Here is a 576,716-nt window from a genome sequence, read left to right as displayed (position 1 = left end):
ATCTATGGGCTTTATATGGGCATATCGCACAAGCGACCAGGGAGCTTTGTGACCAGGGGCTGCTAACAGGGAGTTTCGCAAGGGAATTTGGAAGGGGAGTGGGAAGGGAGCGGGGGTCCCTTGTCGGTTCCATCTGCGCCCCTTTAGTCCCCTTAAAACCTATAAACCAAACTACATTCAAAACTTCTTGCTTTAAACAACCCTTTCATTAACTAGGAGACAATGCAGGCAGAAGCCCAGCAGCAGAGTGGGGGCTATCCAGTTTATTGCACTGAGTGTAGCATGTATGATCACCTGCCCTGTGGGTGGGTGGCGTATGTGTGCAGTCGGTGCAAGGAGCTCCTGGCCCTCAGAGACCACATACGGACTTTGGAGGCCAGGGTGGCGGAACTGGAGGAGCTAAGAGAGGCAGAGAGGTATGTTGATGAGGCTTTCCAGGATACTGTAGAACTGTCCCACCTCCAGTCAGACAGCCCCTGCGCTGTTGAGGAGGATGAAAGGTCCAGGGAAGCAGAGCAGTCAATGGGAGCAGAGGGAAACCTTCCCATAGTTGGGACCCTCCTTCCAGATGGTACTGGGGTTTCCTCTCGCACTGAGGTTACCTCTCTGGGGGAGGGAACTCCAGCTGCTAGGAAAAGGCAGGTGTTAGTAATGGGAAATTTGATCATTCGAAATGTAGATAGCTGGGTTTGTGATGACCAGGAGAACCGTATGGTGACTTGCCTACCTGGTGCGAAGGTTGCAGATCTCTCGAGGCATCTAGACAGACTTATGTGTAGTGCTGAGGAGGAGCCGGTGGTCGTGGTACATGTAGGTACCAGTGACATAGGGAAGGGTAGGAGAGATGTGCTGGAGGCCAAATTTAGGCTGCTAGGGAAGAGACTGAAATCCAGGACCTCTATGGTGGCACTCTCAGAAATGCTCCCAGTTCCACGCGCAGGGCCAGGTAGGCAGGCAGAGCTTCAGAGTCTCAATGCGTGGATGAGACGATGGTGTAGAGAGGAGGGGTTTACATTCATTAGGAACTGGGGAAACTTTTGGGATGGGGGGAGCCTATACAGGAGAGATGGGCTCCACCTAAACCAAAGTGGAACCAGACTGCTGGCACTAAACATTAAAAAGGTTGTAGAGCAGTTTTTAAACTAGGAGATGGGGGAAAGCCAACTGCTGCAGAGGAGCATGTGGATCGGACACAGACTTCTCTTAGGGGAGAGTCTGATGATAGAGAATCTCCAGGTTATAGTCAGGAGCAGAGGATGGAAGAGGATAATGTAAGGGCCGGGTCAGATGATAAACAGTCACATAAAAAAGAATCTGGCACATCAGAAAAGGGCAAACAAATAAACAGGGACAAGTTTTTAAAATGCTTGTACACAAATGCTAGAAGTCTAAATAATAAGATGGATGAACTAGAGTGCCTTGCGATAAAGGAGGATATTGATATAATATGCATCACAGAAACCTGGTGGACTGAGAGCAATCAATAGGACACAATCATTCCGGGGTACAAAATATATCGGAAGGACAGAACAGGTTGTGCGGGGCGGGAATGGCACTATATGTGAAAGAAAATGTAGATTCAAATGAAGTAAAAATCTTAAGCGAATCCACATGTTCCATAGAATCTCTATGGATAGAAATTTCATGCTCTAATAAAAATAAAACATTAGGGATCTATTATTGACCACCTGACCAGGACAGTAATAGTGATGATGAAATGCTAAGGGAAATTAGAGAAGCTATCAAAATTAAGAACCCAATAATAGTGGGGGATTTCAATTATCCCCATATTGACTGGGAACATTTCACTTCAGGACGAAATGCAGAGATACAATTTCTCAATACTTTAAATGACTGCTTCATGGAGCAGCTGGTATGGGAACCCACAAGGGGAGAGGCAACTCTAGATTTAATCCTGAGTGGAGCGCAGGAGCTGGTCCAAGAGGTAACTATAGCAGGACCACTTGGAAATAGTGACTATAATACAATAGCATTCAACATCTCTGTGGTGGGAAGAACATCTCAGCAGCCCAACACTGTGGCATTTAATTTCCAAAGGGGGAACTATGCAAAAATGAGAGGGTTAGCTAAACAGAAATTAAAAGGTACAGTGACTACAGTGAAATCCCTGCAAGCTGCATGGGCCCTTTTTAAAGACACCATAATAGACGCCCACTTCAATGTATACCCCAAATTAAGAAACACAGTAAAAGAACTAAAAAAGAGCCACTGTGGCTTAACAACCATGTAAAAGAAGCAGAGATAGATAAAAAGACTTCCTTTAAAAAGCAGAAGTCAAATCCTAGTGAGGCAAATAGAAAGGAGCATAAACACTGCCAAATTAAGTGCAAGAGTGTAATAAGAAAAGCCAAAGAGGAGTTTGAAGAACGTCTAGCCAAAAACTCCAAAGGTAATAACAAAATGTTTTTTAAGTACATCACAAGCAGGAAGCCTGCTAAACAACCAGTGGGGCCCCTTGATGATCAAGATACAAAAGGAGTGCTTAAAGACTATAAAGTCATTGCGGAGAAACTAAATGGATTCTTTGCTTCAGTCTTCATGGCTGAGGATGTTAGGGAGATTCCCAAACCTGAGCTGGCTTTTGTAGGTGACAAATCTGAAGAACTGTCACAGATTGAAGTGTCACTAGAGGAGGTTTTGGAATTAATTGATAAACTCATCATTAACAAGTCACCGGGACCAGATGGCATTCACCCAAGAGTTCTGAAAGAACTCAAATGTGAAGTTGCAGAACTATTAACTAAGGTTTGTAACCTGTCCTTTAAATCGGCTTCGGTACCCAATGACTGGAAGATAGCTAATGTAACGCCAATATTTAAAAAGGGCTCTAGAGGTGATCCTGGCAATTACAGACCGGTAAGTCTAACGTCAGTACCGGGCAAATTAGTCGAAACAATAGTTATAGTCAACATGATTTCTGTAAAGGGAAATCGTGTCTTACTAATCTATTAGAGTTCTTTGAAGGTGTCAACAAACATGTGGACAAGGGGGATCCAGTGGACATAGTGTACTTAGATTTCCAGAAAGCCTTTGACAAGGTCCCTCACCAAAGGCTCTTACGTAAATTAAGCTGTCATGGGATAAAAGGGAAGGTCCTTTCATGGATTGAGAACTGGTTAAAAGACAGGGAACAAAGGGTAGGAATTAATGGTAAATTCTCAGAATGGAGAGGGGTAACTAGTGGTATTCCCCAAGGGTCAGTCCTAGGACCAATCCTATTCAATTTATTCATAAATGATCTGGAGAAAGGGGTAAACAGTGGGGTGGCAAAGTTTGCAGACGATACTAAACTGCTCAAGATAGTTAAGACCAAGCAGATTGTGAAGAACTTCAAAAAGATCTCACAAAACTAAGTGATTGGGCAACAAAATGGCAAATGAAATTTAATGTGGATAAATGTAAAGTAATGCACATTGGAAAAAATAACCCCAACTATACATACAATATGATGAGGGCTAATATAGCTACAACGAGTCAGGAAAAAGATCTTGGAGTCATCGTGGACAGTTCTCTGAAGATGTCCACGCACTGTGCAGAGGCGATCAAAAAAGCAAACAGGATGTTAGGAATCATTAAAAAGGGGATAGAGAATAAGACTGAGAATATATTATTGCCCTTATATAAATCCATGGTACGCCCACATCTCGAATACTGTGTACAGATGTGGTCTTCTCACCTCAAAAAAGATATACTGGCACTAGAAAAGTTTCAGAAAAGGGCAACTAAAATGATTAGGGGTTTGGAGAGGGTCCCATATGAGGAAAGATTAAAGAGGCTAGGACTCTTCAGCTTGGAAAAGAGGAGACTAAGGGGGGATATGATAGAGGTATATAAAATCATGAGTGATGTGGAGAAAGTGGATAAGGAAAAGTTATTTACTTATTTCCATAATACAAGAACTAGGGGTCACCAAATGAAATTAATAGGCAGCAGGTTTAAAACAAATAAAAGGAAGTTCTTCTTCACGCAGCGCACAGTCAACTTGTGGAACTCCTTACCTGAGGAGGTTGTGAAGGCTAGGACTATAACAGCATTTAAAAGAGAACTGGATAAATTCATGGAGGTTAAGTCCATAAATGGCTATTAGCCAGGATGGGTAAGGATGTCCCTAGCCTCTCTTTGTCAGAGGATGGAGATGGATGGCAGGAGAGAGATCACTTGATCATTACCTGTTAGGTTCACTCCCTCTGGGGCACCTGACATTGGCCACTGTCGGTAGACAGATACTGGGCTAGATGGACCTTTGATCTGACCTGGTATGGCTGTTCTTATGTTCTATACTTCAGTTTTATGGAGCTTTGCAATTGGGGTTTTATGTTGGTATCCCAATGCCAAGATTTTAAAAAAATGGGTGCCTAAAATTAGGCTCAAATGGCCTGATCTTTCAAGGGTTGAGCACACTGACTTCTGTAGGAGCTGCTGGAAGCTCATGGCTTATAAAACTCAGACCACTTAATTAGGCATCCCAATGTGGATGCTGTGCTCCACAGAGACACTCAGAGATGGCAGGAGTAGGGGCTGGTAAGAGGTTCCATCATTATTCAGCTCCTGTGGCCAACAGCCAAATCCTAATGGATATTACACTTCCACTGGCATCCAAATAGGTTCTGGATGAGTAAGAAATACAGGATTCAACACTTGGATGCTGTGATGGGGTGCCCATCCCACACAAGCCCAGAGTGAGTTAATATGCCAATTAACCTTATATGCTGCATTGGAGAGAACCAGGGATTGATAGGGTCTAATGGCAGATAAAAACCCCAAGAGCGATGGAGGGAAGAAGCTGGGATAGGACTACAGAGCTAGGAAGTAAGAGTAGTAGGGGGCTTTAGGGAGGAGGTCTGCAGTCACTCCCTAGTGCAGGGGTGGGCAAACTGTGGCCCAGGGGCCGCATCCAACCCTTTAGACGTTTTAATCCGGCCCTGAAGCTCCAGCCAGGGAGCAGGGTCTGGGGCTTGCCCTGCTCTGTGCATGCCGGGGCTCCCAGAAGCAGCAGCATGTGCCCCTTTTGCCTCCTATGCATAGGGACAGCCAGGGGGTGCCACACATTGCCCCTGCAGTTCCCATTGGCCAGCAATCATGGCCAATGGGAGCTGCACGGGCAGTGCCTGTGGACGGGGCAGCGTGCAGAGTCACCTGGCCACGCCTCCGCATAGGAGCCAGAAAGAGGACATGCCACTGATTCTGGGAGCTGCTTGAGGTAAGTACTGCCTGGAGCCTACACCCCTGACCCCTTCCTATGCTCCTGCCATAGCCCTGATCCCTCTCCCACCCTTGGTCCCAGCCTGGGGCACCTTCTTGCACCCCCAGCCCCTCATCCCTAGCCCCAACCCAGAATCTGCACCCCCAGCTGAAGCTTTTACCCCCACCTGCACCTCAACCCCCAATTTTGTGAGTGTTCATGGCCCGCCATACAATTTCTATTTGGACCTCAGGCCAAAATGTTTGCCCACCCCTGCCACAGAGGGAAAGGGAGTTGGCTAGGGACAAGAAGGAAGCCTAGAGGAAGAGGAGGGAATTTGATAAGTGGGGTGAAGTACCCATGGAGAGTGGAGGAAGCTCTGTGGGCAAGCCCAGACGTAGGCAGGCAAATAGAGAGGTGGGGTAGGAAAGAGCCCAGGGTAACAGCACCAGGGTCTGAGACTGAGTAGACCTACATTGCTAGTTCTAGGGTCCCTGGGCTGGAACCTGGAGTGGCCAACTCAGATTCCCTTACCAGCCACAGGGAAAGTGGTGCTGGACCTAGATTTGGAACAAAAGACTACCTGAGATGGTACATGTTCAGCTTGTCCCATGTGATGATTTTTTTGTGGTTACCCTGAAAGGGGAAGACTATATAGTGACCTGGCTGAAGGGCAAAGTCACTAAGGGGGAGCATCCTGAGTCATCAGGGGGTAGATGGAGCCTCAGCCTGAGCAACTGACACAAGGGGGTGCCAGATGGGATAAGATCTATTTCTTAGACCCAGCCACCAGGAGGCACGCCTGTGGTAAGGTGGGACCCCTTCACATACACCCTCTGGTATTTTTTGTCTTGTCTGCATCAGGTTTTCTGGGGCCCCAGTTCTGCTGCGATTGAAGTAAATGGCAGACTTGCCTTTGAGGTCAGAGGAACAGGCTTGGGCCCTTCCTGTACATTTTACAGACTGCACTAATGAATTAGCACCTTTGAAAAATGTAACCTTTCCCCATTAACAAATTGTCTTACAAAGAGATGAGCAGTTAAAGGGAGTTGTTGTCCAGTTCTCAACCATTTGTCCATCCACAACAACTCCCTTTAACTGCTCATCTCTTTGTAAGACAATTTGTTAATGGGGAAAGGTTACATTTTTCAAAGGTGCTAATTCACTAGTGCAGTGGATATCTTAACTAATATTTCTGTGCAGTGAATTACCTTGTTTTAACATTGAAATAATCTTCGTTTTCTACAAAATGTCAGTATTAAATAAGTGCACAAAACTAGTTGAAACAGAGAAAGGATTAGGGTAGGGACAGGTGCTGCACACTGGAAACCTCCAGTTTACTACTCATAGCTCCGTTACTGGACTCAGATTACAGGACAGAATTTTAAATTATTTCATTTATGCTGCGGGGGGCGCTCTGCCGGTTGCCGGGAGGGTGGCAGGCGGCACCAGAGCCACCTGCTGCCCTCCCAGCGACCGGCAGAGCACCCCCAGCGGCACGCCGCCCTGCTTGGGGCAGCGAAATGTCTAGAGTCGCCCCTGAACGTTTTACACCTGTATTATAGTGATATCACATGCTGACAATCTGCATCATTGCATATGCAAAATGCTATGCACATATCATACAAATTAACTACTGTGCTTTACTATAGATGAACATATACTTTTGTATGGCTGCATAGCTGTTGTGTGATTGGTTGCTGAGATTCTATTGTGGTGTATACAACAGAATGGGGTAGAGGGTGGGGATCTTAAATCTGCTTTCCAGGTTATTCAAATCTCTATCTTAATTGTACAGTAATTTAGGCCCTGCTCTTGCAATGAGCTCGACTGAGACAGCCCTTCTGCAACTTCTTGTAATGTTCTGGCACCAAGTACTCGTTTTTTTTGTTTTGTTTTGCATTGCATGATTATTTGTAGCCAACAATCCTTTCCCTGATTGCATAATTTGGGCTAGGATTTGGAAGGACTCTTTGTGGTGACAATGCAACAAGCAGCATTCTGAGTCTCTAAGCCAGAGAGAGAAGAATCTACCCCAGCATCCAGCCACCATAAAGAATTCCTCCAGTGCTTAGTGCACTGGTGTCCTGCCTTGCCTTGATCACGAGGCATATTACATAAGAAGCAAATCAGTCAGCGGGATTAAGGCTCAGCAGACTTTACTGGTGATTTATGTGGCATCTAGTAGAAATGCATCACAGGTGACCACAGACATTTCTTCAAGGTAACTGCTTAAGAATTCAGTTAAACAGAACTAGCAAGACCACTTGCACTAGCCCCATTTGATAACTTCCAGCACTGCTGCATGCCTCAGGATTATTTTAGCAAACGTCTTTGTAACGTTATCGGATTCGTGAGTCACCAGTTGATGCTGTTGCAGATAGTTGTACAAGTTTTGTTGAACTGGACATGTAGGTAGTTTAGATCCGGAGAAATGTTTTAGTGGTGATGCGGTCTTTTTGCGTATTCCCAGTAAAAATTTTTTCTCAGAGTGAGACTCTCTGACTAAAAACTGTTACTTAGTTGCAGAGCTGCTGTCTACATGTAATATACATGCAAGCAAACAAAAAACAGATGGTGCCATCCACTAAGATTTACCGCTAACTTTAACTGCTGTAAAGTAGGAGTAATTCCATGAAATCAATGGAATTACACCATTGTAAAACCAATGCAAGTGAGAGGAGAGTCAGGTTCTTAGTTTTTTCTCATCAAAGTCATATGCTTTACTAAATGTTTTCCCACCTAGAGCAATCTCAAGCAGATCCTACTAGAGTTGGGGTCAGTGGAAAGGTAATCGCTCTTGCTTTCTCTCCAAAGCGAGATATTTTCTAGAATGATTGGTAGAAAAACTGAAATCCAAATGACTGGAAAAAACCCTCAGAATCCACGTAATTATCCTCCAGAAAATGCCCACATGAATTTCTGATTAAAGGACAACAAGCCCAAAGGAAATTCTCAGGACAGACACATTTTTAGTTTGAATTTGAAAATGTAACAGGAAATTAAAATAAGATGGGAAGTTCTATGACCAATACCCATGAAGAATCATTTGACCACTGTCTAGATCTCAGCTGTACAACAAAACTAAGCAAACCACCGAGAAATATCTATTTGTTAAGCTTTTATGTGGGGGTGTCATATTTCCCAAGCTCAAACCACTTTAAGTAAATAAAGCTGACTACAGGAAATGAGTGCATTATGATTTTCATTGATGTACTTGTAACTAAAATATATGCACTTTGTCAGCATTAAAACATTGCCTTTTCTTTGCAGTCAATCTAACAGGATACATCTGACAATAAAGGGTCCAATCCTGCTCCCAATGAAGCCAATAGCAACCCTCCTATTTTATATTAAGAGCAGGATCTGTGGTTACTGGTGATTGAATAGCTCCAGATATATTTGTGTTGATGCAAGAGATTTTAATCACAAAGGTCAGTCTTGACAGTGTCTTAATTCTGCTCCTTTATGTGTCTACACTCTATACCCCTTACTGACTTTGGTGAGCAGTTGCTCACAAAAATAGTCCCATTGATGCCAATGGGACTACTTCTTGTGAGTAACCACTTACCTGCCTGAATAAAAGGTTCACAATCCAGGCCTATAATAATTTTACGAGTCTTGATCCTACTGATCCTCTGTGTGCTGAACTCTCCTTGAGAATGTACTCTAATATATTCTCATCTGCACAGTAATACAAAATGGTGTACATGTGAGTCCATAACTGTAGAAAAAAGTGCAATGCAAACAAAAACCACTACTTTGATGTATTTACATATGCTCGTTGGAAGAGCTGTAATGCAAATAATACAATTCCAGATTTACAATATTTAATGCTTTATTATCAGAATAATATTTCCAGTTACCCAGCTGCTGTGGAAAACCCTCATTCTGAATATATTGTTCTCAGGGCATTAATATTAGTCTTACTATTGTATTAGGACAAGTAGTTTTGCATAAAATTGAACATTCTCCTCTCCTCCACCCCCCAAAAAACCTATCCAGTTCATCATTAGCTGAATCTCTAAGGGGTATTTTTTCCACCCCGTAGGCTGAGGACAAGCATGAGAAATTTCAACACAATTGTAATGCTTGTTTTTGTTTTGGAAAGGCATCAATTGTAGGACTTTAACCTAGAAGTGCCATCTGAGCCATTACTGTAACAACCAACCGTTTCCCCGCCCCTTGTGCCTTCCTGCCCCAATTAGGGTCAGCAGGGAAGCTGTGCTGAAGCCCTACTCATGTAAAAGAGGGAGGCAGCTGGCAAGGTCTTCACTTTGGAACTTTCTCCCCATATGCCACCCCCCTTGATCCTCAATTATTCTATTTTATTGTCCTTCAGGGCAGGCTAAGAGGCCCATTTGTCTTCCCTAGCTGCAATGGAATGAGAATGGGGCTCTTACAGGTCTATACACTTTGCTTTTTGCTGCTGGCTTATTATTGATGGTTGTGGATATGTTTGAAGGGGATTTGCTACAGGGTTGTGTATATCTCAGGGTTGCATATTGAAGAATTGTCAAGGTGTGCCTAGAGCAAGACTTAGTGGTTCCTTCCCTCCTCCTGCCCCCTCTCCCCCGTACATCTAAATAAATAAACTGAACAAACCAGTTATTTCATAAGTGCATCCTGCCAGGATGCAATAAAATATTCTACAGCCTGATGTGGCCAACTTGCATGGGTGGCTCTGTGTATTTTGCCGCCCCAAGCACAGCAGTCAGGCTGCTTTCGGTGGCATGCTTGTGGGAGGTCCGCTGGTAATGCGGATTCGGCGGTATGCCTGCGGGAGGTCTGCTGGTCTGACACCTTCGGCGTACCGCCGACGAATTGCCGACGAAACCGTGGGGCTAGTGGACCTCCCGCAGGCATGCCGCCGAAGGCAGCCTGACTGCCGCCCTCATGGCGACCAGCAGGCCGCCCCCTGCGGCTTGCTGCCCCAGGCACGTGCTTGGTGCACTGGTGCCTGGAGCCACCCCTGCCAACATGGTTTGGCATTCAAGGGTTTTCTGAAAAGCACTAAGGCTGGACCCTCAAAGGTATTGAGACTCCTAACTGCCATTTAGTGGAAGTTAGGTGCCTAAACACCTTTGAGAGCTGGGACAAAGCACCCTCACATCCATCCACTGAGCACTTCCCACAGCTGGGACCTAAATAAAGATTATCCTTATTTGCGAGGATGGGATTTCAACAAAAAGTGAATTGGAAATGTCTCTAGGTGCATGCTGTAGCGTTATCTACTGAACTAGAAGAGAATCTAGTCATGGTCCTGTCTGTGGTCTCTGAACTGCAGGCTGCTTCAGGAAGAGCAAGCCTGTTCTCCAGCCTTTTTTGTATGTTGGAAGTCTCTGATCTAAATACTCAACAAGCCCAGATCTGCTTAGAGCTATACAAATCTGAGGACAGCAGGTATATTTCAAACAAATAGTATATACAAACTATTGCCTGGGGCTGGTGAACTTCCCCTCCTCCCCAAAGTGTTTTAGGGGGAAACTGGTTTTCATTGAAAGAATATTTTCATTGGTGGGGTGGGGGGAATCAATCACTTTCACACTTTTCCCATGGGCTTTCAATTTCATTTCAAACTCTTTTTGGTAAAAATACTTATTTTCAAAAAAAAATCCTCATTGAAAGTGGTCTTCAAAAACTCAGTTTTGTCAAAAATAAACTTTTTTTCAGGAAATTTAGACAAAGGGGAAAACACATTAAAAACAGCCATACTGAATCAGACCAAGAGTCCATCCAGCCCAGTATCCTGTCTTCCAACAGTGGCCAATGCCAGGTTTCCCAGAGGGAATGAACAGAACAGGTAATCATCAAGTGATCCATCCCCTGTTGCTCATTCCCAGCTTCTGGTGAACAGAGTTTAGGGACACCAACCCTGCCCATCCTGGCTAATAGTCATTGATGGACCTATCCTCCATGAATTTATCTAGTTCTTTTTTGAACCCTGTTATAGTCTTGGCTTTCACAACATCCTCTGGCAAGAAGTTCCACAGGTTGACTGTGCGTTGTGTGAAAAAATACTTCCTTTTGTGTGTGTTAAACCTGCTGCCTATTAATTTCATTTGGTGGCCCCTAGTTCTTGTGTTATGAGAAGGAATAAATAACACTTCCTTCCTTACTTTCTCCACACCAGTCATGATTTTATAGACTTCTATCCTATCCCCCCTTAGTTGTCTCTTTTCCAAGCTGAAAAATCACAGGTTTATTAATCTCTCCTCATACGGCAGCCGTTCCATACCTCTAATAATTTTTGTTGCCCTTTTCTGAACCTTTTCCAAGTCCAATATATCTTTTTTGAGATGGGGCAACCACATCTGCACGCGTTATTCAAGATGTGGGTGTACCATGGATTTATATAGAGGCAATATGATATTTTCTGTCTTGTTATCTATCTCTTTCTTAATGATTCCCAGCATTCTGTTCACTTTTTTGACTGCCGCTGCACACTGAGTGGATGTTTTCAGAAAACTATCCACAATGGCTCCAAGATCTTTCTTGAGTGGTAATTTAGACCCCATTATTTTATATGTATAGTTGGGATTAAGTTTTCCAATGTGCATTACTTTGCATTTAGCAACACTGAATTTCATCTGCCATTTTGTTGCCCAGTCACTCAGTTTTGAGAGATCCTTTTGTAGCTCTTTGCAGTCTGCTTGAGACTTAAATATCTTGAGTAGTTTCGTATCGTCTGTAAATTTTGCCACCTCACTGTTTACCCCTTTTTCTAGATCATTTATGAATATATTGAATAGGACTGGTCCCAGTACAGACCCCTGGGGGACACCACTATTTACCTCTCTCCATTCTGAAAACTGACCATTTATTCCTACCCTTTGTTTCCTATCTTTTAACCAATTACCAATCCATGAGGGGACCTTCACTCTTATCTCATGACTGCTTACTTTGCTTAAGAGCCGTTGATGAGGGACCTTGTCAAAGGCTTTCTGAAAATCTAAATACACGATAGCCACTGGATCCCCTTTGTACACATGCTTTCTGACCTCCTCAAAGAATTCTAGTAGAGGCGAGTAGAGGTGAGGCATGATTTGCCTTTACAAAAACCATGTTGACTCTTCCCCAACAAATTATGTTACTATGTGTCTGACAATTTTGTTCTTCACTATAGTTTCAACCAGTTTGCCCAGTACTGAAGTCAGGCTTACTGGCCTGTAATTGCCACGGTCTCCTCCGGAGCCCTTTTTAAAAAGAGGCATCACATTAGCTATCCTCCAGTCATTTGGTATAGGAGCTTATTTAAATGATAGGTTACAGATGACAGTTAGTAGTATTGCAATTTCGGATTTGAATTCCTTCAGAACTCTTCGGTGAATACCATCTGGTCCTGGTGACTTATTACTGTTTAGTTTATCAATTTGTTCCAAAACCACCTCTAATGACACCTCATTCTGGGACAGTTCCTCAGATTTGTCACCTAAAAAAAATGGCTCAGGTTTGGGAATCTCCCTTGCATCCTCAGCTGTGAAGACCAATGCAAAGAATTCATTTAGTTTCTCTGCAATGGCCTTATCATCCTTGACTGCTCCTTTATCATCTCAATTGTTCAGTGGCCTCACTGGTTGTTTTATCAGGCTTCCTGCTTCTGATGTACTTAAATTTTTTTTGCTATTACTTTTTGAGTCTTCAGCTAGCTGTTCTTCAAATTCTCTTTTGGCCTTCCTAAGTATATTTTTACACTTCATTTGCCAGAGTTTATGCTCCTTTCTATTTTCTTCACTTACTAGTTAAATTGACCTCAAAAGAGACAAGTTCTACAATTTCCTTTTAATTTGCAGCTTTCCCTGGATCTTAATTTATTCATCCTAGAATGTACTTACACATCTGCTTCTCCAGTATATAAATTTGTCAAGCTACTTTGTTAAATGTCATTCCTTAACTTTTCCATTTGTCATCTGCTAGGTAGAAAGACATTGTTGCAGGAAAATGTTGCCAAATGACATTCACCATGTATGATAAAGTTAAAGTTTTTATGGGGCACATAAATGTCATGTGAGACTCTTCTCACAAGGAACGTTTGAACTGAATTGTCTTTTCTTTCCTGAAAAGTACAGTGTATAAAGTGTTGTGATGGGATCCACAGGGTACAACCTGGGACTGGGGTACTGCTGTGCCCCTTAACTCTCCATCCTGGGCTGTCTCTCACAATGCTTTGCTAGTGACAAGCAGCAAACCCTTCCAGGAGCCATTATCACTCAGCACAACAGCATGTAGAGTCCCACACTCAGCTAGATTGCATGAATGCTCCCTGAGCCACTCATGAATCACACAGGAAAAAGCATCAGAAAATCTCCCAAGCCTCCAGCTTTGCACCCCAGAACTGTACCTTCTTGGTCTGGTCAGAAGCCAGTATACATTTATTACCCAGTTCACCCTTCCCTCGATGTGGAGAGGACACATGCTAGTCTTTGTAAACTGAGCTGAGATTTCCCAAGTACTTTAAGCAAAACACGTTGTTTTAGGTAAAATATAGAACAAATTTATTAACTATAGAAAGATAGATTTATTTGGTAACTACCACTTAAAAATAAAAAGGTAATCACGCAGTAAACCTTATTAGACTAGGCAGTATTTAGATCAAGCAGTTTTTCCCATCACACTCGATGTTGCAGATAAGTTATAGTTCTTAACACACAGGCTTCTCCTTTAAGCCTGGGACCAGTCTCATCAGTTCAAGTCTTTGTCTTCCCCGTGTTCTTGTTGCTTCCAGCATAGGTGAGGGAGGAGAAAGGGGATAGTGGCATCATGCTTTTGCCTATTTTATATCTTCAGTCCATGTGCTTGTCTCTGCTGCTGCCTGATTGGGTACTTCCGGTTCCAAATGAGGTGTGTGATTGGCTGGTCAGTTTGTAACTCTGGTGTTCATAGCTCTGAGGTTCTACTGTAAAGCCCTCAAAGGTAAGGAAATATCATAGGTATGGTTGCCTTTGTAACTTTAATTGAGTCCCCTTGTGCATGTGTGTATGATAATATCTTTAATTACATATTATTCTTTCCCCCACAAAAACACAAACAACCCCCCCCCCGCCGCCCCGCCTATTAGTAGTACAAGGAGAATGATATTGAAACTGGCAAATAATGTGGATGAACAAATGGCTCTAAGTTACTCCTCCTTTGCTGCTGCCAATGTGGGGACAGTAAAAATATATCTGAAAGTACCAAAAACATGCTTGAAAGCTAGCAGGGTATAATTAATGCATATTCACTCTAATATTGCTATGGACAGAAGAGGGTAAGTGACCCCCAATACAATCTGAACAGCTGTTCTTGCTGCATTTAAGAATTTATATTAATCTTTTTGAGTGGGAAATGTTATAGTCACAAGGCCTATTCCTTTGTGCTCTGACTAGCAACAAACACATGAGAGATGTGGGCATACAACAAAGCCAGGCACTGGTATTGACAACTGCAGCTGCCAGACAGCCTGCAGGAATGTTCACCTCCCAATCGGTAATCTGTATATTGAGGAATCCTTTGGGTTCTCAAGTTCTTTCACGTAGTATCTTACGTGCATCAGAGTCTCAAGCCTGGTCTACACTAGGCGCACTAGGAGGCACCTTATATCGATTTTAATGGCTCGTATTAACATATCGGATTAGGTTAGTGTGGACGCTGATCGACGGGTATTGGCCTCCGAGCTATCCACAGTGCACCAGTGACCGCTCTGGACCGCAATCTGAACTCGGATGCAGTGGTCAGGTAAACAGGAAAAGCCCGCGAACTTTTGAATATTTCCTGTTTGCCCAGCGTGGAGCTCCGATCAGCACGGGTGGCGATGCAGTCCAAATCAAAATAAAAAGAGCTCCTGCATGGACCATGCGGATGTGATCGCTGTAAGGGCAGGCAAATCCGTTCTATCAGCGCAGATGAAATTCAGAATCCTTTTTAAAAATCTCCAGACAGACGCCATAACAGGGACTCAGCGCACTGCAGCGTGACAAGCGTAACGGAAAGCCAAAGAATCAAATGGATGCTCATGGACTGGAGGACTGAAGCTATCCCACAGTTCCTGCAGCCTCCGAAAAGTATTTGCATTCTTGGCTGAGCTCCAAATGCTTCTAGGGTCAAACACAGTGTCCGGGTCAGGGCATAGCTTGGCAATCTACTCACCCACCCCCACCCCAGAAGCGAAAGGTAAAACAATCCTCTGACTCTTTTACATGTCACCCTATCTTTACTGAATGCTGCAGATAGACGCGATAGTGCAGCACTCAACACCAACATCCTTGCTCCCGCCATGGGTGGCTGATGGTACAAAAAGATGGAAATCCATCCTCATCATCAGCCTCAGCTGATGGTACAAAAGGACTGGTAACCGTCCTCGGCATCAGCCTATTGGCCCTAATTATTTCTGGTGGATGGATGGTGCAATATGGCTGGTAACCATCCTCATCATAGCAACAGGGGCTGAGCTCCATCAGCCCCACCCTTCATGTGTAAAGAAAAGATTCAGTTGCCCTGGACTAGCAGTGGATGCTGGGCTTTTCTCCTACACACTGCTTAATGTCCTGTCTGAACTATCATAGCAGCTGGAGGCTGCCTTCCACTCATTTCTCACTAACAAGTCAGTGTGTCTTATTCCTGCATTCTTTATTAATTCATCACACAAGTGGGGGGACAATGCTACGGTAGCCAAGAAAGGCTGGGGGAAGAACGGAATCAACAGGTGGGGTTGTTACAGGAGCACCCCCTGTGAATAGCATACAGATCATAATTTCTGCAGGCTCTGACACACAGAGCAGCTGTGCTCTCTGGTTCTATGATACGGTGGTTCTCTAGTACACTTGCCTATATTAGGCAGCACTGATTCTATTTTTAGATACCAAAAAGGAGGGATTGACTCAGGGAGTCATTCCCAACTGGCTGATCGGCCAGGGCACTTATGACAGCAGCAAATGGTACAAAACGATGGAAGGTGCAATATGGCTAGTAACAATCTTGGCTTTTGCACCCCTGGCTGATTGGCCAGGGGCACTAGCAGCAAATGGTACAAAAGGACTGGTAGCCATGATCATCCTCAGTTCCAATTTATGGAAGGGTTTGGATGGTGCAATATGGCTAGTAACCATCTCTGCTGTCATGCAAAAGCAAAAGCATGCTTCTGTGTAGCGCTGCTGAATCGCCTCTGTGAGCGGCATCTAGTACACATACGGTGAGAGTCACAAATGGCAAAACAAGCTCCATGATTGCCATGCTATGGCATCTGCCAGGGCAATCCAGGGAAAAAAATGCTTGTCTGCCGTTGCTTTCCCAGAGGAAGGAGTGACTGACATTTACCCAGAACCACCCGCGACAATGATTTTTGCCCCATCAGGCACTGGGATCTCAAGAACTATGGGATAGCTAGGGAATAGCTACCCACAGTGCAATGCTCCAGAAATCGACGCTAGCCACGGACCATGGACGCACACCACCGATTTAATGTGCTTAGTATGGCTGCGCTCCACCCGATTTTATAAATTCTGTTTTACAAAACCGAATAATTCGGAATAATCCCGTAATGTAGACGTACCCTCAAAAATCAATGTCTAAACGCTATCCCATTCTTCTCGGCACTTCTGGTGTCATCTCCAAAAGCAGTAATACAGCAGCCCAGACCCTTAAATGTTTACCTTATGACAGATACTGCATCTTGTAGACCAACATGTTTACAGAATATTCCTTGAGCTGTAATCAAGTCCTTCAAATAATGAGGGGAGTGGAGGAGAGGTCTAAAACACTACAATGACATTGCTGCTGTTCTGGGAGCTGACAGAGCAGCCAGAGTGATATATTTCGAAGAGGTATTTTTTCATTTTAACCAGGGCCGTTGCAACCTATTGGGTGACCTAGGTGGTTGCCTAGGGCGCTAGGATTTGGGGTATGGCATTTTCTTCAGCGGCGACCATGGTGGCTGGATCTTTGGCTGCCCTGGTCGCTGCCGGCATTTAGGCGGAGGGAGCTGGGGCAGGGGGGCACGGGGAGGGCTGTCTGCAGCAAGTAAGGGGGTGGGGCGGCACGCAGGGGAACTCCCTGCCCCAGCTCACCCCTGCTCCGCCTCCTCCCTGAGCACACCGTGACTGCTTCACTTCTCCCGCCTCCCAGGCTTGCGGCGCCAATCAAGTGAAGAAGTGAAGCAGCGACGGCGTGCTCGGGGAGAAGACGGAGCAGGGGGGAGCTGGGGCGGGGACCTGCCACGGGGGGGGCACCTCAGGGTGGAGGGGGTGTGGAGCTGCCGTGGGGAGGTGCCGCAGGGCGGGGGTAGGGGGTGGGGAGTTGCTGCAGGGCTTGGGGAGGGGGTGGAGCAGAGGTGAGCTGGGGTGGGGAACTGCCATACTGCTCTTGGGGGGGGGGGCGCCGCAGGGTGGGGGGGGGAGCTACCTCGGGGGGGGGGGTGGCTCAGGGCAAGGGGGCAGGGAGCTGCCTCAGGGCTCGGGGATGGGGGAGGGCGCAAGTTGGAAGTTTCGCCTAGGGCGCAAAACATCCTTGCACTGGCCCTGATTTTAACATAACAGAAAAAACAGTTGTAAACAGTTACTTTAGGACCCAGAGTTCAAACTCTGAAATGTTTATAAAATACTAGAGCATTTGGGGTTGAATGGAATCTTTCTCCATGTTACCTCACCCTGGGGATGCTCAGGAACAAGTTATTCAATGACTGGAACACAGTGTATTCACACACATATATCCAAAGATGCCTACATATATTCCCTTTAAATGGTTGACCAAAAAAAAGCAACACCCACACATTTGGGCTACAACAGCATAAGATGTCTCAGCCCCAAAGTAGAATGTTCTGAGAAAGGTGAGAATTATAGCAAGTGAATGGGGTAAAGAATGGAAGTGCCATCTTAGTATTCACTACTGCTAAACTCTGTGTTTGGGGGAAAAAAATCCAAGAGAAACATTTGTTTCTAAGGGGCGCTTTAAACTTTCAAGCAGTCACAGCATTCTTAAGAATGCTGTAAACTCAGAGAAATGGGGCCTGCTACGATTTCTTCTGAATTTTAAACTGTTTAAAAATACAAATATTGGCTGGGGAATACTCCCTAGTTTTGTTCTAATTTTCAAGAGTTGCTCAGGATACTAACTTGTTGCTTTGAAGCTACTGGCATAAGTCAGACACAAGAATGGGCACTGGCCATATTTTTCATAGGCCTGCAAATAAACTTTATTCCCAGTTCTGAGAATCATTTTACAGTCCTTTGGCACATCATCTATAATCTGGATACCCTCACTTCACTGTAGTTAGTAAATTATTGCTCATCCTGACTTAGTCTTGGCTTTAGAGCATTTCTGGGGAAAAGTCACACCATTTATTAATTTGACCTATGCAAACATGAGAATTAACCAGTAAGTATCTAAGTTTGATTTGGTTGGAAGAGTAAGGATGACAGATTTCAGTTTACAGCTGTTCATTGACATTTCTTTTTTATTCTTTTTTAAAGACTACAGCATTTTTCTAATGAACTTTCCCACAAAAATCTACTTTTGTTTCTAGTCGGGTGGATTTACTCGGTGTGCGAAGCAAAGCAGGGAGAGGGGAAAATAATTTGGTTTGAGTGCTTTAACTGTATGCATTACAACCCATCTCTTCTGTTAGTGAAGCAGCCACTTTATAAAAGAGGGAACAGATCACAGCTCTTTAATGCAATAAAACCTTCACAGAGGCCAATATGAGGAACTCCATCCTGCACTGCTGGAAGACCGAGCAGAGAGCCAGACTGCTCGCATTGATCACTCAGGGCCTGATTAAATACCCACTGAAATCCATGGGAGTCTGAGATTTTGATTTGCCCACAGTCTCACATGGGAAATCTGTGACCAGGCTGAGAATAAATAAAATTCACAATTCCTGCTTCACCATCCTGTCTCTTAAACCTTAGAGACAACCTCCCTCCCACTGCTAGCCTGCTCTTATATTTGTCTTGCACCATATTTATTCTTTTTATTTTGTCTTTGCCTTTGCAAGACTTTCAGTAAAAACTATACCTGAAAATAAGAACAAAATACCATTACATCCTTACTGGGGCCACTTGTGTGAACAAAGGGAGACAGATTTGGTTTTATGGGCCTGATTCTATGTTCATGGAAATCAATGGGACTCTTTCCAGTAATTTCAGTAGCCTGTGAAGAGTCAGATTCATAAAAGTAATTAGCCCCCGAACTCCCATTGACTTTAATGGGAGTTAGGACCGAAGTATCTTTGAGTCCCCCACCCTAGGTGTGTTTGGGCCTGATCCTAAAACAATGGCAGGAGTAAAGATGACTTGAGTGTGTAAGAGTTTCACCCTTACCTGGCACTCATGGCAGCTGTGTAGTAGTATGTGAGTGTCAGTGTTATCATCCCTTTCCTCAGTTCTCCTGGAGGTTGCCCTACTCTTCTCTAGAAGTGATTTTTTGTCTCCTCTACTGAAGCAGAAACAATCCCAACATCTCTACTATCATGAGGCCTTCTTCCCTGTTGAATGTCCAAGAATCCCTGCTGGTCTCCCCTTTCTTCCTGGCACCAGTAGCCATGTGTGAACAGTCTGGCTGCAGTGCAACATAGCACTGTTTGCTCTAAGTCAGTGTTTCTGAAACTGGGGTCGCCGCTTGTGTAGGGAAAGCCCCTAACGGGCCAGGCTGGTTTGTTTACCTGCCCTGTCCACAGATCTGGCTGATCGCGGCTCCCACTGGCCACGGTTCGCTGCTCCAGGCCAACGGGAGCTGCTGGAAGCAGCACGGGCCGAGGGACTTACTAGCCACCGCTTCCAGCAGCCCCCATTGGCCTGCAACGGTGAACCATGGCCAGTGGGAGCTGCGATCAGCCAGACCTGCGGACGGGGCAGGTAAACAAACTGGCCTGGCCCACCAAGGGCTTTCCCTACACAAGTGGCGACCCCAGTTTCAGAAACACTGCTCTAAGTATGAACGTGGTTTATTATGGAGTGGTGACAAGTTGGTGTGCATATTTAAGCCAGATGTGATGGCTATATAACATAACAGGGACACTTGACTGTAGCGTAAGTGAGTGCCATTTTCTTTGGGTAAAAATGTCCTAATTTTATTTGATACCTCCTGTTATTACTTCTGAGGTTGGCTAAGCTCTTGTCTGTGTGTTCTGAAAATGGATGCCGGCAAGACATGTGCCTTGTTGACCAATGGGATTTGATGGTTTTTAAATGAAAATATTTTTCTACTTTATCAGTCAGAATTCATCTTGCAAAATTGTTAATTTTTGTTGAATTTCATGGATTGGAAACACTGGTGATGCAAAGCTGTTTCCATGGATGACTACACCCCTATCCGTGTATGTTGTTCTGCTGTCAGCAAAGACAAGCAGGGTTGGTGGGCAGTGTTCCTTCTAATTTTTTACATCCATATGCAGAATGAATTTTATGTGCACCAATATGGAGGTGATGTGTGGTGGGGGAGCTGAGGGCTCTGGGGTGGGGCTGGGGATGAGGGGTTTGGAGTGCAGGCTGCCCTGGGGCTGTGGCAGGGAGAGATGGGCTCCCTCCCCCACCCCACGGCCTCTCTTGGGCCGCGGCAGTTCTGCTGGACTGAGGGAGGCTCCTCTCCCCCGCAGCTCTGGTGGGCCAGTCCTGGCCTTAGGGTTGCCAGCTTTCTACTCACATAAAACTGAACATCCTTGCCCCGCCCCTTCTCTGAGGCCCCACCCCTGTTCATTCCATCCCTCTGTCACTTGCTTTCCCCACATTTTCACTGGGCTGGCTCAGGGGGCTGAGGTGTGGGAGGGGGTGAGGGCTGGGGGTGCAGACTCTGGGGTGGGGCTGGGAATGAGGGATTTGGGGTGCAGGAGGGTGCTCTGGGCTGGGACTGAGGGGCTCAGAGGGCAGGAGGGGGTCAGGGGTGCAGGTTCCAGCTGGTGCTTACCTCAAGCAGCTCCCGGAAGCAGCAACATGTTCCCCCTCTGGCGCCTACATGGAGGCGCAGCCAGAGGGCTCTGCGCACTGCCCCATCTGCAGGCGCGGCCCCCGCAGTTCCCATTGACCGCGGCTCCCAGCCAATGGGAGCTGCACGGATGGAGCTTGGGGTGGGGGCAACATGCGGAGCCCCCAGGTTGCTCCTACGCATAGGACCCGGAGGGGGGACATGCTGGCTGCTTCCCAGGAGCCATGCCGTGCGGAGGCTAGCAGGGAGCTTACCATCCCAGCTGTGCGGCGCTGCCGCCAACCAGACAGTCAATGGACCAGTCAGTGGTGCTGACCGGAGCTGCCAGGATCCCTTTTTGACCAGGTATTCTGGTAGAAAACCAGACACCTGGTAAACTTACCTGGGCTGGACCGGCCTGGGAGGAGGGGCTCCTCTTCCCGGCAGCTCCGGCGGGCTGGGCTTGGGCAGGGAATTTAGTTGGTGGGGAGCCCCCAGAAACTTTTCACATGGTACTCTTCAGGGCTTCCTGCCACTCCTTTCCTGGCCAGCTGCCCCATGTGGGCACTCACTGTAGCTCTTGGGACGATCACTGAGCAAGTCCCAGGCAAAGCAGAGGGAACACGGGTTGCAGGAAGTAGGGTGAGGGTGGGAAGACCCCTAAGGGGCAAGAGCTTGCCCCAGGAGTAGCAGCACTGGCTGTCCCAGTGGCACTGTCCACTCAGGTTTGGCCCTGTCAGGGCATGATAAGGTCAAAATTGAGTTAGTGGTGGAGTGACTTAGTGCATGGGTGTCACAGTGCTGCTCAGGTTTGGATGAAGGAGCTGCAGGGCCCAACCTGAGTAAACAGTGGCATGGCCAGCGCTGCTTCTCCTCACTGCTGCCACTGGGAGGGCCCAACACTGATGACTTTGGTGCCCCTACCAGTGGTATGCACCGTGCATAACGTGTGCGCGGCTGCAGGCACCACTGAGGGCTGGGTCAGTTCAGTGGGGGAGCTTGGGAATATTTCGAGTGCTCCAGGAAATATCATTCCAGTGTATGAGAGTCAGTACTGACCATTGTACCAGGGGTGGTGAGGTGCTGCTTTTCAGATGTAAAACAGAGGTCTTGACGGCTCAGCAAAGATTTGTAGTAGCAGGGATGTTCACACCAATGTCCTGGTCTGGTCAAATTCAGGTGGTCAGATTCTGCCTACACACATTCCCCTTGCAGTTTCAGACTGGATACAGTGTTCTTCTTGCTCTGTTCTAAATGATCATGTATGCATGCTGGTACACTCCATCTTTGAGGTGGCTGTATTGCACTGGTGGGGAACACAATCCTTATGTACCTCACAGAGGAGTTGTGAAGATTATTCTTTAATATTTGTAAAGAGCTTTGAGATCCTCAGTCGAAAGTGTGATAGAAGTGAGAATTATTATTCTTTATTTGTTAGAAAGAAGCATCATTACTGCCTAATTCTGCCTCTTGTCTCAGCTGTGTACACCTGCAGGCTCCAGGAGGGAGTTTGGGTACAGAAGGGGGTTTTGAGCTGGGGCAGGGGATTGGGGTGTGAAAGGGGGCTCTGGGCTGAGGCAGGGGGTTGAGGTGTGGGGCGCAGGCTCTGGGAGGGCATTTGGGTGTGAGAGGGGTTTTTGAGCTGAGGTGGGGGTTGGGGTGCAGGAGGAGGCACGGGGTGCAGACTCCAGGAGAGTTTGGGTATGGGAGGGGGCTCAGGACTGGGACAGAGGGTTGGGGTGTGGGAGGGGGTGCAGGAGGGGTTTCTGACCTGGAGCAGGGTGTGGGGGTGTGGGAAGGGGTTTGGGGTGTGGGCTCCAGCCAGGCAGCACTTACCTGAGATGGCTCCCGGAAGCAGCTGGCATGTCCAGCTCCAAGGTGCATGAGGTGACCAGGTGGCTCTGTGCGCTGCCCACACTTGCAGGTGCCACTCCCGCGGTTTCCATTGGCAAGGAAGGTCCTAGCAGCTTGACTGCCTCAAGTGGCCTCTTGCCCATGCCCCTGGCTTACTCTAGAACTCAAGTAGTTACTTGTCCCCGTCTCAGTGTTTCTGCTTCCATTTCTATAAACTTCCATGATACTGTTATCCATATGCACCATCTTAAAAAAACCAAAACCCAATGACCTCTAAGTTTGCATCTATGACTCATTGTGGGCAAAATCAGTTGCAGGTGCAAATTATACAATGTGGATATGAAGCTACCTGATATGTGTTAGTGGAGACAAAATTAGAGATTGCTTTGAAAATCGGGTCTGCCATTGAAGTCAGAGTGTTCTGTATGCAAAATTTTAGAAGAATGAATGTAGAAAACACAGGAGGGAAAGAGTAAGGGGTGAATTAGCACATCACTTTTCTACAGTTTCTAACTGTCATATGGGAAAATGGTAATAAGGATTGGAAGGCAAAATAGAGGGTAGTTTACTACCCACTTTTTTTTTCCCCAATGGAAATCTGGTAGCTGAATAAATTGAAGATCAGGGAAAGGGAATGGAATGAATAAATGGTTACAGTCTGAAAAATATGGAAGAAAATAATCCTATAAAATGTCCTGCTACGTGAGTCTGCCGTTCAGTCCAAGGAGTTGATGAGAACCCATGTGAATAATAGACTCATTATTTATGCTTGTTTTTCTGTGGCAAGAGCTTTAATCCTTGCTTTATGGCACAGACAGAAGTCACGGATGTCATGATTGTGTTAAATGAAATGGCTAAACAATAGGTCTGGAGTGATAACTACTTTTGGTAGACTGAAAGCTGTCCTGAAAACTCTTGGCATTGAGTCCATCTGTTTGCCCGCTAGAGATAACCAGGCATTTCCTGCAAAGAATGCAACCAAACCCTTTTAGCAATGCATGGGAAAGCCTGAGTGAACTGAAGAAACTCAAGTGGCTTATGGACACAAGTAATAAAAAAGACAAATTGCAAGGGACGGGTAATATGTTTTTTCAAAATTCCTTCTGTGAGGAAAGGCAAGATGTTGAAGTGACAGCTACAGAACAATTTTACAGAAGTTAGGGGGTTTGTAAGTAGTGTACGGGAGAGCATGTAACTTTGCAAAAGAGACGGCCTGTCAGGATATTTGAAAATGAGTGATCATTTTTGTGAGCTGAAATGGACTGGTGTCCCTCTCTGCCACTTACTTTAAAAAACTGACTCTTTGAAGGTCTCAGTGTGGGGGTTTGCCACTCCCCTTGAAATACTTAATTTCTAAACCTAACCAGAGGGGGTTGGGTTCTAAAATGGGTGTTAGACCAGAATGTGCTCTCCTCACACCCGCTCAGCTCTGTTGGCTCATGTCTTGAGCATTTTTGACTATTTTTTGACTATTTTTTACAGAAATAACATGTGAGAAACTGTCTGTGTGGGATTTTCAGCCTGAATGGAAGTTGATGGGGTGGTTGCATTGAACAAGTTGACATGTGGGTTAACATTCCTACTCTTATTTTTATATATATATATGAAAATGTTCAGTGGGATCTTTAAAGATCACAAACTCTGTCTTACAGCTGTGCAAAAGACAGCAACACAGTGCCCTGTAGCACCCTGTAATCCTTCTGACTCACAAGACAGGATGCTATCTGATGAATCACCAGCACTACATCTTCCAGCACCTGGGTTTCCCACCCCAGTACTGATCAATCCTCCCCATACTTAGCTTGTGAGCTTTGATGGGATCAGATGCAGCCAGCCAGGGCGTTTCCGAGGGAGTAGCAGTATCCGGAGCTACAGACTCTGTGGCGGATGGTGGGTGCATTTGGTCCATCTGTGGGTCGTTTGTTTGACTGTCTGTATGCAGGCTCTGTAGCTGGGCTGTGGGCCCCTGAGTAAACTTTGATCAGTGCCTTGCTAAAGGCTCCAAAGCTCTAGCCCTTGGAGTGTTGATCAGCCCAGCTGTTTGAAATCTTTCATTAATTGCTCCCTGGTTGGTTGGGGGCGGGCAGAGCTGAGCTATGCAGGGAAGACTTGATATAAAAAGTCATGTGGTAGGTGAATTTGAGAGCCAGGAATAGAGCAGCTAACACGTATTTTGGAGGTGTTAGAGGCTTTTCTTTTAGGTTCAGAACTACGTGGGAGATCAAGATGGCTGGCGATTGTACAGTGGTCGTGACCTGCAATGGATGTGCCCCATTTGTCTGTCATTCCTGAAGACATAAGAGATTTCCTGTGCATGAAGTGCAAACTGGTGGCTGGAGGAACAGATTCTTGGATTGGAGGGGCAAGTTGAAACGTACGCAACGAAGAATCAGAGAAGCTGAGCTGTTCCTAGCCAACCAGATTTGGGAAACACCAGTACCTCAGGTTCAAGGAAGAATGGAGCTGGCCACAAAGGAATCGGTAAGAGAGGAAGTTATAGAGGAGGCCTGACCATTTGTAACCACCAGAGAAAAGAGGTAAGAGTGGCATGCTACACCATTGGAGACAGATGAAGATAGACAAACTGTGTGTGGCTACCAGACAGAAGAGAAGTAGAAGGAACTCCACAGCTAAAAGTTTCAAACTGATATCAGGTCTTCACTACGAAAGATCCCTTGGACCCACTGACTCTTGAAAGGGAACGGGGAGATATACAGGACCATGTGTGGATGGTAGTTTGGCCCAACTTGTAAGAAAGTTGACCTTACCCACAAAGAGTTTTCCAATTGTCCAAGGAAGAAAGACTCTCCTTGGAGATTCAATACGCAGAAGAATTAAAAGAGCCTGCTGCAATGGACAGGCAGATAACAGGGCATTGTTCTACCTTCCTGGAGCCAAGACACAAGATGTCTCAGTGAGATTTGATAGGCTTCTGAAGTCTATGAGCAGGGATCTATTGGTGATGGTTCATATTGGCACTAATGACACTGTGTCGTGAAGTATCTTGCAGACAGTAGATGGCAGGAAACTTGGAAGTGTGCTTTGACATTCTTCTTCAGCAATCTTCTCTGAGATCCTTCTTGTTCCACAAGCAAAGGAAGATAGATGTCAGAAGGTTCTGGAAGTGAATCACTGGTTAGTAAGGGCGGAAGGCTTTGGTTTTGTGGAACATTGGTCCACCTTCATTGGGGAAAGAGGGCTTCATAGTTTGGATGGCCTCCCCCTCATTAGAAGGGGGACCAATCTCCTTGGGGACAGGCTGGCTGGAGTATTCATGAGGGGGTTAAACTAATAGCAAAAGGGAAGGGTAAAAAGAGGAAGATATGAGCACTCAGCACAAAATCAAGATGTTGAGAAGAAAATTAATCAAGGAACTGCAAGACACGAAGAGAAGAAATCCCCTAATGCTAGGAGCCTGGTAACAAATAAGAGGAATTGGAATTGCTCATTTATGAGCCTAAATTCAATCTAGTTTGTATTACTGAAACCTGGTAGGATCATACACACAATTGGAATGTTAAAATCAATGGTTACAACCTATTTAGGAAAGATCAAGTAGGCAAAGGGGAGGAGAGGGTGGCACTCTGTCAAAAATGGCATTACCTGTTTGAGTCACTGATAACTTAGAAGACAATAATCTTGAATGCTTATGGATCAATGTCCTAATAGGTAAAGTGCTACAGATCACCAAATCACACTAGGGGACAGGATGACTGCGTTCTTATACAGCAGTGTTTCTCAAACTGGGGTCGCCGCTTGTGTAAGGAAAGCCCCCGGCGGGCCGGACCGGTTTGTTTACCTGCCCCGTGCACAGGTCCGGCCGATCACGGCTCCCACTGGCCGTGGTTTGCTGCTGCAGGCCAATGGGGGCTGCTGGAAGCGGCGGCCAGTAAGTCACTCGCACCCCGCTGCTTCCAGCAGCTCCCGTTGGCCTGGAGCAGCAAATAGGGCCACTGGAGGGGATGGGGGGGCAAGTGGGATAATTTGCCCCAGGTCCTGGGCCCCGCAGGGGCCTCGCGAGACACTCTGGGTTTTCGGTGGCACTTCCACGGCAGGCCCTTCACTCGCTCTGGGTCTTCGGCGGCGGGTCCTTCAGTGCAGTGGAAGACTCGGAGCAAGTGAAGGACCCGCCACTGAAGTGCTGCTGAAGCCACCGAGCGCTGCCCAGTGATTATAGGCGGTGCGGGGGGGGGGAAAGCTATGATCGGTGGCACTTAGGCTGCTCTACCGCCGCTGCTTCATTCTTCAGCAGCAATTCAGCAGCGGGTCCCTCTTGGAGGGAAGAACCCGCTGCTGAATCGCCGCCGAAGACCCAGCCCTGCCCCAGGCCCCCTGAATCCTCTGGGTGGCCCTGGCAGCAAACTGTGTCCAGTGGGAGCTGCGATCGGCCAGACCTGCGGACGGGGCAGGTAAACAAACCGGCCTGGCCCACCAGGGGCTTTCCCTACACAAGCGGCGACCCCAGTTTTGAGAAACACTGTTATACAGCAATCTACAATGTGTAGGGGAAGAAACTGTGACCAGTGGGGACTTCAGTTTGAATGACAAATGCCGGAGATCTCATGCTGCCAATACTAAAACATCCTTGGACTTTCTAAACATTATAGATGATAATTTTCTAACTCAAAAAGTATTGAAGCCAACATGGGGGAATTCCATATTAGACCTTGTCTTTCGGTGGGAGGGATAGCTCAGCGGTTTGAGCAGTGGCCTGCTAAACCCAGGATTGTGAGTTCAATTGTTGAGGGGGCCATTTAGGGATATGAGGCAAAAATCTGTTGGATGATTTAATTGGGAATTGGTCCTGCTTTGAGCAGGGAGTTGGAGGTCTCTTCCAACCCTGATATTCTATGAACAGATAAAGAGGAACTGATCACAGAATTGACAGTTAATACTAGTTTAGTTGCAAGTGATTATGACTTGATGACATTTATAATGTGCAAGCAAAATAAAGTCCAAAACAGTTTTTTATGTATAAAAAAATGACCTGTCTCACTTGGTGCTTTAATAGGGCCAGTTTCACAAAGCTGAAAATAATTGAGCCAAATCAACTGTGACAAAACTGAATTAGAAAAATGTGAATGATCATTGGAAATAATTTAAGAACACCTTACTAGATGCCCAAAAAGCCAAAATTGAGGAAGAAGGCTGTGCTACTTAAAAAAACAAGCTGTTTTAAAGTGGAAGTGAAAGCAGCTGTAAAATAAATATATATTAAAAATGGAAGAAAGAGGAAGCTGATAGTAATGAATATAAATCAGAAGTTAGGAATTGTAGAAAATTGATAAGAGAAGCCAAGGGATACAAGGAGAAATCTATGGCCAGCAGAGTTAAGGACAATAAGAAGGATCACAACCCAACATGATACAGCTGTAGGTAAATGATCTTCCACTGAAAACTAGTAGTAGACACTGCCCAGTATATTAAAAAGTAACACAGGTATTTGGATTTTCTCTTTATTATCCTAAAACAGGGGTTCTCAACCTTTTTTCTTTTTGAACCCCCCCCCCCCCCCGAATATGCTATAAAGACTACATGGCCTGCTTTTGCCACAACAACTAGTTTTCTACATATCCAGTAGATTAAAACTCAGGGCCAGCATTAGGGGGTAGCAAGCATGGCAATTGCCTGGGGTGCCATGCCACAGGGGCCCCCGCAAACCTAAGTTGCTTGGGCTTGGGCTTCAGCCCTGGTCCCTAGTGCATCTAATGCCAGCCCTGCTCTCTGGTTTATTTTGGCAGACCACAGGGGGTCCCAGATCCCTGGTTGAGAACCACTGTCCTAAAACACCCACTATTTTATTGTAGTGCAATGGGAGGAAAATAAATGACCTTGTCTAATGGGGACAGCACCCAGTTTACATAGTTGAACTTCAGATGCCATAAAATTTTCAAAAATACCCAGTTTTTTTCCATATCTCATTTCTTAGTAGCATGAAACTTCAATCAATTTTGTTTGTTCTGTGTACAGCCGGTAAGAGACTGAAATTCATTTATTGGGTTCAGCCACATCACAAAGGGCCCAGAGTTACAAAAGATTTTACCAGTATTCTGTAGCAGAGGTTAGACTCTGGTGACTGCTGATATAGTGATGAGCACCACAGATATGTGCATACCAAATAAAGAAATCAAGTTTAGCTGAAAGGCCAAAAAGAAGCAAAGTAGCAGCCTTATTATACATTTTAAAAAAATTGGAATGTCTTCCATTTCAGTGCCATTCTGGTATTTGAGAACCATATGAAAGTACAAATAGCAATGGTAAATGTCATTTTTTTTCTTCAGTTTTTAACCAGACTTGGATTAAGTTTTGAATTATTTGTTGTTCTTAACCACTAATATTTTCCAGATCCACTCTACTGGTGAGTGTGGTGGTAACTAAGTCTTAATTTTTATTGGAAGGAAGCTACAGTGCTGTCTTTTGGCTTTCTTTATTTGCTTGCTTTTACTCTTTTATTTTTAGCCATATTTTGTATTGCATTTGTTGTTGTTTTTTAAATTGATAGTCTTCTCATATTTTGTGGCATTGATTCTTGGAAGTGGATTTAAAAGCTGGGATTGAGCAACCTATGAAATTTCTGCAGCAGCAGCACACTTTTTCTTGAAAGTCGCTGTTATGCTCTCAGTCCTACATTTGTCAGGCTTTTGTTTAACCGCTGTGAAGAATCCACACCCATATGTGTCCATTAGCTGGCTGAGAGAGAGAAAGGAAGATATTGTCAATTTCCACTGCAAGCTTCAGCCATGATTTCCCCATGGAGCTCTGGTCCAGAATTTGTCCATTGAGATGATTTGAGATGCAAGTCACTCAAAGCATTGATTCCATCTTATTGAACAAACTATGTCAGGGGGAGAAAAATCTGTTTAATACATGCTTCCTTGGCATGATTTCACTTTCAAGTCAAAGTGCAGAAGAAATGGTTCCTCCTTCTCTCCTCAAAAGTGGAATTTCCCCCTTGAGGCCCAGCATGGGCAAAACGCTGCTATGGATCAGTGACAACTTTTCTATGCATAAAAAGTCAGGATGTTAAGTCCAATATCTTGCATCTCCTCCGGGTGCTAGAGACCGGGTCTGTATGCTACTTGGGAAGGGGAGATTTCCAGCTTCCCAGTGGGACTCAGCACTCGCTTCTGGAAGGTATCAAGATAATGGATTTTAAAGCCATAATGATTATGTTTAGAAAATGTTATGGGTCATTTTAGGGGATGGGCTTTAGTGGGAGTAGCTTTTCTGTTTCTCTGAGCCCTGTACGGTTGGGACTTGTAACTAATATCTAGCTTTCTAGCGGGATGGATAGCTTGCAGTGCTTTTCTTTCAAGGTCCTGTAAAGCAGAAATTCCAAAGAGTTAATTAGGAGGAAGTTCCACTCTCCATCGTGGCTTTTTGTTTCCCACTTCAAGTGGTGAGGCCAAGTGCTCCCATTTGTCTCCTACCCCTACTGCATTTGTCTGTGGGTGTGTTTTCACCTTAGGAAAGCAAAGAATACTTGATTTGTGGCCAATAGAACCAGGAGCACTTTGACTGACAGGCATCGCAAAAGCCTCCTGTTATTCATATGCGCAGGGCGTGTATGACACAAGTAGCTTCATACAAAAGACAAATCAACAGGAGTCCTTCTCCTGCCTTATTTCCCTCCTCCCTCCCCAACTGGCCTTGTCTTCCTGCTTCCTCTCCCTCTCTGCAGTGTTGCCAGACTTCCTTCACTGACCCCCACATGACTACTTCTTAAATTCAAATGGCACCGACCTTTTTAGTCTTGGTTCTGGGAATTCTACAAATCCCAAATTAATTGTGTAGGACAACCCTGGAAACGTTTTCAGCAAAGCACTGTAGAAACCTACACAAGAGTCATTTTAGTAGTCGTAACATTGTGATTTCATAGTCCAACACTGTGTTTTGTGACCTCTCAGGGTTAGAAACAAGGGCCCTATTCCATTATGAAGAGAAGATTCACAGCTTTCCAGTGGGGATAAAGATCTCATTCCTAGCTCTGATGGCTCTAAATATTAGAGCCGGTCAAAAAATCATACTGAAACTATTTTTCCATTTGTTGTCAGTTTTTGAAACTTTCCTTTGTGCATGCACAGGTGCCTCCTCCCCTCCTGCCACAATATTTATATGATAAATAGTGGAACCGTGCAATATATTGTATTTATCTTGCATCTTTGACTACCTAACCTGGGAACTAATCCATCTGAGCTGGGACTATTTCTAAAGCTCCAAACCTACAAGCAGTTTAAAAAAACAGCAGCCACCCTTTAAAAGGGACCCACTTCCTCCAATACACCCAGTCTGCTGCAAATGTTTCTGATCTCATTTCTGCTGCAAAACTTATATATGAAATGTGTGTGGGTCCCCAGCAGAGGGAGTTAGTTTCTCCCTTTTTAAAAAATAAATTGGAGCTACGTGCAAATGGTAGAACAAGCCATTCTCCAAAACTTCTGTCAAACTTGTCATTTTCAAATGAATTATACTTTGACTATTTTCATCTGCCTCCTGATTACACAGGGGCAATGTTAATCCCTGCTTGCCAGTGCCCTGGATAAAAACCGTTGGGTGAAGAGAAGAATTATCCCATTTCCTTTCAAAATGTGAAGTGAGAACTTTTTCCAGTATGTTGGGCCCTAGGAAGGGTGGCGGAGTACAACTGACCAGAGAATACTGACACTGCAGTTGCCTGGCATAAAGTAGGTGTCATATTCAGGGTATTTTTTTATTATTAAATGAATTTACAAGGGAGTACAGCAGAAATTCTACTTCTTAACCACACTTAGAGGGGTTTAAGTTATTAATGCCAAATATAATAAAAATGTATTCTAATCTTGGTCATGTTTCTGGTTCTCATTTGCTGTCATCTCATATTTCTCTGCTCTTTCTCTTTCCCATTCCTCTGTTTATATTATGATTCTTGTGTCTCTCTGTCTCCAGACTTCCTTGGGCCCCCTCCTTTCCTAAGTTTTCCTTTACTCTTTCTGTCCTCTAGTTTCATTTTATTTTTTCTCTTCTGTATTTCTTCAATTTCTGTCACACTAGCACTTCAGGATTTTTTTTAACCTTTGCTTTTTTTAATCTGTTTCAGTTGCCTGTTTCCCCCTTCTCTTATCTCAAAGCCCTCTGAATTCAGAGGGTTTTTTGATGGACTTCAGTGGGTTTGGATCACTCCTATAGTCCCTATCATCTTGCCTCTGGCTTTATGCATAACAAAAGAATAACTTGTAACACATACTTCTTTGTGCTAAAGAGGAAGATACACAACACCCTGTTGTCTCCAGGTGCAGTCAAGCACAGGCACATGAGTATAGCATTTGCACATCTCCTGAAAAACAGGTGCTCAAATAATCCATGCTAGTGCTGCATACTTCTGCTTCTACATGTACTCTGCAAACATGAGACAGTCAAATAGAAACTGAAGCTGTCCCTCCTAGCTCTAAAGTATGCTGCAGAGTAGAAGTGGTCTCCAGAGCATTTGGAGGGGAAGATATGGGTATTAAAAAGATACATTTTGGTGAAAACAAATCTATGCACATTACAGCACAAAAGAAACCCAAATCCTTTCTTTTATTTCCAAAAGAAGATAATTTGAGATTTTTTAAAAAAAATTTTTCATAAGCTGATTGTAAAATGTGTGTGGGGGGGAATAATGGAAAAAATCTAACAATTTGCAGGAAATATTGTTTATTTTGGCAGAACTTGGGAAATGTCTTCCCTTGTTTTTGTTGCAATCACACGTTTTATCCATCTAATAGCAGCCTACACTAGCATCATACCATGTCCTTTCATCATGGCAGATTCCCCAGGCATATTTCAGACCATATATAGGGATTGTTTACCCACCTCTTGGGTGGAAGGCAGAGGCAGCATGCCATCTAACAGTGCTAACAAGACTACACAATAGACTTCAAGAGAGGATGTGAAGAATAACTTTTCCTGTTGAAACTACAATGGATATTTAAAGCCAGTTACATGAACATAAAAAATAAGTGTGTTGCACCTGTAAGAAAAACGATGATGTATTTTTTTTATACTTGGATTACTGCAAAATACTTTTCTGTTAAATCTAGTCATGTGTGTCTTTGAACAGTTACAGTCACCTGAAAAGAGAGAACTGGCCAGACCTAATACAGTGTGTCTGTTTCACATTCACTGGCATTTTCTGGCTGCTTGGCCCCACTCCTATAAAGGAAACCAGCCACCACAGCATGCCAGTAAATCTGGCCCAACACAATTGTTTTCCTGAAGTTACAGAAATAAACATAGGGGTGAATAGTTCTATGTGTGGCGGACATTTGCATCGTTTCATTAGCAATAAATGATGCAGCAAGCAGGCACAGTTATAGGAGTCTTTACTGAGCATGCTGAGAGGCCTGAGTTTGCTATCAACATATGCTGCTGCATTTCCATGCATTTTATAGACATGTCGGGCTGGAAGGGACTTTGAGAGCTCAGCCAGTCCAGCCCTCTATGCTGAGGCAGGACCTAATATACCTAGACCTTCCCTGACAGGTGTTTGACTAACCTGTTCTTACAACCCTCCAAGGATGGAGATTCCACAACCTCTCTCCTAATCTCTAACTTAAATCTCCCTTGCTGCAGATTTAGATGATTATGTATTATCCTATCTTTAGTGGACCAATTGTTTACCATCCTTTTTATAACAACCCTTAACATATTGAAAACTGTTATCAGGTCACCCCCCCAGTCTTATTTCCTCAAGAAATATCGTGCCCGTCTTTTTTAACCTCTCCTCATAGGTCAGGATTTTTTTAACACCTTTTATCATTTTTGTTGCTCTTCTCTGGAGTCTCTACAGGTTGTGCACATTATTATTATTAAAGGGATGCCCAGAACAGAACATAGTATACCAGTTTAGGTCTCACCAGTGTCAAGTAAAGCAGGACATTTACCTCCCATGTCTTACATACAACATTCCTGTTAATACACCTGTCATGGAGTTCAAGGTGCAATCCAGAGCAGTGAGGGGTTGTCATCGCTTGTATTATAAACCTGAGTGGCTCCCTGCCTGGGGTGTGCATACAGCCTGCAGCTGCCTTGCACTTTGTGTTGTGTATGCTGTCCTGCTCTGATTCAACCACTTTGAATCCAACAGCCTGCCAGCAGTTGGCACAGACACACACTTGCTTACTAGGCATGGTTAATGTCAGCAGGTAACCCCAGCACACCTCCAGTCCTGAATTTTCCCAAACCCATATGCTCTGCAATGTCCAGCTCTCTCCTGCTGTATTCAGAGAAATAGGAAGATCTGTTTGATCCTTTAAAGAGACAGAATCCACTATCTTGCCACATTAGCTGGAGTTAACACTTTAATTCAAACATAGCACTGTTGGTTTAACTTAAAGGTAAAACAGGTTTATTAACAAAAGAAGATAGGATTTTAAGGGAAAAAGTTAGAAATGGTTACAAGCAAATAAAAGTGAAAACACATTTAAAGGCAGGGCTTTGGAGCGGAGCGTAGAGCCTGGAGCTGGAGTGTGGAGCAGTTCCGGAGCAGTGGAGCTGCAGGTTTTTGCCTGCAGCTGGAGCGGAGCCGGAGCACAGCTCTAAAGCCCTGCTTAAAGGTTTAAAACTTAATCTAGCAAGGTTCAAGCTTTGTTCTTGATGGCTTTTCTCACCTACAGTCTTCCAGCAAGAGGGTGGCTGAATCCACCAGGTCAGGACCACCTCCAGAAGCCTAAAAATGCTGATTTCTTTGTCATCTTAGGTGAAAGAGAGAGCTTGGAATTTTCTGCCCCCCTTTCTTTTGAAATGGATTCTTCCGAAGGTTACCTCTAAAAGTCAAGTTCATTCAAGCTGGCAGTGAAGAAAGCTCCTTGCTTTTCCCCACTTCTAGTATTTGCTAAAATGCAAACTCTCCTGTTTTCTACAATCTCCTATCCCTGCTGTCTTGATTACTGTTTATTGCTAATAATGTAAACTGAGGTAAATCCACATTCCTTTGTTTAGGACAGACCTGTTTGCCAATTCCCCCAGACATGCCTGGTTTAAACATGCTTTACTCATAATATTCATAACTCTTAATACACATCGCATGCATATATCACGCAAGAATATTAATGATCAGTGAGTTATTACTTTTCAAATTGTACCTCACAAGTTGTATTTGGTACAAAAATTATTACAATAAGATGTAGGGTATGAATACCTGGATGCTTTGGGTCACAATACCCCAGAATTATTTTAGCCTTTTTCACAACTGCCTCCCATTGTTGATTCGTATTCAAATTGTAATCCACTAACCCCCCTTCCCCGCCCCGAACCTTTTCACTCTAGCAATGTATTCCCCATTTTGTAGTTGTGCATTTGATATTTTTCCTTCCTAAGCTTAGTACTTTAATGGAGGGTCTACCTATACACAAGACAGAGTAGCTTAATAGAGATCCAGGGCTTAATAAAGCCCGGAAGAACTTCATCTTCTGTTACAAAGGAGCAAGTTGGGCCTGTATGAAGCTAGGAACAGAAGGGGGCTTCGGGAGAAGTAGTCTGCAGTCATTCTTTGGGGGAAAGGAGGTTTGTTTAGAGCTACAGAGTCTGGCAAGAAGTATATGATCTGTATTATACACACCTTTTAATTAGAAAGGTGCTGTGTGTTTTGTTTTATTCTTAGCCTAGTGCAGTAGTTATCAACCTTTCCAGACTTTCAGGAATCTGATTTGTCTTGGATACCCCCAGATTTCACTATAGGTGCTGGAACTAAAGGTGCTGGGGGTGCTGCAGCACCCACTGACTTGAAGTGGTTTCCATCATATACAGGGTTTATAGTTTGGCTCAATGGCTCTGAGCACCCCCACTATACAAATTGTTCCCGCACCCCTGGATTTCACCTCACTTAAAAAACTACTTGCTTACAAAATCAGACATCAAAATACAAGTGTCACAGCACACAGTTACTGCAAAATTGCTTACTTTCTCATTTTTACCATATTATAAATTAAGTACAATATTTATATTTCAATTGCATTTTAGTTCATAGTATATAGAGCAGTATAACCAAGTCATTGTCTGTATGAAATGTCAGTTTGTACTGACTTTTGCTAGTGCTCTTTATGTAGCTTTTTATGAAACTAGGCAAATACCTAGATGAGTTGATGTACCTCCTGGAAGACCTTTGTGGACCCCCAGGGGTCCCTTGTTGAGAACCACTGGCCTAGTGGTGGCAGTGATCTGCAGTGATAGGTGGAAGATGTGAACTTGACTGTAGCTGCTGTTACTTTACTACATATTGTTGTAAGCTCTTTGTGGTAGGTACTGTGTCTTTGTTCTGTGTTTTGTACAGCACCTAGCACAATGGGGTTCTGGTCCAGGACTGGGGAACTTGGGTGCTACTGCAAGACAAACGGAATAATAATGATAACGTTAAAAATCACTATCCTGCAACTAGAGGACCACAAACTGCTGAAAGGTAACACATAATTAGCTTATCCTCCATACACATTAAATGATAATTGAACCAGCACTACCTCACATAGAAATGTCAAATGTTTCCTAAGGAGCTCTCGCAGGATGGGATAAATACATTGAAAAATGCAAGAGAAACAAGATCTCTTCAATATTTATATTGCTGCACTTTAAAAGCAAAATCTGGCCCCTTCTGCATGATATGTTTCCATTTCAAAGCTCTGCGTTAGTGTTTCCATTCAATGGATTCCATTCAGTAGCATTACAGCATGGGGGCAAAAAAACCCATTGTTCTCGGAATGAAATATGTGTTTGCTCTTATGTAGGAAACATAACATTTATGGCACATCAGATAGATGCATGTATCAGATTTGTCACGTAAGGATTTACTTGTTCATTTAGGGTTGCCTTTTAACTCCTAATATCTGAAACCACAGCTTTTCTTAGCCCATTTGTTAGAAAGAAGAGCAACACACTTTGAAAAAAACAAGAGAGAACAAAACAAAACAGAACTGAGAACAATACTTTTGTCAGAATAGAGACGTTTAAAAAAATGACCATCTAAAACATATTGGAAAAACCTAGTTAAATAAAGAAAGTAATGGGTGTTCATGTCCAGTTCTGCTGCTTTAAAATGACACGGACAATAGTAGCAGTAGCTCAGCAGTAGTATTTTAGGTCAGGTCACGTCATTAGGGAGCAGCTGAAACACAAGCTAAACTACAAGATAGGACCAAAATGTAGTGTGGTGCACTGGAGCATAGGTAAAGCAAACTGTCATTAAGTCTCAGTGCAGCCCTTTGCTTTATGGGGTTAGCTGTGAATTTACCTTTTAAAAAGTACAAACTGTAGCATTCAGTGCTGCTGTGGGGGATTTTTCTTGTTTTTGGCATCTGAGGCAGTAAAGAGCTTAAGGGTTAAACCCAGCACATTAGTAGCCTGATCCAAAGTCACTGGGAGTCTTTTCATGCCCTATATCCATTGAGACTACTTGCATGACACTGAGCAGGAAATGACTCTTCAGTTTTTCTGTGATGTGTGTATCTCTCGTTTTGTTGTGTGCTAGGTATGTACTGTGTACTCTTGCCTGCCTGCTAGGAGGCAGGGCTGTGAGGGGGAATGCAAGAGAGTAGATTTTGCTTCCTCTCTCATGAAAAGTTTACATTTGTTCCTTCTTTGTTTCCTTTAATCTAAATTATTTCCTCTACAATGAAATACATGTTTTTGCTCGTACGCAGGAAAGAAAACATTTATAGCACATCAGATAGATGCATGTATCAGCTTTGTCACGTAAGGATTTTCTTGTTCAGTTAGGGTTGCCTTTTAACTCCTAATATCTGAAGCCACCACTCTTCTTAGCCCATTTGTTAGAAAGAAGAGCAATAAGCTTTGAATAAAACAAGCTGGCTTCCTTTTCTTGTCGGTAACCAGGAGATCATGCCCTCTTTAGAGCTTCCAGAACAGCTAGTGGCTGAACAGGCAACTGCCTGGAAATATTACTACAAGTGGAAATCCTTTCTGACATCTAAAGAAAATGGTTTCCTCAGATCTTCACACTGGGAGGAGAACAGAACCCTCTGGGAGCATGTCAGCTGCAATTGCCCACCAAGACTTATGTGCCACATGCTAAATTTACACAAGTAAGAAACAGTTGCTAAGCCAAGGACCTTATAATCTAAATAGAAAACTCAAACAGAGGGAGAGGGAAAAGAAAGATGCACTTCCCCATTTTCCGGATGGGGAACTAAGGCAGAGCGCACGTGTAAATGAATTATGCAGGGGTGCACAGAAGTCTATGCTGTAGCAGAACTGGGAGTACAACCCAGATCGCCAAAGGCCCATCACAGCGCAGTTAACTATAACTATAACTCCTTCCTATTTTTGCTGTTAACCCAGGTTTAGTAATTTTTCAAGTAGCTTTCATACAGGAGGAGAGCTATTGAACTCTCAGTCCAGTACCTATTAGCCAGTGCAAGCTGAGGAGCAGCCAGTGAAAATGTACATAGACAAATGCATGGCCTGGGTCAGGTTCTGATCTCAGTTATTTCTGGATTTACACCAGAGAGACCAGAATTTGGGCCCTTCTGTATTGGGACTTATAAAGTGGTTATTTTAATCACATGACTAGAGTTTTAGATAAACATTCAGGAAGTAACCAAGGCATGTCCCCCCAAGTAAAGTGAATCACACACAAATAAAAGGGGAACAGCTTTCTTCCAGCTAGAGACTCATCCAAAAAGTGTTCCAGCATTTGGCTGCAGGCACCAGGAGTGGGGAATTTAGGCTTGCAAGGCTCCTCCACACACACATTAATTCCCTTGCAAAAAATTATGCAGCTTCAATCTGTACCATAATCTGCCTGGCAATGTGCTACCCTGATGGATCCTTGCAGTGTGTATGTACATATGATTTTTAAGGTAGATCCTTCCTTTCCCCCCCACCCCCTTATGCTCCAGCTCAGTAAAGCACTGAGACACATGCTTAGACTTAAGTGCATCCTTAATGTTATCCCTATTCAGCATAGTGCTTATGCATGTGTTTGTGTCCTGCTAAATCAGAGTTTTAATGAACATACCAGACTTTTCTTTATTATATGTACTATTGAATTAAAAATAACTTTTACAAAGTATGTCACGTGATTTATCATGGTACCCCAGCCATGGTGCTGATCCCGTCAATCCACTGGAGTGTGTGGAGGGGAACTTTGCTTTATCCTGCTAACTAATGTGCTTATTTCATTTCATTCCTTCCTCTTGTACTGCCTGATAATCCCCTGCCATCTCTATTGTCCTAGCGCTGGCTCTTAACATTACATTCTGGGGGAGAAGATGGGGACGTCTCAAGTATGAGAGAGTTCTGGCAATCAGAAAATGGATTTTAAATATTTTAGTGCCAAAGCTATTTCTGAACATATGCAAATCACTAGCTGTGGAACTCTTTGCCAGAAGATGTTATGAAGGCCAAGACTATAATGGGGTTCAATAAAGAAATAGATACGTTCACGGAGGATTGGTGCATCAATGGCTATTTGCCAGGATGGGCAGGGATGGTGTCCCTAGCCTCTGTTTGCCAGATGCTGGGAATGGGCAACAGGATTGGATCACTCTGATTGATTACCTGTTCTGTTCATTCCCTCTGGAGCACCTGGCATTGGCCACTGTTGGGAGACAGGATACTGGGCTAGATGGACCTTTGGTCTCACCCAGTATGGCCATTCTTATGTTCTGATCTCACATGGTCTGCTCACACCAGGTCCCAGTTGTGCGAACAATTAAGTGGCTAGTTGAGTGATTAATTTAACTTATGTACTTGTTTGAAGAGTCAGGGTGTGACTCCATAGGTTGGCACCAGAGCTTGTGTTTCCAAGTGTATTCATAGAAAGAGCCAAGCATAGTCTGCTGAAAGAAGCTGTAGAACTGTCAGAACCCTGAGTCCTGGTCTGAGCTGCCAACACTCCTTCCTCATTGCCAGGGCCGGATCTAGGTTTTTTGCTGCCATAAGCAAAAAAAATTTTGACTGTCCCCCGTCCCAGCCCTGGGCTCTCCACCCACACCCACACCCCCTGCCGCCCCAGCCCTGGGCTCTCCCCCACACACACACCTGCACCCTCCTTCCGCCACAGCCCTGGGTCACTGGTAACTCGCTCCCAGGGCAGGTCATTCAGCAGGAATTTTGGATGTGCACAAAACACAGACAGGATTGGTTCCCATATGGTTACAGAACTGCAGTGGAACAATTTTCAGCTTGTGTGATTGGAGGATATCTGGATGCATATTATAAGACTGTCCTACATAAATGAGGAAAAGTTGAGGCGCCTTTGTTATTCTTTTGTTCCATTCTTTCTTTCTATGGGGAATTTGTCAATGCAATATCACTGTCTTCCTTTCAAACAAACAAAAAGGCAATGGCTGTTGAAAATAGCAATTCCAGTCCTAATAACCACTGGGAAGCATTTCTTGCTCAATTTTATCCTACTTTTTCTACAGCAAGTTACAGTGGATCAGTATATTTGATTTGGGAGAAATGAAGTAACAGCTGCCCAAACTGAGCTTGAGCATTCCTGAATTTTGAGGTGTTCAGATCTGGAAGGCAGGTGCTTGGGGGGCGCTGTGGCTCCGCGGGGGATCACGGCAGCATGTATGCAGCAGCGTGTCTGGCGCTGCGCGGAGCCAGACATGCTGGTCTGAGTGGCACAGTAAGGGGGTTGGGGGGTTGGAGAAGGGGTAGAGGGTTCCAGGGGGCAGTCAAGGGACAGGGAGCAGAGGAGGTTGGATGGGGAGAAGGTTCGGGGGCAGTCAGGGGCAGGGAGAGGGGGTTAGATGGGTCACGGGTTCAGGGGCAGTCAGGGGACAGGCAGCAGTTGGATAGGCATGGGAGTCCCAGGGGTTTGTCAGGGGACAGGTAGGCTAAATAGGGGTGGGATCCCAAGGGGCAGTTAGGGGCAAGGGTCCCAGGAGAGGCAATCAGTGGCCAAGGCCCTGCGGCGCATAGATAGGGGGTGGGGTGCTGGGGGCAGTTAGGGGCAGGGGTACTGGGAGGGGGTGATCAGGGGACAGGGAGCAGGGGGGGTTGGATGGGTTGGGGTTTCTGTGGGGGGCAGTCGGAGGGAGTGGATGGTGGCAGGGTGGGGCTTCCCTCCCCATGGAGTGTCCTGTTTTTTTAATGTTAAAATATGGTATCCCTCCCCTTCACAGTGCAGCTCTCCATGCACAGCAAACTGCAGCATGAGGTCTCAGCTACCTCACTCCCTCCCCCTTCCTTTCCTGTTGGTAGTGGCCAAGGGAATGCTGGGAAATGTAGTTCTTTCCCTGCTCCAGGGCTGGCTCTATAGGCAGGGAGCTAACCAAGGAACTACAGCTCCCAGGGCCCGCTGTTGGTTCTCAGCTCCTATGCTGGATCCCTGACGCTCCTGCAAATGGGCTGCCCCAAGCATGTGCTTGCTTTGCTGGTGCCTACAGCCGCCCTTGCTCATTGCAGTCACAGGTTTGATATTCATGTGGTTCCAAAGCCGCAATGAAGATGAAGTATCTTTTTTTAAAGTTCTGTCTCTTTGTTATTTAGAGTGGCTCTGCTCTAGCTAAGGCTGGTTTCTGCTCTCTGTAAACCAGGAGTTACTTCATTGAATTCCAAAGAATTACACTGATGTAAATCTGGTGCAAATGAGAGCAGAATTGGTCCCATGAGAGCAGAGCTGAGGGTAGCTTGGTGGTGTCACTCTGTTGCAGTTTGGGTGAATATTTTCTTCAATGCTGATTCCCATGCATTGTACTTCAACTCTCCAAATTCCCAGGGAAAGTCTGTTAAAAGTGCCAGGTCAAGTGTTCAAGGCAGGAGAAGCCATGGGTTTTTCAGGGGTTTAGGAATGCAGTGTTAGCTACCACACGGTCACCATGAGGTGATGGCATTTCAATGGCGGATGAACTGACTGCTTAGAGATAGACTGGCAACTTGCACTGTGCCAGGAGAAAGAGAAAGTGCAGGGCCTGAATTGCAGCAGTTAGTGTCACAATTTGGGCCCGGTTTCCCATTCCTGACCCCCTTCTGCTATGCTGTCCACCCCACCCCCACTCCTACCCACCTGCTTCCTGCCCGCCTGCTCAGGAAGAAGAGGAGTGGCCCCCTGGCACCTGTTTTCCCCTTTGTTGGGGCTTGCAATAGGGGTGGCTCACATAAAGAGTTTCCTCATGCCTCTGTACTCTCCTGTGTTGTTGCATAGTCTGGTTCATGATCGAACCTTTAACAGTGTGCATCTTTGGTATCCTTTTGAGATAAAAGGTGCTGCATAAATGTTACACATCACTACTGTTGTTGTTACTGCACTTGAATTTGTTTCTAAGCAGCAGTATTTATATTGGAATTATTAAGGGACTGACTTGTCTAAGAAGGGATTTTTCCTCTGAAAATACATACTGTACTGCTATCACTACCACATGTACAGCTACACTGCAGCTAGTGTAGTCTGTTTTTCACTAAGTGCATTGGTGAGCAGCGTTTAAACAAAGGGGGAAAAAAGAACTGGCAACAAAGACATGACTTATCATTTGCAACTCTAAAAAGAAGCCTGCAGCTATACAGATCTGGAAATAATATAAACGTAACCCACAGGACTGCTGCATTGGTTTTAGAGGAGCTTACTTTAAAGCTGGTATGTGGAGTCAGTAAGAGACTGAGTGGTTGGCAAGGATGCTAACGATTTATGGAATGTGTCTTTGGAAAGGATTAAAGAAAAAACATGTTGCTTCTCACCAGCTCTGAGCTAGGAATATAGCTTTAAGGGTTGAGTGTTAAATTTTAAACATCCAGTATGTAAAGTTTTTAAGGGAATAAACTTTCAATTTTTTCAGTCCTAGTGCTCAGGATCAAATTCACCCCAGACCGGATAGACTAATAATCATTCCCATCTGACGTCCAGGAATAGGTCAGAAGTTAAAGGAGAACTGGTAATTGTGAGCCAGTTCCCAGCTTGCGTAAGTACTATTTGTGAGCCGCCCAAGATAACACAGTCAGCATTTTAGTTCTAAAATGTCCCGGGCCTTGTCTAAAGGGGCGGTGGGGGGCTACACAGAACCAGTTAAGTTCCTTTTTAAAGGAACGTTGAGATGTGAATAAAAATTGAATATTGAGAATTTGGTTAAAACATGCTGACTTTGTAGGGAAGTCCTTAATTTCCTACATTTACTGAACCTGTAAGAAAAATGTCTGTCTAGGTAGTCATGCCCTGACACACTGAGATCAGAGTACCTCCCAAGTCGTCTATGATAGAAATGCCAAAAACAATCTCTCCTTTCCCAGCTTGTAGTAGAAATGACATAATAGTTACAGGATATTTTTAACTTTGTGTATGTGCAGGGTGTGTGTGTGTGTGAGAGAGAGAGAGAGAGAGAGAAAGTGAGAGGGTTTGTTGTCTGTATTTGTGTGTCTGGAGGAAGCACTGTGGGAAAACTAGACTGAAGAAATGAGCTTGCTACTTAATTTCTGAAATCCCAAGGTCTGTGGTCATACTTATCATGTGCAGGAGTGGATTCCACAGTCTAATTTTGGTTCCTGTGGAAGTTCTGCCTCTTGTACCCCCCCACTCCCCACTTCCCGTTGGTTGATAGTTTCAATGTTCCCATGAAATGTGGCTGCTGTTGGAGAGGTGATCACTCTGATAGCCAGGGCCAATCCCATGAAGATGTTCAATATCAGGACAGATGCTGAATTTGATTCTGTATTCAGTGGGCAGTCAGTGGAAAGAGCAGATCACCAGGGCGATGTGTTCACAACAGCTTGTGTTCCTAAGCAAACAGGATCCTGCATTTTGTACCAAATTTATAAGCTGCTTTGGCTCTTTCCGAAGTATGAGTTGTAGTAGTAGAGCCTGAAGATCACAACTGCATGAAGCCCCGGTAGTCTGGTCTGTGTCTGACAGGATGGCCAGTCACCAGTGGAAATGGATATTTGTTGCTGACAAGACTACTTGGGAACCTGGTAGCCTTGTGGAGTCCAAAAGGTACACATGGCTGCAAGCTAGTTTAATGATCGGAGGGCAGGTGCCCTTGGAAATGGGAGTATCGCAAAGGACACAAATTATGGGAAGTGCTTCCCTTTACCTTCCAGCGGCTTCAGTCTTGCATGGGTTCAGCTATGGCCAGCTGCTTTCCTCCATGCTGCTGATTTTGGCTGGGCACTGAGAGAGCTGGGCAATGCTGCTGTTACATTTGACATAAAGGTGATGCAGAGCTGTATCTCACATCTGTGTGCTGCTTGAGCTTCAGCCTGACCTGTGTGATTAGTCTCCAAATGGCTTCATATAGAGGTCAGATAATACGCAAGAGAGGACTGAGCCTTCTGAGATTCCACAGCCAAAAACTGGTGTTTCTGTTCACCCGAGCAATTTCTTGGAGGACAGAGAGGAGTATTTGGGGGCTTTGCTGTAATGCTATGGGGGGGCCATCAGGATGAGCATGCGCATACATTCCTTGTGTATGGCCAGGCGGGTGTCACCCGCCAGACCATCAAGTTCTGTCTCTGGATGGTGCCCTGCCCTGAAGCCTGCCAGAGCAGAATCTGGGATGCTAGCCCCTGACAAGTAGCACAGGAAACTATTTTTTGCTCGCTTTTTGATTACCTTGCCTAGAGAAGAGAGCCCCATTAGATTTCATGATTGTTTGCTCTGCCCTGTGGCTCTTTGGAACTTCATGGCAACAGCCTTGGAACTTGGATCCTCCTGTATTTTTTTTTAAAAAGGCACAGGGTCCTACAACCTGAACTTAATAAGAATCTCCACTATAGCAGTCCAGCAGTACAACACCTATGAGACACAGCTTTCAGTTCTAATTCTGTCCAGTAGGGGGCAGCAGTACACATACACAGCTAGTTTATTATAACAGGTGACTATTACTAGCAGTTAACATTCCCCCGCAATTATTTGGAGAACTGTCCCTGAAATTTTTATGCTGACTATTATGCATGGACTCCTATACTAGTAGCTGGATCAACTTCTTTTGCAGCAGGGAAAGCTGGTGGTAGCCTAAAAATCTCTTTGCCTTTAGAAATGTCAGTTGCATTTGGGGATCTTCCAAAGGATCGTCTCTCTGGCCCTTTCCAGAGGCTTGTCCTATGCAAAGCTTGAATGCACACTGGCCAGGATGGGTTGAATGTAGGGGGGCCTAAATTAATTTTTTTTCAGATGATCACCCCCAGAGGATTAGGATGGCTTTGTCTAGGTCTAATTTTAAAAGCCTTGGTGCCCTATTATAAATGTTGGCTTTACAACTGTATAACACATGACACTTCTAATATGCTTCGCAGTTTTAAAAAACATAAATATGTTTTCATTCTTCAGAAAATATTCTGTTGTGCTTGCTGACAGTGAATGTGTATTTCAGTACAGTAAGACCAGAGTGTATATTTGTAAGGCTTCTAGAAGGGTACAGTTAGAGATGAGCAAACTAACTTTTGTTTTAAAACAACTGTCCTGAAACAAAATATTTTAGGGTCTAAATAAGATAATGCAGGTACCCATTGTGACGGGTTGGATCACAGAACCCACCTTAGGAGCTGCCACCTGATGTGCCAAGACTACCTCTACTCCTGTTTTCCCTGCCAGCTCAGGACTCCAGCACCCTGTCTTGCTGAGCCAGACACTCTCATCTGCTCCTACACAGACCCAGGGTCTGAATTACTTGCCCCAAAGCTGCAGGTTTACCTGAAAGCAGCTAACGGAAATGTGCTTGTCTTTAGCACTCAGATGCCCAACTCTCAATAGGATCTAAACCCAAATAAATCCGTTTTACCCTGTATAAAGCTTATACAGGGTAAACTCATAAATTGTTCACTCTCTATAACACTGACAGAGAGATATGCACAGTTGTTTGCTCCCCCAGGTATTAATACATACTCTGAGTTAATTAATAAGTAAAAAGTGATTTTATTAAATACAGAAAGTAGGACTGAAGTGGTTCCAAGTAGTAACAGACAGAACAAAGTAAGTTATCAAGCAAAATAAAATACGCAAATCTATGTCTAATCAAACTGAATACAGATAAGATCCACAAAAGATTCCAGAATGCTCCCTTTTACAGACTAATCTCCTTTAGCCTGGGTCCAGCAATCACTCACACCCCTTGCACACTGTCCTTTGTTCCAGTTTCTTTCAAGTATCCTGGGGGGTGGAGAGAATCTCTTTAGACAGCTGAAGACCAAATGGAGGGGTCTCCCAAGGGTTTAAATAGACTTTCTCTTGTGGGTGGAGACCCCCTCCAGGAACACTTCTGTTAGCTGCTTTCAGGTAAACCTGCAGCTTTGGGGCAAGTAATTCAGACCCTGGGTCTTTATTGGAGCAGACGGGAGTGTCTGGCTTAGCAAGACAGGGTCCTGGGGCCCCGAGCTGGCAGGGAAGGCAGGGGTAGAAGTAGTCTTGGCACATCGGGTGGCAGATCCCAAGTGGGGTTCTGTGATCCAACCCGTCAATCCCATGTCACACCACTGCAATCTGGGATTTTGCACCCTACCACTTGTGCTAATGATACCTAGAAAATTCTATGGGTGGGTTTTAGCAAATATGGTACCTTTTGCTTATTGTTTTCTACAAATCTTTGGTGCTTCCCTGAAGTCAGAGGTAGAGTGGCTGGGAACTTTTGACAAAAAGTTTTTGGCAGAAAATGCCGATTTGTCAAAACTGAAACCTTTTCCAGAAACATATCAGATTTGAGGAAATGTTCATCACGAAAGGTTTCTCAGGATCCAGGATGGAATTTTTGGTCAAAAGGAGTGAGACACGTACCTCAAAACAGCCAATAGCTTGGTGGTTAGGTCACTCACCTGGGATGTGGGAGACCCTGGTACAGGTCCCTGCTCTGAATGAGGTGTGTAAATCACTGGGTCTACAATGGTAGACTTGATTGTGCTGAAAGAGGAAGAATTGGGGCTTCGGGTCAGATCAGGGGAACCGGTAAGGGGACGAAAGTGGTTAAAGAAGGGAAAAGATCTGCTTGGGTGGAAGCAGGGAGGGTGAAAGTCAAGGAAATGAAGAAGGCCTCAGAAGGTCTGAATTAGCTTCTGACAAATGTAAGTCCTGAGGCTGGAAGCTCTAGAAGGCAGGGAGCTTGCTACTACTATTCATTGGTGAACAGGGGAAAGAGCAACCCAGAGCTGCTTCAGAATGGCAGGAGGACAGAGGCTCCATAGGGGGAGGAGCTCTCTGCTACCATCTACTGGTGAACAGTGGGTGGGGGAGAAACTGAGCCAGGCCTCATTTGCATTTTGTTATGTAAAAATGTTCCATTTTTGGTTAAAATTCATTTTAGTTTTGGGTGAAAGGATAATTAAAAATTATCCTTGTTGGGGAACAAAGAGGCCAAAAAACTGCACCAAATATGCCCTGGTTGAGGGGTTGCCCTAACCTAAACATCCGTCCGGCGTGGTGTGTGGACACAAGTCAGAGAAAGGGCCTCCTATTTTCTGGTGTGAATGCTTCTCAGGTGGTAAGAGTCCTGTTCAAGTTTGCTCTGTAGCAGTGTTTTCCCCAGGAATTGAAATGGGGTGGGGTTCAAATGTATGGGGGGCGGGAGACTCAGGGCTGATGAAGGGTGAGACCGTGATGGTGACGGTGGGCTGTATGGCACCATACTGAAAAATGTTTCATGACCATTTTATTAGATTTAATTCATGTTTTAAAATCATCACATAAATTAAAGTTGGCTACTCAAGCCTTCCATGAAGCACTACGTCTATATCCTTCTTGGTTTCTTCTTATAATTTTGTGCAGCTCTGTTAATGAACTTCTTGAATGCAATGCGTTCATCTTTGGTGGCTTCTCGTGTGTCCAGTACTTCCATTCCTTCAATTGATGTGCTCATTAGTTCATTCACATGATCAGGCAGAAGGCAACTTCTTTCAGAACACAAAATTCTATTCAATTTTGAAAAACAATGCTCAACGGTAGTTTTTGTGACTGGGAGTAGCAAGAGATGAATTCCTACTTCTTTCATCCCAGGAAACATAGCACAAAGATCAGGTCGAGCCACTAGTGACGATAAAAAAATAAGTTGAAGTCAAATCTTGATTCATCGTATGATATTCCACTCTGTGTTCAAATTCTCTATTCTGTCCTGAGCACATGGCAGCCCCATTGCTGGTAGTGCCTCACTCCACTCAACTGTTGGTGCTTTATAGGACAGGGACCTGTGAAAGCTACGTAGAGGTTGAGTTGAATCTAGAAGTCGCTGTTGTAGATTTTTAAGACTCAAGTCTGTGTACTTTTTCAGTTGTCTTAACAAACACTTCTTGTCCCCTTCACTTAAGGAGTCAATATAAATGCCTTTATTAGTCAACTTCTGGACTGAAGTCTTTGCTTCTTCCAGTACTTTTTCAATGGATAGCTCACTGATTGATCCAAATGTAGCTTCTATTACTGGACAAACATCTACTACTGTTGTAGCAGATGCCTGGATGGCATTGTTTAATGACCCAAGTGGTTTCAACAGTAGACTTACAAGAGAAAGAATGGCAATAGTCTTCTCTGAATGTAGCGGCAAAAGTAATCCACCAGCCTCACTACTTAGATCCATCCCATCTTGGTAGATACTTTCCAAAGCCAGTAATAATGGCTGGCGTAATTTTAAGACAACAGCCAAGGATTGCTCATGAGAAAGCCAGCAGGTTTTCCAAGGTTGGACTAATTTGAACTTCAGTCGCAGTGTATCTTCTATGTTTTCCAAGATATTCAGTATTTTTGGACTCTTGCTGAAAAAAGAATATAATGAAGACATTAAATTTAAAGCTTTTAAAATCTTTTGAAGAGTCTGCAGCTCATACTAGTGCTGGTTGGAGTAGATGACCTCTGCAGTGTGTATAGAAGAGACTAGGGTTACACTTTTCTCTGAGCAAAGCTTGTACTCCACCATGTCTTCCAGAGAAGTTTGCAGCTCCATCAAATGCACAAGCATCCATCTGTTTGGGTTCCAATTGACAAACATTTAACTCTTCTAAGATGTGGGATGTCACAGATGCATCTTCTATAGCTTGAACATCTAGACATGCATCTACTGGCCTACCACTGACATCAAGATAACATACACAATGACTTAATACTTGATGCCCATTGCATCAGTGCATTCATCATCCATGTATGCAAATTTTTTCAATGTGGTAAGAGAGTTCTTCACTTTTTCAACTGTTGAGTCTTTCACTGTTGCACCACATGCTTCTAGCCAGTCAGCTGAGTTTCTTGCAGAAAGATAATGAGCATTTGCTGGTCTTATTTGGAACCAGCGTTCAACTTCAGGATGAACAAGTTATAATGCACTTAACATTGGCCTCCAGTTTGTAGTGTGTGGTATCTCTTGCTTAAATAGAAAGTATGATGCCACAGCCATGTTTGTTCGCATGAACTGTGTTGTATCTCCAGCATTCTTAACAGCCTCATTAACACTCACCGGTGTTGTCCTTGGTCAGTGGAGACTCAGAGTTCAGAGGTGCTTTCACATGAGTTCACCTCCCAGGTGGGGGGCAAGAAGGCACCTTGCTCGTTCCTCCAGCTGCTCACTGTTTGCTCTGGCCATTGTTGTTTGTTGGCCACCATTCACTCTATCACTTTGTTGCCAATGGCCCTGAGCTGTCACCTTCTGCTGCCACCTGCCACTGTGACCTCTGTGGGTTGGTCTCTTGAGTTTCCACCCAGCTCTCGGAGATTTCAGCTGAGCTCTCAGTGGGGGAACCTCACTGCTAGTGCAGACTGGGCCGTCTCTTCTACAGAAATACTGTCCCATAGCAGGTCTAACCACTTAGACCTGATTATCAGTGATTTCAGCTGTAGTGGTCACTTAATGAAACAGACTATTTATGGAGCCTAATAAGCTCTGTCTTTAAACAGTGGAGAGGGGCAGTTCAAATAGTACTTATGACTCAGTCAGACCATCAAGCAAAACACCTGTCCCCACCCTCTCTCTTGATGCCCTCAATCAGCACAGGCTAAGTACAGTTCTACTGCCCTGTAGCAGGCCGGTGTGGCTCTCCTCCTCCCCGGAGAGGGTTGAGCCCCGGACACAGGAAGGGGCGGGGCTACGGCGTGGTGAGCCCGCCCCTCAGAGGTCAGACGGCGACCCGGAAGGATAAAAGCCGGGCCTTCCAGCCCACTCAGTGCCCAGCCACCGGGGAAAGCAGATCTGTCGGAGGGAGCTCCTGATGGAGGAACCGCTGGAGCCCCGGGCAGCTGCCTGGACTGGCCGGAGAGCACCCTACCCCGCTACTGGGAAGACCTGCCGGAGCTTCCCCGCGCCACCTACGACGAGGAGCCAGTAGGAGCTTCCCCGCTACCGTGCTGTTACCCCGTGGAACCCCCGGAGCACGATTGGCCAGACTTCCCCGGGGAACTACCCGATCTACCCCCCAGCCCGGGTTGTGAGGAACCCATGCAGTGGGACTTCCCGGGACCAGACGCCATGGACCAGGTAGGACAAGAGGGGGATATTGGAAGTGGCCCGGGGGCAACCGACCTCAGTCAGGCTACTGATCAGACAATACCCATGTCAGTGTGTTGCGGTCAGGATCCCCACTGACCGTCAGCGGTGACGACCGCTGCCTAGGGCCCCGGGCCGGGACACAGTGGAGTGGGTGGGCCTGTGTCCCCCCTGCCACCCCACTCACGGGTGGCAGTTCTCCCCCTCACCCTATACTGTTTATGGCTCAGCCTGCCGCAAGAGGCCTGAGCCCCTGTACTGTGCATTGCTCAGCCTGCTACCAGAGGCCTGAGCTCCTGTACTGTGCATTGCTCAGCCTGCTGCAAGAGTTCCACAAGTGTATAAACTAGGATTTTATTATAGCTTTATAGCATTGTGTGAAGAACTTCCTTTTGTTTCTTTTAAACCAGCTGCTTACAATTTCATCAGGTGACCCTTGGTTTTTGTGTTATGTGAAGTGGAGAACAACATTTCCCTATTAACTTTTTCCTCACCATTCACGATTTTCTGGACTTCTTTCATATCCCCATTTAGTCATCTCTTTTCTAAGATGAAAAGTCTCCATCTTCCCTCGTATGGAAGCTGTTTCATACTCCTAATCATTTTTGTTGCCCTTCTCTGTACTTGTTCCAATTCTAATATATCTTGTTTTGCGATGGGGTGACCAGAACTGCATGCAGTATTCAAGGGGTAGGCATACTTGGATTTATATACTGGCATTATGATATTATCTATCCCTTTCGTAATGATTCCTAACCTTCTGTTAGCTTTTTTTGACTGCCACTGTGCATATTGAGTAGATGTTTTCAGAGAACTATCCAGGATGACTCTAAGATCTCTTTCCTAACTGGAAACAGCTAATTTAGACCCCATTATTTTGTATGTATAGTTAGGATTATGTTTTCCAATGTGCAGTACTTTGCAGTTATCAACATTGAATTTCATCTGCCATTTTGTCACCGAGTATTGTGAGATCCTTTTGTAAACTCTTCATAGTCTGCTCTGGATATAACTAACTAGAGTAATTTTTATCTGCAAACTTTTGCCACCTCACTGTTTATGTCTTTTTCTGGATCACTTATGAATATGTTGAACAGCACTGGTCCCAATACAGATTCTTGGGGGACCCTGCAATTTACCTCTTCTCTTTGTGAAAACTGACCATTTATCCTATCCTTCATTTCCTGTCTTATAGCCAGTTACTGATCCCTGAGAGGACCTTCCCTCTTATGCAATGACTGTTTACTTTGCTTAAGAACATAGGCGCGGGAACTAGCGGTGCTGCAGCACCCCTGGGCTCCTGGCTGCCAGTCCTGTGCCCGGGGTCTCGGTTGCTGGCCCCGTGCCTGGGGACTTGGCTGCCGGCCTCAGGTCTGGGAGGGAGGAGAGGTAGATGGGTAATGGGGCCAGATTTCAGCACCCCCACTATTAAAAAATGTTCCAGCGCCACTGCTTAAGAGTCTTTGGTAAGGGACTTTGTCAGAGGCTTTCTGAAAGTCCAGGTACATTATATCTACCGGATCACCCTTGTGCACATGCATGTTGACATCCTGAAAGAATGCTCATAGATTGGTCAGTCATAATTTCCTTTACAAAAGCCGTGTTGGCTTTTCCTCAACATACTGTGTTAATCAATGTGCTTGATCATTTTGTTCTTTACTATAGCTTCAACCAATTTGCCTGGTACTGAAGTTAGGCTTACTGGCCTGCCAGGATTTCTTCTGGAGCCTTTTTAGAAAAATCGGTGGTACATTAGCTATCTTCCAGTCATCGTATACAGAGGCTGATTTAAAATAATAGGAGTGAGTTCAAATACAACTTGTGAGGGGAGAAGGGTGGAATGATCAAACAGCTTCAGCTATTTTTCCTCTGGACTGGTTTGCCTTACCCCCACTGCCACATTACGACTGCCAGTGAACCCTTGACTTAAAGGGTCACTTCTGTGGCATTGGCTAAATAGGAAATGGATTCACAAGATTCACTCCATGTTTTCATAAACAGAGCTCTGGTGGCATCCACACACTCCATACAAGAATGGCTGACTGCATTTGTATTAGAAGGCAAGAACGAAAATCTGCACTGGCTTCACAAGAAATGTTTTGTTTAAAACAGATAAGAATATCCCTACCTTAGTGTGATTCTGTTATGCTATCTAATCCTGACTGAGGTCTGGCAGTCTCAGTACCAGCCCCCACTTACTAAATTGAGTAAAGACCTATAATATTTAATCCACTTATAGTCGTTGTCTTCTCCTCCCATAGCTGCGTAATTAAAGATATGAAATTGGACTGGTTGGGTGATATCGTTACAGCAGGAAAGTAATACTTAGATTGTCTTGTGTAGTGTGATACGATGTGATTACAGGCACTGTGGTTTATCCTAGCAATCATCATTTGGTTTTGGAACAGTCGTGTTTTGTTTTAGGTGGAAATGATTGTGCCTATTAAACTATTTACAGCTGGTACTCTGCTATCTTGATCACTTTTATGAACCATTGGTGTGCACTTGGGTCACATTTTTGCTTTTGTCTGCAACTGTCAGGGCTAGGAACCCCCCACATCCCCCATGAAAGCTGAGATTATCATATAATCGCTTGCCTCCAGGAGCTGGAGCTTTAAGAAAAACACTGAAACACTGTTAGTCTTTAAAATCTGTTAGTCTTTAAGGTGCCACCGGACTCCTTGTTGTTTTTGTGGATACAGACTAACACAACTACCCCCTGATAAGAAAAACACCAAATATTATGAGATTCGTGATACGATTCCCAAGAGCTGGTGATGCCACGTACTTTATTGCAAAGTACTTTCACTGAAAAGTATAAAGTACAAATAAGACAGACCCCTGTAATCAATTTTAAATATAAACTGATAAAGTTCTAGTTACTTGCTATTGCATTGCCCAAACACCTCGAATTCATATTTGCCTTTAACCTCTTCTTTTTTGCAACTATTTTGGTTCTAATTAAAAAAAGATTCTTGGAAATTCAATACCCCATTTTTCTAACTATTTAAATTAAGGCTGGCACTGTAGTTTAATAAATTTAATCAAAACATTTCTTTACACACATGGTATCCAGGTGGACAGTGAATAATAACTTATACAATAATTACTACATGTGCCTAATTCTAAGACTAAAGCACCTTATTATTATTATTATTATTATTTATTTTTACTATGTAGGTAGCAGGAATACTAATATTTTCTGCAGGGAGATGCATGCAAGTGTGAATTGTTTTTATATATCTGAGTAGTAGAGGATGGTATACCAATAAAATAAAAACCAACAGGATCTTTTAAAAGGGGAGACGGCAAAATGCCACATTTATTGTGAATACAAAAAGAAGCCCAGTAAACAAGTAATCATAAATATTCTATCCCATATACCAACACAATATACCAAAAGAAGCAAAGCAAGTAGACGGTTATATTTACTACATTCCATTCACTCACTCACACATACACATACAAGTTCTGCAAAGTTGTAATAGTTACCAGCCTAGAGGTTGCTCATGCCAAGTTACTGGCCAGGTAACCTGGGCACGAGAGTGGAGCTGAGTCTTTGTCAGATGCGCATCAGATGGTCCTGGAGGGTGGTTGCAGAACCAGACTCAAAGTCCTCAGTCTTTAGGGTCTATTTTGTAGTAGTTTATTCCTATGCCAGTCTATGGAGGTGGCTTCATCATGCTGTTGCTGAATCAATCAGCAGATGGCACATCCATGATGGCTCCGTGACGGATGCCAGATGTTATCTTGTTCATTGGTTCTCCCATCCTTGGGGCTGTTGGGTGGATTCCAGTCTGCCCACCGGGGGTCATCTGGTTATCTCCACTTAGCGCATTCTTCAGCCAATTGATACTGAAGTTGTAACTCTTAGGCTGGCACTCCTAACCATTCATCTCCTATTTACACACAACATCCATTCACATGCATTCCCTAGTTTTATTTCAACATATATACTTTATCCACTCTTAGGGTGTAACGAAACTGCTTAACCCCCTTACCATATAACATACATAACAAGCAAGATAAAGAATGCGAGAAGAGTGGGAGTCTCTGTGGTGGCTTCATCATGCTGTTCCGAGGAACAGTTGTTTCTGTAAGGTCTTATCTTTTCTGAAAGCAGACTCTCTGTCCCAGGATGTGCTGACACAATTAGTAGTTTGGCTTTGTAAACTGCTCACAGGGAGAAGAAGAAAAAGGCCTTCTAATTAACACTACTTTGGGATCTTTAAACTATTGGGGGGAGGTTACATTCAATCTATCTACCATACATCATCTTATGGCATTAATACAGAAATCATACAGAATACACAAATCATACAGAAATCCTTTAGTATAGTCCAGTGGTCCCCAACCTTTTCGTCTGGCGGGTGCCAGATGAAGGACCATGGCGGCGGTCGAGCATCTGCCGAAATGCTGCCGAAATTCGGCGGCATTTCGGTCGCGATGCCTCTCGATGACGTCACTTGTCGGTGGCAAGCAATGTCATCGAGAGGCGTTGCCGCCAAAATGCCGCCAAATGCTCGACTGCCGGTCAGGACACGGGTGCATTTAGATGCCCCCGCGGGCACCATGGCGCCCGCAGGCACCGCGTTGGGGACCCCTGGTATAGTCCAACAAGGAGGGAATGAACTCCTCAGATTAACAAAGAAACTAACATGTAAAGAAGATGCAATAAGTTTTTGAAAGTACCACTGAAATAGTTGTTATAGATATTACTAGACCTGTAGTGGCAATTGTTGAAAGTTTCCTGTTTACTTCCTAGAGCCACAGTAAATCAAGGCTTATTGCAAAATACAGGAAAAAATGAGTTTCTAATATATCATGTGAAAACACTGAGACATAGCAACAAAAGCAAGGAAAATGTGTCTGGGCTGTCACTAAAACTCACCACCCTTGGACCACCTTCTTTGCAAACAGAAAGAAGGGCTACTTAAATTCTAGGTATCAAGGATCTTCCATCTAAACTGTAAAGGAACAAAATCACCGCTTCTTCTTAGCATCCGTGCAATATGCCTCAGGAGGCACGTGACCAGGATTCATTGCCGAATTTGGTTCATTGGTTGGATCATTAGCTTCCCCGGCTTGGGCTGATACTGAGGGGGAGCACTTATTTAACCAAAGAAGTTGGCTTAAGTCTTGAGTGCGACTGCTCATGTCTCTTGTAAGTACCCTTCAAGCCCGGGGTTGTTAACCTGACTGGTGAGTACACTTCTGTAATGGTTTTCAGTTTAACGCTCCTTCTGAGATTTCCCCTTTCTCATCTCAGATATCACTTAGCAACAAGAGGACTGTTCTCAGGGGCGGCTCTACAAATCACGCTGCCCCAAGCAGCGGAGCGCGCCGCCGCCCCTCTCCCCCCGCGGTCCTTCCCTCTTCCAGCGGCTCGGTTTGCCGCCCGCCGGCATGCCGCGCGCAGGTCCACCCACCAGCGCTGCTGCAGTCGCCATGCCGGGAGCTCGAGGGAGCCGCGGGAGACGGGGACGCCGCGCCGCGCCCCCCCGCAGCGGGTCCTGTTCGTTCCTCGGTGCGGTACCTGCCCCGAGCGCGACTCGCGAAGCCGGAGCTCAACCGAGCCTGCCCGCCCGCCCCGCGCCCCCCCGCCGCGCTGGGGGTGCTGCTTCGCCCTGACTGTTCTTATCTTTAGCTACAAGAGCTTGATCTTGAGCTTGCTAACTTTAGTAGATTGTTTACTTTTATCCCTTTTCTAATGAATGTAGGGAGCAGCCTCCCTTTGGTTCCCGTCACAGTTTTACTTTTGTTAGCAAGTACTATGGTCTTGAGATTGAGCCCACGGAAGTCAATGGAAAGACTCCCATTGACTTTAATGGGCTTTTTATCAGGCCCCATATGTTCTTACCAGTCTAGGAGAAACAGGTTACAAAATGGTTTCAGTGTCAGCAATTGAGACATGGTGGGTGTTGGAGCGGTAGAGTCAGGCCTAGTGGTCAATGCAGTGCAGCTGGGCCAGGAATAGAAGCCAGAGTCAAAAGCGGGTTCAGAACAAAGCATGAGTGGGGCTGGGAGCCAGGGCTGGAGCAGGCTAAGGCCTATGGCATCTGTCACCACCATCAGGCAGGGGAGAGTTCCAAGCCATGAGGTGACATTGGGCAGACTGAGCTGCTGTTTCTCCTGTGAGACTTATATACCTTCTCTGAAAGTCACCAGACCAGCTCCAGCCTAGTGCAGGAATGGCTCATCACCAGATGTGGTTTAATCAAGCTTTAGTTGAAGGATGACTCATCATGTCAGATGGTAGGTTACAGTGCTGAATATCGTGGAAAATACAAAACATTCAAAAGTTCTGCTGGTTGAAATTGTGAGGTCAGAGTTTAGAATAATGAGTCATTAGGAAGTGTAAAATGGATGTGTAAGCACCTCTTTTGAAGTAGGGATATTTTTTTCCATAGGCACGTATGAATTGTCATAGTGGATCAGACAAGTGCTTTATCTAGTCTGGTAACTTCTCTGTGACAGTGGCCAGTACCAGACACATCAGAGGAAGATGCAAGAAACCTTGAAGTTGGCAATTATGAACTAAATTTGGACTAGGCCAATGGTTTTCATATGAAAACGTCCTCTCTCCCACCACTGATGTGCAGCATCCTGTGTACTGCTGCTGTTTTATGTAGTGCATGCTGGGTTACAACATGAGAGGATTCCGTATTTCTAAAATAAACTGCCTGTTTGTTAAATGAACTGGTTAGTCTGCGGATACAGACTAACACAGCTGCTACTCTGAAACCTGGTTAGAGATTTAAAATTTTATTAAGAAATGTTTAAAAATAGATGATACAGAGTGTTGACAATTCAATTATTAGTCATCGGGGGTACCGTACAGGGTATAGGGGGATGTTAGTATTTTGATATTGGATAGCGCATAACACATACAGTCTGCAGTATCCCCAATGGGGGGGGTTTAAGGTGGATGAATCAAGGTACAGTCAGCAATCAGTGAGGGTACATCACTCATACAGGAATTACAGGCAATCATACAACCTCAGCAAGCATTGTGCCTACAGACTAAGTTTCTGGTGCCTCCTCCCGACTCTTCTCTTCCTACAGCCTGTGCTCCTCCCTCCAAGATTCATGCAAGTTGCTACAGCTGCTGTCTTCACCCACAGAAGATGCTTTAGTTCATGGTGGTATATGTGTGTTACTTACAGTATAGCTTTCTCTGAGATGAAAGGTGCTATATAAATGTAAAATATAATTCAGTGTATTCTACTTGGGGCATGATGAATTGGGATGGTTGCTTCATTGGGATGTCTCAGGGAACTGATTTAGCCTAAGGATAATGAATAATAATGACTGCTTTATTTGCCATAGTATTAGCACACAATCTGCTCAGAGAGCATGAATTTTGCTGCATAGTACAATGATGACTAACCAGATGTCAGATAAGTTTGAAATTCTAAACTCTAGCCTTTTAACATGCAATTTGAAAAATCAAAATGATCCCTGTAGCTGGCAGCTTGGGTCGGTGGTAGCTGGGTTCAGAATATAAGCCAAATGGTTCTAGTTTATGCAACATACAGTAGAAGGCCTCTTGGTAATTTGTAATGAGTAGTTTGCAAGACAAACCCAAGAAAGAAACCAACAGGACTCCACTGGCCATCACATACAGTCCCCAGCTAAAACCCCTCCAACGCATCATCAGGGATCTACAACCCATCCTTGACAATGATCCCACACTTTCACAGGCCTTGGGTGGCAGGCCAGTCCTCGCCCACAGACAACCTGCCAACCTGAAGCATATTCTCACCAGTAACTGCACGCTGCACCATAGTAAATCTAGCTCAGGAACCAATCCATGCAACAAACCTCGATGCCAACTCTGCCCACATATCTACACCAGCGACACCATCACAGGACCTAACCAGATCAGCCACACCATCACCGGTTCATTCACCTGCACATCCACCAATGTAATATACGCCATCATATGCCAGCAATGCCCTTCTGCTATGTACATCAGCCAAACTGGACAGTCTCTATGGAAAAGGATAAATGGACACAAATCAGATATTAGGAATGGCAATATACAAAAACCTGTAGGAGAACACTTCAACCTCCCTGGCCACACAATAGCAGATCTTAAGGTGGCCATCCTGCAGCAAAAAAACTTCAGGACCAGACTTCAAAGAGAAACTGCTGAGCTTCAGTTCATCTGCAAATTTGACACCATCAGCTCAGGATTAAACAAAGACTGTGAATGGCTTGCCAACTACAGAACCAGTTTCTCCTCCCTTGGTTTTCACACCTCAACTGCTAGAACAGGGCCTCATCCTCCCTGATTGAACTAACCTCGTTATCTCTAGCTTGCTTCTTGCTTGCATATACATACCTGCCCCTGGAAATGTCCACTACTTGCATCCAATGAAGTGGGTATTCACCCACGAAAGCTCATTCTGCAAAACGTCTGGTAGTCTATAAGGTGCCACAGGATTCTTTGCTGCTTTTACAGATCCAGACTAACACTGCTACCCCTCTGATACTTGTAATGAGCTGGTGGTGTTTGAAAGTCTTAGAATGGAGTGGTTTTGTTTTGTTTTTACTTAACAAAAAAAAGCTAAGAAATTAAATGCAAAACCCAGCAATGCAACCTTAAGATAATACAATTATGCACTATTGTGCCCAATCCTTCTCCACAGAAGTCAATGGGAGTTTTACAAAGGGTGCAGGATCAAACCCTCCAGAAGCAGGAAATTCTAGTTAATATATGGAATGTGCAAGCTTAGCTCTGCCCTATTTAGATCCTCTTATGAGCCATGTAGACAGTGTGAATGCTTGTTTTATGGGCGTGCAAAACAATTCCCTTGTCCCCAACCCCTTTCCAATGAAACTGATGCCATTTCTCATCATTGCGCCACTGCACAGGGCTATCCTAGGGATTTTGGATTTTAGAAAGATTGTTCATCCCAAATGTAAAGGACTCTTAACGTGAATGTGGGCGTAACCATCGGGTTCTGCTTTACTCCCTCCACTCCAGCTACAGAAGTGGAGCCTGTCTGTCTTTTCTTTCCAATCTAGTGATTGGTTTGCCACTTTGTTTTCAAGATTCTCTTCACAACAAAAAAAAGGCCAAAATAGTATGTGCGTTCACATTTCATACAGTATGAGATGTTAGATTGTGTCATAAAAATACAGTGCAAGATGAAGAAGGATGTTATGTGTGCAGAAAGCAATAGATTACAGTAGCATGTTCGTTCTATTTTATGGAGGTTTTTAATAGCGGGAGGTGCAGGGAGGGGCAAGAAATAAAGGATGATTTTGTGGCTTAAATCACAGGGTTGTGAGTCAGGAGTTCTGGGCTCTCTGTTTGGATCTGCCACAGATTTTGTGCAAGTCATTTAATTCCCTTGTGCCCCATCAGTAATGGGAGGATAATACATTCCTGTCTCACAGGTGTAAGTAGAAATCATTAACGTTTGCAAAACACGTTGAGCTCTTTGGCACAATATATTGTAAGTGCAAATACTATAACAGCTAAAACAAAATAGGGATGATCTTGTTCCATATTGTTCTCTACCACCTGCATGTATTAGTCAATTGCTGTGCATAGAAGGAAAAAAACCCATTTTGTTAGATTAACAAGAGATCGTGGCATATCCATAACTACAGGACCGGTCTGAACATATGTAAAAACATTTATCTAGGAAAAAGATTAAATGAATAACATTATTATAGGGTTAATTCACTGTGTAAGAATATGAACTGAAATTAAATGTCTCCAGTTCTCTTATGAGAATCTATAGTTTATTATTCTTAACTGCATCAATATGTTGTCAGTGTTTCAGAGAGTAAGGAGTGCCATAATGGTGTTGGATATATCAGAGAATGTGCTGTGTAAATTACTAAGGGCCTGGCTACACTAGAGCATTTACAATGGTGCAGCTGCACCATTATAAGTTCTTGAATGTAGCCGCTCTCAGGCAATGGGAGAGAGCTCTTCCATTGGCTTAACTACTCCAGGAGTGGCAGAAGCTATGTGGTGCTTATGTGGGTGTAGCTTATGTCGCTCGAGGTGTGTGTGAAATATTCACACCCTTGGGCAACGTAAGTTATTCCAACATAGGCTATGTCTACATGGCAGCTTAACTCTTCAAAAGCATAATTTGAATGTGAGGAATTCAGGAAATAGCAAATGGAAATAAGAAGATATGACCTTACATTTTTATAGCATCTTTCATTCTGAATGATCCTAAAGTGCTTAGTGGAGTGTACAGATAGGGGTCACTTTACCAGCCACTGAAATGCATCCACTTTCTGGGCTGAAACAAGGTGAATCTCAGCTGGACTTGAGAATGAGGCCCACAATATTTTGTATTCAGCTGTCCTCAGTCTCAGTGAGAACAAGAGCAAAGTGAACTGCAATACGCCCAAACAGATCTGACTTGCATCTGGCAGCAGTTTTTTTGTGAAACTGCTGTGAGGCAAGAACTTGCTCTGCTTTAACAGAAGTACACTATTAAAAATCAGGCTCAAGCATCTTTGAGCAAAGACATGATTTTCCTATAGCAGTCATCTGACAACTTGCTATGTGTGCATATGCTTGGCCAATCTGATCTGCAAAATTTCTACAACCCCATCACTGGATCCAGTCCTACAAGGGGGTCAGACTTCTCCCTCAAGGTGTATATTGCCCTTTACTCTTATTGAAGTCAATGGGCACTCTGCACATTGGCAGGATTAGGCCCATGTATCTGCCAATGTAAGGGAATAGCTCAGTGGTTTGAGCATTGGCCTGTTAAACCCAGGGTTGTGAGTTCAATCCTTGCGGGGGGCATTTCAGGATCTGGGGCAAAATTCTGTCTGGGGATTGGCCCTGCTTTGAGCAGTGGGTTGGACTAGATGACCTCCTGAGGTCCTTTCTAACTATGATTCTATGGTAATATGATGAACAAGGTGCGTGCAATTAGATAGATGGAGCAGATTAACAAAAGGCCTCATGAAAGACAATCTGTACTTTGTCCTAAGGATGTTGCCTCTTAGGAAATGAAATTTAATGCAGCACACTGTACAGAGTTTCATTTTAACTTATAAATTGTGTCCAATACCAAAGTCTCTGGCCACATCACTGTCATGCCTGGTGTAATTACCCAGAGGTCCCATTTCTGAATATGAATCATATAGATCAATGTCAAAATAGAGTCCTATAAAATAAACACTAGCCTCCTACCTCCAAACCCCCTCTAATCAACGTGTGATGGCTGAGAAAAGCGTAGATGACACACATCCAGCTACCCGCATTCACTATAGTCCTAATTCAAAGCCTCACTGAAGCCAATGTGAATCTCTTTCAATCGAGTTCAGTGGGATTTGGATCAGGGCCTTTGGCATCAGTACCATCAGCCAAAATCCTGTGCAGTCTACCTGTATTAAACCAAAGAAAATAAGAATGTGTCAAGGAAACACTCGACTCATTTGTTTGCTCTTGTCATTGATTGAAAATTCCATCCCGATAATGGTACCACCCTTCCCTTACCCCACCACTGCAAGAAAGTGCTGGCAAAATAACTTGCTTTCTTTGGCTATTCAGCCTGAACAAATGAGTTTTCTTAAGAGCAGATTTAGTTTGTATTCAGCAAGGGAACTATGTATAAATCATCTCACACATTTTCTCCCAGTTCCACTATGAGAGCTGTCCCTCTTGATGCCTGGGTGGGGCCTTCAACTGCACTGCATGGAAGCTACTCTGTTTTTGATGTATTCAGATGGTTTTGTTTTAGGCTCTGCTTTATTGAGTGGTTATAGATTATTATATAGAAACATCATAGCTCAGATTTATGCTAATGGCTGTTTATTTGCCTCGCTTTGCTCACTGAAAAAGGTAGTGTTTGGATGTTGTCTGTCTGTCTTGTTTCTATCTCTGGGTAGAAATAGGACTGAAGTTCTTAGAAAGCTCTTTTAAGAGAATAAAAACCATGAAAGGCCATCTCACAAATCCACTATTGTACCCTGAAAATGTGGTGATGGTCAGTTCTGTGGGTTTCAAAACACTCAAACCTCTAGGCCAGAGGTCACCAGCCAGTCGATCGCAATCAAGTGGTCAGTCCTGGAGCCTCTGCTAGTTGATCATGATCTCCAGCTGCTAAAAGTCCAGCAGTGTAGCGGAGCTAAGGAAGGCTCCCTGTCTGCCCTGGCCACGCACCGTTCCCAGAAGCAGCCAGCACACCCCTGAGGCCCCAGAGGAGAGGGGGGAGCAGGGTCTCTGCGCGCTGCTCCTGCATGCAAGCACCGCCCCCGCAGCTCCAATTGTCTGGGAACAGGGAACTGCAGCCAATGGGGACTGCGGGGGTGGTGCCTGCAGAGAGGGGCAGTGTGTGTAGCCATGTGCCACCCCCGCCCCAGGGGCCGCAAGGGTGTGATGGCCACTTCTGGGAGCGGCGTGGGGCCGGAGCAGGCAGGGAGCCTACCTTAGCCCTGCTGTGCTACTGCCTGGGAGCTGCCCGAGGTAAGTGCCACCCAGTGGGAGCCCGCACCCCTCCCAGCCCTGAGCCCCCTCCCAGAGCCAGCACCACAACCCCTCAGCTGTATCCCCTCCTGCACCCTGAGCCCCCTCCCAGAGCAAACACCCCATACCCACTCCTGCACCTCAAGCCCCCTCCTGCACCCAAACTCCCTCCCACATCTTGCACCCCTCACCCCCTCCTGCACTCCAACCCCCTGCCACAGGCTCTGCCTAGAGCCTGCACCCCAACCCCCTCCCCCATCCAGTGAAAGTGAGTGAGGGTGGGGGAGAGAGAGCAACGGAGGAAGGAGGGATGGAGTGGGAGGGGTGGGGCCTCGGGGAAGGGGTGGGGCCTCAGGGAAAGGGCAGGGTAGATCCTGGGTTATATTTAAATTCAGAAAGTGATCTTGTGCGCAAAAAGGTTGGAGACTACTGCTCTGAGTCTGATAGAACCTACAAATGATGTATGTCTGGGTGTGAACTCAGTTAACATATAGGAGCCAATCCTCCCTCTTATGCCCTCCTCCCCTTTACAGATGTAGAAAACCGTTGACGTTGAAGGCAATCTGACTTCTTTTGCACTATGTTTGGTGATAATCCCAATACTTCAGGCTCCATAGCCTGTTTACTTGGCCTGCACACTGTATTAGGATTTGGTTCATACTTTGCATGTATACAGTCGATTTTCTGTTAGGCTCACAAAGCTTTTTAGAACCATTAACGTTAATTCTCATGGCTCCCTTCTGAGGAATGAAAAGCAATTTAATGATACCTATTGTATAGATAAACTGAGGCACAGTGGCAGTAGCAGAGTTCGGAATAGAATCCGGGATCTTCTGTATGTAACCCACACACCTCCTGGTGGCACCGACCACTTAAAGAGAGATTAATGAGTCTGCTACAGCCTTCCAATGGTCGACTTTCCCACTCCAAACTGGTTAGCAACTGATTGGTAGCTGTTTGGAATGCCAGCTTCCAGATTGCAATAGCTACCTGCTTCTCCACCGTCAGGGCAGCTCTCAATCTCGTGTCCTTGCGCCGCAGGGTGGGGGCGAACTCCTCACACAGTCCCATGAAAGTGGCTTTTCTCATCCGAAAGTTCTGCAGCCGCTGCTCGTCATCCCAGACTTGCATGATGATGTGATCCCACCACTCAGTGCTTGTTTCCCGAGCCCAAAAGTGGCATTCCCCGGTGGTGAGCATGTCCGTGAATGCCACAAGCAAACTCGTGTTGTATGTGTTACTCGACTCGCTATCATCGTTGAAGCCCTCACTGTTACTTTGGATCCTACGGAGTAACTCGACTGCCAAACGTGACGCACTGGTGAGACTCGTCAGTATAATCCTCAGCAGTTCGGGCTCCATTCCCGCAGACCAAAAGGGAAGACAGAGCATGCAGTACAAAAAACATTGAAAGATGGCGCCAAATGTGGACGGAAGCACATGCATCACAGGGCATTGGGACAGGACCCAGAATGCCCCACTCCTCCCACCCCCTTCCCACAAGCCACAGGCCCAGAATGGGAAGAGGTGCTCTGTGGGATAGCTGCCCATAATGCACTGCCCCCAATGCTGCTGCAAGTGCTGAAAATGTGGCCACGCCAGTGCGTTTGCAGCTGTCAGTGTGGACAGACTGCAGCACTTTCCCCACTGCACTCTCCGAAGGCTGGTTTAACTCACAGTGCTCTACATCTGCAAGTGTGGCCATGCCCTAAGAGCCATGTGGCTTTTAGCTCATGCAGTTGAGGCTCATACACTAAGCACCAATAGTCCTAGGTTTGATCTCGCCCGCCACGGACCAGGATCTGTCAGTGTCAGATGCACACTAGCCTTTTTGGGCAAATCTCCCATCAGTGCAGTCATTCTTCCACATGATCACAACCAACTTCATTAGTAGCTCCCTGTGCCTACCCAGAGTTCACTGACTCTAGTGACAAAGATAAGTTTTTACTACTTTTATTCCTATTAGTTTGCAGAAGCCACCACAACTGGAAAGGGATGGGCCTTTTTCATCTTGTTAATCATGACCAGTAGCGTGTAGAGTACAGTACATCCAGCTAGCTTGGCTATAAATAACAGTGTACATGGTGAGGCACTGCCTCAATGAGTAGAGTACAATAAAGAGCCCTGTAGTGGGGTGGTGACCCACTCCAACCCTGACAGGGTTGGAACCAGCCCTGCGAGAGGCTGGCAGGCTGGGAGAATAGCCCAGGCTGAGTGGGGGAAAAGCCGCAGCTGTGGCCACGCCCCAAACGGACTCAGCTGGCCCTATAAAGGGACTGCTGGGCTGAAACAGTCATACTGTTCTCTCTCTCTGTGGTCAGAGGGAGAAGGGCCCGGCTGCAGGGAGCTTAACTAGGTACCTGCAGGGGAGCAGGGCTGGGGACAGGCCAAGGGAGCTGGGGAGGCTCTGGCCTAGGAAAGCCCCAGGCTGCAGGCCTGGTGAGGCCTATTAGGTACTGGGTTGCAGGGGCAGCCCATGGGTAGGCAGAGGCAGCAGGTCCAAACCCCTTTGCCTGTGATGAGTGGCTGATACACTGTAGTCTGCCCCAGTGAACGGGGGCTAAGAGATGACTGGAAGTAGCCAAGACTGAGGTGAAGTGGGGATAGTGGGTAGGGGTTTCCCTGGGAGGGGGAGACCCAGAACTGGGGGGGGTTACTGCCAGGGGGCAGCACCCCAGATAAAGGGGCACTGGGGTCCAGGGAGGGACACGGGGGGCCAGAGAACAGGTGGATCACTGGCCTGCAGAGGGTGCTCCGGAGCAGGGATGAGCTAATTCCCGGAAGTCACCAGCAGGAGGCGCCGCAGGGGTGAGTCCGCACCTCTACAAGCCCTATACACCTGAACCCTGCAAGGCTGTCTACATGCCCAAGCAGTGCTTCCCATGTCTACACTGCTATTTTTTAGCAGCGTTGTGTCCCTCTGCCTCCCTGATGCCAGAGTCTTTCCTCACTGCCTCCCCCCTTTCACTGCCACGTGTAGCTCCATGCGGCAGCTTGGATGCAGCATGCCTTTCACTGCAGTGTATAGCTACACATATCCTCCATGCTTCTGCCAGCATTGGCAAGTGTAGACATGCTCATAGTTACACCTGTGCAACCCCAGTGAAGACACCTGGGTAGAGGGCCTCTAAGCTGCCCTGCAGAACCTGTGTTGTTGGGGATGACGCGTGAGAGGGAAAGAACCCAGCTCGACTGTAGATCTCAAGCCAAGTTTTGCAGAGCTGGCTGGTGCGAGTGCAGGGTGGGGAAATCTTACTTTGGTAAACTGAGAGCATTTGATCAGGAGTCAAAGTCCTGTGATGCTGTTTACACAGGATAAAACCACACTTCTTGTGTGGCCAAAACTATGGCTCTGTGGGGCTTTGGACCAGGGTGGAGGGAATCTCTAGGTTGTTGGAGTAGGAAAGCATGTCTGTTGCTCCAGCAGTGGTGGAGGGATGTCTTCAGGAGAGCTGCAATATCCTGCACTGCTTCTCCAGTGCTCCTCTGCTGGTGCTGTCAGTGGCTACATTCATTTCCCGTGCTGTGCCTAAATACTCCTTCTTTGGGCTAGTAAGCATTGCCAGTGGTGCTAGCTAGCCCCCACCCTTAACGTAGCCAAGTACAGGCTTCCTGGTGTGCGTGCAAGGGGGAGGAGCTCCTTCTGAGCTCTCCCACACCCCTACTACATCATCGGAGCATAAGCCATGATTCGGCCTTTGGTGTATTATTAATTAATCCTGCCTAGTAACACAGGGTATGATACGTCTGCTAATGTCTCCTGTCTCCCTGCCCCCTGTGCTTAGACTCTCATCCTGCTATGAAAGTAACTTGCCAGGCCATTGGGGCATTGAATAAACTGTATGTAAAAACATCAGCCTCTTCCAAAGCTGACTCATTCTAGGGGAACCCAGCTCCCGGGAGTAACAAAAACTCCTTTATATGGAAGAAAGGCTTCAGCTCGCATACATTAATTAGGAAACGTACAACACGAAACAAGCAAAGAATTAAACCACTTAATTTACAAGATTGATAGACAATTTTGTCATTCTGTGTACTACTTTCTTCAAATACTTACAGTTGGTAAATTGCATTACAAAAGCATTCTCAGAGACCTATCCAAACAGTGTAACATTTCTGACTTTAACAGTTTTGCATTTTTTTTATCCGCCCACTCAGCACCTTTGCTCCTTGAAAGTTTTCAAGACCATCAGTGATGGAATGTATTGAACCACAAGGTTAGAAAAGATGCTGGAAATAGACATTTATATTGATATAAATCATTGAGAATGAAACCGAATAGGGTTTACATCACAGCATGTTTTAAAGTCAGTCCAATAACTCACATTTCTGATTTTAATCAAACTTAAAAATTCTTTGGATCTCCGGTTAAACTGTTTAGTGCGTGGATTACCTCATGCTGTTTTCATGGCTAGTTTATCAGACTAAGACAAAGCCCACCAGTCACCTCTGCCCAAATTGACTGGAACACCTAGCCCTGGTCCAGTGTTTGTATGGATGTGGCCCACCCCCAACCATTTCTACATACCTTATTGGGGGATGTACAAGGCAAAAGAGACTGCTTAGTATTCTACAAGCAGGGGTGGCTCCAGGCACCAGCATGCCAAGCGCGTGCTTGAGGCGGCAAGCCACGGGGAGCGCTCTGCCGGTCGCCGCGAGGGTGGCAGGCAGGCTGCCTTTGGCGGCATGCCTGCGGAGTGTCCGCTGGTCCCGCAGCTTTGGCGGACCTCCTGCAGGCGTGCCGCTGAATTCACGGGACCGGGGACCTCCCGCAGGCAAGCCTGCCTGCTGTGCTTGGGGCGGCAAAATGCCTAGAGCCGCCCCTGTCTACAAGGGAAGAATATAGGAGCCGGCTCAACCAGTGCCCTGCATCTTGTGTTGTCATTTAAACCAGTGCAAAGTGAGGGCCTAACAGGCCCATTTGGTTTTGGTGGCATTTTGCACCCTTGTTGCACTGTTGTAAATGACTGCACGAGGTGAACGGCAATGGTGATTTGGGTCCTTTTGAAAAGATCTCGGGAACTCTTTAAATCATTAAATGAATTTATTTGTAATCCAATATTTTTTCAGTTCTATAATAGTTTTGGGGTTTTTTTTAAAACAATTTTCAAAAATTAACAAAAATATTGGAGAGGAAAAAGTGTTTGAGACAAGTAAAATGGATCATCTTTGTACAACATATCCAGAGGTGCTTGCATACTGCTTATAGTCCAGGGCCAGACAACTGTCCGGATTATCGACTTCAACATAAATATACTCAGCCAACTCTTCTGTAACTATCTCTCCACTTTGGACATATTGCACTTGTAGGACTTCTAATCCCCTTTCCTTTTTATAACATAACCTGTCCCCATCCCTTTGCCAGACTAATTCTGTTGGGCTGCCCCCCTCTCCATAGTGTTTTCAGGCTTTAGATTCAAAAGAAGAGCTGACTTAAAAACTTTTATTTTTTTCCAGTGGGAGTGTAGGAGGGAAGGAACGTATCCTTCATGAAAACCTTTCCCATTTTTCAGAAAGCTCTGTTCAAAACTCAGAATCCCTTTTTCATGTTGAACTTCTGCATCTTTGTCACCTTTTCCAACATACTTCAATCTCTCTCTCTTTTTGTTTTAAATGATGGCATTTAGAGCTAAGATACTTTGGTGAAGAGTGTAGTATAAATACTGAGTGATATACAACAGATAGAAAAATCTATTGTCTTTAAAATAGCAGTGTTCAAATTGAACCCACCGTGGTATAGACTTATTGCTGTACTTTGAATATAAATTGGCTGAAAGACATCTAAACTGGTACATAGACGCTCATGCTATATTATGATGGAATATTACATTTTGCCATCCTGAAGAAGTTCTGCATGATCATTTGGATACGTTTTTTTTTTTCTCTTTGTCCTAAACTGTTTGTAGGGCGTGGCTGAATTGTTATAGAGCTGTCATTTCCCATCACTTGGGGGTAGGGGGATGATTCCTATTCAGAGAGAAAACATGATTTAAGTGACCTCTCTGGGTATGTCTACACAGCCGTGTAAGTGAAGCATCTGTTGGACTTGAGTGTGCAGGGGCGGTATTTCTAAGCCCATGCCTGAGTGTACACACTGATTAGTGACCCTGAGTTTACAATTCCTGGAACCAGATCTCTCACCTGTGCGCATGCGTTCATATTGCACTATGCAGATCCAAGTCAAACCAGCCTATCTCAGGCTTCCTAGCATCCTGCCCAGCTGTAACTGCTCTAGCCCTTGGTTCGTGGTGCACAGTGGGAAAACTTGACTGTGCTGACAGAGTTTGGTTGCTTAATGAGGGGGGCTTGCTAACAAAAATGGAGCATAACTGTGCTCCGTGTATCTTGGTTAGCTTCATGAGGGGAGGCTAATGAATAAGGCTTTCAATGTATCTGGGGTGCTCTGAAGAAAGGAGGCTACCTAATAGTGAAGGTGGCTTGTATGGCTTTCACTGCAGTACATAAAAGCACTTTGGCACTCTTTGGATGAAAGGTTCTGTTACAAAAACAAATTTTATGAGTTTATCATTATCGCTACAGTACTGTACTGTGTCACAGGAAACTAATTCTTGGAGTCTCAGCAATATGCCTCTTGATGGCTGTATCTTTCGGGGGGAAATGTGCCTTTGATCAACACTTTGCACATTGTGAGACAAATTCTCCTCTCGTTACACTGCAACCACTCCATTGCAGGCAGTTGGCTTGCACTTAGAATTTGGTATCTTTCTTCCAACTGCTTACACACTGAACTATATTTATCCAAGGCTGAAATTTCACTTCTCTGAACCAACCTGATCTCCTGTACCCTGTGGGGCTCACACTGAGGGAGGCTAGGTGGTATTGCCATGGTGTGGGTTCTGTTTCGGGCTCTACCAATAACTCACTGAGTGTCCCTCCTTCAGGAAGTCGCTTAATTCTCCCTATTGGTAAAACGGCGATAAGACGACTTGCCCATGTAAAGGGCTGTGAGATTTACAGATACAAAGTATTTATTATTGGCCAGATGTTCCAAATAAGGGTGCCTAAAGTTATGTACTAAATCCAAAAACTTGGTCCAGTTGTCCCAGACTCAACCAAAGGTATAATAATAGCCAATATTTTTAAAAAGTGAGTACTTAAAGTTAGGCACCTACACAGCCTGATTTTCAGAGGTGTTGAGCATCTGTGGGTCATCCCACTGCCAAATCGGTGGGAGCTGTGGTGCTCTGTTCCTTTCAAAGCCATGCCATTGAGGTGCCTAACTTTAGAGACATTTTTGAAAATACTGACTATTATCATTATTTTGGTGGAAAATAGGCTAACTGACTGGCTTCTTTCCTCCCCCAACTGTAGTTTATAACATAAGCAAGCGGATTTCCCCCTGCCCCCTGCCATGTTTTATAGATAATTTTAGAATTATTGAAATATCATCGATACCTATTTGAGATATGTACATCACATTCTGATTCCTGGAAGGGAGCAAAATGCCAGATGTTAGTCATTTGATCCAGATTCTGATGTCCTTGCTCATGTGAAGTACTATCTTACTCCATACTCAGTGCCATTGAAGTGAATGAGATTCTGTGGACTAACATGAGGAAGAGTATAAGAAATCTGGCTCTTTCTCTTTTTAGTGTAAATGGCAAAAGTAAACATGGTTGTTTTCTCATTAATACAATCATCATACAGCATTAAACAGGCTCCAATAAAGATTAATCAGCATTTTATATTATTCATTAGGCATGTGCATTCATTAGTTCTTTCTTCATACAATAAACACAGGAGTGCCCAGCATGAGGAGAAATTCTGAGAACAAGAACTCACATTATACAAAGGTACAATGATAAATGTCTCCTGTGGCATAATTCTAACTCTTACCATCTGTGATTCCCCGTTGCCAAAGCAACTTAAAGTAAATATTAAAAATAGTCCAAAACCAGGAAAAGCACAGCAGGGAACGTCTGTCCTGGAAGAAAACAAGCCCTCAACGTGACCAACCATTGGTAGGAAAAAGGGCTGATCAGTTCAGGAGCTTTAGTCTAAAGACAGATCAATATGAAGGGTGGGGTTGAGGGGGGGTGGAATCCTCAATGCAATGTTTATAACTGGTTATAGATGGGCTACCAAAACATTATCAGATGGTCTGTGCTGTACTTGTCATCTGTTTTCAACTTTGTGCTTGACAAGTAAATTTACTTATACAGATTAGCTTGTAGGATGTATATTCTACATTTTCTACAAATCTGTTTTTGATTTTTGTAGGGCTGTGGAAGAATGATGCCATATTTTCAGTATCTCTGTTTGAGCAGAGTTATAGTGATATTCATATCCTAGAAGCCTGTTTAAAACAATGTTAAATGGAGTCTTTAGTTCAAAGGGAAAGTTGAAATGGGAGGTGCAGTTTCAAACTAGACCATCAGGGGAGTTGTTTATTGTGGCTCCTGTCTTGGAAATATGAGAGTTGGGAGGGAGGCAGCAGGAAAAACTGTCCTGGGAAGAAGAAAAAAAAGAAGTGAGAGACAGGGTGTGAAGAGGGCATAAAGATGGGTAAAGACTAATGAATGTGTGGGGAGGTAGGAGGACATCTCCCTTTTAATCAGTAAATTTAGTCAGAGAATCCCAATTCAAAGGCGTTTCTGGGTAAATAAAGGCTTGGAAAAGCTCTGCATGGAGAGCCCTGCCCAGGGAAGTTAAGGACAATCCAGGAACTTTCACTCTAAGTTACTGCTTTAGTCCAACTGCAATAAAGTTCTGTTCAGCTTCCTGAGTGTTTCTGTTCCTATATAGTCCTCATAATTTCCCCCATCCATTCATATGGCAACAATTGCAAGGTTAATTTATGATACCAGATTTAAAAACAAACATAGGTTTAGTCAGAACTTAGGTCTGTATTAGGCAAGGACTGGGGACCCTAGGTTTAATCATTGCTACATAAAATTCCTCCAAATACTGCATGCAGCGCATGTTGCTGTGTAAAATATATGCCTTGTGGTTTGCTCCATAATGGTGACATACACAATACAAACCATAGAAGACAGCTAAATACAGGCACTTGACTTGTGGGCAAGTTCTGGCCAGCCAAAAATGTAGCTCTTGGGTGTTGAGTCATGGGAGCACTGATGTTTTTTGAGGCTCAGCAGTAACCCAAAAGTCTCACCCTGATCTAAGAAACAAAACTGCCTCTTCCTTATTTGTATGTTTTGACCTGCTGTGACTGAATGCATCCCTATATTCACACCCTGCACGCTATTGTAGTAATCTTTGTACAAAATATGCCTTGTGAGGGATCGTTTAAAAGCTAATAACTCGCTGTTCAATAATATCATGGTGAAGTGGGTGTCGCAACATTATATGTACAGGTATAAACCTAAACTGAAATTAGGACTGAAATATGTTTACCAGACCAGTCTGGCTAAACCAGCTTCTCAAAGACAAAGGACAAGTTGATGCCTCTAGCTAGGTGTCACCAAAGCTGATGGTCCATTACCTGCCAAGTGGCCATTCTTTGGCAAGGAAGGGGAGCAGGAACACACAGATCTTAGGCTAGCAAGCAACAGCATGGAACCTCTTTCACTGCGAGACTCCTTGTCTTCATCTTCACAGTGGGATGAACTTTATCAAGGGGTTACCATCAGGAAAATGCATTTCAAAGGGTGGGGGGAGACTGGACTATGAAAGTGAGGGACAAAACACCCCAAGGTATCTCTCCCTATTAATCATTTTCTCTTTCACATAAGAAGAAAAAAGAAACAGCCGTTGGACTTTGGGAGCAGATCCTGGATTGAGAATTTGGCCAGCAGTGTTACTGGGAACATGTGATAAGAGACTTCACCTTGAAACACGTCTAGTTTAAATTTTAGTACTAGGAGGCATTTTATCTTTCTCTTGTAACCATTTCTGACTTTAATGTCTTATATTTGTACTCACTTAAAATCTCTCTCTTTGTAGTTAAATAAACTTGTTTTATTCTTTAATCAAAACTAGCCCAGTGTTATGGTTAAACTAGGTGGTGTGGCAACTCCATTTAAAGTAGCAAACTGTTGTATATTGTTCCCTTGTAGGGGCAATGGGCCTAAAATATCTGAACTATCCACGAAAGTGCTGGACTATGCAGAACACAAGTTTTTTGGGAGAGAAATCCAGGACTGGGAGTGTGTTGGGGTTACCCTGCAAGTGGTAACCAAGACTGGTGGAAGCCAGAGTGTGATTGGAATGTTGCCAGCAGGCTGCAGCTATACATAGACACTCAGGGTGTGATCTGAATGCTGTTTGTGAGAGGCCTAGTTTGGGTGCTACAGCAGCAAAGCATTGTGAGGCACCCCAGGTTGAAGGGCTGGTGGTGACACAACCCCTCACTGGTCTGGATTGCACCCTAGAATGTCATACTTTCTCCGCACTGAGGTAGGTCCTTCTCTATTTGCTATCCCCGACCACTGGATCTAAGATGTATGCTGTAGAAATTGAAGAGCAAAAAGACCTCTAAAGTCTCAGCTAGTTCAGTCTACCCTTCCTGAGGGATGACTGTGCTCTGAAATAACATATTTGATGGTTTACCCAGGTAAATATCAAGCAAAGGGGTTCCTTAACATCCCTTGGGAGACTATTCTGCAGTCTAATAGTCTTCACTGTACCCTGCACCTACATTTTCCTTTGCTTAGGATTATTTGGGAATCTGGGTTGAAACTTAGAATTCTCCAGCATTACTAGAGGAAGGAAGAAGGGGAGCTTTTCCAGAATGACTGGCAGCAAGCCAGATGCTTAAGAGTCCTTCAGGAATCTGTACTTGGAAATGACAGAGAAAAATTAACTTTGATCAATAGAAAATTGATACTGCATATCTATCTCTCTAACCCTACCTAGCTAGATATGATAGATACATGCAAAGTGCAGTGACTGCACATTATGTAGCATAGATAGTGTGTTTGGTACTGTACAAAACACTGAAGATAACACATTCCCTGCCCGAATAAGTTTACAATCTAAATAGACAACTCAAATCAGATAGAAAATGCACTGGCAGCCTGACAGGAAAAAGTTCAGTCTAAGAGAGTGATGGCCGAATTTTTACTTGGAGGAACTGAATTTTGTGTGAGTCTGTGATTTTGTGTGTGTGTAGTACATAGTCTCTAATCAAAAAGACTGAAAGTTTGACTAGATAATAGTATTTGGAAAAACAAAAAATAATTTCACAGTGTTGCTGAATGAAAGCATGGACCTGACTGACAACATATAGCTATGCAAAGGCCCTCTAAATCCTGCGGAGAAGCAATCTGATACCTGTACAGAGCTAGTTGTGATTTCCCACCCCTCACCCTCCCCTCCATTTGGACCTAGAGGGAAACAAATGACAGCAGCAGCCAGTGTAGTTATTGCTAGAGTCACAGCTAATGTTTCATAGAGGGAGTGATCTTCGTGCCATTAGGAGTCTCCATTTGCACATAAAAAGGGAAAGGATCCCCTGTAGTGGTGTTGTGGCAAGTACGTAACTTTATGTGCCGGATATTGAAGTTTTGGGTCTATGATGAGAACCAAGTGACAACACATTAGGTTTAAGTTTTGTTATAAAGCTCTGCATGGAAAAAAAGCTTTGCAAATATGTACAGACTTTTCAGGTGCAAGATCCTGAAGCAAAACTCTGCCTTTGAACATTGCTGGATACAGTGTGGTTCTAAAACTTGTAGCTAGCTCCTAAATCCATCTATATAATAGACTAAGTGAAAACCACAGATCTGAATGTCCACTGCTCTCCAAATTTAAAGCCCATAAAGATCTGGATCAAGATTTTGAGGCTTGAACCAATTTCTGCTTTCAAGCAAACCTGAGCCCAGTTTTGTTCAAACATACATGCAGTTTTGAGCAAACCTAAACCAATATATAGTTTTGCATTCAGATCATATGGAATGTATTGTTTCATGTGTCATTGACATAAAACCATATAGAATTTAGCTGTATTGACTGAATTTTGGTTTTGGCACCCTCTTTTAGTTTTTGTCAATCTAGAGTGTACATGACCCATTAAATTAGAGATGAAAGACACTGTTGACCATTATCAAACTCCAAGCAATCTTGCCCCAGATGACATCCTTTCCTGGCCACCCCACTCCATTCTCCTCCCCCCGATCTGTCGTGTTTAGCCTACACACAGTAGTTTCACACTTACTGTTCAAAATCCCATGAATCTGGAGAGTTTATGATTGAATATCCTTTTATCCGGTTGAGAACTTTAAAAGCTATAGTGAGATTGTGTGGTAAAGTTAATAGTCTTCTGCTAATTCTCACTCTAGTAGTAAAATTACGGTGTTTGTCATGACTGCATATCCATAGGACCTTAGAAAACTAGGGATACTTTTACACTTGTTCTCTCATAATTTTTACTTTATTGGTGTTTACTAAAATGCAAAGATTTATCAGGGAGATAACCTTCTATTTGAAACCCAAGGTTCTTTAAAACAACTAAATACTGTGCTGAGTCTTTTCTGTGTCCAGAAGAAGAAAAAGGTTAAAAGGCTAAAGCAATGCATTCATGGGGGGAATATTTTTGCAAGAACGTTTAAAACTGTTTTCATTTCAGAGTGTGCTAACTTTTCACTTTTTTCAAAATGTTTTGTGATTTTTTTATACTTTAAAAATATTTTGATTGAAAACATTATTGAAATTTCTAATAGTAACCCCCCCAGTTTTGGGTAATTTTTTTTGCTGTTTTAAAATGAAAGAGGGCACAATATTTTTCATTAAAGGATGTCTACAATTTTTTGCAAAAAATTTTGCAAAAAAAACCCCAAAAACCCCAAAGGCCATTTTTGACAAACCTTTCTGTTCTGAAAATTTTGATCCTCTCTGATATATACATTTATGTCATTTACCTTGATCAGTAAATGAATTTATTTAAGTTTCCTGCTCATTGCAAGAACTGGCTGCCCCTTTTAAGGGTAGTCTGGCTCAGCCTTGCCTTTGACTTAGCCTCTATCCCCCAAGCTGATCTTGATTGGGTGACTTAATTACAATTGGTGATCCCAGCTGTGAAAGGGTCAGAGAGGAGAACTCAGTCAAGAGGGGAGACTTGAGAGGAGGGGTTGGGAGTGCTTGGTGAAGGCAGGCTGAGCGTACAGGGATTAGGTTAGGCTCCTGTAGGAGGCTCTGAAGTAGGGACTATGGAAAGTAGGGAGTTCCCTGGGAGGAACTGCTGGAGCCTCTGGGGAGAAGAGGCAGAGGGAAAACCTGCTGGGAGAAGGTCATCTGATGAATAGGCCTTGGTGGCAGTGCTTAGCTTAAGAAGCATAGAAGAACTGTGCAGGGAATAGAGGCCAAGAGCAGGGAACTACAGCATAACCGATGATGGGTGAGCCCATGATGGGTGGAAGTACCATTTGTTTGGATTTTCAGTTGGGCTTCTGTTATACTAGAAGGGGACTGAACCTGGCTATGGAATAGATGGAGACAGGCCAAGTCACTTCATACCTTTGTGTCTCAGTTTCCCCATCTATAAAATGGGGATAATGATACTGAAGTCCTTTGTAAAGTGCTTTGAGATCTACCGATGGAAAAGGATAAATAAAAGCTCCATGGTATTGTATATAGCCAACATGGTGATATTTTTCAGACATCAATCAGCGATGGACAAGCTTGGAAAGTTTCTGGTTTGGGTAAGCAATAGCTCTCAGATATTTATCACTTAATAATTAGAGGCATTGGGTTTGATTCTACATTGCCTTGTGCCTTTCATCAAATTTTTTGTGAAAAGAAGTGTGTGTAGAAGACCTCTCAGCTAGATTGGTAGCATTTTGCATAGCTGTAAGGGCCCACTGAAGTCAATGGGAATCTTTCTGAAGGTTTTGGGTTCTGTCCCAGTGATTTGTCTATGCTGCTATAGAATCGTTAGGCTGATGGCTGACTGTATTAGACTTGAACTCCAGATACACAGGACAAGTTTTATGCAGTTGAGGGCAGTGTCCTTGGCCTACAAATAAGGGCTCACTATACCAGCTAGAGTAGACTTGCCTTAGCTTATGTGGCAGATCTTGTGTTTCTGGATTTCTACTGCTGATGCTATGTGCGAGCAGTTCTGCTGATGGCTAATCTAACTATAAGTGTGCAGCATATGGATTCCTTACAGATTGGTGGATAGTACGATTGCTCTCTCATGGCTGTCCCACAGACTCGAGTCCTACCATAACCGACAAGGAAGGTGAACTTCCTTTCAGTTAAGCAGTTGATGCCTCTGGTTTTGGAACCATAAATCCTGAGTTCTGTTGCTGATGAATGCCTTCATGGATCCACTAGTCTATCCCTGTGCACGTACTCCTGCATAGCAATTTAAGATTGTCATATCCTTTTAGATCAGACTGGAGGTCCATGTAGTCTAGTGTCTTTTGTCTGACTGTGGCAACTACCAGATGTGTCAGAGGAAGGTGGCTAGTGATTGGGTTATAATAGCAGCTGCAGAGGTACTCTGTCTCCTTCTAATATTCTGTACTGTTCCCCTCAGCAGAGCTTGTGTGTTCAGGCTACCCACAGGAGGCACAATTCCTCTTTGAGTGAGAGAGAAACTGTATTCATCGTAAAGGAATTAGACTTAACGTTCCCTCCCCACAAGACAGAGACAGTGAATACACTGTGATGTGAGTGTAAGCTTTTGGACGTTAGCAACATACAATATTATAATTTAGATTAAACACTTTTGCAAAAAGTCGCAACAGCTTTCCAGTATAAACTTTTGTATTAGCATGGTTAATGTTAATGGTTCCAAAGAATTACACTCCAAAATACATGGCCTAAATAAGCTAAACAAGTCTTAGGCAAGACCATATTAAAAAAAAGTTACTGTAAATGTCCAACATTTATAGTGTCTGAACCTGATAAATTACATTTTTTTATTGGTAGTGAGTCCAGACCTGAAGTAGAGTTCTGTGTAACTCAAAAGCTTGTTCTCTTTCATCAACAGAAGTTGGTCCAAAAAACTATATTACCTCACCCACCTTGTCTCTCTCATATCCTGGGACCAACACAGCCACAACGGCTCTGGAAACTTGTAGAAAAATTATTCTCACTCATGGAAAATTTAACAAATTGGCAGGGATTGCCAACACTATGAGGGCCAGGGGACATAACCTCCTAACCACAAAGTTGTTTAGGATCTGCAGGGAATCCCAATTTCAACCTCCTGAATCTCAGAGCATCTGGCCAGAGTGTCTTCACATTTTCATACTGTCAGGGCTTTCCTCTCCTGCCTGGCAATATAGCTGGCTCAGTAACCTTTTCCCATTGGTTTCTGGTCCATCCAGTGTCCATCCACCTGCGATGGAGAAGAAGCATAGGAGTGGACATTAATATTGCAGAGGAGCAGCATTAATTACTACAGAGATTGCTGATGGAAATTGTTTTGGTTTCCTGGGAAAAGAAGCCACCCAGAGCAGCCCAAAATTATGTCTCCCTCTGCCATCTTTTTTGATCTGTATGAAATGTAATCACCAAAGGGTGAAGGGCTGCTGACCAAAGAGCATTTTACTGTTGATATAATAATCTCACATGCAAGTATTGTAGCAATTAAAATTGCAAAGGTCAGATACAGAACTGGATTTAAAGTTGTTAAAAGTTCTATAGTTCTAACATAAAGGGTTTTATTTCAGCTAGGTTATCTCCAAAATGCAGTTCAGGATGCAATCTTTCCCAAAATATAAGAATACTTGGATCAAGTGTTCTGGGGCAGGCCCATATATGATAGTAACCCATGCTTTTCACTTAAAGGAACCCTGTTTCCTAGCAGTAGGTCACAAATTTAGGTTTAACAAGAAGAAAATGAGGCCCTAAAAACTCTGATGGGCCAAATCCTGTACCAGATGTAACTTCATGGACTTTCATGGAATGTGGCTCAGTCTGTAGAAATATTTCTTGAATGCTTTTTATGGTTAATTTTGTTTAAATGTTCATATACCTAAAGTGAAACTGACTTGGGAAAACACCAGTCTATTTTAATTGTCCATATGATGTGCATGAGCTAAACAGCCTAAATAATGAGCTAGATTAGATTTGTTTTCAGTTTTAATTATCCTAAAATGACACTAATAATAGAGGTTGGGAAAATATATACTGGTCGACATACTGCATCTCAGTATGCCAGCTATGTACTGTATGCGGACTTTTTACTGACGATTTAGATCTAAAAGACATCATTTAAATAAATGAATCTGGAATGATATTAAGATCAGTTTTATGTCTCAATCCTGCAGTTGACTGTGGGGGCGTCGGTGGGTGCAGAAATCCAGCATCATAACTTCACTGAAGTCAGTATGATTCCCTGTCGGCTCAGTGTTTGCCTGTGCATAATTAATAGCAGGCTCAGGGCCTTTGGGCCTAATTCTAATGTACACTAATGCTCCTCTACCCCACGATGAAAGTAGCTAAAATGTCAGATTTTGTAGTGAAGTTCTTGTTTTGCAAAATGTCCCACAAATGGAAGTTATTAGTGGTCCAAAAATAGGCAGGATGAAATTCTGGGAAACTTCCCAAAGTGTCATGAAAAATATTCTGCAGTTTCACACATCCCTAGACAAAATGAACCACTAGCTGCTGACCTAAATGATGCTGAACCCCTCTTACGGGGCTGAATTTGGCACCCTTATTTACAGTGGATTACTTCAGGTGTAGTTCCACTGGGTGAAATCCCGACCCCGCTGAAGTTAATGAGTTTTGCTACTGATTTAAACAGTGCCAGGATTTCATCCATTGAATGTAGTGCGATTACTTCCAGAGTAACACACTACATCTCCAGAGTGAAGGGTTTCAAAATTAGGCCTTATCTGAAGAAGGTACCATTCTCTCTGGACTCTGCTGACAATGGGTGTTGAAAGGCTATACTTTCCTTGCTATGGAAGATAGCAAGCTCCTAGGAATCTGTCTTTTAGAACTTCATTAATAGGCATTTGGATCGGGTTTTTTTAGATCTGGTATGTTGGCCTTTGTAGCTAAAAATCAAACATCCACATCTTAGTAAGCAAGGACTGAAAACTTGATTCTCTTGGGTCATCCTCATCCAGCTGTGAGATACATTTGCAGCTGAAGGTATAGAGTCAGCAGCTTACTCTTGAATGGTACTGGTAGGCATCTCAGATGCAGGAGCAGATAATTGAGAAAAATAAGAGGCTTGACTGAAGTACCGTAGTATTCCCTTTGGGCCTGCTCCTGAGGGGTAACGAGCACCTGAAACTCTGAGTGTTTAGTATCGTTGAGGTCATGCTGGGAATAGTTCCTGGACAAACACCAAAAATCCTGGTTGTTTAGTAAAGGAAAATTCCTGTTACCTTGCAAGTAATTTGCAGCAATAAATGTAAAATGCAGTCTGCATTAGATCATTGTAGCAACCTATTGCAGTTCAATGTGGTTACAAAGAAGAACATTTTATCCATTTCCTCACTGCAATATTCCTGGAAAAATGTATTTTATTTATAGGCATTTCTATGGGGCTCATCACCATAGAATGGCTGCATTACACTAGCGGCACTTGTACCTTTAAAGGGATGTTTTTCTGGTTATCCTGGAATTTTGCAAATGAAGACGTTCATTGAAACTCATCTTATGTCTAAATTTTAACTCTAATTAAATCCACTTTTCAAGAATTCCTCTACTGTGCGATAACTTTCCTTCATTTCTGTTTTAGAAACTAGGCAAATGTACATATGCGTCTTCATATTTTATTAATACACTGAACATTAAACAAAAAAACTTTACACTGAAATAGGGTTCTACTAAGCATTTTATTGATTTGTAACAGCAGATGTTGATCTGAGTGCACATTTAATCTAGAGGAATGAGCACACGGTGAAGAGTAGGGCTGGTTGGAAAAAAAAATTCTGCAAAAATTTTGATGCAAGTGAAGAGAAATTCTTTGTCATTTTTCCATAGAAAATTTTGACTTTTCAGCAACTCCCCTCCCCCTCGTCCACATTTTTTCTAAAGGAAAACCAAACTATTCAGATTGAAAACAAAAAATCCTAATTTGGAAATGCCACGACAGTGTCTAGTGCCTCCATTCTCTTCTAGAGACTGGACTTCCGAGCCAGACTACATCCTACCATGATGCAGTATGGACCACACAGTATCTCCTCTTGTTCAGCCTACACAGCACATCATGGGAGTCCCTGGACATAGCACATCATGTAAAATGTATTCCAGTCAAAATTTTCAATGGAAATCACAAGCTTTTAATGAAAAATCTTGTTTAACTGAAATCCCAATTTCCATTAAATAGTTCTGATAGAAGTTTTTCAACAAGCCCTACTGGAGAATCAGGAAGGTCAGAGTTCTAATCCTGCCTCTTCCATTGGTTTTTGTCTGTGACTTATCCCTGGTCTACACTACGAGGTTAGGTCAAATTTAGCCACGTTAGGTTGATTTTATAAGCAATGTGTCTACACAACCAACCCCGTTCCGTCAACCTAAAGGGCTCTTAAAATCGACTTCTGTACTCCTCCTCAGCAAGGGGAGCAGCATTAAAATTGACCTTGCTAGGTCGAATTTGGCATAGTGCAGATACAATTGGATGGTATTGGCCTCTGGGAACTATCCCAGAGTGCTCCAATGTGACCACTCTGGACAGCACTTTCAACTCTGATACACTAGCCAGGTACACAGGAAAAGCCCCAGGAAATTTTGAATTTCATTTCCTGTTTGGCCAGCGTGGCGAGTTCAGCAGCACTGGTGACCATGCAGTCCCCCCAGAATTGCAAACGAGCTCCAGCCTGGACTGAACGGGAAACACTAGATCTAATTGCTGTATGGGGAGAAGAATCTGTGCAGGCTGAACTCCGATCAAAAAGAAGAAATGTTAATATATATGCCAAAATCACACAGGGCACAATGGACAGAGGCTACAACTGGGACACACAGCAGTGCCGCGTGAAAGATAAGGAGCTCAGGCAATCCTACCAAAAGACAAAGGAGGCAAATGGTCGCTCTGGGTCAGAGCCCCATACATGCTGCTTCTATGATCATCTGCATGGCATTCTAGAGGGGGACCCTACCACTACCCCACTACTGTCCGTGGATACCTGCAAGGTGGGAGTATCACGCAACAGGGAGGAGGATTTTGTAGATGAGGAAGAGGAGGAGGAGGAGAATGCGCATCATGCAAGCGCTGAATGTGTTGTCCCTGGCAGCCAGGACCTTTTCATCACCCTGGAGCCAATACCCTCCCAAGGGGGGTTCCCAGACCCTGAAGGTGGAGAAGGCACCTCTGGTGAGTGCACATTTGTAACTACAGTACAGGGTTTAAAAGCAATAGTGTTTAATGTTGGATTTGCCCTGAAGAATTGGGATGCATTCGTGGCCAGTACCGCTACTGGAAAAGTCTGTTAACGTGTCTGGGGATGGAGTGGGAATCCTCCAGGGACATCTCCATAAGATCTCCTGGAGGTACTCTGAAAGCCTTTGCAGAAGATTTCTGGGGAGGGCTGCCTTATTTCATCCTCCACGGTAGGACACTTTACCATGCCAAGCCAGTAGCAAGTAGTCTGGAATCATTGCAGCACAAAGCATGGCAGCAAATGCTCCTGGGTTTTGGTCGCATTCAAGCAACATTCGGTCTCTATCTTTCTGTGTTAGCCTCAGGAGAGTGATATCATTCATGGTCACTGGGTTGAAATAGGGGAATTTTTGTAAGGGAACAGTAAAAGGACCCCTTTCATGCTGAGCTGTTTGCGTTTGACTAAAAGGGATCATCCCTGAGAATAGCCACACGGTGGGGGGAGGGAGGAAGGGATCATCCCAGCGAATAGCCACACAGTGAGGTGGGGGGAGGTGTGTGCTGCACATCCACCTGAAACCCGCAGCCCTGCCTTTTAAATGGCAAACCCAACCTGCATTGCTTACTATGGGAAAGGAGGGTGCTGCAGTTTGAAACCATTCCCACATGTTATGAAGGAGGAAGAAGCCAAGCCTACGTACTCTTTGGCTTACCATGGCTGCCTGGAAACCGAATTCTGTTGCCCAGTTGTGTGTGATGTGTCACCATACCAGCAGGTGCTCAATTTAAAAGGCAAAATGAAAGCTTGTACCCGAAGCACATGTGCTGTCTGCTGTGAATTGCTTGATTCACTGTGAAAGAGTCTCCCTTTTGTTCTCAGAAACATATCATCTTAAATTTTAATCTCCCTTTTTATCCCCCTGTAGGTGCAAATGTTTTTATGCTCCCCCTATCATTGCCATCCCTGAGGTTATCACAGATTAGAAGGCGAAAAAAACGCACTCGTGATGACATGTTTTCAAAGCTCATGCAGTCCTCCCGCACTGATAGGGCACAGCTGAATGCATGGAAGCATTCAGTGGCAGAGGCCAGGAAAGCATTAAGTGAGTGCGATGAGAAGAGGCAGGAGGCAATGCTGAGGCTAATGGGGGAGCAAACGGACATTATGAGGCTTCTGATGGAGCTGCAGGAAAGCCAACAAGAGCACAGACCGCTGCTGCATCCACTGTACAACCACCTGCCCTCCTTCCCAAGTTCCATATCCTCTGCACCCAGATGCCCAAGAAGGTTGGGGTTGGGGGGAGGAAGCTCTGAGCACCCAGCCACTCCACTCCAGAGGATGGCCCAAGCAACAGAAGGCTGCCATTCAAACAGTTTCGATTTGTAGTGTGGCTACAATAAGCAATGTGGCCTTGTCCTTCCCTCCTCCCCTACCCTACCTGGGCTACTTTGTCAGTTATCTCACTTTTTTTTAATTAATAAAGAAAGAATGCATGGTTTCAAAACAATAGTGACTTTATTTCCTCTGCCAGCTGTGATCAAAGGTGGGAGGGTGGTTGGCTTACAGGGAATTAAAATCAACAAAGGTGTGGGGAGGTGTTTGCATCAAGGAGAAACATACACAATTGTCACACCGTAGCCTGGCCAGTCATGAAACTGGTTTTCAAAGCCTCTCTGATGCGCAGCGCATCTAGCTGTGCTCTTCTAATTGCCCTGGTGTCTGGCTGCTCAAAATTGGCCGACAGGCAATTTGCCTTAACATCCCACCCCGCCATAAATGTCTCCGACTTACTCTTACAGATATTATGGAGCACACAGCAAGCAGCAATAACAATAGGAATATTGTAAAAAGTGACAGAGTCCTGTGGCACCTTATAGACTAACAGAAGTATTGGAGCATGAACTTTCATGGGTGAATACCCACTTCGTCAGACGCATGAGTCTATAAGGTGCCACAGGACTCTTTGTCGCTTTTTACAGATCCAGCCTAACACGGCTACACCTCTGACAATAGGAATATTGGTTGCGTTGAGGTCTAACCTAGTCAGCAAACAACGGCAGCAAGCTTTTAAACATCCGGCACATTCTACCACCATTCTGCACTTGCTCAGCCTATAGTTGAACTGCTCCTTACTACTATCCAGGCTGCCTGTGTACGGCTTCATGAGCCATGGGAGCAAGGGGTAGGCTGGGTCCCCAAGGATAGCTATTGGGAAGTAAGTCCCTTCTTGCAGCTGCTTGAACAGCCCGTTCCTAAAGATGAGAGCGTCATGCACCTTTCCCACGCTGATGTCGGTGAAACGTTCCTTGTGATCCACCAGTGCTTGAAGCACCATTGAGAAGTACCCCTTGCGGTTTATGTACTGGTTGGCAAGGTGGTCCGGACCCAAGATAGGTATATGTGTTGAGTTCATCACCTCACCACAGTTAGGGAACCCCATTGCAGCAAAGCCATCCACTATGACCTGCACATTTCCCAGAGTCACTACCCTTGCTAGCAGAAGGTCAGTGATTGCATTGGCTACTTGGATCACAGCAGCCCCCATAGTAGATTTGCCCACTCCAAACTGATTCCCGACTGACTGGTAACAGTCAGGCATTGCAGGCTTCCACAGGGCTATCGCTGCTTCTCAAACCATTATCTTGGATTCCTGCACTTCAGAGCAGGGGAAAGCAACTCACAAAGTTCCAGGAAAGTGGCCTTACGCATGCGAAAGTTTCGCAGCCACTGGGAATCATCCCATACCTGTAACACTATGCGGTCCAACCAATCTATGCTTGTTTGCGGGCCCAGAATCAGCGTTCCACTGTATCACCCTGCCCCACTGCCGCCATGATGTCCCAATTGCCACATCCTGGGCTTTCAAGAACGTCTGTGTCCATGTCCTCCTCACAATCGTCCTCATGCTGGCGGCTCCTAGCCAGGTTCTGCACATACTGCAGGATAATGTGTGAGGTGTTTACAATGCTCACAACAGCAGCGGTGAGCTGAGCGGGCTCTGTGCTTGCCGTGCTATGGCGTCTGCCTGGGTAACCCAGGAAAAAATGTGTGAAATGATTGTCTGCCTTTGCTTTCACGGAGGGACAGAGGGAGGGAAGAGGGAGGGGACTGACGACATGTACCCAAAACCACTAGTGACAATGTTTTTGCCCCATCAGGCATTGGGAGCTTAACCCAGAATTCCAATGGGCAGCGGAGACTGCGGAAACTGTGGGATAGCTACTCACAGTGCACTGCTCCGTGAGTCGATGCTAGACACGATATTGAGGACTTAATGCACTTAGTGGGGACATACACAATCGACTGAATAAAATCACTTTCTAAAGATCGACTTCTATAAAATCGACCTAATTTCATAGTGTAGACATACCTTTAGTCAAGTCATTGCTTTTTCTGCACCAGGTTATCTATGTTAAAATGGGGCTAATATTACTGACTTGCTTTCCTCACAGAGATGCTGTGAGAATTTAAGTCTGTACAGAGCTTTGCATGTTTAAAGAGTTATTTAAATGCTAAATGTTATCTCGTTGTGTAAATTCAATGGAATACATTCATAAATCTACTAACTCCAGTTGAGACACTAGGGATAAACTTGGACACTTTCTCTTATGGAGATATTTTGCTTCTAGTCTCAGGTTCGATAGCTTATTTTAGTTACCATAACTTTGTATAAGCCCTGGAGCCTGAAACATTTTATGGAAATACAGAACAGACACAACACAGAGAGATGAAATCAAAGCTCACAGGACACTCTCCTGTGTTTGTGGCACTCCCCTGGCCTTCTACAGCAGTATACATGTGCCCCTGGAGGTATGCAGAGATCTTCCAGGGGGCACATCAACTCATCTAGATATTTGCCTAGTTTTACAACAGGCTACATAAAAAGCGCTAGCAAAGTCAGTACAAACTAACATTTCATACAATGACTTGGTTATACTGCTCTATATACTACACACTGAAATGTAAGTACAATATTTATATTCCAATTGATTTATTTTATAATTATATGGTAAAAATGAGAAAGTCAGCCATTTTCAGTAATAGTGGACTGTGACACTTTTGTATTTTTATGTCTGATTTTGAAAGCAAGTAGTTTTTCACTGAGGTGAAACTTGGCAGTATGCAAGATAAATCAGACTCCTGAAAGGGGTACAGTAGTCTGGAAAGGTTGAGAGCTGCTGTTCTACAGGACAGGCGGTTTGTGTCTGTGTGTGAAGGGGGTCTGTTTGTTCTCTATCAAATTGCTCTATTCATGAGTTACATTTCACAAACAAAATCATATTGTTGACAGTGTCACACAAAGCATTGAGCATAAAAGCAATTAAGGCATAAAGCATAACTTCCTTTTAAAACCTAGTAATATTGGTCAAATTTGGGTCCCTAAAGCTAGGCATCTAAATCCACATTTTGGCTTCTAAATAAGTGGCCTGACTTTCAAAAGTGTAGGGCACCAACTACTCCTGTTGACTTCAACAGGTGCTGCAGGTGCTCAGCATCTCTGAAAATCAGGTCACTTATTTAGGCGCTTAACTTTAGGTATCCAACTGAGTTTGACAATTTGAGCCATTGATTTTCATCCTCAGTAGAGGAAGGTTTCTTAGGAAGAATGCATTAGTGTCCTAACAGTTACCTAATTTCTGGTATGCTTTATGCCCCTCCATCTGAAGCGGCCTGTGTTCTCTCCACTGAGGAGTAGATGGGCCCAAGTGTGTTTATAGCTGTAGTGCTGCTTCTTGGTCCTGAAGGACCTCCCTATCTTCCAGCTGGTACTATGATTCTGTTGTGTCTCAAACTAAGCAGAATTGGGCTATAAGAATACTTGGATGGGAGACCTCAAAATTATAAGGTGTTGAGTTGCTGACTCACCAGGGGACATTCTCTTCTCCAACGTGGAACTGAGTCAGTGTGCTGTTAGGGAGTACAGTGATGCTGGAGATGCTGAATTCTGGATGGGGTGGGAAACTGAACTCCTGACTGGACAGTCTGTAGCACTTTTCTTTAGCACAACAGTCAGAAATCATGTCCTAGGGAAACCTGAGCTCAGTGGCTAATTCTGCCTAACTAAAATTACCCTTGCAGCTTCAGTTGCTTTGATTCAATTTACTTTGTTCAGTAGTGATGTGTCTTGTTAAATGGTTGGCATGGCTCTTTTTCAGAGGTGGTGCCATTTCAATGGTGGTTAATGGTTTTTTTCTGTATAGTGTATATAGTTTTTATGAAGCTTTCTCTCTGAGATCCTTTAGAATGAAAGGTCATGTGCACATGTAAGCTGTGCATGTGCACTTTCAATTCAACATGTAATTTACCTGAACTATTATCTAGATGCACCCACCAGAATTTCTTTCTGATCCTGTTTGAGTAACAGAACTTTTTCCTTATCCTCCAAATACACTCTCTGTTAACAGATGATGATAATACACCCTATTATTCATATTGTAGTTAAGTTTTCATGATTATTTCACTTTGGACTCCTTGCAGAGACTTCAAACAAGTCAATTGTAATATGGACATATGTCTAGTAGGAATGTTACTGAGACCACCAATTCATTCCAGCTAAGTCATTAAATAGCCTCAAAGCACTACTGCCTTTGACTGTATTTGAACCATCAACCTACAGTGGAAATATTTCATATCCCATTACTAATCCCCCGAGCCAACTGCCTTTCTTCCACCATGGTCATTAATTTAAGGAAAATCAATTAAATACAGAAAATCAACTGTTCTTTCACTTAGTACCTTTAGAATTCTGTGGTATATCAGGAAATCTCTATGAAGTCTGGCAAAAATATAAAATAATAGGAATACAGTGAAAGGGAAAAATTTGTTGCAGCTTACAAAAGGAAAGAAAATATATGCACACTAAAGTAGCGAAAGGTCTTGTAATATTTCCATTGCTCTTTACCAGACTGGTTGGACTATTGGTTTCAAAGTGTTTATATATACAAAAGAAGTATAGAATTGTACTCTGCAACTGACTGTTGAGTATAAAGCGCCATGTTAACTCCCTTTGAATTTCATAGGGAACACTTTCATCTGAGAAGTCACATTAGCACTAAAAATCTGTCAAAGGATGTGGACGTTTAATCGTTCAAGTGTAGACTTCAGTAGGAGATTGAAAACCGGGGTATTTTTTGATGAAAATTTAATTGCAGAAGAATGATTTAATGGTCAGAGTAAGTCTCCTAGTGCTGACAAGCCTCTACTGTATTTAGCAGCCCTCGGTGTTGCCATAATTCCTCTTCAGTCCAGAATGTTCCCATATACTTGCAGAAATTCCAGTGGCGGTGACTTCATTTTTGAGGATTAAGCATTTGTGCCAATCCCTGTCTCTGTCAAAGGAGATCTCTGACAAACACATTTGTGTGTAGCTTGATTGGGTCTGATTGTTGCTCCAGCTCTTTCCTCCCAACAAAGAACACTTTGAATAGAAGTTACCTTACTATTTCAGGAAGTTTATCACCTTAAGGAGCATGGAGGTACAAGTGGAACTGTAGTAGCTTATAAAACAGTGTTATTGGGAACTTGACATACTGTCTGGAAAGCGGTGGGTTTCCCTTTTGCACTCCACTCATATGCATTTGAATGGATTTGCTTTATTGCAATTCCAATAAAAATGTAAACTGTTCACATTAGCAACTTGGGATCTCTAGATTTTCTTCCTATTAGGTATCAATAGCAGTTTAGTTTTTATCTGACATTTGGTCATGGATATGATTAGCCTATAGTATGTCAGCTTTTATTGGATGAACATCTTACCAGTGATTGCTCTTCTAATCTCTTCTGCTTGGGCCCCCAGGAAGGAGACATTAAGACCTGTGGAGGAGGAGGAACGGTGGTCTTGTAGTTATGGTACAGGATTCCAAGTAGTAAATCAGTGTTTTTGTTCCCAGTTCTCCTACAGATTTTCCATGTGCCCTTGCAGAAAATCACTTAAACTATATGGACCTCAGACTCCTCATCTGAAAAATGAGATAATATCTTTACTTATCCACAGAGATGCTGTGAGGCTTAATTCAATAAAGATTGGCCTTGAGAGCCTTTGATGGAAGTGTTCTATCAGTGCAAAGTGTGAATTACTGTTAAAGGTATTTACTGCTGTATGTCAAGCTGCCCGTGCTTGCCCGTGCTTTATATTGTATGCATGTGAGCTCTCTGTAAGATGATGAAAATAACTGCATCTCAAACACCATCTGGGAAAAAGCCATGTTTCTCTGCTATTGCCCATTTACAGCACTGCACAAATGACTGAGTTTTCATTATTTATTCCCCCATCCATCAAAAGCATAAGGTATTAGCTTCAGTCAGAAGCTGAATCCAGACTACACCAACCGACAGTCTGATTTGATATGAGAAATCCGATATTTTTATCCAAACCACTGATTCAACTTTCTCCCTGTCACTCTGACCCCCTGGCATCCAGCAATGTTTGTTTATAACTTGTTACATATATGTGGTCAGCTTCACCTATATAATGACTGTCATTGCTATCCTCAGGAAATGTTGGGATATCTTGTTCTGGCCTTTTCTTTTCAGGGTAGAGGAGGAGGGCTTTGCTTGTTCTTTTTTGTGAGACAATATAGCACAGTCATGACAATAAAAGTGTGCCAAAGATCTTTGCAGCTGTCTTTATCTGAAAAAATAGTTTAAAAAGTAAATGAAATTTGGGGTAGCTAACCAATGGTACAATGGGAGGCACTTAAAGACTTGCCAATTTTACCTTGAGACAAAGTTACCGAAGTGTGGTGCAGTATACTCTAGTACTCTCAGGGCCACCCAGAGGATTCAGGGGGCCTGGGGTCTTCAGCGGTGGGGACCCCCCCGCTTCGGTGGTAATTTGGCAGCGGGGGGTCCTTCTGCTCCGGGACCTGCCGCCGAAGTGCCCCGAAGATTCACGGTGGGGGCCCCCCGCCGCCGAATTACTGTTGAAGACCCGGCACTTTGGCGGCGGGTCCCACTTTGGCGGTAATTCGGCGGCGGGGGGTCCTTCTGCCCCGGGGCGGAAGGACCCCCCGCTGCCAAAGACCCAGAGTGGAAGAAGCTCTGGGGTCCCGGGCCCCGCGAGAGTTTTCTGGGGCCTCCGGAGTGAGTGAAGGACCCCGCTCCAGGGGCCCCGAAAAAGTCTCGTGGGGGCCCCTGCGAGGCCCGGGGTCTGGGGCAAATTGCCCCACTTGCCCCTCCCCCAGGCGGCCCTGAGTACTCTTATATGCTCCATATAAGCAATATCTTCAATACTGCAAATGCAGACATATTTAACTCCAGATAGTTAGGCTCTGATCCTGCAATGAGCTCTGGGCAGGTGGATCTCTCCCCAATCCTACATAGACCCAACTAGCATTTGCTGAAGGACCAGGGCCATAGTTAAGGCAATGGGCAAACTTTTAAAGGCCACCACAGTGCTCTCTGGGATTGAAAGCTTGTATTGTGATGCCTGGCTAGACATCCTGCAAAATAAATAACCTTCAAAAGATATGTGGGGGGTTAATGTTTGTGTTTTGGTGTATTTACATATTTATGAGTACGACAGTGTAATCAATAGTCCCTGTCTATGCTGTATTTTGATATTATTTAAACGAATTATAAACACAGGATATCTCGGTATTCATCTCTCTTTGAAATGTACTGTGAATGGTGGAGGAAAAAGCAAATGGCCATATGTTAATTCGTATAGCTAAGTACTGGTGATGGACCTCCTTCAAAGTCATCCTAATTATCTTTTGTTCCTAAGTTGGAAATCCCAACTTGTCAAAGAGGATATGAAGTTGTATAAAAGATCCTTGGGCCCTGATTCTGTCATCTTAGATCCGCTTAGACTTCATCAGGGAAGTTTGAGTCGCAAGACTGAGGTCCCAGTCATGCTGGTACGCCCTGTATTTTAAATTTGAACATTGGACTATGACCTATGAACTGAATTCTAAAGGAACTCTTAGCAGTTACAAAGCTCACCATCTCTGCTATGAATCCGAACCTCAATGAATTGAACTCATGTCTGTATGTATAATGATCTTTTAACCATAATCTCTCTTTGTTTTTTAATAAATTTTAGTTTAGTTAATAAGAATTGTCTGTAGCGTGTATTTGGGTAAGATCTAAAACATTTATTAACCTGGGAGGTTGTGTGTCTGATCCTTTGGGATTGGTAGAATCTGTTTTTTTTTATGTGATGAAATAAGATTTACAGAAATCTACATCATATTTGACGTGGGTCAAATATGAATGGAGTCCTGAGGATTCACCAGTTTTATGGGGATTGTCTGCCCCATTCTTGAGTGACCACAGCTGGCTCCGCATTGGGACCCCAGTCACAGTGGCATAGTCGTGCTTTGATATACATTACCACAGGTTAATTGGGTTTTTGGATCGGAACCGCATGCTTGTGGTTTTTGATATTGGACAGTTTAAGGGTTAAACATCCGTTACAGCGAGTGACCCATGATCAAGATCCTGACAGAAAAAGCCTGGAAAAATTGTGCTTACAGAGAGGGTTGTATTTTAAGCAAAAGGCCCCAGAGCCAGGAACTGAAAAATCTGTTAATTGCCGGTGATAAGGAAGCAGACCCAGCAAAAATGCTTGCAGTGAGAAACCAGCAGCTAGAACTTGAACAAAAGCAAAAAATAGCTGCTATGGAAGGAGAAGTTGCTGAAAGAGAATGCCTGTGTTTTGAACATGAACAAAAAATAGCATATATTCGATTGCAGGAACTAGAAGCTAAGGCAAAAGTGGACAGACTTAAGCTCCAACTCAAGAGAATAAAGGAACAACAGGAACTGTATCATACTGAAAAAACAGTTCCTCTCAACAACAAAGATGGGGATAGAATCTATCCAGTTTGTAACAATGTTGGTATGTTGTTTGACTCTAAGCAGTTGTCTGTGTGTAACCAAATTTACCCCAACACTGCCACCTTTTATGTAAATACTTTTACTGTGAGCTCAGGTGAAGGTAACCCCATAATTTGTACAGAGAATGTAAAAGTCAACGGTAAACATTGTTTAGGGCCAATTACAGCTTCTAACATCACTCTTGTTAAAGCAGATCTTGTTAAAGAGGAAGATTATTTACCAAATCAGAGTGTGAATATTGTAATCCTCTATGAGTTTCCTGTAAGTGTGCCTTTAGCCAGAATCCGTCTTGAATGGAATGGTGTTAAACGTGAAGTTATAGCTGGTGTAAGAAAGTTATTGCCTAAGGATCTTTTGATTGGGGATGATATTAAAGCTTTATTCAGTCAGGTTGACATAAACCAGTCACAGGAAAAAAGTAATCCTGAACCTGAGTCTATTAGGGGCAAGGATTTGCCTATGGAGGGTTTCCCCAAATGTTTGTCTGAGGAAGATGGCTGTTTCGCATTGCTTCTTTGCACAGACAATGTGGAAAAAATTTCTGAGTGTCGGTTTGGTATCTCAGAAGTGAATCTGGCATTAAATAAGGCACAGGAAGATGTTTCTCCAGAGCAATTTAAAATTGGTGATCAGGTTAAAGCCCTAACTGAAGATGGAAGGGGTACATAAATTGTTGGCTAGTAAAGCTTGGGAAAGTAAACCTGACCGGTAAAAGTGATGTGCCTTAAAGTAACCTAGTGTAATAAGAAACTACTTGAAGTAATCTGTTAAGGGAGGGGAAGGCAAAGAAAGTTTAGATGAGCATAGGCAGGCTTCTGAGCTGATGGCTTTGTCTAATCAGCAGTTTGGGAAGGCAACGTTAGTGGAACATGAGTATCCCTGTACCTTACCTGTTACCAATGTAGAGAATTATGACAGTGAAGGAAATGTTCCTGTGTCTGTTAGGGGTAATGACTTGCCTATGAAGAGAGCTACCCCAATCTCCAAGCAATTATCTGTGAACAGCCATGTGTGCTGGAACAAGGGAAATGACATCCCAAGCTGTTTGTCTGTTAAAGGGGAAAGTTTTTCCAGCTTTTTTCTATCTCTAAAGCAGACAGAAGAAGCTTGTCGGCCTGTGATGGTTGAAAATGTATCAGTTGACCCAGAGCTGATTCTGGATACAACTAAAGCCCAGGAAGGAAGTGGTCCTAAATTTGTGTCTGCTAGGGATGATGACATTGCAACTAGGTTGCATCCAGTTAATATCACAAATAGCTCCCAGAGACCAAGTGATTCTGGTGCTTCTATTTTGCCTGTTGTTAGTGTGTTGCTGGGTAAAGGTATGACGACCTTGTCTGATCAGGATGATATAGCCAGGGCACAAGAAAAGCATGAAGGTAATTTGACTATGTTAACCACTGACAGTGTGGAAACCTGCAACAAGGAAGAGAATACTTCTTATCTTGTGATCTATGAAGTCTAGCAGTTTACCTAAAAGGGGGTTGTGTGAAAATCCTCCTGATGGGCCAGAGGTGATTCTGGATGTATGTGAAACTCAGAAGGAGTTTGGTGATTTGTCTCTTGTGCCAAAGCTGGTTCTGGACATAAATATAGCTCAGAAAGAACCTGTTGCAGTGCATGATATTGCAGAAGGAAAGGAATTTCTTGGTGAAGTCTTTGAGAAGTCTGTGAAAAGGAATTGTTTCCATTGCCTCTTAATGGGTCATTGTTGATAGTAAACAGTCTCTCTTATGAGGAAAGTGTGTTGGTGCCTAGTGGCCAAAGTCTTTTCAAATGAAAATGAATCCACTGAATTTGTTTTGAAAAAATCCATTGTGGATAGCTTTGAGGAGATTTCAGATGGAATAAAAATTGTCAGGGAATTTGAACAGCCCTATGACCAAGTGGATGTGCTTGACCAATTTGTTGGGAAGACTATGTTGTTGGGACAGGAATGTCTCCATATTGAGTCTTTGAGTAAGGAGTCTGTGACTCAGGTACTGAGGAGAGATTGGGTTACTGGTTTTTCAGAGCAGAACAACCTTATGACTGAATTCACAAGGATACAGGGGAGATCAGGCAAACTCTCACCCTTAGACATTTTGGATTTGTTTGGTATCTCTTTAAAACAGAGTCCAGTCTCTAAATTGCTGGAGGTGGTAGATTCACAAGCAAGCATGCAGGAGAGCATCTGTGTAGAAGCTCATAGCATAGAGGGTCTGCAGTTGGTGAACACACCTACCCAGCAAAGGAATTCCTGTGAGCAGGAAGTTTCAATTTTCAACCATCTAGGAAAAAGGTGTGTGTATCTATGGGGGGGAACCCAATCCTGCTCAAGGGAAGAATGAGTGTCCAGCCTTGAAATTGATAGCAGCTGAGAATTTGAAAGCTAGTGTTTGTGTTGATGCAAATTACCTGACTCACTGTGGGGGAGAAAGACTTGCCTGTAGCTGTTAGCAAAAAGGACACACCTAGCCAGCCAATGGATTCTGTTAAGCAAAAGAGTTTGTATTTTGACCCTACTGGACAGGGAGGAAGGGAAGGATTAAACCTTGCAAATAAAAGCCATAGGTTAACCCTAAAATACCAAAGCCCCAAGGAAGTGGTTAAACTGAAAGCCTATCTTAAGGAAGACCCTGAGATCAAGAAAAAGCTACAAAGATTCAAAAGGGATATTGAAGAAGCTGACCTAAAGAATGATTTGTCTAAACCAGGGGTTGGCAACCTTTCAGAAGTGGTGTGCCGAGTCTTCATTCATTCACTCTAATTTAAGGTTTCGCGTGCCAGTCATACATTTTAACATTCTTAGAAGGTCTCTTTCTTTAAGTCTATAATATATAATTAAACTATTGTTGTATGTAAAGTAAATGAGGTTTCTAAAATGTTTAAGAAGCTTCATTTAAAATTAAATAAAATGCAGAGCCTTCCGGACCAGTGGCCAGGACCCAGGCAGCATGAGTGCCACTGAAAATCAGCTCGCGTGCCACCTTCAGCACCCGTGCTATAAGTTGCCTACCCCTGGTCTAAACCAAAGGGTTGGCATGACAAAAATAATTATAAATGTACACATGTGATAGAACTGATGTTAATGTTATTGCTAATGATTGTAACTAACTTGTTGCTGATACCAAAAACTGTAAAAATGTACAATGTGCATGGTCTTTTGGAAAAGGCCTTGAACATGTTAAGAGTGGTACATAATAGAAACCCTTATGATTGCGCTGTTTGGTTCAACAAGAACACACTTTGTGTTAAAAAGCCTAATAATGTTGAGGCTTCACAGCTAATGCATAGACACATTTATAAAACTTTTCCACAGCAGAAAAAACACAACAAGCTTGAACTGCTCTGCACAAAGGGAAACTGAGGTACAACACCTCCCAGCCTTCATGGCTGAAGCCAGAGTAGGTGCTCTCTGAAGAACATTAATGGCTATGTTAAGTTAACACATAGACCAAACCCTGGAATCACTAAACTGTTTCACAAAGTATGGACTAAGTTTTTGGCTGGGGCCAAAGCATGCATCAATAATTTGGCCTCACAAAGAATTCAGTGTAAACACAGCTCATATCAATGTTGAAAGGTCCTTAAGGTGTATCCAGGAGCTCTAAATTCACCCTTCCACACCAGTCTCACATTGGAAGTGTGATGCATGGCTAGAAAGGGTTAAACACCCTGCAAAATAAATAACCCTCATAAGATATGTGGGGGGATAATGTTTGTGTTTTGGTGTATTTATATATGTATGAGTACGACAGTGTAATCAACAGTCCTTGTCTATGCTGTATTCTGATATCATTTAAATGAATTATAAACACAGGATATCTCGGTATTCATCTCTCTTTGAAATGTACTGTGAATGGTGGAGGAAAAAGCAAATGGCCCTATATTAATTCGTATAGCTAAGTACTGGTGATGGACCTCCTTCAAAGTCATCCTAATTACCTTTTGTTCCCAGAGGAAATCCCAACTTGTCAAAGAGGACATGAAATTGTATAAAAGATCCATGGGCCCTGATTCTGTCATCTCAGATCTGCTTAGACTTCATCAGGGGAAATTTGAGTCACAAGATTGAAGTCCCAGTTATGCTGGTATGCCCTGAATATGAGATTTGAACATTGGACTGTAACCTATTAACCGAATTCTAAAGGAACTCTTAGCAGAGATGGTGAGCTTTGTAGTTGCAATGAATCTGAATCTTAATGAATTGAACTCATGTCTGTATGTATAATGATCTTTTAACCATACTCTCTCTTTTGTTTTTTAATAAATTTTAGTTTTGTTAATAAGAATTGTCTGTAGTGTGTATTTGGGTAAGATCTGAAACATTCATTAACCTGGGAGGTAATGTGTCTGATCCTTTGGGATTGGTAGAACCTGATTTTGTTTATGTGATGAAATAAGATTTACAGAAATTTTCATCATATTTGACATGGGTACCTCAATGGAGGCCTGAGGCTGGATCACTTTAAGGGAACTGTGTTGTTTGGACTTCTGAGTAACCAATAAGGTAATAAAGAAGCAGTTTTATGCTGGCTTGGTGAATCGAAGTATTGGAATATCCACCAGTTTTATGAGGATTGCCTGCCCCATACTTTGCAGTTCACCCTAATTAAGTGACCATAGCTGACTCCCCATTGGGACCCCGATCACAGTTATCACTTGTTTTTTTTTACTCTGAAAGCGGCTCACTGATCTGCTTTGTACATATCCCTCTCTGTAGGAGATTACTCATAATATGTTTATCATGTTGATTTTATTCAGTCTGATAATGTTGGAGATCTTCTGTTTTCTTTCAACCTCACCTAACCAGTGATCTCAAGTAGGATCTGTTCTGCCACTTGGCCAACAATTTTTCAGTGAATACTAATGCTTCTACATTTTTGTCTTTCGTGCATAAGCATGATCACATAAGGCCTGACCCAAAATCCAGTGAAGTTATTAGGAGGCAGGTCATGATAGCCTACTCCTGGTGTTGTGCCAGCAATGGTAAAACTCCTATTTACTCCCCTGAGAGCAGGTTTTCCCTAAGAAGGTTCCTTCAGTCTGTTATGACTGGATTTCACTATCTGTTCTTAAACTAAGTACTACAGTATGTGCTGAAAGAACAAAAGGCCAAACTATATAAAGGTATTTCTTTGTTCAGTGTAGTATGTGCATGTAGCAGCATAAGTCAATAGAATAAATTTATGTCTAAGATGCAGAGTTATATTTCCAAGTAGAGTTTCTGTGGCCACCAGGCTTGGTTTGTCTGGTTTCAGCAAATCAAAATGAGGTTACTGCACACCCTCTGTTTGCATGGAGTTTCAGATTTGTGCTTTACTTAGTTTGGGGTTATAATGTCAAAGCTTTGCCTTGCACTGTTTCCAGGAGCCAATGGGAGTAGATCCAGACTTTAAGCAGGCAGACTGTATAGATATGTCTGCTGTCAACACCTTCCTTTCTCTGACGCCCCATCCCTTTCGGTCCTAGAAAGTCCTTTCTTGAATATACCATAGGGCCTGCTCCAGGGGTGGCTCTAGGAATTTGGCCGCCCCAAGCAAGGAGGCATGCCGCAGGGGGCGCGCTGCCGGTCCCGTGGCTCCGGGGGACCTCTTGCAGACGTGCCTGCGGAGGGTGCGCTGGGAAGGCGGCAGGCGGCTCCGGTGGACCTTCCGCAGTCATGCCTGCGGGAAGTCCACCCGAGCCGCGGGATCAGCGAACCCTCCGCAGTCATGCCTGCGGGAGGTCCGCTGGTCCCGCGGCTCCAGTGGACCTCCCGCAGGCATGACTGTGGAAGGTCCGCCAGAGCCGCCTGCCGCCCTGCCGGCAAAATGCCGCCCCAAGCGCGCGCTTGGCGCGCTGGGGTCTGGAGCCGGCCCTGGCCTGGCTCCCTCTCAAGTAAATAAGAGGTTAGCCGTAGACCTCAAAAGGAGTTGCTTTCTGCCCTCCATCCTATTGAAGCTGAGGATGAGAGCAGAGAGCCTCGGATGGTGTAAATTTGTTGTACTTCCACTGAAGTCAATGAAGCTCTGCCAATTACCTTTTCGCGGTGTATTGACATATCTTCCAGCATTATTTCCACCTTGTCATCTGGCAGGCTAAGCATAAATGACAGTGATAAATACTTGTCTAGTACTTCCTGCTGTTATGTGCTGACTTGACTTATTCTATTTGCTAATCTCTTCCCTGTGTGAGAATTAGCCATTGAGGTAATTTCCCTCTCCTATTAATTTGTCTCAAAGTTTCAACAACCATATTGTATAGAATATAGCATTTTTACCAGGCCTACAAAATGCTTTGACACCAATCTCCTCCCAGCCACACCCCCGTCACCCGCCCCAGTTGCTGACTCTTGTCCTACCCTCTCACCTATCCCCAAGTGACACCCCACTTTGCATTAATTTGACTAGACAACATAATCTCATTCTTAAAAAATAAAATAGTTAGCCAAGTGGCTCTGGAAGGCAGCAGCATTCTTTTCTGGGCCTGTCCCTGACAGTTTTACATAAAACAATAAAGCCTGTCAAAATACAGAAACCAATTCTGTGCAAAATGGGATTTCACTTTATTGTTAACCATACATAAGTCATTTAGGACCTAAGTAATTGCAGAGCAACTAAATGCTCTTAAATTGCTCCAATTAATTAAATTAAATTGGCTGGCTTGGAATGCACTGAGCAATACAACAAAACATTTTAGTGTCGAAGCATAGAATTCTGCAGTTTTAGTGAGGCTCTTTTCAGCCTCTTTCTAGAGACATCTGAATACTCAGATTCTCTTATGAGCAGGAAGACACTCGGAGAGGGAGGAGGGAGACATTGCTATGATTTTATACTGCAATGCTGCCACACTCTGAAGGTCAAGGTCAAAGCCCTGTGCTCTTGCTGGACTGCTTTGTGAGACAGAAGCATTGCAGGCTCTCATGACCAATGGGTGTTACTGTGCTTGAATGGAGCATGGAGAGTGAATAATTGTAGGAAATAAGAAACAAAGAACATCTGAACTCCTGATAAGCAGCCCAGCTATGCACCAAAACATAAACACTTGGCAAAACTGTCTGGCAAAAACGTTTCATATTTCAAAACTAGAGCTATAATGTTAAAAAACTTATGGGCTTTGATGTTCTCCAGTTCGTCAGAGATCCTCAGTGACTCTGCGAAAAATGGATTCTGTCTTCTAAGAACTCACAAAATGTTTTGCAGTTTTTACTTTGATCTTTGTTTAAAGCAATTTTTGTGTAAGGGGCTGAGATGTGTGAAACAGATTATACAGCTAACATCCAGGTCAAAGCATTTCCAAAGTTCCAGGGTTTTTGGTTTGAGCCTCTTTCTTTCGTGAACTAAAGAGTTTGAAGTATAAAAACTCAAAATGGACTGTACAGTTCATTTTTCCTTAGGCAAAAACTCTGCTTACAACTAATTTTTGCTGAGTAGGATATGCAAGTCCTTGGTTACTTGTAGATTAACAATATAATAGGAAGAGCTGGACAATTGTGGTCCCTCCCCTCAGGGTTCTGCAGCCTGGACTCCTGCATGAGCCCAAGGTCTATGCTCCCATTAAATAGCCCCTTAACCCAAGCCCTGTGAGTTCGAGTCAACTGGGTGTCTAACTGCAGTGTAGACATAGCCTAAAACTAAAAGACTGATGCTTTCCCAACTAAGCAATGCAATCCCTCAAAGCGAAATGGATTGTAAACACTGCTTGGATGTGTACAATGTTAGTCCATTATGCCTTTGCCAATAATCTTGTTTTTAGTTAAATGCAAATGCCATGAAGCAATTTGCCTTCTCCCCAGAATGGAAGATGACTACATCAAAACAACACTTCAATAAATACATCTCTTCCTCAGGGTCAGACCCTTACAAGAACTTGTTTTGCCTCCTTCTGTTTCTCCCCTGTGATGGAGATGGATTTAGCCAAAGACATAATAGATATCTCTGTATCTCTCCTCATCTATTTAACAATCTCATGTGAAAATAACTCTGCCATAACCCCTTAATCTTAGTGTTTCTCTCCCAGCTACCTATTTTAACTTTATCATTATCATTGCACCCCTGAAGGGTTTGGGGACATGGTTTGCATAATATGCTTGTACAGAGATATGACTGTATTCTATTTCTACAGGGTATAGATATGCCATACCATAAACATTCCCCTCCTCCTGCCCTAACTCAGCCCTTTTGGTTGCTGGTCTAGATTACAGATACTTTTCCTTTATTCTCCCCTTCATGATCCTTGCACATAGCTGGCCATCTCTGTTATATTTCTATTTATATAGCTAAGCCTTTTTTGGTAAGGTGTCAAAATCTTCAATGGAACCTGCTGGTGCTGACTCTTTCCAACACTGCATGAAGACTGAAATCGGTTTGACCCTGGGCCCAGGGTTCCCAATCCACTAGAATCCCCAAGGTGAACAGCGAGGGATTTCTACACGAGCCCATGCTGCTATAGGGCTTCCTGGGAAGAGGCCCAGCTGAATTCAAAGCAAATCTGTCACTCTCAGCATGCCAGGGTGACAGACAGTAAAAACTCCTTTCTCCTCTGAGCTGTCTGTCAACAATCACGGAGTAGACACCAATGTAAGGGCTGTCCTTACCTATACACAAAGTACTCAGCTGCATAGGGCACCAGAAAATTTAGGGCACCAAATTTCCCAGTGCCTGTGCAGCTGCGTGCTGCTGCAGCCCCTGCTCCGCATCACTCCACCCCTTCCCTAAAGCCCCCACCCCTGCTCTGCCCAGCCTCTTCCCAACCCTGCCCTGCCCCTTCCCCGCCCCCACTCCTCTGAGGAGTGCAGCAGGGCTGGGCCTGCACTCACCGGCGGTGGGAAGTGCAGCGACCCGGCCCCAGCCGCACTGCCAGTGAGGGCTGGGGGGTGGTTTCCCCCTTGTCACCCAAACCAGCCCCGCCCCCCAAGGAGGCCTGGGGCTCCACACACACCCCTGCAGAGGGGGGCTGCATAGGGCCCCAGAATAGCTAGGAACGCCCCTGACCAATGTATTACACTAACGTGTAAACTAGCAGATATTGCACCTAGACATGATTCTCCATTGTCTGGCATTTCGTGTGGCCATTTACACCAGTGCAGGGTGGGTATCAAATACTACAAAAATCAGAATGGTGGCATTTTACAATCCCTCTTGCACTAGTGTAAATGACTATTCAAGAAGCAGGCTGCCGTATATATTTCCTAGCTCTGCCACTGACTTGCTGTATGCCACTGGGTGCTTCATTTAATTTCTAGGAGTCTGTGTCCCCACCTGTAAAATGAGAGTAATAATACCAGCACGTAGCTATTTATTAAGTGAGGTAGGTGTCCTGAAGAACTGGGCATCCAGCCTGACCACAATTTGAGTGATTGGTTCAAAATCACTCTGGATTGAAGGGAGAAGCATCAAGCGTCTTGGGGGAAAGAGGGATTTCAATGTGGCTGCAAATAGAAGCAAAGCAGGAGGCCAGGAACATGTAACTAGACAAGACCACGTAAGTGTATGGGAAAAGTATCTGTAATCTGGCCCAGCAACCAATAGGGTTTCATCAGTGCAGATGGCACTACCTGGCTGGTGCGGTTAAAGCAACTCAGAACTGGCCATGCATGATCAGCAGAGGCAGGGAGTAAGAACTATGAGGATCAGAGTCCACCTGAGGTTCCAGCTGCTCAGGCAGGAGGCCTGGCTGCCTTTCTTCAGAGTCTGGATTAGACCAGACTCAGCAGGAGTGGAGGAACCAGACTATACTTTTCTCCCTATTCTTCTAAGCCTCCCTGGACAGTGAGAGTTTACAGGACAAAGCATCTGTTATACAGCATCTATATAAACTAACTGGATTATGCTGCAGTTTCCTTCAGATTAGGTAGGCGCTGTATTTTTGGTGGACTCATTATGAATATTATATATATTATGGTGGCACCTAAAGACCAGGGCCCCATTATGCTAAATACTAGTCACTAATATAGCAAGAAGAACTTAAAATGCCCAAATATGGGAGATATGGGAGGTGTGTGTGGTTTGGGGACCTGGAAATTGAATTTAAGGTTTCTAGCTCTGCCACAGACTTCCTGTGTGACCATGGGCTGGTCACTTATTCTCTTAAAGCCTTAGTTTGCCATCAATAAAAATAATACTTACCTACCTCTGTGAAATAGAGAGAATACTTACCTATACCATGATTGTGAAATGCTCAGATGCTACAGTGGGGGTACTATAAGAACCGAGATAGACCCTTTCCATGGGGACCTCCAGAAAGGATGAATTGCCTGTAATTGAAAACTGGTTGAGAACCGGTTACTATATGTCCTATTTTCCTGGACATGTCCAGCTTTTTAGTTCTTAAATCGCTGTCCGGGAGGAATTTTTAAATATCTAAAAATGTCCAGGAAAATACGGACGTGTGGTAACCCTAGATGGGAGCTGCCAGAGCCGCAGAGTGGGGCTTGCAGGCGCCGGCAGCATGCAGAGAGCTCTCTGTCCCCTCTCCCGACCTGACCCTAAGAGCCAGAGGGACCTGCCGGGGGGCGAGGTAGGGAGTCCTGGTGGTGCTTACCTGGGGCGGCTCCCAGGAAACATCCGGCAGGTTCCTCTGGCTCCTAGGGTAGGATCGGGTCGGGGAGGGGGAGGGCGTGGAGGGCTCTCTGCCCGCTGCCGGCATCTTCAAGCCTCGCCCCTGCAGCTCTGATTGGGCAGGAGGGAGCCGGTGCAGCATGTGGAGACCCCCTTCTCCGCCTCTGTGCCTAGGGGCCGCCCACACTGCAGGCTCCCATATAATGAAGGTGGCCCCTACGCACAGAGGCAGAGGGGGTCTCCAAGCGCTGCACCGACTCCCTCCTGCCCAATTAGAGCAGCGGTGCGGGGTGGGGTGAGGAGGCGGGTGGCGAGCCAGCGGCAGGTGGAGGGTGTGTGTGAAAAGGCCAGCGGTGGGCAGTGGGGGTTGAAGAGGTGAGCGGCGAGGGAGCCAGCTGCGGGTGGACAGGTGGGGGTGAGGATGCAAGAAACGGTGAGTCAGCAGCAGGCGGGGGTTTTCGGGGTGGGCATGGGGGTTTCTGGCAGGGGAGTGAGGAGGTGAATGGCAGGTAGGAGGAGGCGAGCAGTGGGTGGGGGACTGAGGAGGGACGCAGCAAGCCAGCAACGGGCCAGGGGGTGAGGAGGGGTGCAGTGGCGGGGCTGAGTGGGGAGGGGGCGTGGGAGGAGCGGGGGTGGACTGTGGGTGGGGCTGACACCCCCTGTGAAGTGTCCTCTTTTTTGAATGTTCAAATATGGTAACCCTACTCTATAGTACCAAGGGCAGGGAGAACCTGTCCCTTCATATCATTTCTAGGAACAGAGTCAAAAGCTTGATACAACTTGTGTTTTTCTCAGTAAAACTGGTTTGATTGTCACAAAAGTGTTAATTGTGTTCCTGGACCTAAGAATCACTGCTGTGTGTTAAGAGGAAGTTTGGGACAGCAGTGCAGAATTACCCTGTATATATTGTTTTATGTAAAGGGTTTCTTTTTCTTTTTCTTTCTTTTTTTTTTTTAAAATGTGCCCTTCCATTTAGAGTTAGCAAATCTCATTGTACCAGCTGGTACAGTGGAAATCCACTCTACAATCCTGTGTCAAACAGATTTTGCTGAGTGGACCTCACTGTGGAAGGAAATAATGGAATAATTCCAGAAAGATTAGGTTAGCATGTTGGTTTCCTTTGGCGTTTCAGATGTTGAATGTGAACTGAAGGAGTGCACAGTTCTCCTTTTAACTCTTTTTCAGACCACGTGGGCTCCAGTCTGCCTTCTGATCTGCATGCACTGAGTTCAATGGGAGTTGCACAGGTGTATCTGAGGTTAGAAATGAGCTCATATCAGTTTGTTTTAAAAACAGCAGCAGTTCTGGATCTAGAAACCTCTCCGGCAGCCAGACCTGCGCTGCTCAGACACACATGCTTTGTGTTCAACCAGTAGCTAACCTCATACCTGGGGCTAGATTACGGCATGTGCTGTTAGTTCAAACTGCCTTTTTACTGCTGCCAAACACAGAACAGGCTCCTCACTTATTCTCTAGCCTGAGTATAAAAAGAGTATATTGCAAAAATCAACAGTGTTAAGGTTGCACAGTTTAAATTTAAAAAAGGCAGTGAATACACATGGTGAGATTCCTGCAGCAGCAGTGCTGGCCAGGCTATGCTTATTTTCTACATCTATTCCTGCTTTTCCAGTTAAATGTGCAATTTGGAGCCTGCTCCTACTCCCATTGAAATCGATGGCAAAATTCTCATTCACTTTAATGGGAGCAGAATGGAGCCATGAATGTGGTGCTAAAAGGACGGTCTCTAAGGGCAGGTCCATACTCACCGCGCGGGTCGACGCGGTGAGTTCGACTTCACGGAGTTCGAACTATCGCGTCTGATCTAGACGCGATAGTTCGAACTCCGGAAGCGCCGCGGTCGACTCCGGTACTCCACCACTGCAAACGGCGGTGGTGGAGTCGACGAGGGAGCCACGGAGTTCGACCCCGCCGCGTCTGGATGGGTGAGTAGTTCGAATTAGGGTACTTCGAATTCAGCTACACTGTTCCCGTAGCTGAATTTGCATACCCTAATTCGAACCCCCTTTTTAGTGTGGACCAGGCCTAAGGAAGTTCAAAACCACTTCAGAATTCTAGGACTAATGAGACTGCATGGGTGTTATCTGAGTTCATGGTTGGCTGAGAGTGAGGTTTCATAGGTATAACTGAGGGCACAGTTTGAGCTGCAGGACATTATTACTGACTCTCAGAGCTCAGGGTGAGATGCAGGCCTGGAAATGCAGGAGTTACTTTTGTTTGTTTGTAAATGGAGATGTCTGATAGCCAGTGAGACACCATAAACAGGTAGCCCCAATAATGTCTTTTCCCTCCTCCCACCCCCCACCTCCCGGAGTAGAGCTACAGTTTAAGACCACCCCAAGCCCAGTTACTGGCTGGCTCTGGCAGCAAGGTTGAATTTGGGACTCTCAGGACCCTTACTGTATTGAAGAGACACTGGCTGGCTGATCAGACGGTTGACCTCCAATGGTTACAATGGAGCTTTAGTTTAACAAGGGGTTCAGTTAACTGAGTTTCACTGTGTGCACCAAAATGGCTTGGGACACTGACAAACCCTTTAAACACTTCATTTTTTATCAGTTCTTCTTTGGCCTTCGCTATCCATTAAGATGCCTCTCTGAGCCAAACTCCCTGTAAATCTGATTAGGAGTTTTGAGCTGTTAGACACATTGCAGACTTATTCATCTAAATTGCTATAAATATCACATTTTAACTAGGCCTGGCTTTGCAACCCTGTAGTTACAGCTGAAATGCTCTTGAAAGCTGGTTAAGAAGCATAAGAGCAAATAACTACATCCTGAAAACAGAGCCAAAGACTCCACTTCAGTTCTCTCATCTGTAGATTTTGTTCCAAGCTTTCTGGGTTTGTTTGAAACTCATAATTTAAGATTCCAGATTAACAGTCCAAGAAATAAAGGGTGTTTTTTTTTTCTTTTTCTTATTTGGAACAGATCTCTGTCTCCTGGGGAGCAAAAAAAAAAAAAATCTGGAAAAGGACTGTTGAGCTTGTAGACAAGCTACTGAATAGTGGCTGATACTGCAAGGCAGCTGCATAGCCAATGGTGATGTAAATGCATGCTAGAGGCCAGCAAGCCTGCATACTAGCTACCACAGCATGGCTGATACTGGAAAGGCTACTGCATGGACGATGGTGATGTAAATCCCATCTAAAGGCCAGCAGGCATGTATCGAGTGGGTACTTGCCCACAGGGCTGGCCTTATCATGAGGCGAACTGAGGTGGCCGCCTCAGGTGCCAGACTGTGGGGGGGGGTGGCGCCACTAGGACCCAGAGTGTAGAAAATTGTGTCTGCTGCTGGTGCATATCTATTCTCTCTGTTCTAGATGCACAGAGATGGTGGAGTGCTGTGCTGGAGGAAGGCAGAATTGAGACCTTTCAAAGTTTTGATCCAAGCGATGGGGCATGGGGGCATCATTTGAGCTCCCCGACTCAGGTGCCAAAATGTTGTGGGCTGGCCCTGCTTGCCCAGAACAATATAAAACAGAGAGAACAGTAAGGTAATTGGGGTAAAGATGAGGAAATTGGCATCATTAATATTAAAAAAAAATCTCCTCTGAAGAATAAGGTTGTCGTGAAATAAATGCTAAGTGAGAGTGTGTGTGTATGTGGTGGGGTTGTGGGGTGCTAAATACTGTCCTGGCTTGAGCAGGTGTGCTGTGGTGGGGGACATTAAATGGTTAAGCACACTCGCACAGAACAGGGACAGTTAGAGAACTAGAACGCTTATGTGGTTGCTGAGATGAGTCACCAGTTATTTGCTCTCATTCTTTGATTGGCTGAAGCCACCCCATGTGGTCAGGCAGCTTGGCAGAAGCCATTCTTGGCTCTCTTTCTTAGCAGGAGTGGCTATGGATGATACGCACTTCCTTCCTTTCTCTGAGCCAGTCAGGAAAAAATGCTCAGTGCAATTCGAATCTCTGGAGAATTTTCATGCCATCCTCTGCTGAATGTGTGTGGACTCCAACTTTTTTCAGAAGCTATTACTGGGTCGAAATTGGCTGAATTTTCATGGGGTTAGCCAAAGACAGATTTCTGATCCCAGCCTGGCCTCTCTACTAAATTTCAAACTCCTGCTCCAAAGCACGAAAGCACTACAGCTTCTCAACGAAGTAGTTGTAAGAATGTTTTCCCCATGTTAACAATGTATTTTTCCCTACCCTTGTTATTGGGAAACAACTGAACGATTTTTGCTGAAACTTAAAAAATAATAAGCCATCTGGAGGCAGACACCTAGCATGGAACATTTCAGCCCAAACAGTTAGTTTGGCAAAGTTATAAGCAGGGTGTTGTGATGGAAAGTATTAGGCAACCTTGAGTGAAGATGTTGCTGTCAGTGCTATCTATAATTGCATATGTGACTGTCTACTTGTTGCTCTATGCCAACCTGTCATATTTACCACCATGGCATTTTTCCATGAAATTTTAATCTAGAAGTAGATTTCCAAGATGGTCTGCAAAAATAAATCCAAAATTTTTATTTAAAATTTATATTTTTGGACCCTCCTAATCTACTGCAAAAGAAAATACTCTCTTACTACTGAAACACAAAATGAAATTGTTTAAAACTAGAAGTGCAAACTGTCCCTGTTAGGGCAACAGGGTAAACTGTACCTTAGACCCCTTTAATTCTTCTTGAGTGCACCCCTGATGTGACAAGCCTGGCTTCCTGCACCTCACTGCGGGTGGAACTCAGACTGGGTCTCTGGACTGTAGCCCCACATGCCCAACCATGTTAATGACACAGGCCCAATTTGGTTTTGATCCCTGTAGTATTTTCGCTTCAGAAGCCTGTGACCATATATGTTTTCAGAGACACACAAACAGCATCTTCAGAACAAAGCATTGCTTATTCATTCCTCAAAGGTACACAGCATGTAGAGCAAAGGGTAAAAACAACAAAAGGCCTACATGCATGTGCCCTACTTACATCTGTTTGACTTTCCTTTCTAGCTACTGTACGAGTTCCCTTCAGCCCAGCTAGCTCTGTCTCTGGCAGGGAGAAGTAGCCCATCATGCTGTAGCAGTCTATGTGTTTGTCAGCTTTCACTGGCACTCTGAGTAGCTTCTGGACACTCGCTCCACTGGTCCTTTCTTTTCTAGCATCTTTGAGTTTTAGACTTTTCTTTGATCCTAGGTTCAGTCTTGGGAAGAGTAAACCACTCGAGCCTGGAGGGAGCCAGTCACAGAGTATTCCTCAATTGATGCCCTCTCTCTTGTTTCTTCCAGGAGCCTTATCTTTACCATCACATTGTTTCCTGTGGGTTTCCTCATTTACAGCCTCCTTTTGATTTTTAACTCTCTGCATTCAGACAAGTTAAAATCCTTATAGATAACTTGTGATATTTATAGTAAATACTACATTTATCTCCCTCATTCTCCACAGTGGACAAAATGAGTGAATATATTTTGTGAATCTTATTCAAGTCACTTCCAATGGTTACTCTGATATTTGATTAGTCCTTTCTGCTTCCAGATAAAGGAGACCACCCTATGTTACACACTATTTGGCTTGGCAATCTGCATCCACATCTCACTCAGCTTCTATTAGGATCTTTCTTTTTGGCAATAGAGAATGACGTGATTTCCCTGCAAAGGGCCACAGTGGCCATTTCCTCAGAACAGTTCCATCTGGGAATTTGTAGACTTCATTGGTAATCTCATAAAGGTCTGGTGACTACTCTAATTAGGAAATAAGAAGAGGTCATTATAATGTAACCAGCATAGGACCTAACACTTTGAAGCAACTGTTTCCATGAGGGAAAACTGTCCACCAAAATTGTTAAATGAAAATGGAAGGTGATGAGAATATGTCCCAACAATTGTTTTGACATGGAAAGGAAAAAAAGCCAACAAAATTTATGAGCTCCCCTTTTGTATTAGTTCTTCTTGGCAGAATGCAAAACCTCCCAAACATCTGGAAGAATGAGGTTAGCACAGAGTGAAAGGAAGAATTTAGAGATGTGTGAAGGGTTACTTCAACTAATGGGAGATTATTCACAAAAACTGGACATGTAAAAATCCGCCGTGCATACGAATTGGGAAAGAGAGTAGTGAGAAAACAAAAGACACGAACGCAGGATTATAGGAGCTAGGGATGCAAACATTGCTTAATACCAGAGTTTTCCCAAAAATGATCAATTAATAGAATAAAAATATCTTTGGCACATCTATGAGATTAGGAAATTGAAATGTTTGCATGATGAAATGGTGACCCTCTCTTGCTTAATGCCTGGTCTATGCTGAAAAGTTATATCGGCATAGCTACACGGGTCAGGGTGATGGGAGGGAAAAACCACACCCTTGAGTGCCACAGCTATGCCAACTTAACCACCAGTGTAGATGCCACTATGTCCATGGAAGAAGGCGTCTGTTGACATACATAACTTTGTTTAGGGAGCTGGCAAAAAAAACCACCATCTGTCAGTTTAGGCTGCCCCTATACTGTAGGGCTATGTGGGCATAGTGTTGACATATCCTTAGTAGCATAGAACAGTATATGAAGAAGTAAACATCTGCACAATCCACTTAACCTTAATTTCTTCAGGTACAGGTAGTGTGTTTCCTGAGTGAAGGCTGCTTCTCTCATCCCATCCTTGTCATAGCTAAAATTATAGTGTTACTCTAATATATTTAAAATATCTAATATTTACCCCCCTTTTGACCTTCAGAGGAGTTGACTTAATCAGTCATGAATTAAATGATGCAAGGCTTGCTGTTTATCTAGAGCGCCTTGTGTGCTTCAGGAGTTGAGTGGGGAAGGAGACAAAGTTGCCGCTAGGGGTTGCACGCAGTGAAGGGGAAAGTAACGGTGCTCTACCTATCTTAGCTCCCAAACCATGTTTCACCCTCTTGAGACACAAGAATGAGAGATCACTCAGAGAAGAGGGTGCAGTTGCTCAGAATGTGTTCCTGCAGGCTCTGGTGGCTTCCTCAAGGTTGGCTCATCCTTGGTAAGGTGTCAGTGGAACTTGGTTTTCCCTTGATAAGACTCAGATGCTTTCTTGAGTCCACTCCTTGCCTCTTGCTCGTTAGCTCCATAGACTGGGGGTGGGAGTGGGGGTGGGGAATAAATGCTGGTGCTTTCCTAAGCATTACCTGTTCATGACACCAAAAAGAGACATCACCCCTGGTGGATTCTTCATTGTCCCTCTGTTTTCTTTCCTGCTTTGATCAGCAGTGAAATAGTTAACATAAATGGCAATATTTTTATCACTGGCTATTTGAATCAATGTCCCATTGATATAAACAGTTAGTTTGCAACACTCAAAGCTATTATTTCAGGCTCTCTGCAAACTCAGGCAGAAATTGCATTAATTTGGATTTAGTTCAAGCTTTGTAACACTCTTTTGCAACCATAAAGGATAGAGGTTTTGTTATTTTTCTTGTAATGAAAGCTGAGATTCTGGAGCACAGGCTTGCTTAGCCTCGAGTTGGGCAATTTTGCTCCTTGATCACTCTGAAGAGGTTAAAATCTAACAGTTTGGTTCTGCAAACACCATGGTATACACTCTCATCCACCTCAGTGGGACTATGCAAAGAGGTAAGCACAATGCTTCATGGTCAGTGTTTGGAGGATCGGGGCCTAAATTGAAAATAAGCTGGTGAGGTATGTGATAGAGCAGGAGCAAGCACAATGAGCAGATGAAGAATGGTGAATGGGATATAACAAAAGTAAATGTATTTAGAGATTTATAACCTCTATATGTATGTAGAGAACTAGAATGCAAAACTTGTTGGCACTTATGTACAGCATATGCTTACTGAAACAAAACCCTTCCTTGAAGAAGGGTAAAGGTTGAAAATGTTTGTGTGACTAACACTGAAAAATCCCACTTTATGAAAATTCGACACCTTTAAAATATCAAATATGAATGTCTTGTGATGAACAGGCCAGAGGTTCATCCAGTTCCTCAGTGACATAAAATTCTTCATCACTCATTACTGCCCACACTTGATTTATGCTATCCAACGAGAGCCAGCCACAATCTGGCCCGGTGATAACAAATTATATAACAATAAAAATCTCTTCCAAATATCATAAGACTTTTGTAGATGATGTGGCCAGCATAAACCAGTCACATGGGACCAGATCATAAATAGGTGCTTGAGGCTAAGAAATAGGCATCTGGGAAGGAAAAAAGCAAAAATCATGATACACTACACTGCACAATTCAAATACATAACAATTCTGAACTGAACCAGTGTACAAAAACTCTACAGCAGCTACTCGTGGTTCTAGCAGTGCCTAACGAATACTATAGCTGGTTGGAACACTTTCATTTTGGTGACATAGGCTGCTTGAGAGAGACTGACCATCTGAGTGGTTAGAGCATTGCCTGGTGTGACAGGTGCCATTTGGAACTGTGGTACCATTGAGCCCCACGACCCATCAGCCTGGGCTCCCTTTACACTGTACTGCTGTGACCAGCCTTCCAAGCCCTCTCGCAGGCTCCAGCCTGCACTTTACCAGCACACATACAGGAAGGGTCACACCCGGCTGCAGTTACATACACATGCTATGATCAGCTCTGCATGGGGAGGCACAGCTAGGGCACCTCTCAGTTTCTAAGTCATTCACCTCCTCTCTCTGGAGTGTAAACCTAAAATTATACCATCTTGCGCTGCACACTGTACAGCTTAAAATCTTGAAATTCACCCTCTCCCTCAATGTGGAGAGGAAATATACAACAGCTTTCTGCCCTGAGTTATGATTTCCACACACACTGGTTTTAGACAAAGCAAAAACAAGTTTATTAACTACAAAAGATAGATTTTAAGTGATTATAAGGGGTAGCAAACAGATCAAAGCAGATTACCTAGCAAATAAATGAAACACACAAACTAAGCTTAATATACTACATAGATCTGATATGAATAGAAAAGTCTCACCCTAAATTATGATGAAAGCAGGCTGCAGGCTCTTACGGGGCAAGATGCATTAACTTACATTTTGGAATACCAAGCTGTTTCATTCACAGGCTAAAAATCCCTCTACCCTGGGTCTAGCACTTCTCTCCGATTCCGTCTTTGTTCCTCAGGTGTTTCCAGGAGTCCCTTTGGATGAGGAGTCCGTGAAAAACCACGATGATGTCATTCCTCTGCCTTGTATAGCTTTTGCATATGGCAGGAACCCTTTGTTTCAAAGTTTGGTTTTCATGTCAGTCAGTGGAAAAACACTGGTACAGGTAAAAAGTCAATGGGAACCTGCAGTCTAACTTCCTGAGGTCCACAAAACCTCTCTGAAGCGCCACCATTTGGGGAAGTCTGCATTATTGTTTCACCCTTTGGGGTCTTCCTGACAATTAAAGCAAATAACACACTGGTTTTGAAAAGGCACTTCTAAACCACACACACAGACTTTACTTGTAGACATGGCACAGGAAATTTACAGATCTATGGAAAAATAATACCTGGATGCAAGACCCCGCCCCAGTTTCCTAACTCTACCTAAGTCCTTTGGATCTTAGCCCAGGTCTACACTACGAGTTTAGGTTGAATTTAGCAGTGTTAGGTCGATTTAACCCTGCACCTGTCCACACGACCAAGCCTGTTTTGTCGACTTAAAGGGCTCTTAAAATCGATTTCTGTACTCCTCCCCGGCGAGGGGTTTAGCGCTAAAATCGACCTTGCTGGGTCAAATTTGGGGTAGAGTGGATGAAATTCGACAGTATTGACCTCTGGAAGCTATCCCAGAGTGCTCCATTGTGACCGCTCTGGACCACACTCTCAACTCAGATGCACTGGCCAGGTAGACAGGAAAAACCCTGGGAACTTTTGAATTTCATTTCCTGTTTGGCCAGTGTGGCGAGCTGATCAGCACAGGTGACCATGCAGAGCTCATCAGCACAGGTGACCATGGAGTCCCAGAATCGCAAAAGAGCTCCAGCATGGACTGAACGGGAGGTACTGGATCTGATCACTGTATGGGGAGAATAATCCGTGCAGGCAGAACTCCGTTCCAAAAGACGAAATGCCAATATATTTGCCAAAATCTCCAAGGGCATGATGGACAGAGGCTACAACAGGGACACACAGCAGTGCTGCATGAAAGTTAAGTATCAGAGGGGTAGCCGTGTTAGTCTGGTTCTGTAGAAGCAGCAAAGAATCCTGTGGCACCTTATAGACTAACAGATGCTTGCATCCAAAGAAGTGGGTATTCACCCATGAAAGCTCATGCTGCAAAATGTCTGTTAGTCTATAAGGTGCCACAGGATTCTTTGCTGCTTCATGAAAGTTAAGGAGCTGAGGCAAACCTACCAAAAACCAAAAGATGCAAATGGTCGCTCTGGGTCAGAGCCCCATACATGCCGGTTCTATGATGAGCTGCATGCAATTCTCGGGGTGGCCCCTACCACTACCCCACCACTGTCCATGGACACCTGCAAGGGGGAAGTCTCATGCAACAGGGATGAGGAGTTTGAAGATGAGGAAGATGAGAAGGAGGTTGAGGATAGCGCACATCAGACAAGCAGAGAATCCCTTCTCCCCGGCAGCCAGGAACTGTTCGTCACCCTGGAGCCAATACCCTTCCAACCCTCCCAAGGCGGGCTTTCGGACCATGAAGCTGGAGAAGGAACCTCTGGTGAGTGTACCTTTGTAAATATTATACAGGGTTTAAAAGCAAGCGTGTTTAATGATTAATTTACCACACCAAGCCAGTAGCAAGTAGTCTGGAATCATTTCAGAACAAAACCTTGCAGCAAATAGGCCCAGGCTTTGGCTGTTTGCCTTTGGCTGAAAATAAATCATCCCCATTGTTAGCCACGCGGTAGGGGGAGGCCTGTTCATGGCTGACCGGGATCTTCCCTGATACTAACCACATGGTGGTGGGAGGGAGGGGTGAAGCGATCATCCCAGAGAATTGGGTGTGTGGTGGGGGGTTGGATTGTGCTGCACATTCACCCTAAATCCGCAGTCCCTCCTTTTAAATGGCCAACCCAACGGGCTTTGCTTGGTATGGGAAAGGAGGGTGCTGCTGTTTGAACCCGTTCCCACATGTTATGAAGGTTGAAGAAGCCAAAACCCTTTGCCTTACCATGGCTGCCTGCAAGCTGAATTCTGTTGCCCAGCCAAATGTGTGTGATGTCTCACACCAAACCGGCAGGCACTCAATATAAGAGGCAAAATGCGACCTTGTAGCAAAAGCACATGTGCTATGTAATGTGAATCACTTGATTCGGTATGAAATAGTCTTCCCTTTGTTCTCTAAAATGTATCTTTTTAAATACTACTCTCCCTTTTTTTCCTCCCACAGCTGTAAATGTTTCTACGCTCCCCCTATCATCTCCATCCCAGAGGCTAGCGCAGATTAGAAGGCAAAAAAAAACAAAACGCATTCACGACGAGATGTTCTCGGAGCTCATGCAGTCCTCCCACGCTGAAAGAGCTCAGCAGAATGCATGGAAGCAAACAATGGCAGAGTCCAGGAAGGCGTTAAGTGAACGTGATGAGAGGAGGGAGGAGCACGATGAGAGGAGGCAGGATGCAATGCTGAGGCTAATGGGGGAGCAAACTGACATGCTCAGACGTCTGGTGGAGCTGCAGGAAAGGCAGCAGGAGCACAGATTGCCGCTGCAGCCCCTGTGTAACCGCCCACCCTCCTCTCCAAGTTCCATATCCTCCTCACCCAGACGCCCAAGAATGGGGGAGAGGTTACGGGCACCCAGCCACTCCACCCCAGAGGATTACCCAAGCTATAGAAGACTGGCATTCAATAAGTTTTAAACTGTAGGGTGGCCTTGTCCTTCCCTCCTCCCCCATCCACCACCCCACCCGGTGCTTCCCTCCTCCACCACCCCTTCCGGACTACCTTGCGAGTTTTCCCCCTATTTGTGTGATGAATTAATAAAGAATGCATGATTTGGAAATGACTTTATTGCCTCTGAAAGTGATGATCAAAGCGGGGAGGTCGGCTGGCTTACAGGGAAGTAGAGTCAACCAAAGGGGCGAAACAAAGAGAACTGTCACACTGTAGCCTAGCCAGTCATGAAACTGGTTTTCAAAGCTTCTCTGATGCGCAGGGTGCCCAGCTGTGTTCTTCTAATCGCCCTGGTGTCTGGCTGCTCAAAATCGGCTGCCAGGCGATTTGCCTCAACCTCCCACCCCGCTATAAATGTCTCCCCCTTACTCTCACAGAGATTGTGGAGCACACAGCAGGCAGCAATAACAATGGGAATATTGGTTTCGCTGAGGTCTAACCTCAGTAAACTGTGCCAGCGAGCTTATAAACATCCAAATGCACATTCTACCACCATTCTGCGCTTGCTCAGCCTATAGTTGAACTGCTCCTTACTACTGTCCAGGGTGCCTGTGTATGGCTTCATGAGCCATGGCATTAAGGGGTAGGCTGGGTTCCCAAGGATAACTATAGGCATTTCAACATCCCCAACGGTAATTTTTTGGTCTGGGAAGTAAGTTCCTTCCTGTAGCTGTTCAAACAGACCAGAGTTCCTGAAGATGAGAGCGTCATGCACCTTTCCTGGCCATCCCACGTTGATGTCGGTGAAACATCCCTTGTGATCCACCAGTGCTTGCAGCACCATTGAAAAGTACTTCTTGCGGTTTATGTACTGGCTGCCAAGGTGGTCCGGTCCCAAGATAGGGATATGCATTCCATCTATTGCCCCAACACAGTTAGGGAACCCCATTGCAGCAAAGCCATCCAATATGACCTGCACATTTCCCAGAGTCACTACCGTTGCTAGCAGCAGCTCAGTGATTGCGTTGGCTACTTGGATCACAGCAGCCCCCATGGTAGATTTACCCACTCCAAATTGATTCCCGACTGACCGGTAGCTGTCTGGTTTTGCAAGCTTCCAGAAGGCTATCGCCACTCACTTCTCAACTGTGAGGGCTGCTCTCATCTTGGTATTCTGGCGCTTCAGGGCAGGGGAAAGCAAGTCACAATGTTCCATGAAAGTGCCCTTACACATGCAAAAGTTTTGCAGCCATTGGGAATCATTCCAGACCTGCAACACTATGCGGTCCCACCAGTCTTTGCTTGTTTCCCAGGCACAGAATCAGCGTTCCAAGGCATGAACCTGTCCCATTACCACCATGATGTCCAAATTGCTAGGGCCCATGATTTGAGAGAAGTCTGTGTCCATGTCCTCATCACTATTGTGATCGCGCTGTCGTTGCCTCTTCGCCTGCTTTTGCAGGTTCTTCACATACTGCAGGATAATGCGCGAGGTGTTTATAATGCTCACAACAGCAGCAGTGAGCTGAGTGGGCTCTATGCTTGCCGTGGTATGGCATCTGCAGGAGAGCAGAATTGCAGCCGAAACGGTGGAGGATGATGGTTAGCACATTTCCCAAGGAAGAACACACGTATCCGGGACCCCATGACAGACAACATGGAGAAATTCGCTATCGAGGCAATAGCAGCAGAGCAGAGTTGCAGCAGAAGCAGTGTATGATGATGGTTTGCAGACCTACTGCACTGCCTGCTGCCAGCAGCACCCAGGACACAATAGTGGCGGTGGCGGAGAGCTGAGCTGAGAGGGCTGCACGGTTGCCATGGTATGGCGTCTGTGTGGAAAAACGCGAAACAATTGTCTGCCGTTGCTTTCATGGAGGGAGGGGAGACTGACGACATGTACCCAAACCCACCAGCGACAATGTTTTTGCCCCATCAGGCACTGGGAGCTTAACCCAGAATTCCAGTGGGTGGCAGAGACTGAGGTAACTGGGATAGCTACCCACAGTGCACCACTCCGTGAGTCGATGCTAGCCACGGTAGTGAGGATGCACTCCGCTGACATAATGAGCTTAGTGGGGACATACACAATCGACTGTATAAAATCGATTTCTAAAAATCGACTTCTATTAAAATCGTCCTAATTTCATAGTGTAGACATACCCATAGTGTTTTTTTCAGGGAGTCCAGGATTCTTCTGTACCCACTCTTCTCCTGCCCAGTCTTATCTTCTGGTCTGCACTGTCTTGCTGTTGAGAGTCTCTTTTAACAGATTCTAACATCTTTTTTCTCTCCCTGTCCTTCCCTTGGCATTTTTCCATTCTGTCACAATCAATGTGCAATGGCCTTCCGTCTCCTCTAGGTTGTTACGGTGGATCTGAATCATTAGCATATCAAGAGACTTTTGGCCAGCAGTTTCCCCTTGGACTGGGACAAAATGACGACTGCTCTTGATAACCTATATTTTGAGGGGGTAAGTATCAATGACTGATCTATCCACACCTAGTATCTGCCTTCCTGCTGAGGAATAAACTTTTTCCCTGCTCCCCTCCACTGAGGACAAAGTTAACTCTTTGTGCCCAGGCAGCATACATTATAATTGAAGGTACATATAATATTCATAAAAATAATAGCTATCTTCCACATTCTTTTCAGGATTTTAGGGCTTTGTAGATTTCAACACCATACATGCTCATGTTCATATTAAATTTAAGCTTAACATTTATGATCACTCCACAAACTAAACAAGAATAAGGAATGGCTCAGTATGTTCAAGGGAACACTGATATTCCTGTCTCCGTAGAGAACTATTGTTTGGGAATATTTATGATTTGTAAAGTCAGTGACGGGGGGAGAGGGAAGAGACTATTAAAACTCAATTTAGAGGCTACATGTGTAAATATGTATCCTGACACAACATACCGCTTATGTTAGTTTTCCCAAACAAGGTGTAAATGGTATCTAATTTTCATCACTGGAAAGCAACACTATGTAGTTTACAGACATGATCAGGAGAAGCAATTGGTGCTTTGAGACAGTAAATGCTCCTGGGGAATCTGGGAAAAGTCAGCTATTACTTTTAGGCCAAATCCTGAGGGTCCTTACTGAGACAAATTCTGCCTCACTCATTTACCATAGGTAGCGCCGTACTCCATGGATAGCCTCACATGCATGTAGGGGGTTGGACAGCACATAGACCTGAGCTACCAAGAAAGGAGATAGCCAAGGAGCCATGTGACTTTAAACAAGAATTATGGGCCACTAGATGTCAGGAAGTGAGTTGGAGGCTGAAGTCATAATGGTTATTGCAGTTGGTTATGGGTGCGACAGCAGAAAAGTCAGCCTCTTAGCAGAAATCCTGCTGTGTACCCAAAATATTCTTGATTCTTATGACCTTTTTACTATGAACAAACAAGGAGAATGAAGTAAAATAAAAGACACGAACAGTTGAGCACTAACATAGGCAAGCTATAAAAAAGGGCACGACTACACTGCAGTTACAGGGTATGATTGCCGCTCATGTAGATATAAATGAGCTAGCTTGAATCTAGTTATCTTGGGTATCAGAGTAATGAAACTGTGGCCATATTAGCTAGCCGCACAAGCCATTTACCCATGCTCCTGGTGGGCTTATATAGCCCATGCCGAAGCCCATGCTGCCACAGCTTGGCAGCTCCAGTAACCAAGCGAGGTAGATTAAAACTAGCTCAGATATGGGCTTGGCTACACTGGAGAGTTGCAGCGCTGGTGGTGGGTTTACAGCGCTGCAACTTACTCACTGTCCACACTTGCAAGGCACATACAGCGCTGCATCTCCCTGGCTGCAGCGCTGGCTGTACTCCTGCTTTGCCTCGGGTATAACTATTGCAGCGCTGGTGATGCAGCGCTCTCCGCCAGTGTGGCCACCAAAAGCATTGTAATTGGCCTCCAGAATTTTCCCATAATGCTTTTAACTAAAGAACTCTTTGTTTTGTTATGATGCCTCTCTTTGTTTTGTTGTGAACTCGGGGCTCCCGGAGCTGCTTATCTAAAAAACAAACACAGCTCCTATTTGCTGTGAATGAGGCAGGCAGGGGAATGAATGTCTACAGCTAGCGTTTGCTTGAGGAGAGAAACAGCACAGGGGGGGTGGGTGGGAGGGGAGGAAAGGGAGTCCGTCAGAGCAGCTGCTTATCTGGTCTGCAGGCTATTTGCATTTAAGAGTGAATGAGGGGTCGGGGAAATGGTCAGAATTTGCAAGGCAGGGAGCTGACACAGGGTCGGCTCCAAAAATCCACTCTCTCTCTCTCTCCCCCACACTCCCTGTCACACTCCACTCCACCCCGCTCTTTTGAAAAGCACGTTGCAGCCACTTGAACGCTGGGATAGCTGCCCATAATGCACCGCTCCCAGTGCCGCTGCAAATGTGGCCACACAGCAGCGCTTTCCCTACACAGCTGTACGAAGACAGCTGTAACTCCCAGTGCCGCAAACCTGCAAGTGTAGCCAAGCCCTATGTCTACATGACCATCAGCTGCATTCTGTGGTTGGGGTGTATATAGATTCTGATCAAGTGATAGCAGAACCTCAACGTTCAGAGTGCCTGCTTGTCTGAGCTACCCAAGTACCCCATCAGATAACATAGTTTTCTGCCCCCAACCCACTCCTCTTGCCATGCATCCTGGGGTTTAGCGCTCCATTGAAAAACAGGAAAAAGACTGCAAAAAAGGTTCCATTTTTAGTGAAATGTTACAGAAATCATATTCTTTAACTGAAATTGTGTTGGTTTTTTTAACTAAGAAAACATAATTTGTGGTTAAAACTTTATCAAAACTTTCCATTTTTCATTGACAACTTTTTGTTAAATTTCATATTTTTTAAACATAGGCCATTTCCAACATAAAATGTTTCCTACAGAAAGGTTTTTAACCCCCTTGCTGCTGTTGTCTACTTCCACTGGAAGGTCCAGCCATCTGTGTGTGTGTATGGGGTTTTTTTTGTTTGTTTGTTTGCTTTTTACCATATCGATAATGTATTCTGGGGGCTGCCAAGCCCCCTAAAATCCTAGATGGCCTGCACATAGAACACTAAACAACCTATCTTCCATACTGTAATAAGAAGCAGTAGCCCACAGATTTTTTTTCCTGATTGGTTTAAACACAGAGACTTTATAAACTGCCACTGCTGCCTTGGAGGAAACAAGTCACAATGGCTTTTGCTAATCCTTTTGAGCACATGAGGTAGACTAAGTCACAATCATTCAGGAAACCAGAACTGATACCATGTGACTTTTGTGATCAATCACAACTAATATAGAATAAAATTTGAGAAAGTAACATGAAAATTGGTTACTAAGGGCTGGTCTTCACAGCCTGTAGTGCAGACTACAGTGGTGTTAATTGCAGTGTGCTTTAGAGCGTCGCGCTGTAACTGTCCCGTTTATCAATTTTCTATGCAAAGCACTTTGTTTCAACTGTAATATCATATCAGCACTGGGTTTATAAAACGTAATATAAATCGAAAATGAAATTTTATGGAAATTTTATTTCATGGGAACTTTCAACTTTTTGTTCTGATTTAGGACACAAATAAATTCCAAAGTGTCAGAACTTCCCATGGAATTGAAATTCTGAGTTTTGGCCAGCTCTACTTAGTATTTACTTAGCATGTCACACATTCAAAGGACGTGCCCTTGGGTATCTAGGCGATTGCACTGTTTACATCTGATGTGAAGAAATGTAGAGCAAGGTATTATCTGCATAGCGGTTGCATTTTAGTCAATGTGATTTCACAGTCTCCCCTACTGGCTTCAGGTAGATGTTGAATAGAATGGGGGCAGAGGATGGATACCTGTGGGGCTGTGGAAGGCTCTGGGAAGCATTAGGACTCTCTGGGTATGGTCTGAGGGGAATGAATGGAGCCGTTGCAGCATGACTTCGCTAGTCCCTGCCACATCTCTGAGGCAAGATGACAGCTTTCTCAAATGCTGTGGAGAGCTCCAATAATATGAGCATGGATATGTGGCCCTGAGATCATCCATCAGTGCAATCAGCCCACATTTCTGTTCTATGTCCTTGAAGTCTGGCTGGGAAGGGTACAAGATGGTGGTGGTATCTAGGTAGAGACTGGTGAACTATTTGCTTGAGATGTTCAGGAATGGGAAATATTCCAGGTATGACCAATCAGATGTTGCAGGGACTTAGTAATGTTTGTTGCTTTGACCTTGTAATTTCAGGGATTTCTGTAAGAGAACACCTAGAGACAGTGAGGAAGTGCTCACTCGCTCACAACTGCATGGAGGCCAAGTTAAACAGACTGTCAGTTTTTACAGCCAATTATGGAGCATCTGGGACTTACTCTGAATGATAAAAGATTGCAGCCAAACTGGAAAGTGTTTCTGAACTATGTTAATTTTGAAGTCTGTTAAAATACTATGGCCACTTTTTATAAAACCTCCCAACTATGATAAACCTTTGCTGGAGTGGCAGGCGCTGGAAATAGTCAAAGGAGTGTGCTATTTCTTCTAACAAATTAAAATTAGTCAGCAATGCACACAAACACTATGACAATCACAAATCACGCCATCTAGCTTGCGATATTGAAATATAGCATGTGGTAGAAGATTGCAAGGAGAGACCAGTGCTAGAAGATGGCAAAGAGAGACCAGTTGCGTTCACCTTGAGAACTTTAGCCAGCAATAAAAATAATTATGCTTGTATTTAAAGAGGATCTGTCCATAGCTTCTGGTTTGTGAACATTCCAAAAGTGTCTCTGTGGTTAAATTTATCTTAGGTACAAACCATAAAATGGTGACCATTTAAAGCTATTTATACTCTTATTAAATCAATATTTTTTTATTGCCCAACATTGCAAGCTCTTTACTACTTATGATATGGAATATCAGCAGAACATGGTCATGCTGATGGTTTAATCAAAGTTACCATATGAAGATTAGGAGAGTTTCACAGAAGAATGGGATATTTTCTTTTGTTTACATATTGGTGAGCTATCTTTGTTCTCCAAAGATTGCTGAGGGGACTCAGAAAAGTCCTCTGCTATCCAGAATATGGGAATACAGAAGGAATGCCTGGCCAAATATCGCCAGAGGTGGCTTTCAATCCTCTATAGTTAAAAAAGATCCACTTTCAATTTAACCGGGCTACTTTCTTTGGGCACTGCAGGGGGTAACACCTTCATTCTATTAAGACAGATTGTTAGAGGATCTATGGGGAAGGGAACACTCTGCAATGTGTCACATGAAGATCTCAGTGCAAAGCTATTTCTGGTGACCAGGAGTTAATAAAGATATTGAGCAGAAAGTAAAGTGCTATAGAGTTGAAAGGGTGTTAAAGAACATGCCCTTCGCCATCCATGGAAAGGTGTCATTCATACACATTATGTTCCCACGGCTTTGCTGAAAAAACCCCAATACTTTCTTATGGAAAGTAATGGTCATTCAAAGTGGCTAGAAGTGATTTTAGTGTGCACATGATGGCATAAAAGGGATTAATTGAGCCCCAAGGTGGCTGCATGGGAGGCAGCCAATAGGAAAGAGACTGAGAGGAGCACCCAGCCAGAGCTCAGCAGGCTCACATAAAAAGGGCTGCAGGGCCAGAGGTAGTCAGTTGCTGCCTGGAGCTCAAGGAGGGAGGATTGGTTTCCTAGCAGGTGGATGGAAGCAAGCACCTTGGACGGAGCAGCTGCTGGCAGGACTAGGGGAGCGAGAGGGAGCACCTGGCTGGCTGCTGGGCCTGACATGTTGAGTGCCCTGAGGTAAGGGTGAAGAAGGTGCTGCAGCCATGGGAAAGGGGTCAAGGGAAACATAGCAGTGCCAAGAGAAGTTAGAGACACAGCAGAAGGCTGCTATTTACAGGTCCTTGGGTTGGGACCGAGAGTAGTGGGTGGGGCTGGGTCCTCCCCATTTGTCACTGGGGAAGTGGCATAATTATTGGACTGAGACACTGACCCCTGGAAGGGGAAACACAGAGGATGAGCTAGCTGGAGGGCTGAGTTGAGAAGAAGGACGCTGCCATTCCTGAAGCAGAGAGAGAGTGACAGTGTGCAGACCACGGACAAGGAAGTGGCCTCAAGTTAATCCTCAGAGCCACCAGGAGGAGGCATCTGGCGGTGAGAGCTGCACCTCATGACAGTCCACAACAACTGTGACAAAAATCACAGTAGCATTATAGAGTTTACTGTCCTTATATGGATTTTCTGAGGAAATGGTATCTAATGGAGTACTATGACTTATTGCAGAAAAATACCCGACATCTAACATGATTAAACATGCTATTATCACTGCACCTTTCTTCATGGACATGGAGCTGGAGAAAGATCATTATGGATGTTGAAATATGGACTTGCAAAATAATAGCTAAGCAGGGACAGATGAAATTATCCTCATAGTTTGGCAACCTTGTTTATTTAGGTAATAATGTAGCCTATGTACTGTCACTGGATGCTCATCCTCTCTGAACTATTGCTGAAGCAACAGTGAAAAGATAATCTTACTCTTTTTGAACCTGATTTGCCCCAAACAGAAAAAACAAAGGCGTGAAACACAAGGACCTGCATGTCAAAAATCATGCTAAACTCCAGGAATTCAAAACCAGGAGTATTCAAATCATGCCAGTAGAAGAAGGGAAAATGGGAATTTGGAACCATTGTAAAGTTTGGATCCTTTAGTGTACTTAGTGCAGATTGGTTCTAGAATATTCAGCATACATATTGATCACAATTGCACGGGTAGGGTGTAGGGTTGGAGGCAATCTCTCAGGTAAGTATGATCTAGGCCATTTAGGGCTTTATAGGTCAAAACTAAAATCTTAAATTCCAGCTGGAGACCAATGGGCAGATCCAGGTGTTTTATGCACGCAATAGTACAGGATGCCGAATTCTGCACCAACCTCAGTTTCAGGATAGATTGAAGATGTACCCCATGTACAGGACATGGCAGTCATTTAATTTCTTGGTGGCAAAGGCATGGATGACAGCAGGAAGATCTGCATCTGCAAGAAACAGCCACAACCTCTCAGGCATACCTAAATGAAAAACAAACAAGCTCTCTTGGCTGTTGCTGCTCCTTGATCTTCTATAACAGCTGGAAATCTAATCAGACACCTAGACTGTAAACTCCAACAATAGATTGTAAACTCCAACAACAAAAGGCAGACACCCCCCCGCAATCAAAGGAGCAGATATTATCCTCACTGTATCTTCTCAGTCAACCAACCAACCTCAACCCGGTCCTGGTGTGACTGAGCTTCAGCCAGCTACTTCTCATAACTTTCAGCCACATTCTGAGTAACACAATCAGCTGCTTTGACTAGGTCGGATATGATAATTATAGAGCTGGGTGTCATGATCACTACAATGAATACATTGCAACATATGTCTCCTCACTAACGCTCCCAACACCCCTATATAACCTTAAACTCCAGGAAACCCTAGATGAGCATGCCCTCAGAGAGGAGGAGCACTTGCCCAACATTCCACTAAATGCTCAGCAAGAAAAGAATGGATCCACCCGAGATCAGCTCTGTTCATCTCCACTGTGGTCTGTGGGGAAGACAGACATACCTCCATATGTACCATATCACTGGCAGCTGATAGGTTTAATAATACATGCACGGTTTTCATCCATTGCCAGAAGAAGACTGTCAACTAATGCAACCAGGGCATCTCTGTGCTGTAGCTGGGTTGGTACCGAGATTGGTACAGATCAAGGAGATATGAGGCAATGAGATGCGTAGAGTTGTCTTGACTAAAATAAACACCTCAAAAATGAAATCTTCACTGTCAACATTAACTATTTCACTGCTGACCATTTTGGCAGAAACATCAAGCTAATATGCTGTCTCTCAGTCCCAAACTGTCTATCACTCCTCTGCATGTTTTCAAAGCCACAAAAGACCCTGACTACTGCCCCAAAGGGCAACTCCCCCCATGACAAATTCTACAACGCAGCTTAAGAAATCAGTCAGATGTTGAAAATGTGGGTGGAAGCATAAAATAAACTTAGGGCCTGCTGTATGGATTGTATTTATCAAATCCTTATTTAATTCATTAAAAATCTACACTTAGCAACATCATTTAAAAAAATGCTATAGAAAATTGTCTACTGGACTATATGACCCAGAACTCTTAGCAGGAAATTGAGTGTGTCTCAGCTTGGGGTGGGGGAGGTGGACCCATGATGGAGTATTAGCAGCAAACCACAAGATCTCTCTTTCCATAATAGGGCAGGAGAAGAAAAACTACATTCCACCATGTGTGTAATGTACCACACCCTCCATGGCAGCTGGTATTGAAGTTAATGCTCTCCTAGGGCTGCAGTAACTCCTGCACTCCCTGAGTAGAGAGTAAGGACGGAGTCAGATATCTGCAGGATATCTTGGATAGGTGGGACCTCATTTACCTAAGGTTTCCCCTCTCCCAGGTATCCCCACAGTGTGAGAGCAGTGCCTAGTACAGGGGTGGGCAAACTACGGCTATTCAGACATTTTAATTTGGTCCTCAAGCTCCCGCCAGGGAGCAGGGTTACGGGCTTGCCCTGCTCCATGTGTGCTGTGGCTCCCAGAAACAGCGTCATGTCCCTTCTCCAGCTCCTAGGCGTAGGGGCAGCCAGGGGTCTCCGCACACCACCCCTGCCCCAAGCGCCACCTCCGCAGCTCCGATTGGCTGGAAACTCTGGCCAATGGGAGCTGCAGGGATGGCACCTGCAGACAGGGCAGCATGCAGAGCTGCCTGGCCATGCCTCCATGTAGGAGCTGGAGAGGGGACATGCTGCTGCTTCCAGGAGCTGCTTGCGGTAAGTGCTGCCCAGATCCTGCATCCCTGACCCCCTCCCATGCCCCAATCCCCTGCCCCAGCCCTGATCCCCCTCCTGCTCTCTGAACCACTCAGTCCCAGCCCGGAGCACTCTCCTGCACACCCAACCCTCATCCCCAGCCCCACCCCAGATCCTGCACCCCTAGCCAAAGACTGCACCCCCCTGCACACCAACCCCCAAGTTTGTGAGCATTCATGGCCTGCCATACAATTTCCATACCCAGATGTGGCCCTCGGGCCAAAAAGTTTGCCCACCCCTGGCTTAGTACAATGGGGCTGTAATCCCTGACTGAGGTTCTTAGGAGCTGGTGCTTCCACAATAGAAATAATAATCCTCTCCAGGACTCATTTCACACACTCAGATTAGGCTTGCTTGACCCAGTATGTAGTCAATTTATTACTCTATGTACTTAGGGGTTTATGTACCTTTAAGTTTCTGAATAGTTATCCCCAAATTTGGTCCTTCATATTATGCACTTCTCTAATGCTTTTGCATCTGCTTCTTCCCCACTTCAGTTTATAATTCTTCTTTTCTTTTGAAATAGATATTGCAGTTCCTCCTCGCTATTTTGGATACAAATGAGGACAGCCAACATTTTTGGCTTAGCAAAGTGTCTGGGCTAGTTAAACAGTCTTGGAATGCTATTGCTATCTCTGTCCAATTTATTCCTCTTTCCTATATACTGCAGGAGCTTCCTTGGCACAGGTTAGGTCACAGAGCTGGCTTTTATGGACAAATGGCATAGATGTTGCCTATCCAGAGTAACTGGATGTCTGGAAGACTGAGGGAGGGAATACATCTTGAATGACAACGTAACCATCTTTCATAGGTCTGTGCTATAGTCAACCCGACACAGAATGGTCAGCTCTAGTTGGTTTCTAGCTTTTGCTGTGTGATTGTGTTATGTAAGCTCACACAGTGTGATGCAGCATCTTGGAGGATTTTTATTTTATTTTAAACTAGTGTTGATTCATTACAACAATAGTATTCCTCCTGAGCACGTACACAGCATTGTACATCTTCACAGCACCTTAAATAGCTAGTGCTTTCAATACTCAGGTTGAATATGGCTGGCACTGTGGGTAGGTAATGGATATGGGCAAAAAGTATATGAAAATAGGGTTTCTCCTGCCCTTGCAGTCTGTACTGTTCACTCTTCCCAGTCCTGCGTCCAGAGGCACACAGTAGTTCCTTTACACAGTACTTTTCTTCTGTGCTGTATCCCACATGCACACTGGCCACTACACTTCCTTCTCCGACTGCCACACACACTCTCTCTGAGCCCTGCCTCCAGCTCTCTAACTTCTCCCCACATTCCCTCTTTCCTCTACTGCTCTTGCCATGAATGCAATTACATGTACGCAGCCTTCTCTGAGCTGCTCACAGCCAGCAATTCAGAAAGCTGCCTCCTCCCAGGGGGGATGTCCTTTGTTGATAGGTAGTGGACTGAGACTCAGGAAATCTGGTCTCAATTCCTGTCTCTGCCATATTGCCCATGTGAATTCAGGCAAGTCACTTAATCTCTCTGTGCCTTAGATCCCTGTCAGTAAAATGGGAATAATGCTACTTGGTTTCTATCACCTTTTGTCTATTTCGATTTTCAGCCCTTCAGGGCAAGGGCTGTCTCTTCCTATGTGTGTACTGTGCCTACCACAGTGAAGCCCTGCTCTGTTGGGGCCTCTCAGGGCAAGTGTAGTAGTACGTATTCCTTATGTCACTGCTAGCAGAAGGGAGGACAGTGACTGGCTTTGAAGTTCCTCCATTTAAGCGGGTGGGGTGTGCATACGGGGTGGGGGGAGAGAGTAATAGACTCACCATCTAGATTCCCTCCTGCTCTTGTACAGCAGTGTCTCAGTTTACTGCTCCTGAACTCTGTTGCATGAGGGATGCCTCCAGCTGTGCAGGAGTGCTTGCTAGAGCTGGTTGGGATTATTTTGCTGAAGCCGTTTTTCAATTTCCATTGAAAAATGCCAACTTGTTGAAACGAAAACTTTTTGCTGAAACACAGGTTTTGTCAAAAATTTCTCAGATCTTTTCGGGGGGTGGTTGGGCGGGTGATTGACCAGAATAGCTGATAGCCCACAATTAAGACACTCACATAGGATGCAAGAGATTCAAGTTCATGTCTCTGCTCAGAATTAGGCAGACTAGGGACTTCAGCCTGGCTGTGTCATATCCTGTGCAAGTGCCCTGATGTGAGGCTATTGGCTGTTATGGGGTGGGGTGCATGTGTCTCCCCCCATTTTTCTTGATAAATTTTGAAAGGGGTGGTGGTTGTTCTCAGGGCCACCGAGAGCGGGTTCGGGCTCCGGTGAAAAATTTTTTTGGCCCCCCCCCAGCAAGGGTGGATGGGCTAAACAGGGCCAACGAAGCCAGGGAAGCTGGGCCCCAGGCCCCCTTCCGGACCACCAGGCCCCAATAATTTGTACCGGCTTCCCCCCCCCACTTCATCGGCCCTGGTTGTTCTGATGCAAAATGAAAGTAAATCTCAACCTCAGTTTTTTTCCACAAAACAGAATTCTTGTTTTCCGACCAGTCCTGCTCCTTGCTTTCATGCAGTGCTTCACCCTCAAGTAGCATCCATCCCTATTGCCGCCATCGCAGTAGAGGAGCAGAGATGAGTTCTGTTTGTGACAGTTACTTAGATCCCCACGGAAGGCCCAAGCCAAGACCAAAGGCAATGTTTGCAAAAGGCTGGTATCTGTGGAACCTAAATGCACAGGCCTGTTATCTGTAAAGTTAGGTTTTGTATTTGAGTCTGTTACAAATTAGTGACCCAGACCTAACCTTTGCTCATTGCTTGAGCCATCCTGCCAAAGCGAAATGGTTTATTTAGATACAAAGGATAAAGGGCCTGATTCTCCCCTCACCCACACCAATGTTATAGTGAGGTACATTGCATTTGTTAGAATTACTCCTGACTTAAACAGCCCTAAGCAAGAAGGGACTCAAGCCCAAGCACTCTACACCCTGCCCCCGAAATGCCTGCCCCAGCAGCTGTGAAACTTGTAATTATGCTGCAAAAGTATGTGACAGCAACACATTTTCCACAGTGAAAACAATGCTCAAAATGGGACCATTATAACTGAAAACGGTCCAATTTAACACAAATGGGACTCATTTCCATGTCTCAATGAACTGGGAATGTGTGCAAGTGCTGAACGCTTCAAATGTCGTTGTAAACATTTTGCACTTCCCCATCCCTTATGCTGCCATCAGAAAAGTTTGGAAAGTGATGCACATCTGTTGTTCATATTTTGTGCTCTCTGTGAGAAAAGTGGGCACAGCCTTCAGGAAGGGAGTCATCCCGGAGGCCAAAGTTCTCCGGCCATATGTTAGCCTGCAGAAGCAGTATAAAATGGTACGTTAGGAATGAAGTCACCTTTGCCTTGGGAGACATTGTGGTCTTGTAGGATGGCGTGGTTTCATACTGAAAATATTCAAGTATTTTGTTTTAATTAGGATGTGGGTCATTGTGCTGTTCAGTATGTTTTTAGTAAGTGTGAGGGCATTGTGCCGACGATAAATCCTTCTTCCTATAATAATTATTATTATGGGTAAAATGTCTCATATGAGTGTGCTTTCTGCTCCTTTTCTGTTTTATTTTTATTAAATGCCTTCCATTTACATAGCCAGCAATACCAAGAAAAATAAAATTCCACAGTTAACTGCAATGAACTAGCTGTCTGCACCAAAATTAATATTTCTAAATGTGAATGATATATAATTCCACAGTAACACATTTTAAATCCTAGTGAGGGAATGATCTCACTGAAAACTTCAGACTGATCCCTACTGCTACATTGTTCCTTCTCATCTGACACACGACTCCATTCCCAATATCCAATATGCTTATGCACTCAAGATGTGCTTATACGTGCCAGAGCTGATACTATCACCTGTCCTGGAGGCCGCCTTTGCCAGGCACGACTGGGATCTTTCATACCACAGCTGATTGCTATGGTTTATATGTGATGTGCTGCTATTATTTATTTGTTTCTGGTAGTGCCCAGAACCTGCTAGGCCCATTTAAAGACTTTAATGGCATTAAAGTAAATATTGTCTTTTCCCCCACTTATTGAAATCATATTTTCTTCACATTGCAAACTCTCCTAAATTTGCAGGGATACTCATGTACTTCTCCTGTAGTTCTGTTTTGTATTAATTTTTAGACCATCTTTGAATGCACTGGCATAGTTTGTTAGGGAAAGACAATACAACCCTCAGGTTGTTTTATTAAAGATTGAAGGGCCCTGCTCAATACAGAGTGTAAAAACACCTTTGTCGTCTAAAGATTAATATGGAAAATTTCCCAAAATGTTACATCTGCCTCTCTCTAACACAGGCAATATTGTCTAGAGACAGAAGGTAATAGTAAGGATGACCAAATTTGCTCATGGTGGGTGGGCTTCTCCCTCTTATTTCCAAGTGATTTTTTTCCCCCTTCCCAGACAGATCTGCCAGCTGGGTGGCTAGCTAGCAAATATAAGCTCGCTCACCTTTATGTCAAATATGCACAGCTGTGCATGCACCACCACGGTTGTTCCAACTGAGCTATATTCTCTGTGTATACCATTAGCATGACTTATGGTTATGCCATTTTCCATGGCTCGTCTTAGCATAATTCAGAACCTGTCTGTTAGGGAAAAAATGTGCTGTGCTCTTTACGTGGTGGGGACTCAAGGTAATTTCAGAGAGTTAGACTGTCTTTAGTCGCAGCCCTGAGCAAGGGATGGTATATAAGCTGTACCACTCAGGCAGCCCTTGGAGGCACTGTGCCTCACCAATATCCTTCGGAGGCACACTTCCTTCCTGCTGCTCTCATGCAGCACTGGAAGAGAGAAGTATGTTACTGCAGTCCTTGAAAGAGTGCATCTTAGTGCCTTGCATCTGGGCAGTGAGCAAGGGAGGGAGGGTGGAACCAAAGCTCCACCCAATTCCCTCTCCTGTCTGCCACTAGTGCCTACACACTTACTCACAATAGGGAGTAGGTAAGTGACAGGGGTATGCTCCTCACCAGACTCAGACCCTGTAGCTGGGTAAGGCTTACTCAGGAAAGCAGGCATGTGGAGGTCTACTTCCCCTGTGTCTTGAAATAAGACATAGGTGTTATATAGCCCATAGTTCATTGTGGGAATTCTCTCAAAACCTTGCGAGAGATGTCCTGTCTCATAGTACCTCACAATGGTTCCACTGTGGAAAACCATTATTTGTGACTGTCCGCTATTTGTATCCTTATTTAGTGTCTTTCCTTCTGGAGAGCCGCAACCCAAGAGCTGTGCAGAAGTCTCAGCTGCATTAGGGGTGTGTGTGGAGATACCCTGTGTCAGGGACAGTTCCTATAGACAGTCTGCCTGTGAAGAGATGAGGCATGCGAGACATCTTTGTTGGTGCTGATGGGAGTGGCCCTGATTTCTTTTTTGGAGCTGTGGTGTGCACTTCCCTCCAAATGCCACCAATTAGTGAGCAGGGGTAAGGCTGTGACCCCAACCCCTTTAACAATGCAGAATGTGCCATTGTGGGGTATCTTGCACCACTGCATGTGTTAACTGTGCCCCATCCCCGTGCACTCCACAACAAAGAATTGTGAACACTGGGTTAGAATTAAATGTTACACTGTACTGTTCTTGCATGAGTGACACAGAGGGAACTCAAACACGAATGGATAAAAGTATTTTTCTGGCAGGATGCGCAATATGTAGGTTTATCTGAGAATGTCTGTTGTTGGACAAAGAAGACAGGAATGCTTGATTGTAACAGTAGACACTGGAACCAATGGATAATGAACCTTACTGTGACAAGGCTATAACTTTTTTAAACCATGACCCATGTCAGCACTCCTATGTGTCACACCTTTATTATTAGTAGCAGAAGTGGGGAAATTACCACTACTTTCTTGCCAGTGTCACATCTTTATTACGGATATAGAAAAAAAGTCTGCTTGTCTGCTTCTATATGGTACCCCAGGGCATATGTTCAGTTCCTCCTAACAGAGAGCTCTCTGTTTTCTGCTAAGGTCAGCTTTGGTCATTCTTTGCATAAGTGCTGGCCATCCATTCTAGTTACAGCTATACCTATGCAGCTAATGTGTTCAAAACCCGTGCTTATCATGCATTCATCAATCAGTTTTCTTTGTTCTTTTCTGTTAGTCTCTCCATGATTTTTCATTCACCCACTTTCAATTGGTGTACATTAACAAAGGCAAAAGATTTTGATACACTGCAATTCTTTATAGCATGTAAGTGACACACAAGTCATAGAATAGCAATTCCTATGTAGATTCCTCACCAAAAAAACCCCGGTTTTACAGAGGGCGCAATTAAGCTGTACTTTGGAATCACAGCATCATAGCACCTTAGAGTTAGAAAGCACCGCAAGGGTCATCTAGTCTAACCCCTGCCAAGATGCAGGATGTGTTGTGTCTAAAGCCACATGCCACACAGTCATCCTCTCTTAGAACAAGGAGAGCGTATGTGAACCATTACCCTCCGTCCCCGTGTACTCCAGCAAAGCAATAAGATGTGGATTTTACATCAGGCCTCCAGTTGATGAGTTACACCTGAGTGGATCTGTTGAACAGCAAACATTTCACCTAAAAATAAATTTGGTCTCCCACAACGTGCGGTCCGTATCAGGATCAGTCTCTCTCTTTCAGGTACACAGTGCTCATGTGTCAAATCAGCAACATACGTGTTTCAGTGCAAAACAGGGGTGGTTGACATCATAAAAAAAATTTGCTTTTGGACTCAATGCTTCCCAGTGCACGCACGAGATTACGAAGAGGCGAAAAGACTCGTCGCAAAGCCCTTGTGCTGCAAGAGCCTTGGTGTAACTTTGCTCCTGCAGCCAGTCCTGCCATTAGTTTTGCCTGCCACCATGTATTGCAATGACTCATCCTACCTACGAACATCACCCAGCCTCTCCTCCATTCTTTAGTCCTGCAAAATGCTGTGGTGATGGATGCATAATAGATCCGCTCCCTTGGTGCAAACTTGGTGCCTGCTGATGCTTTCTGTACCGTTTCCCCACTGGATTGTGCTAGCCATGTTAGCAGCCATGCTACGCAGTCCCATCGAGAGACAGGCAGAGGTGGCCCTCACCCCACCACCTCCGGGCGGTGGAAGGGGGCTCTTACACGTCAGACACGCCACTGTAGGTCTGTCTCCACCAGTGGAGTATCAGCAAATACCTTCCTCTTCTGCTCAGACAGTGTGTATCGGACTGTGGGAACATATAAGGGTAAGGAAACAAACATTCCCCCCACCACACTACTCCTCCCACTTCCAAGTCTCTGGAGCCCAGATCAGCAGCTGTAGTGGCACTGACCCCAAGGATGGAGCTGCTCTGGGATTCTCAGTACTGCTCACCAGTGCAGAATCTAATTACAAAGTAAAAAATGATAAACTACTAAAACCCAGTAATAAAAAAGACTGTTGGATTAACTTCCCCCCACCCAAAAAATAACAAACAACCCCAAAACACAGAGCGCCAGTCTCTCTATGCCTGGAACTGACCATGGAAGGGAAGGCACTGAGGGAACTGGAACTTCACGACTTTATAAAACTGCTGCTCTGAATGCCCAGTGCTGTGAAAATATGCTCCTGTGGGCACCACTCTCTGCTGTGTTTGGATGCGCATCCCATGAATGAATTGGTACAGAAATATTACCTATCTCTCAGGAGATGATCAATAGTGCACTTTCTAAACCCCAACCCGTATCTTCTCTTTAGATTGTAAATTTTATAGGAAAACAGTGATGAATCTCTGAGAGCCATGGTCTCCACAGAGATTTCCCAGTACTTCTAATGAAAACACTGAGAAGGTGACTGCAATCACAGGAATTCCATGCTCGCAGTACTGAGATGTAGTCCCTGTAGCTGCTATCACATATAGCCAGGATATGTCTGCTCCCACCCCTGTCCTATCTCCAGCATGTATGGGAGTAAGCAGCTTACAGGGCTGCTGCTTAATAAATTGGTGTTGAAGGGACAGTTTAAGTTTTAGCTTCAATTCGTGCCCCATGCCATAAATGAAGGGATGGGGTGAGGGAGGGTCAGTCAACAGTTTCTGAATCCTGTGCCATGACAGGAAAGGGAAGCCGAAGGAAGCCTTCCCTCTATGCCATGACATCAGAGGAGAGGGGGGTGGCAGAGTCAGAGCAGAGATGGCAGGAAGGCATGGCTGAGAGGTGGGGCCCAACCTTGCTAGTAGCTGCAGGGTTTACTGTTATAGTAGCTCTGTACTAGCTAATTTATAGTATAGTGCTACTATTGATGTACCATATTATAATTACTTTATCAAAGGGTTTTGCATGATGCTTCTCACCACAGTGTGCAAAGATATTTACACTGGAAATGAAATTAAAAACCTTATTAATCTATGTCGTTGATTATTTTTTCAGAAATGTTGATGAAAATTCACTAAAACATGTACACTTTCACTTTTTTTCCTTGCTTGAGTGTCCTATTTTAGAGCAAACCCCACAGAGTATTTTTGTAGTCTTGAATCTTGGAATTCAAAGTTTCTTATGGCTGAACATCACGTCACATTGTTGAATTTTCCATCTTGTCAACTTGCATAGTTTTTCTAATGTGAAATAGCCACTTTGCAGAAATTCGCTGGAAAAATGACCTGACACGCAAATGGCCTGGAACACAACAATAGAGTTTGTGAAGAATCTCATTCAAAAAGCGCAATTGTTTCATCCAACCCTAGTTATAACATATACGTTGGCTTCCTCTTTCAGTGAACACTGAGCTCTTGCAGCAAGTCAATGACTGTGTAGGAAATAGAACCCAGGAGTCTTTCTGACTCTCAGGCCTGGTCTACACTAGGAGTTTATGTTGAATTTAGCAGCGTTAATTCGACTTAACCGTGCACCCGTCCACACCAGGAAGCTAATTAGTTCGACCTAGAGGGCTCTTTAGTTCGAATTCTGTACTCCACCCCGACGAGGGGAGTAGCACTAAATTCGACATGGCTATGTCGAATTAGGCTATGTGTGGACGGAAATCGACCTTAGTAGCTCCAGGAGCTATCCCACAGTGCACCACTCTGTTGACGCTCTGGACAGCAGTCCGAGCTTGGATGTTCTGACCAGCCACACAGGAAATGCCCAGGGAAAATTTGACACGCTCCGACGCCTTGTGGATGTTCTGCAAGACCGCAGGCAGGAGGACAGAGCCCCCCTGCACTGAATCTGCAACCGCCCTACCCTGCCACAAAGTCCCAAACCCCCCTCACCCAAAGTAACAAGAAGGAGGGGCGACAGGGGCCGTGAAAACTGTCACTGCACCCCTGCAGAGTGCACAAATACAAGAAGGCTCTCATTCCCTAAATGTTGAGAAGTCCTTCCCTTCCTGGCTCACCAAAGCCCCAATCCCAGTTTCATCCCCTAACTGTGTAGTTGATTATTAAAAGTAGTTTGCTGTTAATTACTATTTCCATCAAGTTTTTCTACAGAAGACTGTCTGTGAAGGGTGGGGGAAAGGGGGTTGTTAATTGCATAGGACAGTTACCTTTACCAGGGTACAGACACGGGGGCAGGATCAACAGCAGGTCTCACACACACAGTGCAGTCAGTAGGCACCCTGGTCGGTCTGGGAGGTGTTTTCCATGTTCTGTGTGGGTGGGGGGTACGTGACTTTGTGGCATGGGAGGGAGGTTACAGAACTTATGCAGCGGTCCTTGTCCCGGACCACAGAGCCACGCAGCAGGGGAATCTGTAACCGTCCTCCCCCACCACAAGGTCACGTAGCCTCCGCACACAGAGTCCCAAAAAGGAGGGATGGCAGGCTCCGTTGAAATAACCAGTCCGGCGCTGCAGACCGCTCTAGGAGCAGGATCCTATCATTCCTCGAGTGTAGAAGCGGTGTTAACATCACTGCACACCCTACCCACCACAGTCTGTGTCCCTGTTTCAACCCTTTAACGCGAATTCATTAATAAAGAAAACGCTGTTAATTAACAATGTTCCATTAACTTTATTTTTAAACGTGTGTTGGAAGGGGGGAAACGTGGTGAACGGGGTATGTAACCGCAGAAGAAAGTCAACAGTAACTGAAGCAGGGGCAGGTTCAGCTTCTCTGTAAAGAAACTGAACAGTCACAGGTTACCCTGCTCCCTGAGGAACCTAGCTTTCAAAGCCTCCCGGATGCACAGCGCTTCCCGCTGGGCTCTTCTAATTGAACGGCTGTCTGGCTGAGTGTAATCAGCAGCCAGGCGATTTGCCTCAACCTCCCATCCCGCCATAAAGGCCTCCCCCTTGCTCTCACAGAGATTGTGGAGCACACAGCAAGCTGCAATAACAATGGGGATATTGGTTTCGCTGAGATCCGAGCGAGTCAGTAAGCTCCTCCATCTCCCCTTGAGACGTCCGAAAGCACATTGAATGATGACAGTTACCCAAGACCACCCTCGACACATTTTTCCCCCCAGCATGCATTGTGGGGAAATCCCAGAATTCAAATGGGCAGTGGGGACTGCGGGAACTGTGGGATAGCTTCCCACAGTGCACCACTTCCAATGCCGATGCTTGCCCCGTTAGTGTGGACTCACAAAGTCGAATTAGTGTCCTTAGTGTGGACACACAAATTCGACTTTGTAAGGTCGATTCCACAAATTCGAATTAAGTTAAATCGAACTAATCTGGTAGTGTAGACATACCCTCAGTTCTCAGCTGTAACCATTAGCTCTCTCTAATCCTGCTCACACATTGGAGTGGACACTTCATATATTTAAAATCCTGGAATTAAAAATCTCTGTGGCAATTGAGGGCCACTCCCCATGTGCCATAGGCTCATGACTAGTCTAATTGATTTCAGTTGATTTTGGCTCCTTACAGCCTGAGGTTTTTAAAGCTTTTAGTACAACAGAGCTTAGACATTCTGTTCTCCCTTGTGTTAGTCAATTATAAATGGGACATCTGCTGTATCAACATACTGTGTGTGTTAGATTTTATGTTTCAAAGCCTTGCCGAGACAAAGCCTCCTCCATTAGGAAAGGCATCTGAATGTTAAAATAAAAACGTGCATTTCCAAGAGCAAATACTAATTTTTTTTACTTAATAAAAGGTAATTGTAATATTTAAAAAGGGAACTAAACAACTGATATAAGCATACATGCCGCGATTTGGAGTTTGTGTAAATTAGCATACTTTTGGAGCTATGCCACTTTGCATCAGTTGAGCATCTAGCTCTATAGCTAGAGGTGTACAGTGTTACATAAGATTAGTTTACTGTACGTGGGCCGAATCCTGCTTGTTGTACGCATGTGAGTAGATCCAAACAGGCCCTGTGATTGAAGGAAAAGATCCAGACTGGCATTAAAACAATAGACGTATGAACACATAAAATAGCCCACCCAGATGCAATGTCTTGTTATATGTATTTGCCTCTCTCACTGTGCTTTTGTATAAATTATTGTCAAATAATAAACCTGCAGAATACCTTGTGGTTTGGGCAGTTTCCTCCACTTCTCTCCAGTTCAGTCGGCCTTTTTCTTTCAGTCTTTATTGGTGTGTGTGTATATGTATGTGTCTATATACTGTGGTATATATTTACATATGTAAGAACAGTTATATTTCATCTCATTCTTTGCAAATACTTTATGTACCTCACTTTTTTCTATGCATGTGTTTTGTATTTGTTCTTTCACTTCTTTAAATTACTCGGGGTAGCTAAAACTTCCAGTAGAATTCTGCGAACAGTTTGCAATTTCTGATGCTCTACAAAAGACATTTCAAGGTAAAGATTAATCCAAACATACTTGATTAATGGAAAAAAGAAAGTTTAGTGAAAAGTGCTGTTCAGAATATATATATAGATGGACATCTATTAACGCAATGTTTACCTGAACTAGTCAACATTTTTCAGGATCAGTGATTAGCGTCAAAGATTTTAATGGCATTTTAAACTATTTTTAAGAACACGGACATTCTATATGTAACTTCTACTACACTATTTGACAGGTAACCGCCTATCTGCCAACTCCTCTTTCATGCTTCTCTCATACTATTGCTTTAACATTTTTGTTTCTGCAGGAAAAGACAAACCGTTTTTACATTCTCTTTCTACATATGGTATTTGTTAAAACAGTACAATGAAGTTGGTTGTGGTCAATGTGCTTTTTAAATTTTCTTTAAAATTGATGCAAAAAATAAATGTATTTACTGTGCCGCCTTTCCTTGCAGTATATTTCCTTTTTTAAAGCTCCATTTGTGTTCAACAAGACAGACTCTTTTCTCCAAGATTAACATTTCTTATGATTGTTCCTGACAGAGGATTTACTTTCAGAGGCCCTGCTAAGGATAACCAAAAAAGGGCATGTAGCAAGACACTTTTGGCAGCTTGCATGAATTTTCGGAGCTTTTTAGGTCTTGGTTTTCTGATGAGTGGCTTCCTGAGCATGCCTAGGGAATGACAGGCATCTCTGCAGGCAGGCTGGACCCACCTTGGCTCAAGCCTAGTCATTGGCTGCTTATTAGAATAAATTGAGAACAATGCATACCACTGGCTGCCAATTGTAAACATAAGGGATATGTAGTCACTTAGCATTGACTTTTGGGAGGGGCCAAGGAAAGTCTGTAAGTTTTATTGAATAGGGCTGTGTGTTAGGCTGCTGGTGTACCTTTCTTGCTGTGCTCCTGCCTAAACAGCCAGTTATTCGTTTCCTTCCTACTAGTTGAAAACTTTTCAGCTGCAGAGGTAAGGGATTAAGCTACTCTTTCCCCCACCCCAATGATCTGATTTGACTGCATTTGCTGTTTAATGTCTATCCACAGTGCATGTTAAATGTAACAGAGCTGTGGAAATATACTAAAAGTGCCTGCAGCTTTTCCCCTTGGCAGATGTTCATTGTGAACCACTGTTAGTGAGAGAAGATTTCATATTTTGTTCTTCACAGAGATGCATGCTTTGTGTAGTAGTGAGTGCAGAACGGAAAGGCTTCTCATGTGCAGGGTAGCCCATTGTTTGTTTGGAGGGAGGCAGAAACCCAGTTGGGCCAGCATTAATGAGTCGGTACCATGCAGTGGTATTCTTGGGAGCGCTTGCCCGTGGAATAAAAGCCTATTCATGTTTTCTTTTAAAGTGCGTTTAAAGGAGTGATTGAAATAAGATTTTGCAGGTTAACAGGCTGACTTGCTTTTCATTTTGCAACCTAAGAGCCAGGCTATTAAAGTAGCAAAAATCTAAAGGCAGAGCAGGCAGGGAAAACATTGTCACTGATTTGATATTTGCTGAAACAGATGTCTATTATGGCTGTCTTTCAGAAAAGTATTGTTGACAATAGACTGCATCCGTTTTTGTTTTGAGATTTAACATGCACAGCAGCATATTTCCAGAATGTTTCTTATGAAGCAGTCTTTCCTGTGAAAAGAAAGGGCGGCGGGGGAGAGACCCGTACTGTTCATGGGTGGGACTGGAGGGCTGTGTGTGTGTGCGTGTGCATGTGTGTGTGTGTGTGCCCTATTCCAGAAAGAGAGGAAGCAGACTTTCATTTCAAGCTACTTCTGACACACTCATACAGTTGTGTAAGCCTGATAGCTGATACTAGTGACATTTTGTGAAGCATGGAATTCCTCGTAGGAAGGAATCATGGGGGCATAAAGATAGAGAGGAGCAAGATTAACTGTAGAACGATAGGGGGGTGGGTGGGAGGAAGACCTGATAAATCCTGACCAAACCCACAGATATGTCAAAGGTGATTATTCTCCCATGCCCTGTTTCATTTATTTGTGGCAAGGATGTACAACATAATTTTTTTAAATAACTTTTTTCTACAGCATGTGGCTTCTTCTGATCACTTCATGTTTTCGGGAAGGTTTCTTCTCTCCCTTCCCTCCCCCCCCCCCCCCACTAAAAGGTTTGTTGGAGAATATTCTTATATAAATGACACACTGTTTCCCTCGGGAAACATCTGGAAGAAACAAACTATGGGGGGAGATTTTCTTTTGTAGTGTCTTTCATATACCATATTCTAAATGAATTTGCTAGTACAGCTAAGCATTAAATAAGTCTGAGATCAGCACCCTTTCTTTTTCTAATTATATTTACAGGTTGGGTGTGTGTATGTATGTGTGCCTGTACAATGTTTGTTTGTTGCAATATTTTGCATTTGGAATTGGGAGATATCAGGAGATCCTGAAATTGCTTTCTCCAAAACCAATCAAAAGGGACTTTTCTTGAGATGCATTACAAATACAGTGAAAGCTGTTTTCTGTGGTTAACAAAAATCATTTGTTAATGGAAGTGGCTTTCTGAAAAAGGGGGAGCAGAGTTGTTATCAGTATATTTGGGGAAGCTTATGGGTCTGTCTGTCTGTCTTCAGATGACTGTTTAAGGAGGATGATCATATTCAATGAAACCTATACATGTAACTGTAATGTTTGGCATTTGGTTGTCATGATGGTACTGGGAGAAATATTGGAGAGGTTGTTTGAGAACAGAAGGCAAATTGAAGTCCTGAAAACGTCTCATTGTTGCACCATGAAATGAGATTGGACCCAACCCAATCTTGCAGTCCATATTCACATGATTAGTCTTGGGTGAAATCAGTACATTCCTTAACAAATACACGATCAGACTCAAGGAGAGTAGATGTAACAGCTTGCCACATCTAAATACACTTTGACAATGAGCAATGTAAAAGTATATTGAGAAGATAAAGCATTTCCTGCAGTTGCTACTTTATACTACTGCAGCACTATCTTTCAACACTGAACAGCATAAAGGAATGGAAAACTCAGTATTCTGCACTCAGTATCATTATGAAACATTTTGAATTTTACGGGGCAGACGGTCAGTTCCCTCCCATGCAAGGTGATGCAGAGGGGAAAAGATGCACTACAATGGAGGTCTCTGTGTTCCTCAATTCCTCATTCACTGGGTCATGTGTGGAGGCCGCAATAGGTGTGTTTACCAGCAGTGTTTCATATCAGTACAAAGTGTGGAGGGCAGTATTGTGAATTCAATGAAGTTTACTGCTTTGGGGATGGTTAAAGGGCATCTGTGTATAGAGATGACATGAGAGAGGACACAGTGGCAGTGATTGAATGAACTCTCCTTATTGAGTAGCGATGGAACCAATGACTCTAAGGGTATGTCTACACTACCCGCCGATCTGATCGATCCCTGATCGCTCTCCCGTCGACTGCTGAACTCCAGCTCGGCGAAAGGCGGAAGCAAAGTCGACGGGAAGTGACGGCCATTAATCCCGCACCACTAGGATGTGAAGTAAGTGATTCTAAGTCGATCTAAGATACGTCAAATTCAGCTATGCTATTCTCGTAGCTGAAGTTGCGTATCTTAGATCGATTCCCCCCTTCCCTAGTGTAGACCAGGCCTAAGAGCTAGGAGCAGGACATGATAGGGCAATAGCACTGGGCATTCTTCTTTTTTGCAGGGTGCTGGCAGGGACAGTGATCTTCGAGACATGGGTGCCAGTTACATTATCTGAACAGGTTGCTGTAGCACACTGGTTCTCAGGCTATGAGCAGGTTTCAGGGGTCTGCCAAAAGAAACTGGGCTTCAGCCCTGAGCAGCAGGGCTCAGGGAGAGAGTGCTACCTCCATCCCCTGACTTACCTCAGCAGGCCACCAAGCTTGTCTGGGTTGGCCAGGATGGGGGGGGGGGGACATGGAAATAAAAAATTGCAGCGTCACTGCAAAAGAGAGATCCCCCCGCTACAAAAAGGGGTTGCCTCATAGCCATGTGACTTAGTGAGCAGGGAGCAGCTAGCCAAGGATACATATCATTGCTCTGCTCTGCACCTCAGGGAGCAGGGCCAAGTGGAAGGCAGAAATCTGGGGGGCATGTGACCCCTCATGCCCCCTCATGCATTGCCTGTGGTTGGGGTTCTGCAGGTTTGTCTATTTAAGTTTAGGAGTCCCTGGGTAAAAAAGGTTGAGAAACACTGCTGTATCAGGAGCCCCTCTAGCATTGCTTCCACCTCCCCCCCTACACAACTGGAGGTGCTCATCCACTGTACTGTAATAAAACGCTGGTGCATGAGTAGGTATGGAGAGCATCCATGCACAGCACTGTTTAACAGCCATGGCTGGCCTTACATGATACTGCCGTCCCGCATTTCCTTCTGATCGCTGGTGCAATGAGTAGCCCAACAGGCACCAAAGTACACTGCAAAAGATCTAACAAACTGGATATGCTCTAAAACGTGCTCTTGTCATTTCTGGTAGTTTTTTTTTAAAGTGGATTGTATAGCTGGGACAGAAACAGAGTGCCGTTCATTTTTCTTTGCCAACACTCCCCCCATCTGCTCACCTTTCTAACAATCTACAGGCTCTGTGCACGTGAGCATTGTCAGAACAGGGTGGAGTGCACTGGGCACACGAGGTGGCATAGTTTGTACTGTTTTGCATAGTGTGTGGCGTATTTTCTCCTCTTTTCTACTATAGCAAACTGCATAACAATAGGACCCTACTGTCCTAGGGCCTTAAAATTCCTCTTATCCTGCAGGAGATGGGTTGCACAACAGGGTAAATTCCATTGTATAACACTGAGTTCCTGCGGGATTTCTTTCCTATAGAACAAATGGAATTTCAATATTCCAGGACTGTATAAACACTTCTTTTTCTGTAGTTTGCATCTGACATTTTTTGTGGTTACATGGGCCATAATTCATATGGAGTCAGGTCTTCACCTGGTGTAAATTGATGTAGGCCCATTAAAGTCAATGGAACTATGCTGATTTACATCACCTGAGGATTTGACCCACTGAATTTAGTTACTATGCAAGAACAAAGAGGTGAAAGAAAAGTGTGTGTATATAAGGGTATGTCTACACTAGAGATGGAGGTGTGACTTCCAGCTCAGGTAGACAAACCTGCATTAACGGTTTACCAATAGAAGCATAGCTGTGGGGGCATGAGCAGTGGGACTGGCTAGCTGCCCCAAGTACATACTTAGGGTTTCAGATGGGATTGTAGCCCTCTCACCACTTCTGCTGCTGTGGCCATACTGCTGTTTTTAGCACACTGTCTTGATTAGAGCTAGCCAGGGTATGTCTACCTAGCAAGGAAATTATACCTCCAGCTCCAGTGAAGACATATTCTAAGAAAGAGAGCAAGAGGCTGAGAAGACAATATTAGCTGTCAATCTTCAGTACCTACATCAAATCCCATGGGAACCAGAGAAAGGGTGTGTGTGGCGGGGGAGGGGAAATACCCCCAAAGTTACTATTGTTTTCTGGGGTCAAATCCTACAAATTTTCCATTGTCTACAAGGGGAATTTCATGTATCGAGGGTTTGCAGAATTGGACTCCAGATGAGCAAAACCTGAGGCAGGCAGGATGACTACTTTAAAGAATGTTAGTAGAATGTTAGCTAATGCTATGCTACTAGTCAAAGTAGCTTTCATCCTTTAAAAAAATGCCTGTCCTTTATAATAATTTAATGGGAACTCTCATAACAAAATAGTTGTTTCCTTACTAAAATTACCGTAATCAGATATACATATGGATTTGTGTGCGCACACAGAGATAGGTTTGCTTAGATTGGTACTGAGCTTTTGGCTATTTTAGAAGGAAATTTTCTTTCACAACTGACTGTGTGGTTATTGGGTATAGCTGCATTTTAGCATCTGTGGCTTGTACATATAACATCATATACTCTCTGTGTGTGTGTGTGTGTGTGTGTGTGTGAGTGCATGTATGTAATTATAGCTCTTGCTGGCTTCAAAGAAAATGGTCAGAGAAAGATTTAACTGAAGCTGAAATTTGACTCAAAGGCATTTGAAGATCAGATTAGATGTGACCTTTTTGGATGAAACATTGAGGTCATTGAGGTCACATGACTGTTGAACTATGTAACTCTTTATTTTCAGCTTTCTTCTGAAGCTTATGTATAAATTAGCTAATCAATATCAAGTGGAAGGGAAGATTTGAGATATTTTGTTTGGCAACATTTAGACTTAAAATAAATGTGTATACCTCATACCAGTCCCAAAATATGACTTGATAAATCCAAAAGACTAGGGTACATAACTTATTTAGATAGTAAACTGAATATATATGTATAACCGGTATGATTATCATAATTTTGACCCTCACTAAAAAATATTTTTTCTTTTAACAAATGTTTTTTGGGAGTGAATCTGGTACTGGTGAATGCGGGTGGATTGGCAGCCCTTGCAACTGCAGTTTATCTGCAGGACTGGCAAAGCAGTAGCAATGCAGACCCAACAGCACTGCTTTTCCAAAGCATCTCAACCCATCCGTAAGGGAATGTGTGACAAGTTCCATCTCCAGGCTCATTCAGTCTGTCATCTCTCAGCTCACATTGCCAATGAGAATGGTATATAAACAGTAGCAGTCGTGGTGGAGTACTAGGTAGAATTCTAATCTTTTCTCTACCATCTTTCCCCCACAATGTATTTGATTGGACAGAGTTAGGGAAACCGTTTTTTAATTACTGAATGGACTGATAGTCATGCTCTTAAAATGTTAGAGTAACAATCAGGAGATCTGGGTTCTGTTCTAGGGTCTGCTATAGCCTTCTTGCAAATCATTTCAGCTTTCTGCCTCAGTTTCCATATCTTTAAAATAGATCCTTCCCCTATGAACTAGGTAAACTAAGGTTATTAAGGCTTAATTCATTCCTATTTTGTAACATGCTTTGAGGTCGTAGAATGGAAGTCCAAAGTGGTGCTGGTAATACCTATTTTTGAGAGTCTTTTAGACACTATATGCTATACAAATAACAAGGAGTCTGGTGGCACCTTAAAGTCTAACAGATTTATTTGGGCATAAGCTTTCATGGGTAAAAAAACCTCACTTCTTCAAATTCATGGAGTGAAAGTTACAGATGGAGGCATTATATAATGACACATGAAGAGAAGGGAGTTACTTCACAAGTGGAGAACCAGTGTTGACAGGGCCAATTCGATCAGAGTGGATGTAGTCCACTCCCAATAATAGATAAGGAGGTGTCAATTCCAGGAGAGGCAAAGCTACTATTGTAATGAGCCAGCCACTCCCAGTCCCTATTCAAGCCCAAATTAATGGTGTTAAATTTGCAAATGAATTTAAGTTCTGCTGTTTCTCTTTGAAATCGGTTTCTGAGATTTTTTTTGTTCAAGAATAGTTACTTTTAAATCTGTTATAGAATGTCCAGGGAGATTGAAGTGTTCATCTACTGGCTTTTGTATGCTATACACTCTGCTTAATGGAAAGTCCAGTGGACTCCATTAGATTAGAACTTCAGTTAGTCTGTTTGGGCTGCTTCTGGAGGAACCAGTGGACTAGCAGAGTAATTTTGTTCCAAAACAAAGAAGAACCAGTAGTAACCAGTTGAAAATGGTTCGCTGGAACTAGGGTCAGTGACGTAGGCTTTCAGAATTACACAGATATATGGGGTTTGCACAGTTACTGCATCTGCATGTGCAAGCATAAATGCTCATTTACAGTTGTCATGGTAAATACATGTTCTGAAAATATGGGCTGAGAGAGAAGACCCTTTTTAATATCATTGCAGAGAGGGGAGGGATAGCTCAGCAGTTTGAGCATTGGCCTGCTAAACCCAGGGTTATGAGCTCAATCCTTGAGGGGGCCACTTAGGGATCTGGGGCAAAAATCAGTACTTGGTCCTGCTAGTGAAGGCAGGAGGCTGGACTTGATGACCCTTCAGGGTCCCTTCAGCTTTGTGAGATTGGTAGATGGTCTAAATGCTTGGAAGACAAACAACTCTAAACAAACTTCTGAACATTTATCTGTTTGTCATTGCACATACAGTAGGAGCATTTGAGAGCAGAACCACAGTAGCTAGGGCAGGCTACAATGGGTAAATACCCTACTTGGAAAAGTTTCACTGAGTGGAAACTTCATTACATATTTCCACACCCTATGTCTACAGAATAGAAATAGAGTTTTCCTCAAGACGTGTTGCAGAGGGTGTGAAGCAAAAAGGAACGCTCCCGTTTGCACACCACCTTCTGGTTTATATCCTTAAATAGAAAAAAAAACCATGACAATTTAGCTCCTTTTTATAAATATATTTGTGGAGAATGTAATGTTTTACCCTAAATACTCTGCTTGGATCTATTCCAGTGGATATTTTTACAGCCTAATAAATAAAAAATGTTGGGAATATTGTTAAATGTAACAAGACAAGTTGGTTACACACACATACATATCCCCTAAACCCTCCTCCCCCTTTCAAGAAACTGGATATTCAAAGGACAGGAAAACAGATTAAAGATGATGAAGCAAATGTTTTAATGTTAGATAATTTGGGGCAATGCTGTACATTGGGAAAATTGTAGGATTCACTATTTGTATAATTCTCATAATTTTCATGGGAGTAATGAGGGATACTGGAAATATGACAGTTCTTTAACTAATGGATCTAGGAGGCAACATTCCCTGTGGGTTATTCTATAACTACCTATCACAGGGTTTCTTTGCACCTTCCTCTGAAGTAGCTGGATGTAGCCACTGTCAGTACTGGACTAGATGGACCACTGGTCTGATCCTGAGTGGCAGTTGCTGTGTTCCTTTAAATTTCAAGGTTCAGTCCTTCAGCCCAGACTCCCATTGCCTTCAAAGGGAATTTTTACCCAAGTAAGGACATTGTGATCTGTTTGTTTCTTATTTGTAGTGCTCTGATGTTGGCATTCTCCTTATGTAAAGGCCAATTCTGTAGAGCACATTACTACTCTTCCTATTTCTTTGCCTCAGATAGGGAATGGCAGAGTACCGTGGAACACGGGCTCCAGTGAAATGGTTCCCTCCCCAAAAAGTCACCGTAGTCAAACTATTCCTTTCTTTTCATCCCATAAGCAATGGCAGGACATCTCTTTACTCCTTGAAGTTTCAGGGGCTGCTAACAGCTGGTGGAGTTTCTTGGCAAGTCCATATATTCATTTCTATTAAGAGCAGCAGCAGGAACAATTTCTTTTCAATCCCCTGGGATTAGCAAGAGCTAAGAGATTCCTCTTTACTCCCCTCCTCCCCACCCCGCCCCAACTCCACAATGAGCTAGTGATACCCTCCCTTCCCCTCCTCTGCTCTGTTATGAAACCCCATTGATTTAAAAAGCAATTGTGCTCATTAGCACTCAGGCTGAATTTGGTATCTTGTTCTAACCCAGTTACAAAGGGCAGAGGTTTGTGGAAGTTTTTTGCAAACCTTGAAAAGGGATCTGGTCGAGATAGTATTGAGATATGGGGGAAGATTCTGGTCAGCTGTTATTTTATCTGAATAGCTTCTCCCATCCACTGCTGCTATCAGAAGATGCATAATGGCACATGGCAAAATTCTTCTCTTGGATCCACTCACAGCTTCAGCACTCTGATGTTCTGCCTTCATATTGCCTGTGGGTAAAGAGAAAGGAGCTGCAGATATGTGGGGATAGCAGACTATCAGAGTTTAGATTCTTTGTGTGCTTCTGAGAGCAGAATTTAACTTTAGATACATAGCCATACCCCTGCTATGAAAATGATGGGTTCCATTCAGATGTCTGATAAGCTACAGCTGTTGCTTTGCAACTTCAGTCTTTAAAATCCAGTTTTGTTTGAAGTATGTCATTTTAATTGCTATAAATATGAATGAATGTTAGTGATCCAGTTGAAATATTGCCATGCATTTTTGTGGCTGATGTACAGCACACAGATAAAAGAAGCCTAATTCAAATCCTTTTTTAAACTTAAAACATCAGTTATCCAAATTCTGCTGTTAATTACACTGGTATAAATCTTATGTTTGGTGTAAATGAGAGCAAAATTTGGTCCAGGTTTTAACTTGGACATCTTTTGGCCAGATTCTGATCTTAACTTTCACCAATTTTACACTGGTGAAACTCCATTGCCAGTGAATGATCTTTATCCTGGGCCTGATTCTGATCTAAATGATCCTGGTATAAATCTGGAGTAACTAACCTCAATGAGATTTATGATGGGATAACTGAGTTCAGAATCTGGCCCACTCTCTCTGTTTCATGTACATTATGGGTCTGCAAAAATTCGGGTCAAAATTATTCCCACATTTAATAACAACCATTCATCAGAAAACAATATTTCATATAAGATAGAGCATTGCAAAATCAAAAGCCAAGTAAAATTCCATTGCTCATTCGTTCCCCAGTGTTTAAAAGGTACTGCCATATATGGAAAGGTCTGAGCTTCATTCACTTTAACTGCATTTGTAAATGGCTTGCTCGCTGGACACTCTATACAAACAAGGGATAACCCATTGGGAGTTATGGCTTATCAGAGTAAAAAAGGAAAAGCAGCAGATAAGTAGTGTTTGCAACTTCCTCTACTAAAGATGCATTAAAACTGTTACTGGTTTTGTTCTTATATTTAGATCCCTGAGATATAAATCATTGTATATAGTGCAGGTTTAAAATACCATAGGCCACATCTTTAGCTGATCTGAATCAGCATAGAGCCATCGAAGTCAGTGGAACTGTGCGGATTTGCAGTGGCTGAGGTTCTGGCACAATGGATGAAATCCTACTCTCATCCATGGATAGAGATGCAGTAAAATGCAGTTTACAGAGGGGGAGAGGCTGTGGAGAGTCCTGTGTGGGGAGGGAGGCAGGTCTCACCCCTTGTGTGTGCTGTCTCTGTAGAAACAGAAAGAGGGCTTTTGGGGCAGAAAAAGATCAATGCACACAGATCCTCAGACCCAAACTCTCTGCTTAGTGGTTTAATAGAGGCTGTGGAATAGTTCATTTGGTGCTTCAGAGCCTACAGGAAAAGACCCTCACCCCCAAATGCCCATAGTAAAATAATGCACAGACAGGTTAATACATTAAGTCATCTGAATATATGTGTGTTTACTTTTCACCACTGTGATTTATTTTCTTTATGGGTGTGCGGGATTTTCTGGCCATCAAAGTCCTGAGACAGAAAATAACAAAACCACTATACAGTTGCATGTGTGTTTCACGGGGAGAAAGATAGGAAGGTTGCTGCAGCAATGAAATTTTATACAGGATCTGCTCCCTGCCAGAATTCTCAGGTTGTTTAAAATAAATTAGAAATAGAATTACCTGTGCCATGTTGATAGATTTGGAGACCCTGGATCAGTTTCTGATCTCGGTGACGTTGATAGGAATCCAATGCCTGATAAAGTTTAAGGCCGGAAGACCCAGTAGATCATCTAGTCTGACCTCCTGTATAACAGAGACCATTGAATTTCATCTGGTTACTCCTGTATTGAGCCCAGTTACTCCTATGAGTTCTGAGAACTTAAAATGGCATAGCTGAGATCAGAATCTGGCCTCCTATATTCTTTTTAGTCACAGAATAGGCACAGTACAGGTAGCAGTATTACACGTTTCCATCACTGCCCCTCCAAAGTGCTGTCAATCCTTCCATGAAGGGACCACAACTAAGTGAGGGAGAGTAGTTCAGCCTCCATGCTCAGACATCTCTGGGCCTCTCTATGATTTCCACCAAGCGTATGAGTTCTGGCAATTGGCTTTTCAGTATGGATATTTGTCTACTGGGAACTGGATAGACACTCAGTTCACATGGGCTGCCTGCCATCTCATAGATTCATAGACTTTAAGGTCAGAAGGGACCATAATGATAATCTAGTCTGACCTCCTGCACAATGCAGGCCACACAATCTCACCCACCCACTCCTGTAACAAACCCCTAACCTATGCCTGAGTTCTGATGGTAACTCCTTTGTCATTACCAATCTGGGCTGGATATGAACCAGCAACCTAGGCATAGTTTGGTTTCTCAGAGCCAGAGAATTTCTCTCTGAGATACGGTGCCACTTCTGTTTACAGGTTATGGAAAATAACCATTGTTGTCCAATAAGCTATTCAGCTATTTATAAAGTTTCAAATAGCTATCCTGGTGGGAAGGTTTTTTGATAGGAAGTTGACTTTCACAGCTCTTTCGAAAGTCTAGATTTGTTAAGTCAAGGCGGTGGTGTGGATGGGGTTGCTTTTAGATTGTATATTAAGTGTTTCTTGTAAATCAGTTTTTTCAGAACTACTGAGGAGGCTTCATTTGATCATTCCTAGTGTGAGGCTGAAGCCATTCCTAGTGTTGTCAACTGCGGTTCCATAAGAACATTAATAAAGTCAAAAATTGCCACTGTCAAGCATCAAATTAATAATAGTACATATACTAATGCCAAGTTGTTTTTCAGGGGGTTTCAAATGCATCAGGGAACCACTTATAAAACCAAAACAACAGAATATCTGGTCTTCTCATAGTGTTTTCTCCAAACAGGAACTGAATTACTGTGGGGAAAATCCAACCTTATTATTATTAAGTGGCTCCCTGAGACACTGGAAAAGCCGTTCAATAACAAATATATTAGGGTACAGCAGGTATTAATGCTTGATTGCAAATGTTTATTTCAACCTTATGCTTTTCAGTCTTTCAAGGCTCAAACGTAGGAGGTGAGGCTATTAAAGGAAATTAATATGGTGCATGTTTTAGAGGGAGTTCATTTGGGGAAAAAAAAAAAACCCAACAACCAGAATTTGTAGGTGAATTAGTGCCCAGGAAAGCTTGAACCTGGTATTCTGATGCTTCTATTGCAAACCTTTGCCACTGTGCCTAAGTCCTTAGCCTGGTGAGGCCCCTTCTGTTGATGTGTGGGTCTCTTAGTTGCCAACTTCATCACATTTTGCAGTGAGGTTGTTTTGATTTGCACAAACAGACGTTTTAGGTTCACACCAATTCATGTATTTTTTTCACTTGTGACCTAACTCAAAATTTGTAATCAGGCCTCCTCCCAAAGAGGCTAAAGTTTAGTGCACTACCTACCAAATCAAAACTGTTGAGAGTGCCGTTCCTCAAGTGTCTGTCCCAGCAAATCCACAGATCCTCCATGATGAATAACGATTTGTTTTTTCATTCACTGCATCTTGGATGGATGTGAAGCCAGTTTTTAGAAGCAACGTGTGGCTATCAATTAAAATGGGGTGAGGGGACGACTCCATATTTGTTTGTCTTCTGTGTCAGCACATCAGATAAGTTGTCTGTCCATGTTTAGTAAAAAATGAGGGGAATGTATTAAATGTGTGGGAAATGTGTGTTCCTTGTAAGGAACAGACTGAGCTTGGTGACAGATTGTCTGTCTGTTTCATTTACACCATGAAATACAGTTGTACCATATAGCCAGAAGTTTGGGGATCAGTGTGACCCTAAATAGGTTTGGATCCTAAATAGGGACTTTGCTGATTTTCACTGGGATGCTCCTATAGTTGAGAGCAGAACTTAGCTCTGTGTGTTCAGTGCTTTTCCATGATTTAGACTTGAACACCAAAGGTTGAGGCCATAAAAATAGACAAGGGAAAGACATTAGATCATCTCATTCATTCTCCCCAGCCAGTGTCGGATGGTTTCTATGGTATATTCACATGTGTTTTGTCCATAAACACTTCTGTTAACAAAATACAAAAGCTGTAGTTTTTTTGGATGAGAATTGGGATAGCTTGCTGCATTCTCTAGTTTTCAGCAGGAGAAAATAGCCATCACTTTCAAATGTATTTTTTGGTCTGTGGATATTGCTCATGCAAATTCAGTGCAGAAATCCTGATGAATGGAAACTCGGAGATAAGCTAATAGTGGTCATTTCATTAAGGACATGGGTCTGATGTGATCTTACACTGATTTAATACTAGTGTTACCTCACTGACTTCAATATCATTACTTTTGAGTTACATGGATGAAAGTGAGATCAGAATCAGGCCCAGAGTCCTTGTGAGACTTTCTGGGAGAGTTAATTCAAGGAATTTTTTTTTTTAAACTCAGGTATGTTAACATGTAGCAATAAATAAATGAGAGAACCTGAGAATAAGGGCCAAATTCTGCTTTAAGTTACACTTGTGTAAATCTGGACTAGCTCCTTTGAAGCCAATGGAGACTTTCCCTACAAGGTCCCAGGCAGATTGCTATCTCTGATGCCAACATGGGTCTCCTCCATATTAGAACTGCAACTGTGTCACATTCAAACATCCAGAGAACCCTTTTTTGTGCTTTTCAAGTTGTTGATTAACATTTATCCAAATCAGCCAAAAATACAGCATAAATCTCCCTATGTGCAGTCGTTTTACTTGGCAAAAATCAAAGCAAACATTTGACTAAATACTAGTTATTTTTCCAGTCAAACCGTTTTTTGAGATTGTGCAAGAATATGTAGCACATTGTGTACTTAAAGTTCTGTAAAAACAGTTTTTACCCCCAAAAGGGAGAAATACCAGAGACACCATGAAGTCCATGAGGTACTTCACTTTTGTGATTGATTTTTTTTTTTAACATGGAAGAAGCTCATATTATGGTGATGGGCAGCAGTATAAAACTAAGGTAGGTAGGTAAACTAGATAGTGGGGTCATTATTACCACTTTTCTAGCTGTGTGTTTCCCCATATGTAACGTGAATTGATCCGGACCTAAGAACACATCAGCGACAGACATGCTTTTAGAATTCCTGACACTCTCTTATGTGTGTGACGTTTCACTCCATATTCTTTATGAAAATATGCTTATGATATGGATATAACATAACTGAGATATACTTTATGCAAGATGGCTCATGTAAGATATCATTGGAAAAGTTATTGCTTACTAAATGTGATTATCCAATTTGTATGCCGGTATCATTTCTGTATCTGAAGTTAGGAATATTGACTATGTATCTGTATTTCAAATGTTTTACTTTGGGTGTCACTCCCAACTAGCCCTTCAGGTACAACAGTGGAAAAGCCAGACAGGGCTAATGGCCCATTAGCAAAGACAATGAACTGTGAAAGAGTTTAGTCTTCCTGTGGACACTCCAGACAGCCTACAAGCAATGGCTGCCACAGCCCTGCAGAGACACGAGTCTGAGTCACTTGGTACTGGACCCAGGGCCGGCTCCAGACCCCAGCGCGCCAAGCGCGTGCTTGGGGCGGCATGCTGCGGGGGGTGCGCTGCCTGTCGCCGGGAGGGTGGCAGGTGGCTCCGGTGGACCTCCCGCAGGCGTGCCTGCGGAGGGTCTGCTGGTCCCGCGGCTCCGGTGGACCTCCCGCAGGCATGCCTGCGGATGTTCCACCGGAGCCGCAGGACCAGTGGACCCTCTGCAGGCATGTCTGCAGGAGGTCCACCGGAGCCGCGGGACCGGCAACCGCCGTGCTTGGGGCGGCGAAATTACTAGAGCCGTCCCTGACTGGACCCACGCCTTGGAATGCCAGCGTTCTTCCACTGGGAGACAAAGGTTTCCCGCCATACACAAGAGCTATATAAGGCAGAGGAGTCACACTATTGTGTCTCTCCTCTGCCTCCTCACCCAAAGAGACACTGAAACACCTAGAAGCAAGAACTGAACTGAGGGGAGAAGGGTTGAACCCAAGCTGGAAGGGCATCTAGCTTGTGAGTAATAATACACTGGTCTCCAGCTTGAGACCTCAGGTATCTGCCTTTCAAGACTTTCTGTAATCTGCCTGCAACAATATCTAGGGTGAGAAATTACTATTTGTTACCAATTTTTTTAGTGAAAAAAGAGTAGTTTGCGTAGTTTGTTTTATTTGCTCAGTAATCTGTTTCGTTCTGTCTGTTATCTCTTATATTCACTTAAAATCCAACTTTTGTAGTTAATAAACTTATTTCTTGTTTACAATATAACCCCATTTGTACAATTCATAATAGGGGCGTGGGGAAGAGCCTGTGCATACCTTCCTCCACATTGAGGGAGGAGGCGGATTTCATAATATACCTTTGGGTCTGCACTCCAAGGGACGTGGACACCTGAGTGCTGGGGCAAGTCCCTTAAGCTGAGTCTTCCCAGAACTGATCTCAGTGTCTCTATCATTCTGCAGTTGGGTGTGGCCCTGCCTGTATGTGTGCTGGAGGAGGCTTAATAGCCTGGCTCAGCAAGACAGTTAAAAAGGGTGCCCAGGCTGGCATAACAGGCAGGCTCAGTGGTATCTCAGCACATCAGGTGGCATCCTAAGAGGAGGGGCAATCCGTCACAATGTGCTCTGTCCACTATTATTAATGTTGTTTATTATTTATATTTTGGGTAGCGCTAGTCATAGACCCACACCCCGATTGTGCCACTTGCTGTATAGACACAGAACCAAATTCTACATCTTTCTTAGTGAAAATCTTTTGACGTTTTCAATCAATCAAATACTTCAGCAATATCAATTTCTGAATTTATTACACCCAGGAACTGCAATACTGGAACAGACCAATGGGTCATTGAGATATGTATCCTATTTCTAAAAAGCAACCTATTTCAGGTACTCCACAGTAAGGACTAAAATATTCTTCATGCATCATTGGCCTGAGTAGGTGCATTGCCCTTTTTACTGGTTGCAATGTTAATTGATATAGCTCCACTGATTTCAACAGGACTGCTCAAAGGTGTAAAGTTAAGCACTTGATTTCAGATACTTAATTTGTACAGAGCTTTGAAACTGAAGTTTACAGGTGCTTAGTATTCTTAATCATCATTTTGTTAGGTGATGTGCTACTCTTTTCTATTCTATATACACTAACCGTAGCAGAGAGAATCTGAGGCCTTGTCTCCACTGCTACTGTACAGCGCTGCAACTTTCTTGCTCAGGGGTGTGAAAAAACACTGTGAGCACTGCAACTTTCAGTGCTGTAAAGTGCCAGTGTAGACAGTGCTACAGAGCTGGGACCCGTGCTCCCAGTGCTGGTAGCTACTCCTGTCATGGAGGTGGTTTTTTTTAACTCTCTCCCAGTGCTCTCCCAGCGCTGGTGCCGTGACTACACAGCCACGTTAAAGCATTGCCGCGGCAGTGCTTTAACGTTGCTAGTGAAAACATGCCTTAAGAGACTGAGATTATGCAGTAGTCACCTTTGGCTTTTATTAGAGCACTCGGAGGCAAGCAAATAATAAAGCATGATACAGAAACTAGAAATAAAGAGAAAGAGACGGCACAGAATGGAAACCCTCCCCAGTTGTACAAATAGAGGACAGCATGGGGATGGTTTGAAATTCTCTCTTTACAGGATAGTACAAGTCCTATAAGTGTGCAAACCAAGAATTATCATATTTGATATACTGGTTTAAACAATCTCTTTGTATTTCTTGCAACTATTAGAACTTCATCTAGAAAAATAGGGAAGAGAATATTCAACTTCTTTTTCTTTGTCTCTTGAAATTCCTTTTACAGCACAAGTTTAACATTTTGTCCCTATCACCATCTGATATGATTGATACAACACTATGTTGCTGGGGAGGGAACATCTGTTTCTGTTTAGAGATTTAAAAAGTAATTGCTAGAGAAAGGTGGTACATATAGCTCTGTCATGTGAAATTTGCTAATTATCCATGGAAAAAGTATGGTGAGAGCTAAATTCCATGCCCTATACATTGTGCCAATTAATACCCATTATGATGGTCCATTTTGAGATACAGACATTTGTCCACTCACAAATGGGACTGAGATCACCAATTCATTTCACATGGGGCATGAAGGAGTCATCAGGTGGGAATGACTTCTGTTCACTGCTGAACTCCACCAAATTCACCTAAAGGTGAAAGGCTTTGTATCTTGTTACAAATCCTCTGAGCCATTCAGCTGGAACTTCCTTTTGAGTGAATTCAGTGCTCAAGCAAGGGAAGGTTTAGTAGGCGAGCCTCAATTCGAGCACAGTGCATGATTATCTCAGGGCATGTAATCCTGATTTACCATATCCCTTCTATTTCAATGTTGTCTTCACCCTAGTAGAGAGCACCAATCTTGGAACACTTTAGAAATATTAATTGATACACCCATTACCTGTATAAAGTAGTTAAATATCATACACAATCCAGACACATATACACTGAGAGAGAGTTTGTGTCTCTGCTAAGGTCAAACACAGTCAATGAAAGACCCAGGAACAGAACCCATAAATCCTGATTTCTAGCTCTATGCAGGCAGCGCTACAACATGTTTTCATCCCAACCCTCACATTCTGTGTTTGTTTACTTCTTAAATCACCAGAATGCCTCTCGTACTAGGTAAATGCTTCCATCAGTGAATGTTGTCTAGAATTTAAGAGCTTTTAAAACATTAACAAACATTGAGAACCCATAATTATCAGGTGCAAAATAATCTGACTATGCTGGACATTTCTCATATGAGGATTTTCATATGCAAAAGACCCAAGAAGACCTTGTTAGCTGTCTGAACATTTTTGGACTCAGAGTAGGGTGACCAGACAGCAAGTGTGAAAAATCGGGACAGGGGGTGAAGGGTAATAGGAGCCCATTTTTAAAAAAAGCCCCAAATATTGGGACTGTCCCTATAAAGTCGGGACATCTGGTCATCCTAACTCAGAGCCATTAACTTCTGAGTTACAAGCCCAACTCTCAATTTTGTGGTTTTGGGTAAGTCACCCATCCCTATGGTGAAGAAACGTGAAGTTCTAGGTTGACGTGGATTGTTACAATACTTTATCCAAACCAATTTGTCCACCTTTAATTGTCTTTTGAGTAATGGAAGTTCACATAAAAAAACCCACCCCAGATTGGGCCACATCCTCAGCTAATATAAACTGACATAGCTTTCTTGATATCAGTAGAACTATATTGACCTACAGCAGCTGAAGACCAGGCCCATTATGAAAGACACTTTCAGGAAATCTTTGGCTTATCTTTTTGTGGCTTTATAAAGAAGCTGTTCGTTTGCTGAGAAGAGAGTGAAACTGCAAGGTCAGCATCAGATAGAAAAGGTGGCAGTGTGCAAAGATCATTTGCAATGGAAGAAAGAATGGCACTTGGATGCAGAACTGAAGAGACTGGGTTAAATGAAGATCTGATGGAAGGGTTTGTAACTCTCTGACACTGGAGTTGCATCCATTAGTGCCACGTCTGAATCTGGCCCCTTAGCTGAAAGCTAATGTACAAGAAATGATTGAACTTTCAAACAGAAACATGGCAAAGTCAGAGGGAGGGAGACCGTGTGGAAATAGTTAATGTTCTTCATACAACTCTGGTCCAGTCTGTTCCACATGCGGCATAAAGGTATCTCTCTGGAGTACCAGAAAGAACAGATTTATGAACCAGATGTGACTTTGCATTTATACAGGTGTGACTGGCTTTGACTGAAGGGCCATTTTGAAAAGTGATGGAGTGTCTCATTATGTAATCAGTATAAATTATACTTGACTTTTACATATGTGTTATTAAGCAAACATGCACCACTTGTGTTATACTTCTTCTAATGTGCATAAAAGGGGACCTGTCCCCCTCAGGCTTACAGAAAAAGCATATGGGTATAATGCACCTATTCAGTATTCATAAAAAAATATGGTAGTTACCCAGCTGATGATGAAGAGATGGTAATTTCAGAATTCCACTTAGTTGAAGTCACTGATTATTACAAGTGGAATTTACCTTTATGAATTTTTCTGTAATTAAAAAAAATGTAATTAGTGGCTCACAAATAGCTATATAGATAGTACGAAAGGAATCTTGTTCCCAGCCATTGCATACATTGCATTTTGTGTGCCCTTTGCCCCCCCTGCTACAAGACACATCATACAAAAATGTGACTATGTATGTCCAATGCTAAACAGAAGCTCCTGATGCAACTATGAAGTTTTGCCAAACTGCCCTAAGCTCCTTAGATGGTAATAGAATAATTAAAAAAAAAACTGAACAGACTTAAGGCTCAGTTCTGCAGCCTTGACTCAGGCCCCAATCCTGCAACTTGCATTAACATGGGTGCAGGGAACATTACTCTGGCAAAACTCTCCCAGTACTGATTGAGATAGGGCAACAGGCTTCACCTCTTAATTGTTAAAGAAGGATTCTCCATGCATGCCTAGTCACCCAAGATGCTTCGGATCCCGGGTTTATTTAGAGCCATTACAATTCTGCCACTGACTCACCATGTGATTCAGAGCAAGTCACTTCTGTCTAGGTTTCCCTGTCTGCAAAGTGGGGTAACATTGACTTCTTGTTTGTAAAGAGATTTGAGAAAGGTATGCAAAGTTATTGTTATTACATAACAAAATCCTTATTTTAAAAAGGATGATTTGTTGATACTCCCATACTCTTTACTCTAGACAAATCTGATCTTAGATGTTGAGGAGTCCAGGAGAGTCATGTTAAATTACATGTTATTGGAATTTTTTGTTGTTTCTGGAACCAAATTTTTGTACTGAAGTGATATTTAAAGGCTATTTACCTGCCCTGTCTACTTGGTCACTGATTTAATTGCCCAATGAGCTGACAGCTACTAATAATTTCTTGCATTTCTGAAGCCTCTTGAGTACTTGTACTGTGATACCGATCAGCAGGTTATTAGGAAAAATAAGTTATTCTTCTCTGAAAGTAAATAAGAACTTCTCAAGAGTAGCAAAGACCTATAACCATAATCTGTATTGCACATGTGTGAGAGAACGAGCTCTCAGCCTTTTCTTTTATGCTTTCTCCATCCCCCTTTTAGGGCAAAATTCTCCTCTCTGATCAATTTTCTGCCCTACTCTTCTCAAAATCCACTTCTCTCAATCTCTCCAACAGTGACACACACTCTCACGCTTAACCCACTACCATCCACTTAACTCAATAAATAACCATTAGGGAATCAACCCAGTATGCTAAATACAATATGAACACCCCACCCCAATTTTTTTCTGTAAACCTTATGCCTCAAATAGTCCTTTCCTGTGCCATGTCATATCTTGCTTAGGGTGCAAGCTTGTTGAGTCAGGGATGGTGATGGCCTGCTGGAAGCCTCAGGGTCCTGCCACATCCCAGCCTAAAGAGGAGCAGAAGAGAAGTCCTCCAAGTGTCTTAGAGTAGTTGCGGGGCTGCCGGAGCAGCCAATCAGGGCCCAGCAGGGCCATGTAAAAGGAGCTGCAGAACAGAGCAGCAGCAGTCAGTTGCTGCTTGGAGCTGGAAGGGAGGGGATTGGGTTACTGGCTGGCAGAAAGAGCAGCAGAATCACGGACAGTTTAGTGTGATCAGGGACCAGTGAAGCTAACAAGGAGCTCCTGGCTGGCTGCTGCGACTGAGCCCAAGACAGTTGCTGGCAGGGACTGGGAGAGCAAAGAAGGAGCTCCTGGCTAGCTGCTGGTAAGGACTGAACTCAGGGAGGGCTGCAAGAAGACAGTGTCTCCAGGGAGGAAGCCCTGGGGGTATGGTTGCATACTAGGGCCGGGACAAGTTAAGGACTGTATACAGCGGAAGGGGTCTGTTCTGATTCACACAAAGTGTGTGTGACTCAGCCGGAGGGCTGACTCCCTGAAAAACCAGCTGCGAAACCCCTGACAGGGGTCACCATAAACTGAAAGATGTCAGACACACCCAACCAGAAGGGGATGCGTGTGAGAGATGGTGCTGCTCCATTACAGAGACCATGGGTCAAATTTGAAAAGCCAGACTATGCTAATTTAAATAGATACATCAAATCATTTCTACAAGGGGCACCGTTATGAGATCAGCAATGCAGTAGCCTCTAGAAATTTTCCCATGGAACCAATTGCTCCCATGGGCAAACCTCCTCCTGAAAATGGAGGAGCATCAAGTCAAAACAAGACCAAGTTGTTTTACCCTCTGTAGTTTTTTTTTCTCTTCACTCAGCTTCACTGATAAGACGCCCACGTTTGGTTTAATAGTAGAGCTGGAATACAAAACCACTAAACAGTTAATTCAAGTGCCAGTTTGAAAATTACATTGTAATGTATTACCGCATGTTGTGTTTGAAACCATATCAATTAAAGGCCAAATTCAGCCTTACTGAAATCAATGTAGTTGTATTCACATGTGGTGTGGGAAAATTTGGCCTTAATTGTCTGGAAGCAAGAAAGAAAGTAAAATAACTGATTTTTCATAAAAAAACTTAAACTGAACTGCATGTAGTAGACAGAAACTTCTCTGAGCTTCTACTGAACTTCAGATCTAAAATTCCTCAGGAGGTTATCCAGTGACAACATATGCAGCCAGTGAAACAGCTAATGTGAAGGATTACACCAGCAGAATACATTCTCATTGGCGGATCGTGCATATCTAGCAGTTTCAGAGAGCAACCATCTCCCAATGTTGTTATGTCCCATGTAATGTACAGCAGTATCTGAATTACCCAACAAAGAACATACTTAGGGCCTGACCCCAATGCACACTGAAGAAAGGCAGAAAGACTTTCATTGACTTCAGCGGGCTTTGGATCAGATGCTTAGCTATTATCTTTCCTAAAAGAACTGTTTGTAACAGATAGTTATATACAGCAGTATTTATTCAGTTTTTTGTTTTCATATTTCTTCATCTAGGTATGCGCCCTATAGAAATACATCTTTTTGTCTCACCAAAGAAGCATCTGCCTGGTTTTGACTCTTAGGCCTGGACTACACTAGAAAATTGTCGTCTTAACTACGTCGCTCAGAGGTGCAAAAAATCCACACTTGTGAGCACTGTAGTTAAGCTGACCCACACCCCAGTGTAGACAGTGCTAGGTCTACAGAAGAAGTCTTCTGTCGGCCTAGCTACCACCTCTCAGGGAGATGTTACCTGTGCTGATGGGAGAACCCCACCTGTTGGCATAGGTAGTGTCTATATTATAGCATTTCAAGTGTAGACAAGCCCTTACCCCTACCTGCATTAATATTTGTCTGCAGTGCCAAGGTGTAGCTTAGATGATCACTGGAGAAAAGTGGAAAACAAAGCTCAAATTTAATCAAACAATATTTTGCTGTTGGGCCAATATTCAAGACACTGCTGCACTGTTACCCATGCCAGCTTCCTTGAGGAACCTTGGACACTGGCACGAGTACTCAGCCCTTCGTTGTGGATAAAGGTATGTGTATCTGAAAAGGCCCACTTAAAGAAACACAAGGCTTTAAATATTAAGCCAATTGCTATCTAATTATCTAAGCTTTGCTAATGAGAAATGAAAGAAAGAAAAATAGAGTACTTGAGCTGGAGAGTAAAAATATATAGATCCTGTAGTGTATGATAAGTGGGCTTTGTTGGATTAAATACAGTGTTACATTCTTTAAATGCATGTATGTTTAGCAGCTTTAAGCACTGGATTCTGTCTTTGATTATAACAGTGCCAAGCTTTATCTGCAAAACTGAAACCTCTGACTCTCTAGTACAGCAGTAAGTGAAACCTAAGCACATGTAATCTGTAAAAATAAATATAATTACTTTAGCAAATGCTTTACAGCTGGCCAGGTTTAATGTTAATATACCTGTTTCTTATAGCTGATTAGTGGCAGAGGACAGAGGTGGTGGTTTGTGTTGTGCCATTCAAGCAGAATGGGGGGAAAAATCATTGCCCTAAATTGTTCCGTTTTGACATTTGATAGTGAATTGAAATTGATTGGAAATGCTGGTCTTTGCAGTTTCTTCTCACTCTACATTTCCGTTAAAAATATTTTGGGGTAAAAAGTTCAAAAGCTTCTGTGGCGCTTCATCCTCTTTCAAAATTTGAGGAATTTCTAAATTTGAAAATGCTCTGAAAATGTGAAGGAAACCTGAAAGCCTTTCTTCGATACATTCCAAGGAGGTAGTGCTATCTAGGGTGTGAATCAAGAGACTGGGATTCAACATTAGTACAGGCCATTTCCAGCTCTGCTGTTGATTTGCTGTGTGACTTAGACAAGTCATTTTAATTTTTCTGTGCCTTATTTTATCCAGCTATAAAATAGGCGTACTTTTTCGAGGGGTTTCGGGACTGTTTACAGGAGAAATACATCCATGTAGTGACACCAATGTAAGTCTCTAATGTTGCACTGGCAAAACTACATTGATGTAGAACTAGATTGGGACCCACATAAAACTAAATTGACACAAACCAGAGCTTCCCCTCATATGGCTTATTCCAGTAACTTGCAGTTACACTGGTGCAAATATTTGAAAAATGTTCCTAACGTAGATAGGCCCTTAGACACACAATGCAATTAAGGGGTGGTATGTGCCTTGACTTCCCCATACTGCTATGGAAATCTTAACCAGTATACCCATCTCCCTCACTGGAGTGTTGAGATGTAATTAATGTCTACAAAGTGCTTTGAGATCCTCAGATGAAAGGCACTCAAAGCATGAAGTGCATTGTGATATTGTTGAGTGAAGTCATGCCTGTGAGTACTAGCAAATCAACATCACAGATAAGGCTATCATCAACTGCAAAGCTTTTTGAGTGCCTGCTCTTTAATCTAGCTAGTTTCTAATTCCTCCTCTTCAGTATTGTTTTGTTTCTCCTTTACAAAGAATGTGTTCATCAAGCAACACGGTCCAGCTCACTTAGGGAGGTTACACCTAAACACTTGGTGTAAATTACTAGGTTTACAATTTCATTCTCAGTTAGGGTCAGGCATTTATAGATTTACTCTGTGAGACATAATAGAGTCTAGAAAATGTACTATGTTGAGGAGCCACTGCAGGCTAAATAAAGAGACTCTTATTAAAATAATTAGTAAGCCCGCCAGTCAGCTACAGTATTTCCCTCCCCTTAAAACAAACACACAAACAAAAAAGACGAGCCTCAAACAGTTAAGTATTTCAGTGTTATAGCCAGCCTGGTAGAGAGGTATGGCAGTTATACAAAGGCCTGGTCTACACAACGGGGAAGGGGGGAGGTCGATGTAAGATACGCAACTTCAGCTAAAGTCGATGTATCTTATTTGGACTTACCTCCCGTCCTCACGGCATGGAATCGACGGCCACGGCTCCCCCGTTGACTCCGCTGCCGCCACTTGGTCTGGTGGAGTTCCGGAGTCGATGGGAGCGCGTTGAGGAATCGATATATCGCGTCTAGACGAGATGCAATATATTGATCCCCAATAAATCGATAGCTATCCGCTGATCCGGCGGGTAGTCTGGTCATACCCAAAGAGAGGACTCAAGAAGTCTTCCAGTCCATTGCACACCCATGCACAGTCTGTCGCTGGACTCCTAGGGACAGATTTATTCTCACATTGAGGCCCCTTGGCACTTGCTAGGCAGAGGTTCCTGGTGCATGATCTGTGCTGGGGGCGTTCTGGGGGCATGGGCAGAAGGAGTTGTGACTGGGGCATTTTACACCCCAGCAATGCTGCATCCTCTCCAATGGCCCATAGGAGTAATGGCAGCAGGGACATAAGTTACAACAGTACTAAGGGATGCCCTAGCTTGTGTCGGGGGGGGGGGGATGAGGAGACGGGGAGGGGGGAGTATTGGCCCTATCAGTCTCTGATTAAGGGAGGTGCAAGCTGCTTTCCCTCTATTCTGGCTATAACCTCATCACAGACACAGGCATGAATCTGGCTCCTAGCCCATTCCTCTTCTGTGCTGGTCAGTGGAGAAGAAGCAGCATGCTGGACCCTTTCAAAGGATGCCTTGCGTCTTGCTATGATATGTAGTTGCCTTTTCAAGAGTTGTTTTGTCTGACTCAGAATGTCTTCTGGAGTGCTGAGTGGAGGAGGGAGCACCACTACAGCCTGCTCCTGCCCCTCATGCTAACCCAGGGTCTGGCAATAAAAGCCACAGCAGAGCCCTCAAAACTTTATTTTTACATGCTGAATGAAGTTGCCCTGAAGTTACCAGGGGCTCAGTCCCACAGATCTTATTCAGACAAAACCCCACCGATTCGAAAGGGGAGTTTTTCCATGTATGAACTCTAAACCCAGCCATCTTGTACACTAGATTTATTTTGTTTGCTTGCAAAAGAAAATTCATACACTCTGATGGACAAAATATGGCACATAAGTAAAACTGCATAAACAATCTTGGATTTCTGTATTCTATCTGTCCATGGATGATATTTAGAAAACAAAGTCCTTCAAAAACATAAAGGAATTTTGGCTGCCTTTCAGAAATAGTAGAGTTAAATCAATAAAATGCTCAGTAGAGATTGTGTGTCCACAAACATATTTTATCTTGACAGGTTATGCATTATTGAGAGCCACAGGAGTGACTTGAAGGCAAGTTAGAAAAAGAGCACTTCTAGTACAGGACATTTTGGGATGGGGAATCTGAGGGGCTGCCTTGAGAATACCAAACCCTGGAATCATCATCTTTCTTGGCCAGATCCTAGGTGACATAACCTGGCATAGCTTCACTGAAGGTAACATTGATTGACATCAGCTGAGAATCTGGCCCTTTTGTGGTCTTTTTCAGACCTGATAGCTCTTACATCACAAAGAAAAATATAGAAGATGTTGTTCAGTGTTGATTTTTGTGTTGAATCTGCCCTAATATGTCTCTGCTGCACAACCATATAGGCGTCCCCTCATCTCCTTTAAGGGCATAATCCAGTTTTATCAATGCAAGCAGTCTCTTTGATGCCAGTGTGACTACTTAGATGAATATGGTTTGTAGGATGAAGCTGAACTGATACAGAACAACAAAAACTACTTGAGTTTGGCTTGGACTGAGGGCCACGTTTACAGGCCAGTTCTTACCCAATTTGTACACTGCTAATTGCAATGTGCCTGCCCAGTTCTTTTTCTAATTTAGCTTCTTTCCTTTGTTTTGTTAATGCACAATGCTGTTGATGAAGCTTTATGTGGTATTCATCATGCTCATGAGGCGAACAAAGACTTAAGTGAGGTGGATAAAAGCACTATCTCACTCATGCCTGTAGTGAGGTCGAGTGGCCTCCCTCTGAGCAGGAGAGAGAGGAACCACTCCACTCCTCTTGGTGGGCAGAGCCTAGTCTGCCCTGCCCCTCTCTCTGGAAGTGCCGGGGCCGGAAGCAGAAGAGGCAGGCCCTGCAGCCCAGGAGGGGAACCTACACCTGGCTGTCCCATAGCCGCAGAAGTGGGAGACCCCGACGAGGAGTGGCCTGGACTACTGGCTGCAGCGTACTCTGAGGAGCCTGAGGAGCCCTGGAAGCAAGAGGTACCAAACCCCAGGAGGCAGGAAGTGGCTCAGGGGCAGCCATGGAGCAACTGACTGCAGAGCCAGGTGTGGCTCAGTTGGTGTGTTGCGGCTGGATCCCCGCCAATGCAAGGGCAGCCAATCCTATCTCTGCCAGGGCCCTGGGCTGGGGTGTGGTGGAGTAGGGTGGGCCCGTGTCCCCCTGCCATCCTATGTCAGGGTGGCCGACTCCTTCACACTGTGCAGGGAAGCTCCTGCTCTGAAGAAGGAGCCTCCCATACCAGCTCACCTATAGACTGTTGCTTTGCTGGCTGCCTGAGCCCTGCCCAGGCTAAAGTCAGCCTTAAGACTGGGGCGGCTCTAGACATTTCGCCGCCCCAAGCAGGGCGGCATGCCGCGGGAGGCGCTCTGCCGGTCGCCGGTCCCGCGGCTCCGGTGGACCTCCCGCAGGCGTGCCTGCGGAGGGTCCGCTGGTCCCACGGCTCCACCGAAGCCGCGCGGGACCAGCGGACCCTCCACAGGCACGCCTGCGGGAGGTCCACCGGAGCCGCCTGCCGCCCTCCCGGCGACCGGCAGAGCGCCCCCCGTGGCGTGCCGCCCCAAGCACGTGCTTGGCGTGCTGGGGTCTGGAGCCGCCCCTGCTTAAGACCGTTTAATTGCTGGCAGCTTGAGCCTGGCTAAAGTCTGGCTGTGACTGTTTGGTGCCCAACCCTATTGTTGGGCTGGGAATGAGAGGACCTGGAGTGGAGACAAGGGCCCTAGACTGTTCTGCAGCTTCGTGTCTCGGCCAGACAAGCCCAAAGGCAACTGAAACGAGTGGCCTCCCTCCAAGCGGGAGAGCAAGGGACCACTACAATGCCTATATTCTCTCTCTATATCTATCCATTCTGTTACATGTGATCATAACTTGGAAGTTTACCCTCTCCACATTAGTATGAATAAAACCACTGAGTACTACAGGAAAGCAATCCATGACTAAAAGTAAATTTCCTTTGTATTGCCTTCTCAGCAAGAGATCCTTTGTTAATGTGTAGTTATTAAAATGTATGTGTTTATGAGCCCTGAACCTGCATCACATGTTGGTTGGGGAAAAGTGAATGCTGGCAGCATATAATGCTCTTGGGCACCATCCATTTTCTTTAAGGGTCAGGGATGTCTAAATTAGAAATGACCATGTGGGTTACATCAAATTCATCTCTTCTCGGCATATAATAAACAAGCTTAAGGCATGGAGTGGGACTCAGGAGATCTGGGTTCAGTTCCCAGACTTCCTATATGACTTTGAGCAAATCATTTAGCATGGGATTTTGAAAACCTCTGACTTTCAAGAGTATTTGTGCTGCTAAATCTCTTAGATGCTTTGGGAAAAGCCTCCCTTTAATATCTGTGCCTTAATTCCCTTAGATTGGAAGTTCTTTAGGGCAGTGACTATCAAAAGTATTTGTACACTAACAATGAGTTGTATGAATAAAAGCTTCTCATTTGGAGACTAGATGGCTTGGGGGCTGTTAATGGGATTGGAACCAGTCACTGATTTCAAAGTGATGTAGATCAGAACTCACTGAAAGGTTTGATGGCAGGTCAGTGGCCATTGTGAAATTGTTCCTTCTAGACAGTGTTCATCTTACATAAACCATTATGAAAACTGGCACCAGTTTTTTAAAGTCCCATAAGAGAGACCCAGGTCTGAGTGGCTACTGATGTGGCTTCTTACCCCTAGAAGGTGATCCCTCCTGATGCATTCAGAGTTTGAGGCACATTGCAGGATGCTGAATTTTCTGTACCTGTTTGATGAATGAGAGAACAACATCAGTTTCCAGGGCTGTCAGCAAGTCTCCTTTCACACATACTCTACTCCATTTTTATTTTTTATTTTCAGGTGAAGAGGGGAAGTATTGCAATTGGGTTGTAATGGCTATCTATGTAATAGCTACAAAGCAGCTTACTGTATACCTGTATGCTATGCTTGCAAAGGCCTAAATTGTAAAAAAGTGAATGGTGACTTGTGGGCTCTTCTGTTTTTGGCTGCCCAGCATGGTATACCTTAAAGGGATCTGATATTCAAAAAGTGATAAGCAACCAGTGCCTGAAAATTAGGCTCCTTTAAGATGCCTCAAGCTGGCCACCAAGAAGTTGAGGCACGGAAAACCACTAGTCATTTCTCAGAATTTAAGCCAACACGTATAATTTTCCTTAGCTATACCTTAATGTATTATTTTGTGTTGCTACTGTTGAATTAGTAAGGCTTTTCTGTTATGACCAGGGGCGGCTCTAGGCACCAGCGGGCCAAGCGCCCGCTTGGGGCGGCATCCTGGGGAGGGCGTCATTTGGCTCCGGTGGAGCTCCCGCCGGCATGCCTGCGGCAGGTCCACCGGAGCCCGGGACGAGCGGACCTGCCGCAGTCATGCCTGCGGCGGGTCCCGTCTTCCCGCGGCTCCGGTTGAGCTCCCGCAGGCATGACTGCGGCAGGTCCGCTCGTCCCGGGCTCCGGTGGACCTGCCGCAGGCATGCCGGCGGGAGCTCCACCGGAGCCAAATGACGCCCTCCCCAGAATGCCGGAGCCGCGGTAAGAGGGGACCCGCCGCGGGACTGGGGAAGGGCGGCGCAGCGCTCCGCGCTGCTTGGGGCAGCCTACTTTGTAGAGCCGCCCCTGGTTATGACTACTATTCTTTTGTGATTAAAACTGGAAGAATATTTATTATTCTCCTTGGAGATGATCTGTCCTTGAGGCCGTGAACAATATTTTAAAATTGATAAGAAATAGAGTTGAAAATGCAGCGGTTACATAGCAATATGGATGCAGCTGTTAAGAATTAAAAACAATAGAGGACCAAAGCCTCAGTTAGTATAAACTGGCGTTGGTTGCTCTGTAATATAATTATAAAATTACAAATTAGAGAGGGAGTTGGCAGAGGCCTATATATTTAGGTTGCCTATTATTTTCCATTATGAGGCTTATGACTCTTTTTGAGGGGTGCTCACTCTGCTATTTTACAGCAGGCCATTCTTTGAAATTTGACAGAAAGTCCTTGGACTGGTGCTTCTTCTTTTGCCCCATGAAATTCCATCCAGGTTTAGCTAAAATATAAGCTGTTAAAAATCAACATTTCTCTTCTGTTGCTTGTGTTCTTCAGGGAAATTGCGACAGCCTGACAAAATAACTGAACATGAATGTTCTAAAGAGCCAGGCTCATGCAGCCACAGCATCACACACTGTTCTGCAAACATCTGAGAACTGTAGCTAGGGGGAGTGGGGAAAGGGAGAGAAGGGTGTCAAGCTGAGGTGGGCCACACTCCCCCTCTTTGATCACACCCCCTGGACCCAGCACATGGCCCCACTATCCCATCCCCCAACTCTTGGGCCACCACCTGGGAATATGATAAAGGAATCTTTCAGGCCACCAGCTCAAATCCAGCTGAGGTCAAGATTTTAACTATAAGTTGTTGCCATCTGACGGCTGTTCAATGGCTTATAGTATATGAAAGAATGTGATGGTCTCAAATATCTTAGTGGTTATTAGCCTCTATTACTACAACCACTATAATAATTGTTCAGGGGTGAAGTACGTTTTTAGAGCAGTGTAACAAATCCTTAATTGTTGTGCTTGTGCTATATACTTTTATGTTTTTAAATAGGAATTCATCCCCCAGGGCTATCAGTCTAGTATCTTTCATGTACACTTAATTTGTTGTTGAAACATCTGAAGCATACATGTGCTGTGTTTTGTGGTTCATAAAAGTATGTGATTATGTAATTACTAATTGTACTGTCAGAAGACAAAGTCATGGTCTCGCAGCATACAGTTCACTTCTTAGTTCAAAAGAAAATGTCATTGTTTTTCATAATCATAGAGCACATACATTGAGAGAACACCTTCCATCTCAGGACTGAATTTTTATCCTCTATCCACAACTCTCATATTTGACAATATTTCAGGTGTTGCTGATGAAATGTCTGGTGGTTATGACTGAATCCTGACACCTTTATACTGTTCCTTACTCCTCGAGTAGCCTCACCAGTTAGGGTAGCAGCATCTGGCCCACAGAAAGTATGATGAGATGGCAAAGTTTCCCTATCTGTAAGTTGCTCCTATTCCTCAATATCACGTACAGTGGTCATTTCAGTGGTACTTCTGGAAACGATTAGTCAACATCAGTGGATTGGCATTTCTTGGTTGGAATCAACATTTTTTTTAACAATAGTCATGCCTCCTAGGAGGCACACACATTCTTTTCTTACTCACACTGGTATAAATCCAGAATAACTGAACTGAATTCAGTTCAGTTATTCTGGATTTATACCAGTGTATCAGCCTACTGGCCCAGTAGGGATGCTTTTAAGTCACCAACCCTGCCATAATGTCATTTTCCCCCTGCCTAGCTTGTTCTCTCTTTGAAACCCTAGTCAATCAGGAAAGGTTCCAAGTGCTTGAATCTGAGATATTTTATTAATACAACCCCTACAATACTATTTTGGATAACCATTTCCCCTCGTGCTTTAATTTAACTCCCTCATCAGCCACTATCCTTACTGAGATTTTTCATAGTTTGCGTTGTGACTTTTGCCATCAGGAAGCAGGAGGGCACTAATAGAGGAAGCTGGCATCACCCAGTACCTGACTATCTTTCTACACTACCTCATCCCTCACATGGCAGAGCACATCAGTAGTAAGGCACCAGACTGTCTTATAATACCATTTATAGTGGGTTCCTTTGAAAACATTATTGAATGTGAACTTGCTTGTGAAAGGTGCTGGAGTGACTGTCCTGGAACTTGAAATCCCCGTTATTCAGAGAACAGATATAGGATGGACAGCAGAAGTACAGGCTTCCCTCACCCGGCCCCAACCAACCCTGCCCTGGAAGTGAGGCCCAGCTGCTGGGAAAAGAGGATTGTTCACTGTAGTTTTCATGCCCATATAATTTTGGGCCTTTTTGTGGAGCTTGTCAACCAGGCCACTTACTTGTGCCAGCTGTGGTTTTACTGATGTGAAAAAATTGTCCCCTAGGCTCAGAACTGGGACCACCGAAATCATTTCACACAGGCCCTAAACAGTCAATAGATGGAACCAACTTTCAGTCACTGTTGCTATTGGGTGGATTTGAAGAAGGCTCCTAAATTCTTCTACAAATCTCTGCAGCCATCTGTTTCTTGCTTGTTTTTGTAAAAAGGCTAAAACATTCAAAACATACATTCTGTTAGGTTCTGTTTTCCAGAGCTGAACAACAAATAACTTGTCTACGTTTTCTTTAATGGAGAATGTTTCCAAAAGGGAGTAGAACACTTTTGGTTCTTTTCCAGCAGCTAAAAGATAGCATTAAAACAGGAAGTACATATAAATATCCTCTCAGCAAATATGCAACCTGTTTACATATTTAAGAGTCTAGAGGTTAAGAAGGTCCATTCAGCATTGAGAATGTTCCAGCATCCTTTGGTTTACATTTTCAGTACAGTGTTTGAAATCTTACACAGACATATAAGTACTTATCAAATATTTGCATTTATCCACCCACTTGGATGGAGTAAAATAGTTTGCAAGAATGATGTTTTAAGATTTTCCTGGATTTTACTCAGTGGTTGCCGAAATTATGCAAACTCCCATGTACCATAACTTACAAGTTTTAGTTTGCTTAGTTCGTTTTCTTAAGTTCCAAGAGAACATGTTAGATAACTAAAATAAATATGCAAACATACTGAAATGAAGGAAAAGACCAGCCTTCCCTACCCGCACCTCCACCCTTTTCCAAAAAGATTGAAAATTTGTTTCTGAAGTTAGTAAAATGTGGCCATGGAAGTTTTGCATACAAATAAATAGCAGGATTTAGTCTAATGTCAATAAAATACAGTGTATGCTTCTGTAACCCCTTACTTGCTATGAACAGTCTTTTCCCTTAAAATAGTATCCATAACTCCAGTGGGATTACTCGAGTGAACTAAGCTTGTAAGGCAAAACCCCACTTTACTGATAGTAGTCAGATTCCACAGTCTTAGGGTAGCTGTTCACACCAGAAACTAAAGGCGATATTTGGAAACAAGTGTGAGTCATAGTAGTCCTTCATGAGCAGATCTCAGATCATGCACCAGAGTTGAAAAGATTAGGAAATAAGAGACAAGAAACAGAAGTTTGAGATGGAAGAAACCTATTAGTTCATCTAGGACCTCTTCATCCTCTTTGCTTCAACTAAGCTTCCGAATTTACAGCCTTCTCTTGCTCTCATCTTTGTGCCTTCTTCATGAGCCCTTCCAATTCAAAAACTTCCCTTTCCTTTCCATGGTTAAGCCCTCTCCTCAGAACAGAATTCTTTCAAGAGGCCTACGAACTCTAGTCTTCCCTGCAGGGAAAGATCAATAAGTCCCACTGTAAACAAAATATGGAATCCACGCAAGAAGAGCTAAATGTCACCAATCAGTCATGATGATTTTTATTGCACTGAAGCCTCGACCCTCTATCTGTGCCTTTTCTATTTAGTGTGTGAGCTCTTCTATGCCAGGACCTTTTATTCCTACATGTCTGCAAAGTGCCCACCATGCCAACACCACATAAATTACTATTATTTATCATTTAAGGTCCAATTTTGCAACTCTTCCTCCAACTGAAGGCAATAGGATTATTTGTGTGAATATGGAAATACTTGAATGAATTAGAATATAGGATCTGATTCTATATCCATCCCCCTTCCTGCAGCACAATCTCCAGTGTTTTCTCTTGACTAGTTCTGAATGTCTGAAATGATGTACTACCCACTGATTTCCTCCAGACTACTGTAATGGACCACTCCTCACTATAACCAAGCATTTTCTGATATGCAGCTTATTATTTTTCCTTTTTAAAAAATTTCATCCAATTAATCCTCATTACTCACATGTCAGAAGAATATGCCAGTCCATTAAGGGACATTGAAGGAAGCAATAATCAATGAAAGTGAATCTAGTTTTCAAAGTAGCCTATCAAGTGTCTTAAAAACTAGAGTGACTTGTTTGTAGAGCCTTTTGCAGATAGCATGAAAGTAGTTTATTACTGCCATTGTTGCCATTAAAAAGCTGACATTCATCTACAGTTACCACTCAGTGGTATGTGAGATACTCCAGTTATTTCCTATTCCTGTTCTGCTAAAGTTTGTGATTGACACAAAGATTGGCAGAGAGATAAATAATGATGGGGACAGGAATCACGGAGCAGTCAGACACAGCAATCTGGATTGCTTGGTAAGCTGGGCCCATTCAAAGAAAATGTGTTTTAATACAGCCAAATAGAAAAATTATACCGCCAGGAAAAAGGAATGCAGGAAACATGTGGTGTTAGTTGTGAATATTCAGAGTGGCCACTAGGGAACATAGAGCAAGGACGAAAGAGTCTGTGTAAGTGGGAAATAAAAGACAGTCTTGCATTCACCCCAGCCATAGTGAGCTGGGTCTCTGTACAGCTCAGGTGTCCACATTTGAGAGGGTGCAAAAAAGAGCCACAAATATGATTCAAGGGCTGGAGAAAATGCATTACAGGGAAGGATATATAAGCTGCTAAACAGACTGACCTTTTTAAAAAATAAAATGAAATGGACAGTTGGCTGGATTACACTAATTATGCTTCTGAGATATACAAACTCATTAACCAAGTCATATTCTTCATTATTGATCACATATGCACCTCATTTGACATTGGTAGTGATATTTCTCACAGCATTGTCATTTGTGTCTAATAGAACGAAGGCATCTGCAAAATCAAGATCCTGCAATTTTCCTCTATTCCATATAATTCCTGTATCTTCCTGTGATGTTGCTTTGCACATGACATAATCTGTGACTTTGCAGAAGAGAAGAGATAATAAGATGCATCCCTGTCACACTCCAGTAACAGTATGAAACCAGCCACTCTCTACTTTTTGTCCTTATGCAGCATTTTGAACCTTCATACAGCATTTTATCCAGTGATGCTACCTATATTGTTGCAAGATCTTCCATAGTGACTCTGAATGCAATCAAAAGCTTTGGTGAAATCAGTAAGCAAGCAAGCCCTTTCTTAATCAGTCATGTCAGGGTAAAGATGTGATCTGTACACTATCTTTCTGGTAAAAAAACCGGCTTGCTCAGTACACAGTTTTTCATCTATGACCAGTCTGATTCTGTTTAATAGTACAATACAGAACACTTTTCCAGGTACCAAAAGTAGTGTTATTTCTCACTAATTGTCACATGCCTTTCTTTGTTAATTTACAAATCACACCTTTCTTCCTCTCCTCTGGGCAGAATTCTTTCTCCCAGACCATATGACAAAGTTTATATATTTCATGTACTATCACCTCGTCCTCAGCTTTAAGTAATTCAGCAGTGATCTTATCTTGACCAGTGCTTTGCTATGTTTTAACCTGCTTAGTTGCTTCTACTTCTGCTTTGGAAATTTCTAGGAGTGAGACTTAATTCTTCACCAACTTCTTCAATCCATTGACTGGAATTGTTGGTTCTGCTTGGTTGAGTACGTCATTAAAATGTTCTCACCATCATTCCTTTGGTTCTGCTTCCATGGTTAATAATGTTTCATCTTTCTCTCTGATGATGCCACTGTAACATTAGAACCATGTTAGTCTCTTACACACCTGGAACAGTTTCTTAGAGTTGCTTCTCACAAATGCTTTAGTGTGTCTCACTTTTTTTTTTGTCGTGCCAGTCCCTTATCTTTTGGTTAAAACATCTTTACTTTTTTTCTACAGATTCCCATTGCACCATGTGGTGGTGTTCTTATCATGTCACCTGTGCTTGTCTTATTTTTTTTTAAGCTTTTTTTCCCATCAGTTAATTACCATGTGTGTGGTTGTATCCATTCGTCTTTCCTTGATCCTCTTGGTCCAAGTGGAGTTCCTGGCAGCTTCCTAGCAGACATCTCTGAAGTGGGCCCATTATTCCTCTATATCATCATTCATTAGCTACTACTCTTGGAATCTAGTTGAGAGCTGGATTGTAAAGTCTGTCCTGATTCCTGGGTCAGACAGTTTCATTGCATCAAATCCCATCTCTTTTTTTATTAACTTGTCTTTTTAGCTTTACTCTAACTGTTATGATGACAAGGTAGTGGTTGCTTCCTATTTGTAAGAGATCGTGTACCCAGCAGCGATCTTCTCTGCAGTCAGTCTGCTAATGACAGGGTGATCCAATTGTTTCTCAGTAATTCTATCATTTGACTTGCATGTTAGTTTGTGTTTCCTGTGATGAGGGAAAAATGTCTCCTCCCGCACCCCCCGTGCATAGGTTATACATACTACAGAAATCTTTCACCGTTGTCCGTCCACCCCTCAGTTCCATGTTGACCCATGCAATGCTCATCTCCAAGGCTGCCATTGCCAACTTGGACATTCATGTCACCCAGAACTAGAACCATGTCATAAGCATATATCTGACTTAATACATCTTGTAACTTACTGTAGAATACATCTGGTACTTGTTTGTTAGATGTGAGTAATGGTGACCTTTTTAAAGACAACTGTTGTGAGTACACAAATAATAATGCACCTATGGTACTAACAGTAATGGGCACTCCTTATAAATCTCCGTGGAACTCCCCCACCTCTGAGAAGTGCTTTCATACTGTTTGCTCAGCAGGTTTAATGGCCTTTCTGATGGGTGCCACATTGCAACAAATTTCAATTTTTTGCATGATCCACAAAATATGCTGTGCTTAAGAGAATATGCAATGCAAAATTTTCAAATAGGGATAAGAGGCCGCCCAAGAAATACCTGGCGACGCGACCTTCAGGTTGATAGCAAAAAAATGGGCTATACCTGGAACCAGCTAGAGCGAATGGCCCAGGATAGAAGACTCTGGAGATCTGTGGTTGGCGGCCCATACCCCGGTTGGGGTGACGGGCATGAATGATGATGAATGACTGTCTAGAACTAGGAAGGCCATTAGACATATTGGAGCCTTTCTGATGCCATCTCAAATGTATGTGGGTGGGGTGCAATAAAACCCAATAGAAATGTATTTAATTAAAAATCCTATAATAATCCTATCTAATGATGCTTAATTGCTTTGCTAAAGCTTCTGCCTGGAGGAGTTGCTGTGGGAAAGTTGCTTGGAAACATCTGGAAGCTAGGCTACAAATAACTCAATGTGTGGAAGATAATACTGAGCTCGTATGGGAGAAACGCAAAGACTGATATTACTCCAACATGACTTAGGGGTTCTGTGCATTAAAAAACAGGACAAGAATTAAGCAGCAAGCTATGCAGTTAAAGGCTATTCTGAATGAGCTGTTCTTTTCTTGAAAGCTGTTAGGTCCAAGTTAATGTTGGTTGAATTATTTGTAGCAATATTTCACTGACAAATCAAAGCAAGATAAATCCATGTAACAGGAAAGTTCAGGTATAGTAGACCCAGCAGAGGAATTTGCTCCCCAAAATTGTTAGTTCCAAACTTTCTTAGACTATCATTTACTTGTCACACAACACCACTCCCTAATATTTTGGACTATAGTAGGCACTTTAGTAATGTAATAGAATATCTAGAATACTATTTTCTAAATATTTTAATGGATAGTTCATACGGGGCGGGGGGAGGTAAAACTTATTCCAAAGAGAGATTTGTGCAACCCATTTACAATTGTGTTTTTATTGCTGTGGGTATAAAGTATTGGAATGTTGTATCAATTATTTATTTTTAGACCCAATTACTTGCTGTCCTGATTTCAACTGCATTCTAGCACAATGTGTATGCAATCAAAATGTTAAGAACTCTTAAACTTTGGCATGTTTGTTGCTATAGCCTCATGCTGGAGCAAGGTGGGTACTATTGCTATATATTTCTCATGATGCTTTCAAATAGTAAGTGTCAATATTTTAATGACATTTACAATAAAAGTAATTAGCATAACTAAAGCTACACCATTGTGACAGAAAAAGTACCTCAATGAAATTGAAAGTGGAGTTAGGTTCTCTTGGAATTACTCTGCAGCACTTTTCCTGCAAAATAGTGAAGAGAAGAAATACACATTCTTAAAATATGATACTGCTAACATAATTCCTACAGAACAATTAAGAATTAAAAAGAGAAATCAGGAAATGATTATTTGAATGGTGGATGAATGGCTTAATGATTCCCCAGGCTGCTATAATCAATTTAGGTCTAGTATATGGCTCAGGAAGCCATAACCAGATCCCTTTTTGCCTCTTCCTCTGAGCAGTAACTGGTGGAAGCTCTACACCAGGGATTAGCAACCTTTGGCACGCAGCCCGTCAGGGAAAGCTGGCTGGCGGGCTGGGATAGTTTGCTTACCTGCGGTGTCCATAGGTTCAGCCGATCGCAGCCCCCATTGGCCTGGACCAGTGAACTGCGGCCTGTGGGAGCTGTGATCAGCTGAACCTGCGGACAATGCAGGTAAACAAACCATCCCGGCCTGCCAGCAGCTTTCCCTGACAGGCCGCATGCCAAAGGTTGCCGATCCCTGCTTACACAGTTGAGAATCTAGCCCTTAGTTATCTGTTCTGAACTGTTTAGCTCATGGGTTCTCAATCTCAGGGTCATGGACAGGTGACGATGTGCTGCAGCCACCTTGCCTTTCTCGTATAGGCATCCCTGATAAATGAGAGTGGATTCTGGGAGGATGTGGTAGTTTGGAACAGTGGTTCTCAACCAGGGGCCTGTGGGCCCCTGAGGAGCTGCAAGCAGATTTCAGGGGGTCTACCAAAACAAACCAGAAAGCAGAACCAGTGTTGGACTTGCTGGGGCCCAGTGGAGAAAGGGAAAGCCCAAGCTCCACTGTGTGGAGCTGAAGTGGAAGCCAAAGCAACTTAGCTTTGTGTGTGTGTGTGTGTGTGTGTGTGTGTGTAAGCTTGTCATTTTAAAAACTTCTTGTCTTTGTTGATGAGGTCATGGAGGAAATGTAAATGAAATATTAAATGATAAGAAAGAGGAAAGCAATCAACCATATTAATGCTGGTCCCCAGCCAACCCCAAATTCCACACACTGTGTTGGATGCACTGCATTCTGGGGCAGAATTTGAAATTTTGATGTTCTGGAGCCCAACAGAAATTCCATTTTGCATGCACAACTCCTTGTAATACTACCTCTAAGGTAGCAAGGGGATTCATAGAGATATATCATCAATGCCTAGACTCTAAGGTGATGAGTGTTCTAGAAACACCCAGCTAGTTTAGTTCTGTAGAGGATGGATTGCTTGAAAGATTGCAGTAAAGATATTTGAAGTCATACTTAGGGTCTCATCCCTTTTGAGATGTTGAACTATTGCAACTACATCTGAACTCAGTGGGAGTTGATGAATTGGTAGGAGTGAGTCCTCATTGAACAGATAAACTGGTAAGGGGAACTGCTCTTAGTGTGCATGTGATATACAATGGATAAGACACATTTCTCTCAGGAACTTACAGTCTAAGATAGATGGTACAATCACTAAGGGAAGGGAGGCTAGGAGAGATTATTGACAAGGTGAAGGGGAAGGATTTCAGAAGTAGGCTTTTAAATTGGAATTTAGAGGGGAAATAAGAAAGGAAGATGACTATTTCCAACAGAGGATACCCAGATAGAAATCAGCAGGGTAAGAAAGAGATTAAGACAAGATGATTGGGAGTGAAAGGGATGAGGAAGTAAGGAAAAAGTGTTTAATTCTTCTCCAGTCAGAGATAGGAAGCTGGTAAAGGGAGAGTATGATGTGATCTGAGTGTCAGGAGAGGAAGATGACTTCAGCAGTGGCATTTTGGATAGAAAGGGGTTGGGAAAGCTGAGAGGAGGAGTGGCCAGAAAAAAGGATCATTAAAGAATAGCTTGACATCCCTTTTCTGAAGATAGCCACTAGAATAATAAATTAAGAAGTCTCACACTCAAAATAGTAATATGAAGACATGGTGGAGAATGCAGGAAAAGCAGTGGGACTTAGAAAGAGACTGTTGTCAACTGGGGAGGAGAGAGAAGAACTGGAGATAACACTGAACTTGCAAGCCTTGGAGAAGGGAAGGGTAGCAGAGCTGTCAAGGGTAATAGAAAAGGGAGGCAGATGAGAGGAAAGATAAGTTCGCTTTTGGAAAGACTGAGTGTGCGATGGTGCGAGGTCATCCAAGACGAAACTTGAGAACAGCTGGATATGTGGAACTGGGCAGAGGAAGAGCAGCTGGATAGCATGATAGAAGTGGGAATAAATAACAAAGAGGTGGTAGCTGAAACCACCATAAGCTGATGAGGTCACCAAGGAATCTTATTAAACATTACAGGATCAGAACACAATGGTGTATGACAAGCAAGGAAGATGGTTCCAGGAGGAAAAAGGATGACTGAATCTCTCTCTTGTTACCTCTAACTCCTTGTAAAGAATTAGTTATGTTTAAATACAATACTGTAATTATTTTTTTACTACAACCATACGCAGGAACTTGTTTGTTCATCGAATGTATTGGGCAGGGCCAGCTCCAGGGTTTTTGCCGCCCCAAGCAGTTTCAGACTGCACTTGTTGTTGTAATTTATTGTGCAGAGGCCTGTTTGACCCCCAGCAGCTACAGGATCAGGGGAGATGAACAGGGGCTTAGTCATTTTCTGCCTCACCCCTTTCCCACTTCGTGTTTAGTCCAGTGGAGAATCTATCCCACTATTTATTTCTTATTCAGGCACAAGTTCCCATTCTCTTTGGTGGGAATTCTACAAGAATGGACCCAATCCTCAGTCCATAGAGTAACGTGTAATGATTCAACCTTGAGGAGGCCAATGTGCAAGATTGAGGGATTTGGTGACTCCGATTCAAATCTTGCTAGGGTCCTAAAATGTTACCTGTCCTGCAGGGCACTTCTTGCTCTTCAAAGTGAATTCCTTTGAATAGTATTAAGTTCCTTCTTAAAAGACACTACTTTCCTTCAGAGCAAGAGAATTGTTAATGCTCTGGGACTGTATTTCTCACTTTTGGTGGAGCAGCTCAGAAGTCAGCGGGATAAGATCAGTGTTGTCAGAAAAGCAGAAGAATAAGAAAAGTTGTAATAGTACCTTGGTATATGGAAAATTCCATTAATATCTCGGCTTCTATGCAGATAAAAGGTTTCTGTTGGCCCGATCATGAGCATCAGTAGAGCAAGGAATAAATATCTATTGAAACAGAATTCCCTCTTTAAACACAGTAAATAAAAAGGAAATAGTAATATTCTGCAGTTTCCTGAGATGTAAAGCTGTTCAGTTTCAAAATCAGAGATCTATCTTTTGATGGAGTAGTTGCTATGCTAAGGATGCATTATATTTAAAAGTTAAGAAATACAGCTGTTGAATACCCATTTAAATATCCTGAGCAGAAGTTATGACTGGCTTCACCCAAGGAGTCAACTAGCTAATTTGCTTGAGGAAACAAATCAAATACTACTTAAAAAAAAGTGTTCTGATATTGGAATAGTGAAGTGAGAACTTTTTTGATGAAATATTTGTACATAAAAAGCACTTTTTGTCTAGATCAGCAGTTCTCAAACTGAGGGTTGGGACCCCAAAGTGGGTTGGGACCCCGTTTTAATGGGGTCGCCAGGGTTGGTGTGAGACTTGCTGAGGCCTGGGGCTAAAGCTGAAGCCTGAGCCCCACTGCCTGGGGCCAAAGCCGACGACTGAGGGCTTCAGTCCTGGGTGGTGGGGCTCAGGTTACAGGCCTCCTGCCTGGGGTCATGTAGTAATTTTTGCTGTCAATAGGGGGTCACGCTGCATTGAAATTTGAGAACCCCTGGTTTAGATCTCTCAAAGCACTTTACAAAGGTTAATTAATTGTGCAATACCCTTTAAGATAGGTATCCACGTCTTTAAAAGATGGGGAAACTGAGATACAGAGGTTTACTGATTTGCCCAGAGTCACATATGGAACTGGGAAGAGAACAGTGAACGCCTAACTCTCAATCTCTTACACTAATGGCAGTCCACTTTCTTTAACTTGCTTTCAGCTGTTCTCATGAAGAAAACGAATGGATCCATCTACTGCATGTATGTAGGGTAGTTAGAAGTTAATGCATATCAAAAAAAGTTAATTTGGCTTACTTCTGATATATTTTCAGTTTTTACGAGTAAAGTCTACCAAAAACACACCTCAATGGAGCATAACTCTTTATTGGCTAGAGGCTTATAAGTTTTTCATTTTTATTGTTCACGCTTCTCATTTTTAATCTTGTATTCTAAAGTGGAACAAAATGCATTTTTTTATGATGTGAAAGTACATATTTTACTTTTATTTTCATAACGTCCCCTGAAAAGAATCCCTCCAACGGGCTGCAGTTAGTTTAATAAAGCTGAAATCTTAGACTGTATAGAGAGGGGAAGGTCATGAACTCTGTTCTATAGAACGGGCAATGCTGGCTGCATTACAAAAACAAAGATATGAGGGCATAATTGACAACATTTGTTTTTAGGTGTCTGCAGGACTAAGGGCTCGATCCAAATTTCATTGAAGTCAATGGAAGTCTTTCCACTGACTTCAGTGGGCTTTGGCTCAAGCTCTAAAATAGTTTAGGTTAAAGAGCTTAAAATAATTTTGTTTCGTTAGGGAAAAAGAGCTTTACAAACTTTAATTTGAATAAAAATGTTTGATTATATTTTAAAGAAAATCAATGAAAATAACTTTTTAAAGTAAACTTCCCCTGTAGTGTTTGCAAAACCCAAGTTAGACAGTGATGTTTGGGAACAGTGATAATTAGTGCATGAAAAATAGAGGGTGAAATCCAGGCCCCCACTGAAGTAAGTGGCAACAGTTCCATTGTGTTTAATGGGGTCAGGACTTCAGTCAGAAAGTGCAACTGATCAGTCTAATGTCACTGTACAAGATGAATGAAATGGAAAAATTAAATAGCATAAATAGTGAAAAGTACAGTAAGGCCCTGATTGTGCAAAGATGTATGCATATGCTTAACTTTAAGGTCAAACACAGTCCCACTGAATTAATATTTTACATTATTCTAGATAATAGTATGTAAAAATATATTCAGGATCATTGCATGGCTCAATATTCTATGTGCACTTTCACATCTGTCCTTCTAAAGGAAGAAAAGGACACATTTGTTGTAAAAGGGGCTAAAACAAAGGACAAGATTTTCAATTGTGACTAGTGATTTTGGGGTGCCTTAATTCTTGGGTGCCCAACTTGACTCGCCTTCAAGGCAGGTGCTTCATGCTCTCTGGAAATCAGTCCCCTTTAAGGTGTCACAAATTAGGCACTCAGAAATTGAGGCACCCAAAATCACTAGTAGTCGCTTTTGAAAATCTTGGTCAAAATGTACTTGATCAAGCATACAATAGGGCAATATACTGATTAAAAGCTTAACAGAATGATTGAAATGTACTTGTTCTTTTATAGTTCAATTTCTATCTCAAATTAAAAACGAAGGCAAGCAGTAGCTGAAGATGGGATTTCTGATACATGATGATGGGAGAGGGGAGGAGAAAGAAAGGAAAACCCCCACCAGACTTAGAAATCTAAGTCTACAGTAAAATTATTTTCTCTTTTATGTAACTATAATGTGTGACAATGGACCAAATCCATTGATCCTTACAAAGAGCTAAGTTCAAAACAGATATTAAAGTCAATGTGGGTTTTTCGTTGTAAGAACTGCAGGCTTTGGCCCAGTAATTTACAAGCACTGTAATTCTAGTCATGTTTTTCCCTCGTGAGGAAGAATACTCATTTTATGAGTGGATGTACCTTTTATACAGCGAAAATCTAGATAGTGTTGTCAGGACTCCAACTGTAATTATAAACTGCCATGAGACCGTTTGCGGCTGCTTAATGCTCTTGTTACATCATTATAACAATGATCATTGAATGATCATGAACAGCATCATTGTATTCAAAGGATGAGACTTTTGAGAGCCTATTAATGTCATCTTATGCTAGACCTCAACAAGCAACATGGGATTAATCATGATTTGCCATGTTTTCAAAAGCACTGCCCCCTTCTGAGTGTAAGGCCAAGGATAGTCAGTGATCCCTAAACATATTATTCCAAAGACATTTTGAGGCACTTTTGCAATATTATGCTTTCTTTTTTAAAACTTGGTATGAAAACATCTTAAAATCAGCGAGGGACAAATCTCCCCATTCAAAATTCTTTGTGGAGGAATTGTGGAGGAATTATTTACAATTTAGTAGCAAGTGTCCCCTCAGTCCCAAAGCCAAATAGCAACCCCTTTGTTATAAGGGATATGATGTGTTCTAGTGATTAGAAAAAGTTATTGGGAATCAGGATTCCTGTATTCTAGTCCCAGCTCTGCTGCAAATTCACTGTATGACTTTGAGCTCAGGTTTAGCCTCTGTCCTTCAGTTTGTCCACCTGTAAAAAAGGGGTAATTATTCTCATCACTCTGTGGTATTGAGGCTTAACTAACATTTGTAAAATCATTTTATAATCTTTGGTTGAAAAGGTGCTATATAATTGCAAATAGTACTAATACCTAGCTCTTATATAGCACTTTTCATCTATAGGTCTCAAAGTGCTTTACAAAAGAGATTAGTATGATTATCCCTATTTTACAGATGGGGAAATTGAGGCACAGAGAGGTGGAATGGCTTGTCCAAGGTCACCTGCAGGTCAGTGGCAGAGTCAAGAACAGCATCCAGGTCTTCTGAGTCACACCCCGGTGCCCCATCCACTAGGCCAGGCTGCAAACAGTGTCATAGATAATCTGTGAATTCAGGCATTTTTAAAAAATGTACAAAACCCATCAAAACATTGGTTGGTAGGAAGACGGAAGTGGGTGAGGATACAGAAAAACAATTGCCATGATTGTCCATTGTATCATAAATGTAGCTGTAGAAAGATAAATCCTTTGAAAAATCCCCAAAAGCCCATTAAAATCAGAGGATTAAATTAACTTTTTTAAAGACTCTAGTAATAGCATAACTTGTGCTCAGCCACATGACATTTTAGCACATACATGAGTCCAAGCCAGACAACTCTGTTGTTTTAACCCACTTTCAACATTCCTATCAGCAAATCTGCTCAGAAGGGCCCCCGTATCTATATCTTATGCAGTTTTATCATCAAATCTTTTTTTCTTTTTTTGCTACTGCCTGGAATTTCATTATGAATCATTAATGATGTAATACTAAACATATGGAATCTTAAACATGTCTTAAACTCAGAGGGCATGGACAATACTGCATCTTTTTCAAATGATTCATTTCATATTTTCCTAAATGTTTTGACTGAAAAGTCTCAAAATAAACTAGCTTCAATGTTCCAACTTTGTCTGTTTTCTAAAGAATGTTTCATTTTTTCAAAAAAGCTCCATTTTTTCCTACTTAGTAGTGTGTATATATATGAGCCACATCCTTAGCTAGTGTAAACTGGAGTAGTGCCACAGACTTAATGGAGCTATGTCAATTTATGATAGTTGAGGATCTGGCCCATACATATTTTTTTTTTCAGTTTAAATCTCTAATTTCTTTATTGGGGCTATCTATCTGCACAACCTATCTCACCACCAGCTCTAGTAAGACACCAAGATGACTTTATTCCCTGTCTAAAGCAAACATACTATACACCAGATGATTAGTCCTTGTTGACCTATAGAGGGGGAAAAAAAACCAATTAACAACTGAATAGTGATTTCAGTGCTAAAGATGGAAAATTCCCCTAAACTGCTAAATTAGGTCTTGATCCTACAAACACTTATGCATGTGCTTTACTGTAAACTTGTGAGTATTCCCACTGACTTCCATGTGGCTATAGATGTGAGCATAGTTAGTAACAATACCCAACTTTTTTCATCTGTAGATCTCAAGTTGCTGTGCAAAGGAGGAGAAGTGTTGTTATCCCCCTTGTGCATCTGGCAGTAGGGTGACCAGATCACCCAGGTCAAATATCGGGACGCGGGGGGGCGGGGCGGGGGCAGAGCAAAAAAAAAAAACCCCCCTCCTCCTCCCTCCCTCCGCCTGGCGAGGCCTGGAGGACGGAGAGGGGGGGCGGGGGCTGGGGTGGGTGGTGTGAGGCAGGGCCCCGGCAGCAGGGCAGGACTCAGGCGCGGCCTTGGGGAGGGAGGAGGGGGGGCCTGCGGCAGCAGGCAGGGCTGCTCTCAGCAGGACCCCAGCAGCAGGCAGCCAGGCAGCTGCCGCTGGCTGCGGCTGCGCTGCGGGCTGGGCTGCCGGGCCGCCTGCCTGGCGCCTGGCGCCGCGCTCTGGCGCCACCTGCCGCCGGGCCTGCTGCGGCGCCGCCCAGCGCGCTGCCCTGGCTGGCCTCCCTGGGCTGGCTGGCTGGCTGGGCCTGCTGCCCGGCTCGCGGCAGGGGGCAGGGGGGGCAGCCCCAGGCCCGGGGCACGGGCCTGGGGGCCTGCAGGCTCGGGACTGGGCCTGGCCTGCCCCGGCCAGCCGGGCAGCCGCCCAGGGCCCAGGCCAGGCAGCCAGCCAGCCAGCGCAGCGCAGCGGCCAGGCCGCAGCGGCCCGGCCCGGGCGCCCGGCCGCCGGGCCGCGCCGCCGCCCCGCGCCACGCCCACCCGCAGCCGGCGCAGGCCACTTCCTCCCCCAGCGGTGCAGCCCCAGCCCGGCCCCCCCCGGAGTCCCCCACCCAGGTGGGGCCCCCCGCCCGCCCCCCTCCTCGCTCCGCCACCCCCCCCCCTCCAGGCTGCTGAGGCCAGGCCAGACTCACCTCCCCACTCCATCCCACCCCCACCCTCTCCCCCCTCCTGGGGAGTTCCTGGGAGGGGGGGGGAGGGGAAAGGGGGGGGAGGGGGGGGGGAGGGGGGGGGGGGGGGGGGGCGGGGATGGGGGGGAGGGAGGGGAGGGGGAGGGGGGGGGGGAGGGGGGGGGCGGGGCGGGCGGGGGCCCAGTTTTGCTCCTTGGTCCAAACGCCTTTGCTTGTTTCTCACCAGGGTCCATTGGGAATCGGGGGACAACAAAGATAAAAAAAAAAAAATGACGGACGTCTCGATATCTGGCAGAATGGAAACAGAGAAGTGAAGTATCATGCCCAAGGTCACATAGCAAGGCAGTAGCAGAGCTGGTGGTAGAAACCAGGCCTCCTAACTCCCAGTCTGGTGCCCTATTAACAGGCCCACACTGCCTCAGAAGTGTGGTCTGAGACAGGGCCTGATTATTCACCCTTCAAAGTCCATCAGAACCTTTCCAGTAACTTCAGTGGGAGTTGGTAAGATTTCAGTCCTGCAAGATCCTGGGCATTCTTGGCTACCTAGGAGGCGAGGGCTCAGCACCTCACAGGATCAGATCCTTAATTTTACTGCTCTTTCTTGACAGTTCAATGGTTTTGTATTTTCATTACAAAGGGCCTTGATTCTTAGCCAGTAGTGCCCTGGTTCAGCAAACCACTTGAGTGTCTGTGTAAATTTAAGCGTGTGAGTGATCCCATTGAAGTCAATAAGACTACTTGTGTGCTTTACTGGATCAGTCTAATGCAACCCCCACCGCCAGTCACACTCTGTTTCTTGTATGGACAATGTTTGATTTGCTGCTGTTTGCTACAGGAGTGTCCCTTGGCTCCCCCCCCCTCCCAGTTGTTGGCTTCCCTGATGGTCACTTTTTCAGTCTCCTCCTTGTCTGTCTTGCTACATAGATAGGACTTTCTCTCCTCTCTTCAGTACTGTATAAGCAGATAGCATTCTTTTATCAAGGGAGAACACAGTTTGTGTACATTTTTCCTCTCCAGTGCTTGGAAATGGGTGTGCCATATAAACCCCGGGCATAATTTTTCCAGTGGTGTGCTCTGCTTTCAGAGATGCCCTGATGCTTGCATCTAGTGCACTTTAAGTAATGTGTTAATGAAACAAACATAAGGGACCAAGGTCCACCCTCAGAGACACTCCAGATTTATATCTGTGTGATCCCATTGATTTTAAGTGAGTGACTCAAGCATTCATCTTGTCACTCAGAAAAAGAATGTGGCCTAAGATCTTTCTAGTTCAGATAAAATCCATTTATAGGGTTAGATCTTGAGGTCCTAGTTCTGGAAAACTCTCTGTCTTCATTGAGAGCATGTTTAAGAACTGAGTAAAAGCTACACAGAGATGTCAGGATTTGGCCCATTTACAATCATGATGGCATCAGAAATTAAGAAACATCATTCTTGTATATATTTTATTAGGTTTAATTACCCTGAACTCTGTCTTCCCTGGCATTCCACATGTAATGTTTCTATTAACTTAGCTGCAGAGGAATGATCTGGCCCCCTGTGAGGAAGTGTCTAGTTGACACATTGTATTAGGCAAGTCCCCAAGAGGCACTTATGTGAAAATTAGAGGTAGCCTGGAAAAAGAGTAAATCTTCCTAGGCCAAACAAAGAAAAATACACTTGTTTTTCTGATTATATTCTATGTTCTAGTAGGTGTGTTGGTTTCTGGAAGCATTACAATGTGGCCCTTTGGGGAGTCTTGAGGTGTTTAGTACTGAACAAATACTGGCTACATGTGTATGCCAAGAAAGGAGGAAAACAGCAGAAATGCACTATGGATGTTAGCTTCCAAAATGCTTCCTTATATAGTCACAGAGGAATTGCTCCTCCTTCACTTACTTATGTATGGGTGTAATGGAACATAGGCCAAAGGGCCTGCAGACATATTCTACATGCATATGTGTATATGGCTACTGTGGCCAACCAATGGATCATGGGTTTGGTGCCTAGTGCAAGCAATTTCTACTTTTAGCAAGAACAGACTATACAAAAGGGAGCTAAGGACCAGGTTGGTCTCAGCCAGTGTGTGCTACCTTTGTAGTCTATTGGTGACCACACCTGCTTATGCAGCTCCTACTCTATATCTCCCTTCACATCTAACTAATTGAATATTTTGTCTAGAACTACAGCCTTGACTTGGCTCTCTTCCAACTCCATTCTTGAGTCCCCACCCCTAATCCATCTTCTGTTCTTGCCACTCCACAGAAACTGTTCTCATCAAAGTCTCTAATGACCTCCTTCTGGCTGAATCCAGGACCTCTATTCCATCGTCATTCTTGACCTGTCAGCAGCTTTTGACATTGTTCACCACTCCTCAGTTCTTGAAATTTTGTCCTTCATTGGCTTCCCTGGCTCCATCTCCACATGATTCTCCTCTTCCCATTCTGATGACTCCTTCGGCATCTCATTTATTAGATCCTTCTCTTCCCCTTTCCCCATTGCAGTGGCAATCCCTAAGTTTCTGTCATTGACCACCTTCCTCTTTTCCCTCTTTACACTTTATTTCTAGGTGTTTATTGTCTGCAAACATGGCTTTGACTACATCTTTATGCCCCTTGCAAATCTTCCTCTCTACTGATGACCTATCTCTTTCAATCCAATCCCACACTCAACCAGTCTTTCTAAATCTAGGCATGGATGCCTATCTGTCATTTTAAACTCAACATGACCAAAACTGAGCTCTTGATGTTTCTTCCTCCACCAAGCACTCATACAACTATAAATCACTCTAGCTATCTGTTAAATAGACTCAGGTTTGCTTTAAAAAGTGAGCTTTTTGATGAACCTGGGCTGATTTTTCAAGATTGTGATGAGACCTGAACCTACGAGAGTTTTCCCATGGCTTGAATTTTATTCTCAACATCTGAATAGTTCTATTCTTGCAGTCTTCTCTGAAGGGTAAAATGAAGACACAAAGAATTAAGAAAGAATTACATTTTCAGCTCTAATATAGAATGCTAATGGTAGGCTTAAATGTGGAGCCTGGACTCATTAGACTTTATAATTATGCACGAAAGCAGGGGTACTTATGCAGGGGCTGCTGGTTACATGGTAGGGTCTACAGCTTAGTATTGAATGAGTGCAATACATGCGCCAGAGAAGATGTTCTAAATAAAGTACCACCTCTGTGAACATCATGACAGATTTATCAAGAAAAGTCTTTCAGATTTTTTTAATGATTTTTTTTTCACCAGAGTTGTCATTTCTCTGAGCTATAAATTTACGGCTGATATTGGCTGGCTGCCCAATGCTGTCGTCCCACAAAAATGTACAGAATCTCTGCCTTTCAGTCCCCTGTGAAGAGAGGCATAAAACACAGACTTTAGAGAAACAACGTGTAAAATAACATACGGCCCCCCTTTGGTGTGTGCGTGCGTGCATGAGGCTCAGAGGAGCCTCAAAGGAGCAGCTGTTTCCTAAATTACAAATGTTCCCATGTTAGGGTCTTGATGCCATTACGGATAAAGGTTTCAAGATAGGCAGATGTGGAAAAGTTGGGGTTCTAACCAAAGTCTGGTGATCACACTCTCTTAGATAAACTTCTTCCAGTGCATACACTGCAATCAACAGTCTTCAGAGTTTTTATGGGCTGATGACCTTTGTGTTGCAATGCCATTGTGTAATACTATGCAATGAAATGTCACACCAGCTGTATTTGAGACTTCACCAATTTATGTCTGCTTAGTCCAAACTCTCAAATTCAGGTTCTTATTGTGGGCCGGGAAGAGATGGCAAGGTGTACAGACAGGAGTAGATTGTGATTAGCTCTGTATAGTTTCATAAAGATCAGGGAAGCTATGGAACAATCGTATTAACTGTTACTTACTTTAATTCGTTATATAGGGAAAGTGTTTCATGTCTCCTTGAAACAGAGTCAAGAAGGGGCCAACGTGATCACAAGCTATTTCTTGGTGAACATGACAAAAGATATACAAGACAAAATCATAATATACTCATATATAAATATAAATATGTGAAAATGATATATAATATATTGGGGGAGATTTTCAAAAGCACTTATGGGATATAGGAGGACAAGTCCACCCCCATTGTCCTTTTTCCTCAGTAAATGTTCTTCAGTTTGGCCACAGGCCAGATGCTTAGGTGTGGGGAGTTAGAGAATCTATGCCCAAGGCTGACTATCCTATGGAACAAACTCTACACATACAAGGGTCTGTATATAGTTCTGCAGCTAGGGATGCTGAAGGACTGCTGCTAGTTGTGACTGGCAGTAGTTGCAATGGTATCCCTTGGGATCACCGTAAACGGGAGAATTTTTGTTTTAAAATGTTCACTATCCTGACAAGCAGCAATACTTCCACCATACGCCCCATTTAAAATGTCTGCAGCCAGTACCTTGTGTTGTGATGCCATCAGATCTCATAAGCTAAACAAGGCTGGGCCAAGTCAGTCCATGCACAGGTGACCACCAGGGAACATTCAGAGCAGGAATTGCAGAAAATAGGGTTGGTGGCACACTTTACCTTAAGTCAGTATCCTTTCCCCTGAGCCAGTGCTGTAGCTTGGTGTTAGTGGGTTGCTTTGCTGCTAGAGGAACCACCTGTGTTAACAGCCTTAAAACTGAGATCCTGAACACTTAGTCATTACATCCTTTTCACAACAGTAATGGCGTTAACCTCTGTGCATTGGCCAAATTGCAAATCTAATAGTTAAACCTTGCCTACTTAAATTCCTGTGGCAATTTCAATTGAAGATGAGCTAGCATCAGCGTTTGATTCCTGCCTTAAACTGTGGCTGTTGAAATGTGACACATGTTAGCTTCAGAAGTAGCTGTAGATGAAATGATCTGATTCCACTGTAATGCTTATGAAGTATATCTGTATTTAGTATGCTTGTAAGGTGCTTTTGACATTCGTTGGGAGGAAACTGCAAGATGTTTCAATCTCTTTAAAGCTCAGCTGCTCTGATCTAGTTTTTATATCAAGGATTGTTTGGGAGAGTGGATAGGGCAAGGACCACGATGACAGTTCCCAGAGACATTCTGGCTGGCTCTGACAGAATGCCTCCAGGAGATTGGGGAATTACGCAAGAGAGAGAGAGAGCAGCACATGTCTGTTGATCTTCTCTGCTGGCTGTTATGGAAAGAGACAATGAAACTCTCTCTTTTGGGACATTTAGAACTACTGTCAGCATTAGAAATCCACAGTTATGTGCAGGGAGTAAAGAACAGATTTTAGCCCCCAAGCAGAAGGAATCTGGCGACCTCCCCTTTGCATACTCACAGAGGGCTTATCATAATGTAGGCTTAAATCTAAATGCATTTACTATATAATATAGGTGAAGTATTGCCCTGATTGTCTGTATTGTCCAGTAGACTGAAAACCCCATAATGAGAATAGCTATGGAGGCAAGAAGAGGCCACTTCTTACAGCCTTATCCTGATGAAATAGAAGTTAATGAACCCTATGGCTCACCTTCTCCAGAGCATGGGCCTGATTCACCACAGCATTACTCCAATGTTACAACTGGTTGGGAACTCTTCTGAAATCATGTGAGTTACTCTTACATAAAACTGGAATAAAGAAGCAGTGACTCAGACCTTGTGTTCACACAGATAAGTTATAAGACTCTAACCCATTAGTGAGAGAGTGGTGTGCAGCCTAAGTAGTGTTGGATAGACTCATAGGCACTCCAGATTTTCCGAACGAGCTCAGACCATCTATACTGGACCTAATTTTTTAGCATGCCATGTATTTCTTTCTGAAGTAGTAGGAGAGATACACTATACTTGCGTGCCAAGCTACACAGCCAAAGAACCATGGTGCTGTACCATGTTTACACAAAGCAGGCTATCGCTTGCCAAAATAACCCACAGAACCCAGCTTGCATATCATAGCGGTCAAGTTAAATTAAAGGAAAGGAATTTCTCAAAAATGTTAGACTAATGCATTGTGATCTAAGCCTTAATGGCTTGATTATTTTCTGAAAATGATCACTTTCCACTTCCTATGGGGAACAGAATTTCGGCTTGGACTGGAGCAATGGAAAAACAAGATTGAGATTAGTTTGCACATAAAAAAAGAAAATGATTTGGTTCTGAGTTCAGAAGTAGTAACAGTCTAGCTGTAAAATTATATACTGGCAAATTTTAGAGAATGGGAAGGGTTATAGCTCAATAAATGACTCTATTTACTATTGTTTGAATCCATCCATACATACTCCCTTGTCTGGTGGATACTGGTCCAGAATAGCTTACTAGGTACTTTAATGCTCTGGCGAGAGATGTTATAGGAATACCTTCGCTAGAGAGATGAACTCTGGCTATTTGGAGAGCACCTGAAGTAGCCAAGTAAGTCAGATTAGTTCAGCTATTTCACTCTTGGGCCTCTATTTAATTATTTTGTAGGCTGCATCATATCAAACAACATAAAAGTTAAAGCACTCTATTGTGATAAGTGGCTTGAATGATCCTTTGGTCCAGATCTTGTCTAATCAATCTCTTTCTCTCACTTCTAAAGGGTCATAGAAGGCTGTCTCAATATATTGTGCTTTAAGAGGGAACTTTTCATTGAATAGTAAGGGTACAATCTGCATCTTTTACATGTCTAGGTAGCAGATACATTGTTACCTTCTAGAATGGAGAATCTGTAGCATAAATACATCCATTGATTTTTATGGAAAAGGAGTCTTATTGAGGAATCCTTATAGTATCTGACATGCATATATTTTCCTACCTACTCTTCTAGGCTTCAGAATAAAACAAGCATGTAAGATAAAACCAAGCACTCTACCAATAGTTTGTATATTCACTTGGGCCTTGAATCAGCAAAGTACTTAAACATGTGCCTAACTTAAAGTATGTGCGTTGTCCCATTGGGCTGGTTAAGGACTTGCTTAAATACCTTGCTGAATTTGGACCTCTAACAATAGCATATGATACTGTAACATCGACACAGGGAAACAAACAAAAGAATGGCGACAAAGACTTACCTTGCATTAGCAAGGGTAAATTAGTTTATTCGAGAAAAAAAAAGAGTAAGTGAAAAATTATAAATGCCTGGATATTGTAAGAAAGCATGTCTGTGCCTAATTTACTGGAAAATAATTCATCCTTTTGACCATATTAGCTGTGTAACACTGTCCAGATAATTGAGAAGTTAGGCTGAGTGCCAGCCATGCAAGTTAAACATTCTTGGGCTCAAGCCTGACAAGAATCTAGCTTTGAAGCTGCTTTACAGATGAAATAGCAAGATCTCAGAAGTTCGGAAATTCCAAATGTTAAGGCTGCTTAACTCAGCCATACTGCGCCTTTGGTTTGTTTTGCATTCAGATTTTCTTTGTCACATGTCAACCTTTATGTGTTACCGTTTCTTATTCACATATACCATTAAAATATATAGGCTGTGCATTGTGGCTGAGTTACTCTTGTGGGACAGAGTGAGCAATTAGAATTGTCTGGTTTTTGGAATGCTTGATATTTGAACCTGAACACTGCACTAATGTTTGTGCTTTTGCATTTTATTCATGCATAATGGGTTCAGTTCTACTATCAGATAGGAACACTAACTCCCATCAATTTTAATGGGAGACATATCGATGCAGAGAATGGACTAAACTGAACCTGAGAGTCAGACCTTAGTAATGTACAGTGCGAATCTGCACTCCTTTATCTGAAGTTCCTGCAGACCATGTGTTTCAGAGAGGTACACTGCAACCTGGAGCTCCCCAGCACTCTTAAGAGGGTGTAGCATGCAAACTCTTGCATGAACAGCCTCCTCTGTTGGCCACAACCCCATCACTTCCTTTGGGCTGCCTTGTGGAATTATGAAGAGTAGTTCCTGTGCTTTGTGGAGTGCCGGGTTTGAATTGTGCCTAGTCACAGTATGGGGAGGTATACTAACAGTACAGGGAAGCTTCTCTGCATGCGTTCAGTAGTGTGGCTGGGGATACTCTGGCCTTGAATGAACCAGGCACCACTCACTCACTCACTCACTCACTCACTCACTCACACTCTCTCTCTCTCTCCCCATCCTTCTAAGCATTCCTTTCTGAAGTCTGGAGAGTTTTGTTAAGTCTCCTACTCAAACCAGATAATTGCATAGACGTTTTAAAATATAACCACTGATCATATGTAGGAGACGAGGAAAAATAAGTTGCATGTTTATCTAATTAAATAGCAGTTTACAAGAACACTCCCCTCGTCCCACCAAAATCCATGCAAATGATCTCTAGCAATTATGCAGAATAAGTCTAACATTTCACACTCATTTTTGCTTCTCACCAGCAACTGGGAAAGCAGCCATCAGTCAAGAGACCATGCTGGGTCACAGCCAAAACAAATAAAGAATACCCTCCAATGATTTTGTGACATGAATCATGGAGGCATAATTGGATTTGCAATTTCGCATTGATCATTCCAATTTGATCATCAGATTGTGGGCCCTGATCTTTTTAAACGTTTCTGATCCTACAGCTGATGGGTTCTGAGGTCTTCCGCAGCTACAGCTTAAAACATACTAAGGACTGTTCTAAATTGTGCCATTTAGTACTGGTCATTATTAGAATTGGAGAAAATATTTTGCCAAACTTTTTTTTGTCAAAAAACGTACATTTTGGTCAACTGAAACATTTCCTGAATCTGTGTTGAATTTGCTGAATTGTATTGGTTGAAAAACCCTTTTCGTTTTGACAATTTTTTGATTTGAAGTGGTTTTGTTTTGAAATTTACTTAACTTTTATTTATTTTTTTTAATTTAAAAGCCATTTACAACATTTTATAAAGCTCAAATGAAACATTGGTAGGCCCAAAACTAAACCTCTCTCTCAAAATAACATTTGGTATGGCCCATGAATCAAAAAGTCGGCTCTAGTCGTTATGGCTGCCAGGCTTCAGATGGACAGAACAGCTCCCTGGCTATCCCTCCTTTCACTTAGCCATGGTGCAAGAGCTGGGAGCCAGGATGGGTGGCATACAATCTGCTGTGTCTGCCTTTTGCCACTTAGGAATTTCCCCCTTCAGTGAGGAATCATTAAATAGCTGGGTAAACTGATTTTTGCAGTTGCTTTATGCTGCCAGAGCAGTGCAAAGTAGCTACAGCAGGGTTTTTGATCTGGTTTTCTGTGTTTGAAACACTCCCCACCATAAAGCTATTGCAATAGGAATGCTATGTTAAGTCCCACCCATGAAGATTTCTATCTTCTTAACATCTTTTAGCTATGCTTAAAATATTTGGTTACCAGTTAGGTGCCTTGGAATTCAAGATTCTCTGCATCTCCTGGGTTTAGGTCTATAGTGAGGATGGAGTATATTATTAAAACTTGTATTTGTTTTCTGCTAGTGAGTGTTTTCTATCTATCAACTCTGATGGTTACCACCATCTGGTTTCGGGTTGAGCCTACTTTTGATCAAAGTTCAGGGTGAGAAATGTGAAGAGAGGAGAAGAGAAAGATGAGACAGCCAAAAGGAAGCTTTCTGATCTCCAGCAAGCACTTTATATCACTCATAAAAAAGCACTCAGCATTATCTATCAGATGTCAGGTCACCTCATCAGATCCTCTTCAATGCCTCTTTCCTTCCTGATGTACCATAGGGTACAGAGAGGGACCTCTAAAATCAAACCCAGTTAAGAACCCCCCCTAGTTTAATGCAACACAACACAATTAGATTATTCACCCATGTGATTACTGTATCATTAAACAAGTCAGGGCATGCACCTCATTTTCCATTCATGATGAGAAATATATTCATTGTATTTCATTCACTAGAACTTCCAACTCATGTTTTTCACAAAAACAATGCGGCCAGAATCTCTCACCTCTGACACATCTCCTCTCTTACCTCCAGCATGGTCCCTGTCCCAGGAATTGTAAGGGGGCCAGTGCAGGCAGCCTATGGCTGTATCAGGCAATATCTATGCTGAGGGAATTCTCTCCACATTTGGCCAACTGACTTTTTTGGCCTCTGTATATTGCCATAATGGGAGGGAGGATCTCTCATTCTGTCCCTACATGTATGAGGATCTAATTCTTATTATTCCTTGTCCCTAAATTTGTATGTCCTCTTGCAGGAACATATATATGCACGTGCGTACACACACACTGAGGTAATTATTTCAGTTCAACTGTCACAGTTGTCTCCTCTATGAAAGGCTATGATTATGGTGACTGTTATACAGCATTACAGTAATGATATTGTTGGGCATGAAGCAAAGCCAGTGATTCTAAGTTTTCTAGGCCTTTAAGTAAGTCCCAATTTGGCAGAGTGGGAGGTGGAATGAATCCCTTCCAAAGCAACTCTGGCTGCCAGGTGGGAAAGAGTTTGCCTCATCAGTACTGACTTCCAGGAGGTTGCTGTGTCAGCACTTGAAACAACTCTCTGAGCAAAAAACACAAACAAAAAACTGTGTGTGGGGGATATGCACAAACTACTTGATGTGAGGGAACCCCATCATTACAAGTACCCACTTGAGAGATCACAGCATCAGGCATAACATTTGTATTACCACATTGATTAAAAAAATGATGGGGCATTATATAAATAACAAGACTATCCAGAGTTACAATAGTAAAGGTTAAAAGGGGGTTTAAAGCTTCAGGCTTAAGGGCATAAGCCAGTCTCTGACTCTTGGTGGTTAGGAAGAAACTTCCTGTGGGGATTTGTTATCCAACTACTGCCTACTTGCAGGTGTTCTTTCCTTCTCTTTCTTTCTGCATCATCTTCTGTAGCAGCTGGTATTTACTACTGTCAGTGATAAGCTACTGGACTAGATGAACCACTGATCTGATCCTGTATGACAATATGACCAGAGTTCGTGCTTGTTTCCATGGAAGCAAGACTGTGCCAAGGGTGGTGTGGACTTGGTACGAAGACTCAAATCCAGGTCCCACTTTTCCCCTCACCACAGATAAAGCAATGCTGATAAGGTCAATCAACGTCAAGTAAAGAGACCGGTTACAGAGAAAGCTAGGACCTGCAAAAGAAGAAAAGAGCGAAAAGAGTTAAATAAATTACATGGGCATAAGTGCTGGAACTAGGTGTGCTGGGGGAGCGGGGGCTGCTGCACCCCCCTGGCTCAAAGTGGTTTCCATTAAAGGGCTTACAGTGTGGTTCATCAGCTCTTAGAACCCTCACTCTATAAATTGTTCCAGCACCCCTGAATTTGTGGCTCTTTACAGGCACTAATAGGCCTGGCCCTAGTTCCACTGGAACCATTTGAAATGTTCCTTTGCACAGCCCTTCTTCAATCTCACACAAGTGTACATGGCAGAGCTGAGGACTGAAAGCCCAATCAGGCTCGGACAACAGGCAAAAGTTCACACCCAGTTCTGACATGGCTGTGTTATGAGCCAGGCTTGTTTTCTAGTCAGTAAAACCAATGTTTGTTTCTTTTGCTGTGACCAGAGCACCCTAAAACTTCAAGAGTTATATCATTGGCCCTCATAAGTGTCTTTTGTGCTGCTGCTTAAGGCAGCAGGGGGCAATTCCCTGAGCATTTAGGGTTCCTATGGCCAGTCCTATGACAGCTGCTCCTGTCCCCACAGCACATGGGGCTTTCTGGGCTATACTGAACGCGGGCCAGTGCTTGTATCATGCAGGTGTCATCAGAAGATGGGGTCTGAGTTTGGTGAAGGAAGGAATGGAAGGTTATAGTGAAAAGACAGGAATAGTATAAAGCTAAAAGGGCTAGTTTGTTTGGCCAGGTCGGCTTCTTTAACACATCTTACATTCAACTGAATGTTGATAAGTATAAGGCACAGATTTCTGTCTCTGTAGTGTGAGTGTCTCTTTAGGATAATACAGCAAAAGGTGCAATTACTGGGCACAAGATCACCCCCACCACAGGTAAGAGCAGAACCATTTTTGAGGGTTGTTGAATATTCTGAAGTTGCACCCTGGACTGCCAGAGAGCTATTTCGGTAAGGATAATACTTTAGGAAAATGCCAAGCCTTCAGATGCCTTCAGACATACTTGTCTATATTTGTGGTGCATGAGGTCTAAGTGTTCCTCCTTTGGGCTGTATATTTTGAGAGAATGTTAGCAGAAGGAAGCATTGTCAAGCATAATGGTCTTCTGTTGCCAGAGAAGTGCCAAAGCATCTCCAAAGTATTTAACAAACAAATGTTAAGGCCAAAGGTTTTACTGTCCGAGCAGGAGACACTAATCCTGAAACATTTATTCTATTATAATTGAGCAAACCTCAAAAGATGTGGATTCCTATCAGAGACCGTGTCAGAATTATCTTCCAAACTGGGCTGAAGAAAAGACTCTCTTTAATTTTGGATCTTGTCTGGCACCAAGCACAATGTTGTTACTAAATGAAAATAATAATAATAATGAATGCATTAATTAACAATAATGAATAATAACTCTCGGGAGAATAGCTTTCTTGTGAGATTTCCAGATCTTCTAGTTCTGACCGACTCCCAGTGCAAAAATGTGTCTTTCTAAAAACAAACAGTGGTTTGAGGCTAGAGGAATCTTACATTTAAATAAATTGCATCCCAGTCTCTAGTTACAGTGGTCCAGATTATACCCTCATTACACCTATGCAGCCTCATTAAGTTCCCCTGCATTGCAGGGAGGCAGCATGACTTGGTAATAGAGAACTAGACTGGGACCTGGGTTCTCTTCCTGGCTCTGCCACTGCTCTGCTGGGTGATCTTGGGCAACTCACATCACCTCTGTGCCTCAGTTTCTCCAATGAGGAGAAAAATATACTTTCCTTACTTTCAGGTCTATTGTTGAAAAATGCTTGATCAGAGCTATGTATTATCAGCTAAAGGAAGAATTTGGTAATGTTAATGATAGCGAATAGCTGAGTGCTGAATAGTTTAGAGAACAGAGCAGTTAGCATCACTCATTCAGAATGAAATTCAACTCTTCCACAGAGCCAGCACGTAGCTTATATGTCACTTAAGCCCTCAAAATAGGCCTATGTGGAAAATAAGTGGTGCATAAATCTTGTGCTGGCTCTCTGCACAAGGCTGAATTTCACTCTCCAAGAATGGTTCATCCCTAAGGTCCTGACCCTGCAAGTGCAGCATCTCCACAAAGCCTCATCTTCAGTGGTCCAAGGCAGACCAACCTCTGCAGGCCCACCGACAGCCATTCCGGGCTCCAGGGCAGAACAGTCAGTGGGCCCCCGCTGGTGCCCAGCAAGCTGCTGGCTGTGCTGCTGGGTGCGCTCTTCTGGCACGGCCAGGGCTTCCACATGCCTGCCCGGCTGCCTTTGCCGCCGGCGGTACCACCCCGCGAGTGCCTAGGAGCGTAGGCACCGACTTCCAGATTTCCTGGGGGAGTGCTTGACCCCCTGCTACATCCTAGACCCCTTCCCCCAATGCCCCACCCCGGTCCAGCCTCTTCCCACCCCTCCCTTGAGGACGCCCCTTATACAACTGGTGCCTTCCCATGGGGGAGGAGGGGCATGATTTAAAGGGCAGGTCGTGTGTGTGTGTTTGTGTGTGTGTCCCCATGTGCACAGTCCAGGGCTACTGTGCTCTCCCTGCCCTGTGTTATGGCACGTTCTGCCGCTCTCCCTGGTGGGCAGGAGCCCAAGCAGGAAGCAGGAGGGAGCCATTTTTAACACTGACCCCTCCCAGTCACTGCTCTGCAGCCCTGCCTGGCAGCTGCCTGTGCGAGCCTGGCAGGGGAGGAGGCAGCTTCCGCTCCCTGCCCAGCTTGGCTGCCAGGGACCCTGAGCCTGGGCAGGGAGTGGAAGTCGCCTCCCCAGCCAGGCTCTCTCAGGCAGCTGCCAGGCAGGGCTGCAGAGCAGCGTCTCAGCGGCTGGTCCCGCCCCTTCCACTCCTGGCATCTGGGTCATGTGTCGCCCAAGCCCGCCCTCGTCCTGCTTCTTCCCACCCCCTGCTTCTCCCCCTCCCCCCAGCACCTCCAGCATGCCACCAAACAGCTGATTGTGGCAGGTGAGAGGCACTGGGGGAGGAACGGGCCGTCAGTGGGTGCTCAGCACCCACTTGGCGCTTATGCCTAGGAGCCCTGTGGCCTGCCTGCACCATTTAAAGGGCCTGGGGCTCCCGGCTGCCGCCACTGCCGCTACTGCAGGTGGGCCTGAACCTCGGTGTCTGTGCAGAGCCTTTGCAGTCAGTGGGGTTCTACAGAGGGGTCCATCCAGGCTCCAGTGCATGTGTCAATCCATGCACATGAATTTGCAGGATAAAGCCAGAATGTGCAATTAAAAATAACTAAATAAAAATGCGGCTCTAAGCCTTATATGAATAGTGTGGCTGGTATGGCTGCTAATTGGCTGTATCAAGCTGCAATGGGAAAGAAAGGTCAGGAATCCAGCAATTGGACCGACTGGAGAAACAAACATTTGATGATGTATTCAGAAAAGTTCAAAATAGCTTTTAAATGGTACCAATATCATTCTAGAATGCTGCATTTGCAACATACTTTTTCCCTCTGCTAGTTATATTTTTTATCTTTTTCGCAAGATGATAGGCAAATTATATAGAATACTTTGCAGTTTAAAAAAGAAACTAATGGAGTTCCATTGTCCTGACAGCTTAAATTCCAAACATCTACTCATTTGAGGAACTAGAGCCATTGCTAGAGCTGGTTGAATAATTTGACAAATGTCACTTTTTTTCCAAATAAATTATTCAATGAATAGCTTAAAATATTTGCTGAGAAATAGCCATCACCCATAAATGTTAAATAAATAAATGCCCTAACCACCCTGAATAACTTAAAAAATAAAGACAAATATGTCAGGAGATTAAATACAAAAGGGATTTGATAATATCATGCAGGCTAAGATCATTTGAAATAAGGGCATGGGAGAATAATGGAACTGACGTACAATAGCTTCTAAAGAACAGCATGCACCTTGTTAACGTAATCCCTGAAAGGCTTCCAAACTTCCTGAAATCTGGCCCTTCTGTTCCCGAGTGTGAATATGATCTCATAGGAAATGATCTGGGAGAGGCAGACTAACCCCTCTGCACAGTCAAGGTGGCATTGTTCTTTTAATACCCTAAGATGACTTTCTTCCCTGCCATGCATTCAATTATCAACTTTGCCGTTGCAGCCAAGTCCCCGTTATCAGAAGCTGCAGTGATTTCAGTGGCGTTTCACTAGTGTGTAACTGAGATTAGAACTGATCCTAATAAATTGGTGTGGCTTAAATACTGCCCTTGATATCGTTTATTATCCATCTCCCAGCTTTCTACCAAAACTCCTTTAAAATGTAACATCCTAAAACATATGCCACCAATCATTCTTTAAAACGGAGAGAAAAATTAAGAGTACAGACGAGGGGACAAAAGTGTTTTTTGCAATCGTTCCAGATATATTGAAGAAGGTAAGCAGGATTAAAGCATACATTGAAGTCCAGGTGCTACTGAGTTGGTGTGACAAGGAGGGCTGTAAGAAAAGATACCCATCTCACACCAGGTCCTGATCCTGCAAGCCGTGCTATGTGGAAATTGGTAAGAAGTTTAGAACGTATATACCTGCATTGGGCCCCTTGTAAAATACCTCTTTCTCCAGATGTTTACCTCACCCAGAGTGCTTTAAAGGTTCTGTAATAATTTTGGGTATGCCCTGGACTTCCTTACTTTATATAGCCCAAGAAGGGAAGCACACTAAGTAGCCTCTATCGCTGAAAGCCTTGTACGGCAGCTAGTGTTTGTTAATCTTCACTGGCAGTGGAGAAAGAGCAAAGATATCTGGTTTTTGTTTAGTTAATGTGAATGGATAGTAACTGCGCTGAATTGCAATTGCTCTGAGCCTAAGCAGAGAGTTCTGTGGCACACTGCAAAGTTGTTAAGTTTGGCACTCGGCACTGGTTTCCAGTCAAACATTTTCTTAACCATATTAGGTTATATGGAAATCAGCCAACAAGCAATAAGGCTTTTGATGTACTTCTTGTTTGTGCACACATTTTATGTACCAGACAGCCACTGTTTTACATAATAACATTTAGCAGGTTTAATAAAATGGGACAAATGTAACTAAATTTACTATTACAATTTTATAATTAAAAAGAGAGCCTAGGGAAAAGGAACAAGAGTTTTCTATAATTAAACACAAAGTATTATTACATGTAGCACTTTTTATCCAAGGATCTCAAAGTGTTTATAAATATTAATTGAACACTCCAAAAAAAAACGTGGTAGGTAAATATTATGCTGTTTCCCAGGTGAGAAATGGAGGCACAGAGAGATGACGTGACTTGACCAAGGTCACCCTGTAAGTTAGTGCCACAGCTGCTCTAAACCAGTTACCTGCTCTAATCACTAGACAGATCAGCTCCCACTAATGAGGATCAATGAAGTTCAGATAAAATAACACTCCCGATGGACCTTTCAGCAAGGCTAGAACCTTCAACAAGATCCACACACCTCTAGGTACTACTTCCTGGTTTCAGTCAGGAACTGAAGAGAAGGACTAAAGTATCATGAGCGATGCTGTTCCTCTATTCTTGTAATATTGGCAGGCTATCCCAAACTAGAAAATATTGGGAATCCAAGAAAAGAGCCTAATGTCACAAGAGGGCCTCAGAATCATAGCTATTAGAGAGGGAAAGGACTTATTCAGCACGTCTGTTCGGGCTCCCTGACAATGAGGTGTTCCCTATTGAACATCTACTAGTTGTTGTGTTCTTTTTAACACATGGACGATGGTGTTTCCATGTTTCTTGGTCAACTACTCCACAGTAGGACTGGTCAAATTTTACTGTCAAAACTGGTTTTTGACAGAAAATTGAATGTTCAACTAAACAACATTTTTCTTGACATTCTTGGCTTTTTGAACAAAAAACAAAACACCAAAAACTTCAATTCCGAAATTCACCGTATCTCATGGGAGCTGTGATCTGGGCTCTTCATACCCCCATTCCCTTCTGTGGGCTGGATTCCCTGGCCAGACTACACGTACCATCTAGCATGACCACAGGAATCTCATGATGCACTGAGATGGCTCAGCAAGAGGGGAGACTATTTTACATCATGGAAGAGGTAACCCAGCCAAGGAGCCTAGCTCACAGAGAAGAATGGGGCATGAAGCACCGTGGTAGCCCAGGTAGTCAGTTTTATGTTGAGCTGAGCTGAAACAACACTTCCAATTTGGTTTCACAAATTGAAATGAAAACGTTCATTTTGGGCATTCTATTTTTAAAACACTTCATTTCAATCAAAAAATATGTCATCTTGAAAGTGTTCCGTTTTTGGCTGACAGTTCCATGGAAAATCTTATCTTTTCATCAAAGACGTTTTCCAACCAGATCTCTTTCAGAGCCTAATAGATGTCACTATTAGAAATATTTTCCTGAAATTTTCCATTCTTAATTCGGTCATATTATTCATAGCTATAAAACTTTTTTTCATTCAAAATAATTCCTTGCCCTCCTTGCTAATGCTTTCAAATACTTGTAGACAGTTGTCACATCCATTCCTTGGTATTTAGTCAATATATGCATATTTAGCTCTTTTAATCTTTCTGTGCAAGTCAGTTTCTCTTATTTCCTGATAACTTTTATTGCTCTTCTGGAGGAAGATCACAGGTTGTTATATCACTCAGGAAATGAGTTGCCTGGAACTGAATGCAGTATTCCAGGTATGATCACACCAGAGCTGTATATTACCTCTCTGCTCCATGACAACGATGCTTTTTGAATACAATCGAAAAGCACTTGGGCTTTTGTTGATGCCGTGTCCTAGTCCAACCTCCAAAGAAATTGGGATAAACATCCAAATCTTTAAACCTTTTGAGCTTTACTATAGCTAATTTTGATATTGTTCAAAGATACAATAGTGACTGAAATGCCCGTCTTTAATTTGTAGCTAAAGAGAGTCATCTCTTGAAGCTGGAACTCAAGCCTGGGAACTAGAACTTGTATGTTCTAACCCTGGTTCTACTGCTGATTTGCTATGAGACCTTAGACAGGTTACTTAAGTTCTCTGCTTCAGTTTCCCTCTCTGTGAAAGGAGGATGATACCCCAGTAACCACACTTAATGGGGTTGTGGTGAGGTTTAGCTAATATTTGTATAGTGCTTTGATAACGCTTTCGACTTTTAGTACATTACATTATTTGGGCAAGTGACAAAGCACGTTCCATATTACCTCTGAATTTACATCGTAGGGTCCCATTGATACTGAAAACTACAGTCATCAGAAATTCCACTTCAGCACAGTCATTCATCATTCTGTTTGCAAAAAGAGGAGGAGAACTAAATAAAGCAAAATGGATCAACTTCATCTTAGGTGTAATTCTAGCAAGTTCACCAGGGGTGCATTTGGGCCAATGTGCCTAAGGATTAAGCTCATTTGGACACTTGCTGATTTTGAAAAAGACCTCTACAATTAAATATGTAATCAGCTAAAGATCTTAAAGTGATTGTTCGAAGCTCATGCTGCAAAACGTCTGTTAGTCTATAAGGTGCCACAGGATTCTTTGCTGCTTTTACAGAACACAGGGCTACCCCTCTGATACTTAACAAGGTCTTGATTCTCTGTTGCCCTGCAGCTGTAAAGACATTTACACCAGAGTGAAATGAATGCAAAGTGGGTGTAAAATGCTACAAAAACAGAATGAGAAAGGGCACAGTGAATGTAAAATACTATTATACATCTACAGTGCATTGGTGTAAATGATGATACAAGCAGAGCAATGGACAATCAGGTCCCCACAGCTTAATCCTGCAAACCCTGACTCTCACAATTAATCTTTAATAGGGCCCATCCCTGCTTATATTGGTCAGGGTTTGCAGGATTGGGCCCAGACACAATATAAACTTTTATAAACGTGTTTTGATTTATATCATTATTAAACTAGATCCACTTTTTTGGCATGAACAATTTGAGGTTGCTGAAAATAAACCTGATTGGAGAAAGGAATTCTATCAGAGATGGTTCACATGTTTACTCAGTTGCTGGTATAATCTTAGCTGTAAGAGATTACAAAACCACTGGAATGAGTAGCTTCCTTATCTGAGTGTAATGCCCAAGATTAAGGCTTTTGCTATGTATTTCATAGAGACCAAGGCTAGGATGAGGCATGATGGGAAGGTAGTGATGAGTGATCTGAAGTATGCAGAGAAGAAGCTCAGGCTTGCACCACTCTTGAGGGATTAGAAATTATTTATGTTCATCCACATGTGTCAGAAGCCATTGCTCTATAAATAAAATCAAGTTAATTTAACATAAAACCGTTAGAGACTGTAACCGCAACATTGAATTCAGACAAATACGAGGGGGAGTGGGTGGAGACTCAAATACCCATACTAGAAGGACCCTAAATTCTGATTCTAGTTTAATTCTCCCAAGAACTATTTGTGTGCAATTTTGGCCCAAGATAACAGCTATTCTTGAGAGAATCTGATCTCGCCATTTTCTAGCCATTTCAGGCTAAAATCACATGGGAACAGTTTCCAAGATTTTGGCACCATCTGATCTGAACCCCCAGCCAAACTTAAATTCTGGAGCATAACCTGATCTGGACCCAAACAGTATCTCCTCCAGTGTTCATCTGCCTGAAGATGGTGGAATCTAGTGGGTTTTTTTTTTGCTTTTTTTTTAATCTCAATTATATATATGATTTTGAAAGTAAAAAGAAATCATCCACAGTTTCCCAGATTAACCAGATTAAGATTTTATGTTTCCACTCTGTTACAGATGATTATCAGCAGAGACTAATGAAACCTAAAATAAGTAGGCAAAAATGTAGTTCCAATTCTTTACCCTTCTTTTTGTTCATGTATGTATGTTATGGTGATACCTAGTGGGTTCAAGCTGGGATTGGGGCTGCATTGTGCTAGGAACTGCACAGACATCTAGGGAGTGTAAATCCCTGCCTTTAAGAATTTACAATCTAGACAAGAATCTATTTGTGCAAGATCATAAGCAGAGCTGGGACTAGAACCCTTGTCTCATGAATATCAGGGTTGGAAGGGATCTCAAGAGGTCATCTAGTCCAACCCCCCTGCACAAAGCAGGACCAATCCCCAGACAGATTTTTGCCCCAGATCCCTATATAGCTCTCTCAAGGCTTGAACTCACAACCCTGCTGACAGATACAGAGGGTATTGGAGCCTTGAACCCACCTCCTTTCCCCAACCCTGCTAGGGCACTAGCCCCAGGAAATCCTTGTGCTCATGGCAGCAGATGCATCTGTTGCAGCTGTGCACTGCACATGATATGAGTTCCCTCCATGGCAGCCCCTTCCACAACCATACATGGGCTGACCACAATCTGGGCCTAAGCTTCAGAGTTTTTCCTAAATAAAACGGTGTGTTTTTTCTAGAGATAGATCTAAGCTAGGAAGCTGGATGTGATCTGGATCCAAATGTACTTTGTGTGTGTGTATTCTGATTCCGTGTTTCATTTTGCCCCATCTCTAATTTTTCATGGGCAGAATTACAATGCTTTTTTTTGCATCTGCCTGCAGAGTACCTCGTTGTGTCATGTAAACTAGGGAGGGATCCAGAAATACTACCACATTTACCCATAATTCACACAGAAATTTATTTTTTATTGTTCTATTTTTTACTGTTCCAAAATTTTAGCTAATCAAAATCTTGGAAAAATGATTAAATAGCTTGGCCATAATATGTTATGTTATGACTATTAATAAAATGTCTAGTAATTCATGTTCAGATAAGGGCAATCAAATTTCATGCTTGAGGGCATAAGCTGATTACTATGGGATTCAGAAAGGAATTCACCTGTCTCCCGTTTACAGCATTATGCAACTAGCTAGGTGCATGATGGGTATTTTTCACCTTCCTCTGTAGCCACAGGTATTGCTACTGCTGGAGGCGGGACACCAAACTTAGTACAGAAAACCCTTAGATTCCTATGATCCAAGCAGATGACACCGAAATATATGTATAAAAAGAAGAAAATATAGAATCATAGTAAGGTAGGGCTGGAAGGGATCTTGAGAGATCATCTAGTCCAGCCCCCTGCGCTGAGCAGGACCAAGTAAACTTAAACCAACACTGACAGGTGTTTGGCCAATCTGTTCTTAAAAATCTCCAATGACGGGCGTATCACAAACAAATTAAATGAGTGTAGAGTTAAAATGAAGCCAATAGTGTGTATAGGGGGAGAGTTTCTAAGGCACTCCCTTTTAAACAGTGGTTCTCAAACTTTTGTACTGGTGACCCCTTTCACACAGCAAGCCTCTGAGTGCGACCCCCTAATCAATTAAAACACTTTTTTTTATATATTTCACACTATTATAAATGCTGGAGGCAACAGCTCATGACCCCCCATGTAATAACCTCACGACCCCCTGAGGGGTCCCAACCCCCAGGTTGAGAACCCCTGCTTTTACAAGTCACGGGAAGTTGGTCATTTTAACAGCCCTTTGTGTCTTTGAAGACCTCCCTCTTAGTTTTCTGATTACAATTTTAAATTGTAACTTTATTCAGAGGAAAAGGGATTGAGTTAACATGAAGATTAAAATGTTATGTTTTGCAAAATTCCTGCCACATCTTGATCTCATCGCTGTTTAAAGCTATCCAAGTATGTTTTTCATATATTGATTGTATTGTTGGCTTATTGAGCATAGACAACATTCATAGTCGTATTTAAAGTGTGCAGGTGATTTTGGTAAATTTGTTGTAAATCTTTGATACCCTTGGCCATGTGGTTTTATGGCTCTCCAGTTGAATCCTGTGGTGGTTTTCTCTGCAAGAGTTCCTTAAAGAGCTGGTAATAATGATGCATACTACTACTACTCTCTCTCTGGTCTTCTGGGGATTCCATTCTGGCAGTCCCTCTTTTTTAAGATGTTCATGTGGCTTATAGAGGAGATAGTGAAGTTTTGCTGCAGTGTCAGGGGTCTCCCAAATGCAGAAATTGAAGCACAAAAAGGATAGGTGACTTGGTGAAGGTCACACACATGACACTGATCTTGGATTAGAATTCAAGAGTTCCTGGCTTTGTTCCCAAGGCTCACTAGATCATTTTACCAAAATCCCATTTTATTATGGACTAAACCTACATGCATTGTGTATATGGAACTCCCCTTGAAGACAATGGAAGTTGAAGTGTAATTAAGGTAAGTTCTATGGCCTGTATGCATGTTGAACCCGACTCCAAGCCAATTGAAGTGAAAGGCTGTCTTTCCATGGTCTTCAGTAGGCTTTGGATCAGACACATCACCATTTCCCTGAGGCCTTGACCATAGGCACCGACTCCATGGATGCTCCTGGGCTGGAGCACCTATGGAAAAAAAATAGTGGGTGCGCAGCACCCCCCCAGCCACGGCTGATTGGGAACACCCCCAAACAGCTGATTGGGAACACTGCCAAACAGCTGTTTGGTGGCTTGGGGAGGGGCTTTGGAGAGGGTGGAAAACAGTGAGCAGCGGGTGGGCGGGGGCCTCGGAGTGGGGGGCAGGAAGAGGCAAAGCAAGGGCGGGGCCTTGGGGAGGTGGTGAAGCGAGGGTGGGGCCTCAGGGAAGAGGACGGGACAGGGCCTCGGGGTGGAGCACTCCTGGGGAAAAGAAAAAGTCAGCACCTATGGCCTTGACACAGCAGTTCTGTCAGATTTATTTTCTTTGAGCTATCTTAAGAGTTTTATTAACTGTGTGTTACAATGTCTACAATGAACATCTGGCTAATATTTAAATAAGACCATGACTCTCCAGGTGTCAGTCTTCTAGGCCAGATAGTTGCAGCTACGCATAACTAATCAGCCCTGCACCTAATCATCAACTCTCAACATTTCTTTGCAATTGGTAGGGCACCTTCTAATGAGAAAATATAAATGACAGACATTACAAAGATACAAAATTGGGTTTTTAATTATCCACTTTTAGTTTTAATAACCCAAATACACCTCTGTGCCTTTAGTTCCATAAATGGTTATTAAAAACATTGCTATGTAATATCAATACTAAATACAAGGGATATGGCATGAACAATTAAAATACAATCACAGAAAAGATAAATACAATTAATTACCAGTTTATATTTGTATAACACTGAGGACCTCAAAGTGGATTTCAAACATTAATGAATGGAATGTTACACGTCCCATTATTTATTTATTTTTACCGTGTTAGCACCTCTGTAACTGGTCACAGACCACGCCCCCATTGTGTTAGGTCAGTGGTGGGCAACGTGTGGCCACGGCCCACAGGCTGCAGGTTGCCCACCACTGTGCTAGGTGCTGTACAAACACAGAACAAAAAGACCATTCCTGCTCACATCTCTGGGAGGTATGGAAGTGTTGTCTTTACTTTGCATATGATTAAAATGAGGCAAAGAAAGGCAAAGTGACTTGCTTAAGGATGTCTAGGTAGAGCTGGCTTCAGATCCAGATCTCTTGGCTCCTATATATGTGCCTTAACCATAAGACTGCCATGCTTCCTGTTTATTAAAAATGTAAATAAAGTGTAAATTACTAAAATATAAAATAAATCATAAAAAGCTGAAAATGTTCAAATGGAGTATGACCTACTGGATAATGCACTGGACTGGGACTCAGGAGACTGGGTCCTCTCCCTGGTTCTGCCACTGGCCTACTGAGCGACCTTGGACAAATCACTTCACCTTTGTGCCTCAGTTTCTCTTTCTTTAAAATGAGGATAATGATACTGACCTCCTTTGTAAATCACTTTTGAGAGCTACAGATGAAAAGCACTATATAGGTAATTAAGTACAAGAAACTAGATAATTTTATTTTTAGAAGTCAGGGTGGGGTGGACTGAAGTCATGTATTAAAGGAATCCTTAAAGGATAGGTGACATTAAAGCTTAGCTACTGCCCATGATGGAGCTCTCTCATTAGATCTTGAATATATTATAATGTTAATTCCTTGGGACTCAATCCTTCAAGGCTCTTAGTATTGTATTTCTGCGAACTAGAGCACACCCCCAACTCCCACTGAAGTCAGTGGAAGTTGAGTGTTCAGTAGCTCATGAGAGTCTCTCTCAACACCAACTTCTTGGTTTCTACATAAAACTTTCCAGACAGGATGGACTGTACAGAGAAGGCCTGATTCATTCTGTAGCTATGTCCCAGTGTCCCAGTGGTTAGTTATTTTGGACTCTGCATATTCCATGACTGATGGAGCCACGTTCATAGAGCTTTCCATAAACCACATAGTTCTTAAAAGAAATTTATGGATTCAAGTTGGTAACTAGTTACATAGGACAAATAGCAACATATCTGATTACCATACAAAGGAAAATGTGGGTTTACCACTAATTGCAGATAAAAATTAATACTTGCAAAAGAGATACGTATGATCTATTTGTACGTGTCTTATGTTTCCATAATGAAATATTAAAACTTCCTTAAGTTTTAAATAGTCTTCTGAAAAAAAAAAAAGTGGTGGTGTGGGTCATTAGTCTCTGGTGGTTGTCACAAATGATTAATAGTTTGCTCTTCTGACAAAAGTAGGCTCTGGTTCAGCAAAGCACTTAAGTATGTACATAACTTTAAGCATGTACTTAAGTGCTTTGCTGAAATTGGGTCTTAGCCCGCCAAATTTCTTTCAAAGTGAGACTAGACTGAAATAATAATAAATAAATCTGTTAAGGTGCTACCTACCTTCTTTCTGGCTATGCCAAATTATTGGGCAAGTGCAAGCTAATGTCTTAGCAAAAAAAGGCACAAGTCCATTTTTTTTTCCTTAAAATGAGTAATTCATGTCCTGTCTCAACTGGAAGTTTCTCTGCTAATTGTAGAACTAGTGAAATTGTGACTACCCAAAAGCCAAGAAAACAAAAGCTGAACTATTGAGATGGAAGAGGTTTTAGTCACTATTTGATTTTTGTATGTCTTTATTAACACCTAGTTAACTTCAGTGAGTAGCATTTTAAATAAAGGAATCATTTGTTAAAGATTCAACACCCTTTTCTCTTCCTTTTAGGGATTTAAGAGCTAACAATAAACATCCCCTATTCCCTTCAGTGGTTCTCCAACAAAACTCAGGAAGACTAGCATTATGAATGAAATCCTGGCCCTACTGAAACCAATGACAGAACTCCCATTGACTTCAATATGGCCAGATTTCACCCTGCTTTCCTGATATTTCTAAGCTAAAAACAAACGGGGGGGGAATCACTTTTGTTTAAACATCCAAAAACACAGAGCAAAACAAATGCAAGCCCATTTTTTAAAAATCCACTGAAGGTGTTCTTTAAAGGTATTTCCATCTAGATAATCTTGCTTTTGTACAGTGTCTTTCACTTTCCCCACACCAGCCTCCGACAGCGTGGGGCACATCAGTTTTATACAATGCACACTAATATTAGACAAGTGAAAGGTAGAAGATAAGTGAAAGGTAGAAAGTGAAGAAGAGAAAGTGAAGAAATACAGTGAGTTTGGGGATAGGTAGAACTATCCACATTCAGATTTGCCCAAGCACCGCTACTCCTGTGAGGCGCTCTGAGATTTTTAATGACCACAAGAGGAGAAGACCTAGGGTTAGGTTCTCAGCCCAAGTTTGATCCCCTTTTTGCCATCTGAGTGGTGCAAAAGGGATGTAATCTGGCCCCAGCTAGCCAGTTGGGAATTCTCTGGGCAGAGGTGTTGCCAGCTTGATTCCTATGTAAAGTTCCACTCAGCATAGGCAGTGTAATGGGGCAGGGAGCTTCAGTTTGCTTCCTTATAACAATTCTCCGCTGGTGTATGGTCTGTTAGGGACCATAGACAGCAGTCATAAGTTAGAGCAGCCTCTAGGATTATTTGAATTATTCCAGGCAGGGTCTGGGACATCTTGAGAATCAGGGAGCCATAACGAGCTTTCTGACAACCACCTCCCCCCGCCTTTCCCACATCAAGATATGCATCATGTAGGAGAGAATGTGTTTTTTTTCATTTTCTCTCATATGAAAGATAGAACCTCCAACAGTGCAGGCCACCCACTATGCAAAGGCACTGATTCCATTGCTGACTCTGAGGAAAGAGCGCCACTTACCATCAGCACTTGCTACTAGAAATGGATTTTCTGTGGAGGTCGACTAGCCAAACACTTTGCCAGGCTCAGACTGAGGTTGTACGAAGGGAGGAAAAGGACTTCATTTATTCATATCTCCATTTTCTTTCCTTTTTTATATTTGACAGCAACAAATATATTTGATTGAGTGTCGTATAAACCCTTGCCGGGCGTATCATTGATATAACTACATACATGAAAATGAAAACATCAGAAGGCTCAGTTCTGCATGTCTGAGGCAAAGCTGCTGTCGCCCTTAATAGGAGCTTTTCTTGAACAAGGGGTGCACAGTCAATTACAGTGAGGAAAATTTGGCACACAAGGGCAAAATCTATAGGAATGACTTGAACATTTCATCAGAATTTGCCTATATCTTATAATCAGAAAAGGAAATTCAAACATTCTCCATTTTTATGTTTTAGTAGTATTTATAGGCCCTAACTGTGCTGAGGCACTGCACAAACACTTAGTGAGAGACAGTCTCCCGCCGACAAAGCTATTGCCTCTCATTGGGGGTGGATTTATTTTGTCAGCGGGAGACCTCTCTCCTACCGACAAAGAGCTGCTACACCGCGCAGCTGTGTCGCTAAAAGGTGCATTGTGTAGACATAGCCTAAGTAGACGAGAGACAAAAGTTGGGAGCGGAAACAGAAGCACACAAAAGAGAAGTGACTTCCACGAAAATCATGCACCAGGTCAGTCTGAGCATGGGGAATACAATCCATGAGTGTTGAGTCCTAGGTGAGTGCTCTGTTTGCTAGAACACGTTGCCTCTTTTCTCGCTGGCTAACCCAGTTCATTTGGAATTCTCAGATTCTCTTTATTTTACACTGTTTGAATGTTCAATGTGGGAATAGGCATCATGTCCGCAAACCTCCGCATTGAGACACTTGCGCCTGGAACGTGTCCTCCTGTGGTACAATCTAGCAAGGATGGGGATCCAAGGCTGTCTCCTTTCTGATTGTGGATTGCTTTGCCGCTTAATGTGAACCACAGTAGATGAGTTACCTCTAGCTGGGAAAGGCTGGAGACTTTTTTGGTTCTTTTTGACTTTCGTTTTGTTTGTGTGAATGCATTTGTTGTTTTTGGCACCTTGGTGGATATTGGGGAATTTGCTACGTGGCTTGAGTTCTGTTTAGTTATTTGGCCATGCTGCTTGTTTGAAATTCCTAAAGTATTTTTTAATGTGTGATATTGATTCAAAGAGCTTTAGGTTTGATCACTCTAGAGAAAAGGAAGCTTATGGGGGTGACTATTTTTAATAAACCTGCCTATTTAGTTGTTGTCAGGACAGTTATGATCCTGAAATATGCTGAGCACCCGTGACTGCCACTAATAGGAATTGAGAGTTCTTAGCACCTCAGGGGAGGTGCTCCTTAGCTTCCAGGATCAGGCTCCAAATGATGAAATAAAATGCCTCCAGCTGATTTCTGATCACAGCCATTAAGTTTTACACACACAGACACAAAAAGGGGAAGGGGGGGGGGGACGAGGAAATAGGAAGAGAGAATTGGTGGACTATATGTGATTAATGCATACTTACTCTGTTGCCTGCAAAGAAGAGTTGTACAATGATGAAGGGGATGCATGCTTTGATTTATTTGCTTCTAGTTTAAAGTTGTGGAGCCCTAAAAATGACTAATGAATCTCCTTTCAAGGTTCAGATCTATGACCTAATTCAGATGTGCAGGAATCTAGTCTTCCCTAACTGCAGCAGAAAGTTTAGGTTTGCTCATCCAAGGAGAGAGTTATAGTCAAAGGCAGAGACACTGGACAAGATCCAGCACAAATAGCTCAGTTCCAGTGAAAACAGGAATCAGATGTACTGTGCATATGATAGACTAATAGGCCAGTGCTATTTACCATATGTTAATTGCAGTTCCATTATACCAAATTTTTCTTATGTGAAATTGCTATAATTATTACCATATAATCAACATCATAAGATGTCAGGCAGGAATACTATGTCGTTAACAATGATTGCTGTGATAGAACCTTTTTTTTGGTCTGTGTATCTTTTAAATTCATTCTTTAAAGCTAAGCCATGTATGCATATATTGGGTCAGATCTTCTGCTGGTATAAGTAATCTTAGCTCCACTTAAGTCATTGGAGTTTTGCCTGCTAAGGATTCCCCCCATTGTGCTTTACCCTCTCAGCCTCAGAAAATGTTTTGTTATATTATTCTGTATATTTCAAATATTTATAATTAAATCTGGTCATGAATTTTTGACTACATATTTTTTATTTTAGAATGCTGATTTGTCAAAATCAACACTGTGTCTATAGGGAAAAAATGGTTTCTATGAATTATCTAGTTCAAAAATACTTCGGGGGGTGGGAAGTTTTGAAATTTGTTTGTTTTTTAAATTAACTTACTTTAGAGTTTAAAAGACAAAAATTAAAACAATGTTTTGAAATTATCAAAATGTTTTGATTGGATTTTGGGTTTATGAAATTTTTTGAGATTTTGACTTTTTTGTTCTGAGTCAAGATGAGAATGTTTGAGGGTTTTTTTAATCTCAAATTTTCATGAGACAAGAAAACCTTTTGCTGCCAGCTCTACTTGGAAATTATTTTTATGCAATATACATTGTTAGAGTATAATATTATAATTAGCCAATTTTACTCTCAGGAATATGGGAGTAAATCTGGATTGAGCTGATCCAGGTCAGCAGAATAACTTCAAGTACTATCTGGTGTGCTAACAATGTTGCAATTCATAGTCATTCAGAATGACTTGGGCCCAGGAAAGAAAGCAAGTATGATTCTACCACTTGGTGGGTAGGGCACTCAGAGCATGTGGAAGAGTGAAGTTCAAGTCTCTGTGCCAATGATTATTTATTTAAAAGTGGAATAACTTCAGCAGGCGAGATTGAGAGACTCCCCCGTACCCCATCAGAATATCCCATAGCCTGGTGACTAGAAGTACTCTCCTGCAATGTAGAAGACCCATGTTCAAATTGCTTTTCCTCAGGCCAATCCTGGGGATCTTGTGGCATATGTATAATTGGAGGGCCAGGAACCCTGCTGTGTTTGAAAGGCCAACTCCCCCACATGCTTAAAGATGATGGGATCCTGGAACTCCACAGGGAATATAGACACACCAATATCTAGTCATGGGCCAAATCCTGCTCCCATTGAATTCCACACGAGTTTTGCCATTGACTTCACGTGAGGTAGTAGAATCAGGTCCTACGTATGTTAACTTTAATTTATAAAGATCTATCTTTGAAGCTGTGAAACAGTTTGTTTAAATAGCTTAAGTCTGTGGAGCTATATAGGTGTAAAACCAGATTAACTGAGGACAGAATCAGACTCTCAGAAGATACCAGTTTGCATGATGCAGCACCTACAACATTGTTCCAATGTCACTGAGAACAGAATTAAATTTTTTACTTCTTGGTGCCTATCTCCAGGTTTGGCCAAGATAGGATCTGAGAGTGGTAGGGAGAAAAGGTCACCTTTGCGCTCCCCCAGTTGGTGGCCTGTTTGGTTCCCTGTACAATTTAGAGTAGCCACGGGGCTACTCTAAGTAATAGCCAGCTGCAGTCATGGTTCTTGCAGCAGCTGGGGTGACCAGAGCTCAGGTATGCTCTGGCCACACCCCATTCCCTTTGTCATGTCTCTGACATGCTCTCTATGCTGGGAACTGTGAGGGCCAAATTCAGAGGTGATATATAAAGGTGCATATTGGTAAGTGAAGGTGAGTCTTAAGGATTTATATTTTAAGTTGCTCTAATGTATGTGTTGGGTGGGGGGAGGATAGAGATGGGTGTAAATTAGGCCAATTTAGACTCCCAGTGGAGTGACTTCTCAATTTGACCCTTTACATTTTACAAAATTAAAGACCAGTGTTCTTTCTTTATCCTAGATATTATTCTGGAAAATGTACTTAAATACTCAGGCCTGGTGCATGCTTGTGGGTGTACAGTACTTGTAGTGTGTTACCACATTCCAGCTACACCAAAATGTTGCGGTCTCTCTTTTGTATTTAGTTTGGAAAGAAGCTAACTTTATCCCTGAGTTCTGCACAAAAATAATCATCCAGTACTATGTCATTATTACACAGTTCCAAGCTGTACCAGCAGAAACAATAAAAAAAAAATGGGAGAGAGGAGGTGACCGAGGCTGTTATTTCACAGAAACCACAGAAGGACTTGGGCGGGGGTGAGGGGAGAAGCATTCAGACCTTACACATAAGGTAATATAAATTAAACTCCCTTCCACTAACTTAGGGTATGTCAATACTGCAGTCGGATGTGTGATTGCAGCTTGGGTAGTTCTAATCTAGCTAGCACGGCTTAAAAATAGCAGTGAAGACAGGGTGGTGTGGATTTCAGTTGTATTAGCTTCCCTGGACTTAGGGATACATACTCACATTCCTAGTCCCATGCTGGAGTCTGTGCCACTGTTATTTTAGCCACACTAGCTAGATGAAAGATAGAGTGGGTATACCTACCTGAGCTGCAGTCACACGGTTAGTTGTAGTGTAGACATACCATAGACTCCCTTAGACTGAATTCAATTGACTTACATCCATTCTGTCAAAGTGTAAAGGACTCCAAGTTGGTGCAATTGCCATCCTGAGGAGCTGCGAAGAGTTGTAGTTAAGGCCTGGGGTACACTAGCGTGGGGGTTCGAACTAAGATACGCAACTTCAGCTACACTATTTGCATAGCTGAAGTCAAAGTATCTTAGTTCGACTTACCTGGCCATCCTCATGACGGTGAGTCGGCTGCCGCGGCTCCCCCGTCGACTCCGCTTACTCCTCCTGCCAAGGTGGAGTACAGGCGTCAATTCGGGGATCGATTTATCGTGTCTAGACGAGCCGCAATAAATCGATCCCCAATACATTGAAGAGTACCCGCTGATCCAGCGGGTAGTATAGACGTACCCTAAGGGTACAATGTGGTAGAGGCTACTTTAACTTACACCTTTCATCTCCTGTGAATTCCAGTTACTCCCTTCGACATCCTTGCCTGTTAGCGGAGTGGCTGTAAGTAGGTGTAAGAACATCTGAGTATGCATCAAGGGAAATTTGTGTACAGACCTCTAACTTGCACCACATTTCATGTTACCTCTGGATTTCCTCTTTTAAAAAAAAGGAAAATTCCAGTCCTAGTTCCCTGTTCGTGTCCTAATTAGACAAGAACTTTGATTATTGGACAGCTTTAGTAAAAGCCGATTAAAAACAATTTTTCAGCTTTCATATAGATGCCTGACTGAGCCTCTATTAAATCTGCCCCAAACTGAAACTATTGGCCAGTTTAGGAGGCTGATAGATCATGTTTTCTATGGCTAACTAAAGAGAGGCTTGACTGTTTGGTCATTACACATGTTGGGTCAAATTCTGCTCTGTTCTGAACACATGAAACCCCATTTGAATGAGATTATTCAAATCCCATTAAGATTATTATTGTTACTGTATATTACTCCTGGGGGAATTCTGCTCCAAAAACAATACAAATCTGTGCCAAAAAATTTTAATTCTGTGCACAATATTTTAAAATTCTGCATATTTTATTTGTCAAAATAACACAATATAATCATGTCAGTTTCAATTATTTTGGTAATTTATTTAAAAATACCTGTCAGCAAGTATGTCTGTAACAATACAGACAACAAAAAAGATTCAGGAAATATATTTTGACAAATAGATTCCTTACTAGGCATATTAATACAGAACTTTGAGTAATAATTCATTTAAACTACAAAACAGAAATGTATTTCCTTAAGAAGCAGTGCAAAGGCTTGGGAGAGTCAGAGTAACAGAGGAGCTGAGGGCAATGGAAGTAATCTCTTGAAAGGAACGTGGGAGTGAACCTGGAAGGCTGCTGGCTGTGGGTGGGAGAAGTATAGAACAGGTTTGTTTGGAGGGAAGGGGGTGGTTAGGGAGTTGGGAAGCCTCCCCCATGCAGACCCTGGCTGACCCTGAGCCTCTCCCATTCAGCCAGGCATATCTGCACATATCCCCATGTGTCCATGCACCCCCAATCCCCATTCAGCCAGGCATAGCTGCCCCTGTCCCCCTATGGCCCCATTCATCCCCTGGCTCAACGTTGTTACCCGACTAGCTCCTGTGCCCCCACCTCAATCTGTCCCTCCACAACCCTTCTGAACCCCAGTCTGTGTGACTGCCCAGCAGCTCCATGTGCCCTGTTCTGTCTCCTCCATATCCCATGCCTTCTCACCTGGCCCCGCAGGCCCCCCCACCACTCCAAAGCTGGCTTCTTCATTCATAAACCAGCTGCGTTCTCTTCTGGCACCACATCAAGCCTGTCAGAATCAATTATTTTGTGGGGGTGGGGGGAAGAGAATCTGGTGGACATTCATTCTGTGCTTGTGCAGTGATGCAGAATTCCCTCAGGAGTATATATTAGAGATAGGGCAACATTGGGACCCGTCTTTTTCTATTGTTTTATTTTCCTCCTGTACCCTTAATTTTAATTGTTTGGATGCAGACTTTGGTTGGCCAAACAGGTGCCTGGAGTTTTGTGTGCTGGCAGGAAAAAGCCCTATGGTGACTATTCTTCGGTTCTTGTTCAGATGGAGAACTCAGTATCGTACGAATTGCTGTTTCTGGTGAAGAGGCCATTTTGTTATTCAACAAAATCTCTTTACACCATTTGCTGACTGCCCCCTGTCTTTGCATGGTGTCCAGTCTCCTTCCCCTCTCAAAAAAAAATTAAATCAATCAATCTTGAAAATGAGATATTTGCATCCTTCAGTTAAAGACTTTTTTTCATACACATAACCAAACAAAGATACAAAATGAGAGAGAGGATGGTTTAGGGGTTAGAGCACTTGCTTATGGCTTAGGAAAGTTAGGTTTAGGTTCCTCCTCCCCAGTGGACTTTGCATGTGACCTTGAGCAAGTCATTTAGTCTCCCTTTGCCTGAGTTTCCCTTCTGCAAAATGGGGATAAAAGTACTTTCCTACCTGACAGGGGTGTTGTGAGGATAAGTACATTAAATAGATTGTGAGATGCTCAGATACCATGGTAATAGAGGTCATATTACATTACATAGAAATGAAAATTGTTATGATTTTTACTTAATGATGATTACAGATAAGGCTGCACTTACAAATGACAAGAGATTATAAAACCTTAATTTAGAAAAGAGCAGTTATTATGTGAAGGTCTATATTACATGGCATTCTTCCACACTTGTGCATGTTGAGTAATGCTTTACTTATCAACAGGCCCCGTTGATTTCAACATGAGGATGGACAGCAGAATTGGATGCTAATCACTGGTCTCAGTCCAATCACTAGTGGGCTAAATCGCAGTTTGCTAAGGGCCTGACCCTGATTTTTGGCACCCATGTTGAAAAGCTCAGAGAGGCCAAGTGTTAAATGGGAATCAAGACTGACTTTATGCTATCTCTCCAGGTTAGAGCTGAAACAGGTTGGTGGGGAAGCTTTCATGTCTGATAACAGTGCCATAGGCACCAACTCTCTGGGTGGTCCGGGGTTGGAGCACCCATGGGGAAAAATTGGTGGGTGCTCAGCGCCCACCAGCAGCTCCCCGACCCAGCTTGCCTCCACCTCCTCCCCTAAGTGCGCCGCATGCCCGCTTTCCCTCCCAGCTCTTGCGCTGTGAAAGAGTTGTTTCACGTGGCTGGGAGGGAGGGGGAGGAGGGGGCAGCGGCGTGCTCAGGGAAGAGGCGGGGCGGGGGGGGATTTGGGGAAGGGGTCCAATAGGGGCAGGGAGGGGGCAGAGTTGGGGCGGGGACTTTGGTGAAGGGGTTGGAATGGGGGCAGGGCCAGGGCCAGTGCAAGGATGTTTCGCGCCCTAGGCGAAACTTCCACCTTGCCCCCCCCCCCCCCCGCATCCCTGCCTTGAACGCCCCCCCCGCGGTAGCTCCCACCCTCCACCCTGAGGCACCCCCTTGCGGCAGCTCCCCATCCCCCGCCCTGAGGCAACCCTTCCACCCCAGCTCACCCCTGCCCCGCCTCCTCCCCGAGCACGCCGTGGCTGCTTCACTTCTCCTGCCCCCCAGGTTTGCGGTGCCTAAGCTGATTGGCGCCGCAAGCCTGGGAGGCAGGAGAAGTGAAGCAGCTCACCCCTGCCCCGCCTCCTCCCTGAGCACACCGTCACCGCTTCACTTCAGTCAGCTTAGGCGCCGCAAGCCTGGGAGGTGGGAGAAGTGAAGCAGCCACGGTGTGCTCGGGGAGGAGGCGGGGCAGGGGTGAGCTGGGGTGGGGAGTTCCCCTGTGTGCCACCCCCCCTTACTTGCTGCAGACGGCCCTCCCCGCACCCCTCTGCCCCAGTTCCCTCCACCTAAATGCCAGCGGCGACTGGGGCGGCCAAAGATCCGGCAGCCGTGGTCGCTGCCGAAGAAAATGGCACCCCCCAAATCCCAGCACTCTAGACTACCGCCTAGGTTGCCTAAATGGTTGCACCGGCCCTGGGCAGGGCAGGGGCAGGGAAAGGGTGGAGTTGGGGCGGGGCCAGGGGCAGGGGGGCACGAGCACCCACCGGTGCCGGGGAAAGTTGATGCCTATGAACAGTGCTGTACCTGATCAAAGCATAGGCGCTGACTCTGTGGGTGCTCTGGGGCTGGAGCACCCATGGGGAAAAATTGGTGGGCGCTCTGCACCCACGGGCAGCCAAGCTCCCCACCCCACCTCGCCTCCACTTCCACCTCTCCTGAGCATGCCACATCCCTGCTTCTCCTCCCAGTGCTTGCCGCTGCAAAACAGCTGTTTCGCGGTGTAACAAGCTCTGGGAAGGATGGGGGAGGAGCAGGAATGCGATGTGCTCAGGGGAGGAGGTGGGGAAGAGGCGGGGCTGGGGCCGGGATTTGGGGAAGGGGTTGGAATAGGGGCAGGGAGGGGGCGGAGTTGGGTTGGGGACTTTGGGGAAGAGCTTTGAATGGGGGTGGGACAGGGATGGAGTCGGGGCAGGGCCGGGGGCAGAAGGGGGTCGAGCACCCACTGGCGCCAGCAGAAGTTGGCGCCTATGGATCAAAGGAAGACTTCATTCTCTAAAGTTGACAATCAAACACAGCACCAACTTCACACAGAAAACATTGGTAATTACTTGGTTTCCCATTTTTAAAAATATAAAATGGAAACCAGTTAGTACTCATAAATAAATATATTAAAGGAACACAGTTGTTATTTTTCACAGTCTCACTGCTAAGTGAGTAGATTTGAGACATTGTCACACAAAGGGATTGTTTCTGCAGTTCAGAGTAAGCATTCCAGGCATTTCAAGGCAGTTTTAAAGTCTCTGGGAAAAAGTCAAAGGGGGAGTATCTGGAAGAATTGTTGGCCTTTCCAAATTCCAGCTAAGCAATCCCAAGATGATCATTATTCAGGAGGTTTCGGCACTCCAGCGCTTAAAAGTTAAAAATAGAAAAATATCTGGGAGATGATGAATGGGTTTGAGAAGAACAATGTAATTGTTTGGGTAAATGTAGTTTTGTGGATTAAACTAAAAAATATACTGCCACAGATATCTAATCTCTCAAAACTGTCTTTCTCAACTTCTCTCTAATCATCTCTTGCTCCTAAACTGTCTAAAATGAGCCTTAGATAAAAGACCTTAGTTTTACCCAGACAGCACTAACATTGAATTTAGCAATCTCTTACAATTATTGTATACAGCAGTAAATTGATGTTAATTCCCTCCCTCTTATACCCCTTAACATACAACCTCTGCATTTTGGCACAGTAGTTATAAACACATGTATAATCGATATTCATGGGACTTATAACTATAACAAATTTGGCTCTCTAGCTTTTATTATTGTTTTTTCTTAAATTAATAAATGTAATAACATTCCCTTCAGTTGTAAGCAGAGACAGGGTTCAGGATGTTCAGCACCAAAGCACAGACCTCTGTCTCTTGAGCTTAAGGCATTACTGCATTAGCTGACAGCGGTAGTAGATTCTTATCCATTACATGGATCAGCCAAGAAGGACATGGTCAGTTTAGCCATCCTGTTACATAAACAGGTGAACTTCTTTACAGCCAGGTCTGTAACATAAAGTCTGAGTGTATTAAACAGGCATGTTGTTTACATTGTATGGCTTCATGTATTGTATACTTGGGGAAATTAGGTATATTGGCATGGGTGGGGGGTGTTTATTTTTGTATGCTTATATATTTTAACTGAATATCAAGGACAACCCAATAATGGAAATAAATAACATAAATAGTAACTACCCAGTAGCAAAGTCAGTTTTCATGGATTAAAGTTGCTGAATTGGAATGGATGTCCACATGCCACTTTGAGGGGCACACTAGAAAGCCACAGATTAATAAATAAATAGCACAGAGGAGTTGATTTGAACAAATGGCACCAGGGCACAAGGTTAATAAACTAGCCCAGAGTGTTGTCAACTATTAGAGCTGTCAACATCAACTAGTTTCCCATAAGAAAAAGAGAAGTATCAAAAGGCTGTAAACAGCTTTCCCTTTCTTATGTGTGTGGCAGACAAATATGGAACACATGGATAGTTTTAAAACTTAAAATGTCACACTCGGGTAGGCACCCAATTGTGTTTTCACCAGCTGGACAGCACTTCTTTATGTCCTGTGATATAAAAGACAAAAGTGCTATTGTTCATTGCACAAGTGGAGACTCCCAGCAAGTCAAAACACAGGGATGCCACCAGAATATTCCTCAGCCATGTGACTGCTCTGCTGAATGAAAGACTTATGGCACTTCTTGATGGTAACCTTGTCATAGCTCCTTCCTCCCAACCAGAGTTCTTCTTATCCCCCATTTCCATTTTAAACCTCAGCTAAGCTTCCTTCACCTCCCTTATAACTGTATTTAACCCCACCTATTGTACACAGAAAGCGTACCTCCTTTGTGACAGGCAAACAATGCAATATGCCTCCAGAAACTGTTACCCCCTTTATATCAGGCCGCACTCACTCTTCCCCAAATCCTAAATGGAAGCAAAAAGTCCTATTTAAACTATAGTGGAATCTTGATTGGGAGATTAAATTGGGCAGTTCCCATTTTGATGTCCATAGCCAGATGATCACTGCATGAGGAGTAAGTATTTGGTGCTTATTGTCTCCAGTCAGATCATTCCTTTTCCACATAGGCTTTAGTTTAAAACAGTTATTTGCTTTCCTTCTAACCACGATATGACCATCTAACTTGATTTGAACTCTCTTTCACTCACTGAGGTAACAATTTTTATAAATCACTGTCCTGGAGTCAAAACAAATCTATTGCTTTGTCTGCTGTGGGTGGTTTTTTGGGTCAAAAATGCAAAGTATGAGAAAATTTCTTTTGCAACCCCATCAGTGCTCTCTTTCCTTCATTGTTACATTGCTGCCAACAACATGACAATGCAATACAATGTAGGGACCTGATTTTGCATTCTCACTGGAATCAATAGGAGATATAAGGGATGGAGGACTCTGGGACTGGACCCCGATTTTCTATATTGACTTTTATGCAAACTGCATCCCAAAACATTTTACTGAGTTAAACCATACAGTTACCAAGTTAAATCATAAAGCAGATGAAGAGAGAAATTAAGAGTTATACACAAGGGAGAGAAGTCTTGATCTCAGTTAAGATTTGAAATGAGAGAATGAGAGTCAATGAGGTGAAGTTAAAGTAAGGTTGTTCCAATGTGAAATTCATAGGAGAAGGTTCTCACCCCAAGATTCTATGAAAGCACAGAAGACATGGGCTAAAAGCATGGAGGACAGAAGAGAGAAAAGGTTGAATATCTCCATTGGAGGAGATGAAAAACTTGTACCAAATCTCGAGGTTCTAAAGTTTTTATACGCTCTTTAGTCAACCAAATGCCCATCGACTTCAGTTAATGTTTACATAATAAGGACTGAATAGAAACTGAATAAAGACCTATTCTTCCCAATTTGCCTAAAAGCAGGCAAATTGGGAAGCACAGGTCCTAGGTTCAGTTTCTACTCTGTCTTTATTAAGTAAACATTAACTGAAGTCAATGGGTATTTGCAGTAAAGTCTACTCTCTACAGTGGACATTATTCATATCCAGTAGTGAAAGAAACTTGCCCCAAGATTTGCCCAAAAGGAGCAATGTTGGCCTGAGAGGATTAACATCTTGCCAGATGAAACCAAAGGGCTTCTTTACACAGAGCAGCAATCTGCCCTTCTGAGGTGCGATTTTTTTTTTTAAAGTGCACTAATGTGCTGCACATTAATTGGTCCCAGTAGATCTTGCTGATGTGCGTTAAAAGTTCTGTAATGCACTTTTACGTAGTTCTATTTCAAACACTGTTAAAGTGTGCTAGGGAACTTTTAATACACTCTAGCAAGGTTTACATGGACCCATTAATGTGCAGCACATTAGTGCACATTTTTAAAAATCACACCTCCATTGTGCCCGTTGCTGCTCTGTATAGACAAGCCCTTAGTTAACATGGTGAGAGGGCCCTGATCAAACCATCAGCTGCACAGATGCAATTCCCATTGAAGTTACTAGGGGTCCCACCTACATCGCTGACAAGGTGATTAGATCCCAGCCGATGAAGAAATAATTAACAAAGAATTAAAAACAATAGTTAGACTATTAGAATGCTGTGTTGAATCAAAATATTATCATCATCCACAGGAGGGAATTAAAACGAATATAATTTTTGTATTAGAAATGTCATACATAAAATTAGATGGCTTTACAACACCATGTACTAACCCAATTTTATGACCATGGGATGTCTGCAAAATCTGTAAATACTTGATAAGAATAAAGTAAAACAAAAACAAAACAAAAAAATCAATGGAATGCTAACCAATCCCTTGGCAACAAAGTCAGTGTTTATTTTTAATTAAAAATAACATAGCTGGGTTGACTTCAGTTTTCCCAGCTGCTATTCTTCCATCATAACAGCTCTCTGGCCTGTTTTCCCTTGCTGATTTCTTTCATCATTTGCACTTAGCTTGTATGTGTTACATAGATTTTATGTAATATTTCATACCATTTGGTCACAGAGCTAACAATCCAAATGAGTAGCTTGGGCTCAGTCATCTCCAAATAGATCACTGCTGTTTCTCGTCAGACACTCACCAACAGTACATCAGCCTGTCCCTTCCATTTGAAAAGTGGTAGAGATGACATATAATTTTTCATATGAAGAATGTGCCCATTGCGTATCATTTAATTTTATTCACATGGCCCATGAGTAACAAAGTATTGAAACTGTACATTGAGTTTTCAAACGTGGCGTACTCCAGAAGGCTGGACTGACCTGATTTGGAAAAGTTCAGATAGCTCTGAACACCCAGGACATTTTTTGAGACTGCTGGCAAGTCTGGGTATTTAATCTACACAATTTACCATACTTGCAAGCTATAAACTAGATTTTGTTCCTTCCCCCTGCTGGCACCTGTTAGGTCACAAGCCATCTCAAAGGGATTGGGATAGAGTGGGAAGAAGGCAGGACCTTGCCCCTTCTTATCAGCACTGGTTAACAGAGCTGGCCATCGTTGTAGCGGAGAACATACTGCCCCTCCCTAAAGTTCAGGCTCGTTTCTGGTATGGATTGAGTTAAAGATTTAAGTGTTGATATTTAAGGTCCCTAAGTATTTTATTCAGATTCTGGTGGTCTACATACATTCTCTGAAGCTACAGAAAATTGTGGGGTTAGTGCTGGAAGCTTGTAGGGTCAGGGTTGGCAATGGCCACGTAACAAGCCATTACCACGTTCATATAGGCTGAATGACTGGCAGTGGAGATGGAACCCAGGACCTAGCATCAAAATGACAAGTCTCTACTGTTTTGAGCTAAAAGAGAGCTCCATTAGCTGGAAGGAAGTAGCAAGTTGTTTTAGTCACTGGAACCAGTTGCTAGAGGGAGACATTTTGCTGTCTGTGCAACCTTCAAACGTTAGATATACTAGAGACTTAGCCACTTTAAAAACAGGCCATTAGGATGCTTCTTTCCAAATGAGTGATGGCATCTGGGTATGTTGTACTGCTTTTAATTATTTTGTGGAATTTTAGCTGCACTGTGACAACAGTCATCTTTGTAATACCATGACGCTTCTTCCTAGTTTCAACAGATGTAGAAAGGGCAAAGGCACATGACTGCATTATTCAAGCAGGGAAGAGCCATTCACTGCTGATGGCTCCTTGATTGCCTTGTTTCAGTTTCCCGGCATACCCTGTTTTCTGCTACAAAATGGAAACTATAATCTACATTGGAAGCTACAATCATGGACAGGTTGATAAAATGAAATGGAATTCATAATTGGACACAGGCATGTTCCCTAAATGGCCACATCTCTGCCCTGTCTGAAGATGAACAGAGAAAGGGAAACTCCTCCAGTACCCCAGGGAAGTTATAACACTGACTTATGAGAGACAGCAGCTCTATTACCCTTTATTGATTTAAACATCATATATTGTATACTAAACATTCACCTTGCCAAACTGACATACAGTATTCATACCTTTCCCATTTAGATCACACTGGATGGGTACACATGGGTACTTTTCCTCTGCCTCTGCATGCTCTGTCACCCTAAAACCTCTGGGTTTGAAATTATGACCTGGGCCAGCCACTCCTGCCTCTCTTTCATCTGCTAGGGAAAGAAGAGGGCAGTCATACTACATCCCTTTATGTGCCAGCTATCCAGGCTGTGCATTAGGACCTCCCTCCCTCTACCATTGGATGGTATAAAGAGCACCCCATTGATCAGATTGGGTGGTCAGAATAGACTTGGTTCCTTGCAAGTTTGATCTTAACCTTGCAGTTTCTCCTGGACTCCAGTTACCTACTATCAGGTGGGGAAGGGATTTGGCATGCCTTCCTAGGGTATTAAACCCCACCTATGGGATGTGTGTACCTGAGAAGGGCATTTCTCTTCCCAGGGGGGAGTCTTTAAATTTTCCCCCAAGGTAAGCCAAATTCCTCTTTCTGACACCCTTCCTTGTGTGTGTGTGTGGGGGGGGGGGTCCCTAGTGGAAAATTTCAACTTTTCCTCAAAAACATGAGCATCCCCAAACTGAAAACATATTGGTTTTTAAAAGGAAAACTGCTAGGGGAAAAATTGCCCGAAAACCAAAATATTTAAGTTTACTGATGAAAGAATGAATTTTTTGAGGAAAGCGGATACTTTGTGTATACATTTTCGTTTTCTCAAAAAACAAATTTTTTACTGTAAAAAGGTTTAGATGGAAAACAGACCATTTGAGCTTTGCTTTTAAAAACACACACACACACACACACACACACACACACACACACACACACCCCTCATGATTTTTAAACCAATCTCCGAGTTTTTGGGGGGTGTCAACTCATGATATTGGAACACTTGGATTTGCAAGTGTGTGTTGAGGAATGCACAGTCCTGCCCTCTATTAACAGAGCTGTGCAAAAAGTTTATAATGAAATTTAAAACCACATAAAACATGGCTCTGACAGGTATCATTAGAAAATTGAAACAGCCCTTAATTTTTACTCACCCTGAGTTCCCCCTTACTGAGTCTTAATTCACTATGAGTTCAAAGGGGGTTTAGTCTGAGCTGGAATTTTAGGATTTGATACCTTTCAAGTAAATCTGGATCAATTTAAAGTTTTGCACCAGAACCATGGAAATGAATGTGAAGAGTTGAAATCTGGTGATTTTGGCCATGTCTCACTAAGAAAGTGTGATTTAGTTTGAATTGGAAGCTAAAATAAAACCTCATTGGGTGCAAACCTGAAATTGCCCTGAGTCTCAGAATGTAGAAGTGGAACCAGCTCTACAACTCTGCAGCATTTGAGAGCATTCATAGAATCCTAGAATCTCAGGGTTGGGAGGGACCTCAGGAGGTCATCTAGTCCAACCCCCTGCTCAAAGCAGGACCAATCCCCAACTAAATCATCCCAGCCAGAGCTTTGTCAAACCGGGCCTTAAAAACCTTCAAGGAAGGAGATTCCACCACCTCCCTAGGTAACCCATTCCAGTGCTTCACCACCCTCCTACTGAAATAGTTTTTCCTAATATCCAACCTAGACCTCCCCTACTGCAACTTGAGACCATTACTCCTTGTTCTGTCATCTGGTACCATTGAGAACAGTCTAGATCCATCCTCTTTGGAATCTCCTTTTAGGTAGTTTTAAGCAGCTATCAGATCCCCCCTCATTCTTCTCTTCTGCAGACTAAATAATCCCAGTTCCCTCAGCCTCTCCTCGTAAGTCATGTGCTCCAGCCCTCTAATCATTTTTGTTGCCCTCCGCTCGACTCTTTCCAATTTTTGTTTTCCAATTTTTTTTCTAATTCAGACCTGAGATTTCACTCTCACTCATTATGGTGATAACATAGGGGACTAACAATGAAGATCCAGATCCAAACTTCCCTGAAGTTTGAGGCTGTTCTTGTCTGGGGGTTTCCTTCAGGCCCATGTTTAGTGAAAAACCCATGTGAAATGAAACCATAGGAAAGGTTCACAAAAAAATCCTGCTGGGTGAAATCCTTCATTTTCACATGGCTCTCTATGCTAGCCCCTTTCTATTTTCATTGAAGCTGTGAACAGCAGGATTTACAAATAGTAACTTTTAATGGTGGTGCTACAATTGTCAGTCACACAGTTCTTCTTGGAAGCTTGTTCATTTAATTATTCCTTAAAAGGATATAGCTTGCCAAAGATTAATTCATGTTTGTTGCAGCTTCCACTCCCACCCGCTTCAATATCAGCTCTGTTTCCATGTCTAATGACCAAGTTTAAAACAGAAGAAAAATCACAGCCTCGCAAGAGACATTGCTAATGTTTTTACTGCTACCGACTCATCTTCTTTCAGTTGCATCTGTTTGCCCATTTTGAGTAAATTCTATTATCTGCTAATGCAGATGATTTTAACTGCTGCCAAATAATTCCTTGAATCAGTTTCCATTTGCCTCCTGTTCAAATGACTGTGTCTTGCCTCATTACGCACTAATTCTTTACGGGTATTAATATTTGGATCGCAGCTATGAGCATTCCTTAATCTTTTCCAAAAGGGACAATGAACTCCACATCCTGCTATCATTAATGCAGTCGGCAGCCGATAGTTTGGAAGGTTTGCAGTTAGCCAGCAGATTGAATATCTGGGAGATGCAGCTTTGCAAGTAATTTGGGATTTTTTTTTATTAGCCGTAAAAGGGTTTGCTCCAATAAGGTATTTAATTGGAGACATGTCTTTATCTACTGCCAAAGTTGTACAAGAGCTTATGTTCAATTTACAGCTCTGCAGAGAGAAACATGGCATGTTTTGACTTTTAATTTAAAAATGTTTATCCTTTCAGGTCCCAATCTGAGAGGGAAATTCCTTCTCTTGTTGGCTCCTCCTTGCAGCACATGTTGCTGCTTTGCTAAGAAGATATCATTCCACAGGAACACACGGCTGTTCTGGAATATGCTTGGCCTGACCTTACTCCCACTGAAGTCAAAGGGAGCTTGAACATTGACTTCCGTCAGAGCATCAGCCCTGCAGTGACCCTGCTCAGGGGCAGGTGTGGAGCACTGCACGTAGAAATTAGCCTGGGGTATAAAGTGAGCAAGATGGAAGGATCAGGGGATGATGAATTTGTATTAACGTGGGTGGTGGTGTGTGATTACAAAATGGCTCCTGCTAAGTAGCAGGAATAAGGTCAAAGAAGGAAACAAGTGCCTAATTTGCATGCTGAGGATTCCAGCCCATTTCCGCTCAGGCAGCCCCAGACATCATCCTTTTATGTGCTCTCAGGAGTGCAGGGTAACAAAGGACTTGTAACTTACTTCTGCTCAGTGTGGTGGACTATACCTAGCGCTTAATCTTACAAGAGTGGCTGTGCTTCTTAGTGTCTGGACACAGCCGGCTTGTCCTCCCTGGGGCCTGCACCATGCAAGGACTTGTAGGCTCAAGTGTAATCATCACATCAGTGATGCTCATTTCTACTGGGGAAATCCTGCCACCGCAGCCCCTGTCAGTGTGGAGGGCCCTATCTGCAAAGGAATTGGGATCAGTCTGCTGCAGAGATCAGGAGGCTACTGAAGAATCTGTGTGGGGAGTGCAGACTTTTTTACACTGTGGAGCCATGCTAGTTCAAGAAGATCGTTACGCATGCTGCCACGCCCAGGGAACTGAGAGTAGGGCAGAAGTAGGTATACCACTGGGTGGGTGAGCATGCAAGCAATTAAGCAGCTACTCCAGCCTTGAGGCTCCAAGGAGAAGCTGTTGGGGAAGGATTTCTTTCCTCTCTACTTCTGAAGAGATCCCCAGCGCCCATAGCAGATGCTCAGGCAAAGGCTTTGGGCACTGAGAATACTGTACTTTTCCCCCTCCTCTCTCTCTCCACTTCCAGCTCCTGACTACAGCTGGAGCATCATGAGGATGATCAATGAGTTCCATTTGGCAGTCTGTGTGGCCTCACAAGGTGTAGTTCATACTCGAAATACCACTGGGTGGAATGGTTTCTTCCTACACCCCAAATTCCCACAAGGCATGAATAAGTGTTGATATTTTTCTGCATCATTAAATTCCTCTTCAGACCAACTCTCCCAGAAAGACGAAGCTCTGTTGAATGGGCTGAGCACTCCATAACCCTGGTAAACTAACATTGCTAAATAAACACGTACATTTTTTAGGGGGGCGGGGGGAGTATTTCACTGAAGCCCTGTGGGCTGTGTCCTAATAATTATAGGACCACAGTAAAAGACCTGTACTTCAGCTGTGGTTGAGATGGCACTTTGACTCTAGCCCCTTGCTTCCCTCATTTGTGAAGTTCTCAGAAACTGAGCTTTTGCTCTGAAAGTTTTCATGTTTTGTCTCACATTTTCTACTGAGATTGTAAGTTCTTTGGGGCTGGGGACTCCCTTTTGGTTCTATGTTTGTAGAGCACCTGGTCCAGGATTGGGGCTGCTAAGTGCTACTGCAATACAATAATACAGAAGTTTAGATAATTAAAATGGCTGAAGTAATTTTATCTGAATGCAGGCAAAAAAGCTTTAAGAAATATGAGCCTGCTTCAGAAAAACACTTGAGCATGTTCTTAAGCTTTTCCCTATTCAGCAAACCACTCAAGCACGTGCCTAAGTTGAAGTCAATGAGACTTAAGCGTGTGCTTAAAATTAAGCATGTGCTTAATTCAAAAGGTGTCTAGCAGTGTTATTTATTTGATTTTAACCTTTGCATCTTAATAAACTGTTTGTAAGTGGTAAGAGGAACAGTTAAAGAGAATTGCTTTAAACAAAACCTAGATTGCATGAAACACAAACCATACAGACACCTGTTTGGGTAGCACTGGATGAGGACTGTGCTGCCCATATCCCTCTTTTCTATCAGCAACTCTTATTTGCCAGACATCATAATTAAAGGCTTCCTTTGTTGAAAATGATTGAACGTGTGAGGAAATCTTGGAATGCTTTATTTAAACCCTCCCTCAGTAATGTCTTCCTATATAAATAAACTACATGGCAATCCAGCCATAAAAACTGAAGGAAAAAAAAATCTGGAAGAACTGAATAAACAAAGAAATACTTTACCTAGACTGGTTATTTAAAGATGGTTTCCTGCTCCCAGTCTCACAACTCAGTGAAAAAACTGAATTTGCAAGAAAGCCAACACTGGCAGCACTACTGTAGAAGATTAAAAATTTACAGGCTAAGATGTCCAGCCTTAACTGGAATGAGATCCCAACTCAACAGCCACTCTCCGGTTTTTGTTTGTTTGTTTGTTTTTTGTGATCCAACGTAACAGTCTCCTATTCAGATCTCACTGGCATAAAACTGTTGAAGTCAATGGAGTTACTCTGTTTTTAGGATGGTGAAACTGAGCAGAATCTAACACTCAGGGCCCAGTTCTCAGCTGCTTTAAATCGGGATAGCTCTGTTAGGCTGGCAATTAGATTACTGGAATGGGACTCGGGAGACCTTCCCAGCTCTGCCACTAGCCTGCTGGGTGACCCTGGGCAAGGCACGTCACCTCTTCATGTCTCAGTTTCCCCATCTGTAAAATGAGGATAATGATACTGGCCTCCTTGGTAAGACACTTTGAGAGCTGCTGATGAAAAGTGCTGTAGTACAGCTATTATTTTTTAAGTCAGTGAAGCTACTCTGTGTTACATCAGCTGAGAATCTGGCCCACTGTGAGCCTGATTGTGATCTCAGTTACTTTGGTTTAGCAATGCTGTAACTCCCTTGCATAAATGAGCTCAGAATATGAGCCTGATACTTTGGATCAGCGAATCAAAGGAACTGGAGGGTGGCACCAATTTAGCTGAGATTATGATAGTATGGCCAAAACATAGCAATATGTAGTAGAGAAGGGTCTAAGCCATGAAGTTTGGATTCCAACCCAGTTCTGAATTTTCCTCAGATTCAGGGTGTATGGATGGGAGAACATTTTTATAACATCAATAAAACATCTGTTGACATTCAGTTGAACTTAATTCAGTCAAAGTCATTTTCAGGATGGAGTGAACACCAAGTAGACTGACGAGGCCAGGTTCTGTGACTCGAATATTGCTAACAGTGTGGGAAGGAGAAGGGAACTATTTCATGGCATTGTCCCCATATTTAAAAATCTTGAGAAGAGATTGGAAGGAGAATAGGAATGGTTGGAAGCAGAAAGTTCCCTATAGACCCAGAAACCTTTATACTCCTTGATCTGAATCTTGTCAAGACTCCAAGGAATCGTTGTAAGCAGTTCCTAGTGAGGGTTTCTGCAGTGGCCAAGTGGTGCATGCTGTGAAATTGGAAATAGGCAAATGAATTCAACATTTCAGACTGGTATACAAGTGTGAGTGAGCTCACTAGCTTGGAAAGGATTACCTTGTGTACATGAGGCAGGGTTCTGCCAAGAGAGATGGGCCTGATGCACTTCTCACTCCAGGGTGAGTCTGCAGTAATTACACTGAAGCAAACCAGTGTGAGAAAAATTAGAATCATGTCCCGGGATCCTCTCCTTAGATCTTGGTTGAGGTGATTAAGAGTGTCCTTACTCAGGTACTGTTTGATGCCCTGTATATCTAGTAATCTTTATTATGCTGCAAGTAGAGATGAGCCTGAACTAAAACAGGAAGCCTCTTACTTTGTGGAAATTCAATTCTCAGTTTTGCATCTGACCTCAGTCTCTATAATGGGTTGAATCAAAACTCTGTATCTGACTATCCCCATGCTTCAGGAAACATGAATATAAACATGAGTCTGTAAAGTCTAAGGACCAAATTCTGAAACTTTTACTCAACTTGGTGAGCAGTAATTCACATGAAGAGCCCCATGAAGTTACTTTCTGTGAGTAACTGCCTACTAGCATAAGTAAAGTTTCCACAGTCTAGCACTAAAAGAGTAACTCTAAATAATACATTTATTTGGTGCCTTGCATGGTGGGTCTTGGGATGTTGTTCTGGATATGGAGGTGCATGATTCTTAAGAGAATAGTCCAGGCTCTCTGAAGGTGCACAGTATCGTTTAACATGGCAATTTTCGATGATGCCACAGTAGTGGCAGGAAGCATAGTAGACTTATTAGTACTGCTTTGCTAGATGCTTATGTCCACAGCATTCAAGGAGGGAATTCAGATGGAAGTCAGTGTATAGAAAGACAACTTACATCCATGGTGAATTTAGTAGTCTTACACACTGATAGAAATGCAAGATGGGAAATTATTCTTGTGGGAGGAGATTTTCAAAGGCAGAAAGGGGAGTTAGGTGCATAAATGCCATTGACTTTCAATAGGCGTTGGGTGCTCACCTCTCCTTTGTGCCTTTCAACATCTTCAATCCCAGGGTAACGATGGACACTTCTGGCAGGGGGGGGACAGGAGGAGGGGAGAGGAGGGGGAGAGGAGAGGAAAGTGAAGCTCCTGGAAACATCTTCCAGGATTAAGTCTGTGAAAAATTTGGGGAGACTCTTTTGAGTGAAGAGATAGATAATATCACCTGCCTGCATCTGCATCTTCACCCAACTCCTCTAGATTATTCTTGTTTTCCTTTTGGGATAAAGAATGCAAGTGAGAACTTGCAGTGAGAACTCCTCAGTGTAACATTCATGTCTGGAGATAGTGGATACAATGCTGCCCGTGTGTAATGTTGTCATTTCTGTTGTCTACAGTGACCTTGACTGGGACTGCCCAGATGTTCAACATCACAGGGCTCAAAAAAAAGAAAAAAAAATCGAAAGAGCAAGAGGACATGCTGAAAAAAACTCTTCTCTGCTACTCTGAGAAGAGAAAAAAAGTGAAGGGGGAGAGAGAAAAAGAAAGACCAGCCCGAGAGAGAAGAGTGGCAATCCCCCCCCTGCCTTGTGCCTTTGTGCCCCAATGTCAAGCTCAAACCAAACCACCCCAGCCCAGCATCCAGGCCCACACCACTCCAACACCTGCCTGTTCCCACCCAGCCACCAGCCCTGACCCCACCACCACCCTCTGCACCCTCACCCCAATCACCATGCAGCATGAACCTATGAACCCTGAAGGATTCATTAAACACAGATCCAGACATGGCATATGCATGACTTGTGAGTGTGCACCACACACCCAACCCACACCATTGCCCGTGTTTGTGTGTCTGTTGTGTTGTGTGTCTGTCTTTCTCTTTTCAATTTTTTTTTCTTTTCAAAAAAACAATTCTTTTTTGAAAAAAGTCTTTATAATATAAGAAGAGTAAAAGAAGAAGAAGGCATGATAACTGCAAATTTAAATATATATTATTATTAATAGAATATAAGTGTGTAACCCAGTGCACAGTGCAATGCACTCCAGCAGCAAACATTAGCCTCCTCTTCCAGCCTCAAGTTCTTCCCCTATCCCCATCCCTCTGTGCTGGGCCTCTGTGCTGGCCCTCTATTAGCTCCTGTTTCTGGCTGTGTGCATTCAGCACCTCCTATATGCTGCTTTCCCAAGTCTAGCTTCCCCATACAATCCTGTGATCTTCCTGTCTGGGAAAAAGTCCTGCTGCCATCTTTCCTGACAGGCCACTGTTTCGAGAGATGTGCATGCATGCCTGCTAGGCCAGCACAAATCCATATTGATATCATCGTCGGACTCCTCACTGTCACTTTGGAGCTGAGGAATATATGGCTGCCACAAACGTGGTGTGTTGGTGACACTCATCAGCAGAGTCCTCAGCAGATCGCTCCATTTGCCACAGAATGATTCCTAGGTCATTTTCTCTCTCTCTCTTTGTCAGTATAGGATTGTTCCCTACTGTTGGTTCTCCAGCTTTGTTTTGCTCCATTCAGTTTTAAATGATTCAAATGAAGGGCTTCTGCCACCATCCTGGAAGACTAATCTACTGTTTTAATAGAGATCATTGTTATTGCATGTTCCTGCTATCCATTGTAAGTTCCCCTTGGCTCCTTTCCTTGTAGTTACATCCTCTGGGATTACCCTAAATAACTGTCCTCTTTATATTGAGTTTATCTCAATTGTTCTGCTGTCAGTGGCATTCATGTTGTTAGAGTCTAGCTGAATGTTGATAGGTGCTTTTGTCTGTCGTTTTTGGAATGTTTTGCTGTATTTTCAAAATCTCCATAGTGCTTTCTAGTAAGAATAGTTCTCTGAACAGAAAAAGTATTCCTTGAAAAGGCATTTTGTGAGCATTATCATAAAATCATCATCACTAAACATTTCTTTGCAACTCTTATTCCTTTACAGTGATCACCCACAGTGCTCCAGAGACATCATTCCAACTTCATTCCTTAGCGCTCAGCAGCTGGTGTGTGACTGACAGGCCCAGAAGCGTGCATCTGATTGCTTTCATGTGAGTATGATTAAAGTGACTACCTTTGAATTCCTTGCCAATGGCAGCTGCACTGTTTTCAGCGTGCTGCCTTAGACACTGATCCAAAGTCCATTGGAGTCAGTAGATAACTCCCTTCGAACTCAACGGGCATTGGATCAGGCCTTGGATTTGTATACTTTTGGAGACACTATAGTAGACTACTTTCTGCATTGTGGTTTATTGGTGATGTAGTAGAGATGTAAAGGATTGTATGAACTACTTGAATTTTGCGATAATTACTTCTTGGGGATGTGGAAAATGTTCTCACAGCTGTACGTATTTCTTCATTTGATCTTAGTAGTGTTTTCTTGTGTCTTTTTGGCATTCTAAAATTTCTGCTTCCTGAGTCTGCTATTACTACTAAATCATATTAAGTTATGTGAATAAGATTTTGTGGTTGTGATGTTAGACTCCTGTTTCTTTTGCTCTTTTCTCAACAAATGAACTATGAAGGAACCACACAGGCAGTGGGGTTCAAATAACAGTGTCTACTAAATAAATACAAAATGCAAAGCTGAGCTACATATACACACTGCTGTCCTGGCTGGCTTCTGGAACCCAGAACCCAGTGAACACTGCTTGAGGGCTCATAAGCTTTTTGAAAATATAGTTTCCAGTTTCTGTGCACTATAACCATGAAATATTTTCATACAGCAATTCAGGCTGGAGATATACTGCAGACTGGTATTGTACTTGACATTAATGCAGTGAGAACTTCTGTTAAACAAGTTCCTTTATTCTTAAATTTGCATCCATGTAACAACTCCAATCCAGAGGCTGCTTTAATTGCTGCAGGCAGCTTTCTGTCCTGATCAGTTTTCAGAGCCTTCATTGTTATGTGAAGTGCTTAGCTGCATTTTAGGTGCCTAAATCCCTTTAGCAATCTGACCCAAGGAGATTAAGGCCCAGATTTTCAAAGGCTCAGTACCCACAGGTAAGGCAAGATTGTCAGTGTCCTGAGCTCTTTTGAAAAAACAAAATCCTAATAACAAACAAGCAAGAATAACAGTAACACAAAAACAAACAAAAGACAGTTTTCATGTTCAGTTTTGGTTGTAGAAAACCTGAATATTTTGACATAAATAGACATATTTCTTGAGAATTTGTATTTTGTTGAAAAAGCCATTTTACATTGGAAAAAAACATTTCCATGCAAAATTGGTGACTAGCTCTTCCATTGACTCTTTGAAATTGAAGACTAGGCCATATACATTTTGGAGGATATGGATAATTTTCTTTAGGTATTGCACTTAAAATATGACCCCAATGTCAGGAGGTATTAATGGACTCCAATTGGCTAGATCCTATATACGCAATGTTGTTAAAAACAATTGACATTTACCACCCACTAAACAGTGTTATCCACAGTTATTTTCTTTACTTAGAATAGACAATAATTGCAGTATCTGTGATACCAGTTAGTAGTAACTTCTGATAAACATAAATGTGTTAATGGTGACCACCACTGTAGAAGCAAACAAGTGTATTTTTTGGATCTGCTAGGATGAGTTTATCGTTGCAAGAAAACAATTTAGAGGTGCTGTTGGGCCACTTTCATCGTTGGTGTAACTGCAATGACGTCAGGGAAGTTTCACCAGGGATGATGATGTCTCATTACAGGCTTAATCCAAAGTCTATTGAAGTCAGTGCGAGCAAAGCTGAAGGTCAGTTAGGGGCAGGAGGATCATGCTTGCACTGCTCTGTGTTATGGGAATTCTGGGCTGCATAGCAGCCATAGGCAGCCCAGCGAAGGCTGCTGTAAGTTGGAGCATTCTCTGAGTCTATCTGCCTTACAGAGGAGGTCACTGAGGCCTCCACAATCTGGGTAGTACATAATCTGGCCAGAGCCACCTTTGCCCCCTCTCTCCCTTGGCTGATCTGATGTGCTGCATTTCATAGGAGATACAGCACCAAATCTATCTCCATTTCTTCAAAACAGGGTGAGGTGGAAATTGTGGCTCACCCCCATAAACTGGTTCTTCAGCAGAATGAGCTTCCCTGTAGAATCTGCGACATTGTGTGAGCGCTAGCCTGCACCAGCGCCATATTAAAGTTCTTTGTTACAGTCTAGCCGCTGGTGGTGTTTTGTGTTGCGTGACATTTTTGGAGAGGTGCAAGTGTACGTACGGTTGGAGTTTTGTTTAGTTTAATACCAGACAGGCTAGTTCAGGAAGTGATATCATTCATCCTGCTGCAGTTGCTAGTCCTATGAAAATGTGATGACTGCCTTTCACTGGTCACTCAGCCTGATTAGTTGTGTAACTCTGCTGCTAGGAAAGGTTTTACTCGCTGCATTAATGAACCATGGAGCTAACCGGCAGCTAAAACAAAGAAAACCTGCTGTGACTCACCCAAAATTTGAGGAGAGAAACATTCTTTATTTTTTAAATTCAGGAATTATACCACCTAGGAATTGTGAAATTGACACTAATTGCCCAGAAATCTGCTTCTGATAAAAGTGTTTGGCAAGACAAAGTTTAAAACCAAAACACCCTGAATAAGCCTAGTGATCAGGTATAGGAGCAGGTTCACTGCTATGCTCCTCTGTCTTTGTGCTGCTCGTGTGATGCAAAAAGACTGGAAACTACTCAGACCTTCCCAGTGGGTGCAGAGCAGATGTAGCTGGTAGGAGAGGAGGTGGCAGCTATCCTCAGCTGACAAACAGTCCCTTAGCTGTGTCAAACAGGTCTCGGCCACAGCAGAAAATGTATTCTGTAGTCTTTTAGGTGATATTAACCTTCTAAGGCAGGAAGGCCCAGGGACCCTCAAAGATACCCTTGAGGATCTAGGCAAAGTGTCATGTAAAAGTTAGATCCATGAATTGGGAGTTGGGATTCTTGGATTTTATCCCCCAGGTCTACTACTAACTCCTGATTTCTATTCCCTAGCTCTGTCATTATAACCTGTGACTTTAAAATTGAAATAACAATACTTACCATTTGAACCTCACAGGGATGTTGTGATGCTTAAGCACTTAATGTTTCTGAAGCATTTTGAGATCCTTGGACAATGCTATATAAATATATATCCATCATCATAATCTGTAAAACTGCATTGGTAATATTTACCTAATGCACAGGATGTTTTGAGACTTTATAGGTGTTTTTAAAATATTTTAGGATCCCTGGCTGAAAGATGCTCTGTGACTGTTCTGTAATTCTAGATCAACTGGAAGCAGGAAACACCAGAAACCTCAAAAGAAAATCTCTTCTCAGGACACTTCCAAACCAGTTTTGTAGTCTCAAGTGGTTTAGATTAGAAGATAGTACCCTTCAATGTGCATGAGAACCTTTGGGTGTTTATCCAAACTTAGCGTGAGCTCTATATCGCTTGAAGTTCTCTATTTAACTGGCTTCCATTCATGGCCTGATTTTGCATCTTTTTCTCACATGAGTGAGAGCTGCCAGGCCCAACATGTTAAAGTATTTGGGTCTGATTCCCTTGTACATTAAGGTCCCTTTTATACACTTCAGGCAGTGTAAAGGGGCCATAAAATGAAAGTAAATTACATTTAGGTATAAATGAAACACAGAGTGAAATTAGGCTTCCCTGAGTTACTTAAGCTCTGACCCTGAAAAATCTTTCAGAGTCTCTGCAGGCAGTTATTTGTTTTAGAAGAGCAGATTTCCCATATTGCAAGAGATTACCTGAGGCAAATGATATTTGAGAAAAGATTCTTTTCCATCACATTTGAGATCCCTGTATCTTTATTACAAACTCCAGACACCTTCAGCATTGCTAGTTTGATTTGACTGAAGGGGAAGGGGGAGAAACTTTAATTGCAACTTCTACACGGAAAAATATAACGACAAATATGTATTATATGAAACATATGAATGCATCACACTTGTTGATTTTTGAAAATATTTTGGAGTAGGAAAAACTGTTATACATCATCCATCCTAATTTTGAAAGTTTGATACAAATTGAGACTGACTCTTATTGCAGACCTGATACAAATTTGCTGAGACTTGGATACCAGTTGTTTCTCCGACAGGGTACAAGGGCACATAACTAGAATAGCATCTTTTGTGGAAAGTAGCGTTTCCCATTGTTAAATGTGTGAGCCTGAGGCAGAAAATTGCAGTCCTTAGTTATGTGGCATGTGCAGTCTAAAACATGTCTGTGGGGCTTTGGCAGTCTTTTTGCTGTTTGTTTTTTTTTCAAAGGTTATCCTACCTATTCTGAAGCCTACTTGCTTTTTTGGTAGTTTCATCAGTGAAAGACAAATCTAAATATCTTTTCTTTTTGCCTTGCGTTAAAGCTGAAGATAAGCTACTGATTATTTGTCTTTAGAAATATTTGTGTGAATATTTGCTTTGGTTTCAATCCACTCAGTTTTCCCTGTTATTTTTATTTGCTGAAGTCCACCAGTCTTTTCTGATTTCTTACTATATTGTTTCCATTTTAAATCTTCAGGCAAATGTGTATAATTAGTAAAATAACCAAACTAAGTATAAATGTAACTGAATGAGAATTTGAAATGACCCCACCTCTGCAGCTTGCCTAAGAGATGATAAATGATAAAAGCTATGATAATGATAATAGTCACATAATAATAGTCTATGAAATTTGCAGGGTGTGAATGTTAAGGATGGAGATAAATTATTTAAAGTGCTACATTGGGGTCTAACTGGGAGTAATAAGAAAGGTAAAATTTAGGCTGAATATCAGGAACATTCTTTCAGTGAAATCTTTTTGGACCAGTGATACTTAAACTGGGGTCCATTGACCATAGAGAGCTGTCTGGTCACATGTTGCTGGCTCTTCCTCCTTTATTTCCAGATGCTAAACTGCATTAAAATATATCTAAACAAGGGATACTTTGTAAAGATTGATTTTTATAGGTGCTGCACATGTACAGTGCCTCTTAGTATGAAGTGAAGGATATTGGTTCTTTCCTGTTGGTCAGTCATGCCTGTCAAGAAGAAAGTCTAGGCTGACAGCTCCAAAGTGGAGGTGGAGTATCTTTGGTGCTGGATGTGTCCTTTATTTCAGCCAGATTTGCGATGTGAAGGTTTGAAATATGATATATTTAGGTAAGATAACTGGCAGGGGTCTCACAAAGATACTGCCAGTCCCTCTACATGAAGCATGGAAGTCTCTGGAGAAGCATCTGCCTAGGATGGTATATTGGGGAAATCAAGCTCATATTGAAGTGTTGAATATGTAGAAGAGAGATGATGTATGGATATAAGAGTGAATCAGGAATAGAGGTTGACACTGATGATGGTGAGAGAAGGGCAGAGTTAAGGTTGTGTGTAGAATTTTAACTTCTTCGTTTGAACTTTGTGGAGTATCACATTTTTAAAAAATCAGATGCCAATAAGATTTCACAGTGTAAAAATTATCTTTTTTTATTCACTGCCAACATTATAATGAAGCACAGAACTGAAGATTCCAATCACTCCTTGTGAGTGAGGCCTCAGACATTTCTTTTGTAAACATTCAAAAACAGATGTTAGATAGTAAAATTGTAATGATGTGAAGTATTTATTTAAATCTTTTTTGCCAGGAAAGTCTAAGTGGCTGAAGAACATCTTGTTTTCATGAATGTGCAGAGGGGGTATATCAACAAACAAAGGGTCCGTACACAAAATTCAAAGAACAAAAGGTGACCAGAAGACGTTCACTTACATCAGTACGAACCTGGAACAACTCCCAGAAGAGCAGAATTTGGCCCTTCCCTTTGTGCAGTTGAGGCTGGATATGCAAACTTGGTGATAGCAAGTGTTAGTTGTAGACACAAAATAAAGACGTGCATGTGGTGCTGCAGTATATATTGGTTGATCTAATAAAGCAGATAGCTGTAGCAAAAAAGTCACATCTCCATGTAGAGGCGGTGACAACTTCTAGAGAATTTTTAAGCAATAGGATTATTATATACAAATGACCTAATGACAACTGTGCAGTGATAGGCTGTGTTAGCGATGCTTACAAAAAGCTGTGTGATTTCACAATCAGGAATTACATTTTAGTGCGCTGAGATGTGGTATCTAGGAAATCTCATAGCACCTTTCACAAGAGAAGAAATGGTAGCCCTCATATCCCAACCAAATTTAGTTGTTTTTTTTATCATTCTGTCTACATAAACTCCCTCTACATTTCCAAATGTATAAGGCATTTTTCTTCATTTACTGTTTTTAAACTGTTGCATAGTCTTGCTCTCTGCTGTAAAACAGCTGCCATTTCCACCCCAGAGGTAGCTGTATTTCAACGGTAAAATGATTCTGTTTCGCTTTTCCCCCTCCATATAGGAGATAGTAGCAGGTATATATGCTGTATTCACCTTCACTGGTTCACTTGTCACCTGGATTACTTCGGGGCATTTACAGAAAGGCTGAAGTCTATTGAAATGGGAAGGGGCACTCTCACTCCACCAGCCAAAGAGGAGGGGAACTGTTGGATGGCACTGTTCACCCAGGCGAGAAAGAGGATGGGGAACTCTCTGCTTTTAACAAAGGAGGGGAAGCTGTCCCCTTAGGCTCCTGTACTTTAATATCTAGGATTAACACCCAGGAGAGGGTAGGTGATGTCACCACTAGACTGAGTGGTAGTGAGTAGTGGGGAAAGTGGGTGTGATGAGGAGGCAACCACTATGGCCAGGTTTTGGTACTTAAGTGCAATCTAATGAATCATAGAATCATAAGACTGGAAGGGACCTCGAGAGGTCATCTAGACCAGTTCCCTGCACTCAAGGCACGATTAAATATTATCCAGACCATCCCTGACAGGTGTTTGTCTAACCTGCTTTTAAAAATCTCCAGTGACGGAGATTCCACAACCTCCCTAGGCAGTTTATTCCAGTGCTTAACTACCCTGACAGGAAGTTTTTCTAATGTCCAACCTAAACCGCCTTCCTGCAATTTAAGCCCATTGCTTCTTGTCCTATCCTCAGAGGTTACCAAGAACAATTTTTCTCCCTCCTCTTTGTAACAGCCTTTTATGTACTTGAAAACTGTTATCATGTCCCCCCCTCAGTCTTCTCTTCTTCAGACTAAACAAACCCAATTTTTTCCATCTTCCCTCAGAGCTCATATTTTCTAGATCTTTAATAATTTTTGTTGCTTTTCTCTGGACTTTCTCCAATTTAGCTATAGCTTTCCTGAAATGTGGCATCCAGAACTTGATACAGTACTCCATTTGAGGCCTAATGAGCATGGAGTAGAGAGGAAGAATTACTTCTTGTGTCTTGCTTACAACATTCCTGCTAATACATCCCAGAATTATGTTAGCTTTTTTTGTAACAGTGTTACATTGTTGACTCATATTTAGCTTGTGATCCACTATGGCCCTCATATCCCTTTTCTCAGTACTCCTTCCTAGTCAGTCATTTTCCATTTTGTATGTGTGCAACTGATTGTTCCTTCCTAAGTGGCATGGCCAGCCCACAACATTTTGGCACCTGAGGTGGGGAGCTCAAGTGACACCCCCATGCCCCTTCGCTTGGGCCAAAACTTTGAAAGGTCTCAATTCTGCCTTCTTCCTGTTCTACTCCTCTCATGGTACTGCTCTGCTACCTACCCCAATAAAGGAGAACTAACAACTTAAAATGCCTTGTTCAAAATTTTTAAGTTTTTAACTTTCAAATGCCTGAACAGCAAATGTAACTTTTCTTGTCTGCATAGTAAACACTGGCATTTTTATCTGTTTGAATAATCAAAGTGGTGCTTTCCGTGCCTTCTTGGTTGCAAAGATTTGAACTGCTTCCTGAAGGTCCACAGTCTGGGCCAGCTCATGCTCTATTGAGATGGTTGCAAGGCCGACCAGCCTCTCCCATGCCATTGTGGAGCATAGATGTGTTTTTTTATTAACTTCAGCTAAGAGAAGCTGCGTTCTCCACTGGCAACTGTTACAGGAAGTGTTAGAAGTATGCACCGAGCAACACAAGCATTTGGAAAGAGGGTGGTCATCTTATTTGTGCACATATATTCCAGAACAGCCTTTGGAGTTGATCCTGCTGAAATGTATCTTGAAAGGGCTTTCAGTTCATCACCTAAATCACGCGCATGTCATCATGTGTCAACACTGTCTCTAGCACCCTGCATTGCTGACTGGTAAGACTGTAGGTATGACTTTGCTTTGTCCAGTTGTTCCATTGCTCCAGATATAACAAGGTAAACACCTTGGAGTCTCTTGCTTACAACATTTATTTCAAACAGCATGCCATGCCACAACACTAAGCCACACAGAAATTTGAAGTTATGTATGTTTCTGGTGATTCCATTTCCCTCTGCTGCTGTTCTCCCACAAACAGTTCCTGTCATAGCATTATCATCTATAATAGCAACTATGGCATCATCTGTCTTCCCAATTTGGTGTTTGATAGGCTTTATCGCCTCCACTCTACTTTCCCATCGTGTGGCACTCAGTGGTTTCAGTGTCAGAGAGGATGTTCCCAGTTGTTGCGTCAAAATTTGCCATCAATGAGTTGATGCAGAGAAAAATACATAGATGCTTTGAATTACATTAAAAATTCAGCAGCCTCACTAGAAGCTGATGTTGCATCACTGACCACCAAGTTCAGTGATTGAGAACTGCATGGGACAAAAAAAGCTTGAGGGTTTAACTCTCGGATCTGTGTCTGCACTCCTCTGTTCTTTATCATGATCGTAGTCCTGACCTCTCCTGTCAGCTACCACAACTCCCGTATCTTCCAGCTTTTTAAGAAGCACATTTGTCATACCAGCTCCTGTAGTATCATCAATGTCAATAAATTCTAGAAAATGCTCTCTGACAATCACCATTGCAGGGACATCTTCACTAGGTTCTGTTCTTGTTACAAAATGCATCATTAAAGTCATTTGTTCCATATGGCTGATGTCCGTGGTGCAGTCCAGAATAACAGAGTTATATCTTGCTGACTTCAGATCTGCCACAATCTTCTGTTTGACTTGTGTTGCCAGTAACTGTATGATCTCATTTTGAATTGTTTTTCCAAGGTAGTGGTGTGTGTACATTTCTTGGGTGGTGACTCTTCTTAGATGCTCCTGGAGTACAGCATCAAACTCAGCCATCAGCTCCACAATTTTAAGGAAGTTTCCATTGTTTGGCACATACAGCTGATCTGAAGTGCCACACAGTGCTAGGTTTTGGTTAGCAAGCATTCTCACAATGGCAACGAGCCTTTTCAGAACATTTTGCCAGTAAAGAGACTCTGATGCAATCTTCTCTTGATGCTGATCATCTATGGTGGCCTTTAACCTTAGTCTCATCTCAAGCTCTTTCCACCTATGGAATGCTCTCTATTGATTTGCTGCCTTCTCATGGCATGCCAGATTTCTAGCCAGATTTTTCCAGTCCTTTGTTCGTGTAGAAGCCAATGTGCCTGGAATATTAGACTGGAAGAGTTTGCAACAAAAACAGTAGGCAGCATTCTGGGGTTTTGAGTACATAAGCCATGGGCTGTCCACTTTGTTACCACTGGGGATTTCAGACCAGTAATGTGTTGGATGGAAACTTCTATTTTCACTGTCTTTGGGGAACATGAAGTAAGTTTTTCACTTGCTGTGGCCCATGCAGTACAAGGAAGTCCCTTAGGCTACAGCTCAAGTGGGTCCAGGAACTAAATTCAACAGCAGCTGTTTCTTGCGCCTCCACCACACTCTTCTCTGATCTACACTTTTCTTCAGGAATGTGCATGGTTACATCCATTTCAGATGGAGATATGGATGCTGCAGTAGCTGCCAGGTCACCTGCACTCTGACTAACTGGAAGATCAGGCATCTCCTCACCACTCACATCCTCACTGGGGCTGGAAGGCTCACCGTGAACACTTGTGTCTATGTATCTGAGGAGAACTCCTTCTTGCTTAGATAGAAAGAAAGCAAAGGAAGCTTTTCTTTTTCTGAATAGTGCCCCAGAGGGGTGTTTTCTTCTTTCACTCACGACTGCTGTTCTGTGCCAGCTATAGTGGCTCTCAACACTCAGTTGAAGGGGACAAATAAGCAGACTGGTAGCAGGGCCTGAGTGCGGGAAGAGATCAGTGTCTTAAGGGCCTAACTGGCTCCTACTACTTCAGTTGACTGCCTGTTCTCCTGAAGTGGGTTCAGGGAAGCAGCAAGGAACAGGAAGCTCCCTGAGAAGCTGGTGTTAATCAGTCCAGGCTCCTGGAGGTGCTAGAGAGGTACATAAAGATAATGGAGCAAATAATTAAGCAATCAATTTGCAAACACCTAGAAGATAATAAAGTGATATGTAACAGTCAGCATGGATTTGTCCAGAACAAATCATGTCAAACCAATCTAATGGCTTTCTTTTATAGGGTAACAAGCCAGGCTCCTCCTCTGCTCTCTCCCTGGAGCTCCTGCTGTTTTCTGTTATTCCCTCTCCTCTTTTCTTCTGCTTGCCTGTTATGTCTCTTGTGCCCTCCTTCCTCCAGCACAGCACTCCACCATCTCTGTGCATCTAGAGCAGAGAGAATACATATGCACCAGCAGCAGACACAATTTTCTACACTCTGGGTCCTAGTGGTGCCTCCCCACAGTCTGACACCTGAGGTGGCCGCCTGAGTTTGCCTCATGGTAAGGCCAGCCCTGCTAAGTGGAGTACTTTTCATTTGTCCTTATTGAATGTAATCCTATTTACTTCAGATCATTTGTCCAATTTGTCCTGATTATTTTTAATTTTAATCCTATCCTCCAAAGCACTTGCAACCACTCCCAGTTTATCATCTGCAAACTTAAGTGTACTCTGTATGCCATTATCTAAATCATTGATGAAGATATTGCACAGAACCGAACCCAGAACTGATTCCAACTTTACTGTGAACCACTGATATCTACTCTCTGGAAATGGTTTTCCAACCTATTATGCACCCACCTTGTAGCAGCTCCATCTAGGTTGCATTTCCCTAGTTTGTTTATGAGAAGGTGATGCGAGACAGTATCAAAAGCCTTACTAAAGTCAAGATATACCACATCTACCACTTCTCCCCTTTCCACATGGCTTGTTACCCTATAAAAGAAAGCCATTAGATTGGTTTGACATGATTTGTTCTGGACAAATCCATGCTGACTGTTACATATCACTTTATTATCTTCTAGGTGTTTGCAAATTGATTGCTTAATTATTTGCTCCATTATCTTTCTGGGTGCTGAAGTTAAGGAGATCGGTCTATAATTCCCTGGATTGTCCTTATTTCTCTTTTTATAGTTTGGCACTATATTTGCCCTTTTCTAGTCCTCTGGAATCTCTCCTATCTTCTATGACTTTTCAAAGATAATCGCTAATGGCTCTGATATCTCATCTGTCAGCTCCTTCAGTATTCTAGGATGTATTTCATCAGGCCCAGGTGACTAGAAGACTTCTAACTTGTCTAAGTAATTTTTAACTTGTTCTTTCCTTGTTTTAGCCTCTGATACTATCTCATTTTCATTGGCATTTACTATGTTAGATGTCCAATCACTGCTAAACTTTTTGGTGAAAAGTGAAACAAAAAAGTCATTTAGCCTTTCTGCCATTTCCACATTTTTCTTTGTTTTTCTTTCTCTGGGGGAATATCCTCTGGGAGTAGTGGCTCATTCAAGTATGATTGAGAATTGCTCTTAGAAGATAGTGAGAGCATGGGACATCCACAAATTCCAATCAGAGACAGAGTGATGTGTCTAAGGGTTATAACAAAACAGTATCCCTCATGTCCAGCCACTTAGTGACTCATGCCATATGCTAGTGCAATACTCTTGCCGGCCCACTATCTTGCAGTGCCTGCTGCTTTAAGATTATATCAGTTTAGTGGATGCTAATCGTTCAAAAATGTTCATTATGCCCAGCAGCCCTCCTGGTGACTTCCAGCTGTTTTCTCACAAACCCCCTTCACACCCCTGCAAGCTCAAGTCCTAAGGACCAGATTCTGCATCCCTTCTTTAGTTTGGTAGAACCATCATGTGAGTCATCCCAATCCTTTGAGAGACAACTCAGGTAGTAAGCCATTATTCAGCATGAGTAAAGATGGCAGAATATGGCCCAAAATGACTGAATACCAAGGGCTAGAGTCAAACAAATTTCATCGCACTGAGTAATAACCTACCCCTCAAATAGTCCCATTGATAGCAAGGGTGAGGTACTATTCAGTGTGAGGAACGCTGCTGGAATCTGGCATAAAGAGAAGGCTCATCTGCCCCCCTCCCCATCCCAAGAACACATTCCAGCAAGAGTGAAGCTGAGATCTGTGCATCAAAGTAGGGCTACCTAATAAAATAAAGCAGACTCTGCTTTTCTATCAGTGTTAGTCCTATCAGAGGCCTGTAAGCAATAGTCTGGTTTGTAAGAGATAAGCACGCTCAAGTACCAACCAGACCTAACCTTGCTTAACTTTTAAAGCCTTGCTTGAGGGGGCCAAAATCCCTCTACTTAAAAGACTTAATGTCTAAGCAGTATGAATTATACAGCAACCACATGAGCAACGGCTATACTACAGTGTACATATGTTTGTTCTTTAGTCTGTAAGAAGAGAATACAGAACAGGAGGTCATTTGACTTACAACCAGTAATTTTGTTTTTTGTAACGTTCCTTTTAACAAATGCAGTTTAAATGGGTTTGTTTATATGACTTGGGATTGGAAAGGCCCAAACTAACCAGATTTTACACAATGTGGCTTTCTTCCAAATTAATCTAAAATATTTTAATCCCTCTGGAGTTTCTTTATCCTCGGCATCTGTGTTATAGTGGAGACACATTTTTAACATTTCTCTGAGAAAATTACCTTTCTTTCCTTCCAACTGTACTTGGTGAGGTCAATGGAGCACTGTTATACTCTATTTAAACATCTGAGATTCATCACATATCTGCAGACCAGAGAGAATCATCATAAAAAAATCTAATGAATTGCAACTGTTAGCCAAACAACTGAGTCCCCTAACAGACATCAGGCAAAACAAAGAACTCCTGCAAAATACAGTTTTGACACTTCAACTTTGTACAGTGAAGAATTAGACTCTGCTAAAAGATGGTTAAAGGAGGGTGTAAGGCAGGGCCGTCCTTAGGATTTATGTGGCCCTATGCAATATAATTAAACTGGTGCCCCTATGCCCGACGGCAGCCCGGGCTCACATATGTATTTTAGATAAGGGTGGTCTTTTGAAGGATTTATTTAAAAAACGATATGGCTGAAGATTGGATTTTTTAGAGATGTGATTTTATACTCTGCAGCAACACTAATTAAATATCTTTAAAGCAAATTTTAAACTAAGGTCCTGTAGACTAACATGTTCTGAGTAAATATTACAGTCATGCACCACTGATTTTGTCAGTAAATTCAGAAACTGACAGTATGAGGGTGACCAGACAGCAGGTGTAAACAATTGGGATGGGGGTGGGGGGTAATAGGTGCCTATATAAGAAAAAGCCCCCAAAATCGGGACTGTTCCTATACAATCAGAACATCTGGTCACCCTAGATAGTAGATACCTGGGGGTTGGAAGATGCCTGTTAAATGGCTTCATTACCACTTGAATGGCTCTTTAGCAGTTTCATTCTTGTGTTAATAGGTCTGGCAGGCTGGAAGGCTTTTTCACTTTTAAGTACCAGCTCACTTCAGGAGGAAGACTCACCAGTCTGCAGCAGCCAGCTGTGGTGGGAGCCTGCAGAAAGGGTCAGAACAGGGATAGGAAGAGGAGGCAGGGTGGACACTAAGACCCAGGGGTGCCCCAAATTTTCAGGTGCCCTACCAGGGCCGGCTCCAGCTTTTTTGCCGCCTCAAGCGGCGAAGGAGGAAAAAAAAAGATAAAGCCGCGATCGGTGACACTTCGTCGGCAGCTCTACCGCGCGTCGCTTCTTCAGCGGCAATTTGGTGGCCGGTCCTTCCCTCCGAGAGGGACTGAGGGACCCGCTGCCGAATTGCCGCCGAAGACCCGGACGTCCCGCCCCTTTCCATTGGCCACCCCAAGCACCTGGTTCCTGTGCTGGTGCCTGGAGCCGGGCCTGTGCGCTATACAGCCCTGTATGCTGCGTATGCCTAAGGACGGCCCTGGTGTAAGGAAGCTTTGTGATCGTGAAAACAACCTGACAAATTAATTATCGTCTTTTGGCCAAACCATAATGGCCTTACTCATGGCAAGATTGTGACTTGCCCCGTGTGACTGCTATAAAAGGGAGTTAGAAGCCCACTAACCCCTGTGGGCCAGGCTGAGCCCAAGGAGGAGTCTAAGGAGGGGTTCTTACTTCCCTGTGAGGGCATGTAGTCTAAGTCACAAGCTAGCTCAAAACCTGAATAGCTCAGCACACCTCTACCCCAATATAACGTGACCCAATATACCATGAATCCGGATATAACGCAATGCTCTGGTGGGGCGGGGCATGCACTCCGGTGGAGCAAAGCAAGTGCGATATAACGCAGTTTCACCTATAATGTGGTAAGATTTTTTGGCTGGCTCCTGAGGACAGCGTTATATAGGAGTAGAGGTGTATTTGGCTGTGTGCTTGTATTTAGGGCTTTTTTTTAAAAACTCCAGTGAGCAATTTATGGGACAAGAATTATTCCGCCGCCCAGAGACTGAAATACCATGGAAAGGCCAGATCATGTGCTACTTTAGCTTTATAGAAGCCTTCTCAGGGCATTATAAAAGCCAGCGATCTCCTACAGCTGCCAAATGTGTCACTTCAATGTCCCTAGTGACTAGAGACAAGACTTTGGGTTTATAAAGTCTCATCTGAAAGACTCACTCCCACTGCAAGCTATATGGAACAAAGTTACTTTATCAGCCACAGAAAAAGATGTAGCATCCCTGGTGATGGAGAAGAGATGGGACTCTGGTTTAATAAACATAAAGGGTTCCATTTATAAATAGTTGTAAATAGTTATAAATGCTTAATATATGCTTAAGAAATGGTTTTTAATTGTTATAGAGGTCAAAAGGTGGTAATAACCATAGGTTATCTCTATCTAACACGTTCTGCTGATATCCTTATAGCCGCATAGAACACACATCACTTGTGTCTTAAAACAAGCTTATAACAGCTAGGAATAATTTATTAAACTTTATAAAAACTTATAAATGGAATCTGAATATAAAGTGTGACCAGGAATTGTTTACTGGAAATGCTGGGCACTCTGACACTCGTTGAGGCTTGTAGATTGAGGAATGCAGTCTGTGCTAAGCAATCATGGCCTGACTACATTACAAATGCCTGATTCAATATTGATAAAATTCAGACCTCTGAATGTAGCTCAAGCCTGATATTTAGATGGATCCCGCAGGCCTCCCTTTCCAGCTTCATTTAGTGGTCATATACTGTGGACCAGATTCTGCTCACAGTTGCATTGGTGTAAACTGAGAATAACTTTCATAACATTAGTAAGCCCCAAACTGCCCATTCGTTCATCAGTAGAGTTTTCCCAGGAAGGGGAACTTGTGCACTTATGCTGTGCAAAGGGATGGAAGAGTTAAGAGCCTTGGGGGTAGAGGGGCGAGTATGCATCACAGAGATCTCCACATAGAGATCTGCTCTTGGGAGTTTTGATGCAGGTGGGACATAAGCAGGCCAGGGGAAGGGCAGGGATGGAAAATGTTCCTCTTTGCAGAACCTCATTCCATTGTGTTTGTGTGGGTATGGAGGTGGGGGTGATGGGGTGAGAAGGCCATGTAAAGGGCTTCAGAGACTGCTTCTGTAACCTCTGTGGAAGTTCTGTGTTTTTCAATGGGGGAAAACCTTCTTCCGTGAACCCGCCCTGTGCGTGGCTCGGGTACTCAGGCTAGGCATGGGGCACTGGGTTTAGGATTTGCCTGTAGTCTCTTAATAAAGAAAACTTCGTAATGCAGCACAGCTGCCACTCGAGTTCATCTGTCGGTTTTGAAGCTGCTTTTTTCAGAGATGACATGCATTATATGACATGATCTATGATTCAAAAATTCTATTCATGTCTGTATATTGTATATTTATTGCATAGGACCGGCCGTTTAAAAAAATCATTGGCATTTCTGCTATAGCATTAGCTTAATCTCATGCAGCTTCTCATCAGTGGCACACCTATCAACCTGCCAAGGCCCAAATTTGGGACTCAGTACGTGACAGAGATGCCAAATGAGGAATATTTAAACATTATTCATGCAGGAGATCTAAAATGCTGAGGGGTTCCTTCCTTTGTTTGTAAATAACCCTGTTACCTCAGTTTCAGGCGTGTGCGTAGAAATTTAAATTTGGCTGCTTTTGGAGGGACGCAGAGCCAGGGCCGCCCAGAGGATTCAGGGGGTCTGGGGCAAAGCAGGGGAGCGGACATAAAAAAAGGTGCCATCCGCTGCAGTGCTTGTACTCGCCGGGTGGCGCCCCGAGTCTTCGGCGGTGGCGGGTCCTTCACTCACTCCGCATCTTCAGCAGCACTGAGGGACCTGCTGCCGAAGACCCGGAGCGAGTGAAGGGCCTGCCGCGGAAGACCAGGACCGCCGCCGGGTGAGTAAAAATTAAAAAGGTGCCTCTAACCTGTGGGGCCCAGGGCAAATTGCCCCACTTCTCCCCCTCCTCCCCCCGGGGCGGCCATGCGCAGAGCTCCCCTGGCCCCAGGGCTGCATTGGGGAGAGAGAGAGCTCCTTTGGCCCTGGGGCCAGAGGAGTTCTGTGCCCCTGCTGCAGCCCTGGGCCTAGGGTGACCAGATGTCCTGATTTTATAGGGACAGTCCTGATTTTTGGGTCTTTTTCTTATATAGGCTCCTATTACCCCCCACCCCCACCCCGATTTTTCACACTTGCTGTCTGGTCACCCTACCTGGGCCGGAGGAGCTCTCTGTCTCTCCCCTGGCCGCAGCCCTGGGGCTGGAGGAGCTCACTCTCCCTGCCGTGGCCCCAAGGACGGAGGAGATCTGTGCCTCTGCCAATTATTTGGGGGGAGGGCTACGCCCCTGCTTGCTCCCCCTTGTCCACACCCCTGCTCAGTTTCATGATTATTTTTTCTCATGTAAATAGTTTTCAATACTAAAAGTGAGGAGGCATGAAATAAGTCCAGGTTTCAACAATGATTGGAAACAGAAGAGCCATTTCTTACCTCCCTTTGTAAAGTGCTTTGAGATCTACTAATGAAAAGTGCAATATAAAATCTAAGTCGTAGAAGTATTTTTTCTAACAAGGCTTCTCCTACACATTTTTCTAGCCCACCTGGATGCAGGCAGTCCTGAAACTCTCATGAGAAAGTCTGAACTACTAAAGTTTCCAACCCAAAGGTCTGATTCTGCTTTCATTGTAGTCAACAAGGATGGGCTGCAATGTTGCTGGGTCATGAAATTCAGATAATTTTGATAACGTTTAGATAAGCATTTCAGCTTCTGGGCAAAAGGATGGTGTTGTGCTTAAAGGCACTGAGATCACTGCTGTGCCTTTTATTCCTGGTTCTGCCACAGACTTCTTGTGAGTCCTAAGGCAACTTTCTTAATCTTTCTGTGCTCAGTTTGCCCATTTGTAAAATGCAGATAATAATACTGACCTATCACATGAGGGGCTTTGGAGATTGTCATTAATGTTAGCACCATTACAATCCAAATAGTAGTGGAACAAATTCCAAGAACAGCAGGAGACCACTATGGGGAAAAACTCATTAACTGCCAAGGGTAATTCTTTTGCCTTTCATTAAATGGGACTGGAAAATATTCCCAAAATAATACATCTGTATGCAGAGGAATAAAGGTGGAAAAGAGGAAAAACTATCTTTTAAATTCAGCAGGAGTCTATTTTAATAGATTGTTTAATTTGCCAGCTGGCACTGTGTTGACTACTCGCTACATATACTTTAAGGAGACCTATGTAGTGCTTGGAACAAAGTTTATATTAAGTCAGAGAAATTTAAATATTAATAAATTGGCAGGACTAGTTTTTGGTACTGAGTAGAAACCAAGAAACTGCTTAGTCATGTCCATAGATATTTGTGTCTATTTAAATGTTTTATGTACAATGCAAGAACCATATGTGTTCACAGCAGTAAGATAGAGGATATAAATTCAGATCTGTACAGAACAGCATTTGATAGATGTGCATGTCTTTATAATTGGTGGAACCCAGATCATATTGTTTTCTAACTTGGTGTTCCCCATAAAATGGTTTGCTTATGGAAGACCCCAAATGACACCTTTTGGTCTGTTGGGACTGAGCAGAAGAGAGTTGTTACTACTTTCTGTCATTGAATCCTCGCCATGACAGCACCTAGCAGCCTCTGCCAGGATTGAAGGTGGTGCAGCCAGCTGAGTTTGGCCTAGAGTGTCTTGCTGTGCAGTGTCATTAACTGCGTGCTTTAGGGTATGTATGTGTGTGTTTGTATATATTGTGGGTATGTTTCCAAAGTGTTCATGTGTTGTTGTTTATGTGGTTTTGTGTGAAGGTATATGTGTGAGAATTAATAAGAACTTAAAGTGCGACTTTAACTGTGTAATTAGCATGCGTAACAACATGTTGTTTGTTCCTGAAAAAGCAAGGAAACCTCAAGAAATGTGTCTTATGTTTCCAGTTACTGGAGCATGACTGGGTAGCAAAGGACAAAGATTTTACTGCAGATAACCCTCTTTTTTTGCTTATGGAATCATTTAAATTAACAATATCTGACCTGACAACTGTCAGCATTTACTAATAGCAAAGAGCCAACCTCAAAGGGTTTGAAGGTTTGATTTGGTTCAGTTAAGCCCATGAAAATGTAGATGCTTCACTGAAATTTATCCAAATCTTTTGACTAAAAAGGGGATTAAGCCATGAAAATTGGGTCTGGATTTTGAGCACCCCAAAATTCAGGAGTGTTTGGATTCAGGGGTTTGGTTTTGGGCCATGTGACAGTGTGCAACTCACAACTATGGCGCCTCCTGCTGGCTGTCATGGGAATTAGTTCTTCTTGCCAGTACGCCCTCTTCTGGTGGTGCCTCGCTGCTGTCATTTCTGCTCTGGGGCGCACGTCACTCCCAGGACCACAGCATCCTCTTCAGTGATGCAGGCCTCTGGCTGTGCCGCTCTGTGTTCCCCCATCCCAGGGGAACATTGCAGTCCCTTAGTCTAGCCACTTCTGCAGTGGCAAGTGGGGGGAGGAACCCAGGCACGTCCAATACTCTGGGTCCCAACCCAGGGACCCTGTATATGGCTGCTGCTTGCATTGCCCCCTCTGACTCCTCTGTAGATCTCCCTGGGCCACTTCCCACGGCCTCAGCACCTTCTTTGCCCTTTCCTCAGCCTGCAGATCTTGGCAGCCTGCCAGGAGTTGCCTTGAGCTCCTCAGGTCTCTGCCTGCAGCACTGCTTTGTTCAGGGTGCATGCTGCCTTCAGCTTGCAAGGCAGCCAGTTCTCCTCCAGGTCCAGGGAGTGACTGAAGCTGCTCTGTACTGCAGCTTTTCTTATATAGGCCTGCCCAGCCCTGGTTGGCTGCTCCTATAAGCCCTTCTGTGATTGGCTGCCTCCTGTGCAGCCTTCCTAGGGCTCTATTAACCCATGAGAGCCCAGTGTGGGGCAGGTGCCCCATTACAGGCCATCAGAAAGATAAATGCCATTTGCAAAATTCAGATCTGTGTCTGGATTTCAAACAACCTCAATATTCACAGATGTTAGAATCTGGGGTTCTGGTTTGCCCCCCCCCTCTGTTCTTGCACCTTCCTTCTCCACTTCCCATCTTCCTTCCTCAAGCCTCTCCCAGTCAGATTTTCCCCAATTCAATCCTTCTGTTCCCATGAGCTGCTGACAGCGTCTCCCCAACAAGTCACAGGATTTTAAGGATATCGGCTGAAGGGGTATCTCTCAAATTGGACATTAACTCTGTTGGGCCAGCTGCCTTATTAAAATCTTGAGAGCTCTGGAGTTCCCATGGGCCAGAAGACTCCAGAGCACACATCCACTCCCACTCCAACATGCCACCCTTTCTCTGGGTACCCGATAAAATGCACGAGATTTGAAGGCAGAATTCAGCAGCGATTGACAGATATGCTGTAATGAAAAGATGAGTGACTAATTTTCAAGAAACAAAGTACCTGACAAACTCTTTTTTCGATTCATAGCTGCAAAGAGATTGAAATTTGTATTTGGTACATGTATACATAAACTTGACAGACTGATTGCAAATAGTTTGCTGCATGTGTTCAATACTCAGTATTCTGATCTGAGCTGTGTTGGTCAATTGGTCACACGAGTCACATGCTTCTGTTTCAGAGTAGCAGCCGTGTTAGTCTGTATCTGCAAAAAGAACAGGAGTACTTGTGGCTTCTGTTTCTTATTCTTAATTGGGTAAACCTAACACTTGTAATCATGAGGAAGCGCTTGAAGACTTTCTCAGGGAGAATTACAGTTTAGTGAAAGGTAGCAGATAATGAAAGATAAGGACATTTTTTGGAAATGTTAAACTTTTCCTTTCTGGACCACACAGGCCTTGTCCAAGACACAATTCCTAGAAAACTTAAGCAGCTGTAAGATTTATTGGCTTGATGCATACTTTAATTTTTATTTTCCCATGTAACATTCACACAAAGTAACTGCATATGTCTGTGCGCTATTAGTGATAGCTGTGCAGGGGATGGTCAGAGCCTCACCTGTCTTGTTTAACTGAATCTTGGCCAGAACTCTGGTGAGAGGTTTTGGGAACACTGCTCCCCCTGCTGCTTTAAGCAGTGTGCAATGCTGTACAAAATACACCAGGAGCATTCTGTTTACTGAATTGTAATGTTCTGACCATTGCCATTTGCCTGTGCATGTGTCGTCCTGTTTGGAAATGGTACAGTCAGATCCTTGTCACACTTCGTTAATTGCATCTCTGCAGGAGCTCTCTTGGGGAGTTTTGGAAACACTGTCATCCTGCTGCTTCAAGCAATGTGCCATGCTTTATATACCATGACAAGTATATAGTAGTGCACTTCTAGGCTATTTTCTGCCATCAACATAGCCTACTTTACATGCTTCCTCACCACTCCTGGGTTCTCTGGTGACTCTGTTACCGCAGTAGCTGTCATTCTTTGCCTTCACATTACATACTGGGACATACATAAATCATTACACATTATTAAAAGTGGCTAATGATTTTGGGTGCCTCGGTTTCTGGGAAAGAGGCCTGATTTTCATAGGGAGAGTAGGCATCACTTTCTGAAATTCAGATGCCTTTAAGGTATCTTAAGTAGGGCACCTGAAAATAGACACACCAAAATCATGTTTGAAAATTTAGGTCCACGTATCACAGTTCGAGGCAGGTTCACGTGTGCCTGCAATATGCTCTACTTTCCTGCCTAATTATATCCCCATATTCTGAGTGCATGATTGGCCTTCAGGATCCAGCTGCAAATCAAAAAGGAATGGGAGACTCCCTGGAGACTATTATATTTGATTGGCAAGAACAAAATGGGGTTAATTTACTATAGTTAGGAGCATTTGAAAATTGTGAACTGAGCATGCACAGTAGAGAATGCCATTAAGTCTACATGAGAAGACTCATCCTTTGTGGGCTTCCATAGACTTCCATGAAGTTCCATCATGGATTAATTTGACTCCAGGTGCACACTTTATATGATATGCACTGCACATGTGTTCATCTTGTGTACAGCTGGCTGAAATGCACACTGGTTTGTTCAAGGAATGTACAAGTGCAGTATGCAAAGCCACCAGCAAGTGGTAGTTCTGTCAGCTGAATTTTTGGGGTTCAAATTGGTTAAAAACTTTTTTGGCAGAGCTGGTGGTGAAATTAACAAATATACATTGAAGAAAGTGTATTAATTCATCTTTGTGGGTTAAATTGTGCAAGGTAGTAAAAACACTCAACTCTCAATAGAGTTTAGGGGGTTCAGCATAATGGAGAATTGGGATCTACAGTTGTTGTATATCTTAACAGAGAAAAAGGATGAAATGGAAAAATTAAGCCATAGAAAGTTGTCTGCATAGGACCTATGTATTATTATTATTATTTTTACAGTTACACATGTAGCTTAATAAATCACTTTTTGTGCTGTAAAATGGATTCCAGAAATCATGCAGAGTTTGCACTATGGCTGAGTTAATGTTGCTGTTGGAACTTCACCTTTTGGCATTTCCTGACTTTTTTTATTTTAAATTGTCACCTTAATGTTGTATTAACGCAGGATTTGAGAGATGAAGAGAAGGAACATGAAATGAGTGAAAAAATGTACATAAAACCTACTCACTCACAACTAACTTAGTAGTTTAGATATATTGTTAAAACATGGCAAGCAAATTTAGCATGTGTGTCAGTGAAAGACCAATAACGCCTCCATGAATTGGGTTCTGTGTGGTCAATTGCTGTGCACGTTTCCATCCTGAGCTGCAGCGCCCTCTACTAATTGCAGTTCTGGGCCGTCACTGAGCTCTGCTGATGCACATCTGTCCGTCAGTTCCTCCTGATGGTCAGTCATAAAATCATGGAAATATAGTGCCGGAAGGGACCTCGAGAGGTCGTCTAGTTCATTCCCCTCCACTGAAGCAGGACCAAGTAAACCTAGATTTTCCCTGTGTTTGAACCTACGCCTCCAGACATAGGCGTTGACTCTGTGGGTGCTCCGTGGCTGAAGCACCCATGGAAAAAAAATAGTGGGTGCTTAGCACCCACCAGCAGCCCCGGGGATCAGCGCCCTACCCTCACAGTGCCTCCCACCCACTGGCAGCCCCGCTGATCAGCTCCTTCCCCTCCCCTCCAGCACCTCCTACTTGCTGGCAGCCCCACCGATCAGCTTCTCCCCCTCCCTCCCAGCACCTCTTGCCCACCACAGATCAGGTGTTCAGCGGCATTGGGGGCTGGGGGAGGAGCGAGAGTGGGGTGCACTTGGGGGAGGGGGTAGAATGGGGTGGGATGAGGCGGGAAGAGGTGAGGGCTTGAGGAAAGAGGTAGAGTGGGGGCGAGGCCTAGGGCAAAGCGGGGGTCGAGCCCCCCCCGGCAACTTAGAAAGATGGCACCTCTGCCTTCAGAAGATGTGAAGTCAAAGTAGTTAATATTTCATATTTTGACATTCAAGCTGTAAGTAAACTTAGCTTTTTTTCACCCTCGCCATTGACTTCAAAGACCCTTTGGAGTTGAATAGGAGTAAATGTGAGCAGAATTTAGTAGACTCTTGATGATGGCAAAGTAAGATTGCGTAGCATATATGCAGCTATTCCTAACCTTAACTAGCCATGCTTTTTATTTGTAAATCCATCCTTCATTGCTCTCTCTTACGTCTTGATTCTGCTCCAATTAAAATCAATGGCAAGATGCCATCGACTTCAGTAGTGTAGGATTGGCTCTTACCCTGGAGAAAATGCATTCTCGATCCTCATGTAGGGTCTGATTCTGTGAGCTGCAGGTAGTTTTCGGTGGTTTTATTGGGAGTTGAAGCTGGTCAACACTTTCCCAGAGGCAGCCCCAGTGACTTGTGGGATCAGACTGTGAATTTGCAGCAAAGCCTCCGGTAAGGTAGAGTTTGTGTTGGCGTTCTTTAGTGCAGTACATGATACCGGTATTCCAGTGATTGGACTAACATAATATAGATGGATGGCTTTGTGGGTAAAATATGGGTAGGGTGACCAGACGTCCCGGACCATCCGGATATTTAGGTGTTTGTCCCGTGTCCCGATCGATCTTTGGTCAGGATGGAATTTGTCCCGAGATTTTGTTCCGCTGGCAGCACTCAGCTTGCTTGCTTATTTATTTATTTATTGCTGCTCCACCAGCAGCACTCGCCCTTTTTCTTTTTGTTTTTTGCTCTGCCGGCAGACACCTCCCCCCCCGCCATGTGTCCAGATATTTTCTCCCTCTCATCTGGTCACCCTAAATATGAGCATTTTTTTAAATTTACATTAAGCCGAAAGTTACTAGTGAAAGGGGAGCAATGGAGCTAACTTGTTGACAGACAGGCTTCCCTTCCCATCCCTTGAAAGCTTGGAGACAATAAATATAAAGAGGAGCTCATTTGGGGCTGAGTGTGCACAATCCTGAGCACTTCCTATAAACTGCTGTGTATCTTTAAATCCCTTTGATTTCAGGGCACTCTGCAGCTAGCAGGCTCAGTCATATATTCAACAGCTGAAATAGCCTTTACTTATGATTAAATGGGAACTAAGGGGATTCCAATTTCCAGCGCTTTCTTCTCTCAGCACCGAAGGTCGAATATTCCCTCAAAAACAACAATAATGACAATGGGAGGAAACTTAACTGACATGGTATTTCTGGTTCTGACAAAGTGTATCGAAAGAGTGGGAGAGATTCTGCCTTTAGAAGTGTATGTGCAACTCTCAGTGGCTTTGTAGGTGTGTATTTGAGGTAAAATAGTGTGTAGCGAGACCAACTCCTTAAACCCTGTGCAAGTGCAGTGACATCTTGTGGTAGATGCTACGGCAGAATTTGGCCTTTTGGGTGAAATCCAGACTGTGCTGAAGTACATGGGAGGTTTGCCAGCGACTTCATTGGGACCAGGATTTCATCCCTGGTCTTTATGTTAAGGACTATTTCAGTTTTGTCTGATCTTTGGGGACAACATATTTGGAATATTTCGGAGGACACTCAAAGGGGAGGGTCATAGGTCACTCCTTCTGACATGAGAACTGGTGTCTCTGCCAGCAGCCTCCAGCTATGTTTCTTCCTCTGTCTGCTAATGGGAAACCATCGTTAAATGTCACCACAAGCACATTTGGGTCCGGAACATGCAAATCCAAATGTTAAAAGAAAATTCTGATTTTCCTTGGACAGAGTTCCCCGAAGCCAGTGGTTCACCAGGCTGACGCGGTTGAGGCATGTCAGTTTCAGAGTCATAGGTACACAAGGGGGTGATGTGGCCAGCATCACGTCTGACCACCTTTGACTGTCCTAACCCGATGGAGCAGGTAGCTATTTTACAGCTGAGTGAATGGGAGGCAGCCTTTCAGCATGAGATTTATCGAGACGCAACCCCACGACTTTTGGAATTGTAGTTGAGTGCTTTACCCACTCAGCTACCACAACGTTAACATCTAGTTATGTACCTTTGTCTGCCTAGGATAGATAGATAAATATTTATCTAATAGGCAGAGTCTGCCTGGCCCTGATGTGGAGGGATGTGAAGAAGGGATGAAGTAAGGAACCTCCCTCTCCTTGCATGGATCACCAAAGGGCAAGGCAAAATTGTCATCCATGTGCACAGCACTCCCGAGGGAAGGAGAGGGATGGAGAGTGTGTGGATCAGTGGTTTCAGGTGGGTTTGTACTCAGCACTGTTAAGTTGTGCCTCTGTTGCCGCTATGGCTGCACTGCTGTTTGTGCTCATGGTAACTCAGTGAGAGCAAGTACATGGATGTGTATACAAGCCGGGGAATCACACCCATTGTTCACAGTGTAGATGTAACCGCAGAGTGCAATTTCCTTAATGTGATTTTATGAAGCTAAATATTGATTGTTGTTATTTAGGTAGTTTGCTTCTGATGAATGTGTTTTAAGAAGCACAGGCAGATGAAACAAGGGATGGGCTAAATTAAAACAAAACTGTATGTTCACATGACCTAATGTGTTTATTTTGCCTTGAGTCCCAGATGAGCTATTCTGTTTGGGAAGGAGCAAAGCTGCTTGATTTTTTTATTTATTTTTTTTTTTTTTAAGGTACAAAAGTTCAATATCTGCAGTCAACATGAACAGTTGGCCAAGTTTTACAGTAACGCCTGCAGATGTGTTCACATGAAAGTAACTTTGGAGATGAATTCTTAGACCCTGTTTAAATATCAGTTTTAATCTTGGTAATGTAATATTTCTAGCTGCTCCTAGTGTCTCAAAGTATAGTTGATGCTGAAATGGGATGTGACATTTGGGCAAATTCAGCTCTGGAGTAACACCTTTTTACTTCCCACTTATAACTGATCTGAATTGGGTCCAATGACTCTAGCGTATAGTTAATAAGAAAAAAAAACAATATTTCCAAACATTTTCTGACAGATTTTCATAGAAAACAGATTTTATTTGTTTTTATTGAAGATCGACTAAGGAGCTCTAATTCGCCCAGATATTACTCTAGAATACTGGTCATAGCTGCATTTCATGGGTGCCAATTTAAACAAGATGCAGTTGAACAAAGAGAATTGTTTGTTCCTCCACTTTTCAGATGAAGAAGGAGGCTTGGAAGGGCTCTGCTCTCCACCCTGGGTGGTGCTTGTGGTCCAGTAGATGCCAGACCACGTGCACAAGTAAAGCAAGGCACTCTCTACTCGCAGAGGGCAGGATGTACTGTACTGTACTGTACTGGAAAGAACCCCCTGCATTCTTAGGGTTGTCAACTCTGACTGAAGCTGTTCTGGGAGGTTTTTTTTCCAACATGACATAAAGTCATTTTCTTAAAATATCCTGTTAAAATCTATATTGCTTTCAATTGTCACCGGGAGATAAATGCCGATTCCGGGAGACTCCAGGGCAAGCCTGGAGGGTTGGCAACTCTATGCATTCTAGGCCAGGGCTATGGAAAACTGAAGGAGAGACAAATGGGACATGATGTTTTATTTAGTTCTGTGTAGACATTTGGCCTGGTAGGATGGAATCTACAAAACTGCTAATAATTTTGTTGAATGTTGAGTCTTATGGATAAATTCTGGTGCCCTCTGGCGTGGAGCCAGAGGGCACAAGGGAGCCTTGTGCATTCTCACAGGATGTCAGCATGGGTATGGTGTTACCGCCTCAGTATGAGTGAAAAGTCATCATACCAGATAGTGTACTAGTGATGCTCTGTGGACTCACGTTGTTATCATGCTGGTGAAGGGCACGCTTCCCCTCACAGACCTCAAGGATAGGACAGACAGAATGGCTCAGGCCATGTTTGCTCAGCCATTTGAGCTCTGATCCATAAATCTCCAGTGCCAGAATTTCTTCCTTTTATTGTTTATATTACACTAACACCTAGAGGCCACAACTGAGATCAGGGTCCCATTGTTCTAGGCCTTGTACAAATATATAGTGAGAGACAGTCCCTGCCCTGAAAGGTTTCAGTCTAAACAGACAAGAGGTGTGAAGGGAAACACGCAAAAAGAGTGAAAGGGAGTTGTCCAAGGTCACACAGTATCAGTATCAGAGCCAGGAACAGAACTCAGGTTTCCTCTGTTCAAGTCCACTGGACTGTACTAACACTCAAATCAGTGTCCTTAAGAACATAAGAATAGCCATACTGAGTCAGACCAATGGTCCATCTAGCTCAGTATCCTGTCATAGAATCATAGAATATCAGGGTTGGAAGGGACCTCAGGAGGTCATCTAGTCCAACCCCCTGCTCAAAGCAGGACCAATCCCCAACTAAATCATCCCAGCCAGGGCTTTGTCAAGCCTGACCTTAAAAACCTCTAAGGAAGGAGAGTCTACCACCTCCCTAGGTAACCCATTCCAGTGCTTCACCACCCTCCTAGTGAAATAGTTTTTCCTAATATCCAACCTAAACCTGCCCCACTGCAACTTGAGACCATTACTCCTTGTTCCATCATCTGGTACCACTGAGAACAGTCTAGATCCATCCTCTTTGGAACCCCCTTTCAGGTAGTTGAAAGCAACTATCAAATCCCCCCTCACTCTTCTCTTCTGCAGACTAAACAATCCCAGTTCCCTCAGCTTCTCCTCATAAGTCATGTGCTTCAGCCCCCTAATCATTTTTGTTGCCCTCTGGTGGACTCTTTCGAATTTTTCCACATTCTTCTTGTAGTGTGGGGCCTAAAACTGGACACGGTACTCCAGATGAGGCCTCAACAATGTAGAATAGAGGGGAATGATCACGTCCCTCGATCTGCTGGTAATGCCCCTACTTATACAGCCCAAAATGCCATTAGCCTTCTTGGCAACAAGGGCACACTGTCAACTCATATCTAGCTTCTCATCCACTGTAACCTCTAGGTCCTTCTCTGCATAATTGCTGCCTAGCCATTCGGTCCCTAGTCTAGCAGTGCATGGGATTCTTCCATCCTAAGTGCAGGACTCTTCTGACAGTGGCCAGTGCCAGGTGCCCCAGAGGGAATGATCAGAACAGGTAATCATCAAGTGATCCATCCTTGCTGCCCATTTCCAGCTTCTGGCAAACAGAGGCTAGGGATACTTCCTTTATTTATGTTATGTTATTTCAGTGCTCCTGGAAACATCAGCCCCATCAGTGAGAACTCGCTCTTTACAGCATTCTTGCCCCTCAATAATCAGGGAGGCAGAGATTGAGGCCAGAAATTGGGTTTCTCATTTATTTTATAATCTCCTTTCTGCTCTGGTCCCTTTATGCTGTTCTGTCGGTATAAAGGGGCCACAAAAGTTGGCCCTAGGAAATAACCCTGCATAAATGGGGTCCCTGGGCAGTGCAGAATAAGGAGAATGACACTCTGCTGCATCCCCATTGCTGCCCCTGTCATTGGGGGAATGCTGGGTGGAAGAAGGAAGAGCACGTGGCCGGAGTGTACTGCATTCTGACTCCCTAGGCTAGCTGAGCAAGTGAGTAAACTTTGCTTAAAAACAGATTGGTGTAGCAATACCTTGGAACTGGACACCCTTCCTCTCTTTTAAATCCAGGAAGCCTCCTACACTGACCTCCTCACAAACAATGGGTCAAATTCACTGCTAGGAGTAAACCAGCAAAAGAGCTTTGGCTTCAGTGGAGTTGTGGTCATTTGCACCAATGGTAATCACACCTTGCCACCTGCCCAGCCATTATCAGACTGAAGATTCCTGTATGCATTACAGAGTCACAGAGTCTAAGGACAGAAAGGACCACCAGATCATCTAGTACACAGGAGAGAGTAAGTTGCTGAAAATTCACCAGTGGTTACAAGCTTTCAGGCCTTGAAGGTCGCTGAAAGGAAATTTGCAATTGTTTCATTGTACCGAGAGAAAGCGGAATGGCATGCCTTGGCACTGTGCCGTCACCAGTGGTGGCAGCCTGAGAGTACTTTGCAATAAGTAGTAATTCTATATTAGGGAACACGCTCTGGCTCTGTGTTTCTTGGCTCCAGTAGGTTGAAAATGATGCATAAGCACACCATCACTGTCGCTTTCTGAGAGCTAATTCAGTACAATGGAAAGGTGATTGACGGCCATAGACACTATAGGAGTTTATTCATTCACAGCAAAGCAAGTTTCCACCTCCTTGCTGCCCAGATATTAGGGCCCTGATCCAGCAAAATACTTATGTGCTTAACTTCAAGCACATGCGTAGTCGCAGTGAAGTGCTTAAAGCCAAGCACATGCTTAAAGCCAAGCATGTACTTAAGTGTTTTGCTGAATTGGGGCCATGGTAGAGGTGAGAGAAAGTAAGAAATATTTTTTTCATATCGTCCCCAGACATTTGCCAGAAAGAAATTTTGTTTTTTCATGAAATTTGCAAGAAATGGGTAGTGTCACATAAAAAAGTATATGATCTTCAAAAGCGTTTGGTCAAGTATCTTCACTGGATCCAGTCCCCTTTTGGGGTTCTCTGCTGGAAGTCTCATCAGAACTTGCTAAAAACGCTTTCGGGAAAGCTACATTTCTATTGTAAAGGTCAAAACTATGCCAAGAATCCTGTTCTGTGGTGAGCGCCCTTTCAAAAAACAACCCCCCCGCCTTCACCAAAAAACCCAGCCCTTCCCCAAGCAGTTTTTATCCCCAATAGGGAGATGGGCTAGAGGTTCCCTGAGGTCCACTAAAGACTTCACTATTATTGTTGATTTGATATGGAAGATGTTCAGTTACTGCAGAGGTAAAGCTTTAAGGCAGATAAACAGATTTTTTTTAAAAAGAACTTCAAATAATGAATGCAGCTTCTCTTTGTCTCTTTTAAATGGTAAGCAGTTAATAGCTACCCTTCAAACTGAGACTGTCTGAACTCTTTCTTTTTGCAGTGTAAGTAGCTGTTCTTGTACTGAAGAGCTGGAAAATGTTTTTAAGGGAGGAAAAAAAAAAAAAACCTCCTCTGAGTGCAGAGTCTAGGCTAGGATTCCAGAGGAAGTTGAGGCCTCCAGCTCTACACAGGAAGCAATCTTAGAGCAGGCCTTAAATGCCAGATTCCAGGCAGAGTTTAACTAACCACTGACAGCTCTGTAAACAAAGCAGGGACAAAAAGAGAACAGCTTTCCCTTTTCTGGTAGTCATTTTTGGTTTGGGGGCTGCAGGGGAATTCTGTAATACTCGGCTTGATGGGATATAAACGAAGGCTGAAAAGGCTTTGTATATGAAGAACTATAAAGGGGAAATATTTCATGGACTAAATTATCAAGAAGAAGGTAGGGCATTGTTAAAATGCATAGATTAAACTATTAAAAAGTTGCTTTTGGTTCTTTAAGAAGGATTTATACACAACTTGTCTCCTTCTGGGTGGTATTTAAAAGCTCTGGCTTCTATTCTTTCTCTCTCTCCCTTTTTTTGGGGGGAGGGGAGGGGGGGTGTTAGACTTTCCAGAATTCTTGTTATCTGTTCAGCTAGAAAGAAACGAGAAATCTGTTGTGTAGCATTTTATTGCTTCCAATAAAATTTGAAGTTAAAAACAATTACAGTCCTGCTGAATTCTTGCTATTGTTTCTAGGAAAGGACCTGCGGCATTACAAATAGCTAGTCTGTGGCTAGCAGATATATACAGTACTTAGGTTAATGCATGTTGATTTAATTTTAACTTGGAAACTAAACTCAGGAATGGGCTGTGTTTATCCTACTAGGCATTTCATTAATCCTGTTTATCTCAGCAATACTGAGGAAGTTTATTGCTAGAAAAAGAAAATCGTACCAGTGGAGTTTAAAAAGCAAAAAACCACCCCTGAATTATCTCCGTTGGTTAAATGCATCCAATCGTATTCCATGTCCCTTCTAACTCACCTACCTTTTTCGGTTTAGATTCTGATCTGTTTGGAGTTTCGAAAGCTTGAACACGCACCATGGATGACTTTGAACGCCGCAGAGAACTCAGGAGGCAAAAGCGTGAGGAAATGCGCCTTGAAGCGGAGAGGTGAGGCGTTACATTGGAAAACAGAGTCCATGGCTTGATTTGTGTTAGTACTGGCTTTGAGGCTTTCTGTGTCTCAATATCCAAAGTGTGGTGCAGTTTTACTGAACAACTTTGCTATCAATATGTTTAAAAAAATGGCAGCGGGTAATGTTTCTGGGGAGAGGCCGAAAGTCAATGAGAGTTGGGTGCCTAACTTCCTTAAGCTTTTTTGAAAATCCCAGCCTGGTGTGTTGAGGAAGAATGTAAGTACTGAAGGTGGAGTAGGGCAATGTGAAATCATTTACAGGTATAATAGAAAGGAACTTGTCAAGCTGACAATGGTCAGATGTCATGTGTCTGATGCTAGTCATAGAAATCAGATTGTGGTGATGGTTCCAAAGATTGAGCTCAAATTATAGTGTGTTGAAGGAAAGCAGAGTGGAAATAAAACCCTTAGAGTACTTAATTTGTGACTATTGACCCTTAGACTGTTTAATACTCAATATGAGAACTGTCTGGTAAAATATCTACACTACTAGCACATTACATTTATGATTTGTTTGCAACGGTTTGATAAAGATTATAGAGGCAAAATTCTGCTCCTAGTTACTACAGATTGACATTGGTGTAAATAAGAATAGAATTTGACCCTAAATGTTACTGTTGTTAGCTCAAATGCAGTGACAAGACTTTATTAAAGTGAACAGCTTGAAAATTTTGGGACTGATTCTCCTCTAATTCACACCCATTTTATACCAGTGCAACTCCATTATGGTTAGTGGAGTTACTCCTGTTTTACACCAGTATAAGAGGGGAAGGAATCAAGCCCCTAATATTTAAAAGAAAAACAATTTTCCTTCTTTTTGTTACAATGATTACATTATTCATTTATTAAAACTGCAAGAATTTCAAAAAATATAATTTACCCATTGCTCGGTTTCTTTTTCTTTCTTTCTTTCTTTCTTTCTTTCTTTCATTTGGATACTGAAAATGATATAGTTAGTTTCACTTTTGTCTCTAGTCTTTTTCATGTTCAGGTTCTCATGTACTAGCATAATGCTGCAGTATTTGAATTTCAAATGCTGCAGAGGTATATTTCTTTCTTTTTGCAAAGCAGTTTTAGATGGAAACAAAAAAAATGTCAGTGGAGTATAATATAAAATACATATTTTTTGTATCTGCCTTGAACATTTTTAATATGGTCTTGCCTATTCAGGCAAGACTTTTCAAAAGGATAGTGGAAGGGACATCAAATGGATGGACATAGATGCCTTTTAATGACTATTTATTTTAGAAGGAAATCCTAGAGAACTGTGTATGTGATGGTTCAGATCAGGGTGGAAAACTGATTTTTCAGCATTGGGAAACACTAAAGTCATTTGCAGATAAATAAACCCAAATGAAAGCATGGTGGCCAATGTGAAATGAGATGGTAGCTTCCATATTTCAAAAGCCACCATCACAACTGTCAAGTTGGCTAGCAATCTTAACAAAGAGGCTGCAAAATGGGTCATGGAGAATGAGCTACCTTCGAGTGTTCGTTCCCGGTCTGCATTGATGCATTTGGTTGGACAGTTTGAGAGAAACTTGCATGGCCAGTTCCCGTGCTGGACTATTCCTCTGGGTAAACAGGCACTTCTGTCTCCAGACCTGTTGGGCTCTCATCACGAAGTAAATTTGCAAAGAATTGAATTATGAATTGAATAAAATGCTTGTCATAGTTACTGACAGGGATATGCAGTAACTCCTCACTTAAAGTCGTCCTGGTTAACGTTATTTTGTTGTTACGTTGCTGATCAATTAGAGAACATGCCTGTTTAAAGTTGTGCAATGCTCCCTTATAACGTCATTTGGCAGCCGCCTTTTTTGTCCACTGCTTGCAGAAAGAGCAGCCTGTTGGAGCTAGCTGGTGGGGGGCTTGGAACCAGGGTGGACTGGCAGCCCCCCTATCAGCTCCCCGCTCCCCTAAGCTCCCTGTGCGGCAGCTGCCTGGCAGGCTAGCAATTGCCAGCAGTTCAGCTGTCCCTCCGCTCACTGCCATGTGCTGCTTCTGCCCTCTGCCTTGGAGCTGCTCCCCGGAGCCTCCTGCTTGCTGTGCGGTGGGGGTGGGGGGGAAAGAGGAGGGCTAGTGTCTGGGTGTCCCCCTCCCCCCTGCTCCTGCACCTTGCTTACCCCATTTCCATAGAGCGGGGGGGGGGGACGGACACGACAGGGCTTAGGACAGAGGGAGCTTCCTGGCAGCAGCTGCCATCTCAACTTGCTGATCTACTTAAAAAGGCAATGTACTTAGAGTGGGGTCAGCATACTTGAAGGTGCCTTGTGCATCTCTGTCTCTCACACACACAGAGTGTGTGTCTCTGTCTCTGTCTGCTGTGCTGTCTCCCCTCCCTCCATTGGTGCTGCCTTGTAGAGTGTGAGGCTACATTAACAACAATGGATTAACCCTTGAGGGCTCAGCTGAGTACTAGTTCATCATTTAGCAGTAAGGCATTCCCTGGGAAATATCCCACCCTCTTCCACCCTCTGACTTTACCACCTCAACCAAGCTTCACAATCGTCATTGCTGTGTACCAGTCTTAAATTGTTTGTTTAAAACTTATACTCTGTGTGTGTGTGCGTGTGTGTGTGTGTGTGTGTGTGTATATATATATAGTATAGTCTTTTTTCTGGTGAAAAAAATTTCCCTGGAACCTAACCGCCCCTATTTACATTAATTCTTATGGGGAAATTGGATTCACTTAACATTGTTTCGCTTAAAGTCACATTTTTCAGGAACATAACTACAACAATAAGCGAGGAGTTACTGTAAGTGCCAGTCACATTCACTGATTGGCAGAGGTCTGCTGTTTATGTGAGGACACAGTAATGTTCAGATTTATCCCATGCTGGAGATCTGAACCAATGCTCATTTGCAATGAATATACATTTACTTCATGTAGATCCAGTTTATCAGATTATAACAGCTTGGTTTTTGCTTCTTTTTTATTTGAAAGGAAAGACAGAGACCCTTGAGGGTGGCTGTTAGCAATCCGCTCTCCCCACCCATAACCTCAACTTCCTGTAAAGAATTTTGGATAATGTAGGCGAGGAGGCATATCCTGTCTGACGGAGAATTGCGATTAGAATTTCCCCTGGAGGGTGTTCAAAACACTGTGGGACAGATCACATCCCTACTGAGTTCCCCAGTGGAGCTGACTGGACTACAGTGACCCCGCTTGACTTTGTGGATGCAGAGTGCAGTTGGAATCCTGCTCGGGGGCTTCCCCCATCAGAGGCTGCCTGGTAGCCACTGTCTGGAACCCTCACAATCAACCCTTTAAAAACATTGGCAGTGGGGAAGGGGGGTGTCACTGCAGAGTGTGGACCTTTGCAGATGAGGCCAGGGAGCCCCTGATCATGCGAAGAGACTCATGAACTCCATGGAGACAAAGGCAGGTCTGTGTAATGACCTACCAATATGCTTCAACGCTCTATAAACCTCATAAAGCCTCACTGGATGGTAGTTTGGCCACCCAGGGTGAATATGTCTTCCTGGGCAATCAGGAGTTTAGAGGAATGAGGAGAATACCCTTAAAAATCACAAGACAGCTTTACAAACAGTGAGATCTATGATTTTCTTTCTATTTTTGGAGCCTTTAGGGCTCACAACTTCAAATATTTTCTCTGCAACCACAAGGGCTAGAAATGTACTTTATGAAAATGAAAATTGAGATTCTCAAGTCATCACCTGACTCCAGGAGCTGGGGCTTCATGCAAACTCCCAAATATTGCAAGACTTAGGATAAAATTGTGAGAATTGGCAACATTGTTACTCAGCCCCATTGAAATCTTGACTTAAGGACTGCAGGACTAGGGCAATTATTAGCGACTGTCACATTTCATATTAAACCTTTCTGTGAATTATATTTTAATTTTTGTGATTTTGTTTTATTTATTTTAAAAGCATTACTGAAACATCTCTAACTATCCATCTCTCTCTCCTCTATGTTAGAGGAAAAAATAGACCTCAAAGACCTCTGTAAACATTAAGACACAGCAATATTTCTGTGTTATTCTCTTATTTTAAAAGAGATCTTTTTTTTCCATGAAGTGAACTTAGTACTCCTGAAAAGTGCCAAACTGATGGCACCAGGGACTAAATTGTTCTGTTTATTCTGAGAACTGGCACCTGATGGGCTGGGCCTTCATATTTCCCCACACTAGCCTGTCATTGTGATTTAGATGTAAGCTGAGGAAACTGTCTCTAGGTCACTGGCTCTCAAACTTTCCAGACTGAAGTACACCTTTCAGGAGTCTAATTTGACTTGTGTACCCCCACGTGACACCTTACTTAAAACCTACTTGCTTACAAAATTAGACATTAAAACCCAAAAGTGTCACAGCACACTATTACTGAAAAATTTCTTACTTTCTCATTTTTACCCTATAATTATAAATCAATTGGAATATAAATATAATATTTACATTTTAGTGTATAATATATAGAGCACTATAAACAAGTCATTGTTTGTGTGAAATTTTAGTTTGTATTGACTTTGCTAGTGATTTTTATGTAGCCTGTTGTAAAACTAGACAAATATCTAGATGAGTTGATGTACCCGCTAGAAGATCTGTGTACCCCCAGGTGTACACGTACCCCTGATTGAGAACCACTGCTCTAGGTACGCAATGTAATGCCCATTGACTAGGCAGGTTAATACACACCAGCCTCCTACAGGGTTTCTTCCACCTTCCGCCAGTGGTGCTGGAACACTTTTTATAGTCGGGGTGCTGAAAGCCAGCTAACCAAACTGTAAAGCAGACTAAGCAGTGGTCCCCAAACTTTTTACCTCACCCCTTCCTTACCCCAGTCTGCACCCCCTGCCTCCCAAGAGCTGGGACTAGGAGTAGGGACCGCGGCTCAAGGAGCAGGAGACATTGACAGGGGTAAGGAGGCCAAGGCTGGGGCCTAGGCTTTCCAGGCATCCGGCTTTTGACGGGAATACCCGGTTGAAAAGGGACCCTGGGGGCTCTGGTCGTTAGAAGGGACTGTTAAAAGTCCGGTCAGTAGTGCAACAGAGCTAAATCAGGCTCTGTGCCTGCCCTGGCTCCACGTGACTCCCCAGGAACTGCCAGCATGACCCTGCGGCATCTAAATGCAGGGGCGGCCATGGGACTCTGTGCGCTGCCCCCATCCCGAGTGCTGGCTCCACAGATCCCATTGGCTGGGAATTACAGCCAATAGGAGCTGCAGGGGCGGTGCCTGCAGATGGGGCAGTGCGCAGAGACCCCTGGCTGCCCCTGTGCCTAGGGGCCGCAGAGACATGTTGCCACTTCCTGAGAGCCACCTGAGGTCAGTGCTGCCCGGAGCCCATATCCCTCATCCCCTCCTGCACCCCACCCCTTGCTCCCAGCCCGGAGCTCCCTCCTGCAATCTGAACCCCTCAACCCTACCCCCCAACCTGGAGCCCCCTCCTGCATCCCAAACCCTTCATCCCTGGCCTCACCCTAGAACCCACACCCCCAGCTGGAGTCCTCACTCCCTCCGACACCCCAACTCTCTGACCCAGTCTGGTGAAAATGAGCGAGTGAGAGAGGGTGGGGGAGAGCGAGTGACAGAGGGAGGGGGGATGGAGGCAGGGGGGTGGGGCCTCAGGGAAGGGGCAGGGCAAGAGTGTTCAGTTTTCTGAAATCAGAAATTTGGCAACCCTACCGGGGCCACAACTGGGGGCAGGTGCAGGGCTGGCAGATGGATCCTTGGGCATGGGGGGGGCCAGCAGCCGAGGGCATGGGGGGGCGAGGAGTGGAGAACCGGGTGGGGGGCCGGCAGCCGGGACCCCGCATGCGGGACCAGGAGTGGAGCCCTGGATGCGGGCCAGGGGTGCTGCAGCACCCCACAGACACCTAGTGCCTGCGCCTATGCCTTCGTTTGGAGCATCTGGTACTGACGTCCGTCCCAGACATCACTAGTCTAGAAGTTCCTATGAATATTTGGCTTATGTACTGGGCATGTTTGTTAACTGAGCCTAATTATAAGCAGATTCATTGTGATATGGACAGCTATCCCCAAGGACACTGTGAATGGGACTGTGACCACCACATTGTTTCATACAGGCCAGCAAAGGGCTGTGATAACATTCAGACAATACCCAAGCCTGCTTGAGTCAAACAAGTGACCTGGAGGTGAAAGTATCCATAGCCCATCACAGAGCTTATGAATCAACCCGTTTCAGTGCCTCTTTTGTTGTCCGTAAAACAGTATGGAGGTGGCAGGTTGTCCGTGTGTTTGCAGCCTGACTATCTAATTAGTTTGAAGCACTTTTCATGGGGCAAATCTGGCTCCAGCTGCTTTTTTGGGATGAAGGAGACATGGGAGTTTCTTTCCCTCAGGATGGTCCTGGTGCTCAAGAGAGTGCAAGGGCCGGGGCATGGCCTGCTTGCCATGTCTGCTAAGGCCCCACAGGGGCCATGTCCCTGACCTCTAATGTGTCTATTTTAATATGCAGCATGGACTAGTTGGAGGGGTCACACAGCTTCATTTCTAAGGTGCGGCCAGCCACAAACTGTGTACCCCGGACTTCTATCCATCTGAGCTATCTTGGTCTGTGTTGGCAAACTGGTTCCAGTGAGAACCTCACATCTGACTTTCTGTCTTCAACCCCAGCTAGAGCCGGTCCAGTAGTAGGGCAGTAGTAGGGCAGACTTAGGCCTATGGTTTCTTAGAAATGTGCTTAAAAAAAAAATTGTGACTGGCTCAGTTACAGCATCTAGCTCTGACATTCGGGATACACATGCTTAGAGTTGACCCTAGGAAACCTGCCTTCCCTTTTAAAGACCAACAGCCTGATACTCCATTGGCCTGCACCTTATGTGCAAAGGGAGGGGGAAGTGGGTATAAAACGCTGAATTGATGCAGCCTTCTCATGCCAGTGCTGGCACATAGATGGAAACTGATCTCTTCCATCCTTTTCTGTCATTAGCTGCCGCTTCCATCTGCACGATGGTGCTGAGATTGACTGTTCTGCCTTCCCTGCTAAGGGTTCTTCTTAAGATTTCTCTTGGGCACCCTCGTTTCCTCATCCAAGTTGGTTTCCACTTGACAGCTTCAGGTGGGAGTCTGTGTGTTGGCATCCGGAGTACATGCCCCAGAGATGTCCAGCACTTCCGTCTGATTCTGGTGGAGAGGAGCTTCTGGTTGGTGACTTCTTGGATCTCTTCGTTGGTGATAAAATCTCTCCATCCAATGCCCAGAATCTTTCGTAGATATTTTTTTCTATCACTCCCAAATCCGAATGCTAGTATTTTACATTCACTTTACACTCTTTCATTGTGATCTGGTTGTGACCTTGCCCTTGTGTAAATGACTGCACAGGTGCAGGACCACAGAGACACAGACCCCATGCGTGTGGTAGACGTGATGTGCTATATGTCTGTCTGTATCCAGCAATGCTTTGTGAAGCAGAGTGGAGGTTGTATCATGCCCCTAAATGTTCATGGGAGGTCAGTGCATGGATTGATGGTAGGATGAGGCCCCGGGGGCTTGATCCAAAGCCTGTCAAAGTCAGTGGAAATCTTTCCATTGATTTCACTGGGCTTTGGATTAAGCCCTGAATGAGTTACCTGAACTAGACAATGTATGTAACAGTACTAATGGCAGCCTCGGAGGACCAGGAAGGACACTTTTCCTTCCCAGCCGCAGGGTACATCCTGTCCTGCAATAGTAGGGATAGCCACAAAAATAGGTTACAGGAGTACATGATAGAAAAATCACATACGTTTAATATCTGAGACACAGTAGACTGAATTCCTCTCAGAGGCTGGAGCCTGGGGCTATCCTATCAATAAACTACTACTAATAAATAATGGGCCAGATACACAGCTCATGTAAATCAGCATAATTCCATTGACCTCGATGGATTTATGCAGATTTACACCACCTAAGGATTTGATTCAATAAGTGGCCCCAAACTATGATGACTCATCAATATAGGCCATCTTAAAAATGCAGACTACTGCTTAGGGTATTATGTGCTTACTGTTGGAATGCAAGAAACATTCTCTCTCAGCAATTTTTTTTTGATTTTGGTGTAGGTGAAAATGACAGTCTAATAACTCATGCTAGAGCCAGACAGGGCTTGGGGTGTGTGCGTGTGTGCAGTCTAAGCTTGCTGCCAATGCACCCAGGTCCTGGCTTGTAGCTGTAAAACCTTTGAGTAAAGTATACTAAGCCCAAATTCTTCTCTGTGACAGTGAGGCAACTCCACTGATGCTAGCGTAAATGAGAGGAGAATTTTGCCCTTTGAACTCTCTTAGGCAGTGGGTTCCAGTCTTAGGACTTACTCTGCATAGCACTTTGCATCCCTGGATCTCAAAGCACTTTACAACAGTTGATAGGCCTCACTTTTTTCCTAGCGATGCTCACTGAAGCCATTTTACAAAACTGAAGTAATTTGTCCTATGTTACATAAGAAGCCACTGAAAGGATCAGGTCTCCTTACTCCAACCGGACTATGTAGGGCTCTATCCACTGGACCATACTCCTTTCCGAACTAGCTTTGTCATGCGGATGATGGTCCCTTTAAGGACTAGGAAGAGAATAACAAATAAACCTGGAAGGCACAGCATCAAGTATTTTTGGATGCAGATTTTACATTTTTTAAAAGGAAAGAGATTTCCTGTGCACTATTCATGTCTCGTTCCTTTTTGCATTTCACTTATCTTAGACCAGTGATTCTCAGACTAAGGCTCGGGAACCACAAGTGACTCTTTAATGTGTCTCCTGTGGCTCTTTGCAGCACACGATATTAAAACACCGTGTGATTTAATTATTAACCAATCTAAGTTATTAACCAGTCAGGATGCTTTTACTATGTCATTAACCATGATTTTGGAGTGGGGGAGGCTGATTTTTCGAGGAGTGGGACTGGCAGTGTTGCTAGCCTAAACACTGGCCTAAAGCAAGAATAGTGTACAAAGGTAGCAATACAGAACACAGAGCTGAAACAGGAATGGGTATCTTTACCCATGAGTAGCCCCAATGACCTGAAGGAGACCGCTTGCTACTTCTGTGTGTAAGGGTTTGCAGGATTCTACTGACAGACACCTCTATCTAGATAACTATCAGAGGGGTAGCCATGTTAGTCTGGATCTGTAAAAAGCGACAAAGAGTCCTGTGGCACCTTATAGACTAACAGAAGTATTGGAGCATGAGCTTTCGTGGGTGAATACCCACTTTGTCAGACTAGATAACTGTACTCTCTCTCTCTCTCTCTCTCTCTCTCAAAAGAGAAGGAGATGAAATTCTTATACTAGAATTATCTCCTTCTCAATCAGCGGCGGCTCTATGTATTTTGCCGCCCCAAGCATAGCAGTCAGGCGACTTTCAGCAGCATGCCTGTGGGAGGGCTGCTGGTAACGCGGATTCGGCGGCATGCCTGCGGGAGGTCTGCTGGTCCAGCACCTTTGGCGTACCCACTGCCAAATTGCCACAGAAGCCGCGGGACTGGCGGACCTCCCACAGGCAGGCCGTCGAAGGCAGCCTGACTGCCGCCCTCACAGCGACCGGCAGGCCGCCCCCCACGGTTTGCCGCCCCAGGCATGCGCTTGGTGCACTGGTGCCTGGAGCCGCCCCTGTTCTCAACTGAGCACACCTGGAGACTAGGACTTCTATAATGTTTCAGCCCGAATGTGAGATTTTTTTGCTTTGTTTTGTTTTTGTAGTTGACAGGTAGGGATGGATGAAATTTTCCCTTCAACTCACTGTTGTGCAATCTATTAGTCACTAGCTGCCATCCTACACCCCAGAAGTGGTTACATTTTGTGTATGGAGGGTACTTTTTAAACCTCTTTGGGATTCTTTATGTGCTGATGAAACTTTAAAGCTCAATTATGATTCGTATGAACCTGAGCTGTGCTGGGAAGGAGAAGGCAAATTGGCCAAGTGTAGTGGCTTAGAAGTATTATGCCTTTTAAATGTGGTCACCATAGTGCAAAGGTGCTGTGGAATGTGTTAACAAAATGTCTGCTGTTTATACCTGTTCAGTAGGTGTAGCCAACACTCCTTCAGTGAAACCTGCCCAGACACCCCCCCACTGAACCTTCTAGTTCTGCCCTCTTACTCTCTAGAGCCCCTGCATGACTGTCCTGGGGTGGCAAAGGACTTCTTGCACACACTGTCCCCCATGATGCATCTGTGCTCTAGTGGCAATGATTTGGCCTTCACTGCCAAAATCCAGCCATTTTTACTGTAGTGCCATTTTTTTTTAAAAAATGAGTGATTAGAATTCTTTATCATAAAATGTTGTGTTGTTTTTGTTTTGCTTTTTTTCCTAGTATTCCTTAAATTCAAAATGCGTCTAAGGCTCATCTTTCCATAAAAATATTCACCTTCTGGAAGTATCAAGGCATGGAAAATTCTGCTTAATTTGTTTTCTTTAATTTACAAGCATCACATGAAATTGAGGGCAAGATTCACTGGTATGCGCCAGCTGCTAAGTTGGCTTTACAGCTGCTTTGCATCCTGGCATTAAATATTTGGAGCTCACGGGTGAATCTGGCCCTCAGTGTCATAATGAACAGTGTTTTGCAGAGTCTACTTCAGAGTTCCCAGAACTTATGGTAAAGCTCGGCTGACAGGCATGATTTGTAGTCTCATTATAATATGTCCTTTTAGCACCATTTTGTGCGTGCATAAACAAAAAACAAACAAACAAACAAAAAAATGTTGTAATCACAAAATTTCAAAGATAACAAAGTTTCCTTTGGAGCAAAATGAACATTGGTAAAAAGGCATATGCAGTTTATTTTTTAAAGTATCAGTCAGCTTCACTGATATTTTTTAAATTGTCCTGACTGAGAAGTTTGTATAAATGGAGCTTTGTTCCCCTAAGTAGCTAGCCATGCAGAATTATAAACCTCACCAAACTGCAGTGCCTATGCTAAGTACCCAGAGCAGACAACAAAACAGACTCTTTCTTATTTCAGATATTAATCCCATCTGTATGTTAGGATCATTCTATAATCTCAGTACTGCATCTACCAAACCAATCTAGCTTTCAGTAGGAGGGAGAGCCTAAATCCAGCACTAAGACACTGCCAGATTTTCACCTCTTTTGATATAGGGGCAGGTTCTCCTGGGAGGTGCTAAGGGCTGCTGGAAAGCCTGGGAAACAAAAACAAACAACAAAGAGCATTTTACAATTGGTTGTGGAAGGGAATTAGTTGTTAGCTTTAATCAGAGAAACAAAATGTGGGTAAGTGTCATCTGGACAGTGGGCCAGGTTCTGAACTTATTTAGGACACTGTAAATCTAGAGTAAGAATAGAGTTACTTCAGAGTAGCTGGGACTGGGAGGTATCCTGTTAGCATTAGTTGCACATTAATTACGCCCATCTTTAACCTTTGATCCAGGGTTTGACAGAAAACATGCACTGAAAGTGTCCTCAGATTTAGGGAGCTGTGGACATAAAATAAACTGAGTGAAACGTACCATCTTTCATAAAATCTTCCCGTTCTCTAGAATGTCTTGATAATTAGAAATTTAGAACTAAATGATCAGTTCAGAGGAACAACAATCTTTGAAGTCTTTGAAGAGAACACCTTCTGGGCGTATAAACCACAGAGCTGTACAACTAAAATGTCTATTTTCCATAGCATAGCAAAATATTAGAATCATAGAAAATTAAGGTTGGAAGGGACCTCAGGAGATCATCTAGTCCAACCCCCTGCTCGAAGCAGGACCAATCCCCAAATGGTCCCCTCAAGGATTGAACTCACAACCTGGGTATTAGTTATGCTTCTGTTAGAGTTGAAAAGGCACTTGCATTATAAGATATTGTTTTCAGACATTTTACTTTTTGAAAGTTTACCTGTTAGGCTGAACATTTAGGCTTGTTGTCTGGGAGGCTGCGGGAGGAGGGGAAGTGCAACAGGGTGAGAGAGAGAGAACACATGAGAATGGCTGTGGGTGTAAAGTTCCTATGCACCTGTTGATCGGCTCAGGTAACTCAAGTGCCATAGAGTTTACACATAATGAGGGGAAAGTGCCTTTGGCATATTTGAAGGACTTTGATTAAGCAGGAACAACTTTATGCCCAGTTCTGCATTTGGAGGGCTCTGATCTCTGAAATCCCATTGACTTCAATGGGCAAGTCACTTCACTTCTCTGTGCCTGGGTTTCTTCATCTGTAAAAAGGGGATAATGAGACTGACCTCATCTGTAAAGCACTTCTGAGATTGACTCATGAAAAGTGCTATAGAAGAGCTAGGTATTATTATGAAGAATCATTATTATTCATTGTTATGCCTCCACAAGGGCCCCAGAAACTATAGCAGCAGATCCCAATGCACCTTGTACAGGATTGCCAAAATGTTAAAAAAAAAAAAAAAAAAAAAAAAAAAAGGATGGGGGGTGCCTTATGATGTTTTAAAATGTGCCTAAGAGAGTTAGACACCAACATTTATTTAGAATTCCAAAGGGACTTGAGCACCTTAATCTCTTTTGAAAACCCCAGGCCTACATAGTGTTTTAAACTACTAAGTGACCTAACTTTCAAAAGTGCTGAGCACTCACCATCTCTTATTGAAGTCATTATTAAATTGGAATCTATTTAGGTGCATAATAAATATGGACGTTGGATTATAACTTTAGGCACCCATTATTTAAAATCTTGGCCTATGTGTTTAAAAATTACGTATTATGAATAGTAGTAATACTATGCTATTTTAAAACATGTTGTTTAAAAAAAATAAATCTAGGTAGGGACTCCACGCACAAGCACACACGTAGTATCGGGAATACTGCATTTATGGAAATGATTACACATTTAAGTTTATGGGCATGATCACATATTTTTATTGTGCCTTGCGTGCAAATCTACAGTAATTGAAACAAGGTACAGAGTGCATCTATTGGAATCTCAGATAGCACATTCAGCACTAAACAGAGTGTGCAATCAGATTTCTCTTCTGTTATATCCTCCTTCACCCAGGAAGTTAAATGCAAATAACTTCGTTAATTCAACATTAAGATGAAGTTTTGAAGGCACAGAGGTTGGTAAATTCAATGTTAAGGTTCCCATACCAACCATAACTGGGTCATTGTGCATGAATCTCTCTCTCTATATTTAGGTATAGATTAATATAATTAGTAGAGCTGGTTGAAAACTTTCCATCAAAACTTTTTTCCAGTCAAAATGGCCTTTTTTCCTAAATAAAAAAAATTATGGCAAATTTTTGTTTCATTAATAATTTCCCATACTTTTGACCACAGAAAGAAAAAGAAAGTCAGTTTTCAAAATGCCATACAGGTGTAAATTGGCCCTAGCTCTGTTGTCTTCAGCAGAGCTATTACCATTTTCAACAGCTGAGGATCTGCCCCCTAAACTTTAAATGTCCTCACATTGATGTATGTAATATCTCAACTATCACGTTGCAATGTTTTAGTTTTGGCATGTAAGAACTTTAGCAGCTTTGTAGGCCAGACTCTGATTCCCTCACTCCCCTTTGAATCGTACTGTACTTCACAAGTAATCATGCTGAGTTTAACAGGACTAAAAATGTTGTAATTTATATTCGGTGAGAGTATGGATCATTATTGAGGTACAGTACCTTAATCAGGGCTAATTACAATCTGCCCCTTTAACATAGTTTTGAATAATCTGGGCCAGCTCCTCAACTGGACCTGTTGAGAACCTGTCCCACTGTATTCTGGGCTGTCCATAGTGTGGTCACATGGGGTCTATGAGGAGACTATGTAAGATACATTTTTTTAAAAAGTATGATTTGAAATCACTAGCCAAATGTAAATATAAAGATTTAGCTGAACTTGGTATTAAATTATTTCCCCAGCTTTCATGGAGCCATACAAGAAGATAAAAGTTATTAGGTTCTGTAGAAATTCTGATTATTTTCCAAATACGAAAAATTTGAAGAATAAATATGAAACTAGTTAGACCACTGGGCATTTAGGTATATCTGCTTCTTCTCAATACAAGTTTTAATTTTATTCACACTTTCATGCAATGCTTATGATCAAATATTGGAAATTAACCCTGATATACAGAAGATTAGATTTCCCTATAAAAAGGATAGTGGATTAAAAATGAGGTCAAATGCTAACCAATTTTACACATGAATAAGCATAGTATGTAAACACTATCAAATTGCTGATGGCATGGGCATAGTTACCCTTTAGAACTCAGTTCATCGAACCATAGAGGAAGAATGTTGTGATTTTCAAATGAAACTCCAACCCTTAAGTGCTGGAACTAAGGGTGTGAAGGATGCTGCTGCACCCCCGGGGTTGAAGTGGTTTCCATCATATACAGGGTTACAGTTTGGTTCAATGGCTCTCAGCACCCCCACTATAAAAATGATTCCAGCGCCCCTGCTCCAGCCTGATTCCAACTTGCTGAAGCATCTCATTTAATCAATTAGCTTTCATGCATTTTTGGCTGTGTTCTTTTTAAACAAGACATAGTTACTGAAGATAAATGTTTATAGGCATCTTTATTCTCTCATCACAACCCATGTAGTCTTAGGCTTTGTCTACACACCTTTTAGCGACACAGCTATGCCACTATAGCTGTGCTGCTAAAAGGCACCCAGTGTAGCTGCTGTTTGTCGGCAGGAAAGAGCTGTCCTGCCAAGAAAAAACTTCCACCCCCGAGTGGCTGCAGCTTTGTCGGCAGGAGAGCGCTCCTGCTAACAAAGCGCAATTCACACCGGCACGGGGGGCGGGGGAGGGTGTTTTTAACACCCCTGAACCACAAAAGTTTTGCCAATAAAGTTCCAGGGTAGACAAAGCCTTAGTAACTCATACTAATGAAAAAAAATCCTCCTGTTCAGTGGATTCTCCTTTTGATATCATGGCCTTTTGTAGAACAGATTGAGATGTCATAAATATGTCCTTCCTCGGGACTTTAATTCACCAGTACATGGCTCAAGCAACCTCCTCCTTAGCAGTGTGGCCACCTAACAAAGCGATCACTGGCAGGCAGTGACCAATGGGTGGAGTCTAACAAAAGAGATGCAGCTACTGATTAGAAAGAACAATAGCCTCATTAGCTTGGCAGCCTCATTAGCTTGGCAGCTGCTTTTCCGGGAGGAGGAGAGTTATTGTGAAGGGAAGTTAACATCCTGCATAGCTACTTTCCCAACACAACATTTCTTTTGGTTGATTAGAAAATGCAAACCTGTCTATAGTGTATTTGATAAATAAATGTCAGTTTCATTTTGTTGACTGTTAAAAAACTAATAAATAGTTTATGTAGCTTTGCTCTGTTTTGCCTATATGTGTTCGTTTAATTAGACAGACTTGTGTATTAAATATGGTCCTAGCTAGACAGAAGTGATAGGGCTCATGTCCAACAAATTTCTGGGTTGATAATGGCATATCAAGGCATGCACTTAATAACATCTCCTTCTGCCTCTTTTTGTTAAGACTTTTCCTATACAAGGCCCATTTCTTAGTTTATAGTCTGCTTCATTCCATTTAATAATTTTGCTACCGTTCACTAAAAAGCATGTTCTGGTTTGTAAGCCACCAGTCAAAAATGAAACCAATGCCTTAGCCTCCCCTACCAAGCCTTGCCTCTTAAGGCAAACACCATCCCTCTTATGATGGAACTAGACAGAGTGGTGTATTGGCCATGGGTTTTCAGCAATGGAGGGGTGGTGGTGGCTCTGCTGGGTAGCACTTCCCTAGAGATAGCTCCCCTCTCCATCCCTACATAGGAGGAGCATTTTAGGACTGATCTACACATATAATTGCATCAATGTAACTAATAATGTTGAAATTGATTTATTTAAACTAGTGCAGGCCTCCACCTAGACACTCTTCCTTTGTTTGGGAAATTTACTGGTGCAAGTGAAACCGATATAAACCATATATAAACCCATTTAACTTAAACCTGTGCAACTTGTGTGTGTAGACAAAAGGTTTTGAGACTAGGGGAGTGAATGAGGGTGTTGAAAACTGGGATGGTAAACTTTAAAACCAAGCAGGTGGTAACCTCACTGACCTTTGAGTGCTAGTCCATGCAAATCTTTCCCCCTCTTGTATCCAGGTGCAAAGCACACTGACAGTGGTGTCAGTGAGGGTCTCCAGCATGGAGTTTAGGGAGACAGAAACATTGCCCATTGCAAATCAGGAGGCTGTAAGTTCTGAGACTGTTACAGAATTAGAGCCGGTGTCATGGAGCAGCTCCACAGATGTTTCTTGGAGTGGAAGAAGGATTCCTTGTACCCTGAGCACTCCTAGGCTCTGGGATTTTCAGCCTGGCTGCCATGCAGCACATGGCTGTTTGCAAAGAGTGCTCTGCACAAGTAACTTGCTAGATGGCTACACTGGAATCAAAAATCTGAGCAACATCCTTTTCCCTAGGTAAGTGGAGCATTGCAGAGAAGGGAAGGGAAGGCAGAGAGTGGAAAACAGAAAACCTGATCTGCATTCACTCAGGCTGGCAGAAGGCTCACAGTCAGAATCCAGTGCCACTGCTTACGCTATGAATCATGGAAATTCCATTTGTTTCTCTCACTATCTCCATTGATTTCAACAGGTTTGCACAAGGTGTTAAAGCAGACTCTATTCCTTTGAACTCAAACAGAAATTGCAAATGCAGTCTGAAAAAAATGCTGCTTAATTCAGCTTATTCAAACCAACTCTTTTTCTAAGAGAGAGCCTATTTATACACAATCATTTTTAATATCTGTCACAACACTCACTGTCAGGAATGAAAAACACACTGGGCCAAATTCTGCTCTTGGTTACATGCATGCAACCCCAGTGAAGTCAGTGAGGCTGCATTCATGAAACTAAGAATGAAATTTAGCGTGCTGTTCTGTAAGGTTAAATTCTGTGCATTTCTGTGGCATTTTAATCTTAACACAAAGGGTTGTTTTCAAACAGAGGTGAAATGGCTGCACCAACACAAATATGTGCCTAACCTTACAGTGTCTGCAAAAATCATCATATTTGTACGCAAATGAGCACTTACATGAGCATACTAATTTCTTGTATACAATTTCCAGCTGCATGAGGGTGGAGGAAAGTAACTAGACTGGACAATATGATGGACTTTGTGAAATGCACATGATGATGATTTGTGCAAGACGCTCGTATAACATCAAGATGAACGTGGCAAAGAGTGAAATTCACCCCTAGGTAGAGGACAGCACAAGTCTTATTCAATAGTGCTGGTTAAAAAAATTCTATCAGAATGGTTTTTCAATGACAAGTGGTGTTTCAATGAAATGAAAACTTTTGCAAAAAACTAAATGAAATTTTGTTTCAGCAAAACTCCCTCGAAATTTCAAAGCATATTTCCAACCAAAACTAGCACAATTTTATCTGCACTGAAATTTTTCATGGAAAAAATAATTTTCCTGTCAACTCTACTTCCCAAATCCTGTGTAGAACATAAGAGAGAATAGAGTGGTGCATAGACCTTGTGCTGGTCCTCTGTGCATACCTGACTTTCATCCTTATACCAGATTCATCACCATATTATGGGAGCCCAAATCATCACATGCATTGTATGAGGTCCCTCTTGTGGTCTAGTCTAGTGTCTTCTTTTCTCCCCACCCAAAATGCCTGCATGAATGGAAGGGTGGAAAGATAGATGAATACTGTTAACTTGATTACCTACTTGTGCATTTTATTGCTGCAACAGGTACACAGCCATTCTCACAAGTGCATGCATTGTCCCTTGCTTTGAAAATATCCTGATCACGTAAGAAATGGTGTAATTGTATTTCTCAAAGCTGGTTTCTCATGAATAATACATGCCAAGCAAACTGAACTGCACGTTTGTATTTTAAAGTTCATCAGCAGCCTATGTGATATGACAGCTTCTTCTGGGCCCTGTTACTTAGAACATTCCAAAGATTCTCCAACAGACTATTATTTCAATGTCTTAATAAGGCAGCACTAGAGCCTTCAAAGACAAGAAGGTTGCCTTTTCTAAACACTTGGTACTCATGGCTTCCTTTTATGGTTAGGCTTGCAAAGGTGGTATTCCATTGAAGGTCAGCAACACAGATAACGGAGTGTTTCTCACTGCAACATGCAGTCAGTTTTGAGTGCAGGCGTCCTGCGTTTGTTGCCACACACAGAAGTTGCTCCAAGAAGGTTGAGGAGGGGAAAATAAAATATTTGGGTAGCAAAATATAGAAAGATGGAAAAATCAGAGCAATGTTACAATAGTGAGCTACTGAGCACTTTGTATGCCCGCCAGTGCTACTGCTCTGTTGCTGGAAAGCTTGCCATAGATAGTGAATACAGCTTTATGTGCCATGTATAGAACACGTGTGTTCGTTGTAGACGGATGACTCCAGGAAGCTGGGTCATTGGGGTTTCACAATTCAAGTCACCCCTTAACAATGCCAAAGGCGAATTTTAAAGTCACATCCATGAATGGCTTTTCATCTTTGAGAAATGATCAGGGTACAGTGCTATTGACTTTTTCAAACCAGTGAGTTATGATGCTTGAAGCGGTGTCTCTACTGGAATGCTGTGAGACAAATTTGTTTAAGCAAAGATATTTTTTCCTCTGTATGATCTAATAGGTCTTTTCCATCATTAGCCTCTGTGCTTATCCTTTCACGCAGAAGTTCCTTCAATGCTCTTGTCTTGTTTCTCAACAAAATATTAGAGGATCGGTGAGTCATTTTCAGCATTCCAGTGAAATGGAGTATGTTGATGGATAAATTAATATGGGAAAGATCCCTGCTAAGTACTGAAAATCTGTTTGTGTTTTGTCAGGCTTGTGGATTATAGAATATACTTAAATTAAACAAAGAAAAGAAATCTTCAAGGCAAAACAGAAGTCTTTAGCATATACAGTAGACTCATAATTTAATTTTCTTCCACTGATTACTGTCAGATGGACTAATGTGAAACCTTAATAAACCATCAAGACAATAAAAAGCATAAATGGTCTCTTTATTCTATGACACCGTTTGAGGAAAGGAACACGTGAAGGTGTTGTTTTGGTGGCTCACTTCTTATGAGTTTAGCTCTCTTCATCTGTTTCCCTGATACCATAACTTGTTATACCCTGGTCTCATCTAATGCACATACATTACATTCACAATGACATCTTGATGTACTGACCATGCTCGGAATATTTGTCTTAAATGTCTGTGGCTTTGTTGGCTTTTTAGGCTCCAGAGGAGAAAAGTGAATCTTCCAGTTAGTTGCCTGGGTAGTTTTGCCTGGCTTTTCATTCAGAGCAGGATAATAAGTGCTTTCAAGCTTGCTCTGAGAAGACAGAAAATCTGAGGAGTGAATAACAGTAAAGCTTGCAAAGCATCCAGATTGGTTGACATTTTAAACTTTGTGAATGCCTGCCTGTGTCAACGAAGAGATTCTAAGGCAAAATAAATTAATTGTACATATGGTTTACATTGAAAAAGGCCCTACGGGCCAGATCCTCAGCTAGTGTAGATTTGCATAGCTCCGAGAATATAGCCATGTATGTTTGAGAGACGGTGTCAAGAATTTTAGAACCTTTGCTGAGGTTGCTTACTGCACAACAAATTCCATTCCCAGTTATGTCAGTGTAGATTCTGGCTTCAGCAAAGTTACTCCGGATTTAACCGATTGGTATGACTGAGAGCAGAGACTGGCCTTCTTATCCTCATTATTGTGCAGGAAGAAAATATTGGTAAGATCTCTTGGAAACTAGGAATTACTTTTTCCAGAACCAACTTATCTTCCTTTATTTATTGGTCATTCTCCCCGCCCCCATTTGGACCATATCCTTTCACCAAATTTTAAACCAAATTCCCTATGGGAATCAATGGGGAGTCCGGCTTAAAAGCTGATTGGCCCCTTAGTCCTACCTGCTGGGAAGAGACACACATTTTACTAATAAGTAAAACACTGAATTTACAGAATGTGTTCATGTTGTGTTAGCATCCAGCAGTTTCATCGTTGGGCAGTTAGTCTCCAGAACAACTGTTTTAGTTAAAAATATTCTGAAAATTCTCTTTAGTTTAATTGTATATTGGAAACAGCAAGGTCCTAACTGTCCTGCTGCAAAGATCCTGTGGCACTTTTAGTATGAAAAATCTGGTGTTCTTGTCTGAAATTTCTCTTCTTTCCACTGTTGTGCGGTATTCAGTGAAATAATTGGCTACTTCCCTTCACCCAGGAAGCAGCTGCATTTTTGTAGGGACATATGTGTATAGTTTGTAAAGCACCTTAGGATGCTTCAGGATGAAAGGTGCTAACGTAAATGTCAACCATTAGATGTGAACTGTGAAATGTAAGTTCCAGTCTATGTCTACAGGAGAATGGTTGCAGCAGTGTCTATACTAAGAGTTACACTTACGTAAATTAAGTTGCTGCTTTTCAGTGCATCATGACCTGGGTTTGGAAATTAATTTAAAATGGAGCAAAGAATCCTGTGGCACCTTATAGACTAACAGGCGTATTGCAGCATGAGCTTTCGTGGGTGAATACGAATCGTGGGGAAATTTCCACTACTTGCATCCGACAAAGTGGGTATTCACCCACGAAAGCTCATGCTGCAATACGTCTGTTAGTCTATAAGGTGTCACAGGATTCTTTGCTGCTTTTACAGATCCAGACTAACACGGCTACCCCTCTGATAATTTAAAATGGTGATTTCTTAATAGGATAAACTCCTCCCACATGGTGTGCTAATTAGAGTTAGCGCTGGAGCTTTTCTGCACATAAACAATTCCTTGCCACAGTGGCAAGCTGTTGCGGCTAATTGTAGAGGAGCTAGAAGTGATTCCTTTCATCTGATTAATGGCATTTTCTTTTTGTACATATGTGTGTATATTTCATTTCTTTGTATTTCATTGTATCATTTATGCACCTCACAATCTTTTTGAATGTATTTATCCTTCAAATACCCCTGTTCAGTAGGTATAGATGGGTTGAATAGATGGAGAACCGAGGCACAGAGAGATGAAGTAACTTGCCTAAAGTACACAGGAAATCTATGGCAGAGCAGGGAACTGAACCTGAGTTTCAAGATTGCCATTTTTGCTTAGTCACTTGCTCAGATTATTCTTCAGGAATGGGCCAGAGCTGCAAAATTTTGATGATGATTTTGAACATAACAAAGTTCAGGAGTGTTTAGATCCAGGGTTTTGCTTCAAAGACATTGTAGAGACGGAAGATTTTGATTTAGATCTAACAATCCAGGCCGAAACATCTGGGGATGTTTAAGATTTTGGTTTGGGCTCATTTTTATTGTATGTATTTAATAATAACCCTACATATATTTTGCAGCAGGGGAAACTCAATGTAGAACCTTTATATACCACCACTACTCATTGATTCTTGTCAAACTAGTTACTAGTCTGACACAGAGACTGCTCTGGTTGCATTGGCTGATGATCTCCTTCTGTCAATGGATGAAGGTCAGGTATCCATGCTAGTATTATTAGACCTGTCAGTTGCCTTCTGCTGACCATAAGGAGATGGCATTGACTTAAGCCCTAGTGGATGCAGATTGGGTTACTCTTGAGTAGCTCTATTCTTACCTTGCTGAGGACTTTCAGCAGCTGGTGTCGGGTAATTACTACTCCTCCTCTCTGAGGGCTTGTCTACACTGGCAATTGTAAATCAATCAGTGGCAGATCTAGGAACAGAACCCAGGTCCCATCTGTTGGACCACACTGTCTCTACTAAAGATGAAGGTGATCCCTAGCCTGTATATTGCCTGCAAGCCATATTATGGGCCTCCCTTGAGCTAGAAGTGAAGTCTATTCTAACCTGTAACACAAAGCAATATCAGTCCCAGCTGACTGACAAAAATTGCTTGCAATCTAGTGTAGACCCTAGGAGGGGCATGTGGCACTTCAGCCTGTGTGTGCTAGTGATCTTTGTGAACAGATAATACATTCAAAGTCTTACGGGGGGGAAGGGGGAGAAAGCCTGGCTCATGTAAAATAACTCCATTTTTAGATGTACCCCCCTGGTTATTTATCAATTAAGTATGCTGAGGGTGGTAAGCAGATGACCACAGAATTGGGGAGGAGGTAGAACTAATAGTTATTATACTGTTCCAAAAATCATAATACTAGATACTAGAGGGAATGAGAGTCAGATGTATGTGATGTTGTTGAACCACCATTGGTAGAACAGAATGTACTGTGTTATCCAGCGACAGCCTTCTCTTTGTTTAAAACCAAATACTATGCCTGAAATGTGGATGTCACCCTGTAGCACTTGTGCGGTTTGTAGAATCCTCATTACTGCTCTGTACTATGTGGAATTTATTAAACTGCAAATTAAAGTTCAGTGTCTTAAATCAGCTTATTCTGCTGCGTTAACTTTTTTTTCCCTTTCCAGAGCGAGTTACATACAAGTGAAGAAAGTCTGAGCACGACCAATCTAAGGTTCCTATTTATTAGTCCTTACTAAGGCAGTTCTCTCGTTGGCTTCTGTGGGAGGTTTGCCTGAGCAAAGAGCAACGAGTAGAGGTGGTGAAAGAATTTTTGTGAAAACATTTTTTTGCAATGAAAAATGGACTAAAATTTTTCCATTTTTAAATGAGCAACCAACTGAAAACAATTGGTAGACATTGTATTGAAAACCAAAATTGTTTACCAAAAATAGTTTTTTGAAAACTGTAAATTTGGGAATTTTGAAATTCCATGTGAAAAATGGTGTTTTTAACCAGCTCTAGCGCTGAGCTGAATAGGGGCCAGCTGGAGGAAGAACTGTCATGAGGGTAAAGATGGATATAAAAGAAAATTGTCATAAAGTTCTAAGGATGTAAATCATGTAAGATGGACCTATTGCTTGTGCACCGATGTTGCCTTCTAAGCAGAATTTAGAATTCTATGATTCTATGATTAAGTAAAAGACAGAATGTGCTCCACTTTATTTCAGTGAAAGAAACTGGTTCTACTAGGAAAAGTGCTCTCTTGTAGTTTGTCACTTGGTTGTCTGTGTTATCCTCTTCCCTCTAACTGGATCATCCTCCATTGCATCTCTTTTTATATCTGTTTCTCGGGATCTTAATAATTTTATCATAATTTATTATTTGCATAGTGCCAGCACCTTACAGCCCAAATCAGGGGTCAGGGCCCCAATGTTAGGTGCTGTGCACACTTAGAATGAAAAGATTGGCCCTGACCCAAGAAACTTGTAATTTAAGTATAAGACAAGAGACAACAGGTGAATACAACAGCCAGGAAGTTAGGGAGTGAGCAAGCATAAGATAACAGTCAGACAATTATGATTAGCATAATCAGCAGTGGTCACAGCTCAGCTCACCAGCTGCCAAGCCATTTTCGAGTATTGTCCAGGCATCACAGTGGAAAAGAGTCTTATGGAGCGATTTGAAGGAGGACAATGTAGTCTCTCTCTCCCCCCACAATACCCGCTCAATATGAAAAAAGCCCTCCTACATCCTCCACTCTTTTCCTCCCCTGTTAAAACAAAGAGTTCTGATCCTGCATTCCATCCTCAGGAAAGTCTCCCATTAACTTCAGTGGGAGTTTGAACTGACTAAAGAATTCAGCAGATAGCCCAAAGGAAATCTCTCTTTTTAAACTGAAGACCAACAACAGCCCAAAAGTTAAAATGTTGGCAACCGTTGGGAATGATCAGTGCTTTGTTCCTTCAAGTGTTGTTTGTTAGTGACACCTGTGCATCCTCTCTCCTTTGTCCCCCTTCCCTCCTGTGAGTCATTAAATGCCTCAGGACTGGGTGCCACTACTGCCCTTACACATGCAGGCCCATGGCTGCTGCTCATCGCTGTTGCTTCTTGCTCAGTAAAGATGTCACACACCTTTGCTCTCCAGCTCCTTCTGAAGTTAAACACACCCACCATTAAAAAAGAAAGTGATGTTCTGGCTGGGCTTCAAACCCAATGGATTACATAGTTAAAAAAAATTAAAAGTTGTAATTCTTCTGCCAGGTGGAGTTGACAGTAACAAGGACCACGTTCAATGGCTGAGGGTTTCTCTTAACAACAGAAAATAGACCTATCTTAAGGCCCCCCACCCAATAATCTGGGAAAATGAAACATCTCCTCTGGGTGCCTCTAAAAGGCAATGCGTTCTCCCTCACAATCACTGAATCTGTGTATAACAAAATAAAACTTTTATTAACAGGGAAAAGGGGGACCCACCATTAATCAGGGAAAACGCCATCGCCATAATTCAAAAGCATGTGACCACAGGCAAACACCCACCCCACAGTGTGTTGAGCAGTGTCCTTTGCCTCAGTTTCTCAACTTGTGGTGTGAAAGTCCAATAAACAAATGCCCCTTAACACAACACTCCTCTTTCCCTCCGTGGCAGCCCACTCACAGTTGGCAGCTCTTGGTTAGCAAAGATCCAGAGTTCAGAGGTGCATTCACAGGGGATGGGAGCCTTGAACAACATTTCTGCTGCGGCCACCATTGCAACCGGCTCACAGCTGCCACTGTCTCTCTGCCACCAGCCCTCTGCCACTGTCTACTACTGTCCGCCATCTCTGTGTTGCTGCCACCAGCAAGCTGCTGCGACATCATGTTCTGAGGGACCACCACTTAACCCAGCTTTCACTGATTCCAGCTCTCAGTGAGTTCAGCAGATGGCAGGGAACCTCACTGCCAGTGCAGTTTCCATGTTGCCTTTCACTGTTTCCACACCCAGTCTAAAACTTAGCCCCCAGACTTTCCCAGCAGTGGGGACACCATCCTTGAGTCACTATCTGGAAACCAGGACTTTTTAATTGACTCTAATCAGTTCTGCCATTAAACACTGGAGAGGGGCAGGTTAAATAGCATCTAGGACTCTTTAGGCAGAGTCCACACCACCAGGTATAAACACCTGTCCACACCCACTCTTAAGTTTACTAGGATTTTACCCCCTGCTTAGCAAGTGAGGTTCAGTTTACGGTGACCCCCCCTCAATCATGGCAGGCTAAGCACAGTTCTGCTGCCCTTTACTCATACAATAAGAGTAACATTCTTTCATTATCCCTGCATTCGAATACTAGAGGGATTTGTAACCCCAAACCAGCCAAAATTAATCATTTTGGCAAAGCTGCGCCATCTGCTACACACCTAGGCAGAGTAGGCATGTCTATGCAAACAAGTGTTCCTGAAATCTCTTCCCTCAGTGCATCGTTACATGTCAGGGGAGAGCTCAGTTAGACCCTGCTTACAAAATAAACAAAACACCCTTTTCCCTGCATTTTGGCACATGTTTATTGGCCAACCATGTAGGGACTTCTCATGCCAGTGAAAATGGGGTAAGATCAGAATCTAAAATAGAGAATGAACAAGTCAAAAATTACTTAGACAAGTTAGATGTCTTTAGATCACCAGGGCCTGATGAAATGCATCATAGAATACTCAAGTTGCTGACTGAGGAGATATCTGAGCCATTAGCAATTATCTTTGAAAAGTCATGGAAGATGGGAGACATTCCAGAAGACTGGAAAGGGGCAAATATAGTGCCCATCTATAAAAAGGGAAATAAGGACAACCTGGGGAATTACAGACCAGTCAGTTTAACTTCTGTACCCGGAAAGATAATGGCGCAAATAATGAAGCAATCAATTTGCAAACACCTTGAAGATAATAAGGTGATAAATAACGGTCAGCATGGATTTGTCAAGAACAAATCATGGCATACCAACCTGTTTGCTTTCTTTGACAGAGTAACAAGCCTTGTGGATGAGAGGAAGCAGTAGATGTGGTATATCTTGACTTTAGTAAGGCTTTTGATACTGTTTCGCATGACCTTCTCATAAACAAACTAGGGAAATACAACCTAGATGGAGCTACTATAGGGTGGGTGCATAACTGGTTGGAAAACCATTTCCAGAGAGTAGTTATCAGTGGTTCAGAGTCATGCTGGAAGGGCATAACGAGTGGGGTCCCACAAGGATCAGGTCCGGGTCTGGGTCTGGGTCCGGGTCCGGGATCGCTTAGTGGTTTGAGCATTGGCCTACTAAACCCAGGGTTGTGAGTTCAATCCTTGAAGGGACCACTTAGAAATCTGAGGCAAAATCAGTACTTGGTCCTGCTAGTGAAGGCAGAGGGCTGGACTCAATGACCTTTCAGGGTCCTTTCTAGTTCTATGAGATAGGTATATCTCCATATATTTGAGGGGGAGGGATAGCTCAGTGGTTTGAGCATTGGCCTGCTTAAACCCAGGGTTGTGAGTTCAATCCTTGAGGGGGGGCCATTTAGGGAACTGGGGTAAAAATCTGTCTGGGGATTGGTCTTGCTTTGAGCAGCAGGTTGGACTAGATGACCTCCTGAAGTCCCTTCCAACCCTGATATTCTATTAAATATCTTTATCAATGATTTAGATAATGACTTATAAAGTTCACAGCTGGAAGGAGTTGCAAGTGCTTTGGAGGTTAGGATTAAAATTGAAAATGATCTGGACAAACTGGAGAAATGGTCTGAAGTAAATAGGATGGAATTCAATAAGGACAAATGCAAAGTACTCCACTTAGGAAGGAACACTCAATTGCACACATATAAAATGGGAAATGACTGCCTAGGAAGGAGTACTGCAGAAAGGGATCTGGGGGTCATAGTGGATCACAAGGTAAATATGAGTCAACAATGTAACACTGTTGCAAAAAAAGCAAACGTCATTCTGGGATGTATTAGCAGGAGTATTGTAAGCAAGACACAAGAAGTAATTCTTCTGCTCTACTCCACGCTGATTGGGCCTCAACTGGAGTATTGTGTCCAGTTCTGGGTGCCACATTTCAATAAAGATGTGGACAAATTGGAGAAAGTCCAGAGAAGTGCAACAAGAATTATTAATGGTCTAGGAGACATGACCTCTGAGGGAAGAGTGAAAAAATTGGGTTTGTTTAGTCTGGAGATGAGAAGACTGAGAGGGGTCATGATAACAGTTTTCAAGTACATAAAAGGTTGTTACGGGGAGGAGGGAGAAAAATTGTTCTTAATCTCTGAGGATAGGACAAGAAGCAGTGGGCTTAAATTGCAGCAAGGGCGGTTTAGGTTGGACCTTAGGAAAAACTTCCTAACTGTCAGAGTGGTTAAGCACTGGAATAAATTGCCTAGGGAGGTTGTGGAATCTCCATCATTGGGGATTTTTAAGAGTAGGTTGGACAAACACCTGTCAGGGATGGTCTAGATAATACTTAGTCCTGCCTTGAGTGCAGGGGACTGGACTAGATGACCTCTCGAGGTCCCTTCCGATTCTATGATTATGTTCTGGATTCATCCCCCCACTGAAGTCAATGGCAAAGCCTTCATTGATGTTAATGGTGCAGGATCAAGCATAAAGTTTCATGACTTGCAGGGTTCTTGGGCTCCAGTTTGACAAAACTGTTAAGTATGTTCTAAAGCTCATCCACATTTTAACACATGCTTGAGTGCTTTGCTGAATTGGGATGTGACAGCCTCCATGGAGACTCTGTGCACTGTGAATTCCCATTGATTTCAGCTCAGCACCTCTCACAGGAAAGCTGCAAAGATGCTTTTGCCTTAGCTTAGCCCATATGATGACATTGCATTCAGCTTGCAATAAGCATAGACATCTTTCCCCTTTCCCGTTCATTGCTAGAGATTGTCAGCAGCCAGGAAAGTGGTGTTTAGACTACTTTCCAAACAGGTACCAATATGGCTAGCTCACACAGAGGTAGTTTATTTTCCATTTTAATAGCTCTTTAAACAGGTCCTGCATTTATATACAGCTCCTTTGTTGGAATAAAAATCTTTGTCATAGGCTACCAGACAGCTATAAATAGCCATAGTAAGCATTTATGCTCAGGATAATCTCAGGAGAAGGTATTTTTAACTATGCACATTGTTTAGAATAGGAAATTCTTCTAATGCCCACATTTTCCATTCTTGGTGCCATTAACTTTCCCCTACCGCCTGTCCCCCCCCCCCTTTCCTTTAAAGTTCAAGGTTATAGCCAATCTGCTCCAGAGACAGACTCAAGTTTATTTCTTTTTTTAAAAAAATGCTAACTTTGGCCTTTTGCGACTCTATGGGAATTCAGTATATTTCATGGGGCTATCAGAATGTAAACGAGATATCTCGCTAGGCTGTCACCACAAATTGGGTAATGAATGAGCATTTTATTCTGTAGCACATGGAACTAATGCGTCTGTTAGAATAACAGTGGTCAATCTATTTTATACTCCCACAGAAAATATTTGACTTTTTTTGGCAAATTTGTGTGAGCTGCTACTTGTACTAATATTTGAAGGCAAAAGAAACATCATGATGCAATGTATTTGTAACTTAAAGCAAGGCCCAGCATTCAAGTACAAATACATTAATAATCATATTTTATATTTACATAGCACCGTTCATGTCAAGGCAGCACACCCTGCTTTATAAACTGTGGGCCAAATTCACAGCTGGTGTAAGCTGGTGCAATGCAACGCACTGGCTCTGAGAGTGAGAGTTTCTGCCCTAGGGGATGGCCCATAGAAGAGATAAGGGGTAAACATTTTAAAAAGCACCTAAGTGACTTAGAAGCTTAAGCCCCATATTCAGCAATGACTTAAGCACTTAGGAACCTAACCATCAGAAGGCATGCTCTTTCTTTAGGCTGTTGTTTTATCTTTCCCGGGTTCCTTAACAGCCCCCGTTTACAGCCTCCTTTGATTTAACTGTGCATTCGGGCAGGTGACAATACCAAACTGAATAGGAAACTGAGTCATATGTTATGTTCACAAAAAAATATACTGGCTTTTTCCCAGTTGGTCACCACTTCTGTTTCAGGAGGGTAGGGAAAGGGCCAGAAAGGGACTGAGCTCAGCTGGGACTGGAGGATTCTCTGCAGCTTGAGGTCTTCAAACCACAATTTGAAGACTTCAATAACTCAGACATAGGTTAGGGGTTTGTTATAGAAGTGGATGGGTGAGATTCTGTGGCCTGCATTGTGCAGGAGGTCAGACTAGATGATCATAATGGTCCCTTCTGACCGTAAAGTCTATGAATCTATGAGTCTATAATCGAAAGCTGCTGGCCTGTTTTACCGTGAGGGAGGCAGAACTTGCAGGCAGCGAGCCCCATCTGTACATGACATGCACATCACGTGATGCTAGGGTGACCAGATGTCCCGATTTTATAGGGACAGCCCTGATTTTTGGGTCTTTTTCTTATATAGGTTCCTATTACCCCCCACCGCTGTCCCGATTTTTCACACTGGCTGTCTGGTCACCCTACGTGTTGCTGTGGCAGGCTCTTCAGTCTGTGAGTGGCAAGAGCCAAGGGGCCAGAGTGAGGAGCTGGGCCCAGCCTTATGGGACAGGAGCTGCCACTGTAGGGTGAGTGAAGGGTGGGTTTGCTCTGCAACTGCCTCCCTTTTGCACTGGGCCAGGATAGAGACATCATCTCCCACCCCCGCATCTAGAGCTATTAGGTTTTGCTCAGCCTCCCCCTCTGGAATATTTTCACCAGCCACCTATGGCTGGAGGACAGCTCTGTAGTCTCCTCTAACCACTAATCAACACAGTTGAAATATCACGAGTGCAAGCTTCACCCAAACCCTCCTATTATGCCTCAATCTTGACCTGGAGGCCTCCCTCCTCTGAGGTTGCCAGCAAGGATGCCAGCTGTGGTGTGTCCACTAGGAACTGGCTGGAGACCACCAAGTTATCTCATATTCTTGGTTTGTGGGATTGAGTTAAATGATTTCTTCTGCAGTTTTCCTTGCCTCTCCTATCTGATGAAGCCATAGTTTTATTCAATTTAGCATTTTTCTCCTTTTGCTGTTGCCTAGAATGTGACTAGATCAAATTTCCCCCTTCTGTCATGAGCATTAGTAACTTTTTATTTTTTATATAAAATTCTTTTCTATAATAAAATCTGTCCCAGACTCCAGTTATGTAATATTCAAGGTCACAGTGATCATAATGGAATCCATTTTGCTCTAGGATTGTGCTTATGGAGGTGAAAATGGCACACTGGGAGTTTTCATAGGTTTTTGCCACTGGACACATATTTTTGGGAGACTTTGATTCCACACAAAATTGATTTAACTGTGAGGCCTGCAGTAATACACGTCTTCCTGTTTGCATCCTTCATTTTATTTGTGGGGTACAAACAAAAGATATTATGGGCCATTTCAACCTCTGCACTGGCTACTCTCACACAAAGCATGGGATACACTGACTTTGCAGCTGTGGAATTTCTCCAATAGTCTTTGTTTGCACATACAAACCAAGGAAATGACCAAGACTAGCAGATCCTCCAAGAGCCACAGAAACATGGGACCTTCCATGTAGGTGTCCTGTGTTTTCTTCCTTCTCCCCATCTGTCTCTTAGCAGTATGGAATCCCTCACCAGATGCTTCATTTGGAATCATCCTCATGGAATTTCCACATCATGGAGGGGATATTCCTATACCATGGAGGTATTCATATACCTGCTAGAAGCCTGTGACATTGATGTGAGGGATGATGCTCTGAAGAGAGGCCATCATCCTGACTTTCTGTGTCTCCAGCTGTAGATCCCATTCCCTGATGAGCATCTATAGAAGGGCCTCTGTGGGAATGGGTGAAGAAACGTACAATGGAGATAGCACTCCCCACTTTCTTGATGCTTCCCCATCTGGATCTGCTAGGCTTTTGTCCTTTCTGCTGAGGACACAAGAGGAATACTAGGGCCTACCTCAGTTGCCAAATCTCTTTGAAAATTACAGTGGTGTAAATTACCATTTTCAGATGTTTTGGGGTTATTAAGCATAGTGGCTTATTCCCTAGAAAGGGGAAGTTTAAAAAGGGTCAGAAGAAACTGGAGAAGGAAGCAGCTCAATGTAATATCTTACATGTCCACGGTAGAGTTTTCTCAGGATGGCACGGCTGGGCACGTGCTTGTGTCTGGAGTTTGGCAAGCCTTCTGGATAATCTCCATGAGCCAAACTGTATTCGTTAGAATCAGATTCACTCCAAGAAAGATAGATGTGGGTGCGGGGAAGAGGTAAAGGTGAGAAAGACAATGGCAGAGCTGATAGAGGCACTTCCCACTCAGGTGAGCAGGAAAATACTGCTGAGTCTTAAATATTGTTAAATGTTACAGAAGCAAAGGGCCAAATCCATTCCTTCATCAAGCAAGAGCTTGCCCTCATCGAAGTCAATGGGAATTTTGCCATTGATTTCTGTGGGAGTGTGATTGGGCCCATTGCTTTCAGTCAACTTACATATAGGATGAATTTGGTCCATTGTTTACCAGGGACCAGCTTATACAACTAGTGAATTTAAGTATCAGAGGGGTAGCCGTGTTAGTCTGGATCTGTGAAAGCAGCAAAGAGTCTCGTGGCACCTTGTAGACTAACAGACGTTTTGGAGCATGAGCTTTCGTGGGTGAATACCCACTTTGTCGGATGCTGCTTTTAGTGAATATAAGTAACTTCATCAAACCCAAATGAAGACAACAGGAACAGTTAATATGTAGTGGATGCTTAATCAGAACCCTGGTTTATAGACTTATGGGCAACAGAGGCTGGTAGAAATTAGTGTAACTCACATGGGTGGGTGAGTGGATGGATAGGAGGTACAGGTTTGCCTCTGTGTCCAGCATGCAGCAGATATGAGTCTGTTACAGCCCCAGATGGAGGATATTGACTCTGTATCTCATGCTGTCACAGCTCCTGCTTTTAATTTGAGAGGTCCCTGGTTCAATTGCCAGTGTGTTGGCTAAGACAACGGTTGTCATATTAGCACAATTTACAGCCATGTTTTACTGTCATGAATTGGTATAAATCTGGAGTTAACCTGGATTTACATCATTCTCACTGAGAACACAATTTGTCTTTGCGTGTGAAGCCAGTAAAAAAATATCAACAACAACAAATGTATGTAAAGCAGTTGCATGTCTTTGGATTGCAGCACGTTGTATAAATGGCCTGTTGTTATTAACTTAGTACCTCTACACTGACTTCCAGCCCTATCTTGCTCCAGTCTCCAAACTTAAGGCCCTGACTCAGCAAAGTACTTAAGCATGTACTTAACGCTAACCTCAGTGGGACTTAAACACATGCTGAAGAGCTTTGCTGAATTGGGGCCTAAGACCTTAACCTAAATGTTTTTCAGATGACACCCCTGCATTTGCTCAGGATCAAAACTAAAAGGAGCGATTAGTATATTCTTTGGGACATATTTTTAGCAAAACAGAAATAATACAAAGTAGGAGGGGTGATTTTTCAGTAAGAAAGGCTTCAGGAAGAGTCAGATTATGACTGGCAGTGGGCGGGTACGCTATAGGAAGACACAGGGATTCTCTTTCCCAGAATGCAGCTGCACAAGGGACAGCCATAATACGAATGCTGTTGGAGGAGAATGCGTAGGGGAACTGGGCTAGAGAGTGCTGCAGGCACAATAGGTGCTCTGGAGGGGGCTTGTCAGGACAGGTTTTGTCCCCGCCTTGCTGCTAGCAGAACTGCATTGAGGAGATAACTGGCTGCACTTTTGATTGCATATGTTTTACCATGAATTTTCAGAGCCCTTTGGCAACTTCTGAAAACAAGATCTTTGTGACTATATTTAATTTTTTCAATTTTATAACACTCCAAAAAATCCATCCAGCGTCCTGAGTGCTTCAGCAATAATTAAAATGGACATAAATTAAAAATGTTGATAATATTATTAATAACATTAATTAAAATACTCATCTCTCTTTGAGGATAGCTCCACTTAACATTCACTTTAGAACTAACTGCAGAATCCTGGAAATATGAACAAAGATAAATGCACAGTGAAGTCACATAATAACAGCCTTAAGGCTGTGCCAACTGTGGTTAATTTCTAAGGAAATATTAATTTCCTCTTCCTGTTTTTCAAGAATTTTGTGTGTAGGAGAAATGTTTCTGTTGCATAAACATTTTAAAATAATGGCTTTAAAGAGTACAATTGAGAGCCTCTGTCCAAATGTTTTGTTAGTACTTAAAGAATCTTTGTTCAACTTTTGCTTCCTTTTTTTTTTTTTTTTTTTCCAATTTGTTCTTGAATAGGAGTCTGCAGTTTGGCTGAGCTCAAGAACTGTATAGTGCAGATATGGTCAGAAAAACAACTTTGGGATAATATCAAATACTTATCCAACACAATCTGCTCCATGTGTATCTGCTCACATTGCTAATAGCCAGTAGGATTTTTTTTTATGCTTTTAGCCATGCAGAGCTAAAATGACCATGGGAGAGTGAGCTGGATTCTATTCCGCCTCACACACAAACAGCAAAATAGCTAACTTCTGAGTGCAGAATCTTTCTTACAGATGCTGATGCAAGTGGCAGAAAGAGCACAGCTGGAGTTTTCAGATCCCAGCCTGAGCTTGCAGGGCTGACAGTTAGAAAATATTTTTCTGAACTCATAAAAATGAGTACGTATGACATGGAGCCTCCGGAGGGAGACTAAATACGGAGCCACATGATGTGCCGCTTAGAGTATAACCACACTTTAAGATAACAGGGCAGCTAGATGTACTGGGATGCATGCACCATGTTCAAATACAATGGTAATGGAGGGGCATCACGTACCTGGATAGACAGATATTGTTAGACTACATAGGAACCAAAATGAGTCTAGACATAGCAGGTGCACCTCTCCTTGAAATCACTCAGAGCTCTATCCGCTTACACCAGGGTTGATTTTTGTCCAAGTGGTAAGAAACTATTAAAATCAATGACAATGGTGTAAAAGACACCTGTATAAAACTGGTTTGGTAGGAGACTCAGGCTCACTGCTTCCAGTGCTTGTGGTGAAGTGTGTATGTGTGTGCAGGTGGGAATGCCAGACCCCCACTCCTTGCTGTTGCAGCTTGAAAAGGAGGCTAAAAGGTAGGAAAAAATAGGAACAGCTTGCAGATGGCATACATTTACTGTGGATGGTGGGGTGGGGATGCCACTCAAAGGAATGCCATGCTGCCAAAAAAGGCTACTATATGAAAAGGGGCACATACTATCCAGTGGTGGTGGGGCGCATAGCAGTATGTTTGGAGGCTGCTATCACTTTTGGAGGTACCATCATACAAGCACCCTTTCTGGGAAGGCACATACCATTTGGGAGGGATTCACTGGTAACTTTGTCAAAACGGACTTTCTCTTTTATAAATTTGCTTTGGTTGGCAAACCCTGTTTTCAAAGTAAAGGCAGACCACTCCAGTGCTAAAAGTGCTGATGAGAGGATTTTAAGTGCATACTGTGTTACATCATTTAAAGCTTGCTTGGCACATTCGGTTTTATAATGAGTAATGTGCCATAATTTAAATAATGGAATATATCTGATGTACCGGACATGGCTGGGTTTCTTGGGAAGGCAGATGGAGGGGTCATCGATTTGTGGTGGGTAGGTTGCCTGTCTGATTATGTTAACAGCTTAGAGCCAGGTCTTGTTGTCCTTAATCTCATCAGTAATCCTCAATCATACAACTTGCATCATTGATTTCAGTGGTACTACTCACATGATTGAGGATTACTCATCTAAGTAAGTTTTGAATGACTATCCTCTTAAATGACAGGCAGCTCCCTCTACAATCCCCAATCTGGCCACAGGCAGGGGGTTTAAAAGATGTCAAGAGTCATTGGATGATAGATGCATTAAAGGGATAGGGCCAAATTATACTCTTTTAAGAAAAGACCCCCTGCAGAGGCAAAATAAAGTGGAGAACCCCATTCGTTTTCACGCTGCAAGTTTCTAACAGATCATCCTGCTGAGGGATGTGGTAGGGTTTCCATGTCTGTTTCCAGGGCTTCTGTGGAGGCTGTAAAGGGCCAGGGTTCATGGATTTCTAATCCCAGAGATGTCCTGAGATCTCGGGGGAGAAGCTTTGGCTCTTGGGCCCATCTGTGTGAACAGACTGCCCCATATGCCATTGCCACACTACTGCAGCAGCTGCAGTACATAAGTCTGCAGCTGTGACTTTCACTTACTATGTGGGGTTTCGACCCATCCCTTCTTGCTGCTTGCATATGTATGGTGTGACATGTAACAAAGTACTCTGATGTCAGGTACAGGTACAAGGGAACAGAGTTAAGGATCGTATGGGAACCTGACTTCTGTGTAATTAAAATCGCACCTTAGCATAACATTACAATGATGTAGATTTTCCCCCTCACTGAACAGTATATACCGGGATTCTGATTTTCATAGATGGATGTGTACAATTGCACCTGCGAGATTTGCACACAGTAGTACCATGGCTATATGTGCAAATACTAAGATTTCAGGCAATCTCTGATTTGCATACACCCTCCTGATCTCTGCATGTACAAGTTATACACACAATTCTGAGAGTGGCCCATCTTTGAAGAAACTGTTCCTGTTCCTAATCATTCATTTTGTTAGCAGGCTAGCAAATGCCAATGTCCTGTTTTTTATGGCAGAGACTGAAGATTTTTCACAGCTTAATATTGTTTGTTGAAGTTTTCAAAAGCACCTAACTCCCATTTAAAAAAAACAAACCACGCAGGTAGGGCACTGGACTGGGACTCAGGACACCTGGGTTCAATTCCTGGCAGTGCCACTATTTCGGTGCATGATCTTGGGCAACTCACTTCCCATTCTGGCCTCATTTGTACACATGGAAGGCAAGTGTTATAAAAGAGAGAGATATCTTAGGCACATTTGAAAAGTTTACTCAGTCACGATTTTCCAAAGCATAATTTGAAAGAGGGAGGAGGAAAGAAGGAAGAGGGGCATGCACATGTGTGTTGTGGGTTGGACATGAAACATAATGCTCTAGAGACATACAGCTGTCTTTTATTTATTTTAGTCTATTCAATAATTTATACTATTCCTGTCACCACCACATCTGGGCACATCACAGCTAGAAACAGCAGCAATTATCAGTCAGGCCTTGACTGTGCCATTTAGGCTCAATCCATATTAAAGCGAGGCGTGGAGCCACACAACTTTAGGAATAGTTTAAGGAGGTCTCCCACAGTCCCTAGGGACAGAGAAGCTAAAAACTCACTGCTGCATCCTTTGGTGAGGTCTATTTTACAGAAAGCTTCTCTGGCTTGTGCATGGGCAATGAGATGGAAAGGATGTACCTGTGGCTCTGTCTTCCTTCCCCATCCTCTTCAGGACACCATGGATCCCTGAAGGAGTAGGAATAGATCAGCCCCCGTGCTATGCGGTGTGTGGAGCTGAGATTCTGTCTGATCTTTACATAGACCATGGAAGGTTGGGGAAGGTTACTTGCACACTCCCCCTTTCAACTGCCTGTTAGCAGAAAGCTAACAAAGTTAGAATTCAGGAAATGCCTTCATGTGTAACGTTTGCCAGCTGTGGTTTCTGGTATTTTGATGGGTGGGTTCCTTACGTGGCCATCTTGATAAGAAAATGCCCCAAGCCAGACCCACTTCATCCAAGGATCATTGCCTTAATCTCTCATTTGGATTAAATGGAGAGGCTTTTATATATATATATATATATTCCAATCTGAGATTCATTTAACCTCTTAGACCTTGCGATATGGAGCTGAGTCACCACTTGACATTTAAGGATGAAGCTATCTTCCCAATCTAAATCTGATTTTCAACCTTCCCTAGCTTTCCCCACTAAGAAATTAGCCCCCTCTCCCCGAAATTACACCCACCACATCTCATCATTGGTTAAAATGTTCTAGGAAGTTTTTAGAGAATAAAAATGATAATAGTAGTGTTAAGCTTATGCTGTTCCAAAAATGTTCCCCATTTTGATTTTTTTTATGATAAAAAAATGTAATTATAAAAAAAAATCCTCAGGCCCTGGGACTGACAGGATATTTATTTTTCCTTGCAAGCAAGAATGGAGGAAGAAACACACAGAATAATATTACTGGGTTACTTGGGAGCTACAATTCTTAAGGGCTTTTTTCAGGAACAGTTTTTATAGTGAGGGTGCTGAAAACCATTGAACAAAGCTGTGAACTTTGTATATGATGGAAACTATGTATTTCGCTGTTATTACTACTTCAAGCCAGGGGGCGCTGTTGCACTCCCAGCACCCTTAATTCCAGCACCCCTGGGTTCTTTTTTAAAAATGTATGTTTTAAAAGGAGTGAATTAGAGGACTGAGGCCAAAGGTGGGTTTTGAAGAAGGATTTCCCTTATGGCTAATGTCTTATGGAAATTAATATGATGAAATGGCTAAAGTTAAATAGGCATTTTTCTTAAAACCTGTAGAACTGAATAGAGAAAATGATCCTTCCAATCAGTTTTTACGAGCGGAGCGGGGGTCTGCAGTGTTGGTATGGGAATGGGCAGGGAAAATTGCTCACTTAGCACCTGATCCTGTGCCCATTAAGTCATTGGCAAAATTCCCAGTGACTTTAATGGTGCAGAATCAGATTTCTAAGCAGCTGGAAATGCTGCACACTCAGGTATGTAAGGGCAGTTGCTCTTCCTATGAGTAGGGGTAACTCATTTTCTGCACCACTGATGCTGTGCAGTACCCAGGATCAGGAGCCTGTCCAGTCCATCCCACTCTCCATCCACACACTGCCTCTTATTTCTCCTTGGGTGTGAGGTCCACTGGGGGCAGGGAGTGAGGGAGCATATTATGCATGGACTTCCCCAGGTGCAGTGCCTCTGGGCACACCAACTAAGCTCCATATAGCCTCTCTGCACCTGTCTGTGCTGTGCAAGGCAATGCAGGGTTGAAAGGAGAGCCCAATATACAATATACAATATCACTTCCATTCAAAATGCTAGACACGGGACTGCTAAGCCCCCACCCAAAATCTATATGTGTTTCATTAGGTCGCTTTAACCTTGTGTGCATTGCATGAGTATTGGTATCTTGGAGGTTTTAATTAACATATCAGAACTATGTATCCTGGCTTCCTTTGCCCCCTTTTAATACATTGAGGAATCCCAAAGATTCTTGATCAGTTTCATAGTACTTAAAAGCTTTAGAGGCCTTCGTTTAGATAGCTCTTAGCGTATCAGGGTCTGTAATCGTCTTTTAAAAAGGTTCAATAGGAAAAAGAAACTAAATTTTATCACAGGACATCACATCAAAATGTTGATTGGGTAACATGTTGGCAAGCTATAACAGATCCATTGTAATAATTCTCCATGTTTCCATTATGTTTAGACATTAGCTTGCCATAAGAAGATTAGTGAGCTTTCCACTATTAACCATATAAGGTTATAAGGTCCTTGCTCAGTTTTAAACTCAGGTTTTGGTCATTGCTGCAATAAAGATGAATGAATTTTAAAGCGGGTTGAAAAATGCAAACATATTTTTGTGAAAAAGTTTGAAATTTCAAAGTTGTTTTTGTTTAGAAGTGTTTGAAATGGCCATTTTTCAGAGTATGTTTGTGATTTTGTTCCCAAAAATGCAATTAAAATGGTTTTGGAAATTTCCAAAATCTGGGTTATCAAAATGGTTATGGCAATTTGATTTTTACTAAATGAAAAATTCCAATAACCATTTCAATCACATTTTGGATAATATTTTCTCTAAAGGTTTAAAAAAGTATCAATCAAGCATGGCGTTTTTTCAAAAGCTGAAAAATTTAGACTATGTTGACAATTTTTGTAAACGTTTGCACATTAATAACACACCTTAGTGATGAAAAAAATGATTTATTTGGAAAAATTTCCACCACTTGTAATTAATTTAAACTCCAAGTTTCAAAGCTTAGCCAGACATCTACACAATACTAAAACTGACTCCTTAACACAGGCAGCTACTGATTAGCTGGATCAAACTAAGTGGCTTTCAATTGCTCTAAGACTACTAGCGGAAAGGAAAAAAAAGGACCTTATGTGGAGGTATAACAGTCCCCAAAGGGAGCTTCATTTATGGATGAACTTCTTCATTTATGCCTTAACATTTAAGGCACTTAAAAATGAAGACAAAATAGACCCCATAAAACAACAACACGATCATGTACAATAATGCAGATTGCCACACATTCTTCCAACTACCTTCCCTCTTCTTGCCCAGGATCCTGCCCACTGACACTTATGAATTTGAACTCCCTGGTAGTGGAAGAGCAAGAATCAATACCTATATCCAGCATGCCTCAAATAATAAACCCCAAGGACTTCTTCCCGCCCACTTGTTATTGAATCACAGGGGAATTCAGGTACTACAGTGATGAAATCCGTACAAGTAACTGGATAGAGAAACCTAAACAAACAACAAAAGAGAGAAATACCTACAATTACAAATTGCCTCTTTATAAATGGGCTAAAGTAACCTCCCAGATCACTATATCTGTGCATCATCTGAATGTCCATTATCATTTTAATTTTCCTCTTCCGTGACCCTGTGTGTGCATGTTCTTAGGAAAAATGACTGCTTGTGAGGATGTTTCAGTGTAGATCACACTGTTTAAATGCTACAGGGTATCAGCTGATTGCCTGTAGGGGTCAGGAAGGAATTTTTCCTCTTTTATAGAGCTTTGCACAATTAGCCAGCTGCATTATGGTTTGGTTATTTTTTTTCTTTCTATGAAGCATCAGGCATAAGCCACTGCTGGAGGCAGGAACCCAGAGTTAATGGAGTGCTGATCTGATCTGGTATGACAAATCCTGTGGAAGTGTTCAGCTATTACTTTAACCCTTTGTTGCCCATAATTAGGAAATCCCATTGGATAACAGCACTGTATTGATGAGACTGGAAGCTTCTGTGCTGAGGCCTATTGAGAGAACTCCAGAGAAAGCAAACGAGAGAAACTTTAAAAAATAAGAACTTTATTTATCTCCTCTTTTGAATATCCTGGAAAGTTTAATTCCTTTAGTGCTGTTTAATTTTCCATGGATTCCACCTGGAACCTGGAAGCATTTGGTGGGCTGGGAGGGTGAGGTTTAGGGGTTACTAGGAAACATTGTGAGATTCGAATGGGCTGGGCTGGGCTGGGCTGGGCTGGGAGGGCTGGTGGGCTTGTTAGATAGATCCAGGGGTTGGTAAGTGAGTTCAAGAGTTAGGACAGAGATCAGGATGCTGGGGGAATTGCTGTGAGAAGCAAGGCGGTGGGGGGCGGGAGGGCAATGGGGACAGGTATATGCTCTCATATACAACGTTCTAAAATGGATTTGAGTGGAACTGAATGTAAAACTAACTCCTAATTTCCAAGGTATTTTTGCCTGGGTTTAGCAATCCAACTTCTGTCAAACTCAGTAAGTGTCATATTGATTCAACAGCAGGCCCTAGTTAGAAAACCTGAGATGGGGAAGGTAAATGTTGAACAGAACAGCTCCTCTTCGTTATCATACATTACTACAGGAAAAAAACATACAACAAAAAACTTAAACCAAGCAAACAACTCCCCACCTCCCCCCAACAGCAAACAAATAAGCAAAAGCCCCTCATGTATCGATCATTCTAATCAAAATCATCCCAGGCTGCTCTCTTGTGGAATGTTTTCCATTGGCTGCAGGCTTTTGAAGGAAAGAAAAGCGAAGAATCCTCTCCTGTCTTCAATTAAGGTTGTTAATGATTAACAGAGTGCTCCAGTATGTGTGGTGTGTTTTAATTAAATCAGAGGAGACATGATTTGGACAAGATTTTTGTTTCATTTTGAAAGTTATTAAATAAACTGACAGTGTTTGCTCATTGCAAGTTCCCGGGAGCATCCGGTTAGATAGTAATCATGTGCAGCTAGTGAAATAATGCTCATTCCAAAATACGTAAGGATAATAATGGAATATTAAAAAAAGATCACTCCAGTCACTTTGGGACTGAGCCAATCATTAAACTAAGTGACAGAGGATCGTGCCTGGAGATTCCAAATTTGACATATATTTAAGCTGAGTGCAATAATATTATAAAGAACAGTTCAATCTGCATGTGTCTGCTCTAGATCTGAATTTTGAATATCCAAAGTTGTTCAGATCGGGTCTTTTTTGGGGGAGAGGAATGGTTCATTATAAAGATTGGGGGGGCAAATCCTCAGAGTTGTCAGAAATCTATTGACTTTACCAGAACTATCGTAGTTTGTCGATGTCTGACAGTTCACGCCAGCTGAAGATTTTGGCCCCTGGGTCATTTGCAAAATATGGATCTGTGTCTAGGTTTGGATTTTGTCCACCCTAAAAAATTCAGGTTTATTAGGATTGGGGATTTTGGTTCAAAATCATCTCTAAAATATATCATAGTATGAACTGTGCTTCTCATTCCAAATTTGGGTCTCTCGCTCTCTCTCTCTCTCTGTCACTGTTTAAATCTGTTGTTCCAGCTGTGAATCATTGTTTTTTTTTAAAAAAGCAAATATAGCACTCAGAGTAAAACTTCAAACATAATGCTATCATGGTCATTTGTTCCCCCTCCTCCACTAGGCTTTTCCCCCCTTGTTCCAAAGAGGGAGAAAAGGGACATCAAGAGGGGAAAAGCATCGCCCTCCCCCCCCCCAAAAAAAACCCCCAAGAACCAAACATTTTTTGTTTTTTGGATCATAGCATTTTTTTAAATAAAAGAAAATGGAAAATTACATGAAAATTTTCAAATTAAGTAATTTTTTCTCTTTGGAATTTTTTCATGGAAAATATATCGCATTTTTAGCCTCTCTAATTTTAGCTATTTTGTTCAGAACAAAAAACATTTGAGAGTTCACACACTCAGCTGGCTCCTGCAGCCAGGAAAACTGTCACCTACATGATATATGTGCAAACCTAATATATTTTGCTTTGTGGGAACTCCACTAGAAAATAGACAGGTTTTTCTACAAAAACAAACTCTTTTATTTACGCTGGAGCTGTCCCCATAGGCCTGTTTAATGTGTACTTAGACTGGAAAAACGATGAACATCCCAGTTATTGATGCCTACTATAGTATATCAAGGCTGCAATTTTTCTTGTCTCTTGTAAAAATTCTTCCATACTCTTTGTAAGGGGGATGAAGGTGGATTCTTGCAAGTGGAGGAGCCATGGAGGGGCCCAATCAGCAATTCAACATGCTGTATGATTACTAACACACAATGGCAAAACACCTGGGATACTCATGCCAATGTTAATTTTGAACTCTTTGAAATGCATATTACTTTGGTCTTCATTCTGATTATATATAATTATTTGCACCCTTCCCAGTAAGCCTCATCCATATGCATAAAGGCTAGGAACAATCTGGCCTTTTTAGTTTTGCTTGAGTTCAAACTCAGTAAGCACTTTAGGACTTGGGCCACTGACTCCAATGAGGATTTTACCTGAAAACACTGTGTAAAACTGATGAAGGGCTTCCTGATTTTTATTTTGACAGTATCACTTTATTGGTGTATAAATCAAACTCCTAGAATTCACTAAGCTAAAATGGTAACTCTCCCGGGGGGGGGGGGGGGGGGAGAGGGAGGAAGGAGGGGGAAGACACACTGTATTTTCCATTTCAGTTCAAATTACCAGAAGATAGCAGCAGCCCAGATGTTACATGGATACCATTGCTGTAGTCCTAGTATTTTTTTTTATTTTTTATTTTAACCAATGAAAAGATGAGATAAAAGACAAGAAAAGATTTAGTGGAAATAGTCTTATGAAATATTATGTTCTTTTATTTCTGGATTATGCATTGCTTCATAAGTAATGGATAGAGAACTCAAACATTGGCAAATATGTTTTTCTCATCAAACTTAGACTTACAGTGGAAGTTCTTGTCCATGCTAGAGACAAACTAGTATTAACTTCCTGAAACTGAGGATAGATACCTAAGGTGAAATTCATCTTTGTTCAGAAAAAGACCCACTTATAGACAGTTCATGACTCCAGTCCCACATGAGCCCTGAAAATAGACCTTAAATGGTGAGTAGGCCTTGTATGGGACCTCTTCACCTGGGTGAATTTTATCCCAAGGGGCTCCATTTTCAAAGGGGCCCATCCTAAACTCTAAATTTTCATGTTTGGTTTTGGGCAGGTGGTTCCATTTGTCCATTAAGTAATTAAACGTCTAACTACATGATATGTGTGTGCAAATTCTGTTTGGATGCACAAATTCTATTATTTGCACACGCAAATGTCTATGAATGCAAAACTATGTGAGCAAAACTGAGGCCATATTCTAATATTTGGCCCTAGTCCATGGAATTCCATTTGCATGGCTGTGTGGTTTTTTTAATTGATTCATGTTACTGCATACATTAAAAATGCATATGTGGAGCACTGATGTTTTCAGTGCTCCAAGGGGATAAGGCTAAGAGTAACGGTAAGAAAAGGAAAATATGAGTTTGCTGTCAGGAGACGTTTCCCATCACTAAGGTCTATTAGACAGCAGAATAATTATCATGAGGAAGTTGTGGAAGCTCCATCACTTGAGATATTTTAAAAACTGGACTGAAATCACTGGAGAATATATATTTGGTAGGGGATCATTCTGCACAAAGTGAAGATGGACTAAATCAGTGGCTCTCAAAGCCAGCCCGCCACTTGTTCAGGGAAAGCTCAGCACATCCCTTGGCCTGCGCCGCTTCCCACAGCCCCCATTCGCCTGGAGTGGCAAACCGCAGCCAGTGGGAGCCGCCATCGGCCCAACGTGCAGATGCAGCAGGTAAACAAACCGGCCCGGCCAGCCAGGGGCTTTCCCTGAACAAGCGGTGGACTGGCTTTAGGAACCACAGGACTAACTGACCTAATAGCCTTTCTGAGCTTAACATCTGTGAACTAGTCACTCAGAGACATTACATATGGGTTACACAGGGATGGCATAATATTCCAGGAATTGCTCACTGACACCCCAGGCTCCATAGTACCTTCCAGGAGGGTTGACTGAGACCTTTTTCCTTCTGAGGTGAATAAATTGAGTTCCATGCAGTTAACTATGTTGGGGTCTTTCAGCTGAGACCTTTAAAACCAAGCCCTTGCCTGCTCTGTGAAGTCAGGAAAGACATTATGGCATCTTTCATTTTCCTGGGGAGTGAACAGTTTAAAAATATTCTTCAAACAAGAAGCATCTGTTAATGTCATTGATTTTAACAACAAACACATTTTTTTTCCCTGCAAAATGCCAGTAGCTTTTAAAGGGTTTTTACAAATCCACTGTTTTCTGAGCAGTGGCACACAGGAAGGAAGAAGGCGTAATTAGGTATTCAGTATCTCTGAAGCAAGTCGGCTGCATTTCTAAAAGCTATTCCCATTCCCATTTCAAAGTTGCCTAATACTGGGAAAGGAATAAATATCAAGCTACTGAAACATTTAAAAAAAAATCTAAAGTGTCCAATGGCCAACTAACAGAGTGAGGCTAACGGGCAGCATGATGGCAGATGTAATCCAGTGTGGACAAGTGCAAGGTAGTGCACATTGAACTCCTCATACTCATTTACTGGGTTCTGAATTAACTGTAATCTCTCTGGAAAAAGACCTGGGTGACAGTCTGATCAGCTCATTGCAAACCTCTGCTTAACATGCAGGAAAGATAAGAAACCAACCAAACAAAAATGTTAGGTTCTTCAAGTGGCCTCTGTCTTTTCCCACTCTTGGGATGCACCAATAGTGCAGCTTAGCTCGGTGGAACCTTCTACTACCAGTGCCTTTTGGAGTGCTCCTGGGCCCCCTCCTACCTCTCTCCTCACAGCTTCAAACGTTCAGAGGGTGGGACTGTGGGAGGGAGGGATGGTGCCTCAGTTCCTTCCAACCAGCCAGGAATCTCATTGGGTCATTTAATGTGGATCCTTTGGAACAGAGCATTCCTAGTGCTGTAGCCTTCTTAGTTTAGTTAGGTTTGAGTTCATTCTTTTTCTTTGCCTTGTTTCTTGACTAAGGATCTTTGTGCTCTGGTCATTGGTTCAGATATGTCAGAACTGAAGACAAGGAAACCAGATGTGAAGAGGTGCACGTCTCGCCCTGCCATTTTCCCTGTTTCGGACGCACATATGTGTTGTTTGAGGGACGGTCCTTTTGCTTCTCAATGCTCCATGTTCAGCACCTTCATCTCATGGCCAGAAAGGGGCACTGGAATCATCTCGAAGCATTAGTGGTGAAACTTTCCAGCTCTGAAATGAAGGGCTCTGTAAATACTGGCAGAACAGCGCTGCAACTTTCCCCACCTCTCCCAAAAAGGGGCTACACACCTTGTACTCTGAGAGAGCATTAGCCATCAGCTAGACTGTTTGTCTCTTGCCGAAAAAGAGTAAAGGCCAGGCAATGACATCCTAATGCCTTCATCTGTAGGTTAAGCTCTGTATTGATACCCCTTCTGTTCCTCCTCTTCCAGAAGAGCTTAGAGATCACTTAACTAGAGCGAAGGCTGTTTCCATGGCCTGTCTCAGACATATTCTCATATTAGAAATCCGTAGAGCTGCCACTTGGAGCTCGATGCATACTTTCACAAAATATTATTATTCCTTACATCTGGCATCTGATCACATGAATAATTTGGTATAGCAATATTATAATATTTATTTAACTAGGCCTTCTCGTCCCAGTGACTGAAGGGAGGAGCACTACTTGCCAGACTCCCAAGTGTGGGAATGTGTGGAGGCTGCTCAAAGATGAAATGAAGATTACTCACCTGTTACTAAAGTTCTTTGAGATGGACTCTGCACATTCACACTCACTGCCCATGATCCCCTCTTCCTTGCAGGCATTGGAAGGAATGGGAGTGGTTTGGATGCCATGCCCTCTTTTTAATAGCCCCTCCGCCTCCCCTCTGTAGAAATGGAATTCAATGGTTTGACCAGCCCTAATAATAAGTTATATAGAACTTTTCACCATGAAGGATTGCACACTGTGGCCCAAAATTTCAAGTGTCTGTACACTTTGCACACATGCAGTGCCCAGTGAAAGGATAAATGAATCAGAGTTTTGTGCACGTAGATGTCAGCTTGTGCACGTGCTTTGGGAACTGAGGGCCAGAACTTCAACTGGTGAAAACAGCTGTAGCTCCACTGAAGATGTCAGCTCCCTCAGTTTATACCAGCTGAGGAATGGTTCAGTGTATACTCAAAGGTCAGAGTGCCACCTACTGAATCAACCTCACTAATTCTTGAAGCACTGTTGATTCTCCCCGGAGGCAACCCATCCAAGTATTAACCAGCCCCTGCCCTGTAGTTTATGAGATTTGACAAGATCACAGCCTGGGGTAGGATGGCTGCAGGATCCACTGTAAGTTGTTTCAGCATGTTCACAGGCTGTGTGCTGTGTTAGTTTAGAGCGTTATGAGAACCACACATGTGAAATTATGGTAAATGATGGTGTCTCAATTTATATGACTTTGTTTGCATTTATATTCCCTGTGTCGTTCACTGGATTAAAGGGCAGAATGCTGAGGAGAGTCCGTTAGGTTAGATCCCACTGCAGTCACATGTTTACTTTGGTCATCACTAACTGAGAATGTGGTGGTCAAATCCTGACATCAGCAGGGGCTGTGGCTACTCCACACCTCTCACCGTTTGTCCCAGAGAATATAGAACTGCTTGGAAACGACCCTCTGGCCTTTTCAACTGGACTGGACATGAATGCTTACGCTTATGTATTTATACAATGATTTGTGATTAGCAGGGAGGCTAACATGGACCCTTGTTTTACAGTCAGTTACATGTATTCTCCCCTACACAAGCTCAGTCGGCTGGAATCAGGTGTTTGTTAATAAACAAACACCTTTGCGCTGTATATCTCATTTCAATTCCTCAGTTATCGGCAAACCTGCTGAAACACCAGCAGTCCTTGTGAAAACCCTAGGGAAGACTAGCATTTGTTTACCAGTTACATTATTATATAGCAGCTGAGAAACCTGTTGGAATTAGTCACTGTAAGTATTAGCCCCAGAAATCACAAAGGGGCTCTATTAGAGAGAATACAGTAAAAAAAAAATCTGAGCTCCTATGATGATAGTGCAGAGGGACCCAGAGGATATAGGATAGATAACGAGCCTGGTAGTGGGCAAATTCAGACTGTTGTCATAGTGCAAAGGGGCTGACCAAATGGTTAGCCTGTTGGCTGGAAAGAGCATCCAACAAGCCTCACGTGCCTGAAAGGATAATGACATTTTTACTGTCTCATTCCACGCCCTGATCATCCGTCCATTAGCTCACTGAAGCTGGCAGCTGCTTGCACTGACTCATCCATTACAGACATGATCAGCAGATCATACTGCAGGCAGAACTTGTCAAGTCTCTCCAAGTGAGTTCCCAATTTATTGTGATATTTGTGTGACTTTTATCTCCTTGGTTTTATTTGGGAAATATTTTGTGATTGCGATGGGGGAGGGAGAGCTAGAGACAAAATAGGTTGCAGCGTGTTCAGGAGTTGGTTGAGTTTAGAGTAAACATTGGATGTGTACAAAATTTTTGCTGTTCTTTCTGCTGGACAACACTTTGTTGTAAAAATATCCAGTTAGGCCCTTTCCTCGCCTTAATTGCATCTATACCTGTCTTTGATCTCAAATGTAGAACTTAAATCGCTTTGCTTGGAAGCAGTAGACAACAGAATATTTCTCCAGACAGGTTATTGATTAAAGTTCTGTGGCTAATGAGAAGTTTTCAGAAGTCACAGTTTATGTGAAAGCTGATCATTGCCTAATTCGCTGAGTAAATAACAGAGGCTTATGGCACAATCTGTCCCGAAGGTGGGAGGCGTGGGAGGAGAGAGAGTGAAGAAAATCAATTAGATGATATGATAGTGCCAAAGAAATTGTCCAAATAACATTTCCCAAGATTTTTTGTTTGTCCTGTATTTTGCCTTCTCCTAGTTAAATCACAAGGGGCCAGTAATGGGTCTCTACTTACATTTGGGAAGTGCTGTGAATTAGTGCTATATTATGCTTTGTTTGTAACAATATGAACCAAGGTTTTCAAAAGTGAACAGTGGCTTTAGAGGCCTCATTTTTTGAAGTGCCCAACACCATTTTTGTCAGAGGGTGGTTGGTTGGTACATTTTTGGAAATCAAGCCCTTTGAAGATGTATCAAATCAGGCATGCATTTGATACATTTGGTCCAGCATAACAATAAGCCAGATCCTGTGGGTTGAATGTGGCCACTTTGTGCTGCCTCCTCGATAGAATATTTCCACAGAACCCGCCTGCCCTGCTGTGTAAGGATCACCCCCATCAATGGCATAGAGCCAGTATAGAAGCCATCCTCCTGACAGTGTAAGAGAAGTGGGTGGGCTGCACCTATGCTGCATTTTTGGCACCATTAGGAGTCCATGGAAATTTGAGCAAACCCGGGGTATTGTTATGTACTGTGGGGAACTGGCCATGAATACAGGGACCCTGCATTGGAGAATGCAGAGGTGAGCTTTGCACTGCCTTTGCACTCCTCCCTTGACCTGCAGAGTGTGCAGTTCAGATAGACACCAGTATATAGATTTTCCTGCCCTGGGGAAAAAATCAGCAACATTATGCCTTATGCATCACTGACCATGGTAAGGCCCATTTAAACTGCCAGAGCATTATAATGGGAGGTTAGTGCCAACGAGTATCAGCCCATAGAGATTAACACTGATCATGAGAATGGGGAGACTGCAAGTGAATGTTGTGAACTGCCTGTGTGTTTGATTCTCCTCTCACCCACTCTGGTGTAAATCTGGAATAACTCCATATATGTCTGTAACCCTTCTACCCATCGGAGTTAGCAGCAACAAGGGCCGGGTTCAGTAACTAGGGGTTCCGTTTCAATAACACAATGCAAAACCGGATCAAGCCCCCACCCAGTGACCTGAGACAATTACATACCACCCCCCCTGGGTGCCTCCAAAAGGCAATACTTCCCCTCTCACAAGCACAGAGTCTGAGTGTAGCAAAAGCCTTTTAATAAAGGAGGGAAACAGTGCGGCATTATGTTGGGGAAACACCACAAACAGGATTCATAACACCAACCATGAGCAAAAGACCCACGCCCAAGTAAGTTTGGCAGTGTCCTTTTCCCCTCAGGGTCTTAAGTCCAGCAACCCAGTAGTCACTCCACCCCCAGTTTCTGACCTTGGTCAGTACAGCCTCAGAGTGGTTCTTGGGTCCAGCAACCCAAAATCACCTCCCCCCACACACAGTTTCTGTCCTTGGTCAGTGCAGCCCCCTCAGAGTCCAGAAGTTCATCTGCAGAGTTTACCTCCCTGCCTGGGTGGAAGTGGAGGAGGGTATGGGGGGGCATCTTACATGCTCCGCGGCTTGGGTCGACGGACAAGTGCCATGCCTCTCCAGGGGGTTCTGCTGCAATCTTCACCACCAGCTGCATCTCTCCGCCAGCCGCCCTGCTATCTGCTCCGCCCCGCCAGCTGCCCTGCTATCCGCACCGCTCACCACGCCTCTCCGCTCGCTGTCCTGCTATCCACTCCACTCACCACACCTCTCCACTCTTCTTCGCTAGCCATCCTGCTAGCCGCTCCTCTCTGGCAGCCGCTCTGCTATCCGCTCCACTCTCCACCAGCCACCCTGCTATCTGCTCCACTCCCTGCTAGCCATCCTGCTGTCCACTCACCAACTTGTCTTCCGTCCCTCCCCCACTTAACACAGCGCTCACTGATTTTAGGTGGTAGTAGGGGAGCCTCAGTGCTGGTGCACCACTAGCCCAAAGTAGGTCTAAGGCTTAGACCTAGGTATCAGTAATTTCGGCACTGCAGTATGTAACAAGACTCCTAATGGAACCAAAATTAGCTCTGTTATTACAGTGGAGAGAGGAGAGATCAAAGTAATGTTTGGGGCCCACACTACCAAGTACATATACCCATCCCCCCCACCTCTCAATTCACTGAGCTTTGGAACCCATGTCCCTTGCCTAGTGAGTGCTTCTTAGTTGAGGGTGAATCCCTCCATCATAAAATGCCAACTACAGTTCTACTATCCTTGATTCATATAATCAGGATAACAACCCTTTATTACTCCTGCCCCAATAACAAAGAGACTGGGGATCCCACAGCAGCCAAAGTGACCATTTGGGCAGGCAATCCATCATGTTAGGCAGGGTGGGTGTGCCCATGCAAACAAGATCAGCCCCAGAAGTCCTTTTCTACAACTCACCATCAGATGTCAGGGTAGAGCTCATTCTGACTGCTTACACGTCAATGGAATTATGCCTATATGAAATTGGTGTGTAAGGACAATCAATCCCTCTGCGTTTAGTGTATAGTTTATTGTGTTATTGGTTGCCCACACTTTGAGACTTCAGTATTCTTTTCCAAGTTTCTATATCAGTACAGATATAGATTGACAACCAGAAGCAGTTTTCCTCACAAGCAGTGGCATTTTGTTTTAGTGAACTAAAAATGGTGGCCATTATTTTATGGTGATTGTTTTGTCCACAAAGCATCTTCGGGACCTCAAGCTAACAGTGAGGAAGACATTTTTACCATTACCCACAAAGTATCAGTCTACTCCAAAGCACTGTTTTGTGTCTTCATTTTGAAATTTCACCCTTTCTAAGGCTGAGAGTCAATATAGTCACTCCAGGTCCTCATACTTTGCCAATACATCTCAGTCTGCTGTGGGGAAAAAAGGAATATGAAATTTTGTATAACTTTGCCCAGTGAAGGCTCTTCCGGGGGAGCAAGGGAAGCTTTGCCTTCTCTGTTCTGAATGAGATACAGTATGATCTTTTGCTTCTTGCAAATTCACTCTGATGGTGCCTTTACATATCAGTTTCACTACCTCCTTTAAGATGTCACCAACCTGCACGGCACATGTGTAATACTCAGAAAAATAGATATGCTAAAATATATTCTGGATATCATATTTATTTTGTTGTTTCTAAGTAAACTGGATATAATCCTTTTAGCATTCAGCACGCTGAAAATATAAAGTAGAATCTTTCATCAGAGGCAATGATGACTTGAAAATATGGAAACCTGAGTAGAAACTTCTTTGTAACTTCTTAGGGTTGAATCCAACTCCACTGAAGTCAATGGTGGTCCTTCCACTGATATCACTGAAGGTTGGACTTGGTCTTTAGATTATTAATTCCTCTGCATAGGACCTATGCTGTCTGCCAACAGGTCATGGATTTAGCAAATTTGATTTTTGCATTTGATACATGTTCACCAGATGATTTCTGTGAACAAATTTCAGCCCAGGGATTGTTTGTGGCATTTGTTATTTGGAATTCACTCTTCAACTTTTGGAATCAGTCACTTAAATTATGAGATATCATTTCTGTTCCATACTGAATGATCATGCAAAGAGTAAGAGCCGGGCTAGTAGAATAAGAGAGAGTCTTTAAAGAGCATTTGAGATGCTGGAGATTGCCATAATGCTGTCTTTACTGTTTCACCCAGGCAATGGTAACAGCAGTAACATGGTCTACATAACCTGGTAAGTAGCATAATCTGAAATACGGGTATAGGATCACTGCTGCTGCTGCTTATACTGATCAGTTTTATTAATTAATTCATTTTAAATCCCTCACTTCTTACTCTCTAGGATCTCCCTACTTCCCCTTATTCTCACTGCCACGCCCACAAGGACAATGGCCTGAATTCTCATTGGACTTGAGGCCCCACTACATCACTTTGGCAGTGTAAAGTGGGCTTACCGTAACCGAGACTACATCTACGCTACAAGCTAGGGATGCGAGTCCCCTGCTTGGGTACACAGACCTGCCCTAGCTGTCGTTGAGCTAGCGCCAGTAGAAGTAGCAGCATAACCATGATAGAACTGGTAGCAGCTGCAGAGGCACAGCTGAGGTGTGCGAAGAACATTACCCACCGGAAGCTCAATGAGTCTTAGCGCAAGGATGGGTACATGAGCAGGAAAATCACCCCCTAACTTGCAGTGTAGATGCAGCCTGAGAATCAAGCCCAATACATAAGATGGCCAGATGAACACTGTTGACACAAATATGCTTGTTTGCACATGGCCAGTGTTTATTTTTACTGCCGTGTGTTGCAGAAACCACAATAGCAATTCAGGTTCCCACAAATCATGAGGAGTCAAGGGCCTTAGGGTTTTAGCTCAACAAGGACAGTGACTGAGGCAAACCGAATCCCCCATCCAAGATTTTGTAGCTGGGTTTAGAAACTTTCTAATTTAATGGGGTCGGAGAGATTTACTGGAAGATCTGAAGTATTTTTGGGGTCAGATCACCAACTCCTATGGGAAAACTTGAGAGACGAGAACAAAGAGGAAAATTCTACAAGGTTCAGCTCCCAAAGGTTTCCCTGGCTTGTTCCATCAGAGGAGGTCTGCTCCACCACACAATAATCATGGGGTTGAGTGGCCAGAAGATGTAACTTCCCTGAAATCTATATGGATTTGGGGGATCTGTTATAGACTGGAACTTGTATACAGAGGATTTGTGCTTCTACGTTCGCTCCAGATTTTCATGGTTGTCCTTCATGGGAGGTGGATTGCCAGGATTACAGCCTCTGTCTGTATTAACTGCCTAGAATACAGCCTATGTTTGTATTAACTTTTGAGGAGATTTTTCACTGGTTGCATTAGGAATGATGTTCATCGTGAACCTGCCTGCCACATTTCAGTTCCCGTCCTTTCTCAACACACAGGTATAGAGTTGAAACTCTTTTTTGACAGAAAATTTGGGTTTCAAAAAAACAAAATTTTTCATTAAAAGTATCTGTTTTCCTTGGAAAACTTCAACTTTTAATTAAAAATCAAACACCCAAAAATGGAAACATTTTTATTTGGCAATGCTGCCTTTGTGCCTCATGGGAAATGTAGTTCAGGTGCACATGCCTGCCTTCCTCTATGAGACAGGTTCCCTGACAGACAACATTTTCCATGATGCACCACCGCCAGGGACCCCTATGATGCACCATGGTGGCTCAGCAAGAGGAGAGACTGTGGTGCATCATGGGAGATGTGGTTTGGCCTGTGATCCCAGACTATAGAGGACAATGAGGGTACGAGGCTCCTAATTTAATGTTTTGGTTTTCAGTTAAAAGTTTGCAATCAAAATTTGTAAGTTTTGTTTCTGAAAATTTTCAGCTTTCAATTTTTTACCAATCTAAATATTCCGTGGGCACCTGCCTCCCCCCTCCCCTGTTGTGACTAGCCCTACACAGATCCAGTCTGTGGGGCCTGTGGCAGTATAGGTGATAGTGCCATGAAGACAGCTGAGCCACCTTTTCCCCCCTCTCTTCCATATGGACAGGGACAGAACAGGGCTTGGATCATGTGTGGGATGGTGTGGCCTTGTTGCAGCAAGGATTTATGTCCCCTCATGTCTATGTTATCAAGCTGCAGCCTACAGGGTATCGGCTTCACTTATCTTGGGATCAATAATGACCTTTATATGTAAGTTTGCCAATATAAGGCCCATATACATGCAAATAGTAAGAAAGCCAAACATTGCTGTGTCTGTAAATCAGCATCCACTCCTCTGTATGCTCCCTTTACTATGCTTTACTTATGGTAGTATCATGCTTCGGAGTGCCCACAGAGTAGCAAGGGGTTTCAGCTAAAATGATCAACAGAGAAAGAATTCAGTAGGATTCAGAATTCAGACCCCATAGAGGGGTATGGGGCGGTTTCCCTTCCTCACAAATGTGTAAAAATCGTTTGGTTTTATTCCATGGGCTACATTCTCCATCCTATAGTGGAGAGAGGGGTACAGAGAGCTAGCTGAGGCTCCATGATCCTGGTCAGAACTCCCAAGGAGCCCCTCTAACTTACAGTGGTGGCACAAGGTCCTTCAAGTGACCTTACACTGGTGGAGGATTGGGCAGAGCAAAATGCTGTTCTGCCCTGACCCTCCCTATCCCCTGCTTATCCCTGCCCAGCCCGGCAAGCTTCCAATTCCCCCTACCCTAATGCACAAGAGGCAGCTGTGCCTGGTCCACCAGTAGAAGCTCCCCTATTCAAGGGGACTTCTCTGCTGACCATTTCTGGCCAGTTTACGTCTCCTTCGTTCCATTTGAATGGCACTTAATGGACTGGAGAATCCAAACCTATATGTTTAAAAAAATAAACAAAAAATAACTCTCCTCCCCAGGACTACTAACAGCAGCTTTTGAATATTAAAACTTCAATTTAAATACCTGTTACATTTCACTCCTTTATGCATTTAATTTCCTTTGCACCTTTCCTTTGCAAAGAAAATTGGTTTTCCTTGCTTTTCTGCTTTGTTTTACTCTCTGGTTCTCTTTTGCACTAACATTCCAGTATCTGTTTTCTTTGAGATTCCAACACAGGAGACTCTTGAAAGAGAACACTGATATTTCTTTTTTGTGTATATGATTTTATTTTTTAATGGCTCTGACCCTGCAAACTCTAATGTTCGTGACTAATCCCATTTACTTCATTAAGGTTACTTGTGGTTATAAGTGTTTGTAGGATCAGGGCCTAATAATTTATATATATATATATATATATATATATATATATATATATATATATATATATATATATATGATTTAATAAATTCTTCATTCATCCAACCCATTGTTTTCATTGTACAAAAGCTATGATAAAATGTGGAGTCCAAACTAAGTTGATGCTGTCCCTTTAATTTAAGACTCAGCCTTTTTTTCTCTGCCGTTGTTTAATTTTTTTTTAGTTGCTTTTTTTTTTGTGCTGATGTGCAGTACATATTGTTAAAACAACTATTAGGGCCAGAGCTTTACTGCATGGAGAGTGTCCTAATAAGGGAAGAAAAACAGCCCTTATTGATGAGGTAAGAGAAATCAGGCAGTGGATAATTTTTTTGCTGATTGAGAAGGATAAGGTGTGGTTTGGCTGGTACTACATTGGTTTGGCTAGTTGTTGACACAGTTGTCTCTTTTACAGTTCAAATCCCTTGCAAAGCAGACAGTCAGGAAGAACTTTTTTCTTCTTCTTCTTCTCACAAACCCTTAGCGCGGCCATAAAATCTCAATGTGGCACAGCCTGGATGTGGTAATGAGAGTTTAGTACAAATCTAACAGTGGTGTATTGTAGTCACTTCTGAAGAAAATCTGGGTCTAGCTCAACGGACTTGTTTAAACATAATTTTCCATGTGTCTCATTACATGGAAAATTATGTTTAAACAAGTCCGTTGAGCTAGACCCAGATTTTAGCATCTAAAGTAATTTTCCAAGCTGTCAAATATCAGAATATTCATGCTCTAGTCCATTTCCCATTTCTCCATCCCCAAATCTCTCTCATCTGATGGGAAGTCCATACTTCAGACTGCAGCCACTCTAGTCAGTACTCCAGATCGTGCAGCTGTTGTTTGGGGGTTGTTTTTCCCCCAAATGCTTTGAAATGTCACATTAATTAAGTTCAGCATTTTCAATAACAAGTATCTAGGTCCAGATTCTGTACTTGCCCCAGTATAAATCTGAAGTAAGTGGTGTTAATCTTGTTTAAACCAAAACTGAAGGCAGAATCTGGTTTCTTCTGTCTTTTCTTTTTCTGTCTCCATTTGTTGCTTGCTGACTGAAATACTGAGCCAAGTCTTTGGCCCCCCTTAAGTCCATTTTGTATTGCTCCAGCAGCACAAAGGGAGCTTAAAGTTGTTTTAAGGCAGCTGTTGACGATTTCTCTAGTGAAGGAAATCCTGATTTGGCTTAGTCCTGTTGGGTTGAGGTAAAGGCTCCTGCCCCAGCCTAAGGGTAGGAGCCACTGAGCCCGGGACTCAAATAAGTACGGGAGACAACAAAAGAGAAAACAAGGACAGGTGTGAAGCGTCAAAAGTAGAGAACCAGAGGGGGACACTGAACAGAGAAGCCCGGACAGTACCCACTGCTCCTTAAAGGTGTCAAGGGAGCCAGTGGACTGATTTGGCTTAGTGGCAGAGAGGTCATTCTGAGGTGGACTGAGAGTGAGGAGGGGATATGTTAGGCAGGTGTGATATTCTCACCAATGTAGTGTCCCCTTGACTGTTATATGCCAAATTAGTGCAACACTAACTTACGCTGGGGGCCTATGTATCTGCTGGATATGGGGCTGGACATAGAAATGGCATAACACAACCTATTTTGAGGGGAGGGCTAGCTCAGTGGTTTGAGCATTGGCCTGCTAAACCCAGGGTTGTGAGTTCAATCCTTGAGGAGGCCACTTAGGGATCTGGGACAAAAATTGGTCCTGCCTAGTGAAGGCAGGGGGCTGGACTTGATGACCTTTCAAGGTCCCTTCCACTTCTAGGAGATTGGTATGTCTCCAATTATTACCATTACCTATTTGCTCCCTCCCCCTCATTACACCAAGCTTTGTTCGGGCACACGTGGAGACCTAGCCTTTTGCATTCAGGAAGAATAATGATTCAAGTAGTAAATGTCTAGCTTTCACTGACATTTAACTTTTTGTTTTGTCTGAGAAAAAGCTTGATTGAGTCTTTCAATCCCACACAATGTGTTTTTTCTTTTTAATTTAATAAATCTACAGGACATATCCTGTTATGGTGAGATTAGTTTATTATAGGCATAGGATGTGAAAGATAAATTGAGATGATAATAGAGCAGAAAAGAAAAATACACAGTCACTATAGCAGGGAGTGGTGAACCAATTTAGATAAAGTGACACACACACAGAGTTACTCTCCTAACACTTTGCTGGGAGCTGTATTAATGGTTATAGAATTTAAAACTGAATTGCAGTCCCTTATGGTTGCCGAGTAAACCTTTTGAATGTGAACCGAAGCACTACTGTCATCCTGAGTATCCTGAGAGCTCTCAATGGGCTGTTGATTCTCTAGCCTTAGATACTTATGATGGACTCATTAAGTATCATTAACTATTTTAATATTGCATCATTTTAGCAGGAACATCCAGCTTTTCTGGGATTGTGACCTTCTTTTCTTTTATAGTCGTACAATAACAACACACTCCTTCACCAAAACCCTAACCTTTCTTGAGGTTCGAGAGTTTGGCTATCATCTTTCTTCTCTTAATTTTTTATTTGGGTCCACCTACTTTTTTCATATTTCTGTCTTAACCAGAGCAAGAAATATTTGAATTCTCATGACAAAGCCAACTCCAACAGAATTTGGAGCACCAGTTGATGCAGTTAAACTTCTGACCCTGAACTGTGAACCATTTTGAGATTATTATTATTCATTTGTATTGTGGTAGCACCTTAGAAGCCCCTACTTGTCAACCAGAACTCCATTGTGCTAGGAGCTGTACAAACATGGAACAAAAAGATGGTTCCTTCCACAAAGAGCTTACAGTCTAAATAAGAGGTTAACTCCTTGCTGATCAATAGAGCGCTTTGAAAAGTTATATATACTTCAACAACAACAAAACCAAAAAGATTTGGGGACAGTTCTTTAGCCCATTCCGTGGTAAGCCATGGGTACTTGTTTTGTCCTGAGTTTCTATGGAAAGTGAAGGTGTGTCTTAGAGATGTGAGATAAACACATTTATGAATACAGGATGCAAGATCGTGGCTTCTGCTTGGTTCATTGTAGCCAAATTGCCTGTAAGTTTTTAGCCATAAAAGTATATTACGTGTTTCTGAACAGGAGGTTTTGGCTTGCCAAGTTCTGTATGCTTTATATTCAACCCTGGAGTCATTTGGATACAATTAGAGCAGTACCTTGCTGGCACCATTTTCATTATCAGCTCCATTTTCTGAGGGATTTGCCTTTATAACTCAGCAGTGGGAGCTTGGGATGAGCAAAATTCAAAAAGCTCAGTGCCGTTGAGATAAGCATTCAAAAATTGTACAGATCGCTCACATGTCAAAACTAATCTCTGTAACAGCCTCAGTGGAACCATTAACATCTATTTATAAAGTAGGGGCCCAGTAAAGATTTGGAGGTTCGGTTTGACACCACTTTGGCAGTCCCCATTCCCTCTCCATGACAATCCAACTCTTTTCCGTGTACAATGGCCTCCCCCACATAAGAGGCTCCTTTCCTGGCTTTTTCTCTGCCAGGCTTCTGCCTTTCTCCCCTTTTGACTCCCTCCCTGCTTCTCTTCCCCTCCCCCCCATATTCCGAAAAGCCCTAATGCGTGGCATCTCTTTTCCCACATTCTGATTCTCTTGAAAACCTCTCACCAGTTTAACTTAGCGTTAGATATTAGCTACACTTGATAAACAAGTGGAAATATTTATCATATTTTTGCCCCTCTGCTGAGCGATAGCAGATATCCAGGGCCTTGCAGATTAGTTTCCCATTGGATGAGAAATCACTTACCCAGACTCTGGGTATATTCTTAGTGCAACTTGTTTTCTTTACACATACGCACCGGTCCTGGAATAGAAGTGGTCACAACCACCATGCAGGCAATCACGTCTCTCAGGAATCTCAGCAGAAACACTAATGCCCAATTCTCAGGGCATAATTCTGCCTCAAAAAGTGACTCTAGTTAAAGAGATTAAGGCAGAGAACAAACTCTCTTGCTGCTTGTCACAGTTCACCCCTAAGACTCTTCATAATGAAACCTACAACACAGAATTTCTTTCTAAGACTAAAAATGTGTTTACGCGCTATACAACCTTGTAAAACTTTGGGTAACAGTGCTAACTCTTGACTGCTGCCATCTCTCTCACTCCCTCTCTCTGTCTGACAGTTCTCCATCTTTATGATGCTCATTAGGACTGTTTGTGACCTGAATAGTCACTTAGGGCCAAATTGTCCTCTCCAGCATAACTCCTTGTAGTTCAACTGAGTACAGTTATATTTGAGAGCAGAATTTGGCTCTGTGTCTTGCACAGCCCTCGCTTAACCCTCTTCTGTTTGATGATCCAGTTCCAGGATTGCTGTTACAGGGAATCTCTTTGTCTGGTGGTGGTGAGTGGGAGGAGGAGGCTGTCTAGGTGGCTAGGCAGCATCCAGTACTGTTGGCAGACTCCTTATTGGGCCCCACTGCCACTGAGTTAGAACTAGGCTTGCTCAGGAAGTTCAACAATACTTAGCATGTATATTGCGCTTTTCATCACTGAAGTTCTGTCTGAGTGTTATTTAATTATTTACTGTGAGGCATATTCTGCCCTAATTTACATCTGTGCAATCTCACTTCTGCCAGTGGGATTGCTTGAGGTGTATTGGAAAACAGGGTTTGACCGTTGTGTCCCAGAATTTGGCCCCTCTGAGCATGAAGGATTTTAATTTGGTGATAACCTGGGCCATGAAAAGGCTGATACTGTTGCTGGGCGTCAAAGGTAATGGGTGTCCATTGGGAAGGGAGTTTATTAAAGGATCATAGGAGTGGATAAAGAAGCTAGAGATGCCTATTGAAGTGCCATGGGCAAAGGAATGGCAACGACTACTTGTGTTTTGCAAGAAGAGAGAACCAATGAAGAAGGAGGCAGTAGCCATTTTGGGATCCGTTCCCTTTAGGTACAGGAGGGGAGATACTGGAGCCTTGGCTGAATTGTCCTGAACCTTTAAAAACAATTGTGTGAATGTGCTGATGGAGTTTTGGGCAAAGGTTCAGAAAGGGATTTTATTTTATCCGAAGTGCCCAGCCCTAATGCATTCACTTAGCACTGTGTATTAGCAATATAGCATTTTATGTGGTATACCAGTATAGAGCGGTAAGGTGGTAGAACCTATAAGTACATTTCCAGCACATGAGCTTGCATGAGTAAGATATTTTTCATAGTCTTTTAGTTCAAGTAGAGCTGGACTGGAACTGGATTTTCTGTGTTGTGGGAAATTCTGTGATTTCAAAAATCTTTTCTATTTCAAAATGGAATGCAAACAAACATTTCAAAATTTTCCATGAAAAAAAATATTGAAAAACAAAACAAAATTGTTTTGGGCTTGATCAAAATGTGTAGTTTCTATAAAAGCTAAATGTTTCATTCTGATTTTGAAGTTTTTTTAATTACAATATAAAATACATTTCTAAAAGAGAAGTCATTTTGAAATGAAAAATCTAAATATTCTGTCCCGAAAATGTTGAAATGTTCCATTTCAACAGATTGAAAGGATTCATGTTGGGGTGTTTTATCTAATGATATTTTATCAAAATTGACATGTTTCTTCAAAATCTTTTGCTTTCCATGACTCGACATTTTCCTAAGGAAAAACATTTTGCCAGAAAATATCCAACCAACACTTTCTTCAAGCTTTATGACAATAAAGTGTTTTCAAATTAAATACAATTATTTTACTCAAATCTTTCTATGCAGCTACTGGTGTGGCCCCCACCAAAACATTCTTGGGAGGTAGAATTATTCCCATTTTACAGATGGGGAATTGAGGCACAGGGAAATTAAATAATGTATTCAGTGTCACACAGAAAATGTATGGAAAAGATCGGCCTAAGTCCAGATCTCCTGAGTCCCAGTGCAGCACCTTAACCACAGGAAAAGGGCCCAGTTGAGTTAAAACAAAGCCTATCTTATTGCTATGGTTTGGAGGATTGCCTTTCCCAAAACACTTTGCTTAGGTAGAACACTGCTAACCTCAGTACTTCTCTCTGTGAAGTCCCATCTGTTGTGTGAAAATCATCCTTGGTCATCCCCTTGATGTGGGTAACACCCTACACTTTTGCAGTGTTGGTGAGACAGAACTATGTTTTTGCCATTTACCTCAATTGTGCCACAGCCTTGTGAAATCCAAGGCTGCAGCACACTATGAGAACTTGGCTAAAATACAGTTTGGTCCCATCTACCTTGCAAGACTGGTGTGTGTTAAAGGAGAACCATGTTGTGACTGGGTCTTCCAGGGTGATAGTTTCCATAGTGTAGGTGGGACTGAAAGAATTAGAGTTTTGGCTACTAATTTCTCCTTGAGACATTATTTAGAAGTTGTACTTCAAGAACCCAACCTTTTTCATCAGTTCAAGTGTGGGAAGCAGCTGAGTTTGACTTCCTGTCAATTAATGCTAGGGCAGGGCCACTCCACCCTGTCACAATAGCTTTTTTCACACACTCAGGCTGTACCATCTTGATCTATGTCACAGTGCTTCGAGGAGGCATCAGATTGTGCTGAGGCACGCTGAGCCTCTGGCAGCCTGAAGCATCTTTGAGGAATCATGGCGTGGAGATGCCTAACAGCAAAGGAAAAGGTACAACTAGCTCCTTTCCCACTCCCAAGCTCCCACAAAGTGTTTTAAACATTGAAACTTCTGATTAAAAATACCTGACAACAGAAGATATTAAATAAAAAAGTGCCATTATGACATGGCCTTAGGCTATTGCTTGCACAGAGAAAAGCAAGAAAACTTAGAATAAGGTGCCTCTTTGTTCAGGACTCTGCCAGTAGAGAAATCTGAGAACAATCTGCTATCCCAGTGGATATCATATGTGCTACAATACCCATGCTCAGTGATGGCAGTCAGTGCAGGATAGTGGTTAGAGCAGAGGACTCGGAGGAGGGATTCATCCAATAGCTTCTACAATTCCCATTTGAAGTCAATGGAAAGACTCACATTGATTTCAGTAAAAAGAACAGGAGTACTTGTGGCACCTTAGAGACTAACACATTTATTTGAGCATAAGCTTTCGTGGGTTACAGCCCAATTCATCGGATGCATGTAGTGGAAAATACAGTAGGAAGTTATATATATGCACAGAGAACATGAAACAATGGGTGTTACCATACACACTATAAGGAGAGTGATCAGTTAAGGTGAGCTATTATCAGCGGGAGAGAAAAAGAACTGTTTGTAGTGGTAATGAAAATGGCCCATTTCGAGCAATTGACAAGGAGATGTGAGGAACTGTGTGTGTGGTGGGGGAATAAGCATGGGGAAATAGTTTTACTTTGTGTAATGGCCCATCCACTCCCAGTCTTTATTCAAGCCTAATTTAATGGTGTCCAATTTGCAAATTAATTCCAATTCAGCAGACTCTCATTGGAGTCTGTTTTTGAATTTTTGTTGTTGTAATATTGCGACTTTTAGGTCTGTAATCGAGTGGCCAGGGAGATTGAAGTGTTCTCCAACTGGTTGATTTCAGTGGATTTTGGATCACATCCCTGAGTTCTGGCCTCAGCTATATCACTTATCTGCTATGTGGTCTTGGGTAAATCCTTTATTCCCCAGTTTCCCTTTCTGTAAATGGGGGATAACAGTACCCATCTTGTGGAGTACACAAGGCTGTTATGATGGTTAATTCATTAGTGTTTGTAAAGCACTTTAAGATTCTTTCATGAAAGGATCTTTGTAAGTGCCAAGTATTAATGTAACAATGATTGGGAAATAGCCATCACTCTGAATGTTCATCCTGGGAATTTAATGGATTACACCAGGAGCCTTGGCACTTAAATATATTTTGTATTTAACAATGATTTTTCAGTTACTGTTTCTTTAAAATGTGAATTCTGTCCTGGTGAAAGGGCTCAGGTTGCAATGCCTCTGTTTTTCTACAGAGCATGTACTGCAGCATGAGCAGTGGTACCACAAGCTTCTGCTACACTAGCCTAACTAGCTCATGTGCGCCAATCACTAATCTGGAATGATCATTTGTAGAGTTTAGAAAATAGCTCATTCTCCAGCCATATTCAGTCCTCTGTCTCTGCTGATATTGCCAGCTGGGTAAAAGTGAAAAAAACAGTATCTGGGTAACTTGCCTATCTACTGGGATGGACCCAGACAAATACCATAGGAGTCCTAGGTAAGGGTTAGGTTTCAGGACAGGAACAACAGAGGAGGCTGGGAGCAAGCTGAGCACAACAGCTCTGAGCTGCCAGTCAGGCAAGAGGGTAAACGGGCGTGGAGAATAGAAAAGTATGCTGCTGAATTATGCACAGGGGCCTCGTGAATCATTTGTAATGAGCATGTACTCAGTGAATACTGCACCCTTTTCTGCTCAGAAAGAGCAAATTTTTCAAAATAGGCTAAGTGACTTAGGGCTTGTCTACATGGTGAAATTGACCAGCTATTATAGAATAAACTATTCTGCAATAGGTATTCCAGAATAAACTCCCCACATGGACACTATTCCAGAATAAAAGTGATTTTTTTCCCCTGGATAATTACTCTCTTTTAGAAGTGCACTAATTTTTCCAGAATAAAGTGTCCACATGGTAGCAATTCCAGTCATTTTTTCCATGTAGACAAACCTTTAGGAAGTTATATCTCATTGAAAGACAATGGAACATAGGGACCTAAATCACACAGGCATTTCTGAAAAGTGTATCCATATTTTCTTGCAAGCAGATTGTCATTTTCTCTGATTTATTAGTTTTTCAAAAATAATGTTTGGATATTTTCTGTCAATAATTCTTGGTTCTGAGGTAATTTAGTAACAAATATTTGATACTTGAAATTGAATGTATTTTGACTGGACATTCAAGTTCTGTGGCATGTTTCTCTTCCCTGACTGGATAAGAGTAACTCTCAGCTTCAGATTTCCAGTATGAGTATTCACTTATTGTGAATTTCAAATTCATTTTCCATAAAGATTTTATAGTATTCACTTAAAACACACTATTTTGGCAAACTTTCCTGCCAGTAACCTAATTTGCTAGCATATTAATGGAAAGTACAGTAACTCCTCACTTAAAGTCGTCCCAGTTAACGTTGTTTCGTTGTTACGTTGCTGATCAATTAGGAAACATGCTCGTTTAAAGTTGTGCAATGCTCCCTTCGAACGTCGTTTGGCAGCCGCCTGCTTTGTCCACTGCTTGCAGGAAGAGCAGCCCCTTGCAGCTAGCTGTGGGGGGGCTTGGAACCAGGGTGGACCGGCAGCCCCCTATCAGTTCCCCGGTCCCCTAAGGTCCCTGTGCAACAGCTGCCTGCAGTTCAGCTGTTCCTCCCCACATTGCCATGTGCTGCTCCTGCCCTCTGCCTTGGAGCTGCTCCCCAAGACTCCTGCTTGCTGTGCCAGTGGGAGGGAAGGAAGAGGGGGGCTAATGTCATGGTGTCCCCCTCCCCCCTGCTCCTGCACCCCGCTTACCCCATCTTCCATAGAGCAGGGGGGACACACCAGGGCTGCGGTCTCAGCAAGCTGATCTAATTAACAAGGCAGTGTACTTAAGGAAAATGTGCATATCTCCCTCCATTCCTGCTGCCTTGCAGAGTGAAAGAATTAACCCTTGAGGGCTTAGTCAATTGCTAGTTCATCATTTAGCAGTAAGGGAAATATCCCACCCTCTGACTCCTCCACCTCAACCAAGCTTCACAATCATCATCACTGTGTAGCAGTATTAAATTGTTTTGTTTAAAACTTATACTGTGTGTGTGGGTGAAAAAAAATTCCCTAGAACCTAACTGCCTCATTTACATTAATTCTTATGGGGAAATTGGATTCGCTTAACATCATTTTGCTTAAAGTCGCATTTTTCAGGAACATAACTACAACGTTAAGTGAGGAGTTACGGTAACCAATAAAGGGACATGAACAAACTTGAAGTAGATGTGTTTAAAAATTCAAATGAATATATGCTAACTATATTTTGCATTATTTGTCCAGCTCTAGTTATGAATCATTGTATTACAAGTTTGTGGTTTTTAAAATGGCCCTTTCTGTAAATTGTTGCCCAAACTGGGCAAATCATAGTAGCAATAGTGTGCTGTTAATAAAACTGTACATGATCTTGCATATCTTTATTGGACAATTCATTTATGGGAAGAATTTTTACCTTTCATGAAGGTGGAAGACATACCAGGATTAACTTTCAGATTAATGCATGGAATGAACCTACCTCTAATCCTGTTAGCAAACAACAGGATCAGTGCTCATGTTTCCTGTACTGTCTCATTGAAACTGTCTCCTAATCACCTGCATTGTCGCCAACAAGTTTCTTAAGTACATGAAAGAGAGACAGAGGCTTGTTTTTGAAGTCCTTTTTAAAAACAGACATAAGTTTCACTTAAAACAAATTCTCCACCCACAGTATCCATCTAGTGTTTGTACAAAGAATCAGCACAGGCAAAACGTTGTGACATCTGATTCTTGTTAGTTCTTTTCCACACACCATATGTTGTAGCGCTGAACATATTTGTAATACCATTTTTTCCCTAATGTGGTTTATTTCAATTAACATAAGACTTCACAGTCCACTGTGTTTCAATGTGTGTCATTTTCTTAGAGCAGTTGCTTTCCCGTTGTCTACGGCTTTTGTTTCAATATTTAGTCTGCTGCAATATGAGAGGGGTTGTCACCTTTTTGCAATTTTTTTTTAGCGATTATTTTCGTTTGATGTTCTTGGTGGTGAAGTGATGTCTGACAAAGTTAATTTCTTCAGACTCCTTTTGTAAAAAACAAAACAAAAAACCAACCATGATGCATGCATTGTTCATGCAGCATAGACTTTCCTGTATTTCTGGAAACTGTGGTGGGTGTCTTCAGAGACACCTCTGGCACTGAGCAATAATAAATTAGTTCAGGAGACAGCACCACCCCTATATTCTCAGGGGGATCAGTCAGAATCGTAGGCCCTTCTATTCATGGGTCCCAGAATAGTAGTAACTCCCATCTTTGAGATTACACAAAAAATAGGCCCTGACCACTTGTAGTCATTAAAGATCATGTGGCACTTTTGGCAGGAGTGGGGGAGTTAGCCCTGCCATCCTGAACAAAATGCAGTTTGAGTACATATATTCTACACAATTCCTCTGCTTTTTTGATCACTTATGGTGGCATTCTTCACTTCAAGTTTTAGGTGCTCAAAGCCAATCAAAACACTGGGAAATTATTATTTTTTTTATTAAAATTCACAACTTTTGCAACCTCACAGTTTTCTAAGGCAACATTTGGCTGAAATGTCACGTCCGCCCCGGCTGCCTGCATGCATGATGGATGGCTATATGTTGTAAGTTTGTTTTGCAGCTGAGGAGTCTATGAGGGTATTTGGGTGTTGTGATGTGTGGGTGGTGAACATATGATTGAGGTTGGTCTGGATGTTAACGTTGTCTTAACTGAGTGATTTCCTTGTTTTTAGTGCATGTGTTGATAAGAAATTCACTTGAGCAACCTTAACTCAAAATTGACAAAGCTTTTTGTGTGCGTGATCTATTGAACATGCTGCACTTGCATATACATCAGTTCTATTAATATTTTCACAAGGGAAATGAAATGCAAGTATTGGTGTGTTAAGAAAGCTCTCTGTTTCCTAGTGCAGCACTGTCAGACTTACATGTGCACAGAAAAGCCTTCCAAATAGGAAACCAGGATGAAAAGTGGCGGAAGAGATGAAGTTGAGAGGCCAGTGACTTGGTTTCCAGCTCAGAGAGACACATTTAAATTTATAAGCACTCAGCTTTTGCATTTCCTAGATTCTAGCTTCTTTCCTGTATGCTAATTTGGATGGGTGCGTCCGATTTTTTTATTATTATTATTATTAACACTAGAAATAAAAATTAATTTAGACCACATTATCTGTAAAAAAAAAAAAATGACTGCAATTACAGGCCCAAATTCAGATATGAAGCATAAAGTGGTTTAAGCTCATTCCCGTTACAGTCCCACTCTACCACCTAGGCCTAGTCTACTCTGTTGAAGCTTTGCTTACATTTCTCATTGCTGTTGCCATAGAGGTAGCTCCCACATGTGCTGGAGGAAACTTGTGCTTTGTGCACTACAACTATAAGTGCTGCTCTGGGCAGAGTTACAGGACTTGGTGCTTAACGTTCTAAGGGTCACCTGGAACCCTGTGTGCATTACATCTGCTGCCACGGCTACTGTCAGCGGAGTTGAGCCAGAGGTAGGTACAGTGATATAGCTGTTTTGTAAAAGGTCTAGTACAATCCCTCAGGCCTGCTTACATGCTACTACCAGGTGTAAAAAAGTCTAAGATATAATTGTAGTAGGATGGAGACTGTTTATATCTTATATAACTTATATCTTCTTCTGACATCTTGGTGGGTAAGTTACAGGAAAAAACTCCACCTACTGAATTACCAGGAAAGCTGTCTGTGCTGCACTTCTTCTCAAATACAGTGCTGAGCAGACCCAATCCTGCTTAGTATGTGAGCTCTGATAGGATCACAGCTTAATGTGTCTGGGCTGCAGATGGGATGGCTTAATTCAATGAAATTCTTCTCCTTGCTTTTATTCAAAGAAAGCCTTGGCTATCAGAAAAGACTCGATGAGAACAGAATATTTGTACAGAAATCAGTTCAGTTGGTCAGTAATTGTAAGCTTAGACACTTGTGTTTCAATAGGAGCTTGATCCACAGAGGGACTGAGGTGTTGCAACTCTGAGCATCATGGTCCCTAACTTTTAGGCTCCTAGAAAACAGAGGAACACGCTGTGATCCACAAAGCCTGAGTTAGGTGCCTTGGCCCCTATACAGTGAATGGGGAGAGATAAGTGCTTTAGAATGTGATCCACAAAAGCCAGTACTCTAGGCCAGTGGTTCTCAAAGCCGGTCCGCCGCTTGTTCAGGGAAAGCCGGGCCGGTTTGTTTACCTGCAGCATCTGCAGGTTTGGCCAATCGTGGCTCCTGCTGGCCCCGGTTCACCGCTCCAGGCCAATGGGGGCTGCGGGAAGGACAGACAGCACGTCCCTCGTCCCATGCCACTTCCTGCAGCCCCCGTTGACCTGGAGTGGCGAACCGCGGCCAGTGGGAGCCGCCATCAGCCGAACCTGCGGACGTGGCAGGTAAACAAGCCAGCCCGGCCCGCCATGGGCTTTCCCTGAACAAGCAGCGGACCGGCTTTGAGAACCACTGCTCTAGGTGGGGAGCCATCTAAGCTAGCCAATGGGAGATGCTGACAACAGGGGTGTACACTAAGTCATGGCCTTCTCAGGGAGATAGGCACCTAAGTCCTGCAGGCAGGTGTCTATTTCTACTTAGTGATCCACCAGATCCAGTGATCCATAATGGGAACCTGCCACCTAGAGTCAGGCAGCTTGGGCACCTAAGGCATTATTTGTGGGAATGAGTCAGGCCCCACACAAAATGGCAGCAGGTGCTGGTGGTGCCCAACTTGTTACTTTTAGTTCAGTAGTTAAAGTACCTTCCTGAGCAGTGGGAGATCCCTGTTCAAATCCTTTCTCCCCACCCATCCCCAGGCCGAGGGAAGAATTGAACCTGGGTCTTCACAAACAGGTGAGTGCTGTAGTCACTGGACTAAAATTATAATATGGGCACACCTCCACCTCCTGCAAGATTTGGATGCGTCCTGCTAGGTGGCCTTTGAGCACCCCTACTGGATTGGGCCCTGAACATGATTTAGGCAGCTGAACGCCTATCTTCTCATGGTTTATTGTTGGAGCTTAGGCAGGAGGGAGGCAGCAATGCGCATCCCTAGAGGCAGAAACTTAGGCACAGAGGGAACTTTTATTCTGAAAATTTAGGCACTGAGTAAGTTTAGGTGCCTACAGCATTCAGTGGGAGTTTTGTGGCTCACAGTGGAGCCAAAACTGGGATTTAGATACCTTAAACCCAGATTTAGCCTCCTGAATGTGGATCTGGGCTCTGCTTCCTAGTCACAATCCTGTTTCACTTTCTGCTCCAGCTGTAGTGGAGGAACAACCCTGTGTGTGATCCTGCAGTCTGTTTTAATGGAAATTTCCAGAATTTCATGAGTACAAATGCTGACTGAGGGTGAAAAATGGGCACATGCCCTCTAATTTGTTACTATCCCATTGAGTTTCCCCTCAGTAAGGCTGCAGAACTCATCATGTGTTTTCACTCCAATCCCCATTTTCTTATGTGATTGCACCTCTGCTGAACTCAGCATTGTGGTTGACTGGAGGGTTCTGAAAATAGGCTTGTACCAACAAAAACTTTTTTTCAGCCTTAAATATTTCTGATAATTAGCAACAGTGGCAAGGTAAATTAGTATTAAGTATATTATACATGGCATTTGTATCAGTGTAAAAGTCTTTCTAAGGAAATGCAAGTTTCACACTCCCAATCTACTATTTCATAAAAATATAAAGCTCAAGGAATCTTTTCTTAAATTACAAAAATACAGGCGGAATCCTGAAATCTTTGCTTGCTTTTTCATTCAGTCTTCCTTACTCAAGCAAACCTCCCGGTGACTTCACTTGGAGTTTAGGCTGATTAAGAAATCAGTAAAAAGTGAGTTACAGCTTCATTTATTATTTATTTGTGGTACAGTCAAGCCTAGAAACCCCAGCCTGATTCAGTGCCCCATTGCACATACTCGCAGTGAGAGGAAAGTTCGCGATTTGGCTTGTAGCAATTGTGGGTAATATTCTGAAGCAGATCCTGATGTCATGTCTTACTCAGGCTAAAAAAGCCCATTATTTTCAATGGTCATGTTGCCTGAAAAGGACTGAGTAAGGATTTGGCCTATGGTGGTTTGGAAAATGACATTTGTAATAAACCACTAAAAAGTAGAGGTGGTCGCATAGAATAGAAAGCAATTTGCTACAGTAGCAACAAATACAGCAATGATCACAATGGCACGTGCAGATGCAGAGATTAACTTTTACTGTTTTCCTTTTGAGATTGTTATCTTGTTATGTGCACTTCTTTGAATGGCCCATATGTAGGAGAAGCTGATTTCTGGGTGAATTCCACTAAGCTTTAAGGAAAGCAGTCATAGACTAACATTCAGTGGTTCAAAGCCCATAAGAAACGTTGCTAATTATTGTTTTCTTCTCAGTTACTGTTGTTTCTTTGTCTTAAAGCCTCTGAATTAAAACAGGTTTAATACAGTACACTGCTCATCTATTGTGGATGAAGTGAAACTGCAAACCATTATGGACTCCACATGTTGAGAGAATTACAAACTTTACTGGGACCCTTCCAACAAACCCTTTTATCTGCATATAATATATGTTGGAGGCAAATTTGACATTATTTCAGTAGCTGAAGGTTTTTACCCTTCATGTTTACAGCCCTGCATGCAATTTGTGCTGAGGTACTCAGAGGCAGTTTCCAGAGCTATTTGGATGTGGTCAGAGAATCTGCTTGCATTTCACATTGTGAAACAGATCATCAGTTTTCTGCCATGAAAAAATAACAGGGGCATGCATGAGTCATTTTGCCTTTGTACACAATAAGGCGGTGATATGATACGCTGGCTTCAACTGCAAGGTCTGGGTTTTATGACCTGGATCTAAAAACAAAACAATAGTGTCATCATGAACCAGGGAACTGTGGTGGGTGAATAGGGTGCTGGATATGCCAAATTATTGGGAAAAACTGAGGCCCACATTTCAATAGAGGCCTCTGATTTTGGAAGGCAGGATCTATCCCAGGGGCTTAAGCACAGTTCTGAATATACAATGCTTACCTACAAACATGTTCCTCCTTTTGCTTTTCTCCTGCTACTAGGCAGGAATGACTAGGTATCCACAAAGTAACATTCTCTTTAATATGGAATCATTTTCCCCTGTGATCATTGGTCTGCTCATCACTTTTTTATACCTTATGCCAAAATGTGAAACATTCTGCTTTCACTCTTTGCAGATTCCCTAAAACGGATGAATGAATCTGTTCTTTCCTTAGTTAAGAGCAAGGGTTTAATGCTCCACCACATCAAAGGGGAACAAACCTCAAAGAATGAAAGATACAAGCTGATCTGTCAGACAGAAAATTTCTTTCCCATACTTATCTTTTCTCTCACAGAAAAATGCAAGGAGCCAGATCCTCAACTGATATAATAAAGAGTGGAGCATCTGGCTTAGTACGAGCTTTCATTTATTGCGGTAGTAGACCCTATTTAACATTGCCGGTGTTTCATACTTGTGGAAGCAGGTAAAAGAATTAACAAGAATTTAAAGGGATCTTAATGCATGTCAGTTAGTTAGCATGAGTTAGGCTAACTGTGACCCTAATGACGTGAGATTCGTAGAAGCAAAGATAGTGTGCACAGTTAATCAGTTCAGATGGCGTGAGCCCAACAGAGACAGACGTCCCCACAGACAGTCCTTCTCCGACACCCCAATAGAGATTTCAAAAGGTCTTTTACCTCTATTGTGGCGCCATGGGGTTTGAAGGGGAACGATTCGTAGTAGCCGTCTGTGGGTCCGTGGGCATTGCCATCCCGGACGAGCCCCCAAATTGTTGGAGAAAAACTCAGTCTTTGCTTTTTGTTTGGGTGCAGCAAAATCAAATACTTTATTCTTTCTCTAGTAATTACAATAGAGGGAGGGAGTGTCCTAGGAAACAGGGTCGCCCCTGTCCTGGACAGGTCTCTCTCAATTGGTAAACAATTACAGCAAGCATTTATACTTTTGTTACAGACAATAACTAGCAATAATACAGACAGTAAAGAGAAACAATTGCATTTTGTTTATACATAAGCCTTTCTGCTATCTTATTTGTCTCACTACTAGAAAAAGCAAGCCTGCATATTTGGTTATCAGTGCAAGGTCGTAATAACTTTTTACACAGTTCGTTCCTCTGTCTCACACTATCTTTGCTTCTACAAATCTCACGTCATTAGGGTCACAGTTAGCCTAACTCATGCTAACTAACTGACATGCATTAAAATCCCTTTAAATTCTTGTTAATTCTTTTACCTGCTTCCACACACTGATGCCTAAAATCAGCAAAAATAGGAATCATAACGAAAAGCAGGATATTGAGGATGCAAAGACTAAGAAAAATACTTAGGGCCAGATTCTGATTCCCTTACTTATATTGAATAAATATCTCTCCGTAATGAAAATCATGCCTTTAAAGTCAGTGAGGCTACACAAAGTGAATAAGGACATCAGAAATTAGAAAAGCTGCAGTTGTGTAGAAGACACAGGTGAGACCACCGTATGGAAAGGTCTGCCATGCTTTTCATTGCCCCTGGAGAGCTGCACTGATGCAATGTGTATGCAGTTAGCCCACCCAGAATATGTACTCTAGGAAGACCTTTGAAATAGCTAAGAATCTGTTGACAAAAAGACCAAAAATACGTGAGAAATAGCGGGGGTATTGAAGAAACAAAAAGGCAAATGCAGGTTAATGGCAGGAGATTCATAGTTTTTAAGTCAAGAAGGTAGTTCATCTAGTTTGACCTCCTGTATATCGCAGGGCATAATATGAGCCCAAAAATTCAGGAAAGGCATCCAGCCTTGATATGAAGACAGCAAGGGATGGAGAATCCACCACTTTCCTTGGCAGTTTGTTCCAATGGTTAATCAAGTTCACTGTTCAAAATTTGTGCCTTGTTTCTCATTTTAATTTGTCTGACTTTAATGGCCCTCCAGTGGTTCTTTTTATTATTTTCTCTGCTAAATCAGATGTGAGAAACAAAATCCTGTGAGTCAAATTCAAAAGCACGAGACAGAAAGATCTTATTATTAAGTATTAAAATTAATGCACATACAGATAATTGTGATGGCTAAGCCAGGATCACTATAATCATGATTCTGAGTTTCCACTATAACCTCCTGCTTTCACTGACGCATGTCTCTCTGAAACATAAACATTCCTATGCTAGGTCCATACACAAAGGTGAATCTTTTTTTTAACAAGTTTGAGCAGAATCCCTGCAACTTTTTGAGTATGATGGAGTAAGAGGAGAAAATAGAATTATTCCAGTAATAAAAAAAAATGTAACCACACTTTTATCAGTCAGGCATGAGCAAAACAGCTGAAGTTTGAAACATGAAACTTGACATAAATGTAACTCTCACTGGCAACTTGTGTCTTGGCTAGATTTGGAAAAAAATTGATTGCATTTGTTTATACTCATAGTTTTTAAGTGTGTCTGTCACAATACAAAGTATATGCACAATAAAACATTAAAAACATATGCAGTAGTATCTATAAATTGACAGAATATCAACAATAACTAGGGTTGCCAACACTGTATTTCAAAAATAAAGGACTTTTTTCTTAACATTCCCTCCCCACCCCTTCTCCAGATATTATTAATTATTCTTATTAGTAAGCACTAAGTAAGCCACCCTCAACTACATTCACCAGGCATATTTCTTGCTACTTTTTGCAGCATTCAGCAACTCCTGATCTTGTTGTACAGAGATGATAAAATAAGGGGTGTCCCCTGTAATAAGGGACTGTTGGCAACCGTAACAATAACGCAAAGGGAACTCCCCAACCTGTATAATAACGGAGTCCATTCTCACTCCACCCATCCCCTCAGGAAGAGCCTGAGTAAATAGACAGGCCTTTCAATGAGCACTAAAAGCTAACTAACTCAGCTCTGATGGACCAAGTTTGTGAGCGAAGGCTGGTGTCAAGGGTCTTCTACTGAAGTCCCTCCTCTGGCACCAGCCTCGAGCCATACAGATCTACTGATCCACTGTCTTGGTGTTTAGATACTAATGTTCTTCATGCCTTAGAAATAAGCTATGCAGATAGCACACATACCAGTACAGTACTTGGATGTATAGACGATCTGATCTCATTTCCCCTGCTGGAACACACAGAGAGTAAGCAGTCTCCAAGATGTGCAGGACCCAAACTATAAAACGCTTCAAGATAACAAAATTATAGCTATTTGAAAATAGCTTACTGGACGTGTGCAATAGAAAATTTTATTAAGCCTACAGTCGTGCATGTTTGTGCAGCTGGTTCAATGTGGTTGGTAGAATGAGCATGCTATTTCCACCTGTGGCGGTATTTTCAAGGAGGAGAAAAAGGCTTAATAGTATATGGGGGACATGCTGTGGGGAGGGAAGCTGGACCATTTACAAAAATCCAGAAACCTTGGGGGTGTGAGATTTGTTTTGAAATTGTTTGTACCCCTCTGACTTCCTGCAGCCAGAATCTCTGCTCAGACCCACAGGTATCGCTTTCATTCTCAGTTTCCCCTCTCTAGTGGAGTGGTGAGACCAGCTTAAGTTAGTCACTTCCCTGTCACATCTGGATTCCTTGGCAATCTCCACAGTTAAGATACCTATTTTCCAGCTTTTGCCAACCACTTGATGATGTTCACGACAAGTTGGGTTAGGCGATTGCTGATATTTATTAATATAGTTTAAATTATAACCCTGTAGTGGGGGAGGGATAGCTCAGTGGTTTGAGCATTGGCCTGCTAAACTCAGCGTTGTGAGTCCAATCCTTGAGGGGGCCATTTAGGGATTGGTCCTGCTTTGAGCAGGGGGTTGGACTAGATGATCTCTTGAGATCCCTTCCAACCCTGATATTCTATGATTCTAAGGATTTAGAACCATCAGCTTCAGCTTATAACTAATCAATGGAACTACACGTTTTCATCACAACCTTCTTCTGCCTCCCCTTCCATTCCCTGATGAATTCCCCACATTACCTCCTATTCTTTAATTGTACCTTGTATTAAATAAGACCATAAGTTCTTCCTATGTGTTTGTACATTGCCTGCTACAGTGGGCCTCCCATTTTGATTGGGACATTCCAGTGCTACCATAATATAGATATATTATTATTATTACTTGTATTTAACATGAGAGCTAGGCAACATTTTTTAAAGAAACTCTAAACCAGAAAGCCTGGGATGAGTTTTGAGGTTTGAGCTGATTTGTGGTTCCAAGTGGAAACCAACTGAAGCTTGATGGTACTGAATGGTTATGGCACAAAAGCGTTCTAACCTTGGCTGAGATTCCCATTCAGTATTTTAGCTTTATTCAAATCCCAAACTCAAAATAAAACACAGAGGGTGCAAAATCTTTATGAACCAAAACCTGAGAAAGTTTGTGTGAGCCTGTATAACCAAAACCACGAGTTTCACACACAGCTCTAGTCACAAATCTGTCACAGAAAGGCCTATGGTGACATCTTGGCTCTTTTGAAGTCAATGGGAGTTTTGCCCTTGACTTCAATGGGGCCAGGATTTCACCCCTGGAGGTTTAAAAATTATTCCACCTGTTCTGCAGGGACAAATGTCTGTTTTTGCAGGAACTCAGTGTTAATTAATAAAATCCATATTGCAGAGTAGGAAATGTCCTGTGGGGCAAATGGAATTTTTGGTTTCCAGTATTTCACATGCACTGTAATAAGGTATTATAATAGTAATAAGGTCTTATTACTAATGATTAACAAGAGAGCTGTGTTAACACACTTCAGGACTTTGACACAGCTGAATGATCACAGATTACAATTTATTTTCCATGTCATAAGCATAGAGAGTGTAATCAAAGAAGCAGCCAACTCTCTGCTCTTTTCCTATCATCACTTGGATAAAGAGCGCGTCATCTTTGGGAGAGAGGCAGGAGGCAGTTTCCAGCCATCTTCCTTTCATCTGAATGTTTAATAAGATGTATCATGTGTCAGAAAGTGTGGAGGACCTGATGAGGGCAAGCTGTTTCTCACTGCTTAATATAGCAGAGTAGCTAACGGAATACAGAGACTTACCTGGAAAGAAACACGTATGCAGAACGTGACAAATGGATGTAAGGTTGGTTAAGTGCGGTTTGCGTGGATTCAGCATATCAAAACAGCTCCCCAAGGGTGGATTAAAGAGAAGTAACAAAGGTCATTATGGTTATCAAATAGCTCTCTCTCAGATATGTAGAACCGAGGTCTGGGCTTCTTTATTTTGTTATTTACTATTTGCATTAAAAGTGTGCTAGATGATGGATAGCATAAATGCAAAGACAGGGTTTTCACCCTAAAGAGCTTCTAGTCTAATTTTAGATGTGATGCAACTAGTGAGAGGAAAAAACGGGGGAGAAAGAGTGATGAAGGACACAGGTTACTGCTGTCACATCACATCAGTGAGCACGTAGTTACTCATGTGTAGTGGGTGCATGTAATGGTGGTTCCGCTGGAGATGTTTATTTACTTTTAATAATAAACTAAGGATATGTCTACACTGCAGCGTAAGCCCAGGCTTGAGGCCAAGCTCAAGCTAAGCTCCCTTGCACCTACACTGCAATTGTGCTAACCCAGGGCTCACACCTAGGGTCCCATGACTCTGCAGGGCTGGAGGGGCTAAGCTTGAGATAAGCCGGGACCCAGGGTCCAAGCCCTATTGCTTTGCAGTCAAGGCTCACTTGACTCGGAATCAGCCAGAAGTATCCCACAATTCCATGGGACGACTTCTTTAGTCCTCTCTATCCCAACTATGTGCAATCCACTCTATTGAAAACAGAAGCCACAAACACACACCCCTTTGCCAACTGCAGCAGCTCACGTCAGCGTTATCCGTTTCTCTTCTGATCACCGATCTGCAAGCACACTATCAGAGAGTCTCCTGAGTTTGCAATGGAGAACGAACCAATCAAACCTTTTGTAAAGCGAGCTGCTTCCTGGTAATGTGGAAGGTGGGCAGTAAAGTTGTCCCACAGTGCACCACAATCCTAGGGCTAAAACGGCCACATTTCAGGGAGGGGGCACTAGGGACTCTGGGATATGGTTACTTTGCCTTGGGTCTGTGCCTTGTAGTGTGGACGCCAGAGCCCTAGGTTCAAGCATAGGTTAGAAAAGTCTTAGCATAGAGTTAAAATACAGTGTAGACACACAAACCCAGGGTTTCCTAACATGAGTCAGCTGACAGAAGTCCCACTAACCCTGGGCTTACATTGCAGTATAGACATACCCTTAGTTGCTTCTTCAGGTATCAGGGAGGAAGAAAGATTTTAGGAGGGATTTGACTGAGGCAAGGTTGGTAGTATTTGTGAATTGAATACGGGGGCATTGGAACAATTTGTATAGTGGGGCTGCTGAGAGCCATTGAGCCAAACTGTAAACCCTGTATATGATGGAAACCACTTCAAGCTTGGGGGTGCAACAGCACCACTACTTCCAGCACCTATGGCTGAATGTGGACAGCATTTCATGAATACAGGACAGTGTGGAAAAAGACGTGAGAGGCAGGAGTGGGAGAAGGAGCTTTGTAGTCAGAGGAATAGATTGTCAAGCGCACAAATGGCACTTAGATGCCTTACTCCCATTGATTTTCCTATTGCCTAATTCTCTTTGAAGGTCAATGGGAGTTGAGCATCCACATTGAAAATCTATCCCATAAAGGATTCCGGAGCAATTTTCTTAACACCAAGGTTGCTAATTATATTGTGCCTAGCTATTCCCTCCTGCATTTTCAACTGGAGGAATTTTTCCTCCTATTTTAACTGTTGCGCAGTGTGACTGGTTTGTAAAGGCTGCCATGTTTTATTCCAGAAATAGTTGCATTTCTGAGATGAGTGAAGCAGCCCATAGAGAGACAGCCTAGAAAGTAATTTGGGACATTTCTGGATAAAATATGCTACAGAAAACTAAGATACTATTAGCAGCAATTATTGCTATTGCATCTACTAATCAAACATTGAGGAAAAGTATTGAATTCACACACATACCAACATAAAAGTTAATATTTGCGTGTAGTGTCTGATAGCTGATAGTTGCATTGTTTTCGTGCACGTACCTATATACTGTAGGCAAGCTATTTGGTATAAAATATACAATAGGTGCACTTAGAAGTTACTACCACTTTGAGGGATATTACTAGGTTTTGGGGGTTTTTTTACTCATTATTTGTATTATAGGGGCCCAAGAACAGGAAACATAAGTTTTGCCCTCATCTGACATATGTAGCAGGTTAAGGATATTTTGGTTTCCTTTTTAACTTTTGGGCAGATGGTGAGTTTCAAAAAAGGCACACGGGGGTTTCTTCACTTTGCTGTGTGTGAGCCTTCTGTTTGTGCATAGCGGGAGGAGTAAACAACTTCATCATCTTTTAGGTCATGGTTTAGACATCACACTAACCATGTGTGGTGGAAACTGACTCACCCATCCTCATTGCCCAGAGGCTAAACACAGAGCTCCTTTGTCAAAGGGCTGGTCTACACTGGGGGGGAGGATCGATCTAAGATACGCAACTTCAGCTATGTGAATAGCGTAGCTGAAGTCGAAATATCTTAGATCGATTTACCTCTCATCCTCATGGCACGGGCTCAACGTCCGTGGCTCCCCCTGTCGACTCCGCTACCTCCGTTGGTGCTGGTGGAGTTCCGGAGTCTACGGGAGCGCTTTCGGGGATCGATATATCGCATCTAGATGAGACGCGATATATCGATGCCTGAGAAATCGATCGCTACCCGCCGATACAGCAGGTAGTCTAGACGTACCCAAAGTATTGTCAGAGCACAATAGATGGCTCTCACAGCTGGAGTTCTGACAGGACTAAAAAGAAGTAAGGCTCCATGCAGCCAGAGTCTTTCATTGTTAAGTGGTCCTTCTGCAATCAGTTTATTTAGTGCATTTGTATCTCAGGGAGAGTCTGCCTCCAGGAACATAGTTAAGACCCCATTAGTTTGTTATTGCTTTCACTTGCTTTCCATTTTAGAACTAAATTAATAGTTGGTATCCCTTTAAATTAATGGCAAATGACAATGGCTTTTTTTTCTGTCTTCCCTGCCCCTTCTCTTCTGCTTTGAACTCTCTTCCCAACCTTGCCATGATTTGTGGCCACTCTGCTGACACCCTTCACTTTCTGTGATGAGGACTTTTAATGAAAAGGAGAAGTTAAAAGTTCTTGTGGGGAGAAGGGCATGAATCATTGAATCATAGAAATGTAGGGCTGGAAGGGACCTGAAGAGGTCATCTAGTCAGGCCCCTGTGCTGAGGTAGGACCAAATATACCTAGGCCATCCCTGACAGGTATTTTGTCTAACCTGTTCTTAAAATCCTCCAGTGACAGGGATTCCACAGCCTCCTTTGGGAGCCTATTCTAGTGCTTAACCCCCTTATAGTTAGAAAGGGTTTCCTAATAGCTATCTTAAATCTCCCTTGCTGTAAACGTAGCAATTTATTTCTTGTCCTACCCTCAGTGGACATGGAGAACAATTGATCATCATCCTCTTTATAACAGCCCTTCACATATTTTAAGACTTATCATTACTCTCCTTAGCCTTCTATTCGCTAGACTAAACAAGCAAAGTGTTTCACATAGGAAAAAAAAATCAAATCTACAACTACGAAATGGGAAATAACTGGCAAGGTGGCTGTACTGCTGAAAAGGATCTGGGGGTTAGAGTAGATGACAAATTGAATGTGAGTCAACAATGTGATGCAGTTGCAAAAAAGGCTAATATCATGCTGGTGTGTAACAACAGGAGTGTTGTATGGGGGACCCAGGAAGTCACTGTGTCACTCTGCTTGGCACTGATGAGGCCTTAACTGCAGTATTTTGTCCAGTTCTGGGTGCCACACTTTAGGAAGGATGTGGACAAATTACAGAGCATCCAGAGGAGAACGACAAGCCTTTGGTGAGGCATAGTGTTGGTGAGAGGGACATGGGGAGAAGCTTGCACTGCTGCTATGCTTTCACAAAGAGTAAGACTGGTAGGAAGCTAACATATGCCAAACCAGATTAGGCCACTGGTTTAATCAAGGAAGGTATTCTGCTTCCAGCAGTGCCTAATACATAATGTTTCTGAAGAAGGCATCCCTTCCTCCACCCACTCATTTTCACAGCCTGTTGTGCAGAGATAGACGTAGGAGAAAAGATCCTTCCAGATCCTTGCAGGCAGTCAAATTACTTCACTTACTTTAGCATTCTAAATGAGAGGCTCATATCTTGCTTCCCTTTCAGTCAAGATGAATTCCATTGTAGTAATCTTCTAGGGGAGATGGTCACGCTGGGCTTTCAGCCTTGTGTCTACACCATGGTGGTCTGATCTGGAGCTGTAATGTCAAAGAGAGCACTAAATGAAAAAGCAAAGTAAAAATTTGGCATAAACTTCTGTATTTGACAATGTCCCTTTAAATCACATACCCAGCACCACTGAAGGCGTATTTTGGATTGCACAAATCATTCATAAAACATATGAATATATATGGTCTTATCTTTATTAACCCCTTTTAAATGATGCCTTGCAGACTAGCCTATCAAAGAAATGATGATGATGAGGAAGAAGCCGCCAGAGAACGCCGTCGACGGGCTCGACAGGAGAGGCTGCGGCAAAAGGAAGATGATGATCTAACAGGACAAGTGACAGAGAAATCAGAAGTTAATGCCCAGAACAGGTAAGCTTCTACTCCGTTGGTTGTGTATAGATGAATTGGCAGAGTTTTCAGTCCAGGGAACGGATATATTTAGAGCATATACTTCAAGTTTTAGAAATTAAGATCTAGATTCTGCCAATCTTACTTTGAATAAGACCTTACTCTGTGGGAAGTCCCACTGGTATCAAAGGAACTGCTTGGAGGTGAAGGTACTACTCATGGTGAGTAAAGGTGGAAGAATTGGGCCTTAAGTATTTCTATCATTAGAATATATCTTTGTAAATAAATAAAATCCCAGCAAACCTACAATTATAATAAGATATTTGTTCATAACCTTTTCAGGGATCAGTAATATTTATTATTGCATCAAGCTCATAGGTCAAATCCAGACCTCAAGCTGAAATTCACCTCCACTAGCTCCCATGCCTGGTAGATAGAACCCTCCTTGCTGAGCAGGGGAAAGTTGGGAAAAAAGAGTTGTTCTTGTTCATGGATGCTCACCGTTTTCCTGTGCAAAGCAAAAACATCTGGAAAGGGAAAAAATGAATATAGAAGAAGAACAATACCACAGAGGTTTGAAGAAGCCTAGATCTCTCGGGGGACTGGCAATGGAATCCAGTACTGGTACTGATGGCTAGTCAATGGCATGTATGAAATTAGGTTGGTGGACTCAATCCACTTCCTGGTGGACCAGTGTATATATCACAATTGCATTTTTCACTAATTGCTCCCTCACTTGCAGGCAGCCTCAGCACAGGCCATTTGTACAGAACTGAGGCATAGGTGGGCATGCCTAGCTGTCATAGCTGGGCTTGTGACCACCAGCCAAGGATGGCCATGAGGTGGAGTGGGTGAGCAGGGATCAGAGTAATCGCTAGAGCTGGGATTAGTAAGCAAGAGTCAGAGTCAGGCTGGGGTCGGAGACCAGAGGTAGTACCAGGATGGAATCAGGAGGCAGAGTTAAGGTCAGGCTCAGGCTGGGGTCAGAGACTGGAGATCAGGAAGCAAGGTGCTCTCCTAAGTCACAGCTGACTAAAAGTCCATGCTGTTGCCTAGATAATTTCCTGGGGCACCCTCCAGGGTTAAATAGTGTGCTTGGCCAATCAGAGTGCTACAATGTGATGTCACTCTAGACAGTGCTCCTTGGATAGGGTGCTGTATACTTCCTAGTGAGAATGTGGCAATGTCAGCTGCCCCAGGCTCTGGTGACTTGGGTTCTAGTCCCATGGATCCATATACCATCACTGGAAAGAAACAGCCACCTTCCCATTAGTAGAGATGTTCTCATTGAAATACCTGTGTGTTTTGCTTGAGTAAGGACCTCAGACTTTGGTCCTATATTAAGAGCTTTTAATTAATGAGACTTCATGTTAAGGGAAAGAGCTAGCAGCTTTATTGAACACATCAAGCCAAGATGAAGGTTTCCACAGAACAAAACCCAAATATTCCTGTTTCTGTTCAGTTGTTCCAAGGCTCCAGGGACCAATCTAATGCCTACTGAAGTCAATGGAGGTCTCCCATTGATTTCAATAGGTGTGGGATCAAGTCCCTACTCAGGAGCATGGAGGAAAAGCTTTCTCAGTCATCATTATTATGAAACACCAAATTCGTAAAAGGCGGAAATTCCATAATTATCCCTGGCATTGTTTTGATAAATCTTTAAAGTATCTAACTTATCCCATTCTAGAGCCATGTTAATGTATTGTATTTCTGGAAAATAAATAAGCAAATGCTTTGTTATGGTGCTTGATTAATGCAAAGTTGTCACTTCTGTACAGTGTGGCAGAAGAGGAGACCAAACGTTCTACAACAACACTAACAAACACTCAAGGGGAAGGGGAAGATGATGCTGCAATCTTGGAGAGATTGGCAAGAAGGGAGGAAAGACGCCAAAAGCGTCTCCAGGAAGCCCTGGACCGTCAAAAGGAGTTTGACCCAACAGTCACAGACGAGGGCTTGTCACTACCAAGCGGGAGAGAGATAAACAATGTGGAAGAAAATGAGACCATGGGGAAAGAGGAAAAGATTGAAACCCGCCGAGGACGTTACGAGATTGACGAAGCCGAAACTGTCACTACATCGTACCAGAGGAACAACTGGAGGCAAGATGAAGAAGAAGAAGAAGAAAAGAAAGAAGAAAAAGATAAGGAGGCGGTGCAGGAGGAAAAGCCAGAGCAGAGAACCATAGAGGAAAATCAGGTAGAAGTAACAATAGAAAAGAAAACAATAGACAAAGAAGAGGGGCCGGTGGTATTAGAAGTAAAAACCTTAGATGTCAATGTAGAGGAACACAAAGCAGAGAATGATATGAGTATCCTACTGGTAGGGGAGCCCAGGGCAGGAGTGGGGGCCATAAATCTAACTGTAGTTCTAGATCATGAGACGCTTAGGAATGAAGAAGAGGAAAAGGCTGAGGAAGAAAAGAAGAGAACAGAGGAAAGGGAAAGGCTTGAGGCAGAAGAGAGGGAGAGGGTTAAGGCAGAGGAACAAAAAAAAGCTGAAGAAGAAAGAGCGAGAATTGAAGCAGAAGAGAAAAGAGCAGCCCAGGAAAAAGAAAGGATTGAGGCAGAGGAGAGGGAAAGGATTCAGGCAGAGGAGGAGAAGAAGAAAGCAGAAGAAAGGGAGAGGGCAAAGGCAGAGGAGGAGAAGAAGAGAGCAGCTGAAGAAAGGGAGAGGGCTAAGGCAGAGGAGGAGGAGAAGAAGAGAGCAGCTGAAGAAAGGGAGAGGGCTAAGGCAGAGGAGAAGAAGAGAGCAGCTGAAGAAAGGGAGAGGGCTAAGGCAGAGGAGAAGAAGAGAGCAGCTGAAGAAAAGGCTAAGCTAGAAGAGGCAAAATTAAAGGCAAAACAAAAGGTAGAAGAGAAAAAAATTGAAGACAAAAAAGTAGAAGATAAACAAGTAAAAGAGAAGAAAATAGAAGAAAAACAGGTAAAAGAGAAGAAGGTGCAAGAGGAAAAACCTCAAACAGTCTCCCTAAGAAAACAGGTACAGTAAACATTTTGCACCAAACGGATGATGCCTGTGATTTGTGAGAAATGTAATGCAAGAAAAAAAAAATTGGACTGGAATTTACTCACAATTCTGTTCCTGTGTTTAAACTACTAACTCTGTTCCATCAATATTTGATTTCCTTTTTACTAAAGCTTCTTGCTTCTACTTATCAATAATGCAATGCATGTCACACTTACGCTTCCCCACCCTGGCTCTGAGATCCTGCAAAGGAAAACCTTGCATGTCAAGATCTCTGCCCAATTTACCGCTGCCTTTTCCTGTTGCTTTAAGCCATAAAGCAATAACGTCCGAGGGATGGAAAAGCACAATTCGACACAGGAGATATGTGGGCACCTGGGAAACACTGTGTGAAGAACGCTGACTAGAAATGTATGTTGTTTGAAGCAAGCACAGCTGGGGGCGCTCTCTGCTGGGATATGTGAACAGTGGCACGCGAGGGAGAAGTAAGCGCAAAAGTCCAGAGGGGGTATGGGAGCACAGTCCCTTGCGAGGGGAAGAGCAAGCACAGCTGCACACGGAGATGTGGGCACGGCAGCACAAGACGGGTATGTGAGCACAGCTTTGGCAAATGGGAGTGGACAGGGCTTGTCGTAGAATGACATTTTCATCTTAAAAATAAAAAGGGGGAAGAAAAAGAGGTTAAAGTGGAAGCTAAAAAAGAAAAGTTACCAGACGAGAAACTTCAACCCACCTTCAAAAAACAGCAGGTAATTATGATCTACAAAAATTGATGCTATAAGGAAATGTTCAGGAATTTAAACAAATTCAGCATGAGCCCTTAGTGTAAAGGCCCGAATCAGCAAAACACTTAAGCACATGCTTCACATTAAGCAGGTGGATAGTCTCATTGATGTCAGTATGGATGAGACTATTCAGATGCTCAATGTTAAGCATATGGTTAAGTATTTTGCTAACTGGGTTCTTAGGACCAAATCCTGTTTACCTTACTTAACACGAGTACCCCAGTGACTTCAATGGGACTCACTCAAGTAAGTGATGCAAGCAAGATTTGGGCCCTGGAGATGAATTTCTCAGGATTGTACCAACTAATCATCCTTCCCTGGTTTCCTCTACTTTACTACAAACTTTACTCTTGTGACTGAGACCTACTTTCATAATAATCATGGATGCTTCCAGGTCCCTTTGGCCACTTAACTGATCTAACTAATGATTTTTCTTCCCCCAAATAATCCAGTGCCTAATTATATAAACCTTGCAGACCCAAGATTCTTTTTTTGTTTTAAAGAGAAATTCTACAAAATTTACTGCATTGCATTTCTACTGTAAACACAGGAGCTGGTGCCATGGTGTTTTACTGTATGGTAAGTAAATAAGGTTGGGAACCATTTACTCCTCAGATTTGTAATTGGCAAACAGGGAGAGGTGCTTAGTATTTGTGCAGTGGACCCACTTTTGGCACAATTCTGCAAGGTGCTGAGCGCCTCAACTTCCAGGGCCTTGCAGGATTGTGCCCCTCTGGGCTCAAGCACATCCATGTGGTATAAAGTAAGCCATAGCCCTGCTGGATAGATATTTAGTGAAGGTGGAATGACCTGTCTGTATATCTGCTTGGAGAACCTGAAGGCCAGATCTGCTGCTGCTGTAAATCAGTGCAGCTCCATTGAAGTTGCCCATTTGCTCCTGCTGAGGATTTGGCTAGTAGAACTCGGCATATTACAGGTGATTATCCCACCCTGAGGATCAGGCTTGGTAGCAAATGGTGCTACAGACTTTTCTGGAGTGCAGTGCCCAGTTTCAGATACCTCAATTGAAGATGGACATAGGTGAGATTGAAAAGATCCAGAGAGGGCAATGAAGAGGGTAGAAAAATGTTTGTAATTCATATAAGGAGAGATTGGTAAAACTAGGATAATTTAGCCTGCAAAGGAGAATAGTTAAAGGACTCTTTGTGTTGATACTTACGACAGTGAAGATTATATTAAAAACTGAACAGTCACTCTGATTGCCTCATAAAACCGAGCAAAGAGTTACTCAATGAAATGAGGGCAAGATTGGGAGTGACCAAAAGATGTTACAAACTGATGACAGTTCATTAGAGTGCGTGAACAGAAGTGATTGTCTCTGACTAGTTCCTAGAAGTTAGGAGTCCACATCTTCAAAGCCACTACTGTTGCTACTAGCAATAATAGGCTTGGCTGCTGGCAGTCACAGCGTCAAGGCCAAAGAATGCATGTAAAGCAAATAGAAGGAAAATATTCCTTCGCAACAAGGAGTCAACCTGTGGAATTTACCACCACACAAAAACAGATCATACTGGAGATTCTTTTAAAAAGGGGCTGGATAAATATATGACCAATCATGTCAATTTCACTTGGCCCCACTAGATTTTCGTCTTGCACAGTGCTGAGTGCCTTCAATTCCCATTGAAGTTAATGGGAACTGAAGATGCTCTGCATCTCACAGGACCCCCAGCCCCATGAGTATAGGCTGCAAGAGCGAACCCTTAAAGATAATGGCCAACATTCTCAGAAGGGATTAGAGATTTTGCATTCCTCAGTTTTTGGGTGCTCAACTTGAAACATCTTTAAAACACCTCATTTTTGGAATGTGCTAAGCACCCACCTCCCAAAAGGTATCTCAAGTTGAACACCAAACCAAAATCATTAGTCCCTTTTGAAAATCTTGGCCATATCTTTTTGGTTTAGGACAAGAATGGTATTCTCACTACTGCAAAAAGGTCAAGATGAGCAGCCTTTCAGTACACGCCTGCCATGACAGTGATACACAAAATTCAACAAAGCCTGTGTTTTGACAAGTTATGTAGTTATTAATAGAGTTGAGAGACTGTAAACATGACTAGATCTGGGAGCATTCTTCTCCTCACTCTGTTACCTCAGATTTATGCCTATGTACCTGTGTTACACCAGTGCATATCTACTGTAAGAGAGATCAGAATCTGGCCCTCACAGTGTAGGTTTCACTCAGATTAGCAATCAAAAGTCTGGCTGCTTCGTTGAACTGTCCCAACTGGTCTGGAAAGTTCATCAGAACAAGTTTTCTCATGACATGAGACTCCTGGTATTTCCTGTTTCCGGTTTGGCTAGACATGCTGCAAAAGTAGCCTTTTCACATGGTATATAGGTATCTCTACTTTGATAGAGATGGGCCCCAGACCTAAACCTTAGGGTACCTCTACACTGCAGCTGGGCGTGCACTTTCCAGCTTGGGTAGACAGATAGACGGTAGCTCTTCTTGAGCTAGTGCACTAAAAATAGCAACGTAGCCAATGGTAGCACAGGCAGCAGCTTGGGCACATACCCAAGGGATCTGTGCAGGTTTCTACTCAAGTGGCTACCATTTTAATTTTAGCACACTAGTGAGTCTCTGTCTGCCCAAGCTGGGAATCATGCTCCCAGCTACTGCCTAGAAATAGCCGTAGATGCCCACAGTTTTGGGGGGGCATTCCAAAATTGAACCCAAATCAGGAACCAAAGTTTGCACTCTTTATAATTGACAGAACCAAAACTTTGAGGTGTTCAAACTCTGGGTGGAAATGTTGCATCTCAAGTTCTAATTTACATTTCTAGCAGGAACCTGGAGATGGAGAGATGTGAGAAAATAAAAATATAGACAAACAATTTACAAACCTCCAAAAAAATTTCAGTCATGTTCAATTTGATTTTGGGGTCAAGATCTGTGGGGGGAGATGAATGGTGTTTTTTCAAGATGCTATCACAGATCTGATCTAATTCCACTAAAGTCAATCGGAGCCTTTCCATTCATTTCAGCGTGAGATGGATTGATTCCTAATTCACTGAAATGTGTAAGAATGCAAAAATGTTTCCACTTTTAGGGTGCACTGCTATGAAAGGGGCTGTTCCTGCTTCTGTTGAAGTCAAAGGCTATTTTGCCATTAAAATTAAAGGAGCAGGATTTGACCCTAAACCTTTGAAGTGTTTCTCTGATAACCTATTTTAGCTTCCCTTTTTTTTTGAGTCAAAAAGCCCAGTTGTGTTTATTATTTGTGTGTGTCCCTGCCCTCTCCCCCCCCGCACTTGGTAAAAAACCATAATCCTTTAAATCAAATCCTATTAGCCCATGAAAAGGTATTCCCTAGCCTGTTAATTCTAAAAGTGTATTTTTTTAATGTTAGTTTTCTTAGCAATTTCAATTAAGATGTAAGATATACTACCTGCCCCAGCTGGGACTGCAGCTCAGGCAGCTGACATACTGGGTTTTTAATGAGACTTTGAAGGGACTTGATGAAAATCTCATAAAAGGAAATTCAGCCCTTTCAAAATCCCAACACAGAAGTCCTGGCATTTGAAATCCTGAAACAATCAACACCACAGGTCTCTAAATCACTCAGAAAGGGATTGAGTAGTGCAGGGGATTGCTAATGAGAGCCAGAGCTTTTCACTGTTATTACATCACTGGTTCAAATCTTGCCTGGATTGGGAGTGACCAAAAGACATTACAAGCTGATGACTGTTCATTAGAGTGAGTTAACAGGAATGATTGTCTCTGACTAGTTCCTAGAAGGTAGGAGTTCACATCTTCAAAGCCACTACTGTTGCCACTAGCAATAATAGGCTTGGCTGCTGCTAGTTCCAGCATCAAGGCCAAAGAATGCATGATCATGGAAACTGAATTCCCCTCTTACCTATTAAAGTGATTCCACTTAGTCATAACTGAGGGTATGTCTATACTGCACAAAAAAGTGTGTTTTGAACTTGGTTTACCAAACTGCGGTTCAAATAGCAGTGAAGACCCCATCAACTCAGGTTAGCAGCTCAGGTTTAACCCCAGTCTCCACTATAGTCTTCAATTCAAGCTGCTAAACTGAGTTAACAATGAAGACACGGCAACTTGACTTTTAACTCGGGTTAGCAGCTGAAGTTAAAACCTCTAGGGGAGCCTGGGGTTGAAGTTGAGCTGCTATCACAGGCTACAAGATGAGTTGCTGTGTCTCCTCCCTCCCACACACACACTTACAGTCCACACCACATGATAGCTGTCACTTGTGGTCCTGGCATTGTATGAACAATACTTAATGCCAGTTACAGGCAGAAGAGGTCTTAGGGGTTCAAACAGGGCCGGCCCACAACATTTTGGCACCTGAGGCAGGGAGCTCCAATGATGCCCGCCATGCCCCCTCACTTGCACCAAAACTTTGAAAGGTCTCAATTCTGCCTTCCTCCAGCACAGCACTCCACCATCTCTGTGCATCTAGAGCAGAGAGGATACTTATGCACCAGCAACAGACACAATTTTCTACAGTCTGGGTCCTAGTGCGGCCCCCCAAGTCTGGCACCTGAGACGGCCGCCTCAGTTCGCCTCATGGTAAGGCCAGCCCTGGGTTCAAGCTGCGCAGTCATGTCAGGTGCTTTATCCCCCTCCATCCCTCGAGGCTCCTGCTTTTGAAAAGTGGGAGGGGATGCCTTGGAGGTGAGGCTTTTGAAAGGTGCATTGAGCAGACAGAGGATAGAAATAGTGCAGAGGTTTGGGCTTTTTCACTAGACGCAGCTTGGAGTACATTTTTTTTTTAAAATGTGTCCTAGAATAGGACTGTGTATGCTTTATTTTTCTCTTCAGTGATCAGATGGAAGGGTAGTAGGATGCAGAGGAATATAGGTACAGTTTGCTAAAGGTTTACAGACAATTCTCCAAATAAATGATATTTAGGCTGCCCACCAGAGCGTTTCCCAAATATGGCAAGGCTAAAAGTGAAAAAGGAGATCTTCCTTGGGTTAACATTGGTATTTTCCTCCACTGCTATTCAAAGCTTGTTTTGGCTGCTGGTGTAGCTAATTTCCTTAGTGGGAATAATTCTGTCCACAGAACAGAAGAACTGAAATCAATTGCCATATCCTGCACTTTCCATTAGCATCCAACCATGACTCAGCATGCTGGGGTCAGGCCATCAGTGGCGATAATAAATAGTTTTCAGCCCAGAATTTTCTGGGTGGGGATTAGAGTGCGAAACTAGTGCATAATGATTCTGGATCTTAGTCAGACTTATGTCGGACAAAGGCTTGTAGGGGAAGGGGGGAAATCTTGCCTTAATGTTTTCAGAGACAACATCTGCTTCTTCATAGGAGTAAGAGCTTCACATCCGACAGTATCCTCCTCCACTAGTCACTGTTTAGACTGGGGTACCGGTGATAACCCCAGTTACATATTTATCAAAGCAAATATTGCTAAGAAACATAATTTTTAACTACTTGACTATTGCAAACTATACTTATAATAGCTAGGTAGTATGCACCTGCTGTGATGCTGAAAGTCCTAGGTACATCCGTATAGCACATACCTCCTGTGCTGTTGAATGTATTAGCTACATCCACATAGCATGCACTTGCTTTGTGCAAATCAGTTTAAGATTATATTATTTCTATTGCAGTAGCGCCTAGGACCCCAACGTATCCCTGCCCCAGAGAGCTCAGTCTACAATTTAGATAATACACAACAGGTGAATCAACAGACACATGATCAGGAAGGGGATGGTGGGCAAGGTAGTGGTAGAGACTGGCTTGATTGCATAAGAAGGTAAGGATGTTTGAGATTTCCAAGGCCACAGCAGATTTGCACACAATGTAGATGAATTAAGCTGCCCACATATTTACCATATATCAGAAGGCGAGGGTGGTTGCAGGCCACATTTTAGAACCTGACAGGTTATTCCTGCCGTAGAACATTTGAAGACAGTTGCCCATTGACAGTGGGAAACTTGTTTTCCTTTTCAGTCATCCACACTGTCTAATTATGATTTTTTTCTTTTGTTTTTGGTTGTATGCTTTCTAATATCTCCTGAGCAGATCAAAGACGACAAGGCTAATAAGGACAAAGCACCTAAGGAGGAGGTGAAGCCTATCTGGGATCGTAAGAAGGGATTTCCTGAACCAAAGCCACAGAATGGAGAGCGTTTCCAGGAACTTACTACTCACAAACTTAAACATACCGAGAATATTTTTAGGTAAGATACACATTAACACCAGATTTGTTTATATCAGAGTAGAGCTGTGGGGCTTGTTGCCTTTTATGGATCTCTGTTAGCGTACTTTTAGCTGTGTAGTACAAGACTTAAATTTCCAACATCATTGAAGGTTGTAATATTCAATGGCTCCTTAGAAATAAATTCAGGATTTCAAGCTATTTTGTAGTGGACTCCTACACACTTCACTGTAGTGGGGAAATGAGAAACTCATAGCAGAGTAGTAAACAATAAGCAAATAACTCACCCCCTCCGTGGGGATCGGTAATTTGTTTTTACCATACTCCTATCATCTACTAGACATTTCTTAAGGAACTTCTTCTTTTCATAGTCTGCATTATGAGCCAAGAGCTGTGCTTTGATACCCTAGTGGCACAGGTGCCTGACTCTGAGTGAGATAACTCATTGCCAATTACACACCTGCTTTTAATTACACCCTATATAACCAGTTAGAAGCAGCCTTGCCTCCCTAGGGTAACTCTTTCAAGAGTTGATCTTTTGGTTGTTTGAGCTAGTGAGCCTTGAAGCTAATGACTTCTGCACAAAAGAGTGATTATTTGGTGGAGTGAAAACTACATAAGAACATAAAACTGTCTGTGAGGCTTCTGCTACAGTTGGAAATCTAAAGGTAACTGGTTGGTGGGGAGAGATTTGGAAAGGTTCATCTCTGCTAGAAAGTGGGGCAGCAAGGGGGAATAAAAGCAAAGAAGTGGAATGGACAAATAAGTTACTAGTCCTCATCTAGTTCATTGTTGTGCATCCTAGCATTTCCCTAAGGGTTCCTATGGGGAAACAAACTTTTTCAAAGGTGAAATGATTCAAAAACCCCTATAACTAGGTTGTCATATACCATAGGAATGGAATAGCAGGACTTGAGTCCTGTTAGTAATTGTTCTGTATACTCAGTTCAAATCACCACTAACATGAGTTCTGTTTCTAACATATGTATATAACTTTTTTTTCCACATGCTTTATTTCTTGTTAGAGCAAGGACTTCTTTGAAAAACTTCAAAGGGGGTTTCTGCACTCTATCTATCTTTCTTTCTTTTCTTCTCCCCACCCCCGGGGGAGAAAAAGTTTGTTTAATCATCGGGCTTTAGTTTGGGACTACCTGTACTCTCATTGTTTATAAACAAGATGATAGCAAGAGATTGAGACTCATAAGATAAGTCTAAATGGCAATGATGGGGAAATAAAACTCCTTAACACTGACTGAGAAATCTGAGGCTAAAGAGACATAGTGTCTGTCCCATCTTTGTCTCTGTCGCTGACAGAATAGTTAGAAAACTTTATCTTTGTGGTTTCCCTTTTGCACCTGCCCTTCCTCCCCACTCTCATATGGGAGTGCAAAAATCCTAAACATGATGGAATGCATTTTTCATATTGTTCTGTCATTTTTGTCTCTCTCAAACCATCCTATTTCTCCTTCTGTGTGAGGGCTGACAGTTGGCTTCTTTATCTTAGCACCAAACAGGCACTTCTGAAAGCTCTTCCTCGGTCTAGAATCTCAGTACTGATTTCTTGATGTTGGCAGCAAGGGCCTGAGATTCCCAGAATGTGCTGAAAGCAAAGAGGCTCAGGGAAAAAAATATGAAGAGGGTGACTACCAATTATTGTTCCCTACTAGAGAATATGCAGAAACAACGGAGGAAATCCTCCATAGTGTATATTAATGAAGATAGAAATAGCCTGTGGATGTACATGATTAGGAGATAAACAGTTCTTTTCAGTAAGAAAGACAAATGTGTCATTGTTTGGACAAAATATTCACCCACACCTTCCAAACAGTGAAGAAAAAAATTGCTTAAGGCTAAATTCTACTCTCAACTATACCAGTACAAACCTGGAATATGTCTATCGACTTCAGTGACTTTACTCTCTATTTGCCCAGAGGTAATTGGAGGCAGAAACTGATCCATATTGCTGAGGGAAAGCTTAACTTTTTTGCACTGTTGGCTCTTGCGGCATTTAATTGTGCAACACTGTGGTTTCATTGCTGTAGTATTTAGGATCTCCTTTTTCTTGGGTGTAGAACAGGGAAGAAAATAAAAACAATATAAATGCCTACTTGCCCTTTCTCTTGTAAGTATCATGCTGATACCTCAAGTGTTGACCCCTTTGTCTGGTGTATTAATAAATACATTTCAAGGAGCAAACACTTAAACACTGATGTGGTAATTACATACATCGGTGGTGCTATTTGACACTCTGACAAAAATATGTACCTCTTGTGGGAAGCATGAATGTACTATTTTTTTAAATGTCTTTGATTATAAGAGCTGGTTGGAAAATATCTGGTTTTGGTTTGTTTGGGGTTTTTTGTCCCCCTGTGGAAAAAGTCAATGAAAAATCTAGTTTTGAGTTTATGAAAAATCAAAAAGTCACACAGAAAACTTCAACCAAGTTTTTGACCAGACCTGATATATATGCAAGTTAGCAAGCGGCCAAGATAACAATTGGTATTACATTATTGAGGCTTCTTGTGTTGAAAATATTGATGGAATGATAAGAATATTCCTCCTACCCCGGGAAACTGAAGACTAATGCCCTAGCAATGTGTTTTAGCTCTCCTTAAAGAGATTTGTCAAACACTTTATATAATCCCTTAGAGAAGACATTTGTCTGAGAAATCAAAGGATTATTTGTCTTTTATTACACAGAATATAGTGTTTGTTCTGGATATGTATATGTTTCACTTCTCTGAGCTTTAAATATTTATTTATTGCTTTTCATTGGATCCCTGAATTTGTTTTCTGCATAGATTAGTCAAGTATTATGCTTTTAGAAGCTGGAACATATCCCTGTAGGTAATATTCTCAATTACATGGTGCAAATATGTAAGGATAAGTGCGTATATACTATGGAGCTGGGACTAAAATAAAATAGATCTTGAATTTAAAAAAAAAGACATGAAATTTTCAAGTTCATGAGTTAAGATCTCTCTAGAAAGGGGGCGAGACACATTTGTCTTAGGTTCTGAGGCAATATGATACAAAAACTACCCTTCCAAGCATGTGGGACCCTTTGGTCCCCCAGTGTCAGGGGAAGGCAGAAATGTGCCTCTGGGCTCAGCAGCCTACTTCAGCCCCTGATGAAACCTGCTGAGGGTAGTACGTGCTCTGTGAAGAACAAAAGATCTTGTCAAGAGATGTTTGTGTGTGTCAGGTTCCTATGTTGCTGCCTAGTTGAGTGGGAACGGGTGATCCAAACTGGCAAAGGAAAACCTGTGGCATGTTAACCTGCTTCTCAATTCTTTCTCAGCCGCTCCGGCATGAAAGCAACTACAAATGCTGAGGATGGTAAGCCAGTGTCCCAGGCTGAAGCCGGCAAACGACTAGAGGAGCTGCGCCGTCGCCGAGGCGAAAATGAGAGCGAGGAGTTTGAGAAGTTAAAGGAGAAGCAACAGGAGGCAGCCGTGGAGCTGGAGGAACTGAAGAAAAAGCGTGAGGAGCGTCGGAAGATCCTTGAGGAAGAGGAACAGAGGAGGAAGCAGGAGGAGGCTGAGAGAAAAGCCAGAGAGGAGGTAATGGTGTAGTAAGAAAACCATGAGATCCAAAGTTAGACTCTGTTCTGCTTCACTTGCTCGTATTGGTCTTTCATTACATCAGGGGTCGGCAACCTTTCAGAAGTGCTTTGCCGAGTCTTCATTTATTCACTCTGATTTAAGGTTTTGTGTGCCAGTCATACATTTTAATGTTTTTAGAAGGTACCTTTCTATAAGTCTCTAATACATAGTTTAGTTATATAAAGTAAATATGGTTTTTAAAATGTTTAAGAAACTTCATTTAAAATTAAATTAAAGTGCAGAGCGCCCCCCCACCCACCCCAAACCGGTTGCCAGGACCCGGGCAGTGTGAGTGCCACTGAAAATCAGCTTGTGTGCTGCAGGTTGCCTACCCCTGCATTACATGATCACACAACGCTGGGCAGTGAGGCATACTCTTGGGCAAATCATCAAGGGGACTGCACAAGAAGAAGGGCTTTGCTTAACCTGTGTACGGGTGGCATTTTAGGCCCTGGAATAGTAGCTCGGCTCGGGCCCAGATTCTCAAAGGTATTTAGTCTCCTGTCTTACATTGAAAACAATGGGAGCTAGGAGCCGAAATAACTTGGAGGATCTGGGTTTCAATACCTAAGGCAATGTTGTGTGAAAGGCTTTGTTTTGGTTTTACTTTTCCTAATGTCAGCCAACTTGGAAGGCCCCAAACTAGACTCTTTTATTCCTGGATCTGCTACTGTTAACGGACTGTTACACCTTGGGCATGTGGCTTTACCTCTTTGTCCTTGCTTCTGCTCCCTCCCTTTGCCTGTCTCATCTATTTAGACTGTAACCTCATCAGGGCAGGGGTTGGCTCTTGCTATGTGACTGTACCTAGCGCAGTGTGGCCCCAGTTTATGTTGGGAACTCTAGGTGCTACAATACAAATACTTAACAGATACAGATCCCTTCAGTTTTCTCCATCAGATTCCTCCTTTTGGGGGCCCTACCACCATTCCACTAAGTTTTTCTTCTCTACTACCCACTAAGGTTGACAGAGGCTACAAAATTGGGTCTTTTATCACCCATTTGTACAATGCTGTGCGATGGCACATGCTAATGGACAGTAAAGCTGCACTGTTTCTGTAACCTTTAATCTCAACTGCAAGTACACAATATTGTATATTACATAATCATATACACAGTGTGCTAGTAAGATCCTGATCTAATCCTGGTGCAAAAGGAGATAGCACCAACAGGTGACATTCTTGTCCCCTGCAAGCCAGTGGTAAAACCTCACAAGTGGGACCATAATGTCATCTGTGGTTGTCTTAAGAATCTTAACTCTGACTTTCTTATTTCCCGGGCATACAAAATATCGGATGCAATGTTGCAGCAACATAGGCTCTTGTTTATTGTGGGTGTTTTGGGGCACATATCTTAAATTACAGAAATCTTGTTTCTATCTGGGGAGGGAGAGATGAGACTAACACAGATGTTTGTTTGCTGCAAATGGGATTAAATGCTGGTTTTATGATGGACTGAATCTCATTAGAAATCTTTGACTCATTTAAAATTAATACCGAAAAATACATCTGCTTAATAGGGCTACGAGTGACTGCCCTCTAGTTCAACTGATGTCTTACAAAATAAAAACCCACATTATCTCTGCAGAGTAATAGCCCTTCTTAGGCTGTATATGATGCTTTTCATCTTCAGCGCATTGGGCATATAGTAATCTCCACCATCTACATGAGGTAGCTAAGTATTCATCTCTGTGCCACAGTTCTCCATCTATAAAGAGGAGAAGTGACTTGCATGAGGCTAAAGAAGGATTCAGTCTTGGAGGTGGGATGGGACCATGGGAGTACTTGGGTCTGTTCTCTGGCAACTAGGAACTTCCTCTCTGTTTTCAAGGGAATGAATTCCATTCTACCATCAATATCCTCACTTAGAGATGTTAAGTATGTCTTTCAATAACATTTTTAAGTCAACTTTTAAGACTGTTATACTTAACATTCAACTTCTAAAGTCCCAGTCCTTTAGTGAAAAACAGCATTTTTCATAATGCACTGCTGTCTCTCATTACATACTGGGCCATGACAGTACACTTTAAGGAGGAAATGTATTTGGGAGTGGGGGGAAATTAAGATCATATAGATCAACACACGCACTTGATACTATGGTTGCCTAGTGCACCACAAATACATTATAAATAGCTAGAACTAAAATAGGTCACTGACATTTCTGGCTGGTGTAAGGATTTGTGTTCTCCATGAATCCTGTAAATTTCTCCAGGAGTTTAAGGGATCTGAGGTTGATGTGGTCTCTTGACAGAAATAAATGACTAGCTATGTGCTCATACTGTCTTAGGAGGAGAAGAGGCGGCTGAAAGAAGACATTGAGAGGAGAAGGGCTGAAGCTGCTGAAAAACGTCAGAAGATGCCAGAAGATGGTTTGTCAGATGACAAGAAGCCATTTAAGTGTTTCACTCCCAAGGGTTCATCTCTCAAGGTAACTTCTGCACTAAGTCTATAAATGAAAATAGAATAGGGACTCAAGCTAAAATCCCAAATACAAACACCCCAAAATTTTGGGAACACTTTAAATCTGAACAAGGATCCCAATTTGAATTTTGCAACTGGTCCATAGCCAAAACTGTGGATCCAAAGACCTTCAAACCTTGTAATGTTTGAATGGTGGGGAGGGATAGCTTAGTGGTTTGAGCATTGGCCTGCTAAACCCAGGGTTGTGAGTTCAATCGTGGAGGAGGCTACTTGGGGATCTGGGGCAAAAATTGGTCCTGCTAGTGAAGGCAGGGGGCTGGACTCAATGACCTTTCAAGGTCCCTTCCAGTTCTAGGAGATTGGTATATCTCCAATTATTACCTTTATTTATGAAATCCAGGTCAAGACCTTGCAGTATGAGCCCCTCTCTAGAAAGCTAGTGAGGCTGTATGTATATTGCCTAGAATGCAGGATAGCCATTGTTCTTGATAATCAGGATGTCTAAAGAGAGCCCTTTCTGATGTCCTAAGGAGGATATCACTTTGGAAAATGTTAGTGTTCTCAGTGTCTAACTTCAGTGATGTGTAGTTAGAGAAACTGGAGAGGAATCAGAAATGGACTCTTCCTTTCTACCTCCTCAGTTCTCTTCCTCCCTAACATTTATGAAGAACATATGGCCACAGAGGACTCATCTCATCTACATGCTTATACTGTATATTAAATCTATTTACCAGTGGGTGAAACTCTCCCCAGAACAGAGGGCTACCGTAAATCCAATCCACCACATAAGCCCCAACTACAAATTGTTGGGCTCAATAATGTAGGTTTTTGTAGCAGGGAAGAATAACTACTTCTGCAGCAGGAATTACAGGATGGCTCTCTCTGTGGCTTGTTATGCGGGAGGTCAAACTAGATGACCACAGTAGTTCCTTCAGGCCTTTAAATATATGGGTGAATCCTGACCTCCTACTGAAATCAATGGGAATGTTGCCATTGACTTCAGTGGAGGCAGGTATTCATCCTATGGACTTGTACTGCCCTTTGCATAAGGAAGGGGTGAACTCAAAGGTTTATGACCTGCCTCAGATCCTCAGCAGAATTTCCATTGAGAGCAATGGCGACAGCGGGGCCCCTGCAGCTCTCAGCTGTGGTGGGTGCTTCCCCTCCAGCAGGGCTTGGGCTCTAATGCCCTCTCGGGCTTCTGTCAGCTCTCCTCCCCTCACCCATTATTTTTAGTAAATGTCACTGACAGGTCACAGGCTTCCATGAATTTTTGTTTATTGCCTGCAACCTGTCAGTGACATTTACTAAAAATAACTAACTGACATAATCTTAAACTCTTTAGTAACTTATAACTAAGGTTATCAGTAGTTATGGCACTAGCAGCTTCTTTCTAAGCCTCCAGCTGCTAGAAATCAAGACCATTGTGCATGTTCCTTCTGTCTGAACTTTTTCTTTTTCCTTTGCGCGCTATGATGTCTGGACTTCTATGAAATGCATTTTAGGTTTCTAGCTGACAAATGGCATGATAGATTTTTTTTTTTTTCCTCTCAGTTTGAGGGAGAGTTGAAAGTGTTTAGTGGAGAAATTTTTAATAGAGTTAGATGCAGCTTCTAGTCTTCAAAAGCTTTTCTGGTAAAGCTACATGGGAAAAAAATCTTTGGTAGACAGCTTAAACTTTCCGAAATTTGTTAAATTTCAATGACCATATTTAGGGGGAGATAATAGCTGTGGTCTCGGTGGTGGGAGAGGATTGATGACTGTAAAAGCTCACAAGAGCAACTGTGCTAACTTTGCAGGAATTGTTCTTATTTAAAATATATATCAGTGACACTCCCTGAACATACCAATCCTGGCTTCCATGGGCAGCCATATATCTGCTGAATACAGCTGAAATTAGCCTCCTAAACTGTTGGCCTACATCACCTTATTGGCTTCCTAGGCTCCACAACTGAGGTTTGGATAGGTTTATGTGCATGTTCTGTAGGGTTCACTAGATCACATTTTGACCAGGATTTTCCTTCACCCTCATTGCTCTTGCTTTTATTCTGAGCTAAATTTCATTTTTTCCACAAAGGAGTGATTTGATTGAGGAGCGGGAGAAGACTTGTTGAACTGGGACCTGGTGCACATCAATATATAAGAAAGAGGCAAGAAAATGGTGTGAAAGGGGTGTGGCATGGTGCCATTTTAGGCACCAGCAAACCAAGCTCCCAACCGAGCCGCGAAGAGGAGGACCCGCGCGCGGGGACCGAGGGCGGCGCGCCAGCGCTGCCTGGGGCAGCCTACTTTGAGCACGCTGGCCCCTGGAAAGTGCCATTTATGAACGCTGCATTTGCCTGATAAGTAAAGGGCTGACTAGAGGGACATAAAGACCAACAGCGTTTAGAGACTCTGAGTAAGACATGCAGTCCAATGTCATTCGTTACTTTTTTTTGTGTGTGGATTCATATCTATAAAGACCACTCTGATCTAGCATACCACAGACCGTCATCCAGTAATACCTGTTGATGATAAAACAGTTAAACCAAAGTATATCAGTGAAACCTGAGGTCCGCTGCTTCAAGAACACAACGGGGCATCACGGTTGCCATCGCTGGCAAATGAAGGGAGCTAGGGGACACCTGAGGAACAGGAACCTGATGTGTAGGTAGGAGCAGAGTTATGGATGGCCTTTTAGGCAAGGAAACCTAGTTTGAAGTTAATATGGAGGGTGAGGGGAGTCAAGAAAGGGAATTAAAGAGCAGTGTGTTCAGGACTTCTTAGCAGCTGTGTTTTTAGGAAAATGACCATGACTCTGGGGAAACTGAGGTGGGTGTAGAATGGAGTCCCTCAGATGAGAACACATGGGTTGGATTCTTTTCTGTATGACAGTGAGGTGGAAAAATGCAAAGAGAATGCAGGCAGAATCCTCCTGGGCTCAGAGACAGTGGAGAGGCTGCTTGCTTTTCCTTCTGTTAGGGGTTGCTGTGACTACTTCAGGCCCTGGTGGGCCATCTTCCTCTTCCCCTTGGGGCTTCCTTTGAGGGCACAGGGTGCACAAAACAAGCTCTGCAGCTGGGGTCCTTCACAGTTTAGCTGGCACAAATGGGCTGCAGCAGAGAGGTGAACTGTCCTGCATGATGCTGCTTTGTTTTTCTTCCCTTCAAGCCCATTCCGGAGGGATATTGGGAAGAGCTGTAGAACTGTCCTTTCCCTTCCTAAAGCAAATGAAGAAGGCCAAAAGACTTGGAAAACAAAGTCTCCTCCGGGCAGTGAACCCCACCCCCGCAGTCTGAATCTTCAGTTGGGCAGGAAAACAAAACCAGTTTGGAGCTGAAATGAGAGGAACTCCAGCTCGCAGCCTGGGTGTGGGTGGGAGCAATGACAGAACTGTGGAGTCTTGGAAGTTCTCCAGCTCCTAGCTGAAGATCTCATGTGGGGGATAAGAGGATTCTGTGGCAGCCAGCTTTCTCTGAAAAGCCACTTTGACTGCAGAGCCAGGATGTGTGACCTTGCAGGACCTGATTTTTTTTTTTTAAAGACATATCTTTGCTTACCACACTATTGCTTATTTAGGCAATATCTAAGCAACAGAGCACTGACTGGGAGGAGTTAGATCCCACACAGCTCCTGACTTCGATGAGATAGCCTGCCCATAGATTTATTGGTATTGTAAGATTCAAGTTTAAAGAAAAATATTTTTAAAGAACCTCTCCTCTAAGCTTAGTCTCCCCCCCCCCCCACAATTATTTCCCTCTTAATATGAGAGGGAGAGCCTATGGCTTAAACTCATCACTCAAGTAAGTCACCTGAGTTACCCTGAGGATGCACAGGTGACTTCAGTAGAAAGCAAGATGGGTGCCTACTGGGGCCATGGTGTATGCTAGTGCTCAAAAAGTCTAAGGGCAGGCTCTTTTCTCCAGAGAGCCAGAACTAAAAGTGGAACTGAGTGGCTAGATTCCTGCAGCTGGGTACTGTACATTAGCTAATGCTATATGGGACACAATTTTTCTGACCCCCCCCCCCCCCCCCAAAAAAAAAAAACCTGTTACACTTTTTTAAAGTAACATTTCTATTATCAAGCCACCTCAGGTGATATGACAACATTTATTACACAGTTTAAGAGTCTACTAAATGGTTATTAAGATAATTAAATGCACATAAAACGGACAACCCATTCTTGGGAATATTTAGTTGATTTGTTCCTAAATGTTATATTAAATGTATGGGGTCAAATCCAGCATTAACCTATACCTCATACCATCCTGTTCATGTCCTGGAGTTGAATGGATGGCAGTGACTGCAGAATTTGTTTCATAGGCCTTAGGTTGCATCTCTAGCCTCATTTAATACATTCAGCAACTTCTTTGCACAACTGTGATAGAAAAACCTCATAGCCTCCAAGCCTGCTCATACAGGACAGCTTCAAGGAAAGGAAATGCATAAGCATGGTCACACCCTAGAAAAATCCTCATCCAGCTCACTTGAATCACGTATTGCCCTTTATCTGCCTGCGCAGCTCTCATTAACTAAGGTCCTGATCCTGCAAAACGCTACTTTAATTATATGAGTAGTCCCATGGTGCCTCACATCAGTCAAGTTAAGTGGGTGCAAAAGTATCAGATCAGGTCCCCAGTTGCTATATTGTTGGTCCATTACTAAGGCTGTAGGCCCCTAATACTGACATGGAGATTAATCTTAAATTTGAGACACAAGGCTGGGTTCTTCCCCATCTGGTAGTTTAGCTGGAGATTAGCATCTTTGATTTCTTGAAGCCCCTGCTTGCTTTTGTGATATGTTCTGGGTGGTGTTCCTCTTAACAAAACCAGGGTCAAAGCCATTTAAAAATCCCATACAGGCTTTTGTTTAGTGTTTGGTCTCAGATACAGGAAATGTTAGGAGAGTTTCTGCCATTCAGTTAACAATCTTGCTTTTTCCTATTTATTTTACAGATCTATTTTGTAATTTTGTTTAGTGTACGTGCCTAATATTCCTCCTCGTATGCATGTAGCTTGCTTAGTGTGTGCAATGGGTTGAGTAGCCTAGTCCTCTGCATGTTGCTATGTTCAGTTTGGTCTAAGTACATTGAAAGGTGCGTTGTTTTTTTTTCTGCATGTAACAATAATAAAAACTGTGGACTCTTGCTGAGCAGAGTTCCAAGGCAGATTCTCATGCAGGAGTGAGGAAACCTCATTAACAACCATTTTATTCTTCAGGCTGAAAAGGCCTTGTCTGTCCCGAGGGATCCCTACTAACTCTGCTCCTGTCCCCCTTGCCCTCTGCAGGAGTCTTGCTTGCCTCCCTCTCTTGAGCTGCACTCCCTGGTATCCTATCAAGTGCAGACAGAGCCCTCACATGTACTGAGTGTACAGTCACTTCCCACCTCTTTGCTACTCCTCCATTCAATGATTGTTTCACCCCTCTCCGCCAAATTCTTCACTCAGGCTGGCCAAGATGGGGCACAGTTGCAGCTGGGAAGCAGGACATACCAAGATTGGAGAACTAGGTAACTGCTTGAAGAGGTGTTCAGGGCTGCGGTGGATAGAATCCACTTTCTCCCCTTAGTGAGTACAGGGAAACTCTAGAAAACAGCCAGTCTAGCTGGGAAAACACCATTAAAATTGGTCCCTTTCCTGAGGAGTATCTCAGCTAGGGACTCAATGTCATCAGGTTTCTAAGCTAAAGAGTCTATAAACCACACATTAGCTAGCTGCTTTGGACCCTGCTCCTGCAAGCTGTTCTGCATGGACCATCCCCTTGCCTGCATGCAGGGGACCCACTGATGTTGCTGAGGGAGGGGGCTGTTGTGCAGAGCTTATGAGAAAATAGAGGCCTCAGTCTGCATAGTGTGTGGGTGTATATAACAATGTCCTTTAGAAGTGCTATTCAGAGCACACTTATCTAGAGCTGAATGCAATGAGAAAATACAGACCTCTTTCAATAATAGAATAGAACCATGTTCAAGATCTGTTCAGACCATATTTCCTTTATAGGAACTAAAAACTAAGCCCACATGACCTTAGTATTTATAAACATTTATCCTTTCAGCAGTTTCCCATAACCAAAAATGATTCCAAAATGGGATTCATTGCTGATGGGCAACACTTTAATCTTTTTCTTTATGCACTGTATAATGGTTGGAAAGAACCAATATGTTTAATATCACAGATCTATCTATTCCATTTTAACCACATTCTTTCCATGGCCTTGTCAATTGCCTTACTTTGGGGTCAAAACTCCTTTCCAAAGACAGCAGAGGAAAAATCCAAGGAACATGGACAGTCTTCTCCTGGCTGATGTGTTGCTGCCACTGTGTGGCTGGATAAAGAATCATCCATACAGTATGTCTAGTGGCAGAATAAAGCAGATCTCTCTCTTCAGGAATTTATTTGGATCTGAGACATGGGCAAGCAATACTCGTCCATCTTTTGAGATCAATTACTGGGAATTTGTGGAATTTCCAACTGTTTGAACTTAAGGCATGCTATGGGGTTAGAGATTTTTATACTGCTATGAGGATGGAGGATGCAGGGGAGAACCTAGAACCATTTAAGTAAACGGTCTTTAGTTGTCATTTCTTCTACTTTGAAGATGCAAGCGCTGCAGTAGTCGCTACTAATGACTTGGAAATAGTACATAGTAATATTGTGGATTTACCAGTAACCCAAATTCTGGGATAACTGAGGGTCAGCTATATCTTCTGTTTATGCAGTTGCTCCTGTATGGAGCTGCAGAGCTGACTACAGGGTAGGGCAGGGTCCAGTTGAGTACTGAGAGGGAGAAGTAAGAGGTGAAATTGTTGGAGCTGACTCCATTAACTACATCATCTCTGCCAGACCACCTCCAGCCCAGACTTCAGAGCAGACCTTGTCTTGTGTGACTTCATTAATCTTTGTGTAGAGGTGCAATCCCTCTGACCTGAAATTATTTGGAGTTTAGGATGTTTCCCCTGAGACCTCCATGGTTCACCTGTATTAGAGATAATGTTTGTACTTCACGGTCTAAGAGACACAGACAAGGCTTTCATCTCAGGGCCAAAAGACCAAACACACCAAGACCCTTGATCATAGCCTTTAACTTACACTTGATCTTAGCACTGAGGAGCCGAGAAGCGATACTACACTATTTCCCTGTACAGAGAATAGAAAAGAACTGTAGTATGAAAGACAACATTGCAGTTGGTAAATGTTGACTCAGTGGTGACCGTGCTGTCAGAAGCAAAGTATGCTTTGATCGATAATTTGAGTTAAAAAATCAATGTACTTGTCCTCATTAAAATGAATGGGATAGAGTTACACTGCTCAGCTCCAAACCTGGCCTACTCTTGAAAATGTGTTTAATTTGCCTCTTTCCCTGCTGCTTTTTGAGGAGTGGGTGAATCTGGCATATAATATGACTCTAATCTCCCAACCCCCTTAGTGACCTGTACATCCTCCCTTCCCTTCACTCCTGCTGCATTGGGGACTTACTCTTGTAAATGTATCATCTTGGGAAGCACTGAAGGACATGAAGGAGGTAAATGTATTATCCTGCATAATTCCCCCACACCTGCAAGTTTGTTTCATAACAGGGTTCTAAATGGTAAAATTCTGTGTTGCTGCAGTGATTTGAATTTGAAGCTGATTGTCTTCTGTTTGGAGCTGCGTGTCACTACAGGCCTTTAAACTTGTATTGGGCTGCAGGCTTTGCAGATAAATAGTTACACCACTTCTATCTTTCTATTTCTAGATAGAAGAACGAGCAGAGTTTTTGAACAAATCCGCTCAGAAGAGGTAAAGCAATAAACTGTGTAATAGACTAAATCAAAGTAGCAAAGTGTTTGGATTGTAGTAATCACTTCTGTTTTCTCCCCTTCAAACAGTGGTGCTAAACCCACTCACTCTGCAGCAATTGTCTCCAAGATTGACAGCAGACTTGAGCAATACACTAGTGCAATTGAGGTAAGTTATTACCAAATTTATATGAACCCAATTGGTGATGGTGGTTGGGTGGCAGGCCTTAATCAGTCCAGGTTGTAGTATCCAAGAAAAGCAGGGAGCTTCATCACAGAGCTGCTTCAGAACAAAGTGGTTCATACAAGATTTGAATAAACATTCATAGGTTTATCTGACTCAAATCTCAGAATTGTGACCTCTGTTGCCACTAAATATGCTGTCTTCTCTCTCTAAGGTTAGTGGCTGTTAACTTGTAGTACTTTTCAGATGAGTCTCAAACGGTGCTACTAACCTTTAATGAATTGAGCCTCAGCACCCCTGTGTGTTGGGTACCTACCTGTTTTCCTCAACAACCCATCTGTTAGATGAGGCAGAGAGGAATGACTTGTCCAAGGTGTCATAGCAGCTCTCCGGTAGAGTCAGGAACAGAACCCACATCTCTGAACTTCCAGCTGTGTAGTCTAACCATAAGACTGTGCTTCCCTCTTCATTGCTTGTAGCACGTCTTATTCATTAGGTCGGATGGTGGGCAGCACTACATAGGATGTAGTGAGCCTTGTCACGTGATAATGTTAAATCAGTCTTGCTTCTAGCACTGAGCTTAATGAGGATAAACAAAACAGTAGTTCCTAACTTACTCTCCCTCCTGAGTTTCCACCTAGAACTATATACCCAGTCCTTATTTCCCTTGTCCACTTGGCTGCTGTTAGTTTTAAAGAATCAGTACATATCTGTTTTACAAATCCACTGTGACCCTTTTGTCCTTATGTAAGACACGCTCTCCGAGCATGCAGACTTTGGTTCGACTCCTCAAAGTGTGAATGGGTGAGGGTGGGGCTGTGGCCCCATCCATCTGTAGCAGCTAGTGGAGCTCATCCCATGCAGCAGGGAGATCAGGCTGTGCCATTTCAATGGGATCACAGCCACTGCTGCACCCTGACACACTGGATTGGCTTGTCAACTAGTGTACATGGTGTTGCTCCACTGACTTCAATAGAGCTATGTTGATCTAGACCATCTGAGAGTCTGGTCCATAGTGCCTAGCTTGGACATAAAGCTTGGCCATTGCTCCACAAGGGAAAGGAAGTACTGCACAGCTTTCCACCAATGTTACTTGTGCTTTCCTGCCATAGTCTATCCCTTAACTTCTGGTGTTGGACTTCCCTTACAGTTAGAGACACAAGGCAACTACTTCAGCCTCTACCTGTCAAAACCCTCCACTCCCCCACACCCCTATTCTACCATACTTGCGAATGTTACCAACAAAGAGGGAATCTTGACTTCCATTTTGGTAACCCTGCAGAAGTCACACCTTGCCCAACAGTCGAGCATTTCTGCCTTTGTGATAAACCTCAGTTATAGGGTTAACCTGCCAGTACAAGACAGAGCAGGTTGGACACACTGGACAGTGTATCAGTCCTTTACAGCTGCCTTCTCGTTTATTTGTGCTGCGGCCAGAGGCAAATCTGCGGAAGGAAGGGGACAAATGGTTTCAAAGGGTTATAAGCTGTAAGCACTACTCTATAAACCTCTACACCATTGGCCACAGCTTGCCACAAACCTTGTAAATCCATATGTGCAAATTCTGCATGATTGATACACCAGATCATGAGGAGTGCACTGACTTGCACAACTGCACTTCAAACAAGTGAGGCTCTTTGCTAAGAGTCTATCTTGAAGTTCCATTGATGGATTATGCAAATTAATTCAGTTTTAAAAATACGTGTATCCAGTATTCGCCACTGATGCCCCAGAACTCTAAAACACATTCAGCACCAGGATCTTAGTTCTGAGCACTAACTAGCATCTGTCTATTGCAGGGCACAAAGACTGCAAAACCTGCTAAGCCAGCACCCTCTGACCTTCCAGTCCCAGCTGAGGGTGTCCGTAACATCAAAAGCATGTGGGAGAAAGGGAACGTTTTCTCATCACCCTCTGGGCCAGGGACACCAAATAAGGTACATATTCCTATTTTGCTGGTTTATATAGAAGTACACCAAGGATCTTTCCTTATATCATTACTTACATGAGTAAACCTTACTCCTGTGAGCGTCTTGTTGAAGTCAAAGACAGATGGTGCTCAGCATCTTGAACTGGATCCTCAAAGACCCTGCTACCCATATAGCCTACAGCAGTGGTCACCAACCAGTAAATCGTGATCGACTGGTCTATCATGGAGCCTCTGATCGTGGATCTCAGTCAGTCACTGAGACTGAGATCCACTGTCAGAGGTGCCATGATCGACCAGTTGATCATGATAGGGTTGCCAACCCTCCTGCAGCCAAACCAGGATATCGACCTTCTGCCCTGTCCCCACGCTGCTCCTGGAAGTGGCTGGCATGTCTGGCAGTGGCTCCCATTGGCTGGGACTGCAAGGAATGGGAGCTGTGGTAGCAGTGCCTGCAAGCAAGGGCAGGGCACAGAGCCACCTGCCCCTTCTCCCCCCTCCAGGAGCTGCTGCCAGATATCCTGGCCACTTCTGGGAGCAGCACGGGGATAGGGCAGGCAGGGAGCCTGCCTTAGCCCCACTGTTCTCCCACCCGGGAGCTGCCTGAGGTAAGCGGCGCCTGGCTGGAGCCAAACCCCTCCTGCACCCTGGTCCCAGAGCCTGAACCCCAAGCCCTAGTCCCTCCCAGAGTCCGCACCCTGCACCTCAACCTGCTGCCCGAGCCCTGAGCCCCCTCCTGGAGCCAGCACTGCACACCCCTCATGCACCTCAATCACCTGCCCCAGCCCTAAGCCCCCTCCTGCACCCAAACTCCCTCCCAGAGCCCCTATCCTGAGTCCCCTCCCGCACCCCAACCCCCTGTCCCAGCCCAGTGAAAGTGTGGGAGTGTGGGGGAGAGCAAGCGACGGAGAGAGGGGGGATAGAGTGAGTGAGGCAGGGTCTTGGGGAAGGGGTGGGGCAAGGGTGTTTGGGTTTGTGTAATTACTGTTTCTACATTTTCTTTGAAGTAGCTCCTGGGTTGCACTTAAATTCAAAAAGTGATCTGGTGCTTATAAAGGTTGGAAACCACTGGCCTACAGAATAACAGTAAGACTATTACAGTAGGACTAAGAGGGAAACTTATTGGGATAATAGGGTTAGTTAAGAGAGACTCACTGACGCATCATACTTCTGACATCTTACACAGCTGTAACTGGGGGGCTTAAGCCACGTACAAGAAAGTTCGGAGTTGTGATGTTTTTATTAAGTCAAATTCTACTAGTAAAGTTACTCAGCTTTTTTTAAAAGCATCACTGGAATATTTAAGGTTCATATCTTGTCTATAAGTTCATAGGCCAACATTTCCTTCTTACAAGTCAATGCGAGTCGAAAGCACTTCTGAAAATCAGGCTGTGTGTGAGACTAAATATGAATTTAAGCACTTAACTATATGCATCCACGTTTGAAAACTTTTGACCATATCTTTTAAGAAATTCTATTAACTATGGGTGATTTAGGCGTGACTTTTATTGCATTGTATTTCAAAATTCCAGGTTTTTTTTAAAAAACTGGATGAAATAATTTCCTAGTCATTCTTCTGTTTAGGCTACAGACCTTATTTTTTAGAATTTGGAGTGGGGGCAGAAGTAGCACTGGATGCTCAGGGATCGATGAAAGCTTTATGAATGCTATCCAGGGGGTCAGTCACATGATTACTCTGTTTGCCAGCTGAAGGCTGTATCTCAACCAGACATAGTCTCTAAGGGAAATTCTTATTAACCATGGGTTTTGCTTTTTTTTAAAGCCCCAAATCAGAGCCCTTAGGCATAAGTACTCTAAAAAAGCTGATTTGAAAATGACTGCTTTGCAGGAAACAGCTGGACTGAAGGTTGGGGTGTCCAGTCGTATCAACGAATGGTTAACTAAGACCCCAGACACCAACAAATCACCTGCTCCGAAACCTTCTGTAAGTAAAACTGCAATAACCGGCTTCTGAATGATGAGTTTGCATTTATGTCAGTGGGAGAGAGATAGGAAGTAAATATGGTAGGCCAGGAAGTAGATGGCTCCTTAGAAGGGATGGTGGTGCATTCTCTTTCCTCAGAGGCTTGACCTGATAGAAGCACTAAAGTTGAGAATTTATGGATGACATTGTTATCAGAACAGCTCTCACCATCAAGCTGGTGCATCCTTGGAAACTACATGGATGGATGCGCTAGAAAAATTGTGAGGGGTTATGTTACAGAGGAGAATGTTAACTTGGAGCTTCAGGTGTTGCACCATGAATCTGTAAACAAACAGTCATGACCTGTTGATGAAATATTTGATGGTTTGCCTCCAAGAGGACCTGGCAAACTATTGAAATGCTCAAACTGTCAGTGTCCTAAAGGTGCCTTGGTGTAAATGAGACTCAGTGGTAAATATACAAGTAGCACATCAGGCTGTTATATTTAAGCTGCACCTGTGGTGTTTGACTATATGCTGCCAGACCATATAGCTTTCGGCTAATCTAGAGGAGAGGAGCAGCAGAGCTGTAGAAAGCTTTCATGTCCCTGGATCTGCCCCCTTGCTCTCCCCCACCCCCAAATCAATGAAAGCTGCAAGTGTCTCCTTCTTGTTGCCACAGTAATCCTAATGTAGCAACTCCAGGAGCCGCTACTACATAGCTACAGACCGCTATCCCAAGTGTCTTTATTGCTCACCTCTTCTGTAAGAAGCACCTGGTCCAGACCACTGATGGCTGCCTTCACTCTAAGCTTCACAGAAATTTCTACTCAGTTGGGAACAAGGGCAGCAAACTACAAATGAAGGAAGAAGAAAAAACAAGTCCTTCAGCCACAGCCAAGTGAGGCAGGGGAAACAAGATAAGAGGGGTTTCGGGGAGGAAAGAACAGAAATAGACAATTCCAGTTCCTGCATTAGGAGATAATGACACGTATTGTAAGGCATGGCAGGGCTAAGGCCTCCATTGGATCATATTCAATGATTCCTCTTATTTTGGTACTTTATAAAAAGAGTCTGTTGTGCACATCGTGTAGTATGTTCAGTACAAGTCCAATTGCTTTCCACATCACGGCTAGCATAGCATGTGCTTCTGATTTACACCCCTGTTGCCTTCAGTATTGCTGCTTGGAGTTGAGTGGTTGCCCTTAAAAACTCAGTATTTGCTAATGGTTACATGGTAACTGAGTTTAGCAGTGTCTGAATAGAAAATAAATGGTGGTAGCTATTTAATGGTGACCATGGTAAATTGGCATAGAATCTGGTTCTTGTTTTTTGGGGTTGGTTTCTTTTCTCTAAGCTGGGCATTAATAAACAATGCAGAACTAACCACTCCTTTCCTCAACCACATCTCTCTCTCTCTCTCTCTCAGCGGATTGCTCTCTTTCCTTTCAATATCTCTGTTTGCGTGGACTTCTCTAGATGCCTTCCTTCCTTCTATCCTTTTTGGATTGGGGGGCTCTCTTTGGTAAACTGGTCAGGTAAATCATTTCAAAATTCCTTTAAGGTATGATATGAATGTAAACCCAAATCCCTTAATGCTATTAGAATAAGCCAAGGGGAAATCGAGACAGTCTCAATTCCCAAACCATCTTTTTCTCTCCCTCTTGCACACCAGGATCTGACTGTCTTTATTTCATCGCCTTAAATTCCTTCAAAATGAAGTTGAGAAGACTAGGCATGTGGAGACATGTGCCATCAGTATTTTTGCGCTGGTCTTTTGGAGATTGAAATATGCTCAGCTGTGATCATAGCCACTTGCTATGTTGTTCTTGCTTGGGTGCAAGTTTTAATGCATCCAACACTGTGCAAACCACACCCCAGAGAAGTCAGACTATAAACTGTTTGCTGCTGTTTAGTACCTGGGAGCTCTTCCTTCCTATTGCAGAGATCCTTGTGCACAGCAAGCATGTCTGCACTGGGGATGGCAAGAAGGATGCTGGGAACAATGTAGAACTTACACTTTTCACGAGGTGCTGAAGGTTTATTTTTCCCCGGTGGGTGTCTCTCTCACTGCCTGTTCTCCTGGCACTTCAACTCCATGCTATGGACTTAGAGGTTGTAGTTAGAATTCAAATGGACATAAAGAATGGTTTATGGTTAAGTGTTGGATCGCAAAATATTTACTTGAGAATGCAAAGGAGGAGCTGTTCTTCTGTTTGTGCACAGTGTCCTCTCTATTACTGGGTGAGACTACATAGTTTGTTTACATTTTAAAAAAAACCTCATTTGTCTAAAAAAATTATCTATACTTTTGCTAGAACACATGTTCCATGATGCACTGCAACTTGGGAGATGTGGGCCAGCCAAGGAGCTCATACCATGGGAGAGTAGGGGGGCATGAAATGTCCAAATTACAACTCCCATGAAGTACTGAGGCATCTTGGGCAGATTTATTGTAATGTTGAGCTTCTTCTAAATGGTAAAATGTTTTGATTCTGTGTAATCAATTGCAATATTTCAATTCAGCTCAAACCTACCTGAGACTTAATATTTCCCCCCAACAGAAAACTGAAACTTTTCACCAAAATTGAAATTTTCCAAGGAAAAAAATTTCACATACCAACCTTTACTCTGTCCTTTTGTATGAATATATTACAATAAGATCCATCTTAGCAGAATCATAAATTGACTTAGGTAGAATTTTGTATTACGGGGATACATATATTGGATGATCATGTAAAGTGTCATGTATCTTGTTAACTCGAGCACACAGCATTTTTCATCAAGTATTTCCCCTGTACTTGCTGTGTAAAAAGAAAAAAAAATACACATATTGGGGCTGAGCAGTGACCTCTTTTATTTTTTTTTTTAAGGTGTCACAGGAGATCAACTACTAGCTTATAATTGCTGGGTAACCAGTCCTCTGGTTTGGAAGTGGAAAAATACATATTTGCTTTTTACCACTTTCCACTTTCTTCTACCTTGTATAGTATTTTAACACAGAAGTAAAAAGCATATAAGTAACTTATGAGTAAAGATACTGCAAGTCAAGTTCTGCTTTCGGTTATTGTACATCTGTGAAAACACACTATGAATGGGGTAGGCATAATGTGTGGGTATTTCTGTGGGAAGTTACAATACAGCCTTTACTCCACTTAAATAAAACAAATCTGAACTAGGCTTTTATTTTTTCTATTCTTTGACTCCTCAAAAAATAGGATTTAAGACCAGGAGATGTATCCAATAAACGTAATCTCTGGGAGAAGCAGTCCAATGAAAAGGCAACCTCTCCTTCTAAGGTAATACTACTTCTATCCATTGTAGAGAGAACAAAGACACTGAGTGAGACTTTCAGAAGGCAAAGTGTCTAACTCTGATTAGCATTCAGTCAAAGTTGGGCATCTAATTGCCCTTTGTGCCTTTTGAAAGTCTCCCCCTTTTGTCTATAGTATCATAGAAAATTCATCCATTAATGTTCAGTGGGCTGAAAAAGGCCTATGTACCACACAGTTCAAAATAGGAACTAAGTATGTGGTGCATAGACCTTGTGTTGGCCCTTTCCACAGAGATGAATTTCTTTCCACTCTAATGTGGTTTTCCTACATACACCTTTCTTTACTGATCAATTTATTATGGATTTTTTTTTTTGCACTGCAGGTAACAGCTATGGGGAAAAAGTCAGAGACTAATGGTAAGTGTTGTGAGTAATTTGTACTGTACATTAAATGGAAGCATTTGCACATTTCATACAGATGTACCCAGCTTTTAAAATTATGCCACTAATGGTGGCACACAAGAAATAACTTTTTTGAAAGGGAAAGGAAGAATTAATTGCCCCAGATCATAATTTGACAAATATTTTTGGGTAATGAGCACAAATCTTCCTTTTGGGATGGCTGTTCTCTAGCCCTATTTGCAAAGCATTGTGTGAATAATACATCTAGTGTGTTTTCTGTAGCTGCAGAGATCCACTTGAACTGTTTGAGGCCCAAAGGATAAGACTGTCATTTTACTAACACTCCCAGGTGTCAAACATCTGGGAATAGTCCTTTCAAAATCTACAAATGGTTTTAATCAAAACTTTAAAAAAAAAAAAAACCCCAAAATGCTGAGTGAGGCTAGTGTTGCAATATTATTCCACTGGGAATGGAAACCCTGAGGCCTGATGAAAACAAATCCATAGGATGACTCTGAACAGTACCATCAGCCACGGGTGAAGTCTCATGACAAATCAACATGCAGTCACTCGTTGACTCTTAAATGTTGATCTCACGGGTTGCTGAGTGCCCTCCATGCCCCAGACTTGAATTGGAGTGGAGTTCAAATGCTCTCAGCCTCAGGCCATCTCTTGCTGCATCAGTGCCTAGGTACCTTCTCACAGCATAAACTATGTTTGGTATTTCCATTTTGACCCTATTTGAATCAAAATTTGAAATAACTTGTCTGAGAGCTATGCTGTGGCTGTGATGAAGGGAATTAGCAAAACCTCTGCTAGCTCTTCTGTACAGGTGATACTTGTATTCCAAAGCTCTCCAAGGAAAACCAGGTGGAGGAAATGAGCCTGTGTGGAAGAGGAGTGGGGGAAGAAGTACTCTATTGAATGAGCTTCTGATCAATTTTAATTATTTAATAGGAGTCCCTTAAATCTGTGATCCGTATTGGGAACAAAACAATCGGTCTGTGAAAACAGACTTAAATGGGGGGAAATAGTGTCCTTTCTGTGGGCTTCTCTCATCAGTCCAGTATTAGAAATCCGTCTTAGAGTAACACCTGCAATGTTTGCAAAGCTCTGGCAGATGAAATGCATTACATACACACTAACCTTCATATCACTCCTATTACGTGGGTCTTATTCTTATTTTACAGTGAAATTAAGATGGGGCTTTTCACAATTGCTTAGTGTTGGCCTCTCTCTACTCCCATGGAAATCACTGGCACTTTTACCATTGACTTCCCTGGTAGCAGAGCTAGGCCAGCACTGGGCAATACCAACCTAAATGGTTTACCCAAAGCCGTGTGTGGAGAGACGGTCAATGTAAAGAACAGGGATGGAACTCCTGAGTGCCAGTCTCCCCATCCTCTGATTTAGTAAGCCAGGCTTTCATCACTCGTAGAATCCTTTCCTTGGTCCTGGTGGGGATTGGAACACAGTCGTTGAACAGAAGTGCTGAGGCAATCTGTCTAGGAACAGGAGCTGCAGACAAATGATTCAGGAAATGCTGTATGAAGAACATAATGTATAATTCTCCTTGGAAGGGTCACTATGCTCCCTGCACCTGCTCCAGAGGCGAGCAAGTGTCTCTGTATGAGATCCCACCCATCCACCCTTGGGGCCATGGAGCACCTCTGTGTGCTCTAGCTGGCCACACAGCCTAGTAGTAGGTGCTCTGAGGTGAAGGGATTTGAGGCAAGTTGATTCAGAACAGCCCCCTCTCTATTGCTAGAGATGCATCTGATTTCAAGCAATCTTTAATCATTCTCTCTTTCAGCAGGTTTGAGACAATTTGAGAAAGAACCCTAGGAGGCTACTAAAGATGCTGGATCAACTCATTTTGAAAGTGCTAAAATGTCCTTTTTATATTTATGTTTATTTACCAAAACGTCTTTTTTTTGCATTATCCCAATTAAAACCATGTATATTAGCACTGTATTTAATAATCAGTCTAGATATTCATCATAATAGTACTGCCTTTGCACAAGAGCCTTTATTCCTAAAGAAACCCATGCTGTGAAATACTCTCCTACTGATAGTCATGACTATGTGTCTGAACAGTGATTTCAACTGGCATAAGAGGTCAACCCCGAAATGCATGCAAAGTTGAATTACTTAAGAAAAGTGTGCAGTAAACCCATAAAAACAGTGGTTACTTTTGGAATACAGAAGTCTTTTTCTGCACTTTAGACTAAGGCATGGAAAAAATCTTTAGTTGACAATGTAATATTTTCTGTAAGTTGCCCATGTCATAAATACTGCATCAATAACTTGTTTAAATTTATTGTTTTATACTTTTAAGTATCAATTTTTTTTCATTCTAGTTTAAGTTAATACCTTTAATTTGGATGATCGTTAGCTGACAGCGGTACTGATACTCTATTTTTGTTAGTGATTAGTAATTGATTGCAATATATACACATAGCTTTACAAAGTTTAGCTTTAAGGCACTACTAATGGTAGACTGCTTTAATACATGCTAGAGTATTATATTTAGTAATGAAGGCACATACTTAGCCAGTATCACAGCTTTTAAAAGTCACACACTTTTCTATAGTAAGATTTCATAATTTTGCCATTAGAGGTATGGCAAGATGAGTATTAATTTTTAAAAAAATGTAAGATGCCCAGTAATGGGTAATTAATTAAAAAGAAAACTATAGTTTTAAAGAGGGGAAAATAAGGGTATAGAGGATCAAAAGTAGGTCACTTGTATAAAACATCCTAGTTTAATTTATGTAAAACTACCATCATTAAAAAATTTAACACAGTTGGAGCTGAAATGACTGTACACTAAATCTTGCCATTCATCAGTGCCGTATATTAAGACCACCTAACTATTCAAAGTGAAGTAAGCCTCTAATTATGGTGTTTAACTATTTCCCAAAGCTCTTATTTACAGATGTGGTGTTTGATTTGTATATAGTAAACACAATGCTATAAGTCAGCTTGGTTTGAATTTACATGCCATAAGGTTTAGCATTTACATCCTACAGTATATGGGTGGAATAAACTAGTTAACTGAAGTAGCCCTAAAATGCTTAACAGCTTTCTGCATTGGAACTACAGAGAACTCCTCCATCACTACTTTTATTTGCAGCATGTTTTTTGTAGCAGCTGACTTTTTTTTTTATTAGAGGGGAGATCATCATACTTCAATCCAAAGATGATCTCCTCTGCTTAGCTGAAACATCTTGTTTACATATTGAGATGCACTTGGCTACCTGTAGGGGGTGAAACTGTGCAAACAATGGCTGGCATTGTTTCTGAATTGTCATGTTTTTTGTCTTGGGTTTTTGTAAACACTTTTCTCTGAATCTTTCAAATACATTTGATAGCTGCAATAAAAATGACTTGTTCAAACGATATACTCAAACTGCACCAATAATAAATGGAATATTTCCATCAACAGTCCCTGTTTGTGTAATGATTTAGAATGCATCATTTATAAATGGGACAGTGATGTTTTGACATAATGCTAATGCATTGCAAAAATGCAGCAAGGTGAAGCTCACAAATCTATCAGATGTGTACATATATAGTAGACTCACATCACAGGCTGAGAAGATTGTCAAAGTTCAGTGGTTTGTTTGGATATTGTTGAATGAATCTCTTAGCAAAAATACCTGAAATGGAAAACTTATGATAAAGAAGTGGAGTAGAACACAGCTACAATAGGTATTGATTTAGTTGTGCAGTCCCTTGCTATCTTGCTTTGAAAAGCATTCAGTATATGAAACTGGAGTTGTTCCTGCTTCAAAAATTGGGATCATGTCTGTAGACGATCCTTCTGAAGCCCCATAGGGCCCTTGATACAGAAGATGAAGAAGCAATAAGCTGCAGAATTTTTTTCCCTCTGTGACCTGAAGGTGCTCTCATAGCGAATTTGAGGTCCCCTACTCTAGGGGAATTTAGAGCCCCAGGGAGATTAAATTGCAGGCACTCGATCTTGTGAGTCACTGAAAAAAATGCCCTAACACTGTAACCAGAACATCTCAGTTGAAAAGTAATAGTTCCTTCTTCATGGTCATTCTAAAAGTGTATGCTCTTATGGAGGAGGAGTGTGCTAGTCAGAGTAAATTAACCTATGGGTGGGGTTAATTGGGTAATTAATCTTACGGGGGGGAAGCCATGTACCTCCATTTCTCCAAAAAAGCTAAAGGTGCAGTTTGTGTATGTGAGATGACTATTAATGGCTTAACGTAGGGGAGGAGGTAAGTGAGCCCAGACAGCCTGAAAAGCACTCTCCAATCCTTCAAGATGAAAATGATGCTGGTATTTTAACTGGGGGTGCTGCTTACTCTGAATAGGAAGCTGATGTCATGTATAGGAAAAACTTTGTGTGGCATGCAGTGAGAGCTTGGGACAGATTTTGATCACGGTTATGGTAGTGCAAGGAGAGCTTGTAGTAGCACAGCCAGTCTCTTGCAATATGGGATACTAGGTAACAAGTGACCCATAGCTGGAAAGGCACTAGAACAGAGGCAGGCAAACTTTTTGGCCCAAGGGCTGCATTGGGTTTTGGAAATTGTATGGAGGGCCACTTAGGGGAGGCTGTGCCTCCCCAAACAGCCAGGCATGGCCTGGCCCCTACCCCCATCCCCCCTTGACAGCCCCCCAGGACTCCTGCCCTATCCAACCCCCCATTCCCTGATGGCCCCCCTGGGACCCCTCTCCCCTGCCACCCAATCCAACCCCTCCCCCTTCTTGACTCCCCAGTCTCTTCCCCTCTGACCACCACCCCAAACTCCCCTGCCTTCTAGCCAACCCCCCCCACATCCCCTTACTGGGCTGCCTGGAGCACTGGTGGAGCAGGATGTATGTTTGCCCTAGACCCACAACATTCTCCAGTCAGGATAGCTTTGTACTTATTCATGCTGACAGTGCAGGGTTCAAAACCTGACTGGGTGAGGATAGGGTGGGGGAAGGGGATTTTTCCTCTGCAACTGTAACAAAAAAAAACAATCTAGGCCATTTCTCAACTACCTTTAGATTGTAATGTCAAGTACTTAAGTTAGCTATATCACCTCCTCTTCCCCAGGACCTCTTCCTCATGGCCCACATGGGGAGTGGCAGAGGCAGAATTAAGGTTGCACAAACAAGCTCTAATAATTTTACTTGTGTACTATCACTTGGAAGAAATAACTTAACACCAACAGACCCCAGTCAGGAGTGGGCAGGATCAAACCTCAGGAGCTTAGTCCATGAGCCTTTCCTATAGGAGCTAAAAGCCAATTGACTGTTAGCTAAGGCTGTAGAGCAGACTCATTAATCCCCAAGTGCTCTCAATGCCACTAGATGGGACAGGCCACCACATCCAGGTAGTGTGTGGGTTACAATGGCTCTTGCAAGTTTATTTACAGCAGCTAGCACCTTCTAGTGGAATAGCTAGCTAAAGCCCATAGGCTCAGTAAACTTAAAATGACTATTGCTTCAACATCACCCAAATATCTCCACAGGTTTTTTTTTTTAATCCCAATCTGGTGAAGTGTCTGTAAGAACAGGTGGTGTCTGGTTTCTCTACCACTGCCACACTAAGCATTGCAGCCATTCTTCCCTTAGTCCTCAAACTATTTTCTACTTTATGGATTCTACTTGCTTTAGGTCACCCGTGATCTAGTTAATGCATTAAGTACACCTCTACCTTAATATAACATGACCCGATATAACATGGTAAAGCAGTGCTCGAGGAGATGGGTGGGGGGTGAGGCTGCATACTCCGATGGATCAAAGCAAGTTTGATATAACATGGTTTCACCTATGTGGTAAAACATTTTGGCTCCCAAGGACAGCGGTATAGTGGGGTAGAGGTGTAGTTTGAAAAATTGCAAGTTTAGTGGGCTACATTCTACTTAAATGCTTTATCCACATTTACCTAAAGGTTTATATTTTAGTGATCCAGGGCTTGTCTAAAAAGTACTTCTGTGATCAATGAGCATTATGACAATCTAGCTTTGCATCTGAGACATCCAGCACTACGCAACACTCTCCCCTATACACCCCACTGAGCCCAAAGCTCCTACAATTCCAGTCACAAAGATAGATTTCTTCCTCCCCCTTTATGCTTAGTTATACATGGATCAGGTTTGCCATAGAGCCACTTCCACTGCTGAGCTAGTGTGTTGGGACCTCAAAGTGGGTCACAACCCCCTTTGAATGGGGTTGCCAGAGCTGGCTTAGATTTGCTGGGGCATGGAACTACCCCTGCCTGAAGCCAAAGCCTGAGGACTGAGGTTACAGGCCCCCTGCCTGGGGCTGCAGCCCTTGAGCTTCAGATTTGGGCCCCTGCCCAGAGCAGTGGGGCTTGGGTAGGCTTAGGCTTTGGTTCCCTCCTCCTAGGGTTGTGAAGTAATTTTTGTTTTCAGAAGGGTATTGCGCTGCAATGAAGGTTGAGAACCACTGCACTAGCCTACTGGTGCACCATTTAGTAAAGTGAACTCTACACTCATTCAAATAATTGTACTCAGAATTGTTTAATGTCTTAGATACAGTAGGCACAGGACAGTTATTATCCAGCTGGAACAATCAGACAACAGGCATACATCTATCTATAAAGAGTTACATAGTTAACACAGCATCCCTTAATACACTGACTTGTCCTAACCTACCTTGAACTCCTCCTCAAGTGACTAGATGGGAAGTGGAGTTTAATATACAAGTAAACAAGAGAGGAATGAAAGGTAACTTTTTTTGGGTAGTCTTGCAAAAAGCAGTACCTCCAACCCTTTGATAAAAAGGTAACCCATCCAAATGTGTTAAATATTTGTTTAGCTTTTATATTCCTTCCTTCCTCCAACCCTTGTATATGGTGGTAAAAGAAGAGCAGACAGACAATAGCTGAGGGACACAATTGGTATAGAAGAACAAATCAGAGCAGAAGAGGCTCCAACTAATAGCCAGAGATGCCAAGGAAACACCAGCTTTAATAATCTTCTTTAAATGGATATTCTTTGTGATTGACAGCACTAAAAAAAAAAAAGTGGGTGTTACTGAGTATTCAAAGTAACTACACATGTCCTTCTCTCAGGAGGACAGGTGGATATGATGGTGCATAGGTAGATGTTCACTAAGCAGGTCCCTACTGTCGGCATTCAAAGCCTTCTGAACCTCCCGGCCATTCCTTCCATAGTACTTCTACCTTAGTCAGAGGAACATTGCTTGCTGGAGCAGTCATTCAATGTAGGTATTTGGAACATATGGACAAAACAGAGGGGATAATACCTGCTAAAGAAATGACTATGTAGGGGATTATCTTCCTCTTGACATCAGTCATTCCAAGACCTGGTCTACATTACTGGGTTAGGTCAATGCAAGATGCCTTGTCTCAACCTAGCTGTGGAAGTGCCTTCACTTATGTCAGTGGGCGCCAAATTTAAGCGCCTCTCTCTGATGATTTAACACCACCTCCCCAAGCAGTGTACTTGGACGATCAATGTCGTGTCAGTGTAGACACTGCACTGCCTTTGTTGCCTGTTACTGGCTTTCAAGAGCCATGTCCCACACTGACACTACAAGCGCTGCTAGGGAGGATGCACAGTGCTGACAGAATCAAGTATGCACACACACAAGCAGTTTAATAGCCACTGCAGTGGCTGTATGCTGATGTAAGCTATATTGACATAATTTTGTATTGTAGACAGAGTCTAAGGTTTGTCTAATTACCCAAAGCCCATGATTTAAAATCTGGGGTCCTGCCTGCTTTCCCTTCCTCAAGGGTCTCCCCTGCCTTGCTTTTAAAAGCAACAGTAAGCAATGAGTGGGATTTTTGGCATTCTGTAAGATTCAGAAGAAAAGCAACCTACTTGACCATGTCAACGACCCTCCAATTCCTGTTAAAGCTGAGGATGGTTTCCATCTCCTCATTAGTCAATTCAAAGTCAAACACCTGAAAGCAAAGTGTTTTCAGTTAGGTCTGTAAGCCGCTGGAAATTAAGTGCACCTAAAGTGAAGATAAGGCAGCTATGACTTAGAGCTGGGGTGAATTGTACCATATTGGATGACCAAAAATCCCACTGAAGCATAATTACACCAGCTACCCTCACTTCAGGTAGAGTGGAATACTTAGCACTAGAACACGACACCCCCCCCCCCCGCCCCCCAATCCTTTCATCTGTAACTGTTCATATGACATCAGGCTTCCAGAAGTTCAACCCAGAACAACTAAAAGGAAGTCCCATGACTTCGGCAACATGCAATGGAAAGAGACACCTTAGATTCTAAGGCCAGAGTACCTCTTTACTCCCATGAGTATTTCCACTGAAGGTCAGTGGGCTGCTGGGTGAGCAGGTCTAGCCCAAGGATGACGACTTGTGTGGCACCTACTCACGTACTGTCCCACTGACTTCAAGGGCAGTCCTCAGGCGAGTAACTTCTCTCCACTGTGAGGAAGAGGCTTGTAGGCAGACTGTGGCCCCTTAGCAAAGTTATGCAGTTTTCCTCTCAGAGTTTACATGATCAGACCCATCGCCTGTTAAGATTTGCTGGGATTTCCCCTCCCTTTTAATAAATGTAAACATTGATATAGCCATACCTGTTTCAGGAGGGCAGTCCCCCAACAGTGATCAGTGCTAGATGCTTCAGAAGAAGGTGCAAGGAAGCCAATGGTGGAAAATTAGGGAACAACCTTCCCCTAGAAGACTTCTTTTCAACTCCCATCAATTATTAGTAGCATTATACTCCGAAACATAAGTGATTATAGTGCTAATGCATTTTTAGTCTGTCCTGTACAACTGATGATGTTTTAGGCAGCTAGAATGCTTGAGCCTACTAAGGTTTTGGTGTCAAGGATGTGTTGTGGCACTGCATTCCACTGTTCATTTATGCATTGTATAAGTTATGCCTGGCATGTTCTTGTATTAGATGCTCACGCCAACTGATCTGTATTATATCAACCATTGTAGTGCCATAATAGCCCTTTTTAAGTCCTCTCCTCTCTAAACTAAATAGGCCTAATCTTTTCACACATTTGTCCATATGTTTTTAAGTCTACTCATATTAAATTACTTAAAGGTAATGCATCCCAGTGGGTAGAGCACAGATCTATTCCCAGCTCTGCCACTGGCCTGCTGAGTGACCTGGGGCAAGTCACTTCACCACCCTCAGTTTCCCCATCTATAAGCAGATGGATAATGAGTCTGACCACTCTTGCAAAGCATTTTGAGATCTACTGCTGAAAAGCACAATATAAGCAGTAGGTATTAAGTTTAACTCTAGCTGCGTAGGAGTAGAATTAAAAGCTTAAAATTAAGAGACTTGGAAATGTGGTATGACAAATAAGATGTGAGAGTTTAATTCACTTCGCTCCTGGTTTTAAATTTAAACAAAAATGCAAGTCCACTTTAATTTTCACACAAAGCATGAACACACAACTAAAAATGGAGTACTGAATGCTGAAATATTGAAGGGTCTTTCCACCTCTCTGCCCCTTCTCTTGCTCCCATCAAATGTAATTTGGGTTAATGAGAAAATATGAAGATGTAATGGATAGGTGTAGCAATAGTCTTATTTGAAACCTTACCTTAAAGTTCTCCTCAATACGGTGTGGTTTGTCAGACTTGGGAATGACTGCCACATTCCTCTGGATGTGAAACCGGATCAGAACCTGAGAGTAAAGAACAGGAATTCTGATGACACTGAAGCTACCAGTCACTAGTAGAGCTGGTCAAGGGCTTTTTGGAGGTTTTTGTTTTTTTTTTTTTTTTTTGGGGGGGGGGGGGGGGGAGGGGTATTTTTCTAAATAAGTTTTCTAGAAATGTAGCACTTTTTCTTCCTGGGGTTACAAACCAATTCCAGTTTCTGCAAATGTATTCATTGTTCAGAAATATTCCTCAGGTGGTTTGTGCAAATAAATTGCATCCAGTAGTATGTTTGCAAGCCGCTCAAGTCAACTATGAATTGTATGCAATGTCATTGTTTCTGCTCCCTGCTTGGGCAAGAAGTTTTTGGAAAAGAGGACGCCTTCAGTGACCCCCCATGGCCTGTCTTATACAGGGGTTCAGATGATCATAGAGGCCCCTTCTGGTCTTCAGAACTGAACGAGGAACAGCTAAGGCTCCCAGCTTTGACGTCTTCAGCAGAAAAAAGGGATGAATTTTTCAGGAAGCATTTTTGGGGGAAAAAAAAATTCACCCTGTTTTTCAAGCTACTTTATGATTGGTGCCTGACAACTGCTGACTGCGTGTGAGTGTGAGGATCTGTCTGAAGAGTCATTCTCTCAAACATTCTTATGAGCAGAGAAAAAAACAAAACACCAACCACACATTTGTAAGAGTGTTTGTTTTCCAGAATTCAATGTTTTTGTGAACAGTTGAGGAAAATTTCTCATGGCTGCTTAGTTTGACAATGTTTGTACTTAGTATTTGCTGTGCACAAAAACACTGAATTCTGGAAAACAAACACCTGCTAGCTTTAGTCAACAGCGAAACACTGAGGCGTCCATGAAAAATAATTTAGCCGGATCAAAGATTCATAGGGTGATTTGGCTGAAGCACATTTGATTTTTCCACAGCCCCTTTCATCATTAAGTTCATATGATCAACATGGCACTTTCTGGAGAACATGCAAAGGCCCATCTCTAAGGCTGGTCAGCAATAATCTGTGCTAATGACAGGCACTTCCTGTTTCTTGCCAGGTCCTTCGTGTTCCCAGACTGAACGGTTTGTTCTGACAATCCCGCTCCTTCGAAACTGAGTTCCATTTAAACTAAGACATTCTAAAGAGTCACTGTGTAAAGACAGCAGAGTATCTGTGGAAGAGTGCAATGTTGGTGCAAGGCAATTTATTATAAAGGAGCAACGTGCACTGTGCTGTGATTCCAATGTACCTGAGCAGAGGTTTTGTTGTGTTTAGCGGCAATCTCTTTAATCTTAGGGTCCTCTAGAAGAGTAGGGTCCTCTGGCTTGGCCCTATAAAATGAAAAAAAGGATAAGAACAGTCAGTAAGTTAATGGTAGACTACCATCCCTTGCAGGAAACAGGATATATTTCACAGGAGGATTTGCAATATAGCATCAGAAATACATAGCAATTGTAACGGCACTGGTCATTCAATTTTCTTCGATGATTTGAGAGAGACATACATACTCTAAAATACTTCCGAGAAGAGAGGCTGCCAAGCATTCTTACCATGGCCTATCAGGAGATCCCAGGGGACTGTATGCGGTCACAGAGATCCCTTTGGATTGGCAATACTTAATCAGCTTCTCCTGGGTAAGGTATGGGTGGCACTCAATCTGCAAGCACGAGGACACACAGGTTCACTCAGTGGCAGACTGCACTGCTAGCACTCCTGTGCTCCAGAGAATACAGACCCTAGGACTACCTTTGGAGCCACTCGTATGCCTATGGTATAAACAAGTCTTGCGGAACATCTCTCTCACACACACACACTCTATGTGCCTTGCTGTTGATTATTATTTGCACTACAGTAGCATCTAGAGCAGAGGTTCTCAAACTGTGGGTCGGGACCCCAAAGTATGTCGTAACCCCTTTTTAATAGAGTCGCCAGGGCTGGCATTAGACTTGCTGGGGCCTGATGCCAAAAGCCCAAGCCCCTCCGCCTAGGGCTGAAGCCAAAGCCCAAGAGTGGCAGGTCTCAGGTTATAGGCCCTCAACTGGGGCTGAAGCCCTTGGACTTCAGCTTTGGCCCCCTGCCTGGGCAGCAGGGCTCAGACTTGGGCTCTGGCCCTCTCACCTGGGGCTTTGGTCCCCCCTTTCCGGGGTCGTGTAATAATTTTTGTTGTCAGAAGGGGGGGGTCGCAGTGCAATGAAGTTTGAGAACCCCTGACTAGAGGTGTGAACCTATATCAGAGCCACACGGTGCTAGGTTCTGTACAACATAGTGACAGGCTCTGCCCTGAAGCGCTTCCAGTCCAAATAGACAAGATATACAAAGTACTATTATCCCCATCTGTAAAATGGGGGAACAAGGGTAAGTGACTTGCCCAAGGTCATGAAGGAAGTCTGTAGCAGATCAGGGTCTACGAAGTCACCGTTCAGTGAATTAACCACAAAATTGTTCTTCTTTCTTTTATCATGATGATGATTATGGAAAACCTGATAATAGTCTACATGCCCATCACACAAAAGTTACTCTCCCATGGCGAGTAGAATTTTGCTAGGGCAGGTATACATGTAATGCTTTAACTATACTGTATATGGGCAACGTGGCAGTGTAATTGTCGTCGTAGAAACCAGAACTTGAGGATTTCCCAACTTGTTGTTTTAACGCCTTAAATTTACATTAATATAGTTTTGTATCTCCTTTCATATACTGATTACACATTCAAATAATGCAGCCTGTAAAGCATGCATATACTTCTACAAGAGCAGTGCATCACTTTAAAGTACTTCTTAGATTGTAAATACTTCAGGGCAGAATCCGTGTCTTTTTAGGGTATATGTAATGCACCCACCATACTGGGAACCTAATCCTGATTGGGACGTTTGGGTACTCCAGCTACATAATATTAGACAACAATATTATTAAAAAACTGTTTTAAAGCAATTTGTTTTAAGTTAATGTTTAAAAAAAGGTGTTAGGCAAAGTCAAACGGCTTATTATGGTCCATAAATAAAGAGCCAAATGGAGTAGTTATCAAATCCTTTATCCTGCCTTCTGAAGTCACAGGAAACTGGCTGAGCAAGACCCCACCACACGTTCAAAGGTAAAAAAGAAAAGCCTTTGGCCTGCTCATGCCAGGTCTTACCTCGTGCAGGTAGTCCCATTGATGTCAATGGCACTGTTCACATGAGTATGGATTCCCATGTTTATTCATGCTTATAGATTACGCTGCAGGTGCTGGTGTTAACTTGGCAGGTTCAACTGGCAATCTCAATGGTCATACAAACTTTACGGTTACAATGCTATGTCTACAAATACAGCCCCTCCCCCCTATGCTTAGACCACGCTAAAGTTATACATTCAGCCAAAGGAGTCATTTAATGACGCCGTAAACGCTTGGGGGAAAAAAATTATATGGGAACCCTTCCCAATCATACTGCAGAACCATGACATGACACAAGGATAACAATAAAACTGGAGGTATAGCTTTAAGACTCTGAAACGCTCATGAATGCTATGGCCCAGCATACTGCATTAAGCAGAGGAACTTTCAGCAGCTATAGTTTAAAGCCAGAAATCTGTTTTTTGTTTGTTTGTTTTTTTTTTGGGGGGGGGGGGGGGGGAGAAGAGGACCCTTGGAAAAAACTGCACAAGTCAGGGAAAAATTTAAATCAACTCTAGTGGGTTTAAATCTGTGGGTATATTATGTATCATATGTATCATAGTGTTCTCCAACTCCTTGATGTGCAAGACATCTGTCATGGACAGGCTGGCCCTTTAAAGGGGATTTGGGTGGGTTCTGCCTTGTCTGTGAGGTAGCAGTTAACTAACTCCCTGATGATCTTGATCTAGTGACTTAATTACAACTATTGATCCCAGCTGTAAGTGAAAGGGTCTGAGAGAACTACACAGGACAGAGGAGAACTCAGTTAAGGGAGCTTCCTGTTGGTAGGAAGGGCTGGATGAAGGCAGATTGAAGTAGGAAGGTCCCTGGGAGAAGAGGCAGTGAGGAAACCTGCTGCAAAGAAGAGCCTTCAGGGGAAAAGTCCTGGGTGGCAGTGCTTAGCTTACGAAACATAGAACACCATGGAGTCTGAAAGTAGGGCAAAGGGAGAGAACTGCAGCATAGCCCAAAAGGGGCAGAACCACCATTTGTTTAGCTGTTTATCTGGATTTTCAGTTTGTCCTTTCGTTACCTGGAAAGGGACAGAACTTAAGAGGTAACTGGGCTGGGCCACAGAAGATGCAGACAGAAACAGATCAAGCCATTGCAGGGCCAAAGTGACCACCAGAGGGTGCTAGAGATGAAGACCCCGGCAATGTCAGGCTCGGATACCTTGGGGTGCTATGATGATGAGTGAAACCGCTTACAGCATTTCATGGTGTTGTGAAAAGTTCTATATTCTGCACATGCTGCTACGAGGTGTATCAGGTTAGTCTAGATACCACATGACTACTGGGATGCAAGTTAGGATTGTCATTCAACAGTAATACCCACTCACTGAACTGTAACGTCAACAGATGTTCCTGAGTTCTCAGTATTTCGCTGAATTCCAAATTCCTTAAGTTCAGTGCAAGCATATGTAGCCCAGCCTTTACACTATGTTCAGCAGAAGCCAGCAGGAATAAATACCTTACCTGGTTGTTGGCAGGCTTGAATTTTAAACCAGGTTTAGTTAAGAGTCTCTCAATCTGTTTGTGGTTAAAGTTGGAGATTCCAATGGCTTTCACCAGACCTGCATCCACCAGCTCTTCCATAGCCTAAGGGGACAAAGTAATCCAGTCATGTGCTGAAGCTAGTACTACTGCCAGCTTAGCCTTTTTCCTTTACCACAGTAACTGATAAACCAATAGGGAGGTCAGACTAGAGCAGGGGTGGGCAAACTTTTTGGCCCGAGGGCCACATCCGGGTATGGAAATTGTATGGCAGGCCATGAATGCTCACAAAATTCGGGGTTGGGGTGCAGGAGGGGGTGAGGGCTCCGGCTGGGGCAAGAAATGAGGAGTTCAGGGTGCGAGAGGGTGCTCCGGGCTGGGATCAAGGGATAGAAGAGGGATTAGGGATGGGGTAAGGGGTTGGGGTGCAGGCTCTGGGTGGCGCTTATCTCAAGCAGCTCCCAGAAGCAGCAGCATGTCTCCATTCCGGCTCCTACACGGAGGCGCAGACAGGCGGCTCTGCACGCTGCCCTGTCCGCAGATGCCACCCCTGCTGTGGGGGTAGCGCTTGGGCGGGGGCACCGTGCAGAGCCCTCTGGCTGCCCCTACGCGTAGGAGCCAGAGGGGGGATATGCTGGCTGCTTCCAGGAGCTGTGCAGAGTGGGGCAAGACCCTGACAACGCTCCCTGGCTGGCAGGGGAGGCTCTAGCAATTGTGCGGCCCAAGCAGGGCGGCACGCCGCGGGGGGCGCTCTGGTGGTCGCCAGTCCCGCGGCTCCGGTGGACCTCCTGCAGACGTGCCTGCAGAGGGTCCGCTGGTCCTGTGGCTCCGGTGGAGCATCCACAGGCATGCCTGTGGGAGGTCCACCCGAACTGCGGGACCAGCGGGCCCTCCGCAGGCACGCCTGCGGCAGGTCCACCAGAGCCGCTTGCCGCCCTCCTGGCGGCATGCTGCCCAAAGCACGCGCTTGGCACGCTGGGGTCTAGAGCCGACCCTGCTGGCTGGAGTGCAAAAGCAGGGCAAGCCCCGGACCCCACTTCCCAGCGGGAGCTTGAGGGCCAGATGCAGCCCCTAGGCCGTAGTTTGCCGACCCCTGGGCTAGATGATCTTATGGTCATGTCTGGCCTTAAAAATCTTTGCATCTATGAATTGACTGTTCACGTTAAGCATGTCTGTTCCAGAGTGTCCATCACATCCAGCCCAGCCCACCCTTTCCTCATGAGAGCCAAACCTCATCCTTTTAGGACACCTGTCTTTTTATGCCATCTTATAGGAGCAACGAGGTTAATAAATCACTCCGTTTTTGACCTGACACGAAAGAGACATGAAGAGCACAGACCTGAGACTCAAGCTACACAGGCAGGCGATCACATTGTTCTTTTCTACAATACTCAGCCCACCATTATGGGGGAAATGGCATTCTCAGAGCCACTACATCTCCTAGGCTGTGGGTAACAGCAACAGACATAGAATCATGCCACTCAAATGGAATAAGGGGTAGATAGCTCTGAATAAAGAACATTTGGAAACCTTGAATTCCTAGTAATGCAAAGACCCTGTGAGCAGCCCAGAGTCGAATACATCTCTCCAAATCCTAATATGAACAACACTGCAGCCCCCACCATTCCTGGCATGCAGCCTTCTGCTCAGCTTCTGGTGCGTAAGCACGAAGAGGGAATTTTTACCTCCCATGTGTCCAGAATATCAGTGTTACTGGGGACAATCATACCGTTGTCATCTACAGGATGCATCTCCTCACCAGCCTGCCATATCAAGACAGAAAGTTTAAAGAGATTTATTTTCAGAGCTGGAATACCCAAATTCTACCAGCAAGACAAAATGGATACATGGGCCCCAATTCAACAAGGAATTTAAGCACATGCAAAACTTTAAAACAATGCGCTTAGAATTATGCGCATATTTAAGTACCTTGCTGAATCAGGGCCATACTGCATATGGTGACTTGAATTGGGGCTAATAGAGGGGAAATAGTAACCTTTGTTCACGTAATTAGCTTAAGTCTAAAGAGAGGAGAGGGAAGTCCCTCATTCTTTATGTAACAAGTTTCATTCCAGCCCTGGTATTCATCCCAAAAACCTATAGTTAATTCTGTGATTTGCTTCATCTTCCACTGATAATCACTCTAAATAGACCAATAATTAAGAACATAAGAATGGCCATACTGGGTCAGACCAAAGGTCCATCTAGCCCAGTATCCTGTCTTCCAGCAGTGGCCAATACCAAATGCCCCAGAGGGAATGAACTGAACAGGTAATCACCAAGTGATCCATGCCCTGTCACCCATTCCCAGCTTCTGGCAAACAGAGGCTAGGGACATCATCCCTGCCCATCCTGGCTAATAGCCATTGATGGACCTATTCTCCATGAACTTATCTTGTTCTTTCTCCCAAAATAGGAATCCACAAAACACTGCCCCTGCAGCTGAAGAAGGCTGGATGTGAAATACCCTCCTCCAAACCCATGCATTCTATGTTGTAAAGTCACAGTTCTGCTATTCCTTAGAGAGAGAAAAGTATAGCACGCAGCCACCAGAACTCCTAAAGAGCTAATCGACAGCTAAATACCCATATGCACAGCAGTATAGCCTTGCTTTTTCCATGTAGGTGACCTGCACTGGAGCACTTGCTGGTTGCTACCAAAGTCTCTGGAGGCATGAAATGCTGTGGAAGAAATATCTATAGATGTCTCCTCCTCATCTTCACCCCTCTTCTACCAGAGAAGTGGCCTCACATTTCTCTATATAGTGTAACATTTAGATAAATAAAGCATGGCAAAGCAGCATTCCAGAAGGAGGCTAATCCTCCTTGGCTGACTAGATGGTGGCCATGGCCTAGCATCTGAGCACTCAAGGATTCTTTCAGGATGATGAGGAGAAAAGAACTAGAGGAGGCTTGCTACCTTGAATCCCATAGGAAAATGAATAAGGTAGAGGTCCAGGTAATCCAGTTTCAGTGCAGCAAGGCTTTTCTGGCATGCCCCCTTCACAAGGGATCGCTCATGAAACGTGCACCACAGCTGCAAGGAAAAAAAAAACCGTGCATGACAGTTACTCTGAAACCTTAGAGACTCCCCCTGACCGGAGAGAGGCTATGTTATATCTACTAGAAGTAGATCTGAGTGTATCACCCCTTCTGCTTACATGGCTTATGCCAAAGGCAGCTCGATGTGTCTTACTGCTAAAATTGTAAATCACAGATTAAAATAGAGCCCAAACTCAAAATACAGTATTAGCACAAAGCAACTAGAATTTTTATGTCTAAAAAGACATTGACAGAATAAAGTTTCCTGCCATGTGTCCCCCAGATGGGAAAAACTATATGTCTTTTGTCAAGTCCACATTTTCAAGGTGATTAAAGTTGTCAGCATGGCCTACTGACTTTTATAACCTAATTCCAAAGCTCAGCTACAAGGAGAGAATTGTCATACAGTATTTGGAAACTTCAATAAATCCCCAATTAGCCACACATCATTGTCCTGAACCCAAACTAGAGCTGGTTGTAACTTGTCTTTTATTTAAAATATTTTGATGGAAAAACTGGTTTTGACCAAAATTAAAAGTTGGAAAAAAAATGTTATTTTGGTCAAAATTTCCATTTTCTTTTAATTGAAAAACTAGAAACAAAAAATTCTTAACAACAATGTCCATCTTCTATTATGGTGTTTTTGATTTTTTACCACCCTCTAACCTTCCCCACCGCAAAAGACCCCAAAACAAAACAAAAATAACCAACATTCTATTTGTTTTGTTGACAAACTGAATTTTCTCCAGAAAATTAAAATACAAATACCCACAAATTTCCTGCTCTTCTAAAACTGGTTTTAGGAAGAGGAACTAATTCAGAGATGAGTGCAGAGGTGATCTAAGTTGGTGTAGCTCATATGTCAGTGGGCCAGAAGAAAAAAAGTAGAGCAATTAAGGCAATTAACTAGAAAAGTAAAAGTTATAATAGGCCCCCCAACTTTAAATTACACCTTATTCCAGGTTTTCATTGCATTTTGTTTCATTTCATTCGTTCCACCAATTTAGGCTTCCTTACGCATCAGTAAGTAGGTCTTAAAAAAAGTTAACTTAAGCATTGCCTCTGAATTTGACCTGGAGACTTTAATTTCTTGTTTTTCCTACCATGCTTCTTGGGGAAAAAGCCTTAAAATAGCAAAGACTCGAAATTAACATGATCATGGTGTATACGCTACCCTTCTCTGAGTTGTCAATATGCTCCCAAGAGGGTGGTTCTCCCATTGCAAATAATGGATGAACTTCATGGAAGATGCTGTTCCAGACAACAGAATTACAGGAATCCCATTTTCCTTGCTTTTACCCCTCTCCCTGACTCGCTAGAAAGACGGAAGCATAAAACTGATAGCAGGGGTGAAGAGGATTAGTCCCTTGGTCTTTTTACCCCTGGAGCATGGGCTGTCTGTTGAGCTCCATCTCTCTCCATGTACCCAACTGATTTGTCCCAGGACCCCATGATACAATTCCTGTAGCCAGGGTTGTACCTTACTGACAACAAAAAGATCTTCCCGTTTCACAACCCCTTCCTTGATTTTCTGCTGGATCCCATCCCCTATTTCACTCTCATTCTTGTACAAATAGGCACAGTCAAAGTGGCGGTATCCAACGTCGATGGCAAACTTCACTGCTTCTTCCACCTTCCCTGGAGGAGCCTGAAAACAAAACGAACACCTGTAAAATGCCAACATTTCCAGATAGGAGAGTGGCTCAAACTGACCACAGAGGGGGTGTGCTAATCCAATGGCATGCAAACTAGATCAGACTAATCACCATTTTGTATGTGCTTCTGTACCTGGGAATTTAACCTGTGATCTGTATTTATACTGAGCATAAAACTACTCAGGGTTTTGTTGTATGGGACGGAATCCAGAGGAGAATGTGAAACACAAAGCAAGAGTGATTCAGAGAACCCCAGTTGGGTCAGTTTCTAGTTTGAAACCAGTGTTGGATTCCTGGCTCTGTAACTATATCCAGCATTATATGTAGGCTACACAACCACCATCATATCTATGTATGGGGGTAGCTCTTGCCTACCTGCCCCTCCCTCTACCTTCTCCGACCCCCCTTCCCCCATACACACACCAACCAGGATAGCTTTGTGGGGGACACCCCTTTGCTACTGCAAGCCTAGCCCAGATCAGCCACCCTCCCTATCAGTTAGGACAGCTTTCTGGGGGGAGGTTGCTCCTTTAAGTACTCCATCAACCCTCTCCCCACATGCACTACCAGGTAGCAGAAGCCTAAGATGGTACTGTGTCTAGCACGAGTCCTGCTTGCAAGATGGAATCTTGCAAAAATACTGTTCCCCATTCCCCACAGTCCACGCACATGTTCCTGGAGTCATGGGAGTGAAAGGTGGTTGGGGGAGGACTTGCCTAACAGTTCTCTCTTCTGGATGCACAACATTGATATTTTGATTAGTTGCATTGGAGTTAATGGGCGCTGTGTGGCTGAATTCCCTAGATGGCTTTGAAACCCTCAAATCCAAATGCTGCTGGGCTTCTTTGGTTATTTGCTCCCCAACTGTGTAACTTCCTATAGTATATGCTCAGGGTCCAATAAATGATACGTATAAGACAAGACTATTCAATGCTGTACTTTCTTCACTGCAAGTGCATAAAGACTGCCCTTGGAATGGATGAGAAGGTAGAAAGATTTTTTTTCCTGTCCTCTCTTCAAATTTTGTCTAGTCAAATTTGAGATCAACAGAAATGGCAGGTGCTCTACACGTTTCAGGATCAAACGCAGAAGAAACGGGTTCTCCTTTAGCTCAGTCAATAACTCTGCCTCTTTGACCTGCAGAGATTCATTCAGTTTCTTGTTGGAATGGATTCCTTACAAATAAAACACAGTTATCTGATAAAGATAACCAGATGGTATAGGTTATCTATTCACAGAAAGAATGGCAGTTATTTGGTTATTGTTGCCTCAATATACCTATGCCATAGCTCTTTTTATAATCTCTAAGACATGTTTTTTCAAACTTCTTCATAGTACAGACCACATTTTAATACAGAGATTCTCTTGGGGACTCTCCCCTCGCCTCACAAGCTTTGCAATCATATGGATCAATCTCCTTTCCCACTGTCTACTTCATAATCACCCTGTGGTAAAAACAGCACTTGCTTAAGTAGAAGGTGAACACTAGGAAAGTCTGTAATATTTTAAAAACTTCTTTTAGCATGATCCAGCAGGTGGAACAAGGGCATGTGCGATTAGACAGTTATCCACAGCACACAGCTTGAGAACCTCTGCTCTACATGTTGATAAGTTATGCAGCTAAAAGTAACAGATACTGGGCAGAGATGATAGAATTCAAAAACTCTGTATGTTCCTACAGTAACGTTAACTTTGTCTCTGCATTAGTGTACATCTGAAGAGGGTCTTTCATCACGTGAACACACAACACTGAGCAGTGCAGAATACTGGCCATCAATACTAAGTAGAAGAAACTGCAACTATTTTCCTACAGCTATGAGCACTTTTTTACTATGTATAAAACTGTTCTAAAAACAATGTACACACTGGGTAATCTTTGCTTGTTCTCTGTGTGGTTACATTGCCAGCTTTAACATTGTTTTAATAGATTTTTGTACATAAACACACTCCCAGGGTAAGAGTGATTCTTGTAACTGCAGTCCCAATTTGTCACATCTAAGGCCAGAAAGGACCATTATAATCAACTTTGTATTTAGAGTAAAATACACCCCAAAATTTGCTACCAAGGACCCTTTGGAAACCCTGAATTTTTAAAGAGTCTTTCATGAAGATGTGTTGTCTCACTACTGGGTACATTTTAGTCAGCGTCAGTATCTCTTAAACCAACATTTTATGCTCACAAGTAGCTGCAGAATCCAAGCACCTAGAACAAAGCCCAATTCCTACAACTGCTGCTCATTAGCCTTTTACTGACACTGTTAGAAAAGCAGCTGAAACGCTGCTAGGCTCCTATATCCATATAAGGGCCAGGCACTGAGCGCGATAAAACCAAACGCCTACCAGGAAATTGGACTCCACGATGCTAGCCAGATCTTGCGAGCAACAGAAACAAAACTAGCTTGCAAAGGGGTAACTAAGCGGCCTGTGCCGCTGCCGCCTCTGGCATTGCAGGAAACCCCGAGGAAAAGAAACTCCTGCCTCTTGCACAGCTGCAGCTGGAAACTTTGGCCGCATTTGTAAAGGGAGAAACAAACGCCAAGAGCCGAGCGCTTCCTGAGGCAGAGAGCAGCTGCAACGTACCCGGCGCGCCAGACCCTGGATCCCGTCCCCCCCTTTGCAATTACCTGCCAGGTGCCCAGCCCCAGGATGGGCATCTTGGCCTTAGTGCTCAGTTGCACGTAGGTCGCCATAATTCCCGGTCTCTGTGGACCACGCCCCCGGGCTCTGCTCCAGCCGAGCCTCTTTTATAGGCCTGGCCACGCCTCAGCCCCCGGGAGCGAGCGGCATTAGCCGAGAGGCCTGTGAGCAGAGCGGGGCCCGGGAAGGAGCGCGGGCCAGAGGCCCTGGAAGCTACGCGCCTGGCGCTGGGGGCAGCTCTCTCCTTGCAGCATGAGCCGCTGGTGCTGCCCCGACCCCGCCTGCAGCCGCCCCGCTGTCCGCACGGCCCGGCGCTTGGCGGGAGTTTCCCCACCCAGAACAGGCTCCTCTCGCTGTCTCTCTCTCCAGGCGCTGGGCGGACCCGCCTGCTACCGGCGTGGCAGCGGGGAAGGGCCGAGGCAGCTGCTCCCCTCTCTCCACGTGGTGGGTTTGGCTTTATTTCTGAAATAGGGGAACCAAAGTCTTTTTAAAAAATGGTTCCCCGCCTAAATCCGTAGTTCGGCAGACGAACAAGGCGCCTAATTACTCGAAAGCTCTGAGCATGCCGCAGTTCCCAAGGGCGAGTTGTGGGCCCTGAACATCTCTGAAAATCAGGCCCCAGGTGTCTCAAACTAGGCCCCCGAAGTACACAAGGTGCCAAGTCTAAAAATTTGCATCTTAATTGATCTCTGCCTCATTTCCCCATTTAAAATAGGGAAGAGCCTGAGTGGGCTGTTGTGAGGCTCTGTTAAGGTGCTTTGAGATCCTACAATGGAAGCAGCAATAGAAATTGGCGTGGCTACTTCCACCTTTTCATGTTTTCTATATGTATAAATATTTCCTGTCTGCGTGTTCCATTCTCTGCATCCGAAGAAGTGGGCTGTAGCCCACGAAAGCTTATGCTCAAATAAATTTGTTAGCTGCTAAGGTGCCACGAGTACTCCTGTTCTTTTAGCAATAGAAATGTTATTGAACTACACATTCAGATCACACTGCTAGGGTGACCAGATGCCTTGATTTTACAGGGACAGTCCTGATATTTGGGGCTTTGTATTATATAGGTGCTGATTACCCCCACTTCCATCCTGATTTTTCACCCTTGCTATCTGGTCACCCTACACTGTGCGTTCTAGGGCTTTGTGTTCCAGGAATCCAGCCCTGTTCATGAAAGACCTTTTGGGTAAAAGGTCATATCTAACACTGACTATTATGGGGGCGGGGTGGGGGCAAACTTACTGACCCTCTGAGCCACATATGACACTTCAGAAGTTCAAGAGCTGGGAGACACCTGCCAGGGCTTGGGGTAGGGTGACCAGATCGCCAGAGTGAAATATCAGGACACATTGGGCGAGCGCGGAGGGGGAGAGGACGACAACGACAGACACAGGTGCACATAGCCATGAGAGGGGGCCCTAGGAAGCTGCGAGAGGGGTTGTAGGGCCCCTGCTGCAGCCCGCACCACAAGCCACAGGGCAAGGACACCTATTGAATTCAATGAGAATTTTGCATGTGAATTGATGTACCTAGTTCTGAGATTATAAAGCCAGAAGGGATCCGGTGATCACCTGGTCTCACCGCCTAGCACAGACATAGAACTTTTCCAAAATAATTCCTAGAGGATAGCTTTTAGAAAAAGCTTTTAGAAAAACACCATGACCCTTAGTATATTTTTAATCGTTAATTACTCTCACCATTGAAAAGGTATGCCTTATATCCAGTCTGAATTTGTCTAGCTGCAACTTCCAACCGTTGGCTCATGCTCTACCTTTCTCTTCTAGACTGAAGTGCCCATGATTAACTATTTGTTCCCCATGTAGATACTTACAGTCTATAACCAAGTCACTTCTTAACCTTCTTTTTGTTAAGCTAAATAGATTGATGTTCTTGAAGTGATCACTATAAGGCATGTTTTATAATCCTTTAATCAGTCTTGTGACTCTTCTCTGAACACTCTCCAGTTTATCAATATCCTTCTTAAATTGTGCACACCAGAACTGGACAGTGTTCCAGCAGTGGTTGCACCAGTGCCAAATACAGAGATGAAATAACCTCTTTACTCCTGCTTGAGATTCCCCTATTTAGGCATCTGGTCACCCTATTTCTGTATGCATTTCCCAGTTTTTTTTTGTAAAAATCAAAACTGAACTGCCCCAGAAATTCTGTCATGTGGAATCATCGTGAAACTCGCATGGCTCCAACCCTACCGATGAACCTTTAGATCCACTGCACAGAATTCTGCCACTTGATCTAATGGAGTAAATAATGGCAGAGGCAGTAGGTTGTCATCCTATATGTGATAGATCAGCTCTATAAGGGGATGAGACACTTTTTTTGCCACTGGTTTTCACAGATATCTGCTGATAGAAGAGGAACTGTGAAACTCAGGAATCCTGGGTCTATTCCAGGCTCCTGAATGGAGTGGTCTCTAGTAGTCAAAGACCCTTCTTCCCCGTCCTCTCCAGTCTATGTCTATCCCAGGGGTAGGCAACCTATGGCACACGTGCCGAAGGCGGCACATGAGCTGATTTTCAGTGGCACTCATACTGCCCGGGTCCTGGCCACCGGTCTGGGGGACTCTGCATTTTAATTTAATTTTAAATGAAGCTTCTTAAACATTTTAAAAACCTTATTTACTTTACATACAAAAATAATTTAGTTATATATTATAGACTTATAGAAAGAGACCTTCTAAAAACATTAAAATGTATTACTGGCACGCGAAACCTTAAATCAGAGTGACTAAATGAAGACTCGGCACGCTACTTCTGAAAGGTTGCTTACCCCTGGTCTCTCCTATTGCTGTCTAACCCACCCCAGCTCCTCATCTGATTTCAAGTGCCCCCCACTACCGCTCTGGATTCCTTGTCCCAGTTTCCTGGTCCTGTCTCACTCTCCTCTCTCCCCGCCCCCATCCCTCAGATGAGATGTTTGTTCCAGACTGGCAAAATTATAACAGTTCCCAACATTTCAACATTTCCCATTCTAAATTTTCAGTTGCTTAACTATAGGACTAGCTCTGCCTACAACAAAGCATATTCAGAACCTCTGATTAAAGGGCTTATAAGTGTAGCAACCTCCATCATAGATAGTCACCAAAGATTGAACCCGAGCCATCCAGACTTAAAAGCATGAGCTTCTACTACTTGAGTTCAAGATATAACTCCCTTAGCTGGTAGCTATACAGTTATCCTCTAAAAATCCACCAGAGGAGGGCACAAAACACATGTTGGACAGTGAATTACAAAAGTGCCAAATATTATTATTAGACCTGCAACGCAGTTAATACTGTTTTAGCAGGTAGTGGCGAATGAGACATACAGCTTGTCTCAGTTAGCCATCTTCACAGATTAAGTCTATAGAATCCAAGCCTTTATTTGTTTTGACCACAATAGGAAATTCTATCTATCCAATTACTGAAGCTTGCAGCAAATTGAATAGATTTATGGACTCGTAGTTAGAATTTTAATTATAACCTGAATTTTGAAAACTTTAGCCCTCAGTCTCTCAGTAGGCTGTGTTTTGTGTAAAGCGTCACAGGCCAACTGGAATCCATCATTTAAGCAAATGATACCTTCTTGAACAAGAAATACATGCCGTCACTTGACAGAAACACTTTTCCTATTTGCATTAGTGAGAGTTTTGCTACAACAAATGTACAGACAGAAATGGCATTTTCTCAAATACAATTGCCTGGGCAAGTGTGACACATACTGAATAAAACAACATGAAATACAGATAACTTGAACTCAAAAGTCCTAAATGAAGTGGTTGAAGAAAGATCTCTAGTCCACAGATATTACATGTTAATATAGCCTGGAACACACAGGGACATCCCAGAAGCATTCTGATGCTGTACCATTATTCACAAAAGACAAGCTCTGTAAACTGGGTAACAATAGGCTGCTTAGTCTGAAATCAGAACTGGGCAAATGAACAGAAAAACTGATATGAGATTCAATCAGTAAAGAGCTAAAGGTTGGGAATATAATTAATATCAGTCAACACGTCGTTTTCTTTTCTCCCAGATACAGAAGAAAAAGCAGGTGACACTCATGAGCTGCTCTCTCATTGAGACTCTTTGATTCAGGTTGTTAAATCTAAGAGGAGCCAAAAGCATTAGGGAATGTCTGTGGGTGTGCCAAGAAAGACCCACTCACCCACCCAGTCAGCACAGTAAACTGTTACACTACTATATCATTCAGATGAATACAATGGTTTCAGAACTAACTGCAGTGTTCTTTACTGGAGCCAAATATCTAGGAATAAGTGGTCAATATTCATCTCAGCAAAAGGTCTTAACCACAAGTGACGCAAGGTTCCATAGTTAGACCAAAGGCTAAGAGACTGAACTAGCAATATGAGATGGGAAAATGTTTAAGGTGTTAGTCTGAACCTGAAGAATTTGTCAGGATGTGCAACAAAATGACAGGTAAGTTAAGGAATGGAATATTAGTGAAAATATAATGCTGTTATAAAATCAGAACAAACCAGAGGTATGTTGCAGCACTGTTCCAATTCCCCTCCCCGAAGGAATGGAATGGACAATAGTGAAAAGATGCCATAATGAAATCACAAATGCTTTCTCCTGGAACAGGGCAGCCTATCCCATGTGGGGCTCAGAGTCTTGTGAAAAAATATGATCAAAGTCGGAGAAATTTCCATATGAAAAGATGAAAAATTCTTTATAAAGTAAAAAACAGATACACAAGAGCGCAAATTAGAGAACAAAGTAGGGATAAATGTAGTAAAAAGGATGTGAGAAGCCTGATGCTTCCAGGAAACACCAGCCTCTGAGAGGGTGCTTGCTCCTACCTATTTCCTATCCCACAAATGGCTCGGAGGCCTTCCGGTAAATCACCTTGTGCAGCCTCATCCCAACAGTAACACGGACTCCTCAGCTTCTCAGGCAAGGAGTGGAGAGGCTCTGACTCTCCAAGGCTACCAGCCAGACAGGCCAGGACAGGCTCTTCTTCCCCTTCACTTCCTGACTTGTGTCTCTTGTACCATCTGGGCTAAGGAGTGAGTTAGCCTTTTAACTCTCTCAAGACGATCCCAATCTATCACCCGAGTGTAGTTCCTATTGTCAGATGCACTCAGAGCAACTAAGACGAGCCTCAGTGATCATAGGGCGGGTTCAGCTGCTGTCACAGAGGATTAGGAAGAAACTATTTTCTAAATGCAGGCAAAACACAAGGACCCAATGAGACTGCAAAATGAAATTTCAAAGTTTATTAACAGGTGGTATTGTTCAACTGGTAGCAGGCTCCTTCCATCTTGGGACGTCATCGCGGCGTGTTGTCACTGAAGGAATGTTTCTTTTTGCCATAGCAGATGTTGCAGTGTGAAGGGTCGATGACTTGCACAGGAGAATATTCCAAGCAAACAGGAGTTTACAGGTTTGCAATGAGCGGTTTCTCTCACTGGAGCCTGTCTGCCAGGATTTCCTGCTCAGTCGCTGCTGTTTCCACATGCACAGGCCAACTCCCACTTGCAATCTCCTCCAGCCACACCCTATTCCATATGCAGTCCCCCAGCTTCTGATGATGCCTGCCCTAGACACAGTTCCCTGGGGATTTCTCCATGGATCCAGCTTCTCTGATGCTCCTGGTTTCCAAGCCACAGCTGTTCCCCCGCAACCCTCTGCCCCAGGAGCGAGGGTCCTGCCTTAAGGTCTTTCCTTCTACCTGGCCAGAGGAAGGAGAAAAAGGATAATGGAAATGGTAGTTTTTTTCCATACCAGGTACATAAGGAAAGGTTTCAAAGTGGAGGTTTTTTGTCTGTTTGTTGGTTTGTTTTCAGCAGGGATTTGGCAAAATCTAATCTCACACTGGTTTAAATTAGGAGTAACACAAGTCCATGGACCTGATTCTGATCTCACACTGTGTTCATACAGTGGTGTCATTCATTTACCTGAGAGTAGTTACCTGTAATTTATTGACGTGAATTTTCTAATACAAAAAGTATTTCACCCAATGTGGGGTAACTAGTTTAGACCTCAGTATGATGCGAGGGGTGGGGAGCGGGGGGGAGGAGGAACTGATCACTGGAAGGGAAATTGGTAATTGCCTAGAATCTTGTCTTCATGGCACAGTCTCAACCAGAAATATACATACATGGCCGACGATGGAGGGGTGGTCAAGCAAAATTTGAGTGAGTGAGTGTGGCGACCCTGTGCTCTAGGTCACGCTGCCACTCTCTCAAATTTGTCTCACTGTTCTTCCATCACCACAGAGGGGCAGCTGGGGGAAAACTGTGTGCTGTGACCTCATGGACCAATTCACAATGCCTGGAATGGGGAGTCGGGCCCAGACCTGCAGAAGAGGGGCTGCTAATGTGGGGTTACTTTGCTTTTCAACCCTCCCTCCTCTGGCCTTCCCTCCACACCAGGACCGTGAGCCATGTAGAAACTTCCCACAACCCACTGTTTGGGAAACATATTCCTTTAGAGGATGTTTTTGTGCGTCTGTCAAAAAATACTGACTTACCTAGCCAGCGAAGTAAACAGTTACATTACTGTTTCATTCAAATAATTACAGAGGGTTCAGAACTAATCGCTACATTCTTGATACAGCTCATACTTTTCTGCAAGCAAACAGCTAAGAATAAAATTGGTAATTTTTCGTATCTTGGCAAGGCCATATAGTCCATAGTAAGGCCATAGGTCAATAGATTGACCTGAAAATATGCATATATTGGTGAATGTATATGTATATAGGCTGTTTGTCAGGATGTGCAGCAAAACTGATAGGTGAGACAAGGAATGGGATATTACTGAAAATATAATGCCCATTATAAAATCAGAAGGCCCTGGAAGAATGTTGCAGCACTGTTCCAAAAATTCTCAAGAAGGACTGGATAATACCGAAAATATGACATCATCAAATCATAAGACAGTCTAACAACAGTGTTCAAATTCTGGGCAGCTTATCTCATTGGGTTTCAGAGATGGCTGAAAAAAATAATGATCCAAGGCAGAGAAACTTCCATATGAAAAAAGAAAAAACTTGGGACAGTTTATTGAGGGGAAAAAGAGGTAGAGGAATGATAGATATATGATAGATAGGTTGTGTAGAAGATAGTAAAAAGGATGTAAGAATCCTGATCCTTCCTGGAAATAACCAACATCTGGCTGAGACGGCTAGGAAGAAACTGTTAATTGTCATAAATCCACCTAGTATTTCCAAACCTATGCAAAGACACAATGAGACTGCAAAATGAAATTTCAAAGTTTATTGACAGGTGGCATTGTTCAAATGGTAGCTGGTTCCTTGCAGGTTAGGAAGTCATCGCGGGGTGTCGTCACTGAAGGGTTGATTCTTTTTGCCATAGCAGATATCGCAGAGTGAAGGGTCGATGATTTGCACAGGAGAATGGGAGAAATCAGGAAATTAAAAAATCCTCCTTCTCCTCCTCCTCCGAGTTCGCTCTCTACCTCTACGACCTCTTCTCCTTCTGCCATGTCGTCTTCTCCTCCTTCCATGTCGACCCCCGCGGCTTCCCCTTCGTCGCCTTCTGCGACGGCTCCTGCTTCTGCTCCTGCTGCGTCTGTACCTTGCCATTTCCGGAGAAGATTATGGCTTTCAAGATCTCCGCAGCTGGAGCACCAGCTCCGTAGGAGGCAGCCAACCTGTCTGGTGGGATGTCCTCATCTTGTGAGCTGAGCTGGCAGCTCTGGCCTTTATATAGAGGGGCTGATAACTGTGACAAAAACCTACCGGGTCACTCACCTGTGATGAACTATAATGGGCTTGTTCAGACATGGGCATCAATTTTACTGTATCGCAAAATGTCCATATAAGGAAAATACCAGCTGTCCTGATCATGTCATTAACACTTTCCACTGAAATGACTATATAAGGACAAAGCCACAAGTTTTGACCCTATATGGACATAAAATGGTTCTTTGTTGAAATGACAGTATAACCACAAAAACAACATCACAAACACCCTGAAGTTAGGAGGACGCAGCCAACTATGAAGCTATGGAATTGTTTGCCTCCACATTACCCTTGCCTTGTTGGATTAATTTTGCCAATGTTTGGGTGACTTGATTTAAACTGTGGATCTATTCGGCCTACCTGTCTTTGGTGGAATTTCCTGAGCTTGTTCGTTGAGCTGGTACTCTGACCTTTATGTAGAGAGGCTGATTAGTATGACCCACTTTGCCCTATTATTCGGCTGTGATAAACTAGAATTAAGCGATATATGGCCATCAAATTTACTGTACAGCAAAGTGTGTATGTAAGAAAACAAATAGATTTTTCCCTTTTTATAAACACTTTGAAAGTTAATGTATGTAGGTCACACTTATCAGAGGGGAATGCAGTGACCAGTTGATACTATCATATCTCTTCACTACATAATGGCAACACCCATCATGACACCCAACCATCAGAAATGAGAAGTTGCCCTTCCTAATTTGATCTACTTTGATTACTACCCATGTGTTCATTTATGAACTCCAGGAGATGGCACTATCTCAGTCCTAATTGTGTTTTCTTGACTTTGAACATTTATGTACCTAAAAAGGTTGCTTTTAAGATCATGTGAAATGCTTTGGATCTCGTGCCCTTTTTTTGTTTTGTTTTTTGCAAAGTGAATAAAAGTATCATATGGCCCCAAAAGGTTTCACCTTTGTTTCCTGAGGGCAATTGAAACAGCACGTGAATTACAAGTTAAAAGAGATGGCTGATTTATACTGTGTGTATCTTTTTCCCTGCAGCAAATGAATAACTTCAATATTGTTGTCAAGTGCACAGTGTAGTATTTTGGGGTGATAAAATAATTAAGTATTAAAACATTGTGATCCATGTGTCGTTGAGAGGACTAAAGATTTGTGAAAAAATGGTCAAAAGCTTAAAACCAAACCCATGATTTGAATACAGTGGGCCAAATTCCCCTTTCCATTTCAAGCAAGCAGGAATGTAACCCATTACATTTGTAGTAAAAAGGAAGGTATTTTTGCCACTAGAACTAACAGTCTTTCAATAGCAGTTGTTACAATTTGAAAATAATAGGCTTGATTCTCCATTCACACCAGTTTTATATCACTATAACTCTATAAACTCTTATGGAGCTAACTCCTAATTGACACTGGTATAACTGAGAGGATGATCAAGCCAATCCTTTTCACTGGAAATGTCTAAATCAAATATGTTATAGACATTTCCACTTCATATTCTACAAAATCTTCTTGGCTTTATCCCTCTTCTCAGTCACCTGTGTGATGCGTACCATTAGTTATGCACTCACACTCGCTCCTGTCATGCCTCTATTACATCTGACCAGGCAAGTCTCAGAATAAGGAAACCTCTCAATAGAATCAGTACTGTCTGTTCGCAAGGTCGTCTTTGAACTGATGTGGCATTCACCTCTATAGTACGACGTCTTCCATAAATGCTGTCCTTGTGCTTATCCAAAGCATTCACAGTCAAAGACTCTAGAACTTGCTGGATGTTCACTGGCCTTCAAATATATAGATTGAATGTACTCAGTTCTTCAGGAAATCCTAGGCCCTTTCATGTTTTTTCACACATGTATGAAAGATGAGAAAGCTTGCAAATCATCTATCTCATGATGCATTAGATGGAACATCTTGGAGGCGCACTTCCTGAGGGAGGGGTGACAACATATCTTTTGGAGGGCAAGTATGCACAAATTCACGTAGTCACTGACAGTTTTAATCACAAGAACCATACAGACTCTACAAAACAGACCCACCTCAATAACCAAACAGGCCTCTGTTGCTATGTTTTATTGATTTTCACACCTCTCTGAGCCTTCCTTCTGTTTTCCCACATTCCCTACACTCCCCCCAGTCTGTTTCCCCATTCCCATGTTTTCCTGCTCCCTCATAGTTTCCTGTCCAATTTCCAAACAACAGAGAGAGCCACATTACAATCACATTCTCTGAGGGCAGCCCAGGTTCAATTTCTTCAGAAAAAAGATGGGAGTCATCAGTCAACTTCACTGAACAAGCTTTCTTTCTCCACATTCTTTCTCTGGCTTTCACAGAAAAAATAAAACAGTGCAGTATGAAGCATGTGGGTTACACTTTGACTTCAGACCAGCAAGCCAAAGCTGCTGAGCCAGTAAGCTCACAAAGGCCTGCACTAGAGACCTCACAAAAGCCTGAGGCTTAACATCAGCCCAGAGAGCCAGAGGTGCTGATCTAGAAAACCTTACAAAGACCTGTGCTTTGACAAGAGCCAGTAGCCTCACAGGGGCCTGACTTTGACTTTACCCCAGCAAGGTTGTGGTGCTGTGCCCGACACCTGAGGCCTGTGTCCAGACATCATGCTAGGAAGATGGAGATACCGAGCTAGTATCCCGACAAAGTCCCGCTTGGCTTCAGCCCGGAGCCTGGAAGTGCTGTAGCTGGAACTCTGTGTCAGTGCTTTGACCATTACCAACCCAGCATGTTGTATGTGCTGAGCTAGTGACCTCATAGCAGCCCGTTCTTTGATATCAACCCACTATGCTACATTTGAGGAACAAGTGACCTCATAGAGGCCGGTACTTGGACATAAGCCCAGAAACCTAGAGGCCATTAACCACATTAACCACATAAAGGCCTGTTGCCTTGGCGCCAGCCATCATTCTAGAATGTGTTGAGATTTGACTTTATCCCAGCAAGCTAAAGGTCCTGAGCTGGTAACCCTCCAAGGCTTGTGCATTTACATCAACCCAGCATGCTATAATTGGTCAGCTAGTGACCTCACAGAGGCCTTTGCACTGAATTCAGCCTGTGGTGATCAGATCAGTGTGGGAAAAAGAATGAGCTAGTGAACTCACAGAAAGTGCTTTAAGTCCCATTTACTCTTCTGGAGTGACACAAGAGGGATTTAAGAAGAGCTGAGGAGCTGGCCTTCTGCAGTTATAAAAACTCAGGACCTATTTATCTGGAATGACTACAACCCTTGGAAATTATTAAAAATCAATAATAATACTGTTTTCACATGTAGTGGCAAATGAGACATACAGCTTGTCTGAGTTGGCCATCTTCACAGATTAAGTTTACAGAATCCAAGCCTTTATTTGTTTTGATCACAATAGGAAATTCTATCTATCCAATTACTGAAGCTTGCAGCAAATTGAATTGATTTATGGACTAGCACAGGGGTAGGCAACCTGCATTTTGAAAACTTTAGCCCTCAGTCTCTCAGGAGGCTGTGTTTTGTGTAAAGCGTCACAGGCCAACTGGAATCCATCATTTAAGCAAATGGATACCTTCTTGAACAAGAAATACGTGCCTTCACTTGACAGAAACACTTTTCCTATTTGCATTACTGAGAGTTTTGCTACAATAAATGTACTGAGAGAAATGGCATTTTCTTAAATACAATTGCCTCGGCAACATGAAAGTAGGGCGGATATATATTTTTTTTCTGGGGGGGTGTTGATCTGTGTGTGTTGATCTGATTTCTTGATGGGCTTCTCATGTTGCAGAGGAGAAAGAATATTCTGGATGCTGAATGCTTACAAAGGATGGATAGCTCACTTTACCTTTAGGGAGAATGCTTTTGAAAAATCTCTCCATAATGACCACGACATCTCTTTGCAGAAAAGAGAGGAGAATTAAAAGTAAGTAAAGTCCAATTAAAAGAAACATGGTGAAAATTCAGGTAATTTTGCTAGGGACAAATATTTTTCAGCTCAGTTCCATAAGGGATTAGTTTAAACAGATATCTCAGAATTGCACAATACATTTATAACACTGTCAATAACATTTCTAATGGGAAGAGCCCATCACTAAATACACTCCCTAGTTAAAACAGATTCATGTTTTCCAGTTTTTCCTGGACAAGTAATCTTTCCCCTCAAGAAAATTTTGCTCGGTTAGATGTCCTGGGAATGAATGTCTGTCTTTATCACAGATGCAAAAGATTCACCCCTGAAAATATTATAGCTGTTCTAAGAGACAGTCTACATGGGAACACTCCAAAACTATATTCCAAATGAACTGAAGATGTGAATGTAAAGTGGATTTTTTAAACTGAATTGCATTCAGAATTAATGCAGCTTTATTCAGTTTAGCTTATTTTAGTTTAGCTAAACCAAATTAAGGCCAGCCACTTTAATTCTGAATTAGAGTATCCACACAGAGGTTTAATGCAATTTAACTAATCCTCTTTAAATTAATACTTGTAGTTAATTCAGATTAACTTTCCTGAGTGTTCCTGTGTAGACAAGTCCTAAAATTTGAGTGGCATGAGAGGTGTACCACAACTCAGAGACAAAGACATTTCAGCTGCTAGGTCTTGTAAGGCACCAGCCCTAGTTACTTCCCCTAACAGCTTGAATGAATGGCGAAAGTGAAGAGGTATTTTTCTAGAGTTGACAAAAAAGAGAAGGGTTGCAAATACCCCAAGTACTGTGTCTTAAACAGTTACAACTCTGGAGAAACAATAGCAGTTCTTATTTGGGCCCCTGATTGGGAGTGGGGTGGAAGAAGTGGCAACCTAATAGAGGACTAAGGTTCTTCAGGCCTAGTCACTGCTGGATAGTCCAGTCCAGTCTCTTATTCCAAGCAAACAGGAGTTTATAGGTTTGCAGTTAGCGATTTCTCTCACTGGAGCCTGTCTGCCAGGATTTCCTGCTCAGTCGCTGCTGTTTCCACATGCACAGGCCAACTCCCACTTGCAATCTCCTCCAGCCACACCCTATTCCATATGCAGTCCCCCAGCTTCTGATGATGCCTGCCCTAGACACAGTTCCCTGGGGATTTCTCCATGGATCCAGCTTCTCTGATGCTCCTGGTTTCCAAGCCACAGCTGTTCCCCCGCAACCCTCTGCCCCAGGAGCGAGGGTCCTGCCTTAAGGTCTTTCCTTCTACCTGGCTAGAGGAAGGGGATGTACTGTGAGAAAAAGGATAATGGAAATGGTAGTTTCTTCCATACCAGGTGCATCACTCCCTTATCACCATAAGGAAAGGTTTCAAAGTGGAGGTTTTTTGTCTTTTTTCTGGTTTGTTTTCAGCAGGGATTTGGCAAAATCTAATCTCACACTGGTTTAAATTAGGAGTAACACAAGTCACTGGAATGGAAATTGGTAATTGCCTAGAATCTTGTCTTCATGGCACAGTCTCAACCAGAAATATACATACATGGCCGATGATGGAGGGGTGGCCTGGCAAAATTTGAGTGAGTGAGTTCTGCGACCCTGTGCTCCAGGTCACGCTGCCACTCCCTCAAATTTGTCTCGCTGACCTTCCATTACCACAGAGGGGCAGCTGGGGGAAAACTGTGTGTTGTGACCTCATGGACCAATTCACAATGCCTGGAATGGGGAGTTGCGCCCAGCCCTGCAGAAGAGGAGCTGCTGCTGCGGCGTGAGTTCGCTTTCTGACCCCCACTCCTCTGGCCTTCCCTCCACACCAGGACCGTGAGCCATGTAGAAACTTCCCACAACCCACTGGTGGGTCACAACCCATTGTTTGGGAAACATATTCCTTTAGAGGATGTTTTTGTGGGTGTGTGAATAAATAGTGACTTACCCAGCCAGTGAAGTAAACTGTTACACAAATAATTACAGAGGGTTCAGAACTAATCGCTACATGCTTGGTACAGCACATACTTTTCTACAGGGAAACAGCTAGGAATAAAATTGGTAATTTTTCGTGTCTTGGCAAGGCCATATAGTCCCTGGTAAGGGTATAGTTCAACAGATTGACCTGAAAATATGCATATGTTGGAGAATATATATAGGCTGTTTGTCAGGATGTGAAGCAAAACTGATAGGTGAGACAAGGAATGGGATATTACTGAAAATATAATGCCCATTATAAAATCAGAAGGCACCGGAAGAATGTTGCAGCACTGTTCCAAAAAAATCTCAAGAAGGTATGGAATGGATAATACTGAAAATATTCCATCATCAAATATTAAGACCGTCTAACAACAGTGTTCAAATTCTGGGCAGCTAATGTCATTTGACTTTCAGAGATGGTTGAAAATAATGGCTCAAAGGCAGAGAAACTTCAGTATGAAAAAAGAAAAAAAACTGGGGACAGTTTTATTGAGGAAAAAACCAGTACAGTAAATATTTAGTGCAGAAGGTAGTAAAAAGGATGCTCAAATCCTGATCCTTCCAGGAAATAACCAACCTCTGGCTGAGAGGCTAGGAAGAAATTATAAACTGTTATAAATACACCCAATATTTCCAAACCTATGCAAAGACCCAATGAGACTGCAAAATGAAATTTCAAAGTTTATTGACAGGTGGCATTGTTCAAATGGTAGCTGGTTCCTTGCATCTTAGGAAGTCATTGCGGGGTGTTGTCACTGAAGGGTTGTTTCTTTTTGCCATAGCAGACATTGCAGAGTGGTGGGTCGATGACTTGCACAGGAGAAATCAGGAAATTAAAAACTCCTTCTTCTTCTCCTCCTCCTCCTGCGAGTTCTCTCTCTACCTCTACGACCTCTTCTCCTTCTGCCATGTCGTCTTCTCCTCCTTCCATGCCGACCCCCGCGGCCTCCCCTCCGTCGCCTTCTGCGACGGCTCCTGCTTCTGCTCCTGCTGCGTCTGTACCTTGCCATTTCTGGAGAAGATTATGGCTTTCAAGATCTCCGCAGCTGGAGCACCAGCTCCGTAGGAGGCAGCCAACCTGTCTGGTGGGATGTCCTTAGTTTGTGAGTTGAGCTGGCAGCTCTGGCCCTTATATAGAGGGCTGATAACTGTGACAAAAACCTACCGGGTCACTCACCTGTGATGAACTATAATGGGCTTGTTCAGACATGGGCATCAATTTTACTGTATAGCAAATTGTCCATATAAGGAAAACACCAGCTGTCCTGATCATGTCATTAATTAACACTTTCCACTGAAATGACTATATAAGGACAAAGCCACAAGTTTTGACCCTATATGGACATAAAATGGTTCTTTGTTGAAATGACAGTATAACCACAAAAACAACATCACAAACACCCTGAAGTTAGGAGGACGCAGCCAACTATGAAGCTTTGGAATTGTTTGCCTCTACATTACCCTTGCCTTGCTGGATTAATTTTGTCAATGTTTGGGTGACTTGATTTTAACTGTGGATCTATTCGGCCTACCTGTCTTTGGTGGAATTTCCTGAGCTTGTTAGTTGAGCTGGCACTCCGACCTTTATGTAGAGAGGCTGATAAGTATGACCCACATTGCCCTATTATTCAGCTGTGATAAACTAGAATTTAGCAATATATGGCCATTAAATTTACTGTACAGCAAAGTATCTATGTAAGAAAACAAATAGATTTTTTTCCCCTTTTATAAACACTTTGGAAGTTGATTTATGTCGGTCACACTTATCAGAGGGGAAAGCAGTGACCAGTTGATATTATCATATCTCTTCATTACATAATGGCAACACCCTTCATGACACCCAACCATCAGAAATGAGAAGCTGCCCTTCCTAATTTGATCTACTTTGATTACTACCCATGTGTTCATTTAAGAAGTCCCGGAGAAGGCACTAACTCAGTCCTAATTCTGTTTTCTTGACTTTGAACATTTAGGTGCCTAAAATGGTTGCTTCTAATATCATGTGAAATGATTTGGGTCTAGTGCCTCTTTTTTTTTTTTTTTTTGGTGCAAAGTGAGAAAAAGTAACTTATGGCCCCAAAAGGTTTCATCATTGTTTCCTGAGGGCAATTGAAACAGTATGTGAATTACAAGTCAAAAGAGGCAAAGAATCCTGTGGCACCTTATATACTAACAGACGTTTTGCAGCATGAGCTTTCGTGGGTGAATACCCACTTCGTCGGATGCAAGTTAAAAGAGATGGCTGATTTATACTATTTGTAACTTGTATCCTGCAGCAAATGAATAACTTCAATATTGTTGTCAAATGCACACTGTAGTATTTTGGGGTGATAAAATAATTAAGTGTTGATACATCGTGATCCATGTGTCATTGAGAGAACTAAAGATTTGTGAAAAAATGCTCAAAAGCTTAAAACCAAATCTATGATTTGAATATAGTCTGTCTAATTCCCCTTTCCATTTCAGGCAAGCAGGAATGTAACCCATTACATTTCTAGTAAAAAGGAAGGTATTTTTGCCACTAAAATGAACAGTCTTTCAATAGCAGCTGTTACAGTTTGAAAATAATAGGCTTGATTCTCCATTCACACCAGTTTTATATCATTATAACTCTATAAACTCTTATGGAGCTAACTCCTAATTGACACTGGTATAACTGAGAGGATGATTAAGGCAATACTTTTGCACTGGAAATGTATAAATTAAATATGTTATAGACTTCTGTCATAAACAGATAGTTAAAGGTTATTGCCTCTTTTACTTGTAAAGGGTTAAGAAGTTCACCTAGCCTAGCTGACACGTGACCAGAGGAACCAATGGGGGAACAGGATGTTTCAAAAGGAAGGAGGGAAGTTCCCTTTGGCTTGGTCAGTTTCAGTTTTGGCCGGAGTGGAAAAGATCAAGGAACCAGCCTCTTATCAGAGTAGTGAGTATCAGAAACAAATACATAGGTTTATGTTTATTTTCTTTTGTGACTTTGTGCAATTAGAGGAATGATCAAATTAGGGATTCTTTTGTGTACTAAGTTTTTGCCCAGGGGAACATCCTCTGTGTTTTGAATCTGTTGTCTGTGAGAGTAGCTGGTACGCTAATCTCTTCCAGAGGTTTTTTTCTTTTACCTTTCTTTTCTTTAATTAAAAGCCTTTTTTTTTTTAAAGAACCTGATTGATTTTTTCTTGTTTTTAGATGCAAGGGGATTGGATCTGGATTCACCAGGGACTGGTGAGGGAAGAAGGGGGGGGAGGGGAATGAGTAACTCTTCCTTGTTTTAAGATCCAAGGGGTTTGGATCGGTGTTCACCAGGGAATTGGTGGAGAAGTCTCTCAAGTTTACCCAGGGAGGGAAAGGTTTTGGGGGGGAAGACAGAGTTTTCCAAATGATTCAAATATTTGGATGGTGGCAGCATACTGATCTAAGCTGGTAATTAAGCTTAGGGTTTCTCATGCAGGTCCCCACATATGTACCCTAAAGTTCAGAGTGGGGGTGAAACATATGACTACTTCTCCACTTCATATTCTACAATATCTTCTTGGCTTCATCTCTCTTCTCAGTCACCTGTGTGATGCATACCATTAGTCATGCACTCACACTTCTTCCTGTCATACCTTTATTACATCTGACCAGGCAAGTCTCAGAATAAGGAAACCTCTCAATAGAATAAGTACTGTGTGTTCCATTTGGACAAGGTGGGCTTTTGAACTGATGTGGCATTCAGCCCCAAAGTACTCCATCTTTCATAAATCCCAAGGTAGTCTTGCTGTCCTTATGCTTCTCCAAAGCATTCACAGTCAAAGAAGAGACTCTAGAACTTGCTGGATGTTCACTGGCCTTCAAAATATAGATTGAATGTACTCAGTTCCTCAGGAAATCCTAGGCCCTTTCATGTTTTTCCACTCATGTATGAAAGCCGAGAAAGCTTGCAAATCATCTATCTCATGATTCATTAGATGGAACATCTTGGGGGCACAAAGCAAAAAACCTTATCTCTTCATTAAACATCAGGGCCCTGTCCCTAAGTGAGGGCTTACAACATATGTTTTGGAGGGCTAGTATGCACAAATTCACGTAGTCACTGACAGTTTTAATCACAAGAACCATACAGATCCTACAAAACAGATCCACCTCAATAACCAAACAGGCCTCTCTAGAAGCATTGTTTTGAGATCAGTAAATGGCTATGTGAGTAGAAAATCATTACGAGGCAAAATATTTTTTCTGTCATGAGATCAGATCATCTCCCCCAACCTCCAATCTAGATATCGTTGTGTATGTGTTTCATTAATTGGCTGCCTCAGTTTGGTTGCTATGTTTTATTAATTTTCACACCTCTCTGAGCCTTCCTTCTGTTTCCCCACATTCCCTACACTCCCCCCAGTCTGTTTCCCCATTCCCATGTTTTCCTGCTCCCTCATAGTTTCCTGTCCAATTTCCAAACAACAGAGAGAGCCACATTACAATCACATTCTCTGAGGGCAGCCCAGGTTCAATTTCTTCAGGAAAAAGATGGGAATCATCAGTCAACTTTACTGGACAAGCCTTCTTTCTCCACATTCTTTCTCTGGCTTTCACAGAAAAAATAAAACAGTGCAGTATGAAGCATGTGGGTTACACTTTGACTTCAGACCAGCAAGCCAAAGCTGCTGAGCCAGTAAGCTCACAAAGGCCTGCACTAGAGACCTCACAAAAGCCTGAGGCTTAACATCAGCCCAGAGAGCCAGAGGTGCTGATCTAGAAAACCTTACAAAGACCTGTGCTTTGACAAGAGCCAGTAGCCTCACAGAGGCCTGACTTTGACTTTACCCCAGCAAGGTAGTGGTGCTGTGCCCGACACCTGAGGCCTGTGTCCAGACATCATGCTAGGAAGATGGAGATGCGAGCTAATATCCTGACAAAGTCCTGCTTGGCTTCAGCCAGGAGCCTGGAAGTGCTGTAGCCAGAACTCTGTGTCAGTGCTTTGACCATAACCAACCCAGCATGTCTTATGTGCTGAGCCAGTGACCTCATAGCAGCCCGTTCTTTGATATCAACCCACTATGCTACATTTGAGGAACAAGTGACCTCATAGAGGCCTGTACTTGGACATAAGCCCAGAAACCTAGAGGCCATTAACCACATTAACCACATAAAGGCCTGTTGCCTTGGCGCCAGCCATCATTCTAGAATGTGTTGAGATTTGACTTTATCCCAGCAAGCTAAAGGTCCTGAGATGGTAACCCTCCAAGGCCTGTGCATTTACATCAACCCAACACGCTATAATTGGTCAGCTAGTGACCTCACAGAGGCCTTTGCACTGAATTCAGCCCGTGGTGATCAGATCAGCATGGGAAAAAGAATGAGCTAGTGAACTCTTCTGGAGTGATACAAGAGGGATTTAAGAAGAGCTGAGGAGCTGGCCTTCTGCAGTTATAAAAACTCAGGACCTATTTATCTGGAATGACTACAACCCTTGGAATTTATTAAAAATCAATTATAATACTGTTTTAACAGGTAGTGGCGAATGAGACATACAGCTTGTCTCAGTTAGCCATCTTCACAGATTAAGTCTATAGAATCCAAGCCTTTATTTGTTTTGACCACAATAGGAAATTCTATCTATCCAATTACTGAAGCTTGCAGCAAATTGAATAGATTTATGGACTCGTAGTTAGAATTTTAATTATAACCTGAATTTTGAAAACTTTAGCCCTCAGTCTCTCAGTAGGCTGTGTTTTGTGTAAAGCGTCACAGGCCAACTGGAATCCATCATTTAAGCAAATGATACCTTCTTGAACAAGAAATACATGCCGTCACTTGACAGAAACACTTTTCCTATTTGCATTAGTGAGAGTTTTGCTACAACAAATGTACAGACAGAAATGGCATTTTCTCAAATACAATTGCCTGGGCAAGTGTGACACATACTGAATAAAACAACATGAAATACAGATAACTTGAACTCAAAAGTCCTAAATGAAGTGGTTGAAGAAAGATCTCTAGTCCACAGATATTACATGTTAATATAGCCTGGAACACACAGGGACATCCCAGAAGCATTCTGATGCTGTACCATTATTCACAAAAGACAAGCTCTGTAAACTGGGTAACAATAGGCTGCTTAGTCTGAAATCAGAACTGGGCAAATGAACAGAAAAACTGATATGAGATTCAATCAGTAAAGAGCTAAAGGTTGGGAATATAATTAATATCAGTCAACACGTCGTTTTCTTTTCTCCCAGATACAGAAGAAAAAGCAGGTGACACTCATGAGCTGCTCTCTCATTGAGACTCTTTGATTCAGGTTGTTAAATCTAAGAGGAGCCAAAAGCATTAGGGAATGTCTGTGGGTGTGCCAAGAAAGACCCACTCACCCACCCAGTCAGCACAGTAAACTGTTACACTACTATATCATTCAGATGAATACAATGGTTTCAGAACTAACTGCAGTGTTCTTTACTGGAGCCAAATATCTAGGAATAAGTGGTCAATATTCATCTCAGCAAAGGTCTTAACCACAAGTGACGCAAGGTTCCATAGTTAGACCAAAGGCTAAGAGACTGAACTAGCAATATGAGATGGGAAAATGTTTAAGGTGTTAGTCTGAACCTGAAGAATTTGTCAGGATGTGCAACAAAATGACAGGTAAGTTAAGGAATGGAATATTAGTGAAAATATAATGCTGTTATAAAATCAGAACAAACCAGAGGTATGTTGCAGCACTGTTCCAATTCCCCTCCCCGAAGGAATGGAATGGACAATAGTGAAAAGATGCCATAATGAAATCACAAATGCTTTCTCCTGGAACAGGGCAGCCTATCCCATGTGGGGGCTCAGAGTCTTGTGAAAAAATATGATCAAAGTCGGAGAAATTTCCATATGAAAAGATGAAAAAATTCTTTATAAAGAAAAAAACAGATACACAAGAGCGCAAATTAGAGAACAAAGTAGGGATAAATGTAGTAAAAAGGATGTGAGAAGCCTGATGCTTCCAGGAAACACCAGCCTCTGAGAGGGTGCTTGCTCCTACCTATTTCTTATCCCACAAATGGCTCGGAGGCCTTCCGGTAAATCACCTTGTGCAGCCTCATCCCAACAGTAACACGGACTCCTCAGCTTCTCAGGCAAGGAGTGGAGAGGCTCTGACTCTCCAAGGCTACCAGCCAGACAGGCCAGGACAGGCTCTTCTTCCCCTTCACTTCCTGACTTGTGTCTCTTGTACCATCTGGGCTAAGGAGTGAGTTAGCCTTTTAACTCTCTCAAGACGATCCCAATCTATCACCCGAGTGTAGTTCCTATTGTCAGATGCACTCAGAGCAACTAAGACGAGCCTCAGTGATCATAGGGCGGGTTCAGCTGCTGTCACAGAGGATTAGGAAGAAACTATTTTCTAAATGCAGGCAAAACACAAGGACCCAATGAGACTGCAAAATGAAATTTCAAAGTTTATTAACAGGTGGTATTGTTCAACTGGTAGCAGGCTCCTTCCATCTTGGGACGTCATCACGGTGTGTTGTCACTGAAGGAATGTTTCTTTTTGCCATAGCAGATGTTGCAGTGTGAAGGGTCGATGACTTGCACAGGAGAATATTCCAAGCAAACAGGAGTTTACAGGTTTGCAATGAGCGGTTTCTCTCACTGGAGCCTGTCTGCCAGGATTTCCTGCTCAGTCGCTGCTGTTTCCACATGCACAGGCCAACTCCCACTTGCAATCTCCTCCAGCCACACCCTATTCCATATGCAGTCCCCCAGCTTCTGATGATGCCTGCCCTAGACACAGTTCCCTGGGGATTTCTCCATGGATCCAGCTTCTCTGATGCTCCTGGTTTCCAAGCCACAGCTGTTCCCCCGCAACCCTCTGCCCCAGGAGCGAGGGTCCTGCCTTAAGGTCTTTCCTTCTACCTGGCCAGAGGAAGGAGAAAAAGGATAATGGAAATGGTAGTTTTTTTCCATACCAGGTACATAAGGAAAGGTTTCAAAGTGGAGGTTTTTTGTCTGTTTGTTGGTTTGTTTTCAGCAGGGATTTGGCAAAATCTAATCTCACACTGGTTTAAATTAGGAGTAACACAAGTCCATGGACCTGATTCTGATCTCACACTGTGTTCATACAGTGGTGTCATTCATTTACCTGAGAGTAGTTACCTGTAATTTATTGACGTGAATTTTCTAACACAAAAAGTATTTCACCCAATGTGGGGTAACTAGTTTAGACCTCAGTATGATGCGAGGGGCGGGGAGCGGGGGGGAGGAGGAACTGATCACTGGAATGGAAATTGGTAATTGCCTAGAATCTTGTCTTCATGGCACAGTCTCAACCAGAAATATACATACATGGCCGACGATGGAGGGGTGGTCAGGCAAAATTTGAGTGAGTGAGTGTGGCGACCCTGTGTTCTAGGTCACGCTGCCACTCTCTCAAATTTGTCTCACTGTTCTTCCATCACCACAGAGGGCAGCTGGGGAAAACTGTGTGCTGTGACCTCATGGACCAATTCACAATGCTTGGAATGGGGAGTCGGGCCCAGACCTGCAGAAGAGGGGCTGCTAATGTGGGGTTACTTTGCTTTTCAACCCTCCCTCCTCTGGCCTTCCCTCCACACCAGGACCGTGAGCCATGTAGAAACTTCCCACAACCCACTGTTTGGGAAACATATTCCTTTAGAGGATGTTTTGTGCGTCTGTCAAAAATACTGACTTACCTAGCCAGCGAAGTAAACAGTTACATTACTGTTTCATTCAAATAATTACAGAGGGTTCAGAACTAATCGCTACATTCTTGATACAGCTCATACTTTTCTGCAAGCAAACAGCTAAGAATAAAATTGGTAATTTTTCGTATCTTGGCAAGGCCATATAGTCCATAGTAAGGCCATAGGTCAATAGATTGACCTGAAAATATGCATATATTGGTGAATGTATATGTATATAGGCTGTTTGTCAGGATGTGCAGCAAAACTGATAGGTGAGACAAGGAATGGGATATTACTGAAAATATAATGCCCATTATAAAATCAGAAGGCCCTGGAAGAATGTTGCAGCACTGTTCCAAAAATTCTCAAGAAGGACTGGATAATACCGAAAATATGACATCATCAAATCATAAGACAGTCTAACAACAGTGTTCAAATTCTGGGCAGCTTATCTCATTGGGTTTCAGAGATGGCTGAAAAAAATAATGATCCAAGGCAGAGAAACTTCCATATGAAAAAAGAAAAAACTTGGGACAGTTTATTGAGGGGAAAAAGAGGTAGAGGAATGATAGATATGTGATAGATAGGTTGTGTAGAAGATAGTAAAAAGGATGTAAGAATCCTGATCCTTCCTGGAAATAACCAACATCTGGCTGAGACGGCTAGGAAGAAACTGTTAATTGTCATAAATCCACCTAGTATTTCCAAACCTATGCAAAGACACAATGAGACTGCAAAATGAAATTTCAAAGTTTATTGACAGGTGGCATTGTTCAAATGGTAGCTGGTTCCTTGCAGGTTAGGAAGTCATCGCGGGGTGTCGTCACTGAAGGGTTGATTCTTTTTGCCATAGCAGATATCGCAGAGTGAAGGGTCGATGATTTGCACAGGAGAATGGGAGAAATCAGGAAATTAAAAACTCCTCCTTCTCCTCCTCCTCCGAGTTCGCTCTCTACCTCTACGACCTCTTCTCCTTCTGCCATGTCGTCTTCTCCTCCTTCCATGTCGACCCCGCGGCCTCCCCTTCACACCTTCTTCTGCGACGGCTCCTGCTTCTGCTCCTGCTGCGTCTGTACCTTGCCATTTCTGGAGAAGATTATGGCTTTCAAGATCTCTGCAGCTGGAGCACCAGCTCCGTAGGAGGCAGCCAACCTGTCTGGTGGGATGTCCTCATCTTGTGAGCTGAGCTGGCAGCTCTGGCCTTTATATAGAGGGGCTGATAACTGTGACAAAAACCTACCGGGTCACTCACCTGTGATGAACTATAATGGGCTTGTTCAGACATGGGCATCAATTTTACTGTATCGCAAAATGTCCATATAAGGAAAATACCAGCTGTCCTGATCATGTCATTAACACTTTCCACTGAAATGACTATATAAGGACAAAGCCACAAGTTTTGACCCTATATGGACATAAAATGGTTCTTTGTTGAAATGACAGTATAACCACAAAAACAACATCACAAACACCCTGAAGTTAGGAGGACGCAGCCAACTATGAAGCTATGGAATTGTTTGCCTCCACATTACCCTTGCCTTGTTGGATTAATTTTGCCAATGTTTGGGTGACTTGATTTAAACTGTGGATCTATTCGGCCTACCTGTCTTTGGTGGAATTTCCTGAGCTTGTTCGTTGAGCTGGTACTCTGACCTTTATGTAGAGAGGCTGATAAGTATGACCCACTTTGCCCTATTATTCCGCTGTGATAAACTAGAATTAAGCAATATATGGCCATCAAATTTACTGTACAGCAAAGTGTGTATGTAAGAAAACAAATAGATTTTTCCCTTTTTATAAACACTTTGAAAGTTAATGTATGTAGGTCACACTTATCAGAGGGGAAAGCAGTGACCAGTTGATACTATCATATCTCTTCACTACATAATGGCAACACCCATCATGACACCCAACCATCAGAAATGAGAAGTTGCCCTTCCTAATTTGATCTACTTTGATTACTACCCATGTGTTCATTTATGAACTCCAGGAGATGGCACTATCTCAGTCCTAATTGTGTTTTCTTGACTTTGAACATTTATGTACCTAAAAAGGTTGCTTTTAAGATCATGTGAAATGCTTTGGATCTCGTGCCCTTTTTTTGTTTTGTTTTTTGCAAAGTGAATAAAAGTATCATATGGCCCCAAAAGGTTTCACCTTTGTTTCCTGAGGGCAATTGAAACAGCACGTGAATTACAAGTTAAAAGAGATGGCTGATTTATACTGTGTGTATCTTTTTCCCTGCAGCAAATGAATAACTTCAATATTGTTGTCAAGTGCACAGTGTAGTATTTTGGGGTGATAAAATAATTAAGTATTAAAACATTGTGATCCATGTGTCGTTGAGAGGACTAAAGATTTGTGAAAAAATGGTCAAAAGCTTAAAACCAAACCCATGATTTGAATACAGTGGGCCAAATTCCCCTTTCCATTTCAAGCAAGCAGGAATGTAACCCATTACATTTGTAGTAAAAAGGAAGGTATTTTTGCCACTAGAACTAACAGTCTTTCAATAGCAGTTGTTACAATTTGAAAATAATAGGCTTGATTCTCCATTCACACCAGTTTTATATCACTATAACTCTATAAACTCTTATGGAGCTAACTCCTAATTGACACTGGTATAACTGAGAGGATGATCAAGCCAATCCTTTTCACTGGAAATGTCTAAATCAAATATGTTATAGACATTTCCACTTCATATTCTACAAAATCTTCTTGGCTTTATCCCTCTTCTCAGTCACCTGTGTGATGCGTACCATTAGTTATGCACTCACACTCGCTCCTGTCATGCCTCTATTACATCTGACCAGGCAAGTCTCAGAATAAGGAAACCTCTCAATAGAATCAGTACTGTCTGTTCGCAAGGTCGTCTTTGAACTGATGTGGCATTCACCTCTATAGTCTGACGTCTTCCATAAATGCTGTCCTTGTGCTTATCCAAAGCATTCACAGTCAAAGACTCTAGAACTTGCTGGATGTTCACTGGCCTTCAAATATATAGATTGAATGTACTCAGTTCTTCAGGAAATCCTAGGCCCTTTCATGTTTTTTCACACATGTATGAAAGATGAGAAAGCTTGCAAATCATCTATCTCATGATGCATTAGATGGAACATCTTGGAGGCCCTCTTCCTGAGGGAGGGGTGACAACATATCTTTTGGGGGGCTAGTATGCACAAATTCACGTAGTCACTGACAGTTTTAATCACAAGAACCATACAGACTCTACAAAACAGACCCACCTCAATAACCAAACAGGCTTCTGTAGAAGGACTGATTTCAGATCAACAAATGGCTATGTGAGTAGAAAATCATTACGAGGCAAAATATTTCCCTCCTCTTTCATAGGATCAGGTCATCTCCCCCAACCTCCATCCTAGATATCGTTGTGTATGTGTTTCATTAATTGGCTGTCTCAGTTTGGTTGCTATGTTTTATTGATTTTCACACCTCTCTGAGCCTTCCTTCTGTTTTCCCACATTCCCTACACTCCCCCCAGTCTGTTTCCCCATTCCCATGTTTTCCTGCTCCCTCATAGTTTCCTGTCCAATTTCCAAACAACAGAGAGAGCCACATTACAATCACATTCTCTGAGGGCAGTCCAGGTTCAATTTCTTCAGGAAAAAGATGGGAGTCATCAGTCAACTTCACTGAACAAGCTTTCTTTCTCCACATTCTTTCTCTGGCTTTCACAGAAAAAATAAAACAGTGCAGTATGAAGCATGTGGGTTACACTTTGACTTCAGACCAGCAAGCCAAAGCTGCTGAGCCAGTAAGCTCACAAAGGCCTGCACTAGAGACCTCACAAAAGCCTGAGGCTTAACATCAGCCCAGAGAGCCAGAGGTGCTGATCTAGAAAACCTTACAAAGACCTGTGCTTTGACAAGAGCCAGTAGCCTCACAGAGGCCTGACTTTGACTTTACCCCAGCAAGGTAGTGGTGCTGTGCCCGACACCTGAGGCCTGTGTCCAGACATCATGCTAGGAAGATGGAGATACCGAGCTAGTATCCCAACAAAGTCCCGCTTGGCTTCAGCCCGGAGCCTGGAAGTGCTGTAGCCGGAACTCTGTGTCAGTGCTTTGACCATTACCAACCCAGCATGTTGTATGTGCTGAGCTAGTGACCTCATAGCAGCCCGTTCTTTGATATCAACCCACTATGCTACATTTGAGGAACAAGTGACCTCATAGAGGCCTGTACTTGGACATAAGCCCAGAAACCTAGAGGCCATTAACCACATTAACCACATAAAGGCCTGTTGCCTTGGCGCCAGCCATCATTCTAGAATGTGTTGAGATTTGACTTTATCCCAGCAAGCTAAAGGTCCTGAGCTGGTAACCCTCCAAGGCTTGTGCATTTACATCAACCCAGCATGCTATAATTGGTCAGCTAGTGACCTCACAGAGGCCTTTGCACTGAATTCAGCCTGTGGTGATCAGATCAGTGTGGGAAAAAGAATGAGCTAGTGAACTCACAGAAAGTGCTTTAAGTCCCATTTACTCTTCCGGAGTGACACAAGAGGGATTTAAGAAGAGCTGAGCTGCTGGCCGCCTGCAGTTATAAAAACTCAGGACCTATTTATCTGGAATGACTACAACCCTTGGAAATTATTAAAAATCAATAATAATACTGTTTTCACATGTAGTGGCAAATGAGACATACAGCTTGTCTGAGTTGGCCATCTTCACAGATTAAGTTTACAGAATCCAAGCCTTTATTTGTTTTGATCACAATAGGAAATTCTATCTATCCAATTACTAAAGCTTGCTGCAAATTGAATTGATTTATGGACTAGCACAGGGGTAGGCAACCTGCATTTTGAAAACTTTAGCCCTCAGTCTCTCAGGAGGCTGTGTTTTGTGTAAAGCGTCACAGGCCAACTGGAATCCATCATTTAAGCAAATGGATACCTTCTTGAACAAGAAATACGTGCCTTCACTTGACAGAAACACTTTTCCTATTTGCATTACTGAGAGTTTTGCTACAATAAATGTACTGAGAGAAATGGCATTTTCTTAAATACAATTGCCTCGGCAACATGAAAGTAGGGCGGATATATATTTTTTTTCTGGGGGGGTGTTGATCTGTGTGTGTTGATCTGATTTCTTGATGGGCTTCTCATGTTGCAGAGGGAGAAAGAATATTCTGGATGCTGAATGCTTACAAAGGATGGATAGCTCACTTTACCTTTAGGGAGAATGCTTTTGAAAAATCTCTCCGCAATGACCACTACATCTCTTTGCATAGAAAAGAGATGAGAATTAAAAGTAAGTAAAGTCCAATTAAAAGAAACATGGTGAAAATTCAGGTAATTTTGCTAGGGACAAATATTTTTCAGCTCAGTTCCATAAGGGATTAGTTTAAACAGATATCTCAGAATTGCACAATACATTTATAACACTGTCAATAACATTTCTAATGGGAAGAGCCCATCACTAAATACACTCCCTAGTTAAAACAGATTCATGTTTTCCAGTTTTTCCTGGACAAGTAATCTTTCCCCTCAAGAAAATTTTGCTCGGTTAGATGTCCTGGGAATGAATGTCTGTCTTTATCACAGATGCAAAAGATTCACCCCTGAAAATATTATAGCTGTTCTAAGAGACAGTCTACATGGGAACACTCCAAAACTATATTCCAAATGAACTGAAGATGTGAATGTAAAGTGGATTTTTTAAACTGAATTGCATTCAGAATTAATGCAGCTTTATTCAGTTTAGCTTATTTTAGTTTAGCTAAACCAAATTAAGGCCAGCCACTTTAATTCTGAATTAGAGTTTCCACACAGAGGTTTAATGCAATTTAACTAATCCTCTTTAAATTAATACTTGTAGTTAATTCAGATTAACTTTCCTGAGTGTTCCTGCGTAGACAAGTCCTAAAATTTGAGTGGCATGAGAGGTGTACCACAACTCAGAGACAAAGACATTTCAGCTGCTAGGTCTTGTAAGGCACCAGCCCTAGTTACTTCCCCTAATAGCTTGAATGAATGGCGAAAGTGAAGAGGTATTTTTCTAGAGCTGACAAAAAAGAGAAGGGTTGCAAATACCCCAAGTACTGTGTCTTAAACAGTTACAACTCTGGAGAAACAATAGCAGTTCTTATTTGGGCCCCTGATTGGGAGTGGGGTGGAAGAAGTGGCAACCTAATAGAGGACTAAGGTTCTTCAGGCCTAGTCACTGCTGGATAGTCCAGTCCAGTCTCTTATTCCAAGCAAACAGGAGTTTATAGGTTTGCAGTTAGCGATTTCTCTCACTGGAGCCTGTCTGCCAGGATTTCCTGCTCAGTCGCTGCTGTTTCCACATGCACAGGCCAACTCCCACTTGCAATCTCCTCCAGCCACACCCTATTCCATATGCAGTCCCCCAGCTTCTGATGATGCCTGCCCTAGACACAGTTCCCTGGGGATTTCTCCATGGATCCAGCTTCTCTGATGCTCCTGGTTTCCAAGCCACAGCTGTTCCCCCCCAACCCCCTGCCCCAGGAGCGAGGGTCCTGCCTTAAGGTCTTTCCTTCTACCTGGCTAGAGGAAGGGGATGTACTGTGAGAAAAAGGATAATGGAAATGGTAGTTTCTTCCATACCAGGTGCATCACTCCCTTATCACCATAAGGAAAGGTTTCAAAGTGGAGGTTTTTTGTCTTTTTTCTGGTTTGTTTTCAGCAGGGATTTGGCAAAATCTAATCTCACACTGGTTTAAATTAGGAGTAACACAAGTCACTGGAATGGAAATTGGTAATTGCCTAGAATCTTGTCTTCATGGCACAGTCTCAACCAGAAATATACATACATGGCCGATGATGGAGGGGTGGCCTGGCAAAATTTGAGTGAGTGAGTTCTGCGACCCTGTGCTCCAGGTCACGCTGCCACTCCTCAAATTTGTCTCGCTGACCTTCCATTACCACAGAGGGGCAGCTGGGGGAAAACTGTGTGTTGTGACCTCATGGACCAATTCACAATGCCTGGAATGGGGAGTTGCGCCCAGCCCTGCAGAAGAGGAGCTGCTGCTATGGCGTGAGTTCGCTTTCTGACCCCCACTCCTCTGGCCTTCCCTCCACACCAGGACCGTGAGCCATGTAGAAACTTCCCACAACCCACTGGTGGGTCACAACCCATTGTTTGGGAAACATATTCCTTTAGAGGATGTTTTTGTGGGTGTGTGAATAAATAGTGACTTACCCAGCCAGTGAAGTAAACTGTTACACAAATAATTACAGAGGGTTCAGAACTAATCGCTACATGCTTGGTACAGCACATACTTTTCTACAGGGAAACAGCTAGGAATAAAATTGGTAATTTTTCGTGTCTTGGCAAGGCCATATAGTCCCTGGTAAGGGTATAGTTCAACAGATTGACCTGAAAATATGCATATGTTGGAGAATATATATAGGCTGTTTGTCAGGATGTGAAGCAAAACTGATAGGTGAGACAAGGAATGGGATATTACTGAAAATATAATGCCCATTATAAAATCAGAAGGCACCGGAAGAATGTTGCAGCACTGTTCCAAAAAAATCTCAAGAAGGTATGGAATGGATAATACTGAAAATATTCCATCATCAAATATTAAGACCGTCTAACAACAGTGTTCAAATTCTGGGCAGCTAATGTCATTTGACTTTCAGAGATGGTTGAAAATAATGGCTCAAAGGCAGAGAAACTTCAGTATGAAAAAAGAAAAAAAACTGGGAACAGTTTTATTGAGGAAAAAACCAGTACATGAATGATAAATATTTAGTGCAGAAGGTAGTAAAAAGGATGCTCAAATCCTGATCCTTCCAGGAAATAACCAACCTCTGGCTGAGAGGCTAGGAAGAAATTATAAACTGTTATAAATACACCCAATATTTCCAAACCTATGCAAAGACCCAATGAGACTGCAAAATGAAATTTCAAAGTTTATTGACAGGTGGCATTGTTCAAATGGTAGCTGGTTCCTTGCATCTTAGGAAGTCATTGCGGGGTGTTGTCACTGAAGGGTTGTTTCTTTTTGCCATAGCAGACATTGCAGAGTGGTGGGTCGATGACTTGCACAGGAGAAATCAGGAAATTAAAAACTCCTTCTTCTTCTCCTCCTCCTCCTGCGAGTTCTCTCTCTACCTCTACGACCTCTTCTCCTTCTGCCATGTCGTCTTCTCCTCCTTCCATGCCGACCCATGGCCTCCCTCCGTCGCCTTCTGCGACGGCTCCTGCTTCTGCTCCTGCTGCGTCTGTACCTTGCCATTTCTGGAGAAGATTATGGCTTTCAAGATCTCCGCAGCTGGAGCACCAGCTCCGTAGGAGGCAGCCAACCTGTCTGGTGGGATGTCCTTAGTTTGTGAGTTGAGCTGGCAGCTCTGGCCCTTATATAGAGGGGCTGATAACTGTGACAAAAACCTACCGGGTCACTCACCTGTGATGAACTATAATGGGCTTGTTCAGACATGGGCATCAATTTTACTGTATAGCAAATTGTCCATATAAGGAAAACACCAGCTGTCCTGATCATGTCATTAATTAACACTTTCCACTGAAAAAAAGCCTTCTTTCTCCACATTCTTTCTCTGGCTTTCACAGAAAAAATAAAACAGTGCAGTATGAAGCATGTGGGCTAAACTTTGACTTCAGACCAGCAAGCCAAAGCTGCTGAGCCAGTAAGCTCACAAAGGCCTGCACTAGAGACCTCACAAAGCCTGAGGCTTAACATCAGCCCAGAGAGCCAGAGGTGCTGATCTAGAAAACCTTACAAAGACCTGTGCTTTGACAAGAGCCAGTAGCCTCACAGAGGCCTGACTTTGACTTTACCCCAGCAAGGTAGTGGTGCTGTGCCCGACACCTGAGGCCTGTGTCCAGACATCATGCTAGGAAGATGGAGATACCGAGCTAATATCCTGACAAAGTCCTGCTTGGCTTCAGCCAGGAGCCTGGAAGTGCTGTAGCCAGAACTCTGTGTCAGTGCTTTGACCATAACCAACCCAGCATGTCTTATGTGCTGAGCCAGTGACCTCATAGCAGCCCGTTCTTTGATATCAACCCACTATGCTACATTTGAGGAACAAGTGACCTCATAGAGGCCTGTACTTGGACATAAGCCCAGAAACCTAGAGGCCATTAACCACATTAACCACATAAATGCCTGTTGCCTTGGCGCCAGCCATCATTCTAGAATGTGTTGAGATTTGACTTTATCCCAGCAAGCTAAAGGTCCTGAGATGGTAACCTCCAAGGCCTGTGCATTTACATCAACCCAACACGCTATAATTGGTCAGCTAGTGACCTCACAGAGGCCTTTGCACTGAATTCAGCCCGCGGTGATCAGATCAGCATGGGAAAAAGAATGAGCTAGTGAACTCTTCTGGAGTGATACAAGAGGGATTTAAGAAGAGCTGAGGAGCTGGCCTTCTGCAGTTATAAAAACTCAGGACCTATTTATCTGGAATGACTACAACCCTTGGAATTTATTAAAAATCAATTATAATACTGTTTTAACAGGTAGTGGCGAATGAGACATACAGCTTGTCTCAGTTGGCCATCTTCACAGATTAAGTCTATAGAATCCAAGCCTTTATTTGTTTTGACCACAATAGGAAATTCTATCTATCCAATTACTGAAGCTTGCAGCAAATTGAATAGATTTATGGACTCGTAGTTAGAATTTTAATTATAACCTGAATTTTGAAAACTTTAGCCCTCAGTCTCTCAGTAGGCTGTGTTTTGTGTAAAGCGTCACAGGCCAACTGGAATCCATCATTTAAGCAAATGATACCTTCTTGAACAAGAAATACATGCCGTCACTTGACAGAAACACTTTTCCTATTTGCATTAGTGAGAGTTTTGCTACAACAAATGTACAGACAGAAATGGCATTTTCTCAAATACAATTGCCTGGGCAAGTGTGACACATACTGAATAAAACAACATGAAATACAGATAACTTGAACTCAAAAGTCCTAAATGAAGTGGTTGAAGAAAGATCTCTAGTCCACAGATATTACATGTTAATATAGCCTGGAACACACAGGGACATCCCAGAAGCATTCTGATGCTGTACCATTATTCACAAAAGACAAGCTCTGTAAACTGGGTAACAATAGGCTGCTTAGTCTGAAATCAGAACTGGGCAAATGAACAGAAAAACTGATATGAGATTCAATCAGTAAAGAGCTAAAGGTTGGGAATATAATTAATATCAGTCAACACGTACGTTTTCTTTTCTCCCAGATACAGAAGAAAAAGCAGGTGACACTCATGAGCTGCTCTCTCATTGAGACTCTTTGATTCAGGTTGTTAAATCTAAGAGGAGCCAAAAGCATTAGGGAATGTCTGTGGGTGTGCCAAGAAAGACCCACTCACCCACCCAGTCAGCACAGTAAACTGTTACACTACTATATCATTCAGATGAATACAATGGTTTCAGAACTAACTGCAGTGTTCTTTACTGGAGCCAAATATCTAGGAATAAGTGGTCAATATTCATCTCAGCAAAAGGTCTTAACCACAAGTGACGCAAGGTTCCATAGTTAGACCAAAGGCTAAGAGACTGAACTAGCAATATGAGATGGGAAAATGTTTAAGGTGTTAGTCTGAACCTGAAGAATTTGTCAGGATGTGCAACAAAATGACAGGTAAGTTAAGGAATGGAATATTAGTGAAAATATAATGCTGTTATAAAATCAGAACAAACCAGAGGTATGTTGCAGCACTGTTCCAATTCCCCTCCCCGAAGGAATGGAATGGACAATAGTGAAAAGATGCCATAATGAAATCACAAATGCTTTCTCCTGGAACAGGGCAGCCTATCCCATGTGGGGGCTCAGAGTCTTGTGAAAAAATATGATCAAAGTCGGAGAAATTTCCATATGAAAAGATGAAAAAATTCTTTATAAAGAAAAAAACAGATACACAAGAGCGCAAATTAGAGAACAAAGTAGGGATAAATGTAGTAAAAAGGATGTGAGAAGCCTGATGCTTCCAGGAAACACCAGCCTCTGAGAGGGTGCTTGCTCCTACCTATTTCCTATCCCACAAATGGCTCGGAGGCCTTCCGGTAAATCACCTTGTGCAGCCTCATCCCAACAGTAACACGGACTCCTCAGCTTCTCAGGCAAGGAGTGGAGAGGCTCTGACTCTCCAAGGCTACCAGCCAGACAGGCCAGGACAGGCTCTTCTTCCCTTCACTTCCTGACTTGTGTCTCTTGTACCATCTGGGCTAAGGAGTGAGTTAGCCTTTAACTCTCTCAAGACGATCCCAATCTATCACCCGAGTGTAGTTCCTATTGTCAGATGCACTCAGAGCAACTAAGACGAGCCTCAGTGATCATAGGGCGGGTTCAGCTGCTGTCACAGAGGATTAGGAAGAAACTATTTTCTAAATGCAGGCAAAACACAAGGACCCAATGAGACTGCAAAATGAAATTTCAAAGTTTATTAACAGGTGGTATTGTTCAACTGGTAGCAGGCTCCTTCCATCTTGGGACGTCATCGCGGCGTGTTGTCACTGAAGGAATGTTTCTTTTTGCCATAGCAGATGTTGCAGTGTGAAGGGTCGATGACTTGCACAGGAGAATATTCCAAGCAAACAGGAGTTTACAGGTTTGCAATGAGCGGTTTCTCTCACTGGAGCCTGTCTGCCAGGATTTCCTGCTCAGTCGCTGCTGTTTCCACATGCACAGGCCAACTCCCACTTGCAATCTCCTCCAGCCACACCCTATTCCATATGCAGTCCCCCAGCTTCTGATGATGCCTGCCCTAGACACAGTTCCCTGGGGATTTCTCCATGGATCCAGCTTCTCTGATGCTCCTGGTTTCCAAGCCACAGCTGTTCCCCCGCAACCCTCTGCCCCAGGAGCGAGGGTCCTGCCTTAAGGTCTTTCCTTCTACCTGGCCAGAGGAAGGAGAAAAAGGATAATGGAAATGGTAGTTTTTTTCCATACCAGGTACATAAGGAAAGGTTTCAAAGTGGAGGTTTTTTGTCTGTTTGTTGGTTTGTTTTCAGCAGGGATTTGGCAAAATCTAATCTCACACTGGTTTAAATTAGGAGTAACACAAGTCCATGGACCTGATTCTGATCTCACACTGTGTTCATACAGTGGTGTCATTCATTTACCTGAGAGTAGTTACCTGTAATTTATTGACGTGAATTTTCTAACACAAAAAGTATTTCACCCAATGTGGGGTAACTAGTTTAGACCTCAGTATGATGCGAGGGGCGGGGAGCGGGGGGGAGGAGGAACTGATCACTGGAATGGAAATTGGTAATTGCCTAGAATCTTGTCTTCATGGCACAGTCTCAACCAGAAATATACATACATGGCCGACGATGGAGGGGTGGTCAGGCAAAATTTGAGTGAGTGAGTGTGGCGACCCTGTGTTCTAGGTCACGCTGCCACTCTCTCAAATTTGTCTCACTGTTCTTCCATCACCACAGAGGGGCAGCTGGGGGAAAACTGTGTGCTGTGACCTCATGGACCAATTCACAATGCTTGGAATGGGGAGTCGGGCCCAGACCTGCAGAAGAGGGGCTGCTAATGTGGGGTTACTTTGCTTTTCAACCCTCCCTCCTCTGGCCTTCCCTCCACACCAGGACCGTGAGCCATGTAGAAACTTCCCACAACCCACTGTTTGGGAAACATATTCCTTTAGAGGATGTTTTTGTGCGTCTGTCAAAAAATACTGACTTACCTAGCCAGCGAAGTAAACAGTTACATTACTGTTTCATTCAAATAATTACAGAGGGTTCAGAACTAATCGCTACATTCTTGATACAGCTCATACTTTTCTGCAAGCAAACAGCTAAGAATAAAATTGGTAATTTTTCGTATCTTGGCAAGGCCATATAGTCCATAGTAAGGCCATAGGTCAATAGATTGACCTGAAAATATGCATATATTGGTGAATGTATATGTATATAGGCTGTTTGTCAGGATGTGCAGCAAAACTGATAGGTGAGACAAGGAATGGGATATTACTGAAAATATAATGCCCATTATAAAATCAGAAGGCCCTGGAAGAATGTTGCAGCACTGTTCCAAAAATTCTCAAGAAGGACTGGATAATACCGAAAATATGACATCATCAAATCATAAGACAGTCTAACAACAGTGTTCAAATTCTGGGCAGCTTATCTCATTGGGTTTCAGAGATGGCTGAAAAAAATAATGATCCAAGGCAGAGAAACTTCCATATGAAAAAAGAAAAAACTTGGGACAGTTTATTGAGGGGAAAAAGAGGTAGAGGAATGATAGATATGTGATAGATAGGTTGTGTAGAAGATAGTAAAAAGGATGTAAGAATCCTGATCCTTCCTGGAAATAACCAACATCTGGCTGAGACGGCTAGGAAGAAACTGTTAATTGTCATAAATCCACCTAGTATTTCCAAACCTATGCAAAGACACAATGAGACTGCAAAATGAAATTTCAAAGTTTATTGACAGGTGGCATTGTTCAAATGGTAGCTGGTTCCTTGCAGGTTAGGAAGTCATCGCGGGGTGTCGTCACTGAAGGGTTGATTCTTTTTGCCATAGCAGATATCGCAGAGTGAAGGGTCGATGATTTGCACAGGAGAATGGGAGAAATCAGGAAATTAAAAACTCCTCCTTCTCCTCCTCCTCCGAGTTCGCTCTCTACCTCTACGACCTCTTCTCCTTCTGCCATGTCGTCTTCTCCTCCTTCCATGTCGACCCCCGCGGCCTCCCCTTCGTCACCTTCTGCGACGGCTCCTGCTTCTGCTCCTGCTGCGTCTGTACCTTGCCATTTCTGGAGAAGATTATGGCTTTCAAGATCTCCGCAGCTGGAGCACCAGCTCCGTAGGAGGCAGCCAACCTGTCTGGTGGGATGTCCTCATCTTGTGAGCTGAGCTGGCAGCTCTGGCCTTTATATAGAGGGGCTGATAACTGTGACAAAAACCTACCGGGTCACTCACCTGTGATGAACTATAATGGGCTTGTTCAGACATGGGCATCAATTTTACTGTATCGCAAAATGTCCATATAAGGAAAATACCAGCTGTCCTGATCATGTCATTAACACTTTCCACTGAAATGACTATATAAGGACAAAGCCACAAGTTTTGACCCTATATGGACATAAAATGGTTCTTTGTTGAAATGACAGTATAACCACAAAAACAACATCACAAACACCCTGAAGTTAGGAGGACGCAGCCAACTATGAAGCTATGGAATTGTTTGCCTCCACATTACCCTTGCCTTGTTGGATTAATTTTGCCAATGTTTGGGTGACTTGATTTAAACTGTGGATCTATTCGGCCTACCTGTCTTTGGTGGAATTTCCTGAGCTTGTTCGTTGAGCTGGTACTCTGACCTTTATGTAGAGAGGCTGATAAGTATGACCCACTTTGCCCTATTATTCCGCTGTGATAAACTAGAATTAAGCAATATATGGCCATCAAATTTACTGTACAGCAAAGTGTGTATGTAAGAAAACAAATAGATTTTTCCCTTTTTATAAACACTTTGAAAGTTAATGTATGTAGGTCACACTTATCAGAGGGGAAAGCAGTGACCAGTTGATACTATCATATCTCTTCACTACATAATGGCAACACCCATCATGACACCCAACCATCAGAAATGAGAAGTTGCCCTTCCTAATTTGATCTACTTTGATTACTACCCATGTGTTCATTTATGAACTCCAGGAGATGGCACTATCTCAGTCCTAATTGTGTTTTCTTGACTTTGAACATTTATGTACCTAAAAAGGTTGCTTTTAAGATCATGTGAAATGCTTTGGATCTCGTGCCCTTTTTTTGTTTTGTTTTTTGCAAAGTGAATAAAAGTATCATATGGCCCCAAAAGGTTTCACCTTTGTTTCCTGAGGGCAATTGAAACAGCACGTGAATTACAAGTTAAAAGAGATGGCTGATTTATACTGTGTGTATCTTGTTCCCTGCAGCAAATGAATAACTTCAATATTGTTGTCAAGTGCACAGTGTAGTATTTTGGGGTGATAAAATAATTAAGTATTAAAACATTGTGATCCAGGCGTCGTTGAGATGACTAAAGATTTGTGATAAAATTGTCAAAAGCTTTAAACCAAACCCATGATTTGAATACAGTGGGCCAAATTCCCCTTTCCATTTCAAGCAAGCAGGAATGTAACCCATTACATTTGTAGTAAAAAGGAAGGTATTTTTGCCACTAGAACTAACAGTCTTTCAATAGCAGTTGTTACAATTTGAAAATAATAGGCTTGATTCTCCATTCACACCAGTTTTATATCACTATAACTCTATAAACTCTTATGGAGCTAACTCCTAATTGACACTGGTATAACTGAGAGGATGATCAAGCCAATCCTTTTCACTGGAAATGTCTAAATCAAATATGTTATAGACATTTCCACTTCATATTCTACAAAATCTTCTTGGCTTTATCCTCTTCTCAGTCACCTGTGTGATGCGTACCATTAGTTATGCACTCACACTCGCTCCTGTCATGCCTCTATTACATCTGACCAGGCAAGTCTCAGAATAAGGAAACCTCTCAATAGAATCAGTACTGTCTGTTCGCAAGGTCGTCTTTGAACTGATGTGGCATTCACCTCTATAGTACGACGTCTTCCATAAATGCTGTCCTTGTGCTTATCCAAAGCATTCACAGTCAAAGACTCTAGAACTTGCTGGATGTTCACTGGCCTTCAAATATATAGATTGAATGTACTCAGTTCTTCAGGAAATCCTAGGCCCTTTCATGTTTTTTCACACATGTATGAAAGATGAGAAAGCTTGCAAATCATCTATCTCATGATGCATTAGATGGAACATCTTGGAGGCCCTCTTCCTGAGGGAGGGGTGACAACATATCTTTTGGGGGGCAAGTATGCACAAATTCACGTAGTCACTGACAGTTTTAATCACAAGAACCATACAGACTCTACAAAACAGACCCACCTCAATAACCAAACAGGCCTCTGTTGCTATGTTTTATTGATTTTCACACCTCTCTGAGCCTTCCTTCTGTTTTCCCACATTCCCTACACTCCCCCCAGTCTGTTTCCCCATTCCCATGTTTTCCTGCTCCCTCATAGTTTCCTGTCCAATTTCCAAACAACAGAGAGAGCCACATTACAATCACATTCTCTGAGGGCAGCCCAGGTTCAATTTCTTCAGGAAAAAGATGGGAGTCATCAGTCAACTTCACTGAACAAGCTTTCTTTCTCCACATTCTTTCTCTGGCTTTCACAGAAAAAATAAAACAGTGCAGTATGAATCATGTGGGTTACACTTTGACTTCAGACCAGCAAGCCAAAGCTGCTGAGCCAGTAAGCTCACAAAGGCCTGCACTAGAGACCTCACAAAAGCCTGAGGCTTAACATCAGCCCAGAGAGCCAGAGGTGCTGATCTAGCACACCTTACAAAGACCTGTGCTTTGACAAGAGCCAGTAGCCTCACAGGGGCCTGACTTTGACTTTACCCCAGCAAGGTTGTGGTGCTGTGCCCGACACCTGAGGCCTGTGTCCAGACATCATGCTAGGAAGATGGAGATACCGAGCTAGTATCCCGACAAAGTCCCGCTTGGCTTCAGCCCGAGCCTGGAAGTGCTGTAGCTGGAACTCTGTGTCAGTGCTTTGACCATTACCAACCCAGCATGTTGTATGTGCTGAGCTAGTGACCTCATAGCAGCCCGTTCTTTGATATCAACCCAGTATGCTACATTTGAGGAACAAGTGACCTCATAGAGGCCGGTACTTGGACATAAGCCCAGAAACCTAGAGGCCATTAACCACATTAACCACATAAAGGCCTGTTGCCTTGGCGCCAGCCATCATTCTAGAATGTGTTGAGATTTGACTTTATCCCAGCAAGCTAAAGGTCCTGAGCTGGTAACCTCCAAGGCTTGTGCATTTACATCAACCCAGCATGCTATAATTGGTCAGCTAGTGACCTCACAGAGGCCTTTGCACTGAATTCAGCCTGTGGTGATCAGATCAGTGTGGGAAAAAGAATGAGCTAGTGAACTCACAGAAAGTGCTTTAAGTCCCATTTACTCTTCTGGAGTGACACAAGAGGGATTTAAGAAGAGCTGAGGAGCTGGCCTTCTGCAGTTATAAAAACTCAGGACCTATTTATCTGGAATGACTACAACCCTTGGAAATTATTAAAAATCAATAATAATACTGTTTTCACATGTAGTGGCAAATGAGACATACAGCTTGTCTGAGTTGGCCATCTTCACAGATTAAGTTTACAGAATCCAAGCCTTTATTTGTTTTGATCACAATAGGAAATTCTATCTATCCAATTACTGAAGCTTGCAGCAAATTGAATTGATTTATGGACTAGCACAGGGGTAGGCAACCTGCATTTTGAAAACTTTAGCCCTCAGTCTCTCAGGAGGCTGTGTTTTGTGTAAAGCGTCACAGGCCAACTGGAATCCATCATTTAAGCAAATGGATACCTTCTTGAACAAGAAATACGTGCCTTCACTTGACAGAAACACTTTTCCTATTTGCATTACTGAGAGTTTTGCTACAATAAATGTACTGAGAGAAATGGCATTTTCTTAAATACAATTGCCTCGGCATCATGAAAGTAGGGCGGATATATATTTTTTTTCTGGGGGGGTGTTGATCTGTGTGTGTTGATCTGATTTCTTGATGGGCTTCTCATGTTGCAGAGGGAGAAAGAATATTCTGGATGCTGAATGCTTACAAAGGATGGATAGCTCACTTTACCTTTAGGGAGAATGCTTTTGAAAAATCTCTCCGCAATGACCACGACATCTCTTTGCAGAGAAAAGAGAGGAGAATTAAAAGTAAGTAAAGTCCAATTAAAAGAAACATGGTGAAAATTCAGGTAATTTTGCTAGGGACAAATATTTTTCAGCTCAGTTCCATAAGGGATTAGTTTAAACAGATATCTCAGAATTGCACAATACATTTATAACACTGTCAATAACATTTCTAATGGGAAGAGCCCATCACTAAATACACTCCTAGTTAAAACAGATTCATGTTTTCCAGTTTTTCCTAGACAAGTAATCTTTCCTCAAGAAAATTTTGCTCGGTTAGATGTCCTGGGAATGAATGTCTGTCTTTATCACAGATGCAAAAGATTCACCCTGAAAATATTATAGCTGTTCTAAGAGACAGTCTACATGGGAACACTCCAAAACTATATTCCAAATGAACTGAAGATGTGAATGTAAAGTGGATTTTTTAAACTGAATTGCATTCAGAATTAATGCAGCTTTATTCAGTTTAGCTTATTTTAGTTTAGCTAAACCAAATTAAGGCCAGCCACTTTAATTCTGAATTAGAGTATCCACACAGAGGTTTAATGCAATTTAACTAATCCTCTTTAAATTAATACTTGTAGTTAATTCAGATTAACTTTCCTGAGTGTTCCTGCGTAGACAAGTCCTAAAATTTGAGTGGCATGAGAGGTGTACCACAACTCAGAGACAAAGACATTTCAGCTGCTAGGTCTTGTAAGGCACCAGCCCTAGTTACTTCCCCTAACAGCTTGAATGAATGGCGAAAGTGAAGAGGTATTTTTCTAGAGTTGACAAAAAAGAGAAGGGTTGCAAATACCCCAAGTACTGTGTCTTAAACAGTTACAACTCTGGAGAAACAATAGCAGTTCTTATTTGGGCCCCTGATTGGGAGTGGGGTGGAAGAAGTGGCAACCTAATAGAGGACTAAGGTTCTTCAGGCCTAGTCACTGCTGGATAGTCCAGTCCAGTCTCTTATTCCAAGCAAACAGGAGTTTATAGGTTTGCAGTTAGCGATTTCTCTCACTGGAGCCTGTCTGCCAGGATTTCCTGCTCAGTCGCTGCTGTTTCCACATGCACAGGCCAACTCCCACTTGCAATCTCCTCCAGCCACACCCTATTCCATATGCAGTCCCCCAGCTTCTGATGATGCCTGCCCTAGACACAGTTCCCTGGGGATTTCTCCATGGATCCAGCTTCTCTGATGCTCCTGGTTTCCAAGCCACAGCTGTTCCCCCCCAACCCCCTGCCCAGGAGCGAGGGTCCTGCCTTAAGGTCTTTCCTTCTACCTGGCTAGAGGAAGGGGATGTACTGTGAGAAAAAGGATAATGGAAATGGTAGTTTCTTCCATACCAGGTGCATCACTCCCTTATCACCATAAGGAAAGGTTTCAAAGTGGAGGTTTTTTGTCTTTTTTCTGGTTTGTTTTCAGCAGGGATTTGGCAAAATCTAATCTCACACTGGTTTAAATTAGGAGTAACACAAGTCACTGGAATGGAAATTGGTAATTGCCTAGAATCTTGTCTTCATGGCACAGTCTCAACCAGAAATATACATACATGGCCGATGATGGAGGGGTGGCCTGGCAAAATTTGAGTGAGTGAGTTCTGCGACCCTGTGCTCCAGGTCACGCTGCCACTCCCTCAAATTTGTCTCGCTGACCTTCCATTACCACAGAGGGGCAGCTGGGGGAAAACTGTGTGTTGTGACCTCATGGACCAATTCACAATGCCTGGAATGGGGAGTTGCGCCCAGCCCTGCAGAAGAGGAGCTGCTGCTGTGGCGTGAGTTCGCTTTCTGACCCCCACTCCTCTGGCCTTCCCTCCACACCAGGACCGTGAGCCATGTAGAAACTTCCCACAACCCACTGGTGGGTCACAACCCATTGTTTGGGAAACATATTCCTTTAGAGGATGTTTTTGTGGGTGTGTGAATAAATAGTGACTTACCCAGCCAGTGAAGTAAACTGTTACACAAATAATTACAGAGGGTTCAGAACTAATCGCTACATGCTTGGTACAGCACATACTTTTCTACAGGGAAACGGCTAGGAATAAAATTGGTAATTTTTCGTGTCTTGGCAAGGCCATATAGTCCCTGGTAAGGGTATAGTTCAACAGATTGACCTGAAAATATGCATATGTTGGAGAATATATATAGGCTGTTTGTCAGGATGTGAAGCAAAACTGATAGGTGAGACAAGGAATGGGATATTACTGAAAATATAATGCCCATTATAAAATCAGAAGGCACCGGAAGAATGTTGCAGCACTGTTCCAAAAATCTCAAGAAGGTATGGAATGGATAATACTGAAAATATTCCATCATCAAATATTAAGACCGTCTAACAACAGTGTTCAAATTCTGGGCAGCTAATGTCATTTGACTTTCAGAGATGGTTGAAAATAATGGCTCAAAGGCAGAGAAACTTCAGTATGAAAAAAGAAAAAAAACTGGGAACAGTGTTATTGAGGAACACACCAGTACATGAATGATAAATATTTAGTGCAGAAGGTAGTAAAAAGGATGCTCAAATCCTGATCCTTCCAGGAAATAACCAACCTGTGGCTGAGAGGCTAGGAAGAAATTATAAACTGTTATAAATACACCCAATATTTCCAAACCTATGCAAAGACCCAATGAGACTGCAAAATGAAATTTCAAAGTTTATTGACAGGTGGCATTGTTCAAATGGTAGCTGGTTCCTTGCATCTTAGGAAGTCATTGCGGGGTGTTGTCACTGAAGGGTTGTTTCTTTTTGCCATAGCAGACATTGCAGAGTGGTGGGTCGATGACTTGCACAGGAGAAATCAGGAAATTAAAAACTCCTTCTTCTTCTCCTCCTCCTCCTGCGAGTTTTCTCTCTACCTCTACGACCTCTTCTCCTTCTGCCATGTCGTCTTCTCCTCCTTCCATGCCGACCCCCGCGGCCTCCCCTCCGTCGCCTTCTGCGACGGCTCCTGCTTCTGCTCCTGCTGCGTCTGTACCTTGCCATTTCTGGAGAAGATTATGGCTTTCAAGATCTCCGCAGCTGGAGCACCAGCTCCGTAGGAGGCAGCCAACCTGTCTGGTGGGATGTCCTTAGTTTGTGAGTTGAGCTGGCAGCTCTGGCCCTTATATAGAGGGGCTGATAACTGTGACAAAAACCTACCGGGTCACTCACCTGTGATGAACTATAATGGGCTTGTTCAGACATGGGCATCAATTTTACTGTATAGCAAATTGTCCATATAAGGAAAACACCAGCTGTCCTGATCATGTCATTAATTAACACTTTCCACTGAAAAAAAGCCTTCTTTCTCCACATTCTTTCTCTGGCTTTCACAGAAAAAATAAAACAGTGCAGTATGAAGCATGTGGGCTAAACTTTGACTTCAGACCAGCAAGCCAAAGCTGCTGAGCCAGTAAGCTCACAAAGGCCTGCACTAGAGACCTCACAAAGCCTGAGGCTTAACATCAGCCCAGAGAGCCAGAGGTGCTGATCTAGAAAACCTTACAAAGACCTGTGCTTTGACAAGAGCCAGTAGCCTCACAGAGGCCTGACTTTGACTTTACCCCAGCAAGGTAGTGGTGCTGTGCCCGACACCTGAGGCCTGTGTCCAGACATCATGCTAGGAAGATGGAGATACCGAGCTAATATCCTGACAAAGTCCTGCTTGGCTTCAGCCAGGAGCCTGGAAGTGCTGTAGCCAGAACTCTGTGTCAGTGCTTTGACCATAACCAACCCAGCATGTCTTATGTGCTGAGCCAGTGACCTCATAGCAGCCCGTTCTTTGATATCAACCCACTATGCTACATTTGAGGAACAAGTGACCTCATAGAGGCCTGTACTTGGACATAAGCCCAGAAACCTAGAGGCCATTAACCACATTAACCACATAAATGCCTGTTGCCTTGGCGCCAGCCATCATTCTAGAATGTGTTGAGATTTGACTTTATCCCAGCAAGCTAAAGGTCCTGAGATGGTAACCCTCCAAGGCCTGTGCATTTACATCAACCCAACACGCTATAATTGGTCAGCTAGTGACCTCACAGAGGCCTTTGCACTGAATTCAGCCCGCGGTGATCAGATCAGCATGGGAAAAAGAATGAGCTAGTGAACTCTTCTGGAGTGATACAAGAGGGATTTAAGAAGAGCTGAGGAGCTGGCCTTCTGCAGTTATAAAAACTCAGGACCTATTTATCTGGAATGACTACAACCCTTGGAATTTATTAAAAATCAATTATAATACTGTTTTAACAGGTAGTGGCGAATGAGACATACAGCTTGTCTCAGTTGGCCATCTTCACAGATTAAGTCTATAGAATCCAAGCCTTTATTTGTTTTGACCACAATAGGAAATTCTATCTATCCAATTACTGAAGCTTGCAGCAAATTGAATAGATTTATGGACTCGTAGTTAGAATTTTAATTATAACCTGAATTTTGAAAACTTTAGCCCTCAGTCTCTCAGTAGGCTGTGTTTTGTGTAAAGTGTCACAGGCCAACTGGAATCCATCATTTAAGCAAATGATACCTTCTTGAACAAGAAATACATGCCGTCACTTGACAGAAACACTTTTCCTATTTGCATTAGTGAGAGTTTTGCTACAACAAATGTACAGACAGAAATGGCATTTTCTCAAATACAATTGCCTGGGCAAGTGTGACACATACTGAATAAAACAACATGAAATACAGATAACTTGAACTCAAAAGTCCTAAATGAAGTGGTTGAAGAAAGATCTCTAGTCCACAGATATTACATGTTAATATAGCCTGGAACACACAGGGACATCCCAGAAGCATTCTGATGCTGTACCATTATTCACAAAAGACAAGCTCTGTAAACTGGGTAACAATAGGCTGCTTAGTCTGAAATCAGAACTGGGCAAATGAACAGAAAAACTGATATGAGATTCAATCAGTAAAGAGCTAAAGGTTGGGAATATAATTAATATCAGTCAACACGTACGTTTTCTTTTCTCCCAGATACAGAAGAAAAAGCAGGTGACACTCATGAGCTGCTCTCTCATTGAGACTCTTTGATTCAGGTTGTTAAATCTAAGAGGAGCCAAAAGCATTAGGGAATGTCTGTGGGTGTGCCAAGAAAGACCCACTCACCCACCCAGTCAGCACAGTAAACTGTTACACTACTATATCATTCAGATGAATACAATGGTTTCAGAACTAACTGCAGTGTTCTTTACTGGAGCCAAATATCTAGGAATAAGTGGTCAATATTCATCTCAGCAAAAGGTCTTAACCACAAGTGACGCAAGGTTCCATAGTTAGACCAAAGGCTAAGAGACTGAACTAGCAATATGAGATGGGAAAATGTTTAAGGTGTTAGTCTGAACCTGAAGAATTTGTCAGGATGTGCAACAAAATGACAGGTAAGTTAAGGAATGGAATATTAGTGAAAATATAATGCTGTTATAAAATCAGAACAAACCAGAGGTATGTTGCAGCACTGTTCCAATTCCTCCCGAAGGAATGGAATGGACAATAGTGAAAAGATGCCATAATGAAATCACAAATGCTTTCTCCTGGAACAGGGCAGCCTATCCCATGTGGGGCTCAGAGTCTTGTGAAAAATATGATCAAAGTCAGAGAAATTTCCATATGAAAAGATGAAAAAATTCTTTATAAAGAAAAAACAGATACACAAGAGTGCAAATTAGAGAACAAAGTAGGGATAAATGTAGTAAAAAGGATGTGAGAAGCCTGATGCTTCCAGGAAACACCAGCCTCTGAGAGGGTGCTTGCTCCTACCTATTTCCTATCCCACAAATGGCTCGGAGGCCTTCCGGTAAATCACCTTGTGCAGCCTCATCCCAACAGTAACACGGACTCCTCAGCTTCTCAGGCAAGGAGTGGAGAGGCTCTGACTCTCCAAGGCTACCAGCCAGACAGGCCAGGACAGGCTCTTCTTCCCTTCACTTCCTGACTTGTGTCTCTTGTACCATCTGGGCTAAGGAGTGAGTTAGCCTTTAACTCTCTCAAGACGATCCCAATCTATCACCCGAGTGTAGTTCCTATTGTCAGATGCACTCAGAGCAACTAAGACGAGCCTCAGTGATCATAGGGCGGGTTCAGCTGCTGTCACAGAGGATTAGGAAGAAACTATTTTCTAAATGCAGGCAAAACACAAGGACCCAATGAGACTGCAAAATGAAATTTCAAAGTTTATTAACAGGTGGTATTGTTCAACTGGTAGCAGGCTCCTTCCATCTTGGGACGTCATCGCGCGTGTTGTCACTGAAGGAATGTTTCTTTTTGCCATAGCAGATGTTGCAGTGTGAAGGGTCGATGACTTGCACAGGAGAATATTCCAAGCAAACAGGAGTTTACAGGTTTGCAATGAGCGGTTTCTCTCACTGGAGCCTGTCTGCCAGGATTTCCTGCTCAGTCGCTGCTGTTTCCACATGCACAGGCCAACTCCCACTTGCAATCTCCTCCAGCCACACCCTATTCCATATGCAGTCCCCCAGCTTCTGATGATGCCTGCCCTAGACACAGTTCCCTGGGGATTTCTCCATGGATCCAGCTTCTCTGATGCTCCAGGTTTCCAAGCCACAGCTGTTCCCCGCAACCTCTGCCCCAGGAGCGAGGGTCCTGCCTTAAGGTCTTTCCTTCTACCTGGCCAGAGGAAGGAGAAAAAGGATAATGGAAATGGTAGTTTTTTTCCATACCAGGTACATAAGGAAAGGTTTCAAAGTGGAGGTTTTTTGTCTGTTTGTTGGTTTGTTTTCAGCAGGGATTTGGCAAAATCTAATCTCACACTGGTTTAAATTAGAGTAACACAAGTCCATGGACCTGATTCTGATCTCACACTGTGTTCATACAGTGGTGTCATTCATTTACCTGAGAGTAGTTACCTGTAATTTATTGACGTGAATTTTCTAACACAAAAAGTATTTCACCCAATGTGGGGTAACTAGTTTAGACCTCAGTATGATGCGAGGGGCGGGGAGCGGGGGGGAGGAGGAACTGATCACTGGAATGGAAATTGGTAATTGCCTAGAATCTTGTCTTCATGGCACAGTCTCAACCAGAAATATACATACATGGCCGACGATGGAGGGGTGGTCAGGCAAAATTTGAGTGAGTGAGTGTGGCGACCCTGTGCTCTAGGTCACGCTGCCACTCTCTCAAATTTGTCTCACTGTTCTTCCATCACCACAGAGGGGCAGCTGGGGGAAAACTGTGTGCTGTGACCTCATGGACCAATTCACAATGCCTGGAATGGGGAGTCGGGCCCAGACCTGCAGAAGAGGGGCTGCTAATGTGGGGTTACTTTGCTTTTCAACCCTCCCTCCTCTGGCCTTCCTCCACACCAGGACCGTGAGCCATGTAGAAACTTCCCACAACCCACTGTTTGGGAAACATATTCCTTTAGAGGATGTTTTGTGCGGTCTGTCAAAAAATACTGACTTACCTAGCCAGCAAAGTAAACAGTTACATTACTGTTTCATTCAAATAATTACAGAGGGTTCAGAACTAATCGCTACATTCTTGATACAGCTCATACTTTTCTGCAAGCAAACAGCTAAGAATAAAATTGGTAATTTTTCGTATCTTGGCAAGGCCATATAGTCCATAGTAAGGCCATAGGTCAATAGATTGACCTGAAAATATGCATATATTGGTGAATGTATATGTATATAGGCTGTTTGTCAGGATGTGCAGCAAAACTGATAGGTGAGACAAGGAATGGGATATTACTGAAAATATAATGCCCATTATAAAATCAGAAGGCCCTGGAAGAATGTTGCAGCACTGTTCCAAAATTCTCAAGAAGGACTGGATAATACGAAAATATGACATCATCAAATCATAAGACAGTCTAACAACAGTGTTCAAATTCTGGGCAGCTTATCTCATTGGGTTTCAGAGATGGCTGAAAAAAATAATGATCCAAGGCAGAGAAACTTCCATATGAAAAAAGAAAAAACTTGGGACAGTTTATTGAGGGGAAAAAGAGGTAGAGGAATGATAGATATGTGATAGATAGGTTGTGTAGAAGATAGTAAAAAAGATGTAAGAATCCTGATCCTTCCTGGAAATAACCAACATCTGGCTGAGACGGCTAGGAAGAAACTGTTAATTGTCATAAATCCACCTAGTATTTCCAAACCTATGCAAAGACACAATGAGACTGCAAAATGAAATTTCAAAGTTTATTGACAGGTGGCATTGTTCAAATGGTAGCTGGTTCCTTGCATCTTAGGAAGTCATCGCGGGGTGTCGTCACTGAAGGGTTGATTCTTTTGCCATAGCAGATATCGCAGAGTGAAGGGTCGATGATTTGCACAGGAGAATGGGAGAAATCAGGAAATTAAAAACTCCTCCTTCTCCTCCTCCTCCAAGTTCGCTCTCTACCTCTACGACCTCTTCTCCTACTGCCATGTCGTCTTCTCCTCCTTCCATGTCGACCCCCGTGGCCTCCCCTTCGTCACCTTCTGCGACGGCTCCTGCTTCTGCTCCTGCTGCGTCTGTACCTTGCCATTTCTGGAGAAGATTATGGCTTTCAAGATCTCCGCAGCTGGAGCACCAGCTCCGTAGGAGGCAGCCAACCTATCTGGTGGGATGTCCTCATCTTGTGAGCTGAGCTGGCAGCTCTGGCCTTTATATAGAGGGGCTGATAACTGTGACAAAAACCTACCGGGTCACTCACCTGTGATGAACTATAATGGCCTTGTTCAGACATGGGCATCAATTTTACTGTATCGCAAAATGTCCATATAAGGAAAATACCAGCTGTCCTGATCATGTCATTAACACTTTCCACTGAAATGACTATATAAGGACAAAGCCACAAGTTTTGACCCTATATGGACATAAAATGGTTCTTTGTTGAAATGACAGTATAACCACAAAAACAACATCACAAACACCCTGAAGTTAGGAGGACGCAGCCAACTATGAAGCTATGGAATTGTTTGCCTCCACATTACCCTTGCCTTGTTGGATTAATTTTGCCAATGTTTGGGTGACTTGATTTAAACTGTGGATCTATTCGGCCTACCTGTCTTTGGTGGAATTTCCTGAGCTTGTTCGTTGAGCTGGTACTCTGACCTTTATGTAGAGAGGCTGATAAGTATGACCCACTTTGCCCTATTATTCCGCTGTGATAAACTAGAATTAAGCAATATATGGCCATCAAATTTACTGTACAGCAAAGTGTGTATGTAAGAAAACAAATAGATTTTCCCTTTTATAAACACTTTGAAAGTTAATGTATGTAGGTCACACTTATCAGAGGGGAAAGCAGTGACCAGTTGATACTATCATATCTCTTCACTACATAATGGCAACACCCATCATGACACCCAACCATCAGAAATGAGAAGTTGCCCTTCCTAATTTGATCTACTTTGATTACTACCCATGTGTTCATTTATGAACTCCAGGAGATGGCACTATCTCAGTCCTAATTGTGTTTTCTTGACTTTGAACATTTATGTACCTAAAAGGTTGCTTTTAAGATCATGTGAAATGCTTTGGATCTCGTGCCCTTTTTTGTTTTGTTTTTGCAAAGTGAATAAAAGTATCATATGGCCCCAAAGGTTTCACCTTTGTTTCCTGAGGGCAATTGAAACAGCACGTGAATTACAAGTTAAAAGAGATGGCTGATTTATACTGTGTGTATCTTTTTCCCTGCAGCAAATGAATAACTTCAATATTGTTGTCAAGTGCACAGTGTAGTATTTTGGGGTGATAAAATAATTAAGTATTAAAACATTGTGATCCATGTGTCGTTGAGAGGACTAAAGATTTGTGAAAAAATGGTCAAAAGCTTAAAACCAAACCCATGATTTGAATACAGTGGGCCAAATTCCCCTTTCCATTTCAAGCAAGCAGGAATGTAACCCATTACATTTGTAGTAAAAGGAAGGTATTTTTGCCACTAGAACTAACAGTCTTTCAATAGCAGTTGTTACAATTTGAAAATAATAGGCTTGATTCTCCATTCACACCAGTTTTATATCACTATAACTCTATAAACTCTTATGGAGCTAACTCCTAATTGACACTGGTATAACTGAGAGGATGATCAAGCCAATCCTTTTCACTGGAAATGTCTAAATCAAATATGTTATAGACATCTCCACTTCATATTCTACAAAATCTTCTTGGCTTTATCCCTCTTCTCAGTCACCTGTGTGATGCGTACCATTAGTTATGCACTCACACTCGCTCCTGTCATGCCTCTATTACATCTGACCAGGCAAGTCTCAGAATAAGGAAACCTCTCAATAGAATCAGTACTGTCTGTTACAAGGTCGTCTTTGAACTGATGTGGCATTCACCTCTATAGTACGACGTCTTCCATAAATGCTGTCCTTGTGCTTATCCAAAGCATTCACAGTCAAAGACTCTAGAACTTGCTGGATGTTCACTGGCATTCAAATATATAGATTGAATGTACTCAGTTCTTCAGGAAATCCTAGGCCCTTTCATGTTTTTTCACACATGTATGAAAGATGAGAAAGCTTGCAAATCATCTATCTCATGATGCATTAGATGGAACATCTTGGAGGCGCGCTTCCTGAGGGAGGGGTGACAACATATCTTTTGGAGGGCAAGTATGCACAAATTCACGTAGTCACTGACAGTTTTAATCACAAGAACCATACAGACTCTACAAAACAGACCCACCTCAATAACCAAACAGGCCTCTGTTGCTATGTTTTATTGATTTTCACACCTCTCTGAGCCTTCCTTCTGTTTTCCCACATTCCTACACTCCCCCAGTCTGTTTCCCCATTCCCATGTTTTCCTGCTCCCTCATAGTTTCCTGTCCAATTTCCAAACAACAGAGAGAGCCACATTACAATCACATTCTCTGAGGGCAGCCCAGGTTCAATTTCTTCAGGAAAAAGATGGGAGCCATCAGTCAACTTCACTGAACAAGCTTTCTTTCTCCACATTCTTTCTCTGGCTTTCACAGAAAAAATAAAACAGTGCAGTATGAATCATGTGGGTTACACTTTGACTTCAGACCAGCAAGCCAAAGCTGCTGAGCCAGTAAGCTCACAAAGGCCTGCACTAGAGACCTCACAAAAGCCTGAGGCTTAACATCAGCCCAGAGAGCCAGAGGTGCTGATCTAGCACACCTTACAAAGACCTGTGCTTTGACAAGAGCCAGTAGCCTCACAGGGGCCTGACTTTGACTTTACCCCAGCAAGGTTGTGGTGCTGTGCCCGACACCTGAGGCCTGTGTCCAGACATCATGCTAGGAAGATGGAGATACCGAGCTAGTATCCCGACAAAGTCCCGCTTGGCTTCAGCCCGGAGCCTGGAAGTGCTGTAGCTGGAACTCTGTGTCAGTGCTTTGACCATTACCAACCCAGCATGTTGTATGTGCTGAGCTAGTGACCTCATAGCAGCCCGTTCTTTGATATCAACCCAGTATGCTACATTTGAGGAACAAGTGACCTCATAGAGGCCGGTACTTGGACATAAGCCCAGAAACCTAGAGGCCATTAACCACATTAACCACATAAAGGCCTGTTGCCTTGGCGCCAGCCATCATTCTAGAATGTGTTGAGATTTGACTTTATCCCAGCAAGCTAAAGGTCCTGAGCTGGTAACCCTCCAAGGCTTGTGCATTTACATCAACCCAGCATGCTATAATTGGTCAGCTAGTGACCTCACAGAGGCCTTTGCACTGAATTCAGCCTGTGGTGATCAGATCAGTGTGGGAAAAAGAATGAGCTAGTGAACTCACAGAAAGTGCTTTAAGTCCCATTTACTCTTCTGGAGTGACACAAGAGGGATTTAAGAAGAGCTGAGGAGCTGGCCTTCTGCAGTTATAAAAACTCAGGACCTATTTATCTGGAATGACTACAACCCTTGGAAATTATTAAAAATCAATAATAATACTGTTTTCACATGTAGTGGCAAATGAGACATACAGCTTGTCTGAGTTGGCCATCTTCACAGATTAAGTTTACAGAATCCAAGCCTTTATTTGTTTTGATCACAATAGGAAATTCTATCTATCCAATTACTGAAGCTTGCAGCAAATTGAATTGATTTATGGACTAGCACAGGGGTAGGCAACCTGCATTTTGAAAACTTTAGCCCTCAGTCTCTCAGGAGGCTGTGTTTTGTGTAAAGCGTCACAGGCCAACTGGAATCCATCATTTAAGCAAATGGATACCTTCTTGAACAAGAAATACGTGCCTTCACTTGACAGAAACACTTTTCCTATTTGCATTACTGAGAGTTTTGCTACAATAAATGTACTGAGAGAAATGGCATTTTCTTAAATACAATTGCCTCGGCATCATGAAAGTAGGGCGGATATATATTTTTTTTCTGGGGGGGTGTTGATCTGTGTGTGTTGATCTGATTTCTTGATGGGCTTCTCATGTTGCAGAGGAGAAAGAATATTCTGGATGCTGAATGCTTACAAAGGATGGATAGCTCACTTTACCTTTAGGAGAATGCTTTTGAAAAATCTCTCCATAATGACCACGACATCTCTTTGCAGAGAAAAGAGAGGAGAATTAAAAGTAAGTAAAGTCCAATTAAAAGAAACATGGTGAAAATTCAGGTAATTTTGCTAGGGACAAATATTTTTCAGCTCAGTTCCATAAGGGATTAGTTTAAACAGATATCTCAGAATTGCACAATACATTTATAACACTGTCAATAACATTTCTAATGGGAAGAGCCCATCATTAAATACACTCCTAGTTAAAACAGATTCATGTTTTCCAGTTTTTCCTAGACAAGTAATCTTTCCCCTCAAGAAAATTTTGCTCGGTTAGATGTCCTGGGAATGAATGTCTGTCTTTATCACAGATGCAAAAGATTCACCCTGAAAATATTATAGCTGTTCTAAGGGACAGTCTACATGGGAACACTCCAAAACTATATTCCAAATGAACTGAAGATGTGAATGTAAAGTGGATTTTTTAAACTGAATTGCATTCAGAATTAATGCAGCTTTATTCAGTTTAGCTTATTTTAGTTTAGCTAAACCAAATTAAGGCCAGCCACTTTAATTCTGAATTAGAGTATCCACACAGAGGTTTAATGCAATTTAACTAATCCTCTTTAAATTAATACTTGTAGTTAATTCAGATTAACTTTCCTGAGTGTTCCTGCGTAGACAAGTCCTAAAATTTGAGTGGCATGAGAGGTGTACCACAACTCAGAGACAAAGACATTTCAGCTGCTAGGTCTTGTAAGGCACCAGCCCTAGTTACTTCCCCTAACAGCTTGAATGAATGGCGAAAGTGAAGAGGTATTTTCTAGAGTTGACAAAAAGAGAAGGGTTGCAAATACCCCAAGTACTGTGTCTTAAACAGTTACAACTCTGGAGAAACAATAGCAGTTCTTATTTGGGCCCTGATTGGGAGTGGGGTGGAAGAAGTGGCAACCTAATAGAGGACTAAGGTTCTTCAGGCCTAGTCACTGCTGGATAGTCCAGTCCAGTCTCTTATTCCAAGCAAACAGGAGTTTATAGGTTTGCAGTTAGCGATTTCTCTCACTGGAGCCTGTCTGCCAGGATTTCCTGCTCAGTCGCTGCTGTTTCCACATGCACAGGCCAACTCCCACTTGCAATCTCCTCCAGCCACACCCTATTCCATATGCAGTCCCCCAGCTTCTGATGATGCCTGCCCTAGACACAGTTCCCTGGGGATTTCTCCATGGATCCAGCTTCTCTGATGCTCATGGTTTCCAAGCCACAGCTGATCCCCCAACCCCTGCCCAGGAGCGAGGTCCTGCCTTAAGGTCTTTCCTTCTACCTGGCTAGAGGAAGGGGATGTACTGTGAGAAAAAGGATAATGGAAATGGTAGTTTCTTCCATACCAGGTGCATCACTCCCTTATCACCATAAGGAAAGGTTTCAAAGTGGAGGTTTTTTGTCTTTTTTCTGGTTTGTTTTCAGCAGGGATTTGGCAAAATCTAATCTCACACTGGTTTAAATTAGGAGTAACACAAGTCACTGGAATGGAAATTGGTAATTGCCTAGAATCTTGTCTTCATGGCACAGTCTCAACCAGAAATATACATACATGGCCGATGATGGAGGGTGGCCTGGCAAAATTTGAGTGAGTGAGTTCTGCGACCCTGTGCTCCAGGTCACGCTGCCACTCCCTCAAATTTGTCTCGCTGACCTTCCATTACCACAGAGGGGCAGCTGGGGAAAACTGTGTGTTGTGACCTCATGGACCAATTCACAATGCCTGGAATGGGGAGTTGCGCCCAGCCCTGCAGAAGAGGAGCTGCTGCTGTGGCGTGAGTTCGCTTTCTGACCCCCACTCCTCTGGCCTTCCCTCCACACCAGGACCGTGAGCCATGTAGAAACTTCCCACAACCCACTGGTGGGTCACAACCCATTGTTTGGGAAACATATTCCTTTAGAGGATGTTTTTGTGGGTGTGTGAATAAATAGTGACTTACCCAGCCAGTGAAGTAAACTGTTACACAAATAATTACAGAGGGTTCAGAACTAATCGCTACATGCTTGGTACAGCACATACTTTTCTACAGGGAAACGGCTAGGAATAAAATTGGTAATTTTTCGTGTCTTGGCAAGGCCATATAGTCCCTGGTAAGGGTATAGTTCAACAGATTGACCTGAAAATATGCATATGTTGGAGAATATATATAGGCTGTTTGTCAGGATGTGAAGCAAAACTGATAGGTGAGACAAGGAATGGGATATTACTGAAAATATAATGCCCATTATAAAATCAGAAGGCACCGGAAGAATGTTGCAGCACTGTTCCAAAAAAATCTCAAGAAGGTATGGAATGGATAATACTGAAAATATTCCATCATCAAATATTAAGACCGTCTAACAACAGTGTTCAAATTCTGGGCAGCTAATGTCATTTGACTTTCAGAGATGGTTGAAAATAATGGCTCAAAGGCAGAGAAACTTCAGTATGAAAAAAGAAAAAAAACTGGGAACAGTTTTATTGAGGAAAAAACCAGTACATGAATGATAAATATTTAGTGCAGAAGGTAGTAAAAAGGATGCTCAAATCCTGATCCTTCCAGGAAATAACCAACCTGTGGCTGAGAGGCTAGGAAGAAATTATAAACTGTTATAAATACACCCAATATTTCCAAACCTATGCAAAGACCCAATGAGACTGCAAAATGAAATTTCAAAGTTTATTGACAGGTGGCATTGTTCAAATGGTAGCTGGTTCCTTGCATCTTAGGAAGTCATTGCGGGGTGTTGTCACTGAAGGGTTGTTTCTTTTTGCCATAGCAGACATTGCAGAGTGGTGGGTCGATGACTTGCACAGGAGAAATCAGGAAATTAAAAACTCCTTCTTCTTCTCCTCCTCCTCCTGCGAGTTTTCTCTCTACCTCTACGACCTCTTCTCCTTCTGCCATGTCGTCTTCTCCTCCTTCCATGCCGACCCCCGCGGCCTCCCCTCCGTCGCCTTCTGCGACGGCTCCTGCTTCTGCTCCTGCTGCGTCTGTACCTTGCCATTTCTGGAGAAGATTATGGCTTTCAAGATCTCCGCAGCTGGAGCACCAGCTCCGTAGGAGGCAGCCAACCTGTCTGGTGGGATGTCCTTAGTTTGTGAGTTGAGCTGGCAGCTCTGGCCCTTATATAGAGGGGCTGATAACTGTGACAAAAACCTACCGGGTCACTCACCTGTGATGAACTATAATGGGCTTGTTCAGACATGGGCATCAATTTTACTGTATAGCAAATTGTCCATATAAGGAAAACACCAGCTGTCCTGATCATGTCATTAATTAACACTTTCCACTGAAAAAAAGCCTTCTTTCTCCACATTCTTTCTCTGGCTTTCACAGAAAAAATAAAACAGTGCAGTATGAAGCATGTGGGCTAAACTTTGACTTCAGACCAGCAAGCCAAAGCTGCTGAGCCAGTAAGCTCACAAAGGCCTGCACTAGAGACCTCACAAAAGCCTGAGGCTTAACATCAGCCCAGAGAGCCAGAGGTGCTGATCTAGAAAACCTTACAAAGACCTGTGCTTTGACAAGAGCCAGTAGCCTCACAGAGGCCTGACTTTGACTTTACCCCAGCAAGGTAGTGGTGCTGTGCCCGACACCTGAGGCCTGTGTCCAGACATCATGCTAGGAAGATGGAGATGCCGAGCTAATATCCTGACAAAGTCCTGCTTGGCTTCAGCCAGGAGCCTGGAAGTGCTGTAGCCAGAACTCTGTGTCAGTGCTTTGACCATAACCAACCCAGCATGTCTTATGTGCTGAGCCAGTGACCTCATAGCAGCCCGTTCTTTGATATCAACCCACTATGCTACATTTGAGGAACAAGTGACCTCATAGAGGCCTGTACTTGGACATAAGCCCAGAAACCTAGAGGCCATTAACCACATTAACCACATAAATGCCTGTTGCCTTGGCGCCAGCCATCATTCTAGAATGTGTTGAGATTTGACTTTATCCCAGCAAGCTAAAGGTCCTGAGATGGTAACCCTCCAAGGCCTGTGCATTTACATCAACCCAACACGCTATAATTGGTCAGCTAGTGACCTCACAGAGGCCTTTGCACTGAATTCAGCCCGCGGTGATCAGATCAGCATGGGAAAAAGAATGAGCTAGTGAACTCTTCTGGAGTGATACAAGAGGGATTTAAGAAGAGCTGAGGAGCTGGCCTTCTGCAGTTATAAAAACTCAGGACCTATTTATCTGGAATGACTACAACCCTTGGAATTTATTAAAAATCAATTATAATACTGTTTTAACAGGTAGTGGCGAATGAGACATACAGCTTGTCTCAGTTGGCCATCTTCACAGATTAAGTCTATAGAATCCAAGCCTTTATTTGTTTTGACCACAATAGGAAATTCTATCTATCCAATTACTGAAGCTTGCAGCAAATTGAATAGATTTATGGACTCGTAGTTAGAATTTTAATTATAACCTGAATTTTGAAAACTTTAGCCCTCAGTCTCTCAGTAGGCTGTGTTTTGTGTAAAGCGTCACAGGCCAACTGGAATCCATCATTTAAGCAAATGATACCTTCTTGAACAAGAAATACATGCCGTCACTTGACAGAAACACTTTTCCTATTTGCATTAGTGAGAGTTTTGCTACAACAAATGTACAGACAGAAATGGCATTTTCTCAAATACAATTGCCTGGGCAAGTGTGACACATACTGAATAAAACAACATGAAATACAGATAACTTGAACTCAAAAGTCCTAAATGAAGTGGTTGAAGAAAGATCTCTAGTCCACAGATATTACATGTTAATATAGCCTGGAACACACAGGGACATCCCAGAAGCATTCTGATGCTGTACCATTATTCACAAAAGACAAGCTCTGTAAACTGGGTAACAATAGGCTGCTTAGTCTGAAATCAGAACTGGGCAAATGAACAGAAAAACTGATATGAGATTCAATCAGTAAAGAGCTAAAGGTTGGGAATATAATTAATATCAGTCAACACGTACGTTTTCTTTTCTCCCAGATACAGAAGAAAAAGCAGGTGACACTCATGAGCTGCTCTCTCATTGAGACTCTTTGATTCAGGTTGTTAAATCTAAGAGGAGCCAAAAGCATTAGGGAATGTCTGTGGGTGTGCCAAGAAAGACCCACTCACCCACCCAGTCAGCACAGTAAACTGTTACACTACTATATCATTCAGATGAATACAATGGTTTCAGAACTAACTGCAGTGTTCTTTACTGGAGCCAAATATCTAGGAATAAGTGGTCAATATTCATCTCAGCAAAAGGTCTTAACCACAAGTGACAAGGTTCCATAGTTAGACCAAAGGCTAAGAGACTGAACTAGCAATATGAGATGGGAAAATGTTTAAGGTGTTAGTCTGAACCTGAAGAATTTGTCAGGATGTGCAACAAAATGACAGGTAAGTTAAGGAATGGAATATTAGTGAAAATATAATGCTGTTATAAAATCAGAACAAACCAGAGGTATGTTGCAGCACTGTTCCAATTCCCCTCCCCGAAGGAATGGAATGGACAATAGTGAAAAGATGCCATAATGAAATCACAAATGCTTTCTCCTGGAACAGGGCAGCCTATCCCATGTGGGGCTCAGAGTCTTGTGAAAAAATATGATCAAAGTCGGAGAAATTTCCATATGAAAAGATGAAAAAATTCTTTATAAAGAAAAAAACAGATACACAAGAGCGCAAATTAGAGAACAAAGTAGGGATAAATGTAGTAAAAAGGATGTGAGAAGCCTGATGCTTCCAGGAAACACCAGCCTCTGAGAGGGTGCTTGCTCCTACCTATTTCCTATCCCACAAATGGCTCGGAGGCCTTCCGGTAAATCACCTTGTGCAGCCTCATCCCAACAGTAACACGGACTCCTCAGCTTCTCAGGCAAGGAGTGGAGAGGCTCTGACTCTCCAAGGCTACCAGCCAGACAGGCCAGGACAGGCTCTTCTTCCCCTTCACTTCCTGACTTGTGTCTCTTGTACCATCTGGGCTAAGGAGTGAGTTAGCCTTTTAACTCTCTCAAGACGATCCCAATCTATCACCCGAGTGTAGTTCCTATTGTCAGATGCACTCAGAGCAACTAAGACGAGCCTCAGTGATCATAGGGCGGGTTCAGCTGCTGTCACAGAGGATTAGGAAGAAACTATTTTCTAAATGCAGGCAAAACACAAGGACCCAATGAGACTGCAAAATGAAATTTCAAAGTTTATTAACAGGTGGTATTGTTCAACTGGTAGCAGGCTCCTTCCATCTTGGGACGTCATCGCGGCGTGTTGTCACTGAAGGAATGTTTCTTTTTGCCATAGCAGATGTTGCAGTGTGAAGGGTCGATGACTTGCACAGGAGAATATTCCAAGCAAACAGGAGTTTACAGGTTTGCAATGAGCGGTTTCTCTCACTGGAGCCTGTCTGCCAGGATTTCCTGCTCAGTCGCTGCTGTTTCCACATGCACAGGCCAACTCCCACTTGCAATCTCCTCCAGCCACACCCTATTCCATATGCAGTCCCCCAGCTTCTGATGATGCCTGCCTAGACACAGGTCCCTGGGGATTTCTCCATGGATCCAGCTTCTCTGATGCTCCTGGTTTCCAAGCCACAGCTGTTCCCCCGCAACCCTCTGCCCCAGGAGCGAGGGTCCTGCCTTAAGGTCTTTCCTTCTACCTGGCCAGAGGAAGGAGAAAAAGGATAATGGAAATGGTAGTTTTTTTCCATACCAGGTACATAAGGAAAGGTTTCAAAGTGGAGGTTTTTTGTCTGTTTGTTGGTTTGTTTTCAGCAGGGATTTGGCAAAATCTAATCTCACACTGGTTTAAATTAGGAGTAACACAAGTCCATGGACCTGATTCTGATCTCACACTGTGTTCATACAGTGGTGTCATTCATTTACCTGAGAGTAGTTACCTGTAATTTATTGACGTGAATTTTCTAACACAAAAAGTATTTCACCCAATGTGGGGTAACTAGTTTAGACCTCAGTATGATGCGAGGGGCGGGGAGCGGGGGGGAGGAGGAACTGATCACTGGAATGGAAATTGGTAATTGCCTAGAATCTTGTCTTCATGGCACAGTCTCAACCAGAAATATACATACATGGCCGACGATGGAGGGGTGGTCAGGCAAAATTTGAGTGAGTGAGTGTGGCGACCCTGTGCTCTAGGTCACGCTGCCACTCTCTCAAATTTGTCTCACTGTTCTTCCATCACCACAGAGGGGCAGCTGGGGGAAAACTGTGTGCTGTGACCTCATGGACCAATTCACAATGCCTGGAATGGGGAGTCGGGCCCAGACCTGCAGAAGAGGGGCTGCTAATGTGGGGTTACTTTGCTTTTCAACCCTCCCTCCTCTGGCCTTCCCTCCACACCAGGACCGTGAGCCATGTAGAAACTTCCCACAACCCACTGTTTGGGAAACATATTCCTTTAGAGGATGTTTTTGTGCGGTCTGTCAAAAAATACTGACTTACCTAGCCAGCAAAGTAAACAGTTACATTACTGTTTCATTCAAATAATTACAGAGGGTTCAGAACTAATCGCTACATTCTTGATACAGCTCATACTTTTCTGCAAGCAAACAGCTAAGAATAAAATTGGTAATTTTTCGTATCTTGGCAAGGCCATATAGTCCATAGTAAGGCCATAGGTCAATAGATTGACCTGAAAATATGCATATATTGGTGAATGTATATGTATATAGGCTGTTTGTCAGGATGTGCAGCAAAACTGATAGGTGAGACAAGGAATGGGATATTACTGAAAATATAATGCCCATTATAAAATCAGAAGGCCCTGGAAGAATGTTGCAGCACTGTTCCAAAAATTCTCAAGAAGGACTGGATAATACCGAAAATATGACATCATCAAATCATAAGACAGTCTAACAACAGTGTTCAAATTCTGGGCAGCTTATCTTATTTGGTTTCAGAGATGGCTGAAAAAAATAATGATCCAAGGCAGAGAAACTTCCATATGAAAAAAGAAAAAACTTGGGACAGTTTATTGAGGGGAAAAAGAGGTAGAGGAATGATAGATATGTGATAGATAGGTTGTGTAGAAGATAGTAAAAAAGATGTAAGAATCCTGATCCTTCCTGGAAATAACCAACATCTGGCTGAGACGGCTAGGAAGAAACTGTTAATTGTCATAAATCCACCTAGTATTTCCAAACCTATGCAAAGACACAATGAGACTGCAAAATGAAATTTCAAAGTTTATTGACAGGTGGCATTGTTCAAATGGTAGCTGGTTCCTTGCATCTTAGGAAGTCATCGCGGGGTGTCGTCACTGAAGGGTTGATTCTTTTGCCATAGCAGATATCGCAGAGTGAAGGGTCGATGATTTGCACAGGAGAATGGGAGAAATCAGGAAATTAAAAACTCCTCCTTCTCCTCCTCCTCCGAGTTCGCTCTCTACCTCTACGACCTCTTCTCCTACTGCCATGTCATCTTCTCCTCCTTCCATGTCGACCCCCTGGCCTCCCCTTCGTCACCTTCTGCGACGGCTCCTGCTTCTGCTCCTGCTGCGTCTGTACCTTGCCATTTCTGGAGAAGATTATGGCTTTCAAGATCTCCGCAGCTGGAGCACCAGCTCCGTAGGAGGCAGCCAACCTGTCTGGTGGGATGTCCTCATCTTGTGAGCTGAGCTGGCAGCTCTGGCCTTTATATAGAGGGGCTGATAACTGTGACAAAAACCTACCGGGTCACTCACCTGTGATGAACTATAATGGGCTTGTTCAGACATGGGCATCAATTTTACTGTATCGCAAAATGTCCATATAAGGAAAATACCAGCTGTCCTGATCATGTCATTAACACTTTCCACTGAAATGACTATATAAGGACAAAGCCACAAGTTTTGACCCTATATGGACATAAAATGGTTCTTTGTTGAAATGACAGTATAACCACAAAAACAACATCACAAACACCCTGAAGTTAGGAGGACGCAGCCAACTATGAAGCTATGGAATTGTTTGCCTCCACATTACCCTTGCCTTGTTGGATTAATTTTGCCAATGTTTGGGTGACTTGATTTAAACTGTGGATCTATTCGGCCTACCTGTCTTTGGTGGAATTTCCTGAGCTTGTTCGTTGAGCTGGTACTCTGACCTTTATGTAGAGAGGCTGATAAGTATGACCCACTTTGCCCTATTATTCCGCTGTGATAAACTAGAATTAAGCAATATATGGCCATCAAATTTACTGTACAGCAAAGTGTGTATGTAAGAAAACAAATAGATTTTTCCTTTTATAAACACTTTGAAAGTTAATGTATGTAGGTCACACTTATCAGAGGAAAGCAGTGACCAGTTGATACTATCATATCTCTTCACTACATAATGGCAACACCCATCATGACACCCAACCATCAGAAATGAGAAGTTGCCCTTCCTAATTTGATCTACTTTGATTACTACCCATGTGTTCATTTATGAACTCCAGGAGATGGCACTATCTCAGTCCTAATTGTGTTTTCTTGACTTTGAACATTTATGTACCTAAAAGGTTGCTTTTAAGATCATGTGAAATGCTTTGGATCTCGTGCCCTTTTTTGTTTTGTTTTTGCAAAGTGAATAAAAGTATCATATGGCCCCAAAGGTTTCACCTTTGTTTCCTGAGGCAATTGAAACAGCAAGTGAATTACAAGTTAAAAGAGATGGCTGATTTATACTGTGTGTATCTTTTTCCCTGCAGCAAATGAATAACTTCAATATTGTTGTCAAGTGCACAGTGTAGTATTTTGGGGTGATAAAATAATTAAGTATTAAAACATTGTGATCCATGTGTCGTTGAGAGGACTAAAGATTTGTGAAAAAATGGTCAAAAGCTTAAAACCAAACCCATGATTTGAATACAGTGGGCCAAATTCCCCTTTCCATTTCAAGCAAGCAGGAATGTAACCCATTACATTTGTAGTAAAAGGAAGGTATTTTTGCCACTAGAACTAACAGTCTTTCAATAGCAGCTGTTACAATTTGAAAATAATAGGCTTGATTCTCCATTCACACCAGTTTTATATCACTATAACTCTATAAACTCTTATGGAGCTAACTCCTAATTGACACTGGTATAACTGAGAGGATGATCAAGCCAATCCTTTTCACTGGAAATGTCTAAATCAAATATGTTATAGACATTTCCACTTCATATTCTAAAAATCTTCTTGGCTTTATCCTCTTCTCAGTCACCTGTGTGATGCGTACCATTAGTTATGCACTCACACTCGCTCCTGTCATGCCTCTATTACATCTGACCAGGCAAGTCTCAGAATAAGGAAACCTCTCAATAGAATCAGTACTGTCTGTTCGCAAGGTCGTCTTTGAACTGATGTGGCATTCACCTCTATAGTCTGACGTCTTCCATAAATGCTGTCCTTGTGCTTATCCAAAGCATTCACAGTCAAAGACTCTAGAACTTGCTGGATGTTCACTGGCCTTCAAATATATAGATTGAATGTACTCAGTTCTTCAGGAAATCCTAGGCCCTTTCATGTTTTTCACACATGTATGAAAGATGAGAAAGCTTGCAAATCATCTATCTCATGATGCATTAGATGGAACATCTTGGAGGCCCTCTTCCTGAGGGAGGGGTGACAACATATCTTTTGGGGCTAGTATGCACAAATTCACGTAGTCACTGACAGTTTTAATCACAAGAACCATACAGACTCTACAAAACAGACCCACCTCAATAACCAAACAGGCCTCTGTAGAAGGACTGATTTCAGATCAACAAATGGCTATGTGAGTAGAAAATCATTACGAGGCAAAATATTTCCCTCCTCTTTCATAGGATCAGGTCATCTCCCCCAACCTCCATCCTAGATATCGTTGTGTATGTGTTTCATTAATTGGCTGTCTCAGTTTGGTTGCTATGTTTTATTGATTTTCACACCTCTCTGAGCCTTCCTTCTGTTTTCCCACATTCCCTACACTCCCCCCAGTCTGTTTCCCCATTCCCATGTTTTCCTGCTCCCTCATAGTTTCCTGTCCAATTTCCAAACAACAGAGAGAGCCACATTACAATCACATTCTCTGAGGGCAGCCCAGGTTCAATTTCTTCAAGAAAAAGATGGGAGTCATCAGTCAACTTCACTGAACAAGCTTTCTTTCTCCACATTCTTTCTCTGGCTTTCACAGAAAAAATAAAACAGTGCAGTATGAAGCATGTGGGTTACACTTTGACTTCAGACCAGCAAGCCAAAGCTGCTGAGCCAGTAAGCTCACAAAGGCCTGCACTAGAGACCTCACAAAAGCCTGAGGCTTAACATCAGCCCAGAGAGCCAGAGGTGCTGATCTAGCACACCTTACAAAGACCTGTGCTTTGACAAGAGCCAGTAGCCTCACAGGGGCCTGACTTTGACTTTACCCCAGCAAGGTTGTGGTGCTGTGCCCGACACCTGAGGCCTGTGTCCAGACATCATGCTAGGAAGATGGAGATGCGAGCTAGTATCCCGACAAAGTCCCGCTTGGCTTCAGCCCGGAGCCTGGAAGTGCTGTAGCTGGAACTCTGTGTCAGTGCTTTGACCATTACCAACCCAGCATGTTGTATGTGCTGAGCTAGTGACCTCATAGCAGCCCGTTCTTTGATATCAACCCAGTATGCTACATTTGAGGAACAAGTGACCTCATAGAGGCCGTACTTGGACATAAGCCCAGAAACCTAGAGGCCATTAACCACATTAACCACATAAAGGCCTGTTGCCTTGGCGCCAGCCATCATTCTAGAATGTGTTGAGATTTGACTTTATCCCAGCAAGCTAAAGGTCCTGAGCTGGTAACCCTCCAAGGCTTGTGCATTTACATCAACCCAGCATGCTATAATTGGTCAGCTAGTGACCTCACAGAGGCCTTTGCACTGAATTCAGCCTGTGGTGATCAGATCAGTGTGGGAAAAAGAATGAGCTAGTGAACTCACAGAAAGTGCTTTAAGTCCCATTTACTCTTCTGGAGTGACACAAGAGGGATTTAAGAAGAGCTGAGGAGCTGGCCTTCTGCAGTTATAAAAACTCAGGACCTATTTATCTGGAATGACTACAACCCTTGGAAATTATTAAAAATCAATAATAATACTGTTTTCACATGTAGTGGCAAATGAGACATACAGCTTGTCTGAGTTGGCCATCTTCACAGATTAAGTTTACAGAATCCAAGCCTTTATTTGTTTTGATCACAATAGGAAATTCTATCTATCCAATTACTGAAGCTTGCAGCAAATTGAATTGATTTATGGACTAGCACAGGGGTAGGCAACCTGCATTTTGAAAACTTTAGCCCTCAGTCTCTCAGGAGGCTGTGTTTTGTGTAAAGCGTCACAGGCCAACTGGAATCCATCATTTAAGCAAATGGATACCTTCTTGAACAAGAAATACGTGCCTTCACTTGACAGAAACACTTTTCCTATTTGCATTACTGAGAGTTTTGCTACAATAAATGTACTGAGAGAAATGGCATTTTCTTAAATACAATTGCCTCGGCAACATGAAAGTAGGGCGGATATATATTTTTTTTCTGGGGGGGTGTTGATCTGTGTGTGTTGATCTGATTTCTTGATGGGCTTCTCATGTTGCAGAGGGAGAAAGAATATTCTGGATGCTGAATGCTTACAAAGGATGGATAGCTCACTTTACCTTTAGGGAGAATGCTTTTGAAAAATCTCTCCGCAATGACCACGACATCTCTTTGCAGAGAAAAGAGAGGAGAATTAAAAGTAAGTAAAGTCCAATTAAAAGAAACATGGTGAAAATTCAGGTAATTTTGCTAGGGACAAATATTTTTCAGCTCAGTTCCATAAGGGATTAGTTTAAACAGATATCTCAGAATTGCACAATACATTTATAACACTGTCAATAACATTTCTAATGGGAAGAGCCCATCATTAAATACACTCCCTAGTTAAAACAGATTTATGTTTTCCAGTTTTTCCTAGACAAGTAATCTTTCCCCTCAAGAAAATTTTGCTCGGTTAGATGTCCTGGGAATGAATGTCTGTCTTTATCACAGATGCAAAAGATTCACCCCTGAAAATATTATAGCTGTTCTAAGAGACAGTCTACATGGGAACACTCCAAAACTATATTCCAAATGAACTGAAGATGTGAATGTAAAGTGGATTTTTTAAACTGAATTGCATTCAGAATTAATGCAGCTTTATTCAGTTTAGCTTATTTTAGTTTAGCTAAACCAAATTAAGGCCAGCCACTTTAATTCTGAATTAGAGTATCCACACAGAGGTTTAATGCAATTTAACTAATCCTCTTTAAATTAATACTTGTAGTTAATTCAGATTAACTTTCCTGAGTGTTCCTGCGTAGACAAGTCCTAAAATTTGAGTGGCATGAGAGGTGTACCACAACTCAGAGACAAAGACATTTCAGCTGCTAGGTCTTGTAAGGCACCAGCCCTAGTTATTTCCCCTAACAGCTTGAATGAATGGCGAAAGTGAAGAGGTATTTTTCTAGAGTTGACAAAAAAGAGAAGGGTTGCAAATACCCCAAGTACTGTGTCTTAAACAGTTACAACTCTGGAGAAACAATAGCAGTTCTTATTTGGGCCCCTGATTGGGAGTGGGGTGGAAGAAGTGGCAACCTAATAGAGGACTAAGGTTCTTCAGGCCTAGTCACTGCTGGATAGTCCAGTCCAGTCTCTTATTCCAAGCAAACAGGAGTTTATAGGTTTGCAGTTAGCGATTTCTCTCACTGGAGCCTGTCTGCCAGGATTTCCTGCTCAGTCGCTGCTGTTTCCACATGCACAGGCCAACTCCCACTTGCAATCTCCTCCAGCCACACCCTATTCCATATGCAGTCCCCCAGCTTCTGATGATGCCTGCCCTAGACACAGTTCCCTGGGGATTTCTCCATGGATCCAGCTTCTCTGATGCTCCTGGTTTCCAAGCCACAGCTGTTCCCCCCCAACCCCCTGCCCCAGGAGCGAGGGTCCTGCCTTAAGGTCTTTCCTTCTACCTGGCTAGAGGAAGGGGATGTACTGTGAGAAAAAGGATAATGGAAATGGTAGTTTCTTCCATACCAGGTGCATCACTCCTTATCACCATAAGGAAAGGTTTCAAAGTGGAGGTTTTTGTCTTTTTTCTGGTTTGTTTTCAGCAGGGATTTGGCAAAATCTAATCTCACACTGGTTTAAATTAGGAGTAACACAAGTCACTGGAATGGAAATTGGTAATTGCCTAGAATCTTGTCTTCATGGCACAGTCTCAACCAGAAATATACATACATGGCCGATGATGGAGGGGTGGCCTGGCAAAATTTGAGTGAGTGAGTTCTGCGACCCTGTGCTCCAGGTCACGCTGCCACTCCCTCAAATTTGTCTCGCTGACCTTCCATTACCACAGAGGGGCAGCTGGGGGAAAACTGTGTGTTGTGACCTCATGGACCAATTCACAATGCCTGGAATGGGAGTTGCGCCCAGCCCTGCAGAAGAGGAGCTGCTGCTGTGGCGTGAGTTCGCTTTCTGACCCCACTCCTCTGGCCTTCCCTCCACACCAGGACCGTGAGCCATGTAGAAACTTCCCACAACCCACTGGTGGGTCACAACCCATTGTTTGGGAAACATATTCCTTTAGAGGATGTTTTTGTGGGTGTGTGAATAAATAGTGACTTACCCAGCCAGTGAAGTAAACTGTTACACAAATAATTACAGAGGGTTCAGAACTAATCGCTACATGCTTGGTACAGCACATACTTTTCTACAGGGAAACAGCTAGGAATAAAATTGGTAATTTTTCGTGTCTTGGCAAGGCCATATAGTCCCTGGTAAGGGTATAGTTCAACAGATTGACCTGAAAATATGCATATGTTGGAGAATATATATAGGCTGTTTGTCAGGATGTGAAGCAAAACTGATAGGTGAGACAAGGAATGGGATATTACTGAAAATATAATGCCCATTATAAAATCAGAAGGCACCGGAAGAATGTTGCAGCACTGTTCCAAAAAAATCTCAAGAAGGTATGGAATGGATAATACTGAAAATATTCCATCATCAAATATTAAGACCGTCTAACAACAGTGTTCAAATTCTGGGCAGCTAATGTCATTTGACTTTCAGAGATGGTTGAAAATAATGGCTCAAAGGCAGAGAAACTTCAGTATGAAAAAAGAAAAAAAACTGGGAACAGTTTTATTGAGGAAAAAACCAGTACATGAATGATAAATATTTAGTGCAGAAGGTAGTAAAAAGGATGCTCAAATCCTGATCCTTCCAGGAAATAACCAACCTCTGGCTGAGAGGCTAGGAAGAAATTATAAACTGTTATAAATACACCCAATATTTCCAAACCTATGCAAAGACCCAATGAGACTGCAAAATGAAATTTCAAAGTTTATTGACAGGTGGCATTGTTCAAATGGTAGCTGGTTCCTTGCATCTTAGGAAGTCATTGCGGGGTGTTGTCACTGAAGGGTTGTTTCTTTTTGCCATAGCAGACATTGCAGAGTGGTGGGTCGATGACTTGCACAGGAGAAATCAGGAAATTAAAAACTCCTTCTTCTTCTCCTCCTCCTCCTGCGAGTTTTCTCTCTACCTCTACGACCTCTTCTCCTTCTGCCATGTCGTCTTCTCCTCCTTCCATGCCGACCCCCGCGGCCTCCCCTCCGTCGCCTTCTGCGACGGCTCCTGCTTCTGCTCCTGCGTCTGTACCTTGCCATTTCTGGAGAAGATTATGGCTTTCAAGATCTCCGCAGCTGGAGCACCAGCTCCGTAGGAGGCAGCCAACCTGTCTGGTGGGATGTCCTTAGTTTGTGAGTTGAGCTGGCAGCTCTGGCCCTTATATAGAGGGGCTGATAACTGTGACAAAAACCTACCGGGTCACTCACCTGTGATGAACTATAATGGGCTTGTTCAGACATGGGCATCAATTTTACTGTATAGCAAATTGTCCATATAAGGAAAACACCAGCTGTCCTGATCATGTCATTAATTAACACTTTCCACTGAAAAAAAGCCTTCTTTCTCCACATTCTTTCTCTGGCTTTCACAGAAAAATAAAACAGTGCAGTATGAAGCATGTGGGCTAAACTTTGACTTCAGACCAGCAAGCCAAAGCTGCTGAGCCAGTAAGCTCACAAAGGCCTGCACTAGAGACCTCACAAAAGCCTGAGGCTTAACATCAGCCCAGAGAGCCAGAGGTGCTGATCTAGAAAACCTTACAAAGACCTGTGCTTTGACAAGAGCCAGTAGCCTCACAGAGGCCTGACTTTGACTTTACCCCAGCAAGGTAGTGGTGCTGTGCCCGACACCTGAGGCCTGTGTCCAGACATCATGCTAGGAAGATGGAGATACCGAGCTAATATCCTGACAAAGTCCTGCTTGGCTTCAGCCAGGAGCCTGGAAGTGCTGTAGCCAGAACTCTGTGTCAGTGCTTTGACCATAACCAACCCAGCATGTCTTATGTGCTGAGCCAGTGACCTCATAGCAGCCCGTTCTTTGATATCAACCCACTATGCTACATTTGAGGAACAAGTGACCTCATAGAGGCCTGTACTTGGACATAAGCCCAGAAACCTAGAGGCCATTAACCACATTAACCACATAAATGCCTGTTGCCTTGGCGCCAGCCATCATTCTAGAATGTGTTGAGATTTGACTTTATCCCAGCAAGCTAAAGGTCCTGAGATGGTAACCCTCCAAGGCCTGTGCATTTACATCAACCCAACACGCTATAATTGGTCAGCTAGTGACCTCACAGAGGCCTTTGCACTGAATTCAGCCCATGGTGATCAGATCAGCATGGGAAAAAGAATGAGCTAGTGAACTCTTCTGGAGTGATACAAGAGAGATTTAAGAAGAGCTGAGGAGCTGGCCTTCTGCAGTTATAAAAACTCAGGACCTATTTATCTGGAATGACTACAACCCTTGGAATTTATTAAAAATCAATTATAATACTGTTTTAACAGGTAGTGGCGAATGAGACATACAGCTTGTCTCAGTTGGCCATCTTCACAGATTAAGTCTATAGAATCCAAGCCTTTATTTGTTTTGACCACAATAGGAAATTCTATCTATCCAATTACTGAAGCTTGCAGCAAATTGAATAGATTTATGGACTCGTAGTTAGAATTTTAATTATAACCTGAATTTTGAAAACTTTAGCCCTCAGTCTCTCAGTAGGCTGTGTTTTGTGTAAAGCGTCACAGGCCAACTGGAATCCATCATTTAAGCAAATGATACCTTTTTGAACAAGAAATACATGCCGTCACTTGACAGAAACACTTTTCCTATTTGCATTAGTGAGAGTTTTGCTACAACAAATGTACAGACAGAAATGGCATTTTCTCAAATACAATTGCCTGGGCAAGTGTGACACATACTGAATAAAACAACATGAAATACAGATAACTTGAACTCAAAAGTCCTAAATGAAGTGGTTGAAGAAAGATCTCTAGTCCACAGATATTACATGTTAATATAGCCTGGAACACACAGGGACATCCCAGAAGCATTCTGATGCTGTACCATTATTCACAAAAGACAAGCTCTGTAAACTGGGTAACAATAGGCTGCTTAGTCTGAAATCAGAACTGGGCAAATGAACAGAAAAACTGATATGAGATTCAATCAGTAAAGAGCTAAAGGTTGGGAATATAATTAATATCAGTCAACACGTACGTTTTCTTTTCTCCCAGATACAGAAGAAAAAGCAGGTGACACTCATGAGCTGCTCTCTCATTGAGACTCTTTGATTCAGGTTGTTAAATCTAAGAGGAGCCAAAAGCATTAGGGAATGTCTGTGGGTGTGCCAAGAAAGACCCACTCACCCACCCAGTCAGCACAGTAAACTGTTACACTACTATATCATTCAGATGAATACAATGGTTTCAGAACTAACTGCAGTGTTCTTTACTGGAGCCAAATATCTAGGAATAAGTGGTCAATATTCATCTCAGCAAAAGGTCTTAACCACAAGTGACGCAAGGTTCCATAGTTAGACCAAAGGCTAAGAGACTGAACTAGCAATATGAGATGGGAAAATGTTTAAGGTGTTAGTCTGAACCTGAAGAATTTGTCAGGATGTGCAACAAAATGACAGGTAAGTTAAGGAATGGAATATTAGTGAAAATATAATGCTGTTATAAAATCAGAACAAACCAGAGGTATGTTGCAGCACTGTTCCAATTCCCCTCCCCGAAGGAATGGAATGGACAATAGTGAAAAGATGCCATAATGAAATCACAAATGCTTTCTCCTGGAACAGGGCAGCCTATCCCATGTGGGGGCTCAGAGTCTTGTGAAAAAATATGATCAAAGTCGGAGAAATTTCCATATGAAAAGATGAAAAATTCTTTATAAAGAAAAAAACAGATACACAAGAGCGCAAATTAGAGAACAAAGTAGGGATAAATGTAGTAAAAAGGATGTGAGAAGCCTGATGCTTCCAGGAAACACCAGCCTCTGAGAGGGTGCTTGCTCCTACCTATTTCCTATCCCACAAATGGCTCGGAGGCCTTCCGGTAAATCACCTTGTGCAGCCTCATCCCAACAGTAACACGGACTCCTCAGCTTCTCAGGCAAGGAGTGGAGAGGCTCTGACTCTCCAAGGCTACCAGCCAGACAGGCCAGGACAGGCTCTTCTTCCCCTTCACTTCCTGACTTGTGTCTCTTGTACCATCTGGGCTAAGGAGTGAGTTAGCCTTTTAACTCTCTCAAGACGATCCCAATCTATCACCCGAGTGTAGTTCCTATTGTCAGATGCACTCAGAGCAACTAAGACGAGCCTCAGTGATCATAGGGCGGGTTCAGCTGCTGTCACAGAGGATTAGGAAGAAACTATTTTCTAAATGCAGGCAAAACACAAGGACCCAATGAGACTGTAAAATGAAATTTCAAAGTTTATTAACAGGTGGTATTGTTCAACTGGTAGCAGGCTCCTTCCATCTTGGGACGTCATCGCGGCGTGTTGTCACTGAAGGAATGTTTCTTTTTGCCATAGCAGATGTTGCAGTGTGAAGGGTCGATGACTTGCACAGGAGAATATTCCAAGCAAACAGGAGTTTACAGGTTTGCAATGAGCGGTTTCTCTCACTGGAGCCTGTCTGCCAGGATTTCCTGCTCAGTCGCTGCTGTTTCCACATGCACAGGCCAACTCCCACTTGCAATCTCCTCCAGCCACACCCTATTCCATATGCAGTCCCCCAGCTTCTGATGATGCCTGCCCTAGACACAGTTCCCTGGGGATTTCTCCATGGATCCAGCTTCTCTGATGCTCCTGGTTTCCAAGCCACAGCTGTTCCCCCGCAACCCTCTGCCCCAGGAGCGAGGGTCCTGCCTTAAGGTCTTTCCTTCTACCTGGCCAGAGGAAGGAGAAAAAGGATAATGGAAATGGTAGTTTTTTTCCATACCAGGTACATAAGGAAAGGTTTCAAAGTGGAGGTTTTTTGTCTGTTTGTTGGTTTGTTTTCAGCAGGGATTTGGCAAAATCTAATCTCACACTGGTTTAAATTAGGAGTAACACAAGTCCATGGACCTGATTCTGATCTCACACTGTGTTCATACAGTGGTGTCATTCATTTACCTGAGAGTAGTTACCTGTAATTTATTGACGTGAATTTTCTAACACAAAAAGTATTTCACCCAATGTGGGGTAACTAGTTTAGACCTCAGTATGATGCGAGGCGGGAGCGGGGAGGAGGAACTGATCACTGGAATGGAAATTGGTAATTGCCTAGAATCTTGTCTTCATGGCACAGTCTCAACCAGAAATATACATACATGGCCGACGATGGAGGGGTGGTCAGGCAAAATTTGAGTGAGTGAGTGTGGCGACCCTGTGCTCTAGGTCACGCTGCCACTCTCTCAAATTTGTCTCACTGTTCTTCCATCACCACAGAGGGGCAGCTGGGGAAAACTGTGTGCTGTGACCTCATGGACCAATTCACAATGCCTGGAATGGGAGTCGGGCCCAGACCTGCAGAAGAGGGGCTGCTAATGTGGGGTTACTTTGCTTTTCAACCCTCCCTCCTCTGGCCTTCCCTCCACACCAGGACCGTGAGCCATGTAGAAACTTCCCACAACCCACTGTTTGGGAAACATATTCCTTTAGAGGATGTTTTTGTGCGGTCTGTCAAAAAATACTGACTTACCTAGCCAGCAAAGTAAACAGTTACATTACTGTTTCATTCAAATAATTACAGAGGGTTCAGAACTAATCGCTACATTCTTGATACAGCTCATACTTTTCTGCAAGCAAACAGCTAAGAATAAAATTGGTAATTTTTCGTATCTTGGCAAGGCCATATAGTCCATAGTAAGGCCATAGGTCAATAGATTGACCTGAAAATATGCATATATTGGTGAATGTATATGTATATAGGCTGTTTGTCAGGATGTGCAGCAAAACTGATAGGTGAGACAAGGAATGGGATATTACTGAAAATATAATGCCCATTATAAAATCAGAAGGCCCTGGAAGAATGTTGCAGCACTGTTCCAAAAATTCTCAAGAAGGACTGGATAATACCGAAAATATGACATCATCAAATCATAAGACAGTCTAACAACAGTGTTCAAATTCTGGGCAGCTTATCTTATTTGGTTTCAGAGATGGCTGAAAAAAATAATGATCCAAGGCAGAGAAACTTCCATATGAAAAAAGAAAAAACTTGGGACAGTTTATTGAGGGGAAAAAGAGGTAGAGGAATGATAGATATGTGATAGATAGGTTGTGTAGAAGATAGTAAAAAAGATGTAAGAATCCTGATCCTTCCTGGAAATAACCAACATCTGGCTGAGACGGCTAGGAAGAAACTGTTAATTGTCATAAATCCACCTAGTATTTCCAAACCTATGCAAAGACACAATGAGACTGCAAAATGAAATTTCAAAGTTTATTGACAGGTGGCATTGTTCAAATGGTAGCTGGTTCCTTGCATCTTAGGAAGTCATCGCGGGGTGTCGTCACTGAAGGGTTGATTCTTTTTGCCATAGCAGATATCGCAGAGTGAAGGGTCGATGATTTGCACAGGAGAATGGGAGAAATCAGGAAATTAAAAACTCCTCCTTCTCCTCCTCCTCCGAGTTCGCTCTCTACCTCTACGACCTCTTCTCCTACTGCCATGTCGTCTTCTCCTCCTTCCATGTCGACCCCCGCGGCCTCCCCTTCGTCACCTTCTGCGACGGTTCCTGCTTCTGCTCCTGCTGCGTCTGTACCTTGCCATTTCTGGAGAAGATTATGGCTTTCAAGATCTCCGCAGCTGGAGCACCAGCTCCGTAGGAGGCAGCCAACCTGTCTGGTGGGATGTCCTCATCTTGTGAGCTGAGCTGGCAGCTCTGGCCTTTATATAGAGGGGCTGATAACTGTGACAAAAACCTACCGGGTCACTCACCTGTGATGAACTATAATGGCCTTGTTCAGACATGGGCATCAATTTTACTGTATCGCAAAATGTCCATATAAGGAAAATACCAGCTGTCCTGATCATGTCATTAACACTTTCCACTGAAATGACTATATAAGGACAAAGCCACAAGTTTTGACCCTATATGGACATAAAATGGTTCTTTGTTGAAATGACAGTATAACCACAAAAACAACATCACAAACACCCTGAAGTTAGGAGGACGCAGCCAACTATGAAGCTATGGAATTGTTTGCCTCCACATTACCCTTGCCTTGTTGGATTAATTTTGCCAATGTTTGGGTGACTTGATTTAAACTGTGGATCTATTCGGCCTACCTGTCTTTGGTGGAATTTCCTGAGCTTGTTCGTTGAGCTGGTACTCTGACCTTTATGTAGAGAGGCTGATAAGTATGACCCACTTTGCCCTATTATTCCGCTGTGATAAACTAGAATTAAGCAATATATGGCCATCAAATTTACTGTACAGCAAAGTGTGTATGTAAGAAAACAAATAGATTTTTCCCTTTTTATAAACACTTTGAAAGTTAATGTATGTAGGTCACACTTATCAGAGGGGAAAGCAGTGACCAGTTGATACTATCATATCTCTTCACTACATAATGGCAACACCCATCATGACACCCAACCATCAGAAATGAGAAGTTGCCCTTCCTAATTTGATCTACTTTGATTACTACCCATGTGTTCATTTATGAACTCCAGGAGATGGCACTATCTCAGTCCTAATTGTGTTTTCTTGACTTTGAACATTTATGTACCTAAAAAGGTTGCTTTTAAGATCATGTGAAATGCTTTGGATCTCGTGCCCTTTTTTTGTTTTTTTTTTTGCAAAGTGAATAAAAGTATCATATGGCCCCAAAAGGTTTCACCTTTGTTTCCTGAGGGCAATTGAAACAGCACGTGAATTACAAGTTAAAAGAGATGGCTGATTTATACTGTGTGTATCTTTTTCCCTGCAGCAAATGAATAACTTCAATATTGTTGTCAAGTGCACAGTGTAGTATTTTGGGGTGATAAAATAATTAAGTATTAAAACATTGTGATCCATGTGTCGTTGAGAGGACTAAAGATTTGTGAAAAATGGTCAAAAGCTTAAAACCAAACCCATGATTTGAATACAGTGGGCCAAATTCCCCTTTCCATTTCAAGCAAGCAGGAATGTAACCCATTACATTTGTAGTAAAAAGGAAGGTATTTTTGCCACTAGAACTAACAGTCTTTCAATAGCAGCTGTTACAATTTGAAAATAATAGGCTTGATTCTCCATTCACACCAGTTTTATATCACTATAACTCTATAAACTCTTATGGAGCTAACTCCTAATTGACACTGGTATAACTGAGAGGATGATCAAGCCAATCCTTTTCACTGGAAATGTCTAAATCAAATATGTTATAGACATTTCCACTTCATATTCTACAAAATCTTCTTGGCTTTATCCCTCTTCTCAGTCACCTGTGTGATGCGTACCATTAGTTATGCACTCACACTCGCTCCTGTCATGCCTCTATTACATCTGACCAGGCAAGTCTCAGAATAAGGAAACCTCTCAATAGAATCAGTACTGTCTGTTCGCAAGGTCGTCTTTGAACTGATGTGGCATTCACCTCTATAGTACGACGTCTTCCATAAATGCTGTCCTTGTGCTTATCCAAAGCATTCACAGTCAAAGACTCTAGAACTTGCTGGATGTTCACTGGCCTTCAAATATATAGATTGAATGTACTCAGTTCTTCAGGAAATCCTAGGCCCTTTCATGTTTTTTCACACATGTATGAAAGATGAGAAAGCTTGCAAATCATCTATCTCATGATGCATTAGATGGAACATCTTGGAGGCCCTCTTCCTGAGGGAGGGGTGACAACATATCTTTTGGGGGGCTAGTATGCACAAATTCACGTAGTCACTGACAGTTTTAATCACAAGAACCATACAGACTCTACAAAACAGACCCACCTCAATAACCAAACAGGCCTCTGTAGAAGGACTGATTTCAGATCAACAAATGGCTATGTGAGTAGAAAATCATTACGAGGCAAAATATTTCCCTCCTCTTTCATAGGATCAGGTCATCTCCCCCAACCTCCATCCTAGATATCGTTGTGTATGTGTTTCATTAATTGGCTGTCTCAGTTTGGTTGCTATGTTTTATTGATTTTCACACCTCTCTGAGCCTTCCTTCTGTTTTCCCACATTCCCTACACTCCCCCCAGTCTGTTTCCCCATTCCCATGTTTTCCTGCTCCCTCATAGTTTCCTGTCCAATTTCCAAACAACAGAGAGAGCCACATTACAATCACATTCTCTGAGGGCAGCCCAGGTTCAATTTCTTCAGAAAAAAGATGGGAGTCATCAGTCAACTTCACTGAACAAGCTTTCTTTCTCCACATTCTTTCTCTGGCTTTCACAGAAAAAATAAAACAGTGCAGTATGAAGCATGTGGGTTACACTTTGACTTCAGACCAGCAAGCCAAAGCTGCTGAGCCAGTAAGCTCACAAAGGCCTGCACTAGAGACCTCACAAAAGCCTGAGGCTTAACATCAGCCCAGAGAGCCAGCGGTGCTGATCTAGCACACCTTACAAAGACCTGTGCTTTGACAAGAGCCAGTAGCCTCACAGGGGCCTGACTTTGACTTTACCCCAGCAAGGTTGTGGTGCTGTGCCCGACACCTGAGGCCTGTGTCCAGACATCATGCTAGGAAGATGGAGATACCGAGCTAGTATCCCGACAAAGTCCCGCTTGGCTTCAGCCCGGAGCCTGGAAGTGCTGTAGCTGGAACTCTGTGTCAGTGCTTTGACCATTACCAACCCAGCATGTTGTATGTGCTGAGCTAGTGACCTCATAGCAGCCCGTTCTTTGATATCAACCCACTATGCTACATTTGAGGAACAAGTGACCTCATAGAGGCCGGTACTTGGACATAAGCCCAGAAACCTAGAGGCCATTAACCACATTAACCACATAAAGGCCTGTTGCCTTGGCGCCAGCCATCATTCTAGAATGTGTTGAGATTTGACTTTATCCCAGCAAGCTAAAGGTCCTGAGCTGGTAACCCTCCAAGGCTTGTGCATTTACATCAACCCAGCATGCTATAATTGGTCAGCTAGTGACCTCACAGAGGCCTTTGCACTGAATTCAGCCTGTGGTGATCAGATCAGTGTGGGAAAAAGAATGAGCTAGTGAACTCACAGAAAGTGCTTTAAGTCCCATTTACTCTTCTGGAGTGACACAAGAGGGATTTAAGAAGAGCTGAGGAGCTGGCCTTCTGCAGTTATAAAAACTCAGGACCTATTTATCTGGAATGACTACAACCCTTGGAAATTATTAAAAATCAATAATAATACTGTTTTCACATGTAGTGGCAAATGAGACATACAGCTTGTCTGAGTTGGCCATCTTCACAGATTAAGTTTACAGAATCCAAGCCTTTATTTGTTTTGATCACAATAGGAAATTCTATCTATCCAATTACTGAAGCTTGCAGCAAATTGAATTGATTTATGGACTAGCACAGGGGTAGGCAACCTGCATTTTGAAAACTTTAGCCCTCAGTCTCTCAGGAGGCTGTGTTTTGTGTAAAGCGTCACAGGCCAACTGGAATCCATCATTTAAGCAAATGGATACCTTCTTGAACAAGAAATACGTGCCTTCACTTGACAGAAACACTTTTCCTATTTGCATTACTGAGAGTTTTGCTACAATAAATGTACTGAGAGAAATGGCATTTTCTTAAATACAATTGCCTCGGCAACATGAAAGTAGGGCGGATATATATTTTTTTTCTGGGGGGGTGTTGATCTGTGTGTGTTGATCTGATTTCTTGATGGGCTTCTCATGTTGCAGAGGGAGAAAGAATATTCTGGATGCTGAATGCTTACAAAGGATGGATAGCTCACTTTACCTTTAGGGAGAATGCTTTTGAAAAATCTCTCCGCAATGACCACGACATCTCTTTGCAGAGAAAAGAGAGGAGAATTAAAAGTAAGTAAAGTCCAATTAAAAGAAACATGGTGAAAATTCAGGTAATTTTGCTAGGGACAAATATTTTTCAGCTCAGTTCCATAAGGGATTAGTTTAAACAGATATCTCAGAATTGCACAATACATTTATAACACTGTCAATAACATTTCTAATGGGAAGAGCCCATCATTAAATACACTCCCTAGTTAAAACAGATTCATGTTTTCCAGTTTTTCCTAGACAAGTAATCTTTCCCCTCAAGAAAATTTTGCTCGGTTAGATGTCCTGGGAATGAATGTCTGTCTTTATCACAGATGCAAAAGATTCACCCCTGAAAATATTATAGCTGTTCTAAGAGACAGTCTACATGGGAACACTCCAAAACTATATTCCAAATGAACTGAAGATGTGAATGTAAAGTGGATTTTTTAAACTGAATTGCATTCAGAATTAATGCAGCTTTATTCAGTTTAGCTTATTTTAGTTTAGCTAAACCAAATTAAGGCCAGCCACTTTAATTCTGAATTAGAGTATCCACACAGAGGTTTAATGCAATTTAACTAATCCTCTTTAAATTAATACTTGTAGTTAATTCAGATTAACTTTCCTGAGTGTTCCTGCGTAGACAAGTCCTAAAATTTGAGTGGCATGAGAGGTGTACCACAACTCAGAGACAAAGACATTTCAGCTGCTAGGTCTTGTAAGGCACCAGCCCTAGTTACTTCCCCTAACAGCTTGAATGAATGGCGAAAGTGAAGAGGTATTTTTCTAGAGTTGACAAAAAAGAGAAGGGTTGCAAATACCCCAAGTACTGTGTCTTAAACAGTTACAACTCTGGAGAAACAATAGCAGTTCTTATTTGGGCCCCTGATTGGGAGTGGGGTGGAAGAAGTGGCAACCTAATAGAGGACTAAGGTTCTTCAGGCCTAGTCACTGCTGGATAGTCCAGTCCAGTCTCTTATTCCAAGCAAACAGGAGTTTATAGGTTTGCAGTTAGCGATTTCTCTCACTGGAGCCTGTCTGCCAGGATTTCCTGCTCAGTCGCTGCTGTTTCCACATGCACAGGCCAACTCCCACTTGCAATCTCCTCCAGCCACACCCTATTCCATATGCAGTCCCCCAGCTTCTGATGATGCCTGCCCTAGACACAGTTCCCTGGGGATTTCTCCATGGATCCAGCTTCTCTGATGCTCCTGGTTTCCAAGCCACAGCTGTTCCCCCCCAACCCCCTGCCCCAGGAGCGAGGGTCCTGCCTTAAGGTCTTTCCTTCTACCTGGCTAGAGGAAGGGGATGTACTGTGAGAAAAAGGATAATGGAAATGGTAGTTTCTTCCATACCAGGTGCATCACTCCCTTATCACCATAAGGAAAGGTTTCAAAGTGGAGGTTTTTTGTCTTTTTTCTGGTTTGTTTTCAGCAGGGATTTGGCAAAATCTAATCTCACACTGGTTTAAATTAGGAGTAACACAAGTCACTGGAATGGAAATTGGTAATTGCCTAGAATCTTGTCTTCATGGCACAGTCTCAACCAGAAATATACATACATGGCCGATGATGGAGGGGTGGCCTGGCAAAATTTGAGTGAGTGAGTTCTGCGACCCTGTGCTCCAGGTCACGCTGCCACTCCCTCAAATTTGTCTCGCTGACCTTCCATTACCACAGAGGGGCAGCTGGGGGAAAACTGTGTGTTGTGACCTCATGGACCAATTCACAATGCCTGGAATGGGGAGTTGCGCCCAGCCCTGCAGAAGAGGAGCTGCTGCTGTGGCGTGAGTTCGCTTTCTGACCCCCACTCCTCTGGCCTTCCCTCCACACCAGGACCGTGAGCCATGTAGAAACTTCCCACAACCCACTGGTGGGTCACAACCCATTGTTTGGGAAACATATTCCTTTAGAGGATGTTTTTGTGGGTGTGTGAATAAATAGTGACTTACCCAGCCAGTGAAGTAAACTGTTACACAAATAATTACAGAGGGTTCAGAACTAATCGCTACATGCTTGGTACAGCACATACTTTTCTACAGGGAAACGGCTAGGAATAAAATTGGTAATTTTTCGTGTCTTGGCAAGGCCATATAGTCCCTGGTAAGGGTATAGTTCAACAGATTGACCTGAAAATATGCATATGTTGGAGAATATATATAGGCTGTTTGTCAGGATGTGAAGCAAAACTGATAGGTGAGACAAGGAATGGGATATTACTGAAAATATAATGCCCATTATAAAATCAGAAGGCACCGGAAGAATGTTGCAGCACTGTTCCAAAAAAATCTCAAGAAGGTATGGAATGGATAATACTGAAAATATTCCATCATCAAATATTAAGACCGTCTAACAACAGTGTTCAAATTCTGGGCAGCTAATGTCATTTGACTTTCAGAGATGGTTGAAAATAATGGCTCAAAGGCAGAGAAACTTCAGTATGAAAAAAGAAAAAAAACTGGGAACAGTTTTATTGAGGAAAAAACCAGTACATGAATGATAAATATTTAGTGCAGAAGGTAGTAAAAAGGATGCTCAAATCCTGATCCTTCCAGGAAATAACCAACCTCTGGCTGAGAGGCTAGGAAGAAATTATAAACTGTTATAAATACACCCAATATTTCCAAACCTATGCAAAGACCCAATGAGACTGCAAAATGAAATTTCAAAGTTTATTGACAGGTGGCATTGTTCAAATGGTAGCTGGTTCCTTGCATCTTAGGAAGTCATTGCGGGGTGTTGTCACTGAAGGGTTGTTTCTTTTTGCCATAGCAGACATTGCAGAGTGGTGGGTCGATGACTTGCACAGGAGAAATCAGGAAATTAAAAACTCCTTCTTCTTCTCCTCCTCCTCCTGCGAGTTTTCTCTCTACCTCTACGACCTCTTCTCCTTCTGCCATGTCTTCTCCTCCTTCCATGCCGACCCCCGCGGCCTCCCCTCCGTCGCCTTCTGCGACGGCTCCTGCTTCTGCTCCTGCTGCGTCTGTACCTTGCCATTTCTGGAGAAGATTATGGCTTTCAAGATCTCCGCAGCTGGAGCACCAGCTCCGTAGGAGGCAGCCAACCTGTCTGGTGGGATGTCCTTAGTTTGTGAGTTGAGCTGGCAGCTCTGGCCCTTATATAGAGGGGCTGATAACTGTGACAAAAACCTACCGGGTCACTCACCTGTGATGAACTATAATGGGCTTGTTCAGACATGGGCATCAATTTTACTGTATAGCAAATTGTCCATATAAGGAAAACACCAGCTGTCCTGATCATGTCATTAATTAACACTTTCCACTGAAAAAAAGCCTTCTTTCTCCACATTCTTTCTCTGGCTTTCACAGAAAAAATAAAACAGTGCAGTATGAAGCATGTGGGCTAAACTTTGACTTCAGACCAGCAAGCCAAAGCTGCTGAGCCAGTAAGCTCACAAAGGCCTGCACTAGAGACCTCACAAAAGCCTGAGGCTTAACATCAGCCCAGAGAGCCAGAGGTGCTGATCTAGAAAACCTTACAAAGACCTGTGCTTTGACAAGAGCCAGTAGCCTCACAGAGGCCTGACTTTGACTTTACCCCAGCAAGGTAGTGGTGCTGTGCCCGACACCTGAGGCCTGTGTCCAGACATCATGCTAGGAAGATGGAGATACCGAGCTAATATCCTGACAAAGTCCTGCTTGGCTTCAGCCAGGAGCCTGGAAGTGCTGTAGCCAGAACTCTGTGTCAGTGCTTTGACCATAACCAACCCAGCATGTCTTATGTGCTGAGCCAGTGACCTCATAGCAGCCCGTTCTTTGATATCAACCCACTATGCTACATTTGAGGAACAAGTGACCTCATAGAGGCCTGTACTTGGACATAAGCCCAGAAACCTAGAGGCCATTAACCACATTAACCACATAAATGCCTGTTGCCTTGGCGCCAGCCATCATTCTAGAATGTGTTGAGATTTGACTTTATCCCAGCAAGCTAAAGGTCCTGAGATGGTAACCCTCCAAGGCCTGTGCATTTACATCAACCCAACACGCTATAATTGGTCAGCTAGTGACCTCACAGAGGCCTTTGCACTGAATTCAGCCCGCGGTGATCAGATCAGCATGGGAAAAAGAATGAGCTAGTGAACTCTTCTGGAGTGATACAAGAGGGATTTAAGAAGAGCTGAGGAGCTGGCCTTCTGCAGTTATAAAAACTCAGGACCTATTTATCTGGAATGACTACAACCCTTGGAATTTATTAAAATCAATTATAATACTGTTTTAACAGGTAGTGGCGAATGAGACATACAGCTTGTCTCAGTTGGCCATCTTCACAGATTAAGTCTATAGAATCCAAGCCTTTATTTGTTTTGACCACAATAGGAAATTCTATCTATCCAATTACTGAAGCTTGCAGCAAATTGAATAGATTTATGGACTCGTAGTTAGAATTTTAATTATAACCTGAATTTTGAAAACTTTAGCCCTCAGTCTCTCAGTAGGCTGTGTTTTGTGTAAAGCGTCACAGGCCAACTGGAATCCATCATTTAAGCAAATGATACCTTCTTGAACAAGAAATACATGCCGTCACTTGACAGAAACACTTTTCCTATTTGCATTAGTGAGAGTTTTGCTACAACAAATGTACAGACAGAAATGGCATTTTCTCAAATACAATTGCCTGGGCAAGTGTGACACATACTGAATAAAACAACATGAAATACAGATAACTTGAACTCAAAAGTCCTAAATGAAGTGGTTGAAGAAAGATCTCTAGTCCACAGATATTACATGTTAATATAGCCTGGAACACACAGGGACATCCCAGAAGCATTCTGATGCTGTACCATTATTCACAAAAGACAAGCTCTGTAAACTGGGTAACAATAGGCTGCTTAGTCTGAAATCAGAACTGGGCAAATGAACAGAAAACTGATATGAGATTCAATCAGTAAAGAGCTAAAGGTTGGGAATATAATTAATATCAGTCAACACGTCGTTTTCTTTTCTCCCAGATACAGAAGAAAAAGCAGGTGACACTCATGAGCTGCTCTCTCATTGAGACTCTTTGATTCAGGTTGTTAAATCTAAGAGGAGCCAAAAGCATTAGGGAATGTCTGTGGGTGTGCCAAGAAAGACCCACTCACCCACCCAGTCAGCACAGTAAACTGTTACACTACTATATCATTCAGATGAATACAATGGTTTCAGAACTAACTGCAGTGTTCTTTACTGGAGCCAAATATCTAGGAATAAGTGGTCAATATTCATCTCAGCAAAAGGTCTTAACCACAAGTGACGCAAGGTTCCATAGTTAGACCAAAGGCTAAGAGACTGAACTAGCAATATGAGATGGGAAAATGTTTAAGGTGTTAGTCTGAACCTGAAGAATTTGTCAGGATGTGCAACAAAATGACAGGTAAGTTAAGGAATGGAATATTAGTGAAAATATAATGCTGTTATAAAATCAGAACAAACCAGAGGTATGTTGCAGCACTGTTCCAATTCCCCTCCCCGAAGGAATGGAATGGACAATAGTGAAAAGATGCCATAATGAAATCACAAATGCTTTCTCCTGGAACAGGGCAGCCTATCCCATGTGGGGCTCAGAGTCTTGTGAAAAAATATGATCAAAGTCGGAGAAATTTCCATATGAAAAGATGAAAAAATTCTTTATAAAGAAAAAAACAGATACACAAGAGCGCAAATTAGAGAACAAAGTAGGGATAAATGTAGTAAAAAGGATGTGAGAAGCCTGATGCTTCCAGGAAACACCAGCCTCTGAGAGGGTGCTTGCTCCTACCTATTTCCTATCCCACAAATGGCTCGGAGGCCTTCCGGTAAATCACCTTGTGCAGCCTCATCCCAACAGTAACACGGACTCCTCAGCTTCTCAGGCAAGGAGTGGAGAGGCTCTGACTCTCCAAGGCTACCAGCCAGACAGGCCAGGACAGGCTCTTCTTCCCCTTCACTTCCTGACTTGTGTCTCTTGTACCATCTGGGCTAAGGAGTGAGTTAGCCTTTTAACTCTCTCAAGACGATCCCAATCTATCACCCGAGTGTAGTTCCTATTGTCAGATGCACTCAGAGCAACTAAGACGAGCCTCAGTGATCATAGGGCGGGTTCAGCTGCTGTCACAGAGGATTAGGAAGAAACTATTTTCTAAATGCAGGCAAAACACAAGGACCCAATGAGACTGCAAAATGAAATTTCAAAGTTTATTAACAGGTGGTATTGTTCAACTGGTAGCAGGCTCCTTCCATCTTGGGACGTCATCGCGGTGTGTTGTCACTGAAGGAATGTTTCTTTTTGCCATAGCAGATGTTGCAGTGTGAAGGGTCGATGACTTGCACAGGAGAATATTCCAAGCAAACAGGAGTTTACAGGTTTGCAATGAGCGGTTTCTCTCACTGGAGCCTGTCTGCCAGGATTTCCTGCTCAGTCGCTGCTGTTTCCACATGCACAGGCCAACTCCCACTTGCAATCTCCTCCAGCCACACCCTATTCCATATGCAGTCCCCCAGCTTCTGATGATGCCTGCCCTAGACACAGTTCCCTGGGGATTTCTCCATGGATCCAGCTTCTCTGATGCTCCTGGTTTCCAAGCCACAGCTGTTCCCCCGCAACCCTCTGCCCCAGGAGCGAGGGTCCTGCCTTAAGGTCTTTCCTTCTACCTGGCCAGAGGAAGGAGAAAAAGGATAATGGAAATGGTAGTTTTTTTCCATACCAGGTACATAAGGAAAGGTTTCAAAGTGGAGGTTTTTTGTCTGTTTGTTGGTTTGTTTTCAGCAGGGATTTGGCAAAATCTAATCTCACACTGGTTTAAATTAGGAGTAACACAAGTCCATGGACCTGATTCTGATCTCACACTGTGTTCATACAGTGGTGTCATTCATTTACCTGAGAGTAGTTACCTGTAATTTATTGACGTGAATTTTCTAACACAAAAAGTATTTCACCCAATGTGGGGTAACTAGTTTAGACCTCAGTATGATGCGAGAGGCGGGGAGTGGGGGGGGGAGGAGTGTAGCCCTGAGGATTAATCTGTTGGTCTGTATAAAATGTCTTTTTGATAAAAGTGTGTAGGCTGTATAGATTAATAGAATTTGCAATAGCTTTAATGCAAGATACCTAGAAACTTCTAGACCAGACATTCTGGCCTATTTCCTCTGTGACGCTGAAAGCAACCTTTAAGACCCTTACTCAGAAAAGTGATACTAGGAAACAAACCTACGCAAATTGTCTAGGGACTTTCTGAATATCTGCTAACCTTTCACCTAGTTAGGTGCAAAAGTAGGGTATTTCTGCCCACAAAATATAACAAGTCTACCACAAAATACGTAGATAGTTGTCATTAGTACGTACACAAAGGTCAGCCTATGAAAACAGGTACCCTCACCTTTTCATGGGGGAAAGACAAATTTGGGCATAAAGGGAAGGATTTTTACCTATAAAAGGTGTGATAATCCACCACTAGGGCAGGCGATACATCTCTCTGTTTCCTGGTCGTCTCAACCTGCTTCGAAGCCTCCTTCTCCTACGAAAGCTGTCAATGCTAGTCGTAGTATTAATTCTTTGTGAGTATGAAATAATTCTTAATTTCTACTTCACCTCTAAGCATCTATGCTAAGAAGGGTTTAATTTACAACCAGTTTCTTTATAACTATACTTCCTCTAGCAGAGGTGTGAAATTCACTTTAGTACTCTTTGCTGCAGAGTGCATTTAGAACTGTATAATATATCATATCTCTTAAAGAATTGTGATACTTTGTAATCTCATACTGCTTTTAACATTTTACATTTACTTCTTGTTTCATTGATTTTAAATAAAAGGTCTTGTTTGACTAAATTTTGTCTCAGTGTAAATTCCTGTTATTCCCCAATCTCCTTGTATTAAATTCTGTGAAGCCTGATTCAAGACGAACTTTTATCTTCTGATCACACATATTGGCGAGCCATACCCATATTATTAATATCTATTAATTATTACTAACATTCTTAATTAATTAGAAAATTAAGTATTAAATAAACCTAAATTAAGTGGATAAATTCCACTGTCCCTACTAACCCTCCCCAAATCAGGCAACAGACTGGCGAGCCGCCAGGAGGAGATTTAAGGAGTGTGTGACAGGAATTTCAGGGAATTTCTTTGAACCGTAAGTAAATAGTTAATTTCAGTACAATTCTGAAATCTTATTCTTAAACCAGAGACAACTTCCTGTGATTATTGTTGCTGGCAGTACGCCCAGTATTTCCGTTTTGTATTGTGGTTAAGCAATCTTAAGGTTTTTACTTTCACTTTTGCCTAAAGGATTTTAACTGTATTGATAACTGAATATTACAGTAATAAAGTCTAAAAGTGATATATGTGCACAGAAAGGGGTTTTTATATGTTGAAGAAGTTAATGAATGGTACCACATAAATAATTCGCAGTAGCATTGGATCCGATGACCCACACTAGTGGTGGCGGGGAGTTAATAAAGCAAGGTATTCATAGCCGCCAGAAAGGCCGCAATCAGTCAGAACTTGAATAGTTCAAAGATACCTTATCTTAGTCCCATTAACTCTTCCGGACTGCACCTCTGATCCGTCTGCCTCAGTATTCCCCGATATTTGGCAGGTCCCGACAGAGGGGAAAGACCTCTCGATCTGCTATAAGCCATCGAGAGAAGAGAGAAGAGAGTATCCCCACTCCCTCTATTTACTTGGGACTTTTATGATACAGTGTTTAAACCGGTGTACAAGGGGTATTATCCTGTTGTTTCTGTGAAGGGACGCCTTCTATATCAGAGTAAATCAACAGAAGATTGATTCTAGTGAATATACTAGACAATACTAGATTCTAGTGAATATACTAGGAAAAGAAAGAGATGAATTCTCTATTTCGTAGTAAGAGTGTTAAAAGTGAAGATAGCACAGGAGTGGAGTGTGTTGGAATTTCTAGTAGTTTAGCTTTGGAAAACTTTGCTAGGAAATATATTCAGGAACATGGTGGAGGTTTGGAGCAGCTGAGAAATAGTGGAATGATTTCTGAGCAGAGAAACCCATGGGGTTTTGTGAGTAATGTATTTGAGGATGAAACAGAGCAGAAAAAGAAAAGAGCTAAGGTGGTGAAGGGAATAGCTGTTGAATGCTTGCTTGTAGCTTGTAGTTCATTGGGAAAGAAATTGGATAAAAAGATGGAGTTACTCAGGGAAGTTCAGCAGATGCTGGTAGCCTATAGAGTGGACCGTGGTCGGCTGTTGGAAAAGATTAAAGAACTAGAAAAGGGAGAAGATAGAGCAGAGGAAGTTGAAGAATTGATTCCCATTCCTATTGGTATGGTGGACCCGACAGAGGTAGAAAATCTTATTGGACCAGTGACTAGAAGTAAAACAAGAGAATTAGCAAACACAGTACCTTCAGAAGCGAATCTTGAATCTGTAGAGTCAGAAGAGGAAATTGGCAGTGCAGAGAAAACTGACAGTCTGCCAATAAGAGACGGAAGTTCTGAAGTGACAGTTCAGGAGGCGGAGACAAGTGTCACAGTCAGTGAAGCAGTTAGTGACACAAACAGAGAAGCAGAGAAAGAGGAAAAGATCTCTACTTCTGTAGAGACAGCTTCTGTGAGTGTACCTTTAGAATCGGTCATTGTTCAAGGGTTGGAAGAGGCTGTATCACAGGTAACACAGGTAGCTAATGCATGTGATGTAGTGATCTCTAAGTTACAAAGAGAGCTACAACAACAAGCAGGAAATAGAATTCCTGCTCCTCCACCCAATGTTACATTAGCACCATATAGAGTAGAAAATCCAGTCCCTTTGGGTGGACATTTATTGGCATTCGGGCAATCAACATTGCCTAGACCCCAGGAATTTCGTGGGTCCTCTACACCCCCGTGGTATATGCTGGTATCACCTAGTGTATCGGTAGAACGCCCTACCACGCCAGACTTTAGTGGACTAAGAGATGTCCTGCGTCAGTGTGGAGACACTTTGGATGTAAGCCATAGATATTTCATGGAAAGTTATCCTAGATACCCAGGATTCTCTCCAGTGGAAAGTTTTGATGGTTCAGATGAGGAAAATGTGAATCCAGGTAGAAGGAGGCAAGGAATAGAAATTGTAGATTTAAGCTCAGATGAAAGCTCAGATTCAGATCCAGAAGAAGGAACTGCAGGTTCCAATTCTGATTGTCCTGTAGCAGTTGTTACAGATATTAAAACCTTAGACCTGGTAGCTAAGCAAGTAGGAATGATGGAGGATTCTTCAGTTGCTATGCATGCACAACGTGTGCAGGAGACAGCAAAAGTGTTTGGCTTACCAAGGGAAGATTGGGTTAAAATCTTACAACTCACAGTGAATCGAGCATTGTGGAGTACTTTGCCACTTAAGTTTAGGGTAGGAGAGAAAAGTTTTCAAGAGACAGTAGCCCTATTGGAACATAATCAGCACCCAGGGCAAGCTGGAGTAGCAATTCTGTCTAACTTAAAGCAGAAACCTAATGAAACTCCACATCAGTTTCATTTGCGGTTGAGTGCAGCTTGGAGTCATATCAAAGAGGAAACAGATGAACTGCCATACATCAGTCTGTTAGTTAATAATTCTCTTCCTCAGTTAAGAGAAATGGTTAATATGCATATCACTGATGATATTTCTTTAAAAAGAACATTAGCCTTATTGGCTAAAGCACATGCACAGGGAGGCTCTAAATTAGGTCGGCGTGGAGCCCCGGTTGCAGTACTTCAGGAACCACAAACTAATCCTACGGTGAGGATTGAGGGACCTCAACCTCAGCCAGGATTAGGACGAGGAGTTCCTAAATTCCCTAAGTATCAACGTTGGCAAAATGACCCTAACCCACGTAATAACCCTGGACCTTCGAGTGGCCAGGCCCCTCGACAGGGTTATGCGTTTGGATCCTATGCAGGAGCCCGGGATCGTGTTCCTTTCTTTTCAGATGCTGCACAGAACAGTTCACGTCTGCAGAGACCCAAATCACCGCTTGGCACAAAACTGAGGACTCAGTTGTGAAAATGTTTAAAACAGTGCAACAGACGCTTGAGGCTCAACGACGGGCTATCCGAGAACTTCATGCCCGTGTGAATGAGCTGATGATGATGGAAGGCCAAGGCTCAGCAACCTTGAACCGTCCAGTGGCCTCCGTCGATCCATCCCCTTTTCCCCAGTGGACAGCCACTCCTCCAGAATTGGCTGCCTCTGAGGAGATAGAGGAGGAACCCCTTGATTATCTGACAGCATATGCTGCATGACTACAAACAACCCCGAGTGTAGTCATAACCCCGTTAGGCAGAGATACAAGTGGAAGACCCACAATATCTGCAGTGATAGAGGGACTAGACAGGAATCTCATTATAGATACTGGAGCAGCAATCAGTATTCTCCATGTCGAGGATCCTAGATCCTCTCCTCTATCATCAGGATGTACCAAGACACTTGCAACTTTTGCAAGTAATCAGGTTACTACCACACTTTCTACACCCCTTGAAGTACAGATAGGTCACCTAAGAAAGAATCATACTTTTGCATTAATGAAGTTAGCAGACCCAAATAATTCCTTATTGGGAACTGATTTCTTATACAAACAGGGATGTGTTCTGGATTTGTGTAACCAATTATTGTGTCTTTCAGTAGAACAGGAAAAGGATGACTCTTCAGTAGTCATACCTGAGTGTGGCATGGTATCTCCAGTGGAGGACTTTGAACCTGAAGGGTATGATTTGGACGAAATAGTGGCTAAACATGCAGACCAACCTGAGTTACAGGCATTACTGTACAAACATGCAGATGCCTTTGCTAAACACAAACATCACTGTGGATGCATGGCCGTCACTATTGTTGTGGAAGGAGGAGAAATTTCAGCCCAAAAACAGTATCCTTACCCAGAACAAGCAAATCCATACATAGAAAAGACTATTAAATCCTTGCTGACACAGGGAGTACTACGAAAATGTACTTCCACTGCAAATTCACCTATTTGGCCTGTTAAGAAACTGGATGGTTCATGGCATCTCACAATAGATTACAGACGCCTAAACCAAGTCACACCAACTTGTGCCCCTACAGTGGCCAAAATGCCAGATTTAATCAAATCCTTTGATCCAGAGGCTGTATGGTTTACTGTATTAGATATCAGTAACAGCTTTTGGACATTACCATTGGCACACATTTCACAGTACCGTTTTGCATTTAGTTTTCAGGGAGTGCAATATTCTTGGACACGTTTGCCCCAGGGATATAAAAACTCTCCAGCTTTATTCCATGCACAAATGAGACGGATACTGTCACCATTTTCTAAACCAAATGTTCTATTTCAATATGTAGATGATCTGTGTTTAGCAACACAGACGAAAGAGGAGCATTTAGAAAGACTTGATGAGCTCCTGCAAATTCTAAAAGAAGCAGGATTAAAGTGCAATCCAGCCAAGGCTCAGCTAATGGCTAATTGTGTCTCTTTCTTGGGCCTCACCCTGACAAAATGGGGTAGAACCCCAGCGCAACAGAAGGTGGATGCAATCCAAACATTGCCTTTACCACAGGAACCTACGGCTTTAAGAGCTTTCCTAGGTTTAACTGGGTACCACAGGGATTTCATCCCTAATTTTGCTTCTATTGCAGGTCCTTTGTACCAACTTCTAAAGAAAGGTGTACAGTGGGAATGGTCTGAGCAACACACGGAGGCAGTATCCCAACTAAAACAGGCCATTATCAAGGCCCGGTGTTGATCACACCAAATCCTGAAATACCCTATCATCTGGAGGTAGCGGTGAGTGTTAATGCGTTGGCGGCTGTGGCCTCACAAGAAAGGCATGGGAAAATCAGACCTGTGGCCTATGCCTCACGTTTAATGTCATCAATTGAACTCAAATATGACAATTGTGAAAAGTATCTATTGGCAACCAGTTGGGCCATACAACACTTTTCTTTTCTAATTGGCCTCAGCCCGATCATATTACACTCATCGCACACTCCTCTTCAGTTTTTACTGTCCAACAGGGTAAAAGATGGGCAGTTTCAAATGCTCGCCTTGCTCACTGGGCATTATTACTGCAAGGAAAAGATATTGCAGTCAAACCTATTAGGACACCATCCTTGTTACCAACAGCTCTATTGTATCAGGGAGAGCCACACAAGTGTCCCAACTTTGATCAATTGGATCTAAGGGGGGAGGAAAAACAAAAGCTCTTTCAACCTTTAATCCAGGAGACAGATCCCATTAATAGGTATAAATTCTTTGTTGATGGTTCTAGTTATTACCATCAAGGCAAACCCTATACTGGGTTCGGAATCTATGCAGTTCCCCCTGAGGGGAAAGGAGAGCCTTGGGAAAAGGCATATTCATGCACTCCACATTCGGCTCAATATGCAGAATTAGCTGCAGTGGCTTGTGTGTTGGAGTACTGTGTGCAGTTCTCCATCACCACCACATACCAAGATATCTGTCTGTTTTCAGACTCTGCATGGGTATGCAATTCTCTCACAGAGTTCCTACCATATTGGGAAACAAATGGTTTTACATCTTCTGATGGCACACCTATTAGGTATGCATCACTGATGAGATACATCCATTGGTTAACAGTAATAGTTACTGTTTCAGAGCGGCCAATCAAAATAAAAAAAGTAAAAGCTCACTGGAAATTAGACCCTTATGCTATGGAAAATGAGAAAGCTGATAAATTGGCCCGTGAAGGAGCCCGATCAGGAGAATTTTGGGAAAGTAAGGATCAGGAGTATTCTGTTATTACCCCTAATCCTAAATGTCCTGTAGCTGCAACTAAATTGGTACAACCCAATATACCAGATCTAAAAGACATGCAAAAATTGGATAAGGACATAATAAAAGTAATTTTAGAGCTTTCCAAAATAGACAAAGAGGGATCACTAACAATAGACCCTTTGTACAAACGACATGAATAGCAGTTACAAATCGTAGATGGAGTTCTCATGTATACAGGAGGTCCTTTCCCTGTGTGGGTAGTTCCAGCTCACCTACGAAGGGAAATGATGTACATGGTCCATGACACTCCTACAGGAGGACATCAGGGAGTGGACAAAACTGTCCAACGTCTTGCATCTGTAGGGTGGTGGCCACTTCTTAGGATGGATGTGCAACAATATTGTGAAAATTGTCTGGCATGTGCCCAAGCTAATCCTACTCCATCCAAAAGAAATGCGCCACTAAGATCCCAGGTGTATGAAGGTCCGTGGATGGCTTTGCAGATTGACTTTGTAGGTCCTTTGCCAAGGACTCAAAGAGGTAACCAATATCTATTGGTGATTATCGATCCTTTCTCAAAGTGGATAGAGGCATTTCCTCTTAAAGCCAATACTGCAAAAGCCACTGCCAAGGTTTTGGTAGAACAAGTCTTCTCGCTGGGGATCCCTGCGAAGGTAGAATCAGACCAGGGATCACATTTTACAGGACAGTTCTTTAGGGATTGTCTTAAATTGATGGGAGTCCCAAGAGAGGCTACACATCCCATACAGACCACAGTCATCTGGGATGGTGGAACGAACCAATCGGACTATAAAAGTGATGTTGAGGAAACTGGTTGATGCCAATGGACGTAACTGGGACACCCTCATGCCTTTAATTTTAATGGCATTGAGGGCGACACCAGCTGCATCTACTGATAAAACACCTTTTGAAGTGATGACAGGCCGAACAATGAGATTACCAGAACATTTAATTTGGCAAGCTAGTGGCACTCAATTAGAGGGAATAAAAATGGATACCTACCTGCAAAATCTGCAAAAACATTTAAATCACATTCACTTGCAGGTGGCTGCTAAATTGGGAAAATCCAGACGTAAGGCAAAGGCTTACTTTGACAAAAACCAGAGAGAGAATACTTGGGAGGTAGGAGATCAAGTAATGTTATTGTCATATAAGTCACCAGAACATGGATTGTGTAATCGATGGATTGGACCTTTCCAAATCATTGATAAACTCAGTTCAGCAGTATATAAGATCAGAATAACAGGAGGAAAGCATAATAGAGACAAGATTTATCATGCTAACCAGTTAAAGCTGTATCGATCGTCCAGGTCGCAGGAGCAACTTCCTCCTCAGGACTTAAGTGATCAGACGAAATCGTAACAATTGGAGCCCAGCAGTTTGTAACCATGAAATTGACATTGACATTTTTGACTTATTACACCCTTATTGTTGCTCTAAGGGTAGGACTATGCCAAAATATTAAGTCTGAAACCGAACTATTGCAACCCCAGGAAACCAGACGACCGGATCGTACTCCGTTGTCTGAGCCCAAGCAACAGAACATACCAACAAAGAAGGAACGGACTATTATACTTAATCCAGAACTGGTCAACAACCCGATTCAACAGGTTAAGGGAATTCGGGGGGAGGATGTTACTTTTGAATATCAATTGGACAAAGTAACTGCACTACCCTCTAGTGGTTGGAAAAGGATGTGGCCCTTGGATGAGAATTCAAAGGGGGGTGGTTGCAAGACATTTATAAATTCAACTTCCCTAAAACATGGTATAGCTTATGGAACTTGGAAAAATAAAGCTAGCTGTAATAATTTGATAACAGGGGGAAGTTTAACCTTGTATAAACTTGAATATGAGGATCAAGGGCGATATGAGGTGCTCATCATAGCTACCTTTCAAACCAAAACAGGAAACAAAAAATATGTCCAGAATATGACATTTGAACTTAGAGTTCAGGACCCAGTTATTGACTATGATGTTGATCAGTCAAGAACAAATGATGTAAATTGTCCAGTATTAAACCCAGGACCTGTTAGTGGTCTTACCACAACACCCATGATGGGAAAAATAATTAATCAAGTTCAATTTATGCATATTCCTGTAGTGCTAAATTTGTCTAATTGGTACTTGGGAGAATTTAGCTATTGTCAGCATACCAAAGTAGCTTCCTTTTTCTCAGTACGACTTGTGGATAGGATTGTAGCCTATCAGCAACGAGTGCGGGATATTGTTCTGTTGAAGGATGATGAAGTCCCTAAGTCACCAACTCTTAGGAGAAAACGTAGTTTAAATCTCCTTGGAGGTTTAGGATCCCTAACAGGACTATTTGGCGCAGGAATGTCAATTTGGAACCAGGCGGATATTGGAAAAATCCGCAAGCATATAGATTATGTGTTAAAAGAGGAAGCTAACCGAGTAGTCAATCCAATGTTACAGGGAATAAAGGGATTGGCACAGGAAGAACGATTTACTGTTTATAATATGCATGATATAACCCAATTGTTTAATGAAACTCAACAGAAAATTAATCAGTTAATTGCTTTAAACAATGATCAGAAAAGAGATCAGCATTTGGGGAAAGAAATTATATGTTCTGCATATGGGGAATATGTTGTAAGCACAATTACTGATGCATTGCGATCCTTAAAATTAGGAGAAGTCCCTGACTTAATTAAGGATGAACAACTAATGAGTTGGTATTGTCCTAAATGTTTTCAAAAGCTGGAAAAGGAAAGATCCACTTGTTTGGATGCATGCCAGCATTTGTCAGTGGGTGCTATGAGAGAGATAGGATCTGTGACACCTCACCCCAACCGAGACAGTTGTTCTCTTACAAAAGATTGTATGGCACGGTCTTTGTATGTCTCATTCATGGTCTCGTTACCAGTGTTTGACCCAGACAGAGATGTGTACAGGCAATTGGCTGCTATCCATTCTATAGGTCACCTCGAAGATGACATCTACAGGGAACGCGTTAATGCACCTCCCCTGGTAGTCTATCACACTCCAACTCAGACTTGGAAGGTACCACAGATGGCCTGTTGTTCTGAAAAAGGACCCCAGTATATCTGTAGGTGTAATGTGTTTGAAACAGACACTGTTTTTGTGTGGACTACAGGGAGAGAAAGCACAGAATTCATCATCGTCATGCCTGGTGAGGCTGACCACATGGAAGACTCCGATGGAGAGGGTGACCTATGCTGGAAGGAATCAATTTTGCGTGGTTACCAACCAAAAGAGGTACCAGTATGGTCCCTTGGAGTGTCCTGTCACAGAGCCAAATTTCTGTTTTACCCCAAAGCAACCCACGGTAATAGGAAATCAAGTTATTTCCCCTATTCCTATTTTTGAGAACATGACCATTATTCAGTCTAACCCTGATTACCAGAATTTAACTATTCAAAGTACACCTACTTTTCTGGCTTATATTCCACCATTAGGGTTGCAACTGAAATCCTTAATGACTCGTAAAGAGACTCACCTCATTCAAATTACTAACAATATGGATGAAGCCCAACAAGTTATTACCCAATTAATGAATGAAGGGAATGAGCCTGTAATAACTTCCAGAGAAAATTTCGGATTAGAAGTATGGATAATTATCCAAGGAATTGGGATTGTGATTAATTTCCTTATGTTAGGTTATATGCTGTATAAATGCAACAAACCCAAGCCAAAAACTAGGCAGAGACCTAGACAGACACCCAGACAATCCCCTAAACAAATGCACAGACGAGCACCATCTGGGGATAAAGATGAATATATATACATGGTGCCCATTCCTGATACATACCAAAATTTGCCCAGGTATGAAACTAAAAAGGGCCCCACAAATATTAAGTCCTAGGTGACGGGGTTTCTTTATGTAAACCACCCCGTCAAAGGGGGGCGTGTAGCCCTGAGGATTAATCTGTTGGTCTGTATAAAATGTCTTTTTGATAAAAGTGTGTAGGCTGTATAGATTAATAGAATTTGCAATAGCTTTAATGCAAGATACCTAGAAACTTCTAGACCAGACATTCTGGCCTATTTCCTCTGTGACGCTGAAAGCAACCTTTAAGACCCTTACTCAGAAAAGTGATACTAGGAAACAAACCTACGCAAATTGTCTAGGAACTTTCTGAATATCTGCTAACCTTTCACCTAGTTAGGTGCAAAAGTAGGGTATTTCTGCCCACAAAATATAACAAGTCTACCACAAAATACGTAGATAGTTGTCATTAGTACGTACACAAAGGTCAGCCTATGAAAACAGGTACCCTCACCTTTTCATGGGGGAAAGACAAATTTGGGCATAAAGGGAAGGATTTTTACCTATAAAAGGTGTGATAATCCACCACTAGGGCAGGCGATACATCTCTCTGTTTCCTGGTCGTCTCAACCTGCTTCGAAGCCTCCTTCTCCTACGAAAGCTGTCAATGCTAGTCGTAGTATTAATTCTTTGTGAGTATGAAATAATTCTTAATTTCTACTTCACCTCTAAGCATCTATGCTAAGAAGGGTTTAATTTACAACCAGTTTCTTTATAACTATACTTCCTCTAGCAGAGGTGTGAAATTCACTTTAGTACTCTTTGCTGCAGAGTGCATTTAGAACTGTATAATATATCATATCTCTTAAAGAATTGTGATACTTTGTAATCTCATACTGCTTTTAACATTTTACATTTACTTCTTGTTTCATTGATTTTAAATAAAAGGTCTTGTTTGACTAAACTTTGTCTCAGTGTAAATTCCTGTTATTCCCCAATCTCCTTGTATTAAATTCTGTGAAGCCTGATTCAAGACGAACTTTTATCTTCTGATCACACATATTGGCGAGCCATACCCATATTATTAATATCTATTAATTATTACTAACATTCTTAATTAATTAGAAAATTAAGTATTAAATAAACCTAAATTAAGTGGATAAATTCCACTGTCCCTACTAACCCTCCCCAAATCAGGCAACAGGAGGAACTGATCACTGGAATGGAAATTGGTAATTGCCTAGAATCTTGTCTTCATGGCACAGTCTCAACCAGAAATATACATACATGACCGACGATGGAGGGGTGGTCAGGCAAAATTTGAGTGAGTGAGTGTGGCGACCCTGTGCTCTAGGTCACGCTGCCACTCTCTCAAATTTGTCTCACTGTTCTTCCATCACCACAGAGGGGCAGCTGGGGGAAAACTGTGTGCTGTGACCTCATGGACCAATTCACAATGCCTGGAATGGGGAGTCGGGCCCAGACCTGCAGAAGAGGGGCTGCTAATGTGGGGTTACTTTGCTTTTCAACCCTCCCTCCTCTGGCCTTCCCTCCACACCAGGACCGTGAGCCATGTAGAAACTTCCCACAACCCACTGTTTGGGAAACATATTCCTTTAGAGGATGTTTTGTGCGTCTGTCAAAAATACTGACTTACCTAGCCAGCGAAGTAAACAGTTACATTACTGTTTCATTCAAATAATTACAGAGGGTTCAGAACTAATCGCTACATTCTTGATACAGCTCATACTTTTCTGCAAGCAAACAGCTAAGAATAAAATTGGTAATTTTTCGTATCTTGGCAAGGCCATATAGTCCATAGTAAGGCCATAGGTCAATAGATTGACCTGAAAATATGCATATATTGGTGAATGTATATGTATATAGGCTGTTTGTCAGGATGTGCAGCAAAACTGATAGGTGAGACAAGGAATGGGATATTACTGAAAATATAATGCCCATTATAAAATCAGAAGGCCCTGGAAGAATGTTGCAGCACTGTTCCAAAAATTCTCAAGAAGGACTGGATAATACCGAAAATATGACATCATCAAATCATAAGACAGTCTAACAACAGTGTTCAAATTCTGGGCAGCTTATCTCATTGGGTTTCAGAGATGGCTGAAAAAAATAATGATCCAAGGCAGAGAAACTTCCATATGAAAAAGAAAAACTTGGGACAGTTTATTGAGGGGAAAAAGAGGTAGAGGAATGATAGATATATGATAGATAGGTTGTGTAGAAGATAGTAAAAGGATGTAAGAATCCTGATCCTTCCTGGAAATAACCAACATCTGGCTGAGACGGCTAGGAAGAAACTGTTAATTGTCATAAATCCACCTAGTATTTCCAAACCTATGCAAAGACACAATGAGACTGCAAAATGAAATTTCAAAGTTTATTGACAGGTGGCATTGTTCAAATGGTAGCTGGTTCCTTGCAGGTTAGGAAGTCATCGCGGGGTGTCGTCACTGAAGGGTTGATTCTTTTTGCCATAGCAGATATCGCAGAGTGAAGGGTCGATGATTTGCACAGGAGAATGGGAGAAATCAGGAAATTAAAAACTCCTCCTTCTCCTCCTCCTCCGAGTTCGCTCTCTACCTCTACGACCTCTTCTCCTTCTGCCATGTCGTCTTCTCCTCCTTCCATGTCGACCCCCGCGGCCTCCCCTTCGTCGCCTTCTGCGACGGCTCCTGCTTCTGCTCCTGCTGCGTCTGTACCTTGCCATTTCCGGAGAAGATTATGGCTTTCAAGATCTCCGCAGCTGGAGCACCAGCTCCGTAGGAGGCAGCCAACCTGTCTGGTGGGATGTCCTCATCTTGTGAGCTGAGCTGGCAGCTCTGGCCTTTATATAGAGGGGCTGATAACTGTGACAAAAACCTACCGGGTCACTCACCTGTGATGAACTATAATGGGCTTGTTCAGACATGGGCATCAATTTTACTGTATCGCAAAATGTCCATATAAGGAAAATACCAGCTGTCCTGATCATGTCATTAACACTTTCCACTGAAATGACTATATAAGGACAAAGCCACAAGTTTTGACCCTATATGGACATAAAATGGTTCTTTGTTGAAATGACAGTATAACCACAAAAACAACATCACAAACACCCTGAAGTTAGGAGGACGCAGCCAACTATGAAGCTATGGAATTGTTTGCCTCCACATTACCCTTGCCTTGTTGGATTAATTTTGCCAATGTTTGGGTGACTTGATTTAAACTGTGGATCTATTCGGCCTACCTGTCTTTGGTGGAATTTCCTGAGCTTGTTCGTTGAGCTGGTACTCTGACCTTTATGTAGAGAGGCTGATTAGTATGACCCACTTTGCCCTATTATTCCGCTGTGATAAACTAGAATTAAGCGATATATGGCCATCAAATTTACTGTACAGCAAAGTGTGTATGTAAGAAAACAAATAGATTTTTCCCTTTTTATAAACACTTTGAAAGTTAATGTATGTAGGTCACACTTATCAGAGGGGAATGCAGTGACCAGTTGATACTATCATATCTCTTCACTACATAATGGCAACACCCATCATGACACCCAACCATCAGAAATGAGAAGTTGCCCTTCCTAATTTGATCTACTTTGATTACTACCCATGTGTTCATTTATGAACTCCAGGAGATGGCACTATCTCAGTCCTAATTGTGTTTTCTTGACTTTGAACATTTATGTACCTAAAAAGGTTGCTTTTAAGATCATGTGAAATGTTTTGGATCTAGTGCCCTTTTTTTTTTTTTTTTTTGCAAAGTGAGAAAAAGTATCATATGGCCCCAAAAGGTATCACCTTTGTTTCCTGAGGGCAATTGAAACAGCACGTGAATTACAAGTTAAAAGAGATGGCTGATTTATACTGTGTGTATCTTTTTCCCTGCAGCAAATGAATAACTTCAATATTGTTGTCAAGTGCACAGTGTAGTATTTTGGGGTGATAAAATAATTAAGTGTTAAAACATTGTGATCCATGTGTCGTTGAGAGGACTAAAGATTTGTGAAAAAATGGTCAAAAGCTTAAAACCAAACCCATGATTTGAATACAGTGGGCCAAATTCCCCTTTCCATTTCAAGCAAGCAGGAATGTAACCCATTACATTTGTAGTAAAAAGGAAGGTATTTTTGCCACTAGAGCTAACAGTCTTTCAATAGCAGCTGTTACAATTTGAAAATAATAGGCTTGATTCTCCATTCACACCAGTTTTATATCACTATAACTCTATAAACTCTTATGGAGCTAACTCCTAATTGACACTGGTATAACTGAGAGGATGATCAAGCCAATCCTTTTCACTGGAAATGTCTAAATCAAATATGTTATAGACATCTCCACTTCATATTCTACAAAATCTTCTTGGCTTTATCCCTCTTCTCAGTCACCTGTGTGATGCGTACCATTAGTTATGCACTCACACTTGCTCCTGTCATGCCTCTATTACATCTGACCAGGCAAGTCTCAGAATAAGGAAACCTCTCAATAGAATCAGTACTGTCTGTTCACAAGGTCGTCTTTGAACTGATGTGGCATTCACCTCTATAGTACGACGTCTTCCATAAATGCTGTCCTTGTGCTTATCCAAAGCATTCACAGTCAAAGACTCTAGAACTTGCTGGATGTTCACTGGCCTTCAAATATATAGATTGAATGTACTCAGTTCTTCAGGAAATCCTAGGCCCTTTCATGTTTTTTCACACATGTATGAAAGATGAGAAAGCTTGCAAATCATCTATCTCATGATGCATTAGATGGAACATCTTGGAGGCCCTCTTCCTGAGGGAGGGGTGACAACATATCTTTTGGGGGGCTAGTATGCACAAATTCACGTAGTCACTGACAGTTTTAATCACAAGAACCATACAGACTCTACAAAACAGACCCACCTCAATAACCAAACAGGCCTCTGTAGAAGGACTGATTTCAGATCAACAAATGGCTATGTGAGTAGAAAATCATTACGAGGCAAAATATTTCCCTCCTCTTTCATAGGATCAGGTCATCTCCCCCAACCTCCATCCTAGATATTGTTGTGTATGTGTTTCATTAATTGGCTGTCTCAGTTTGGTTGCTATGTTTTATTGATTTTCACACCTCTCTGAGCCTTCCTTCTGTTTTCCCACATTCCCTACACTCCCCCCAGTCTGTTTCCCCATTCCCATGTTTTCCTGCTCCCTCATAGTTTCCTGTCCAATTTCCAAACAACAGAGAGAGCCACATTACAATCACATTCTCTGAGGGCAGCCCAGGTTCAATTTCTTCAGAAAAAAGATGGGAGTCATCAGTCAACTTCACTGAACAAGCTTTCTTTCTCCACATTCTTTCTCTGGCTTTCACAGAAAAAATAAAACAGTGCAGTATGAAGCATGTGGGTTACACTTTGACTTCAGACCAGCAAGCCAAAGCTGCTGAGCCAGTAAGCTCACAAAGGCCTGCACTAGAGACCTCACAAAAGCCTGAGGCTTAACATCAGCCCAGAGAGCCAGAGGTGCTGATCTAGAAAACCTTACAAAGACCTGTGCTTTGACAAGAGCCAGTAGCCTCACAGAGGCCTGACTTTGACTTTACCCCAGCAAGATTGTGGTGCTGTGCCCGACACCTGAGGCCTGTGTCCAGACATCATGCTAGGAAGATGGAGATACCGAGCTAGTATCCCAACAAAGTCCCGCTTGGCTTCAGCCCGGAGCCTGGAAGTGCTGTAGCCGGAACTCTGTGTCAGTGCTTTGACCATTACCAACCCAGCATGTTGTATGTGCTGAGCTAGTGACCTCATAGCAGCCCGTTCTTTGATATCAACCCACTATGCTACATTTGAGGAACAAGTGACCTCATAGAGGCCGGTACTTGGACATAAGCCCAGAAACCTAGAGGCCATTAACCACATTAACCACATAAAGGCCTGTTGCCTTGGCGCCAGCCATCATTCTAGAATGTGTTGAGATTTGACTTTATCCCAGCAAGCTAAAGGTCCTGAGCTGGTAACCCTCCAAGGCTTGTGCATTTACATCAACCCAGCATGCTATAATTGGTCAGCTAGTGACCTCACAGAGGCCTTTGCACTGAATTCAGCCTGTGGTGATCAGATCAGTGTGGGAAAAAGAATGAGCTAGTGAACTCACAGAAAGTGCTTTAAGTCCCATTTACTCTTCCGGAGTGACACAAGAGGGATTTAAGAAGAGCTGAGCAGCTGGCCGCCTGCAGTTATAAAAACTCAGGACCTATTTATCTGGAATGACTACAACCCTTGGAAATTATTAAAAATCAATAATAATACTGTTTTCACATGTAGTGGCAAATGAGACATACAGCTTGTCTGAGTTGGCCATCTTCACAGATTAAGTTTACAGAATCCAAGCCTTTATTTGTTTTGATCACAATAGGAAATTCTATCTATCCAATTACTAAAGCTTGCTGCAAATTGAATTGATTTATGGACTAGCACAGGGGTAGGCAACCTGCCTTTTGAAAACTTTAGCCCTCAATCTCTCAGGAGGCTGTGTTTTGTGTAAAGCGTCACAGGCCAACTGGAATCCATCATTTAAGCAAATGGATACCTTCTTGAACAAGAAATACGTGCCTTCACTTGACAGAAACACTTTTCCTATTTGCATTACTGAGAGTTTTGCTACAATAAATGTACTGAGAGAAATGGCATTTTCTTAAATACAATTGCCTCATGTTGCAGAGGGAGAAAGAATATTCTGGATGCTGAATGCTTACAAAGGATGGATAGCTCACTTTACCTTTAGGGAGAATGCTTTTGAAAAATCTCTCCGCAATGACCACGACATCTCTTTGCAGAGAAAAGAGAGGAGAATTAAAAGTAAGTAAAGTCCAATTAAAAGAAACATGGTGAAAATTCAGGTAATTTTGCTAGGGACAAATATTTTTCAGCTCAGTTCCATAAGGGATTAGTTTAAACAGATATCTCAGAATTGCACAATACATTTATAACACTGTCAATAACATTTCTAATGGGAAGAGCCCATCATTAAATACACTCCCTAGTTAAAACAGATTCATGTTTTCCAGTTTTTCCTAGACAAGTAATCTTTCCCCTCAAGAAAATTTTGCTCGGTTAGATGTCCTGGGAATGAATGTCTGTCTTTATCACAGATGCAAAAGATTCACCCCTGAAAATATTATAGCTGTTCTAAGAGACAGTCTACATGGGAACACTCCAAAACTATATTCCAAATGAACTGAAGATATGAATGTAAAGTGGATTTTTTAAACTGAATTGCATTCAGAATTAATGCAGCTTTATTCAGTTTAGCTTATTTTAGTTTAGCTAAACCAAATTAAGGCCAGCCACTTTAATTCTGAATTAGAGTATCCACACAGAGGTTTAATGCAATTTAACTAATCCTCTTTAAATTAATACTTGTAGTTAATTCAGATTAACTTTCCTGAGTGTTCCTGCGTAGACAAGTCCTAAAATTTGAGTGGCATGAGAGGTGTACCACAACTCAGAGACAAAGACATTTCAGCTGCTAGGTCTTGTAAGGCACCAGCCCTAGTTACTTCCCCTAACAGCTTGAATGAATGGCGAAAGTGAAGAGGTATTTTTCTAGAGTTGACAAAAAAGAGAAGGGTTGCAAATACCCCAAGTACTGTGTCTTAAACAGTTACAACTCTGGAGAAACAATAGCAGTTCTTATTTGGGCCCCTGATTGGGAGTGGGGTGGAAGAAGTGGCAACCTAATAGAGGACTAAGGTTCTTCAGGCCTAGTCACTGCTGGATAGTCCAGTCCAGTCTCTTATTCCAAGCAAACAGGAGTTTATAGGTTTGCAGTTAGCGATTTCTCTCACTGGAGCCTGTCTGCCAGGATTTCCTGCTCAGTCGCTGCTGTTTCCACATGCACAGGCCAACTCCCACTTGCAATCTCCTCCAGCCACACCCTATTCCATATGCAGTCCCCCAGCTTCTGATGATGCCTGCCCTAGACACAGTTCCCTGGGGATTTCTCCATGGATCCAGCTTCTCTGATGCTCCTGGTTTCCAAGCCACAGCTGTTCCCCCCCAACCCCCTGCCCCAGGAGCGAGGGTCCTGCCTTAAGGTCTTTCCTTCTACCTGGCTAGAGGAAGGGGATGTACTGTGAGAAAAAGGATAATGGAAATGGTAGTTTCTTCCATACCAGGTGCATCACTCCCTTATCACCATAAGGAAAGGTTTCAAAGTGGAGGTTTTTTGTCTTTTTTCTGGTTTGTTTTCAGCAGGGATTTGGCAAAATCTAATCTCACACTGGTTTAAATTAGGAGTAACACAAGTCACTGGAATGGAAATTGGTAATTGCCTAGAATCTTGTCTTCATGGCACAGTCTCAACCAGAAATATACATACATGGCCGATGATGGAGGGGTGGCCTGGCAAAATTTGAGTGAGTGAGTTCTGCGACCCTGTGCTCCAGGTCACGCTGCCACTCCCTCAAATTTGTCTCGCTGACCTTCCATTACCACAGAGGGGCAGCTGGGGGAAAACTGTGTGTTGTGACCTCATGGACCAATTCACAATGACTGGAATGGGGAGTTGCGCCCAGCCCTGCAGAAGAGGAGCTGCTGCTGTGGCGTGAGTTCACTTTCTGACCCCCACTCCTCTGGCCTTCCCTCCACACCAGGACCGTGAGCCATGTAGAAACTTCCCACAACCCACTGGTGGGTCACAACCCATTGTTTGGGAAACATATTCCTTTAGAGGATGTTTTTGTGGGTGTGTGAATAAATAGTGACTTACCCAGCCAGTGAAGTAAACTGTTACACAAATAATTACAGAGGGTTCAGAACTAATCGCTACATGCTTGGTACAGCACATACTTTTCTACAGGGAAACGGCTAGGAATAAAATTGGTAATTTTTCGTGTCTTGGCAAGGCCATATAGTCCCTGGTAAGGGTATAGTTCAACAGATTGACCTGAAAATATGCATATGTTGGAGAATATATATAGGCTGTTTGTCAGGATGTGAAGCAAAACTGATAGGTGAGACAAGGAATGGGATATTACTGAAAATATAATGCCCATTATAAAATCAGAAGGCACCGGAAGAATGTTGCAGCACTGTTCCAAAAAAATCTCAAGAAGGTATGGAATGGATAATACTGAAAATATTCCATCATCAAATATTAAGACCGTCTAACAACAGTGTTCAAATTCTGGGCAGCTAATGTCATTTGACTTTCAGAGATGGTTGAAAATAATGGCTCAAAGGCAGAGAAACTTCAGTATGAAAAAAGAAAAAAAACTGGGAACAGTTTTATTGAGGAAAAAACCAGTACAGTAAATATTTAGTGCAGAAGGTAGTAAAAAGGATGCTCAAATCCTGATCCTTCCAGGAAATAACCAACCTCTGGCTGAGAGGCTAGGAAGAAATTATAAACTGTTATAAATACACCCAATATTTCCAAACCTATGCAAAGACCCAATGAGACTGCAAAATGAAATTTCAAAGTTTATTGACAGGTGGCATTGTTCAAATGGTAGCTGGTTCCTTGCATCTTAGGAAGTCATTATGGGTGTTGTCACTGAAAGGTTGTTTCTTTTTGCCATAGCAGACATTGCAGAGTGGTGGGTCGATGACTTGCACAGGAGAAATCAGGAAATTAAAAACTCCTTCTTCTTCTCCTCCTCCTCCTGCGAGTTCTCTCTCTACCTCTACGACCTCTTCTCCTTCTGCCATGTCGTCTTCTCCTCCTTCCATGCCGACCCCGCGGCCTCCCTCCGTCGCCTTCTGCGACGGCTCCTGCTTCTGCTCCTGCTGTCTGTACCTTGCCATTTCTGGAGAAGATTATGGCTTTCAAGATCTCCGCAGCTGGAGCACCAGCTCCGTAGGAGGCAGCCAACCTGTCTGGTGGGATGTCCTTAGTTTGTGAGTTGAGCTGGCAGCTCTGGCCCTTATATAGAGGGGCTGATAACTGTGACAAAAACCTACCGGGTCACTCACCTGTGATGAACTATAATGGGCTTGTTCAGACATGGGCATCAATTTTACTGTATAGCAAATTGTCCATATAAGGAAAACACCAGCTGTCCTGATCATGTCATTAATTAACACTTTCCACTGAAATGACTATATAAGGACAAAGCCACAAGTTTTGACCCTATATGGACATAAAATGGTTCTTTGTTGAAATGACAGTATAACCACAAAAACAACATCACAAACACCCTGAAGTTAGGAGGACGCAGCCAACTATGAAGCTTTGGAATTGTTTGCCTCTACATTACCCTTGCCTTGCTGGATTAATTTTGTCAATGTTTGGGTGACTTGATTTTAACTGTGGATCTATTCGGCCTACCTGTCTTTGGTGGAATTTCCTGAGCTTGTTAGTTGAGCTGGCACTCCGACCTTTATGTAGAGAGGCTGATAAGTATGACCCACATTGCCCTATTATTCAGCTGTGATAAACTAGAATTTAGCAATATATGGCCATTAAATTTACTGTACAGCAAAGTATCTATGTTAGAAAACAAATAGATTTTTTTCCCCTTTTATAAACACTTTGGAAGTTGATTTATGTCGGTCACACTTATCGGAGGGGAAAGCAGTGACCAGTTGATATTATCATATCTCTTCATTACATAATGGCAACACCCTTCATGACACCCAACCATCAGAAATGAGAAGCTGCCCTTCCTAATTTGATCTACTTTGATTACTACCCATGTGTTCATTTAAGAAGTCCCGGAGAAGGCACTAACTCAGTCCTAATTCTGTTTTCTTGACTTTGAACATTTAGGTGCCTAAAATGGTTGCTTCTAATATCATGTGAAATGATTTGGGTCTAGTGCCTCTTTTTTTTTTTTTTTTGGTGCAAAGTGAGAAAAAGTAACTTATGGCCCCAAAAGGTTTCATCATTGTTTCCTGAGGGCAATTGAAACAGTATGTGAATTACAAGTCAAAAGAGGCAAAGAATCCTGTGGCACCTTATATACTAACAGACGTTTTGCAGCATGAGCTTTCGTGGGTGAATACCCACTTCGTCGGATGCAAGTTAAAAGAGATGGCTGATTTATACTATTTGTAACTTGTATCCTGCAGCAAATGAATAACTTCAATATTGTTGTCAAATGCACACTGTAGTATTTTGGGGTGATAAAATAATTAAGTGTTGATACATCGTGATCCATGTGTCATTGAGAGAACTAAAGATTTGTGAAAAAATGCTCAAAAGCTTAAAACCAAATCTATGATTTGAATATAGTCTGTCTAATTCCCCTTTCCATTTCAGGCAAGCAGGAATGTAACCCATTACATTTCTAGTAAAAAGGAAGGTATTTTTGCCACTAAAATGAACAGTCTTTCAATAGCAGCTGTTACAGTTTGAAAATAATAGGCTTGATTCTCCATTCACACCAGTTTTATATCATTATAACTCTATAAACTCTTATGGAGCTAACTCCTAATTGACACTGGTATAACTGAGAGGATGATTAAGGCAATACTTTTGCACTGGAAATGTATAAATTAAATATGTTATAGACTTCTGTCATAAACAGATAGTTAAAGGTTATTGCCTCTTTTACTTGTAAAGGGTTAAGAAGTTCACCTAGCCTAGCTGACACGTGACCAGAGGAACCAATGGGGGGACAGGATGTTTCAAAAGGAAGGAGGGAAGTTCCCTTTGGCTTGGTCAGTTTCAGTTTTGGCCGGAGTGGAAAAGATCAAGGAACCAGCCTCTTATCAGAGTAGTGAGTATCAGAAACAAATACATAGGTTTATGTTTATTTTCTTTTGTGACTTTGTGCAATTAGAGGAATGATCAAATTAGGGATTCTTTTGTGTACTAAGTTTTTGCCCAGGGGAACATCCTCTGTGTTTTGAATCTGTTGTCTGTGAGAGTAGCTGGTACGCTAATCTCTTCCAGAGGTTTTTTCTTTTACCTTTCTTTTCTTTAATTAAAAGCCTTTTTTTTTAAAGAACCTGATTGATTTTTTCTTGTTTTTAGATGCAAGGGGATTGGATCTGGATTCACCAGGGACTGGTGAGGGAAGAAGGGGGGGGAGGGGAATGAGTAACTCTTCCTTGTTTTAAGATCCAAGGGGTTTGGATCGGTGTTCACCAGGGAATTGGTGGAGAAGTCTCTCAAGTTTACCCAGGGAGGGAAAGGTTTTGGGGGGGAAGACAGAGTTTTCCAAATGATTCAAATATTTGGATGGTGGCAGCATACTGATCTAAGCTGGTAATTAAGCTTAGGGTTTCTCATGCAGGTCCCCACATATGTACCCTAAAGTTCAGAGTGGGGGTGAAACATATGACTACTTCTCCACTTCATATTCTACAATATCTTCTTGGCTTCATCTCTCTTCTCAGTCACCTGTGTGATGCATACCATTAGTCATGCACTCACACTTCTTCCTGTCATACCTTTATTACATCTGACCAGGCAAGTCTCAGAATAAGGAAACCTCTCAATAGAATAAGTACTGTGTGTTCCATTTGGACAAGGTGGGCTTTTGAACTGATGTGGCATTCAGCCCCAAAGTACTCCATCTTTCATAAATCCCAAGGTAGTCTTGCTGTCCTTATGCTTCTCCAAAGCATTCACAGTCAAAGAAGAGACTCTAGAACTTGCTGGATGTTCACTGGCCTTCAAAATATAGATTGAATGTACTCAGTTCCTCAGGAAATCCTAGGCCCTTTCATGTTTTTCCACTCATGTATGAAAGCCGAGAAAGCTTGCAAATCATCTATCTCATGATTCATTAGATGGAACATCTTGGGGGCACAAAGCAAAAAACCTTATCTCTTCATTAAACATCAGGGCCCTGTCCCTAAGTGAGGGCTTACAACATATGTTTTGGAGGGCTAGTATGCACAAATTCACGTAGTCACTGACAGTTTTAATCACAAGAACCATACAGATCCTACAAAACAGATCCACCTCAATAACCAAACAGGCCTCTCTAGAAGCATTGTTTTGAGATCAGTAAATGGCTATGTGAGTAGAAAATCATTACGAGGCAAAATATTTTTTCTGTCATGAGATCAGATCATCTCCCCCAACCTCCAATCTAGATATCGTTGTGTATGTGTTTCATTAATTGGCTGCCTCAGTTTGGTTGCTATGTTTTATTAATTTTCACACCTCTCTGAGCCTTCCTTCTGTTTCCCCACATTCCCTACACTCCCCCCAGTCTGTTTCCCCATTCCCATGTTTTCCTGCTCCCTCATAGTTTCCTGTCCAATTTCCAAACAACAGAGAGAGCCACATTACAATCACATTCTCTGAGGGCAGCCCAGGTTCAATTTCTTCAGGAAAAAGATGGGAATCATCAGTCAACTTTACTGGACAAGCCTTCTTTCTCCACATTCTTTCTCTGGCTTTCACAGAAAAAATAAAACAGTGCAGTATGAAGCATGTGGGTTACACTTTGACTTCAGACCAGCAAGCCAAAGCTGCTGAGCCAGTAAGCTCACAAAGGCCTGCACTAGAGACCTCACAAAAGCCTGAGGCTTAACATCAGCCCAGAGAGCCAGAGGTGCTGATCTAGAAAACCTTACAAAGACCTGTGCTTTGACAAGAGCCAGTAGCCTCACAGAGGCCTGACTTTGACTTTACCCCAGCAAGGTAGTGGTGCTGTGCCCGACACCTGAGGCCTGTGTCCAGACATCATGCTAGGAAGATGGAGATACCGAGCTAATATCCTGACAAAGTCCTGCTTGGCTTCAGTCAGGAGCCTGGAAGTGCTGTAGCCGGAACTCTGTGTCAGTGCTTTGACCATAACCAACCCAGCATGTCTTATGTGCTGAGCCAGTGACCTCATAGCAGCCTGTTCTTTGATATCAACCCACTATGCTACATTTGAGGAACAAGTGACCTCATAGAGGCCTGTACTTGGACATAAGCCCAGAAACCTAGAGGCCATTAACCACATTAACCACATAAAGGCCTGTTGCCTTGGCGCCAGCCATCATTCTAGAATGTGTTGAGATTTGACTTTATCCCAGCAAGCCAAAGGTCCTGAGCTGGTAACCCTCCAAGGCCTGTGCATTTACATCAACCCAACACGCTATAATTGGTCAGCTAGTGACCTCACAGAGGCCTTTGCACTGAATTCAGCCCGCGGTGATCAGATCAGCATGGGAAAAAGAATGAGCTAGTGAACTCTTCTGGAGTGATACAAGAGGGATTTAAGAAGAGCTGAGGAGCTGGCCTTCTGCAGTTATAAAAACTCAGGACCTATTTATCTGGAATGACTACAACCCTTGGAATTTATTAAAAATCAATTATAATACTGTTTTAACAGGTAGTGGCGAATGAGACATACAGCTTGTCTCAGTTGGCCATCTTCACAGATTAAGTCTATAGAATCCAAGCCTTTATTTGTTTTGACCACAATAGGAAATTCTATCTATCCAATTACTGAAGCTTGCAGCAAATTGAATAGATTTATGGACTCGTAGTTAGAATTTTAATTATAACCTGAATTTTGAAAACTTTAGCCCTCAGTCTCTCAGTAGGCTGTGTTTTGTGTAAAGCGTCACAGGCCAACTGGAATCCATCATTTAAGCAAATGATACCTTCTTGAACAAGAAATACATGCCGTCACTTGACAGAAACACTTTTCCTATTTGCATTAGTGAGAGTTTTGCTACAACAAATGTACAGACAGAAATGGCATTTTCTCAAATACAATTGCCTGGGCAAGTGTGACACATACTGAATAAAACAACATGAAATACAGATAACTTGAACTCAAAAGTCCTAAATGAAGTGGTTGAAGAAAGATCTCTAGTCCACAGATATTACATGTTAATATAGCCTGGAACACACAGGGACATCCCAGAAGCATTCTGATGCTGTACCATTATTCACAAAAGACAAGCTCTGTAAACTGGGTAACAATAGGCTGCTTAGTCTGAAATCAGAACTGGGCAAATGAACAGAAAACTGATATGAGATTCAATCAGTAAAGAGCTAAAGGTTGGGAATATAATTAATATCAGTCAACACGTACGTTTTCTTTTCTCCCAGATACAGAAGAAAAAGCAGGTGACACTCATGAGCTGCTCTCTCATTGAGACTCTTTGATTCAGGTTGTTAAATCTAAGAGGAGCCAAAAGCATTAGGGAATGTCTGTGGGTGTGCCAAGAAAGACCCACTCACCCACCCAGTCAGCACAGTAAACTGTTACACTACTATATCATTCAGATGAATACAATGGTTTCAGAACTAACTGCAGTGTTCTTTACTGGAGCCAAATATCTAGGAATAAGTGGTCAATATTCATCTCAGCAAAAGGTCTTAACCACAAGTGACGCAAGGTTCCATAGTTAGACCAAAGGCTAAGAGACTGAACTAGCAATATGAGATGGGAAAATGTTTAAGGTGTTAGTCTGAACCTGAAGAATTTGTCAGGATGTGCAACAAAATGACAGGTAAGTTAAGGAATGGAATATTAGTGAAAATATAATGCTGTTATAAAATCAGAACAAACCAGAGGTATGTTGCAGCACTGTTCCAATTCCCCTCCCCGAAGGAATGGAATGGACAATAGTGAAAAGATGCCATAATGAAATCACAAATGCTTTCTCCTGGAACAGGGCAGCCTATCCCATGTGGGGGCTCAGAGTCTTGTGAAAAAATATGATCAAAGTCGGAGAAATTTCCATATGAAAAGATGAAAAAATTCTTTATAAAGAAAAAAACAGATACACAAGAGCGCAAATTAGAGAACAAAGTAGGGATAAATGTAGTAAAAAGGATGTGAGAAGCCTGATGCTTCCAGGAAACACCAGCCTCTGAGAGGGTGCTTGCTCCTACCTATTTCCTATCCCACAAATGGCTCGGAGGCCTTCCGGTAAATCACCTTGTGCAGCCTCATCCCAACAGTAACACGGACTCCTCAGCTTCTCAGGCAAGGAGTGGAGAGGCTCTGACTCTCCAAGGCTACCAGCCAGACAGGCCAGGACAGGCTCTTCTTCCCCTTCACTTCCTGACTTGTGTCTCTTGTACCATCTGGGCTAAGGAGTGAGTTAGCCTTTTAACTCTCTCAAGACGATCCCAATCTATCACCCGAGTGTAGTTCCTATTGTCAGATGCACTCAGAGCAACTAAGACGAGCCTCAGTGATCATAGGGCGGGTTCAGCTGCTGTCACAGAGGATTAGGAAGAAACTATTTTCTAAATGCAGGCAAAACACAAGGACCCAATGAGACTGCAAAATGAAATTTCAAAGTTTATTAACAGGTGGTATTGTTCAACTGGTAGCAGGCTCCTTCCATCTTGGGACGTTATCGCGGCGTGTTGTCACTGAAGGAATGTTTCTTTTTGCCATAGCAGATGTTGCAGTGTGAAGGGTCGATGACTTGCACAGGAGAATATTCCAAGCAAACAGGAGTTTACAGGTTTGCAATGAGCGGTTTCTCTCACTGGAGCCTGTCTGCCAGGATTTCCTGCTCAGTCGCTGCTGTTTCCACATGCACAGGCCAACTCCCACTTGCAATCTCCTCCAGCCACACCCTATTCCATATGCAGTCCCCCAGCTTCTGATGATGCCTGCCCTAGACACAGTTCCCTGGGGATTTCTCCATGGATCCAGCTTCTCTGATGCTCCTGGTTTCCAAGCCACAGCTGTTCCCCATGCAACCCTCTGCCCCAGGAGCGAGGGTCCTGCCTTAAGGTCTTTCCTTCTACCTGGCCAGAGGAAGGAGAAAAAGGATAATGGAAATGGTAGTTTTTTTCCATACCAGGTACATAAGGAAAGGTTTCAAAGTGGAGGTTTTTTGTCTGTTTGTTGGTTTGTTTTCAGCAGGGATTTGGCAAAATCTAATCTCACACTGGTTTAAATTAGGAGTAACACAAGTCCATGGACCTGATTCTGATCTCACACTGTGTTCATACAGTGGTGTCATTCATTTACCTGAGAGTAGTTACCTGTAATTTATTGACGTGAATTTTCTAACACAAAAAGTATTTCACCCAATGTGGGGTAACTAGTTTAGACCTCAGTATGATGCGAGGGGCGGGGAGCGGGGGGGAGGAGGAACTGATCACTGGAATGGAAATTGGTAATTGCCTAGAATCTTGTCTTCATGGCACAGTCTCAACCAGAAATATACATACATGGCCGACGATGGAGGGGTGGTCAGGCAAAATTTGAGTGAGTGAGTGTGGCGACCCTGTGCTCTAGGTCACGCTGCCACTCTCTCAAATTTGTCTCACTGTTCTTCCATCACCACAGAGGGGCAGCTGGGGGAAAACTGTGTGCTGTGACCTCATGGACCAATTCACAATGCCTGGAATGGGGAGTCGGGCCCAGACCTGCAGAAGAGGGGCTGCTAATGTGGGGTTACTTTGCTTTTCAACCCTCCCTCCTCTGGCCTTCCCTCCACACCAGGACCGTGAGCCATGTAGAAACTTCCCACAACCCACTGTTTGGGAAACATATTCCTTTAGAGGATGTTTTTGTGCGGTCTGTCAAAAAATACTGACTTACCTAGCCAGCAAAGTAAACAGTTACATTACTGTTTCATTCAAATAATTACAGAGGGTTCAGAACTAATCGCTACATTCTTGATACAGCTCATACTTTTCTGCAAGCAAACAGCTAAGAATAAAATTGGTAATTTTTCGTATCTTGGCAAGGCCATATAGTCCATAGTAAGGCCATAGGTCAATAGATTGACCTGAAAATATGCATATATTGGTGAATGTATATGTATATAGGCTGTTTGTCAGGATGTGCAGCAAAACTGATAGGTGAGACAAGGAATGGGATATTACTGAAAATATAATGCCCATTATAAAATCAGAAGGCCCTGGAAGAATGTTGCAGCACTGTTCCAAAAATTCTCAAGAAGGACTGGATAATACCGAAAATATGACATCATCAAATCATAAGACAGTCTAACAACAGTGTTCAAATTCTGGGCAGCTTATCTCATTGGGTTTCAGAGATGGCTGAAAAAAATAATGATCCAAGGCAGAGAAACTTCCATCTGCAAAAAGAAAAAACTTGGGACAGTTTATTGAGGGGAAAAAGAGGTAGAGGAATGATAGATATGTGATAGATAGGTTGTGTAGAAGATAGTAAAAAAGATGTAAGAATCCTGATCCTTCCTGGAAATAACCAACATCTGGCTGAGACGGCTAGGAAGAAACTGTTAATTGTCATAAATCCACCTAGTATTTCCAAACCTATGCAAAGACACAATGAGACTGCAAAATGAAATTTCAAAGTTTATTGACAGGTGGCATTGTTCAAATGGTAGCTGGTTCCTTGCATCTTAGGAAGTCATCGCGGGGTGTCGTCACTGAAGGGTTGATTCTTTTGCCATAGCAGATATCGCAGAGTGAAGGGTCGATGATTTGCACAGGAGAATGGGAGAAATCAGGAAATTAAAAACTCCTCCTTCTCCTCCTCCTCCGAGTTCGCTCTCTACCTCTACGACCTCTTCTCCTACTGCCATGTCGTCTTCTCCTCCTTCCATGTCGACCCCCGCGGTCTCCCCTTCGTCACCTTCTGCGACGGCTCCTGCTTCTGCTCCTGCTGCGTCTGTACCTTGCCATTTCCGGAGAAGATTATGGCTTTCAAGATCTCCGCAGCGGGAGCACCAGCTCCGTAGGAGGCAGCCAACCTGTCTGGTGGGATGTCCTCATCTTGTGAGCTGAGCTGGCAGCTCTGGCCTTTATATAGAGGGGCTGATAACTGTGACAAAAACCTACCGGGTCACTCACCTGTGATGAACTATAATGGGCTTGTTCAGACATGGGCATCAATTTTACTGTATCGCAAAATGTCCATATAAGGAAAATACCAGCTGTCCTGATCATGTCATTAACACTTTCCACTGAAATGACTATATAAGGACAAAGCCACAAGTTTTGACCCTATATGGACATAAAATGGTTCTTTGTTGAAATGACAGTATAACCACAAAAACAACATCACAAACACCCTGAAGTTAGGAGGACGCAGCCAACTATGAAGCTATGGAATTGTTTGCCTCCACATTACCCTTGCCTTGTTGGATTAATTTTGCCAATGTTTGGGTGACTTGATTTAAACTGTGGATCTATTCGGCCTACCTGTCTTTGGTGGAATTTCCTGAGCTTGTTCGTTGAGCTGGTACTCTGACCTTTATGTAGAGAGGCTGATTAGTATGACCCACTTTGCCCTATTATTCCGCTGTGATAAACTAGAATTAAGCAATATATGGCCATCAAATTTACTGTACAGCAAAGTGTGTATGTAAGAAAACAAATAGATTTTTCCCTTTTTATAAACACTTTGAAAGTTAATGTATGTAGGTCACACTTATCAGAGGGGAAAGCAGTGACCAGTTGATACTATCATATCTCTTCACTACATAATGGCAACACCCATCATGACACCCAACCATCAGAAATGAGAAGTTGCCCTTCCTAATTTGATCTACTTTGATTACTACCCATGTGTTCATTTATGAACTCCAGGAGATGGCACTATCTCAGTCCTAATTGTGTTTTCTTGACTTTGAACATTTATGTACCTAAAAAGGTTGCTTTTAAGATCATGTGAAATGTTTTGGATCTAGTGCCCTTTTTTTTTTTTTTTTTGCAAAGTGAGAAAAAGTATCATATGGCCCCAAAAGGTTTCACCTTTGTTTCCTGAGGGCAATTGAAACAGCACGTGAATTACAAGTTAAAAGAGATGGCTGATTTATACTGTGTGTATCTTTTTCCCTGCAGCAAATGAATAACTTCAATATTGTTGTCAAGTGCACAGTGTAGTATTTTGGGGTGATAAAATAATTAAGTGTTAAAACATTGTGATCCATGTGTCGTTGAGAGGACTAAAGATTTGTGAAAAAATGGTCAAAAGCTTAAAACCAAACCCATGATTTGAATACAGTGGGCCAAATTCCCCTTTCCATTTCAAGCAAGCAGGAATGTAACCCATTACATTTGTAGTAAAAAGGAAGGTATTTTTGCCACTAGAGCTAACAGTCTTTCAATAGCAGCTGTTACAATTTGAAAATAATAGGCTTGATTCTCCATTCACACCAGTTTTATATCACTATAACTCTATAAACTCTTATGGAGCTAACTCCTAATTGACACTGGTATAACTGAGAGGATGATCAAGCCAATCTTTTCACTGGAAATGTCTAAATCAAATATGTTATAGACATCTCCACTTCATATTCTACAAAATCTTCTTGGCTTTATCCCTCTTCTCAGTCACCTGTGTGATGCGTACCATTAGTTATGCACTCACACTTGCTCCTGTCATGCCTCTATTACATCTGACCAGGCAAGTCTCAGAATAAGGAAACCTCTCAATAGAATCAGTACTGTCTGTTCGCAAGGTCGTCTTTGAACTGATGTGGCATTCACCTCTATAGTACGACGTCTTCCATAAATGCTGTCCTTGTGCTTATCCAAAGCATTCACAGTCAAAGACTCTAGAACTTGCTGGATGTTCACTGGCCTTCAAATATATAGATTGAATGTACTCAGTTCTTCAGGAAATCCTAGGCCCTTTCATGTTTTTTCACACATGTATGAAAGATGAGAAAGCTTGCAAATCATCTATCTCATGATGCATTAGATGGAACATCTTGGAGGCGCGCTTCCTGAGGGAGGGGTGACAACATATCTTTTGGAGGGCAAGTATGCACAAATTCACGTAGTCACTGACAGTTTTAATCACAAGAACCATACAGACTCTACAAAACAGACCCACCTCAATAACCAAACAGGCCTCTGTAGAAGGACTGATTTCAGATCAACAAATGGCTATGTGAGTAGAAAATCATTACGAGGCAAAATATTTCCCTCCTCTGTCATAGGATCAGGTCATCTCCCCCAACCTCCATCCTAGATATCGTTGTGTATGTGTTTCATTAATTGGCTGTCTCAGTTTGGTTGCTATGTTTTATTGATTTTCACACCTCTCTGAGCCTTCCTTCTGTTTTCCCACATTCCCTACACTCCCCCCAGTCTGTTTCCCCATTCCCATGTTTTCCTGCTCCCTCATAGTTTCCTGTCCAATTTCCAAACAACAGAGAGAGCCACATTACAATCACATTCTCTGAGGGCAGTCCAGGTTCAATTTCTTCAGGAAAAAGATGGGAGTCATCAGTCAACTTCACTGAACAAGCTTTCTTTCTCCACATTCTTTCTCTGGCTTTCACAGAAAAAATAAAACAGTGCAGTATGAAGCATGTGGGTTACACTTTGACTTCAGACCAGCAAGCCAAAGCTGCTGAGCCAGTAAGCTCACAAAGGCCTGCACTAGAGACCTCACAAAAGCCTGAGGCTTAACATCAGCCCAGAGAGCCAGAGGTGCTGATCTAGCACACCTTACAAAGACCTGTGCTTTGACAAGAGCCAGTAGCCTCACAGGGGCCTGACTTTGACTTTACCCCAGCAAGATTGTGGTGCTGTGCCCGACACCTGAGGCCTGTGTCCAGACATCATGCTAGGAAGATGGAGATACCGAGCTAGTATCCCGACAAAGTCCCGCTTGGCTTCAGCCCGGAGCCTGGAAGTGCTGTAGCCGGAACTCTGTGTCAGTGCTTTGATCATTACCAACCCAGCATGTTGTATGTGCTGAGCTAGTGACCTCATAGCAGCCCGTTCTTTGATATCAACCCACTATGCTACATTTGAGGAACAAGTGACCTCATAGAGGCCGGTACTTGGACATAAGCCCAGAAACCTAGAGGCCATTAACCACATTAACCACATAAAGGCCTGTTGCCTTGGCGCCAGCCATCATTCTAGAATGTGTTGAGATTTGACTTTATCCCAGCAAGCTAAAGGTCCTGAGCTGGTAACCCTCCAAGGCTTGTGCATTTACATCAACCCAGCATGCTATAATTGGTCAGCTAGTGACCTCACAGAGACCTTTGCACTGAATTCAGCCTGTGGTGATCAGATCAGTGTGGGAAAAAGAATGAGCTAGTGAACTCACAGAAAGTGCTTTAAGTCCCATTTACTCTTCTGGAGTGACACAAGAGGGATTTAAGAAGAGCTGAGGAGCTGGCCTTCTGCAGTTATAAAAACTCAGGACCTATTTATCTGGAATGACTACAACCCTTGGAAATTATTAAAAATCAATAATAATACTGTTTTCACATGTAGTGGCAAATGAGACATACAGCTTGTCTGAGTTGGCCATCTTCACAGATTAAGTTTACAGAATCCAAGCCTTTATTTGTTTTGATCACAATAGGAAATTCTATCTATCCAATTACTGAAGCTTGCAGCAAATTGAATTGATTTATGGACTAGCACAGGGGTAGGCAACCTGCATTTTGAAAACTTTAGCCCTCAGTCTCTCAGGAGGCTGTGTTTTGTGTAAAGCGTCACAGGCCAACTGGAATCCATCATTTAAGCAAATGGATACCTTCTTGAACAAGAAATACGTGCCTTCACTTGACAGAAACACTTTTCCTATTTGCATTACTGAGAGTTTTGCTACAATAAATGTACTGAGAGAAATGGCATTTTCTTAAATACAATTGCCTCGGCAACATGAAAGTAGGGCGGATATTTTTTTTTTTTCTGGGGGGGTGTTGATCTGTGTGTGTTGATCTGATTTCTTGATGGGCTTCTCATGTTGCAGAGGGAGAAAGAATATTCTGGATGCTGAATGCTTACAAAGGATGAATAGCTCACTTTACCTTTAGGGAGAATGCTTTTGAAAAATCTCTCCGCAATGACCACGACATCTCTTTGCAGAGAAAAGAGAGGAGAATTAAAAGTAAGTAAAGTCCAATTAAAAGAAACATGGTGAAAATTCAGGTAATTTTGCTAGGGACAAATATTTTTCAGCTCAGTTCCATAAGGGATTAGTTTAAACAGATATCTCAGAATTGCACAATACATTTATAACACTGTCAATAACATTTCTAATGGGAAGAGCCCATCACTAAATACACTCCCTAGTTAAAACAGATTCATGTTTTCCAGTTTTTCCTGGACAAGTAATCTTTCCCCTCAAGAAAATTTTGCTCGGTTAGATGTCCTGGGAATGAATGTCTGTCTTTATCACAGATGCAAAAGATTCACCCCTGAAAATATTATAGCTGTTCTAAGAGACAGTCTACATGGGAACACTCCAAAACTATATTCCAAATGAACTGAAGATGTGAATGTAAAGTGGATTTTTTAAACTGAATTGCATTCAGAATTAATGCAGCTTTATTCAGTTTAGCTTATTTTAGTTTAGCTAAACCAAATTAAGGCCAGCCACTTTAATTCTGAATTAGAGTTTCCACACAGAGGTTTAATGCAATTTAACTAATCCTCTTTAAATTAATACTTGTAGTTAATTCAGATTAACTTTCCTGAGTGTTCCTGCGTAGACAAGTCCTAAAATTTGAGTGGCATGAGAGGTGTACCACAACTCAGAGACAAAGACATTTCAGCTGCTAGGTCTTGTAAGGCACCAGCCCTAGTTACTTCCCCTAACAGCTTGAATGAATGGCGAAAGTGAAGAGGTATTTTTCTAGAGCTGACAAAAAAGAGAAGGGTTGCAAATACCCCAAGTACTGTGTCTTAAACAGTTACAACTCTGGAGAAACAATAGCAGTTCTTACTTGGGCCCCTGATTGGGAGTGAGGTGGAAGAAGTGGCAACCTAATAGAGGACTAAGGTTCTTCAGGCCTAGTCACTGCTGGATAGTCCAGTCCAGTCTCTTATTCCAAGCAAACAGGAGTTTATAGGTTTGCAGTTAGCGGTTTCTCTCACTGGAGCCTGTCTGCCAGGATTTCCTGCTCAGTCGCTGCTGTTTCCACATGCACAGGCCAACTCCCACTTGTAATCTCCTCCAGCCACACCCTATTCCATATGCAGTCCCCCAGCTTCTGATGATGCCTGCCCTAGACACAGTTCCCTGGGGATTTCTCCATGGATCCAGCTTCTCTGATGCTCCTGGTTTCCAAGCCACAGCTGTTCCCCCCCCAACCCCCTGCCCCAGGAGCGAGGGTCCTGCCTTAAGGTCTTTCCTTCTACCTGGCTAGAGGAAGGGGATGTACTGTGAGAAAAAGGATAATGGAAATGGTAGTTTCTTCCATACCAGGTGCATCACTCCCTTATCACCATAAGGAAAGGTTTCAAAGTGGAGGTTTTTTGTCTTTTTTCTGGTTTGTTTTCAGCAGGGATTTGGCAAAATCTAATCTCACACTGGTTTAAATTAGGAGTAACACAAGTCACTGGAATGGAAATTGGTAATTGCCTAGAATCTTGTCTTCATGGCACAGTCTCAACCAGAAATATACATACATGGCCGATGATGGAGGGGTGGCCTGGCAAAATTTGAGTGAGTGAGTTCTGCGACCCTGTGCTCCAGGTCACGCTGCCACTCCCTCAAATTTGTCTCGCTGACCTTCCATTACCACAGAGGGGCAGCTGGGGGAAAACTGTGTGTTGTGACCTCATGGACCAATTCACAATGCCTGGAATGGGGAGTTGCGCCCAGCCCTGCAGAAGAGGAGCTGCTGCTGTGGCGTGAGTTCGCTTTCTGACCCCCACTCCTCTGGCCTTCCCTCCACACCAGGACCGTGAGCCATGTAGAAACTTCCCACAACCCACTGGTGGGTCACAACCCATTGTTTGGGAAACATATTCCTTTAGAGGATGTTTTTGTGGGTGTGTGAATAAATAGTGACTTACCCAGCCAGTGAAGTAAACTGTTACACAAATAATTACAGAGGGTTCAGAACTAATCGCTACATGCTTGGTACAGCACATACTTTTCTACAGGGAAACAGCTAGGAATAAAATTGGTAATTTTTCGTGTCTTGGCAAGGCCATATAGTCCCTGGTAAGGGTATAGTTCAACAGATTGACCTGAAAATATGCATATGTTGGAGAATATATATAGGCTGTTTGTCAGGATGTGAAGCAAAACTGATAGGTGAGACAAGGAATGGGATATTACTGAAAATATAATGCCCATTATAAAATCAGAAGGCACCGGAAGAATGTTGCAGCACTGTTCCAAAAAATCTCAAGAAGGTATGGAATGGATAATACTGAAAATATTCCATCATCAAATATTAAGACCGTCTAACAACAGTGTTCAAATTCTGGGCAGCTAATGTCATTTGACTTTCAGAGATGGTTGAAAATAATGGCTCAAAGGCAGAGAAACTTCAGTATGAAAAAAGAAAAAAAACTGGGGACAGTTTTATTGAGGAAAAAACCAGTACAGTAAATATTTAGTGCAGAAGGTAGTAAAAAGGATGCTCAAATCCTGATCCTTCCAGGAAATAACCAACCTCTGGCTGAGAGGCTAGGAAGAAATTATAAACTGTTATAAATACACCCAATATTTCCAAACCTATGCAAAGACCCAATGAGACTGCAAAATGAAATTTCAAAGTTTATTGACAGGTGGCATTGTTCAAATGGTAGCTGGTTCCTTGCATCTTAGGAAGTCATTGCGGGGTATTGTCACTGAAGGGTTGTTTCTTTTTGCCATAGCAGACATTGCAGAGTGGTGGGTCGATGACTTGCACAGGAGAAATCAGGAAATTAAAAACTCCTTCTTCTTCTCCTCCTCCTCCTGCGAGTTCTCTCTCTACCTCTACGACCTCTTCTCCTTCTGCCATGTCGTCTTCTCCTCCTTCCATGCCGACCCCCGCGGCCTCCCCTCCGTCGCCTTCTGCGACGGCTCCTGCTTCTGCTCCTGCTGCGTCTGTACCTTGCCATTTCTGGAGAAGATTATGGCTTTCAAGATCTCCGCAGCTGGAGCACCAGCTCCGTAGGAGGCAGCCAACCTGTCTGGTGGGATGTCCTTAGTTTGTGAGTTGAGCTGGCAGCTCTGGCCCTTATATAGAGGGGCTGATAACTGTGACAAAAACCTACCGGGTCACTCACCTGTGATGAACTATAATGGGCTTGTTCAGACATGGGCATCAATTTTACTGTATAGCAAATTGTCCATATAAGGAAAACACCAGCTGTCCTGATCATGTCATTAATTAACACTTTCCACTGAAATGACTATATAAGGACAAAGCCACAAGTTTTGACCAGTGATGAGCTGCCAAATTTTTAACAACGGGTTCCCTCCTCCCTCCAAAATTTTAACAACGGGTTCCCTCCTTCCCCCCCTTCGTGGGGTGGGGGTCGTGCCCCATCCAACCCCTCATGTTCCTTAACACACACACTCCAAGACCCCTGACCCATCCCCCCCTTCCCTGTGCCCTGACTGCCCCTTGCCGCCCCACCCAACCCCTCCTCTCATTCTCAATGGCCCCCCAGAACCCCTACCCCATACAACTACCCCTTCTCTCTGTCCCTGTGTGCCCCCACCACCTCCTCCAACCCTGCTCTTTCCTGACTGCTCCCCGGGACCCTTGCCCCCATTCAATCCCCCTGTTCCGTGCCCTCTGACTGCCCTGACCCCTATCCACCCCCACAACCCACCCCTCCTGCCTCCTTACCACACTGCCTAGGGACCGGGTCCACTCTGCCAGGACCACGACCGGCGCCGGGCCCGACTCGCCGGCCCGGGCCGGCACGGGGCCCGACTTCGCCGGCCCGGGCCGGCACCGGGCCCGACTCCCGGCCGGGCCTGCACCGGGCCCGACTCCCCGGGCAGGGCCGGCACCGGGGCCCGACTTCCCGGGCCGGGCCAGCACCGGGGCCGGGCCGCTCGGCCCGACTCCCCGGGCCGGGCCGGCCCCGGGGCCGGGCCGCGCGGCCCGACTCCCCGGGCCGGGCCGGCACAGGGGCCCGGCCGCTCGGCGGTAGCCGCGGGGCCCGACTCCCTGGGCCAGCGCTGAGCTGGAGGGAGCCGCGGTCTGGGACCGGGAGCTGCTGAGCCAGCCGCACCTCCCCTCCCCCTCCGCGCCCCAGCTTACCTGCTGGCTGCCTCCATGCTGCTTGTTCAGGCTTCCCGCGAACATCTGATTCGCGGGAAGCAGGGGAGGGGGAGGAGAAGGGGCGGAGCAGGAGAAGAGTGGGCGGGAACTTTTGTTAAATTTAGCAGCCCTTAACAACCGGTTCTAAAATGGCTGCTAAATTTAACAACGGGTTCGCGTGAACCCATGCGAACCCGCTGCATCTCACCCTTGCCTGCAATACTTTTCACAATGAACATCAGCGGGGGATAAACTGGGAGTTTAAGAATATTTGGGAAACAATTTTAGAATAACATTCAGTGCTGTGGTTTAAAAGAAAAAAAACCGGTTAAAACTCATAACTTAGCAGCATTCAGTGTTTGAAAAAAAAAAACTTCTAGGAGCTACGGGATACATGTTAAGAATGTTGAAACAGGAAGATGTTACGCTTAGTTACCACTTGGGCAAGGCGGCATTCTATGTAATACTTGCAAGATTTCACTGTAATGGTTTACAATATATAGCAGCGCAATGCTGATTCCATTGATATTGTTGAGCAATTCATGCTGACTTTATTTCAGCCCACATCTTAATAGTTTTGAATACTGTAGATCACAATTTTCAGCTCAGTTGGTCTGAACATGCAGAGCTTTAAAATTGCTATGCTCTAAACTGTATATTAACTACAGTTTTATAAACCTGCATGTCAGACAACTGTGTGCCACTACTACTAAACAATGGCACAAGGCAATTCAGTGTGAATCTCAGAAATGTAGGACTGGAAGGGACATCAACAGGTCATCTAGTCAAACACCTACTCTGAGGCAGGACTGAGTAATAACAACTAGACCATCCTTGACAAGTGTTTGTCTAACCTCGTAAAAAACTCCAATGACTGCTATTCCATAATCTCTCTAGGTAATTTGTCCAGTGCTTAACTACCTTTACAGTTAGGAAGTTTTTCCTAATGTCTAACCTAAATCTCCCTTGCTACAATTTAAGCCCATTGCTTCTTTTTCCTGCATGTCCTGAGTGGGACGGGGTGGGTCCAGGCCGTGGGATTGGGGGGAGCGAGGTCGAGGGAGTCAGTGGGTGTGTGGGGATGGACCGGGGGAAGCAGGGTGGAGGAACTGAGGGAGACAGGACTGGGACTGGGGGAGTCGGGGGGGGCCTGAGGGGGATGGGACAGCCCTGGGATGGGGGGAGTAGGGTAGGGGCTGAGGGGAGCATGAATAGGACAGAGTAGAGAGAGCTGTGTAGAGTGGGGCGGGGGGTTGGGGAGAGGGACAAGGTCTGGAGGGGATGAGACAGGGGAGCAGGACTGGAATGGGAGGAAATTGAGGGGGTGGGACAGCAGGGGGAGCGATGGGAGTGGGATGACGGGGGAGGCTGAAGAAGAGATTTGGGGTAGGGCGAGGCTGAGGGCAGTGGGTTAGAGGGAGCAGGGGGACTGTGGGGGAGGCTGTTGGAACGGGGGCAGGGACTGAATGCAGTGGGTTCCGGGTGGGAGGTACAGGGGAGACTGCGAGGGAGGCTGAGGGAACAGGGTCAGGGTGGGGGCTGAGGGCAGTGGGTCGGGTCTACACTGGCACCTCTCAGCATTGCTGTGCCGGGCGGCGGACCTGCACCAGCGCTACCCTGGCGATGGAAGAGTCCTCAGTGGAAATGCAGACTTCATGACACAGACCCTCCTCGTCACTTCAAACTTGGCGCTGCTCTGGTCAGTCGCTAGGCTCTTGTCACTTTCAAACCCATGCAGGGTATCTCGGTCTTTTTCAGTTCTCAGGTTAAGAAAAGCCTCTGCATTTTGTGAGGGCTTCAGCATTCACTTTTCTACTTGGCAAACTGTCTGCCTGACACATTGCTCCCAGGGCATTCATCTTTATTCATTATCGGCAGGTCCATCAGATTAATGAGCAACACAGGCAAATCTGGACAGAGCAGATGGATGTCACGATGGGTTTGGGTATCTATTTATTTATTTATTTATTTTTAAAGTGAAAATGTTTGGGTCTGAGCAAAGGCTGCAAACTTCCATTTGGAAACCTCTGCTGATCTTTTGTCCCAAGGGCTAACAACAGCCTGGAATCCTGGACAGATTTCCACATCCATGCAGGGTGAGATGATCGGGGGGAGGGGAGGGACTGTGGGGGAGGTAGAGGGAACAGGGTCAGGGGGGCTGAGGGCAATGGATTGAAGGTGGGGGGCACAGGGGGGACTCCGGGGGAGCCTGAGGGAACAAGGTCAGGGTGGGGGCTGAGGGCAGTGGGTCTGAGGGACCTGCCAGGGGGCCAGGTGAGCCCAGCAGTGCTTACCTGGAGCGGCTCCCAGGAAGCATCCAGCAGGCAGGTCCCTCCCAGTCCCTCTGACTCCTTCCTAGGGTCGGGTCGGGTCCTGCCAGCTGGGTGGCAGGCCCTGTGGGCTGGCACCGCCGCGCCGGGAGCTGAGCTGCGCGCTGCCCAGGGCCCAGGGAGGAAAGGTGAGTGGTGCCAGCGGCGCCGGCTTGCCGCGGTCCCCCTCATATAGGGTAACCAGACGTCCTGACCAATGTAAGGTTGGAACACGGGACAAGTCCCCTAAAATCGGGACTGTCTCGATAATATCGGGATGTCTGGTCACCCTAGCTTGAGGCCTCAGCCCCCTGGGGAGGGCATTTCAGGGACTCAGCTCAATCCCAAGTCCCAGCAGGTGTACCCTGTGGGGCTGAAGCCCTGAGATCCCCTCCCCCCAGAGGTGACATGTGGGCAGGCATATGGGGTCACATCCCCCCCAGAGGTGAAAGTAAGCCGGTACGGGCCGGTACAGAGAACCAGTAAGAAAAAGAGACTGCCTGAGGGAGGGAGAAGCCTGCCCCCTGCATAAGAATAGTTTAAACTCAGCTGTTCCCTGAGTGGTTCAGCCCTCGGGATTAGGAGTGGTTTCTGGCATCCTTGTTAATTTCACTCACAGTAGCTGGGGGGAGTGGAGAGGGTGTGTTTGACCATGGGAGGGGCAGTCCTTGTCTGCCCCCAGGATGAGAGGATCTTGTCTCCAATATACACAACAAATACAAGCATTTGGCTGCACAGCTTAAATCCAGAGCTAATAAAAGCAGGTGGAAGGGGAAAACTCACTGTCACCATTGTTTCTCTTTTCCTCCCTCCCCCTCCTCCAGCCAGGCTGCAGACACGGCTCTGCATTCCTCCTGCCCTCCCCCCACACCAGCAGGGGTTCGCCTCTAGGCTCTAGCTTGCAGGGTTAGAAGCTGTTTCTGGCATCCTTGTTAATTTCACTCGCAGTTGTTGTTGGGGGGGGGGGGGTGTGTGTGTGTGACCATGGCAGGGGCAGTTCTTTTCTGCCCCCGGGATGAGGGGATCTCCTATACACAAAAAACACAATCAAAATCAGGAACCATTTCCAAGTTCAAATCTATCCCATTCCCTCCCCAGCAGAGGATCATGGTTGTGATGTCCAAACTGCTTGCGGATCCTCTTTGAAATGTTACTGAACCGTGCAGGGAATAGCTGAGTTTAAACTGTTCTTATGCAGGAGGCAGGCTTCTCCTTCCCTCAGCCAGTCTCCCTGCTGCAAGCTAGAGGGTAGCCCCTGCAGCTACTGCTCTGTGCCAGGCAGGGAGAAAGCATGGGGCCTAGTGTCCGCAGCCTGGCTGGAGGAGGAGGGAAGACACAGAGAAAAACATGACAGTGAGTTTTCACTTTTTCAGGCTTATTCCAATAGTAAAGTTTTATTACAGACAGTACTGGTAGTAGTAATAGTAGCTTTATTTTCTCTATCTATGTCATGCAGTGGGAGGGATCCATGAAGTACGTAGGAGAGGTGGGTTGCTTGCGATTGGGCCATATGGGTAAGAAATGTAAATTACTTTCACCCCTGCCCAAACCCCAGGGCTCCCAGCCGCCTCTGCAGCTGGTAGCTCCGGGAGTGATTTAAAGGGCCCGGCTCCTAGCTTCAGCTGAATCCCCGAGCCCTTTAAATCCTGATTTAAAAGCCTGGGGATTTAAAGGCCCCACCTCTTCCGATAGAGGCCACGCCTCTTCCAGTTGAAGCCCCTCCCCCTCTGCAGAACTCTGGAATACCAACAAGTCCTTTAAGTTACTTTCACCCCTGATCCCCCCAATTTTTGCTGTCCCCTCTTGGTCACATGGTATAGCCGGGCCCCCTCCCTGCACAGCAGCTGCTGGAGCTGGCAAACTGGGAGCTGCAGGTATGGGGAGAGGTAGTGGCAAACAGCTGGGAGCTGCAGGGCGAGAGGCTCCTTTTGCTGGTCTCAGGCGAGTGCGCTCACTCTCTCTCTCTCTCTCTATTGGAAGCTAAATCAGAGACCCCTCCCTGCAGTTCCCAGTAGTTCGCTGCTGCCTCTCCATGTGGAACTAACACCTGGTGCTGCAGGGAGGGGTCGCTGAGGGTAAGGGGTATGCTGGGGGAGGGCATGACTCAAGCTGTTGTGGGAGGTGAACCTTTAAATTGTGTGCCCCCCCCAACTTTCAGCAGGCACCAGTCTCTGGCAGAAGCCCCTAGCCCCACCACCGTGCTGCAGGGCAGAAGCCCCAATCTCTCCTGCCCCCAGTCTAGTTTATGATAAAAGCATGATAATTCTCAAAATATTTTTGTGGGCCAATGAAATTTCTTTCATACTGAGACAGAACACTTATTTTGTACTGAACACACTTGAGACAAACATACTCGAGTCACTGTATCAGTCGACCTTTAGCACACACTCTAGATCTGAGGAGCCAGGCGCTCAAACAATATCAGCAAAAGAATTTTAGATACAGGTAATTGTGTGTGTGTTTCCAGGCCTTTGACTAAATTTGCTCAGTTAGAATCAAACAGTTGATAAAAGGGCTGAAATATTTATCTTTTATCCTAGTAAATGTCAAGTCTGCCTGTTGCTCACAAAGGTATTCATTAAAAGGGTCTCATTTGTACATATTGATCATATTGACTCTACCTAAGGTCAGGCTTTTCTATAAAATCTACCATGTGTTCCTTGCATCCACAAGATTTTTGCCAAGCAGCCTGAAGACACTGGTTTGGCACGTGGAACTAAAATATCAGCCACTGTCCACAAGGTGTGCCAAAAGATCTAGAAGGGGTTTAAATCACACTTTGCCTACAGGTTTTTAAATCACGTTTTGTTTCTGCCAAAAGAAAGAGGCCTCGTTTGCATCTGGTGTCATATCATCTGTCCTTCAGAGCTTTGACACTTGGGGTATGTCTACACTGCAGCTAAGACGAATCTCCCAGCATGGGTAGACAGACTTTTGAGCAGGAGTGAAAGTAACTTAAATGACTTACCAATACTTAGGATGGCCGGGGTCCTGGGCAAGGCTGGGGGGAGCCTCTGGGCCCCTGGAAGGGACGGGGCCTCGGACAGAAGAAGAAGGGCTGGGGCCAAAATCCCTCAAGCAGCCCTTTAAATCGCTGCCAGAGCCCTGGGGTAGCAGCAGCGTTGGCTGGGAGCCCTGGGGCTCCAGCGGCGATTTAAAGGGCCCAGGGCTCGGGCTCTGGCTGCTGGTGCGGCAGCAGTGGCCGGGAGTCCTGGGCCCTTTAAATTGCCGCTGGAACCCCAGGGTCCTTTTAAATCACCAGACCCTGGGGCAGCTGCCCCTTTTGCCCTCCTCCCTCCCTGCCCCCCTCATCCATCAGTGGCCCTGCTGGTATGGTAGGCACTTTCTTGCTAGTATGCCATACCGGAGTGACTTACTTTCACCTCTGCTTTTGAGCTAACTTGGCTTGAGGTAGGATGCTAAAAATAGCAGAGGGGACATTGCAGCTCGGGCTGTCAAGCCCACCTGATCCTCTGGGTCTGAGCACAAGTGGCCAGCCTGAGTCTCTGCCAGAGCCACAACGTCCATACTCCTGGTTTTAGGAGCTCCTGCTAATGTGAGCTGTCTTCCTGGGCTGGCAAGCTCGCTCCTAGCTGTGTAACCATACCCTTAAGGGCAAGGAAAGCTGGATATATGTTGAATGCCCAAAAGACCAAGAGGCAGAGAGGTCTCTTATTGGCATTCAGATATATAAGTGAGTGTAAGCTTAAGCCAAACTTTTCAAACATGAGTATCTAAAGAAAGGTGCTTAAGGTGAAATCCTGCACCATTAAAGTCAATGGGAGTCTTGCTATTAACTTCAGTGGGGCCAGGAATTCCCCCCAACCATCCTTAGGCATATGGCTATCTCTGTTTTTAATATCCTGCCCATCGCCATGGTTTTTGAGCACTTTACAAGGGTGGCTTTGAGTGCTCAGCTCCTCTGAAAATGAAATACTTGATTTGAGTACCTAAATATGAATCTAAAGGCTTAACTTTGGGCACTGAAGTTGGAGAAATGTGGCTCACGTTATATATGTGAACACCTTTGAGAGGTGTCTCTACGTCTTGCTCTTTCAGAGCTTTCAGCACATAACTTAGTTGTGACTTTCTCTCATTTTTCAACGCAGACTTTCAAGTCCTTAAAATTGTAGGCATTTTTGCTGTGCCTTGTGTATACTAAACTGTCCTAGTCATAATCCTACATGACAGATTGAATTCCTCCAACTTTTCCACGTATTTGTATTCAGTATGGATTGGCACAGCCTCATTTAAGTGATTTCAATTGTTTAATTCTCCCAGCTCAAGAGAGGGCAAGAGTGGATATGGACATAGATACCGAGGAAACTTTTATCTATGACAGGAACAACGTAACCTTAGGGGCCAATATGGCCAGAAAGGCCACTCTAGAAAAATGGCCCCTTCTTAATCAACTGATCTATGCCAAAAACTAACTCTGTTACGCACAGGTGCAAGGAGGAGCATTAGACCTTTATATGCATGTATGGAGACCCCACACTGGGATGGTCAAGCTGATCTGAAAGGAGGCACGGATTAGCTTCACAATTGTTGTACAGGCAGGACACAAAGAGCTGCTGAAGAGGGCAGGGACCTCATGGAAATGAGCTCCCCATCCCTTTCCCATTCCTGTTCCCATCTGACCTGGGCAGAGACAGCTTTTCTTTAGGTTTGTACAGCTTTATCCATCTCCCTAGTTTAAAGGACTCGTGTTGCCACAAGTCTCTTTATAACATTGGTGTTATTGTTGTTTTTCCAGGGAGCACATAGATCCCCATTGAGTACACTGTAAATAGTAACATCAGATATCACTCTGACACCCCACCCCAGGCATTGCATGCTTCCCTAAGGCAAGAGCTCTTTGGCATCTGGCAGAATATGGATTCTCTCCTCTTTCAGCCTGCTCTTTTCCCTTCCCCTCCCTACTCCAAATCCCTGTTTGCTGTCTCTTGACCCCTAACTACTGGTCTTGAACATCAGCAACTTCTTAACAAACTTTTTTCTGCTTACTGTCCTTAGCTATGTTATGGGTCTGATTCTCCTCTCAGCTACACCAGATTTATATCACTACTAAAGCTTTAGTGGCATGACACCCAGTGCAATTCAGGTGTAAGTGAGAAGAGAATCAGTCCCGTTCTAGCAGGACGGGTACCATTTGCCTGGCATAAGATAGAGCAACTGGGATTCATTGTAATAGGAGCACCGGTTATTCATTTTGGTTTGATTTATTGAAGTGATAGCATGGTCGTATAATGGTTCAGCTGTATTTACAAAGTTGGACTCGGAGTAAGTCTTCAAATCCATGTTTTGGTTTCAACATATACTTGAATAGATTCTCTTTCCTTCCATAGTCTGTAATATAAGGAGTAGAACTTAGCTGCTAGCTGCAGGGTCCCTGGACAGTAACCCAAAGTAGGGGGCTGGGTTCCCCTACTGGCCACCAAGGAAGGTGGCATAAAAGACCCCTGATATAAGGGGCATAAGGACGACTGAGCCTGGAGTTGAACTGTAGTTCTGGTGCAATGTTGTGCTATTGAGACCCTTACCCCAGCAGGGGTAGAACTGAACCTGGCCTGACCAGAGGGCTGAGTCACGAGAAGGCACGTACTTGGCACCTACCCTGCTTCTAAAAATTCCCCTAGGAAGGGGGCCTTCTAGGGCTTTCAGCCATGTGGTACTGAGTGGGACAGTGCCCAAGTACCTTAAAAATCTGGCCTAAGTGACTTGCCCAGGATCACAGGGAACCAGACCTGAGTTTCCTGAGTTTGTTGACTAGCTCCCTAATAACTGGACTATCCTTCCTCAGCCTTCTACTTTGCTGGCTGGTGTGAGGCAGAGCCAGAGCTCCTCTTTTTGTAAAGTTGGTGGCAGCCTTAACGCTCCCCTGAGCACCGAGGTGGCTATTCTGACTGACCCTTACGCAGGCTGTGAGGTGGGCTGGTCTTGTTACAGATAACACCTAAGGTTACCCTAATGAACAGAAATTATGGGGGAAGGGAAACATTTCTCTCTGTATTTTGTGCCTTTGATGGCACTTTGATTTTAAAATCCCATCCCTTCTGTTGACCCAGGTGAAGACAATGGGAGTTTTCCCTCTGACTGTATTGGAAATAGGGGTAGTCTAATGATGAATGCTCTTAAAAATCTCATCCTGTGTGCAAAGTTAGCAATCACGATTGCCATTGTATAATAAAATAGACCCTCATCTTGCCATGAACTCTGCATTGACGTATCAGGAGCACTTCCACTGCAGTTCAGCTCACTGAAAGATCAGGACCTTAGTTCCTCCTGTCTTGTGTGTCTTTCACACAGTAACAGGAGAGAGAAATACTTTTCTGGGCTAGATTGTGTTATCCTTACTCACCTTGGTGAGCACAGGCTAATTTCAGTGGGTCTGCGCATGGAAGTAAATACACCCCAGTGTGAGCAGGGATTGCACAATCTAGCCTACACAAACAAGGATACTGTAGTGATCCACAAAAATATACAGAGGGACCCAAGGCAAGATGCAGTATCTGAAATTGAACATAGTTTTAAAATTGAGTTAAAATTAAAGCTGCCTGTGTCCTCTTTACTAGAACTAAGTTTTTATTAAGAAAAAATCAAGTATGCACATTTAAGTCTGTGGTGAGGCAGATGGCCTGGAGGTAGACTGGGAATAAAGATTCAGACTAGGGGAAGGACTCCAGAGAGGAAACCTTGATGGTCAGTGGCTCAAGTAGGAGCCGGGCCTCCAGCAAGACAGTTCAGATGGTCGACACTCTGAGCGAGTGGGATGAAAGTGTAGCCCAGGAGGGACAGAAGATCTTGTTTTATGTTCTTTGGACTAAAGACTGCTACTTGACAGGGCCTCCCAAAGGGAGGGGAGGTAGGTCTGTTTCAGGACTACTATTGGGACTAAGGGCATATCTACACAAACACTAACTCTGCAGCAAGCTGGGCTGTAAGTCTTCATCACTCCAGCATGCCATGAGCGAACTGTCAGTCTTCACCCTGCTTTTGTACAGTAAAAAATCCCTAGTGGGTTTTGCTGTATTGCTGTTGATACGACACAATAGGGAACTTTTAGTGAACCTCAGCATGGTCCACACAGTCAGGCAGCGTGTGGCATGCTGGAGCCCTGTAGTCGCTCAGCCCAGCTTGCCACACAGTACAATAACTCCTCACTTAATGTTGTAGTTATGTTCCTGAAAAAATGTGACTTTAAGTGAAATTATGTTATGCGAATCCAATTTCCCCATAAGAATTAATGTAAATGGGGGGGGGAGGTAGGTTCCAGGGATTTTTTTTTCACCAGACGAAACATTTATATACACACAGAGGCACACAGTATAAGTTTTAAACAATTTAATACTGTACACAGCAATGATTGTGAAGCTTGGTTGAGGTGGTAAAAGTCAGAGGGTGGGATATTTCCCAGGGAATGCCTTGCTGCTAAATGATGAACTAGAACAGCTCAAGGGTTAACACATTGTTGTTAATGTAGCCTCACACTCTACAAGGCAGCACAAATGATGGGAGGGGAGACAGCATGGCAGACAGAGACTCTCACCTGTGTGTGTGTGAGAGAGAGATGCACATTGCCCCTTTAAGTACACTGACACCACTCTAAGTACATTGCCTTTTTAAGTAGATCAGTAAGTTCAGACAGCCCCTGCTGCCAGCAAGCTCCCTCTGTCCTGAGCCCTGTCATGTCTCACCCCCACCTCCCCCCGCTCTATGGAGATGGGGTAAGTGGGGGGCAGGAGCAGGGAGGAGGGGGACACCCTGACATTAACCTCCCTCTGTGCTACTGACTGCCCCAATCTGGATGGCTGGAACCTGAGTAGGAATGTAATTCTGTCACACCCCAAAGGGGTGCCGCAGAGGAGCTAACACTGTGATGCTGTCATGTGGGAGACACAAATTGCATTCCTCATGTTGTGATACTGGAGTCAGTCCTGGGCTTGGAAAGCTGAGGAAACTGCATGGTTGGCTCCTCTATGGTGGGAAAGAAAACAGAAGTGGTTATTTTTTATCATTAACTTTTTTTTGAAAAAATCCCATGTGAATTGCATCCGACGAAGTGGGTATTCACCCACGAAAGCTCATGCTCCAATACGTCTGTTAGTCTATAAGGTACCACAGGACTCTTTGTTGCTTTTACAGATCCAGACTAACACGGCTACCCCTCTGACATGTGAATTGATGTCAGTGAGACTACTCCTATGCTTAAAGTTAGTATGTTCTTAAGTACTTTGCTGTTCTGGGCCTAAATGACTATCTGAGGTGCAAGGCAATGGAGACCTAGATTCTATAACCTTATTAATGTCTACTGTACAAATCCATGGTGAAGGTAAGAGAGGTTCTTCATGAAAATGGGAACCCAATCACATGAACTTCCCTTCTTTTGGTCAGATGAAATTAAATGGATAATATACTGCAGTGACCATTCCTATTAAAGAAGACACCTTAATCGAGTAGGTCTTTTCCATCATTATTTTTTATCATTAACTTTTTTTTCCATTTACTAAAATATAATATGATGAGCCAGAAGTATTTGGCCTAGCTCAGATGGGGTATGTTGTAATATATGGCTGATTTTTATCAAAACATCTGAATCTCACTTTCAGTATGAATACACTGCTTTTTCTTTTGCTGATCTGGAGATTTTCTTCGATCCTTTACAATGTTCTTCTGCTGGAAACAAATATGCAGTCTATTATTATTATTATTATTTTTTAAAGATAACCTTCAAAGGCTATTACATTGATTGAGAATATCTCACAGCTCCTATGGCTCCAGGGCCATAGTACCTGAGTGCTTCACGAACAATTGGTGAGTTTCTTGCAGCCCATGGGGAAGGGAGGCTATGGTGGCTTTTAACCACTATTGCATCCTCCTCAGCCTGGACTCCTTTGAGAACTGAGGAGGGCCCTGATGTAATTTAGGGGCCATGCTATGGTCTCATGGAGAGGATATGAGTTGCAGTGCACACTAAAGTGTTGCACTGCAGCTGCTCTGTTTTAAGACTCCACTAGTGTGAACTATATGGTACCTAATTCGCGTTCACATAGTCTTACTTGAAACAGGCCTATGCTAACAAAAACTAGGTACCTTTTAGCTCTCCCTAGCAGGGTCTATCCATGGCAGTTACAGTGCCACACTTTAGTTTGCACTGCATTTCACATCTCCATAGCCCACACTACGCAGGGTCATGTAGATGAGCCCTTAGACCAGGAGTGGCCAACCTGTGGCTCTAGAGTCACATGCAGCTCTTCAGAAGTTAATATGTGTATCCTTGTATAGGCACCGGTTCCGGGCCTGGAGCTACAGGTGCCAACTTTCCAATGTGCCGGGGGGTGCTCACTGCTCAACCCCGGGCTCTGCCCCAGGCCCTGCCCCCACTCCACCCCTCCCCTGAGCCTGCCGTGCCCTCGCTTCTCCCCTACCCGCCCGCCTCCTGAACACCACAAAACAGCTGATCGAGAGGTGCGGGGATGAAGTGGGAGGCACTGATTGGTAGGGCTGCTGGTGGGTGGGAGGTGCTGGGGGGGCGGGGGGGAGGCTACTGACATATTCCTGTGGCTCTTTGACAATGTACATAGGTAAATTCTGGCTCCTTCTCAGGCTCAGTTTGGCCACCCCTGCTTTTGACAGCCCTGAGGCATGTTCAAATTTCCAACTGTCCTGCCCCTGCCACACTTATCCTGTCCCTAGCCCTACTCCTGGCATGCCCTGCATTTCTGGGTTTATGAGGCTGTCCTTGGAGGACAGTATTTAGTTGTCTTCCTCAGTTCTTGCACTGGAGCAATTCTCCCCCAGCTGGAATCAGGGATTTTACAGCCCCTTCGTCTCATGTAAAGTGTCAGGAGCAGGTATGAGAACCTTGCTGAATGAATTTACTATTAAGCAAAAGCCCTGTGAAGTATGATCCATATTTTATAGATGAGGAATTGAGGCACAGAGCAAAGTGACTCTTCCCAAGGTCACACAATAACTCTGTATTAGAGCCAGGAACTCTCGTCTGAAGTTTCAGTCCAATACCTTATCCACAGGACCATCTTTCCTAGTAGCAATGCATATATGCCATATAAATGCTTTTCTGAATTGGGCCTAAAGTCCTTCCCTTGCAAAGACAACTCTTAAGCAGGGGCGGCTCCAGGCACCAGCACACCAAGCGTGTGCCTGGGGCCGCAAGCCACGGTGGGCGCTCTGCCAGTCGCCGCGAGGGCAGCAGGCAGGTTGCCTTTGGCGGCAAGCCTGTGGAGGGTCTGCTGGTTCCACAGCTTTGGCGGACCTCCCGCGGGCGTGCCACTGAATCCGCGGGACCGGGGACCTCCCGCAGGCAAGCCGCCGAAGGCAGCCTGCCTGCCGTGCTTGGGGCGGCAAAATACCTAGAGCCGCCCCAAGGAAGCTTTCCCAAATTGGGCCATAGGTGCAAGATCATATTGCTTGTGTGCGTGTCCCTGTCCGTAACTGGAGTGTACACACATAGCCTATACAATCGGGGGCAATGAAGCAAATACCCGTGCAAGGATCGTACATGTAGAAGGGCTGCTCAGTTAAATTAACAGTTGTGCATGGCCCATGGAATCAGTGCTGCTGGTACAATTTGTATAGTGGGGGTGCTGAGAGTCATTGACCCAAACTGGAAACCCTGAGTATAATGGAAACCACTTCAAGCTGGGGATGCAGCAGAACCCCTAGTTCCAGAACTTATGTGTGGAATTGAGAGGAAGCTAAATTTGTTTCACTCTTGATTTTTTTTCCCCTTATTTTTCTGAATGGGCTATTGCCGTAACTGTACCTATAACAGATCGTGCCCTCCTCATTCTCTGTTTTATATGATTATTTTTCATTCTTGTATGCTGATTTAGAAAAATACCTATTCATGTGCTTCAGTCCCATTGACGTCAATGAGATTTAACTATGTACTTATAGTCCTGAGTCAGCAAGGTACTTAAGCATGTGCCTAACTTGAGTAGCCAGAACCTTTCACATGATTAAAGTTAGGCATATGCCTAAGTATCTTGCTGGGGCCAGGTGCTTTTTAAAAAGGGATGCTCTTATGCACATGTTTAGTGCTTTGCTGAATCAGGACCAAAGTCTTTTATTATTCTGACGCCATCTTCTTTGTTTTCTTGTCTCGTCCCCTGTTAGATCGTCCTGGTTTTTTTCCTTTTTTCTTTCTTAAGTGCTCTTTTGCTTGCTACTGACATTTTGAATGTTTGTGCCAGCTACAGACTACAGCATTCACAGCACAAACAGAATCAAGGTAAAGCTCCTCGTTGCCTGACCTTGACACTGCATTGTATTTTCTTCCATTCTCAGCAGCACACAGAATAGTTGAGTAAAATCCTTAAGCTCTGACTCTATCAATTTGCAGAAGGCATCGAATGGCTGTAAGAGGATGATGTGGTACACAAAAGGGAGAGTCACTCCCACCACCAGCCTCTTCATGGTGTGAAAGGGTAATAGCTTGAGCCTGCGTCTTTGGTGGCAGAATCACATGGCACCTGCTGTTCCTCTGCTTTGGGAGGAGAGGATAGATTTTGTTTAAAAAAACCCCAAGCCCTCTTTTTACGTTGCAAGCCACATATAGCTCTCTGAGTACCCAAGGATTTAAGCATGCACTGAAGTCCCATTTAAGTCAATTAAGTATGTGCTTAAGTGCTTTGCTAAAGTGGGATGAACATAAGCACATGCACACAGCAAAGCATGTGCTTCAGTGTTTGGCTGAAACGGCATGAAAGATGAATGGTGTGAGGGGGTGGACACTCCCTTTGATGGAGCTGGGCCCAGCCAGCCCTCTTTGCTAATCAGCTGCGGCTGAGAAAGTGACAGGTGTTTCCACTAAAGAACTGCAGGAGGAAAGGTGGGGTCTGAAGGAAGGGAGAGTCTCCTGCAGTAGTAGTCTCTGGAGAAGGATGACCCTTGGTGGCTGGGTAGAAAGCCCCAGCTAGACATTGTGTTTTCCATTTGTGTGTTTATTGGTGGTTTGGACAATAAAAGGAGGCAAGGAATATAGACTGATTTGTGGGGGTGAGGGGGAATGATACTTGTACCACTATGACTACACAAGTGTGGCCTGAGGATCTTACAGTTTAATAAGGCAAGTGACATGTGAAAGGTGCGGGTGGGGGATGCAATACATTTTCCCCCATTTTTAAAAGCATATGTACACTTATTCTTTTAGATGGTTAATAAAGTGTCCACTCTTTCCATGTGCTGCTCAAACCAGCCATCATTAATTGGCTAATGTCTTATAGGCATTGTAGCAGAGGAGGATCTTTGGATGGGATGGATGGATCAGTTCAGAGAGGGCACTGGTACAGTGTAGAATCCTAATGGCTGGAATAATCAAAATCTGGACTGGATAAAACTCTAGAACATTACTTTGTAGGTAAGAACCCTGCCTTGGTGATGGGAATGATTTTATGTAGGATTATTCCCTACACTATCTTTTCTAATGATTTATCCAGTGCTGAAATGAGTCAAGCCATGGGGATTCCACCTCTTCCCTTGGGAGACTTTTCCCACAGTCTAGTAGATCTCACTGTTTCCTAATATTAGCATACGTTTCCCTTATTAGTCATAAAATTATCTAGCTTTTAAAGAATACAGCTACAGTGTTCACTCTGTTCTACCATATGTCCTGAGTCATGACCATTCATGGAGATTATTTCCAGGAAAAAAGGCACAGTAGTTTCTGTGATCTTGAGTCCTTTCTACTGATGTTTGTTTCTTTCATTACTGTGTAAAAACATATCTTTGTATTAAGCAAACTGGTGGAGCTTCATATAAGCTTGGCAGCCTGACAGCTATCAGAAGTGGAATTAATAACAATACATGAGAACATTAAAACAAAAACAGAGGTACGAAGGACTGCATAGAAAAGAAAGGCCTCTTTAATTTGCAATCCAATCCAAGCGTGCTGCCTCCAAGTGACTTAATTATGTTAACCACAAAGCTTTTCTTACAAGCAGTGATTTATAAAAGCTGTAAGATTTTTGGCAATTCAAGATGTGTTCCTGCATTGAATTTACTATAAAAAAAAAACAAAAAAACCCTGGTTTGAAACTAGTTGTACTTCTGTAGAAGGATGAAAGGGGAATATAAAAATGCACTGCAAAGATGACTTTATGATCAAGTGTGACAGTGAAGAATTTCAGTTCATTAGAGACATCTGCTTTGTAAGGGGGGGGAAGGGAGGAAAACACCACCTCATCATCAAGGTGGTTTCAGTGACACTCCAGATATTACTAATGTAGAGATAGTATTTTCAGACATGTCTTGTCTTCTGCCTAGTTAAAATCTTCACACTATGGTCCATATACTACCCCCAAGTCTGCACATGGAACTCCCACTGCTATTAAGGCCAGCTTCAAGCCCAGAATATTATATAGTTCTAAATGGTTTCAAAAATCCCATTGATTCCAGTGGCAGTGAGTTAGAACCCTTCTCACACAGTTTGATAGATTTATTATCTTTATAGGTTATAAAATAGCAGAGAAGGGCCCAAGCCAAAAAGTTCAGAACTGCCGTTGGACCCAAACTTTCTCAAAGTTCATGGAGAGGGTTGGATCTGGGGTTTAATTTGACAAATTATAAAGAGACAGATCATTTACAAGGCATAGACTGGATCCAAGTTCGCACTTTGATCACCTCTCAAGTCTGGGACTGTTTGCATTGGGGGGTTTCTCTGTAACCAGCTCCAGTCTCATCCTGCAGACTCTTGCATTTAAAGAAATAACCATGAAGAGGAGGCAGAAGAATGCCAAGAGAAAGCAGTAATTACCATCTGAGTACACTGCTTGCGTCAGCAAGTGATGTCTGTCTATAGAGAAATGGATTGCAGGCTATAAGGAATGGGTAGCTTAGGAAAAAGAAAGAACCTGGCACAATTTCTCTGTGGACAGAAGAGACTGGATAACATGCCATAACTACTGGCTAAGCCGAAAGGCCTAAATGGCCGACAGCATAACTTAAAAAGTGACACTTCGATGAATGACAACCAGCAAAAAGTTCTAATCCCTATCAATCAGGCTCAGACAGATAACTGTACAGCCAAGGCCTTTTGCTTAGCAACATCAATATTGCATCATGTTAAGGAAGGGAAAGGTTGTCTTTCATATGCTCTAATTCTGGCTGGATTTCCATTGGCGGACAGTCCTTCATTAGTATCTTAACACTTGGAAGCAAACATTCTGCTCTTGTATCTCCCAAGTGATCATTACTTTCAGGCCAGCTGCTCTCTGTTGTAGCCCTTTTATATCTGTTGTATAGAAGATAGCTTTTTAATTTGAATGTTTATCAAAGGGGGCCTGTTGCAGTGTCTGATGTGTTCCATAGAGTTATTGGCACACACAATATTTACGCCATAGAGAGCAGATCACAGCAGTGATAAGGAACTACTTATTCATTTATTTCCAGGCTTTGAAGCACACACTAATTTCCTGAAAGTGCTATTAGTAAGCAGACAGGCATGAGGTTTTTGTTCATCTTAGTCTGGAGGCTCGGGAACAAATGGGCATAGAAACGGAACCGTCTTCTCACTGACAGCCTGATTCAAAGCCCATTAGAAGTCAGTTGAAAGGCTCTTATTGACTTCAGTGGGCTTTGTATCAGGTCCCAAGTCCCTGCAACGCAGGGCAGAGAGACACTGTTAGAGCGGTGATGAGCAGCCAAAACTTTAACATGGAGCTCCCTTAAAGCCATGTCTCCTTCAGTCAGCAGTACATTATTTATTATTTATTATTCCTGACCATTTATATTGCAGTGGCACCTAAAGGCCTTAATCACATTGGTCCATTGTGTGAAGTGCTGAACAAACACATAATAAATGACAGTCCCTGCCCCTAAGTGCTTACAATGCATGTGATCTTCCCTGGGGACAATAGACTATGGTGTAGTGCAAAACATAGGAATGTCATTACATGGATAAACCTCAGATGATTATCCTTATTAGTGAGAAATATATTCCAGAAGAAACTGGGTTGGTGATCTTGCAAGCAGTGGGGCTTCTTACTATCAGAAATTCTTTTTCTGATTGTAGTGGGTCCAATGAAATCCATATTCAAATATCCAACTGTGAAGGGATGTATAAACTCTTCACTGGACAGGAGGGGATCAAGGAACAACTATGGGCTAAGGGGGCTCTTCCTCTATCCCCTTGCTGAGCATGCTTGGGTTGGAGGCAGGGTTTAAAAGCTAGCCAGGCAGCTCAGTCTGGGGCTGGCAAGCCAGGGAGGAAAATGTGCCCTGGGAGCTACAGAGGAGGACAAGAGCTGAGCCCGCATCAAGCTGGCAAGCAGGAGAGCTACAACACCTAGCAACTGGGATGGGGAGTGGAAGCTCAGAAGGTGACATCCCCCAGAGACGGGCAGCAGCTGGATGGGGTATGGACAGAAGTAGGAAGAGACCCGGGAAACTGACTGAGGGCTGACGCCATACAGAGATGGATGAGCAGCCGAATCAGTCTCACGGGGCCCTGGGTTGGAACCTGATGGAGTGGGAGGTCCTGGGTTCCCCTACCCCGCCTGAATGTTAGCCACCTAGACAGGACTGCCGCTGCTTGAAGTGAGGCCACGAGACAGGAGACCCCTATACCACCACCCTGATCACACCAACCATTATCCATGCAATTGCAAATTACTGTGATTCCCATAATTAATTAATCCCAAAATGCATTTATAATGGATGTGTGTCATCAAATGAGTGTGTATCTGTTTATATCAGCACACTGCAGCAGGGAACCAGCTGTGTAAGAAGGATTTCTTATACAGAAACTGCTTTTGGACAGTGACCACAGTGAGTGAAACGCCCAAGATCTCTAGAAGGTGTATAACTTTGCTGTATAATTGTTAGTCTCAGTATTTTCCCTTCCCCACACTCTCCTATAGATATGTGAATATGTGCATTTACTAATGACTGAAAGTCATAGTTTTCTGATAGTGCTTAGTGACCTATCTAAAGTGACTTGAAGGTCTTAGTCCAGTCCACCACGACATAGGTGTTCACATCCCAAAAGATACCATCACAAATTGAAAGCTAGTTGCTTCTTTCTGCAGAGAGGATTGGAATTGACTAGACCGGAGGACTGAACTACTGTTTCACCTCTAGAGGCAGTATCACAAGAATAGTTGTGCAGCTCAATGCTAGGACATTTTAAAGAAGGGAACGATGTTGGTTTCCGGGCGTATCATACTGCTTCTGGAGACTTTTATTTTTTAAAAAAACCCTCACAGTTTCTCTTTAGGTCTGTCTCACCCACAACAAGCCAGTGAATTTTAATAACCGTGGTAAGGCACACAAATCTTCACCAAATAAAAAAGGACTTAAGTGGAGTTTTTCATCAGATCTACAATAATATTTTTCAAACACTTTTTGTTTTTGTGTAACTTCAGAATTCCAGATGTTCACTGAAATACTTAGTAAACAACATATGTGCGGGTGTTTGAAGTTGACACACAACAGCTCCCAAACACCTGTGTAGTATTTATCATAAGTCTTATCTGTAGTTGAGTTACAGTTCTCTTAAGGCCTGATCCAAGGTTCATTGAATTCAATGGAAAGATTCCCACTGACTTCAGTGGGCTTTGCATCAGGCTCATAACACTAACATATTGGTAGAATGTAGAGAAAAAAGATACAAATCTTACGGCTTAAAGCAGACCAGTATTGTTCTGATTAAATCTCTAAATATTATTTATCCAGCTGTCTTAAGTTTAACATTCTGTAATACTGCAAAAGTGTGTAGCTGCCGAGTTCCATGTACTGCAGCTCATAACATGGCATTGCTCCTGGGTGTGACTGAGCTTTTTCTAGCCGGGCTCTCTATAGAAAAACTATGGGTTCAGTTCCACCGCCTTTACTTCTCCTGTTTTTGATACCACTTGTCTCCTTCTTCACCCAAATACTTGAAAAATGATTGCATGCTCCCATTTAGTGTATCTAGTTGACATGTTAGTTCTTTTTCCTCAATGGAACACGGGGGCCAAAGGGAGGAGGTATATGGAGGAGGAATTAGTCCCTTTCCCCTGACCCATGTCCTAAGAGGATAGGGTTTTAGAAGGGGATGTGACCTCTATCTCCAGTCAAATGTTGGGAAAAGTGGGCTACTGGGGAGCTGGAAACAATCAAATAATCATTAAAGAATAGATTCCAAAGCCTGAATCGAGCAAACTTCCTAGAAGATGATGATTCTAAAAGGACCGTAATAATTGTATTTTATAGTTTCCTTTTTTTTTTCTGTCCACCTCCCTTTGTTCTATATACGTAATTTATTTACAGTACTTTGAATTCTAATCAGGCATCTACCTCATGCTTTTGGCACTTTTAAAGGTTTAAAATATAGAAAAATAAAATTGACATCCTAATACAGTATAATGAATCTTGAGGCATCTTTTTTTCACTCTTCAAATGTCAGTTTCTCCCTAAAACTAATTTTCTATCATTTTTTCACCTTTTTAAAATATGCTACTTTTTCCCCCTCTAACACACTTTATCTTCAGAACTTTTTTTTCTTTCTAGTGCAGTTGATCTTCCTGTACTTGGACTCAATCCTGCAAAGTGCTGTGGGTTCAGATCCTGCATACAGTGTTGGCAGATGGTTAGCCTTAACCATGGGCCATACCATTTAAATCAATATGTTTGGGAATATTTTCTACAACCAGTTCCAAAAAAACTTACATTTCTCAATCTACTGGCTACTGTGTTCCATCTAAAGTCACAGTTTATGACAGGGATTTAGAAATTAGACTCCTTTTCCTGAGAGTGTTGGGAAATGTGACAAATAATGTTATGGAACTATTCTGTATAGTGGAACTAGAATTAAAGTGAATTTGGCAATTTGTGAGGGCCAGACTGGAAGACTCACAGGGGACTGGTATAGATCATAGGGGCTCTTCACCTCTGAGTCAAGTTGTTCAAAGTCCAGTACAAAGAAGAAGTAATCCCAAATTATTACCAAGGTGAGCTGAATTAGTGAGGCTCAGTCCAGTTCCTGCTGACCATGACACAAAAACACTATCATAGTCTGGTAGACTCAAAGATGACAAGGACTGAATGAGGATAGATACAGGTCTTGTCTACATGGTGAGTTAGTATATGGCAAGCCAGGCTATTTGCAAGATATGCTAAACCATGCTCTGGGACCTTTACTGTAGCAGTCTTCCCATTGCAAGTTAGTTCCTAGCAAGCTGGTTGGGCTGTAGATTCATACTCTGGCTCACTGTGCACCAACTCACTGCGTAGACATGCCCTCCCTCCCTCACCTTTAGGCCTTATCTTCACTAGGAGTAAAGGCATGTACTTAACTTGTGTTAACTGACAAGAGGTAAAATCCTAGTGGAGGCAAGGCAGTTGGTAGATTTTATATGCATTAGCTGGTTGAGGTAAACCCATGGTGCTCTCATAGTCTTTAATTAGGACTGCTAAGTGATGTGAAAACTACAAACAGCCTTTTCTTCATTAGGATATTACCTTGTGTTTCTTAAGTTAAGAACACATTTTTTTCTCCTAGTGAAGAGACACCCTTATTAGAGGTGGTACTCTCAAATTGGGCACATTTGTAGGTTAATAATTGTATTGTACTGACATCATTTCCATCAGAACACCCTACTGATATCGAAGGGGAGTTCTGCTTAAACATCAGTGGGATAATCTGGACCTTCCTGTGAGGGAAGCTTACCCAGGGGCGGCTCTACAAATCAGGCTGCCCCAAGCAGCGCGGAGCGCTGCGCCGCCCTTCCCCAGTCCCGCGGCGGGTCCCCTCTTCCCGCGGCTCCGGCATCCTGGGGAGGGCGGTATTTGGCTCCGGTTGAGCTCCCGCCGGCATGCCTGCGGGAGCTCCACCGGAGCCGCGGACGAGCGGACCTGCCGCAGTCATGCCTGCGGGAGCTCAACCGGAGCCGCGGGAAGACGGGACCCGCCGCAGGCATGACCGCGCAGGTCCGCTCGTCCCGGCTCCGGTGGACCTGCCGCAGGCATGCCGGCGGGAGCTCAACCGGAGCCAAATGACGCCCTCCCTAGGATGCCGCCCCAAGCGGGTGCTTGGCCCGCTGGTGCCTAGAGCCGCCCCTGAGCTTACCTATACCTTACCTTGGCCAATACCTATGCTGCACCTATTCTGTGAAGAGCAGAGAATTTCAACCTGCAGGGCTGTTTGTCATTCTCTTAAGACATGTCAGACCTTCTCTTCATTTTCATGTATTTATTTTCTAAAGGAGAGGAGCTCCTTCTCTCTTGTCACTTTAGGAATCCCAGAAGAAAAGGTTTCACATGAGACATGACAGTACAAAAGGCAAATTTGCACCCACCCACATGCCAGAAAATCATAATGCTATTACAGATGGATAAATTTAGACTTGTTTTCAGTTTCTAAGAAGTCTTTAGCTTTATGTAATAGTCTAAATTGGAACTAAAGTTACAACAGGTAAAAGGAAAGACATGCTTTATAGAAGATAACTTGAAAAGCAACCAACGTTAGTTTTTTTCCTCACTTTTTCTTAATTTAGTTTGACAATGTTTGAATGATGCCTCCATTCTCCCTTATGAGATGGGTTCCTTGGCCAAAGTATATCTCCCATGATGCACCACAGTCTTCCTTCTGACTGGGCCACAGATGTGCATCATGAGAGTCCGATGATTGTGGCATATCATGGGAAATATACTCTGGCCAGAGACCCTGGCCCATATGGTATGTTGGCTGTCTCATGCCCTCGTTCTACAACTCCTGTGAGGCACTGCGGCAGCTCAGGCAGACACAAATTAGTGTCGAACTGCCCTGAAACAAAACATTTACACATTCATGAATTGAAACTTTTTTCAGAAATTTTCATTCCATAACAAATGTTGAGGTGTTGCCTTTTCACCCTGATTCAAGATGAAAACAAATAAAGAAAGATTGGGATTCCCCGTGGGATGGCAATTCTGATTTTTCGCATAGCTCTATTCACTGTTTTTCCTACAGCCTCAAATATCATGTAACTTTTTGTACAATGTTTTGCCATTCTTTTCTACTCATTATCCCAATGGGCCAGCATATTTGTATTGACAGATTTGTATATGATGTTTTTCCTCTCTCTAATGCATTTCAATAATGTTGTCAGAAACTTTGGACTACCACACAGCACATTTTAACAGGATTTTTTCCTCTTTAGAGACAGATACACCTCTGCATAGTGATTTATTATTATAGAATCTTGCATGTTGTTTCTCAGAGAAATACACTTTTGGGGGTTGAGTCTCCTCTCACTCAAACTGATGTAACTCCGTTTACTTCAATGGAGTTACTCTTGGTTTATATTAGGCCTGGTCTACACTAGGACTTTAATTCGAATTTAGCAGCGTTAATTCGAACTAACCGCTCAACCGTCCACACCAGGAAGCCATTTAATTCGAACTAGAGGGCTCTTTAGTTCGAATTTGGTACTCCACCCCGGCAGGTGGAGTAACGCTAAATTCGACATGGCTAGCTCGAATTAGGCTAGGTGTGAATGCAAATCGAACTTAGTAGCTCCGGGAGCTATCCCACAGTGCACCACTCTGTTGACGCTCTGGACAGCAGTCCAAGCTTGGATTCTCTGACCAGCCACACAGGAAATGACCCGGGAAAATTTGAATTCATTTTCCTGTCTGGGCACTTTGAATCTGACGTCCTGGCTGGACATCGGGGCGAGCTCCGCAGCACCTGCAACGATGCAGAGCTCTCCAGCACAGGAGTTCATGTTATCTGTGAATAGAAAGAGGGACCCAGCATAGACTGACTGGGAACTCTTGGATCTGATCGGTGTGTGGGGCGAGGAGTCTGTGCTTTCGGAGCTGCGCTCCAAAACAGAGAATGCGAAGACCTACGAGAAGGTCTCCAAAGCCATGAGAGACAGAGGATACAGGCGGGATGCAACGCAGCGCCGCGTGAAAATCAAGGACCCCAGACAAGGCTACCGAAAAATCAAAGCGGCAAACGGACGCTACGGAGCCTGCCACCACTGCCCCACCAGTGACCGTGGACTCTGACGATGGGACAGTGTCGACGGCCAGTTCCTCGGTGATGTTCGCGGACGGGGAAGATGAGGAAGGGTTTGTGGAGGACGAGGCAGGCGAGAGCGCTTACAACGCTGGTTTCCCCGACAGCCAGGATCTATTCATCACCGTCACGGAGATCCCCCAACAACCCTCCCCGGCCATTAACCCGGACCCTGAATCAGGGGAAGGAGCAGTCGGTAAGTGCTGTAACCATGTTAACTTTTATTCTTAATATAACAGGAATCTTAACTGTGTGAAAAGGAGGTCTCTCTAGATATGGGGATAGAACAGAAATCATCCTTGGAGATCTCCTCGAAGCTCTCCTTGCGTTAATCGAAAAGCATCAGCAGGAGGTTCCTGGGGAGAGCTGCCTTATTGGGTGCTCCGTGGTAGCATAGTTTTCCGCGCAAGGCTTTCATGAGGAACTCAGGGAGCACTGTCTCCCTGAGCACGGCTGCATCGGGCCCTGGTTCGTGCTAGCTTTCACGCAGCATGTGCTCTCTATCTCCTTCAGTGACCCTCCTCAGGGTGATCTCGCTCGGAGACTCCTGCATCTAATTAGGGTAATTACTGTAATGTTACGCCTGGTCCAAAGTATTTTTAAAAAATCTACGGACAGACGGCATAGCACAGACTCAGCACGCAGCTGCGTGACGAGCGTAACGGAAAGCCAAAGAATATAATGGACGCTCATGGAGGGAGGGGGGAATGAGGACGCAAGGTATCCCACAGTTCCTGCTGTCTCCGAAAAGTATTTGCATTCTTGGATGAGCTCCAAATGCTTCTAGGGTCAAACACAGTGTCTGCGGTGGGTCAGTGCATAGTTCGGCAATTTGCGCACACACCCCACCCACCACCAGAAGTGAAAACAATCCTCTGTTGACTCTTTTACATGTCACCCTATCTTTACTGAATGCTGCAGATAGACGCGATGGTGCAGCACTCAACACCAACATCCTTGCTCCCCCCACGCTATGGATGGCTGATGGTACAAAAAGATGGAAATCCGTCCTCATCATCAGCCTCTTGGCACATGGGGCAGTGCAAAAGGGCTGGTAACCATGCCGACTAGTATCAGTAAGGTCGATCAAGGGCGCCTGTCCCTAATTTTTGATGGCTGATGGTACAATATGGCTGGTAACCGTCCTCATCATTGCAACAGGGGGCTGAGCTCCATCAGCCCCCACCCTTCATTGTAAATAAAAGATTCAATTGCCCCTGGACTAGCAGAGGGATGATGGGCTCCTTCATCCACACTCCTTAATGTCCTGCCTGGACTATCATTGCAGCTGGAGGCTTCCTTCTAGTGATTTCTCACAAACAAGTCACTGTGTCTTATTCCTGCATTCTTTATTACTTCATCACACAAGTGGGGGGACAATGGTATGGTAGCCCAGGAAGGCTGGGGTAAGAACGGAATGAACAGGTGGTGTTGTTGCAGGAGCACCCCCTGTGAATAGCATACAGCTCATAATTTATGCAGGATCGGACACAGAGCAGCTGTGCTCTCTGGTTCTATGATACAGTGGTTCTCTAGTACACTTGCCCATTATCTAGGCAGGACTGATTCTATTTTTAGATACCAAAAAGGAGGGATTGACTCAGGGAGTCATTCCCAGTTTTTGCTTTTGCGCCCCTGGCTGCTCGGCCAGGGGCACTTATGACAGCAGCAAATGGTGCAGTGCAAAAGGACAGGTAACCATGCCCATCTTATTACCATCTTATTACCAATTTATGGTATGGTTGATGGTACAATATGGCTGGTAACCATCTCTGCTGTCATGCAAAAGCAAAAGCATGCTGCTGTGTAGCGCTGCTGGCCCGCCTCTGTCAGCGGCATCTAGTACACATACGGTGACATACACAAAAGGCAAAACAGTGTCCATGGTTGCCACGCTATGGCGTATGCCAGGGCAATTCTGGGAAAACGGGCTTGAAATGATTGTCTGCCGTTGCTTTCCCGGAGGAAGGAATGACTGGCGACATTTACCCAGAATCCACCGCGAAAATGATTTGTGCCCCAGCAGGCACAGGGGTCTCAACCCAGAATTCACAGAGACAGCCTAGACTCAGTTAATTGTTCGCCAAAATGTATCTTTGCAAGGAATTCACTCCCTGTTTCCCATCTCACAGCTTCCACTGTCTCCAGACCTGCCACAGCATCCCCCTCGCAGAGGCTGGCAAAGATTAGGCGGCGAAAGAAAAAGACAAGGGACAAGATGTTCGAGGAACGTATGGGCTGCTACCTAGCAGAGGCGGACCAGCAGAGCCAGTGGAGGGAGACCGTCTCTCTGTGCCAGCGCTCACACAGCGAACGGGAGGAGAGGTGGCATGAGGAAGACAAGCAGGCGACTGAAACGCTGCTTGGACTAGTGAGGGAGCAAACGGACACGCTCAGGCGCCTTGTGGATGTTCTGCAGGACCGCAGGAGGACAGAGACACCCTGCAGTGTATCTGCAACCGCACTCCCCTGCCACAAAGTCCCATACCCCCCTCACCGAAAGTAATCAGGAGGAGGGGTGGCCAGGGACGTGAATACTGTCACTGCACCACAGCACAGTGCTCAAGTACCCAAAAGCTCTCATACCCTACATTTGCCGAAGTCCTTCACTTCCACACTCACAGTAGTCCCAATCCCAGTCCCATCCCCTAACTGTCTACTTAATTAATAAAAATGCTTTGCTGTTAATTACTGTTTCCGTTATGTTTTTTCAAAGAAGACTGTGTTTGAATGGGGGGCGTGGGGAAGGGGGTGGTTAATTGCATAGGACATGTTTACAGTACTGATAAAGTGCAATGGTGTTCACCTTCCGGCTCCTGTGCACATGTTCAAGTATTTAGAATGCCTAAAATGCCCAGAAACAATTTATACAGCAGCTCAAATATGGAATTTTTTTTAGACTGCCACTGCACCCAGCCTTGAGTCCTTCAAATTCTAAGCAATATCCAGCTGCGGAATGCTGCTTCCAGTGCATTTAATCCACCTCCTCAATGGTTGGTCCAGATGAGGCCCCCCCCAGATGGGGCAGCTCCACCACCAGGGAATCCACCAGGCATGCCACCAGGCATTCCTCCTGCACTTTGGTACAGCTTGGTGATGATGGGGTTGCAAACCTTCTCCAGCTCCTTCTGTTGATGTTCAAACTCTTCTTTCTCAGCAGTCTGATTCTTGTCCAGCCAGTTGATAATTTCATTGCATTTGTCCAGGTACAGACACGGGGGCAGGATCAGCAGCGGGTCACACACACGGTGCAGTCAGTAGGCACCCTGGTCGGTTTTTGGAGGTGGTTTCCATGATCTGTGTGGGCGGGGGAGATGTGACTTTGCAGCAGGGGAGGGCGGTTACAGATCTTATACAGCGGTCCTTGTCCTGGACCGCTGAGTCACGCAGCTGAGGAATCTGTATCCGTCCTCCTCCACCACAAGGTCACATATCCGCCCGCACACAGAATTCCATAAAGAGGAATGGCAGGCTCCGTTGAAAGAAGCATTCCGGCACTGCAGACCGCTCTAGGAGCAGGAGCCTGTCATTCCTTGAGTTTAGAGGCGGTCTTTACATCACCGCACACCCTACCCAGCACAGCCTGCGTCCCGGTTTCAACCCTTTCACGAAAAGTCATGAATAAAGAAACCTTTGTTAAGTAATAATGGGACATGTATTTTATTTTTACACGTGTGCTGGAAGTGGGGGTAACGGGGTGAACGGGGTATGTAACCGAAGAGGAGAGTCAACAGTAACTGGGTAAAGAAACAGGGGCAGGTTCAGCTTCTCTGTAAAGAAACTGAACAGTCACAGGTCACGCTGCTCGCTGCTCGCTGGTATTTGAAGAGTTCCTTGTCGCTGTCCCAGGCGCCTGTATAGGGCTTCATGAGCAAGTGCATTAGCGGGCAGGCTGGGTCCCCGAGGATGACTATAGGCATCTGCACATCCACAACAGTTATTTCGTGGTCCGGGAAGAAGCTACCTTCCTGCAGGCGTCTGAGCAGCCCACAGTTCCTGAAAACACACACATCATGAACCTTGCCCGGCCACCCGACGTTGATGTTTGTAAAACGTCCCCTATGGTCCCCCAGTGCTTGCAGCACCATTGAAAAGTGGCCCAATTTCTCAGCAGCTGACTGTGGAAGAGGTGGACAATAAAGTGCGAGGAGGAGAAAACGGCGATGATCGCAGCGGGCTCCATGCTTGCAGTGCTGTGGCGTCCGCGCTGTCACTGACCAGAAAAGTGCATGAACAGATTGCCCGCAGGCGCTTTCAAGGAGGGAGGGAGGGAGGTTGTGATTGACGGTTCAATGACGACACTTACCCAAAACCACCCTCGACACATTTCTCCCCCCAGCAGGCATTGGGGGCTCTACCCAGCATTCCAATGGGCAGCGGGGACTGCGGGAACTGTGGGATAGCTTCCCACAGTGCACCGCTTCCAAAGTCGACGCTGGCCCCGTGAATGTGGACTCAGAAATTCGAATTAGTGTATTTAGTATGGATACACAAATTCGACTTCATAAGGTCGAATCCACAAATTCGAACTAAGTTGATTCAAAATAGTCTTGTAGTGTAGACAAGGCCTTAGAGTCAGTAAGAGGAGGATTAGGCTAGTAGAACTGATTTATCAGTGTGTTAAGATGATTGCTTGTTTGCCTAAGTCTCATATGTCTATCTATCCTTAAATTATCTACATAAATTATTACTTTCTCCAATTGCTGGATGTAGTTTTGTTAAAACTTTGTTAAATTGTCTCTCTTATTTCACACAATGTGCAGGATTTATTACTTGTTTGCAAATCAGCAGCATACAAAATGGATTTCTAGGTTGACAAGTACAAGGAAATGGAAAGATGAGCTTTTGCATAAACTGACATTAAAAAGTATGAGGGTTTCCAAGTACCTTATTGTACAAAATAGGAACAGTGTATTTATAGTAATAGTAATCAGCACAACTTATAGTGCATTAATTATGGAAATGGAATCCATATTTAATGTATTTGTAAATCTCTAAATATGTCAGCGTAATACTTTTCAGTATTACTCTGTATGATGGGGTGCATTTGTCCCACACTGGACAAGGAGGGGTGGACCCTGTACTCTGGGCAGAGGAAGCCAAGCCCCTTCACCTTTGCAGGGCATGCTCCAACTGGAGTGCCAGTATAAAAGGGAGTAACCCAGCTCAGTCAGGGCAAACTGCCGAGGAGAGAGGACACATTGCAGGCTCCCACCTGGGAGCTGCCGGAGCCCCAGACTGCGGAGGCCAAGCTCACTGAGACCCAGGTGACCACTAAGCTATCTGTGGACAGAACCATTGGAAGCTCCACAGGCTGGAGACAAAGGAGACTTGTGGACAATGCCACTGCAAGAAAGGGTAGGAAGTAGCCCAGGGGGACTAGCCATTAATTCGGTTGTAGGACCAGGAACTAAGACAGCGTGTTTTGGTTTGATCACCGCTGACCCAGTGGTGAGCACACTCACCTCTGAGTGGGCCCTGGGCTGGGGCCTAGTGGAGTAGAGAGAACCCGGGTCTCCCTACCCCAGCCACCTCCCCCCACCCCAGGTTGTGGCCTATTCCCCAGAGGCCACTAGGACATGCAACCTGTGCAGAAGGGCAGCCGTATTAACTCTGGCCACTAGGCCCTGCAGCCCTGAGGCAAAGGGCGGTCAGGTAGACTCAGCTGTGGGGATATAACACCCCTTCCCTTGCTATGAAGAGGGGATAGGGTGCACTTGCTCCTCAACACTGCTACTGTAACTCACCTCTAGTACTATGGATTTTCCATTTAAGTGATTTTCATGGACTGATTAGTTGCCATACATAGATTGATACACAGTAGCACAAAAAACTACCTACTGGGAATGAATTTGGCCTTGGATTTCGAGGCACTCTGAAATCTCCACACTTTCTGATGGTGTCATCTTGTCTAAACAAACAATGGAAGGGGGTACCTGTTTTCCTCTGCATGATGGAACCCCGTCTTGATTAGCCTACGTCCACTTTGGCCTTTGCCCTGGCACATAGCATAGCTTTGCAACATTTGATCTGACAGCCTGCTGTAATGATCAGCTTTACAGCGACACCTTTAATGCTGCATAGGCCTCCCTTAAAAATAGAAGCATGTTTGTGCAATTCTTCCATAAGAGCTGTCGTAACTTTTGCCATCATGTGATTTTTCTTGTCCATACTACTGGCTCTTTCTAAGCCACATCCAGGCTTTGTTGAGCGGGGTAATCTCTCTTAATCTCTGACAGTAGAAATCAAGTCCATAGTCCCCATCATGGTCACAGATTCCCTGCAAAGGTCAGCAGTACAAGTCTAATAGGTTGCAGGAGAAGATGACTGATGGTTTGAGTTGAAGCCCCCTAAAGTCAATGGGAGTCTTTCTTGGGCCCCAAGTTTGCTAATGACACTAGCACTCAAGTTGCAACCACTTCTGTTCATACCCAAAATCCATGCAAAGGCCATGGAATGGTGAGGTCAGCTCCAGATGATTCTTATTGTTTTTCCTAATTTTATTGCTAGAAATGTAAGTCTGCCCTTTTGCCACGCTTGGTTAGCTGCATTATAGTAGTATCAGTTTTTCCTGCAGCTTCTTTCTTCTGCCTGACACCTTTCATTGCAGCATGCTCTGTGGTCTATGCTCTGAGGCAATGCAGAATTGCCTGTTGTCCATGCCTGGTATCACTTACCAGAAGGCTGTGGGAATTGTGGGCTCTATGGAAATCACTGCAAGAGAATTCTACCAAGCCCAGTGATACCAAGTATGATTCTAACTTGTTAGCTGTATGATTCAGTGTTTCTCTCTCATTGTCTGCTTTGCGTGTCTACAATATTTACACTATCGAGATTGACGAAATTAAAAATAATGAAATCCAGCTGTAACAGCTTCTATCCTATTTTACAGCATTGATGAACTAGCCTCACAGCTGTGTGTAACTCTGTGCCACTTCTTTCTTAGTCCTTATGTGCCCCAGGCCCTCCAGGCTGGGAAGGATTCTTCCTCAGAGTTTCCAGCACCAGCTACAGGTGAGGGCCTTTCAGACAGAAGGATCTGCCTGGGGCCCTGCAGCTAATAGACTATCCACCCACAGAGAAAAGTAATCATACCAGCCAGGAGGAGCTTCCTCCAAAGAGAGGCCACTCTTTTGTTTAAAGCTGGACAGTGCTAGTTTTATGGAGCATTTTCCCTGTCCAGTAGGGACCTAGCACCAGATGTGGCTTTGTCTGGTGAAAATGAGAGGAGAGCAGAGGACACTGTGGATGCAGGAGGATGCCGGTGGGAGTGAGGGCAGCACCTGCGTACAGAGTGACACAAGCTGGAGCGGGCTCATGACGGTGGGCATAGCCTGTATTCTGGGGATACTCCAGTGGCCACTTTATTTCACAGCCTCCTGAGCTAATCTGTCTCTTACTTCTGAGACTTGGACTCTGATTTTGTTTTCTCCTTCAGTTGCTGTATTGCCATTAGTTCTTTGTCCTCTTCCTGGCCCTGCTCCTGTTACTGCAATTCTTCAGGAACCTCTCTCTACCCACCCATTTATGCTTCCCCCCCCCACTCTCCTTATCTGTCCACCTGAACCCTCCTCAACTTCCCTCTTCTGTTATCCACTGAACTCTCTCTTACTTCCAGAATTCCGCCTCTCCCCAACTTCAACCTCCAGTGACATCCCCCAAACCCCACCCCCTTAGAAATTAAAGATAAGGTTAAAAAAAAAAGGCCATAGCGCTAATGAGATGAGTACTTGCCCACTGATCACTCTGAGCCAGTCTGCCACCTTTATTCCTAGTGAGTAGTACCCTACTCCATGAGCTGTCCTATTGATTTAGCTTTCTCACAGGACAAGCACTGCTTAAAGCGAGTAAGGGGACTCAGAACTGGGTCTTGTTTTATGTTGTATCCCCTTAGCCTGTTTTGTAGCCTCGTTGATTGTAAGCTCTCTGGGGCAGAGGCTGAGTGTTTGCTATATGTTTGCCTACTATGATGGGTACTAACATAAAACCGGTAGTTAATAGGTAGGCTAGGCTGAAGCCCTGTCCCTGAAGGAGGAGGGAATGTTTGCGCCAGGAGAGTCAAGCCAAGGGAGACTTGCTCCTATCCCAAGTTCCTCTTCCCTGGAACAATTCCTTCCCCATCCCAAGTCCTGGTCCCTCCACCCCAGTGCTACAAAGTGACTTGAAATTAGTGCAATATATCTGATCGTTTTCTAAGACTGCACTGCTGATCTGGGTCTCTAGTGGGCAGCATTTTCCTTTCATTGGACTTCTGTTGCTGCTAAGCTCCTAATTGTCTGAACAGATGCGTCATATACAGCCCCCAGCTGATGTGAGTCACCAGAGCTGGAAGTGATTTCGAATCTATCAGGTAATTTTTTTTTTAAATTGTAACACATTTTTAAAATTGGGCTGCTTGAAAAATGTATTTGTAGAATGATACACACTTGAATAAAATCCTACATTTCAAGAGCACGTACGACCGTCTGCTGTGCAGCAGACTGGATTTTAAAACATCAACATGCCAGAAGAGATACTATTTTTCTCTTCACATTTATCTTGGTACAAGAGGAAAAACTAGAGCTGCTCTAAGTCTTTAGTTATGTAACTTCTGATTTGTCGCACACAGTTTCCAAAATAGCTGCACATTTTCAAGGCAGTGTCCTGAATTATTGTGCCTGGGGTCCCAGAGAGCCACACTGAGGTTACTCAGTTACGGCAAACTGCAAAGAATGGGGCAGACAATCCTCAAAACTGGTGGCTATTCCAATACTTAGATTTACCAAGCCAGCACAAATCAGCTTCTGCAGTACCTTACTGGTTACCCAGAAGCCCAAACACACTTCCCTTCTAGAAACCTAGCCTTGCACTTCCACCCAGACACCCAAGTCAAATATGATGGGGATTACCGAAAATCTTATTTATCATACAAGAAAGTTCTACCAATCCCAAAGGATCGGGCACATTACCTCCCAAGTTAGTGAATATTTCAGATCTTACCCAAATACACGCGTACAGCCAATTCTTATTAACTAAACAAAAATTTATTTAAAAACAACAGAGAGAGTGTATTGGTTAAAAGATCATTATACCTACAGACGTGAGTGAAGTTCTGAGATCAGATTCATAATAGAGATGGTGAGCTTTGTAGTTGCAAAGAGTTCATCCAGAATTAGTCCAAAGATTATAGTCCAATGTTCATAATCAGGGTGATCCAGATGGGAGTGGAGATCTCAGTCTTACGATTCAAGCTTCCCCTGCATAAAGCATCAAGCAGATCTGAGATGAAAGGATCAGGTCCCAAGAGTCTTTACAGTAACTCCTCACTTAACGTCCTCCTGGTTTACGTTGTTTCATTATTAGGTCACTTACCTAATAGAGAACATACTCTTTTAAAGTCCTGCAATGTTCCCTTATAACGTTGTTTGGTTCCCGCCCTGCTCTGCCCGCCCAGTGCTCCTGCTGGAGACTGGGTCGGGGCACGGGGGCTGTCCCGCTCCACCTGCCAGGCGTTCCAGCCAGGCAGCGGGGTGAGGGCATGGGACCTTGCCCCATTCCACCCATCCTGTGCTCCTGCCAGGGAGTGGGGTCAGGGTGTGGGGGCTTGCCCAGTCCCTGGCAGGAATGCTGGGCGGGTGGAATGGGGAAAGCCCCCACACAGCGACCCCATTCCCTGGCAGGAGCCCCAGGTGGGTGGAACAGGGCAAGCCCCTACACCCCGACTGGAATGCCCGGTGAGCGGAGCAGGGCAAGCCCCTGTGCCCCGATCCTGCTATGCCCCACCTCAGCCAAGCTTCACAATCATCACTGGTAAGTACAGTATTAAATTGTTTTTTCAATTATTTAAAACTTGTACTGTATATGTATATAATGTCTTTTGTCTGAAAAAAATTCCATGGAACCTAACCCCACCCTACTTACATTAATTCTTTATGGGGAAATTGGATTTGCATAGCATCGTTTCACTTAAAGTTCCATTTTTAATAACATAACTAGGACATTAAGTGAGGAGTTACTATATACAGTTTTCTAGCAGCCTCTTGACATGCAGTCCTGGGTGAACAATAGGCTTTGAAGTAATCTTCTATTTCCTAAACATCACCAGTCAGTTCACCACAAACTTTAAAAGAGACATATAGACAATGACATTATTTCACCCAAGAAATGTTAATATTTCTTTTTGATCTCTGAATCAACAGCTATAGTAATAGACAGGAACTGTCTGTTTACATGGCTAACATCTAACAAGATATAAACACATACAATTAGTATCACCTCTAATTTTCCAACAATACTGGTTTGCATTTCAAAGTTCTAGCCAATCTAACATGGAATGGCCCTAATTACCATTTACGTACTTTTCTAACGTCTCTAAAAGTCAAACCTGGGTCGATTAGCCTGAGAGCTGCTTGACCTTTTCTGACCATGTGTCACAATTATTGCAAAGATGTGGTCCTCCAAAATTCCCTCTAGCCCGCCAGCAGTGTGTGTAATTAATCTGGCCCTGCTAGGTGCTGAGCACTCACAGCTCTGATTGACTTTAGTTGGTAAATAAACAATGCTTACAACAGAAGCTAGGAAGAGCCCAAACTAAAACCTCATATCCAAATAGCTCAGAATATTGGCGTATTTTAAATCCACCTCCAGATTTGGCAGTTTATGCCCATTCCTGATTGGAAGATGATAACACATAGCTCTCATAGCGTTCTACAAAGGAGGTCAGTATCATTATCACTATTTTAAGCATGAGGAAACTGAGGCACAGGGAGGTAAAGTGACTTGCCCAAGGTCAACCAGCAGGCTAGTGGCAGAGCTGGGCATACAGTCCAGATCTCCTGAGTACTCTATCCTCCGCACCACATTAATCCACAAATAGGGTCCCCCTAAGTCTAAGACGTGCTCAGCACCTGTAATTTCCATGGAAGTCTGCAGTATATAACTGAAATCCATGGGAGTTTTGGTTATGCAAAAGATGCAGGATCAGACCCTTTGCAGGGACCCTGTTACAGAGTGCTGGGAACCAATACCTGAGCCAGCACACTTGTTATTTAAACACCCATTAATTCCCCCCACAATGGACCTGATGGGGCCTAATCAGTGGATTAGAATGGGCTGGGGAAGGACTAACAAGCAAATTGGCCCATTAACATAGGAGGCATAAGAAGGTACAGGAAAGAAGTGTGGGGGTAGAGAGGCAGGCTAGGAGAGTCAGAATGATCTCCAGGTAGAGAGCTCTTTTCTCCCCCCTCCTCAGAGAACTGAGGAGAAACTAGAACTGTAAATAACATGGTGTGTGGATCAGCAAGATGGTGAGAAGAGCAAATGTAAACAAACTGCACTGCAGTGTTTAATGACTGAAGGTCTCAATCTGTGTAGACAGAGCAGAAGACAGGAGCAGAATGTCACTTTGTCACAGGCACCTTAATGGGAGCTTTAAATGGCTGCAATGGTCAGCTAACCTCCCTGTTCCTAGCAAAGTTAATGCTGCTCTTCCTCCTTCTAATATAGGTCAGTTTAATTACTCACAGTATATTGAGTAAGGGTCTTTCAGATTAGGCCTTTGAAAGTCATGGTTCTATCTGGTCTACATGGGCATAAATGGACCTGGATCCGACTCCCATTGTAGTCAATATCAAAGTGATCATTCACTTAATGAAAACAGAATCAGATCCTCAAAATCCCTGGCAATTATCCATAACAGGCATGAGCCAGTGACAGCCAAAAAAATTTCCCCCTTCCTCCTTGCTGCTATGTGTGCCAGTTGATTGCTTACCTGCCAGAGGTGGCTTAATTTTAATGGTATGCAGTTGGTAAAGTACTTTGGAATCTTGTGCTGTGGAAGGCAACATATGAAAGCAAGATATTGCCATCATAACCTCAGGCTGTGAAGCCCTGAAAGTAAGATTTACCCAGGTTTGCCTTGGAGTAACCAACTGGCATTTCTCATCACACTTGCTCCACCAAAACCAAGCCAAGTGCATCAATTAAATGGCAGCTGAGCTCTTCTGAAAATCTGGCCCCAAGTGTGGGTGTGGACAGAGTCCTTCTGAAACTTCTGGACTTAATGTTTCACATTTAACTTTTCTGTATGTAGTTTTCTCTGCTATACTTAAAATAGATACGTTTTGTTTGATTTAATCAATGTAGAATCAAGACGTTTCATTGGAGGAAATACTGTCTGTTAGTCTGAAGAGGGCATCCTTGTCTTCCATTTCAAAGAACATAATAGAAAAAAAGTATTTCCGTGTTAAACAAAGCAGGGACTTTAGGTTGGAGAGGGGCAGACCCACAAAAACAGGGTTCCAGATGTTTGGTTTGGTTAGTATAATTCCTCACTTTGCCATAATACTAGGAGGGAAGGTTTAGTGGCAGTATATTTAAGGTGTCTGTCTCTTTTAGAAACTGACTTCTCTGTGGCTTTTCCATGGGCCTCTCTCTTGCTCTGCAATTTTGCAAGCAGTGCCTTCTGGCAGTCATGACCCAGGCAGGGACTCTTCTCCTCCTCCGTCTCCTCTGTGTTATATCTGAATAAACATATACCTTGTTTTACCTAAATCAGGATCTGTGGCATGTCCGTTTCCTGGATGAGCCAACACAGAACAGTCTAGGAACACCAAAAAACTCAGACCCAAAGGCAAAAACAGCTTAACTGCTGACAGATAGGGGAGTGGAGGAATCCAAAATAAATATTTGCTAGTGCCCTGGTATACTTTTGCTTATCTATCAGGTAGAAAGGAGCTATGTATTTGGACATAACAGCATATATAGTGTACATGGTGTATGAAGGAGGTTCTTTTTTCCTTTTGAGAATGGAGGTTGTATCCTATCCCCCACTCTACCTGTGACTCCTACATGAAGGCCTTGTTAATTAAACTTAAATTTGCTGGCAGATGCCCTAGTGTCGTAGAGACATAAACAGTGTTTTGAACACCCTGTTGTCCAGACCCAGCTTAGTCCTGTTGACATTTGCCATTAAACCATTTTCAGTATGGTTCAGCGTCACAAGTTGTCAACTCTGATTGTCAATAACAGGTACATTTCTTGTGCGGACCCAGCCCAAGAGAACAAGAGCGAACAGTGCAGCAGTAAAAGCATCTATCTGGAGATTCTAAGAAAAGAATATGATACAGCAGGTTCCTCCCTTTCCTAAATTTTATTCTTGCAGCCTTCTGTCAGTTGCTTTTCTTTTTAGACAATCCCATCTCATCCTTTTAAATTAAGCCTCTATATGTCACTTATGCCAATATTTACATCACTTCTGAATTTGGTCCTAAATCTTAATTCATCCCTCTCCTGATAGTGGTCTCCATCTGATTGTCACCGGTGCAGTAGCTGATTTAGTCAGTAACAGATTGCATCCCACTGCATCTTGACTAAAATAGAAAAATACTTCTCAAATCATATGCAATTAAGTCTGAAGCACTGAACTCCACAAACTTGGAACCACCTACAGGTTCTATTACAAATATTCAAGGTGGGGAAAGCTACTTCAGAGATTGGGGGGAGGGGTAAGGAGAAGGGTTAGAAGCAGATGCCATAGTTTAAAATGGAGAGAGAATGTTTTACTGTATTCTTTTCTGTTCTTGGAATGTTACATTACAGCAATCTGCCACCACAGTAGTAACAGAGCCTTTGCAATGCTAATAGGCACGGTATTTCCTTAGTACGTTATAAATCAAGTCTGTCTCGGCACATCATTGTGTGATGACAGTACAAATTAGATATTTAAAATATAGAATCATCTGGTGTTCTACTCAGAGTGCTTTGAGCAGATAGGCATAGGAGTGAGAGTCAGGAGACCAAGATCTATTCCCAGCTTTGCCACTTGCTTGTTGTGTGCCCCTGGGCAAGTCACATAGGCTGGGATTTTAAAAAACCACATTTGTGTTCGGATGGCTAAGATCAATAAAAAACAAATGTTCAAGTGAGTGAAATCCTGGCTCCACTGAAATTGAGTATTTTTGCTGTTTGCTCCAATGGGGACAGGATTTCACCCCATGCCTTTTTCTTACTTCACTTGTTTCAGTAAGGCACTACAAGCGGTAGGTAATTCATGACAACAGCTGTAAAAGAAACCTATTTTATCTGTCTCTGAGGATATATAAAATTTCCATTGTAAAACGACAGCCGTTTTTCTGATACCCTCCCTAGCCTCTGAGCCTGGTTCTATTCTGTAATAGGATTCAGGGGAATTTGTGACTGCTCTGTATGGTGTGTATTGGGATGCCATAGTGGATCAGGAGCCAGCTAGTGTTAAGACTAGGGGAAGGACTTTAGAAATGGAAATTTTAGATTGGAATCTAAATTCCTGACTGCCTCAAATAGTAAGGACATAGACTCATAGAATTTAAGGTCAGAAGGGACCATTATGATCATCTAGTCTGACCTCCTGCACAATGCAGGCCACAGAATCTCACTCACCCACTCCTGTAAAAAACCCCTAACCTATGTCTGAGTTATTGAACTCCTCAAATTGTGGTTTGAAGACCTCAAGCTGCAGAGAATCCTCCAGCAAGTGACCCGTGCCCCACGCTGCAGAGGAAGGCGAAAAACCTCCAGGGCCTCTGCCAATCTGCCCTGGAGGAAAATTCCTTCCTGACCCCAAATATGGCGATCAGTTAAACCCTGAGCATGTGGGCAAGACTCAGCAGCCAGCACCCAGGAAAGAATTCTCTGTAGTAACTCAGATCCCATCCCATCTAACATCCCATCACAGACCACTGGGCATACTTACCTGCTGATAATCAAAGATCAATTGCCAAATTAATTGCCAAAATTAGGCTATCCCATCACACCATCCCCTCAATAAACTTATCAAGCTTAGTCTTAAAGCCAGATATGTCTTTTGCCCCCACTACTCCCCTTGGAAGGCTGTTCCAGAATTTCACTCCTCTAATGGTTAGAAACCTTCATCTAATTTCGAGTCTAAACTTCCTAGTGTCCAGTTTATATCTGTTTGTTCTTGTGTCCACATTGTTACTAAGCTTAAATAATTCCTCTCCCTCTGTAATATTTATCCCTCTGATATATTTATAAAGAGCAATCATATCTCTCCTCAGCCTTCTTTTGGTTAGGCTAAACAAGCCAAGCTCGTTGAGTCTCCTTTCATAAGATAGGTTTTCCATTCTTCGGATCATCCTAGTAGCCCTTCTCTGTACCTGTTCCAGTTTGAATTCATCCTTCTTAAACATGGGAGACCAGAACTGCACACAGTATTCCAGATGAGGTCTCACCAGTGCCTTGTATAACTGTACTAACACCTCCTTACCGTTGCTGGAAATACCTCGTGAGGGATGCTGTGTGGAAAACCCTACAATGCATTCTCTTAAACAACATTTGCTGATCAACTTTCAGGTAATGATTAGTGAACAGCAAAAGGTTCAGAGCTAAGGCTGAGTTTAGATAAGTACACAGAAATGTGGGTACTTGTCTGCATGACCATCTCGGAGCTGTTTTTTTTTTTTTAAAGGCGGGGGGGATTGGAAATCTCATGAAAACTTCCTTTCTTGAACAAGTATTATGAGATTTCTGCTTCCATTAAGGAAGCACATAGTCAGTACTAAATGTGCTGGGTTTTCGTTAATTTGTTTAAAAATATGTATATGAACCTCAAAAGAGACTGGAATTCAGTTCATGTTTGGGGTTGAAATTTGAGTGAAAGGCACTTGTTCATTTGGGCCTGAACTTGCAAACCCTTATTTAGCTCTAGAAAAAAACTAAACTGAAGATGAATCAAAGGTGCATGCTCTTTAGTGTTTGGTGTGTTTGGTGTAATTGCTGAATTGGAGCTGTATCAGCATAAAGGTAAATAACCCAGTATGAACTGCATATAGGAAAATTGATATTGGTGGTATAAGTACTAGCCAGTGGATGACTATGGAAATTGTAGCTTTTTTCCATTCTGAATTCCATTACCTTTAACGACAGATGATTTAAGTAGACTAAGGGTATGTCTACACAGCAACTAGACACCCGCAGCTAGCTCATGCCAGCCAACTTGGGCTCATGGGGCTTGGGCTGCGGGGCTGTTTCACTGCTGTGTAGACTTATGGGCTTGGGTGGAGCCTGGGCTCTGGGACCCTGCAAGGTGGGAGGGTCCCAGAGCTTGGGGTCCAGCCTGAGTCTGGAAGTCTATACAGCAATGAAAGAACCACACTGCCTGAGCCCTGTGATCCCGAATTGGTTGGCGCGCGCCAGCCGTGGGTGTCTAGTTGCTGTGTAGACATACACCAAATGGCTCAGATGAATGTTATGAGATAGAGAGCTTTTCACCACTACAATAGCTCATTGATTCAAATGCATTTGCAGATGAGTAGTGAACAAAAGCCATTACTATCTGAAGTCACTCTGGCCTATGTGAAGTAAGTTAGTAGTCTTAGTCAAGTTCCCGCTGGTCACGTTTCCAGATTACAAAACCATTGGCACTACGCTAACAGAAATTCCAATAAGACTCCATTAGAACCTTTCAGCTTGCTTGAGTAGCCTCAAGAAAAAATAGCCCAACAGAGCTATTGCTCGGTCCCTTACTGGAAACAGTAGGACCCAGATGAAAAATTTTCCCCCAGAGTAATTACCATCTTAATTGGCAATAGGTATTTTGCCCTGGAATGTAACAAAGAAAACAACATTCCTGTAAACAGTGGGCAAGGAGAGGCAAAATATTACACCTTGGCTACACTTGCAAATTTGCAGCACTGCAGCAGGGTGTGAAAACACACCCTCTCAAGCGCTGCAAATTGCGGCGCTGCAAAGCGCCAGTGTGGTCAAAGCCCCAGCGCTGGGAGCGCGGCTCCCAGCGCTGTACGTTATTCCCCACAGGGAGGTGGAGTACGGACAGTGCTGGGAGAGCTCTCTCCCAGCGCTGGTGCTTTGACTACACTTAGCGCTTCAAAGCGCTGCCGCGGCAGATTTTTTGAAGTGCCAGATTTTTCACATGCTGTGAATCATTTGCAGCAGGCTGGGGATCTGGCCCAAACATCTCTTGCTAACTTACATAAGGTATCATTACAGGTAATGATTACTGAAGAATCAAAAGCTTCCACATATCCTTGGGAAGTACCAGGGGAACTGGTGGATTACAGATATCCTGCTGCGTCTTAGCAACACAGAACACTATAGAACTGACACTTGTTTAAAAAAAACCCAAAGCTCTAATGGATCTTATTAGGTGTATGCTTCCTCATGTTTTCATTGAGGTACAGAAAGAACAGAGATCATTCAGTTCCTCACACTTTGAAAATTTATGTACTAGGATTGGATTTAGAACAAATATTGATTGAGCTGACACGACAACAGGCAAGAGAGTCAGATTTTATATATATATATATAGTTTAAATTCTTACTGGATTTTTAAAGAATATAAACACAAAAACAAATGGAACAAGAGAAAGTTTCAAGTGCAAGATTGAGATTCTAGAAGGTTGCATGATCTAAAAGAGAAGTCTCTGGACTGAAATTCAAGAGATCTAGGGTGAGACCCTTAGCTCCATTCCTGCAGCTTTATGCCAGTTAGAGGGCTAATGCAGTGCAAAGGGGCCTCAAAAGCCCTATATCACTGTATCCTACCAGGAAAAGATTATTCTGGTTCAGGGAAAAATTATCCTGGTGGATGACGGCCATAAGGCCTCCCTCTGAGGAGTCCCTCACAAGTCCTGCTGTGGAGAGCAGTTCAAGTTGGGGTTAAGGGTGGGAGGGGCACTTTGGGGTGGAGCCCAAATATGTGTTATTGCTGAGTTTACAGGAAATGCTGAGGCCCGTGGTATCCATAGGAGAGCCCTGGGTGACACCCCCTCCCCAACCCCCTGCCAGGGATGTGTAAGTTAGGCCTGGGGCCTGCAGACCACAAAGTAGCCTAGGTTTGGGTGGGCACAATGGTGGTTTAACCCCCCTCCCCAGCCATCTTCCCCTGGACTGAGATTTCTGTGCTGCGCAGTATCTCACCCTTGATTCTATTCCTGGTTCCAACACTGACCTGCTGTGTGACGTTGGGCGAGTCACTTCTCCCGTCATGCCTCTGTTACACTTCCATCCCTTCTCTATCTAGTAGAGCGGGTCAAGAAATTTCAGATAAAAATAGCCTGTTTGCAAAAGTGAAAATCTTTTTTCAAAATTTCCTGTTTCTTCTCCCTCCCCTGAAAACAAAATAGTTTTCAGGTTTCACCTCTTCTGTTTCTTCCCCTGTTTTTTAGTGGCAAAAAGTTAAAGCAAAAAAAAAGAGAGGACAAAAAAGGGAAGAAATGGAAGGAGAGGAGGAGAAATGCCTGAATATTTCAAATTAACAAAAACATAAAAAAAAAATCCTTTTCCAGATCTGTGGAATGAAAGTTATTTCAACATTTCTGAATTTTTTGGTGAAAATCTGTAAAGCTCTGTTGCTTTGTCTGTTTAGACTGAAAGCTCTACAGAGCAAGGACTACCCTGTGTTTGTCCAGTGCCTAGCACTATGCAGTCCTGATCTGTGTGGGGGCCTCTAGATGTTAAGTTGATGGTAATATAAATACATACCCTCTTTATCAACTGTCATTATAATAAGTGTGTTCGATAGCCTCTGTATAAAACATATACATGTATGCACATTATGGGCTGCATTATAACCCACTAACACTGTTGTAAATCTGGAGTAACTCTACTGAAGACAATGGAGTTCACCTTTAAGGAAACGATTGCCACTGTCACCAGTCTTGTCCATTTCTGCCAGGTGCTGAGTGCCTCATCCAAGATGCGGAGTGCCATCAGCTTCCAAGTTCAATGCAGCACTTTGCATACGGTCCTTATTGTTTTGCACAGTCAAACCATATAGTGCAAGTTTTGAGTGTTTGACTAACCTCTGCCCAGTGACAGGAGGAATAGAGAAGGTTTCTTGAATGCTATTCCCAGGGCCGCCCAGAGGATTCCGGGGGCCCGGGGTCTTCGGCGGCGGGGGGCCCTTCCGTTCCGGGACCCGCTGCCGAAGTGCCCTGAAGACCCGCGGCGGGGCCCCCCCCCCGCCACTGAATTACCGCCGAAGCCGGACCTGCTGCCGAAGTGCAGCCCGGTCTTGGGCGGTAATTCGGCGGAGGGGGGCCCTCGCTGCGGGTCTTCGGGGCACTTCGGCGGCGGGTCCCGGAAGGGAAGGGCCCCCACCGCCGAATTACCACCGAAGACCGAGCTGAACTCGGCGGCGGGTCCCGCTCTGTCTTCAGCGGTAATTCGCCAGCGGGGGGTCCTTCCGCTCCGGGGCGGAAGGACCCCCCGCTGGCGAAGACCGGGAGCGGAGAAGCTCCTGCGCCCGGCCCCGCAAGAGTTTTCCGCCCCCCCCCCGGAGCGAGTGAGGGACCCCGCTCCAGGGGCCCCGAAAAACTCTGGTGGGGGCCCCTGTGGGGCTCGGGGCCTGGGGCAAATTGCCCCTCTTGCCCCCCCCCCCTCTGGGTGGCCCTGGCTATTCCTGCAAACCTGAAAAAGAGCTAGTCACTAATGTGCATTTCCATACCTGTGCATGTAGCAGTAGTCATGCTTATAAGTGTGTGAGAGTTAATGTTGGCATGGGACTTGATAATTTTAAAGTTATGACTTTACATTTATTGAACAGATTTTCTTAAAGTGCTCTGACATCTAGCTCTGCAAAACAATCTTGAATAAAATTGCTTCTTTAGTCTTGGGGTCTGAGCCCTTAAAGTGCAATACAATGTCAGAAAGTGTGTGCTTACCTAGCTGTTCACTTATATAGAATTATAATTTTAGACAGCATACTCCATATATAATTTTCAAATGAGCTAACCTTTTCTGAGCAGGTGCTTCTTTAAACTACACATGAGGTATCATCCAAACTGAACTCCTGTTTAGGGTTTAACTTTGTTGCTAACTAAATAGCACCCCCAGTCCAAGCTTTTCTCCTGGTTGTTTTCAGAGTTGTCTTTGCAGGGCATCTTTCTGTCCCTGCCTCTGTTTCCCCCTTGCCTACAGCGACACTCCAGTACCTCCTGATATCCTGGGTTGGAGCTGATAGGACTCATCTGCTAGAATGATTCGGTAGAAATAGCTGCATCTTTATGTAATGTTCTATCCCCTGACATTGGGACGACAGCAGATGTGTCCTGTTTTCCTGTGTAGAGTCCTAGTAACTCCTACCATTGTACACATTGGTAAATCAAAACAGGTTTTTTGGTACTAGTCCTCACTTAGGAATATTTGTATGTCAAATTTCAAACTTCAGCCATTTTGGTCATAAAGTGCCATTATAATTTTTTTAATATAAAAAGAAACAAAAATAAAAAGCATATTTTATAGACCATAAGGAAAGTTAAAATGGCTGATGGGATTTTACTCAACTATACGGTAAAGTATAGGAATGAAGCAGTATGTCTTCAAAAAGTTTGGGAGCCCTCTAGTGGCTTCTGTTTCAGAAGCCACCCAAACTTTGCCATAGCAGCAGTGTGTATATATACACCTTCCATGTTCATAGATTCATAGATTCTAGGACTGGAAGGGACCTTGATTGGGAACTCTATTGAATACCTGAAAGGATGATAAAGGCACTACTACAGGATGTCAGCTTATGCCCAAATAAATCTGTTAGTCTTTAAGGTGCCACTGGAATCCTCATTGTTAATATTTGTTCAGAATTCTTATGCACTAGCATGGTGCTATTGCAGTTTGATCCTCAAATCTCCAGGGGGATGTTTACATTTCTTTCCCTTCCTCATCCCTCACACCTTTAAAAACCTCAGTCCCTTTTAAAATTTAAATACATTTCTGTTCACACTAGATTTTGTCCTTCTGAACACACAATTAAAATATAACTCTTCTGCTTTAAACTACGTCAGTATCACTGAACCACACAAGACAAGTTGAAGGTTAAGTTTAAATATTTTCATTCCTCTACGCTTGATGGAAATGATGAAATAATTGGATAGATACAAAAGTATTTCCATCACCCTTGTTAAAATGTCAGCTTGATTTTTTTTTAACATAAGGTTTATATGGCAAGTCAGATTTCATCTAGACCATAAAGTCTCTTTCTAAGGAATTATCATTTGGATAGATTTTTGAACCTCAAGATTCTGGCTGTGAATAGACAATAGCAATTCAGGTCTGGTGCTCAGAGATATGACTGCTGCTGCCACCCCTTCATTCTATTGGATCTTCAGATTTAAAATCCTATCTGTATTAACAGTTTCCTTTGTACCATAGCACAGTGAAGTATACACGTTGATTCCTTCCAAAGAAATCACATTCCCCATCAGTTATTTTAGTTAAAGCTCTATGAAATCTATTGCCTTTTAAAGGCAAAAAGTCATCTAGTGCTAGATGGGTTGGCGTCAACCCACTTTACCTTTTGAAAGCTAAAATACACAGCACTCAATTTTAAGCAGCCCTTTTAGATGCGGAGGGAAAAGGAGGCTTAAAGAACGTATTCTAGTCTCCCCGTGGATAGGAAATTCAGTTGGGAAAATTACACACAGGGGTTCCAACCAAAATTAGTTGTGATCCTCCGTTGACCCAAAGACTGGACCCAGCATTTGCACCAGCTTCAGGATGAATGTATTGTCATTGAAAGGTTCCCAACCACTTAGGATAGTGTTGATTCTGTTATTGATGAAGATCACTATTGTCTTCCTTTGAGACGGCAGGATGCCAGCTTTCTTTTACAAGTTATAGTTTCATACCTCTTTCAAGAAACCATCCCCGATTAAACAAACTTACCAGAATTACCATCTGTTTTAATTTAACATTATATTGCGGTGGCACCTAGAGGCTGACCAGGTTGAGGCCCTGTTGTGCTAGGCACTGTACAAACATTCACAACATTGTACAACACTAGGCACTGTACAAAGAAAAGTTCTTACAATCAATGATCTAGCCCCCATGGGGGGGAGCGGGTAAAAATTGAAAATGTGGTATTGGAGCAACTACAGTTCATCTCAATTCCATAGATTTCCTTGCTTCCTATCAAACTGTTTTCAGTTTAGACCTGGGATCAAGTTCACTGCTGGTGTAATTGAGCACAGCTCTATTGCAGACAATGGTCTTGTGTCTGTTTAGGCTAATGCTGAATTTTGCCCTTGCTGTATAATTTACAATGTAAAAGAAACCTGCAAAAAGGAAAGGATTGCACCCACACACCCCAAGCATGGAAGCCAGTCAGAACTTGTAATATTATCTTCCTGTAATATCTGTTTATGACAAATTTTCAATAAAATTCATACAGAAGAGAAAATAGATTATGTTGGCTACCACAGTACATAGATATGACTCATTTGTGCTCATAGTACAAGCAGCCAAAGATAAGGGTAATGTTCAACTTTTTGTCTGAACTGTAGGCTTGTACGGAATTCAGCACAGTGAAACCCCAATTGTGGTTGTAGCCTCTGGGCATTGAGGAAATAACCACAACTCTTACTATTCTTCACTATTCAGATTGAAGCTTATGTTGGTGACTTTGGAGTAGCTAGCAAAACCTTCCTTACTCCCGGATAGAATTACACACAAACTCAACAGAAAAAATTGTTTTTCAGTTTTCTGGCAGATTTAATCATTTGCCTGATTCAAAATAAACATCATGGCCCACAATGACATATAGAAGGGAAGAAAAGTGAGATATGCATCACAAAAGTGATAAAGAAGAACAATTAATGAAAACGGAATTTAATTTCTGAAATACTTTGAGTTAAATAGACTAGAACAAGACATTCCTACCTTTGTATTTGCAAGTATACATACCCATACATACATCAAGAATATATACATACCCATACATATATCAAGAATATAGACACTTGTTCTGAGGACCACAGGGAGGTGAGAGACCAATTACAAGTCTCCAGGCACAGATAAAAGGGATAAAAATAAGCGTGTTATCATGATAGGGTTCTATAATACACCAGCAAATGAAGAAGAGGAAGTGGATGAGGCATTTCTGGAACAAATAAAAGAACTATCTAAACCATAAGACTAGGTAGTAATGGGTAGTAACTACTCAGACATCTGTTGGAAAAATAATAAGGCAAAACAAAAAATGCCCAATAAATTCTTGGAATGTGCTGGGAGCAACTTTTTGTTTCAGAAAGTGGAGGAAGTAACCAGGAGGACAGCCATTTTGCACTTGGTTCTGACCCACAGAGAGAAATTGGTAGTGAATATGAAGGTGAAAGAAAATTTGGATGGAAATGATCATGAAATGACAGATGACATGATTCTGAGGAAAGGAAGGACTAAGAGCAGCAAAGGACAATGGACTTCAGAAACGCAGACTTCAATAAACTTGGAGAACTAGTAGGTGAGGTACCGTGGGAACAAAATCTAAGGGAAAAAGGAGTTGAGAAGAGCTGGCAGTTTCTTAAGGAGACAATATTGAAGGCACAACAGCAAACTCTCCCAATGCAAAGGGAAGATAGGCCAATATGGTTCCACCAGGAGCTCTTTAATTACATTAAAATCAAAAGGGAATTCAAGTGAAAACATGGATGAATTGCTAAGGAGGAGTGCAAAAGAATAGCATCAGCATGTAGGGACAAAATCAGAAAAGCTAAGGCACAAAATGAGTTACACCTATCCAGGGACATAAAATGTAATAAGAAGAAGTACTTTAAATACATCAGGAGCAAGAGACAGATGAAGGAAAAAGTAGGCCCTCTACTTAGCACTACCCGCCGATCTATCAATCTATCGGAGATCAATTTATCAATTTATCGCGTCTAGTGTAGACACAATAAAATCGATCCCCGATCACTCTGCCGTCGACTCCAGAACTCCACCGCGGTGAGAGGCGGAAGCGGAGTCAATGGGGGAGTGGCAGCGGTCAACTCACCGCCATCCTCACGGCCAGGTAAATCAATCTAAGGTACGCCAACTTCAGCTAAGGTATGCCCTCCCCGCCCAGTGTAGTCCTAGCCCAAGAAGGCTGAGGTGTTTAAAGCCTATTTTGCTTCAGCCTTCACTAAAAAGATTAGTGGGTTTAAGATACTCAACACACTGTTAACAACAAGGGGAAAGGTATGCAAGCCAAAATGGGGAAAGAACGGGTTAAAAATATTTAACTTGCAAGATATATTCAAGTCAACATAGTTGGATGAAATTAATCCTTGGGTACTTAAGAAACTAGCGGAAGCAATCTCGGAATCACTAGCAATTATCTTTGAGAATGACGGGTGAGGTCCCAGAGGACTGGAGAAGGGAAAACAGAGGACTATCTTTAAAAAGGGGAACAAAGCAGACCTGGGAAATTATAGACCTGACAGCCTAATTTTGATACCTGGAAAGACACTGGAACAAATTATTAAACAATCAGTTTGTAAGCATCTAGAGGATAGTAGGATTATAAGGAATGGCCAGCATGGATTTGCCAGGAACAAATGTTAAGCCAACCTACTTTCCTTCTTTGACAGGGTTACTGGCCTGGTGGATAGAGGGGAAGCAGACATGATATATCATGATTTTAGCAAGGCTTTTGACCTAGTTCTATATAACATTCTCCTAAGCAAACTAGTGAAGTATGGTCTAAATGAAATTACTGTAAGATGGGTCGAACTCAAAGAGTATTTACAAATAATTTGCTGTCAGACTGGAAGTGCATATCAAGTGGAGTCCTGCAGAGGTCTGTCCTGGGGCTGGTACTATTCAATATTTTCATTAATGACTTGGATGATGGAGTGGGGAGTATGTTTATGAAATACAAAGATGACACAAAGCTAGAAGGGGTTACTAGCACTTTGGAGGACAGGTTTAGAATTCAAAATTACCTTGAAAAATTGGAGAATTGGTCTGAAATCCTCAAGCTGAAATTCAATAAAGATAAGTGCAAAGTACTTCACATAGAAAGCAAAAATCAAATGCACAGCTACAAACTGGGGAATAACAGGGTAGGTGGTAGTACTGTTGAAAAGCATCTGGGGGTTATCACTCACTCACTCATGCCCGTCACCCCAATCGGGGTATGGGCTGCCAACCACAGATTTCCAGAGTCCTCTATCCTGGGCCATTCGCTCTAGCTGGTTCCAGGTATAGCCCATTTTTTTGCTATCAGCCTGAAGGTCGCATCGCCAGGTATTTCTTGGATGGCCTCTTTTCCACTTGCCTTGGGGGTTCCACCGCAGTGCCTGTCTGGTGATGTTGGTTGGCTGCTTGTGTAGTGTATGTCCTATCCAGCTCCACCTTCTCCTTCTAATTTCTTCCTCTGCTGGGAGTTGACGGGTCCTCTCCAAGAGGTGGATGTTACTGATGGTGTCTGGCCAGCGGATCTGGAGAATCCTTCTGAGGAAGCTATTAATGAAGGTCTGGATCTTCCTGGTGGTTGTTTTGGTTGTCCTCCAGGTTTCAGCTCCTTATAGCGGATCATAAACTGAATGAGAGTCATCAATGTGATGCAGTTGCAAAAAATGCTAATATCATTCTGGGGTGTGTGAACAGTAGTGTTGTATGTAAGATATAGAAGGTAATTCTCCTGCTCTACTTGGCACTGGTGAGGCCTCAATTGGAGTACAGTGTCCAGTTCTGGGTACCATGCTTCAGGAAAGATGTGGACAAATTGGAAAAAGTTCAAAGAAGAGCAACAAAAATGATACAAGAATTAGAAAACCTGACCTATGAGGAAAGGTTAGAAAACCTGGACATGTTTAGTCTTGAGAAAAGAAGTTAGGGGAATCTTAAGGGTTATTATAAAGAAAATGGTGATCAATTGTTCTCCGTGTCCACTGAAGGTAGGGCAAGAAAAATTGGGCTTAATCTGCCACAAGAGAGATTTAGGTTAGCTATTAGGAAAAACATTCTAACTATAAAGGTTAGACATTTTTCACAGCCCTGAGCGATGTAGCTAGGTCAACCCAAGTTTTAGCTGAAGACCAGGTTCCAGGCAGGAAGACCTTCTTATTGTTTTACAGAGCCTGAAAGCACTGCTCTGGTAATTCAATGGTATTACACTATCATTGTGTCACTAGCACTGTTGCACTGCAGCTAAGGATCTGTTTGCATCTTCATTAGGAAAGCCCATTTTCAGATATTTTACAACTGTTCGGGGCTGAAACTGGTCATTGTGTCCTTTATGAATCACAACATCTGGAGTCTTTGAGAGATGCTTAAAAACATGATAATGACTATTTGTCATGACTATTAATCACAAAAGAGCAACACAATAATGAAAAATGGATTAAAGACTTAACCAGCATCTTTCACAGTGTGCTGAGGAGCCCATGAAGTTCTTCCTCCATCTATTAGAGTTATTCTTATTTTTCTTCCCCTTATGTCAGTTATATGAAATCTCTGCCAGCTGGCTCTTTCCCAGCTACGCTGTATGGGAATTCAAAGTCCCACCCCTATCCCGCAGCATACATACAATTCCTTATTCATGGGCCATCAGTTAGATTAGTTTGTCTTCCAGCTATAGTCATGAGCGAGGAACTAATAGGGAAATTTTCTGTGCACATAATTATCACTAGAGGCCATCACAAGCCTCACTAAATAGCGAGGCAGGGATATCTGTAGTAATGCAATATATGAATTAACAAAGAGAAGCCAGACGTAAGAGTGCAACCTGTGTCTGACATGAGCATACCGTTGATGCCTGTTGTAACGAAAGAAAATTTTCTTGAGTCTACATCAAATTCATGTCTCCAATAGCCTTTTAACTTTTTTTAAAAAAGAAATATGCACTGGTATTTTAAAAAGTCTATTAAAATAATAAATCAAATATAATACATGGATGAGGATTAAGAAATGGCATGAAATGTCCCTGCTTTTGGCTATTTAGGTTAGCGTAATAATATTGTATGAAAGCATTTTACATTTAATTACAAAATTGTGTTAAATGGCAAAATTTGGACTCAGAATCACATTGGCACTTTCCCTAAATGGTACAGCAGAGGATGGAAAGTGGGGGAAATGTTCTGGTTCACATCCATCTGTAATAATCACACATTGAAGAAAATGATCTATGGGTTACAGTGAAGTTGGTGTTGGTGAAAGGTGCCAGACTGATAGGCTAGAGACTGAACTCCATGTATACCCTTAGCCATGAGTAGCAGAAGGGAATACTTCCCCCACATCACAATGTCTCAAACTTATATGGAGCTAGGATTTTTGAGAGACATTCATTATTCTAGGGTCACAGCACTCCCTGTGAGGGGATTATGCATTATACCGATTTTCTAGGGGGTGAAACTGAGGAACTGAAAGGTTGTGACTTGGCCAACCTATAAGTGTTATAATGTTTGCCCAATGTTCATACTCTGAAAGTACACAGAATAAACTGGCTCTGCACCATAGCTACTTCATAGTGTTCTTCATCCCCTAAATATTGATGTCAGATGTATCCTAATAAATGAGGCTAGACAACATTGTCTTAAAATTGAATAGTTCTTTAATACAGATAGAGCCCTTACACTGCAGTGCTGGTCTCCCCTACTTTTGGCTTCTGGCAACACCCCTAAAAACACTTCTGCTTTCACTTTCACATTCTCCCTGAGTCTCCCCGAAACCACAACCACCCACAACCCAGTTAGTTCAGGAGCAGAAACAATTATTACAGTATCATCACTATTATTTGCTATCCCTCCTGAACACAAGAGTTAGGCTCAGCCAATATCAGGAGCGTGAAGAAACACTGTGTGAACGTGAACGGTAGCATGTGAAGAAACCCCACCCACCCCCTCTCATGTAATGTGCCCAAGTGCACCACAGGCAGTTGCATTGAAATTTCCACTGATAATCCAGATATTGGAAAATCTGAGCATCTTCCACTGATGTGAAAAAATTCACAGAGAACATTATACGTCACAGCAGAACTGCAAGCCGGACGAGGGGAAATGGAGGGGTTTTAACCTCTGTGACACATTATTTCACCAAGCTAACTTTTGTTGTAAGAAGCAAATCAGCAAAACCAACCAAGCCACCACTTTTCAGTCGCTTTCTGGTGGGTCTGGGCCAGATTTGCTTTCCCAAGCTTGTGCTGTTCTGCTGATTTCCCCAATGGCACTCTACACTACATTCTGGGGCACAATATCCACTGGAGTTCCTGAATGAAGCCACATATGAGAAGAGGACACAAGGCCAGATTCACATTAGGGACCAGAAATTTGCTGGGTGGCCCACAGTTCTTTCATCAAAAGTAGGGTGACCAGCCATGTGTGAGATTAAAAATACATGCCACAGCAGCATATTCTAGCATGTATAATTTTTCAGCTCCAGTGCAGGTTATTTTAGTATTTACTGGAACACAGATCAGTGGGGTAACATTTTAAATCTACTAATAACTAGAGATGGGCCTGAATCAACACTCCTGACACATCCACATTTGTTTTTCGGCAGTTGAGGTAGCTATCTAGACAGGTGCCCATCTATCTCCCTTTCTTAGGTTTTTATATTGTGTCTATCGTCATTTTGGTTTCTGAGTGCTGATACTATCTCTGATACCATTTATATGTGCACAGGCTAAGAAAAGGAAAAGGAAAATCAAATCTCATGCTTCAGACTTAAGCAGATCATCTCAGAAGTGTGGAAGAATTGGCCATCATCTTCCCAGACACAGCAACGCATAATTGGTTAGGTGCATTATAAATAAATTTTATTTTCCTCTGAAGCATCAGCTGGTGGTACCTGGTAACGGTAGGCTGCTGGACTTGAGCTGATCTGGTATGGTAAATCCTACATTACTCGGAAATATTATGGGTTGAATAAAACCAACCAGTTTCCTGTGTGTTTCTGCTGCTTTATTCCTTTGATTTCTTCTTTGTTTTCTTAGTGTTTGCAGGGTACATAGCCAATCCTTATTGCCAAAACAAGGCTATATTTGCCTTGCGTCAAATAAAAGCAGCTAGAATGCTTCTAAAGATATATATATAGACTCATAGACTTTAAGGTCAGAAGGGACCATTATGATCTTCTAGTCTGACTTGCACAACGCAGGCCACAGAATCTCATCCACCCACTCCTGTAACAAACCCCTGACCTATGTCTGAGCTATTGAAGTCCTCAACTTGTGGTTTAAAGACTTCAAGGTGCAGAGAATCCTCTAGCAAGTGACCCGTGCCCTATGCTGCAGAGGAAGGTGAAAACCCCTCAGGGCCTCTGCCAATCTGCCCTGGAGGTAAATTCCTTCCCAACCCCAAATATGGCGATCAGCTAAACCCTGAGCATATATATATATATATATTTAAAGATTTAGTTTTCTAAATACATCTATTGGAAGTGGACTAATCTAAGTGTCTTTTATCAATGAGGTATGCTGTACAATTAACTCCAGCTTTGCTTTACGCTCATCCTTTGTTCAAAAATAAAACCAATGTTGACACCTGCTATAGCACATGATCCACTGCATTTCATTCATAAACCACATTAATCATATAAGCTAACTGAGCTTTCAGGGAGTCTCAGAATTATTAGAAGTCCCAAAGAGCTGACAGGAAACACTTTCATTATTTCTCCCTCCTCCACATTGTGTCTCCTTTTCAACAAGTAACTATCTGTTGCAATTAGATATTAAGTTGCTTTATTTGCTGTGCAACCACAAAAATGGGGAAGAGATGTTTTGTAACATTTGGAAACTTGCCTAAGGGCCAGATTTTTAAAGGTATTTAGGACTCTAACTCCCCTTGGGAGTCAGTGGGACTCAGGCTCCTAACCAAGTCACTTTTGAAAAATGGGACCTAGGCTCCTAAGTCACTTAAGGCCAGATTTTTAAAGGTATTAAGGTGCCTAACTCCCATGAAATACCTTTAAAAATTTAGCCCTAAATGACATAGGAGCCTAAGTCCAATTTTCAGAAGTGACTTGGGCACTTGGGAGCCTTAGTCAGATTGACTTCCAGTTTGGTTTAGGCTCTTAAGTGCCTAGATCAATTTGAAAATGGGACTTTGAAAATTTTACCTGTTATCTGCAAATATAAACATTTCTGACAGGAATTTCACTGGAGCATGTTAAAATAGTCTAGACCCTCCCCATATCAGAGACACAGGGCCCCCAGAATATGACACTGTCAGACCGTGACTAATAAAATAAATAGAACGTGGCATGCCTTACTATAGGTGTCCAGTAAGCAAGCAAATCACTTGACACAGAGAGAAGAGAATGTCTTTGGGAAGGTCGGGATGCATGCTCAGAGGTCTTAGGGCTGGGCAGGATCCCAAGCTGGGAAGTTTTCTGTTTGTTTATATTATCTTATTTTGCTTTCTTGTTGCAAACATTATCCCTGCCGAAAGGAGCTTACTGACTGCAACTGTATTTTTTGGTGAGTCATTGCAACAGATTGCAGAGTCCATGTTACACAGGACGAACTTGCCAATCAAAGAGTCAAGGATATGTCTGATTCATGTCACAAAACAGTGCCCCCAGACTGATAGCTAAATGTACTTATATAATACTTAATATATATATATTGAAAGTAAACTGAGTTATTTAATTAGTTATTCCTATAACCATGGCAAAATACCCACAGAATCAAAAGAGAATGTATGATGAACTCTTTTAGCACACCCCCAGAAGTTCTCTGCTCTATCAGACCACCTTGCAGATCAAACACCAACGGCTCATTATCAGACACCGCTAAACTTAAAGATTTTCTTCAGGGAGTAGGTTGGTAGATAGTAAGAACTGCTGGTAGTTGGTAGAACTAAGAACAGGCAAACATGAATACTTTGGCTTATTGCTAGATTATTTATTTTTTTACTGGCTGCAAGCTGCTGCATTCCCAGGCCATTAACATATGTTCAAGAATTAGAAACTAACACAATAATTTACTTACTAATTGGAGACAGCCTGTCTCTATATAGACAAACATTTGCTTTAGCTGGTGAGTCTCATTAAAAGTAGATCATGCACACCCACTAGTATTATAGCTCTTAAAGACTGTGTCTGGTTCGATGTAAACTTATCTTGAACTCAGTTAGTGGAATGGACATTTAGAGACATTTCAAAGAGTACAGCTATAAAAAAATTTGTTTTCAGTTCATAAGAACACTTGAACAGAAGAACATGAAGCACAGTATCACAGAATCATAGGACTGGGAGGGACCTCAAGAGTCTAGTCCCTTGCACTCATGGCAGGACTAAGTATTATCTAGAACATTCCTGACAGGTGTTTGTCTAACCTCTTAAAAATCCCCAATGATGTAGATTCTACAACCTCCCTAGGCAATTTATTCCAGTGCTTAACCACTCTGATGGGAAGATTTTCCTAATATCCAACCTAAACCTCCCTTTCTGCAGTTTAAGCCCATTGCTTCTTGTCCTATCCTTAGAAGTTAAGAAGAATAATTTTACTCCCTCCTCCTTGTAACAACCTTTTATATACAGTACTTAAAAACTGTTATCATGTCCCCTCTAAGGGTACGTCTACACTACAAGACTATTTCGATTCATCTTAATTCGAATTTCTGGAATTGACCTAATGTAGTCGAAGTTGTGTATCCACAATAAATACAGTAATTCGACTGTGTGAGTCCACAGTAACGGGCGAAGCGTCGACTTTTGAAGCGGTGCACTGTGGGAAGCTATCCCACAGTTCCCGCACTCCCCGCCGCCCATCGGAATGCTGGGGGGGGGGGAAACTGTGTTGAGGGTGGTTTTGGGTAACTGTCATCATTCAACCATCACACCCGCCGGCGGGAAATCAGTTCGCGCACTTTTCCTGTTATAAGTGACAGCGCGGACGCCACAGCACTCCACTGCGACCATGGAGCCCGCTGTGATCATCGCTGCAGTTATGGCCATTGTCAACTCCTCGCACCTTATCGAACACCTCTTCCACAGTGAGATGTTGAGAACTCGGTCGAGAAGGCAACGGCAGCGTGGTGAGGACATGAAGTCTCAGAGTGGCACAGACCTCTCAGAAAGCACGGTACGCCGCGCCGTGGAGATCATGGTGGCAATGGGTCATGTTCATGCTATGGGATGTTGATTCTGGGCCCGGGAAACAAGCACGGACTGGTGGGACCGCATAGTGCTGCAGGTCTGGGATGAATCACAGTGGCTGCGAAACTTCAGGATGCGTAAGGGCACTTTCGTTGAACTGTGTGACTTGCTGGCCCCTGCTCTGACGCGCAAGGACACCCGGATGCGAGCAGCCCTGACTGTGCAGAAGCGAGTGGCCATAGCCCTCTGGAAACTTGCAACGCCAGACAGCTACCGCTCAGTAGCGAACCACTTTGGTGTGGGCAAATCTACCGTGGGGCTTGCTGTGATGCAAGTAGCCAACGCAATCGTTGATCTCCTGCTCTCGAAGGTGGTGACCCTGGGAAACATACAGGTTGTCAAAGATGGCTTCGCCGCAATGGGATTCCCAAACTGCGGTGGGGCTATAGATGGGACTCACATTCCTATCCTGGGACCGGCCCACCAGGCCAGCCAGTATATAAACCGCAAGGGCTACTTTTCCATGGTGCTGCAAGCACTCGTGGACCATAGGGGACGGTTTACCAACATCAACGTCGGGTGGCCGGGCAAGGTTCATGACGCGCGTGTGTTCAAGAACTCTGGTCTGTTTAGACGCCTGCAGGAAGGTAGTTTCTTCCCAGACTACAAAATAAATGTTGGGGATGTGCAGATGCCTACAGTGATCCTCGGGGACCCAGCCTACCCGCTAATGCCCTGGCTCATGAAGCCCTATACAGGCGCCTTGGACACTGACAAGGAACTCTTCAACTACCGGCTGAGCAAGTGCAGAATGGTGGTGGAGTGTGCTTTCGGACGTCTGAAGGGGAGATGGAAGAGCTTACTGACTCGCTCGGATCTCAGTGAAAACAATATCCCCATTGTCATTGCAGCTTGCTGTGTGCTCCACAATCTGTGTGAGAGCGAGGGGGAGACGTTTATGGCGGGATGGGAGCTTGAGGCACATCGTCTGGCTGCTGATTACACTCAGCCAGACACCCGTGCGATTAGAAGAGCACAGCGGGAAGCGCTGTGCATCCGGGAGGCTTTGAAAGGCAGGTTCCTCAGCGAGCAGGGTAACCTGTGACTATTAACTTTGTGTATAGAGAAGCGGAACCTGCCCCTGTTTCTTTACCCAGTTTCTGTTGACTCTCCTCTACAGTTTCATATCCCGTTCACCCCGTTTGCCCCCTTCCAACACACGTGTACAAATAAGGTTAATAGAGCATTGTTCAGCAACAACCTTCTCTGGACTACTGACTTCGCGTGAAAGGGTTGACACAGGGATGGTGACTGTGCTGGGTTGGGTGTGCAGTGATGTAGAGACCGCTTCTAGACTATAGGACTGATAGGCTCCTGCTCGTACAGCGGTCTCTGTGGTGAGGACTGGTACAGGTGTGTGTGCAGGAATGGGTGAGGGGTGCAGGCTTTGCAATGGAGTTTGGGTGCAGGCTCTGGGCTGGGGGTTGGGGGCGTAGGAAGGTGTGAGTGGTGTGTGATAATGGGGAGGAGGTGTAGGGGGTAGCGGGCTGGGGGCTGATGGTTTGATGCATTGTAGAGGCTCAGGGCTACGACAGAAGGGCAGGGTGAGGGCAACCTGCCTTGCCACTTGTGGATGGCATGCTCAATGACCCTGGGGCAGCAGACAGCATTTCTGTGGGTAGCCTCTCTACTGTGAGACAGGGACGCGGCGCGGCGGGGAGGGGGGTGAGACAACACGCCGGGGGAGGGGTGGCAGGTGGGGGCTGGTACCTGCTCCAGGCAGGGAATTGACGGGGCTGGGGGAGACCCGCGTGGGACAGGGCACGATCCAGGCATGGCCGGTGGAGAGACGCACCTGCAAATATACCTGGCGCAGGGCACCTTCCGCCTATGAGCAGAACATGAAAATCACCCCACAGACTGACCAGGGTGACTAGAGGCTGCACTCTGTGAGTGACCAGCTGTTGATCTTGCCCCCATATCTGTACCACTATTAACTATGAAATTCCTATGCAATTCCCAAACCATTCTCCCCCCTTCACGGAAAGTATTCTGCAAAGAAACCTGACGGGAAAAGAAATTACCAAAAAATAAAAACTTTTTATAATGAACAGCACATTAAGGGAAGGACTTCTCAAAAGTAAGGTACTGAGAGCGTTTTGTAAGCTTAGCACTCTGCTGTGGTGCATTAACATTTTTCACGGTCCCTGGTGCCCCTTCCTCTAGTCATTTTGGGTGATGGTGGGATTGGACTTTGCGGCGGGGGGCAGCGGTCGCAGATGCAGTGAAGGGGAGCTCCGTCCTCCTTCCTGCGGTGCTGCAGAACATCGACAAGGTGCCTGGATCAGGTAGGGATACAGTTGCACCTGTGTGATGGGAAAAAGTGAGTGAATTCCATAGAGAGATATTTTTGGTCAAAAAAGAAACAAAGTCTACTCAGTGTGTGTGAACAAGAGCAAGCACAGCACCTCTCTCATGAGCACTCACTCGGGGAAAGTTCGATTTCTCTGGGTTCGCTTTCATTGCCTGTGGTATTGCACTGCAGACCAGAGAAGCGGGGCAGGAAAGAAGAATCCATGGAGCGGCCAGGCATGGTAAGCCTAGTTTTTTTTGCAGCTTTAAGTTGCATCTACAGCACTGTCCTCCTGCTGCAGGCAAACATGAAAGCAGAATCGGTGCCCCTGTTGCAGCCCCTCGCGGCCGTTCCCTGTTAGAGATCCCTGTATTCTCCCACTCTGCAGCCTCCTACACATGGCTGTACAGTGACGCTTCTTGCTATGCAAAGGAACAGTTAAGCACAACCATTACTTATGGCAGGCAAATTACTCTAATTACATGCAGGAGTCTGCACGTGACATCACACTGAGGAGAGTGTCACGGAGACAGAGAGCGCGAATGCTGGAGGAAAGCCAACACAACCCTGGGGCCTATGCTGCCATGCTCGTGAAGGCGCTGGTCCCCGAATTCCAGCTGAGAGCGTTGCGTGGAAAAGTGTGCTTCCTCGGGGCACCCAATAAGCAAGCCCTGCCCAGGAACCTCATGCAGAGGCTTGGCGATTACCTCCTGGAGAGCTTCCTGGAGATGTCAGAGGAAGATGACAGTTCCATCCACCTGTACATAGACCTTGTGTTCGCCTAGTTGTTTTCCCAGTTTATTTAAAAAATAAATGTTAACATGTTTGAAGCAGTTACCGATTGATCCTTCTCCTGAATCAGGGTCCGTGGTAACGGGTGGGGAGTGTTGGTAGGGGATCTCATTGATGGTGTCTTAGAGATCCTGGGTGTCGGGGAAATCTGTGTTGTAAGCGCTGTCGACTGCCTCGTCCTCTTAAACTTTCCCGTACACGAACATCTCCGAGGAACAGTCCGTCGACAGTATCCCATCCTCTCAGTCCACGGTCACTGGTGGGGCAGTGGTGGCAGACCCACCGAGAATGGCATGCAGTGCCTCGTAGAAGCAGCATGTCTGGGGCTGGGCTCCGGAGCGTCCGTTTGCTGCTCTGAGTTTCTGGTAGCCTTCTCTCAGCTCCTTGACATTCACGTGGCACTGCGTTGTATCCCAGCTGTATCCTCTGTCTCTCATGGCTTTGGAGACCTTCTCAAAGGACTTTGCATTCCGTTTGCTGGAGCGCAGCTCCGAAAGCACAGGCTCATCGCCCCACACAGCAATCAGATCCGAGACTTCCCGGTCAGTCCATGCTGGGGACCTCTTTGTAGTGTGAGATTGCCTGGACTCCTCTGGTGGAGAACTCTGCATCGTTGCTGGTGCTGCTGAGCTCGCCCCGATGAGCAACCAGGACATGGGATTCAAACTGTCCAGAC

At 43.3% G+C, this 576,716-nt stretch overlaps 4 protein-coding genes and 6 long non-coding RNA genes across 38 annotated transcripts; 2 read left to right on the top strand and 8 right to left on the bottom strand.

Annotated features, from left to right (window-relative positions):
* Window positions 1–137,400: 137,400 nt before the first annotated feature.
* CALD1 (caldesmon 1) lies at window positions 137,401–377,748 on the top strand. Of its 6 annotated transcripts, none has more exons than XM_039545565.1 (16): window positions 137,401–137,546; window positions 232,642–232,747; window positions 263,462–263,573; window positions 342,764–342,910; window positions 344,668–345,871; window positions 346,522–346,605; window positions 352,678–352,835; window positions 356,115–356,376; window positions 358,705–358,845; window positions 366,549–366,592; window positions 366,682–366,760; window positions 368,575–368,712; window positions 370,552–370,647; window positions 373,844–373,924; window positions 374,283–374,316; window positions 376,115–377,748. In XM_039545565.1, the coding sequence occupies exons 3-16, from the start codon at window positions 263,503–263,505 to the stop codon at window positions 376,144–376,146; spliced, it is 2,571 nt and encodes an 856-aa protein (XP_039401499.1). In that variant the 5' UTR covers window positions 137,401–137,546; window positions 232,642–232,747; window positions 263,462–263,502; the 3' UTR covers window positions 376,147–377,748. The 6 variants fall into 6 exon arrangements, with proteins under 6 accessions (XP_039401499.1, XP_039401522.1, XP_039401525.1 ...); XM_039545566.1 differs by lacking the exon at window positions 137,401–137,546 and adding an exon at window positions 198,470–198,610; XM_039545588.1 differs by lacking the exon at window positions 346,522–346,605 and having other exon boundaries at window positions 137,404–137,546; window positions 344,668–345,088.
* On the bottom strand, window positions 375,227–396,415 carry LOC120408529 (aldo-keto reductase family 1 member B1-like). 5 transcript variants are annotated; one of them, XR_005600772.1, is made up of 11 exons: window positions 395,875–396,415; window positions 393,076–393,243; window positions 391,474–391,590; window positions 390,240–390,317; window positions 388,537–388,659; window positions 385,461–385,567; window positions 385,160–385,241; window positions 383,855–383,938; window positions 382,140–382,222; window positions 377,889–377,963; window positions 375,227–375,844 (listed from the first exon to the last, which is right to left on the bottom strand). XR_005600772.1 is itself a non-coding variant. In XM_039545614.1 (10 exons), exons 1-10 carry the CDS (start codon window positions 395,938–395,940, stop codon window positions 375,807–375,809), a joined length of 921 nt encoding a protein of 306 aa, XP_039401548.1. In that variant the 5' UTR covers window positions 395,941–396,414; the 3' UTR covers window positions 375,227–375,806. The 5 variants fall into 5 exon arrangements, 3 of the variants coding, with proteins under 3 accessions (XP_039401548.1, XP_039401538.1, XP_039401554.1); XR_005600761.1 differs by having other exon boundaries at window positions 375,227–375,819; window positions 395,875–396,414; XM_039545614.1 differs by lacking the exon at window positions 377,889–377,963 and having other exon boundaries at window positions 375,227–375,819; window positions 395,875–396,414.
* A 4,679-nt stretch (window positions 396,416–401,094) lies between these two features.
* Window positions 401,095–403,531, bottom strand: LOC120408494. Its single transcript, XR_005600729.1, has 2 exons — window positions 402,373–403,531; window positions 401,095–401,571 (listed from the first exon to the last, which is right to left on the bottom strand). It is a non-coding gene; the product is annotated as an uncharacterized LOC120408494 (long non-coding RNA).
* A 1,673-nt stretch (window positions 403,532–405,204) lies between these two features.
* On the bottom strand, window positions 405,205–406,460 carry LOC120408499. Its single transcript, XR_005600732.1, has 2 exons — window positions 406,131–406,460; window positions 405,205–405,352 (listed from the first exon to the last, which is right to left on the bottom strand). It is a non-coding gene; the product is annotated as an uncharacterized LOC120408499 (long non-coding RNA).
* A 17,645-nt stretch (window positions 406,461–424,105) lies between these two features.
* On the bottom strand, window positions 424,106–447,289 carry LOC120408436. Of its 10 annotated transcripts, none has more exons than XM_039545368.1 (5): window positions 446,993–447,289; window positions 436,823–437,084; window positions 435,758–435,807; window positions 433,625–433,718; window positions 424,106–424,599 (listed from the first exon to the last, which is right to left on the bottom strand). In XM_039545368.1, the coding sequence occupies exons 1-4, from the start codon at window positions 447,284–447,286 to the stop codon at window positions 433,665–433,667; spliced, it is 660 nt and encodes a 219-aa protein (XP_039401302.1). In that variant the 5' UTR covers window positions 447,287–447,289; the 3' UTR covers window positions 424,106–424,599; window positions 433,625–433,664. The 10 variants fall into 10 exon arrangements, 4 of the variants coding, with proteins under 4 accessions (XP_039401302.1, XP_039401313.1, XP_039401326.1 ...); XM_039545379.1 differs by having other exon boundaries at window positions 424,106–424,595; XM_039545392.1 differs by lacking the exon at window positions 424,106–424,599 and adding an exon at window positions 429,462–429,938.
* LOC120408463 lies at window positions 427,377–576,078 on the top strand. Of its 10 annotated transcripts, XM_039545430.1 has the most exons (8): window positions 427,377–428,683; window positions 435,700–435,837; window positions 460,791–460,928; window positions 473,434–473,571; window positions 497,665–497,802; window positions 513,537–513,674; window positions 549,386–549,451; window positions 569,478–569,696. In XM_039545430.1, the coding sequence occupies exons 1-6, from the start codon at window positions 428,665–428,667 to the stop codon at window positions 513,578–513,580; spliced, it is 615 nt and encodes a 204-aa protein (XP_039401364.1). In that variant the 5' UTR covers window positions 427,377–428,664; the 3' UTR covers window positions 513,581–513,674; window positions 549,386–549,451; window positions 569,478–569,696. The 10 variants fall into 10 exon arrangements, with proteins under 10 accessions (XP_039401364.1, XP_039401375.1, XP_039401383.1 ...); XM_039545441.1 differs by lacking the exons at window positions 549,386–549,451; window positions 569,478–569,696 and adding an exon at window positions 575,737–576,078; XM_039545449.1 differs by lacking the exon at window positions 549,386–549,451.
* LOC120408496 lies at window positions 461,779–477,397 on the bottom strand. Of its 2 annotated transcripts, none has more exons than XR_005600731.1 (3): window positions 477,090–477,397; window positions 471,198–471,291; window positions 461,779–462,180 (listed from the first exon to the last, which is right to left on the bottom strand). It is a non-coding gene; the product is annotated as an uncharacterized LOC120408496 (long non-coding RNA). The 2 variants fall into 2 exon arrangements; XR_005600730.1 differs by lacking the exon at window positions 477,090–477,397 and adding an exon at window positions 472,229–472,558.
* Window positions 467,049–468,072, bottom strand: LOC120408501. Its single transcript, XR_005600736.1, has 2 exons — window positions 467,942–468,072; window positions 467,049–467,518 (listed from the first exon to the last, which is right to left on the bottom strand). It is a non-coding gene; the product is annotated as an uncharacterized LOC120408501 (long non-coding RNA).
* On the bottom strand, window positions 479,687–493,128 carry LOC120408508. Its single transcript, XR_005600740.1, has 2 exons — window positions 492,635–493,128; window positions 479,687–480,163 (listed from the first exon to the last, which is right to left on the bottom strand). It is a non-coding gene; the product is annotated as an uncharacterized LOC120408508 (long non-coding RNA).
* Window positions 493,362–500,829, bottom strand: LOC120408489. The gene is made up of 2 exons (XR_005600726.1): window positions 500,744–500,829; window positions 493,362–493,697 (listed from the first exon to the last, which is right to left on the bottom strand). It is a non-coding gene; the product is annotated as an uncharacterized LOC120408489 (long non-coding RNA).
* Window positions 576,079–576,716: the final 638 nt, after the last annotated feature.

Source organism: Mauremys reevesii, linkage group 1 (assembly GCF_016161935.1).
Source record: "Mauremys reevesii isolate NIE-2019 linkage group 1, ASM1616193v1, whole genome shotgun sequence".
In the NCBI taxonomy this organism is placed as follows: Eukaryota; Metazoa; Chordata; order Testudines; family Geoemydidae; genus Mauremys; species Mauremys reevesii.
Note: the sequence above shows the minus strand (reverse complement) of the source record. Positions and strands in the feature narration are given on the sequence as shown.

Excerpts from the sequence above, each read along its gene's own strand:
- LOC120408529 (XM_039545604.1), bottom strand. The coding sequence starts at position 395,940 with ATGGCGACCTACGTGCAACTGAGCACTAAGGCCAAGATGCCCATCCTG. Across the intron at positions 385,242-385,460 it reads GGATCTCCTGATAGGCCATG|GGCCAAGCCAGAGGACCCTA; the intron begins GTAAGAATGCTT and ends TTCATTTTATAG. Across the intron at positions 383,939-385,159 it reads ACAACAAAACCTCTGCTCAG|GTTCTGATCCGGTTTCACAT; the intron begins GTACATTGGAAT and ends CTTTACTCTCAG.
- LOC120408436 (XM_039545368.1), bottom strand. The coding sequence starts at position 447,286 with ATGTGGTTAATGTGGTTAATGGCCTCTAGGTTTCTGGGCTTATGTCCA. Across the intron at positions 435,808-436,822 it reads ATCCTGGCAGACAGGCTCCA|AGATGTCGTGGTCATTGCGG; the intron begins GTGAGAGAAATC and ends TTCTCTGCAAAG. Across the intron at positions 433,719-435,757 it reads CAAAAGCATTCTCCCTAAAG|GCCAGTGAACATCCAGCAAG; the intron begins GTAAAGTGAGCT and ends ATATATTTGAAG.
- LOC120408463 (XM_039545441.1), top strand. Across the intron at positions 460,929-473,433 it reads AAAAGAGAGGAGAATTAAAA|AGGGAGAAAGAATATTCTGG; the intron begins GTAAGTAAAGTC and ends CTCATGTTGCAG. Across the intron at positions 473,572-497,664 it reads AAAAGAGAGGAGAATTAAAA|AGGGAGAAAGAATATTCTGG; the intron begins GTAAGTAAAGTC and ends CTCATGTTGCAG.
- CALD1 (XM_039545565.1), top strand. The coding sequence starts at position 263,503 with ATGGATGACTTTGAACGCCGCAGAGAACTCAGGAGGCAAAAGCGTGAG. Across the intron at positions 345,872-346,521 it reads CAGTCTCCCTAAGAAAACAG|GGGGAAGAAAAAGAGGTTAA; the intron begins GTACAGTAAACA and ends AAAAATAAAAAG. Across the intron at positions 366,593-366,681 it reads AACAAATCCGCTCAGAAGAG|TGGTGCTAAACCCACTCACT; the intron begins GTAAAGCAATAA and ends CCCTTCAAACAG.